This window comes from Solea solea, chromosome 6 (genome assembly GCF_958295425.1).
Source record: "Solea solea chromosome 6, fSolSol10.1, whole genome shotgun sequence".
In the NCBI taxonomy this organism is placed as follows: domain Eukaryota; kingdom Metazoa; phylum Chordata; class Actinopteri; order Pleuronectiformes; family Soleidae; genus Solea; species Solea solea.
This window is the reverse complement of record NC_081139.1, coordinates 26,364,477-26,939,819: the sequence shown is the minus strand read 5'-3', so window position 1 is coordinate 26,939,819 and position 575,343 is coordinate 26,364,477. Positions and strand designations below refer to the sequence as shown.

General features: G+C 41.6%; 20 protein-coding genes, 3 long non-coding RNA genes and 71 other non-coding genes across 114 annotated transcripts in view; 77 read left to right on the top strand and 17 right to left on the bottom strand.

The window, feature by feature from the left end:
- The window catches only part of LOC131461023 (butyrophilin subfamily 3 member A2-like), an 81,472-nt gene extending 74,724 nt beyond the window's left edge, over positions 1–6,748 (bottom strand). For 2 of the 4 annotated variants that reach the window (XM_058631995.1, XM_058631996.1), the window contains exons 1-4: positions 6,473–6,748; positions 2,406–2,732; positions 1,714–2,028; positions 1,231–1,266 (exon numbers count right to left, since the gene is read on the bottom strand). In XM_058631995.1, the coding sequence (XP_058487978.1) occupies positions 1,231–1,266; positions 1,714–2,028; positions 2,406–2,732; positions 6,473–6,722 (928 nt within the window). In that variant the 5' untranslated portion in view covers positions 6,723–6,748. Of the gene's footprint in view, positions 1–392; positions 525–657; positions 937–1,230; positions 1,267–1,713; positions 2,029–2,405; positions 2,733–6,472 lie in introns of all 4 variants that reach the window. The other 2 variants (XM_058631994.1, XM_058631997.1) reach the window with 2 other exon arrangements.
- Positions 6,749–9,394: 2,646 nt separating this feature from the next.
- On the bottom strand, positions 9,395–16,354 carry LOC131461026 (programmed cell death 1 ligand 1-like). The gene is made up of 7 exons (XM_058632000.1): positions 16,138–16,354; positions 14,255–14,581; positions 13,563–13,877; positions 12,802–13,080; positions 12,498–12,668; positions 11,861–11,960; positions 9,395–11,021 (listed from the first exon to the last, which is right to left on the bottom strand). The coding sequence occupies exons 1-6, from the start codon at positions 16,241–16,243 to the stop codon at positions 11,869–11,871; spliced, it is 1,290 nt and encodes a 429-aa protein (XP_058487983.1). The 5' UTR covers positions 16,244–16,354; the 3' UTR covers positions 9,395–11,021; positions 11,861–11,868.
- A 6,187-nt stretch (positions 16,355–22,541) lies between these two features.
- LOC131461027 (butyrophilin-like protein 10) lies at positions 22,542–29,642 on the bottom strand. The gene is made up of 7 exons (XM_058632001.1): positions 29,267–29,642; positions 26,461–26,772; positions 25,573–25,851; positions 25,323–25,439; positions 24,966–25,016; positions 24,786–24,875; positions 22,542–24,623 (listed from the first exon to the last, which is right to left on the bottom strand). Exons 1-7 carry the CDS (start codon positions 29,415–29,417, stop codon positions 24,589–24,591), a joined length of 1,035 nt encoding a protein of 344 aa, XP_058487984.1. The 5' UTR covers positions 29,418–29,642; the 3' UTR covers positions 22,542–24,588.
- Positions 29,643–30,256: 614 nt separating this feature from the next.
- Positions 30,257–39,553, bottom strand: LOC131461024 (butyrophilin subfamily 3 member A2-like). 2 transcript variants are annotated; one of them, XM_058631999.1, is made up of 9 exons: positions 39,275–39,553; positions 36,392–36,718; positions 35,728–36,060; positions 35,111–35,146; positions 34,536–34,814; positions 34,250–34,402; positions 33,659–33,712; positions 33,434–33,553; positions 30,257–31,576 (listed from the first exon to the last, which is right to left on the bottom strand). In XM_058631999.1, exons 1-9 carry the CDS (start codon positions 39,378–39,380, stop codon positions 31,557–31,559), a joined length of 1,428 nt encoding a protein of 475 aa, XP_058487982.1. In that variant the 5' UTR covers positions 39,381–39,553; the 3' UTR covers positions 30,257–31,556. The 2 variants fall into 2 exon arrangements, with proteins under 2 accessions (XP_058487982.1, XP_058487981.1); XM_058631998.1 differs by having other exon boundaries at positions 30,257–33,553.
- A 706-nt stretch (positions 39,554–40,259) lies between these two features.
- On the bottom strand, positions 40,260–42,784 carry LOC131461167 (uncharacterized). The gene is made up of 4 exons (XR_009240451.1): positions 42,525–42,784; positions 42,058–42,332; positions 41,302–41,440; positions 40,260–40,851 (listed from the first exon to the last, which is right to left on the bottom strand). It is a non-coding gene; the product is annotated as an uncharacterized LOC131461167 (long non-coding RNA).
- A 1,160-nt stretch (positions 42,785–43,944) lies between these two features.
- LOC131461502 (butyrophilin subfamily 2 member A2-like) lies at positions 43,945–52,002 on the bottom strand. The gene is made up of 8 exons (XM_058632806.1): positions 51,818–52,002; positions 48,954–49,277; positions 47,970–48,005; positions 47,397–47,675; positions 47,137–47,265; positions 46,681–46,758; positions 46,302–46,575; positions 43,945–45,490 (listed from the first exon to the last, which is right to left on the bottom strand). Exons 1-7 carry the CDS (start codon positions 51,921–51,923, stop codon positions 46,412–46,414), a joined length of 1,116 nt encoding a protein of 371 aa, XP_058488789.1. The 5' UTR covers positions 51,924–52,002; the 3' UTR covers positions 43,945–45,490; positions 46,302–46,411.
- Positions 52,003–55,401: 3,399 nt separating this feature from the next.
- Positions 55,402–62,370, top strand: rpn1 (ribophorin I). Its single transcript, XM_058632661.1, has 10 exons — positions 55,402–55,772; positions 57,368–57,435; positions 57,726–58,032; positions 58,124–58,333; positions 58,631–58,823; positions 59,041–59,140; positions 59,226–59,364; positions 59,967–60,086; positions 60,644–60,889; positions 61,991–62,370. The coding sequence occupies exons 1-10, from the start codon at positions 55,533–55,535 to the stop codon at positions 62,171–62,173; spliced, it is 1,806 nt and encodes a 601-aa protein (XP_058488644.1). The 5' UTR covers positions 55,402–55,532; the 3' UTR covers positions 62,174–62,370.
- A 23,692-nt stretch (positions 62,371–86,062) lies between these two features.
- On the top strand, positions 86,063–96,249 carry gata2a (GATA binding protein 2a). Its single transcript, XM_058632256.1, has 6 exons — positions 86,063–86,179; positions 86,380–86,815; positions 87,458–88,036; positions 91,977–92,122; positions 94,341–94,466; positions 95,095–96,249. Exons 2-6 carry the CDS (start codon positions 86,587–86,589, stop codon positions 95,392–95,394), a joined length of 1,380 nt encoding a protein of 459 aa, XP_058488239.1. The 5' UTR covers positions 86,063–86,179; positions 86,380–86,586; the 3' UTR covers positions 95,395–96,249.
- A 59,267-nt stretch (positions 96,250–155,516) lies between these two features.
- On the top strand, positions 155,517–157,568 carry LOC131461151 (uncharacterized). Its single transcript, XR_009240450.1, has 3 exons — positions 155,517–155,597; positions 155,743–155,804; positions 157,480–157,568. It is a non-coding gene; the product is annotated as an uncharacterized LOC131461151 (long non-coding RNA).
- A 52,162-nt stretch (positions 157,569–209,730) lies between these two features.
- On the top strand, positions 209,731–222,128 carry LOC131460980 (inter-alpha-trypsin inhibitor heavy chain H3-like). Its single transcript, XM_058631931.1, has 22 exons — positions 209,731–209,873; positions 210,221–210,250; positions 210,399–210,422; positions 211,134–211,288; positions 211,460–211,564; positions 212,118–212,280; positions 212,615–212,725; positions 212,840–212,968; positions 214,138–214,254; positions 214,322–214,490; positions 215,171–215,296; positions 216,540–216,721; positions 217,604–217,789; positions 217,883–218,019; positions 218,411–218,571; positions 218,709–218,735; positions 218,837–218,905; positions 220,394–220,507; positions 220,644–220,845; positions 220,968–221,140; positions 221,608–221,719; positions 221,938–222,128. Exons 1-22 carry the CDS (start codon positions 209,757–209,759, stop codon positions 222,074–222,076), a joined length of 2,748 nt encoding a protein of 915 aa, XP_058487914.1. The 5' UTR covers positions 209,731–209,756; the 3' UTR covers positions 222,077–222,128.
- Positions 220,393–224,015, bottom strand: LOC131460985 (uncharacterized). The gene is made up of 3 exons (XR_009240430.1): positions 223,834–224,015; positions 223,331–223,613; positions 220,393–223,219 (listed from the first exon to the last, which is right to left on the bottom strand). It is a non-coding gene; the product is annotated as an uncharacterized LOC131460985 (long non-coding RNA).
- Positions 224,016–224,082: 67 nt separating this feature from the next.
- Positions 224,083–230,588, top strand: LOC131460983 (uncharacterized). Of its 4 annotated transcripts, none has more exons than XM_058631934.1 (2): positions 224,083–224,506; positions 224,595–230,588. In XM_058631934.1, exon 2 carries the CDS (start codon positions 225,339–225,341, stop codon positions 227,619–227,621), a length of 2,283 nt encoding a protein of 760 aa, XP_058487917.1. In that variant the 5' UTR covers positions 224,083–224,506; positions 224,595–225,338; the 3' UTR covers positions 227,622–230,588. The 4 variants fall into 4 exon arrangements, with proteins under 4 accessions (XP_058487917.1, XP_058487920.1, XP_058487919.1 ...); XM_058631937.1 differs by having other exon boundaries at positions 224,501–224,860; positions 225,126–230,588; XM_058631936.1 differs by having other exon boundaries at positions 224,501–224,949; positions 225,126–230,588.
- LOC131460981 (inter-alpha-trypsin inhibitor heavy chain H3-like) lies at positions 229,610–249,366 on the top strand. Of its 2 annotated transcripts, XM_058631932.1 has the most exons (22): positions 229,610–229,743; positions 230,559–230,588; positions 230,819–230,842; positions 231,943–232,097; positions 232,179–232,283; positions 232,409–232,571; positions 234,125–234,235; positions 234,353–234,481; positions 234,949–235,065; positions 235,139–235,307; positions 235,399–235,524; positions 235,618–235,799; positions 235,884–236,069; positions 236,163–236,302; positions 244,816–244,976; positions 245,176–245,202; positions 245,304–245,372; positions 247,457–247,570; positions 247,707–247,908; positions 248,031–248,203; positions 248,671–248,782; positions 249,179–249,366. In XM_058631932.1, exons 1-22 carry the CDS (start codon positions 229,639–229,641, stop codon positions 249,315–249,317), a joined length of 2,739 nt encoding a protein of 912 aa, XP_058487915.1. In that variant the 5' UTR covers positions 229,610–229,638; the 3' UTR covers positions 249,318–249,366. The 2 variants fall into 2 exon arrangements, with proteins under 2 accessions (XP_058487915.1, XP_058487916.1); XM_058631933.1 differs by lacking the exon at positions 230,559–230,588 and having other exon boundaries at positions 229,639–229,743; positions 249,179–249,365.
- Positions 249,367–252,711: 3,345 nt separating this feature from the next.
- LOC131460979 (inter-alpha-trypsin inhibitor heavy chain H3-like) lies at positions 252,712–266,630 on the bottom strand. 3 transcript variants are annotated; one of them, XR_009240429.1, is made up of 23 exons: positions 266,461–266,630; positions 264,498–264,533; positions 264,368–264,391; positions 262,572–262,729; positions 262,393–262,497; positions 262,147–262,309; positions 261,941–262,051; positions 260,889–261,017; positions 260,696–260,812; positions 259,892–260,060; positions 258,648–258,773; positions 257,805–257,986; positions 257,510–257,695; positions 257,171–257,310; positions 256,932–257,074; positions 255,897–255,926; positions 255,656–255,790; positions 255,427–255,540; positions 255,118–255,319; positions 254,741–254,916; positions 254,517–254,631; positions 252,850–254,205; positions 252,712–252,809 (listed from the first exon to the last, which is right to left on the bottom strand). XR_009240429.1 is itself a non-coding variant. In XM_058631930.1 (22 exons), exons 4-22 carry the CDS (start codon positions 262,727–262,729, stop codon positions 254,067–254,069), a joined length of 2,640 nt encoding a protein of 879 aa, XP_058487913.1. In that variant the 5' UTR covers positions 264,368–264,423; positions 264,498–264,533; positions 266,461–266,630; the 3' UTR covers positions 252,712–254,066. The 3 variants fall into 3 exon arrangements, 2 of the variants coding, with proteins under 2 accessions (XP_058487913.1, XP_058487912.1); XM_058631930.1 differs by having other exon boundaries at positions 252,712–254,205; positions 264,368–264,423; XM_058631929.1 differs by having other exon boundaries at positions 252,712–254,205.
- A 715-nt stretch (positions 266,631–267,345) lies between these two features.
- LOC131460883 (inter-alpha-trypsin inhibitor heavy chain H3-like) lies at positions 267,346–276,138 on the bottom strand. The gene is made up of 19 exons (XM_058631754.1): positions 276,122–276,138; positions 274,889–274,993; positions 274,618–274,780; positions 274,419–274,529; positions 274,175–274,303; positions 273,290–273,406; positions 273,045–273,213; positions 271,908–272,033; positions 271,622–271,803; positions 270,696–270,881; positions 270,463–270,602; positions 269,792–269,946; positions 269,645–269,671; positions 269,476–269,544; positions 269,058–269,171; positions 268,735–268,936; positions 268,440–268,612; positions 267,858–267,969; positions 267,346–267,579 (listed from the first exon to the last, which is right to left on the bottom strand). Coding segments are annotated over exons 1-19 (2,421 nt in total). The 5' UTR covers positions 276,124–276,138; the 3' UTR covers positions 267,346–267,440.
- A 3,564-nt stretch (positions 276,139–279,702) lies between these two features.
- On the bottom strand, positions 279,703–281,477 carry mustn1b (musculoskeletal, embryonic nuclear protein 1b). Its single transcript, XM_058631419.1, has 3 exons — positions 281,320–281,477; positions 281,114–281,237; positions 279,703–280,074 (listed from the first exon to the last, which is right to left on the bottom strand). Exons 1-3 carry the CDS (start codon positions 281,326–281,328, stop codon positions 279,959–279,961), a joined length of 249 nt encoding a protein of 82 aa, XP_058487402.1. The 5' UTR covers positions 281,329–281,477; the 3' UTR covers positions 279,703–279,958.
- A 1,936-nt stretch (positions 281,478–283,413) lies between these two features.
- On the top strand, positions 283,414–283,485 carry trnae-uuc (transfer RNA glutamic acid (anticodon UUC)). Its single transcript has one exon. It is a non-coding gene; the product is annotated as a tRNA-Glu (tRNA).
- Positions 283,486–284,640: 1,155 nt separating this feature from the next.
- On the bottom strand, positions 284,641–305,538 carry stimate (STIM activating enhance). 2 transcript variants are annotated; one of them, XM_058631417.1, is made up of 9 exons: positions 305,313–305,538; positions 303,086–303,573; positions 296,581–296,629; positions 296,392–296,487; positions 294,461–294,582; positions 294,124–294,236; positions 293,308–293,385; positions 292,987–293,130; positions 284,641–287,876 (listed from the first exon to the last, which is right to left on the bottom strand). In XM_058631417.1, exons 2-9 carry the CDS (start codon positions 303,309–303,311, stop codon positions 287,763–287,765), a joined length of 942 nt encoding a protein of 313 aa, XP_058487400.1. In that variant the 5' UTR covers positions 303,312–303,573; positions 305,313–305,538; the 3' UTR covers positions 284,641–287,762. The 2 variants fall into 2 exon arrangements, with proteins under 2 accessions (XP_058487400.1, XP_058487401.1); XM_058631418.1 differs by having other exon boundaries at positions 303,086–303,570.
- On the bottom strand, positions 289,193–289,265 carry trnar-acg (transfer RNA arginine (anticodon ACG)). The gene has a single exon. It is a non-coding gene; the product is annotated as a tRNA-Arg (tRNA).
- Positions 290,908–290,980, bottom strand: trnar-acg (transfer RNA arginine (anticodon ACG)). Its single transcript has one exon. It is a non-coding gene; the product is annotated as a tRNA-Arg (tRNA).
- Positions 291,760–291,832, bottom strand: trnar-acg (transfer RNA arginine (anticodon ACG)). The gene has a single exon. It is a non-coding gene; the product is annotated as a tRNA-Arg (tRNA).
- A 2,165-nt stretch (positions 305,539–307,703) lies between the features above and the next one.
- Positions 307,704–337,003, bottom strand: sfmbt1 (Scm like with four mbt domains 1). Of its 3 annotated transcripts, none has more exons than XM_058631663.1 (21): positions 336,824–337,003; positions 327,790–327,845; positions 327,598–327,692; positions 326,877–327,120; positions 325,649–325,737; positions 324,251–324,503; positions 323,056–323,153; positions 321,489–321,590; positions 320,881–321,040; positions 320,686–320,768; positions 319,435–319,561; positions 318,301–318,414; positions 318,151–318,193; positions 317,967–318,034; positions 317,014–317,153; positions 316,594–316,703; positions 315,758–315,933; positions 314,286–314,464; positions 313,563–313,787; positions 312,590–312,718; positions 307,704–310,859 (listed from the first exon to the last, which is right to left on the bottom strand). In XM_058631663.1, exons 2-21 carry the CDS (start codon positions 327,812–327,814, stop codon positions 310,719–310,721), a joined length of 2,601 nt encoding a protein of 866 aa, XP_058487646.1. In that variant the 5' UTR covers positions 327,815–327,845; positions 336,824–337,003; the 3' UTR covers positions 307,704–310,718. The 3 variants fall into 3 exon arrangements, with proteins under 3 accessions (XP_058487646.1, XP_058487648.1, XP_058487647.1); XM_058631665.1 differs by having other exon boundaries at positions 317,967–318,031; XM_058631664.1 differs by lacking the exon at positions 336,824–337,003 and adding an exon at positions 329,928–329,949.
- Positions 337,004–340,126: 3,123 nt separating this feature from the next.
- Positions 340,127–371,261, bottom strand: LOC131460821 (protein kinase C delta type-like). Of its 4 annotated transcripts, none has more exons than XM_058631624.1 (17): positions 371,199–371,261; positions 355,175–355,305; positions 354,398–354,670; positions 350,004–350,175; positions 348,840–348,871; positions 348,654–348,739; positions 347,894–348,023; positions 347,688–347,788; positions 347,425–347,503; positions 346,675–346,799; positions 345,589–345,762; positions 345,406–345,497; positions 345,230–345,292; positions 345,006–345,144; positions 344,635–344,823; positions 343,572–343,700; positions 340,127–342,658 (listed from the first exon to the last, which is right to left on the bottom strand). In XM_058631624.1, exons 2-17 carry the CDS (start codon positions 355,281–355,283, stop codon positions 342,500–342,502), a joined length of 2,052 nt encoding a protein of 683 aa, XP_058487607.1. In that variant the 5' UTR covers positions 355,284–355,305; positions 371,199–371,261; the 3' UTR covers positions 340,127–342,499. The 4 variants fall into 4 exon arrangements, with proteins under 4 accessions (XP_058487607.1, XP_058487605.1, XP_058487606.1 ...); XM_058631622.1 differs by having other exon boundaries at positions 371,068–371,254; XM_058631623.1 differs by having other exon boundaries at positions 371,121–371,254.
- On the top strand, positions 353,832–353,903 carry trnae-cuc (transfer RNA glutamic acid (anticodon CUC)). The gene has a single exon. It is a non-coding gene; the product is annotated as a tRNA-Glu (tRNA).
- Positions 371,262–380,229: 8,968 nt separating the features above from the next.
- Positions 380,230–476,379, bottom strand: fgd5a (FYVE, RhoGEF and PH domain containing 5a). 2 transcript variants are annotated; one of them, XM_058632244.1, is made up of 21 exons: positions 476,031–476,379; positions 470,752–473,389; positions 461,842–461,959; positions 459,903–459,961; positions 458,158–458,188; positions 451,161–451,312; positions 449,981–450,137; positions 444,098–444,185; positions 443,622–443,672; positions 443,227–443,285; positions 442,466–442,537; positions 442,265–442,333; positions 435,132–435,215; positions 434,960–435,039; positions 434,778–434,874; positions 410,043–410,180; positions 409,582–409,684; positions 409,346–409,482; positions 383,369–383,497; positions 382,966–383,120; positions 380,230–381,556 (listed from the first exon to the last, which is right to left on the bottom strand). In XM_058632244.1, the coding sequence occupies exons 1-21, from the start codon at positions 476,038–476,040 to the stop codon at positions 381,520–381,522; spliced, it is 4,464 nt and encodes a 1,487-aa protein (XP_058488227.1). In that variant the 5' UTR covers positions 476,041–476,379; the 3' UTR covers positions 380,230–381,519. The 2 variants fall into 2 exon arrangements, with proteins under 2 accessions (XP_058488227.1, XP_058488229.1); XM_058632246.1 differs by having other exon boundaries at positions 383,396–383,497.
- On the top strand, positions 384,716–384,787 carry trnae-cuc (transfer RNA glutamic acid (anticodon CUC)). The gene has a single exon. It is a non-coding gene; the product is annotated as a tRNA-Glu (tRNA).
- On the top strand, positions 385,251–385,322 carry trnae-cuc (transfer RNA glutamic acid (anticodon CUC)). The gene has a single exon. It is a non-coding gene; the product is annotated as a tRNA-Glu (tRNA).
- Positions 385,786–385,857, top strand: trnae-cuc (transfer RNA glutamic acid (anticodon CUC)). Its single transcript has one exon. It is a non-coding gene; the product is annotated as a tRNA-Glu (tRNA).
- Positions 386,321–386,392, top strand: trnae-cuc (transfer RNA glutamic acid (anticodon CUC)). The gene has a single exon. It is a non-coding gene; the product is annotated as a tRNA-Glu (tRNA).
- Positions 386,856–386,927, top strand: trnae-cuc (transfer RNA glutamic acid (anticodon CUC)). The gene has a single exon. It is a non-coding gene; the product is annotated as a tRNA-Glu (tRNA).
- trnae-cuc (transfer RNA glutamic acid (anticodon CUC)) lies at positions 387,391–387,462 on the top strand. Its single transcript has one exon. It is a non-coding gene; the product is annotated as a tRNA-Glu (tRNA).
- Positions 387,926–387,997, top strand: trnae-cuc (transfer RNA glutamic acid (anticodon CUC)). Its single transcript has one exon. It is a non-coding gene; the product is annotated as a tRNA-Glu (tRNA).
- trnae-cuc (transfer RNA glutamic acid (anticodon CUC)) lies at positions 388,462–388,533 on the top strand. The gene has a single exon. It is a non-coding gene; the product is annotated as a tRNA-Glu (tRNA).
- On the top strand, positions 388,997–389,068 carry trnae-cuc (transfer RNA glutamic acid (anticodon CUC)). The gene has a single exon. It is a non-coding gene; the product is annotated as a tRNA-Glu (tRNA).
- Positions 389,532–389,603, top strand: trnae-cuc (transfer RNA glutamic acid (anticodon CUC)). Its single transcript has one exon. It is a non-coding gene; the product is annotated as a tRNA-Glu (tRNA).
- Positions 390,067–390,138, top strand: trnae-cuc (transfer RNA glutamic acid (anticodon CUC)). Its single transcript has one exon. It is a non-coding gene; the product is annotated as a tRNA-Glu (tRNA).
- trnae-cuc (transfer RNA glutamic acid (anticodon CUC)) lies at positions 390,603–390,674 on the top strand. The gene has a single exon. It is a non-coding gene; the product is annotated as a tRNA-Glu (tRNA).
- On the top strand, positions 391,125–391,196 carry trnae-cuc (transfer RNA glutamic acid (anticodon CUC)). Its single transcript has one exon. It is a non-coding gene; the product is annotated as a tRNA-Glu (tRNA).
- Positions 391,661–391,732, top strand: trnae-cuc (transfer RNA glutamic acid (anticodon CUC)). The gene has a single exon. It is a non-coding gene; the product is annotated as a tRNA-Glu (tRNA).
- On the top strand, positions 392,183–392,254 carry trnae-cuc (transfer RNA glutamic acid (anticodon CUC)). The gene has a single exon. It is a non-coding gene; the product is annotated as a tRNA-Glu (tRNA).
- trnae-cuc (transfer RNA glutamic acid (anticodon CUC)) lies at positions 392,719–392,790 on the top strand. The gene has a single exon. It is a non-coding gene; the product is annotated as a tRNA-Glu (tRNA).
- Positions 393,254–393,325, top strand: trnae-cuc (transfer RNA glutamic acid (anticodon CUC)). The gene has a single exon. It is a non-coding gene; the product is annotated as a tRNA-Glu (tRNA).
- On the top strand, positions 393,776–393,847 carry trnae-cuc (transfer RNA glutamic acid (anticodon CUC)). The gene has a single exon. It is a non-coding gene; the product is annotated as a tRNA-Glu (tRNA).
- On the top strand, positions 394,312–394,383 carry trnae-cuc (transfer RNA glutamic acid (anticodon CUC)). Its single transcript has one exon. It is a non-coding gene; the product is annotated as a tRNA-Glu (tRNA).
- Positions 394,834–394,905, top strand: trnae-cuc (transfer RNA glutamic acid (anticodon CUC)). The gene has a single exon. It is a non-coding gene; the product is annotated as a tRNA-Glu (tRNA).
- On the top strand, positions 395,370–395,441 carry trnae-cuc (transfer RNA glutamic acid (anticodon CUC)). The gene has a single exon. It is a non-coding gene; the product is annotated as a tRNA-Glu (tRNA).
- trnae-cuc (transfer RNA glutamic acid (anticodon CUC)) lies at positions 395,905–395,976 on the top strand. Its single transcript has one exon. It is a non-coding gene; the product is annotated as a tRNA-Glu (tRNA).
- trnae-cuc (transfer RNA glutamic acid (anticodon CUC)) lies at positions 396,427–396,498 on the top strand. The gene has a single exon. It is a non-coding gene; the product is annotated as a tRNA-Glu (tRNA).
- On the top strand, positions 396,963–397,034 carry trnae-cuc (transfer RNA glutamic acid (anticodon CUC)). The gene has a single exon. It is a non-coding gene; the product is annotated as a tRNA-Glu (tRNA).
- trnae-cuc (transfer RNA glutamic acid (anticodon CUC)) lies at positions 397,498–397,569 on the top strand. The gene has a single exon. It is a non-coding gene; the product is annotated as a tRNA-Glu (tRNA).
- Positions 398,020–398,091, top strand: trnae-cuc (transfer RNA glutamic acid (anticodon CUC)). The gene has a single exon. It is a non-coding gene; the product is annotated as a tRNA-Glu (tRNA).
- trnae-cuc (transfer RNA glutamic acid (anticodon CUC)) lies at positions 398,556–398,627 on the top strand. The gene has a single exon. It is a non-coding gene; the product is annotated as a tRNA-Glu (tRNA).
- trnae-cuc (transfer RNA glutamic acid (anticodon CUC)) lies at positions 399,078–399,149 on the top strand. The gene has a single exon. It is a non-coding gene; the product is annotated as a tRNA-Glu (tRNA).
- Positions 399,614–399,685, top strand: trnae-cuc (transfer RNA glutamic acid (anticodon CUC)). Its single transcript has one exon. It is a non-coding gene; the product is annotated as a tRNA-Glu (tRNA).
- Positions 400,149–400,220, top strand: trnae-cuc (transfer RNA glutamic acid (anticodon CUC)). The gene has a single exon. It is a non-coding gene; the product is annotated as a tRNA-Glu (tRNA).
- On the top strand, positions 400,684–400,755 carry trnae-cuc (transfer RNA glutamic acid (anticodon CUC)). Its single transcript has one exon. It is a non-coding gene; the product is annotated as a tRNA-Glu (tRNA).
- Positions 401,219–401,290, top strand: trnae-cuc (transfer RNA glutamic acid (anticodon CUC)). The gene has a single exon. It is a non-coding gene; the product is annotated as a tRNA-Glu (tRNA).
- trnae-cuc (transfer RNA glutamic acid (anticodon CUC)) lies at positions 401,755–401,826 on the top strand. The gene has a single exon. It is a non-coding gene; the product is annotated as a tRNA-Glu (tRNA).
- On the top strand, positions 402,291–402,362 carry trnae-cuc (transfer RNA glutamic acid (anticodon CUC)). Its single transcript has one exon. It is a non-coding gene; the product is annotated as a tRNA-Glu (tRNA).
- On the top strand, positions 402,826–402,897 carry trnae-cuc (transfer RNA glutamic acid (anticodon CUC)). Its single transcript has one exon. It is a non-coding gene; the product is annotated as a tRNA-Glu (tRNA).
- trnae-cuc (transfer RNA glutamic acid (anticodon CUC)) lies at positions 403,361–403,432 on the top strand. Its single transcript has one exon. It is a non-coding gene; the product is annotated as a tRNA-Glu (tRNA).
- Positions 403,896–403,967, top strand: trnae-cuc (transfer RNA glutamic acid (anticodon CUC)). The gene has a single exon. It is a non-coding gene; the product is annotated as a tRNA-Glu (tRNA).
- trnae-cuc (transfer RNA glutamic acid (anticodon CUC)) lies at positions 404,432–404,503 on the top strand. Its single transcript has one exon. It is a non-coding gene; the product is annotated as a tRNA-Glu (tRNA).
- trnae-cuc (transfer RNA glutamic acid (anticodon CUC)) lies at positions 404,967–405,038 on the top strand. Its single transcript has one exon. It is a non-coding gene; the product is annotated as a tRNA-Glu (tRNA).
- On the top strand, positions 405,502–405,573 carry trnae-cuc (transfer RNA glutamic acid (anticodon CUC)). Its single transcript has one exon. It is a non-coding gene; the product is annotated as a tRNA-Glu (tRNA).
- trnae-cuc (transfer RNA glutamic acid (anticodon CUC)) lies at positions 406,557–406,628 on the top strand. The gene has a single exon. It is a non-coding gene; the product is annotated as a tRNA-Glu (tRNA).
- On the top strand, positions 407,092–407,163 carry trnae-uuc (transfer RNA glutamic acid (anticodon UUC)). The gene has a single exon. It is a non-coding gene; the product is annotated as a tRNA-Glu (tRNA).
- On the top strand, positions 407,628–407,699 carry trnae-cuc (transfer RNA glutamic acid (anticodon CUC)). Its single transcript has one exon. It is a non-coding gene; the product is annotated as a tRNA-Glu (tRNA).
- On the top strand, positions 408,155–408,226 carry trnae-cuc (transfer RNA glutamic acid (anticodon CUC)). Its single transcript has one exon. It is a non-coding gene; the product is annotated as a tRNA-Glu (tRNA).
- trnae-cuc (transfer RNA glutamic acid (anticodon CUC)) lies at positions 408,671–408,742 on the top strand. The gene has a single exon. It is a non-coding gene; the product is annotated as a tRNA-Glu (tRNA).
- trnae-cuc (transfer RNA glutamic acid (anticodon CUC)) lies at positions 410,654–410,725 on the top strand. Its single transcript has one exon. It is a non-coding gene; the product is annotated as a tRNA-Glu (tRNA).
- On the top strand, positions 411,128–411,200 carry trnar-acg (transfer RNA arginine (anticodon ACG)). The gene has a single exon. It is a non-coding gene; the product is annotated as a tRNA-Arg (tRNA).
- On the top strand, positions 412,149–412,220 carry trnae-cuc (transfer RNA glutamic acid (anticodon CUC)). Its single transcript has one exon. It is a non-coding gene; the product is annotated as a tRNA-Glu (tRNA).
- trnar-acg (transfer RNA arginine (anticodon ACG)) lies at positions 412,752–412,824 on the top strand. The gene has a single exon. It is a non-coding gene; the product is annotated as a tRNA-Arg (tRNA).
- On the top strand, positions 415,918–415,990 carry trnar-acg (transfer RNA arginine (anticodon ACG)). The gene has a single exon. It is a non-coding gene; the product is annotated as a tRNA-Arg (tRNA).
- Positions 418,110–418,181, top strand: trnae-cuc (transfer RNA glutamic acid (anticodon CUC)). Its single transcript has one exon. It is a non-coding gene; the product is annotated as a tRNA-Glu (tRNA).
- Positions 418,765–418,837, top strand: trnar-acg (transfer RNA arginine (anticodon ACG)). Its single transcript has one exon. It is a non-coding gene; the product is annotated as a tRNA-Arg (tRNA).
- trnae-cuc (transfer RNA glutamic acid (anticodon CUC)) lies at positions 419,767–419,838 on the top strand. The gene has a single exon. It is a non-coding gene; the product is annotated as a tRNA-Glu (tRNA).
- trnar-acg (transfer RNA arginine (anticodon ACG)) lies at positions 420,422–420,494 on the top strand. Its single transcript has one exon. It is a non-coding gene; the product is annotated as a tRNA-Arg (tRNA).
- Positions 421,445–421,516, top strand: trnae-cuc (transfer RNA glutamic acid (anticodon CUC)). Its single transcript has one exon. It is a non-coding gene; the product is annotated as a tRNA-Glu (tRNA).
- trnar-acg (transfer RNA arginine (anticodon ACG)) lies at positions 422,101–422,173 on the top strand. Its single transcript has one exon. It is a non-coding gene; the product is annotated as a tRNA-Arg (tRNA).
- Positions 423,124–423,195, top strand: trnae-cuc (transfer RNA glutamic acid (anticodon CUC)). The gene has a single exon. It is a non-coding gene; the product is annotated as a tRNA-Glu (tRNA).
- On the top strand, positions 429,894–429,965 carry trnae-cuc (transfer RNA glutamic acid (anticodon CUC)). The gene has a single exon. It is a non-coding gene; the product is annotated as a tRNA-Glu (tRNA).
- Positions 430,604–430,675, top strand: trnae-cuc (transfer RNA glutamic acid (anticodon CUC)). Its single transcript has one exon. It is a non-coding gene; the product is annotated as a tRNA-Glu (tRNA).
- On the top strand, positions 430,986–431,057 carry trnae-cuc (transfer RNA glutamic acid (anticodon CUC)). Its single transcript has one exon. It is a non-coding gene; the product is annotated as a tRNA-Glu (tRNA).
- On the top strand, positions 432,342–432,413 carry trnae-cuc (transfer RNA glutamic acid (anticodon CUC)). The gene has a single exon. It is a non-coding gene; the product is annotated as a tRNA-Glu (tRNA).
- On the top strand, positions 432,981–433,053 carry trnar-acg (transfer RNA arginine (anticodon ACG)). Its single transcript has one exon. It is a non-coding gene; the product is annotated as a tRNA-Arg (tRNA).
- On the top strand, positions 433,507–433,578 carry trnae-cuc (transfer RNA glutamic acid (anticodon CUC)). The gene has a single exon. It is a non-coding gene; the product is annotated as a tRNA-Glu (tRNA).
- Positions 434,570–434,641, top strand: trnae-cuc (transfer RNA glutamic acid (anticodon CUC)). Its single transcript has one exon. It is a non-coding gene; the product is annotated as a tRNA-Glu (tRNA).
- Positions 435,695–435,766, top strand: trnae-cuc (transfer RNA glutamic acid (anticodon CUC)). Its single transcript has one exon. It is a non-coding gene; the product is annotated as a tRNA-Glu (tRNA).
- A 34,526-nt stretch (positions 476,380–510,905) lies between the features above and the next one.
- On the top strand, positions 510,906–520,965 carry uba3 (ubiquitin-like modifier activating enzyme 3). 4 transcript variants are annotated; one of them, XM_058632859.1, is made up of 18 exons: positions 510,950–511,012; positions 511,146–511,184; positions 512,790–512,910; positions 513,006–513,086; positions 513,185–513,267; positions 513,615–513,695; positions 514,339–514,382; positions 514,843–514,907; positions 515,040–515,195; positions 516,023–516,125; positions 516,244–516,357; positions 517,229–517,282; positions 517,444–517,480; positions 517,574–517,655; positions 518,580–518,680; positions 518,862–518,925; positions 520,112–520,166; positions 520,309–520,965. In XM_058632859.1, the coding sequence occupies exons 1-18, from the start codon at positions 510,993–510,995 to the stop codon at positions 520,395–520,397; spliced, it is 1,389 nt and encodes a 462-aa protein (XP_058488842.1). In that variant the 5' UTR covers positions 510,950–510,992; the 3' UTR covers positions 520,398–520,965. The 4 variants fall into 4 exon arrangements, with proteins under 4 accessions (XP_058488843.1, XP_058488842.1, XP_058488845.1 ...); XM_058632862.1 differs by having other exon boundaries at positions 510,973–511,012; positions 511,146–511,243; XM_058632860.1 differs by lacking the exon at positions 511,146–511,184 and having other exon boundaries at positions 510,906–511,012.
- A 777-nt stretch (positions 520,966–521,742) lies between these two features.
- Positions 521,743–533,990, top strand: tmf1 (TATA element modulatory factor 1). Its single transcript, XM_058632184.1, has 17 exons — positions 521,743–522,346; positions 523,898–525,264; positions 526,357–526,460; positions 526,709–526,835; positions 526,952–527,057; positions 527,349–527,491; positions 528,091–528,257; positions 529,032–529,188; positions 529,853–529,945; positions 530,044–530,200; positions 530,400–530,592; positions 530,968–531,037; positions 531,131–531,223; positions 531,688–531,813; positions 531,913–532,059; positions 532,211–532,336; positions 533,178–533,990. Exons 1-17 carry the CDS (start codon positions 522,211–522,213, stop codon positions 533,316–533,318), a joined length of 3,453 nt encoding a protein of 1,150 aa, XP_058488167.1. The 5' UTR covers positions 521,743–522,210; the 3' UTR covers positions 533,319–533,990.
- A 998-nt stretch (positions 533,991–534,988) lies between these two features.
- Positions 534,989–553,964, top strand: eogt (EGF domain-specific O-linked N-acetylglucosamine (GlcNAc) transferase). The gene is made up of 16 exons (XM_058632568.1): positions 534,989–535,111; positions 537,131–537,389; positions 538,289–538,389; positions 538,591–538,699; positions 539,282–539,376; positions 539,486–539,590; positions 541,394–541,500; positions 541,700–541,803; positions 544,097–544,189; positions 544,549–544,620; positions 545,077–545,163; positions 550,189–550,257; positions 550,529–550,590; positions 551,268–551,387; positions 551,793–551,895; positions 552,124–553,964. Exons 2-16 carry the CDS (start codon positions 537,186–537,188, stop codon positions 552,268–552,270), a joined length of 1,578 nt encoding a protein of 525 aa, XP_058488551.1. The 5' UTR covers positions 534,989–535,111; positions 537,131–537,185; the 3' UTR covers positions 552,271–553,964.
- On the top strand, positions 540,300–540,372 carry trnar-acg (transfer RNA arginine (anticodon ACG)). The gene has a single exon. It is a non-coding gene; the product is annotated as a tRNA-Arg (tRNA).
- Positions 553,965–575,343: the final 21,379 nt, after the last annotated feature.

Below are 575,343 nucleotides of genomic sequence, written 5' to 3'. Positions count from 1 at the left end.
ATTCTAAGTATCTAACATTCAGAATCTGACAAACTTTAGATAATTGCAATTATTTTATCGGATGTCGACGGGGAAAACTTGGGGAACGAGTTCCAGACGGACAGAGAGTCCAGTCAACAATTAATAGTTGATTAATGTCGGCAGCCCTGCTCCATATAAACAAAACAACACAATCATTCAAAGTGAAACATGCTGCTTTGTGGACATAATAAGACATTTGAGGACTTCACAATATCAAAGTTTGGGAAACACTGATCAACATCTTCTGACATTCTCTGGATCAAACAACTCATTGATTAATAGTAGAAAATTATTTACTGATTGATTATGAAAAGAATCATTAGATGCAGCTCAATTAATATTAAAATGTCATCAAATATTTCATAACTTACTTTGAGTTCTGCGTCTTGTGAAGATCAGAGACAGAACCACAGCCAGCAGAAGTAACACTGCGATAACTCCAGCAAAAAACATGCCTACGAGAACAACTGTGCTGTGGCAGGACTTTTTCTCAAAGAGTTTCTCTGAAGAAAAGAGAAAACAAACAGGATGTAAATGTACAGACGACAGCATGAGCAGAACAGTGGTCATAACAACGAGGTAAAGACCAACAACATCATACATGAAGACCTGACATGTGTTTAAGGAGAGTCTCACTTGGCATAATGAACTCCTCATCAATCCTGTGGTAAATGTCCTCCTGTTTGACCACGCAGCGGAAGCAGTTGGTCTTCGTCTCCGTCACAGTGACGAGGAGCGTGGTGTCGTAACGGCCTCGTGTCTCAGAGACCAGTGGCTCCTCTGAATTAAGAGAGGTTCCTTCACACGTCTGCCACTCTACACTCGGCTTTGATGAAGAACCTCTGACCACACACTGGAGCTCCACGCCGGCCTCTGACACGTCAGATATTTCAAGGACTGGCGCCTGAACGGCTCCTACAAACACAGTAAAAACAATAACATGATTTTAAACCACTGCAGCAGGAGAAATGTAATATTCCTGTGGTTATCCATCATCCAGACACGTTGAACCATTTCCTGTGGGTCAGCTCATCAGTCAAACTATTTTAAATTGACCGTGAAGCAAAAACTGTTCATTTAACACATGAATACATGACAAAAGGTGCATTTAAAAAATAAGTCATTACATACATTTAAAATGGTCAAATGACAATTAAGGGCAAGTTTATATATATATTTTATTATTTACCATTTACCATAATCACTCACCTTTTTCAAGTCCAATTCTGTTTCTGAGGACCCGTTCTTAAAGGAAAAAACACAAAAGTGAATGTTTTTACAGTGAACGTTAGCTACACCATGTATTTTATAATATTCATTTTGTTTAATGTTAACAGCCGACAGAGGATTACCCTTAAACTAGGATTTAGAGTTCTGGGGCCTGAACGGGCCCACGGGTCTTTAAGCCCGAACCCGTCCCGACACACCAGCATGAATTCATAAATGGTCTGAAATGACTGTATCGGACCAATATAAGTATCTGTAGATACTCGAGTTTGTGATATCGGTATCATTATTTTCTTGATTAATCCATTCGTTGTTTAGTGGACAGAATGTCAGACAATAGAGGAAAATGTTTTTCATCACTTAAAATGACATTGTGAAGAGGACACTAGAGAGAGGACAAGGTGGAGGTGGAGGTGACCTGCTGTGGTGACCCCTGAAGGGAGAAGAGAAAAGACGACGACTCACCGACGATGAGCTCCATCGTGAATATTTGCCTTCCAGAACTCAGGTCACAGGTGTAAATCCCCGTGTCTTCAATCCTTGTGTCGTTGAGGATCAATGATGCGTTTCTGTTCTTCAGCTCGTCGTAGAAAAGTGACACTCGTCCTTTGTACTGCTCATCTTGACAGCACAGCCTGTTCTCGTAGTGCCAGCCTCTGTCGTAGAGGAACACTTCTTTATTTTGGTTCTTCCAGTCTACCACCATGTTCTTAAGGCTTTCTACAGAAGAACAGTGAAGGACGGCATCTTCCCCCTCCTTGACGTACGTTCTGGAGACACCTGGGTTTGAGAGAACAAATATATTTGAATGGTTACATTTGAACAGAGCAATCAAAACAAATAATCAAACTTAATTTCCTGGTGATGTACGTTATGAGCATTTACAACTAGAGCTGTGACGTTCATGAACGAGTTAGGAGTGTGGGAAAACATCCATTCTTAGATGCATCGCGATTCAGACGTGGACGATTCTGAATCGATTCACAAATGTCCAAATTCCCATTATTTAAATTTTAAATAACGCAAAATAAACGATATGAAAACTCCAAAGTGCAGCGCGCCGTCACCCAGACACTTTATGTGGAGCACATAGGTGAAGGTGGAGGTGACCTGCTGTGGTGACCCCTGAAGGGAGAAGATAAAAGACGACGACTCACTGACGATGAGCTCCACCGTGGACCTTTGGATTCCAGAACTCAAACGTGGAAGTGTGCAGGTGTAAGTCCCCTTGTCTTCAATCCTTGTGTTGTTGAGGATCAAGGATGCGTTTCCGTTCTTCAGCTCGTCGTAGAAAAGTGACGCTCGTCCTTTGTACTGCTCGTCCTGATTGTCCCGCCTGTCCTCACAGTGCTGGCCTCCGTCGTAGAGGCACACCTCTTTTTTATTTTGGTTCTCCCAGTCTACCACCGTGTTCTCAAGGCTTCCTCCATAAGAACAGTGAAGGACGGCATCTTCCCCCTCTGTGACGTACGTTCTGGAGACACCTGGGTTTGAAAGAAAACATAATATATTTTAATGGTTACATTTGAACAGAGCAATCAGGTAACATTTACATGACACGTCTTTTACTCTAAAGCAGCAGTTAAATCATTTCTGCTCTGCTATACTGTATGTAGGGCTGCAACTAACGATTATTTTAATAATTGTTAATCGGTCGATTATTTTTTCGATTAATCGGTTAAAAAAAAGAAACATTTGTAATTGCCGCATCTTTATTCAAAAACTGAACATTTCAAATTCACAGTGCAGACTGAAGTATAAAAACAACAGGTTATTGCTCCAACGTCCCTGAGCTATCAAAAGTAATATTACATGATAAAAAAAAATCTAAACATAACTGGAATAACACAAAAAACATACAATGTATGATATACATTTATATATCTACAAAAATGAAAAGGCTACTTTTTTTTATAAAGTGCAAAAAATAAGGTTTTCAGTCATTTAAAAGTTTCCTGATCTGTTAGGACAATAAATAAATGATAAAAAAATAAAGAAAAATGCAAATTACCAATCTGTCCACAGCATTTGTTTCAACATTAACATTGACATTAAAGCGGTCTTGCTTGGTGCTCTAACACCAGTGTATAACGGCGTTACTAACGGCGTTATTTCTTCAGTAACGGAGTAATTTAATGACTGACTTTTCCTATCGTTGCAACGCCGTTACCGTTACTGAGAATGTACAGTGGCGCGTTACTTGTGTTACAATTGGGTTGAATGAAGCGCAGCGGTGTCGGGCTATCTGACAGCCACACACCAGCTGCCGGGAGAGAGCAGGGGTGGAGATGATTGATGACGACACCGGTGCAAATGCGATGACGATAGGCTGCGTGGACGGGTGTCCTGCTCACGCTGTCTCACTGTACGCTCTAAAACAATGGCGACGAGCCAGGGAAGCGTGGAAATATCGACACTACTTCTCCCTTACCGAGGTAAAAGGAAAGAATGTATATGCAACGTGTGTTGTGACTTGTTATGTCGTCAATACTTTCAGATACACGCAGTTTCCTTGGGAGCTTCTGCTAGCCACACTTTATTGTTTGTTTACATCCTAGCATGTCATGACGTACTTCCGATTTCCGGTGTATCAAAATAAAAGTCAGTAGCATTAAACATTACAACGTGCACACTATGTCCGGGGAAAAGGAGTTTGTCCACGTCAACCTCGAGCAACTCTAACTTAATGAAGCATTTGTGTGTATTGTTTTAGCACTTGAATGCAAAATGTGTGAATATTGTTTATTTTCAATATTTCATTTTGTTACTGAATATTTAAGAGTTGGATAACTGCGGTCAAGTGAGCCGTCATTCGTCTTCGCGTGGTCAAGTGAGCCGTCATTCGTTTTTTAAGTGCGCCCGTGCAGTCGAACTTACGGTGAATGCTGGGAGTCGGCTGAGAATCAGCGCTAGTTTGATACCGGCGCGATCACTTCCGGTTTTCAAAATAAGACAAGTGCAATCAATCGAGCTGATAGCCAGAAGCTATTGAACTAAATATTTTCCTTAACTTAAATTATACAGTAAAACTGTTTGATAATGAGTGAGGTAGTTGTCAGCATGCCCCTGAGGTCAACTGTACCAACCATTGTCAGAACTTATGGGCCAAAGTGATTTTATTGTACAGTAAAAATTGAGTTTTGGGCCTTTTTCTGAGTAAAAAAGAGACAGCTTTGATGCTTAATTTCTCAAACATTATACAGTAAAACTGTTTGATAATGAGTGAGGTAGTAGTCAGCATGCTCCTGAGGTCAAATGTACCAACCTTTGTCAGAACTTATGGGCAAAAGTGATTTTATTGTACAGTAAAAATTGAGTTTTGGGCCTTATTCTGAGTAAAAAAGAGACAACTTTGCGGATTAATTTCTCAAAAAGTATACAGTAAAACTGTTTGATAATGAGTGAGGTAGTAGTCAGCATGCTCCTGAGGTCAAATGTACCAACCTTTGTCAGAAATTATGGGCAAAAGTGATTTTATTGTACAGTAAATATTGAGTTTTCTGCCTTTTTCTGAGTAAAAAAGAGACAACTTTGATGCTTAATTTCTCAAAAATTATAAAGTAAAAATGTTTGATAATGACTGAGTGAGTAGTCAGCATGCTCCTGAGGTCAAATGTACCAACCTTTGTCAGAAATTATGGGCAAAAGTGATTTTATTGTACAGTAAATATTGAGTTTTCTGCCTTTTTCTGAGTAAAAAAGAGACAGCTTTGATGCTTAATTTCTCAAAAATTATACAGTAAAACTGTTTGATAATGAGTGAGGTAGTTGTCAGCATGCCCCTGAGGTCAACTGTACCAACCATTGTCAGAACTTATGGGCCAAAGTGATTTTATTGTACAGTAAAAATTGAGTTTTGGGCCTTTTTCTGAGTAAAAAAGAGACAGCTTTGATGCTTAATTTCTCAAAAATGATACAGTAAAACTGTTTGATAATGAGTGAGGTAGTAGTCAGCATGCTCCTAAGTTCAACTGTACCAACCATTGTCAGAACTTATGGGCCAAATTGATTTTATTGTACAGTAAAAATTGAGTTTTGGGCCTTATTCTGAGTAAAAAAGAGACAATTTTGAGGATTAATTTCTCAAAAATTATACAGTAAAAATGTTTGATAATGACTGAGGTAGTAGTCAGCATGCTCCTGAGGTCAACTGTGCCAACCATTGTCAGAACTTATGGGCCAAAGTGATTTTATTGTACAGTAAAAATCTAAATAAGTTAAGGAAAATATTTAGTTCAATAGCTTCTGGCTATCAGCTCGATTGATTGCACTTGTCTTATTTTGAAAACCGGAAGTGATCTCGCTCGGTATCAATTTTTCCTTTGTTTCTCTTTACCCAAGTTAACATTTGTGTGTCAATTGTGCCCTTCAATTCAAAGTTCAAATAAATACCAAATGCTCTAACATACTGTACATCTTCATTCAGGTATTATAAACATCTTTGACATATAGGATGTTAGAGAATGTAATAGCGTTATAGAACATAACAAATAATGTCAGTTACTTTGCTGAGTAACTAATTACTTTTACAATGTGGTAACTGAGTTACCAACTCAATTACTTTTTGGGAGAAGTAATTTGTAACTATAACTAATTACTTTTTTAAACTCTGTTTATGAGCATCTCCACATATCTAAAATGGCTGCCAAAAACAACACTGCACCAAACAGGACACAATAAATGGGAGTTCAGGAAAGTGAAAGTAAAAGTGTACAAGAAGGACGTGAGGCCTGCATTTTAAATAAAATTATGTATCAATTACTCGATTAATGATTAACTGATCAACATTTTTTTCTTTTTCTTTACATTTTATGGAACAATTCGAAAATAATCGACAGATTATGGTGATTGTGAAAATAATGGTTAGTTGCAGCTCTACCAGGGTCACTTCCTTAACAATAATAATGATCATTAACATTTCACAAACAATGTCTGAATACATTCGATGAAAAATGAACGAGTTAAAGAATCAAACTTGTTGCTGTAACTCAGGATGTAGACATGAAAGTTATGAGACACAAACATGATCATGTCCCTGTGTCTCACTGAAACCCTCGCGCGTGGAAAAGCTTTTAAAAACGTACACTTTTAACTCGCCATCTACACGCTAACTTAAAGTTGTTAAAACTGACTTAATCCAGGCGAGAGTTTGTTTACTTGTTCACTATTACAGGTTTATTAAAGTGCTCATTTTACTCGGGAACTTAGTAAAACGTTTCCTCACCGTTAGTCTCGTCCTGATGTGTTGCTCCAGAACAAACCAGAGAACAAACGAGCACAAACACGAGCGTGTTTTCAGTAGAAAGGTGAGGCCATTTCTCAATAACCATACTTGTACATACTCCCGTATTTGTGAAAACGTCTTCAGCCTCAGTCCAAGTTCTGTTCCGATTCTCTTTCTTTCTTCTTTCTTTTCTGAGGTTTAATGGCGGTTGGCAAACAACGTTTTGGACTGCGGTCAAGTGAGCCGTCATTCGTTTTTAAGTGCGCCCGTGCAGTCGAACTTACGGCGAATGCTGGGAGTCGGCTGAGAATCAGCGCTAGTTTGATACCGGCGCGATCACTTCCGGTTTTCAAAATAAGACGTTACTAAATCAATCATGCTGATTTTAAGACATTGGGTCACATTGTCCAGAAGCTATTGAACTAAATATTTTTCCCTAATTTATTTAGATTTTTACTGTACAATAACAACACATTGGCCCATAAGTTCTGACAATGGTTGACACAATTGATCTCAGGAGCAGGCTGACTACTCCCTCAGTCATTATCAACTATTTTTACTGTATAAATTTTGAGAAATTAATCCGCAAAGTTGTCTCTTTTTTTTCTCAAGGAAAAGGCAGAAAACTCAATTTTTACTGTACAATAAAATCACTTTGGCCCATAAGTTCTGACAGTAGTTGGTACGGTTGACTTCAGGAGCATGCTGACTACTACCTCAGTCATTATCAAACATTTTTACTGTATACTTTTTGAGAAATTAATCCTCAAAGTTGTCTCTTTTTTACTCAGAAAAAGGCCCAAAACTAAATTTTTACTGTACAATAACATCACTTTGGCCCATAAGTTCTGACAGTGGTTGGTACGGTTGACTTCGATGTCCCTTTAGGGGCTCCGTAATTTCTCCATCAAAGGATGATTTTTTTCCAGTGAAAACAACGCTCTGCTCAGGTATAACTCTGCTTTTTATTTTTTTGTCGTGGAAACCAAACAGTACATCTTTCCACAACAAAGAACAATCAGAGACAAGTTTATCAGTAATGTATCGGGAAAGATCTTTCCAAAAAGTGGTGGTGTAGGGACATTGGCAGAACAGGTGCACCATTGTTTCTGGACATATTCCACATAAAGAACAGTTAACACATATGTCACGCTTAAACCCAAGAAGATATTGTTTAGCAGGATAATACCTGTGTATGATTCGGAATGAGACTTCTCTTACTTTATTCGTAAGGAGGTATTTGTAGGGAAGGTTCCAGATATTTTCTCAGTTCAGGTTATCAACAAAATTAGACCAATAGGGAACAACATTAGGGGTACAGGTGACATCTTTCTGGAATAAAGATCCAATGTTACGATTATTATTCCTCATAGTGATAGCGAAACACACACGACCAACTGAGGTCAATTTAGGGTCCAAAGATGGTAAACAGTGTGGTTTACCAGTCCCTTTTAAGAGGCTTCAAATACCAGACGAGATGGCGTCGATAACAATTGCAAACTCTTTTGGAGTGATTGGAATGCCAAAAGTGTGAAGGAATTCAGAATAATTCAGCAATGTTCCAGGATCATTTAGAAGTTGAGATACTAGAATTATGTTATTATTGAACCAGGTTTTATAAAATATAGATTAGTTTTTTAACTTAATGAGCCGATTGTTCCAGAAGCATTAAATATTCATTCATTTAAGAAACAGACAGAATATGAAAAATAAAAAGATCTACGCACATACTGTACATGTGTTTATTTCAGAATCAGGAAAAATGAGACAATGCTCTGTGTCGATACTTAATTACACATTAATTTTGTTCAATTTTTTTATTTCAGATTTTGCACACTAGAGGGCGCCACAACATAAAAGAATGAGAGAAGAAAGTGTGGTGACAGAAATACACAAATGATGAATAAACGTTTTCAATGTCTATTTATACATGAATTTATTTTCTCTATTCATTTATAAATTTGTGTATTTATTTGTATTAATTCATTTGTATACTTGTTTATTATGTGTCTGACCATACCAACACTAAATGATTTAATTTGTTGTTTTAATAGCTCATGTTCTATGTCACTATACAATGACGTGAACACATTATTTCATGTGTTAATATGTCGTTTTCAACATATTTCATCCATTTTAATGACGTATGTCATTAAAGTCTCAGTATTATTATAATAATAATAATAATGATAAACTGCCTCGTTTTCACAGCAGGTTTGACATCTTTTGATGATGTTTGAAGGACACAGTAAAAACAACATTCTCAGAACATCAGGAACCAATGATCAATTATCATATTACGTACTTTGACTTTGTGTCCAAGAAACTTCACTGTCTTTATATAGAGACAGTGAAATAGTTATAGTTAGTTTTTTTTATTAGTTTTCAAGAAACATCACAGAGGCATTACAATGTATTTATTTCCCAACAAAACCCACATATATATAAAAGAAGCCACGAGTATCTTTTTACGTCAAACTGATTTTAGATGAAACAGTGTGTGCATTATGTGATTTCATCAAATACAGACTTTTAAAAATCCTTTAAGGTCATCCATCCATTAATTCACATTCAGATTCAAGAAACACAGAGAAGCGTAAGAATTGTCCTTAAATAGAAAAACAGTAAAAGTGCAAACACACTGTATGTGTCTCTAAAGGACCAGTGTGTACATTTAATAGCATTAAGGCATAAGAGGGATGGAGTAGCTCAGTGGTTAAGACCTGTACCCCGTGAACAGCGACATCATGGTCACAAGTTCAACTCCACCGCTGGCTGGTTGTACTCAATTCACTTGTAAGTCGCTTTGGATAAAAGCGTGAAACAGCGTGTGGAGCCGAGAGCAGCGGCCGGCGCTGAGGTCCACTGACCTAACACTTACTGCTGCTGCCACCTTGTGGACATATTACATTACATTACATGTCATTTAGCAGAAGCTTTTATCCAAAGCGACTTACAATAAGTGCATTTAAACATTCGGGTACAAATAAGAGCTAAACTGGTTCCTGTTCTTTGTTTTATGACAAATTCACTCAAAGTGTGTGGACAAACAGTTTATTTTTAAATTCTCTAGCACCAACCTGTTTGAGACTGAGAGCAACCTGAAGGGTAGAGAATAATGTGTGCGGCTGCCATATTAACATCTTATGCAATTCACCATTTAAATGATGAATATTATGCATTCAATTGCAAACACATTCATTCCAGTGATTACTCCTAACGATTAGCACAGGTTTTTATAAACGACAGCAATGATATTTCACTGAGTGATCATATGGATACATGCAAGTGAGGTGACATGTTGCTCGACCACTGCTCGAGCATCTGTTCATGATGCTCACGATAACGACCTCACAGGTGACTTTGTATTTTGCATCAATAACGAATTACATTCGTCTACATCTTTTATTTATTTACTTACTTAAATTCTCGCACTAAATTACGACTAATAAGTGCACACACGGTAAATATAGAATATCGGAGCAGAAGAAATGTTTTCACAGCTCAGGCTACACTGACACCGGAAACATGCGTCAAGAAACTGACCTGTTCAAAATCATACTTAAAAAAAAATTAGACATTCTTTCATTAAAGCGGTAAAAATATTAAATAAAACAATTCTATAGATGACTGCGAACGACGCAGCTTTTAGCTTCTCTCCTGTTTGACAGCTGGAGCTAAGTTCACTATCATTAAAGTAGATATAAAATTCTCTTTGGACGATTCATTGCTGTTCCATCAGCTCTGTGTTGATCTTTTAGATCCGACATTTGGAATCTATCAACTGTTACACAGACCCACGCACAGGAAACATAATAAACAAACAACATAACATAAAACAGATGGACGCCAAAATTCAAAATGCTGACTTCCTGTTGAGTTGAGGCCATGGTTACGGTCGACTTTTGTCTTCGTCTTTGTAACAACTTTCCACCTAATTTCGGTGGAACTCAATTTTGCCTTGTTTTCACCTTAGGGGGCGCTATAGAGCCCTTGAGCAACACACAGGTAGGGGAACTATGCCAGTATCACATTTTCACCAGACCTGACCTCCATGCTAAGTTTCAAGAGTTTTTATGCACGTTAACCCGCTCAAAAATGATCGCAAAGCCACGGAGATTATAATAATCTGAAGGAAGAACAGATAACAGCTCTATAGCGCCCCCTAAGGCCAAACGTGGATGGAGCAAGCCAAAATTAAGTTCCACCAAATTTCACGAAACTTGGTAGGAACTCGTAATAAGGAAGTGGGCGTTTATTGTATCAACATAAAAAAAACGTACTGGACACATCAAAGACAAAAAGGCGCGGCTACGGCAAACATGGGGAGTTCGGCGATCACGAAACAGGAAGTGCCCTGTAACTTCGACATGCATTGATCGATCGCCTCGAAACTTCGTACGTGACACAAGAGACCGACCTCGAACACGTCTACAGACACAAACCTGATAACATTTGAAGTTCATATGACTAACTTCATATCGTTTGGGTTATTTTCACATTCAGGTGGTATTTTTTCTCCTTTTGGCTCCGGGGTCTGAAGCTGAACCTGTAGAAAAAGGAGAAAATAAAACATAGACATTAACAACAACAAATAAATGTTTGCAGTGTACATACATCACTGTGGTAGTGACAGACGGGGACGTCCAGATGTCCAGATGTGAGCGGATCATCAGGACATTTGATTAAATACTGCAGTCACTGAGCCTGAGCATCAGCATCTGTGTGTGTGTCATGACAGCGGTGTGGAAAACATTTGAAAGTAGAAAGTGATTTTCTGTTCTGCTGAAGTTAGACGACAGAAAGTATCTTTACCATGATTGATACGGAGAATTATTGACACTCTTATTGATGCTATTCTCTATAATAAGGTGCAAAAGTAGAGACATGATATGAGAATGTGTTTTTAAACTGATGCTTGTGTTCAGTAAAAAGTTCTAGTAGATCAGTCACGTTGTTTTCCACGACTTCATAGCTCCTCCTCAAAGTGGGTGGAGTCTTCATAGCAACGGCTGTGTGAAACTTTCATGACGTGGTTTTATAACATGACGCGAACACAAACTAGTGACTTGTAAAGCAGTTGTTTTCACTGAAACATTAGAATCAGTGGATTAAAAATCATTCTGTACTTCCTGCATGACTCATTCATTTACTCACTCTCTCATTCATTCACTCACTCATTAGCTTTGCTAAATGTTGCAGATGAATGCACGTTTTCAGGATTTTTAAGTCTTTTTCACTTTTGTTGGCTTTGATTCTCGTGTCAGACGTCGCGCTCATGACTCTTCAGTGACGACACTCTCTGACCAATCAGAGGCCGGCAGTCTGATGACGTCACAGGGACTAAAAAAAACACTGATGAAGCAGAAAACACCTGCTCATGTTTACCTGAGGTGTTACTGGGCATGAGCTTCTCCTCCTCTGTCTCCTTTTCTCTTGTTACTGGATATGACGTTCATCATCTTCTCCTTTAATTTTCTCATTTTCACTGTTGTGTTACAGTTACAGTTTTCCACATTAATGACATTCAGCAGCACATTCTGTTCTGACACAAACTCAAATCACATCAAAGCAACAACAAAGTGACTCAGGAGTATAAACATCAACCATTTCATGTGACAAGTATAGTTATAATTCTAAGTATCTAACATTTAGAATCTGACAAACTTTAGATAATTGCAATTATTTTGTCGGATGTCGACGGGGAAAACTTGGGGAACGAGTTCCAGACGGACAGAGAGTCCAGTCAACAATTAATAGTTGATTAATGTCGGCAGCCCTGCTCCATATAAACAAAACAACACAATCATTCAAAGTGAAACATGCTGCTTTGTGGACATAATAAGACATTTGAGGACGTCACAATATCAAGGTTTGGGAAACACTGATCAACATCTTCTGACATTCTCTGGATCAAACAACTCATTGATTAATAGTAGAAAATTATTCACTGATTGATTATGAAAAGAATCGTTAGATGCAGCTCAATTAATATTTAAATGCCATCAAATATTTCACAACTTACGTCGACTTCTGCGTCTTGTGAAGAATAGAACCAGAACCACAGCCAGCAGAAGTAACACAAGTGTGAAAACTCCAGCTGAAAACATGCCTCCGAGAACATCTGTGCTGTGGGAGGACTGAGTATTGTGGGAGGACTGAGTATCGTGGGAGGACTTTTTCTCAAAGAGTTTCTCTGAAGAAAAGAGAAAACAAACAGGATGTAAATGTACAGACGACAGCATGAGCAGAACAGTGGTCATAACAACGAGGTAAAGACCAACAACATCATACATGAAGACCTGACATGTGTTTAAGGAGAGTCTCACCTGACACAATGATGTTATCATCAATCCTGTGGTAAATGTCCTCCTGTTTGACCACGCAGCGGAAGCAGTTGGTCTTCGTCTCCGTCACAGTGACGAGGAGCGTGGTGTCGTAACGGCCTCGTGTCTCAGAGACCAGTGGCTCCTCTGAATTAAGAGAGGTTCCTTCACACGTCTGCCACTCTACACTCGGCTTTGATGAAGAACCTCTGACCACACACTGGAGCTCCACGCCGGCCTCTGACACGTTAGATATTTCAAGGACTGGCGCCTGAACGGCTCCTACAAACACAGTAAAAACAATAACATGATGATAAACCACTGCAGAAGGAGAAATGTGATATTCCTGTGGTTATCCATCATCCAGACACGTTGAACCATTTTCTGTGGGTCAGCTCATCAGTCAAACTATTTTAAATTGACCGTGAAGCAAAAACTGTTCATTTAACACATGAATACATGACAAAAGGTGCATTTAAAAAATAAGTCATTACATACATTTAAAATGGTCAAATTACAATTAAGGGCAAGTCCAATTCTGTTTCTGAGGACTCGTTCTAAAGGGGCAAAAACACAAAAGTGAATGTTTTTACAGTGAACGTTAGCTACACCATGGATTTTATAATATTCATTTTGTTTAACTAAATGTTTTTCATCACTTAAAATGACATTGTGAAGAGGACACTAGAGAGAGGACAAGGTGGAGGTGGAGGTGACCTGCTGTGGTGACCCCTGAAGGGAGAAGAGAAAAGACGACGACTCACCGACGATGAGCTCCATCGTGAATATTTGCCTTCCAGAACTCAGGTCACAGGTGTAAATCCCCGTGTCTTCAATCCTTGTGTCGTTGAGGATCAAGGATGCGTTTCCGTTCTTCAGCTCGTCGTAGAAAAGTGACACTCGTCCTCCGTACTGCTCATCTTGACAGCACAGCCCGTTCTCGTAGTGCCAGCCTCTGTCGTAGAGGAACACTTCTTTATTTTGGTTCTTCCAGTCTACCACCATGTTCTTAAGGCTTTCTACAGAAGAACAGTGAAGGACGGCATCTTCCCCCTCCTTGACGTACGTTCTGGAGACACCTGGGTTTGAGAGAACAAATATATTTGAATGGTTACATTTGAACAGAGCAATCAAAACAAATAATCAAACTTAATTTCCTGGTGATGTACGTTATGAGCATTTACAACTAGAGCTGTGACGTTCATGAACGAGTTAGGAGTGTGGGAAAACATCCATTCTTAGATGCATCGCGATTCAGACGTGGACGATTCTGAATCGATTCACAAATGTCCAAATTCCCATTATTTAAATTTTAAATAACGTAAAATAAACGGTATGAAAACTCCTAAGTGCAGTGCGCCTTCACCCAGACACTTTATGGGGAGCACATAGGTGAAGGTGGAGGTGACCTGCTGTGGTGACCCCTGAAGGGAGAAGTCAAAAGACAATGACTCACCGACGATGAGCTCCACCGTGGACCTTTGGATTCCAGAACTCAAAAGTGGAAGTATGCAGGTGTAAGTCCCTGTGTCTTCAATCCTTGTGTTGTTGAGGATCAAGGATGCGTTTCCGTTCTTCAGCTCGTCGTAGAAAAGTGACGCTCGTCCTTTGTACTGCTCGTCCTGATTGTCCCGCCTGTCCTCACAGTGCTGGCCTCTGTCGTAGAGGCACGCCTCTTTTTTATTTTGGTTCTCCCAGTCTACCACCGTGTTCTCAAGTCTTTCTACAGAAGAACAGTGAAGGACGGCATCTTCCCCCTCTGTGACGTACGTTCTGGAGACACCTGGGTTTGAAAGAAAACATAATATATTTGAATGGTTACATTAGAACAGAGCAATCAGGTAACATTTACATGACACGTCTTTTACTCTAAAGCAGCAGTTAAATCATTTCTAGAAGGTTCAATATTTACTGCTCTGCTATACTGTATGCATCTATAGAAAAGTACTGAACACAAATGTTTCTACTTCATTCTATTGACTTTAGCCTGAGAGCTCAACAGTGATGTCAAAAACCAGTGATTCCAATTCCTCCAAGATCATATCATTATGATTATTATTATCATCATTACTGTGAATGAAGTTCTTTTTATTAAAATAACAATTAGAGGTTGACAGATTAATAGTGTCTCAGATTAATTGGGCCTATGTTTGGCATTTCTTTATAATTGTGATTAATAATACTAAAAGTAGCAAAACTTTGCTTTAGGCAGATTTGTTGATCCTTAAATTGTAAATTTGTAATAAATAAGCAGCTAATATCATAAATTAAGTGATATCATTGAAGTGTTGTTTTCGATTCATTCATTTTCACAACTTATGTGTGACACTCTTGTAAATAGGGCATCAATTCATAAAAAAAAACGTTGAAATATGTTGGAAAATAAAGTTGAAAAGTTGAAATATGGAGATAATATGTTTCTGCCCAACAGCAATCTCCAATACTTATTGACCTAAATGGATTTGTTAAAAGACTATACTTTTTCTTTTAACCAAAACTGACTAAGAGTAGACTAAAACCTTTTTGAGTTTTTGTCGACTACAACTGGACTAAAACTATCACATATACTGTAGAAGTCCAAAAGACTAAGATTAAATCTAAAATGGCTGCCAAAAACAACACTGCACCAAACAAGGACACAATAAATGGGAGTTCAGTTCAGAGGAAAGTGAAAGTAAAAGTGTACAAGAAGGACGTGAGGCCTGCATTTTAAATACAATTATGTATTCAATCAAAATATTAAATACATTACTCAAGTCTTAACTGTTAAACAAACTTTTGATTCAAGCGTTAAAAATCTACCTTTTGAAAATAAAAATACTTCAGTAAATGTACTTACATTGTAAACTTCCGCCTCTACATAACAGCTATATAACAGGTACAGACCTAAATATCATAAAGTCTTTTTTCTTTTTCTTTACATTTTATGGAACAATTCGAAAATAATCGACAGATTATGGTGATTGTGAAAATAATGGTTAGTTGCAGCTCTACCAGGGTCACTTCCTTAACAATAATAATGATCATTAACATTTCACAAACAATGTCTGAATACATTCGATGAAAAATGAACGAGTTAAAGAATCAAACGTGTTGCTGTAACTCAGGATGTAGACATGAAAGTTATGAGACACAAACATGATCATGTCCCTGTGTCTCACTGAAACCCTCGCGCGTGGAAAAGCTTTTAAAAACGTACACTTTTAACTCGCCATCTCCACGTTAACTTAAAGTGGTTAAAACTGACTTAATCCAGACGAGAGTTTGTTTACTTGTTCACTATTACAGGTTTATTAAAGTGCTCATTTTACTCGGGAACTTAGTAAAACGTTTCCTCACCGTTAGTCTCGTCCTGATGTGTTGCTCCAGAACAAACCAGAGAACAAACGAGCACAAACACGAGCGTGTTTTCAGTAGAAAGGTGAGGCCATTTCTCAATATCCATACTTGTGCATACTCCCGTATTTGTGAAAACGTCTTCAGCCTCAGTCCAAGTTCTGTTCCGATTCTCAGGTCCGTGAGCAGCGACTTCGTTCTCAAACCCGGAAGTGTTCTCGCCCCGCCCCTTTTACCCATGGACGGTTTCACCGGTTAATTCCAAGTAGGTCTAGCTGCAGACCCGCAGACCACTCAACGACACACCCCTCCACTCAACAAAACACCCCTTTACTCAACGACACACCCCCTCACACTCAACGAAACGCCCCCTCACACTACACGACACTCTGATTGGGTCTGAAGAGACTGCGTCTGAAACGTGATGACGTTTACGTTGACTGAGTATGAAGAGAGAGAACCCGAAAAAGTAACACGGGAAAATGACGGAGGAATAGGTAAGAATGGTTAAAAAACACATTTTGATATTGAACACTAGATGAATAGTCATTATTTGTATCCATTAAATCAATTAAGTGCGGTTTATTAACCAGTAATGTCTGCATGCTGTAACGATAGCGATTGTAACAGCAAGCAAGACGCAGCGATTTTCTCCCTTTTTTTTTCTTTTTTCCTTTTTTTCTTTTATTTATATGTACAGGTTATAACATTGACAATGTAACATTGTCTCATTTTCAACCAAGAAACGTATACGATAAACTATATGATCTCTATATATTAGTATTGATCTGTTTTTTAATCTTTAAATGACTCTGAGAAGTTGCACACAGCTTTGCTCATTTGAAAACGTGTGACCTCAGTTCTACAATTGCTAAGATAAAAGATTTGATGATGAATAATATTTTTCATGTTTAGAAATTAGAAGTTCTGTTGAATCACAGTCAACAGTGTCATTTGATTTTTGTTTTATTTCAGTTAGCCTGCATATATTTTAGGACAGGGAAAGTCTTACAGGCAAATGCAGTCCAGTTCATTACTACTTGATTCTGGATTAAAAATGTTCCCATGTTAAAAATACAAAATACGATTTTATTTGACATTTTCTCTTTTAGAGCAACACTACGTTCAGTGAAGGAGCAGACCCTGAGCTGAGGAGATGCGACTCGGACACATCTGCACAAAAAAGGGGAGCTTTGCAAAGCTTGTGGCTCATCTGCAGGGACACCAAAGGTCAATGGTGGAGTACGGTGGTAAGTCCTAAATTATCAAATATTTTTTCATTTCAACGCTGAAAGGCTTTAATTTCCCCATGAGCCTTATGTATTATTAAATGTGATGTTATTTCTGTTTGTCCTGACCATGGATAACTGTGACCATCAAACTATTCAACTCATCCATTTGAGTATCAGAAACTCAAAATAAGTAAAGTAAAGTAAACTAATGCTGGAGCCATTTCATCTATGTGTACTGTACTTCATGTGTGTAGAATCTTTAGTCCATGTGTATTTTATTTTCACTCTTGTTGAGAATTTAGATATTGAGAAAAAGTTTCAAGATTCCTGCATTTTTATAGATGCCCTTGATAATAATGATTGTTCTCAGAAGTAATGTAACAATTTGCCTCTCAGACAGGGTTTAAAGAAATATTGTTTTGTGTGTTTCTTGAAACGTCTGAATCACTTTTCCTATCTGTCTTTTAGGATACAGTGTATACAGATGCCACCTTGACTGTGTGGAAAGCAGCCACTACCACTGTTGGTTTTGCACAACAATCATTGCGACCAAACAATATTTCATCAAGCATTTCATGACCTGCTGCAAGACAGCATCCACAGCAACTCCACAATCCACAGTGACCCTAGCACCTAGGGTCACTCCACCATCCACAGCAACTCCACCATCCACAGTGACCCCAGCAGCAACAGTGACCGCAGCAGCCCCAGCAGCAGCCCATCGAAAAAAAATATTGTTGGCAAAGCACTCTAAAACAACATGCAGTTTTTGTAGCAAAACAGTGCTTAGAAAAAATCTCAAAACACACATTGAAAGGCAACACAAGGTGAAATCATTGGACATAACAGCAGATCACCACCTTAACTCTGTGTGTGTTGACAGGAAAATTGGAATTTTTGCATTGTCAAGATCTTACTGCACAATACATCCAGACCCAAAAATGTACCTGGGGTAGTTACCCTAGTAGGCCTATATTAAACACACCTTTTTGTATAAACGTGATAATTATATCACATAAACGTGATATTATATTGTATAAACGTGATAATTATATCACATAAACGTGATATTATATTGTATAAACGTGATAATTATATCACATAAACGTGATACTATATTGTATTGACGTGATAATTATATCACATAATCGTGATAATTATATCACAAAAACGTGATACTATATTGTGTAAACGTGATGTTCAAATAACTTTTTCAATCGGCATTTATATATTTAAGCAGTTTGGCTATAACATTTCATACTTTACAAAGTGACATTAATTATTCACAAATTGCACAGAAAAAACATTTCTGTGTTCATAAAAGTCAACACGAGTATTTATTCTTCTCTATTCCTGTCGCACACTGGGATTATTGATTTCACAGCTCTGGGGAAGAAGCTGTCCCTGAGTCTTTTGGTGGAGGATCTGATGATCCTGTACCGTTTTCCTGATGGAAGTGGTGCAAAAAGAGTGTTGCCCGGGTGGGTGGGGTCTGTTGCTATCCGTCTGGCCCTCCTCTGGAGTCGTGCGGTGTAAACAGAATCCAGATCAGGTAGACGGCGGCCCACAATCCCCTGTGCAGTTCTCACCACCCGGGTTAAGTCCTTCCTGTTTTGTGACGTGCAGCTGCCGTACCACACCGTCACACTGAGACACAGGATGCTCTCTATCGTGGCTCTGTAAAAGTTTGTGAGCAGCTGAGGAGAGAGTCCAGTCCGCTTCAGCTTCCTGAGGAAGAAGAGCCTTTGTTGGGCCTTCTTCACCAGGTGTGAAGTGTTCACACTCCATGAGAGGTCAGAGGAAATGTGGATTCCCAGGAACTTGATGTTGTCTACACGCTCCACTCCCTCTCCTTGTATGCAGAGTGGAGCGTGTTCAGTCTTCCTGGACCTCCTGTAGTCTACTATAACCTCCTTTGTTTTGGTGGTGTTCAGGATGAGGTTGTTCCTGAAGCACCATTGTGTGATGTGCTGGACCTCTTCTCTGTAGTGGGTCTCAACATTGTTGGATATGAGACCCACCACGGTGGTGTCGTCCGCAAACTTTACAACCATGTTTGTGGGATGGATGGCAGAGCACTCCTGTGTGAAGAGAGTGAAGAGGGCTGGGCTGAGCACACAACCCTGTGGCGTTCCGGTGTTGAGGATCAGCGGTGCAGAGGTGGACCCCCGTATCCTAACCACCTGGGGTCTGTTGGTGAGGAAGTCGCTGATCCAGGAGCAGAGCGATGGTGCCAAATCCAGATTGTGCAGTTTCAGTGCCAACACGTCTGGGAGAACAGTGTTAAACGCTGAACTAAAGTCCACAAACAGCATCCTGACGTAGGTGTTTGGATGCTGCAGGTGAGTCAGGGTCGTGTAAAGTGCTAATGAGACAGCATCCTCCGTAGAGCGGTTCTCCCTGTAGGCGAACTGCAGACTGTCCAGGCCCGCAGGGATGGCGTCTTTGATGTACTTCAGGAGGATCCGCTCGAAGCACTTCATTATGACTGGGGTCAGGGCGACAGGACGGAAGTCATTGAGACAGGTGACAGTGGATTTTTTGGGCACAGGCACAATGATGGAGGACTTCAGGCAGACAGGGACTGAGGAGAGCTGCAGCGACATGTTGAAAATGTCCAGAAAAACTGCTGCTAGCTGATCCGCACATGACTTCAGTGTCCGACCTGACACCTTATCTGGGCCTGCCGCCTTGTTAGTGTTGATCCTCCTCAGGGTGGACGTCACCTGGTGCAGCTGCAGGGTGAGAGGCTGGTGCTGCACCTCTGGCTGAGGAAGATGTACAGTCCTTCTGCTCGGAGAGTCGAAGCGTGCGAAGAAGCTGTTTAAAGTGTCAGGCAGAGTGGGGTCGTGGCTGGCCTGCTGCTCACTACGCTTGTAGTCAGTGATGGTCTTGATGCCTTTCCACATGTTGCGGGTGTTGTTGTCGCGGAAGTGTTCCTCGATGCGTTGCCTGTACCGATGTTTTGCCAGCTGGATGCCCTTCTTCAGTTCTTTTCGGGCCCTGCTATAAGCCAGTTTGTCTCCTACTCTGTAGGCTGCATCCCGGGCTTTTAGCAGGGACCGCACTGTGCCGTCCACCCATGGCTTCTGGTTGGGAAAAACCGTGATTGTTTTTGTGGGTAGAACAGCATCGGTGCAGAAGTGAATGTAGGACAGCACAGATGACGTGTAATCCTCTAGGTCTGCATCCCTTTTGAACACCTCCCAGTCTGTCTGTTCAAAGCAGTACTGTAAGGCTGCAGAGGCCTCCTCAGTCCAAACCTGGATGGTCCTGGTGGTGGATTTGGTCCTGCAGATCAGAGGTCTGTAGGCAGGAATCAGCTCCACAGAAATATGGTCTGACATGCCAAAGTGAGGTGCTGCTGCAGCCTTGTATGCCCCTTTGATGTTACAGTACAGTTGATCCAGTGTGTTATTGTCTCTTGTTGGAAACTTAATGAATTTGTGGAATTTGGGGAAGACAGCCTTTAGTTCCACATGGTTAAAGTCCCCAGCCACTATCACAGCCGCTTCTGGATTCGCGTTCATTTGGCCGCTGATGAGGCAGTACAGCTCCTCCAGTGCTAGCTTAGCATTAGCTCGCGGTGGAATGTACACGGCTATGATAACAACAGAGCTGAGTTCTCTCACCAGTTTGAACGGTCTGCACTTCACTGCCAGATATTCCAGGTCGAGGGAGCAGAGTGTTGAGATGACATTCGTAGCTGTACACCAGGAGTCGTGGATGTACAGCGCCAAACCTCCGCCTTTGGACTTGTCTGCAGTCCTGTCGGCTCGGAACAAAGAGCGGCCGTCTAGCTCCACCGCCGCGTCGGGGATGTTGTTGTCCAGCCAGGTCTCGGTGAAAATTGCCACACAGCTGTCCATCCGACGTGAGACGATCCTCAGTTGAATTTCGTCCAGTTTGTTAGCGAGTGACCTGACGTTGGCGAGGAGGACACTGGGCAAAGCCGGTCTTTGTGGGTTAGCTTGTAGTCTAGCACGCAGCCCGCTCCGCTTACCCCGCTTTCGTTTCCGTAGCCTCCGCCGGAAGGAAATCTTCATCTTCATGCCACAGGCAATAGTATACGCCCTCGGAGCTGTTCACTCCATCTCCCTGGACAAAGCCAAGGAGATGTACATGCGTGGCACAGAGTTTGACTCAAGGTAAGCCGGATAGTTTAGGAAACTGTTAATCCAATTTTCAGTTTATATCTTATTATGTATTTGAGTGTCTTTAACGACTTCATTATTTTGCTATATCATTTTGTCTTGTCAGCGAGATAACCCAGCTTGGGGAACAGCTTCAGAGCCACATTTCCTAAAAAGCGAGGCAGAACCTGGATAGCTTCCTGAGCAATTACAAGAAAGCCTTGGAGTGTGAGGAATTCCTCAGGCGCCTGTAATCCCTGGGTAGTGTGTTTGTGTATAAAATAAAGAAAATATATCATTCATCACTTGTATTCATTACATGGATTTGAAAGTTATACAACTTTCTGTGCAGAATCAAGGGTTTCAGTGCATTTGTTTTACTTAATTGTTTACTTTAATTATATCACATAAACGTGATATTTTATTGTATAAACGTGATAATTATATCACATAAACGTGATACTATATTGTGTAAACGTGATGTTCAAAGAACTTTTCCAATCGGCATTTATATATTTTAGCAGTTTGGCTATAACATTTCATACTTTACAAAGTGACATTAATTATTCACAAATTTCACAGAAAGTACATTTCTGTGTTCATAAAAGTCAACACGAGTATTTATTCTTCTCTATTCCTGTCGCACACCGGGATAAAAGTCTCTTGTCAACAAGTGTCTGTGAAATACGCGTGTAAATAAAGTTTCAATAAAAGAAGACGTTATCATGTTAGTAAACGTCATCACGTTAGTAAACGTCATCACGTTTCAGACGCAGTCTCTTTAGAGCCAATCAGAGTGTCGGGTAGTGTGAGGGGGTGTTTCGTTGAGTAAAGGGGTGTTTCGTTGAGTGGTCTGCGGGTCTGCAGCTGGACCTACTTACAAGTTTCGGCCTCCTTTTCTTTTTCTGTCAGACAGACCGTTGTTAAATCCACTACACACTGCCCCCTGCTGTAGCGGAGGCTTAATCATTATATATAGTAAATGAAAAATAGTTTGTTGTTAGTGTTTTTCTAACTCAGTTATCAAGTGACAACACAGAGGTGATAAATATATATTTATTTTACATGATTACAAATATATTGAGAAAAACATGTTTCTTCTTTTTTACATGATCACGAAACAAAGAATCAAAAACGATTTCACTGAAAAAACTATTTTCATCAGTGAAACGTGTCAACATTCATTCAGTCAGCCCTGAAAGATCACCTATTCATTCACATTCACAGATTCACAAAATACAGAGACGCTTTAGACTTTTCCTCAAACACATAAACAGTAAAAGTGCAAACACCTTTTATAAGTCTTTAAAGAACCAGGGTGTAGATTTAATGGCATTCGGGGTGAAGTTGCATGTTGAAGTAAGAGGAACGGACATTTAAAAATGATCAGACTAATATCTGTATTGAATTTATCTCATATATTTAAAATATGTCTGAAATTTAGAAATTTAAACAACAAACAACAACAAACTCCAGTGCATGAGAGAGACAGCGAGCAGCAGATGCATTCAATGACCCCGGTCAATTTCATCAACGTCACTGGAGAACCAAGATTGTTCAGTTTTCTATCTCTTTCTTAATCTGATTAGGAATAATCTCCTTCACTGATCAACTTTTCAGTCACATATATTGTGATTGTGTATTGTCATTTAACTATGAACCCTGAATTCTACACAGTGGACCTTTAAGACTCAATTACAATACAATAAAGTGCAGACGATGAAGGAAATCAATGTACAATGAACAAGACAACAGAAAACATAACACATACGGACAAGTTCCTCATTTGTTAAGGCACTTTTGTAGCTCTACGAGACTCTGCTCAGTTTTTCTTTTATTGCTTCTCCATCAGTGATAGCACCTGGTGTTTTTGTTTAGTTCCTGCTCTGACGAGGTTCCAAGCGAGCGGAGCCGATTCTAAAATGTGACGTGAACATTTTAGGGCCAGTTCTTGATGCTCATCCTTACTGAGAGCAGCTTTAAATGTTTGTTCTGCGCAATCCAATCCAACTTTATTTATAAAGTACTTTAAAAAGCAACAACAACATAGTGCCAGACATTTTTATATTGGGAAAAACTCCAGGAAATACAATCATCAAAAAACAGGCTTATTTAATCTGGGTGTTGCTGTTGATCGCAAAAAAGATGATTACTGTGTTATGGAGGAATGTTAATCTACCAACTGTCCAACAATGAAGGGTAAGAGTAAAAAATGTGTATTTAATGGAGAGTATTAGAATCAGTAATGGTAATAAATCAGTAATTCTGATGATTACAGCCAAACTCCAACTCAGGACAGGAGCTTTCAGTGGACACCTGTGATACTACAGCTACAGAGGAGTATTTGATGTGGTAATACTGTGTTAATACATGGGTGACTGCATATGGGCTCGAAAGAGATGAATCCGGTTCCTGCTGTACGTGTAATATAATTTGAATTTGTAGGTCAATGTGGAGCGAAATCATGTGCTATGTGATTGTTGTATATTTGTTCTTTGTATGATTGCACATGGAAATAAATGTTAAGTAGTAAAAAAAACCAAAAAACATACTGTACATACGATAACATACGATTTAGCTCCAGCTAAACTACATTTATATGTGGACGACACACGTGGCTTTTAAAACTTTGACTTCAAGAAAAACCAAGTATGCGCTAATACAGCTGATTTCACTTTTTAACAGCTCACGTATAGAAAAGAGTCACCTCCTACAAATATCAAGGCATATGAAGGTGAATGGCTTTTACATTCATCTCTTCTCTGTAGGTTGGTTGTCTCTTATCCACAGGAGGGAAATGCATATGCTGATTTTTACGAACAAGGCCTCAAACTAACCTATGTATGTTTCTAGCCTCTTGTCGTACAGCACCACGTCTACCGCTCGACTTGTTTGAAAAGCTCCCAGAATGAACTCTGAATTGGGTCAAACTGTTTTTCTCCGTCTTATCTAAAAACACCTTCACAGGCGTTTTATGGCTGATCCTGACCAGGACTCCCTGGAAGAAGAACAGTGAGAAGGTATCACAATGGGAGCTTTGTGGCTAAATAAACACGGACAACATCTCATCGTCGTTAGACTTCTGTTCTTCAACTCTCCAGTACGATGTCTTCATCACCTTCATCTGTGACGACACACGTTCTACGTTTCAATTATTATGTTTAATCAGTCAAATCACCGATAAACCAAACAACAATCAAAACTTAGTTCGCTAGAAATTATTTTGTTTAAAAACTAAATCAAATTGAATTAAACAGGAAAGTTGAAAACACCTGCTCATGTTTACCTGAGCCGTTGTTCTGTCTTGTCTCCTCTTCCTTCACTGATCCATTCATCATGTCCTTGGTGTCAATTCTCTCATATTGAGTGTTTTGTTCTTAAAGGAGAAGCACATTGTCCGTCCATCAGACCAGCAGGGAAGTGAGTGAAATGAGTGAATGAAACACAAAACATTGATTATATTTACCTGAGGTGTTGAAGTTCTTCATCATCTCCTCTGTTTCTCTCCTCATGTTCCCTGTCGTGTTACAGTTACAGTTTTCCACATTAATGTCATTTGGCTTCACATTCTGTTCCGACACAAACTCAAATCACAAGAGCCACATATTTAAAAGTGAAACATGCTGCTTTGTGGACATAATAAGACATTTGAGGACGTCACAATATCAAGGTTTGGGAAACACTGATCAACATCTTCTGACATTCTCTGGATCAAACAACTCATTGATTAATAGTAGAAAATTATTCACTGACTGATTATGAAAAGAATCGTCAGATGCAGCTCAATTAATATTTAAATGCCATCAAATATTTCATAACTTACGTCGACTTATGCGTTTTTTGATGATCAGATACAGAACCAGAGCCAGCAGAAGTAACACTGTAACTGTGACAACTCCAGAAAACCATGAAGCCACGTGAACAACTGTACCGAGTTTCTCTGAAGAAAAGAGAAAACAAACAGGATGTAAATGTACAGACGACAGCATGAGCAGAACAGTGGTCATAACAACGAGGTAAAGACCAACAACATCATACATGAAGACCTGACATGTGTTTAAGGAGAGTCTCACCTGACACAGTGATGTTAGTGTCAATCCTGTGGTAAATGTCCTCCTGTTTGACCACACAGCGGAAGCAGTTGGTCTTCGTCTCCGTCACAGTGACGAGGAGCGTGGTGTCGTAACGGCCTCGTGTCTCAGAGACCAGTGGCTCCTCTGAATTAAGAGAGGTTCCTTCACACGTCTGCCACTCTACACTCGGCTTTGATGAAGAACCTCTGACCACACACTGGAGCTCCACGCCGGCCTCTGACACATCAACAATCTTGAGGACTGGCGCCTGAACGGCTCCTACAAACACAGTAAAAACAATAACATGATGATAAACCACTGCAGCACTGTGGTTATCCATCATCCAGACACGTTGAACCATTTCCTGTGGGTCAGCTCGTCAGTCAAACTATTCTGAATTAGGACTGGGTAATATATGGATATTAGATCTCAATTAGATTTTGAATATCGTCACATCATGATGAAGTTTCAGTAACGACTGTTCCTGGTTTTAAAGTCTGTTGCATTGATAATCATCATATGTATTATATTGAATATTAAATTGAATTAACCAAAAATACACTAAACATTTTATATATCGATTAATAAAATACATGAACTGTTTGGGATTGATTTTAAGATGTTATTGCTTGTTTTAAAGGTTTTAAATGGGCCTATTTATGTGACTGAATACATCTCCAGACTCCTCGACGTAAAACCAGAGGTGATGGAGCCTTTTCAAATAGCTGCTTCCAGTCTATAGAATGTTTAACTTAAAAACACACCTCTTCTCCTTCAGCATTCAACTCAGGATGAGATAGACAACTTTCTATTGCACCGCCTCCTCTTATTTTATTATATCTCTATATTTATTTATTTTTAAGCCTCCTTTTTTATGAAAGTACTCACCGACAATGAGCTGCGTCCTGGACCGTCCTGAGCCTACTGAGAGTCTGCAGGTGTAAATCCCCGTGTCTTCAATCCTCGTGTCTCTGAGGATCATGGACGCGTTTCCATTCTTCAGCTTGTCGTGGAAGAGTGACACTCGTCCTCTGTACTGCTCAGAACTGTCATCCTCAGAGTTATATCCACGCTCGTAGAGGAACACGTCATTACTGTCTTTATTCTGCCACTGTACCACTGAGTATTCCAGACTCTGCCTGTTTTCAGAAGAGCAGTGAAGGACGGCGTCTTCCCCCTCCTTGACGTACGTTCTGGAGACTGGATTAAAAAACAACAACAGATAATCAATCAATAGATTTGTTGTTGACACGATATTTTGTTTCTAATGTAAACGTTCTAACATGACAGTTTGAAAGTCTGTATATTATTAATGTTTCATTTACTTCAACTCGAATTTTAGATTTATATTAAAGTTGCACTGTCATTGTATATGTCAGTCATCATCTACCGCTTTATCCTCCACCCAGAGCCGGCCCTGGGCATAGGGAGTATAGGCAAATGCTAGGGGCGCCGTCATCCGCAGGGGGCGCCGAAAACGGAGGAAAAAAAATAAATTAAATTATAAATACTACTTTTTTTTTTTTTTTACCAGTACCATTATTACTATTATTTCGAAATATTATATAAGCCCACAGCGACATAAAGTCATAGCAAAGATTATTAAATAATGCAGAAGCCTTATTTCTGGGTGCAACGAGCCGTCGCTCTGTACCTGCCCTCTGTGAGGGGGGCGGGGTCAAGAGGCCAGCTGCCTGAATCTGAACAGACCGTGACCCAGAGATGAAGAAAAAGATTAATGACACTGTATCGGAATTATGTCCAAAAAACTGAAGCCATCCGGCACCCAAGGAAGGAAAAGAAGGAAAGAAGAGGAAGAAAAACGTGAAAAAGATAGAGGTACAGTAATGTCAATGTGATGAAGTGCATGAAATGAATAGTTTAATGCATCGTAGTTACCGTTGTTGGAGCAGAGTGTTAGCTTGCTAGCTTACTTCGGACGATAGCAACATTGTTTAATAATCAATAAATAGCTGAGTCGACGTGTGTTAATGTTACTCCACCTTAAATTCATCAGGGACGTTTGGAAACTTAATGTTAGGCCTGTTCAGGTGTTATTTTACAGGTGTCTTTCCTGCTTGTATGTCAGTTAAAATGCTTTTAGTTGTCCATCCCCTTTGTAATAGGGTGGTTGTAAGCCTTTGGTTTTATGTGTCACAGTTTATGTTTGTTAAAGTTTACATTGATGTTAAAGTGCAGTTAAAGTGTATTACTGTTAATATTTCATACCTTAGCTTTCCCATATCATTCATAGATTCATTTCACTGCACTTTACTGTTTTTTTCACTCTGGTTAGACTGAATTGCATTGCAATGACAATAAAGTTGAATGAATCTCATCACATTTTCATTATTAGTCTATATTAATCTCATGTATAGCACACCAACATCTGTTTTTTTATTAAAATGTAACATGCAGTCGTCACATATACTTCTCTTCTCTCTTCAGATGCACTTTTAAAATATTTCAGTACCACCCCCAGTGACACAGCATCAGGTGCTGCTGTCCTTTTTAATTTTATCACTTGTTTCTTTCTTTAGTTTTTATTTGGTGTGATATTTTTTACTCAAAGAAATAAAATCTTGAATACACACATGCAGTTTCTGTGTGATTGTATGAAAGTTGATTGTGAAATTGACTGCTGCGATGCAAGGGGGCGCCAGCTAAAATCTTGCCTAGGGCACCAAATTACTCAGGGCCGGCACTGTGTGTGTACAGGTGCAGTGCGATCGATAGAGATTGTGTAACTCAGTTTAATCTTGTAAATAAAACTTTCGGCCCAAATTCAATTTTCCCTCTATCATTACATTACATTACATGTCATTTAGCAGACGCTTTTATCCAAAGTGACTTACAATAAGTGCATTTAAAAATTTGGGTACAAATAAGAGTTAGAAGTAAGTAAGAGCTTCAAGTAAACTTATCTTAATAATTATCTTAATACACAAACCACATTTTTGAATTCTAAATGACTTATTTCTCGCCTCAAATGATCTTAAAACTGTGCTCAGGGACTCAGAAAAATATTTATTTCAGGTTTATATTTCTTTTCTCTGCTGCTATGCTGTGATACATGGCAGCCATGCCATTTCAGACCAAAGCAATGAATCAGACTCCATCAGCGTTAGCCCCGCCCTCTGACTTTGATGGGAGACTTTGACAGATAAAATAAATTAATGATCCACTGCAACACGGAGCATGAAATAATTGAATGTGTCATTAATTAATTAAAATGTGTCTTTAATTATTTAATGACACATTTAATTATTTAATCACAAATTTAATGAATGTTTAATGGTGTATTTATTTATTTAATTTTGGCCCTTTTGGTCCTCCATACATATATATATGCATATATGTGTGTATATATATATATATTTATATGTACAGAACTATACAACGCAAACAGTCAATCAGAAACCGAAAGAGTGAACTGCGTAGCAGTTGCAAAGCAGCAGCTTTGTAATAAACCAATGGGTGTAAAAGTGAAAGTCTACAAGTCTGCATTTAAAATAAGTTATTATTTGTTATCATTTCTATACAAACATCAGCATATTTTACTTTGTTTCAGTTGCATGTTTAACTCGACGTCTCTGTCACCGAGCTGCGTTTACTGCGTCACAACTATTAACCATATTATTTCATACCTGAAATGAGCGAACGACTCAAAAATACAACTCAAACGTCTCCTCACCTTCATCCTGCGCCTGCGGTGTTGATCCAAAACAAACCAGAGAACAAAAGAGCACGAGAGTGTTTTTAGCAGAAAAGCCCATGAGCGTGAGTTCGTTCCGAGTGAACCTGTTGTTGTTGTGAGAAAGGACGAGTTGACAAGTGACGCTCATTTAAAACTAATACATTCATGAAACTGCTCAGCAGCAGAGAGTAGTCACTGCTGCTTACTGCGTGACAAAAATAGAGACAGAAATAAAGAATGATGGCGGATGTGCATCGCGACGCCTGTAAAAGTGTCCACCTGAAACGGTATTTTTCCATAAAAACTCCTCCCACCGCGAGACATCACGAGGACACGTCCTGTCTTCAGAGACTTCACACATGCTGGTGAAAAAAGTGTTGAACTGTAAAAATAAGAAAAGAGGAGAAAACAAAACCTATTTTTAACTTGTAATACGAGAAGGAAATGCAATCAATGATCCAAGTATTTTGATCTATTATAGTTTTATATTATGACAGGAAATCAGTCAATTTGTCAGTAGTTGCTTTTTATTTTTTTATGTGGGCGGGGTCTGTAAAGTAAATATTCACACATAAACGTAAACAAAGCGATATTATTTCTCTTTCTTTCCTCTGGCTCGGTTCATTCCATCTCCGTTGTTTTTCTAATGTTTACGTCTTCTTTTTTATGTTTTTTTGGCTTAACTAGAATAAACGTCTGTATCGTTTTTTTTTAGCTTTTTAACTTTTGGCTAATTTTGTCATTTTTGATGTTTCACCAACGTGACATCACGTAACCCTAACCCATTTAAACCGTTGTTGGCATCTTACCAAACCCTCACGTTTGGAACGTTCTTAACGTTTCCGACATCTCGCTCTACTACAACACTTTCTACGTATTTGACGTTAAAATAAAACAATGACATTTAGACTGCTTTGTCGTTTTAACATGCTGCTTTTAGACGTTTCACCAAACGTCATCGTTTTCACAACATTGACGAAACACAGAGGCAGTAAAATATATTTATTTCCCATTATTAAAGTAACAAATGGATACACAGTATATAAAGAAGGCACAAGTATTTTTTTATCTGAGAATGAAGCAAAAAATGAAAAACATATTTCTGGTTAAACAGTGTCTGCATGACTTTCATCAAATACAGACTTTTAAAAACTTCCTAATCATTTTCACAGAAAAATGTACTTTCAGTGAAACGTGTCTTTATAGTTAGCACTTTATAGTTTGGCTTACTTGAAGCACTTTAAAATAAAAGTGTCTGCTAAATGACATGTAATGTAACATGTAATGTGTCAACATTCATCCATCCATCCATTCACATTCAAGAAATACAGAGAAGCTTAAAGATTTTCCTTAAATACATAAACCGTAACAGTGCAAACACATTGTATGTGTCTTTAAAGGCCCAGTGTGTAGATTTAATGGCATTGAAGAATAAGGGTGGAGTTTAGAGAAGCGATACTGAGATGCACTCAGTGACCCTGGTAAATGTCGTCACTTTTAAGGGCGTTAAACAGTGCATGGAGCCAAGAGGAGCAGCGCAGAGATGACTTCATTAATTTATGTAGGGTGCAAATCGCCAAAATTCAAAAATGCCGACTTCCTGTTGAGTTGAGGCCATGGTTACGGTCGACTTTTTTCTTCGTCTTGGTCTGTAACAACTTTCCACCTAATTTCGGTGGAACTAAATTTTGCCTTGTTTTCACCTTAGGGGGCGCTATAGAGCCCTTGAGCAACACACAGGTCGGGCAACTATGCCAGTATCACATTTTCACCAGACCTGACCTCCATGCTAAGTTTCAAGAGTTTTTATGCACGTTAACCCACTCAAAAATGATCGCAAAGCCAAGGAGATTATAATAATCTGAAGGAAGAACAGATAACAGCTCTATAGCGCCCCCTAAGGCCAAACGTGGATGGAGCAAGCCAAAATTAAGTTCCACCAAATTTCACGAAACTTGGTGGGAACTCGTAATAAGGAAGTGGGCGTTTATTGTACCAACATAAAAAAAACGTACTGGACACATCAAAGACAAAAAGGCGCGGCTACGGCAAACATGGGGAGTTTGGCGATCACGAAACAGGAAGTGCCCTGTAACTTCAACATGCATTGATCGATCGCCTCGAAACTTCGTACGTGACACAAGAGACCGACCCCGGACACGTCTACAGACACAAACCTGATAACATTTGACATTTGATATGACTAACTTCATATCGTTTGAGTTATTTTTACAGCATCCAAGTTCAGCAACTCTGACAACACAGTGCAGTCATTGGATTTTACACTTCACGTTGATGAAGCTGAAGCTGTAGAAAAAGGAGAAAATAAAACATAGACATTAACAACAACAAATAAATGTTTACAGTGTACATACATCACCGTGGTAGTGACACACGGGGACGTCCAGATGTCCAGATGTGAGCGGATCATCAGGACATTTGATTAAATACTGCAGTCACTGAGCCTGAGCATCAGCATCTGTGTGTGTGTCATGACAGCGGTGTGGAAAACATTTGAAAGTAGAAAGTGATTTTCTGTTCTGCTGAAGTTAGACGACAGAAAGTATCTTTACCATTATTGATACGGAGAATTATTGACACTCTTATTGATGCTATTCTCTATAATAAGGTGCAAAAGTAGAGACATGATATGACAATGTGTTTTTAAACTCATGCTTGTGTTCAGTAAAAAAGTTCTAGTAGATCAGTCACGTTGTTTTCTACGACTTCATAGCTCCTCCTCAAAGAGGGCGGAGTCGTCATAGCAACGGCTGCGTTAAACTGTGGTGACGTGGTTTTATAACGCGACGCAAACACAAACTAGTGACTTGTAAAGCAGTTGTTTTCACTGAAACTGAATCATGAGAAAGATTTGTTCACTGAAGTGAAATACCAGTGAACGTGGGTCACGATGGCCGGCTTTCAGCAGTGCTGTCTCTAAATACACCAGACTCCTATGTTAAATATTGACATTTAACACATTGTGAGCAGCGTCGCTAAAGTTCCAACCAGAGAGAGAGCAGGAAAGAAGTTGAAGAAATGAGGAAAAAATGAGCGAAGACAGCGAAAATAATGCCGAACACAGCGAAGACATTGTTAAAAAAAAGGCAACACGACGTCAATTGTGTGGACGTAGTTTGGATACTGCAAAAGCGACCAGGAGCGGTCTGAAAATATGCCGGTGGTTGGTAGCAGCCAGGACGGGGAACACAACGCCTGTGGCGGCACCACCTCAGTGTTTACACTGACAGTGTGACTCTGCGGGCTCAAGCTAGCACGACGTCTGCCGTTAGCATCGCTAGCGAGAGCGGCTCTGTGAAACAAAAATCTATCCAGTCGTTCTTTGCAGACATTGCACCGTATGAACTATATAAACTATAAAAGCGGAGCAAAAATATAACAAGCGCTATTAGTTATTGCCTCGCTGCTTTAAAGCCAGACTTGTCTTTCTTGTAAAAAACCTATAATGGGGTAAATGATAGAATAACTGACTGGTTTACTACATATTGTGCAATTTTGGCTCAGATTTCGTTCTACTTTTAAAATATTTCTAGAGATCTACCTTAATCTTTCAGGTAGCATTTGTGCCAGGGCCCTGTTTACTGTTTTTGTCCTGGAGATGTTCACTGTCCAGCCAAAGCAATTTGATGTGATAGTTGTCACAGCTGTTATTGTGTAAAGGGAGATGACTCATGTTTACATTACAAAAGATGTGCACAACCTTTTATTTTTGCACTTCTCAATACCTCCAAAAAACCAATATAATAGTATTATAGTGGTTTAGTTTTGACATTTATTTTGTCTTTGTTTAGCACTTGAATGTGTCAGAGGGTGTGACCCACATGTTTACTTAGTTTGGTTTTGTGCTGCCTCTATACATATTTAAGATTATTATTATTTAATAATTGTTTTTTAAGTTGTTTAAATAAGTTGTTTTTTATGTTATTAAACTTTATTATAAAGTTTCAGTGAATCTCTTATTTCTTCAAGCTTCAGGATGTCCCTCACACTGGCAGCATCTGCAAAAACTACATATCGTGATAAGAATCGAGATCGATTAATATGGAAAAACATATCGTGATAACATTTTTTTCCATATCGCCCAGCCCTAGTCACAGAGACTAAAAAACACTGATGAAGCAGGAAACACCTGCTCATGTTTACCTGAGCTGTCACTGGACATGAGCTTCTCCTCCTCTGTCTTCTCCTCTGTCTCCTTCTCTGTCTTCACTGTGTCATTCCTCATGTTCTTGGTGTAAATGCTTCTGTTTCCAATGTTTTGATCTAAAAGAAGCAGCAAATATTCCGTCTCATAAACAGAATCACATCAAACCAGCAGGAAAGTGAGTGAAATCAGTGAATGAAACATAAAACGTTCATTATATTTACCTGAGGTCATGTTACTGGATATGACGTTCATCATCATCTTCTTCTCCATGTTCCCTGTTGTGTTACAGTTACAGTTTTCCACATTAATGACATTCAGCAGCACATTCTGTTCTGACACAAACTCAAATCACATCAAAGCAACAACAAAGTGACTCAGGAGTATAAACATCAACCATTTCATGTGACAAGTATAGTTATAATTCTAAGTATCTAACATTTAGAATCTGACAAACTTTAGATAATTGCAATTATTTTATCGGATGTCGACGGGGAAAACTTGGGGAACGAGTTCCAGACGGACAGAGAGTCCAGTCATCAATTAATAGTTGATTAATGTCGGCAGCCCTGCTCCATATAAACAAAACAACACAATCATTCAAAGTGAAACATGCTGCTTTGTGGACATAATAAGACATTTGAGGACGTCACAATATCAAAGTTTGGGAAACACTGATCAACATCTTCTGACATTCTCTGGATCAAACAACTCATTGATTAATAGTAGAAAATTATTTACTGATTGATTATGAAAAGAATCGTCAGATGCAGCTCAATTAATATTTAAATGTCATCAAATATTTCATAACTTACTTTGAGTTCTGCGTCTTGTGAAGATCAGAGACAGAACCAGAACCAGCTGAAGTAACACAAGTGTGACAACTCCAGCAAAAAACATGCCTACGAGAACACCTGTGCTGTGGGAGGACTGAGTATCGTGGGAGGACATTTTCTCAAAGAGTTTCTCTGAAGAAAAGAGAAAACAAACAGGATGTAAATGTACAGACGACAGCATGAGCAGAACAGTGGTCATAACAACGAGGTAAAGACCAACAACATCATACATGAAGACCTGACATGTGTTTAAGGAGAGTCTCACCTGACACAGTGATGTTATCATCAATCCTGTGGTAAATGTCCTCCTGTTTGACCACGCAGCGGAAGCAGTTGGTCTTCGTCTCCGTCACAGTGACGAGGAGCGTGGTGTCGTAACGGCCTCGTGTCTCAGAGACCAGTGGCTCCTCTGAATTAAGAGAGGTTCCTTCACACGTCTGCCACTCTACACTCGGCTTTGATGAAGAACCTCTGACCACACACTGGAGCTCCATGCCGGCCTCTGACACGTCAGATATTTCAAGGACTGGCGCCTGAACGGCTCCTACAAACACAGTAAAAACAATAACATGATTTTAAACCACTGCAGCAGGAGAAATGTAATATTCCTGTGGTTATCCATCATCCAGACACGTTGAACCATTTTCTGTGGGTCAGCTCATCAGTCAAACTATTTTAAATTGACCGTGAAGCAAAAACTGTTCATTTAACACATGAATACATGACAAAAGGTGCATTTAAAAAATAAGTCATTACATACATTTAAAATGGTCAAATGACAATTAAGGGCAAGTATATATATATATTTTTTATTATTTACCATTTACCATAATCACTCACCTTTTTCAAGTCCAATTCTGTTTCTGAGGACCCGTTCTAAAAGGAAAAAACACAAAAGTGAATGTTTTTACAGTGAACGTTAGCTACACCATGTATTTTATAATATTCATTTAGTTTAATGTTAACAGCCGACAGAGGATTACCCTTAAACTAGGATTTAGAGTTCTGGGGCCTGAACGGGCCCGCAGGTCTTTAAGCCCGAACTCGACCCGACACACCAGCATGAATTGTCTGCCTGAACCCCCCCCCCCCGATACTGGTCAAAATCAGTGGATCAAACCGGCTGTTTGTTTCTTCATATTTGGGAGAACAAATTTTGTTCCACAGTTGGAGAATTGTGTCTTTGAAATGTGTTGATACGTTCATAAATGGTCTAAAATGACTGTATCGGACCAATATAAGTATCTGTAGATACTCGAGTTTGTGATATCGGTATCGTTATTTTCTTGATTAATCCATTCGTTGTTTAGTGGACAGAATGTCAGACAATGGAGGAAAATGTTTTTCATCACTTAAAATGACATTGTGAAGAGGACACTAGAGAGAGGACAAGGTGGAGGTGGAGGTGACCTGCTGTGGTGACCCCTGAAGGGAGAAGAGAAAAGACGACGACTCACCGACGATGAGCTCCATCGTGAATATTTTCCTTCCAGAACTCAAACCTGGAAGGTCACAGGTGTAAATCCCCGTGTCTTCAATCCTCATGTCTCTGAGGATCATGGATGCGTTTCCGTTCTTCAGCTCGTCGTAGAAAAGTGACACTCGTCCTCCGTACTGCTCATCCTGACAGCACCAGCCGTCCTCAGTGTGATGTCCAAGCTCATAGAGGAACAACTCTTTACCATTTATGTTCTTCCAACTTATCAGTGAGTTTTTGAGACTCTGATTGTCTACAGAAGAACAGTGAAGGACGACGTCTTCCCCCTCCTTGACGTACGTTCTGGAGACACCTGGGTTTGAGAGAACAAATATATTTGAATGGTTACATTTGAACAGAGCAATCAAAACAAATAATCAAACTTACAATTTCCTGGTGATGTACGTTATGAGCATTTACAACTAGAGCTGTGACGTTCATGAACGAGTTAGGAGTGTGGGAAAACATTCACAAATGTCCAAATTCCCATTATTTAAATTTTAAATAACGTAAAATAAACGGGATGAAAACTCCTAAGTGCAGCGCACCGTCACCCAGACCCTTTATGGGGAGCACATAGGTGAAGGTGGAGGTGACCTGCTGTGGTGACCCCTGAAGGGAGAAGATAAAAGACGACGACTCACCGACGATGAGCTCCACCGTGGACCTTTGGATTCCAGAACTCAAACGTGGAAGTATGCAGGTGTAAGTCCCCGTGTCTTCAATCCTTGTGTTGTTGAGGATCAAGGATGCGTTTCTGTTCTTCAGCTCGTCGTAGAAAAGTGACGCTCGTCCTTTGTACTGCTCGTCCTGATTGTCCCGCCTGTCCTCACAGTGCTGGCCTCCGTCGTAGAGGCACACTTCTTTTTTATTTTGGTTCTTCCAGTCTACCACCGTGTTCTCAAGGCTTTCTACAGAAGAACAGTGAAGGACGGCATCTTCCCCCTCTGTGACGTACGTTCTGGAGACACCTGGGTTTGAAAGAAAACATAATATATTTGAATGGTTACATTTGAACAGAGCAATCAGGTAACATTTACATGACACGTCTTTTACTCTAAAGCAGCAGTTAAATCATTTCTAAAAGGTTCAATATTTACTGCTCTGCTATACTGTATGTAGGGCTGCAACTAACGATTATTTTAATAATTGTTAATCGGTCGATTATTTTTTCGATTAATCGGTTATAAAAAGAAACATTTGTAATTGCTGCATCTTTATTCAAAAACTGAACATTTCAAATGCACAGTGCAGACTGAAGTATAAAAACAACAGGTTATTGCTCCAACGTCCCTGAGCTATCAAAAGTAATATTACATGATAAAAAAAAATCAAAACATAACTGAAATAACACAAAAAAACATACAATGTATGATATACATTTATACATCTACAAAAATCAAAAGGCTACATTTTTTTATAAAGTGCAAAAAATAATTTCATTTAAAAGTTTCCTGATCTGTTAGAACAATAAATAAATGATAAAAAAAATAAAGAAAAATGCAAATTACCAATCTGTCCACAGCATTTGTTTCAACATTAAAGGTGACATAGGATGCTTGTATCACACATATATGTTAGTTATGGAGGTCTACTTACATATATTAACTTGTTTTCATGATTAAAAACCTCCTAAACGCTGCAAACGAGCCGATCAAAATATCTCCTCACTGACGCTCTCGTCAGCTGCACTGTTTCAGACCAAAACCACACCCCCAGAACGTGGACTGTGTTGTGATTGGCCAGCCAACGAGAGCTTTCCTACTGTCCTGTGATTGGCCAGGTACCTGGAAGTGACGTAATAGATAGTCCAGCTCTCAGATACACAGCTCCCCCTCTGGCACGGTGGATGCTCTGCATCTCAGCAGCTACAACGAGAGTAGTTCTTCTTCTTCTGCAGTTGAATGTACGCAACCGGATGTGCCCGGACTAGTGCCCGCACCGGGAGGCGCTACGGTGGTGAGAGGAGTGGTGAGGATTTCTGATGACGACATCAAATTAAGGAAGTGCCGATCCGCTTCGCAGAGCCCAGTACAACAATACAACACTATTTTCTCAGCAGTGGCTGAACTGTTTGTTCTGAAACTTTAGGGTTTCATAAACGAGGTAATGACGCAGATACACACACAAACGCAGCGTTAATTGGAGCTTCCGGTCTATGTCACCTTCAACATTGACATTTAAGCGGTCTTGCTTGGTGCTCTAACACCAGTGTATAACGGCGTTACTAACGGCGTTATTTCTTCAGTAATGGAGTAATGTAATGAATTACTTTTCCTATCGTTGCAACGCCGTTACCGTTACTGAGAATGTACAGTGGCGCGTTACTTGTGTTACGTTTGGGTTGAATGAAGCGCAGCGGTGTCGGGCTATCTGACAGCCACACACCAGCTGCCGGGAGAGAGCAGGGGTGGAGATGATTGATGACGACACCGTTGCAAATGCGATGACGATAGGCTGCGTGGACGGGTGTCCTGCTCACGCTGTCTCACTGTACGCTCTAAGACAATGGCGACGAGCCAGGGAAGCGTGGAAATATCGACACTACTTCTCCCTTACCGAGGTAAAAGGAAAGAATGTATATGCAACGTGTGTTGTGACTTGTTATGTCGTCAATACTTTCAGATACACGCAGTTTCCTTGGGAGCTTCTGCTAGCCACACTTTATTGTTTGTTTACATCCTAGCATGTCATGACGTACTTCCTATTTCCGGTGTATCAAAATAAAAGTCAGTAGCATTAAACTTTACAACGTGCACACTATGTCCGGGGAAAAGGAGTTTGTCCACGTCAACCTCGAGCAACTCTAACTTAATGAAGCATTTGTGTGTATTGGTTCAGTACTTGAATGCAAAGTGTGTGAACATTGTTTATTTTCAATATTTAATTTTGTTACTGAATATTTAAGAGTTGGATAGTGCCCTGTTTATTGTGCAATGGTATACAGATACAGAGATTTTTCCTTTGTTTCTCTTTACCCAAGTTAACATTTGTGTGTTAATTGTGCCCTTCAATTCAAAGTTCAAATAAATACCAAATGCTCTAACATACTGTACATAGGGTTTGTATTCTTCATTCAGGTATTATAAACATCTTTGACATATGTTAAAGAATGTACAAGCGTTATAGAACATAAAAAATAATGTCAGTTACTTTGCTGAGTAACTAATTACTTTTACAATGTGGTAACTGACTTACCAACTCAATTACTTTTGGGAGAAGTAATTTGTAACTATAACTAATTACTTTTTTAAAGTAAGATGCCCAACAGAGTGTAAACTCTGTTTATGAGCATCTCCACATATCTAAAATGGCTGCCAAAAACAACACAATAAATGGAAGTTCAGTTCAGAGGAAAGTGAAAGTAAAAGTGTACAAGAAGGACGTGAGGCCTGCATTTTAAATAAAATGATGTATCAATTACTCGATTAATGATTAACTGATCAACATCTTTTTCTTTACATTTTATGGAACAATTCGAAAATAATCGACAGATTATGGTGATTGTTAGTAAAACGTTTCCTCACCGTTAGTCTCGTCCTGATGTGTTGCTCCAGAACAAACCAGAGAACAAACGAGCACAAACACGAGCGTGTTTTCAGTAGAAAGGTGAGGCCATTTCTCAATATCCATACTTGTGTATACTCCCGTATTTGTGAAAACGTCTTCAGCCTCAGTCCAAGTTCTGGTCCGATTCTCAGGTCCGTGAGCAGCGACTACGTTCTCACACCAGGAAGTGTTCTCGCTCGGCTCGTTTTACCCAAGTAGGTCCAGCTGCAGACCCGCAGACCACTCAACGAAACACCCCCTCACACTACGCGACACTGATTGGGTCTCAAGAGACTGCGTCTGAAACGTGATGACGTTTACTAACGTGATGACGTTTACTAACGTGATGACGTTTACTAACGTGATAACGTCTTCTTTTATTGAAACTTTATTTACACACGCGTATTTCACAGACACTTGTTGACAAGAGACTTTTATCCCGGTGTGCGACAGGAATAGAGAAGAATAAATACTCGTGTTGACTTTTATGAACACAGAAATGTTGTTTCTGTGCAATTTGTGAATAATTAATGTCACTTTGTAAAGTATGAAATGTTATAGCCAAACTGCTAAAATATATTAATGCCGATTGGAAAAGTTCTTTGATCACGTTTACACAATATAGTACCACGTTTTTGTGATATAATTATCATGATTATGTGATATAATTATCACGTCAATACAATATAGTATCACGTTTATGTGATATAATTATCACGTCAATACAATATAATATCACGTTTATGTGATATAATTATCACGTTTATACAATATAATATCACGTTTGTGATATAATTATCACGTTTATACAATATAGGATCACGTTTATGTGATATAATTATCACGTTTATACAATATAATATCACGTTTGTGATATAATTATCACGTTTATACAATATAATATCACGTTTATACAATATAGTATCACAAATTCCACTGTGAACACACTTCTGTACAATGTAACGTTTTGAATAATTTCATTTGTTTTTGCAAACTTTCAACATCATGGCAACCTGTCTGTTACAAAAAGGTGTGTTTAATATAGGCCTACTAGGGTTACTACCCCAGGTACATTTTTGGGCATGGATGTAGTGTGCAGTACCCTTAAAAGATCTTGACACTGCAAAAATTCCAATTCTCCTGTCAACACACACAGAGTTAAGGTGGTGATCTGCTGTTATGTCCAATGATTTCACCTTGTGTTGCCTTTCAATGTGTGTTTTGAGGTTTTTTCTAAGCACTGTTTTGCTACAAAAACCGCATGTTGTTTTAGAGTGCTTTGCCAACAACATTTTTTTTCGATGGGCTGCTGCTGGGGCTGCTGGGGTCACTGTGGCTGCTGGGGTCACTGTGGATGGTGGAGTTGCTGTGGATGGTGGAGTGACCCTAGTTGCTAGGGTCACTGTGGATTGTGGAGTTGCTGTGGATGCTGTCTTGCAGCAGGTTATGAAATGCTTGATGAAATATTGTTTGGTCGCAATGATTGTTGTGCAAAACCAACAGTGGTAGTGGCTGCTTTCCACACAGTCAAGGTGGCATCTGTATACACTGTATCCTAAAAGACAGATAGGAAAAGTGATTCAGACGTTTCAAGAAACACACAAAACAATATTTCTTTAAACCCTGTCTGAGAGGCAAATTGTTACATTACCTCTGAGAACAATCATTATTATCAAGGGCATCTATAAAAATGCAGGAATCTTGAAACTTTTTCTCAATATCTAAATTCTCAACAAGAGTGAAAATAAAATACACATTGACTTAAGATTCTACACACATGAAGTACAGTACACATAGATGAAATGGCTCCAGCATTAGTTTACTTTACTTTACTTATTTTGAGTTTCTGATACTCAAATGGATGAGTTGAATAGTTTGATGGTCACAGTTATCCATGGTCAGGACAAACAGAAATAACATCACATTTAATAATACATAAGGCTCATGGGGAAATTAAAGCCTTTCAGCGTTGAAATGAAAAAATATTTGATAATTTAGGACTTACCATCGTACTCCACCATTGACCTTTGGTGTCCCTGCAGATGAGCCACAAGCTTCGCATAGCTCCCTTTTTTGTGCAGATCAGTGTCCGAGTCGCATCTCCTCAGCTCAGGGTCTGCTCCTTCACTGAACGTAGTGTTGCTCTATAAGAGAAAATGTCAAACAAAATTGTATTTTGTATTTTTAACATGGGAACATTTTTAATCCAGAATCAAGTAGTAATGAACTGGACTGCATTTGCCTGTAAGACTTTCCCTGTCCTAAAATATATGCAGGCTAACTGAAATAAAACAAAAATCAAATGACACTGTTGACCGTGATTCAACAGAACTTCTGATTTCTAAACATGAAAAATATTATTCATCATCAAATCTTTTATCTTAACAATTGTAGAACTGAGGTCACACGTTTTCAAATGAGCAAAGCTGTGTGCAACTTCTCAGAGTCATTTAAAGATTAAAAAACAGATAAATACTAATATAAAGAGATCATATAGTTTATCTTATACGTTTCTTGGTTGAAAATGAGACAATGTTACATTGTCAATGTTATAACCTGTACATATAAATAAAAGAAAAAAAAGGAAAAAAAGAAAAAAAAAGGGAGAAAATCGCTGCGTCTTGCTTGCTGTTACAATCGCTATCGTTACAGCATGCAGACATTACTGGTTAATAAACCGCACTTAATTGATTTAATGGATACAAATAATGACTATTCATCCAGTGTTCAATATCAAAATGTGTTTTTTAACCATTCTTACCTATTCCTCCGTCATTTTCCCGTGTTTTTCCCGTGTTACTTTTTCGGGTTCTCTCTTCATACTCAGTCAACGTAAACTTCATCACGTTTCAGACGCAGTCTCTTGAGACCCAATCAGAGTGTCGTGTAGTGTGAGGGGGCGTTTCGTTGAGTGTGAGGGGGTGTTTCGTTGAGTGGAGGGGTGTGTCGTTGAGTGGTCTGCGGGTCTGCAGCTAGACCCTTCTCTGTAGTGTGGGAGAACTTTGGTAAGTTGAAGACCAGTCGAGCTGCTGCATTCTGGATGAGTTGCAGAGGACGATTAATACATTAAATAATACGATTAATACATAAAATAATATGATTAATACATAAAATAATACGATTAATACATAAAATAATATGATTAATACATAAAATAATACGATTAATACATAAAATAATACGATTAATACATAAAATAATACGATTAATACATAAAATCAGTCATACCTCATTCCGCTTTCCAAGGGCGCTAGTTTAAGTCGTTGCTAGCATGCTCTCAATATTAGCATGTGCCTCCGATGCACGAGCACACATGCACGAGCACAGAGTCTGCGCGTGTCCCTAGCTGCTGGCTCTGATGCACTCCTTCTCTGAGTGGACTCTACTGACTGTCCTTAAAGTCAAAGTTTGAAGTGAAAAAACCTCAAGTCACAATAAACAGGAGTGATAATACCAAATCCCCGTGGCACACAGCATGTTCCGCACCTGCAGCACCTGCAGCAGCAACAGCGTCATAATAAAAACACATGAAGAAGAAACGTCACTCCTCAAAAACAAAGGCAGAACTGACCACAAGGTGGCACTGCCGGACCACACCATCTGTTGCCATACGACAAAAGTACAGTGATATCTTGTAACACTCACTCGGGTTCTTCAGTAATTCATCTACCAACTGTCTCTCAGCTTTCTAATCATCACTTCTCTCTGCCTTTGATATTTCTGACATTGTGTAATAACATGATGAATGGATTCCTCGTGCCCACAGTGATCACATCTGTCTGTATTGTGTTTATTGATGAGAAATAATGTGTTGTTCAATCCTGTATGACCAATTCTGATATTTTCCTCTTTCCTGCTTCTCTCCGTGCGCCTAGCCACTCCCACTTTTCTTTGGATACTGTAAAACCATCTTCCTTTCCTCTCCTCCTCCCATTGTTTTTGCCATCTCTCCTTTAGTTTTTGTTGAATGATGCTGTTTATTTCTGTTTTGCTTAATTTTATTGCTAAATCTATATTATTATGTCGTGTTGCTGCTTTTGCCACCTTGTCTGCTATTTGGTTCCCTTTAACCCCTGTAATGTGTGCTGGTATCCATAAACATATTACTGTGAGTCCCATCATCTGAATTCTATATAATGTTTGTTGTATTTCTATAATTTCAGAATGGCTGGACTGTAAGCTTGTGAGTGATGAACTTGAGTCTGAACAGTTTGTATTTTAAAACGAAAATTAAATAACCACTCATTTTTTGTTTTTAAATATCGTTTGTGAATTGAAAATCAAATGACCAGAAGATACACGGACCGTTAACGTCGTTCCTCTTTTGTTGTTGTCGGTTCTGATTTGTTGTTGTGATTTGTACTTCAGGGCCACCGTAATAAGTATTTTTAAATCCAAACGTCTTCAATTTCTCGTGTTCAGTATGTGACACATGTTCCTTTTTAAAGTATTTTTGCTCTTTTGATGTTTGAGGGACATTTTCTGATGTCACAGTAAAAACAACAATGTCAGAACATCAATGAACCAACGATCAATTATCGTTTAACGCACCTTTAATTCAGAAAAACGCTAAAGAAAGAGACAGTGAAATAGTTATTGTGATTGTTTGTGTTTTCCTGGCGCTCAGTTTTCAAGAAACAACACAGAGGATGTAAAAAAACATTTATTTTACATTATTAAAGTGACTCATGTACATACAGTAAATAAAGAAGGCACAGCTTTCTTTTTACATAAAAATATTCCTTAAATACATAAAGGATAACAGTGCAAACACATTGTCTTTAAAGCCCCAGTGTGCAGATTTAAGGGCATTGAAGCATATGAGGCACGGTGCTTTAAATCACGTCAGAAACATTACATTCATCTACATCAGGGGTGCTCACACTTTTTCAGCATGCAAGCTACTTATAAAATGATATATAAAGTCAAAATGATCTACCTACTACAAAAAGGCAAAACATATATTTATAAATACATTGAGAATTCTTTATACAGTATGTACAGTGTATGTTGATGTAACTTGCATAACCACATGAGCCCATATTGCACAACACACCACAATGAACACAATCAGATGTCATCTGACTGGCTGCCCTGTATATCAGTCAAGTGACGGGATGGATGATAGGCTGACGTCTATTTCTTTTTTTTATCGCGATCGACGTACTGAGCACCCCTGATTTAGCTTCTCTGTTTGACAGCTGGAGTTAAAAATACATATAAAATTCTCTTTGGACAATTCATTGCCGTTCCATCGGCTCTGGAATCGATCGTCTGTTACACAGGAAACGCTAGAGACATAAAATACGCATCATAATACTTAACGTATACATGTTCAGGGTCGGTGTGTTGTGTCCCGTATGATTTATCAAGGCGATCGGTCAATGTGTGACGAAGTCGTAGGGCACTTCCTGTTTTGTGGCAAAATGGTCGACTAAATGGCGTGTTTTTGTGTCGGTGCAACAAACACGAGCTCGGACGACTTCGCTCATTTACGTAGGGTGCAAATCGCCAAAATGGCCGACTTCCTGTTGAGTTGAGGCCATGGTTACGGTCAACTGTTTTGTTCGTCTTGGTCTGTGACATCTTTCCACCTAGTTTTGGTGGAACTCAATTTTGCCTCTGTTTTCACCTTAGGGGGCGCTATAACAACACTTGAGCAAAGCACAGGTCGGGGAACTATGCCAATATCACATTTTCAACAGACCTGACCTCCATGCTAAGTTTCAAGTTAACCCGCTCAAAAATGATCGCAAAGCCACGGAGATTATAATAATCTGAAGGAAGAACAGATAACAGCTCTATAGCGCCCCCTAAGGCCAAAGGTGGATGGAGCAAGTCAAAATTAAGTTCCACCGAATTTCACGAAACTTGGTGGGAACTCGTAATAGATCAAGACGAACAAAAGAGTCCATTGGGACCACGGCCTCAACTCAACAGGAAGTGGGCGTTTATCATACAACATAAAAACCGACCATTTGGCACAAAACAGGAAGTGCCCTGTAACTTCAACATGCATTGATCGATCGCTTCGAAACTTCATACGTGACACAAGAGACCAACCCTGAACACGTCTACAGACACAAACCTGATAACATTTGAAGCTCATATGACTAACTTCATATCGTTTGGGTTATTTTTACATTCAAAGTGGGATTTTTTTCTCCTTTTGGCCCTGGGGTCAGAAGCTGAACCTGTAGAAAAAGGAGAAAATAAAACATAGATATTAACAACAACAAATAAATGTTTACAGTGTACATACATCACCGTGGTAGTGACACACAGGGACGTCCAGATGTCCAGATGTGAGCGGATCATCAGGACATTTGATTAAATACTGCAGTCACTGAGCCTGAGCATCAGCATCTGTGTGTGTGTCATGACAGCGGTGTGGAAAACATTTGAAAGTAGAAAGTGATTTTCTGTTCTGCTGAAGTTAGACGACAGAAAGTATCTTTACCATTATTGATACGGAGAATTATTGACACTCTTATTGATGCTATTCTCTATAATTAGGTGCAAAAGTAGAGACATGATATGAGAATGTGTTTTTAAACTGATGCTTGTGTTCAGTAAAAAAGTTCTAGTAGATCAGTCACGTTGTTTTCCACGACTTCATAGCTCCTCCTCAAAGTGGGCGGAGTCGTCATAGCAATGGCTGCGTGAAACTGTGGTGACGTGGTTTTATAACGCGACGCAAACACAAACTAGTGACTTGTAAAGCAGTTGTTTTCACTGAAACTGAATCATGAAGTGAAATACCAGTGAACGTGGTCACGATCGTCATTTTACACATTTAGGCTTTGCTAATGTTGCAGATAAACGCATGTTTTCAGGATTTTTAAGTATTTTTCACTTTTGTTGGCTTTGATTCTCGTGTCAGACGTCGCGCTCATGACTCTTCAGTGACGACACTCTCTGACCAATCAGAGGCCGGCAGTCTGATGACGTCACAGGGACTAAAAAAAAACACTGATGAAGCAGGAAACACCTGCTCATGTTTACCTGAGCTGTCACTGGACAAGAGCCTCTCCTCCTCGGTCTCCTCCTCTGTCTTCTCCTCTGTCTCCTTCTCTGTCTCCTCCTCTGTCTTCTCCTCTGTATCCTTCTCTGTCTCATTCTCTGTCTTCTCCTCTGTCTTCTCCTGTCTCCTTCTCTGTCTTCTCCTCTGTCTTCTCCTCTGTCTTCTTCTCTGTCTCCTCCTCTGTCTCCTCCTCTGTCTTCACTGTGTCATTCCTCATGTTCTTGGTGTCAGTTCTTCCGTTTCCAATGTTTTGATCTAAAAGAAGCAGCAAATGTTCCGTCTCATAAACAGAATCACATCAAACCAGCAGGAAAGTGAGTGAAATGAGTGAATGAAACATAAAACGTTTATAATATTTACCTGAGTTCATGTGCTCCATCTCCATCTCGTTCACCTTCACTGAATCATCCCTGTTCTCTCGTTGGTTACTGTTTTGGCCTGAAAGAAGCAGCACATTGTGTTCGGACACAAACTCAAATCACATCAAAGCAACAACAAAGTGACTCAAGAGTATAATTAATATATATATATATATACATATATAATACTGTATAATTAATGTCGGCAGCCCTGCTCCATATAAACAAAACAACACAATCATTCAAAGTGAAACATGCTGCTTTGTGGACATAATAAGACATTTGAGGACGTCACAATATCAAGGTTTGGGAAACACTGATCAACATCTTCTGACATTCTCTGGATCAAACAACTCATTGATTTATAGTAGAAAATTATTCACTGATTGATTATGAAAAGAATTGTTAGATACAGCTCAATTAATATTTAAATGCCATCAAATATTTCATAACTTACGTTGACTTCTGAGTTTTTTGATCATCAGACACAGAGCCAGAACCAGAACATTTAACACAGCAATGACAACTCCGGCAACGCCTAGGAGAACAACTGTGCTGTGGGAGGACTTTTTCTCAAAGAGTTTCTCTGAAGAAAAGAGAAAACAAACAGGATGTAAATGTACAGACGACAGCATGAGCAGAACAGTGGTCATAACAACGAGGTAAAGACCAACAACATCATACATGAAGACCTGACATGTGTTTAAGGAGTCTCACTTGGCATAATGAACTCCTCATCAATCCTGTGGTAAATGTCCTCCTGTTTGACCACGCAGCGGAAGCAGTTGGTCTTCGTCTCCGTCACAGTGACGAGGAGCGTGGTGTCGTAACGGCCTCGTGTCTCAGAGACCAGTGGCTCCTCTGAATTAAGAGAGGTTCCTTCACACGTCTGCCACTCTACACTCGGCTTTGATGAAGAACCTCTGACCACACACTGGAGCTCCACGCCGGCCTCTGACACGTCAGATATTTCAAGGACTGGCGCCTGAACGGCTCCTACAAACACAGTAAAAACAATAACATGATGATAAACCACTGCAGCAGGAGAAATGTAATATTCCTGTGGTTATCCATCATCCAGACACGTTGAACCATTTTCTGTGGGTCAGCTCATCAGTCAAACTATTTTAAATTGACCGTGAAGCAAAAACTGTTCATTTAACACATGAATACATGACAAAAGGTGCATTTAAAAAATAAGTCATTACATACATTTAAAATGGTCAAATTACAATTAAGGGCAAGTATATATATATATTTTATTATTTACCATTTACCATAATCACGCACCTTTTTCAAGTCCAATTCTGTTTCTGAGGACCCGTTCTAAAAGGAAAAAACACAAAAGTGAATGTTTTTACAGTGAACGTTAGCTACACCATGTATTTTATAATATTCATTTTGTTTAATGTTAACAGCCGACAGAGGATTACCCTTAAACTAGGATTTAGAGTTCTGGGGCCTGAACGGGCCCGCAGGTCTTTAAGCCCGAACTCGACCCGACACACCAGCATGAATTGTTTGCCTGAACCCCCCACCCCCCGATACTGTAGATACTCGAGTTTGTGATATCGATATCGTTATTTTCTTGATTAATCTATTCGTTGTTTAGTGGACAGTGTCACTCCAGCAGTTTGCCCCGCCCCCTCCTCCACCGGCCTGCCGGTCCTGATTACACACACCTGCTGACAGACAATTAAGCCATGTATTCTCCTTGGGAGAGATTTCTGTTTGTAAATTTTCACAGCCTTTTAGGAAGTCCAATCACTAGGATTGTGACTTACCTTTTATTAGTAAGATTGATCGGATGGTTAGTTAAAGATCGCCAATCAATAGGATTGTGCTTTTGAAGTGTTTAGAGCTTTGTTTTCCTCCGTTTGGAGAGTTTTCTGTTTGAGTTTTAGGTGATAACAATAGTCTGAGTTTGTTTCCTCTTCGGAGTGATTTTTTTTCCTCGTCCACAGTTCCGCAATGTTTCTTTTGAAGAGCGTTGCGATCTCCATTTGTTATAGTTTTTCATAGCCTCGCTTTGTTTTCCCTCAGTAAAGATGATCTGTCTTGTGTTTTGTTAACGAGTGCCAATAAAAACCATTAAAAGGCCTCTGCGTCTGAGTCCTCTCTGAACCATCTTGTCAGACAGAATGTCAGACAATAGAGGAAAATGTTTTTCATTACTTAAAATGACATTGTGAAGAGGACACTAGAGAGAGGACAAGGTGGAGGTGACCTGCTGTGGTGACCCCTGAAGGGAGAAGATAAAAGACGACGACTCACCGACGATGAGCTCCACCGTGGACCTTTGGATTCCAGAACTCAAACCTGGAAGTTCACAGGTGTAAGTCCCCGTGTCTTCAATCCTTGTGTTGCTGAGGATCAAGGATGCGTTTCCGTTCTTCAGCTCGTCGTAGAAAAGTGACGCTCGTCCCATGTACTGCTCATCTTGACAGCACAGCCCGTTCTTGTAGTGCCGGCCTCTTTTGTAGAGGAACACTTCTTTATCTTGGTTCATCCAGTCTACCACCGTGTTCTCAAGGCTTTCTACAGAAGAACAGTGAAGGACGGCATCTTCCCCCTCTGTGACGTACGTTCTGGAGACACCTGGGTTTGAAAGAAAACATAATATATTTGAATGGTTACATTAGAGCAGAGCAATCAGGTAACATTTACATGACACGTCTTTTAATCTTTTATCGATGATAATCATGATAATGTCGTACCATACACATTTTTGGTCATAAAGCCCAGCACGACATTCACGCTGTGAAAACACGGCACATTCTCAACAACCACGGTCAGCGTTAACCACGACAGCTCCAGTGACAGCAACATCACAGACTTTGTTTGTTTTTACCGTTTTTATCAAACTCCTCACTGACAATGAGCTGGCTGAAGGCAGAAGAGGAGAGAGACACGTGTTAGTGTTAGTGAAACAGAAGGAAATAAAAACTGTGCTGGAAGTGTGTAGTGGAAAAAACGCCATGGCTGGTTGGGGTGCAAGGAAAAATGGGGGTGAGAAAGTGAAAAAGACCAGGGGCAGATAAAGTATAATGAGTTATAAGTTTAGTCAGGACAGTTCTGAACAGTGTTGGGAGTAACGGCGTTTAAGTATAACGGCGTTACTAACGGCGTTCTTTCTTCAGTAACGGAGTAATCTAATGAATTACTTTTCCTATCGTTGCAACGCCGTTACCGTTACTGAGAATGTACAGTGGCGCGTTACTTGTGTTACGTTTGGGTTGAATGAAGCGCAGCGGTGTCGGGCTATCTGACAGCCACACACCAGCTGCCGGGAGAGAGCAGGGGTGGAGATGATTGATGACGACACCGTTGCAAATGCGATGACGATAGGCTGCGTGGACGGGTGTCCTGCTCACGCTGTCTCACTGTACGCTCTAAGACAATGGCGACGAGCCAGGGAAGCGTGGAAATATCGACACTACTTCTCCCTTACCGAGGTAAAAGGAAAGAATGTATATGTAACGTGTGTTGTGACTTGTTATGTCGTCAATACTTTCAGATACACGCAGTTTCCTTGGGAGCTTCTGCTAGCCACTAGTGATGTGTCGTTTGTGAACGATTCGTTCAATATGAACTAATCTTTTATATGACTCAGGAGTAATGAGTCATCTCAGTGAGTGATTCGTTCATTTTTATGCAGTACCTTCCTTCGCCACATGGCAGGCAGCTGCATAAGCTCAGCAGGACAGCAAACAGAAATGATTAGTTCAGGACTGACTCAACCGAGTGGTTTGTTCGTTCATTTTCATGCAGTACCTTCCTTCGCCACATGGCAGGCAGCTGCATAAGCTCAGCAGGAAAGGAAACAGAAATGATCACTCTGACCGTCCGTCCTCGGGTCACGTGACGTGACAGTCAGCTACCTAGTCACCATCGTGCTGTTAAACAACAATGGCAGGGAGGATACAGGACACAAGTCACTTGTCACTTTTTTGAGGTGTGTATTTGCGTTCCTAGGGTTTCATATGGTTTGAATTGCTTGTGGCATTTTGTTTCAGCTGAAGCAAACCATGTTGCCTTGAGTGTTAAAAGGAGTTTGTCCACGTCAACCTCAAGCAACTCTAACTTAATGAAGCATTTGTGTGTATTGGTTCAGTACTTGAATGTAAACTGTGTGAATATTGTTTATTTTCAATATTTAATTTTGTTACTGAATATTTAAGAGTTGGATAGTGCCCTGTTTATTGTGCAATGGTATACAGATACACAGATTTTCCTTTGTTTCTCTTTACCCAAGTTAACATTTGTGTGTCAATTGTGCCCTTCAATTCAAAGTTCAAATAAATACCAAATGCTCTAACATACTGTTCATCTTCATTCAGGTATTATAAACATCTTTGACATATAGGATGTTAGAGAATGTAATAGCGTTATAGAACATAACAAATAATGTCAGTTACTTTGCTGAGTAACTAATTACTTTTACAATGTGGTAACTGAGTTACCAACTCAATTACTTTTTGGGAGAAGTAATTTGTAACTATAACTAATTACTTTTTTAAACTCTGTTTATGAGCATCTCCACATATCTAAAATGGCTGCCAAAAACAACACTGCACCAAACAGGACACAATAAATGGGAGTTCAGGAAAGTGAAAGTAAAAGTGTACAAGAAGGACGTGAGGCCTGCATTTTAAATAAAATGATGTATCAATTACTCGATTAATGATTAACTGATCAACATTTTTTTCTTTTTCTTTACATTTTATGGAACAATTCGAAAATAATCGACAGATTATGGTGATTGTGAAAATAATGGTTAGTTGCAGCTTTACCAGGGTCACTTCCTTAACAATAATAATGATCATTAACATTTCACAAACAATGTCTGAATACATTCGATGAAAAATGAACGAGTTAAAGAATCAAACTTGTTGCTGTAACTCAGGATGTAGACATGAAAGTTATGAGACACAAACATGATCATGTCCCTGTGTCTCACTGAAACCCTCGCGCGTGGAAAAGCGTTTAAAAACGTACACTTTTAACTCGCCATCTCCACTTTAACTTAAAGTGGTTAAAACTGACTTAATCCAGGCGAGAGTGTGTTTACTTGTTCACTATTACAGGTTTATTAAAGTGCTAATTTTACTGGGGAACTTAGTAAAACGGTTCCTCACCGTTAGTCTCGTCCTGATGTGTTGCTCCAGAACAAACCAGAGAACAAACGAGCACAAACACGAGCGTGTTTTCAGTAGAAAGGTGAGGCCATTTCTCAATATCCATACTTGTACATACTCCCGTATTTGTGAAAACGTCTTCAGCCTCAGTCCAAGTTCTGTTCAGGTCAGCAGACTGCGATCAACTGAGCAGTCATTCGTTTTTAAATGCGCCCTTGTAGTCGAACTTACGGTCGACTGAGAATGTCAGCGCCAGTTTGATGTCAACCCTTCTCAGAACTTATGGGCCAATGTGTTGTTATTGTACAGTAAAATTCTAAATAAATTAGGGAAAATATTTAGTTCAATAGCTTCTGGACAATGCGACTCAATGTCTTAAAATCAGCATGATTGATTGCACTTGTATTACTAACGTCTTATTTTGAAAACCGGAAGTGATCTCGCTCGGTATCAAACTTGCGCTGATTCTCAGCCGACTCCCAGCATTCGCCGTAAGTTCGACTGCACGGGCGCACTTAAAAACGAATGACGGCTCACTTGACCGCATTTCGTCGTTACCCTAAAGTATCGTATTCGTTGTGGACACGGAAACGCGAGGCCGGTGTTTTGAGATGTTTCCACTGTGGGACAGTGTTTTTTCTACTCTTTTTTTTTTTTTAACTCATTCAGTCATCTGTGTTTGTGTCACAATGATGTTTTAGGTGATGAAGCTCTGATACTTAGACAAACTTTCTGGCAGGACACAGAGTTTCAGAGATTATTGATTAATTATCCAAATAAGAATCCTTACACAGCACAGAGCCGTGAACTCACCACAGATAATCTAGCACAGACTGCATTATTATTATTTTTTACATTTTCTTATGGTCACATGTGTCATGATATGTAAAATAATACATCCTGATATATACATGTTATGTGGAACCACAAGGCGGCGCTGGTTAGTAGAATAAAAAGTTATGGCTAAAACCGACTACAGGTCTGTCGTGCTTGCTCCTCAACAACATAACAAAAACATGGACAAGTGGAACATTTAAATAAAGACATGATTTATCAGAACTGTGTGTGATAAAATCATTGATCATGTATTCTCTGGATATCACTTTTTCTTTCATGGTTTTAATGCAGGTAAACGTCTCTTCTGTGACTGTATGCAGAGAACACCCTAGCACCTCCTACTGGCCATAAACTGCTATAACACAAATATGACTAAGAATATTAATGTTAATCAACCTCAGTTTACAGTATAGAACAGTATAAAAATGGTATTATAAGTATTTATATTGTATGACTTATACATTCAGTCAGTCTGCAGTCCAGTAAGACTTTTTCTCTGATCTTCGTAAAAGCGACTGTATCGTATTTTTTTACTCTCTTTGTATTTTCATCTCCTCATAAGTTTCCTTGATAAGCAATTTTTCACTTGGTGACACACAGACTAAGCCAGGGTGAACTTAGTTGCACAGGTCAAGACTCGCTTTTTCACATATCCTGGATATCTTAATTCTACTTTTGTGCAAAACAGGCCCCAGAAGAAAACAGGATTGATACACTGCCTGGCCAAAACAAAAGTTGCCACCTGGATTTAACCAAGCAAATAGGTAAGGAGTCGTTGCAGTTGGTCAGGTCTAGGTTCAGCAACGTTATGTGCCCAAAGAATGAGGTCAGCTGACTACCTGAATATAATGAATGACCAGATTATTTCATCAATGCATTTTTTTTCTTCCCTGATGACATGGGCATATTCCAAGATGATAATGCCAGGATTCATCAGGCTCAAATTGTGAAAGAGTGGTTCAGGGAGCATGAGACATCATTTTCACACATGGATTGGCCACCACACAGTCAGGACCTTAACCCCATTGAGAATCTTTGGGATCCCATCATCAATACAAGATCTTGGTGAAAAATGAATGCAACACTGAACGGAAATAAATCTTGTGACATTGCAGTAGCTTATGGAAACAATGCCACACCGAATGAGTGAGTAATCAAAGTTAGGTGGCAACTTTTTTTTTGGCCAGGCAGTGTACAAACAAACAGGATGACCACTAGGAGCACAGCGACTAAATATGCTAACAGGGCAAAAATGTCAAGCATTGAAATGAGGGAAGTAAACAAAGCATACTTTTTTCATGTACCTTATAATATAGGTCATGCCATCTCTTCTGGTGAGGGGCTGGTCCATTTCCCGCTCTGGCTGGCCAGACACCAGTAGACGAAGCTGGCGTCAATGAAAGACCAGAAGCGTTGCAGCCACTCTGTGTCATAGCCTTTCAGTTGATTAAAAACATGGTGTATGAAAGCCACGGGAGTAACATTATAATATATAAATATAAAACATATTATAAATGTGAAAACAGGCCAGTTTCTCTGACACAATGACGACGTTTTACAGCTCTGTCGTTCTCACAGGAAAACAATACAACACACAAGGTGATGTTAAAGAATGAGATCAATAGCTATGGATAAAATTAAAGTATGACTGCTTCATTACTGTGCTAGAGTAGAATTTTCAGGTATAATAAACAGTATAACTGTCATGTATTTTTTTGGTAACAACAATAACTGTTCTTTATTGACAATAGGTCAAACTATAGGAATGAAAAACACAACGTATATATATGAATGAAATGGCCTTTTATTTTTGAATTACGAGTATATTTCATAGCTTTACTTTTAAACAATGATAGACATGAATGAATTGCTAGCTGGGAATGACACCGCTATCTGTAAGTACAGTAGTACAACTGTACTACAGTACCGTACTGTAGTACGTACTACCGTATGTACTAGTAGTACTAGTAGTACGTACAGTAGTACATACAGTTGTACAGTTGTACTGGCCGGCCCAAACCGTTTAAAAAGTGTATTTGCACGTTAAATGTTACATTACATAACACACCGAATCAATAACAGTTGACAGTTAATATTTCACATTTAATTTAAAAGACAGAAGTTCTGGTTTACCTGTTGAAAGCAGTGAGAAAGACGGAGAGAGCGCGAGAACGGCGACGGGAGGGGGGCGGGAGCGATCTGAGATGAGAAGATGGATGGAGCGATCTGATTGGTTTTCAAAAGATGGAGGAGGAGCCCGCCATCCTACTGATTATTATAGTTCATTACATGCAGGACAGTTTTTCCCGGTGCCGGTTCGAATCCCGGTCTGACCAACGTACTTTCTGTTGTGGAGTTGCTCGTTTTCCTCGTGTGTACGTACGTGTGTTTTTTCACAATCCATAGGTTGGACTGCGGATTGTGGATTAGGTTGCTGGACGATGTCCTCGCCCAGTATGTAGTTAGCCGTAGACAAAGTCAAAAAATCAAAGACCACTAAATAATTAGGAAATAATCCCCTGATATAATAAAAATGAAATATATCAAGTCTATATGTTAATTTAATTATTTAAGGATTTATTTCACATTTGTTTAATATGTATCTATTTAAAATTGAATTAATGTGCATATGTATATATTTGTGTGATTATTTATTTATTTTTACGTAATTTGTTTACGCTGGTACTACATTAGTAGTAATAGGGACGTTGCTTAAAAGCGCCCCGTGACGTCATCACGTCGGTCTGAAGGAAGCGTCATCCTTTCTGATGTAGAGCGGCACGGCGGCCTCTCGTTGCTAGCTGCTCTACGTTTCCCCCTTCATTCTTTTCCGCTCTTATCCCGGGTTTTCAGCTTTTCAAGTCGCTTCAATTCAACCATGACACCGAAGGCGCCGCTTTTCGCCGCCTGCCTGCTCCTCGTTGCCGCTCTCGGCTCCGGGGTTTCAGCGGACGGTCTGGTGAACGAGGAGGTGAAGAGGACCGTGGACCTGAGCTCTCATCTGGCTAAAATCACCGCGGAGATCGTCCTGTCCAACAAGGGACACTCTGGCGTCCAGAGCTTCGTGCTGGCCGTGGAGGAGGACCTGGTCCCGCACCTCGCTTACATCGGAGCCTCGGTGAGTCAAACCCCGATGTCTGGATGTCACAGCGCTTCTGTTGCATGTAGCTAGCTAGCTAGCTTAAACCAGTTAGCATTTCAGCAGCATATGAGGCTTACACGTCACGTCTAGCAACGTTCATGTGTTATATAAATTAAGGTAAAGCAGTTGTGCGCAGTTAAATAACAGCAACTTTACAACGTGTTGACTGAATGGTTTGAATTGCAGCTGTTAGCTGGGGAGTGAGACGGCGTGAGCTATTCAAGCTAACAACCAAGGCTAGTCACCGGTAGCTACTGTTTCTGCAGCTAAAGGGCAATGCACGAACACGGGCTGTGGGGAGTAATGTATCTGCTCAGCCCAGGTGAATTAAAGCCATGTGTATTTGCTGAAGGATGTGGATGTATTAAACGTCAACTTCCGCCGCAGCGCTGCACGCTCTTTCTTTTCTCTCTGTGGCTGAATGACACGTATGCGCTGGTGGACAGTTCACTCACTTCCGCGTGTGACTGCGCAGGCATGCCTCTCTGTTAATGAATGAAACTGAAGCGCTGCGCTGGTTGTAAACAGAATCAGGAGCTGCGCGTTTTTACCAGAGTCTTGCGCGTTGCTTTCCACAGTAAATCTCTCAAATACCAAGTTTATTTAGAAGGGACCTTATTTGAACGTTAATGAACAATCCAAGAATGTAAACACACAGTAAAGTAAACGCGCTGTATACATTAAATGTATTATATTCATTTATATTAATATTATCTTATCATGTAGACTACTTTCTCAGATTATTCTACCTTCGACTGCTGCTCTGATATGTTGCTGATTGGATCATTAACAGCAACAAAGAGAAATGACCAATTCTTTTATTATTGTGTTGCATGTCCTAAATGTAAAGCACTTTGAGCTGCAGTCTGTGTATGAAAAGTGCTATACAAATAAAGTTTATCATACAAATAAAGCTTATTACTACTCCCTGGAGTGGTTAAAACATGAGGAAGTGCCCTACTGACTGCCATTCATACATGGCCTCTAAAGCAAAATTCAATCATTCATTTATCTTCTACTGCTGTACATCGCACTTATGACTAGCACTTTATAGTTTGGCTTACTTGAAGCACTTACTTACTTCTAGCTCTTGTTTGTACCCAAATGTTTAAATGCACATATTCTAAGTCGCTTTGGATAAAAGTGTCTGCCAACTGACATGTAATGTAATGCTTTATCCTCCACATGAGGGGGCGCTGGTGCCAATCCCAGCTGACATAGGGTGTAAGACAGGGTACATCCTGGACAGGTTGCCAGTCCATTGCAGGACCACACAGACATAAAACAACGCTCACACCTACGGTCAATTTAGAGTGAATGTGCCTCATCCATCAAAAATATAAATAAATAAAAGTATCGTTTGTAAAGGAGTGTCTTTCTAGTGAAGAAAAGTGAAGCAGTGCCCTATAAGATGCCCTTTCTACTTTTCGTTTCCTTTGGGTGCCCTTCCAGTCAATAGTAGCCCTACATGACAGTGTCCCATAGGGATGTTCAGTGCTGTAGTCAAAAAGAGAGGAACTTAACTGCAGCCTTTTTGCCATTTTCTAATTGCATTGCTTCAAATTTCACAGGTCAAGGGTGACGATGAGGAGGATGATGGTATGCTTGAACTCCAACAGACCAAAATCAAAGGCCAAAGGTGAGAGATCATGCTTTAATTTGTAGAACTTCAAAACTATTTCGGCCCAAGTGCTTCTGATCAGCATATCGGATATCGACAAAAAGTCAGATATTGTGCATCCTGAATGCAAAATACTGTAAATCACGATTAAAGAATAATATGGTAAAAGCTTGTGCCAGAGAGGAGATGATTTAAGAGAAGAAAATTTATCAGTAAATCAGGCAGTGTGTGGGATTTTGTGTTTGCTGAATTATGTCCTTTTTGTAAAAGTATGTAATCCATGCTCTCTCTCATCTGTTCCTGTGCAGTGGGGACTTTTACAAAGTGCAGCTGTCCTCCACTCTGTCAGCTGGGGCTCAGCTGAAAGTGAAGGTGGAGATGACGTTCAGCCACGTCCTGAAGCCCTTCCCCACACACATCACCCAGGCCGAGCGGCAGCTGGTGGTGTTTCAGGGAAACCACTACCTGTACTCGCCGTACCCCACCCGCAGCCAGACCACACGCGTACGCCTGGCCTCCAAGACCGTGGAGACCTACACCAAGCTGGGCAACCCGTCCAAGTCCGACGAGGTCATCGAGTATGGACCGTTCCGTGACGTGGCTCCGTTCAGCGAGGTATAGCTCGGACCAGAGTTCATCACCTTCAGATGGAACCCTGTGCTGAATCATTCTGTGCTTTTGTGTGTGTGTGTTCTCTACCGTTCAGGATACAATGAAGATCCATTATGAGAACAACGCGCCCTTCCTCACCATCAGCAGCATCACTCGCACCATTGAGGTGTCACACTGGGGCAACATCGCAGTGGAAGAGACCATCGACCTCAGGCACACAGGAGCCGTCTTAAAGGGCCCGTTCTCCCGCTACGATTACCAGCGTCAGTCGGACAGTGGCATCTCATCTGTCAAGTCCTTCAAGGTCTTTATGCAGAACACAATTACTTTAATCTGACTCATTTAGTGCTGCAACTATAGACTATTTTCATAATCAATCACTGATGTTTGTTAGTTGGTCCATAAACTGTCAGAAAAGATTGATGTTCTCAAACGTCTCTTCTCCACAAACTAAAATGATTCCGTTTGAAAGATTTCTTTGTTAATGTGGAGCAGAGAATTTTTAAGAAGCTGAAAAATCCGAGAAACTCAAAATAGTTTTATAATCATTTAATCCTTGCAATATTTTATGGTAGTGATAAGTGTCTTTTGTCCTCTACAGACTATCCTCCCTGCCTCAGCCCAGGACGTCTACTACAGAGACGAGATCGGGAACATCTCCACCTCACACCTGCAGGTTCTCGACGACTCTGTGGAGGTGGAGGTCAGGCCTCGCTTTCCCCTGTTTGGAGGCTGGAAGACTCACTACATCATCGGCTACAATCTGCCCAGCTACGAGTACCTCTACACCCTGGGTGAGTCGATCACTGACGACCCCTCTTTAATAGGTACACGGACTCCATAACCAGTTATGACCCTCATGCAAGATTATTTTCATTATCTAAGCCCCTTTTTTTAAAAACTAAAGAGATAATTGGTCACTGTCCCCACTTCTGAACAAACCTACAAAAGCCTGTTCTTCCGCTGGCGCAGACAGATTCTTCCTAACCACGGATTCTCTTCATCTCCCAGGTGACCAGTACGCACTGAAGATGAGACTCATTGACCACGTGTACGACGACCAGGTCATTGACGCCATGACTGTGAAAATCATCCTGCCAGAAGGAGCCAGGTCAGTGTCTCGTCCCAGAACATCCTCAGCACTGACGTCAGGCTGAGTCGTAGACATCGTTTTTTTTTCTGTCTTGTCCGAATAGAAACATCCACATGGAGACGCCGTACGAAATCGACCGTTTGCCAAACCAGCTGCACTACACGTACCTGGACACCTTTGGCCGCCCGGTGCTGGTCGCCACCAAGGACAACCTGGTGGAGCAGCATATTCAGGATGTTGTGGTGAGATGAAAGACTTTTATGCTTTTGTTTGTGGAATCAAATCGGTATTGGATCATTTTTATGGATTTTTAAGGATTTTTTTGTGCACTTTATATTTCCTAATATAAAATATATATTTTCTAATCTGAGTTACAAATAGAGCTGCAACTACCGATTCTTTTCATAACCAATGAATCTGTCCATTATTTCTCGATTAATGGAGTTTGGTCCATAAAACGTTAAAAAACATTGTTCATTGTTTGTCAAACCTGGAAATGATGATGTTCTCATCATGAAAATATAAGTAATTGTTTCAGCTCTAGTTACAAATTTTACTTCATTTAATAATACATCAATACAATACTACAGTGTGCTGTGTTCACTTGATAATCGATGTGATTTATTTCAGTAATAGAATAACAATGACAATGTTATTATTATTTGCAACAACCGCAGCTTTAATGCCTTATACTTAAGGGTTATATTTCTGAAAGTGAAATTGTGTTCACTTGTTGTAATCGATTTTTCTGCGTCCTGTTGGACTTCACTTGTGTCTGTTTTTGAATTTAAAAAAGAAAGAGTTCACATTGAAACGACGTAACCTCCTTGTGTTGTGTCCACAGGTCCATTATAACTTTAATAAGATCCTGATGCTGCAGGAGCCTCTGTTGGTTGTCGGCGCCTTTTACATTCTCTTCTTCACCGTCATCATCTACGTTCGCCTGGACTTTGCCATAACGAAGGTGGGACGTTGTTCATGTGTTCATAAAAAAAGTAAACCCTTGTTTTGCAGATCCATTATATGCAGCATTCTTCATCATCAGACATCAGCAAACAAAATGCGGTGTGTTTTCTTGCATTTCATGACGTGGTGGAAACTCCTCTAAACCCCTGCTCTGAGGCCACTCCTCACAGCCTGCTGTGAGTGATAGACGTGGCCACACATGAATGAGTAATCAATGAATGGATGATGTGAAGGCAGATTGTTCCGCATAGTCCGTTCATACGGTTGTCTTGAATTAGCGAGGTATCGGAAACCAATCGGAAGGTAGTATTCACTGTTGCTGGGCAGAATGGCCGCGCTGCGCTCTGGTTGGCGCGGCTCCGTGCTTGTGTCTCCCGCCCGCTTCCACACAGCGAGGACTCTTTCTGTGATGTAGTCCAGTGAAACACGACACACGGGATCTTTTATTCTGAAAAGTAAATCGGATGTTTTGTTTTCCTACTTCCTCTCCCGCTCCTGCTGCATATCCACGTATCCATTTTGTCTTGATTTATTTTTCTGATTCTCTTGGTCCAGGACCCCGCTGCTGAGGTACGCATGAAGGTGGCCTCCATCACGGAGCAGGTCCTGACTCTGGTCAACAAGCGTCTGGGTCTGTACCGACACATGGACGAGGTGGTGAACCGCTACAAGCAGTCCCGCGACACCGGGGCGCTCAACAGTGGCCGGAAGACGCTGGAGGCCGACCACCGCGCTCTGACCAATGAGATCAGCTCGCTGCAGGCCCGCCTCAAAGCCGAGGGCTCTGACTTGGCTGATAAGGTGAGTGACACGAGTGTGCTTGAAGATGAAACTGCGTTATCTGCCGTCTCCTCTGCTTCACTCAGAGCTTACAGGTGACTCCACTGATGTGTTTGTCATCTGTGGTGTCGATCTCGCCGTGTTTCCACACACTGATCCCCAGATGTTTTGGTGTCGTGGTTTATCTGCTCATGAGGAGACAGTTTCCCAGAGAGCAGAAATGTCTGTGTCCTAGATTTGGTCCACATTCATAATAACGCAGTAGAATGATGACTCCTGTTTGCCCCGATCTGGACCTCAGAATAACTGCTGCATGGCCTCGTCTTTACCACAGGTGGCTCACTAAAGATTGTCAAGAGCAGGGAATATTTGCCAAAAAGTGAAAAGTCCACAATTGTTGAAAAATACTCACGCCACATTTAACATTATAGATTAAATGTCAACTATTTTGATATTTCAGCTTCTTAAACGTTAATATATCTGACAAAGAAACCAAACGCAAGTGCTTGAAAGTTTGAACGTTGAGGTAAACTTTGTTTACAAGGTCTCCCTTGTTTGTTACGACGCCACCTGCTGTTTCACGCCCTGCGTTGCTTGATGTACAAAGACGAGGCCGACGCAGGACTAACGTGGAGTCATGATCACTAACTGTCCACGGTCTCTCTCTCCTCCACCGTTGACGCGCAGAACAATGAGCGAGTAAAGTTGAAGCGAATGACGACGTGATGCCTGGGAAATGAAAATCCCAAAGATCTCTGTCTCACTCGGATGCCATCGTGGACGAAGCGGCTCTTGGAAGTTGCCCTCTCATCTTAAGCTGTGTCGGCACATTTGCTCCTTGAATTTGAGGTCACTGGTCCTGGAAAGTCCTTGAATTTGATGTCGACCAAGGTGTGGGGTGGTTTCTGATGGCTCAGGAGTGCAGTGATCACCTCCAATGATGTCATAGACCTGTTCCCCCTCCCTTATCTGAATCTGAAGTGATTTATGTTAGCCAGGTTTTCGTCACGTTATGATTGTTTTTGTTACGTGTCGTTGTGTCGGCTGCGGCACGATCGTATTTTCGGGGCATTTAACTCAATAAAGGCTAATTTCTCTGTTCTGACTCATTCACGGCATCAGGTCGGCGAGGTACAGAAGCTGGACGGCCAGTTGAAGGAGCTGGTGTGCCGCTCCTGCCAGGAGGCGGAGCGACTGGTGGCCGGGAAGGTCAAGAAGGAAGCGTACATCGAGAGCGAGAAGACTCTGACCGGCAAACGACAGGATCTCGTGAGCCGCATCGACAGTCTGCTGGACGCCCTGTGAAATATTCCACACACACACACACACACACACACATATATGCGTGCTACACCATACATTCGACTGTGAGTATGTATCAGAATTACAATTAAAGCTTCTTTTTTTTTTCTTTTTCTTTTTTTACCACCATTGAACCCAGACATGGACAGTTTTCAACCTCGTCTTCAGGCAGTGACGCGTTTATCCAAACACTGTTCTGAACTTGCTGCGTCACCGCCGCGGTCGCGTCAAGGGCTTTGTTTGGGTCCGCTTGTCGCGCTTTGTTTCACGCACGCTGTTTCCTCATCCTAATCTGGACTGTAACTGTTAATCTTTTGTGGGTTTTTTTCACGTGCGGTTAAAGGATTTTCTCGGCCTCATGTCTTCGCTCAGATACGTCCCAGTTTTCTTCGACCGAATCATCTCGAGCTCTTACAGGATGAAGGTGATCGTCGTGCACTTACGACCGTTTTCTACGTTTGTGTTTGGAAAAGTTGAAGCTCTGAATTTTTTCCTGTTTTTTCCCCCCTAACTAGTTTTCTATGTTTTGTATGGTTTTCTTTCTATGAGTGGTTTTTCTTTCTTTTCTTTTTTTTTTTTTTACACCATGAGATTAGTGAAAACATGAGATTAGGTTGTATGTGAGGAAAGACATGAGAAGCGGGGACACGTCGTGATTGAGATGAGCAGTGATGTGGAAAAAGCTGTCGAATTTCAAATAAAAGTTTGAGAAACTCAAACATTCGTCGTGGTCGTTGTGTTTTCATGTCATTTTATTTTATTGACTGACTTTTATGGGCGTCAAAACTAAGGTCTTTGTTCATTTGGTGAAGCAATACCTTTGAAGAATCACAAGAGGGCGCACTTGTATCAAAAATCAATACTTTACCATGTTTGATGAAGGTGATTACACACTGGAGAAATTCACTTAGTCAATAAACAATAAAACAAATACAAAATGAGGGCAAAAACATAATATAAGGTACAGAATAAGGAATAAAACAAGAATATAAAGTCAAAATACAAGAATAAACAATAATATAAGAACTTACTAGAGAATATAAAAATACAAAATAGGAATAGAATAAACAGATAATGTAAAAAATACAATATGGGGACAAAAACATTGTGATGAAAGATAAAGAATATAAAAAGAAATACAAAATGGGATTAGAATTATCTTTAAAATGAGGTTAAGAAAGTAAAAATACAAATTTAGAGCAAATAAAAAATGGGCATACAATAAGCAATAAAACAAGATAAAAACAATAAAATAAAGTGCAAATACAAGAATAAACAAAAATAAAAACATGGGAACATGAATAAGCAATAAAACAAGATAGAAAATACAAGATAAGCTTTTAAAATAAAAGGTAAAGAATATAAAAATACAAAAAGTGGGTATAGCATTAGCAATAAAACAATAAAAAAGACAAATAGTAAACGTGAATATGCAATAAACAAGATATCAACAAGAATCTAACATAAAATTTACATAAATGTGTAATAAAGACTATTTACTGTGACATGTTTGGTTGCCAGGATGTGAACAATCGGACAGAATTATCCTCTCAATCAAAGTGTTGTGCATTGTTTTAAAAAAATGAGACTTGTGTCAATCAAACAACTTTCACACGACTCATGCCCCGCCCCCCTCGTTCAAACACTGGCACCTCGCGGGGAATTTCCAGCACATTGTTGCGCAGCTCGTCTCAGGGTAACTCCGCCTCCCTGCAGTTCACAGACTGGATCACGACCGGCCTCAGTCGCAGTCTGAGCTCAGGACAAACACACAGGGTCAACCGGAGGTCATCGCTTTCCCTCTGAGGTCACCGGGGTCCCGGCAGGTCATTTCCTGTCCCATAATAAGTGGCCTCACAATGACAATGCAGACATATTGTATGTGCCATACAATAATAATTCTGAAAATACACAGCAGGGGGGAAGGCAAAGACAATGTCAGTTAGCGCTGATGCTCAGCGCTGGTGAGGGGCCACACAATGGCATTTATGTTTGCACTTTCAGGAGACGTGGAGTCTCACTGCTAACACCAGCGGAATAAAACTGCTCCTGCTGCTGATGCTGCTGCTCCACCTGCAGCAGCATCAGCATCAGCAGTTCTAAAACATATACATTTGTTGGAATTTTGCCTCGGTTTTCACCTTAGGGGGGCGCTATAGAGCCCTTGAGCAACACACAGGTCTGGGAACTATGCCAATATCGCATTTTCACCAGACCTGACCTGCATGATAAGTTTCAAGAGTTTTTATGCACGTTAACGCCCTCAAAAATGATCGCAAAGCCACGTTTTCGGCCCCTTGCGTTAGTGGCTCGGGCCCTAATAATAATACTTGGCTCCTGTGGAGGATAAAGTGGTAGAAGATGGATGGATCAGTGGTTAACACTACTGACTGGGCTGGGGTGGGGTTTGATTCTGGGTTAGGGTGTGGTCATCCAGTCGGGCCCTCATGTCAGGGCCTTCATGCTATAGGCCTGCACCTCAAATGACGTGGCCCAGGTCAGGTGTTGAGGAACCTGGGCAACCAGACAACAGAAATGTGATGGTGCTCTACTGTAAGTGTTGATAAGCAGCAGCAGCAGAGGAGCGCAGTGGTGATGGATGTGGCAGCAGAAGAAGAAGAAGGAACACGAGACGTTTGAGGAACACCACAGGCTGAGAGAAGAGCTCGAGGAGATGTGTGGAGTAAAATCCCAGATTAGGAGATGATTAGGAGAACGAGGAGGAGAAAGGACCATCTCAGTGGGTGAGTGGAGAATTTATTTTGTTATTTACTGAACATTACTCAGGTCAACGTTTTACTTTTTTACACAAAACCTTAAAAACAAAACAAACCCTTTGATGCTTCTTTGAATTTGGGCTCAGGTTTTTGTATCAGAGTATCAACGAAATCCAAGGCAGCTACAAACCTGATGACCAGAGAGGAGCAGCTGTGTGTGTCTGTGTGTGTTCTTGTATCTGTGGCTCTGTGAGGACCAGAAAAAATAGTCTAAACCCTGCAGATTGAGGATTTTGGCTGCTCCTCACTTGGCTTTTTGGGGACCTGGTTTCAGGGTTAGAGTTACAGTCAGTGTAAGGGTTAGGGTGTGTGTGTGTGTGTGTGTGCGTGTGTTAGAGATTTGTGAGGACCAAACAATATTATCGTCATAGTACGGGAGGACATTTTGTATTGAGAGGACATTTCAGCAGGTCCTCACAACTTCAAAGGTCTTTGGATGAATTGACTAAAGTGAATGAATGATTGTTGTTTCAGTGTGTGTGTGTGTGTGTGTGTGTGTAATAACATGCTGACAGTGAGGGTGGTGGCTCTGTCTCAGTGATTTATGAGACTGTGCTGTGAAGGGTCTTCTGAGCAGGATATTGTTCCGTGACTGGTGACTTCTGCATCTCTCTCTCTCCCTCTCTCTCTCTCTCTCTCCCTCTCTCTCCCTCTCTCTCTCTCTCTCTCTCTGTCTCTCTCTCTCTGTGTTTTAGAGAGTGAGAAAGATTAAGAGGCAGAGCACTGCAGGTGAGCCCTCAATGTAATCAATCACCACCACGTCACGAGGCCTGCAGCGTGTGGATTACCCCTTCAACTGATACCTACAGTCTGACTCCACATTTTTTTGCATATTCATTATTTCTCTGGCAGATAAAGAAAGAACACCCTCTGCATCATTACTATACTTCAATACTTGATAATAATCAGCCTTTATGCCTGAGCAGGAGGACCATGACAGCTCAACCACACGGTCCCTGTACCAGTCCCACACCCTGCACATAGCCCCACCATCCACCTCTCACACACACACACACGCTTTGCCACATCAGGATACAGTGCTGCACATGAATTCCGGTTTTAACAGTATTTTGCATGGTTCTCACCAACAGATCAACCGCAGTTGTGCTGCGACCAGTAATCACATCCTGGGCCCACAGGACGAGGCCGAGAGGTCTCAATCAAGAAGCGGCAGCACGAGACAACGCAGCAGAGCGAGTCGACGAGTGGTGACATCATCTGTTAGCTACTGTCCCCGTGTCCTGCAGGATACAGTCACTCAGAGGCCACTTTAGGAAGCACGCGTGATTGCTGCTCCAGGGACGAGTGGTGGGAGTGACGCCAGGTTTGGTTTTTCTGCCGCTGCCGGCTCCTAAAAACTGGCTGACGACCTTAGACGTGTGCTGACGGAATCCTTTTACATTTAAATTGCTGCCAAATCTGTAATCTAGACCAGATTTTTCCCCATATTGCATGTTCCACTGTGGCAGGAAACCAGAGAACCTGGAGAAAAGCCGGGCACACGCAGGGAGAACATGCAAACTCAATGCAGAAAGGCCCTTGTTTCAACCTGGGCTCGATCTCCGGTCTCCTTGCTGCAAAGGCAAGAGTGCTAACCACTACACCAACTGTGTGGCCCTGTGGCGGCAACAGACCAATCAAATTCAGCTACAAACCTTTCACAGGACACAAGTTTGAATCAGTAGTGTCTCGTCAATAGGGGGCACTATTAGGTCTAAGAGTGTAGTTTTATGTTCCACGTTGTTTTAAGTCGCTGTGGGGTAACCTAAAAGTTAGTCAATTATTTGGTAAAATTTGCCAAAACTTTAGTAAAATTAGCCAAAACTTAGTTTAAGGTAGTCAATTATTTGGTAAAATTAGCAAAAACTTAGTTTAAGTTAGTCAATTCTTTGGTAAAATGATCAAAAACTTAGTTTAAGTTAGTCAATTCTTTGGTAAAATTAGCAAAAACTTAGCTAAAGTTAGCCAAGAGGTAAAACCAGTCAAAACCTCTGTAAAATTGGCCAAAACTTTGGTAAAATTAGCAAAAATGTTGTTTGTTAGTCAATTATTTGGTAAAATTAGCAAAAACTCAGCTAAAGTAGCCAAAAGAGGTAAAATCAGCCAAAAACTCTGTAAAATTGGCCAAAACTTTGGTAAAATTAGCAAAAACTAAGTTAAAGGTAGTCAATTCTTTGGTGAAATTAGCAAAAACTTAGTTTAAGGTAGTTAATTATTTGGTAAAATTAGCAAAAACTTAGCTAAAGTTAGACAAAAGAGGTAAAATCAGTGTGTGTGAAGAGAGAGAAGCCAGTGTACGAACAGAGTTAGCATTAGCCACTATGAAGTGGGGGTAAATATGTGTTGCATTCCAACACGAGTGTGTGTGTGTGTGTGTGTGTGTGTGTGTACAATCACATGTTCCAATACTTTTAATACAAATAATGCTCCGTTCCAAACTGCGTGTCAGGTCCAGATGGAAATAAAAGCTGAAATGTTGATCTCTTGTCACTCTTTCATCTTTTGATGTTCAGGTTACGGCAAAAATAAAGGAATTGGCCTCACTGTTCCACTGTATGTGCTCTGCTCCAAACCTGACTCAGACCAGCTCCGACTGTTTCCAGCTCAGTGTCTGCCTGTTCATCCTCTGTCTGTCTGTCTGCCTGTCTGTCTGTCTGTAGAAGTGAGGGTGTTAACCTGGAGCAGCCACAGCTCCTGGAGATAATTATCTCCCCTGAGCTTCCACAGGAAAGTTAAAAACACTTCACAGAAAGACCCTGGTTGTGACCGGGTCGCGACCCCGGGTCTTCTTGATGCAGAGGGTGATGAAGAGTTGATCAACTACAGATCACAAATAATCTGTCTTTATTTGCCAACAGCTTCCTGACAAAATGTCCCAATTTTCCATTTCATTTCCTTGAGACTTACTGTACATTAACCTTAACCATTAACTACTATTGGGCCTAACCCTAACCACACAACACGTCTTCACCTTAAAATGTAATAACTGATGTTATGTGGACAAATAAGGTAACTGTGTAAACAGATTTAGGACACACACACACACACACACACACACACACACGTTCATTCAGTGTAGGCCGCTCATGAACTGATGTCATCAAAAGGAAGAAACATGAGCCACATTTACACATTTCACACACTTCACCTGCGCTGATTCCCGCTGGCGCTGCTTAAAACACACTTCTCCACAACAGCAGCAGCTCTGTGTCCTCCTCCTCCTCCTCCTCCTCCTTCTCCTCTGCTCCGGCCATTCCTCAGTGACAGCGAAGCCTCTGAAGGAGAGTGGGGGGGGGGAGTGAGGTGAGGGATGGACAGACGGACGGATGGATGGATGAAAGCCTCGCAGCTCAGGATTCCCGGGACCGTGCGTCCTGTGCAGGTGGCAGGTGTGATCAGGCCGGTGTGCAGGCGCGTGAGGGCGAGGAAGAGGAGGACAATGACGGCGTCTGTGGGCCTCGGCCGCAGCTGCATGAGGTGGAGAGGAGCTGGGGTTGACAGATCAGATCAGGCACACAAGATGGAGGAAGGGAAGGAGAGAGCGGGGAGATGGAGATGGGACTTCAAACAGAGGATTGGCTCCTGGGTGTGGAGAGACGCATTCTTGTCTGGCTTTCAGGAGGCACAGAAGCAGGAGAGCATCAAAGTCCAACCTCGTGTAGTGTTTACATGCACTTCTGCAGGAGCCTCTTCCTGTATCTGTGCATATTCATGTCACCCTCCCTCAGTGTATGGATTTGTGTTGAGGAGACGATAATCCTCCTCGCTAACTGTCCACAGCTCCCACTAACACCCACTGATCTCTGCCACATGGCGCTCCATCAAAGCACCCACGCTGCACGGCTCTCGCCGCGCGCCCGCGTGGCTCGTGTGTGCGTGTGTGTCCCTCAGCAGCAGATAAAGGTCTGACGCTCCTGTTAGACTTTGAATCGTGCAAAAATGGACGTTTGAGACGTGAAGCTCGGGGAAACAGGAGAGAAGTTAGTCATTAAATTGTCCACACACACGAAACCCTGTCTGTTTCTCACGTAGAGATCCACTCGTCTCCTCTCACACTCTGTAAAAGACTTTATTATTACACCAGTTTGAGGAAAAGAGACAAAATAGCCTCAAAATCACAAGACTCCACCCACTACCTGCAATCAGCTGTCAGTCACTGCTAACCACACCCCCTAGTTTATATAAACCCGGCCCTGAAGAGCTCTGAGGCTGTTTTCCCGCCAATCAATTTGAAGAACAAAGACTGTCTCACTCACAGATTTAAAATTCTTTTCATCTTTATTTCTTTTTCTTTGATAGTTTCCTGCGTTTAAAGACCTGAGTGAAGCCACGCCATTGTACAGGGATGCGTTGCTGAAGTGAGTTGAAACCTTTTAATTTATTGTTACTACTTTGTTTAATTAGTCACATGCAGATGTGTGATATCCCTGTGTTTGTGAAGGAGAAATCATCCATTAACTGTCACCAACAGTATCACACATGCATCTGTTGAAATGGTTTCGTGGATTAGGATTGGATTAGCTGTGTTTGTACGCGGCATGTTAGCTGTATTTGTATGCGACACGTTAGCTGTTTTTGTACGCGGCACGTTAGCTGCGTTTGTACGCGGTACGTTAGCTGTGTTTGTACGCGGCATGTTAGCTGTATTTGTACGCGACACGTTAGCTGCGTTTGTACGCGGCACGTTAGCTGTGTTTGGGCGTGGCTTCTTCTTCCCAGTGTTGGTGTATTTCCTTTGCAGGGTTACAGCGCCACATACAGGCCTGGCATAGACACTACAGCAGTTTCCCAATGAGCAGCGTTGGAAATGTTACTTTTAAAAAAGTAGCTAGTTAGAGTTACTAGTAACTTCTCCCAGAAGGTAACTGAATTAGTTACTGAGTTACAAATGTGTGTTACTTTCAAGTCCATTTTAAGTGCTCAAAGATTTTGGAGCCCACCTCCACCGCCTCTAACAGAACTTCAAATTCACGTGCATGTTGTATTATTTACGATAAATCTGGATATTATAATGAAATAGACACCTAATACAATAACTAACTAACAGAAACAGTTTAACGTTGCTGTGGGCAACGACGCGAGTCCAAGGTACCTCGTCTCCCTCTGTGTTCATGGCCGCTCGTTTGGTGGAAGCGTGTGATGCTGAACGATCTTTCATGACGTCGGACACCGATGTGGAGAAGCACTTCTGTCAAGGTCATAATGTGCATTTAACGTATAAATTCTTTCCTTTCATTTCATTTACAGAAAAGTAACGGCTATACTTCCTGTTCAAGAAGGCTGCGTTAGGATTAACCGAGCCGCCATTCAACGTGTTGTTGATCCTTTACTTCCTCGTGTCGATATGTGTGTGTGTGTGTGCGACTACGGTAGCTTTTGTTTGTGTGCCGTCCAATCTGCCTCTGATTGGTTTACAATGACATTTGACTCTACCTCAGCCAATCATCATCACTTATGCGGTCGTTTCGCCTCGGTGTAGAGATGCAGCTGGTCTGACGAAAACAGCTTCAATGAGCTGATAATTAAAGTAACGTGCTGCATTTTCTGTCGGTAACGACGTCATCATGTTTGAAACAGTAATCCATTAGATTACTCGTTACTGAAAAAGGTAACGCCGTTAATCCCATCACTGCCAATGAGATATACATATGATTGTGTACTTGTACAAACCTGTCTTTAAAGACCTGGTTGTAGATATGTGGCTGCAAATGAGTTATTACATTATGTACAGATTTGCTTTTGCCACAGTTTAGGTCACGTGATTTTGGGTCACTGTAGTTTGCCGTCTTTACAAACGCTCTAAACGCTGGACTTAGAGTCGTTTTCAATGGTTTTGTAGACGACATTTCTTGAAATGAAGAGAAACAGATTGCACTGCAGGGAAAGTTCCATCTGGATGGTTTTGAGTTTAATATGAAAAACTTTATTATTATGATGATAATAATAATAATGACAATAATAATTATAATAATGATCAGTGTTTCTCAAACCTGCAAATGATGATGTTCTCAAATGTCTTTAGTGTTGTGAATTATGAGTTCATTGGCTCTTCTCAGTCCTGGTCCTCAGAGACCCCTGACCTGCTCCAGCACACCTGGGTAGTTATCAGGCTTGTGCAGAGCTTGACGAGTTGGAATCCAGTTTGTTGGAGCACGGCAGCGTGTGAAACATGCAGGGCAGAGGGTTCCTGAGGAAAACACCGTCTCATCCATTGACTGTGTGTTAATCTGCATTATCACAAATAAGTGGTGCAAATGTCAAGGCCTGAAAATGGACGATCTATGGCAGAGTTTCTCAGACCTGGTCCCGGTGACGTTTCCCTGCTCCAGCACACCTGATCCACATGAATGAGTAGTCCGATGACAAGTTGTGCATTTGAACCAGGTGTGTTTGGAGCACATGCAGGGCAGTGGGTCACCAGGACCAGGACTGAGAGAAACCCTGGTCTGTGGTATCTTCTTGGATCACAGGAGTGAAACAAAGCTGCTCTGTGTTAAAAAAGCGCTCTCTTCTGAGGATGTGCTCACACACACACACACACACACACACACACACATACATTTCCTACTTTCTCTATCAGACCTGATTAGAGTGACAGGGGCACTTCCCATTGGTTGTGTGAGTGGCCCTCTCCTTCCCAGGGCAGCCAATTTCCCCTACTCCACAGCTGATAGGAAACTTTGATTGTCCACTGAGCTCAGGAGAAGACAAAGAGATTTTTCCTCTTGCAGTTCACATATCTCTCCATCACATCTCCCCCCCCCCCCCATCTCCTCCTCTCCTCCTCTTGAATCTTTTCTCGACACTTTTCCATGCATGGGCCCCGGACTCGCTTTCTGTTGCGGGCAGCAGATGGCGAGTCCATTAAAGTGGCGCGGGCAGCTTTGATGGGCAGGAAGTTTCACTTTATTTGGTGACATCTGCTTCCTGTGACACAATCCTGCCCCCGGTACATGATGTACTGCGTTGGCTTACCACTGTCCTCTAATGGCATTCCTGTCAGTCAGTGCTGGCAGCAGAGAGAGGCGGGAGCGTGAACATGCTGGTATGTACAACTTTCACGTTTGGGTGTAAGCGTCCTGAACCGTGTGGCGGGCCAACAGGAAATGTCTCCCTCTCTCTCTCTGCTGCCGATGCTGGCCGCGCGCACACACAACACACTTCCTGCCAGAGCTCCTCTGACTTCCTGTCCAGCCACCGGGAATCCCAGCTGGAACATTCCAGCTGTGCACTCACTCTCCGTCTGCACGCAGCTCGATGAGCTCACTGTAGTTTCTGAGCAGCTCGAGGTTTTTCTACTTGTGGCTGAAATGAACATATCGTGTAAAACTAAAGTGATACTGAAATGAAATCCACAGTCTGTGTCGATCCTGATGGAAGCATCTGAAACTCTGCATTTTAATAGATGGTGTAGGTCAGTCAACCACTGGGTTGTGGTAAAATTTCAATTTAGTGTCTGCATTTTTAATATCGATTCCAGGACGATACTTTTATTGATATTGATCTTATTAAAGGGTAACTAAAGTGTATTTTCTGAGACTAACTCTGCCCAAAATGCCAAGGAGTGGGCTGAGAGGAGGGATCAGTGCAGGGGATGTTGGAGCTGTGGGTGGAGCTCAGTGAGACGATCCTCTCAATGAACGAATGATTTGGCGCATTTCCATCATACAGTTCTAGCACAGCTCGGCTCGACTCAGAAGAACCTGCTACCTGCTCCTTTTTTTAGTGTGAGGTTCCAAGCGAGCTGAGCCGATACTAAAATGGGACATCAACAGACTGCCGGCTACTGATTGGTCAGAGATGGGCAGATTATTGAGTGATACCCAGTCAATATCACAAAAGTATTCCTTTTTAATGGTTGATACTGAAGATGAATTGAAGTTCCTGACACGAGGGAGCGACCTGATGGTGTGAAATGAACTCAATGGGTTCGTCTTGGGCCAAACCACGTTCCCACCAAATGTTGTGATATTTGGCGAAACTAGGTTTTGGCCCGCTCCATATGCGTTCGGCCTGAGGGGGCGCTACTGAATCATTTTGTATTGGTTTTTCATAATTCCATTATTTTACAAAAATTTTCGCCAGTACTGATTTGCGTGCCAGTTTTCGTCCGTCTCCCGTTAACTCACCGTGCGTGGTACTAATTGTTGTCACTACTAGTTATTTTCAGTACTGGTTATTTTCACTACTAGTTATTTTCAGGACTGGTTATTTTCACGACTAGTTATTTTCACTATTAGTTATTTTCACTACTGGTTATTTTCAGTACTGGTTATTTTCACTATTAGTTATTTTCAGTACTAGTTATTTTCAGCGCTAGTGATTTTCAGTAGTGGTTTTTTTCAGTACTAGTTATTTTCACTAGTAGTTATTTTCACTAGTAGTTATTTTCAGTGCTGGTTATTTTCAGTACTGGTTATTTTCAGTGCTAGTTATTTTCACTACTAGTTATTTTCAGTGCTGGTTATTTTCACTACTAGTTATTTTCACTACTAATTATTTTCACTACTAGTTATTTTCAGCGCCGCCGTTGCACATGTCGGGCTGCAGAGCCAAAGTTACATTTTACTTCCTGTTTGGTGTGTTCCACTTCCTGTAGGGAGGTCATCTTTTGCAGACATGTTCAGGACGGGTCAGTAAATAACTGATTTTTCTGGCCCTTTTATGGTTAAGAAAAATCACAATCCTTTCCCTGTTTGGAACAGAGGAAACATTTAAAAACATGCAGAACCAGGACCACACTGTAAAACTTTGATGTTAATTTACAGTGAAATTTGAACAGTGTAATTACAGTATAATACCATAAATACAATGCATTCTGGGAGAAAAATAACAGGATTGCAGGACTGGAAGTGAATGACATTATTGCAGGAATTTGCTGTAAATGCCGCTGTTAAAAGCTAAGCATCATGGGAAAGTGAAAGAAAAGTGGGTATTATTATTGTTATTATTACTATTATCAATAGTTTATTGCTAAACGTTTGGACAGTATCATATTGTAAATTTATACGAATACAGCAATTTACTGTACTTTCATTTACAGTAATATAAAGTAAATTACAGGAAGAGACTGTAAAAAATACAGTATTTGTATGGTGAAGCTGCTGCCAGTTAATTACTGTAAATTTTAACAGTGCAGGATTGAGAAATAAAAACAAAGGCATTAAAGAAGATATGAAAGCTGCCATGTGCGAGAGAGACTGATGTGTTTAGTAACACACAGTTGTAAAATAATAATAATACAAAAATACTTACATTTTTCTGAACATATGTGCACAATATACAAGAATTTAATAACACGGACCTGATCTCTGTGACTTTACTGGACCTGAACAGGCAATAAAAACAGGATAAAAATGGGTTTGATGTTGAACTTGTTTTTTGCTGCAGACACTGTTTTGAACACCAGGTGTCGCTGTGTAACAGCACATCCTCCTGCCTGCGCCTAACAGCGGATTTCACTCTCACTTCTAAATCCTCGTTGTTTGCACCAGCAGTGGAAACGCAGTGGAAACGCACGCACGCACACACACACACACACACACACACACACACACACACACACACATACTGTTATTAGTCTAATGGCATTAGACGAAATGGACGCGTGTATGTTTGTGAACGAATGAATGTGCCTTTACTGAGGATGAGAGGGTGAGGAGATGAGAGGATGAGGAGAGGAGGCACGTTCGTGCGTACACGGGGAGGCAGGTTTGGTGACTTTGTGCATGACCTTTTCGGAAAGAGAGCTAATCCCGCGCTATAATAGACTCCGGGACCGATATGGAAAACTGCTGCAGCGTTATCTCGGTTGTCTAGGAAACCATCAGAGCAGCAGGGCCGGTGGAGATGCCGCGGTATTAAAAGGGAAGAGTGTGTGTGTGCGTGGGTTTCTGTGCGTGTGTATGTGCGCATTGGAAATGTTTTTTTTTTTTGACACATGAGTGTCCCTCATAACTATTAAATTATATCTCGTGCCAGATTACACGCAGCATCATTGCATTTGTGTGTGTGTGTGTGTGTGGATAAAGGTTTGAAAATCAGCATTTTTTGAAAAGGTCATTGATGAGAAAAGGCGCGCGCGAGGTGGAGACATTTAAACTGAATCAAGACAAACATAATAACTGTATGTATATACTGTCTTAAATCATACACAGTGTTGTTATATGACGCTCAGTGGGAGGTGTTAATGCAAACAGGCCTCGCGAGTGAGGCCCACGTGTTTAACAGCACACAAAAAAAGAAAGTAAATGACGATGAAAGCAGATTGAATTCAGAAAAGGTGAATTAATGTAGAATAATTATACTGTACAACATGAAAGTGAAGCTTAAATATATAAACAAATCTGATAAAAATGTGACGTATCTGCATTTGATTCTATGAAGACACAGAGAGCGAAAAGAAATCATAATAATACAAAAAGAATATCCTCTGTTTTATAAGAATGACAGTTGTTAAATTGAATTGAACTGATTTCTTCTTTTTATATTAACAGATTAATACTTTAGCTCTCTCTCACACACACACGATCCGTTTATTCTCTCATTTGTATATTATTACATTGTCTCCTTTCTTTGCCATCTCTTCTTCTCCAGCGACTGCGTTTTCTCTCTCTTAATATAACAATTAATACAATGCTTTAATCTATTTCATAAGATAAGATAAAACAAGATGAGATTAGATTAGATAATCCTTTATTTAGTCAGTCACAAAGGGTGGAAGTGACAGTGTGACAGCAGCAGAGATGAAGCCAATAATACATAAGAATTTGAACAGAATAAATCTCCTAAATATTAAGACATTAGAAAACAGAATAAATGCGACTTTTCTGTGTATTTTCACTCGGAATCTTCTTCATTCTTATATGTTTGTGTTTATTAATGCACTTAAAACCCCACTTTCCCCTGTGTGTTAGTGACACACGCTGATTGTGTGTAAAATGGCGGCGTGTGGAACTAATCACACAGATAAGAATCCCACACACACCACTGATAACTTTAATATAACATCATGTATTGATATGTTAAAGAGTGTGCACTCGTGGCCTGGTCACTGCGTAAACTGGCTCTATGGATATATATATATATACATATATATATATATATATATATATATATATATATATATATATATATATATATATAGGTAGGGTGAGCGGCAGCGTATAAAGCGTGTAAATATTTCTCATTCCGCGCGCCTGTAATCTGTCTCTGTATCAAACTGCAGGATCTCCCCCGGCGCACAAATGATGCATTAGATGCATTGAATGTATTTGTTGTGCAAGTTTGAAAAGGCGGTGATAATCTGGGAGTGAGAGATAAGAAACACCAATTTATTCAGCAGCCACTTTGGAGCCCCCGCGCGCGCGCTCCTCCCGCAGCCGCGGCCGCCGCCGCCGCTCACACCCCCAGCAGCGAGCGCTGATAACGATTAGGGCCATTTATTATCTTCACACGGAACAAAGATTGCGCGCTGCCGATGAAATATTACCCCCGGTAATAATCAGGAGGAGAGAGAGGGAGAGAAGAGAGAGGGAGAGAGGGAGAGAGGAGAAGAGAAGAAAAGAGAAGAGAAGAGAAGAGAAGAGAAGAGAAGAGAAGAGAAGGGCCGTGGCTTTTCATGCAGTCTGCATATTATAACATCCCCCCGACATACACACACACACACACACACACACACACACACACAGTGATTAACAAAACAAGTCATGATGTTAATATTAACTGCATAATTCACATTTTTTTTGTTATTTAACAATAACTATTACTTATCATCATTTACTATTTTATACATACATACATACATACGTACATACATGTGTGTGTGTGTATATATATATATATACATATATAGGAAGAGAGTGTGTGCATATATAGACAGTATGTGTGTATATATGAGTACTTAATACACATGAGCATATATAAACTAATATATATACTCTCATACTGTATATATGTGTATATATGAGAGAGATAGAGTATGTATAGGTGTGTATATAATAGCCCACAGATACTGTAACTCAAAAATAAAAAAGCTATATATACTCACACATACGTATATGTGTATATATAGTATGTGTATACATATATATGTACTGTATATAAATAATGAAGTCATTGATGCTATTATATTATTAAAGTGAAATACAAAACAAATGATGTTAATGTAATGTAATAATTCACATTTTTTATAATATAACTTAATCATAATTTACTATTATATATACACTATACATATTATATACATGTATATACATATATGTATATAGGAAGAGAGAGTGTGTGCGTGTATGTAGACAGTATGTGTGTATGTGAGTACTTATATATGAGTGTATATATACACGTCATTGTTAGTATTGAGTATAGACTATATATGAGAGAGTATGTATATAGACAGTAGGTGTGTATGTATTAGTACACACATACTGCAACTCAAATATAAAAAGATATGTATATATATAAATACATATGATGCTTTTATATTATATTATTAAAGTGAAATACAAGTACTAATGCAGTATAGATCCAGCAGAGTGAGAATAAAAACTATTACTACTACTAATAATGATGATGATGATGATGGTAAGAAAGAAAGGTTTTTAAAAAAAGCATGAAAAGATAGTTTCTGATAAAAGTTCACTTAAATTCGGTCATGTGTCAAATAGCCACATGTGTGCTGATGTGTATATGTACATATGTATATGTATATGTATATGTATATGTATATGTATATGTATATGTATATATATATATATATATATGATCTCAGATAATAAAATACTACACAGTCCACTTGCTGCAGCTTGATTCACGTGTTTGTCAAACAAATGTTATTAATTCAGTGTCAGACTTTTCTTTTCTTTTCTCTTTCTCTTCTCTTTGTGTGTGTGTGTGTGTGTGTGTGTGTGTGTGTGTGCACTCTGGGGTCCTCGCGCCCCCCCTTTTTTTTTTTCCTCTTCTTCTGCATCTGCACCTGCCTGGATCCTGCGCACGAGCCCAGGCAGGTCGCGTGCAGGAGATTTCAGCGGCTTTGCATGTTTTAACGCACAAACACATAAAGTTGTGGATGGATAAAAAAGAGCGAGCGCGCGCGCGACACACACACACACACACACACACACACACAGAGGAGGGAGGGGCGGATAAAATCTCTGTAAGTCAATTATAAGAGCGAGACTGAGACTCTTCACAGAATTTAACAAACAAAAGTGAAGTGAAATCAAAGGTTTTAAAGGAACAGCGCAGAGTTGGTCAAATTTCACACAACAATAAACCGTCTTTATTTTTTACTTTCTATAATTAAAATGACCTTTCACACAACAATCACTCAAAACTGTTTTACATACAAATCTAATGTTTTTCTTTTTTATCTGCTCTGTTTTTGAAACCGTGACAATTACATTTCACTTTGCTTATTCACTGAATCACTTATTTTCAATAAAGCTCTTTTATTTCAACGCTGCGCTTTAATAATAACATAAAAAAGTACTTCATTGATTCAATTTGGAGAAGAAAACACCAAAAAATTATCTGTATATATATATATATATATATATATATATATAGTTGTTTTGGACAAAGATGTTTAATAAATATATATAATTCCCAAAATAGCAAAAAAACAATAAAAGGTCAAAGAATCTATGAATCCTCTCCTGAGAGCTGCTGAAGGTTCTGGTGCCAGAGTGTGTGTGTGTGTGTGTGTGTGTGTGTGAACCGGAAGCCTCGCTCTCATGTTGGCTGACGTGCCATTACGTTGCCGTGTGTGTGTGTGTGTCTCGTCTCATACGCGACCACACAAGTTTTTTCTTCTCATATTCACAGAGCTGTGGATTCAGGCTTCAGAACACAAACACACACACAAAAATAGTGATTAGGATTTTTTTCTGAAAACTATTTTTAAGTCATTATTCTTCGTATTTATTTTTTAAATGTGTGTGTTTTTTTTAAAGCTTCTCCGTGAATCACATGGATCCACTTTGTCCGGCGCGTGCGTGAAGCCTCTGCAGGTCAGTGTCGCTGCTGCTTCTATTCTACACATTCTATACATTTACACTTAGAAATACAACTATATTACAACATACATACAGTTATTATAAGAGGTGATGATAATAATAATAATAATGATAGTTATTATTATTATTATTATTATTATTACCTCAGCATTCTGTGTTTCTGCAGCATTGATTTAAATAAATGTGTTTGAAAGACGTCGCTTTATTTTTTAATAATAACAATAATAATATTAATATAATACGACACAGATGTTCTGATGTGGTCGCTACACTTTCTTATTCCACATTATTTTACGATTAAACATTACATATTTATACAAAACTGCTCATAAAATCATCAGTTAACGCACTTATTATTCATTAATAACAATAATATAAAAAAGCATATTTGTGAACACCTCACTCACGTCGTTTATATTCCTCCAATTACACCTGTGGTCCTTTAAGGAGAATGTGGTTGTCTTTCTGTTGCTACGGGCAACACGATGTGCCGCAAACCCTCGATGACGTCGCGGATTAGTGCATCATCAGCGTGATATTAGTGACGACGATTGTCACGGCTGTGCGACGAGTTAATGACTGAAGCCGAGACTCTTTCATCTGCAGAGAGAGCTATCACCGCGATACAATGTCTCACTCTCTCTCTGTCTCTCTCTCTCTGTGTCTCTCTGTCTCTCTCCCTCCCTCTCCCTCTCTCTCTCTCTCTCTCTCCCTCTGTGTGTGGGAGAACCTGACGTTCATTCATGTTTCACCTGGAAATATAACATCAATATTATCGCGATTAAAAAATCTCTCACGATAAATTGGTAACATGTGACAACATAAGTCAATTTGTTACACATTTTTGTAACAAGACACAAAACCTTTTGGTGATGTTATATTAACAGGTTATTTTTGTACTTTATCACCCTTTTTTTGTATATAATCTTTTCTTGTGTATTTTTTTTAACTTAACTTAACATGTTTCCGTCATGTTATAAAACCTTTTTATAGAACATTAGCCGTTTTTACGTTTTTTTTAATCATATAAATACTTTTATATATGTAACAGAAAAACATTTCCTCTGTATCCATCATCCAGAAAATTCAATCTAAAAAAAAAGCATATTTATTTATCGCCATATCATGAACGACCAGGACAGGAAACACACATGTCATCCTGTGAACTGCTGGATGAATGAATGAATGAGGGCCCTGAACTCCTTCACCGTGTTAATGAGTTGAGTTTCTCTGACCCACAGCCTGGAGGAACCTCCTCTTCTGTGTATTTATAGCCCTGAAAGTGGCAGCGCCTGTAAACCCAGGAGTCATCTCATGCTCCATAATCTCCTTTTGTTTAATGTGCAGACTGTGTGTGTGTGTGTGTGTGTGTGTGTGTGTGTGTTATTATGATGATGTCCTGTCCTATTCTGAAATGTCATTATTCCCGAGCTCAAACTCTCTAAACAGGGCTAAGTGCTGCTCTCACAGCAGCATGCAGGCCCTTCTCTCTGCAGTTAGATGCTCTTGTGTCTATAAAGCCCCCCCCCCCCCCCCTCCCCCCCGCCCCACACACACACACACACACACCACCACCCCGGTGCCCCGGCTCGATCTAATTAGCCGTGAGTAAAGGGGACAATAATGCTTCAGCTGGTTTGTGTCATTCTCTTCTCTCTGGCTCTGCTTATCTTCACAAGCCCCACTGTGGCTCTTCACACACACACACACACGCACACACACACACACACACACACGCACACACACACACACACCTCCACTCTGGATAATGATGGATGACTGTGCCCAATGGGAACAAACAGGTAGATAAAGCCAATCCCATTTAATAACAGCATGGATCGGAATGATAATCTTGTTGTTCATTAGCCTGCGACTGCGGCCGCGCGGCGATACAGTGGTTACACGTATGGTTCTCAACCCCCGGCTGCTTGCAGGAGGTGTTTGTGAGAGGGACGGTGTTCTCCAGGTCTGGGTTGGCACCAAACAATGCTGCTGTGTCCTTGAGACACACAGAGACACTGAGACACAGAGAGAGCAGCAGCAGAACCCCAAACACCCTCTCCTCTACTCTAACCCGCCGTCACCCTCTCCCGTCTTTTGTTCCAGCACAGATACAAATGGGATTAATGAAGGTATAAATTACACAGGGCTAAATCCTGCTGAGTAATCCATTTGGCAAACATGCTCACAACAATGGTCATGCAGCAGCAGCAGCAGCAGCAGCAGCAGCAGCAGCAGCAGCATGGTGCAGGCTGACCCCTGCAGGTATACTGTGACATGTTAAAGCTCTAGGAAAAGTCTTGGAAAACCCAAAGGAGGACGACTTGTTTTCAAATGGCAAAAAGCTGCAATTTATTCATTCTATTTTTGCGAATTTTAAAAAAATGCAGCACATGCATACACACGTTTCTTATCCTTCACGTTCAGAGTGTATCGTTAATGTTTTCATAGTATTCCATGTGGAAATGGCTCCGTCTTAGTCCGATTTTAGTCAGGCTAAGATCATCATTCGGTTTTCTTAATGTCATGTAAACAAGTTAGTCCGACTAAAATCAAGCCAGTCTTAGTCGGACTAACATTTACCTGGATAATGCGATTCATAGTCTGATTACTCCTGCATGGTACACGCTTAGTCGGACTGGAGTCGGACTCGGCATTCTGCGAGTCAAAGACCTCCCTGGTCTTTGACCCCATAGTAGTAAAAGAAGAAGACGACGTATAAACTGCCGTAGTGTTGCCGGAAAAGAATGAACATGTAGCGCCGGCAAGAGCGAAAGCTACGGAGAATAAGACCCACATTTGGACCAAAGAAGAAGAGACGAGAACCACAGCATGATCTATCTCGATGTTCGCTGTTTGTGACTTCAAGATCGTCAGGAGTCGGGCGTACACGGCCAATAAATCAATTTTCTCCTCTGACTCAGACTCAGACTCTGTGAGTTGTCCGGTTGCCTGCCATAGTCGGACTATGGCCTTAGCTTGTTGCCTGTCTTAGTCGGACTATGGCCTTAGCTTGTTGCCTGCCTTAGTCGGACTATGGCCTTAGCTTGTTGCCTGTCTTAGTCGGACTATGGCCTTAGCTTGTTGCCTGTCTTAGTCGGACTATGGCCTTAGCTTGTTGCCTGCCTTAGTCGGACTATGGCCTTAGCTTGATTAAACTTTGCATGTCAATGTCTTGAAACAGTGACATTAAAATAATACTTAGTGAAAGGTGTGGTCACACCCTGGAAGAGCAACCACTCACTCACGTTCACACCTACACAGTCACTCTCGAGTGTCCACTTAACCTTATCTGCATGTTTTTGGACTGTGGGAGGAAACTAGAATATCCAGATAAAATACCCCCACGTGCACACTGCGAGAAAGGCCCTCGGTCAAACTGGGATTTGGACCAGGGACCTTCCTGCTGTGAGGCAACAGTGCTAGCCCCCTGACTTTACACCGCGTGTCAAGAATGGGAACAAACAGGTAGAATAAAGACAAATCTCTCCTGTAGGTAAAGACCCATCATTTCCCTGAACGTCCAAGTTATTCTTGTAAGTTTGCTGAGTCCTCGTCTCCAACTCCAGTGTTGCTGTGTTTTGTGTTTCACCGTCTACTCCTTTATTTTGGAGCCAATTTCAACGAATCATACATAAAATCCTTCGGCGTCTTCTATGAACCTTGTTTTGTTTATAGAATTGTGATAGATTGTGTATCATTCATCATAATCCCTCCCAAGAACGTTAAAGAACCTACGTAGCCTTCATTTAGCATCAAGGAGTTTTACTTTTGGCACTTGTACATTATATAGTTCTAGCACAGCTCAACTCGACTCCACTGGGCCACTGATTGGTCAGCGAGTGTTGTCACTGGGAGAGTCATGAGCGCGATGAGTTAAAAAAAGATTTAAAAAATCCCAGAAAACTTTACGTTAATCTCCAACACTTAACAAAGTAAACGTCTAAAATGTCAGTATTTAACAGAGGAGTCTGGCGTTACTGCAGATCATCGTGAGCCCGAATCAGGACTTAACGTTCAGTGGTATTTCAGTTCAGTGAATCAGTTTTAAACGAACTGATTCTTATGATTCAGTTCCACCCAAAACGACTGCTTTACAAGTCACTCGTGTGCGTGTTTGTGTCGCCTAGAAAACGGCGTCACGGCAGTTTCACGCAGCCGTGATATGACGACCCCGCCCACATTGAGGAGGAGCTACAAAGTCATGTAAAAACAACGTGACGCGTTGATGCGAAAACAGAGTCGAGTCGAGCCGAGTATAGAGCTAGAACTGTCATGGAAAAGCACCACGAGTAAAACAACAAGGAACTACGGTGGCCTTTGCAGACCAGAAAGGAAGTCTCTTTGTTTGTGTTGTGTCGGCACAAGATGGCGGCCTGTGTAAAACGAGGCTTATTCTAAGGCTCCGGAAACCAAATCATTTATTATTCTAGAGTCATTGAACACAAACACAGGTATGGGTTGTGTATTTCATTTTTTGTCAATGAATCCTTCTGAATGTTACACAGTGGTGTGTGAGCGTACAGTGAGTGTGTTGGTGGTGGTGCCGTGCTCCACCTGCAGCAGCTGCACAGCTTCTTTACTCTGGAATGTGAGTTATCCAGGTAGCCGGCCACTGCTGCCCCGCACGTGCACTAATTTGTTGATTTTGGGAGTTGACAAGCTCAAAGAGCTGAGCTCCACAACTCAGGACCACTGGCAACATGCCAGAGATTTAATGACTTATGACTGACACACACACACACACACACACACACTGATCAGCAGAGCATGAATCCTGCATGCTTGGAGGAGTTTTGTGAGCAGGAGTGCGGGTTCCTCCTCCTCCTCCTCCTCCTCTTCCTCTTTATCTACCTGGAGAATTATTTATTTGTCCGCAGGTATGATCACAGGGTTCACATCACGTGACTAACCCCCGTAAAAAAAAAACAAAAAAAAAACGCGCACCCGCCGTGCCGTGGACTCTGTGACGTCAGACCTCGGCGTCGGCGCGGCGAGCCCGTCCAGGCTAAATCACTCCCTGTCAATCATACACACACACACACACACACACAGGTTTGTTTGCGCAGGTATTCTTGTAAGGACACCGCAGTTCACTTCCTGTTCTTAGAACCACTTAATCTGAACTCCAATCGCAGTCTAATTTCAGTTTACATTTAATCCTAACTTGACTGGAATCTCAGAAATGAGGTTCTACTAGACACACACACGCATTCTGGCGCAGCATTCCTACTGAGGACACTTATGGACATAATGTATTCCTTTATCTTAACCCTTAACACAAACTCAACTCTAATCCTAAAAACCAGGTCTTAAAAAAAGCCCTTTAAATGTCCTCACTCCCTATAGTTTAATCCCATGGTTAAACTATCCCATGGTTAAACCCATGGTGCGGAGGAAAATAAGAAACACTGTTTCTACTGTATACAATAATAATAACAATACCTTTATCTAATGTCACTACACCAGTGTGTGAAGTACATGTGAGGAAGAGGAGGATGAAGTCTGTAGCTCGGCCTGGTGTTAATGAGAGAGCTCAGTGGTTTCTCTCAGGTGGTTCTTATATAAAAGCACTGAGTTTGAGGGTTGGTCCTCTCAAAGATACACAAACAAGAACACACACGTTCATTTGGACAACTGAACTTTTACTCTTATACTAACTTGGGACCTGGTTCTTCTCCAGGTTTTTGGCCTCCATGAGGACTTCTGGTCCTAATGAGGCAGCGAATACAAGCACACACATAAGTCCTGACGTCGTTGACGCTGATGAATGAAATGAGTGAATGAACATGGCCTCGTGTTCAGGCTCCTGCTGTCTTCTGTCTGCTGCACTGTCTATTGTTTTTAAATGAGGGCGTTAAAAGACGACACCTTTGATTATTGATCATCAGCAGCATGTTGTGTTTTTCCAGCCCCGCGCGCTGGTGCCACCGAGTGAGAATGCGGCGCCATTAGTATGCAAACAGTGTTTGACTGCTCCTCTGTCCTCGAGACAAAACCCCTGTTTTCTCAGGAAGAATGCCGCACTACTAATTAAAGACAATTAGCCCCCCCCCTCCCCCGCCCCCCAACAAAGGGCCCAATTTCGGGGCCATAAATCGACTCCTCCTCTGTTGGTTTTAGAAGGTGCTGAAAACTGCGGTTTGTTGACACAACAGCGCGATGCGAAAAACAACATCAACAACACTCACGATCCCGACGATGGATCGTGGCGCGAGACTCAACATGAACACTGATCAATGGAGATTAAAGCACCGTAATGAAGGATAATCCCACAGATTGAGAACATTTTTTTTACATGTACAACAACTCAACACAGTAAATGAAATAATGTCCTTTCATGTTTTAGATCAGATCAGATTAGATTAGATTTTTGATTATTGTTGATCCCACACTGGAGAAATGATAAGAGACATCATAGGAACATAAAAAGCCATAAATAAATTAATTTCTGTATATTGCACTTTCATTAATTTATTATATTATAATTTAAAATAATATGCTTTAATCCAGGGTTTTTCTGGTGCTGTTTCTTTCTGCAACAAAAATCCTTCAAAATAAACGTCTTGCATGTTAGATAGATAGATAGATAGACAGAGAAGAATAAAATATAAAATATATACACAATTACACATGACGATACATTCACAACTAAACTCTCTAACAAAACAAATATTTACATAATCCACAAACGCTCTGACCGCGTGGAAAGTGAATTGACAAGCGGGATTATTCACAGATTCACAATCTCAGTGGTTTTGCAGATGTAAAATGTGCTGCGTTTGTGCTGAAAAGTGGCGCTAAAAGCAGTTTTATCATCATCACCATCATCATCAGTGGCCGACTGTCGACCTTCACGAGAGAGAGACAGAGAGAGAGACAGAGAGAGAGACAGAGAGAGAGAGAGAGAGAGAGAGAGGGAGGTAGGTGACTCTGCTGAGTGAGGACTCTTTGACTTCTTCGTCGTAGAGAAATGGAAATTGAAAAGGAGAGCGCGTGGGGATGCAGCGAGCCAATTGTGTCGGGCTCCACTCGCGATTGGCTCCGCGCGACGCCCCGCCCCCCCGTGGCTTGATATGGGAATTTACTGGCGCCAGCCGCATCAGTCTGCGCCACATCTCATTAAAGATCCTGCACGAGCGCTTGTTCACTGGATCAGGAGGTTTTTACGCGTCCGAGCCGCATCATCCGCCGTCAGCTGATCGCATTTGCAACAGGTATCAAAGACGGCACGAGCGCCTCTCCCTGTCTCCTTATTCACTCTGCGCGCGGTTGCCTCCTCTGCGGTGCGCGGCCGTGTTGTCGAGCTGTAGTCAGAAGAAGTTTATTTCTGGACTATGATTTAGATTTTTTAAAAAAAACATCAGAGGAGATGATTTAACATTTTTTTTTATTCTGTCTTTTCCTCCTGTTGCAGGTTTTCGCTCCCGAGGAGAAAGAAGGAGATCTGCTTCTCATAAGGATTCTGAAATAAATAAATAAACACAAGCCGATTCTTCCACAGCTCGGGAACTACACTGTGAGGAGGATATTTTGTCTCCCCCCCCCCCCACTCTTTCATTTTTGGACTCGCACACATTACTCGTGAAGCCCGTCGGCGCGCGGAGACGCATCCAGCGGAGCCATGGAGGTCGCAGCGGCCGATCAGTCTCGGTGGATGGCGCACCATCACGCAGTGCTGAACGGCCAGCACCCGGACTCTCACCACCACAGTCTGAGCCACAACTACATGGAGCCCATGGCGCCTTTACTGCCGCAGGACGAGGTGGACATGTTTCTCAACCACTTGGACTCTCAAGGGAATCCGTACTACACCAACTCCAGGGCGAGGGTCACCTACAGCCAAGCGCACGGTAAGACGGGCGGAGACGCTGCAGCTGCAAAGATATGATTATTATTTGTTTTTATTTTATTATATATTTATTTATTTATATAATACAGCAGCAAACAGAGCTTCCTTTATACGTGTGTGTGTGTTGTGTAAGGGGTTTCTGTAGACGCCCGGTGACACTTCATGCGTAAAAAAGCCTCCTTGTTTGCATTTCTGGGCCGATCCTCGAAACATAAAAGGGATTTACAGCAAATGACAACGAGGGGAAGGGGAAATATGTCATTTAACCCTTCTGTGTTTGGACAGCGGCTCTGCAGGGAGAGAGACACAGAGGGAGAGAGAGGGGGAGAGGGAGAGAGAGAGCCACTTCCCGGATATAAAATTAAAACCGCAAATGTTCTGGTCCGAGAGCTTCAGCCGATGAAAAGATCCTGTCCTGACCAGGAGCTGCGTCTGTGAGGCCGTTAGGGGAATTTTTTTTGTGTGGATAATTGTAAGAAAAATAGTTTTTATTTTAAAATAACTGCCAGAACTTTGTCGCAACTAAATGTCGGAGTATTTACAAGGTTAGTTTTGCGAGGCACTGGCGAGATGCTGTGTGTATGTGTGTGTGTGTTCCTATTTAAAGAATTAAGAATGATAAATGTGTGATGTGTGATTCCAGCTCGTCTCACTGGGAACCAGGTTTGCCGACCACACCTCATCCACAGCCCCGGCATTCCGTGGCTGGACCCCGGGAAGGCTGCGCTGTCCGCCGCGCACCACCATAACGCATGGGCGGTGAGCCACTTCAGCAAGCCCGGCCTGCACCCCTCCAGCTCCGGCTACCCGTGCAGCAGCAACACCGGCACGGCCCCGGTGTCGTCGCTCACCCCGGCGTCTCACTCCAGCCCGCACCTCTACAGTTTCCCCCCGACTCCCCCGAAGGACGTGTCCCCGGACCCGGGCCCCACCTCGCCGACCTCCACATCCACCCGGATGGACGACAAGGAGTCCACCAAGTCCTACCAGGTGCCGCTGACGGACGGCATGAAAATGGAGAGCTGCAGTCCTCTGCGCAGCGGCCTGGCCTCCATGAACAGCCAGGCCGCGGCCACGCATCACCCCATCCCGACCTACCCGGCCTACACGCTGCCCTCGCACCACGACTACAGCGGCAGCCTCTTCCACCCGGGCAGCCTGCTCGGCGGCTCCCCCTCCAGCTTTACGCCCAAGTGCAAGAGCAAAGCCCGGTCGAGCTCAGGTGAGTCTCTCCCTCACATATCAACGTGTTTAATTATTATTTATATCTAACATGTAGGATGTTTATTTCATATATATTATTTCATGTTTATTTCATATATGTATGTATGTATGTATGTATATATATATATATATATATATATATATGTACACTTGTTGTACTCAAACTGGGGGAAATTATAGAAATGTTTTGTTTATGGTTTTCATTTTATTCTTAGTCTTAATCTCGTGTTCCCTGCAGAGAAAGTACTCACACACACACACACACAGTGGGTGAAACTGCTGCAGATTATAATCTGAGGGGTCAACGATTTGTTAAAAGTCCATTCGAGGCGATTACAAGTTGTTGCGGAGTCTGCGTTGACGTCAAAGTCACAGAAAATGAGACTTTAAATGAGCGTTTAAACTGCGCTTTTCAATATAAAAATAGCAGCGCGAGAGAGAAAAACACCGTGAACACCACTTCTCCTTCATCACACTCAGCTGTGTCACGTGGCGTCTTATTCGTGCGATTGGTAGTTGTTGTTTTTTTAAATGTGGTGTTGAAAAAAGAAAAATCACTTAAAAAGTAGCTTGTCACGACGCCCTGGCTCCTGCCATATCCTGTAAACCTCCAAGTGAACAAATCACGACCTACACCCGCACCCCCCCACACCTCTCTCTCCACAGTGCTAACAAAGCACAGGCGACAGAGTCCTGCTGTTTGTGTATTTAAGCACGGCCTTGGCTGCACACACACACAAATGGAGGTAAAAAAAAAAGTCCACGCAGCAGATCTGCTGTGGATCCACGAGACATTAAAAAAAAGAGACAAAAATAATTGTAATTCCACGACATCACCATGGTAATTGTGAATAAATGTAAAAAAAACAACACATTTGCAATAATTATATTACATTACATTACATGTCATTTAGCAGACGCTTTTATCCAAAGCGACTTACAATAAGTGCATTTAAACATTTGGGTGCAAATAAGATCTAGAAGTAAGTAAGAGCTTCAAGTAAAATTAATTACATAATTATATAAGAAGGTAAAAAAGAATAATCGTATTGTGGATAAATCATTTACTTTCAGTATTGTAATAATTATAACTTTATGCTTTAATTTAGCTTTTTTGTTTTAAAAAAAAAAGGTTCCAGACACTGTAAGATTGTGATTTGTGATATAAATTCATTTCTGTTTTTTTGCAAACATTATAAAACTGTGCTTTAATATAGTTTTTTTTAATAAAAAAGATTATTAATGTATATGAAATATATGCGATAACTGTAAATCTATCTATGATGCTCTAATGTCGTCGATAATTGCTGAAAATGTTCCATGACATTATTCCAAACATTGAGACACTAAACACTAAAACTGCTTTTATATACGTAAAATAAAAGGTTATTAATGTAAACATAGACACGATCTGTACGTTTACTGATAAAATGATAATTGCGACTCGCGGCATACTCGCGATACGGTTGCACTTTTACGATTTAAAGGAAACATGAACTGTTCGTACGCTTCTAACTTTATTTGGAAAGGAAACCACATCAGAAAGCAGCTTTGTAATTGAATTTAAAAAATGTAAACGGAAATAATTCTAAAATCACAAAGTCCGAGAAGAGTGTGTGGAACGATGCCGACGCCCCCTTGTGGCACTCTAAAATAAATCACTAGCACTGCATGTTGGTGAGTTTTCACACCAATTTCAAGTCACTTAATGTGATTTTTCTTTTGAATCCCTTTTCATAATATCACATAGATATGAAACAATAATATAGAGATATTATGGGATTGTTTGCTATAAAAAGTCTGGTGTTTTCACACACACACACACACCTGATTGAATGTGTCGCCATGACATTAACGTGCAGACGTTTGGAAAACAGCTCGGCCTCGTAATGGCTCTGTAATTTCCCCGCATTGTTCCAGCTGCGCGCTGCACTTTTTTTGGATTAATGGACAGAAAAGAAAAGTTCATTCATTCACTCACTCAGTCACTCGGTCACTCAGTCACTGTGTGCTCTCTAATGCACCGGAGCTGCAGTAGAAACGCTGATTCAGTTACACAAACACATCATCTTTGATCGGCCTCAGAAAAGCAGAAAACTCGTCTTTTATTTCAACTCTGCGTTGTGTAACAAACACAGCAGAGTCATCGCTCTGGTGAATATTTCAAGTGTCAATGATCCCACTTTAATGTGGCCGCGCTTACGAAATACTTCAGAAGTGTGTGTGTGTGTGTGTGTGTGTGTGTGTGTGGGGGGGGGGGAGATGCATTTCAAAAGGAACATACTGTTGCTTCTTTTTTTCCTCTTCTTGTTGCTCAGGTCAGATTCCATTGTGGGGCGAGGGTGGGACTCTGGGTGTCGCTAGCATTATAACAGGAATAATGAGTGGATGCTCCAGGGAGAGACTTGAATTAAATGAATTGGTCGGTTTAGCCAAACAGGTTGTTTGAAGTGTGTGAGAGAGAGGAGGGAAAAAAAAGCAGGTTTTTCTGACCCACAATCATGTATTTAATGAGGGGGGGGGGGGTAAAGACGCCATGTTCACAGGGCTGTGCTGCATGTGCGTGCCTGAATGTTAACGTTGTGTTTCCAGGAGAAAGTGCTCGAAACCGTGACCCACACAAATATCTGACTTAATGATTTGCTTATTAGAGTCTAAATGAGAACGGCTCCATCTGGACCTCGTCTGAGGTCGTGACTGTGACTGTTCAAACTTTTGGAGCACATTAGCCCACCTTGCTGTGGGATTCAGAAATAATCATTTTTTGAATGTTCGTGGAGCAAAGAGGCGCTTGAATTTAGACGTTTATGCCTGGAAATGTTCATAAGTAGCAGTGTCTCGGTGGAAGGTTGTGGGTTTGAGCCCCATCTCTGCAGCAGCAGCAGCTTTAGCAGCAGCAGCTTCAGCAGCAGTAAACGGGTGTTAAAAGATATGTGGCAGGGGGGAAAAGTAGTGCTTTGCACACACACACGTGGTGATGAATGGGTGAGTAAATGGGCGTGAATGGGTGAAACCGTGGTCATCAAGATTAGAAAGCGAGAGAGTGAAAAAAGCCCTGTATCCATACATTAACATTTACATTTACATGAGACAACACAAGGAAACCTCTGAGGATTCAGATCTGCCTGCAGCTCTGACTCTACCACAAACACGCTGGACGACGACGATGATGATGATAGTAATGATGAAGGAGTCTCGTATGAACTGTTGCCATCAGCGACCGCAGCAGCAGCTTTAGCAGCAGCAGAAACAGCAGCTTTAGCAGCAGCAGCTTTAGCAGCAGAAGCAGCAGCAGAAGCAGCAGCAGCCACCGCACACTTATGTTTCCTCTCATGGTTGCCCACTGATCTGATGAATAATGTAGTTCCTAATTTGATGGCGGAGCCTCATTCTTCTTGTTGGACACCTCTGGACATGTTCTGGCTGTCTCTCTCTGGCCTCCGCGCTCTGGATCAGCTTACATATGCACCACCGGTGTCTGTGTCTCACACACACACACACACACACACACTGTTCGACAGATTTCACTTCATATTATGGGGCCGTTCAGGGTCACCCGTGTCTCACCCGTGTCTCACCCGTGTTTCAAATTAGAAAACAACCGTTTTCTAATTGGAAACGACACAATTAGCAGTTCCTTCAGTTGTTGGTTAAAATGTGATGGAATGGGTGGTATTTTGATAAATAAGACATATATATATATATATGGATATTACGCCTATTTTCTCTCAGTTTTGCACAATGTTCCTCTGAGTCTTCTGACCATAAACCACAATGAGGTGCTTTTTTACTCCGTCTTCATTTCTGTGACATTCATTGTGACTATTATCGTCCAGGTTTGACACATGTGAAGTCGTGTGTCCCGTGGGCAGAAGGTGAACTTGTTAATTATATAAAATTTCTCCCCCCCTCTCCCCCCCCTCTTGAACTCTACGCAGAGGGCCGTGAATGCGTGAACTGCGGTGCCACCTCCACGCCGCTGTGGCGGCGGGACGGCACCGGCCACTACCTGTGCAACGCCTGCGGACTCTACCACAAGATGAACGGCCAGAACCGACCGCTCATCAAGCCCAAACGCAGACTGGTGAGTTCTCTCTCACACACACACACACACTCACTCGGAGAGAAGGCGCCCAAATATGAGCACAAAGCAGATGCCGGCAGCACAATTCCAGGAAAGTTATATTTTCCCTATGATCTTCCTGGAATTGTTTGTGCCTCTCACCCCCCGACGATCCGCCTTCACGGCCCCTGACAACACTGCTACTATTGCCATTGTTCCTGCGATCATTATTGCTGCTACTCCTGATACTGATACTGATACCAATGCCCAAGCTGCTGCTTCACTTAACATCGGCCAGCGACGAGCCGCAGCTGCTCTGATATCTATCTATCTATCTATCTATCTATCTATCTATCATTGGACACATTCAGCCACTTTGTTGTCTGGGAATTTAAATGTGCTTTTATTTATTTTTATTATAGCAGCAACTGAAAGTCTGATAAACAAATACGACGACTAATAAAAGTATTAATTGTTATCATAGAGCAAAATGGATGCTATTCAATAAAATAAATCAGAATTTGCTGAAAAAAATTTTTCCGCCACGATTAGAAACTTTTTTTTTGCATCGATTTAATAATGACATTACATCATTTCTTTAAATTAATTTTAATTTAAATATATATATATATATACATGCACAATTTAGTGCTACAAAATAAATGTTTATTTAAAGAGATTTTGTGTGTGTGTCATTGTGTTAACTCTCCTGGTTTGTAAATATCGGGCGAAACTCACATCGGTCACAAAGATAACAAAATACCATTAAATAACTCCCCTGTAATAATAATAATGACAATAATAATAATAATAATAATATTGGGAATAATGATAATGCGCTGAATCAACGTCGTAAAATGAAATGATAAATATTGCTGCGTTAAGGTGAACTGCGTCATTGATGACGTGAGTTTAATGAACTTCATGAACACGAGAGCTGCTGATAAACTGGCTGATATCAGACGTGCAATTTCAAATCATCATAATAATAATATGATAATAACAATAATAAAAACCGAGGTTTTATTTGAAATGAGCTGACTTCGTGCGTGTCCTCCTCCATTAGATTGATTTTTTTCCCCCCTCTGTGGCTGTGCGCTTTTTTTTCGTGCATTTGCAGCTCAAGTGTTTTTCGGGGTTGTTGTGTTTCAAAGGGGGGCATCCAGTTGTTTCCTATCCGGATATCTGCCCGGCCCAGATAAGGAAGCCGAGCTCCCGCTGTTTCCGCCTCAACCAGCGCGCTGCATTCTCGCTGTCCAGACTGACATAGACTGTAAAGAGATTATCACAACAGTGGAGGAGCCGCTTATGTGTGAAGAGAGGGAGAGAGAGAGGGAGGGAGAGAGAGGGAGAGAGGGAGAGAGAGAGGGAGAGAGGGAGGGAGGGAGTTGGAAAATAAATGGACGCGCGTCCTCTCCTGTGTTTGCGCGCATTTATTATTATTCCATGTTCGCGTAAACATGATTATTTGTTTCAAAAAAAGAAAAAGTCCACCTGAAATTAATTACAAGTAAAAAAAAAAAGAGAAGAAAAAGAGCCGTGGACGCAGCAGAGCCGCGGGCTTGTTGCATGTAAGGCTAATGTTTCTTATTATGTGTGAAGAATTGATCCGCAATGGACGCAGGAGGCGCACAGAGCCAGACAGGACGCACCGCGGAGACTCCGCGCGCTCTCTGCCCGCGTTTGTTCCCTGGATCTGGAGAAATGCCGGGTTTATACAAAGCCTCCATTATGACATGTCAATACAATACCGGCATTTTCTTTCTTTTATTATTGTTATTGTTAATTTCTATTTTAAATCCATCACAATCGATAATTACAGACAGGCCCGCGCGCAAAATAAGGTTTTTAGAAAAAGCAAAAACAGAAAAATGTCTCTGTATTTTATTGCACAAATAAGACAATGTGATCACGGCTGTGGCGGTAATTGATTTATCTCTAATGTGAAGAGTTAAAGTCGTTTTAACGACCGCACTGTCGCTTCCTTTGATGCTGGTTCAAATTCAGCGCGTGGTTGTGCGTTAAAGTTGGAACGTCACGACAATCCACGCGCCGTCTTTTAGCCCTTTTTTCTTTTCTTTTTTTAAACTGTCTCCCTCGGGTCGGTGAGTTGAGATTTATTTGCGCGCGTGTGTGTGTGTATGAGCGCGCACTGTGCGCTCTGACCTCGTGCGCTCTGACCTTTCTCTCCAACGTGTAAACGGATGATTATTCATGATGTTTGGTTTCTTTTCTGCAGTCCGCTGCGAGACGCGCAGGCACCTGCTGCGCAAACTGCCAGACCACCACCACCACTCTGTGGAGGCGCAACGGGAACGGAGACCCGGTGTGTAACGCCTGCGGACTTTACTTTAAACTGCACAATGTAAGTAAAAAAAAAAACACACACACACACACACTGTTTTTTGGGGGGTGGGAGGTGCGGAGGTGTCGCCGGTCGTTAAGTGGTCAAGTGGGCGGACAGTTTGTATCGATTTAAGCGCAGTGAAAGTGGGAGTGTGGAGGAGAAGCCTGCTCGCCCTGTGGAGCAGAACCCACCGGTTGTCTTTCCTTTCTTTCGGTTTCTTTCTTTTTTTATTAATCCATGGTTCTTTCAATGGGGGGCGTGGCTCCCAGGAGAGGCTGCGGGGCGGAACTGTCATTCAGTGGATCCAGCGTCGGTTACACTGATGAGGATTTGTCTGAAACTGCTCTTTTGAGGGCAAACCTGCTCCTCATCCCCATGTATTCATATCAGCCGCGACGTTTGTGTTTGCCTTTAAAAAAGCAGACAAAAGGCCACCGAACGCCCACTGACCGGCCTGATAATGGAGCTGTATATGCAAAGCAGCTGCTCAGTATTTATAGCACTTATTTCACACACATGGTGGAACTCATGCATGTGGGGGCTAATTGGCGGCGTTGAAATGTGACATTTTAAATGGTGAACGCGCCGTCAGTGAGGCTTTTGTTTTGGAGAGGCATGATCTGATATGTGCTGCTGTGTCCCGCAGGTTAACAGACCCCTGACCATGAAGAAGGAAGGCATCCAGACACGCAACCGCAAGATGTCCAGCAAGTCCAAGAGGAACAAGCGAACAGGGGACGGCTTTGACGAGCTGTCCAAGTGCATGCAGGACAAGGGCTCTCCCTTCAGCGGAGCGCCGGGCCTCACCAGCCACATGACCCACATGGGTCACCTGCCCCCCTTCAGCCACTCGGGACACATGCTGCCCACTCCCACGCCCATTCACCCCTCCTTCGGTCACCCCCACCACTCCAATCGCTCGCCGGTGTGGGCCGAGCCTCACTGAGGCCACGTCCTGACCCGGAATCCCAGACTCCGTCTGTCGGAGCCATTAAAGAACCGCCATTAACACTAAAGACGGCCTTCACGTCGCGCTGTAAGCGGAGCAGACTTGTACAGTGGTCGGAGGAGAGGAGGAGGAGGAGGAGGAGGGGTCTTCTTCAGTCGGACTTTTTATTGACTGAAGGTCACCACACCACAGAGCAGGACTTCAGCGTCTCTGGCGTCTGTGTGAGCAGCGGGGGACGCAGTGAAAGGAGGAGCTTTGTCGTTTTTTTTTTTGTTGCTTATTTTTACTAAGTCACTTTGGTACCCGCCTCTCTGTGACCCTGAAACAGGAGACTTTAAGAGAGGTCTTAAAAGAAAACGCTGTTTTCACCTCACACCGCCGTCTCGTTATACGTCGAGACGCCGTCCGTCCGTCCACTGCAGCCGGACAGACGGACACGGACAGACTGTTGTCAGACTACAACACCCACAAAGCAGTTCTCCCCTCACATGCTGGATTGTAAACCACCACCGCAGCGACGCTCACCTGTTTTTAATAATGGACTTTTATGGAAAGGAAAAAAAAAAAAAGACACCGTAAATAAAGTGTTTATAAATGCTTAATTGCTAATATTGTTGTTATATTTGATGTTATAATTATTGCTACGATAATTTATTTTCACTCTTTAAGCTTTGGTCAAAGACACATGGAAACTGTTATGATTCTGATTTCATGGTTATCGCGTAAAGAAAAACACTGACCTATGTTAGATTTAAAAAAAGGAAAAAAAAAAAGGCCCTGAGCTGTATGTTTTTATCATTTTTTTTTCCATCTCACAAAAGTAAAGTAAATAAAGTTTAATACTGAAATCTGTCACTGCCTCCTCAGTCGCACAGCATCGATCCAAACTGGGCTTTTTGAACAAAGACTGCACGATTATCTGAATCATAAGTGATATCAGATGTATCAGGAAAAGCTCTGTGATCCCTTAAGCGTGGTAATGCGTTGGTCAGGCTCCTCCTCTATCTGTGATTGTTAAGAGAAGGCCTTCTTTGTGGAGCTGAGGCCCCCGGGCTGGACCACAGTACCCAGACAGCAGGCTCCGGAGTCACACACAGTCATACACATGCACATTACCACATGCTCATGCACGGACACGGAGCGAGAGCAAAAAACAAAACAAACAAACACAAACGCTAATTCACGCCACCGTCCTCTTCAGCTCTCTTCACAAAAAACCTGCAGTCCGAGGTGGTTCGGAGACACGTGTCCACATTCCGAACAGACTCCGCCTCCTGCGCTGACGTCGCTCCACAGACTGTTTCACTCGTATCTTCATTTATTTGCAGCCGCTGCCACAACGTGAACTCTTGTTCTGTTTCAGTGCAGCCACTCCAGCTCCTCTCAGATCCTCACACACACACACACACACATCTGTACATCAGACCTGGTAATAAACAATGTAGGTTTTTAACCTTTTAAAAGATGATTTGTGACAGTTCATCCACTTAAAACAAGGTCACAACGATGAAAATTCTACGGAATAAAGCCCCCCCCCCCCCCCCCCCCCCGAAATACCACAATATCAACTCTAGGGGGAGCAAATCCTACTCTGTGTCCCTTTAACACCAGGTCAGATGGGATCACTCGTTACATTTCCTGTTTAAAGTGTCAGACATTACATTCTGAAGATTCACAGACTAAAGTCTTTATTTAACCAGACTCTCGGAGACGCTTCACAGAGTAAGAAAAGAAAACAGTAACAGTTGATCAGTGATCTGAAGCGCTGTCATGAGTCACAGTTCCAGATGAGGAATCAGTAACTGTGTTGGCCTCCCCTCCACTAGGGGGCGAAACATGCCCTTCCAAAACGTTCATAATAAGACGCGGCTAAAGTTCCGTCTTTAAGATGAAAGAGGCAAAAATGTGTCAAACTTATAAAACAATCTTAGCTAAAAAAAAAATGCTAATTCAGACGCATGAAGGGGTTTCTTATTTAGCTACAGCTGCTACTTTTTTCTTCTTTATCTGACTTTATCTGACTTTATCTTCCTTTATCTTCCTTTATCAGACTTTATCTGACTTTATCTTCATTTATCTTCCTTTATCAGACATTATCTGACTTTATCTTTATCAGACTTTATCAGACTTTATCTTCCTTTATCTGACTTTATCTTCCTTTATCTGCCTTTATCTGACTTTATCAGACATTATCAGACTTTATATTCCTTTATCAGACTTTATCTGACTTTATCTTCATTTATCTTCCTTTATCAGACATTATCTGACTTTATCTTTATCAGACTTTATCAGACTTTATCTTCCTTTATCTGACTTTATCTTCCTTTATCTGCCTTTATCTGACTTTATCAGACATTATCAGACTTTATATTCCTTTATCAGACTGTATCTGACTTTATCAGACATTATCAGACTTTATCTGACTTTATCTTCCTTTATCTGACTTTATCAGACATTATCAGACTTTATCAGACATTATCAGACTTTATCTCCCATTATCAGACTTTATCTGCCATTATCAGACTTTATCAGACTTTATCAGACTTTATCTTCCTTTATCTGACTTTATCAGACATTATCAGACTTTATCAGACATTATCAGACTTTATCTCCCATTATCAGACTTTATCTGCCATTATCAGACTTTATCAGACTTTATCAGACTTTATCTGACTTTATCAGACTTTATCAGACATTATCAGACTTTATCAGACATTATCAGACTTTATCAGACATTATCAGACTTTATCAGACATTATCAGACTTTATCAGACATTATCAGACTTTATCAGACTTTATCTGACTTTATCAGACTTTATCAGACATTATCAGACTTTATCAGACATTATCAGACTTTATCAGACATTATCAGACTTTATCTGCCATTATCAGACTTTATCAGACATTATCAGACATTATCAGACTTTATCAGACATTATCAGACTTTATCAGACTTTATCTGACTTTATCAGACATTATCAGACATTATCAGACTTTATCAGACATTATCAGACTTTATCAGACTTTATCAGACTTTATCTGACTTTATCAGACTTTATCTGACTTTATCAGACTTTATCAGACATTATCAGACATTATCAGACATTATCAGACATTATCAGACTTTATCAGACTCCGTCTCAGGTTCAATCACCAAAAACCTGCAATCAAAGGCGGTTTGAAGACATTTGTCCTGCACTTTTCCTTCTTTCTGACTTTGTATGTGACAAACACTGAGTCATGAGTTCAGTGGAAGCCGTTTCTCGCTCTCTGTCGGAGTAGACCTCCTCCTCCTCCTCCTCCTCCTCCTCCTCCTCCTCCCTCTTCTCTTTCTCTCTCTTGGCCGCAGTGATTGGAGTGAGAGGAAGGACAGCGGGTCTTTAGTGGGAGAGTGAAGAGGAAGGAAAGGCAATCAGGCGACCTGAGCAAACACGTGGGGGTCTGCTCAGACCCTCGCGCTCACAGATGTGCTCGCAGCTGAGGCTGCCAGGAAGCAGGCGTCCACTCTGCTTCTCCCTCATCTCGTCCTCTTTTTCTTTCTCTTTGTTTTGTTTGTCTTTCACCCCCCCCCCCCCCCTGTTTTTTTTCTGCTCTCCCATTTATTCTGTTTGTCTTTGACTCTCCTCCCCTCCCTTGTTCCTGCGTCGGCCTCCTCTGTCTCTCCCTCCCATTTTGGACGATTACAGCGGAATAAAAACGGCGCTGGAGAGAACTTTGAACAGAGCCAGCCACTAATGAGTCTGTGCTCCATTATGGGGCCAATTGTGGGTCATCATGGCTGAGTTCAGCGTGCCCTCGCACACCCACGGCCCAAACCGTCCCATTAAACGGTCTGATCTAAAAGTGGACCACCACCCCTCCCTGAACCCTCCGCCCAGCTCACATCTGCGGCGCTGCTGTGGAGGCCGACGTGCCGGGGGTTTCCCCAGAGGTTTGATCACTTCAAATTGGGAAATAATATTTATCCAGCGATTTATGCGGTCGTCGCTTCTGTTATCGCAGAAGAGGACGGAGCGAGCGCTCGCTCGCGCTGTCGCGGGCTCGCGGCCACGACAGCACTCGAACAAGTTCTGATTCAGTTTTACGTTTGGAAAGTCGTCAAAATGTGGCACAGTTGGTTTGAGGCGGAGTCTGGAGCTTAAATGAATCAGCCGCATGTATTTGACCTTGACTTACGTTTTTCATTATTTTACAAACAGATTGATGCACAAAAAAACAAGTGTGTTTCAGTTTGATCCTAATGAATGACAGCAGCCCTGTGTCTGTGGTTAAATAATAAATAATGTCTTCATGTTCACAATTTAAAACATGATTAGGATCACAGACCATGTTGTGTCCTCGTTGTCATCGTCCCCCCCCCAGGGCTTTGACATGGAAGAAGCTGTTACAGAGAAGAAGAAGAAGAAGGAGAGGAAGAAGAGCCAGCAGGTTGTTGTTTTGCGAGGTCAAAGATCAAAGGTCTGAGGTCTTATCTCTTTGGAAACCAAACTTATACGATCTTTTTCTCTTCATTCATTCATTCATTCATCATGGACTGCTTTATCCTCCAAGTGACGTAGGGTTTTTATCGTAAACACGATATGTAAACGCTGTGTTCCAGACAGAAAAGGAAGCATGTGAGCTACGTTCATTTCTCTTTAAAAACGAAAGCTTTATTTGTGTAAATGTACGTTACACACACAGAGAGCTTGTTTTCATGTGTACAGCACCTACGACTAAAAAGCGGAGCGCGTATCGCCCCCTAGTGTCGAGGAGTCGCACTTCCGTCACTCAGTCGCTCAGTGAGGTTCGTTTGACTCCAACACTGGTTTGTTTACACGTCTTAGTCGAGTTCACTCCAGGTCCCGTGATCTGGGCCGTGTTCGTCTGGACTTTAAGCACAAGTACAGTCATGCTAACGTGTTTAAATGTATGTTATAACACAGTCTTTATTTTATTTAACGCTGCGTAAACAAACTGACCGATGGACGTTAACTCCGGGTCCGACCGGAGGATCGATGCGCTCGTCTTAAACCTACTGTTGCTTTCCCCGCGCAGTGATGTGGTGTCAGACACACACGGCCGCAGGACTGTGATCTTCTTGCTGAGTGAGAGTGTGACGCCTGACTGCCAGTGAGCCGTGAAGCCGCTGGTTCTGTGCCGTGCGCAGCGAGCTGTGGGTACAGCGGCGCGTGTGTTGGTGCCAGCTCGGCAGCTCGGCAGCTCGGCCGGGAGCTTGGCTGGAGTCCCGGGGCCTGAGAGGGGGCGACAGCGAGAGAGAGCCAGCGCTCTTCAGTGAGGCCCTCCAGAGGGAAGGAGCAGCCTGCCCAAAAATAATACAGCAGTCTGCCAGTCCCTCGAGAACACACCTATCCACACACACACACTTATCCTTTAATCTTAACCTAACCACAGTTCAAACCATTAACCAGTTCCTCAGAAATGAGGTTCTGCCTCATTAAGGACTAGGTTTGACTGCTGGTCCCGACAAGCCCGTGTTTGTGATAGTTGAGGTTCCTGTGAGTGCGGGCTGTCGCCTGAAAACACGGCTGCCAGCAGAAACACGAGGAAAATCTCATTTTAGCCACTCAGCTCAAGGCTTATCAAGTCCAAATCTACACCTGCGTGAGTCTGTGACAGTTTAAAACGTGTGTTTTCCGTGCCGTTGGACAGCGTTTGGAACGACCTGCTCTCTGCACCAAAGTCCACAGAGAAAATCAACGATTTTACATCACGGCACGCGGGAGTCGTTGATCCACCGCTGCCTTCATCGGTAACTTTAAATGTATTATGTTGTGTTTTTAGTCTGGATTTATCTGCGTGATACAAATGTACCAAACACAGCAGCAGCGGGGCAGCAGTGGGGCAGCAGCGGGGCAGCAGCGGGGCAGCAGCGGGGCAGCAGCGGGGCAGCAGTAGGGCAGCAGCGGGGCAGCAGTGGGTTTTCTCCATGGACTTTGGTACAGGAGAGTCATTGGTGAACGCACGTCGGTCTCCAGGTGGAAAAGATTGTTTAATGAGGAGAAAAAGTGTCAAACATAACTTCTAAAGATTCAGAGACTTGAGCAGTTGAGGATTTTATTAGGTGAGTCTTAAGTTAAAAGGTTAAAATCTTCTTTTTTGGTGTCCCTGCTGAGAGCCGCTGAGTGTCCGTGTCTCAAGCTGCTTCTCCGTAACGGCACCGATAACAAACCTATGTAACGCTAACTGTTACTGCATTTTGTGTGACATTAAATCCACTTCTCATCCTCGACTAAAAGCCCACGTGGACTAAGACGTCCCCTCCTAACTCACAGCGTGGACTATGTGACAAGAACAGAGCCGTAAAAACAGGACGGTGCAGTTCTCTCCAGTATCACAGCGGCGCTGCAGAGAGAGGATGAAGAGGAGAGGTCTCTGTGAACTGTGGTGACCACCTCGATCAGAGGAGGGAGGTTTACGACGTTTCAACTCATCTCCACTCCCCGCCGCCGCTCTTCCGCTCATCCTCCCCCGACCCCACCTCCAAACACGGCTCGTTGCGACGCTCTCCATCGTCCTCCCACTCCCACTCTTTCCTTGCCTCCTGCTCCCCCAGTGTATTTGTTTTTCCATCAAATTGAATTAGCGGAATCAGAAGGTATCCCGAGCATCGCCTCGCAAAGTTGAGTTAGGGAGAGGGAGACACGTCAGAGATGAAAGGAAGTGGAGTGCGGTTCAGATGCAGGTCTCTCAGTGAGTGTGTGTTGCAGGGGGTGAAGGGGGGCGGTGGGGGGGTGAGTGGTTGACCTTTGCCTGGGTCTAACTAAAAATGCATCCCTCCTTCCTCAGACCCCTACAAGGATATTAAGGCTGCACAAAGAGTGGGACATTATTTACACAATACAAACACACGCGCTCCCGCCTGCAACAAAGTCACCGCTAACATTGAGTAAAAGGAGAACTTTGCTATGATGAAGCATGAACTGAACTGATGTGAAGTCACAGTGAGTGTGCTCTAAAGAGGAACTTCCCCTTTTTCACGGGTCAAGAGAAATTCATAGAAATAAACCCGCTGACAGGAAGAGGGTGGGCGTGCGCTCAGCGAAACACCTGGCGACGACCAAACGTCCACAGATACATCATTTGACACTTGAACGGCATTTTTTAACACGTGTAAAAGTAATCAAGCGTGCGCTGTGGAGCTGTGACGCGACAGGAATAGCCGTCACCCGTGGCAATAGAAGCCGAGGCTGAGCAGCAGATAATCTCCGATGACCTCTGTTGACAGGAAGCAACCGCATCCTGACCTGCCACAACATCACATATCACACAGCATCTCTCCAGCAAACGTCCAAAATTACTCAGAAAAAAGGCAGACGTGTTTTTGAGGCTGTATATTTTTGTCCTCCAAGGCCCCTCTCCTTCTTTCTTTCTTTCTTTCTTTCTTTCTTTCTTTCTTGCAGCTTCATACCAAACATGGCTCTTCAAAGCAGTGAGAGAAAAAAAAAAAGAGAAAGAAAAGAAAAACAGGAAGTGAGAAGTTCAAACAGGAAATACTTGAGTTGTACTATTAGGAACAATTAAGACTGTGGAGATGTGACAGTAAAAAAGAGAACACTATGTTTCCACAGAAGTGAGGTTTGCTGTAAAAGCCCTCACACGTCTGTATTTAAACACTTTACACTCCAGGTTTCCTCAGCGTATTCTTTATTTTCTTCCATTTTTGTGTTTTGTGTTTACAACGATGACGTCATAGCCCCGCCTCTCTCTCTGCTGTTGCTTCTCTTCATCTTGTTGTCTGAGGATGTTTTTTGTTAACAACAGCAAACAGAAAACCTTTTTTAAAAAAGACAAAGAAAAAGATTTCCGTGTTCCGTGTGAATAAAACCTCAAGCCACTAAAATTGACTTTATCCTCAAATTATTATTATGGAATTATTCGCCAACAAGCCACAGTTCGTGGCTCTCAGCAGACGCGTGTCACTAGTTCTCTGCTTTAAAACCACAGCTGTTCTCTATGTGACCTCACACACACATGGTTTTTCACTTCCACGGAAGCTCAGCTTCTCTGGGCTTCTGCGTGGTGACTGGAGGAAGTGTCTGAAAGGGCGGAGCCAGTTTTTGAGTGACAGCGCTGCCTACACACGTGGCGGATCCTTTTCTGCCTCTGTCAGCCGCTCGTTGTGTGTTAGTTACACATTTTCATTTGTACACATTTACTGTAAATAAAAACATTATTATAGCGTTTCAGTTTGACAGTTTCCTCATTCTAGTTTTGTATAAATAACTGGGCCTGAAATGAACTTCCCCTCAGTGGCACCGGCTACTGCCACTGAGCACAGGAGCCGTTTCATTCTGTTCTCCCTTGTAAAGGACTCAGTTCTCCAGCTTCAGTGAGACAATATGACCTTATTCCAGAGTACAGGGTTCCCGCTGACAGTAAAGCGAGGTGATGATACCCTCTCCACCTCCGTCTCCACTCGCCTGACTGCTGCTGGTGCGCCCGCGCTCTTCTGTCCGCACACGATCCCCCGCTGAAATCACACGGACTCGCCGCCATTCAGACTCGGACGTCCATGGAGTGGCATCAGTCGTCTGCTCGGCTCGCACGTCTTTCCCTTCCTCCAGCGGCAGGGCGTGGACACGCTGGAGCCCGCGGCTCGCCCGCAGAATCAGGTCAGCCTCCTCTCACCTGGGACCGGCAGCATTCAGCACGATCACCTGGGACAGGTCGTGTTCAGGGCTCATTCATGCCGAGGCTCTGCTGCTCACCTGCTGCATCAGACAAATTCATCCCCACTGTCTGAGGACAACTGAGCCCATTCATCTGGACTCTCCCATTGACAAACCGCGGGGGTGGGGGGGGGCAAGTACAGTACTAATGCGCAGCAGGACTCAGGGGAGTGGGCGTCTGGACCTGCCGTCCTCTTCAGCGCCCACACAATGTCCCCAGCCATTCCCAGCCCCCGCCCCGCTCTGCTCACTGCTTTTGCTTTCATTGGCAGGTAACAGGAGAAAGGCATCAGTGTGTGTGTGTGTGTGTGTGTGTGTGGGGGGGGGGGGGGGCAGGAGTGAGAGGATGGGTGCCTGCTTCTGGACGGATCCTCTGGACAGCAGACAGATAATGAGAGGACCTCAGAGGACAGTGGACGCCCACAGGAGACCTGCCATACCCGGCTCAGACTCCCAAGCTGTTCAGCCTGCTATTGTAGGATCATGATGGTTGCATGTGAGATGAGGATTAGGTGACAGCGCTGCTCTGCAGCTGATCCGAGGCTTCGTCCGGACACGACGCCGCTGCACTTCACTCACCTGATCCTCATGTGCACGTGACTGCAGCAGAGCTTTGGGATCCACACAGAACCAGCCCACAGAACCAGCCCACAGAACCAGCCCCAAAACCCCAAAGTACTCCAAGTCCCGAAGTAGAAAAGAGACCATTTATTCTCCTCAGTAGCATCGGCAGCATGGACTGTAGAATAAACCGCGCACATTGAACGCAGCACATCAGCTGCAGAGCACACAGCGCACGTTCACATCAGCTAGCTAGCTAGCTAGCGCCCGGGAGCTAAGATACTTAGCAACCATAAATCGTAAATAAAGAGCACAGAGCTCGCTCGGGATAACACGATGATACAGTGTGTCATACAAAACTGGAACATCAGAACAGACAGACGCACATTTAACGCAACGCGGCGTAACGCACGACAATTCTACGGGCGGCGGGGACGAACACGCGACCATTGACGCCGTCGCCCGTTGTGTTTTTGTGTTTTTCTTGTGTTTGGAGTTTGTGAAAGACAATTTGATCTCAATGAGACTTTACCTGCTTAAATAAAGGTTAAATAGAAACAGTCATTCTGGGGGGCGTGTCTTCAAACAATGTTTACGGAAACCTTTTTAAGAAATGAAGGAGAAAAAGATCAGAGCGTGGATGAAGCCTTGGACTACTTTCATCCGCGTTTTCCTGCTGAAAGTCACCGCTCCTGCGCTTTATTCAGGACGCGCAGAAACCTGCGTTCACTTCCTCACCGGTTCTTACCGATGACGACGTTTTTCCACCGTTGTTTCTCGTTTGGTGAACTTTCTGAAACTTCCTGTTCACAGCAGCATGCTCACGCTTCGTTCGTTTGTAAGCGAACGTGCAGATTACTCGCAGAAATGGAGCTTTTCCTTCTTCTTTTTTTTGTGAGTGTACAGACGCGGCCTCAGGTTCGGACACAACAGCGGTGAAACTGAAAGTGTCACTGACGCCTTTCACTCGCAGCTTATTGACGAGTCAGCGGCCAATTTAGGAAGTGAACGCAAATAACTGTGTCATCGTTTACAAAGTCGTTATTTTCAAACTCATTTTCAGACAGAATGTGAACGTCTGAATTCACCCTCGAGTCTGCTTGTTTATCGTGGCTCGACAACAGCGCTGTGTCCTCACAACACAACACAACACAACACAGCACAGCACAGTTGAGGCATGCAGGTCAAAGCAGGTGGTTTGGTAGCATGAGAGGCGTTTGCAGAGTTAGAGAAATGCGGAGGCGATGGCTCGATAACAGCAGAAAACAGGCTGCCGGGCGGCTTCATATCAACGCTGCTGATCTTGTCGTTCATGCACAAACCCTGTGAAAGAGGTGAGGGCATTCCTGAGGACTGCAGCTAAAGATTTTGTTGTGTCTCTGGATGTGTTGACGCAGTAGCGCCAAGATTTATGGAGAGCGAATCCTCACAACACGTCCGTCGTTCATGTTACAAAGACACATGATGATGAAGCGTTTAAAGACGACTGGGACATCGTGGAACAGAGAGACAACGGGAAGATGAGACTCTATTTACAGAGAACTTTTCATGCACAAAAGCAGATTTAAAAACGTGTAATAAATCACTTCAAAATAAACAATCGATCATTAGCACTCATTTAAAAGAGTGTAAAAAAGTTAAAAAAGCGGTTATACTGTATATATACTGTTCAATTTATGTATGTGGATGCACGTTAATAGTCTGATTACTCCTTAGTCTGACTTGGAGTCGGACGTGGCGTTCTGCGCATGCACCAACATTTCCTCCCTGCTCTTTGACCCGGAAGAAGAAGCAGGAGACGACGTGTAAACGTATAAACCGTGGGAACCGTCGCCGTGTTCACACGAATCTGGTGAAGTCCGACGTATGACGTTTACTCAGACTCTGCATGTTGTCCGATTGCCCGTCTTAGTCAGACTACGGCCTTAGCTCCATTAAAGAGTGCATGTAAACGTATTTACTGTTTACTGGAAGTGTTTTTTCAACTTCTCAAATGGAACGCGGTCAACGCGGAGGTGACGTCACTCCTGGTTCCAACGTCCGACGTTAATGGAACCAATATTTTTTCGTTGACCTAAAGATACATTTCACAGTTTGGACTGGAGCTGTTTTAGTTGATGATAAAACCTCCAACAATGTCCCCATCCGTCCATTTTCTACCACTTTATCCTCAACACGGGGGTCGCGGGTGCCAATCCCAGCTGACATAGGACGAAAGACAGGGTACAACCTGGACAGGTGGCCAGTCCGTCACACACACACACACACACACACCTACCATCAATTCAAATCCAAATGACCTAATCTGCCTGTTTCTGGACTTTGGGAAGAAACCCACGCATAAAAGAAGAAGAAAGTTACGTTCTATTCATGTTTATTTATCTTTTTCTAGGATTGAACACAACTTTGAAACTAAGGCCGCTCTTTTTTTTAAATGACAGAATCAACAGTATTCAACGTTTTGATACTGAAAAACCCCCCAGAAAACCTCACTCTTTAACCGTCTTCTGTCTTTTTTCTGTTTTTCCAACAGACCTGCAACTATTTACACAGAAGACGCCAGAGTTCAGTGGTGAGGGGTCACAGGAATTATCAGTGGCATCACCCACACACACACACACACACACACACACACACACACACACACACCTATCTGCTGGGGATCGGTATGAAGCGACATCGCGCTCACTCATTGGCTCAGTGGGATGTTGCAACCCCAGCACCTAACTGGTCCTTATCTCCTCTGAGCAGACTGCACAGCGTGATATGCATCTGTCATATTTGTCGGAAAGAAAGACGCCGCGGTGAGAGCACGATGAGTCAAAAAACGGGCCAGTGACATAAACTTACTTCCCTGTGGTTTGGGCATGATTGTGATCATTTTCTTGTCTACGTGCACTCCATGTTTTTGCGTCGAGTGCTCGCTCCCTCCCTCCCTCCCTGCACGTCCAGCTCTCGGATGGAAAGCACTTGCTTGCATTTGCACTTTCCTGTGCATGCGCGCGCCGGCCGCGCTCACGCGCCTGCACACGTGTGCACTTTGGCGGTCGTGCCGTTCCTGCGAGGAGAACACGAAACCGTCAGATTGTCATCGTTTTCATCGCGGGCCATCGCCATGCCGACAGATAAGAACCCTGTCCTCTTGTCGTCATGGTGGCCTTGCATCAGCTCCATCGGCTGCTGTGGCTAGCTGAGCGTCTGACTGTGTGGGTATGAGTGTCTATCTGCGAGCTATCTGGCCTGATAAGAGAGAGAGAGAGAGAGACAGAGAGACAGAGCAACACGTTCACCAGCCGCTGCAAAAAAGTGACAAATAACACAGAGCGAGTCAGTGGTGAAAGTGTCAACACAACCGCGCCTGTACGTGTGCACGTACGTAAACAAGAGAAATGATCCTTCACCGAGTCTGAGACTGAAATGCTTCTTTGGTTCTTTAACTTGTTTTATCCCGAGTATCAGCTGAGAAAATACTGAGCATTATCGCCGACGTTAAAACACAGTGGTGTGAATATGGGTTTTCACAGGAGGCCGATTTAGTCTCTCTCCTCCTCCTCTTCCTCACATATACCTCACACACTGGCGTAGTGAGATGAGATTAAGACGGAGCGTTTTTTCCAGAGGAAGCTCGCGTACCACTGGTGGCACACATACCACGGTTTGAGAACCATGGCAATAGACCATGAAAGACCAAGCAAAAAGTTTAGCTTCTTCAGTGACAGCGTTAGCCCCACACGTCCACGATGTCCACAAACAACGCTGTTTTTCAACTATCTTTATGTTCCTTCTCATGTCGAGGGAATGGAAGTCATATTTTTCCTCATATCCATTCACTGAGACTGCAGTCCAGATCGGTGCTGAGTGACCCAGATCATTGTTTCACATGTTTCCTCCTTTTTGGCCCGGGGAGGCCCAGGCATGCAGAAGCTCCGCCTACTTTGGGGTTTAATAACCAAACTCCAGCTGCAGAGCATCTGTCTGCACGCCGGAAAATGCACCTCGTACGTTATACTGTGTAAACGGACAGAACATCGGTTCTGAAGTCTTGGCGAATGCCTTCATGGCGTCATTGACAACACAACACAGGGGAAGAAGTTGCATGTACGCTGTAAAGAAAAAGATGAAAGTGAAATAGAAAATAACCTTTCAACAGAGCGTTTAATTGTTAGCACAATTTTGTTTTTGAACAAAAAAAACAACAAGTATAAGCCTCATTTCTCTTGGTTGAGCCGCTTCTATTTCCCTGTGCTACGTTTATGCCACTGATTGACTTTTAGCTCGTCACACCATCATTAACTGGCATCACACACACACACACACAGCATCTAATCCCACTAATCCACCCTGCCAGTTTAACAACTGGTACTGGTTAATCACCCATGTAAAAGTAAAGACAAGACCAAATTGACTGATAGACTTATTCCATTTGGCCGTCTGATTAAAACGTGTCACCGCTGCCACGCTCCACTGCAGATCATCTCCACCAGAATGAACACAACACATGGAAATTAATTAAAAGTCAGCGCTGGAAACGGCTTCATTCAATTATTGGTGCAGGGAACGCGCTCTGTGGCACGATAACTGTCCAGTTAGCCCCGCAAGAAAAGACGAGAGGACGCGCTCTGTGGCACGATAACTGTCCAGTTAGCCCCGCAAGAAAAGACGAGAGGACGCGCTCTGTGGCACGATAACTGTCCAGTTAGCCCCGCAAGAAAAGACGAGAGGACACTTTGAAACTCTGTGAAGGGACGTCGTGTCTTTACGTGAAACACGAGACGAAGAAGAAGAGACAACGTCCAACGTCCCCAGACCTGTGACATCATAGGCCCTGCGGGTCAGACCCCGGTGTCTGTGTGGACAGAGAGCGAGGGACGGAGAGAGGGACGGAGAGAGAGACAGAGAGAGAGAGAGAGACAGAAGGAGAGACAGAGACAGAGAGAGACAGAGACACACACACACAGAAGGAGGGACAGAGAGAGACAGAGAGAGACAGAGACACACACACACAGAAGGAGAGACAGAAAGAGAAAGAGAGAGAGAGACAGAGAGCGACAGAAGGAGAGACAAAGGAAAAGTGTGGTGGCTGAGAGAGAGCCCTCTGATTCGTTTCCTTGGCAGAATGACAAAACTGCACGGAATGCAGTGGAGAGGGGAAAGAGAAGTGATCAAGAGCTCAAGAACGAGGAGGGGTGGGGGGTAGACGACAGACGAGGGGAGAGAGAGAAGGGGGGGGAGGTTGTGAATAAGCCAGGATGGCAGAGTCCTTCACTGATTCATTTCCCCTTTCCCACCATTCTCTCTTCATCGCCTCCACTCTCGTCTGCACAGCCATTAGCTTCATGTCTGCTGCTCGTTTCTGTCCTGCGTGCGACTGAAGGAATCAAATGAAGGCGAGTGGTCGTCCTCTGTGTGCGTCCAGCGAGCCGCTGTCACACGTCCTCTGTGTGCGTCCAGCGTCCAGCGAGCCGCTGTCACACGTCCTCTGTGTGCGTCCAGCGTCCAGCGAGCCGCTGTCACACGTCCTCTGAAGACTCTGCTGTCAGTTCTCCAGTTAACGCCTTGTTCACACCTGGTGTTCACATCCAGCCTCACTGATACTGATAATCTGAACACTCTCAGTTCATCTTGATTCAGATCTGATCATAACAAAATAAAACATGCGTGACCTCAGGACACAGCAAACTGGCCTCATCTGTTCCACGGCACATGGTGTTGTTTTACGCTAATCATCACTCACACACACACACCAGTTTATTAGCAGCTACTGCTACAATATAGTTCACGGTGTTATGACCGAGAAAGCTGCTGGTGTTTAGTGGTTGTCTTGTGTTTCCGGTTTTATTTTGAAATTTCTCTCTCCTTTCGTTTCAGGTAACTTGCTCCTGCCCCCTTGTGTTTTCCTGCCACTCTGATTGTTGCCTCGCCCTGATTGTTTCTACCTTTTCCCCATTTATGTGTGTATATTATGGTCTGCGTCTCCCTTTGTCTTGAACCAGAGAACCAGAGAACCAGGGAACCAGATACCCAGCGAACCAGAGAACAAGCGAACCAGGGAATTGGGGAATCAGGGAACCAGAGAACCAGCAAATCCAAGCACCAGAGAACCAATGAATCAGAGAACCAGAGTACCAGGGAATCAGAGAACCAGAGAACCAGGGAACCAGAGAATCAGGGAACCAGGGAACCAGAGAACCAGAGAACCAGAGAACCAGCAAATCCAAGAACCAGAGAACCAGCGAATCAGAGAACCAGAGAACCAGAGAACCAGGGAATCAGAGAACCAGAGAACCAGGGAACGAGAGAACCAGGGAACGAGAGAACCAGGGAACCAGGGAACCAGAGAACCAGGGAAACCGCACACACTTTGTCAAAAAACTATAGCCTTTTATGTCCAGGGCCCAAAGGCGACATGACCTCTACACTATTTATGAGCAACAATTTCGTTCCCACCACTTTTGAAAAGTTTCCTCTGGCTTTTCCCTGACCAGGCATAGTTCACCATCTTTCAGGTCCTATCCCGCGTGCTCATGCTCCACCTCCCCAACAATGCGGGACGGTGCACCCGACCCTCACTTTCATTGCGCCATTGGGTTTTGCGTGTGTCCTCGCAAGCATGTTAGACTCCTTGGTCCGTGTTTGAAGACTGGTCGGGTGGGTTGCCGCAGACGCCCGATTTACGTGGGCCACTCCCCGCCCCGACAATGCGACGCGGTTGGGGTGCACTGAGGACAGTCGCGCCGGGGGCAGAGGGGGCCCCCGGTGAGGGAGGCGGCAGGCGTGAGGGAGAGGGCATATGTCTGCAGCCTCGGGAAGCGACGAGCAAGTTGACACATAACGGAACACCAGGAGGCGGTAAAAAAGTCAGGCACCAACATTTCCGTTCTATTTCGGCCTATTTACAACCGTTTACGTCAGAACCGCGTTCCGGTAACCAACCCTACTACTGACGCTAACACTATTTTCACTAGTAATTGCACCTCTGTCTTTTAGTTTCAAGTCAGTTGTTCATGCAGCATTGTAACAGCGGCACTGTTGCCAATGGTTAGAGCAAGTTGTCTTTCAAGTGGAAGGTTGAGGGTTTGATTCCTGGCTCTGCTGGTTGTGTTGGCAGTGTGTGAATGACTGGCAGTGTAAAGAGAAGCACATAAAAAACCAAATGTTTGCATCCATGTTTTTTCTCACACTTTTTCAACTGGAATGCGTTCGATTCAAAGGTGACGTCGCTCCTCATTCCGGCCTCTGATGTAAATGGAACGCACCCCGACAGTCATGACATCAGAGTGTGTTTGAATAAAGGGCAGAGACACCAGTGTTATTTTAAAAAAGGCTCGCACTTTCTTTTCTTTCTCTTTGTGTCTTTGTTATGATTCAGGCCTGGGGGGAAAAACCTGGCTGCAACATGAAGAAGGAAACTCACTCCCAGTAACTCACTAACAATACACAAAACAAAGCATTTAAAAGTTTTATTTAAAACAAAAAAAAACAAGCACAAGGTCTGCTGGCTAACTGGCTGTGAGAGGTTCAAGTGAAGTCCACTGCAACCGGAAGGATCAGGCCAAGACTGGAACCTCCTGGTCAGGACCAATCAGCTCCCAGGATCCACCCAAACACACACACACACACAGAAACAGAGACACAGAAAGTACGACCCTGTGGTTGAAAACACTAGATCTGATCACGTCAGGTGCAAACGGTCCCACTTCAGGCTGTCCACATGCAACCGGGTCACTGACAGTTCAGGTCCAGAAGGAACGCAGCAGCTGGACCTCCTGATGATCCACAGTGAGGGCAGCGGTGAGTGTGTGTGTGTGTGTGTGTGTCGTGAAAGTTTCTCACACTGACGACAGAACTGTGGAAAAGTCTCAGGGCGGCAAATTCGGTCAAATTCTGCAAACACATGTTAGCCATGCTGTTGTTCAAGTGTGAGGGAAGGCCACGCTGAACACTGCGCACGTCTCACACACACATGGTCATTACACTGTAGCACTGCTAAAACAACGAAGCTAACGGTGTGGGCCTGAGACTTTTGCACGGTGCTGTGTGGAAACAACGAACCAGATTCTGCTGACATCGGTACGTTCACTTGTCGTTCAGTCGAGTCGGCGGTTTTCACTCTCATGAGGCAAAGTCTTCATCTCAGGTTAGATTTCAGGTCAAACTCTACTGGGTTTGGTACTTCACAGCTGTGTGATGTCGTCACAAACTGTAGTGACTTGTAAAGCAGTGGCGATTTTAAAAAGGTTTGTTCACAGAGTCGTTCGGTACTTCCTGCGTGAGCGGAGGACTGAACTCCACCAGTGGAATGTTGAGATTAACGCGTGTTTTCAGGGATTTTTAGGACATTTTAACTTTGAGCTACAGTTGGACATTGTTGGGTTTGATTCTCGTGTCAGGCTCAGTCGCCGCTCATGATGACACTCACCCGTCTCGCTGGGAACCTCGTCAGAGCAGTAACTAAAAACAAAACTCACCAGGTGAGCCGAGCTGAGCTGAGCTAGAACTGTAACGGTCCTGGAACCATCTTCAGTCCAAACTTGTCCTTTCCTGTTCTTTTAATCTGTCACAAGCCAACTCACAACATCAAGTGTGCAGTTTATGATTTTTATGGGTGTGATGTTGTGTTGTGTTGTGGTTAGTGCTGTTAGCGCCGCAGGGCGAGAAGGTTTGGACCTCGGTTTGACCAGCAAATCAAAATCCATGCACCTAATCTGTGGTGTGCAGGTATTTGTTGGTTCCTCTGAGTTCTCCGGCTTCCATCATCCCACAGTCCAAAGACGTGCAGATGAGCTTAATTGACCGTGTGAACGTGGGAGTGAACGGCTGCTGGACAGCTGATCCGTCCTAATGCACTTGAACAGGTCAACATTTGACAGTTAATTGGTGACGTCCCCCCCCACCTTCCCTTCCAAGTATGTTGGAAAACCCATGTAGCCTTCAGTTAGCATCAGAACAACAGTTCTGGGCTCTTTAGAAACATCTCTCACCAGTTTTCTTACCTCTGCCAGGCTTGTTCTGTATCTCTTTGGATTTCTTGACGATGCTTCTCAGTTCCAGTTCCAGTTCTTGACTAACTTGATTTCATCAAGTTAAAACTTCATTTGAAGTTCATCTTCACAGTTTGTGCTGAGGCTCAATAACAAGGTCAGTTGTTATTGTTGTGACCCTGGTAGTTTGTGTTTGTTTTGGGAATAATTTAATTTCTGTGTGCAAAGTCAAAGAAAACTAGGATGTTTGAGAAAGTGTTAAAGACTCTTTGCTCCGTTTACTTTTAAAACAATGACATTTTCATAGCAGGGCTAATAATCTCGTCCTCAAGTGTATCTCTTAAAACCAGTTCTTCCCTGACCCTCTTTGTGGGTCCCTGTTCGAAAATGAAATGCCCAAACTAAATAGAGTCTATCTCTGCAATTACAAGCTCTATGTGAATTATCTTGGTCTCAAAATAAAGATAACACTTGTTATCACTAAAGTGTAAGTTTCACTGTAGATACCACTGTGCCACAGTAAATGCAGATGGGACCCATCTCGCCCAAAGAAATATTGCATTTTAAAATAAATAAAAATGTGCCTTAGGAGCTTAAAAACTCATGGAAGTGATGTAACAACATGTGGACATTAGCTGTGCAAAGTCTGATGATGCTGAAGTGAAGCAGAGTGAAATTACAGAGGTATTAGTGAAGAGATGCCTAGGCTTTAGTTTTAGTTTAGTTTCACTATCTATGAAAATATATGAAAACAAAATTATTAAACCCATTTAATTTTATTTTCATGTCACCATTGGTCTTATAAAAACTTGTTTTGAATTAAAAAAATAAAAAATGATTTAAAAAATCAATATATTTGGAGCATTTTTCTCTGGAGCGTCAGAGACAACTCTGAGCTGCATCAGAAAGCACGTAACTCTCCCTCCGTTCATTTGTCAGTAGTTTGACGGACATTCGCCCTTCTCCAATCAAAACAAGCTAATGACCAATCAGACCAGGAAGAGCCCCCAAAGCATGCTGGGAAGTCTAGTTCTCTGTTAGAAGCGGCCTTGTTGCTGTGAAAACAGTGTGTTTTGCTCAACAACAAAGGTAAGACAACAGTTCTGGTTGTATTTCTTGAAAGTGAGTTGTTGTTTTGCTCTTATTTTGCGGCTGGATCCGGGAGTTTTGGTCATAGAGTGATAGAAATGGCACCGTTGGAATCTGTGGAGTCTCTACTGTCCAGCAGACATGTTGTTTTTCAATATTCTTTAAATGTTTAAGCTGTTATGGTGTTTTCGGCTGGTGTTGGTTAGATTACTTGTTGTTTAGTCTGTGTTTGGTGAACATAGGAATGGTTTTATGAGCTTTTAGCCGAGTTTCTGAGCTTTCTGTGGGTATGCAGCGTGTCAATATTGCTCAAAGGTAAATGTGCCTTTGATTAATGTGCGTCGCGGTGCGTTTTTTTGCCCCCGGTACCGAGGGCAAAAAACCGGGAAGAAGACAATGAGAAAGAATCATATAATTTGGCATTTATGAGCGAGAACACATTGTCATAAAACCACATTTTTACTCTTTGGCTTCTGACCCAGTGTGAGATGTTGGTTGTTTCATTGTATGACTTGTTCACTTGTGTTGAATTTAAATTTCCTACAATATTTTATAGGTCTATTGTTTGTTCTTAGATCAATTTGTTGTTGTTTTTAAAGTGCTTTATAAAAAAGTTGGATTGGATAAATCTCATGTAAAGCACAATGTACAATTGGGGATTAGGTACGTGTGTGTGTATATGTATATATATATATATATATATTTACAATTTTTGCACATATATATATACATATACATAGATATGAGTTTCCATTGAACAACACTGAGTTTTGCAGTACGGTCTGGAGGTGTGTCGGACCACGGATGACCAAATTTAAAAAAGTGCTCAGAAAGTGTTTCCTCTGAAGAAGCAGCCCCGTGTTCACACAGTGCTAAGTCAGTTCATGAGTCATTTGCTCCGTTATTCAACAGTTTGTATGTATTTTGGGCTCATTATATGCCTATCATGTGACAACAGTCACCCCCCCCCCCCAACCCAACAGCTCCATCGCCCTCTTCCCCTCTCACCGTCTTCCCATGCCTGACTCTCACCCCCACCCCTCCACCTTCCACTGGCGCCTTTACGGTTAGTTAGGGATCGCCACAGGACATCATGTGACAAACAAGCAAACACACACACACACACACAGCAGCTGATGCACAAGCTTGTAAACGACCAGCGCCAACACATTCATTCGTCATTCCTCCTTCATTCACTTCTTTCATGTGGGCTCACTTCAATGAGCAGTCGATCGCGGCCCAACAATGAGATCCATTCTCCTCAGAGCAGCGCGGCTCTGTGTCCGCGTGTGTGTTCGTCTCAGCAGTGGTGAGACGCGTCCTCGGGCCCAATCTTATCACTCACTCGCTGTTCAACTGCAGCTTAGAACCAAATCTGGGATTTCTTACCATTGAATTCAAGTTTCTCTGCTCAGTCCTGTGGAATTCAAACGTTGATTTACTTGTGGAAGAGTCCTCCGTTCTCTGACATATGGACGTTGTAACAACAGAGGAGTCTCTGGAAAGGAAGACATTTTTTGGAGGGGGGTAACACCCTTCTGAGATGCTATGTTAATTATTTAACCTCCTTACCTAGAGTGTCTCACCCAGCCCTGATCCCTTCCCTTGAATCCCCCCCCCCTCCCCCATCCTCACTTTCCCTCCCTGTCTGGAAAAACTCCCGTGTCTGAAACTCTAGACAGCGCCGGGTTCTGCCCTTTCTACAAAATTTAGGAAGCCATTAGAAACATCAAATCATTACCTCAGGAAAAGGGGGGCGAGCGATGTGTGGGGGGGAGGGAAAGTTTTGCGGAGGGAGGGAGGATGGAGAAACAAAAGAAAGAGAATCGGACAGAGAGAGAGAGAGAGATATCAGATGTCTCCTGTTTTCAGTCACTCCATTAAATTATTGTGTCGAGAATAATCCCGCGTAATAACCGGTAAACGAAATCACTCACCGAGAACAGGACGTATGTGACAAACATGTACATACACACTGAAATGTGCACTTTTAAAGTAAGATTAGTTTAACGTTGATTCAGATTAGATTACTTAACCATAAAAGGGCCAGAAAATGATTGTTTTTCCCCGTTTCTCCAGAATAACTTACAATATCTGGCAGTTAGTTGCAATTTAACTGTTAAAAATGTTTAAAATGAAGAAAAACACTGTAGTTGAACACATTTTTCAAAATTTGAACAGTATAAAACATATTTCAAATAAAAATGTGTTTTTCCCCTTTTGTGGCGACACAGACGCTGATTCCTCGTCGTCCTGCGACAGCACGTGTGACATTACCGTAATAACCACACGTTGGCTTTGACGCGCAACTCGTCAGCTTTCAGAAACCGTCAGAATTTTTCTGATGGCACAAACCGCCGCGAATCTACGGTGATGCAAAGTGCGTTTGTGCGAACACGTCTGCGATCAACGCTCGGTGGGTTAAAGTAACACAGAAATGCACAATTTTAGCATTTAACACTAAATACATTTAATTCAACACTATTCCAGAAGTGGTGTTAATGTGACTCTGCACGTGTTGTTTTAACATTGTAAGATTTACAGTGTTGTGTTAAACTTGTAAAAACTGTATTTAGAATTGATGTACTGTTAAAATTCGGTAAATCAAATATACAAATCAAACAAATGTAAATGATGTTAAAATGTAGAATAACACACTGAAGAGAGGAAAGTTGCACGTTTACAATACAGTACATACAATACATACTGTACAACGGTAGATATATGTGAGGTGTGTGTATTGCACTGATAAGAAGTGTAAGAATATTGCACTTACAGATTGGAAGAGTTACTTAGTGTTAAGCACTCTTATTGCACTTGGATAAAAGGTGTTTGCAAACCTAGAGGTGCGGGCCTGGATGGACCTGTACCTCTTCCCTGAGGGCCACAGTGAGAGCAGCCTGTGCCCAGGGTGTGAACTGTCACAGGTGATGCTGGTGGCTCTGCGCAGACACCTGGTGTCGTAGATGTCTGACAGAGAGGACAGCTGCACTCCTATGGTGCCCTGTGCTGACTTTCTGACCCTTTCCAGAACCTTCTTGTCAGCCAGAGAGCTGCTCCTAAACCACATCAAGATGCTGTGGGTGAGGATGCTCTCCAACGAGCACCTGTAGAATGACAGCAGCAGGTCCTGGGACACGTTGACCCTTCTCAATGACCTCAAAAAGTACAGACGCTGCTGTGCCTTTTTCACGAGGGCATTGGTGTTAGTCCCCCATGTGAGGTCCTGAGAGATGTACGTTCCCAGAAACCTGAAGTCACTGACCCTCTCTACCAGGTCTCCCCCAATGAGAAGAGGAGCAAGATCCTCCTTCCCTCTCCTGAAGTCCAGCACCAACTCCTTTGTTTTTGAGGAGTTGAGTGCCAGGTTATTGAGGGAGCACCAGGCAGCGAGGTTCAGGACCTCCTCCCTGTAGGCTGTCTCGTCACTGTTTTCAATCAGCCCCACCACAGTGGTGTCATCTGCAAATTTCACGAGGATGTTGCTGCTGTGGATTGGTGCGCAGTCATGGGTGTACAGCATTGGACTGAGCACACAGCCCTGGGGAGCCCCAGTGCTCACAGACAGGATTGAGGACTGATGGTCCCCCAGCCTGACTGACTGCAGACGGTCAGTGAGAAAGTCTCTGATCCATCTTCAGGTGTGCTCGCCAATTCCCAGACCACGCAACTTGGACAGCAGTCTGCTTGGAACAAGTGTGTTGAAAGCAGAACTGAAGTCCACAAACAACATCCTCGCGTAACTGCCAGAGTGTTCAAGGTGTTTACACACTGTGTGGAGGGCTGTGTTGATGGCATCCCCTGTGGACCTGTTGGCTCTGTACGCGAATTGGTGCTGATCGAGGCCGGGAGGCAACAGGGATTTTATGTACCACAGAACCAGTCTCTCAAAGCACTTCATCACAGTTGAAGTGAGAGCCACAGGTCTGTAGTCATTCAGGCCACTGACCGACGGCCCCTTGGGGATGGGTACAATGGTGGCGGTTTTCAGGCAGCTGGGGACTGTGCAGGCAGCCAGCGAGAGGTTAAAAATGGTGGTAAAAACCCCCGCTAGCTGGTCTGCACAGCCACTCAGTACCCTCCCCTGGACGCCATCAGGACCCGCAGCCTTAGATGGGTTCACACTCCGGAGCACCTTCCTTACCTCCTCCGTTGTCACTGTGAGGTTCAGGCTGTCAGCGGGCAGCAGCTTGGGGGCATCCTCAAACCTTGTGAAAAACTGATTCAGCTCCTCTGCGAGGTCAGTGCTGGTGCTAGTGGTGGGAGCACTGGAGCTGTTCATGTTTACAAGGTCCCGGATGCCCTGCCCCTCAATTTTCCTGGCGTAAGCTGCTTTCGCCCGCTTAATGCCCCTTCTCAGGTTGGCTCTACGTGAACTGTACAGCTCCTCCGTCCGTAATGATACTTTACTGAACTTTATTGACACAAAACTGTGAACATTTACCTGGATCAACAAATAATATCATAGTTACACAAACTTGTGTCTTTGTCCTCGACCTCTGCGATGTTCAGTTTCTTTGTCCTCGACATCTGAGATGTTCAGTCTCCTCGTGTCTTTGTCCTCGACCTCTGCGATGTTCAGTTTCTTTGTCCTCAACCTCTGAGATGTTCAGTCTCCTCGTGTCTTTGTCCTCGACCTCTGCGATGTTCAGTTTCTTTGTCCTCGACATCTGAGATGTTCAGTCTCCTCGTGTCTTTGTCCTCGACCTCTGCGATGTTCAGTTTCTTTGTCCTCAACCTCTGAGATGTTCAGTCTGCTCATTTCTCTGTCCTGGACCTCTGAGATGTTCAGTCTCCTCGTTTCTTTGTCCTCGACCTCTGAGATGTTCAGTGTCCTTGTGTCTTTGTCCTCGACCTCTGAGATGTTCAGTCTGCTCGTTTCTTTGTCCTCGACCTCTGAGATATTCAGTTTCTTTGTCCTCAACCTCTGAGATGTTCAGTCTCCTTGTGTCTTTGTCCTCGACCTCTGAGATGTTCAGTCTGCTCGTCTCTCACTGCAACTCCTTCTAAATCGAGGCATTTATTCCAATTTTGGAGGTGAAGGGTTGACAGATGCTAAGCCTGACTTACAGGATACTCTGGCGCCTGACACTTTTGTCTCTCAACAACGTTAGCATGCTTTTGTACACACACACATACACACACTTCCATCCGTCTCTCTGGTAGCTTCTGTTGTATCGCACTCAGAGGTGAAAAAGCAATGAATTACATTTACTTGTGTTACTGTAACTGAGTTTTGAGTTTGACTTTTTAAAGTCAAATTTGTAATTTTACTTTTACTTAAGTATGTTTTTATGGAAGTTACTGAACTTCACTACGTTTTAAATCATCTGAGTTAAAAAACGTTGAAAAAAGTGAGCGAGGAGGACAGGAGAGCGATGATGAGGACAGGCGAGTGATGATGAGGACAGGCGAGTGGTGAGGACAGGTGAATTGGCGCTAATTAAGGAGAAAGTTAAGTGTTTGTGACCTTTGACCCAGTTCGACTGATACATTATGTGTTTACATATTTTATTTTGTCAGCACTTTATTTTGCAAAGGTTTGTGTTCCCTTGTCCTTTTTGCACGACACAAGAAAGAATCTCAGCCTTGTTACAAAAGTAAGACACTGAACCCCACTTTGCTCCTGACGACTGTGCTGGCAGCGTGTGAGCGAGTGATGGAAAAGTGTGAGTGAATGGGTGAGTGAGTGGGTGAATGGCACAATTGTAAAGCAGCTTTGAGTGGTCATCAAGACTGGAAAAGAGCTTTAGAAATCCATAACTATACCTTTCACTTGTTTCCATGTTTCCAGATTTCTAAGTTAGATTGTTGTGAACACACGGCTAAAAATAATGATAACGTCAATTCTTCTTCACTCTTTCCCCATTAACAAATGCTCCTAAATGTGTGACATTACCTCATCATTTAAGAATAATCAAATAATACCATGTACCGTCTCAATTACTATACAGAAAAACTAAATAAATAACTCTGATAATATTCATCATGTTCTCCATGGACCAGCAGCAGAAAAGTAGAAAAGCTTTTATTTCACACGTCCTTTTTTCGTAATCACAACATCGCTGATAAAATCTCTTGTTGTTGTTTTTAAATGCGTCTTTTATTGGCTTTTGTGTGTCTTTTAGGCCTCAATAGCTCTCCTATTGTATTGTATTGTATTGTATTGTATTGTATTTTATGTACTACACTACACTTAAAAAATGTTATTAATACACACAGGAAACAGAATAGGGACCTCATTTCTTTCACTGATCAAACATTTTTAACAGTGCTTGCTTTGGTTACTGTTTTGACAGCGTTGTCTTCCGGTGTTGTCATGGCAACGCGTGAAGGATCTCCCGAGCGTGAGCTACAGTTGTGACACAAATGTCTTGTAAAGCTCTTTGTGATGACGAGCATTAGCTGATCCAAAGAGCCAGTCAACCCCGTCTGTAATAATCTCTGTTTCATTTTCCATTTATCGGGATTATTTTAAGTTTGTTCTCGTGGCTTTAGAGAGAGACCGTGTTCTGGAGTGGTTTCTTCTCTGCTGAAGAGAAAACGTGTATCAGCACCTTCAGAGGTGCGACACTCAAGAGGAAGTTCTGATTCCTCTTTTCATGTCGTCCAACACTTCTGCTTTACTTTCATTAACTCTCTCCCCCCCCCACACACACATGAATCCAGTTCAAATGTAAACAGGCTTAGGTCTTCATTCCTCACTTAAACCGTATCAAATGTATCAAAGCGGAGGCTCAGTGGTGTCCCTGGCTACAGAGGGGTCAGCGCGGGGCCACATGGGGCCACACACTCTACTCAATTAGCCAGAGAGCCAGTTAGTCTGTCTGTCTGTCTGTCTGTCTGACCAACACACTGTGTGTGTGTGTGTGTGTGTGTGTGTGTGTGCTAGACAGAAACAGTGTGTGAGCGCCCGCTGTTAGTGTACACAACGCAGTGTGTGAGTGTGTGAGTGTGTGTATAATCATACGGGAGTGTGTTACTAAACATAACTGGTGCTGTGTGCCAGGTTAAAGGTCGCTTCACGGTTATAAGGCACAGCAGCGCGCGTGTGTGTGTGTGTGTGTGAGAGTGCGTGTGTGTGTCTGTGTCCAGCAGAGACACAGTCTCAACACACCGTCGGCCAAAACATGAGACAGGTTGTCTGCAGGTGAAGGACGACAATAACGCAGTCAGTGTTTCAGTTAAGTCAGAGAGCAGCAGTCTTTTATAAAGTACTTGAAAGCGATACTACAAGTATCTTAGCAGAAAATGACTTTGGTAGAAGTTAAGCGGCTAACCACTGAGCGGCTAACGGCTGCTAAAAACAACAAGCGAAAACAAACAGGCCTTATGTCACCAACTCAACTTTTACTTTGTAGTAACGAGTAACGAAGATGGTTAAGGGAAATGTATCACAGTAAAAGTCAAAGTTATCAGATATTTAAATAAAGTAAAGTACAGATACGCGAAAATTCTACTTAAGTACAGTAACAAAGTATTTGTACTTTGCAAAAATGACTGGTGCTTAAGTGTTTTATTGCATGTAGATTTCTAAAGAGTGTGGAATGAACTGCACTGCATGATTTTTATTCACCTGATTGGCTGATTATTACTTATTTAAAGTAAGTCAATAAACTTATTTATCACTTAAAACTGTAGAGTTTTGACGTTTGACGTGTTTTAATGGATTTAATATTCACTTTATACATTTATTGTTGTTTTAAATGTACCGTGTACGTGCAACAAAACAAAAAAAAATTTAATAAGTAAGTTGAATAATGTTAATGAATAAAAAAATCACACAAGACATAATGATGCTACTGCTGCCATTAATCTCTCATCAAACACACAAAAACACTTAAGCTGCTCTTTGTAAACAGGGAATCAAGCGCGTTCCATATCTTTAAAACAAAGTGCTCACAGTGTCCATTTTTTATTGCTGATCGAAATCTAAAGAACACTTTATTCAGCCATTTATTTTTTCCCCTTAAGGGAGAATCTCACATCTCCCATCATGGTGTGGTTTTCTTAAGATAAAGTCCTCATGATTGCCCTCTGACCTTTCCTGGAACATGGTGGCGCATCCATGGTTGCTGCACATGTGTGGGAATCAACCGCGACCAAAGCTCTCATTATTTAACTATCGCTGTTAGTTTTATGGAACAGGAGGAGGAGGAGGAGGAGGAGGAGAGGAAGAAGTGTCCCAGGAGACTTTAATCACAATCAGTTTTCTCATCCACCTCCAATCTCGTCTGCCACAGATATCGCTCTCTCTCATTGTTCAGTCGCAAAGCTCGAGCCAATTGGACGCAATCAATGTAATTAGCAAAAGTGCAACTCAGCTCCACAAGTGCAGGCTCTGTGAAATGCCTGATGCACTCTGATGCTGTCATAATATTAATAAAGAAACAAGTAAAAAAGGTTTTTCATTTAATTGTTTAATTTTCCCTAGAGTGAATTTTTTTTTTTTACCAGTATGGCCAACATATTTCTGTGTGTGTGTGTGTGTGTGTGTGGGGGGGGGGGGGCTCCCTCAGGGCTCTTTGCTTTACAAACTCCTCCTCTCAATCCCAATCTCAAGCCCATCACTCTTCCTGAGGCACTCAGCTGTCAATCTGACCCTGATCTGGGAACCCGGTCTTATCTGATCCCTCAGGTCTCCCTGGAGGACAGAGGGGTAGAGGTGGGGGGGGGGGGTGTGGTGTCCCAGGCGAGCCAAGCCAAGCCAAGCCAAGCCATGTCTGCATACCTCCCCACAAACAACTGCAGCCAAACTTTCACCCATGCAGTGAGGTGCATCGCAGTTTTATCACGGGGCCGCGACGTGTGAAAAAAGGTCATGTGGTTGTAAAATCCACCAGGCAACTCAATTATCCACAAATACACTGATTTGAAGTAAAAATCTTTGAAAAAAAAAGTTGCCATTAATGAATTTGCCATTAATTAATTAAGGTTTTTGGAAGGTCCTGACTTCAGTGTCAACACAAAAAAACCATTTTAGCCACTTAACAAAATGTCCGCCTCATAAAATCTACATCTACAGGACATTAAACGCGTGTTCCCTGCTTCATGTCAACGTCTCCAGACTGAAAACTGAACCCGCTTTGTCTCCCGCACCAAACTCCATAGAGAAAATGCAGGTTTTTAGCTCACAGAGACACAGAATCTGCCGGTCTTCAAACACTGAAGTCACAGAGTCACTCATCTGAAGTCACTCATGGACGCAGCAGTGGATCGACAACCTCTGTGCGCTGTGATGTCAAACTGTTGATTTTCCTCTATGGGCTTTGGTGTGGGGGAGTGAGTTTGTTTACAAGGTGACAAGAACTTCACTTTCCAGCTGAGACTTAATCTTAACATATTTACCAAGATGATCACTCGTCTATATTGTATCATTCTGTTTTCTTCTTCTTTTACATGTAAACCGGACAAAATTAGATACAAATAATCTTATCAAATAATCTCAAATAAAAGTGCAACTGGCACTGAAAGTGAAAACAGATACTTCCCCAAATATGTCCTGATGGCTGCGTTGATATTGTAAATGCCATTAAAACTTCAGAGTGCTCTGTCAGTGCACATGACAAAGTATTCTCGCGTTTACTTCCCCCTTTTTTTTTCCTTTTTCTTTAAACGACCGAGTCCATCATTCAGAAATAATCTGGAAACACGTCTTGAAGCTGATGGTCCTGATGCTCGTCCATCAGACACAGATTCAATTGGAGCCTTTTAATTAATAATGCTGTTTATCGCAGGGGGACATCAGGCATTCAGGCGGGGGTGTGTGTGTGTGTGTGTGTGCGTGTCTTGTCTTTGTAATTGGGAAGTCTGATTAGGCTGTGGAGGGAGCTTTTAAGCCGCAAGGTTATCAGTGCTTTTCCTGTCAGCCTGTCATCGTCTCCTCAGTGTTTCCTTCGCTTGTGTCCCAGCCTCACTGGTCAGGGACTGGTTTAAAGGCAGGTTTTTGACCAGTTTAGTCGGCCGTCGCGGCTCAGGTCAGAAACGACTTTGCAGTGTGGTTTTGATATGGTGTTTGTGGGAATGTAAGACGATCATAACACGTTGACTTCTTCTTTGTCTGCTTTATTTTAGGCAATTCAAATTCATTCGTTTATTCGTCCTCGGTGCAGTGCTATGACATGCATTCAAGTTTGTAGTAAATACTTTTTACGACTTTTACAACTCAAAATCTTCTATTATTTTAATTTTTTTATTTTTATTTACAGTTTCTGAGATGACTGAGTCCTGCTCTCCTGCAGAACACACTCTTTCATCTCGTTTCTTATACATCTGAATTATTTATTGAAGTTATCTCTGCAGTTTTTAATGATGATGTCTATTACTTTTTATTGTAACTGCCTTTGGGGTACAAATCTAAAAAGACTAATTGTGCTAATTCTGGTATGTTAACATTGATTTCTCTTGATTTCTTCAATAATGTGATAAAGCCACTCAATTTTGCCGATGGAATATAAAGTATGTGTATATATATATATATATATATATGTATAGTCAAATCTACTGGTTAAACGTAACAGTTCTCATCAGGATACCTGTATAGACGTATACATTTAAAGTGCCAGGGCTAATTACAAACATAAAAACACAATTATGCAAAAAGAAATGATAAAAATTGACTAAATAATACATTAAGAGTTCACAAATATACAAATATAATGAATTATTCAGCAGTTTTGAGGCCCTTCCGTTACAAAATGAGTCATTTTCATAGTCAGTAAGGTTAGTACAGGTGACCCGGTGCGGCAGTGGCAAGTGTTGTTGCCTCACAGCAAGAGGGTCACCGGTTTGACCTTTGCCTGTGTGGAGTTTGCATTCAGGTTCCTGCCCACAGAGGAGGTTAAGTGGACACTCGATATTGACTGAGTGTGACAGTGAATGGTCGTTTGTTGACCCTGTGATGGACGGGTGACCGCTCCATGGTGTCCCCGCCCCTCTCAGCCTACGGCGGCTACGATTGGCTGCAGCCACCTTGTGACCCTCATGTGGAGGTTAAATCAGCAGCAAATGAATGAATGAATAAGGTTGTTATTATAAATATCATGACATCTCTTACAGCCGCTGAAGCCTTAGAGCAGATCAACAAGTGGGAATGATGTTAGTCATGTTTTTTTTCTGTTTTTTTAGAAGGTTCTTTAAGGTTAAAATCCGTGTAAACTTGCTGTAATTCCAGTGTGACAGAGGATTTTTTCCTTGCTCTGATTCTTCCACTTTTTCACTGCATTCAACAGGTGCACGACACAGAATTCCTCCGCAGCGCTGCCTGGGCTCGGCTTATTATACTAAATATCTCAATACATAATGCATTTGTTCAAGTCCCTGGTGTGTGTGTGTGTGTCTGACTTAATTCTGCAGAAAATGAGGCTCAGCACTGGCAGAGGTGGACAGCTCCTGTCTGGTCTGATGTGAAAGGAGACGTATTGATCCCAGCAGGCTGTGGTTAGAGGCCCCTAATGCATTTACACTCTGCTCTACTCCCCTCTTCACATTCTGTTTGTCCCTCTTAATTACATCCACGCCATAACGGATCCATACAAGTCAATGACTTTCTCTCCCCCCCGCCACCACCCCCGACCCGCCCACCCCTGCGCCCCCCGTCCTCTGGGATCCCAGGGGTATTTTCTCTAACGGCAGTGTTTGTCAGGCCGCTCTGGTGTTGACATGGCTGATGTGTTTTTAGTGTGCAGTGATGTGTTCGTTCAAAATGATTCAAATGAACCAATCATGTGTGGCCGCGTTGAGGAGGGGACACCCACAGTTATTGGCCACTCTGCTTTGATTTGTTAAATTAACATTGTAGATGATGAGGTGATTCATGCGGGTCGAACACACAGCGTTTGCAAGTAATGACACATTTTTCTTGACACACAAAAGTAACAAATGATGTTTTATGTTGTTCTTAACGGTCATTATGGGATAACTGGGATCTATCTAAAGATAGATAGATAGATCAATAAAGTATCTATCTATCGATCTATCTGCCCCTTTAAAAAAGCTGATCCATGCAATCAGTGACATCACAACTGATATTTTGTCAAAAACATTGCTAACATTCATGCTAGCAGGAGAAAACGAAGCAGACGAAGGAGACGTTAGCGTGTTAACCCCAGGGTTTTCATACCCAGTTATTTCAACCATCAGTGAGTAAACACATCCAACAATTATGGATTTAAAACAGCGGTGTCAAACTGGCGGCCCGTGGGCCACATGCGGCCCCCAAAATCGATTACATGTGGCCCACCACTCAGTAACATGTTATAATGAAAAGATGGCCCGCTAAAGAAAATAGCCAGCAACATTTTTTATTTTATAATAGTAATATAATAATAACATATTTGGTTGTAATTATCACATTATTAACATTAAATATAGAAATAAAAGCCTCTTTGGTGTCTTAACTCCACAGTAGCTTTTATCTGTATCGCAATATGTTGATGATCACAGAATCGTCGCATCGTGATATTATTGGTATCGTGTCGTGAGGTGCCCTGTGATTCCCACCCCCTTGAATTTTTACTTACTACGTGTCATTTTTCCCACAGATACAGGTGATTAGAATATGTCAGATAAACACGCTCTGCCTTGTTTGTGCTTTGGGCTGCTAAAGAAACATGGTGATACAAGATGGCGGTCTTCTTTAAAGACTGACCGTTAACAGAAGAAAGCTAATTCCAAGTCTACAAAAGCGATTACACATTTAAAATACGCCCATACATATTGTTCCGCAGGATCTGCAAACGTTACGTATCGTAACTTTTTATCCACATGGATTCCAGCATTTTGGGAGCAATGATGTCATAGCCCCCCCGCTCTCTTGCTCTTGCATAAGGTATTAAAGGAATACTTCACCGATTTGCATTTCGCTTTGTATTACCAGAATAGGGGTAGTATTTTTGGAAAAACTTCCCCAGAGTTGTGAAATCTCTTTTTTTTTTGTTCTGTGCCCACCAGTGACACTTGGTCCGAAGCTGAAAACTGCAACGCTAATTCCGCACCTTTTAAAAAAGAATGTAAACAGTGTCCGCCATCTTTGCTAACAGTTACGCTAACAGGACCAAGTGTCACTGGTGGGCACGTAACATAGAAAAGAATGAAGACATTTCTCGACTCAGGGGAAACTGAGGTTGGGAAGCACAATTTTTCAAAAATACTTCCCCTATGCTAGCAATACAAAGCTAATGCAAATCGGTGAAGTATTCCTTTAAGCTTCACGTGCGTGCTCCGAGTCTTTTTCTCTGTTTTTTTTTTGGTGTATTTCTGTGGCAGCTTTACAGCGCCTGGCATATATACCACAGTGTCATTTGTGAGTGTGTATGAAGACATTTCTTGATGACCATTTTATGAGCAAAAAACAGACACAGTACAATGTGGATTAATAGGAACGTCGGGGCTCAACAAAAAAGTGTGGAGATTGAATTAGGGATAAAAGTATAAGGAACAGGAAGGGAGGCAAAACTCTGCTTTTTTATTGTCGTGAAATACTGTCTATCACATCAAAACAATATTTTTGTTAGCGTAGGACTTAAAAACGTGTCTTCCTTCCTTCCTCCCTCCCTCCCTCCCTCCCTCCATCTCTCTTACAGTTCGCTCTGATCTCCTTGACAAATCCCACCCAGTCTCAAACTCGTAACCCCACCTTCACCTCCTCAGAACTGTGTCTTCCACTCCAACTGTATTCTTGGATTTCTTGCGCAGCCCTGACCTCTGTTTAACCCCTCATTCTTTAGAAGAGCGCTGCTCTTATGCTGCAGATCACGCTCGGCAAAAAGGAAAAGGTTGCTGCAAGGGGGGAAAAAAAAGACTGATAATTTAAATTAGCTCCACTTATGAAACCATGGAACACACATTCAGATGACTAAGAGCAATAACAAATGAATCATTGTAGATAAAAACAAACCCAAGTTTCTTTCCATGTAATAAAACACATTAATGTCCCATGTGACTAATATCTAACAGGGAGATAATGGTGTTAAGGGGTTGTGCCAGGGAGATCTGTGATCTTTGTCTGCCTGTTTAGAAAAGACATGTAAATCTTCAGAGAATAGTCTTAAAATGTGACACAGGAGAGAGTCAGATAAGCGGTGCAGGGAGTGTGGGCCGGGACAATGAGACGAGTGCTTACATACCGCTCTGTTTATGACAGTCATCATTCAAACGCTTAACCTGACACTTTTAAACACATACGTTCTTGTGTGTATTCAAAGTCGATTGAAGAAGAAGAAGAAAAAACAACTTCATTTGTCAGTAGGGGGCAGTTTAAGTTCTGAGAAGTTACATAAAAAAAAAATAAAGATTTTAATTTACATAAGGTGCAAATGATATTCGGTCTATATATCGGTGCAAGCTTGTGACGTAGGTGGTAAAGTATGGTACGGTTTGGAATGGTAAAGCCCTGGGTCAGGCTGACGTTTCCACTGAGGACAGTCAGGTGTGCGCTGGGCCCGATGGCTGCGGCAGGGAAATATGTAGCATTGTAAGACACAACAAACAGCAATGGAGGACGTAGAGCAGCTTGTTTTTTTTTCCTGCTCAGTTTGTCTTTGAGTTACGTAGCTTTTCTGTCAACTTATGAACTTATGAACTTATTACACACCAGTGTTCAAGACACACAAGCTGAGCGCAGGAGCAATGGGCGGCACTTACCTGTGCCCGGGGAGCAATGGGGCATTAGGTGCCTTGCTCAGGGACACCCCGTAATGTACCGTACTTATAACTTGACGTAATGTACCGTACCGTAACTTGACGTAACGTACCGCCAAGTTACCGTACTGTAACTTGACATAACGTACCGTAACTTGACATAACGTACCGTCAAGTTACCGTACCGTAACTTGACGTAACGTACCGTCAAGTTACCGTACTGTAACTTGACGTAACGTACCGTACTGTAACTTGACATAAGGTACCTTACTGTAACTTGATGTAACGTACCGTATTGTAACTTGACATAACGTACCGTCAAGTTATAGTACTGTAACTTGACATAACGTACCATCAAGTTATAGTACTGTAACTTGATGTAGTGTACCGTGATGTGACACAATGGACTGTAACCTAATGCAATGTACTGAAACTTAATCTAATGGACTGGTCATTTAAGTACTATTCTGCATTGAAACGAAAAAAATGTACTGTACCAAACTGAACTGTTCCAGTCGTCGAAACACGGCTTTAATGTCTGTGGTGTGTGTGTGTGTGTATGTGAGAGTGATTGATTAGGATAGAGGATGGAGTCGGGACACATGTCGGGAACTCATGCTGCATTTAAATTGATCAAAACTTCACTAACTGTAGGAAGTGATGTCACCACCAGGTTCATTGCACTCCAGTTCAAAAGAACATGGGTGCAAATGTCGTATCTCAGGCTATTGTCACAATACTAAAAGGCTCTACATGGTCTACAGACATCCTGCAATCCAAGCTCTGTGTACACGAGTTTCCCAGCTGGAAATTCCAAGTTCTGACTACAAATGGAGCGCGAGTGTGTATGTGTGTGTACTTACAATAAAGTTATTGTAAGAAGTGCAAGTGCTCATACATTGCTGTGAATTCCATTAAAAGGCCACTGTGGAGCATCTTTGTACAGATCCAACTATTTTAAAAGCAGAGTAACGAAGGTCGCACTTTAATGTGACCTCTCTTACAGTGAAGAACATTTTTTGCATATCAAAATAAACTTCTCTATTTCATCTAAAAATGTTATTGGCCAAGGAAGAAACCTAACAAGATAAGACTATATATTGTGTTCATATTGTTATTGTTTTGTCTGTGAGGAAAATGAATGTGGGCCATTTCTGTTGAGTTATTACACCGCACTTCCCCGAAATCGATCTTAATCATTGTGTCACAGCTCTTCTTTTTTTTTATGTCTCTTATTTACTGCTCGTGGAGGACAGACGTAGATGATTAGATCATACAGAAAAACAAACGCAACACAAGCAACAACAGAAGGTTCTTAAAGGAACGTAAATAAACAAACGTACAACTAAGTTTGTCCAGCTGCTGTGGACTCTTTTAAACGGCTCCGAGGAATGGTGACCCACTTTAAAAGATGTAATATGTAATATTTCTGCGTTAAAAATAACCACAAACCACAAGATTAACACTAAACCCTGTATTGTGTTGAGTAGTGTACACTCCATAGAAAGTCATGTTGCTGTTTAAAGTAACAGAGCATTTCATTATGGTCGTCACCTACTTGACCCGCTCTGTTTTAACTAAATATTCTGTATCAATAGTTTGTTAAGGATTTAAAGTTTGTCTGATAAACTGTTGTGGAGTTGTTAATGTCTGTGTAGACACATCCAGTCTTGTATAAAGTCCCTAAATGAGAAACTTGAGTAAAAGAACAAGTATCTCACAAGAAAATTACTTTGGTAAAAGTTGAAGTCACTTTTTTTTATATAATATTACTGAAGTAAAAGTCTTAAAATATATGACATTTACTCTGCTTAAGTATCAAATACATTTTATATCAGGAAATGACTAATAATTAAAAAAGTAAGGAGTTAATTCAACTTCAACTTGAAGGTTGTGGGTTCAAATCCTGGCTCTGCTAGTCTATATGTGTCCTTGAGCAAAGACACATAACCCCATGTTGCAGCGTGTGATTGGGTGAAAACTGTCGTGTAAAGCAGCTCATCAAGACTAGAAAAGCTCTTTATAAATACAGACCATAATAACAACTCTTCTTCTTCTGATTATATTTGGTAGTAACGAGTGACAAAGAGCGTTAGAGTAAATGTAGTGGAGTAAAAGTACACAATTTATTTAGGAAACGTAGTAAAAGTTAAAGTTGCGAGAAATACAAATAACAAAGTACAGATACGTGAATTTTGTACTTAAGTACAGTAACAAAGTATTTGCACTTCGTTCCACGTCCACAGATGAAGCAGCAGAGCTGAGTAAATGCTGCAACTCCTTATTTCCCCCCTCTTTACTTCTGATTTCCTCTCAGTTAATCATGAATGTTTTATTTATCAAGGCAAACAAAAGATAAAGATCATGTTTTCAGGACAGTGATACTTCTCTTTGTACTTTGTGTCTCAGCAGGTTTTACAATCCAAGCAATTTTTAAGAGAACAAATAATATTAAAGCAACGTTGACTCTGTTCCAGAAGAATTTTCTGAAAGGTCCCAGTCGCTCTGAAGTCAATGGTAACAATACTGATTCACTTTCTTTTATGGAAATGAGACCCCGCCCACATCTGCATGGTTTCCTCACAGTCAACATGGGTCGGTGGTGGTGTGGCATGGTCTTAAGTGGTCGGACCAGGGAGTTCTGTCCCGCGGCCCATCCGTTGGCTGGTTCCTAATCCAGTTAGGGTTGAGGGGGGTCTGGCGTTTCCCGTCTTGGCTCAGCAGGCTGTTGCTAAATGAGGTTTTTACTCGCCCCGGGGAGCCAAACTTTAATGGACCCTTTCAAATAAAATACATACATGAGCAGAGACAGAGACCAGTGCAGGGAAGTCTGCTCCGGTCAGAGGAGAAGGACCGACATCAGGCAATCAATCGATGAATCACATGTAAATCTGAGTGGCTCACAGATAATCAATAACAAATGAAACAAACTAGTTCTGTTGAACTTATTGTTCATATTGCAATTGTATATTTTTAACTTTGTTTAAGTGAACTGTGATTTCGTGATATGGGGAGGAGTCTTTACTATAATCTGCAGTCTTACTATTTGGCCTTTAATCGACCTTTAATTCTGCCTTAATCCTGTGATTTTACACTAACAAATCAATTGTCGTAAGCATGACTTTTAAGATGAATCACAGCAAACTCTGTGGTTTATTAATAAATTGATTTCAATCCTCAGGCGTCAGTTTAATTTACTACCTTCTTGAGTCATTAGAGGACAAAAATGTCCACTTCCAAACCGCGATAAAAACTTTACAGATTAATATTGTTTTCTTGCTTTTTCCGCATAAATCTATTAAACAACTTTAGCCCTGCTCAAAACTACCAAACATTCAATCATTTTGAGGATTTTAACCATTGAAAATTTAATATTTGTAAAAAAAAGAGTTGTTTTCCATGTAACACTTTTTGTTTTTGTTTTTTTTCCCCCTCATAAAAATATTAGCATCATGTAATCAGACTGGTGTTTAAAGTTTTAAAATTATTGTTATAAAATATTATTCTATTTGTGATAGTTTTGATCAGGACTGAAGATGATCAAAAGATTTAACCCCAAAAAACAGAACAAAACAATAATCTGTATTTTTATAGTAGTTTTTGGAAGTGGAAGACTTAAGATGGTAGTACATTTGAAGTTTGATGCTACATAAAAACTGATAATGCATCAATATATAAAGTCAATATTTTGGCTAATCTTTCCCAAAATTCCCCAGCCATCCATCATTTGTCGTATGGAAAATAACTCAGTTTTTTTTATATATAAATAACAGTGACATTAAGTAATCAGTGGGTCAACATCCTCAAAATGATTGAATTTTTGGTAGTTTTCAGCAGGGCTGAAGTTGTTTAATCTCTAATGTTTTTATAACAATTTTTGAAAGTGGACATTTTTGTCCTCTAATGACTTAAGAGTATGGTAAAAAAAAAAAAAAATCCACAGCGTTGATCTATTAGAAAAACTTAAATTGAACTACTTTCCTTACAAGAAATTGTGCCACATAAACTGAAATGATAGTCATTTGAAGAGTAAACATTTACAGGCAGCCACAAAATTAAAGCTTTAACAGTCCATTGTGTAGGAATTAGTGACATCTAACTCCATCTAATCTGACAGATTGCAAAAGACGACTATGGGACTAAGGGAACTATGGTGGCCTTCATGTACCAGAAAGGATGTCATTCCTGTTACTTTGCATTTTCTGTTTGGGCTACTAGAAAATGGCGACCCCCTCACAGCAAGGCCCTCGCTTAAAGTACTATTAAAATACTTATTCTACGGCATCGAAAACCAATCAGTCTTTATTTTGAAGTGATTTTACACTGATACAATCATACACATGGATAGAATGTTCCATTTCTGCCCATAAACCCTCTGAAATGTTTCACACTGGACCTTTGAGAGACTCAAAATTGAGGCGGCAGAGGTTTCCGTGCACTTCCTGTTGCTTCTAATACTAGAGTGCTATTGTGTGCATGATATTTATAAGCTGTAGCCGCTGCCACTGCTCCGTACCCTTTAGTACGGTTAGAAAATAGCTCCGTCTTATATTCCTGCTCTCCCTCTGCGTCACGCATGCACACAGTCACACAGTCACACAAACAAACAGCCCTCCACTCCACTTCACTCCACCCTTTCCCACTGGATCCATGGGATGGGCAGTGGACTAAGGGGAAATGAGGTAACACACACCCACACACACACACACAAAACACAGTGACAGTGTAGCTCCATTCAGGCGTCTGTTCGCCTCTGTCCATCAAAGCTGTCAATCTTGCGGCGCGTCTCTGTGCCCCCCACCCCCCCCCAGACCTCGAGCCACCTTTTAAGGCCAGGAATATTTGGTCCTGCCAGTTGCCATGGAAACCATCCAGATGTTGGTCTCTGATTAGCTGGCGACGGTCAAATGAAATCAGAAGAGGTGTGATAAGATCATGGGGCGACAGGGACTGGGGGGGGAGTAGTGGCCGCGAGCAGGAGTGGGGGGGGGTTGGGGGAGTCCATAGGAAGTCATATAAAAATGGGGAAGGTGGGGTTTTGAGAAAGGTTTACACACACACACACACACTCATGCACATGCAACGGGAGTGACAACACGCCACCTTTGACTCTTCCATTTTCTCCAGGGAAAATCAAAATGGAAACAAATGTCCGTTGCGGAGCGGCCCACTAACTCCACCGAGAGTCTGATGTTGAGTGATGAATGTTGAGCTTTTGCTTATTTGCAGGAGTGAAAGTGGGTTGTCACGGTGATAGAATCTTACTGCGCTCCATGAGAGCATTCAGTGGTGGTACGTTTAATCGAGCTAAGGCTGTACGTAGTCCGACTAAGACAGGCAATCGGACTACTTGCAGAGTCCCAGTAGAGAGAAGAAAATCTAATTATTGGCCTGTAAGTCTGACTCCGCCTCCGTAGGTGGTGCTGTATCTCTCTATAAGCTAGTGTGTATTGAATCAGCTTCCTGTTGCCCTTTACATCCCAGAAATACAAGCAGTGAGATGGATGGTGCTGTGGTTCTCTTCTGAACGTGCTGTATGTACGTTAATCATAATACAAAGTAGATTGTGGTTGCTGTGTTGTCCAAAGAAAGGTGACGCGACACTTAGAAAAAGATATGGAAAGGAGATTTCGATCTCAATGGGTTTTTGCCAGGTACATTATCCAGGTATGTTAGTCCGACTAAGACAATGTCAATTTTAGTCAGACTAACATTAAGAAAACTGAATTATTGTCTTAGTCCGACTAAAGTTGGACTTTTAACATGCATGTAAACACACTGAATGAAAAGAGGGGAGGGTATCTGCCTGTCAAATCCACATGTTGTATAAATATTCTTTACATTCGTACAGTTTATTGTTTCTGAATCTCTTTGGATTCTCTTTGGATCTGTGATGATCCGTGACTAACAAAATACCAGGGACCGTCTATAAAACTGAAATATTCAACGTGTCCCCTTCGTCCTATTGCTGGAATCAGTATATGTAATCAAAATATGACAATGTTTCATTTTAGTGGACGTTTCTTTTAAGAATAAATGAATATGAAATATTTTCAAAGTTAAAATAACTGGATTTTTTAAAGTGATGATTCAGAAGCTAACAAGCTGCACATTCAAATGATTCTTGAACCTCGTCTCCACTCACACGAACCATCAGGGCCAGAAAAAGTATGAAGTACAAATTAATTTCTTGAGATTTCAAATTGTTCTGGTGCAGTATTTTTCTTTTACTTGTACCCAAGTAATTGTCCTGTACCACTGAGCAAGGTACCTGGTTCCCCATCGCTGGTCCCAAGCCTTTAAAAATGCATTAGGAAGGGCATCCGGTGTAAAATAAAAATAATCTGACAAATCAAATATGTGGATCACTGAAAAAGCAGGTGATCCGCAGGGAGAGGCCAAAAGAAATTTCCCTTTTTCTGCATATCAAAGTTTGAAAGTGGACATTTTTGTGCTCCAATGTCTTAAGAGTGTTTTTTTTTTCCCCACAGTGTTCTGTTGATCTAAAAAAAACAATCAATCTTTATTTTCAATTGATTTTACACTGATACAAACATGCACATGGGTAGAATGTTCCATTTCTGTCCATAAACTCTCTGAAATGTGTCAGACTGGACCTTTGAGAGACTCAAAATGGAGGCGGCAGAAAAGAAAAAAAAATATCCTACAAATTTCCAAACCCTTTTTCTTAACCCATCACAGGAGAATATACAACACAGTCAATTAAAAAACATGGATGTTAAAAACCTGCTCCTTCACACTGTACCGTGCTTTGACCAAACTGTCTCCAGAAAAAATGCTTGTATGTTGAATGTTGCTCGTGTTCGTTACATTGTCGCGCTCGGCTCAGTGTCTGCTGTATCTGCTGCGTCTGGACGACCGTGTGAAGTAGTTCACAGGAAAAGGAAATTAACAAATGAGCTACAAATGTCTTATGAATGCAAATGTGCGTGTTGCGTTCACTGTCCTTCTCAGTGTTGTAATTTACCAAACTTTCTTACAATTACATTTCTCAAAATAGCATTAGTCAAACATAGCAAGATAACGACCCCAAACACAACAATCATCAGGGACGAGATAGTGGAAGGTTTTAGACGGACCCTGAAAACAACAACAACAACTGACAGCCTAGAAGAGCATCACAGCAGAAGAATGCAAACGTCTGCTGATGTCAGTGGGTCACAGGCTCGATGCAATTTGCAACTGAGTATTAAGGTTTGTTCACTTTGTTCCAATATTTTTGCTCACCTAAAAATGTTATATAAGGGCACTGTATAACTGCGTCGCCTCTCCTCCGTTCACACAGGGAAACCCTGACGTATCCCACTCTGAATTTGCAGGAAATGTTGTGCTTTTGCTTTTATTTGATTCCACGATTGATAATGAGGCTGCTTCTCCTCTTCTCTCCTCTCCTCTCCTCTCCTCTCCCCTCACCTGTCCCGCAAAGTACCTAATCGCATCCAAAGTCCCATTTCCTGTCAATGAAATTACATTAAACATCTCCCTTTAGGTCCTTGTCCAAAGTGACCCCAAAGTCACAGTGACTGATAAGGGTGCTAACTAGGTAAAGGCTGAAGCACTCAACCCCCCCGCCCCCCCCCCCCAGTGTTCGGTCAGTGAAAGAGAAAAAAAAGAGAGGCTACAATGAAGGGAATGCATGGGAGTGAGGCTCCGCCCCCTGCTCGCTCCATTTTTCCAATAAACTCGGAGCAATCTGATCAGCGCTGCTTTAAATGGGCGACTTGATGGCAGCAGGCTGCATTAGCCGCTAGTGTTCTCCCAATCCGATTAGCCAGAGACAGTGACAGTTACCAGCCACACACACACACACACACGGACACGCACACACACACACACACTCAGACATAATGCATCTCTCTGTCCACTTGGTCAAGTGAAGAATAAACTTAGATCCGTGTGACGCTGCCGTGTTTGTGTATTTCACGTTCTCTGACAGCGCTGGAATATTATTTTATACCTTATGGAAGATTCTTTTTCTCATAATTATTATAATGTTCTCAGACTCAGTGCAGAGCAGCATATGGACTTTTATTTTCTTTGGAGGAAGTGACTTTGACGTCGACATGTTTTTGGTAAAGTGTCCCTTTAACCCTGTAAAACCTGAAACATAAAAAAAACAAACAGAAAATTCAAATTTTTTGGAACTGAGATGTTTATTAAACTTTAAAACAAATGATGTATCACAAAATATAACAAAATTGCCATATTTGATTATGAGATATTTTTTTGTTTATCATTTGACAGGTTGGGCGTTTTTTTGGCAACGTTTAATGTTTAATTTTAATTAAAAATAATTTATATACTTTTTTTTTTTTTTTAAAGGACATAATTGATCATGTTGATAAGATTTAGATCTCAGAAACCTGCATAGCAAATATGATACAAATGGTTTTATAGGGTTAATCATCACAACTAAATGCCTGACCCTAAAACCAGGTCTTAATCCTGACACACACACACACAGTGTGGATGGAATTACACTGGGTATGAGTTTAAGTTTGCAAAAAAAAGAGGAAAGAAAGAAAATGAGTTGAGAAATGTAGAGGAATTAAAATATAAAACATCATGAACTCATGTTTTCTGAGCTTTTAGCTTCATTTGAATTAAAAGTGTCACTTCTGTTTTCAGCTCATTTATCACGTGACCATTTATCAGGTTCACACATACACCGATGTAAACAGGAAGTTTGGTTCTCTCCTCTTAAGTCGTTTTGCTTTTTTATTTTTTTAAATAAATTACAACAATAGTTCTACGAAGTAAATGCAATGAACTCCATGACGAGGTCAGACTGACACTAAAAACAAGTGTTAATGTGAAGTAACTGTGAGTGAGTGAGTGAGTGAGTGAGTGAGTGAGTGAGGGCATCATCGTCAGAGTGAACCAGAGCCTCGGAGATTTTGAATGGAAACAGACACAGTCATCGTAAATTGATTAGTTTTCGTTGTAGACTTTAAAAAACAGAAAGGATGAATGAGAATGACTGGGTGTCTCTTTCACACACACACACGCACACACACACACAGCCGTTTGCGCTGCTAATTGGACGCTCTGAGGCAGATGTCATTATTGTTGAGCCGTCAGACACTTGATGTTTCCAAGTTGTTGTGCAGTCATTTAGGTGAATTAGCAGCTCCTCCGGGGGCAGAGGTCACACCCCCGAGGCTACGGTATGTGCCTGTGTGTGTGTGTACAGATGTGTGCAGGGGTTAAGTGTGTGTGTGTGTGTGATTTATGCGTGTAAAAACGACTCTCCCCCGGCTCTTTCTAATGGCTCCCCTGCTTTGAGGACGGGCCTTTTATGGTCATATAATTACCCCTGATTGTTTTTATGTACACAGTGACGGCGCTTGCTCTGCTGACTGCGCATGTCTGACTCAAGAATCTGGCAACCGGCCGCTAAGTGCAGCAGGCGCTGTCGTAAAAATGACTGCCATACCTCAGAGAGGTAAAGACCTCTTTCAGGGCAAACTGGACTCACAGCAGAGGGAGAGAGAGAGAGGGAGAGAGAGAATGGCCCCTCGTGAGCTTATCAGGTAAAATAAACCTCAATGATGCAAAGTACTGGTTGGGTTATATGAGAGTGCATGTGTGAGGTAGAGATTGCGAACTCGGCTCCTTATCGCAGGGGCGAGACAGAGAGGAGTGAGACTGTACTTAACAGATTTAGACGCTCACTGAAGCTCAGCACCTGGATGGAGAGAGAGAGGGAGAGAGAGAGAGAGAGAGAGAGAGAGAGAGAGAGAGAGCGGAGGAGACTTGTATCTCAGGTTACAGCAGCAGGACGGGACGGCCCACACACAACAGAGGGGAAAAAAGAAAGAAAGAGAGGAGGAAAAACATGGTCAAACTGTGGTAGAAATCCTGGTCCTGCAGCTTTTTCAAGCTCATGAGATAAAGTGAAGAAAAAAAAAGTACATACATGGAAAAGAAGAGATTTAAAGTTCCAGTGTGGGACTTCCATCGCCCCCCTGAGGACGTTTGAGTAATTACCAAAACACTGCCGTCGCCTCTACATGACGTGTGACTGTATATAGTGAAGCAGTACAGAGGAGGCTGTGTCTGCTGTGTCTGCTGCTACTGCTGCTGATGCGTCTGCTGCTGCTGATGCTGCTGCTGATGCTGCTGCTGCTCAAACCTTTGATACCAAGCACCACCTGAGAAAATACTGACCTCTCTCAGTAAAACGTTAAAATACAGCGGTGTAAATAGGTCGACAGGTCAGTCAGAGGCAGATTTATTCCCAATAAGATCAGATTTGCTCTGTCATTGTCCTCCTCTTCCTCACATAACACCTCATTAGATGAAGATGGAGCGACAGATAAGGTGACTCTAATTATCATTATCTAGTTTATTAAACTGTTTTTGTTATTTGTTTCATTTGCTACTCACTCTGGTCAAAAATGCCTCGCGTCGTACCACTAGTGGTACACGTACCCCAGTTTGAGAACCCCGGGGTCCAAACAGAGCATCATCCCTGACCTTAACCATGACCTGTTGACGCCTAACGCTAAACGTAACCAAACAATCAACACTTAATCTTTGCCTTAAACTTAACTTCGTTCCTCAGAAGTGAGGTTCATTCAGCCACATTAGGACCAGGTTTTGGTCTCTAAAACAACTTCAACAGTGTTTATGCCAGAAAAAAAAAGGTAACAAATACACACACACAACATTCATAGTGAGGACATTCTTTGACATAATGCATTCCCTAACTCCTTACCCTAACCCTAAAACCAGGTCTTAACCCTGAAAACCCAGAAAAACACGTCCTCACTTCATTAGGTATACAAGTGTGTTGGTCCTCACAAAGATACCCAAACAAGAACACACACACACACACAGATCGTCACCTTCTGCTGCTCTAGATTTTATTTTCAAAGGTTTTCTCTGTGTTTCATATCAAAACTTCATGCAGGAGCCTCGGAGCTGCAGGAGCAGTCAGGCTGTGGTTTAGGCAGCGCTCCACTGGCAAAGTGTTGTATTATCAGTGTTCACTTCACCTTCAGAAGCACAAACATTGTTTACTTTTAGCAGTGAAATCCACGTTTCCTGGCGTTGCAGCTTTTGCTTTGCTGATAAAAACAGACCCGAGTTGTGTGGAGCTTAGTCAGCATTTGACAATACTTTTTAAATATATATATATATATATATATATGTATATATATATGTGTGTGTATTTAAAAGTTATCCACCACAGCTTTACAGTGCAGCTTTAATCTCAAACGACTGTGCTAAAAACAGACCAGCAGCTGTGCTTCAGTGTTTTATGTGGGAACCATGTTTCCGTGCCGCTCCACACCTGACGCCTTCAGATCCTGTGTCTGATGATGAACCTCGGATCAGCCTGTTCATTTAGGCCAGATAAAAGCCTCTCGTCTCCGCTGAAGGTAGATTACTGTAGCAGCAGCATTTCTTCATCTTTTGATCTTTTTTTTTTTTCTTCACTGCTGCATCAGTTCATTTGCATGTGTCACAGATACAGCGTTATTTAGGCCACTTATTAATGAGAACAGGAGCGGATTGTAGATGCTGAAACCTGGAGCAGATTAGCGCGGTTTCCTCACACACATTTATGACCACACTCTGTGTGTGTGTGTGTGTGTGTGTGTGTGCGTGCATGTTCACATCCCATAATACTGCAAGTACATTCACAAGTAAGGAGTGTTTTTTTTCTGCTGGTGGAAGAAGGTGTGAAACATTTCGTAGAAATACATAGACAGGTGTAAAATAGTGTGTGGACGATGTGAACTTAAATTATGACGCAATAAAGATATTTATGATGATACTTCACTGAACCTCAGAGTCAAAGATGACACATCGTTCACAATAATAACATATGTGTGATGCAAAAACAGAGAAATACATCAAAAATCCACTAAACAACAAGCTCATATATACGTATGTATATATGTGTGTATATATATACATATATGTGTATATAAGTATATATATATGTGTGTGTATGGATATATATATATATATATATATTCTATTCTTTCAAGTTTTCGTTATAACAAGATATTAATTGGTGGGCCACATGTAATCGATTGGTGGGCCACATGTGGTCCACGGGCCACCAGTTTGACAGCGCTGGTCTACAACATCATTAACTTTGCAGTCTCTGCAGTCTCATATTCAGTCTCTTATGGCTTTTAATTTCTCTGATTTCAAAAACGTCAAAAACATTGGGTGACGTGTGCACGGCAATGCTTTGCTGGAGTAGAAAATACAGGTATTTTTTTTTTAATATCTTGTGGCATAAAAGTTAATTTTAAGACATGTAATATTTCTGCATTATAATATCTACTCTTTGTCCCTTTAAGGGAAACTAATCTGAGCAGTGTGTATTTACATTGGCTAAAGATGCTTCCAAGGCTCTTTTAAATCCATGGATACGTTCTGATGCGACTGCCAGTGGATTTGACAGCCATGAAAACAACAAAGCTGGTGTTTGCCTTGTGTAAAACACATATGAACAGTCTGAATATTCGCCATGTGAATATAACACCTTCATCTGTGACCAAGTAAAAGTGAAGGACAGTTATCAGGCACTTGAACAGGTGTACCTAATGAAGTGGCCGCTGAGTAACATTGCATGCACACACACACACACACACACACACGGCGTGCACGTTTGGACTCTGAACGTCCTCTCAGGCCTCGGCCCGTCGTCTTCCTGCCTCGCCGCGGCCGATACAGCCGATGTGGACGTGTACTTTGTCCAGATCATCCGTGAGATGAGATGAGAGGAAGTGCGAGGTATTGTTCTTCCTGTGGCGCTAAGCCCCCCGGGCGATTACGCTGTCAGGAGGGAAAACTCAGCGCCGGCGCCGACTGCCACAAACCAGCACTAAATCCAAACTGATCGCAAAAGAGGCCGATTTTACACTTTAGATTCCTCCCGTCTCTTAATGCGGCCGATGAGGCAGAGGATCCTCGCCTCTCCCTCATCTTATCCGCCGCTGCTGTTCCTCCTCAGCCGGCGGCGTCAGCCCCTTAAGCTCGTGCTGCGGGGATAAGACTCAACGCCTTGTCAGGCCAGATCAATGTGATTCTTACAATGCGGTCCAAGAGCGGGGCCCGTTACAGCCGAGCGTGGCTAAACGACCCGGCACAGCCACTTCCCTGAGCTCAAGCACCCGCGCAGAAGTCCCTCTCACCACCTCCACGTATCTGGTTCAAAAACCCAGATACCACAATCGAACAACAATCTGGTACACGAGAGCTGTCAACTGCATCTCCTGAATCTGACAACCTCACACATACCTGTGCTATCTCTGCCTCTCATCTCTCTGAATACCTAATTGAACTCCTCCATCGGTTATCTTATCTGTTTGTTTTTTGTTTTTTTTTCAAAAACACTCCTCAGGACAGTTCTTCAAATTCCTCTCGATGTCAAAGCATTTCTGTTTTTTTTCCCCCTGCAGCCAGATCACCTGAGGACACGCCCCCTTTATCTCACTCTATCACACACCTGCGTGCGTGTGTGTGTGTGCAGAGGGAAGAAGTTTAATTTAGTGAGGAATAATAATAATAATTTTATAGACGCATAGAAAAAGACTCCCGGGACTCCAGTGAAGACGGTTGCATCATTTAAAGACAAATATAATCAGTCTAATCTCTGTTTCACCTCAGCTCACCTCAGACATGTGTCCGAGTATGAACGAGGCCTCACGCTAGATATTTCTTTTGTTTCCCTTTTGTGTCTTTCTACTGTTTCTGGTCTTTTATTTACAGTCCACTGTTTCACTCATGAGAACACTGTTACCGTTACTTTAATTATTAGCTCATTGAAGCTGTTTTTATAAAACCTAATACATCTCTAAACTGTGTTCAAAGCTAGCGTAGTCGCACACACACACACACACACACACATCGACACGAGGGAGTAAACGATCAACAACACGTTGAATGGCGAGCTCGGTTAATCCTAACGCAGCCGTTACCTTTCTGTAAATGAAATGGTACGATGGTACGACTCACGTCGTCCCACAGCAACATTAAACTGTTTCAGTTAGTAAGTTATTGTGTTAAGTGTCCATTTCATTATAATATCCAGATTAATCATAAATAATTCAACATGCAGACGAATTTGAAGTTCTGAGAGGCGGTGGAGGCGGGCTCCAAAATCTTTGAGCACTTAAAATGGAAAGTAATAGTTACTTTCCCTAGTAACTCGTTACTTTTATCATTTGTAACTCAGTAACTAATTCAGTTTTGGGAGAAGTAACTGTAACTAATTCCATTTTAAAAGTAACATTTTCAACACTGATGGGGAAAACTATCTTGAGCCAAATCACAACATAGCAAACAACTTCTTTAATTTCCAGCCATAATCTGCATTCATTTAGAATTGGTAAACTAATCTTCCACTTGTTTTGGTCCACCCAAAAAAAGTCTCCCACGTGCCAATCGTTGGGACCCGACCCAGTCTTTGGGAACCTCTGTTTTTAAAGCATACTTAAAGTTGCTTTACAGATAATAAAGCAGTTTTGAAGAAGTTTGGTTTTCACGAGGCTTTGAATGTGGGGAGGGAGCGACTGTAGAGGGTCAGGTGTTCGGTGCTGTGTGGAGAGACGCTTGTCATCACATGAGAGAAGAGAGGCTTCTTAAAGGGGGAGTGGTCATGTAGCAGGGAGGGGAGGGGCTTTGTAGGTCAGGAGAAGGACAACGTTTTAAACACACAAACAAAAACGCTGCCATTGAACTTAAAATGCTTAAAGATGAGAGGAAATGAAGTAGAAGTCCGGCTGCGAGGCTGCAGTACCACTGATGGACAAAGAGGGCGAGAGAGAGCAGCTCTCTACGTGAATATTCTGTACAAACACTGAAGATCTCCTGCTTTGGTCCCCACTAAATGTGTGTTTGGCTCCTCCATTGTTTCAGAGCAGCAATTTAAACACATAAAAAGCTTTTCTACTTTGGCCAGGTGCTTAGTAACTCATTTTTCTCTACACTGACAGAAGAGACAGACGAAAAAATGCTTCATATTATGTTTTTTTTTTGGGGGGGGAGTAAAACTCCTTTTTCATGCTGCGTCCAGGGTTTTTTTTATAGACCGCCTGGACGTGACACAGTGAGACATCGTTATTCTAGTACATAACACAATCATTTTATTGCATTTTGTTCTGTGAAGGATTGAAGAAGAAATCCCTGTAATTGGAAACAAAGCTCAGGAGCCGACCGCGTGAAGGTAAAAGGAGAAATAAGAGGAGAATCTCGTTCTCCATCAGAGCATCCAGCTGCAGGATGACATCCTCTTCCCTGCCAAGTCCTATGACTGATTTCCTGTTTGGGTTTGATTATCATATAGAGCCGCACCAGTATATCATCCCCTCCCTCTCCTCTCCTTTCCTCTCCTTTAGTTTTACGAGTGACAGTCTGGAATAAAGAAGAGCGTAAATCTCTGGTGGTAATAAAGCTGCTGGGACCAATGTTCCCTGCTAATGCTGGTTCTTCTCATCACAAATTTGTGCATTTTACAAGACAAGCATCAAGTGCCTCCACTAAGTCATCCTCAAGTGTCGGCTCTCAATCCCGGTTTAAGAGCACGGGGAGATCCCGACTCTTGGTTTGACTCAATTTCAACATTAATGATGCGTCCGTATTGTAGTGTTTTCAATTAAAACCTGTGATTTGTGTCCAGATGAACATTTTTAGCTTCATTTCAGAAGTAATACGTCCATCTTTTGTGTGATTGTGTCGCGTGTAGAGTCTACTGTATAATGGGAAATAAACTGTACACTGAGCAGTGTAAACAGGATTCTCCTGTGCAGTTAAAAAAAACACAAAACGAATGCCGTGTTTCCACCAAGTGGAACAGTTTGGTTTAGTGCAGTAAGTATCGTGGTTTTTTTACCTTTCCGTTACCAGAGTAATCGCTGATTGAGCGACAGAAAAACGACACTCCTTTTATGATTGGTGTAAAAACTTGAAGTCTTGTTGGGACAAACGGCCACAAACCGAGCAACAAACAAACGAGCTGCTGGACTTCCTCCTTTGTTGTCTGTTGTGTCACGTTCGATGTCGTCGCACCGATATGGCATCATGCTGCACGTCCACCAAGCACAGTTTACACCCCCGTCTACCAAGTAAAGGTGTATTTACAGTGTATTTAAGGTGTAATTTACAGTGTATTTAAAGTGTAATTTACAGTTTATTTACAGTGTATTTAAAGTGTAATGCACAGTTTATTTACAGTGTATTTAAAGTTTAATTTACAGTGTAATTTATAGTGTATTTTACAGTGTAATTTACAGTGTAATTTACAGTGTATTTAAAGTTTCATTTACAGTGTAATTTACATTGTATTTTACAGTTTAATTTACAGTGTGTTTACAGTGTATTTACAGTGTGTTTACAGTGTATTTAAAGTGCAATTTACAGTGTATTTAAAGTTTAATTTACAGTGTGTTTACAGTGTATTTACAGTGTAATTTACAGTGTATTTAAAGTTTAATTTACAGTGTATTTAAAGTTTAATTTACAGTGTATTTAAAGTTTAATTTACAGTGTATTTACAATGTGTTTACAGCAGTGTATTTACAGTTAATGTATGGTACTGTTCTAAGTGGAAGCGTAAGCCTGACCCAGGGCTTTACCGTTCCATACTGTAACAGGATGGAAACGCAGAATAAGATTCCGAGAACATCAATAATGACAAACAACAAAGGTGCAAAGTACGAACAGGGAGCTTTTCCTTCATGGCTGGGAGTTCAGTTGCGTGTGAACAGAATCAACCAGGAAGTGAATGCAGGAAACTGCGTCATCGTTTATGTTCACATGACATCAGAACTAAAAAACGAATTATTGAGTTAGTCCAACTGAAACTCAGGATAAGTCAAACTAACACGTCCAGATGATCTGACTCAGAGCCAAACTACTGCATTCAGCGAAACCAGATTCCACACGGCCTGTGTGCGTGTGCCACAGTCCCCGCCCCCAACTCATACCTGGAAATAATAGATAAGCCAGTACACAGAAAAAAAAAACAAAAAACCCACAGCAACAGGGTGTTACATTTGTGTACTGACGAGGAGACTGATGTCAGCTTAAGTTAAGACATCGTAGGAAGAGAGTTTTTGAACCCCTGTACTTGGGTTTTTTTCTTTGTTGGGGGGGGGGGGGGGGGTGTAATGTGGAGAACAGGCATATCAGGAGCAGAATCTATGCATTTTTAAATAAAAAAAACACTGCTGTGGGGAGGAATTTTGCCTCAGGCACTTTCACTTCTCACTTTGGTAAAGTTTAGGCAACAAAGGAACTTGGTTAGGTTTAGAAAAAGATCACGGTTTGCTCTTTCTCAACATGAACCACGAGCGAGGGCTTACTCGAGGCCTCGAGGGCAAACAGACACACACACATGCTGCTCCCTCTGCCTGACCACATTCCTGTAAAGGGCGATAATGAATCTTAGCCAGGAATCTGAGTCTTGTGGTGGTAAAGCAGCCTGTGGCAGAACTCCTTCTATCCCCCAATAAAGTCATCGCTGCATGGGTAGACAGGAGAGCCCTACACCTCTCTGACCTCCATCCATCAGCCAAAGGGGAGAGGCTGCCTCTGCTCAGTGAATGGATCCTAAATCCATCACACACACGCACACACACACACACACACACACAGCCGCATTTAACTTATTCAAGAACCTACAGGTGTCAAAACATGCACTTAGCAGCTCCGAGCATAAAGCCCACAGTTATCTAATCAGTCAGCGGTTAGATAATGCTGTCAAGTGGTCGTTCCATTCAACTCCCGACTTAACACTTACAAATGCTGCTTTTCCACACTAACTTATACAAACGGCGATGTCTGCCTTAACTCAGGAAACCCCGAAGATGGCGTCAAGACAAGTGTGCGAATGGTCTCGTCCAGAAAACAAACACACACGTCATGTACGGCCTCCAAGTCTCTGCACATTTCCGCGCCCTCAGAAAACAAGCTCTGGCTGAAGTTCCTCTGGTTGTAAGTCGAAGTGTTGCAGAGCTGCAGGTGCAGAGACCGCCCGTGTGATGTTGTCCTCCTTTAATGAAACACATTATAACTTTTCACTCAGTAATATACGTCGGTTGTGACACGTCATCATGTTGACTTACCCTTCAATAATACACCTGCTACTTTAACTGTGAGGATGGAGAAAATGCTGCTGAAGCCATTTTAGTTTGAAAACTGCGAGTCTGTGAGCAGGAACAGACACCTTTGAAAACAATGACACAGTTACCAGAATTCACTTAACCTTTAACAGCAATTCATTACTTTTATTCTAATAATTAAAATCCTTACACTTATTTTTCACTTTGCTTACTTTTTTGCACTTCTTATCTCCTAATTATGACTTTTTATCTTACAATTTCGACCTTTTATCTCATAATTATGACTTTTTATCTCATAATTTCGACCTTTTATCTCATAATTATGACTTTTTATCTCATAATTTCGACTTATCTCAGAATTTTTACTTTTATCTCATAATTTCGACCTTTTATCTCAGAATTATTACTTTTATCTAATAATTGTGACTTTTTATTTTATAATTATGACTTTTTATCTCATAATTATGACTTTTTATCTCATTATGTCGACCTTTTATCTCATAATTATGACTTTTTATCTCAGAATTATGACTTTTTATCTCATAATTTCGACCTTTTATCTCATAATTATGACTTTTTATCTCATAATTATTACTTTTTTATCTCATAATTATGACTTCTTATCTCATAATTATGACTTTTTATCTCAGAATTATTACTTTTATCTCACAATTATGACTTTTTATTATATAATTTTGACTTTTTATCTCATAATTTTGACTTTATCTCAGTCGATTGCAAACTGATCACAGGAACCACATTTTAATGCCAGGTGTAAAGGGGGCAGTTAAGTCGGTCGTACAAACAGTCATGTTACAGTTTTATAATTCATACCGATGAGCATGTTGTTACGCTTGTGTGTGAGAAATACCATGAAGTGCTATCAACTGGTATTGTTAGCGATGTTAGCAAGGGTTTGTTTTTTGACTCCTCAATTATAACGAGATCCACTCTGAGGCGACGGTTGGTTTAGTGGTTAGCACTCTAGCCTTTCTGCGTGGAGTTTGCATGTTCTCCATATGTGTCCCTGCGATCGACTGGCGATCTGTCCAGGGTGTGACCTGTGACCCCGCCTATCGCCCTATGTCAGCTGAGATTGGCACCGCCGGGGTATGGATGCAGCCCCAAATCTGTTCAACAAGACAGAGTGTGGCAGATAAGAACAGGAAGTTCACCAGGACAGAGTCATGCATTGGCGTCCGTGTCAGAGAGAGAGGGGAGAGAGAAATGTTTCCTCCTGCCGTGACCGGAAAACCATTTTTATCTAAAGGATCAAGTGATAAACAACAAGAATGACACTAAATATTATTTTTAACAGTGGCCTAATATGACCCATGACCTCACACAACTCTACAAGGAGGAAAATGGCTCCCTGGAGAATAATTTAAAAAGAAACGGTCAGATTTGGCCAGTTGGTCCATGTTGGGTCAGACAAACACAGACTTTGAGGGTTGCTACGATGTCAGAGGCCACAGCCTGGTGAGCAGGAAACCCCTCCCACACGCAGTGGAGTAATGTGGGTTTTTCTCGATACGTGAGGACGTGGACGATGTGACGAACACACACACACATGTCATCACTCCCCACGGTTGATCAGAGTCTTTTTCTCACAGGGGTGGGACTGTGGGAACCATGCTGTCACTTCCTGTGCCCGCGGGCCTCGGCCAATCATCATCAGATAAGAGCGGCGGCTCGGCCAATCGGAAACGGCGCTCGGCTTCTCGCGGCGGCGCCGCGGCCGCGATAAGGACATAACTCGCCAGGGAAAACGTCTTGATCTCAATCGTAACCCCCTTCAACCTGACCTTCTCCCTCCTTCCCACCAAAATAGTTATTTGGAGACAAGGTTTCTTTTTGTCTTCCACCCCATAATTACACTCCCTTTCATCTGCCCCCCTGTTCCCCTTGACCCCCTACTCTGGGGTCAGTGGCCAGGATATCCCACTCTCCTCAGGCCAATAATGTGCCTTTTAGGGTGGATGAAGAGGGGCATTCATGCCAGGGCAGACAGGAGAGCAGCGAGTAGAGTAATCACTCCATCTGTCCCAGCTCCTGCCCAAACACCCAAACATCTCGCCTCGCTCCGGACATCAAAGACCTGGACCCGGGACTGCAGCCTCGGCTCGGGCACAGAGGGGAGACTGTGTTAAAAGAACAGTGGTTAACCAACGCAGTGGTGATCAGTGTGGAAATCCCCCTGAGACTTTAAAACCATCACATCACCTCAGATCTGCTGAGGAAACCAGATCACAAAAGATTCAGAGGGTTGAACGCGCACCAGAGCGACGTCTGCGCGACTGCATGTTCGCCTGACTTCCATAAGGTTGTGTCACAAGCAACAGAAAGACTTTAATACACGTGAGCCACATCCTGTGCATCGTATGCTCTGCACATTAATTACTCGTACGTATAAAGAGAAAACAGGATATGGAGACATAGTGGGCGAGAGATGGAGAGAAGGATAAGGTGGAGAAGATGAATTTGTGGTTGCCCTGAATGCGTCTGCGTGACGGTCTAGAGAGGGGACACCACGTCTTTTAATCTGATGATTCACTGATGATTTGAGTTTTAGAGTTCTACAGAGAACTTGATGTGACGTAACCGCCTTTTCAAATGAATGTGATTTGAGTCCAGATCCTAAAAGGACACGGCGAAAGATGAAGAAGAAGAAGATCTGGATTCATAATTACACACCTGAAAATACGCTGTTTATCTTGTACTACTACAAGATAAACAGCGATGACAAATGGTTTCCATGAGGCTTTGGCCACATGTTGTGCGCACCTGTGCAACCGTCTAATCGTACTAAAATAAGAAAATAAGTGTCTGCAATTCCTCACACACGTACTTGATGTTACGCTCCACTCCAGTCGTGGCAGATTCCTATAGATTAACCCTCATTTGTATGTCATTGTATTCTTTAAGCTGTGGATTATAGCGGGGGATGTTGGTGCATAACCTCGAGCAAGTGTCCGTTGTCGGCCTCTGTTCTGACTGGAAAAATAAGAACCTCTGACCGACTGAACTGGAGAGTGAACATGTGGAGGTTTACAACATCAGAGCAGTGAAACACAGTCAATTCCTAATAAACACATTATCCAGAAACAAATGTCATTTAGTGACCAACATACTGTGTATAGAGCAGGATTATGAGACCAACTATGATACGAAACTATAACGTAGGCGTTTCGTTCACAGTCGATGGCTGATTTTTGTGGCTGATAAGAACCAATCACAAAGGAAATGTGTGTCGCTGTGAAACGTCTCTGTATTTCAAACGAAAACACGGCCAGCTCTCCATGTTCCACGCTGGGAACCACAGTAGATTTACACTGAAACACACACTTATCGCACACAAACCCACAATGAATGCCCTCAAACAGACAAAGTCTGCTCAGCAACGAGACCTTGACCAGTCACGCGGTCTGTGGGCGATGTCTGCGCTCACTGTCGTCGTGCAGCTCGTGTCAATAACGTGAGTGTGTTACACTCTTGACGCTGAACGCAAAGAACAACAAGCAAAGTGTGAAAAGTGTCTTGAAACTGCCTGGAATCCTGCAAAAATACTCGTCACCTAAAGGTCTCTGCACACACCGAACATGTTTTGTTTTCTATATTTTTAGAGGTGTAGAAAATGTTAAAAGGTGCAAAGATGTCAGGAAACAAAGGGGAGAGTGAGGTCACTGCTGTGCTTGTGTTGTTATTCAGCTTCTCTTTTTAGAGTTTACCACTTTCCCACGATGAGCTCCTTTAAAAAACCCTGCTTTTGTCTGAAAGCTCAGACTTTAGGACACAGGTGAGTATTGATATTGAAACCAAGAACGTAGTTCCAGCTGAAGGTGACTCTCGTTCTTTAGCTAAAAAGGTTCTCAACAAGGAGATAGAGGAAACTATCGTGTTAATATTGGTCTGGTGTTTCTGTGACGCTCCAAAATGATTTAACTGGCCCTTCTCTGCATGTACTCGTAGATTTATCCTGATATTTACATGTAGGCTTTTGTTTTTGGGTCCAGTTGAACACGTCATGTGCAATAATTCAACGACTAAAGTTCATTTTGTGGTGTGTTAGTCCGTCTTTGAGAAATTCCAGTTGTTGCAGTTTCTGAGATTTGGTATGTGTGTTTTAAAAGTCTGATTTTAGTCGGGCTAACACAACAAACACTGATGGTGACGGATAATAGCGAATGAGCTGTGGTTTTAAATGTCTCTGTGGACAAAAAAAACACACCACAGACAATATAATGATACTACGTCAGGAAACATGGTCTCTAGCCTCTCTATCACAATCTCTTTTTTCCAATTATCTTTCAAATTTGTCCATTATTTAATGAGTTGTGGTTTTAAATATCTATATGGAGAAAAAACAAGACCATAGACTACACAATAACAGACACAGTTGTATGGATGCACGAAGGAATTTGCACTCACACCCAGAACTCTATATTTGAATCTTTTGAATGAAAAGTCTTTTTGTTGTTGGACTAACACACTGACGGTGACTGATCATAGATCATTAGCTGTGGTTTCAAATGTCCAAAAAGAAAGAGCTCTGTTTGAATGGAAGTCTACGGGAAAACCAGCTATTTTAAAAGTCAGATTTGAGTTGGACTCAAACAAAAATGAGACTTCTATGTAAACACACTGACAGTGACTGATCATAGCTCATTAGCTGTGGTTTTGAATGTCAAAAAAAAAAAAAAAGAATATGTAATTTGCAGGTTGCAAAAAGAGCTCTCTTTGAATGGAAGTCTATGGGAAAACTAGCTATTTTAAAAGTTGTTTCGTATGTAAAAATAGTGATGGTGATTGAGAATAGCTAATTAGCTGTGGTTTCAAATGTCAATGTAGACAGAAGAAAACAGGCAATAGAATATATACTTTGCTGGTTGAACTCTGTTTGAATGGAAGTCTATGGGAAAACCAGCTATTTTAAAAGTCCGATTTGAGTTGGACTCACACAAACATTAGATTTGTACGTAAACACACTGATGGTGACTGACGTAGCTGTGCTGATGATCGGCGCTCAGATGTTACGTGCTGGACGTTTGAATTAAAACACAACATAATGATCCAGAGGCCGCGGTGCTGCGGCTTCGTCGGCTCGGCCTCGTGCAGAGACCTCGGCCCGTCCGCCTGCAGCCTCCCCGCCTTCAGAGTTCCACTGTGATCAATAGCTGGATTAATTACTGAAAGGGTGGGGGTGGGTGGTGGGGGGGGGGGGGCAGTGCAGGAGAGCAAGGGGAGGGAGGAGGTCGTCAGAGCCCCGGGCAGGGGAGGGTTTCAGAAGGTGGGGGTTAAGATGGTGCTGACAGGGAGGGAAAGCTGGAGGGATTTAAAAGGAGAGCTGGAGTTGGAACTGTAAGAGCTGGAGAGGGAGCTTCCATACATACCTCCCTCCACCCTACCCCACCCCGGGTCACCTGGCAGCACGCAGGGCGGCGGGCCGTCAGATTAGGATCTGAGAGGGGGAGATAACGAGTTTATTGCCCCCTGGACAAGGCTGCTGGAGCCAGGGATAGAAGGAGGAGGGCAGGCCAAGCAGGCTTGGGCGGGAGGGAGGCTGGATGGTGATGGTGGAGGAGGAGGAGGAGGAGGTGGAGGGTGTTTGTTTGTTTTAACCTGGGGAGATGGATGCAGCCAGGCAGGGTCTTTATGAAAGAGCGCCGCAGCAGGGCAGTAAAACACAGATGCAGCATGGTTAGAATACCATGTGACACAGTGCTCCTGCAACAGTTACAGCAGCTCATCCATCACACACACACACGCACAGACCTGCATATACTGTGCATGTGTTCACACACTCACGTGCATGTGTTCACACACTCATGTCTCCGTGGGGTGAAGAAAGCAGCGGCACCAATCGACTGTCGTGTGCTCAGTGAGGATCATTTTAAACAGCCCTCGTCTTTCTAATGTGTGGCTCGAGTAAATTCACGCGTGGGAGTGTGTTAAGAATTCCACCTTCTCATTGATCAACACCGGTGCGTTCCCGCGCGCGCGTTATCTCCCCAGTTATTGGAAATGGGATAAGCCCCCGATTCTATTCCCGAGCAAACACAGAGTCACGCAAGAAATCTATATGTATTTTCACAGCGCTGTGATCTCCGCTCCCTGGATTCTGTGCACGTCTCAGCGAGCCTGTATTAGCTGTGCGTGTCTGGCCGCGGCGCTGCAGCAGAGATAAGGGCCCGAGCGGATATGAGAAATATGAAAAATAGCACCGTGATAGGATGATCAGTGAGAATGAGCATCAGCGGCCGCGGTGACAAATGGCACCGAGAGCCAAAGAGGAGAGCGATGCAGAACGACTCCGGAGCCAAGGACAGAGGGAGGGGTGGAGACGACGAAACGAACGGCTCCAGAATAAACTCCAGATATCTGTCGTTTGTTTTTGCTCACATTATCGTTCTGTTTCTTCTTTATTTCTACTCGTTCATGTATCTGTGGGGTCCGCCGTACACATGAGAACACATTCTCAGAAGCTTTTTATTCAGGCAGAAGCTCCTGAAAATGGCAACCTTGTGTTTACATATGTATTAAAGTACTTATTTCCTCTGTCCTTCTGCCTTTTCCTGACATTCTTGTATCGATAGATAGACGGTTACAGCGGCACGTATGAGATGAGTGTAAAATATAACAGTAAAATATTAAAGTAGTGACAATAAAGTGTAAAAATGACATTTGTGCGCTTCAGATGTGCAAATAATGAGAATTAGTACGCAAAAAGATAAAAAAAACTGAATCAAAATGTGCATTTTTATGAACGAATATGATGTTCAACCGACCGACACTGATGCACATGTTCTGTTTGTGTATCAGTGACACACAAAAGACGAGTTGTGCAGTTTTATTGCTGCAGACACAATAGAGTTAATCTTTAGTTTTATCATAAAGTTTTTTTTTTAATATACTGCAGCGCGGGAACAGGAGTTCTTCAGCACGAACGAGACACGAGTGCATGGAGTGAACTTTACGACGTCACAGTAAAGTTCTCTCAGAACATTTTTAACTCCTCACACAGAGATGAGATGACAGGATACGTTTCAGCCGGAGCAGACGATTGGAAACGAACAGACATCTGAGAAATGAGATGAATGGCACAGACCCCCCCCCCCCCCCCCACACACACACACACACGTTATCCTCAGCACACTCGCACACTCAAAAGGGTTTTCGGGGCCCTGTGGAGCGGCACGTGAGCGGCCCTCTGTCAGCTGTGTTTGCAGTCCGGCAGGCGAGGGGCGCCGTGCAACTCCGAGAGAGAGAGAGTGGCGACCCAAGTGAAATGGGGCGGGGGGTCGGGGGGGGGAGAGGGAGGGGAGGGAGGGAGGCGAGGGTGGAAAGGCCAAGGCCTGGAGAGGAGAGAAAAGAGCAGCCACAAAACAGCTTTACTCTAGAGAGGGAGAGAGGGAGAGAGACACTCACACACACAGACGGGGGGGGGGGGGGGGGGGGGGGGGGATGGTTGTTGGAACAATGCCCCTTCAGCTGCAGGTGCAATGGCTAAAGCTGTGTGTGTGTGTGTGTGTGTGTGTGTGTGTGTGTGTTGTGAGCACTCTCTTTTTTGTGTTAATTGAGCTGATTTGTTGTCTTTTCTGTTCTGCAAGTTTAACTCACAGCTGATTAACATGTGGCCTTTTGGAGCTGCTGCGTGTGTGTGTGTGTGTGTGTGTGTGCGTGTGTGTGTGCTCACACTCACAGCTCCACTGCCAGTGTGAGCAGAGTAATGACACCGCCTCACAGAGAGCGCTAACTCGATTTGCACTTGTATGGGGAGCGGGCGGCGGAGCGCGCTGGTTAACACGTCTGAATAAAAGGCTTTATGTGCGACGTGTCGTACAATTGCGAGTGCACAGAGGCGTCGCTCAGTCTCTGGGTTAAACAGCATATTCACAGGATTACAGGCGTCACACCAAAGAGCTGCACTGCAATTATTACAATAACCAGGCAGCCACTGTGTTCAGCGCCGCAGTGACGCGTCCAACGCAGCCATGACACGATGATAAGCACTGACTTTTGTTTTTACTAATGTGCTATAAAGGTCAAATCTATAAAGGTTGTGACAAAGTAACATAAGGAAAACTTTCCCACAGGAGAACCTCTAGGGGAACCTTCAGGGAACGTTCCCAGAACCTTCAGGGAACATTGTCAGCTTGGATAACTTTGTGACTTTGTGCTCTAGCTTCTTTTTATTAACATATTTTACCAATGTTTCCTTGTCGTACGTAAACTTATTCTTATGATGTCATCATTAACTGCTGTTTTTCCATTTGTTCTTTTTTGCACCTCCAGTCAGAAAATGCCTCCCAGAGAGTTTGTGGTGCAACACACACCAGAGTGTGCGACCTACGTGGGTGAGTGGAAATAAGTTTCCTTCTTTGTTGTTTTGGTGAAGTTAGCAAATGTTGAAGAAGTGGATGAATTGTTGTTGTTTTAAACAACAAACACGGATCAGAGATTATGGATGAATGGACGAAGCCTATAACTAGCCTATAAAAAAGAACTCTGTTTGAATGGAAGTCTATGGGAAAAATTAGCTTCTTCTCATTTTCCTCATTTTCCTTTGGTCTCTTTACTATTATTATTATTATTAGTAGTAGTAGTAGTATTATTAGTAGTACTATTATTGTTGTTGTTGTTGTTATTATAAATAATAATAACAGTAAAAAATATTATTAATATGATTATTATTGATAATCATAATAATAATGCTAATAATAATAATAATAATGATGTTTATTTAAAAGCACCTTTCTGTCACTCAAGGTCACTTTACAGTAAAATACACGTAGTTAAAAATACAGTTTAAACAGATATATGCAGTCTTTCACTATAGTTTCGGTTCTGTTTTTTTTTAAATATCACTCAATGATGTTCCTGTTTAACTGGTGACCTGTCGCCTTCCGCTCTGACGGCACATATGACTGGACAGCAGTGTGATTGACAGCTGGTGTCATTCAATGGTGGCAGAATCTCAAAACACCAGTTCAGATTCTTATTTTTCCAGTGATAAACATAATTTAGATTATTGCACAGCACACTGCTGGATTAGTGTGTTGGAGCCTAAGCCGATAAAAACCTGCATGTATTACAGAGTCATGTGACCTGGGAGTGAACACAGAGCAGTTTAAACTCAGGTTTGAACCACTGAGAACAGGCTATACTGTCTATATGTCCCCAAACTGAAGAGAAACAGTCACTACCAGCGTATTGTTTTTTAATACTATAATATCGCTGAGTTTGACATCAAAACACTTAATGAGATTTTAATCACCTGACATCACCTGACCATTCCGGTGTAAACAGGAAGCCGATTCTCTTCTCTGCAGGTTAGGAAGGTACTAACGATGAGAAAAGATAGTTATTAAACAAACTGAAAGAGAGGTTACGTTCATTCCACTTTGTCTTTCCTTCTGCTCTGGATTTACCGTCGGTCCACACTACCCCGACGTTTAAAGGCACCAAAAGGGAAATGATATTTATATTCTTGACTACATTTTCACCTGAAAACTGCATTATTTAAGAGGAGGCCGTTACACGTGAAAACAAACTCCGTAGAATCTGATAATGCATCTGCTTTTTATCCACACGGCACCAGTGCTGTGGAGGCAGTGAAATGCTCCTGAATACTTTCTAAAATCTAAGAAAACAACTTGTGCAGCGTCTCTACAGTCAGTGTAGGTGTGTCAGTCTGGACGCACATCAGAAGCTGAAATTCTCGTGTGGACGCAGACATTTTTTTTGAAAATGCCAGGTTTTTTTTTGTTGTTTTTTTTCAATGAAAACTGAGTGTGGATGTAGTTTGTGTTAATGGAACCTTTTTGTCCAAAGCTGATCGTTGGCTGATGTGAGTTTTCAAACCTAAACTGAGCTAGCGGCATTTTCAAACGTCTCATAGAACAGGACTCACTACCAGCTTATTGTTTTTTAATACTTTAATATCGCTGAGTTTGACATCAAAACACTTTGGCGGCGACTGCACTTAATGAGATTTTTGGGGTCCTGACGCCGACGGTCTGTCCCTGACAGCTGCCCCACGGTGAGAGATCCTGACGCTCAGACCTCGTGCGACTGCATGACCCTGTTTGGACAACTGGTTCCCATCGCCGCCACAGGAGGACCGGGCCAAGCAGCCCCGAGGGCGCGGAGTGGCCGGTGCCTCAGTGGTGAGACACGCCGGGTGAGAGGTGGCCGCGTACCACCCACCGGCTTCACAAGGGTTTGTGTTGGGAAACGGGGGCGCGTCGACCCCGCGCTTCCACACAAACACCAACGAGGCACCTCAAAGTGAAAAGGCCTCAGGGCCGTCAGCGGGGGGCGCTCAGCGCGGCAGCAGTGAGGCACAAACACAGAAACATGTGTAAGGCCTTAAAAAAGACAACTCACTTCACAGAGGTGTGTGTGTGTGTGTGTGTGTGTGTGTGTGTGTGTGTGTCCCACACCTCCGTCCACCCCTTTCACAGGAGATTATTCAGAGAGAGAGAGAGAGAGAGAGGAGCAGAGGGTAAAGATGGGGAACCGAGATACGGAAGAGAGTGAGCGAGGAAGACGAAGACGGAGAGAGAGAGATTCCGCTCTCCACCCCTCTCTGCAGATATTACTGCTTAATTAAAAGGGCAGCATGTGCTAAGTATTATTCCAGCTGAGATCTGTATCTTCAGCCTATGTAATAAGATCTTCAGCAGGCTTACAGCTACATTTTCAAGCAAATTTCCTTTCTATTCTCTTCCTCGTGGCCTGTGTCTTGTGTTTTGTGCAGTTGCAGCAGTCTTGCCGCGCGTGTGCGCCTGAGCCGAGCGCGACTGTTTTGCATGTTAATTAATGTAATATTTTGTACACCACTCGGGAGCATGTAAGTGTTCTCTTGAATGTGTTCCAATTAAGAAACGTCCCCCCGGGCACAAATTAGTTTTGGACACAGTGAAAATGTTCCCATATTTTTACATATTCAGGAAAACACAGAGGACGTGAGCGCACTGCAGAGTTTTCTTCTCCCTGCACGAGTCTGTTTTTACAGAGTAGCCTCACTCTCTTCCTGTAGCTGTCATCCTCAAAGCCATCTCCCTGCATCTCCATCTGCTCCGCGTCCCGACGATGATTCATGTCTGCTGCTAATGCCGCAAATCCTAGAGATGGTGGCCGGGGTTTGGGGTGTCGGGCTGCCTGCTTAAAAAACCAACATGTCCAAAACCATTAGCAGTGTGACAGCATTATTGAAAACATGTGCAGAGCGGCAACATGCTGGAGAACACCGTACACAAATCACCTTGAGATTAATCCAACGTAGGTTACATCCAATAAATAAATAAAAAACCACTGTGCTAATGAGAGACAACAAGTATGAGAAAAGACAGCTGTTACAAAACTGAAAGCAAGGTTACGTTCATTCCACTTAATAAATGCATTATTCATTCTGCTCTGGATTTCCCGTTGGTCCACACTACCCCGACGTTTAAAGGCACCATTTGAATGTTCTTGACTACATTTGCACTTGAAAACTGCATTATGTAAGAATCGACACAAACAGAGGAGGCCGTTACACAGGAAAACAAATTCAGTAGAATCTGATAACGTATCTGCTTTTTATCCACACGGCACCAGTGCTGTGGAGGCACTGAAATGCCCCCTGAAAACTCTCTAACATCTAAGAAAACAACCATGCAGCGTACGTGAATGCTTACTGTCTATACAGTAAGTTTAGGTGTATTAGTCTGGACGCAGATCAGTTCTGAAAAGGAGCTGAAATTCTTGTCTGGACGCAAATATATTTTCTGAAAATGCCAGTTTTTTTTTAAAGGAAAACTAAGTAGTGTGGATGTGGTTTGTGTTAATGGAATTTTGTATCCATAGCTGATAGCTGGCTGATGTGAACTAATGAGGAAGTCCTCATTTTCAAAAAGCCTCACTTTCTGCCCATTCAGACTAAAACACAGCCCTGAAGTTTTCAAACATAAACAAAGCCAGCTGCATTTTCAGACATCTCAATTTTCATGATTCTGAAAATAGAGAATGAAAAATTGACACAAATACACATCTGTCACATACGTCATCTGTGTCATTATTTTCAGAGGCCTCACTTTCTGTCGATCCAGACTAAAACACAGACCTAGAGTTTTCAAACAGAAAAAGATTAAATGTTTTCATTTCCGTGACTCTGAAATGCTAGCGTGGATGCTGGATGTATCTGGAGCAGAATTCATTCATTTTTAAATGGAAAATGACTTTGTGTGGATGCAGCATTAGATGAGGAAGAGCACTGTGTTTTCATTCGTGAAGCGCATTGAGAAGGGCTCAATAGACGCTGATCGGTTCTGAAAAGGTGCTGAATTTCTTGTCTGGATGCGGAATTTTTTTTCTGAAAATGCCAGTTTAATGAAACCTGAGTAGTGTGGATGTGGTTTGTGTTAATGGAACTTTTTATCCGTAGCTGATAGTTGGCTGATCTGAACTAATCAGGATGTCATCATTTTCAAAAGCCTCACTTTCTGCCCATCCAGACTAAAACACAGCCCTGGAGTGTTCAAACATAAACAAAGCCAGCTGCATTTTCAAACGCCTCATTTTTTATGATTCTGAAAATGGAGAATGAAAAATTAACACAAAGGCCTCACATTCTGTCGGTCCAGACGAAAACACAGACGTAGAGTTTTCAAACAGAAAAAGATCAAATGTCTTCATTTTCATGACTGTGAAACGCAAATGGAGTGTGGATGCCAGGTGAATCTGGAGCAGAATCATTTTAAAATGGAAAACGACACAGTGTGGATGCAGCCTGAGATGAGGAAAAGCACTGTGTTTTCGTTCGTGAAGCGCGTCGAGAAGGGCTTCATAAATAAAGATTATTATTATGTTATTGTACGAGTGATTTCCACACAATGCACAACACTCACATGTACACACACACACACACACACACACACACACACAGTGAGCACTGCTGCCAAGTCATGCATGTATCATGTCTAATGGAGAGGTGGCCATGAGCCGCATTTTGCATTTTCTCCAAAAGAGTGGCTTTGGACTCACATTCAATCATCTGGTAAATTAGTTTAATCCTGCAGCAAATCTGTGCCCCTCCTGGGACGTTTCCAGAGGTGTCAATCGGAGATAAGGCCTGTGTGACAATAAAGCCACCAAACCACAGGAGAAGGAGGAGGAGGAGGAGGAGGAGGAGGGGGAGGTGGGAGTGCTGGTCTTTTACTCTCCCATACATTCAAAGCTATTTGATTTATGGGAGCAGAGAGAGAAGAACAGCCATTTTCTTTTCCATTTAACTGCTCCAGAAAGGATGGACACAGTGAGGTCAGTCCGTGAGCCGGACACACTCGTCTCACCTGGAGCAAAATGACGTACAGTTATGTTCTGAATGTAAAGGATTTCAGCCGGGGAAACACGTACATGAGGGACAGTAACAGTGAACATTTTAATTAAAATCACTGTAAATGTGACAGAAAATGTCCACAATAGGCAACAGTGAGGGGCTTAATTTCATCATAATAATTGGTTCACGTCGGCCGCGTCGTGGCTCATTCTCCTGACAGCGGCTCCACAATAACTTCAATTGTATCCCACGTTAATAATGACTTCTTACGTGTGAGGCAACATGGTTTCAGCTGTGATTTACAGGCACATTAATCAAAGGGGGTAAACAAACAACTACAACTACAATCACACACACACTGGTTTTCTACAGTATAGCCTCAACAAAGCGTTAACTATAACCAGTTAATGCCTCATCCTAACCAGTTCCTCAGAAATACGGGTTCTGCCTCATTAAGACCAGGTTTACGGGTCCTCCATGAGGACTTACTGGTCCTGACAAGGTCAGTGTTTATGCCAGAAAACAAGCTCCTAAAGAGGGAATGAGAACAAGAACAAACACACGCACACATCCACACACTCTGTGGATCACTTCTGCCCTCTGTTGACTCTGAGTGGGACTGCGGCCTGCAGAGACCAACACGCACAGGATGGAGAATATTCATGTTTTCACCACAGTGTTGATAGTTTTGAAAGAGTCAAAGTACAAAGTTAATTCATGCACATTTACAGGATTTCAATATATTACATTATCAGTATTATTAGTTGTAATTGTTGTTGTTGTTTGTAGTACGTCATTTATCATATATATATATATATGTATATATATAGATATATACATATATCTATATATATATATATATATATATATATCATTGTAGTTAAAATTCCGAATTTTAAGTTGCAAATAATGATAAAAAAGTACCAATACTATATACTACTAATAATAACATTTATTAACATTTTAAGGGTGCTCAAAGATGCTTTACAGGCAATAAAAGGTTACAACACACAAGGTGAGTTTTGAAGAGGGTGAATTTCATTTGGTGGTTTCCCGTGTCATAAAATCAGAATTATGAACAAATTCAGCTGCAGTTTTTTTATTATTTTTTTTCCGTTAACATCACTTTATGTCTGCTTTGTGTGCATCACCATGATGGAAAAACTTCATCGAAGTTTCCAGCAGCAGTGAGTGAGTGAGTGAGTGAGTGAGTTAATGTGCAGCAGAATGGCATGACAGAGCTGTGTCAGACCCGGGTGGTTTAACGTGAGTCATTTTAACATTAAAACAAGTGAAAAAAAGAGCAAAAGAGGAAAGAGGGAAAAAACTTCAAAATGCTCTTTGAGGAAAACGAGATCACAGGCTGCAATTATATAATTCTTGTCAAGTGATGGCGGTGATAGCGCAGGAAGAATGCACACACACACACACACACACACACACCCTGCTATCACTGTACTCACGGGGACCTGTTTTTACCGCTTTCTTTAACCTTAACATCACAAATGAACGCTTTGATTTCAACGTCTATCAAAAAAAACCAAAAGAACTTCAACCTCAAACACTTTGAGGATTTCTGTCTCCACAAAGTTGTTGGACCACAATATAGGGCTCCTGGTTTTCAGACCTCACAAACATGGTAACTCCTCCTCCACACACACACACACACACAGATAATCTCCAGTGGGAGAATACTGGCTCCTTCACTGCATTTTTAAATGTTGGAAAGTTATGGGGGTCACTGTGGGGTCACATATAAGCGTGTGTGTGTGTGTGTGTGTGTGTGTGTGTGTGTGTGTGTCAGGCCCTGAACACTGGGCCCCTCATAAAAGCACTTCTTCCGATTTCCTCTTTTCTTTTTTTTTGTTTTTGTCCATTTGGTTCCCTCTCTTTCTAGTTTATGATGAAAGTCAAAAAGCCAAGCGTTCCCAAGTGGTCACTGATGCCGAGTGTAGATTTGAACTCACTGTGTGTGTGTGTGTGTGTGTGTGTGTTGAGCTATGGCTGTAGCTACGACTACTGTTCTGTACCAGTGTAACGAATACTAATAATATAAGTGTGTCAGACTCCGCAACACCAGGTGGCGATATGTCCACTTTCAGCTTGTTTGTGGCTAACCAAGTCTTTTTTTCTAACCATCCATTAACGTCTAAATATTTGAAGTAAATCCTCTGTTGTCTTGTCGTCTTCATGGTCTTATGTCTGTTATTATTTCCAGGTGAAAACATGACTGCGGGAGCTGTCGGAACCTCGCACAGAGCACTAGGACCTGGGGGTCACGAGCGTCTCGTGTGGTCAAGTAAGTGAGTAAACTTTGTTTCTGTAGCACTTTCACGCGGCACAAGACGAGACAATTAAAATAGCACAACGATTAAAATACATCCCATAAAAGCAGAAGGGTCAAACTGGCGGCCCATGGACCACATGCGGCCCGTTAATGGATTAAATCGCGTTACAGCCCTTTAAACACAGCGTTTTAACCTGAGATGATGGAATAATAACAGAATATCCTACATAAATGACACGGTAACAATAATAACACACGTGTTTATAATGATAGCATTATAAACACGTGTGTTACATTCTACATTAAACGACACATATAAGTCGTCAATGTTATTACTGACTTCATTTTAGATTTATTTAAAAATGAAGATTTATTTTGCATTAAAAATATCGTCTTATTGTGACGTGCACGTCATTCCGTATGAAAACAAACACTTTTACTTTGAAATTCTTTTGTGTTTGTCAGTCTGAACAGTTGTTTTCCTCTACATCGCCCCCTCTAGACCAGACTAAGGCACTCATTGGCCTCCAGGTCATTAGAGTTTGACACAAACATGAAAACCAAGCCATCATCAAACCTCTGGTTTTATATCGAGATTTAAGACCCGGAGAGTATGTTGTTAAAGGATCACAGATGCATTGTGGGGCTTGTCCATTAAATTATCTAAAAGTTAAAAAGTGAAATTTTAAAATCAATACCAAAATACAGTTAAAAAAAACAAGATATTTAGCAGAATTTCAAAATAAAAGTGTTTGTTTTGATAAGAAACAATTCCAAACTTATTTATGACGCAAAAGTCATTCATAAATAACAAAAAAAAGTAAATGGAATTGGCGTTGAGTGTCAGGTCCCGCGTGACAGTATGTTTACCAGAATCATGTGACGTTTCCTAACGTACGTACAGTGTCGCAGTGGTTTGTGTGAGACAGTGTTTGATATTTCACACGGACGACGACGACGACGACGACGACGACGACGACGACGACGACGCGACCGCAGGATAAAAAAGAAATAAATAAATCAAGCGTTCACGCTAAGGTGGCTCCACATCTCAACATCTCCCGGTTTACAAAACCCATTTACAACACAGAGCTCAGACGAGGAAACAAAGGTTCTAGTCTGAGCCGCAGTATCCATCCATCCAAACACACACACACACACACACACACACGCTGATGCTGGGGCCAGGGGGTCTGCTGCTGCTGCTGCTGCTCCTGCTGCTGCTGCGACGTTCCCAGGGAGCCTCACTGGTCTGATGGAGGCACTTTGTCTGAAGCTGGGGCAGACTACAGCAGACTCCAGAGGAGATGCCTATCAGCTACTGGCTATGCTATAGCCCAAAGGAGAGAGAGAGAGAGAGCGGGGGAGAAAAAGAGGGAGAGGTGGAACTACAGTACAAGCTCCTGAATGAAAAACACAGAAGACAGAAGCAGAAATAAAAACTCCAAGTTTGCCTTTAATGTTTGAAGGCTGTATCAGGTTAAGACGAGTCACAGGAAGTAGTGGTTTCCTGCCAAATATTGACCTTTTTTTGTTTGTTTATTTTTTACCGCAACAGTCGAGCGATCGGGATTAAATCCCCTCATTGAATTGAGTTAAAGAGCCGCCGAGCCGCTCTCCATTGACAAAACTCTCCCTCTGGCATTTGACGTGGTGCAGATAGCGGCGGCGGCCGACGGCCACATGCACGTGTTGACAGGCGGAGTGATGTACGGCCGAAACTGAAGGAGACTCGGGTCGGTGACATGCTGGAGGGCAACAGGGAGCGCGACCTCCTCCAGGTGTGGCCCCGCTCTCTCACAGCAGCCAGACAACCTTCCACACTTTCCTTTAACCGTTCCTCAATGATCTCTGACAGGTTTAAAATAAATGACGTGTAGAGTTCATCGTTCACTCTGACAGGTATCGCAGCGATAGGAGCAGGAAACAGTGGGAAAAATATGGGAATAAATGAAATTCCTTAGTCGAGCACAGCTTTGACTCTCTGGATTTACTTCCGCAGAAAACTTGTTCTTTGGTTTAAAAAAAAACAAAAAAACAGCACCAGATTAGGAGAGCGATAAGACTGGGCTTAAAATTGCTCTAGGATTTCTGCAACAGAGACGTCCACGAGCTGTAAGACTGAATCAAAGTCAGCCCTTTCCTCCTCCTGGACTCGTAGGTGACCGCACGCCTCACATGTATGTTTCCATTCAGCTGCAGTTGTTGCCCCGAGGCTACGTGTTAGCATGTCAAACGCCATTCAGAGTCCCGCCTACCGTCCATGAACCTTCAAATGATCAAATGTTTAAACTGACGGAGCATGAAACTGATTATCAGCACTTTGTTTCAGGTGTTGTTGTTTTTTTAAATCGCTTTATAAATGAAGTTGGATTGGATCGGATTTTATTTTCATGTCGTGCTCGATGGGTTTGTAAGACACTGAAAAGTGAGGTTGCAGTGATGCATCGACACATTATTACATTTGATCACACCAAGAATAAATAAATAAATTATCTTTACAACTCAATTTCTTAAAAACCCCGGATATTTTACTGAAAACAACATCAACAGGACAAGATAATACTCATTTTCAATTTCATCAAGTTCACACATCAAACACAGTCCGTGTCCTGCTGGGATGGCGTTAAATCTTCATTCTGCAGACTTCACGCTCCAGAAGTCAGAGGTCAGAGGTCAGAACTGGGCGTCATGTCACCTCCGAGTTTCCCGACACGAAACTCTGACAGAACCAGACTCAATGATGTGCGGTCATCTGCCAAGACAGGTTGTGGTGAAAGGAAAGGACAAGAGGGAGGTGAAGAGAGAGAGACAGGTAGCAGAAATACAACAGTCATGACGGGACAGCTGTCCATCGGTGACGACGTGTTTACAGAACGAGCAGCGGCAGAGAAGACGTGGAGTTCACGCTGAGCGGCAGTTTAAAGCCGGGGCGTCAAACTCAAACCATCTGGGGGCCAATGAGCATCTAGTCTGGTCAAGAGGGGGCCGGTCGAGAGAAAAAAAGATAATATGAGATATTCATGATGATATGAGACAGAATTTCAAAGTAAAAGAGCTTGTTTAAAAGCTACTTCCTGTTGTCTTCTGGCGCCACTTCCTGTGTCTCACCTATGACTCGTCACCGGCCGTTGGCCACGCGTGTTGGTCGGTCGTCGGCACACACACGCGACCTGGTTACATCAAATGCGTTTGACCGACCTTCTTGTTTGTCCCCGGCTTCACGTGTTGTTGTATGTTTTAAAAATCTGGTTTAATTGGCGACTTACTTCAGTTTATAAACGTGCTGGCTGAGGCTCAGTGTAGACACATCTAATGTGTGCTGTCTGCGGTGTGGCGACTTCTAACTTACAGCATGAGGACATGAGGGGGAGGGCGGGGGAGGAGGGGGTGGACTGGAGGGACTTGCACCATGACCCGAGGATCTCCACGGCCTCTGTCAGCGGAAAATTAGATTACAACGCTCTGACCGGGGAGTGAGTGAGACGGGGGGCGTCAAGAAGTCTAAATATGGAGGGCTCAGTATGTCCATAATCACTTTATGCAAGTGAGATGAACAGAAACAGACTTATCTCCTGCTCGCCGTCCAGACTGCGTACGCCGCTAGTGTCGAGCCGCCGCCGCCGCAGCCGCCGCAGCCGCCGCCACCGCGCCTGCTCACCGTACCTCTCTGTGACGGCCGAGTGTTTTTGTCACGAAGGAGCCACCGAGACACACGAGGAGGGAGGAAAACTCAAATCTAACCAAGATGAACTTTCATTGTATTTATTTATTTACTATGTTTATGCAATAACAGGATAGTGCACATTCATGAATCAACAAATCAGCAGAGAGCATCCATGTTAATGTGCCTGAATTAGCCCAATTGCTAAATTGCATCCGCAGTCCTGAGGCGAGTTCTATAAACCAGACAATTACACACACACACACACACACACACACACAGAGAGAGTTAAATCAAGGTGACGCTTGTTTTTTTGTTTGTTTTATTTCAGAATATAATTATCATAAATAAGGCACTAAAACTTATTACTAGGATTTCATTAATGGAGTAAGTCGATGCTCAAAACTAGATTTACCATCATTAAAAATAATCTTTATTAAAACGTTACATGGTGAAAACATAGATAGAGACTTTTAAATGTTCTTATAAGAAAAGAACAATTTATTTTTCTTTTTTGCAATTAAAATGTATTCATTCTAATTAATTTATTGACGTCATAAAGTAACTTATCCAGTTCTGTCGTTTTTATTAAGTTAAAGGTTGTATGTGTCGCGTAAGTAAGACCACGTCGTTTTTAGTTGTTGTTTTTTTTAAATGAGGACCAACTTTTTAAAGATAACAATTACAAACCAGTTCATAATATAAATGTATAATAAGAGTTCATTTGTGCATAAATCTGATCTGATCTGACCATTTCTTTCTGCCAGTTCTGTGACACCTCATATTATTGTAAACGAGGGAAACCGAGAGGTTTGTTTGGTAAATGAATCACAACTTTATTCATGTAAATAATTTAAAAACATGAACACATAAATCAATAAGTTAATTGAGTGTCTCGAGTTTCTAGGAAAAACTAATGTACGCAACATTTTAATTTTAATATGTTGTTCATTTTTAAAATGCAATGTTACTGGAATTTCGCACTGATATGTATATATATATATATATATATATATATATATATTGTGATACATCCGTAATAAAATAAAAGTCAAAAGCTTATATATAAGTCTTTTAAGTTTAAAACCACAATGAACTGTAGTTTCTTCCACTTTCACTCAAACTAAACTTCAGTATTTAACTTTCCGACATTTCCTCACGATAATAACTGATATGGACTGATTTAATAATGTTTTAAACCTTATCATGAAGCCTTATATTTGAAAGAAGATTTATTTATATTGTTTTGATTTAACGCTGGTTGTTTCGCGTCGACGGCTTGTGTGGAAACAAAAACTACAACAGTTGGGAAATAAGAATACGGCTGTGGTGACGATCGGTGGTGATGAGAAAAGAGCCGGAGGCTGGGGGGGGGGGGGGGGTGGGGGGGGGTGGGGGGGGGCGGTGCTGAGGCGATTTGGTGATGGACAGAGACAGAGCAGAAAATTGAAGTACATGTAACATGACACAAATTGACAAAAGTATTTAGCTAATGATTTATTATTAAACAGAGCAGGCAGCCCTCCGCAGCACAATCCCCAGCCTAGCCCAGGCTCCGGTCCTATTGTAGGGAGATGCAGAGGCAGATAAGCACGGCTGTAATGGCAGTCAGATGGCAGGTGGGCCGGCCGAATCCGGGGTTAATCACTGCTAAGTGCTGTGGAGAGGGGAGGACACGGGGCCTGGTTGAAACACTGTATCCTTGGGGGCAATGGGAGGCCAGGTAAGTCAGCCCAGGTAAGTCACCTCGGCGGCCCAGGGAGACAGCTGGACTCTCACACGGGCCGGCTAATGGTGTTAACTCCGGAGAGTCGCCACGATGATACGTTACATCAACACACACACACTCCCCTCCCGGCCCGCTCGTTCAAACCATGTTAGGCTCTTTTGTAAGTGCTCCATCCTGCCCTCGTTGCTCGGAGCATTTCCGAGTAACACAAGTGATTTAATCTGTCTGAGAGGAAGGAGAGAGCGCCGTGTAACCGAGTCACACAGCACAGACTTGTGGGTCCAAGCGACTTATCGACAATTTGCTAAGTTTTTCTTCTCAGAGACGCATGAAATAAAAGCCTAATGTGACACATATTTACAAGAGAATATAAAAGAAAACACCTAAACCAACATACATTTCCCTTTTGTATCTCTCTGCTTAAAATCCCACTCATGTTTTACCTGGAGTGCCCCCTATTGGTCACTGTTTCCATAGCGAGCTGCTTTAGCCTCCGGCGGATATCAGACTACATGAAAAACTCTCCCGCCGCAGCATGAAATGCAGGCTGCTGTGCGTCTAAACAGCGGATGACAAACCCATAATGAAGGCGGTAATTGGAACAACATTTCAGGTCCACTGTGCACGTCTCGCTCTGGTATCCCTGCCGCCATCAGGCCCTGCTCCCAAATCATTCCCAAACGTCCGGCAAATCAAAACAAAACACGGAGAAAGGAACACAACTTTACAGAGCAGTGACTTCTGATGGGCCATTTCTGCTGGAGACTGCAGTCTGCGTGGAGGTGGGCCGCTCACTGAGTGCTTAACATGAAACAGGCTGCGACTCTGGGCTACGTTCTGCCAGAGCCAATGAAGGCATCAGTGCAACGTGACTCTGACACAGCTGTGCTTCCCCCCAAAACCTTTCATTCGGGGGGTTCCACATTTGAGAGATGACAAACAAACATTGAAAGTGTATACACACATATAATGACGCAGGCGCTGTGCACATGAATATTAAGTACACTGTGATAATGTGATGGCCTGGTTACTTTTATGCATTTCCTCCAAATGCAAAATGCATCGAGGCAGAGTGTGTGTGTTTCCATAGCGCCGAAAAAAACACACAAGACTGCACCACAATCCATTAATGATACAGTGATTCTGTGACACGCAGTTCATAGCAAGACTATTTCAATCATGATATATCAGAAAAGGAAAACTGTGTTTATTGTTGGTAGTCTTGACACTTGGTCAGGTCGAGGTTCAGCAACATCCTGTGCCCCAAAGAATGAGGTCAGCTGACTACCTGAATATACTCAATGACCAGATTATTCCATCAATGGATGTTTTTTCTTCCCTGATGGCGCGGGCATATTATTCCAAGATGACAACGCTAGGATTCATCGGTGCTCAAATTGTGGAAGAGTGCTTCAGGCAGCATGAGTCCAGACCTTAACCCCCATTGAGGATCTTTGGGATGTGCTGGAGAAGACTCTCCCATCATCAATACAAGATCCTGGTGAACAATGAATGCAACACTGGACAGAAATAAATCCTGTGACATTGCAGAAGCTTATTGAAACAAGGCTCGTCCTTTTTGTCTTTTCTGTGTTTTTCTATGGCAGCTTTTCCTCGAGCGCTTACATCAGCGTCACAGCGACAAATAGTGCAAAACCAACCAAAGTCGGCCTGACGACTTCTGTAACTGTTCAGAATGAAAGGATGTTTTACGTTAGCGGCAGCAGCAGCAAAACCAGCCTTGTCAGTGCGTAACCAACGATTTATCAGACATAATGTGATCAGCACAGCTTCGTTGTGATGATGGGTCTTTTGTCTGTAACCTATAACCTGTTTCTGTCCATCCTGGGCGATGGATCCCTCCTGAGAGTTCTCACTCGATGTCAGGTTGTCACTTGTTGTACAGACTGAACTGTGACTGTAAAGCCCTTTGAGGCAAATTGTGTTTTTGATGTTTGTGATGAACCATAGATATTATGGCGTTGGAAGTCGAGCTGCGTTCCAGTGTAACAGGGCATTTAAAATCCCGACTATCTGTCCTAAATCCAGACGTATGGCTATACCTATACTCACAGGTATTGTTTTTATTGATTGAAAAACTTCACATTGTCTTTAAGTCTTTAACTCTTCCCTGACTACCAGCTACAGTTCCCCCCCACTACAGTTCTCGCCGCTTTTTTCCCCCGGTTCACCAACAGTTATTGCCACCAAAGAAGCCAAAAAACACCAGTAGTACTCCTATAGTACTCCTATATACTCCTATCAGGCTTCCTGTAATTTTTTGTAAACATTGTTAAAAGTTTCAAGCTCACCTGCGCTTTTTTGCCACGAAAAAGGTCGCAGAGACATCAGATATTCCACCAATAACGTTGTCCGTCCACACTGCGCCACGGAAAATCAGCGAATGTAATGCAAGATGTGAGCTAAGCGTGATCACGCGAGATTTCATCGGAAAACAAACAAAGAGAGGCGGCGAAGCGACCGCTCGGAAGGCCTGAAAGTAGGACGTCTAATTACTTATTATTTTCAGTACTACTGTACTAAGCCTGGACACCCTGCTATCTAAAAGCCTGTACTTTGCCCACACCCTGTTAGCTAAAAGCCTTTGCTACTCCCGCACACCCTGCTAGCTAAAAGCCTGTGCTACTCCCGCACGCCCTGCTAGCTAAAAGCCTCTACTACTCCCGCATGCCCTGCTAGCTAAAAGCTTGTGCTACTCCCGCACGCCCTGCTAGCTAAAAGCCTGTACTACGCCTGCACACCCTGTTAGCTAAAAGCCTTTGCTACTCCCGCAGACCCTGCTAGCTAAAAGCCTGTGCTACTCCCGCACGCCCTGCTAGCTAAAAGCCTCTACTACTCCCGCATGCCCTGCTAGCTAAAAGCTTGTGCTACTCCCGCACGCCCTGCTAGCTAAAAGCCTGTACTACGCCTGCACACCCTGTTAGCTAAAAGCCTTTGCTACTCCCGCAGACCCTGCTAGCTAAAAGCCTGTGCTACTCCCGCACGCCCTGCTAGCTAAAAGCCTCTGCTACTCCCGCACGCCCTGCTAGCTAAAAGCTTGTGCTACTCCTGCACACCCTGCTAGCTAAAAGCCTGTGCTACACCCGCACAACTTGCTAGCTAAAAGCCTGTGCTACTCCAGCACGCCCTGTTAGCTAAAAGCCTGTGCTACGCCTGCACACCCTGCTAGCTAAAAGCCTGTGCTACTCCCGCACACCCTGTTAGCTGAAAGCCTGTGCTACGCCCACACGCCCTGCTAGCTAAAAGCCTGTGCTATGCCCGCACGCCCTGTTACCTAAAATCCTGTGCTACTCCCACACATCCTGTTAGCTAAAAGCCTGTGCTACGCCCGCATGCCCTGTTAGCTAAAAGCCTGTGCTACGCCCGCACGCCCTGCTAGCTAAAAGCCTGCACTACGCCCGCACACCCTGTTAGCTAAAAGCCTGTACTATGCCTGCACATCCTGTTAGCTAAAAGCCTGTACTATGCCTGCACACCCTGCCACCTAAAAGCCTGTGCTACTCCTGCACACCCTGCTAGCTAAAAGCCTGTGCTACACCCGCACGCCCTGTTAGCTAAAAGCCTGCACTACGCCCGCACACCCTGTTAGCTAAAAGCCTGTACTATGCCTGCACATCCTGTTAGCTAAAAGCCTGTACTATGCCTGCACACCCTGCCACCTAAAAGCCTGTGCTACTCCTGCACACCCTGCTAGCTAAAAGCCTGTGCTACACCCGCACGCCCTGTTAGCTAAAAGCCTGTGCTACACCCTGCTAGCTAAAAGCCTGTGCTACACCCGCACACCCTGCTAGCTAAAAGCCTGTGCTACACCCGCACACCCTGCTAGCTAAAAGCCTGTGCTACACCCGCACACCCTGCTAGCTAAAAGCCTGTGCTACACCCACACACCCTGCTAGCTAAAAGCCTGTGCTACGCCCGCACGCCCTGCTAGCTAAAACCTGGTCCCAACAAGAGCCTCATGGAAAGACTGCTCTAAGCTGTGTTTGAAAATCAAAGCTGCGCAAAATGAGTCTGCACTGCATGCGTTCATACACAGACCTCAAACACCTCCATCTTAAAACACACACACACACACACACACACACACCTTCTAACCCACATGTATACTGCAGCGAGCCCACTCCTCTGCCCGCTCCCATAAAATGGAGTCATCGTAAACAACAGATGAAGTCGTCTTGTTTTAGACGAAGAGGAAAAACCCGAGAGGTCAAGTTGAAAGCGAGAGCGTTAGTTAAATCATCTGCTTGTTGTAAACAGTTGAGGGGGAACATCTATCAGCCGCGGCACGTGCCGCTGACAGTATAATAATAAGGTAGCGGAGGCTGGAAGCGTGCGCTGAAAACAGATGAAGAGAGACACTTCTCTCCAGGGAGAGCAAATGAAGAGAGAGAGAGAGAAAAGTAGCTCATCACCTCCTCCATCAGCGCGGTGTGACTGAACACAGTAACACTGCACACCCTGTTCATATCCACAAGGTTACTGTTCATTGTTCACAGTGACCCGGTGGACATGAGTGACAAGGTGGTTCAGCGCCGACTCTGCGCCGCTGTGCAGATAATTACCTCATGACGACAAAGTGAACTTTGATGTACAGTCCACTGCCGCCGCCGCAGCCACCGCGGAGCTTTAATGACCTCAGTGCTGGAGCTTCTGTGCACGTCTGTGTAGAAAATACCTGCACACGCGCACACACACACTCTCTCTGTGTGTGTGTGTGTCACACACACACTTTCATAAACACACTGCGGCTTCAGCCAGCCAGTCGGCCCTGATGTCAATCAAGCGGGTGTCTAATTAAAAGTAACAGGAGGAAGCTGCTGGGGACAGCAATTGCTATCAGACTCCCATTTTCATATGAATGGCCTTTTTTTAATTAAACTCAACAGCTAATAAGCCCCTGTATCCAGACCATGTAGCAGTTTAAGAGACAAAGGAAACACACACACACACACACACACACAGAGAGGGTGCAGAGGAGGAGAACGGGGGATGAAAGGTAAAGACAGAGGGATGAATAATGAAGAGTCAGAAGCAGAGTGATGCATTGCCTTTGAACCTGTTGGCTCCCCTTTGTTTGCGGCGGCGCGCTGCCAGTGGCTATTGTTGTCAACAAAGTTTGTTTAGCGTCGACGGCGTTCAAGAACACACACGCACACACACACACTTTGCCTCTGCCTTGAGATGGGGGACGAATGAAAGAGGGGAGAGTCAAAGAAAGAGCATGTAGCGCTATCTCTTTTTCAGATGTAAAGGAGAGTCTACAAACACGTGTGTGTGTGTGTGTGTGTGTGTCGTCCCGCAGCTGAAGGCTAATTAGACGTTTGATTTGTGTCGACTGGATCAAACATGAGCAGTAATAAAAGTGAACCAGCTGCGTTTACTTAAGGCAACAAAAGGGGGAGGGGCTAAGAATATTTTACTAAATGATTGTGGATTATCGAACAATGAAACAGTTCAAAATTCATCCATCCATCTTCTGCCGCTCTATCCTCCACACGAGGGTAGCGGGTCCCAGCTGACATGGGGCAAAAAGGCGGGGTCACAAACAATCATTCACTCTCTCACCTACAGTTCATTTACAGGGTCCGAATTTACCCTAATCCCCAAATCTGCATGTTTCTGGACTGCGAGAGGAAAATTCTGTCTTATTTAAATGAATGGAGCAGCTATTTGACGCAGCGTACACGTCTCTGATATTCAGACTCAACAATGATATTTTAGCAGCTTTGTTCACGCGCCAGACGTAATTAATGTGCTGATCCTCTTCCATGTGAAATTAGCGAGACGCACTCAAATGTGCTGTTTCTTTTCAGCGCGTCCCGCCCTTCTTATATCAACAGTGCATCGCACGGCTGCCAAGATGTGTGGGTGAGGAAAGAGAGAGAGAGAGAGAGAGAGAATGTATAATTCCTATACTGCTACGATTTCTGCGTGACAGAGATTATAGCTCCGTTCTAACAAACACGACAAATCTCCATTTTCACAACCTTTTACAGCAGATAAAGGGCGCTGGATCCTTTTTCCCCCCTGCACTAAATCCCAGATCATCTTCTCCTCAGTGATTCAAACCACCCAGCAGGCTGCTTCTAAACGGCTTGAAAGCGAGCGCAGCGATAGCCGGCGCCGCCGCCTCAAATGAGCGCTGTGCGCCCGCCGCCGTGACACGCGCTCGCCTCGCTCATTCTCCCCGCTCTCTCTCTCCGCGCTTCCCTCGGAAAAAAAAAAAAAACTTTGAACATCGTGACCCCGGAGAAACATTTGCAAACTATAACAATAAAATTAACTTGTAATGAGCAAAATAATTGCACTTCAAACGCGGCGCGGCGCTGCAGCGCCCGCTCGGGAAGAAAGGGTTCCAATTTACAGATTACATGGCTCATGACGAGCCGAGTTCAAAACACAGAGAAATTGGTTGTGAAGTGAGAGAAAGAGCGGGCCCTTCCCAAAACGACTCCCAAGCATTCTTTAAACTTGTGTAATGGATATGCTGCGGGCAACCGGGCGAATTTACCATGCAAAGAATCTCCATTCTGCACGCAGCACTTCAAAGGCGAGTAGGAACTGAGTTTGTGGGAGCCAGTGGGCAAAGGCAGAAGGGGGGACTGAACTCGGCGACGCACATTTGTCTCCCGGAGTGACAGAAATTGGCGGGGGGTGTTAAAAATGAGAGATTTAGCTGATCTAGGGCAGCGTCGTGTAGCGCACTCAAACACCACCACGGTGCTTTCCTCAATCTTCAAAAACAGTGGAAATTCATCTGAGGGGGGGGGGATGCTGAGAAAGTTAAAAACAACAAGATGAAATGTGGACGCATCAAAACTTAAGAGAGAAGTGGAGACATTTTTCTCTCCTCGGCCCAGAGAGTAAGTTAAAGAAAGACAGAGAGATAGAAGATAAGGAGATAGAGCGCTGCAGAGACTATAGGCCAAACTGCCGCATGCTATTTTTCTCTATCGAGTCTCTTATGTCGTGTTGGTAGAGGAAGTTGGGGGGGGGGGGGGCGAGAGATTACATTAGAGATGATAAAGTGACCAGTGCCATGCCGTGTCTTACATCAGATACACGCGGCACAACACAGGAGATTAGACCGAGGCAAAAAAAAACACCTAAAACCCAGATACACTCTGGACTGCAGTGGACAGCTGATATCAGCACACGGCGGGAATGTGTGCTTTTACCAAAAAATACAAACAAACGTGATGTTCTACAGCTACGAGCCATGCAATGCTCCCAAGTCGTCTGTTTAAGGGAAAAGTGTGAAAATAACAATGTTAGATGCATTCAAATTTCAATAGTTTTCAATAAAACAGGGCAATTATTTTAGGGATGCAGTGATAACGATACTGATATCTACAGAACCCTCCCTAACCTGCACTGAGGGCTTCATCCTCACCTTTCCTGACCAATCCTGTGTCTTTGAAATGGCGTCGTAGGTTCGCTGTAGTGTGTGTGTGTGTGTGTGTGTTTGGCTACGTTGCTAATGGGTGTGGTGTCATAAGTTCATTCTGAAAACTGAGGTAAATATATTATTTGTGTTTAAGTTTTTTGTTCATTTAAGATAAATAATAATTGTGAGAAAAATTAAACGGCAGCAGCAGTATGAGAGTGAAGCCTGTTTTCAGTTAGGTATGTTTTTGTGTTGCAGGTAAGATTACGTTTGTGTGGCATTTATCCTCTCTGTACTTAAATTACACTGCTGCACTTTTTGGAACTTTAAGTAGATTTTGGAATTATAATAAGTAGAATTTGGAACTTTATGTAGAATTTGGAACTTTAAGTAGATTTTGGAATTATAATAAGTAGAATTTGGAACTTTATGTAGAATTTGGAACTTTAAGTAGAATTTGGAACCATAAGTCGAATTTGGAACTTTAAGTAGAATTTGGAACTATAAGTAGAATTTGGAACTTTAAGTAGATTTTGGAACTATAAGTAGAATTTGGAACTATAAGTAGAATTTGGAACTTTAAGTAGATTTTGGAATTATAATGAGTAGAATTTGCAACTATAAGTAGAATTTGGAACTTTAAGTAGATTTTGGAACTATAAGTAGAATTTGGAAGTATAAGTAGATTTTGGAATTATAAGTAGAATTTGCAACTATAAGTAGAATTTGGAACTTTATGTAGAATTTGGAACTTCATGTAGAATTTGGAACTTTAAGTAGAATTTGGAATTATAAGTAGAATTTGGAACCATAAGTCGAATTTGGAACTTTAAGTAGATTTGGAACTATAAGTAGAATTTGGAACTTTAAGTAGATTTTGGAACTATAAGTAGAATTTGGAACTATAAGTAGAATTTGGAACTTTAAGTTGATTTGGGGACTTTAAGTAGATTTGGGGACTTTAAGTAGAATTTGACACTTTAAGTAGATTTGGGGACTTTAAGTAGATTTTGGAACTATAAGTCTTTTTAACTTTTGTTGCCTTTGATTCTCATGTCGGATGTCACACTCATGACTCTTCAGTGACGACACTCTCTGACCACTCAGAGGCCTTCAGTCTGTTGACGTCACATTTTAGTGTCGGCTCAGCTGAACCTCTTCAGAGCAGGAACTATTATCACTGATGGGCGAGAAGTAAAAATGACAAAGCTTCACATTCTGCAGTAATAACTGGCGATATGAATACTCATGAAAGCTGTCCCACATGTGTATAGTGTATATTTTCTTGTTTTTCTTTTCTACAGCTTTTAAAAAGAACAGAAACATCACAACACTTTGGTGTATGAACACATGAACACACTGAACAATCTTCATCTGCGTGTCTCACAGGATTGACATCATTGAAACAGCCTCAGACGAATGTTTCTTTAGCTGTTTAACAAAAAAGTCAAAAAGAAAGAAAGTGAAAGACGTTTTCTTGGCTCATTTCTCACACGTTCACCCTTTCACTCGTTCGGCCGCTCCTCCGTCTCTCACTGCCTCACAAGACAAGTCTCCCTCTCCTGTTCTTATCTGATGGGAGCGCTGCCACTGTTTGCATTAAACACTGTTTATAAGAGGTTGCATATGTTAAAACATTAAAACGCACATTAGAGAACACACACACACGCACACACAGACACACACACACACACACACACACACACACAGGCGTAGGTGTACTGACAGCTCGAAGTGTTCTGACCTCACTAAAGAGCTCGGCTTCTAACGTGTCGTCCATTTGTTTAAATAATGGTTTAATGAAAGTTAACTTGTTTGTTTTCTAAAAACAAGATTAAACTACCCTTAAGCCACACTTAACTTCTTTGTTTTGTAGTAACGTTAAATAATAAATAAATATATATATATATGTATACATATATAATAAAGTTCAAAATTAATAATATGATTAAATGAACGTTTAATATATGAATGGCTTCCACTAAACGTATTCATCAATTTAGTTGAGGGAAAAAATAAGATTACACTAAACTACACACGCTTCAAATCTTAGTTTTGCGATAATGTGACGTTCACATTAATAATATGATGAATTAAACCTTTAGTTAATATATTAAAGGCTTCAACTTCACTGATTTACTCATTTATTCTTGGAAAAATACGATTACACTAAACTACACACACTTAAATGATTTGTTTTGTTATAATTTGATGTTCACATTAATAATGAGATTCATTTAAACACTCAGAAGCTTCAACTTAACTAATTTACTCATTTATATATAAAAAATATTGTAAAAATGTAATAATTATGAAACAAAATTACAAGTACAATAATACAGATACATTTTATTATTATTAATAATACATTTTTGAAATGTAAGTAGATTTTGGAACTTTAAGTACAATTTGAAGTTATTAACACATTATTACATTGTTATTATAAGTAGAAGTTTTTTTTAAATATTCCCTCCCTTTTGCTAGAGTAATTACAGATTAATGTCATAAATATGAACTGTAAGTAGATTTTGGAACTTTAAGTATATTTGGAGTTATTAACACATTATTACATTGTTATTATAAGTAGAAGTTTTTTTTTTAAATATTCCCTCCCGTTTGCTAGAGTTATTACAGATTAATGTCATAAATATGAACTGTGAGTAGATTTTGGAACGTTAAGTATATTTGGGGACTTTAAGTAGATTTTGGAACTTTAAGTAGAATTTGGAATTATTAACACATTATTACATTGTTATTATAAGTAGAAGATTTTTTTTAAATATTCCCTCCCGTTTGCTAGAGTTATTACAGATTAATGTCATAAATATGAACTGTAAGTAGATTTTGGAACGTTAAGTATATTTGGGGACTTTAAGTAGATTTTGGAACTTTAAGTAGAATTTGGAATTATTAACACATTATTACATTGTTATTTTAAGTGGAAGATGTTTTTGTTTTTTTAAATATTCCCCCCGTTTGCTATTACAGATTTATTACAGATTAATGTTACAAATATGAACGTAAACGGATGGAAACAGATGTGAAAGGGTAAAGTGTATCGTTGTTTCCACAGGGACCGTTTAAAGTGTGACACACAGAGTGGAGACAGGAGGAGAATTCACCTCGTAATGAAGTGAATAAACTTCCTTTATTTTTCTGCCATGGCAGCAAAACACTTATGACCAACAAAGCAAAAGAGTGGCGCTAATTTCTGCGGCGGCCGTTTACACAAACCATTAGTCTTTCCATCAGTCTCGCTTCATTTTCACTCTGCCCCTCCTCACTCCGCCCCCCCGCCGCTGCGACTCCACCATTTATTGTGTTCAATTAAAATTCCACCATTTGTTTTCTCTGGAAATTAAGTTACTGCTGCAAATTTACACTCATTTACTTAACTTGTGCCAACTCCGGGCTCCAGCCACTCGAGAAAAAGCCTCGCTGTTTGTTTAACATGCAATGTGAACTCTGTGACTTTTAAGTCAACCCTCCCTCCCTCGCTCCCTCCCTCCCTCCCTCGCTCCCTCCCTCCACCATCACCTCTACTTCTCCATCCCCTCTCCATTCTGAGATCCTCCCTCCTCTTCATCAGTGATCAGTGAGGTGCATGAGATTCAAGCATGGGACACGTTTTTTTGTTGTTTGTTGTTGTTGTCAGCGAGGAAGACTTTGTGTTTGTTATTGAAAACAAAGGACATCAAAAGTGTTTCTTGACAACGACAGATCTCAAAATCAAGGCACAAAAAAACAAGTAATGATAGAGAGTGTGTTGGAAAAAGTACCTTATATAGTGTTGAGTGTAAAAGAAAATAAAAAACAGTATAAACTAGAGTGCAGCAGTTCCCTGAACTCACTTTTGAATCTGCAAAACCTTTTGGAAAACTTTTCGCCTTTGATTTAATTTCATTCTCGTAGGGTACAAATCACCAAAATGGACACCAAAATTAAAAATGGCCGACTTCCTGTCGTGTTGAGTTGAAACCATGGTTACGGTCGACTTTTTTGTTCGTCTTTAATATCTTCCCACCAAGTTTGGCGAAATTCGGTGGAACTAAATTTTCTGTTTTCCCCTCAGGGGGCGCTGAACTCCTTCAAAAATGACCGTAAAGACACGGATATAAAATAATAATCTGAAGGAATAACGAAAGGTTCCTCACACAAATTTGTGTCAGGAGCCGTTTGGTTTCGGCCTCAATTGACAAACTGTAAGACCTACGTCCACTTTTGAAACACAGCCTATGCTTTTGATTAGTCCAGACTTAGGGATGAGGTGATACGATACTTGGTATATATCCATCCATCCATCCATCCATCCATTTTCTACCACTTTATCCTCCACAGGAGGGCGCTGTGCCAATCTCAGCTGACATGGGGCGATAGGCGGGGTCACAGGTCACACCGTGGACAGTTCACCATGTGCGAGTGCTAACCACTACACCTCCGGCGTGAAAATTATTGTTAGTTGTGAGTGAGTCGCCCCCTGTTGGTTTGTCAATATATTCTTCTTTCCTGGTTAACTGTCAAAATGTAAATGAGCCAAGTCATGTTGTGAGCTGGTTATTCCTTTGTCAAGGGAGAAGAATATTTGGAGAATTATGTCGTTGAAGTGGAAAAAAAAAGTGTTTTTCCTCTTAACTGCTAACAACAAAGTCTCTCTGTCGTCGACGCTGTCAAACACAGACAACAGAGACTTCCTGACCCCGGCCACTTCCGGGTCGTGTCTCGATAGCTCTCCCCGAAGGTTACTCAGAGTGCCAGCGGTGTGTTCACATGACCCCCCCCCCCACACACACACACACACACACACATCACATTCCTCAGCACTAATATCGTGAAGGCCTCTCACCACCTTCCCTCTCACACTCACACTTATGTCACATCCGACTGTGTTTGATGTGTTAGAACATCAGCCTCCGCGTCAGCAGCTGAGTCATGGAGGGTTAATGGAGATGATGCTGAGTTCAGAGGTCGCTGAACGCCGCGCTCTCGTTCTTTACCCACGCGTGACTGGAGACCGCGATCATTAGAGTCGGGGGTTTCGCGGCCGTGAGCTCATCGCTCGTTTGTCACGTCGACAACGACGACGGCGACGGGTGACTCGCTTCTCAGAGATGAAAGATAGACATTTAAATGTCACTCTGTTGAACTCATGGAAGCTCATTTCTGCCAGAAATTTAAAAAAAAGAGGTAAAACTTAAAAAGTATCCTCAAAGTACGTCGAAATTATGAGATAAAAAGTTATAATTATGAGATAAAAAGTTATAATTATGAGATAAAAAGTCGAAATAACAACATAAAAGTACATAATTATGAGATAAAAATGTATAATTATGAGATAAAAAGTCAAAAATATGAGCTAAAAAGTCATAATTATGAGATAAAATGTCAAAATTATGTGACAAAAAGATATGGCTTCCATATGAATGTGATGAAAATGTTGGTTTATTTATTTATTAAAAGTGTTTTCAGCCTTCTTCAAACGTCCTGTCCCTTTAGTTAAACCTTTGTAAAAATAAAATCATACTGGTTTTGATGAAAAGTAAAATAAAACTTTTGAAATGTCTCTGTCCGATTATGATCTACATTTTATTTTCATTTTTATTTTAGTTTATAGTCATGAAATCGCACATAATTATAGAACATTTCAAATTTGTGCCACATTTTATTATCTCATAAATTGTATTTAAACTCTGGGAATGAACAATAATGTGTGTGATATTTTACATATTTGCATCGATCTGAGAAAAGCTGTGTAACAGTTTTATACTCAAATATCAGACAGATATGCCCTGAATCACAGACAACACTACCAAAATAAAAACCTGAATTTAAAATAGTTTTAATGAAGTATTTTGTTTTTTAAAAAACCCTAACCCATTTAAAAAATAATAACAATAACTATAATAAAAACAAAACTCACTTGTATTTATTAATAATAGTTCAGAATAGCAGGCCATTTATGAATTGATTAATTAATGCGGATAACTCCAGTGTATACTTTTAACAACTGTTATAATATTTCATAGTTTAATTAAACAATTAAAATGTCTCTTTTTTAACTGATCATTAGACCAAAGTTGTTTTACTGTATTTTGTACAAAGTCATTAAGTTATGAAGAATCGCGAATTGAGTGACTCAGTTTGAGTAATTTACTGAAACAAATAAAGTGTGAGGTCAAAGCAATAAATAACACTATCAAGTGATCACGAGGATTCATTGATAAACTCAACAGGTCAAACGTCGACTGTCAATTGTTAATTATCTCACTTTATATTGAACAGTTAATGCGTTAAAGTGAAATTGAGAGAACTCTCATTATCACATTATTGTACTAACAGTGCAAGATTTTTGGACGTCTAAAAATTGGTAAAAGAATTGTTATAATTCATTGGTTAAACATAATATCACATGGTGGGAAATGTGTAGTTTACATCTTTAAAATAAAATTTACGTAAACAAAGAAGTTAGGCTTCAACTCATCAATCAACTATTTTTTATTTTGCAGCTTCTTTATTGTGAATAAAAAATAAACCTTTTATAAACATCATTGTCGAAATTTCTCGACATTTTATGAATCAAACAACTAATCCGGTCGTCTCATTTTGTCACATTTCCTTGAATTCCAGTCGGGGGGGGGGTAAACCCCCGACTCAGCGCTCGGCTCTCAGCGCTCAGCAGTGTGTGAGTGGAGTGGTCGTCTCGTTAGGGCAGGACTCGAGGTCACGTGACCATTTCCCACAGCTCCGAAACTCTGCTTCCCTAAAGCGATACGACAGGAAGCAGCAGCTAATGGACAATCATCATGAAGCTCTCTCTGGTTCTGTTTGCTCTCATTTTCTTCATCGAGTGTGAGAACACAGAGCCTCTCGCCCTCTGGCACACTCACACACACACACACACACTCACACACACACACACACACAGAGACGCTGATATCTGGACTTTGTACATTACACTGCTGCCTGGGTTTTTTTTCCCATTCTGAGGCTTTTATTCCTTTTAATTCCTCGTCCATAATCGGGGCCGTTTCCCATGTCGTCCTGCTCTGCTCAGTCTCCAGGTCTCTATCTCTTCACTCCCCTCTGATTAGTGGAACTTGAATGTGAATGAAAATTACATTGACAAAGTTTCCTCTGCGGAAAACTATCAATAAAGAGTCGGTTTCTTTGAAGCGAGAGTATCTCGGTCATTCAGGGCTGCGGAGGACGAGCGGCTTATTAGAGCCTCTGAAAACTTTTACCTCCTCTGTTCTCTTTCTTCTCGAGTTAGATAACAGAGTCCTGTCTCCCCGTCTCACAGCACCTGTCCACTCGCACTCAGACGGAGGCCAGAATGGACGAGAGAGAAAAGGACGGGTCACAGGCAATATGGCCGCAATTGTTTGAGTGTGTTTGAGAGACAGCCAAACGAGACAGACCCACCGCGCTCGGCCAAGACGGAGCTCGCTGAATGGTGTGCGCGTGTTTCGGGGGCAGCAGGGACGAGAGATGTCAACATCTTTTCTTTCAGCGCGCCCGTCGCCATTTGCATAATTTCCATTCCCCACACGCAACAAAGAAAAAGGGACGAGATGCTCGTACAAAAAAAAAAGACCCAAATTGACGAGGTAACAATGGCGGCGTGAAGGGTCGTCGCGAGGGGCGGGACTTTCCAAAATCAAGGTTTAATATTTTGTCAGGCCCAGTTCTGGAAAACACTTATTTCTACACTTTTTTACCTTGCCAAAGCTCAGTCAGACGACCGCTTTGTCTGATGTGATGAGCAAAAATGTCTCAGCAGGTCTCACATCATCAAAGAAGAAGAAGAAGAAGAAGAAGAAACAATGGCTTTCCTTTCACTTGTCAGTGTCCATTAACTTAGCTGTAAGCCTAAAATGATAAAGGCTGTCGTATCACATGATTAATGTGAGATGCATCGTTTACTAAAGAGCCTGCGATGTCACGTCGACAGACAGGAAACACGTTTGAAAGAGTTCTGAGTCACAGAAAGTGCAGCCTTGACCTCAGGAAAACACAAAACCCCAGTGTTAAAGACATAATATGTAACATTTCTGCAAGAATCAAAGCAAAAGAGCGATTTTTACATCAACCAAAACATTTCAAACTGTCTTTACGTTCTTAAAAATCTATATTTCTGGACCTTTAATGACATTTCATTTATTCAGTTTACCTGCTCTGCTGTATCTGCGGCAAAATGCCTATGAAACATCATCAACAATAGAATCTTATCTCACTATACCAGTGTGTGAAGTACATGTGAGGAAGAGGAGGATGAAGAGGAGGATGCATGAGTATAAATAAGTGCATAGCTGACTTTGCTCGACCTATTTACACCTCTGTATTTTAACGTTGGTGTTACTTCAAGATCTCAATATTTCCTCAGATGATACTTAATGACAAAAGGTTTGAGAACCACTGGTCTAGTAGAAAGGGAACTGGGCTTGTAACCGGAGGGTTGCCAGTTTGAATCCCAACAGATCAAGGCCTTAGGTACCTCTGAGCCAGGTCCCCATGACTCCTCACTGATTAGATCAAAGCACCTCATACTAACAACTTTCCCCTCTCGTGTTGGTAAACCAGGTCAAGGATAGTACAGTGATCTCTTGGGACTGTACCTGGTTCAAATAAGTCAAATAAATCAGAGTCCATTTAAATGTAAACGGTAGCTGAACCTAACTGTGCCAGCAGTTTTCCAAAACATGCGTTTTCAGAGACCTAATCCAGAGTTTGTGTGCGTATGAAAGACACCTCATTTTCCTGCCTCTGCATGAACTAGAGGAAGTTCCCAAACTAGGCCAACAAAGGGAGACGACGGGGAAACAGAAATGCAGATAGTTCTGCTCGTTGTATTCAAAGTTTGTGTGAAAGGCCTCGTGGTAACGGGGCTCCCGGCTGGCAGAAAGGGGGCAGGTGTAGAGAGTGATAGGGCTGATGTGAGGACGAATGAGCGCGCAGGCAGGCAAAGATGGATGATGGATGGTGTTGATACAGGATGCAGCCGCCCCGGCTTTATCTAGGCAGCACAAGCCAGACCTGCCGGGTTGATGGGTGAGCTGTCAGCCTTTTGTTTATGGACCACCACCCATCTCCCATCTCCTTTATGCCCCCGGAAGCCGAGATCACTCAAAAATAGCTACCACTTCGCCGTTTGTTGTCACGAAATGTGGACAAAAAATAAACATCAAAATGAATTGTCGTCATTTTTTAAATGTCGATAATTGCGTCTCCACAGAAACAGAGCAGAGGGAAGACGTGAGCTTAATCCAACCGTATCCCCACGAGTTGCATGCTTCCAATTAACGACCGGTTGGTTTATCAGTCTCCAACGATGATTGCTGTTTTTAATCATTTTCCTTCTCTACACGGTTTCTTCCACTCTATCAGTTCTCCCCACTCTTATCATCTCACCCCCTTCCTCGGCGCTCGTCTCGCTTCCCTCCCCGCTTGTGTTCGCCGCTGCCTCCGTTTCATCACACACACGCCGTGCGGCCGCACTCCCGCGCTGCACGCAGCAGCCTCTCCGTTTAAATCACAGTGTGCGTGGGAAAGTTTGAAATCTGCCGATAGGGTTTTTTATTCTCTCGCCGCTGAAACTTCCACAATCAATGATTTTATTTAGTATTAAGGAACAAGCATGTGATCAAGAAGCAACCTTAGCCATAACTCATCCTAACCTTAATCCAACAACAAGTCAAATCTTAGCCCTAAACTTTACCAGTTCCTTAGACATTAGGTTCTGCCTCATTAGAACCAGGTTTTAGTCTTAGACAAGGTCAGTCAGTATGAGCTCAGGTCGTAGCTCGACTGAGTCAGGCAATCAGACAACTTGCAGAGTCCGAGTATACTGTACCTGCGTAGGAGAAAATCCATTTATTGGCCGTGTACATCTGACTCCGCCTCCGTAGGTGGCGCTGTATCTCTCTATAAGCTAGTGTGTATTGAATCGGCTTCCTGTTGACCTTTACGTCACAGAAAAACAAAGGTGAGATGGACCATGCTGCGGTTCTGTATGTTGCTGCTGCAGCTGATGCTGCTGCTGTGGGATTTCCAGAAACAATCATGCAGTTTAAACCTCATCTCAAAGACCGGGAATGAACGCTAAGTCTGACTCCTGCAGGGCTACATGCAGGAGTAATCGGACTATGAATCGTATTATCCAGGTATGTTAGTCCGACTAACACTAGCTCGATTTTAGTCAGACTAACATGTTTATAGAACATTAAGAAAACCAAATTATTGTTTTAGTTCGACTAAAATCTGGCTTTTAACATGCATGTAAACATATTCAAGAAATGGCCCTAAAGAGGTAATAATTTATGCACACGCGCACACACACACCAGCGTTCTTAATGAGGACACTCGAAGTAATGCATTCCCCAGTCCCTTCTCCTAACCTTGACCAACACAACTACATGCCTAACCCTTAACCTAACCCTAACATAAACCAAATACTAACCCTTAACCAGGTCTTAACGCAGAAATTGTCCTTGCATCCATTGGTTATGAATAATGCTTTTGGGGTTATCACGAATGTGGGTGTCCTTCGAAGGTTTCCTCTTCGTCGGACACTGCATTGATTTCCATTCATTTGAACAGCCTGAACATAACCCGGTAATGCCTAACCCTAACCTTAACCAGGTTTTGGTCTCCTTGAGGACTACTGGTCCTGTCAAGGTCAGCGTTTGCACCAGAACAGGTCCTAAAGAGGTGACAAATACAAGTCCACACAAGTGCTGTAGTTCTGTATGTTTCTTACCTGCTGTACGTGTTAAAGGTGACATAGACCGGAAGCTCCAATTAACGCTGCGTTTTTGTGTGTATCTGCGTCATTACCTCGTTTATGAACCCCTAAAGTTTCAGAACAAACAGTTCAGCCACTGCTGAGAAAATAGTGTTGTATTGTTTTCCTGGGCTCTGCGAAGCGGATCAACACTTCCTTAATTTGATGTCGTCATCAGAAATCCTCACCACCGTAGCGCCTCCCGGTGCGGGCACTAGTCCGGGCACATCCGGTTGCGTACATTCAACCGCAGAAGAAGAAGAAGAACTAGTCTCGTTGTAGCTGCTGAGATGCAGAGCATCCACCGTGCCAGAGGGGGAGCTGTGTATCTGAGCGCTGGCCTATCTATTACGTCACTTCCAGGTACCTGGCCAATCACAGGACAGTAGGAAAGCTCTCGTTGGCTGGCCAATCACAGCAACTGTTTGGTCTGAAACAGTGCAGCTGACGAGAGCGTCAGCAAGGAGATATTTTGATCGGCTCGTTTGCAGCGATTAGGAGGTTTTTAATCATGAAAACAAGTTAATATATGTAAGTAGACCTCCATAACTAACATATATGTGTGATACAAGCATTCTATGTCGCCTTTAAATAAACGCTGCTGCTGCTGCTGCCGTGTGCCGTACACCAGAACAGGTCCTAAAGAGGTTACAAATACAAGTCCACACATCACACACCTCCACCCCCTCTCCCTCCTCCCTCCGCCCGACAAGAGGTGACTGAGCGTAACCATTATAGCGCCGTGTCACCTTGTTATGAGTCTCTGTCAGTGTGAGGCGTCGGGTAAATTAAAGAAGCTATAACGGCCGCTCCGTCAGCGGCCCGTCACCCCTCATTTATTACAGTGCCAACGGAGCGGAGGGATAAACCCCCTGCATCAGGTGCACAGATCGATCAATGTGACATTTCAGGTCTCCAGAACAATCCCGCGAACAAAGGCAGGTGAAAGAAGACGTGGTTGGTTTACAGCTACAGTTGTTCCAGGATGAGTCATGATGAGAAGACGCCTGGACACACTGTCCCCGGCGCTGTCCTGAGCCAAAGACTTAAACTTCATCTAACTTCCTGTACAGTGTGTCAGTGTATTGATCTGAGGTCCAATGTTCAGTTTGATCGTAGTGTCTCTATTAAGCCTCTCCCACACCGAAAGAGTAGCAGGCGTGTCTCGGATTTCTGTTCCTGTTGCCAGTGGTCACGTCATGAACGTGCCTTAAAAAAACAAAATGAATTTGCATCTCTCTGAACAAACAAGGCAGCATCGAGAGTGTTTGATAGCACAAAGCACCTTAAAAGAGTATCCAGTCCTCGTGATGCTTGTGCCTGAGGCCAGAGACGACCTTGGAGCCTTGGTCCACCTCGCCTCAGACACTAATTACATCACCCGCCAAGCTGCTGAAAGACTCGGACTGACCGAGTCCGTATGAACCGTATGGTGTCGGTGAAAGTTGAAACGAAAAGGTATTTTGTGACAATAAAGGTGTGGACCTTTACGAGGGACCTTGAAGCTCCACCAGATGATCTGCTACAGGGTTGGACACAATCGCCAAAGTTGGTAGTGTGGAGCAGTTTTTCCCAGAAGTTAAGATGATGGATCCCAGAAGATGGATCTACTGATGCGTCGAGTGGTGTGCATCCAGACCTCTTCGAAGAAATGGAGGTGACCACACAGCACTCGAAGACACACTTCGCACACTCCATGAAGGCGGTGGCCGTCAAAGTTGAAGAACACTTCTGTCCCTCTTTTAATGGTGAATGGGTGAATTTGTGGCACTGATAAAACGACTGAAAGATGAATGTACGTTATTGCGTTGTGCCGGAAATTACACAGGAATGGAGCCAAAATGAAGACGATGAAGAGGTTGTCAAGTCTGACTCCTGCATGAATCGTATTATCCATGTATGTTAGTCTGACTAAGACTAGCTCGATTTTAGTCGGACTAACGTGTTTACATGACATTGATAAAACCAGAATAACAATAACCCAGAAAATGACCTTGCTTCCACACACACTCTTCGTAGAAAACCCCCAAAACAGAACTTTCTACATAGGATTACTTAACAGTTTTCATGAACACAGCATCATTTCAACAAATTTCTTCACACACACATAAACTCCCCCTCAAAATGACTTTATATATGCCAGGCCTGTACTGTAGGTGGCGCTGTAATACACCAAACACAGAGAGGAAGATGTCCGTGAAGCTTGTTTACAAACTCTAAACACAAGAGTAAGGGTCAGAGAGGTGATGCTGTGAAATCATTGTTTTCCCAAAGTTGTGTATTTGTCATATACATAAAAACACAAGGGTGGCGTTCGTTTGTATGTTTGACCATGTATATATGTATATATGTGTATACACATATATATATATATATATATATATATATATATATATATATATATATGTATATACATATACATGTATTATATATAATATATTATAATATATAATAATAATAATAATAATAATTTATTTTTAAGTCAAGGTCTTGGCAAATGAATGGAAGTCAAAGCGCTGTCCTCACAAGAATAGTTAATAGTGCAAACCTGTGCGTGTTTGCAGGCTCGCTGGTTCCATGTTAAGTCCCCGCCCACTGGTCAAGGTGTTATTGAGAGCGCGACTGTTATCTCTGTCCACGAGGTTTGCCCACCGCCTCACCGGCGGGGAGTACACCGGCACTTCCAATCCCTGCACTGCGAGCAGCGTGTCCCCGTGGATTGTTGCTCGCCACCTCCTCCTGGGTGGGCTATAACTCATCTCCAGACTGGGGGGGGGGGGAGAAGGAGTCTTATCTCAGTTCCCCCCCCTCCACAGGCCTGAACCTCTCCTGCTCTGTCTTAGGGGAAAAGATTTTGCGGTGCCCCGGTGTGTGAGTTATAGCCGGGGTTAAGGGGGACTGAACGCGCCTGTCTGTTTGCGTTGTCTTTATAAATCTGCGTCTGTGTGGGCAGAGGAACTCGAGGCTGCGGCGTGCGTGCGTGTGTGTGTGTGCGTGTATTTATTCACACAGCGTGTGTGTGTGTGTGTGTGTGTGTGTGTGTGTTTGTCTGTGTAACTGAGATCTATTTAACATGCAAACAAAGCTCCGTCAGGCTCATCTTAATGTGTCCTGTCCCATAAGGTGAAACACTATTGTCATAAGTTATTTAATCATGTGAAGGGCATCGTTACAGTTGCATCTCAGTAGAACTCCCCCCTCCTCCTTACACACACACACACACACACACACACACCCCTCCACCCGCCTACCCCATCCCCGCCGCCTCTCTCTGTCATCTTGGCCTATCAATCAAAAATGTATTAAGTCCAGAGTCGGGCCGATCAAAGGCAGAATTCCTGGGAGGAGAGCAGATAAGGCCTATCTCATTAATAAGTGCTTTACCATCGCAGGGCCCCGCGCGCCCCGCCACACCCTGCCTGCCTCCCTTTGATATCTAATTATCCATCCGTTTCATTCTGTCAGAGAGGGGAGGAGAAGGACGACTCACAGTGTCATTACATGCAAATACTGTTGCGTGCCTGCGTGTACGGAGATCTGGGCCGCGCCGAAACACGGCGACATGCGGCAAATCCAAACGTGCAGAGAGTGGCACGTGTAAACAAATGCAAATGAGATGCTTTTTGCAAAAAGGGGGCTTCGTACGACGCCTTCGCGCCGAAAGGCTGTCATGCACACAGTGCAAGCCGGGGATGGAGATGGAGAGAGTGATCGCGTGTGTGTGCGAGTGTAAAGTGCGGCTGAGAGTCTGAGGCATCTTTTAGGCCTCTACCTAACGTTACAGGACGTGTCTTCAACCAGACTAAACGCTGTACTACATATGCCATTGGTTTTTTGCGATTTCACCACTCGGAAAAAAATTGCATTTTATTGCTACCAAAAATGCACGTGGATGAAAAACTGAAGCGGATTCTCTTGGAGTACCAGAGAAAAATGGTGCTGTAAGTTCACGGTGGAGCTCGACCGGCTTCAAGTCTGTTCTCTCTTCAAAGCTCGATGTCTTGTTCAGACAAACAATGACAAACTGAGCAGAAAAAAAGAGCTGCTGGACGTCCTCCGCTGTTGTGTTGTTGTTTTGTTGTGTCGCGTTTGATGTTGCCGTTCGTTGTCGTTGCACTGGTATGATGTCACGCTATGTATCTCTCTGATGAGGCCATCAGGCACAGCCCACACCCCGCCCACCAGGTCAAGGTCCTGCTCTCAGTTCAAATGCAAGCTTGACCCAAGGCCTTACCATTCCACAACGCACCGTACTGTACCAAACCGAACAGTTCCATGATGGAAACACAGCATTAGTACCCTCTCCAGGCTACCTGGTGCTAAGTGGACATGGGCTGAAGTGGGCAGAAATTGCAGTTCCCATAATAGTCCTAGGGTGCACTCACATCAGCCCAAGCCCGGCCCAAGACTTCATGAGGCCCTAAGCCAAATTTCATTTTGGGGCCCTTTATCAACCCCAATACTAAAGCAGTCATTACATGATGCTTAGTGCATAATGAAATGTTCCATGTGGGCCCCCTGGTGGTCATGGGGCCCTAAGCAGGCGCTTAGTCCACTTATGCCTCGGGCCGGCTCTGCACCAGCCCTTCCTAATCGAACAGGAGTGCGTTTGCTCGAAAAGTCCGGTTCGTTTGGGGCGGTCGAACTCTGGTCCGCCTAAAAATATAGGTCTCGGGTTCATTTCAACGCAGGAAGTGGACTGCAATGCAGGGCATTGTGGGTAAACACAACCAAAACATACACTCGTGTAGAACGACAGCTGGGAGAAAATGGCTGAGACCATAGTTGCAGCGTATGATGTGTCGTATGTTCACATCAGACAAAATAAAAAACCTAATCGTGATAGGATTTGATGCAGCTCCATGTTTTTCTCCCGGACCAGTTCTCGGTGCAGCGCCGCCTCAGGCGAGGAGGGGAAGTCGTTATTCAAAAGGTTCGGTTTGTTTCACTAAAGTGTGAAAGTGTGAAAGCAAACTTGGACCAAATCAATGTTGCAACCCCCAACTGAACGGAGTCTAGCGGAGACACGGGTGGGGCCCCTATGGATACCCCAGAAAAACCGACTTGGGACCCCTTATTGTCAGCCTGAATATGAACCTTCATGGGGCCCACATGGACCTGCTGACTGGGTCTCTTTATCCAGCTTAAAAGCCAAGATCACGCCAAGGTTCCTCGCAAGCGGGTGACGGAATGATCCGAGACGGGCCGCCGGCGCCGCCATAACCGTCCAAGACGCGAGGCTGATACGACTGTCTTGAGTGAGGAGGGGAAACGAAATATTAAAACATCAGAGTAAGATAGTGAGAAGATGGGGGACAATGGAAGGAGAGCAAGGGTTAAGAGGATTTTTAAGAAAGACTGATGGACAAAGGAAGAAGAAGAAATGAAGAAGGAAGGGAGAGACAGACAGGAGAAATGAGAGAATGGGAAACGGGAGGGAGAGAAAGAGCGGGGCATTCTTTTCCCTTCTCTCCTTGGTTTTCTGTAAGAGTAGCTCAGGAAGATAAGGCTAAAAGGTCCGTCAGTCTGTTGTGGAACAATCCGTTCTGTGTCTCTCCACCTTTTTCTCTTTCTCGCTCTCAAGATACGGCCTTTCTCTCTGTCTAATGGCACAACTCAGATTTCTGGCGATGCCTCCCGCGATACGGCTCATCTCTGGTGGCATGGTTTACTGACATCACTCGTCCGATACAACGTTACCCACATGCCACAAAGAGGCAGAACAAGCCTCCGTGTCTGACGTGACGGAGAGAAAACTCTGCGAAAACACTTTGGGCTAATTGTCTATAAAAGAGCGAAAGCTTCAATGTATCTCATGTTCAAACCGGTGTCATTTATTGATATAAAGGAGCACGGGATTCAAAGCTGCAACAAAAGGGATGAAATTATGTCTTCTGTTCAAACCCTCGTCCCTAATCGCTCAAAGCACAGCGAGGAGACAAATACAAAACCCAGGAGGATTTAGAAGAAGAAAAACACACACATGGGCCTCAAAGTCTGCCGTCCAATCCGGTGTCGTCTTTTAAAAAGACACCTTCATCTTCTCCACGTCCACACGAGCAGAGACTTTCTTCAACAGGAGAAAGGAGGCATGTCAAAGACACGGGTCACAGTGTTTACAAAGACGACTCCTAATCCAAACACAGCATCCCCAGCTTTTTATTCCCCCGTTTCATGGGATTAGAATTAAATAAAACATAATAATAATAAGAAAAAAATTAATTTATGCCTGAATAACTTATTTTCTGTTTTTTTAAGGGACGGCTTTAACAACTCTACAGAGGAAATAATTAAAGTCAAAGCAGCAAATTAATTTGCTTGACTTTAAATTTCTTTTTTTTTTTTTCACCCCTGAAGGAATTTTTTGATGCAATAAATGAATATTATCCGAAAAAAGACGACACAGCGTCTCTGTGTAGTCCACACACACACGAGTCAAGATCTGCTCTCTCTCTCTCTCTCTCTCTCACTCTCTCGTGTTTGCGCTCTCTCACTCTCTCTCATGCTCTCTCACTCTCTCTCTGTCTCTTTCACTCTCGCTCTCTGTCTCTCTCTCTCTCTCTCTGTCTCTTTTACTCTCTCTCTCTGTCTCTCTCTCTGTCTCTCTCTCTCTGTCTCTCTCACTCTCTGTCTCTTTCACTCTCTCGCTCTGGCTCTCTCTCTCTCTCTCACTCTCGTGTTTGCGCTCTCTCACTCTCTCTCATGCTCTCTCACTCTCTGTCTCTTTCATGCTCTCTCTCTCTCTCTCTCTCTGTCTCTCTCACTCTCTGTCTCTTTCACTCTCTCTCTGTCTCGCGCTCTGTCTGTCTCTCTCTCTCTGTCTCTCTCACTCTCTGTCTCTTTCACTCTCTCTCTGTCTCTCTCTCTCTGTCTGTCTGTCTCTCTCTCTCTGTCTGTCTCTCTCTCTCTCTCTCTGACCTGTTGTGAAGCCGCCTGAGGGTTTGAATAACTGTCTGGTGCCAGGCTGCCTCACCCCAAGGCCTTATGGGAGATGAAGAAGAGGTCACAGAGGTGGGGGCTGCATGTGTATGTGTGTGTGTGTGTTTGTTTGTATTTGTTACCTCTCTAGGACCTTTGTGATGAGCCACAGTTTAAGTTTATTTGAATTGTGGTTCTGTAAAGGTCAGGGAGCAGCAGTGTATAAAGTACTTGAAAGCGATACTTGAGCAAAGTATCTTAGCAGATAATGAACTTTTACTTAAAGTCACCTTTAAGTAAAAGTCTTAAGTAGCAAAAGTAATTTTCTGACATAAAATGTACTTAAGTATAAGAACAAAGTGAGCAATTACAATTTTGAATATGACATTTATTGTGGCTTCTTGACAATAAAAGCATAATAATAGTTACAGGCGAACAACTTCAAACAACATGAAAATGAATCAGAACAAACTCTCTCTCTCTCTCTCTCTCTCTCTCTCTTAACCTCCCTGTGTCTGCTCATATTTTTGAAACTGTTTGAAACTTTTGGAGTTTGTGGAGCTTCTAGACGTCACACTGTGTTTTAATTCAACTAAGACATGAAATCTGTGGTTTGTCTGCGTGAGCTCGCTGGAACAGCTGAGAGCTGAAAAACCCAGTGCCCACAGTGTACGACAGAAACCCGGAGACAGGAGACCAGAGCCGCGGTGCCGGACGCTGTGTTTTAAGTCCACTTGGAGCCGGAATCTGCGGCTAACAGTTGAGCGGCTAACAGCTGGTGCTGCTAAAAACAACTAGCGCCAACAAACAGACATTACGTCACCAACTAAGCTTTTATTTGGTAGTAATGAGTAACAAAGATGTTGAGGGAAATGTATCAGAGTAAAAGTAAAAGTTATCAGAAATATAAATAATAAAGTAAAGTGCAGATATGTGAAGTACAGCAACAAAGTATTTGTACTTGGTTACATTACAACACTGGGGAGACTTTGTTTGTTTGTCCAAATGAAAGGAAGTGGAGGAGCGTCCTTAGATAGATATCCGTACAAACCTGTGTGTGTGTGTGTGTACCTGTATGTATATGTTTGTGAGGTTCACACAAACCTGTCTTTGTGGGGACATTTTGTCACAATTAAAAGGGCTTTCTCTTAGATTTAAGACTGAGGGTTTTAGGGTTAAGTTAAGGGTTAGGGTTAGGCATTATGTCGATGTGGTGTTCTCACTAAGATATAAAAACTGTGTGTGTGTTCTTGCACGTGTAACTTTATGAGGACCAGAACCAAAACCATGGGGAGTGAGGACATTTTGGCTGGACCTCATGTCTTTAAAGGGCTTTTTTTCAGGGTTAAGATGTGGTTTAAGAGTTAGGACTGGGTTTAGGTTCGGGTTAAGGGTTAGGCATTTAGCATTGATGGTTAAGGTTAGGTATTAGGGTCCTCACTACGACTGCTGCGCAAACACGTGTGTACATTTGTCTTTATTCGGCTGTGAGGAAAAATGCAGCACTGTAAGCAGATTTTGGAGTTTGGGTGTTGGGGTGAAGCATCCCTGTGAGTGTGAGGGTGCGTGTGCATGTCTTTGGCCTGGACAGACCTACAGACAAGTGTAAGCGCCCTGAAAGAGGGGAAGTGTGTGTCAAAGGAAAGACACGGTTCCAGGTGGAGCGAAAGATAAGTGTGTTACAGTCAAGAAGATTACACAACAGATCATCAACAGTAACAGAACATGACACGGCAACATGTCAAATTTGCTTCCTTTTCAGAACTCATTCTTCTTATTATTATTATTTATTATTCGTATTATTATGATTATTATTAGTATTGTTATTATTTGGCACAAGCCAAGACATATATATGTATGTATACATATATATATATATATATATATATACATATATACAGTAGACACATATGTATATGTATAGACATATACATATGTATATATACATATATGTATATGTGTATATAAATACATATATATGTAGATATATATATATAAAGACATACATATATGCATATGTCTACATATATGCTTCCTTTGTGTTCCTTCTACATTCATTTAAACATCAACACTACAAGCGTCACTATGAAGATGAAAATGAAAATGTGATTCACTGCAGAAAATCCTGCGACGCCGGTAAACCACATATGAATGAAAACAGACAGTGAGGAGAGTAAAAAGCTTCAGCCTGCAGCTCTGCTGGGGTGTGAGAGAACACCTTTAGACCCACAGGCAGATGAAAGAGAGGTCAACCCATCCCAGGTCTGACCAGGGGCTGGAGGGGCCGCCTGCCTGGGTGGCTCTGCCCGTAACCGCGCGGATGAAGGGGTCTGGTTGTGATTTGGTTCAGCAGAGGCTAAGACACGTTGGACTCTTCCTCCGTTTTCTCTCTTGGCCGCCGTGGGTTGTGCAGAGGTGACGGAGAGGTCAGGGGGGCTCCAGTCGACTGAGCCCTGAGGGGGAATCCTGGGGAGGGATAGTAGAGTGGTGGATGGGTGTGGGGTGGTGGTGTCCCTCAGGAGCCTGGCCCGTCCCAAATCAAAACAAACAAACAGAGTGCTTCTCTGATCTAATCTGCTTGAACTAAAGCATCCAAACAGACTCCTATACACACACACACACAACAGAAGCACCGTAACGTTCCATTTACACGTCAAAAAAACTGGAATGAGACTCATTTACATGGATACAATGAAGCTCTGGGGGGGGGGGGGGGGTCGATGTTCTCTGCTTTGACCTGGAGTTTGGCCCTGACTGACTCACTATTACACAACACTTACATGACGTAGGGAATATAATTGAATTATTGCGTGAGTCCAAGTAAAACAGCACTTGTAAAGCAGCACAATGCAGGAGTTCCACCTTCAAATCATGTGTTTGATGGTACGTCAACTTACAACCGGGTGAAGGTCCGCTCTGTCAAAGCCTGAGCGGCGCTGGTGTGGATATGGAACTTCACATTAGCTGTGTCGCGACCCAGACAGCAAACTGCAAACAAAGACTTAAAAATCCAAGTGTGAAACAATGTGTCAAGTGTAACATTTATTGAAAGAAATGTCAATATTTGAACAAACGTTTCACTTTTCTTTCAATAATTTTCTGTACAAATAACATTTTTTGATTCCTGAGAAAGCAATTTTCAAATAGAAATATGAAAATTATAACAATGTAATTTTTTAAACAATAAATACATTTCGATCAGCAGACAGCGATCGTGTGCGTTTTCTTGGAACGTGCAATTCTGTATGCAACCTTGTAGGAAGCTAGCTGTGCTTTGTTGTTTCCACCGGCAGTTTTTTTTTTTTTTAAACCACTTTCCTGCTTTCGGTATTCATGAAGTTTCCTCTTGAATAACTCGTGGTGAGCGGTCTCCAAGTGTCTCTTCAATTTATAAGGTTTGTTCTGAGACACAACCCGCAGAGAGGTCTTTCTTCATCTCCTACCACATTCACTGGGAGTCCGAGACTGAGCAATGAGCTATGAGATCCAAACCTTGTCACCAGTGTAGATTTTGTTGTGGTGTGTCATTAAAATGAGTCCGAGTTACCACGAGACAAAAAGTTCCACCTGCTAAACTTAAGTTAGTCGCGCCCCACAGTTCAAGAAAGTGTCCATGAAAGCTTCAGAAATGAATCCAAATAAGTCAAATAACACGTTTCTGCTGCTGGTGTATACAGAACAAACGCTCCCTCAGTCAGGTTCTGATAGTTTTGCCTGACAGAGCCTGTGTTTCAGCTGAAGGACGCAGCAGAAACCCTTTACCTTACATCGCTTCTGTTCATGAGAACAAATCAGAGGTTACGTACTGCAGCTTTAACCGTCGCAGTGTGTGTGTGTGTGTGTGTGTGTGTGTGTTTGTATTTACTGGCGTCCAGTCACGCTCGCGCACACCGGCAGGGAACGTGATGAGGATTATTTTAAGGCCACTGCCTGGGAAAAGCAGCATGTTTGGCTCTTTGTTTTCTCGCCTCGTGTTACTGTGTGTGTTGAAGCTCCACCGTGGGCTTTTTTTAGGCCGCAGACTAAACTTCTCACCGCCCCAAACTGTTACCCAAACACAATACTAAACAGAATCCCTCTTCCTCAGCGGCACTCTCCCACCAATCCGCCGCGCTGCCTCTCTGTCAGCTGACCCCGGCGGGAGAAGATGTGGGCGAGATTAGACCAATCAGGGGTCAGGCCGGGGTTATCACAACCGCTCGGAAAAACGAAAACAGATGGCGAGCGGAGCGCGGCACGTCTCGGCGTCTAGCGTCGGCGCTCGTCTCTTTTCTCGGGCACTCGCGTCCTCCCGCTCCGCTGCACTGGAAGAATGTCAAGACTTAGTTTTGGTTTTGAATTCTGGGTCATGTTTGCTTTAGCAGAATCATGTGAGGATCAGCGAGTCAGCGAAGTGCGCGACGCCACACTCCATGAGATGAACGTGAGAAATCCTCTGTATGTGACATGGGGACAGCAACATAAAGCCCAGATACAGACACAGGGAGCTTTTTTATTGTTTTAATTCCTAAATTTTTAATGTTTTTTTAATTATCTGAATGTTTATTATTTTAAATAATGTACATTTTTCTGGTCCGTGATGGACTCGTCTCCACATGTTACTGAAGACAACTCATCAGAAGGTCTTCTCAATCTCAGAAGGGCGTGGCCTCAGTGGCCCAGTAAAGTTTGTCCTTCAGCGTGGCAGAAGGACAAACGTTGGTTAGGCACAGGTTTACCTGACCTCAGGTAGAAACATCACCCTCCATCACTAACGTTGGGTAAAATCAAACCTTCACAAAAAGTGGAATTTTTCACAAAAGTTTCTGCCTCGTTGAAGGACAAACTTTACCAGTCCGCTGAGGCCACGCCCTCCGAGATACAGAAGACCTTCTGATGAGTTGTCTTCGTCAGCCATGTCAGATTTTCACGAAATCACGAACAGATCTTTGAGGCCTTTAAGGAAAGTCAGATTCTCGCAGATTTCAAATAATAAATCCTTTATTTTGAAAGATTTCAGTCGCGATCAGGTCCTTCCGACAATCGTGGGCGTCTCCAGACACATCGGAGTCTCCCCCATTTAAAATCCTAAGTATTAAACATGTTTGATATTTTATGACTGAACAGCGATTGGGGGGAGTCGGATGTTACATACTTTTGTTTACAACCATAACTACATACTTTCTTTTGTGTTTCTCTGCCTAAAACATCGCACACACACACCACAGCTATCAATGACGACGCAGAGAGTCCGCCTCATTATTCTGAAGTCACGTGAGTTTCTGTGAGATCCCAAATCCCTGGAACCTCCTCCCTGAAGTCGTTTTGATAAAAATGTTTAAAACATCAGTGACAAAGTTGTTGTGTCTGTGGTCTCTGGAGAAAAAAAAAGTCTTAATTATGAGATAAAGTCATAATTATGAGATAAAAAGTCCTACTAATTATGAGATAAAAAGTCTTAATTATGAGATAAAATAAGTCATAAATATGAGATAAAAAGTCTTAATTATGAGATAAAAAGTCTTAATTATGAGATAAAAAGTCATAATTATGTGATTAAAAAGTCAGAATTATGAGATAAACAGTCAGAATTATGATATAAAATAAGTCTTAATTATGAGATAAAAAGTAGAAAATATGAGATAAAAAAGTCAGAATTATGAGATAAAAAAACATAATAATTAGATTTAAAAAAGTCATAATAATGACTTTTTTGATAGTAAACATCATGAATTTACCCAAGGATCCATGCAGCGCAGACAACAGCAGCATCATAAAAATCACGTATTCACAATAGTGTTGACGTTAGTGTTGCAGGGTTAAATGCAGACCTGTATTAAAGTGGCCTTTTGCCCTGCACAGCATCACCGTCGTCTGTTAGTCTGCGCTTTCTTTTTTCCCCCCAACATTTGTCTATTTTTGCATAATTGTTTGCTTGTTTTCCTTATTATCGCTCCATCTGAAATTCAACTCCCCTCTGTGGTAAACATTAGGCCCCTCTCAGACTCTCTCAGACTCTCTCTCTCTCCCTCTGTCTCTCTCTCTCTCCAACTCCTTGCACCTAGACGAGATGTAATTGTGACCAACAGCGCCGTGACAACGAGGACACGAGACTTTCGTCACGACGGAAAAACAAACAAACAACACAGACGAGATAAAATGATTGAAATATGTACAAACGTCTTATCACAGATGGTAATTGTTTCCGTGTGGGAGGGGAGGGGAGGGGAGGCTGAGGGGAGGGCAGCGATTCATGTGAAGGGAGGGAGGGGAAAGAGGAACTTGAGAATATCCTCCCTCTGCCGTTGGCCTGCGCCTGACTTCAGAGCTAAGCCTCCTCTCAAGAGAAGGTCAACACCAGGTTCAACTTTTCACCTCAGCAGCCCGAGAGAACACACTAAATACCAAGGATTACGCCGCGGCGCGCTGCAATATCACGCGGCCTTTTCCCTCAGAGCAGCCACGCACGGCACTTTTCAATACTATGAAATTCAATAATGCACTCTTCAATATGAAGTAAATGCCACAGCTCTGCGTCTGTTGCCAGGGTTAGGGGTTATTCAGAGCTTTTTGTTTGCAGTGATGTACAAAACTAACAAAGACAAAACAAACACGCATACGCACAACCAGATTCATAACAAGCCCCAAATTAAATTTCAACTCTGAGTAACAACTGCCAATAAAGTGCAATAAAACAATAAAAATGTATAATATTATACTGCATGGTGTTATATTATTATAACATAGATTAATTATCTGGAAATACAAAGATATAGCTTTTAAAATAGATCAAATAGCCACATGACAACTCACTGGCCACTTTATTAGGTACAGAGGACAATGATAGGAGATATTTGTGGTGTACCTAATAAAGTGGCGACTGCATATATAGGTCATAATTTTTTTATGTTATAACCTCATGTAAATATTTAATATGTGAAATTTCAAAATGTGTATATATACGACATATAAGTGTATATATTTGTATTATTAAGATTCATATGTAATAAACTATTTATTGATCATTATGGAGGGAATACGTATACATGCACTTTATGTTTGTCTAGATGTACTCTTGTATTTCCATGTTTGTATTGTAGTTGCTGCCTTCCTGTTTTTATTTAACTATGATGTGTGCTGCTGCCTTTCTTGGCCAGGTCACCCTTGTGAAAGAGATCTTGATCTCAATGTTTTTTGTTTTTTTTTAATCTGGTTAAATAAAGGAGAAAAAAAAAAATATATATACATATATACGAATACCTATATATGTATTTAACATACAGTACATACAATAATAATATTATAATAATATAATATAATAAATAAATAATCAGATACTGTATATATTATACATATATTATATATATCTATTATTAAAAATATGTAAACGTGGGATAAATATAAACAAATGTATACCTACTGAAATAATACATGTACAGGTAACAACCAAATAATGAATGAATAAATGTGACTTTATGGAGAATGATAAATGTTTACAAATCAGTCAGACAATAATAAAATATACTCATTCTGATACAGTATATATACACATTATATTGTACTCTCCCTGTGATCCCCTGTGTGGGCCACGTACGTTATTATTGAAGTGCTTTGTTTTGTACTGTTTATTTTCCTGCCTGTTTGTGAACTAAATCACTGGTTCCAAAGTGTTTTATACTAAGTAACCACCTGAGAAAATATCCAAGTAACAGCAGGCAGTTTTATTCCCAATAATAAGACAATCATCTCCCTCCTCTTCCTCACATACAGTATTATACTTCACACACACACGGATAAAGTGACATTAGATTAAGATGGAGTGAGAGATAAAGTGACGCTAATTATCATTATTTTCAGTTTCATTTTCTACGCAAATTCCCATCACTTACCCTGATTATATATAACAGCAGAAACCAGCAATTTTCTGATTTTCCTCCAAGTGGTGAATGATGAGGACAGATGAACCATGTGGACAGGTGAACGATGAGCACAGGTGAATGATGAGGACAAGTGAACGATGAGCACAGTTGAATGATGAGGACAAGTGAACGATGAGCACAGGTGAATGATGAGGACAGTTGAATGAGGACAGGTGAATGATGAGGACAGATGAACCATGAGGACAGGTAAACAATGAGCACAGGTAAATGATGAGGACAGGTGAACGATGAGGACAGGTGAACAATGAGGACAGGTGAATGAGGACAGGTTAACGATGAGGACAGGTGAACGATGAGGACAGGTAAACGATGAGCCCAGGTGAATGATGAGGACAGGTGAACGATGAGGACAGGTTAACGATGAGGACAGGTGAACGATGAGCACAGGTGAACGATGAGGACAGGTGAATGAGGACAGGTGAACGATGAGGACAGGTGAGTGATGAGGACAGGTGAACGATGAGGACAGGTGACTAATGAGGACAGGTGAATGGCGCTAATTAAGGTCCTTGAATGAGTGAGAAAGTTAAAGCGTTTGTGACCTTTGACCCAGTTCAACTGATACATTATGTGTTTACGTATTTTATTTTGTCAGCACTTTAATTTGTAAAGATTTGTGTTCCCTTGTCCTTTTTGCACGATACAAGAAAGAACCTCAACCTTGTTACAAAAGTAACTGAGTAACTTTTACTATGAGTGCATTTTAAACAAGTTTTGAGTGTGTGTGTGTGTGGGCTCTGGTCAGGTGTAACTGAACATGGGGCCAGACAGACAGAGAGACAGACAGACAGGTAGGCGGCGGCCCGGCGTCAGTGGCCACACGCCTGTCACGACACACCGCACAGCCGCCGCCGAGCCACATACCGCAGCAGCAGCTCCCACACTGCGTGTGCACAATGAACGCTCAGTGCCCGGCATCACGCACCAGCGGCAGCAGCAATGTGAAATATTCACCCAGGAGAGAGAGAGAGAGAGAGAGAGAGGAGATGAGGGTGGATGAGGAAGAGAAGTTGTAACATGGAAAAAGAAAAGGAAACCAGTCTTGTATAAAGTACCTTAAAGTCATACTAGACTTTATGACAAAAGTAATTTTCCTGATTTAAAATGTACTTATGATAGGATTGAGTCATGGGGGGGCTCAGTGGTACAGTGAGTTGTCTTTCAACTGGAAGGTTGTAGGTTCCATTGTGTCCAAGTCAAGTGTCCTTGAGCAAAGACACTTAAGCCCACGTTGCAGTGTGTGAATGTGTGAAAACTGTATTGTAAAGCAGTTCTGCATATAAATACAGACCATAATACCAACTCTTCTTATGATTTTATTGGGTCGTAATGAGGAACCAAGAGAGTCAGAGGAAATGTAGTGTAAAGTGGAGTAAAAGTACTAGTTGCTCAAAATGTATTTAAATAAAGTAATGTACAGTTAAGTGAATTTTGTACAAAGTTACGTTGTTACCTTGCAACACTGCTTCAAACTAAAGAAAGTAAGTTTATCTTCATATAACTTGCTCACATTAGTTTGAACTAACATTAATTTGTCCTCAACTGAAGTATTTTTTTTTTCAAATTCATGTAATGAAGACAACTAACTTATATACTCCACATATGTATACCCTTAAACTCCACTTATATATACACCCTTAAACTCCACTTATACATACCCTTGAACACCATAATAATATTTCCTTACAGAAGTACATTTTTAAAGTTTGGTAAACTTAATTCAACTTAAGTATTATTTAAGTGCCTTAACCGTTTTCCTTAATTTCATATATAAGTTCCTTTCTTAGTTTGCTAACTACTTTTTTTTTTAAGTCTGTTAAATAATTATAAGTGGAGTCAAAGTAAGTTGTCTTAACATTAATTTGTTTAAGGTGTCCTTAAATTAAGTCTATTTTTAAAGTTAAGCCTTTTATTTTAGGGGAATGAAACCAGGTTGTCGTCACATAACTTACTAACATTAGTTTAATTTAACTTAATTCCTATAAGTGCACATAACTCTTTTAAGTTTTAGTTACTAAATTAATTTAGGTGTTACCAACTTAAGTATTGTTTAAGTACCTTTACCGTTTTCCTTAATTTTGTGAAATATAAGTAGTCTTTCATATAACTTGCTAAGATTAGTTTGAATGAACTTAATTTGTTGTCCTAAATTAAAGAATTGTATTAAAGTCTGTTACACAATTTTAAGTGGCGCATAAGTAAATTGATTTGTTTAAGGGGTTTCTTACTGAAAACTATGATGTGGTCGTGTAACTTACAAACATCACTTTAATTCAACTTAATTCCTATAAGTTTACCCAAAATTAAGTTTTAGTTAGGAATTTAATTTATTATTTATTATTAATTTTTATTGAACCATTAGTTCAATAGTTCAATAGTTCAATAGTTAGGAACTTAATTTATTATTTATTATTGTTATTATTATTATTATTATTATTATTATTGAACCTTTAGTTCAATAGTTTTCCTTTAATTTGTGAAATATAAAGTAAGTACACTGTAAAAAAAGGAAAAATCTTCACAAACCTTTATTTAACACCTAAATAAATGAAGTTGTGCTATTTTATTTTGAAGTAACTCATTTATTTTAGCTTTTTTTCAGTCATGTAAGTAAGTTCATTTCTCAAATTGAGTAACTTTGTAAAGTTTGTTCAACATTTTTCTTTTTTAAGTGTAACGTGAGCAGGGTTAAGCTTGAATGAACTCTCGTTTATGGACGTTGTTCCCAAGTGAAGTCATTTATTTAAAGTTTCTCCACCATTTTGTTTCTTCAGTGAAACAAACGTTTGTCTCACTTAAAAATGCAATTTCAATTCTGAAATGTGATTAAAACAAATTGTCAAAATGATGTATAATGTGTAATATATGAGACTAAAATCTATATTTAATTAAATGTATAAATGACCTACAGTTCATTAATACTTATACTTGAATATATTCAAAGATTTGCAGAATTTTCTAAATAGTAATAATAAAAATACTGTATTATTCTCTAATTCCATCACTCGATTGAGATATTGCAGTGTTTTGTTTTTAAATTGACTTTTTTTTTTAAGGTAAACACCTTTTCTTAAATAGGTAAAACATGTGAATTTGCACAATAATATCAAACTAATCCCTCTGTCCTTTATGTGAACTGGAGAAGATTAAAGGATTCTTTCAACTGAAGGGATTTTGACTTTAAAGACAGATGTTTCACAGCTCTCTGCTGCCCTCTGGTGGAGCAGGAGTAGACCTGCTGTACAGCTCACTGCACATTCTGATCCATCCAATTCAAATTTTAATGTTTTCATACACAAACGTAATCCAACATGAAGTGAAATCTGTCCAAACACTCATACAGCTCAACTTAACATCAAGGTGAATAAATAACGGTAACATTTTTAAAACATTTTTAGTTGTCTCGTCTTTGCAGGGGTCGAACCTTATTCCAGTCGCACTGCTCCTTTAAACTGCCTTTAAAGTTTCATTTGACTTGATGTTTGAAATGTGTGTGTAGATCTGGAGGATGAACACCTATGGTCCCACTGAAATACAGTAGCAGGGTTTGTGCTGTCACTAAATACACCAGACCCTTCTGTTAAATATTGAGATTTTAGTCATTTTCCTGGTAATTGTTGGAGATTAACTCACGTTTTTAGGATTGTTGAGTCTTTTTAACTGATCTACAGTTCGGCATTGTTCATCTTGATTCTTGTGTCGGACGTCTTTTCCTGCGACGGCACTCGGACCAATCAGTGGCCGGCAGTCTGGCGACATCACGCATAGTATCGCCTCAGCTCGCTTGGAACCTCTCCAGAGCAGGTACTAAAAAGGGGGGCTGTGGAACTTTCACCGACACCCTGAGCCGCCCGCACACATCTGGTGTTAATCAGCAAGTCTCACACAAACACACACACTGCTGCAAAGGTCGCCCTCAAGAAAATCCCTCTCAACTCCTGAACTTCCGACATGACCGGGGTCAACACACTTGCCCTGGATCTATTAGTGCAAACGCCACAGCCATGTAATAAGATGACACACACACACACACACACGCGTTTGCACACCTATTCTTGTGAGGACACTGCATGCATAACATTTGGAAATGTCTTTGTTGTTGTTGACGTTGAAGCAATGTAACATCACAGCCAGCAGGTGGCACTGTGCCCCTTGACGTCCACATGTGAAGTTTTGTGCACTTCCTCTAACCTGTCCTTGCCTAAGTAACCCACATGGTTACTTACGGAAGCGCATTGCATTCATTTGGAAAAAAAAAAAACTCACACATTTTTTTCCACTGTTTTTCTGAGTATATCTTTCGGAATTATCAAATAGGTACTTGAGAAAACCAGCTCAGAGTAAAACTTGATTAAACTTAACAAGCCGCCCATTGTTGTTAGCATTAAATTGAGCTCTCAATAAATGAATGAATGTGTTTATTGATTCAAATGCTCTCTAAAATAAAAACAAACAAAAAAAAATTAAATCACTGAAAAATTAACCCGAAAACCATGAACACTAAAAAAAACAGTCTGTATGTTTATCTCTCGGCAGCCAGCAGATGGTGAACAACCATCTGTGCTAGTCAGTGGTGAGAGATTAGTTGTGGTAGAACAATTCAAATATCTTGGTGTAGTCTTTGATTCCAACTTGAATTTCAAGCAGCATGCTAAGAAAATTGAGAATATAATTAAGTTTAATCTGTCCAATTTTAAACATATTAGACCTTTTCTCACTACACAGTCGGCAAAGGTCTATATGCATGCCATGATATTTAGCCACATAAACTACTGTTATGCAACTTGGTCTCATACCTCAGAGAATATCCTGAAGCCATTAAAGTCTCTCATCAAAAGAACACTAAAAATTCTGGACAAAAAGCCTCTACAGTATCATTATTGTAACATCTTAAGTAAGTGTAATATTTTGGATTTTGATAATTATCAGATATTCATGGATGCTTGCCTCATCTTTAGAGTTTTAAATAAACTTGCTCCCCCTCCCTTGATGGATTTTATAAGTAAAAAAAACACCAGAGCATTGACCAGAGGGGACCGCAACGTACAAAGGCGCAGGACTAAATTTGGCCAAATGGTGGGGTCTATCAGAGGCACACAGTCATGGAACAGGCTACCAGCCCATATCAGAAACTGTGACACCTATTCAAAGTTTAAAATTGCTCTGAAAACTAACCAGACATGCACTCACAGTTAGATTACTCACTTTTTTTTCTTTTCCTTCTTTCTTTCTCTTGGGCCCCAAAGTTTTAATCCTAACCTACATGTAACTTGTCTATGGTTTACTTGTAATGTGTAATGTCTTGTGATTTATGTATTCTTTTGTATCATGTCCTGTTGAATGTCTACTATACTAACCTGCCTTAGGACAACGGATGAAAATTAGCTATTGTGCTAACTCCGGCATACTTACGTTGTTGCTCTATGCTGACATGTTGATGAATAGGCATTGTCCTAATTCAAATAAATAAATAAATGAAATAAATATAAAGGATTATTCTAATGTGACATAAAAACAAGCTACATTCAGACATTCAGGACACCATGACGGGGTTTCCTGATCTTGTGACTAACAGATGACAGTTGAGTGACCGTCGGAAGTGCAAAGAGCAACCAGCCTTTGTTTGTTCACAAGGTTCACAGTTTGTTTGTAAGTGAAATCTGTTTGTTTAATCACACCTATGTTTGTAAAAGACAGGCACATTTATTTGGCGAAACATACAGGAGAGATTGTGTGCTTTCTGCTGAAAGTAGTCGACTGTTTATTGAAATGAAAGCAGCACAGACTGTTGAGGAAGAGTGGGGGCGGGAAAGAACCAGTGGAGGGAGCGAAAAATAAATACACTTATGCAATATTTGAGAATGAATGGACAAAGTTGAAAGTCCAATCTTTTGCCAACATCTTGTTTGTGCAACTTTGTACATACTTCTGTTCTCCGAGACTCCATAAAGTGCACCAAAACATCATCTTTTCATCTAAAGGTTTAGTTTAAATCAAATAAAATATAAGCGTGATTTACACGAGACGACATAGGGAACAGTGGCCTGTGGAATCATGTATGCATGATATTAATGTTGTGTAATAACGTACACAATGAATTGATGTGTTTCATTAACATTGGAAGTGGAACTGGGAGTGGTTGGGAGAATGATTATAACTGTTAACTAATGAAAACCCCAAATTCGGTATCTCAGAAAATTAGAATATTGTGAAAAGGTTCAATATTGAAGACACCTGGTGCCACACTCTAATCAGCTCATCAGTGTTGGTTCCCCCTTTCTTTGACTGGATGCAACAATAGTTGTAGGGGGCACTAACATCGAAGTCAAGAAGGCAGCAGTTTATTAAAGGGGACATATTATGCAAAATCTACTTTTTAATCATTTTAAATACTTATATTTGGGACTCTGGAGGCCCTACCAGTCGCCAAAGTGTGGAAAAAGAATACTCCGTCATGTTTTCGTGGTCCCCCTTAGTGTAAGTATAGGCGATAAAACACGCGATGTTGAATTCCCTGCGCATGCGCATTTCACCGCGAATGTTACCACCCACCAGAAAGTTTACTTGGAGAGCTCCACCTTAGCTCCACCTTGTCCCTATAAAATGCGAGAGTGCAGGCGAGGGAGGAAGAGCGGTATTATGTCGACGCGGAGGGACAAGTGTGCTGTTGGTGGCTGCACAGTGGAGCACAGTGTTTTACACAAACTTCCAGCCTCAGAGGATTTTATATATGAAGCTATTGTGCCGGATAAAGTCAGCAAACGTGTGTTCATGTGTTCGCACCACTTCGCATCAGACTGCGGCCAGCGGTCGCCGTATTTAGTCAGCGACCGTATTTCACCGACGTACAAACACACACATTTTTAAGAAAAGGTCACATAGAGCTCATAACTGACCATTCTGACACGTCCTAATATTTAAATATAAATATTTGTTCAGTACATCCTCCATGACTGGAGCACAGACTCTGGACTGAAATACAGCGGAGATTAACCCACGTTCTTAGGATTGTTAAGTCTTTTTTAACTGATTTACAGTTCGGCAGTGTTCAGCTTGATCCTTGTGTTGGACGTCTCTTCCTGTGATGGCACTCTCGCTGTTTTCCGCACACGCTGCCATGTTGATATTGTCAGAGAACTAGTGGAGGGAGGGGGAGAGGAATGGAGCGGAGGGAACAGGAGCTGAGTCAGCGCAGTAAATTCGATTTTCATTTTATTTACATCGTCCAAACAAATAAATCCGATTTCGATATAAAATCGTTCAATCGCCCAGCCCAGTTGAACCGCAATGTTTCCTCCACCAGCCATGTTTCTCCCACGGTTCACGTTCAACTGTTGTCATGGTAGCATGGGTGTGTGTTTGCCTGTGTCTCATTTGCATATAAAGGGACCATGCACAAAACCGAGTGTTCTGAAAGGGGCGGTTTTAGCAGGGTTATTGAACTGCTATGGTGCTTCATCCTTATGGTATTTTGACCAAAGCATGTCACAGACATGTTCATTAGGACAACAGGGAACTATTTTAACTTGGAGAAATAGGGTATAATATGTCACCTTTAAGCGGCAGATCTTGGCGTTGTTTGCCAAATATCGGAAAATACATTTTAAAGCCAGTATGTGCCGATAATATTGTGCATCCCGAAATTTATATCTGCGCCTCGAGTAGGCAAAAATATGATGTCGGGTGTCATAGGAGGAAAAGGGCCATGGGGTCGAGGGTGAACGTTTTTTCCCCCGGTGATTCCGATCGAAACTTTCCTAGGTTTTTTTTTTTTTTTTAAATCACGTGTAAATGAGAGAAGTTCCTGCGGTGGAAAATGATTCAATGACAATGCTCTACCCAGTAGATGTTTGCTCTCACAAATACCTCAGCGACATATCCACGGACAAAAATTGAACAGTGCTATGTGTGCGACTGATTTCATGTGACTCCACGGTGGGCTCCAGTTGAAACCTCTAGGAACCCCGGAAATTCCGCCTTCGGACTATGACTGGAACGCACCTGAATACCTGTTCAACTCCGATTTCTCTCAAAGCACAAATGCGTTGCTGTTATTCATTTGTTATTTTTGTAAGTAATTACAATGGAACATTTTTATTGAATCCAAATTTGTTGTGAGTGCAATGATGCATCAGCATTTCTACCTCAGGGCCTCCAGAGCATAGAGCACAGGTCTGTACGTATGTCAACATACGCACACACACACACTTTCTGACCCTCCCCCTGGACAGAGAGCTTTTTCCTCAGTACTGAAGTCAGTTAGTGTTCAGTGGACGTTTGGTCATGTCTGGACTGTTGCGTGTTTATCTACTACTGCTGCTGCTGGGCTGCGTCTGCCTCTGGCTGCCCAGTCTGGCCCGGGCAGCTCTGGTCATCTCGGAGGATCATGAAGCTCCACAGGTAAACTCACTCACTCACTAATGAAATAATTAACTTGAAGGCATAAAGGTGTATAAAATTTAGCATGATTTATTCAGGATTCCCACACCTTGGTTGACATAAATTGAAGGGCTTTTCAAAGACTTTTCAAAAAACTACAATAAATTTAGTTATCGATGAATTATGAATGAATCTTCAAAGCCCTAGAGAACATAATTAAAAAGAGCTAAATGTTTCACAACGTGTGACTTGTTTTCATATGGACTGAAGAGTTATTTACTGTAGTCTTACGGCCGTGTGGGGGGTGTTTGTTTGTCTGGCACCATGTCCGTCGATTGTGAACTCACTCTGCTGTGTTTGTGATTCAGGAGGCGAGAGGAGCTGCCAGGTCACTGCAGGTATTTGGTAGAAATGTATTCACACACAGAAATTCAGTTGGCTTTGGTCCCACAACTTCAACCACAATATAACTGAAAAACATTTTATAAGGACACATAATACACAAGCAACCTAATCAGATGCAGAAACACTTTGTTTTTCTTACAGAAAAGAAGCACAAATGAGGATACGGTAAGATAATTATGCTTGTTTCAATGATTTATTCTTAAGGATTTTTAATGATTAGTTTGTTTATATGGAGCAAAGAAAGATATATCAAAAAACCGATATATCAACAAAATACATTAAAATAGTTTACGATTAGTTTAATAATCGATTTATAGAGTAATTGTCTCAGCTCTGCTGATCACACAGTGTAAACATTTAATGGTAGATGGTATGTATTTATATAGTGCTTTTTTAGTCTCCATGACCACTCAAAGCTGCTGTACACTACAGTTTTGCCATTCACCCATTCATACCCATTCACTCACACGTACATACAGCACATCTATGTGCAGAGCTTTTTCTATCACTCATCTTTCATACCCACTCACACACTGCCACCACAGCCGTCAGGCTGTGCAACGTGGGGTCTTGCCCAAGGACACATCGGCATGTAGACAAGCGGGTAATCTAACCCACAACCATCGAGTTGAAAGACAACTCGCTCTACCACTGAGCTACTGTCGCCCCAACAAAAGGATGTTTATTTCTTTATGGGAGCAGAATATTTCTCCTGCAGTTGTAGAGTTGTATTTTTTCTAAATGGCTGTAATGGCTAGAAAAACATCTGTGCCAGACTCTGGTGTTAGTATTGGTTTATACTCAAAGACACATGCGTGGTATAGAGTCACCTCGAGTTAAAATGTACTGAGATTAACTGACCTGCTTCTGTATCAGGTGGAGGTGCACAGCGTCACCGTGGACTGCACTGTGACGTCTCGTTTCGCCCGCACCGTCATGACGTCCGTGGCTCTGAACAAAGCAAACGCCTCCCAGGAAATCTTCTTTGAAGTGGAGCTGCCAAAGACGGCCTTCATCACCAACTTTAGCATGTCTGTGCTTCTACACGCTCACTTCCACTGTCTGCATGTGTGATGACTACCTGTGAACTGGACAATATTTAAGCTCTGTGTCCTCCAACAGCTCTAAAGCAGATATTTTCTTCCTGAAAAAAGCTGAATTTAATGTCCTGTGGTGTCTTTGTCCGTCTTTGTGCCTCACAGGGAAATTGAAGGTCGGGTGTATGTTGGGGATGTGAAGGAGAAAGAAAAAGCCAAGAAACAGTACGAGAAAGCTGTTTCCTCTGGACGGACCGCTGGACTGGTCAAGTGAGTCGGTCAAGATGAAAATACATAAAAATGAAACACAATGGGGGTCAAAGGTCAAAAGCAACAGCTGCACTATATGGACAAAAGTGTTTGGATGCCTGACCATAACACCAACAGGGACTGTAATGAAGTATTCAAATACCTTTGCAGCTAGAACAGCTTCCATACTTGGAAGACCTTTATCAAGATTTTAAAGAGTTTCTATGGGAACTTGCATCCATTCATTCTCTAGAGCATTCTAGAGGTCAGATACTGATGGTGGACGAGAAGACCTGGCTCAAAATCTCTGTCCCAGTTCATCCCAAAGGTGCTCGATGGGGTTGAGGTAAACCTAACCCTCCAAAAACATGCAGATGTTAATTGGACACTCTAAATTGACCGTTGTGTGTGAACGGTTGTTTCTCTCTGTGTTGGCCCTGCAATAAACTAGCAACCCGTCAAGGGTGTAACCCCTGCCTTTCGCCCTGTGTTCCCGTGACTGTCATGTGGAGGATGAGGCGGTAGAAAATGAATGAATGAAGCTGACGGTGATCATGTCTGTGTTTTATTTCAGGGCCTCTGGGAGAAAGATGGAGAAGTTTTCGGTGTCTGTCAACATCGCACCCAAAAGTAACGTGACCTTCGTTCTGACCCACGAGGAGCTGCTTCAGAGGAAACTGGGCCAATATGAGGTTTTAATACGAGTTAAACCCAAATCACGGGTGCAGAAATTTCAGGTGCGTCTCTGCTGGTACACATTGTCTGACAACAAACAGCAGTAATGTGGAGAAAAACCTCGTACAAGGATAGTGTTTTAACCTGATATTTATCGTGATTTGATTGACTCGTGTTGGAACAGTTACACAACTTGACTTGATCAGTTGACCCTTGGAAAGTTGAACATTTCTCACGTTCTGCCAAACACATCTTGAGCAAAGCCAATACATTCCAGTGCCAGTTGACACCGCTCCGTTCAAAGTGAATGAGAAGTGTTTCTGGTTATACCTCCACCAAGAGTTGTGATTGTGATGATCCTGGATTAATATTTTGATCGTGTTTGTGTTGAAACAGATCGTGGCAAACATCTATGAGCCACAGGGCATTTTGTTTGTTGATGCCCACGCAACCTTCCTCAGCAACGACCTGCTCCCCCTGGTGGAGAAAACTGTCACAGACAAAAAGGTGAGCAATAAGAAAGGCCTTCAAATATTCATAATTGATCATTAGATTCATTTCATTTTGTCTTCACATTTACTAAAAAATAAGCTAAACTTGGTGTGTTCATCTCCTCGTCAGGCGCATGTCTCCTTCTCACCGACCATGGAGCAGCAGAGGAAATGTCTAGACTGTGATGGAACGCTCATCGATGGAGATTTCATCATTAAATATGACGTAAACAGAGCAAAGAGCTTTGGGGACATTCAGGTCAGCTGTCAATCAACAATCTCCTAAACAAACACTGTGACATGTAACTGTAGAGCTCGGTTCGCTGATGTTGGCTAGCAAAGCTCCTGAAAAAATACATGATGCCAGTGTCAGTTTCAAGCTCTAATAGCGTATTTCCACCAGCTCTCCTCGCCACACTGCACGGTTTAGGTTGTATCTCCACGACAAAAAAAGTACCTACTCAACGTGGGCGGAGTCATCACTGCACGGCTGCATGAAACTGCCGTACAAAAGCGAGTGACTAGTGACTTGTAAAGCAGTTATTTTCAGTGTAACTGATTCATTAGAATTAGTTAATTAAAACTATTTGTTCAGTACTTCCTCCATGGCCCGAGCACAGACTCCGTCTGACTCAGTCACTGGACTGAAATACAGCGGCAGGGTCGCAATCAGTGGTGCTGCCGCTGAATACACCAGACCCTTCTGTTATATATTGAGATTTTAGTCATTTCCCTGGTAATTGTTGGAGATTAACTCACGTTTTGAGGATTGTTAAGTCTTTTTAACTGATCTACAGTTCAGCATTGTTCGGCTTGATTCTTGTGTCGGACGTCTCTTTCTGTGACGGCACTCTAATCAATCAGTGGCCGGCGACGTCACGCATAGTATCGCCTCAGCGCACTTAGAACCTCGCCAGAGCAGGCACTAAAAAAAGTATCTGATGCCAGGTACTATGCTAGTGGCAACACAACTTAACCTTGCTGCGGTGGAAACACGGCATTAATTACACCTGATTCTGAGAAAAAGCCAAGAAGCCGCCTGAGTGAGGGAGAGGAAAAGGAAGGGGGTGTGATCTGGTTGTGAAATCTGACTTGTGAGATTGGTTATGGTTGCTTGTGAGATTCTCGGCCTTTAAATCGCTCACAACGCGTTTCATGTGGTAATGTTGCAAAAATGCCCCGATGTTTATAAAAAGGGGAGGAGTCAGGAACACACAAGACAGAAAAGTGGACTAAGAAAGCAAAGAGCAAAATTCACTTCTTCACAGCAAATAACATTACAAGATACGGTATACATACAGTATGTCTGCGGACGTGAACAGCGTCCTTGCCTGCCAAAATGGTGTTAAATTTGTTGTGTGACGTCGGCTACCAGTGCTCTATAAACTCTGACTCTTAAACACTGTTTGTGATTCTCTTTCCCTTCAGATTGTGAATGGATACTTTGTCCACTTCTTTGCTCCCCCTGACCTGCGCAGAGTCCCAAAGAATGTGGTGTTTGTAATTGACATAAGTGGATCTATGTATGGGACAAAGATGACACAGGTGAGAGACTGCTGATGCGACTGTAAAATATCAATGCACACACCTCTGACCCTGTGACTCTTTGTAGACACGAGAGGCAATGTTGCAAATCGTCAAAGACCTCCACGAGGACGACCACTTTGCCCTCATCAAGTTCGGCAGCGCAATTTATACCTGGAGGGACTCACTTAGCAAAGCAACCAAAGAAAATGTAACTGAGGCCATTAACTATGTGAAGGACATCGACTCCGAGGGAAGTGAGTGACTTGAGCACCAAACGCTGTCCTTCTGTGTAGGGCTGTAATCAACCAAAGAAATTCTTGGTCGACTGAAGCCCTGAAATTTCGACTCAAAATCGACTAGTCGGGGGGTTAGACTAAAACACTGAAATATGCCAATTCTGATATGATCATGTACTCAAAACGGACTGAGCAACATAACACAGACAAATTAGCTTACCTTTTTTATATGATTTGCCATGTTTGTAGTCGAGCTGTGCAATGCAAACTTTGCATTTGACTTTTTTGTAAAATGCTGCCACACTTTGGCATGGATGTTAGCGGAGGACTGACTGTTGCCTAAAATGAAACGCTTAAAATTAAATAAAACCACTGGACGTTCTTTAATCTTTCTGTCTCCTGTGGGTTGGGCTTATCCAAAATACTGAAAACAAGGGGGGCGTTCTCTGAAGACACGCTGTTACCTGTGGAACAGGGGTGCTCTGAAAACACCCCCATTAGCACTTGGCACATTCCTCCAGATGAAATCAAATTAACCATAGACTATGAAATTAACACGGCAAAAAGTCCACTTACCAGAATTTCAGTTGAACCAGAACGTATCAACTTATAAATCGACCAGTCGACCGGGACTTTACGGCCCTACTTCTGTGTCACAAACGATACATTTTACTCTTCATTGCATGTTTTACTTTCAGTGACCAACATCAATGACGCAATGTTGAGAGGTGTGGCCATGCTGATCAAAGACAGGAAGGAGAAGAAGCTCCCTGAGAGGAGCGTTGATATTATCATTTTACTGACTGATGGAATGCCAAATGTTGGTGAGCAACTGGATTTTTTACGTGTTTACTCACATTTGAATGATGAGCTTTATGGACCATAGTTTAGAAGTAACAAGGGCTCTGACTTCCTATTTTTTACACACACTTGGCACATCTAGCATTCACGTCCTTCACTTATCTGTGAAAGGAACACTTAAAACTCTTGCAGCACCTTCGCTCGTGCTTTGCTTGTGGATGGTTGAATGAATACAATGAGATAATGAATGAATAAAAGTAGGCAATATAACCTTGTTTTAATAATGCAACTATATCAACTGATTCTTGGGACACAAACTTAGACCAAAAGCAACTCTTAATCATGATTAAGAGCTGGAGAGCTGACGCCAACACCTTGCAATCTACTGCTCTAGCGTTATGCTACTCTACAGCAGAATACTACTCTCCGGTATGGGGAAGGTCATGCGATGCTGGAAAAGTGGATGCTCAACTGAATTACCTCTTGCCGTATCATAACAGGAGCGCTGAAACCCACACCCCTATCAGCACTATACCGGCTAGCAGGTATTGCACCACCTCCCATCCGTTGAGAAACTCACTCCAGAACTCAAAAGAGCATGGTTGTACAGAACCTAAACCCTAAGGACTCTGCCAAATAAAGACTTGACCGTTGGAAAGCTTCCGACACTCTACCACCAAATGAAGCTCTTCAGAATCCTCGCAAGTCCCTACCTCATGGTACTCACCTGCCCAGAAGGGAATGGGTTGCCGTGAACAGAGCCAGGAGCAGAGTAGGCAGAACTAGAGTGAAATGGGCGAGGGTGAACTTAGCCGAGTGTCGTTGTGGTCATCCTAAACAAACTATGGAACACATTATCCGCAAGTGCGAACTGTGTCCTCATATCACCGATCAAGACCTACATGAAGCCAACCAAGAAGCCCTGATATATGTGTATATATATACATATATATACTATATATGTGTATATATATATGTGTATATATGTATATATATACATATGTATACATATATATGTGTATATATGTATATATATACATATGTATACATATATATGTATATATGTATATATATGTGTGTGTATATATTTATATATACACACACACACACATATATGTGTGTATATATATATATACATATACATATACATATACATATACATATATATATATATACATATACATATACATACATATGCATATGCATATGCATGCATGCAAGACTTGTAGGATTAAAACCGTGCATGTTGTATCTGTGACTTTGAAGGAGAGTCAAATACTGAGAGGATCCAGGAGAATGTGCGTTCTGCAACTGGAGGGAAGATATCTCTCTTCTCTCTTGGATTTGGTAATGACGTGGATTACTCTTTCCTGGATGTCATGAGCAAACAAAACAAAGGCATCGCCCGCAGGATATATGAAGCTTCAGATGCAACGCTTCAACTTCAGGTGAGAATATGTTAATATTTTCTCTTTTTTTGTGGACAGCACTTTATTGTCAAGTTTGAACCCTGTCAAGGGAACTGTTTGAAAGATATGTGATCAACAGACGAATGAACGGACTATCGGCTTGTGCTGTGCTGTATGCGCAATGTACTGCATATTACATTTCTACCAGTATCTTTTCCGAACAACATCAAGTGGGAACTGGCCTTAGTTATTCATCTGCTAATGTTGAAGCCTGTTGAAACCTCTCACGTGCAGCACAGATTTCTTGTTTTATTTGAAACATCGGCATGAATAAGTAGGTTTAACTTGTCTTTATTGACTGTCACTGTAAATCAGCTTTAAACCTCCTTTAAACATCAAGAGGAAGCTCCTGAAAAAGTTAGTTCAATCTGAAAAAAAGGTTCTGAGATTCCAGAGTGGAGCCACAACCCTGGAACCATGTTTGTCTAAAAGCACCGTCGGTGAGGCTGCAGCAACTTCAGAAGAACACATTGCCACGTGTTTTAGTTAAAACACACCTCTGGCTTCCTCTGAGCACTTTTGATGCATATGTAGATGCTACAGTCTGCAGAATCTTAAGAATACACACTTTATCTCACCATTAGACAGCCTTCTCTTACTGGAATAAGATGCTTTGCAAAGTCTATAGAGAAAGTGTTATCTTGTGACTTTGCCATTTGAAATCCTTTGTTAATAAACACAGAGTTACCAAATAAGGAAGTAGCAGACCAGCAGTGAACTCTATTACTGAAAATACTGTACTATCCCTTTAAATCACAATATATTAATTGTACTAGCTACGTCACCTTAATCCACTATATTATGTAAATCTGTAAAAAAAACAAACCTGTGTAATACTTATTGTGTGTACATTTATTTCAGGGTTTCTATGATGAAGTTGCCAGTCCTCTGCTTTTGGAGGTGGACCTGCGTTATCCTGACAATGCAGTGGAGATGTTGACCACAAACCACTTCAGCCAGTTGTTTAACGGCTCAGAGATCGTGGTGGCTGGTCGGCTGACCGACAACGACCTGGACAACTTCATGGTGGATGTGATGGGTCAGGGGGTAAGAAATGTAGAGACACTATCGAGGTGGAGAGAAGACTGGTGTGTCTGTTGTTATTTACTTTGTTGATTTGACGTAAACTCTTCCCTGTAGCTTGAGGACTACAAAGCACAGGGTCAGGCCAGTCCTGTGAAATGGACCGACATATACCCAGATGAGGAGTACATCTTTGGGGATTTCACAGAGCGTCTGTGGGCCTATCTGACCATCCAGCAGTTACTGGAGAAGAGGTATTATTTAAATCTCTACCAATGACATCTATGTCTGCTTGAGTTCTTGATATCTTAAGAATATGCTGCCACTTTCTTCTAGTTTGGAAACTGACATTGTTGATCCTCTGCTGCTTCAATGACTAACTTCAAATGTGTTATCTTGTAGCTCTGGTGTTTGAAATCCTCAGTTTAAAGTTCGTTTACCAAAAGACTCAGCAGTAGACCAGCAGCTCTCGTGTGCCATTGAGCTAAAAATGCTGATTTTTCTCTATGGACTTTTGGAAAGTGGCTAAAATAATTGTTCCTTCCTGCTCCTGCTGTGTATCAGTGTCCCAGGCTGGTTCAAGCCTCATTCATTGCCACTGCCTTTTGTTGCACCTTTAAAACAGCACATTTTTCACTCCTGCAGTAAGAGTGGTACCGCAGACGAGAAAGAAAATGCCACAGCCAAGGCGTTGGACATGGCTCTGAAGTACAGCTTCGTCACCCCTCTCACCTCCATGGTGGTCACCAAGCCTGAGACTGAGGACGGAACAGACAGCCCTCTCATTGCAGACAAGCTGACTGAAGGTGAGGAGGGAAATTAAATAGATGTTATAACATGATCCAGTGCAAACAAATAAAATAAAACATCACTGGGATACATGGACATTATTTCTCTTTCAACTATAACTATATATAAGCTGTTATTTTCTGGTTTTTGACAGAACAACGACAACAGTCAGAAAGAAGAGGTGAAACAGTCATTTCTTTCACCACAAGGCAAAAACGATTTGTAGATTCACGTGAATGGACTGCACTCATTTCAACTTGGTTTTATCATTCCTGTATATAGGCTATTACCACATGCCTGTAAGCCCTGCACTGTACACGCCCACTTACCATTCATCACCAACATATTTTGGTAAGTCATTTTTTTATGTTATCATGCCGTGTGTTATAAGATGCTTTGTGACATACATGTTCCTCAGAGGCTGGGTAATAATGACTTTGGTGATCCTCTGAGTTCACCTGTAGACCTTTTAAAGGTTTGATATTTCTCAAATGTGTTTTTGTTTATGAGACTATGCTGGGTTAAAAATTGCCAGTGACCTTTCTGGGAAGAGTTTCTAACCCATGTCTGCATTTCCTCCAACAATGTAGTTATTGCTGAATTTAAATGTTACGTGTGAATGTAAGCGTGAATCAGACCATAGGACATTTTGTGTGTATGTGTGTGTGATTATTAGCCCCTTTTTCCACCAACATTTCCAGGAACTTTTTTCCCAGTAATCTGTGTGGTTTGCGTTTCTACCGCGCCTCAAAGTTCTGGAGTACGACACTCGATCATTTCGTGTCCCGACTCGTGCTGAACCTCCTCATCCTCAGCTAACATGCTGGACCTCGTCTTCCGTCCACTTATCATATGTCCTTTTTCTTTTGCTCCATGTTTTTAAAATGACCCACAGCGAAATAAGTAAGTTCTTCTTCCCTCGTCTTCTATTAAAGGTCTTGTTTAAAGGTGTGATTGCCCCGGTAATCCTGGTTATCAGAAAAGTCCTTACTCGGTTCTTCTTTGGGTGAGAGTTTACTGGGGGGGGGGGGGAGAAACGAGCAGGGTTTTTCAAAATTGCGGGTCAATGAGAAAAGTTCCTGTGGTGGACCCAGAATTCTCAGAAATGCAAAATAAAACATAAAAATACAGGGGTTTTTTGACTCAGAAAATCACTCTTGAATTGTTAACTTTGAGCACAGGAAGTTGACAAATCTGCGATTTATGGTATGAGTTCCGCATGAGTCGCACATGATCAGTATACTGTAAATAAGCTCGCAAATTCATCCAATTTAAACTACAATGGATGAACCTGCAAAAAAGAAGAGACTGTGCAGCTACAACAAAGACGTGGGGTTATCCCGTCAGTGGTGATTCAACAAAAGCCTTCTGCACTTTATGTCAGAGGGAATTTTCAGTTGGCAACACACAGATGGTGCACATTCTGAGTCACTGCTATTTTATTCCTCTGCAAAAGTGCTATCATTATGACAAATGCCTTAAAACAATACACTGTGTAACCGAGATAAGGGCGTCTATACTGGGTACGTAAATAAACAATCGAAGGACACGAATAGCCAACAGCGTCTCACTTTTATTCCACTTCCTTTTTTTTTTATATATTTTTTTATACTTCTTCCCGGAAACAACAACCGCGACACTTCCGGTCTACCCTTCACAATAATATTACACGTCAGTTATGAGAAACAATACCTGAGAAACTCTACTAAGAGCTGCCATAATAAAAAAATATGTTACAAGCTACTCGTCACCTTTTGTCCATTATTTCATAGTGACAAAGTTGGCAACCCTAGTACACACATTCATTGTGTCGTCTACTGTCACTGTGATCACTTGCAGTGGATGGAGATCCTCATTTCATGATAGAGCTGCCAGAGAAAGAAGACGCTCTGTGCTTCAACATTAACGACAGACCAGGAACCATTTTCTCTCTGGTTACAGACCCACAATCAGGTCAGTCCTGAGTCCTGATCATCATCAAGACTTTGTTAACAGTTAGTACAACCTGGTCTACTTCTTACTGACCAATGTTTGTACATGTATGTGCTACTTATTAACAGTGACTGACTGAACATGTTGTTTCCCTCAGGTATTTTGGTCAATGGCCAGATAATTGGAGACAAGAAAATCCCTCCTGATGGTAAAATGAACACGTATTTCTGGCGCTTTGGCATCGTCCACCAGACTCTGGGGGTGAGGCTGGAGGTGAACACTCGTGACATCTCAGTGTTCCAGGACAGCAAATGGGTCAAACTGCTGTGGTCGGACTCGGCCTCTCTCAAAGGACTCAAGTGAGCGGCTGCACCATCACACGGTTTTCTTTCTCTCTTAGTGAGAGAAACATTTCCTTTAACATGAATAAAGTGAAACGTCAAGTCCAGTTGAGAATAATCTCCTCCTCCTCCTCCCACAGTGTGGATCTTCTTGTGACCAAGGACCGCAGCCTGATGGTGACTCTGAAAGATTCAGTCAAGTTTGTCATCCTGCTACACAAAGTGTGGGAGAAGCATCCGTACCATCGGGACTATTTAGGTTTCTACACCTTGGACAGTCATCTCCTCTCCCCTGCTGTTCACGGCCTGCTGGGTACAAACATGACACACTTAGCCGGAAGTAGATCACATGGTTTTAGGATTATAGCTGCTCAAGAGATATCCTGAGTATCCTGACGTCCCTTTCCCAAGCACGTCAGTAAACTCCTGTGGCCTTAGCCTAAAAAAGATGTTAAACCTTTGTTAGGGTAGCAAGTTTCTGCTTTAAATACTAAAGCACACTCTGGCTGGTTTGTCTGTTTGGGCGACTTTAGAAACATGGCGGTGCAAGATGGTGGCCTCAATAAAGCAAGAACCTTGTCTACAGTATTTTTTAAAGAAGGGTAGTAGATTCAATTTCTGCCAATACACCCTACCAAATGTTACACATGTAGTTTCCCTTTAAACGCTTACAGCGAGAGAATATTGTCATTTACTTGTGCTCGAAAGGTGGAGAGTTGTAGAGTCACAATGATCATATTTAAAAATAATAATATTTCCTGTAAATGTTGCGTCCTACAGGTCAGTTCTACCATGGGATTGAATATGAGGTGTCTGAGCTGCGTCCAGGTGAAGTCCCAGAGAAACCGGACGCCACCATGTTTGTGAAGGGACAGCAGCTCAATGTGACCAGGTAGGACTTTAATCTCACTTAATTATTAAATAACATGCAGAAATGAAGTTTTAATGCAGATGGTGTTGATTAAAATGATATTAGACTTACAGTATGTTTTGATTTGGAATGGTTTGCCATCTTTAAAAAGTGGCTCCTCACGTGGACAGTTTGGGAAATACTGCATTAGATAAATGTGTGTGTCCAGAATGAATAAGGTCTCACTCCTCGGTCCACAGAGGCTGGCAGAGAGACTTCAGGAGGGACATGAAGAATGGGGAAAATGTTCCCTGCTGGTTCGTTCACAATAACGGAACTGGCCTCATCGATGGAGACGCGACAGACTACGTTGTGTCGGGACTTTTCAAAACTGTTTAAAATCTGACACAGAAGTCATTAAAATCTGTAAATAAAGGTTGAATTACAACTATTTTTATTATTTCCAAATTTTGTTTGCCAATAATCCCTCCAACATGTTATGCACTGGAAATGGTGTACCTATTACAGTTTTTCTAAACTGAACACAAAACCCAATTTTCAAGCTACATTCACAAAACCTTAGACTCTTCTTGTAAAACCAAACTTTCACCTCAAAACAGTTCAATCTGTGCTCAAAACTGAACTATGTTGTCAAATCGTGTCCCAAGTCAATCAAAATTAAAAACACTACTGAAAAGTCGCTAAACACTACATAGAAAAATAGAAAACACAATGCTCAGGACATGAAGCTGGAGAAATAAATGTTTGTTGCAAAACAAAAAACCTGTGCATTTAGCACTTGTAAAAACAAACAGAAATCTTATGCATTTGCCATTTGTGTACAGTAAGCCCATGTAAAAATAAAGTACACAAATATACAAATAAGTGCATTACTCAGCCACATCATCATGTCTCTGTACTGGGTCAGGCCACAGGACTTCATCCACATCACAGGCCACATTTTGTCTGGCCAGGCAACAGGGGAAAAAACCTCTGGCATGCCGTATCCAGGCTTATGTCAACACCTATGTCACCACAGGCAGGTTCCATGGCTTGCAGGAGATTTGCCCTGGTGTAAGGTTGGCGTTTATATACCTTCCACCGCCATGAGGAGAAGAATTCCTCAATGGGGTTTAGGAAAGGGGAGTACGGTGGAAGGCAAAGATTGATAAAACCTTGGTTCATATTGAACCACTCTCTAACTTGGAGGGCTCTGTGAAAACTCACATTGTCCCAAACAACAACAACATAGATGTGATGCTCATCCTGCTGCCCTAACAGAGCATCTCGCATGTGATTGAGGAAAATGAGGAGCTGGTGAGTGTTGTAGGGCCCCAGGTTGGCATGATGGTGGACAACCCCACGATTGCTGATGGCAGCACATAATGTGACATTGCCACCACGCTGCCCAGGGACACCAACAATGGCCCGATGGCCAATCACATTACGGCCTCTCCTTCTCCTTTTGGTGAGATTACACCCAGCTTCATCCATGTAGATGTATTCATGGGGTCTTTCCATTGCATCCAGTTGAAAAACCCTCTGTAGAAATAGATATAGTTTTGTAAGTGATACAGAAAAGGTGATTTAGGCCACTACACTAAATCACTATTTAGAGTAAACAACATTGAATGTGTCTGGATATATACCAACCTGTACATACTGGAATCTTTGCTCTTTGACTCTGTCTGAGTTGCGATCAAAGGGCATTCAGTACAGCTGTTTCATGCGCAGTCTGTTGCACTTGAGGACATGATCAACAGTAGAGAGGCTGACACTGTTGATACCCTCAAAATTGACATGGTCCTCAATGATCTTCTGCTGAATTTCACTCAGTTTAATGGCGTTGTTCTCACGGACCATAGCAACAATTAGGGTCTCTTGGTGTGGGGAGAACATACCTGTCCTCCCACCCCCATGTGGCAGTCTTTCAATTCTACAAAAAGAGAACATGCAGTTACAAAAAATATACATGGAATACTAGGCCTGCAAACAGTTAGACCAACCCTCCATTACAATACTACAGTACATTGGTACAGTGATGTCCTGAAACATGTATTTACTTACAGTATACTGTGGTACAGTATAAAGTATGTCATACAGTAATTGCTGTCAACATTTACATACTGTACTATAATGTCAAAAAAGGTAATTACCTGTTCGCTTCTCTAAATCTTGGGATTATGGTGGACACAGTGAATCTACTGATGTTTGGTTGTAGCCTTTGTCCGGCCTCCCTCATGCTCATACCATGGACAAGAACATGGTCAATCACAGTCGCTGTAGAACTTTCTAGCAGGCAAAGCTATTTGTCTTTCATTCTATTTATCTGTTCATTGTTGTAACTGGTATCAAAGCACCGTTGCCTTTAAAGGGCCTTTAAGGTGCATCGTCAAAGCCATGTTTTGTTATGTATTGCTTTCGTATGTGCCTTTGTAAATCCATCTATCATCAGAACCTGTACGACTTGTCGGTTTTATAACCTGACTGACTCTCTAACTGACTGTGGTTAGTAGCTAACAAACTGTCTAACTGCTAACTGACTGCTGCTTAACCGTGTATGTGGAATAAACCTTCAGAAAGACAGTCGAGTTGTGCCCGCCGTACTTGTTCTGGTTACCCTTTCCAGAAGGGAGTATTGAGCTGGAAAGACCAACCAGCAGAAATCTGGACAGTTATAAAACCGTTGTTGGCAACGTATCAGTGCAGTACGGACAGCCGAGCGGAGGACGACAATCGTGGAGCACCAGGACGCTGGTGAAGCGAATCAGTCGTGAATTACTAAAGAGGAGAAGCTGGAACAGAAGAGCCAACGCAGCCGTGAATAAGGTTGCGCACTTGGAATTCAGAGCTCTTCTGGGCGAAGAGCCTCACGGAGGAGAAGCTGGAACAAAGAGCCAACGCAGCCGTGAATAAGGTTGTGCACTTGGAATTCAGAGCTCTTCTGGGCGAAGAGCCTCACAGAGGAGAAGCTGGAACAGAAGAGCCGACACAGCCGTGAATAAGGTTGCGCACTTGGAATTCAGAGCTCTTCTGGGCGAAGAGCCTCACGGAGGAGAAGCTGGAACAAAGAGCCAACGCAGCCGTGAATAAGGTTGTGCACTTGGAATTCAGAGCTCTTCTGGGCGAAGAGCCTCACAGAGGAGAAGCTGGAACAGAAGAGCCAACGCAGCCGTGAATAAGGTTGCGCACTTGGAATTCAGAGCTCTTCTGGGCGAAGAGCCTCACGGAGGAGAAGCTGGAACAGAAGAGCCAACGCAGCCGTGAATAAGGTTGCGCACTTGGAATTCAGAGCTCTTCTGGGCGAAGAGCCTCACAGAGGAGAAGCCGGAACAAAGAGCCAACGCAGCCGTGAATAAGGTTGTGCACTTGGAATTCAGGGCTCTTCTGGGCGAAGAGCCTCACAGAGGAGAAGCCGGAACAAAGAGCTAACGCAGCCTTGAATAAGGTTGTGAGGATTGCACAAGGAACAAAGAGCTCTTCTGGGCGAAGAGCCTCACAGACTGTGACATTGAGACGTCGACAGTTGGGGGCGTTGACATTCGTGTGCCAAAAAGACGTGTCGTTTGCAAAGAACTGAATCCTTTGAACAAGTCACTTGCAACGAACCAGAGAGTCAAATCATTTGAACAATTCCAATTCCGGAGTTCAAAGAACAAAAATGGCAGACGACAAGCCAGACCTGGAAGACCTACAACGGAAGCGATCAAATGCACAGCGGAGCCTAACGACCCGTATAAACTGCCTTAATTTCAAAGCTGGTCGTCTAGGCACAGGAAAATTGTCGCAAGAGTTGGCAGGGTTGGAAAACGACTATGATACTTTCATCGGCGCCTGCAGTGAATATATCGAAGAACTGGAACAGATAGACTCAACGGACGACAACTGTGAGTTAAGAGACACTCTGACAAAGAGGGACGCCATTTGGCAAAGGTACCATGAGACAATGGAAATGTTGTGGTTTAAGGATGCTGAGCCAGAAATAAGCACCCTTGTGGCACGGTTCAATTTAGCTTTCGACCAGGCCGAGGTACTCGGCAGGAAAAGCGCACTACAGCGGTGTCAGCAAGAGGCCAGAAGGAAGGGACTGGATCAAGAACTCCACGAACTCAGAGACACTGTGCATGTTTGGAGAGACTATCAGCCATACGGGAAAGAAAAGTGGAGACTCCTTTTAACATTGGAAATTAAAAAGGAGGAACTGATGGATGAGTGGTCATGCTGCCGGGATAACAAACGGGGAGATGGGCATACCCGACCAGTAGCTCGTGCTAGTACCACCCCACCTGTTCGCACCCACTCGGCTATTAGGCAGGGCACCGTAGCTGGCACCAGTCCCCCTCATCAACCTCCTCAACAGCCTCAACAACCTAACTATGGACCCACTGTCAGCTTTACTCAGCCTCCAACCCTCACCAGTACACCACCAAGGTTTCACACTGCTCCCACCAACACCAGCATGGGACAAAGGGGAACTGTGCCCACCAGCAACTTTGGTACAGTCACAGGGGGAGAAGACAGCTCTCAGTGGGCCCGACCCAAAGCAAAGATCACTCCGATTAGCTTGCCTAAGATTTCTGGGAGCAGGACGGCTGACTGGGAGAGTATCCAGGCGCAAGCGGGTCCCACAGAGTCCTTTGAAGAAGAGCAGAAGAGACTGAAGGGTCAAGTGACAGAGTTACAGAAAGTAACGGAAGTCAATGTCAAGAAGGTAGAGGAGCAGAGTAAACTGAGGGCCGAGATGCCTGAGCTGCTGAGCTCTGAAAGGACCCAAACTGCAGAGCTGCAGGGGACCTTGGTGCAAAGTCAGGAGAATCTCACTGAGCTTCAGTCTGACTTCTACCAGAAAGAGTCAGAAGAAGAAGAGTCTACCCTGCATCAAGACCTCAAGGCACCAGAAGAGACCAGAACTGCAGAGCTGCAGGAGACCTTGGTGCAAAATCAGGAGAATCTCACTGAGCTTCAGTCTGACTTCTACCAGAAAGAGTCAGAAGAGTCTACTCTGCATCAAGACCTCAAGTCACCAGAAGAAAGACTGAGCTTAGCACAGGAGGACTTGGCTACCAACACCAGCCAACTCCTGCTAACCACACCACTGCTAACTCCAAACCAGACAGGTTTGGAGGCTCAGACAAAGGAACTGAAGAGAAGCCACAGCTCATTGGAGCCAGAGCTCACTGAACAAGAGCAGAAGCACCTGGTGATACTGCCTTTTGAGAGCAGACTTTCTGAGAAAATGCTAACACAGTGGCTTGCGCATGGGAGCAGCCCCAAGAACTATGCCTTCCAGGGAAACCATTTCGAGAAGCTCTTATTGTTCCTGGCGCCTTTCCTGAAAGGCCAAAAGTCATTACCCACAAGAGTAGAGCTTTTGAAGTTCAGTGAGCCAATCCCCATTTACATTTCTGAGAGACCCAGCTACCATGAGAAGCCGGTCGACTGGAGGAGGATCCTAGAGGGAGTGGAGAAGATCCTGAAAGCAAGGGGCTTCTACCTCAAGCCCTGGGTCCGGTCTGGTCAAAGTGGGAGGAAGGACGAGGCAAAGCCTGACCAAATGACTCTACTTACTGAAGGAGAAGTGGATGTAAAAGCACCAAACCCATTAACTCGTCGCGTCCTACTGAGCCAGATCACTGGATTGTACGACCCAAACGATCTAACAACACCTGTGGAGCAAAAAGGTGTGATTCCTGTGAGGAAGGCCACCCAGGAGGCTGGCAAGTTCACTAAGGACACTTGGGATGAGTCCCTCTCTGACGAACTCCGAGGGAAACCGATCGAGCTGTTCAAGGAGTACACTCGCTTGGGGAGCATCAAGTTCCACAGAAACCTCACACCCTCTCCGGCTGGAGGGGCAAGCCCTGGGGAATCACATTCTCTGACGGAAGCTGTGAATCTTACGGCGCCATACTGTACCTGCGATGGGAAACGTCAGATGGTGTAGTTACCCGGTTGGTGGACTCAAAGGCCAAGTTAACCCCCTTAAACCAAAAAGGCGATGCAGTCGAAGTTGAAATCTGTGGGGCTGTCTTCGCTGGATGGCTCCCAGCACTGTCTGAATGTCTATGAAGTGATACCACTTTCCCACAGTCAATCTCCCATGCTTCAGTATGTATTCCTTCAGGCGTGCGGCGAAGACAGCCCCACGCCAGTTTAGGCTCGGTCGAGTTGTGGAGGCCCATCCTGATGTGAAAGGCGTAGTACGAGATGTGAAAGTGAGGACGTGCCAAAGTTGTCCGGTTTCCAGTGGACAAAGTGGGAAAGGCAAAGAAAAGGAGAACCGTCCCTCCACCATCCTTCACAGAGATGTCAGAAGGCTGGTGGTTCTGTTGCCAGTGGAGGAACAGAAATAGATTCCCCACCACATGATGGTGTGTTTCGGAAAAAGGGATCAAGACCCCCCCCTCCACCATCCTCCACGAGAGGTGGTGGTGTGTTTCGGAAAGAAAAAGGATCAAGACCCCCCCCTCCACCATCCTCCACGAGAGGTGGTGGTGTGTTTCGGTAAAGGGCATCACTGCGTCATCAAGGACAATGTGAAACCTTTATTTGTCATTTGTATCTGTCATTCACATCGTGTGTAATACGTTCGTACCCAGCGATGTAGCTTTATGTACCCATTTGAAAGTTAAAAAATTGTGTGTGTAATACGTTCATACCCCGCGATGTAGCTTTATGTACCCATTTGAAAGGTAAAATTGTGTGTAACGCGTTCGTACCCAGCAATGTAGCCATTTCGAAAGGCAAAATTTGTGGTTGTTGTGGCCTACTTGGATTTAGGAATCAGTAGGCCAAGTGGGAGGTGTAGAACTTTCTAGCAGGCAAAGCTATTTGTCTTTCATTCTATTTATCTGTTCATTGTTGTAACTGGTATCAAAGCACCGTTGCCTTTAAAGGGCCTTTAAGGTGCATCGTCAAAGCCATGTTTTGTTATGTATTGCTTTCGTATGCGCCTTTGTAAATCCATCTATCATCAGAACCTGTACGACTTGTCGGTTTTATAACCTGACTGACTCTCTAACTGACTGTGGTTAGTAGCTAACAAACTGTCTAACTGCTAACTGACTGCTGCTTAACCGTGTATGTGGAATAAACCTTCAGAAAGACAGTCGAGTTGTGCCCGCCGTACTTGTTCTGGTTACCCTTTCCAGAAGGGAGTATTGAGCTGGAAAGACCAACCAGCAGAAATCTGGACAGTCGCTCTGATTTCATCAGATATTACTGTTCTTTGTCTTCACTGACCACCTCAACCTCCTCTCACACGAACTCTTCCTCTCAGATTTCTATCCATTGTAGGGCCTCACAAACCAGTGCTCTCTGAACTGGCTTCTATGTTCCCTCACATCATTAGCCACAAGTGTGATCAGTTTTGAGTTGTTGTGTTCACGTGGTGACACCTGTGCTTTAACTGTGTTTGACTTTTGTGACCTGTGCTCACCATTATGCAGCACGGGTGCATCACAATGAACATGTGTTGGCAAGTTGTGTCTAAACAGGTGAAAAGTGCTTATGGTTTTGCCAAAAGAGTGATTGATTCAATCAGTGGGTTCAGGCAACTGAGCATTTGGTTCAGACAATAGGGTTTAGTGTTTTAGCAATTGAGAAAAACTGTAAAGTGACCAGTAACCAAATGATGGGGTTTGCTGGGCTGAAGTGCAAGGGCATACAGTTCTTAGAACAACAAAAAATGTGTTTGCTAAAGTGAAATATTAACATTAAACAACAGTAGCGTGGTTGTGCTTTTCTGAAAGTAGTCGAACGTTTACTGGAATGAAAGTAGCACGGAGTGAGGAGTAAAGCAGGAGGAGGAAGGACCGAACCAAACTTGGTGCCAATCCAATGACTCAGCCCTGACGTTTCTTCCTCCTGACCATAGAGCACAGGTCTTTCTGACCCTCCCCCTGGACAGAGAGTTTTACTCTCAGTACTGAAGTCAGCCAGTGTTCAGTGGACGTTTGGTCATGTCTGCACTGTGGTGTGTTCATCTACTGCTGCTGCTGTTCTGCCTCTGGTTGCCCAGTCTGGGCCAAGCAGCTCTGGTCATCTCAGGTCATGAAGCTCCACAGGTGAACTCACTCACTCTCACACAGACCTTTTCGTTCTCTGACTTAAACCCTTCATGCTGCGTTCTTATTAAATAAAGTAAATTAAGTCAATTTGCCGTGGGAATAAAACACAACTCCTTATATGGACATCCTGGCTGTGTGTGTGTGTGTTTTCATAGACTTCTTCTACTTGTGTGTTATTGAGTCAAAGTTAGGATCGAGCTTATATTGTGTGTTTCGCAAGAAAAAGCAGGAGTAGCAACAATTGTGCAGAAGTCACAAAATAGACCGTTTTTTTCTTTTCTTTTTGTTCCTAAAAACGAGGCCAAGTGAACTTTGAACTGTGAAGTATTTCCAAATTTCACAAACTCAATCCGATTTTAAAAATGTTAGATTACTTTTTGCTCAGGTGTGTTTATAACATTAAGCAAAACTATATTTCATCAGATTGCTTAGGTTGTGCTAAAAAAAGTATATAAGACATTTTCTTATAGCCTCTGTATATACAGTACGTTTTAACATGGTAATGTGAAAGCAGCCTAAACCCTCTGTGTTCCAAGGGTTAGTCTGGATTTTCACAACAGCCAGGAATCGTTTGAACTTCAGTTCTCCCTGATTCAGCCAAATCTGCTCTTTAATTCCATTTTGTAATTGAGTATAAATCTCAAACACTGTTTAAATTTACTGCCAACTCCTCCTGTGCACACGTGTGACGCTTTTTCTTTTTTGTGAAGAGGTACTTAATGTCACGTAAAGACTGTGTGTGGAGGTTTCTTTCATTTTCTGGCACAGTGTTGTGTTGATTGTTGACTCTCGCTGCTGTGTTTGTGTTACAGGAAACAAGTGGAGCTGCCAGATCACTGCACGTATGTGATAGAACATGTTCACACACTGTCAGAAAATGTTATGGTTAAAATAATTTTTTTATGAATTAGCATAGTGTTAGTCACTTAAAAGCTTTGCTCCCTTCTTTACTGAATCATTGTCACACCAGTTAAACCACGACGTAAAGTGATAAAGACTGTTTTCACACTGTAAATGTGGAAATGAAGTTACAGAGAAACGTTTGTCTCAAATGTTCCCTTTTTTGTTACAGAAAAGAAGTACAAACGGGGGAAAGGTAAGATAACTCTATATGATTATGTTTGTTTTCCCACGTTCACAAAGACAAATCTCAAAAATCATCTGTCCTGCTGTTCTGGTGATAAGCAGCTCCCCGAAGGCAGCCATGTGGCCGGTGGGCGAGCGTGGTGCAGCAAGTATGGCCTCAGTATTTTCAGAGAGAACGGGGAGGAGAACCACGGAAAGTCGTAGCAGAGCTCTTCCTCCTCCAAGGGTGAGAGAGCACATTTAGCAAAGCTAGCATCGTGGCCCTGTTTCTCACCCTGTGGGCAGCAGGGTCTGGTGCCACAGGTGTTGCCCAAAATCGAGTGGTTACTCGTGGCGCTCAGCTAAATGTGCTAGTTTGCCTGCGGGAAGAGGAAGCGATGGGACCTGCCAGACATTTCCGGGTTCTCCCTTCTCCTTCCGGTCCAACACCACCTCTTTCAAGCGGACTACAGTTTGGTTGTTTGGTCAGCATCCGAGGTCTCAGACTCCATTCACACTGACCCAAACGAACTGGACTGAAGGGGGTAAAGCACCGCGGTTTGATTCAGCCGCACTTGTCCATCCCTGATTCCAGAGCTTGAACGCCACAGCTGAAACACAACGACTATCGTTATATATTATATAGCTAAACCTCATCTGCCCTTCCAACGGCTTGTCCTTTTCTGAGGGTCACATGAGGAGCTGGAACCAACCCCAGATGGCGTTGGGGCAAGCAGCATGTCCCATGTCTTCTCTTTGTAAATTTGATGGTTTTGTAATCGGCTGAACGTGTTTCTGTATGTTTCTGTCCATCCTGGAAGAAGGATCCCTCATCCGTGGCTCTTCCTGAGGTTCCTCCCATTTTTCCCCTGGTACAAAAGCTTTTGTGGAGTTTAGGATAAAAATTGTCACATGCTGTACAGACTGTAATTGCGTTCATGGCTATATAAAGAAAATTGACTTGACTTGGTACTGAACAAGATCACAACACTCCCAGAGACACTTTAAAAGAGTCAGAGCAGCAGGAAGAAATGGAGAAGATGACCATGATTCACAGAATAAAATGCTTTCATTGGCTCATGTCCATTGTTGTGTCCGTCTTTCCATGTCCTCCTTCTGCTTCTGTGTCAGGTGGAGGTGCACAGCGTCAGCGTGGACTGCACTGTGACGTCTCGTTTCGCCCGCACCGTCGTGACGTCCGTGGCTCTGAACAAAGCAAACACCTCGCAGGAAATCTTCTTTGAAGTGGAGCTGCCCAAGACGGCCTTCATCACCAACTTCAGCATGTCTGTGCTTCTACACGAGCAGAGCTTTTCTTCCTGAAACACGTTCATTGAATTGTCTTGTGGTGTCTTTGTGCCTCGCAGGGAAATTGAAGGTCGGGTGTATGTTGGGGAGGTGAAGGAGAAAGAAAAGGCCAAGAAACAGTACGAGAAAGCTGTTTCCTCTGGACGGACTGCCGGACTGGTCAAGTGAGTCGGTCAAACAACAACAAGAGTTCAAATCAAAATCTGGGTTTCTACAGACTCGTATAGATTCTAATCTGATCATTTTAATGTCAGACGCTGTCAGTGATCATGTCTGTGTTTTATTTCAGGGCCTCTGGGAGAAAGATGGAGAAGTTTTCAGTGTCTGTCAACATCGCAGCTCAAAGTAACGTGACCTTCGTTCTGACCCACGAGGAGCTGCTTCAGAGGAAACTGGGCCAATATGAGATTTTAACACGAGTTAAACCCAAAGCACTGGTGCAGAACTTTAAGGTGCGTCTCTGCTCGTGATTCAAATCTCACGCTACATTCACTCATACATACTCGTCGCTCTAACACGTGATGGTGGGCGGAGCTGACACTCGGCGTCTGTCATGGTTAACTACAAAGGGAGAGTTGCTAACGTGATGGTGATGTGATGTCGTTTGATGTGCTGGAATATTTTCACCACATGACACTTGGAAAATTGAACTTCTTTCAACTTGTGTCGAGCAAAGCAAATCAACGGACCCACAATGCGGTGAATAAAAGTGCTTTTTGCTATGAGCAAAAATATGATGCTACGAGCTTATAAACAGTTTTGTGATTGGTCAGAATTTTGTGGGAAATTGTGACAAAAATGTGAAGTATTTCTTTGTGACGCCCCAATCAAAATGTAACTTTTGTTTCTCATCTTGACACAGGTTGCAGCTGATCATCTGAGATTTTGCTTGGATAATAATTGCTACTTCATTCTCATGATATTCCCACTTTATTACATGTCATTTTACATGTCATTTACATGTTATTTTATTCTTGAAAGATTATGACTTTATTCTCGAAAGATTACGACTTTATTCTCATAATATTACGGCATTATTCTTGAAAGATTACAACTTTATTCTTGAAAGATTATGACTTTATTCTTGGAAGATTACGACGTTATCCTTGAAAGATTACGACTTTATTCTTGAAAGATTACGACTTTATTCCTGAAAGATTACGACTTTATTCTCATATTACGACTTTATTCTTGAAAGATTACGACTTTATTCTCGAAACATTACAACTTTATTCTCATAATATTACGACTTTAGTCTCGAAAGATTACGACTTTAGTCTTGAAAGATTACAACTTTATTCTCATAATATTACGACTTTATTCTCGAAAGATTACGACTTTATTCTCATAATATTACGACTTTATTCTCATAATATTACGACTTTATTCTCGAAAGATTACGACTTTATTCTCAAAAGATTACAACTTTATTCTCATAATATTACGACTTTATTCTCATAATATTACGACTTTATTCTCGAAAGATTACGACTTTATTCTCGAAAGATTACGACTTTATTCTCAAAAGATTACAACTTTATTCTCATAATATTACAACTTTATTCCTGAAAGATTACGACTTTGTTCTTGAAAGATTACGACTTTAGTCTCGAAAGATTATGACTTTATTCCCGAAAGATTACAACTTTATTCTCGAAAAAGATTATGACTTTATTTCCGAAAGATTACGACTTTATTCTCAAAAGAATACAATTTCATTCGCGAAAGATAACAACTTTATTCTCATAATATTACAACTTTATTCCTGAAAGATTACGACTTTATTCTCGAAAGATTATGACATTATTCCCGAAAGATTACAACTTTATTCTCAAAAGAATACAATTTTATTCTCAAAAGATTACAACTTTATTCTGATAATATTCCGACTTTATTCTGATAATATTCGGACTTTATTCTCATAATATTAAAAAATGGGTGTCTTTGCTATAAGGCAACAGTGTTATCCACTGAGCTGTTTTTCTGTGTGTTTGTGTTGAAACAGATCGTGGCAAACATCTATGAGCCACAGGGCATTTTGTTTGTTGATGCCCACGCAACCTTCCTCAGCAACGACCTGCTCCCCCTGGTGGAGAAAACTGTCACAGACAAAAAGGTGAGCAATAAGAAAGGCCTTCAAATATTCATAATTGAACATTAGTTTCATTTCATTTTGTCTTCACATTTATTAAAAAATAATATAAACTCGGCGGTGTGTTCATCTCCTCGTCAGGCGCATGTCTCCTTCTCACCGACCATGGAGCAGCAGAGGAAATGTCCAGACTGTGATGGAACGCTCATCGATGGAGATTTCATCATTAAATATGACGTTAACAGAGCAAAGAGCTTTGGGGACATTCAGGTCAGCTGTCAACAATCACATACAATACTGTGCACAAGTCTTAGGCCACCATCAGATTTGTTGTTTTAGCAATGCTATAATGACAGTAGAGGATAATTATGTCTATTTCACTTCCAGGAACACATCCAGAAAATATGGTTGCAGTAAAAAACATCCTCTACAGGTGTCAAGTAGTTAGCGTGATCTACACTTACACTTGAACAATAACACAGCTCTGTTAATACTGAAGTGGAACCTTAATTAATGTTACTGGGCATTACATACACATGTTGCATGAGTTCAACTCATTGACAGCTCACTAATATATAAGATCACTTCATTCCAAATTCCAATGATCACAGAATTGGACAAACAGAAAAAACAACAGAGCTGGTGGTGCCGGAAACTTTTGCACAATACTGTATACACGCAGACTGACTCTATAAACAGAGACACTTAAATATTGTAAAAGGTTGTTTTCCCTTCAGACTGTGAATGGATACTTTGTCCACTTCTTTGCACCCACTGAGCTGCGCAGAGTCCCGAAGAATGTGGTGTTTTTGATCGACCAAAGCGGATCTATGTATGGGACAAAGATTAGACAGGTGAGAGACTTCTGACGTGACTGTAAAATATCAACGCACACATTTCCACCTCTGATCTTGTCACCCTTTCTAGACACGAGAGTCAATGGAGCAGATCCTCAAAGAGCTCCACGAGGACGACCACTTTGCTCTCGTCGCATTTAGCTTTGTCTTGAACAGCTGGAGGCACTCGCTTACCAAAGCAACCAAAGAAAATGTCACTGAGGCCATTGATTTTGTGAGAAAACTTGACCTCCAGGGAGGTTAGTAAAAATACTACTTTGGTTCTCTGATCCTTCTGTGACGGAGATTCAAGCTGATATAATACATTTAAGACTTTGTTAAACATTTAAGGCACCAACATCAATGACGCACTGTTAAGTGGTGTGAACATGCTGGTCAAAGAGAGACAGGAGAAGAAACTCCCCGAGAGGAGCGCTGATATTATTATTTTACTGACCGATGGAATGCCATATGGTGGTGAGCATCTGCAGGATGAACTCACATTTGAGCGAGGAACTTCAAATACAATGTAGATTATAACTGTGCATGTTGTACCTGTGACGTTGAAAGGTGAAGAAAACCTGGAGAAGATCCAGGAGAACGCGCGTACTGCAGCTGCAGGGAAAATGTCTCTGTTCTGTCTTGGATTTGGTAATGACGTGGATTACTCCTTCCTGGATGTACTGAGCAAACAAAACAAAGGAGTCGCTCGCAGAATATATGAAGCTTCAGACGCAACGCTTCAAATCCAGGTGAGAGGTTTTGATTATAAATGACTGTGTTTTTGTGATGTTTCACTGTTCAGGACAAACTTTGTGTGTGTACATTTATTTCAGGGTTTCTATGATGAAGTTGCCAGTCCTCTGCTTTTGGAGGTGGACCTGCGTTATCCTGACAATGCAGTGGAGATGTTGACCACAAACCACTTCAGCCAGTTGTTTAACGGCTCAGAGATCGTGGTGGCTGGTCGGCTGACCGACAACGACCTGGACAACTTCATGGTGGATGTGATGGGTCAGGGGGTAAGAAATGTAGAGACACTATCGAGGTGGAGAGAAGACTGGTGTGTCTGTTGTTATTTACTTTGTTGATTTGACGTAAACTCTTCCCTGTAGCTTGAGGAGGACTACAAAGCACAGGGTCAGGCCAGTCCTGTGAAATGGACCGACATATATCCAGATGAGGAGTACATCTTTGGGGATTTCACAGAGCGTCTGTGGGCCTATCTGACCATCCAGCAGTTACTGGAGAAGAGGTATTATTTAAATCTCTACCAATGACATCTATGTCTGCTTGAGTTCTTGATATCTTAAGAATATGCTGCTACTTTCTTCTAGTTTGGAAACTGACATTGTTGATCCTCTGCTGCTTCAATGACCAACTTCAAATGTGTTATCTTGTAGCTCTGGTGTTTGAAATCCTCAGTTTAAAGTTAATTTACCAAAAGACTCAGCACTAGACCAGCAGCTCTTGTGTGCCCGTGAGCTAAAAATGCTGATTTTTCTCTATGGACTTTTGGAAAGTGGCTAAAATAATTGTTCCTTCCTGCTCCTGCTTCCACGCCTCATTCATTGCCACTGCCTTTTGTTGCACCTTTAAAGGGGATATATTATACAAAATCAATTTATAATACAATTTTTCTTTTTTTTTTTTTTTTTTACAGCATAGGTAAACAAATCAGACAGCATGCACAAACAGCGCACCCAAACAGAACAATCACACAAACGCATCCACCCCCCACCCCTCCTCACAGGATCATACCAGTTATATTAAAATTACATGAAACCGAGATAAAAATGTGTGACAAATTCTGCATCCATATACACATATGATACACCAGAATACTGAAATTACACAAGTGCATATAAGTATGCATTTAGACAATAATAATGAACAAAAACAAATATGAATATATATATATATATATATATATATATATATATATATATATATATATATATATATATATATATATATATATATATATATATAAATATATATAATAATAAAAAAAAAATAATAATAATTTTAAAAAAAAATAAGAAGAAGAAATAAAGACACAGCCACAATAACAATCAAATCAGGTCCTCACTCCCTCCATCAATCCGTATACTTCCATTTTCCAGGAAATATAAAAAATCTTTCAAATACTCCAAAACCTATCGATCTTGTTTTTTATTATGTAACTTATCTTTTCCAGTGCCAAATAGGAAGTTTAACCATTCAGAAATGCCACAGACAGTTGGCTTTTATGCATGACCTAGCAATGCACCTTTTAGCCTCCAAAAGGCACATACCAATTAAAATGTTTCATCATTAGTTATCACGAAATTGGCAGGGTAAATATTTAGGATACACAGCTTAGGATCAGTAGGCATCCCTTTTCCTATAATACGGCCAATAATGTTCAGTACCCCTCTCCAGAAGCGTGCAACCTGTGGACAGCCCCACACTTATGAAATAACGACCCTTTCTGATGGCTACATTTAGTGCATGTGTCGGGAATATTGGAATTAAAATGGTGCAGCATGACAGGAGTAATATATTGTCTAGTCAGCCATTTATATTGTAACAATATAGAATGTGTGTTTATAGATTGAGTTTTTACCAAAGAGCAGGCTTCTGACCATTCTTCCTCTGATACCCTTTCACCTAGATCCATATTCCAGGCCCATAAAATATTATTTGAAGACTCCTTAGATCTGTCCACAAACAGATTATAACGCAAAGACACCTGTCCCCTGTCTCTTAAATATTTTAAAGTGATGTCTTCTAAAGTAGACAAGGGGGGGAGCGCTAGGCTGTTACATTGCTTCGACAGAACATAATTTCTGACTTGAAGATATTTAAAGAAATGTTTTGTAGGAATGTCATATTTGAATTTAAGGTCTTCAGATGACATACATTCTTTACCATTATACAAATCAGATATTTTAGCTAGACCTTTGGAGGAACAGAGTTTAAAACCCGGGTCTGCCCTGCCTGGGAGAAAATCATCATTACCAAAAATGGGTGAGAATTGGGAAAACCGTTTTGTCATACCCCAGTAAGCATTGGCATTATGCCAAATCCTTATCGTATTTTTCAAGAAAGTATTTTTGGTATTTTTCAGAAGCTTCTTTGTATCTGCCGAATACATGTACAAATGCAATGATATAGTGATATTCTGGGATTCCATCGCAACCCAGGCTGGAGGGTGGTCAGTGACAAAATAAAACATACCGGCTCTAATTTGCGCTGCCCAAAAGTACCATAAGAAGTTCGGAAATTGCAGACCACCTCTGTCATATGGTAAATACAACAAGGAAAGTCTAAGTCTAGGCCGTTTGTTATTCCAGATGAAGTTTGTGAACATTTTGTTAAGCAACTTAAAGAAGGAAGGAGCTGGGGAGAGTGGAATTGACTGGAAGAGGTATACAAATTTACTTTGAATTTACATTTTTGGGATATTAATGCGTCCGATTAAGGATATGGGTAATTTGGTCCATCTATTTATCAATTGTGTGACATTATCCACAAGGGGGTCATAATTAGCTGAAATAATTTTGTCAATAGTAGGGGTCATAGGGACACCTAAATAAGTAAATCCCTGTTTTGACACAGTAAATGGTGTAGGGATCAGGGGACTGTTTCTCTCATTTTCTGTCAGAAACATTATCACTGATTTACTATTGTTTATTTTGTATCCTGAAAAGGTACCAAATGTTCTCAGCAAATTCAGGAGATTAGGTAGAAAACAAAATAAAATGACGTCATCCGCGTACAATGAGATACAATGTTCTATGTTTCCGACTTTAATTCCTGTAATGCCAGCATCCCTGCGAATTGCCATGGCCAGTGGCTCAATAGCCAGGACAAAGAGCAAGGGAGAGAGGGGGCAGCCCTGTCTTGTTCCTCGATTAAGCCTAAATGGCCTTGATACAAGACCATTAGTTAGTATTTCAGCTTGTGGGTTGGAGTACAAAAGCTGAACCCATCTGAGAAAATTTACACCCACACCAAATCTTTGCAAGACATCAAAAAGGTATTGCCACTCTATCCTATCGAAGGCCTTCTCTGTGTCCAGTGACAGGATATAGTGGTCAGGGAGGCCAGACTTTTTAAACAAAATATTAAGCAACCTTCTCGTATTGTGGAAGCCCTGTCTGCCCTGTACAAATCCACTCTGATCCAAATGGACCATTTGAGGTAAGACTGGTTCCAACCTCCTTGCCAGCACTTTGCACAAAATCTTAAGGTCATTATCTAGAAGAGAAATCGGTCTGTAGGACCCACAATGGGTTGGTGTCTTTCCAGGCTTCAGCAACAATGAAATTATTGCTGTGTTTAGAGAAGGAGCTGAAAGCTGAGAAGGTCCACGGAGACGTCAGGAAAAAACATTATTCTCTGGTTGTCCAGCAGTATAGGTCCCTTCAGCCTGGCCGCTCTCATGATTCGTGTCTTGTCCACGTAGTTCAGTAGCTTCATTATCACCACCCTGGGTCGTGCCGATCGCTGCGGTCCAGCTCCGTTAGCCATGCTAGCCTCAATAGCTCTGCTGAGCCTGTGGGCTCGCTCGATTAGCAGGGGTCCAGGAAAAGTATCGGCACCAAGCACCTTCGGCAGCCATCCCTCAAGAAACATGCACATGTCAGTCCCTTCCACACCTTCGGGAATGCCCACCAGGCGTAGGTTGGACCGTCGACTTCGGTTTTCGAGGTCGTCAATCTTGATCGCTAGCTCCTTAATAGTAACTTTCATGGCCATGTTGCCCGCTAGTAGCGACGCAATGTCATCATGGTTGGTGCTAATTCTGACCTCAGCTTTCACCACGAATGTTACCACCCACCAGTAAGTTTACTTCGAGAGCTCCACCTTAGCTCCACCTTGTCCCTGCGAGAGTGCAGGCGAGGAAGGAGGAGCGGTATTATGTCAACGCAGAGGGACAAGTGTGCTGTTCATGGCTGCACAGTGCACAGTGTTTTACACAAACTTCGAGCCTCAGAGGATTTTATATATGAAGCTAATGTGCCGGATAAAGTCAGCAAACGTGTGTTTGTTTCTTCGCATCAGACTGCGGCCAGCGGTTGCCGTATTTAGTCAGCGACCGTATTTCACCTGCGTACAAACACATTTTTTAAGAAAAGGTCACATAGGTTCAAGGTATTTATTTGCCATTTGTGCTTAAACAGATAGTCCAGGCACATTGGAAATCTTGTGCGGGTTCTACGTGTCAGTTGTAGGAGACAGAAACACAAACTTAAGTATAAATATAAAAGTATAAAAATATAAAAGTAGACCTTAAATTAAAATCTATACAGAGTATAAAAAATATTCAGAAAATGTAGAAAAAATAAAAATATACAGATATACAGCACCCTTTTATGTATATATATATATATATATATATGTATATACATATACATACATACACACATACATATATAAATATGTATATATATACATACATACATATATACACATATATACGCATATATATATACACATACATTCATATACACATACATACACATATTTACATGCACATACACATATATGCACATATATTGATGGATTGCAGTATTGCACTGGGATAGATTGCACATTTATCAGGAATATTGCACAGAATATTGCACATGGTTAAGGTGAGGTAGTGTCTGGTTATTTTACAGAGAGATCAGTGGTTTTGATTTGCCATCAGTCTGACTGTGGCCGGGAAAAAGCTGTTAAAAAAGCGAGTTCTGTGTGTTATGATGCTGTCCGCTCTGCTGTGCCTCAGGTTGTACTTGCAGCGTTTGTGTTTGAGCAGAGAGTGAGCGGGGTGGAGTGAGTCTCTGATGATTCCCTCTGCTCTTTTCCTACAACGCTGCGTATACATGGAGTCCATGCTAGGAAGTTTTGTCCCAATAATCCTCTCCGCAGTCTTTATGACTCTCTGCAGAGCCTTCCTCTCTGCCTGTGTGGTGTTTCCGTACCAGACAGTGATGCCAGCAGCCCTGTGGTGATCCGGTGCTCTGATTTCAGCAGACACCCGTCCTCCCATCTTCACCGCCTGGGGCCTTTCGGTCAGAAAGTCCAGGATCCAGTTGCAGGTGGGAGTAGGGACTCCAAGGTCTGCCAACTTCATGATCAGTCTGCCTGGATGGATAGTGTTAAATGCAGAGCTGTAGTCCAGGAAGAGCATCCTGGCATACGCTCTGCTGCTCTCCAGGTGTTGCAGGGTGTGGTGAAGAGCTAATGGTACCGCGTCGTCCACTCGATCGGTTGGGGCGGTAGGCGAACTGGAGGGGGTCGACAGTGTCTGGAACCATGTTGTTGATGTGGGTGAGGACTCATTTTTCCAGGCATTTCATGGCGACTGGTGTGAGTGCCACTGGCCTGAAGTCATTTAGGGTGGGTGTCCGGTCTTTTAGGGACTGGTATGATGGTGGAGGTTTTGAAGATACGGGGGACTACAGCCTGAGATAGTGATGTGTTGAAGATATCGGTATACACACCAGCCAGTTGTTCTCCACAGGCCTTCAGTACTCTGGGAGGCACTCCGTCGTGTCCCACCACTTTGTGGGGGTTCACCTTCTTCAGAGCCTTCAGGACCTGTGTGTGTGTCACCTGGAAGGCAGTGTCCGTGGGGTTACAGGGGGTTTTTGAGGGTGTGTCTGTGTTCAGCCTGTCGAGCCTCGTATTGAAGTTGTTCAGGCTGTCTGGGAGCGTGACGTCCCGGGGGTCTGTGGTTGTTGTGGTCCTCCTGTAGTTTGTGACAGACTGGATTCCCTTCCACATGCTGCGTTTGTTGTGGTTGTGGTAGTAGCCTTCAAGCTTTTGGGAGTGAGCCCTTTTTGCTGCTCTGATGGACTTCTGCAGCAAGTACTGGGCTCTCTTGTACCCCCCCGTGGTCTCCTGACTGGAAGGCCTCCCGCCTCTTCCTTATTTTCCGCTTTACGTCCCCATTAAACCAGGGTTTCTGGTTGGGGAACATACGCACAGTCCTGGGGGGTGCGCAGATGGTTGTGCACCAGCTGATGTAGTCACTAACAGTCGCTGTGTATTCATGGGTGTAGTCAGTGGCCTCTTTGAAAATGCTGCAGTCTGTGGCCTCTAAGCAGCCCCACAGGCTAGCTTGTGCACTATCAGTCCAGGTGTTAATGGTTCTGACTGTGACTGGGCTTGACTTGAGCCTTTTGGTATAAACCGGTTTGAGCCGGATCGCAAGGTGATCAGACTTTCCAAAGTGGGGTTGTGGTTCAGCTGAAAAGGCATGTTTGATGTTGCTGTAGCAGTGATCCAGTATTTTGTTTTCCCTGGTGGGAAAGTTCACAAACTGATGCAATTTAGGCATAGTTTTCCGGAGATTACAGTGGTTGAAATCTCCCAAGATAATAACAGCAGCATCAGGATATGTGTCTTCATGCCCACTGATCATGTCATGTAGCTCCTTCAGTGCAGCCTCCTCTTTGGCAGAGGGGGGGATATGCATGACACTCACAATAATGCATTGCAGTTCTCTGCGCAAATAAAATGGTCTTAGTCTTAAAGTGAGATATTCCACATTTTCAGAGCAGGATCTCGAGATGATCTTACTGTCAGTACACCAGGATTGTTTGACGAGGGCAGCCGGAACTCCTCCGCGAATCTTGCCGCTCTCTGCAGCGCTGCGGTCCTCTCTGAAGACCATGTAGCCGTCTGGTGTTACTGCCTTGTCGGGTGTCCTCTCCCCCAGCCATGTTTCGCAGAAACACAGTATGGAGCAATCCTGTATGTCCTTCTCGGTGGAGATCCTGGCATGAAGTTCGTCCATTTTATTTGCCAGCGACTGGGAGTTAGCAAACAGTATGATCGGGAGGGTTAGCCTGCCGTTGCTAACCGGTCCGTTCCTCCCCGTCTGCCGCGCCTCCACTTCGGCCTGTTGTTCGAAGGAGAGCTCCCTGCTGGGGGCCGGCTTAGCGTCGGGTCCGCGTAGCATGTTAGCTCCAGGTAGGACTCCAGCACGTTCTGGTCGAAAAAAGTCAGAAATTGCTGCGCTCTCTCAGCTGTAGTAAGATCGCCCGATTGTAGACACTCTTTGCATTGTGTGCCTTAACTCGGCATAAAAAAGTGGCAAGTATAAAGTAGAAAAGAAACAACTGGACTCGGAGAGCTCCGCGACATCGCACACTGGGGAGCGCCATCTTGGATAGAGCTCATAACTGACCATTCTAACACATCCTAATTAAAAATATTTGTTCAGTACGTCCTCCATGACCGGAGCACAGTCTCAGTCTAATACAGTCACATACAGCGGCAGTTTATGCAGCTCACCGGTGGCGATCAGTGGTGCTGTCCTTAAGTATCCTTGTGTCGGAGGCAGGGGTCGCGTTAACCGAATATTTTCCGTCATTGACCGTTTTTTTAAAACCGTCATTTTGACAGATTGCAATTCACACCCCTGACCACTTGGTGGTGAAGAGAGATATTACAGTAAGTTGAAAGTAGAAAAGAAGAAAAATGTCACAGCAGTTGAGTGTCAGAAGTTTCTTTAAAAAGCCCAAAAACTATGTTGATAAAAGAGGTGAAAAAATAGGGATAGATGCAGATGCAGATGAAGGACAAACTCAGCCCTTGGCCTCAGCGGAGCGAGGAAGCGGCAGTAAGGAGGTTAGGCGAGTTCAGTGGGAGCGGGAGTTCTCCTGGCTGAGGAGGGCGGATAGAAAAATGTTGTGCGACAAAATAAAGATTCCCATCGGAGAATCTGAGCATAATTTCTGACCTGGACACCGTACTCAATGCATCTCGCTATCCTTGTAGTGCTGACAGCGTGTTAAAGAGCTATGGACAGGAGGCTTTGGAGCGCGTCTGTGACCGGTGCAGCTGATCCACTGGTGCAGAAGGAGCGCATGTTGCGGGATTTCCTACCACGCGCAACTACGCGCAAGCAGGCACGCGATTTAAGTCCATGTGGACCAGGAGGAAGGTGTGAGACTGTGTGTTTAGGCCACAGGTTAACTGTTCATATTCCACTGTAATATGAACAATGCAATTGAAAGTGTCATTATTATCATTTAAAGTGACCGGTAAAAATTGATTATGACGGGATTTTTATGTCAGTCAAAATGATGGACAACGGAAAAGTCTAGCGCAACCTCTGGTCGGAGGTCTCTTCCTGTGACGGCACTCTCTGTGAAAATCAGTTAAAAACACTTAGGGACAGCAACGCTGATCGCCAGCGCTGATCGCCAGCTCCGGAGCACAGAATCAGTCTGATACAGTCACATACAGCGGCAGTTTATGCAGCTCGCCGCGTGCCGCTGCCGATCAGCGGTGCCGATAAGCGCTACTGTCCCTAAGTGTTTTTAACCGATTTACAGTTCGGCATGGTTGGGCTTGATCCTTATGTCGGACGTCTCTTCCAGTGACGGCACTCTCGCTGTTTTCCGCACACGCTGCCATGTTGATATTGTCAGAGAACTAGTGGAGGGTGGGGGAGAGGAAATGAGCGGAGGGAACAGGAGCTGAGAGAGTGAGCGCAGTAACAAGGACAAATCAGAAACCCCCTGGAAGAAGTGGGTGTGTGTTTGCCTGTGTCTCATTTGCATATAAAGGGACCACGCACAAAACAGAGCATTCTGAAAGGGGCGGGTTTACCAGGGTTATTGAACTGCTATGGTGCTTCATCCTTATGGCATTTTGACCAAAACATGTCACTGACATGTTCATTAGGACACCAGGGAACTATTTTAATTGGGGAAATAGGGTATAATATGTCTCCTTTAAAACAGCACACTTCTGTTTCACTCTTCTGTTTCACTCCTGCAGTAAGAGTGGTACCGCAGACGAGAAAGAAAATGCCACAGCCATGGCGTTGGACATGTCTCTGAAGTACAGCTTCGTCACCCCTCTCACCTCCATGGTGGTCACCAAGCCTGAGACCGAGGACGGAACAGACAGCCCTCTCATTGCAGACAAGCTGACTGAAGGTGAGGAGGGAAATTAAATAGTTTTAAATTAAATTAAATTAAATTAAATTAAATTAAATTAAATTAAATTAAATTAAATTAAATTAAATAAACGGGATCCAGTGCAGACAAATAAAAGAAAACATCACTGGGATACACGGAAATTATTTCTCTTTCAACTATAACTATATATAAGCTGTTCTTTTCTGGTTTTTGACAGAACAACGACAACAGGCAGAAAGAAGAGGTGAAACAGTCATTTCTTTCACCACAAGGCAAAAACAATTTGTAGATTCACGTTAATGGACTGCACTCATTTCAACTTGGTTTTATCATTCCTGTATATAGGCTATTACCACATGCCTGTAAGCCCTCCAGTGTACACGCCCACTTACCATTCATCACCAACATATTTTGGTAAGTCATTTTTTTATGTTATCATGCCTTGTGTTATTAGATGCTTTGTGAAATTGTATTTACAGCCATACATGTTCCTCAGAGGCTGGGTAATAATGACTTTGGTGATCCTCTGAGTTCACCTGTAGACCTTTTAAAGGTTTGATATTTCTCACACGGATGTTTGTGTTTTTGTTTATGAGACTATGCTGGGTTAAAAATTGCCAGTGACCTTTCTGGGAAGAGTTTCTAACCCATGTCTGCATTTCCTCCAACAATGTAGTTATTGCTGAATTTAAATGTTACGTGTGAATGTAAGCGTGAATCAGACCATAGGACATTTTGTGTGTATGTGTGTGTGATTATTAGCCCCTTTTTCCACCAACATTTCCAGGAACTTTTTTACCTGGGGAAGAGAATTCCCGGTAATCTGTGTGGTTTGCGTTTCTACCAAGCCTCAAAGTTCTGGATGATCAACACTCGTCATTTCGTGTCCCGACTCGTGCTGAACCTCCTCATCCTCAGCAAACATGCTGGACCTCGTCTTCCGTCCACTAATCATATGTCCTTTTCTTTTGCTCCATGTTTTTGAAATGACCGACAGCAAAATAAGTAAGTTCTTCTTCCCTCGTCTTCTATTAAAGGTCTTCTTTAAAGGTGTGATTGCCCCGGTAATCCTGGTTATCAGAAAAGTCCTTACTTTTCTGATAAAGTAAGGACTTACTTGTAAGGACTTACCCCCCCCCAGTAATTTCAATGGAAACGAGCAAGGATTTTTAAAATCGTGGGTAAAAGAAAAGTTCCTGTGGTGGACCCAGAATACTCAGAAATGCAAAATAAAACATAAAAATACAGTTTAAGACTCAGAAAATCACTCCTGAATTGTGAACTTTGAGCACAGGAAGTTGACAACTCTGAGATTTAAATACTCCTACTCCTTTGACTTCCGAGTACAACTGAAACACACGTTAGCGTCATCCCTGAAGTGACTTTAAAACTGATATGAGTGAAGGTAAAAGGTGAATTTATCCACTACTTATGACGTTGTGCACTTTGAGTTGAGAGTGCTAATCGACAAGTATTAATATGATGAAGCACAAACGACCGTTATATGCTAAATATTAACATGTTAGCATGATAGCGTTGTTAGCATTTAGCTCCCAGCTTGGCTGCTGCCTCTTGTTGTGAGTGTTGTCATCAACATGTCAGCATACACACTAGCGTTGCCAACTGTCCCGTATTAGCCGGGACGTCCCGTATATTGGGCCTCATTTATTTGTCCTGTACGTGCCCTCTCTTGTCCCGTTGATTGACTGCTACGCTGATCTAACCACTGAATGATACAACAACGACAGCAGCCGCGCTGATCACGACACTTGAGAATCATCAACAACACCTGTCATCATCCAATCACAGTGTGATGATGACAGGTGCCTTCCCACCTCGCGCCGGGAGACGAGGTGGGGCTATGAGTCATGCATGAGTCGCACATGATCAGTATATTGTAAATAAACTCGCAAATTAATCCAATTTAAACTACAATGGATGAACCTGCAAAAAAGAAGAGACTGTGCAGCTACAACAAATTATGGTAAATTAAAAAGACGTGGGGTAAGCCCGTCAGTTGTGATTCAACAAAAGCCTTCTGCACTTTATGTCGGAGGGAATTTTCAGTTGGCAACACACAGATGGTGCACTGCTATTTTATTCCTCTGCAAAACTGCTATCATTATGACAAATGCCTTAAAACAATACACTGTGTAACTGAGATAAGGGCGTCTATACTGGGTAAGTAAATAAACAATCGAAGGACACGAATAGCCAACAGCGTCTCACTTTTATTCCATTTCGTTTTTATATATATATATTTTTTTATACTTCTTCCCGGCAACAACAACCCCGCCACTTCCGGTCTACCCTTCACAATAAAACTACACGTCAGTTATGAGAAACAATACCTGACAAACTCTACTAAGAGCTGCCATAATAAAAAAATATGTTACAAGCTACTCGTCACCTTTTGTCCATTATTTCATAGTGACAAAAATGGCAACCCTAGTACACACATTCATTGTGTCGTCTACTGTCACTGTGATCACTTGCAGTGGATGGAGATCCTCATTTCATGATAGAGCTGCCAGAGAAAGAAGACGCTCTGTGCTTCAACATTAACGACAGACCAGGAACCATTTTCTCTCTGGTTACAGACCCACAATCAGGTCAGTCCTGAGTCCTGATCATCATCAAGACTTTGTCAACAGTTAGTACAACCTGGTCTACTTCTTACTGAGCAATGTTTGTACATGTATATGCTACTTATTAACAGTGACTGACTGAACATGTTGTTTCCCTCAGGTATTTTGGTCAATGGCCAGATAATTGGAGACAAGAAAATCCCTCCTGATGGTAAAATGAACACGTATTTCTGGCGCTTTGGCATCGTCCACCAGACTCTGGGGGTGAGGCTGGAGGTGAACACTCGTGACATCTCAGTGTTCCAGGACAGCAAATGGGTCAAACTGCTGTGGTCGGACTCGGCCTCTCTCAAAGGACTCAAGTGAGCGGCTGCACCATCACACGGTTTTCTTTCTCTCTTAGTGAGAGAAACGTTTCCTTTAACATGAATAAAGTGAAACGTCAAGTCCAGTTCAGAATAATCTCCTCCTCCTTCTCCCACAGTGTGGATCTTCTTGTGACCAAGGAGCGCAGCCTGATGGTGACTCTGAAAGATTCAGTCAAGTTTGTCGTCCTGCTACACAAAGTGTGGGAGAAGCATCCGTACCATCGGGACTATTTAGGTTTCTACACCTTGGACAGTCATCTCCTCTCCCCTGCTGTTCACGGCCTGCTGGGTACAAACATGACACACTTAGCCGGAAGTAGATCACATGGTTTTAGGATTATAGCTGCTCAAGAGTTATCCTGATTATCCTGACGTCCCTTTCCCCAGCACGTCAGTAAACTCCTGTGGCCTTAGCCTAAAAAAGATGTTAAACCTTTGTTAGGGTAGTGAGTTTCTGCTTTAAATACTAAAGCAAACTCTGGCTGGTTTGTCTGTTTGGGCGACTTTAGAAACATGGCGGTGCAAGATGGTGGCCTCCATAAAGCAAGAACCTTGTCTACAGTATTTTTTAAAGAAGGGTAGTAGATTCAATTTCTGCCAATACACCCTACCAAATGTTACACATGTAGTTTCCCTTTAAACGCTTACAGCGAGAGAATATTGTCATTTACTTGTGCTCGAAAGGTGGAGAGTTGTAGAGTCACAATGATCATATTTAAAAATAATAATATTTCCTGTAAATGTTGCGTCCTACAGGTCAGTTCTACCATGGGATTGAATATGAGGTGTCTGAGCTGCGTCCAGGTGAAGTCCCAGAGAAACCGGACGCCACCATGTTTGTGAAGGGACAGCAGCTCAATGTGACCAGGTACAAGCCTCAGATCAGTGGTTCCCAAACACTGGGTAGAGACCCAAATATGGGTTGCAGGAGATTTTTGTGGGGTCCCCTTACAAATTAGCCCAAGGTTCCCCAAATCTGTTATTTAAGATTTGTGTGCTATTTTTTTTTTTTTTTTTTTTTTTTTAAATAACATGCATGAAATGAAGTTTTAATGAACATCTCTTGGAAATGGTCGCTGCAATATTCTGCACAAATTCGGGTCATGATAGTTTGCCATCTTAAGAAAATTGGGTCCTCATAAAGAAAGTTTGGGAATGACTACCTTTGATAAGTGTGTGGTAGGGTTTGAATGTGTCCAGAATCAATAAATGACTCTTGCATTGTAAATAGAATTCTGTTTTAACGTCGGTTTTTCCTCCACAGAGGCTGGCAGAGAGACTTCAGGAGGGACGTGAAGAACGGGGAAAACGTTCCCTGCTGGTTCGTTCACAATAATGGAACCGGCCTCATCGATGGAGACGTGACAGACTACGTTGTGTCGGGACTTTTCAAAACTATTTAAAGTCTGACACAGAAATCATGCAAATCTATAAATAAATGCCTATATTTTATAAAAATGGGAAACAACGCATCATCGTCTAAAATAATGAAACGTACAGTCAGTGCTACCTGTTTGTTTAAGATGAAAAACTAACACCACAAACCTAAAGTAAAAAACAGACATTATGGGTTTAATTTACCAGAACTATGAGAATGGGAAGTAACATTATTTGAGAAATATATAAGGAATCCAAATCTGTGTAACCACATATCTCTGATGAGGATCAATATGCACTGAAGTGTAATTACAGTATGTATTCAAACTCTTTTGATGCACGAAACCCACACTTTGCATGACGTAAAATTCAATTCAATTCAATTCAATTTTATTTGTATAGTGCCAAATCATAACACACATTATCTCAAGGCACTGTACATAGACAACATCAAGGAGAGCAGAGAACCCCAACAGTTCACACAATGAGCAAGCACTAGGCATCAGTGGAGAGAAAAAACTCCCTCTTAACAGGAAGAAATCTCTGACAGAACCAGGCTCAGAGGTGTGCGGTCATCTGCCTCGACCGGTTGGGGTGAAAGGAAAATGGGGGACAGTGGAGAGGTGGGGGACAGAAAGGGGGGAGAGAAAGGACAAGAGGGAGATGAGGTAGAGACAGAAGTGAGAGAGAGACCAGGAGCAGATACTGTATCAACTGTATCAAGTTACAAGTTTATACAGTCAATGATATTGACTTTTAATTAGCACAATAATAATGGTGATGATATGTATGATATGGATAGCCTCAAAAACTGGATCTTGATCCCGCAACCTGCAAGATGAGAATACAGAGAGAGAGAGAGAGAGGGAAGGAAGGAAAGACACAAACTAGGGAGAGAAAGAGACAAGGTTAATGACATATAAAAAGTCATATTCATACCCTGAGTGCGGAAGCTGGTTCCACAGGAGAGGAGAAGCCTGGTAACTGAAGGCTCCGCCTCCCATTCTGCTTTTACAGACTCTGGGAACCACAAGTAAACCTGTATTTTGTGACCTAAGTGATCTGTTAGGGTGATAAGGTAAGACTAGGTATTTAAGGTATGAAGGGGCCTGACCATTAAGTGCTTTGTATGTGAGGAGGAGGATTTTAAATTTAATTCTAAACTGTACGGGGAGCCAGTGTAGAGAAGCTAACACTGGAGTTATATGGTCTCTCTTTCTAGTTCCTGTCAGAACTCGTGCTGCAGCATTTTGAATTAACTGGGTTCTAACAGACTTGTTGGAACATCCTGATAATAAGGAGTTACAGTAATCTAATCTAGATGTAACAAAAGCATGATTTTTCCAGCGTCTTTTATGGACAGAATGTTTCTAATTTTCATAATGTTCCGAAGAAGGCTGTTCTGGAAATTAGTTTTATGTGTGAATCAAATGACATTTCCTGGTCAAAAGTAACTCCAAGGTTCTTCACAGTGGAACTGGAAGCCAAGGTGATGTCATCTTAAGTGACAATGTGATCAGAAAGTTTTTCTCTGAGGTGTTTAGGGCCGAGTATAATGACCTTACTTTTTTCTGAGTTTAAAAGTAGAAAGTTACAGGTCATCCAGGACTTAATGTCTCTGAGACATTCCTGGAGTTGAACAACCTGATTTATTTCATCCGGCCTCATTGATAAATATAGCTGTGTGTCATCTGCATAACAATGAAAGTGTATGTTGTGCTTTCTAATAATGTTCCCTAGAGGAAGCATATATAAGGTAAAACGTATAGGCCCAAGCACTGAGCCTTGTGGAACTCCACAATTAACTGTTGTTTGTAGTGAGGCTTTATCATTAACATGAAGAAACTGGAATCAATCAGATAAGTATGATTTAAACCAGCAGAGGGCAGCACCTGTGATACCAAGAGTCTGCTCCAATCTCTGCAGTAGAATATTATGATCAATGGTGTCAAATGCAGCACTAAGATCTAACAGGACAAGTAAAGACACTAGTCCATTATCTGAAGCCAAGAGAAGATTGTTACTAACTTTAACTAGTGCTGTTTCGGTGCTATGGTTTAATCTAAAACCTGACTGAAAATCTTCAAACAGGCAGTTAATGCACAAATATTCACATCATTGATTAGCAACTGCCTTTTCTAAGATTTTAGAAACAAAGGGAAAATTAGCACAAGTACACGCTCAACACCTGCGTGCAAATACAATAAAGAGTGATTTCACCAACAGTAGAATGTTACAGTCATTTAGATTGAATATAGGCCACTGCAGAAAATAATGTCTTTATTGGGATATATGTATCAGTGTCTTCACCCTGATGTTTATTATATCTGTAAATGTGAATGAAAATGTGAAACATGTTCAAGCCGAAATTCACGAGGCATTTTTTCACAACAGACACCAAGACGGCTCTAAAAGCTGTAGTACACATGCCAGGCCTGTACATGGCACTGTAACGTTCAGCAATTCACAAGAATTCAGACAAATATACATTATAATGTACACAATCACAGAAACGGACATGGATTAACACAAACAGACAGAAAACAATCTCCAAACACAAGAGAAGGATGACGACAACAGCGACGTATGGACAGGTTCGTAAAGGGTAACTAAACCTCTTCTGCAGCTAACTCCAGCCCAATGCCAAAATTTGAAAAATGCAAAAAAGTGGGCTAAGAATTGAGGGGGGTGGAAACCCCAACTAGTGAATTTGACACCAGTTGTGGGAAGATTTTACTGTTCAACATCAACGTCACCAAAGGTAGTGTGTTTACTGTGGATCATCTCTCAGTCACACAAAGTGTGATCTCTGGCGCCCCCTGAGGGGGCTCGGACCCCAGGTTGGGAACCATGAGTCTACATGATACGCAGTTACTGCATACACCATATACCCATTGCAAAGAGAGAAACACAATAGTGTATTTATTTACTTTTTTATTCACATCACATTAAGAACCAATGTCAAAACAGTTACTATAAAATAAAGAGTTTACAACATTCAACATCAGTAACAGGAAGTGACATTAACATATTTTAAATATGTTTGCCGTCAGTGGTGAAAGAAGGATTAAAAGCCTTTACTTGATTAAAAAAAATATATGTATATACTGTATATATATAAAATATATATAATCTAGCTTTGGTTAAACCATTTTGGACCAGTCCAGTGTAGTTTCTAATTTCTTAAAGGGAAACAATGTTGCAAATAAATACATCTGACACTTCCTATGAAATGTACTATGACGTGCTGTAGTGATAATCTAAATCAGGGGTCACCAACCTTTTTGAGACCGAGAGCTACCTGAAGGTTAGAGAATAATATGGAGGGCTACCATATTAACATTTTATGCAGTTTACCATTTAAATGATAAATATTATGCATTCAATTGCATACACATTAATTCCAGTGCTTACTCCTAATGATTATCACAGTTTTTATAAACAATATCAAGGACATTTTACTCAGTGATCATATGGATACATACAAGTGAGGTGAAGTGAAATGAGCCCGCGGGCACCTCGTTGGCTGCTCGCGGGCTACCAGGTGCCCGCGGGCACCACGTTGGTGACCACTGATCTAAATTATGTAAACCAGGGCTACAGCTACGGATTCTTTTTTATAATCAATTAATCCAACATTTCGTTGACTTTTGGCAACAGTTACCGCTGCCTCTTTGATGTCTCCTCAAGGGTCAATGATTGACAACTCTTTGCCCCGCCTCCCCGATGACCGCCTAGTGTCGTGAACGATGACTGGGTCATACCTTACACAGCGAGAATCCATGCCACTGTGATCGATAATCTGATGACAGGTGACCATTGCAGAAGACAAAAATGTTGTGTAGTCTCATCCCGGCATAATCTGGCAGGTATCTGGAGTTCAGTTGGTGAGTTACCTTAAAGATTAACACTTGGGAATATGAATTGACACCTATCTTTAGAGATGGTGACAACATTTTGTGGTTTTGTTTTGTTTTTTTAAATATAATTTCAAGATCAGGAACTACCACACCAGTCTCCTTTTATGGCAGGTTCTTGAGGGAATGTACCATGTGTAGTTTGGAGGAAAGGGGGGTTTTGGGAAAATGTGTTCCCAAGATAAAAGCGCGAAACACGTTCTTAAAGATGTTGCAGATTTAAAATTATGTAGATTATTAGGCAAGTCATTTTACAGGGTTAAAATGACTCGCCTAATAGGTTTATGTTTAATTCTACATAGTTTCTGAGCATTTATTTTTTTTAATATTTACACTGAATATTTGTGATAACAGTTTTTTTTGGAATTTTGAAATACTGCCTTTGGTTATTTGATTCCTTAATTATTTCCCTAAATAGGAGAAGCCTCTGTTTATTAAAAGAAGAAAAGAAAAGAAGCACAAACCACTGGCAGAAAAAAGGGAAATAACAATTCTTAACTGCATTATTTGTTTACTTTTTGCTTTTCATTCATTAAAAAACACTGATTTATTAAAATAGTTATTGAGATTATTTTAGTGATCTATTAAGCATTGCAGCCCTAATCTAAACTTTATAAAACACGCCTTAGATTTTGCACGAATTCTTTGACAACTTGTTATTGTTGCAATATAAGCTACTAAATAACGAGTGCAGACATATAACCGCATTCAAAACAACATGTTGCTCAGGCTGGATTTATAAACCACAATTTTATATTATCTTCAACTAAAATGTTGTTTTCCCATTTGTTTTTATGCTTGTGGATCAGCGTCGTGACTCGTGAGAATCTGCCGTCACTGTTTTTCAGTTTTTAACATTCAAACCGTCTTAAAAAGCCCCGACACAATATAGTCTGAGGCTCTTCCATCAATGAGTCCTGCGCCATCATTGTTAACAAACCAGCAGGGGATACTTTCCCCGTTCTTCACGTCTTCACTGAAGTCCTTCTGCCAGTGTCTGTAACAGAGAGAAAAATAAAATAAATAAAATAAAAATCTGGATTACATTACATTCAGAATTCTGAGGATAAAATCAGGATTCAAATCAGAATTCTGAGATTAAAGTGAGAATTTAAATAAGAATTATGAGATTTAAATCAGAATTAAAGTCAAAATTATGAGATTGAAATCAGGATTAAAGTCAGAATTCTGAGATTAAAACCTGAATTCAAACTGTGGAGGGCAGCATTGGACCTCTCAGTGTAAAGCCTGCTGGAAAAAGTAGTAGAAGAACTAAAAGTAGAAGCAGAATGATTTCTGCATGTTTACCTGGTCACGTTGACTCGCTGTCCCTTCACATACAAGGTTGCATCTAATTTCTCCTGGATTTCTCCTGAGTGCAGGTCTGCCACCTCAAACATACCTACCCCATGATAGAACTGACCTGGAGAAAAAGACCATACTTGGCTTCACATATTTTGATGTATTTCAGATTAAACCTTGGGACAGTGCGATTATAATAAAAAGAGGACATCATCTGTTGCTGTTCTTACCAAGCAGGCCATGAACTGAAGCAGGCACGTGGTGACTGTCCACAGTGTAGAAACCCAGGTAGTCCTGCTGATCGTGGCGTCTCTTCCACACCTTTGTGTGTTTGATGACCATGAATTTAACGTAGTGCCTCAGCGTCACAGTCAGGCTGCAGTTCTTTGTAAGCTTGAGGTCCATACTGGATCAGACACAGAGAGTTCAAAGAACGTATAACTGTGAATCCACACTTCAAAATGTGATTGGGAACTTCAAACTCTGGTTGGCAGCATTGCACATCTGAGGGTACAGCCTGCCAGAACTGATTGGAAGAAGAAGGAGGGAACATGCTGCTGTCCAAATAGTTTGGATAATACAGTATCTGCAAAGCAATGTCACTCACTTGGTTTCCTTGATAGATGCTGTATCTGACCACAGCAGCTTAACGTGTTTACCGTCATGGAAGACGGAGATTTCCTCAGTGCTGACCTCCAGCCTCACCCCCAGCTTCTGGTGGCTGATGCCAAAACGCCCAAAGTAGGTGTTGGCGTTAGCATCAGGAACAACTGTCTTCTTGCCTATAATTTGGCCATTCACCAAAAAATCTGAAACATAAGGAGACAGACATTTTAATTTGTTGTTTTTCCATTTTTCAAGCCACAATTTGCTTTTCTTTTTTTGAGTAAGTGGTGGAATAACAGTCAGAGCTGACCTGATTTTGGATCTCTGACCAGAGTTAAAATGGTTCCTGGTTTGTCGTTGATGTTAAAGCACAGGGCATCGCCTCTGTTTGGCAGTTCTATCATGAAATGAGGGTCTCCGTCCACTGTACAAGAATCATCACAGTTTCATATCAGGCAGAAAGCTTTACAACAGCCACACTGTGAGATGAGTGTGATGCTACAATAACTATGACCAAATGAGGCGCAGAAGAAGCTTACCATCTGAGTGAGAACTGGAACTTCGCGAACTGGTACCTCGAGAGCTGGAAACACGGGAACTGGGACGATGGGAATTAGCAACACTAGAGCTAGCAGCACTGGAGCTAGCAGCACTAGAGCTACTAACTGGACGCTCTAAGGAAATTGTTGTCGAAAAAATAAAACACACATCATCAAAAGTGCTCTTTGCCAAGTGAGGTTGTATAATGTCACACAACTTTGTTAAAAAAGATGATCATACGTGGGTGTTTCTCTTCATGCTGTCGCTGGCCTGTAAATCACAAAACATGGTTTAGTTGGATTCATCTGGCACAATGCTCCGTTTAATCCAAGTGTTATGCTGGTTTCACCCTGGCTGCATGTGCATACTACGGAATGTGTTTTTCACTGGAGACAGGCTTAACGTGGCTTAACATGATGACGACAGAGAAGTGTAGTCGAGCAGCTTTTGTATACATCCAATATGGCTGACCACCAAAGACCAGCTGTCTTTCAGTTCAGCTGTTGCTTCCTTTCTAAGCAACTTGCTCCCCAGAGCTCCCTCTTGCAAAAGTCATTAGATGCCATTAGTGGATACACAATATGGACAAAAGTATTTGTCACACCTGTTGTGATATTGACTTTAGGTGTTTCAATCAGGCTTTGGGCTCTAGGCCCCTTACCTCCAATGAAGGGCAACCTTACCGCTTCAGCATACCAAGACACTTTGGACAATGTTATGCCTCCAACTTTGTGGCAACAGTTTGAGGAAGACCCTTTTCTATTCCAACATGACTGTGTTCCAGTGCACAAAGCAAGGCGTGGTTTGAGTTTGGTGTGGAAGAACTTGACTGACCCGCACAGAGCCCTGACCTCAACCCCATTAAGCACCTTTGGGATGAACTGGAACAGAGATTGTGATCCAGGCCTTCTTGTCCAACATCAGTGCCAGACCTCAAGTACTGTATATGTATTTGAATATGTCATTAGAGTCCACATTTGTGTAATGTTCAGGCCGTTTTCATCCGAATCATTGGATCGTTGGTCAGATTGGTTGTAGGTTTGTCCAATTGCATGCATTTTGATCTACGTCAGTTGGAAGTGGGAGGTGCCTTCACCCTCTGGTGTTAGCCAGGCTACACTTGGTGGAAACGCAGCTTCACTGATTAAACAGGTTTATAACAATGTAAAAATGTGATGCGAAGAAAGAGAACTCTAGGCCACCAGTATGTGTAGCAGATAACCAACTTGTGCTATACTAGTGTCTGTTCTGTTCCTGTGGTCACAGTTCCCTCACTCTCAGTCAGCTTGTCTGCAATGAGAGGGCTGTCAGGTCCATCCTCAGTCTGCGGCTTGGTGACCACCATGGAGGTGAGAGGGGTGACAAAGCTGTACCGCAGAGACATGTCCAGTGCCTTGGCTTTATCTTGCTCAGAACCACTGAAAAATAGAGACAGAAGAGGGAGCTTTTTCTTTTAATGACCTGCGACAATTTAATTTTTAATTTATTCACAGACAAAAGTCAGCTGAACAAACCTGCTCTCCAGTAACTGCTGAATGGTGAGGTATGCCCACAAACGCTCTGTGAAATCCCCAAAGATGTACTCCTCTTCTGGGTAGATCACATCCCAGTTTTGCACATTTGCCTTTCCCTGCACTTGGAAGTTCTGGTCAGGCTGGAGAAAGAGTACAGATTTATGGAATAACATGAAAGAAGAGGATTGTATTAGTTTAATTAAACACTCTATGAATGTGAGAGTGAGTGGTTGTTCGTCTCTGGGATTGGCTCCAGCAAACCCCCCCCCCCCATGTAAAGTGGAAGACAATGGGTCCCCATATAGAAAGCATAGAAAACACAGTTGTATATTGTCTTACCCCCTCGCCAATGACTTCCACCAGGAAGTTGTCCATGTCATTGCCATGCAGACGGCCGGCCACCACAATCTCTGAGCCGTTAAACAATTGGCTGAAGTGTTTCTTGGTTAACAGGTCCACTGCGTTGTCAGGATAACGGAGGTTTACGTCCAAGAGCAGAGGGTTGGCCACTTCCTCATAGAAACCCTGGACCAATGACATACCTCAAATCATTAAATATCTTTCTCTATATTCCCACAAGGGGGTGCATTTAGCTGGCATTAACAAACCATTATTCATGGTCGAATTCTTTCACCTGGAGTTGAAGCGTTGCGTCCGAACCTTCATATATTCTGCGGGCGACTCCTTTGTTCTGTTTGCTCATCACATCCAGGAAGGAGTAGTCCACATTTTTTCCAAATCCAAGACAGAAGAGAGACATGTTCCCTCCAACTGCATCACGCACATTCTCCTGGATCGTCGCCGGTCTGGACACTCCTGTGGTACATGTACATGCACACATGTATGAGGACACGAACTACAAACCCAGCTGCTTTATTTCACCTTTATTTGACAGCCTTTTCCAGGCGGACACTGTAGTTTGTAAACCAAACGCTCTCCTATGACCTGTAATGTAAAATCAAAAATTCTCTCTGTGGACTTTGGTGCAGGTTTTAAGATCGGTTTATAAACTTTAGTTTCCCAGGCACGCCAAGAAAACGCCTTAAACTTTGGACATCTTTAACTTAAGCAGGTTAAGATTTTATTACAGGGTTAAATCTAAAAAAATCTAAAGTTAAATCTCATGTCACCCACCCTCCTAGGAGGGTTAAATTATATCACAAATTCCCATCATGATATCGCAATGATAGATACTTCACAGGATTTCAAAATAAAAGTGTCTGTGTTGATATAGAATGATGTATATCTCACAATCACAATTTATTTATGATTCACAATGAATTACTGAAAATAACATACAGAAATAACTCCATTATAACTCCACTGTCAATACCACACACAACCACACTATGGTGAGAAGTTTGAATTCTCTTTTGAATTACATTGTGGCGTTCCAGTGACATACAAGCTTGATTCTTGCTGGTTAATGGCCGTGCAGAGGCCTCTGTACGTAATTTTCCAGATCACGTCAACTCACCAGAGTTTGGCATCCCATCAGTTAGTAAAATAATCATGTCCACACTCCTCTCTGGAAGCTTCTTCTGGCTTCGTTCTTTTTTCAACATGCTCACCGCCTTCAAAACAGCACTATTGATGTTAGTGGCTGAAAAGCAGAGAACAAATATTAAATAGGAATTCTTCAGTGTCCTTACTTAAAGGGTTATATTGGGAAAATCAATACGCTATTGTCTCTGTTCCCTACGACGGCGTATTAGGGCTAAGTTTGAAAAAAATAAAACAAAATACGGACCCGGGGGAGGGGGGTAATATTTCGAGAAAATTTGTTACGCATAGATTTTGTCCCTTTTAATCTCATAAATCTGCAACGTTTTTCACGTAGATTTGCTCCTGTTAATCTCATAAATCTGTAACTTTATTTTCTTGTAGATTTGCTGCTTGAAATATTACCCCCCACCCCTGGGTCCGTCATTTTAGTTTTTTTTCATACTTGGCCCTAATACGCCATCGTAGTTATTATTTTTCCCTCACAGCGACGATAAGACGATCGTTATGCAAAGCTGAGGTATGAGTGGTTTCATTCTGAACAGACGGAGCGTTATCAGTCTCCACCAAAGTTTATGATTTACTCTCTGTCTTAATTTAATATTTTAGGTTCCTTTAATGTCCAGTGTGAAGGAATTAGAGACTAGTTTCTAGTTGTCAGACCGCAGATTGCAACAAGCTATCAACTCCTCTGCTCTCTTTCATGAGCGTGGCAGGGAACTACGGTGGCCTTCACGTAACAGAACTTTAAAGTAAACATTCCCTGCCAGTTTCACTCGCCGGGCGGCACTACTTCATGTGTCCTCACGGCGGCGCTGCTCAAATAAATGAGGGAAAGTTGGGTGGAAGTGACCTGGCTGAAGAAGAAGAGGGAGTTTACAGCGGGATAACGGCGGGGAAAGCTACGTTCAGACACGCTCCATCCACGTTCAATACATAGACTTTATGACCTTTGTTCGCTGTGTTGTGAATAAACAGAGAAATCCTGCACTTTGAACTTTTCACGTTAACGTTCACAGAATCGTTTTAGCGTGATATTATTGGTATCATGGACTATGTATCTCATATTTTATTGTGTCGTGAGGTTATCAATTCAAAATGATATCAGGTGTTACAGATAATGGCTGTAAATGTGTCCCCGTATAGAAAGTCTGAATGGAAGTGAACAAAACATTAGGCTCTGACGTGGTGTTGGTGTTACTCATTATTTTCCTGTACCTCCATTGTCTTTTATTTTCTTGGCAAAGGCAATGGCTTCAGTCACGTTTTCCTTCGTTGCCTTGGTAAGAAAATCCTTCCAGGTTATAATTTTGTTGTCGAATGCGATGAGAGCAAAGTGATCATCCACGTGGAGGTCGCTCAGAATGGCGACCAATGCGGCGCGGGTCTGCAAATGTTTAACAGTTTAACACGACAAGGCGATTATACTGTGATATTATCTGTGACATGTCTGCTTGAAAGGATAGTTGAGTTCAGTGTTTTTGTGGTTTGTATGAAACGTTGACACATCATTAGCGCTGATATTAGTAAGTGCTGCTGATCCTGTCTTGGATTTGGAGGCTTGATCTCAGTGAAAAACATGGCTGCCAGCAGAGACAGAAGGAAGAGCGACAGCTAATGAACAAAAGGCTCGCTTCATCAAACATACTCCTGCTTAAATATCTTCACTAATACTAATACACATTTGTGTTTCTCACTCTCTGTGCCAAACTCCATAGAAAAGAATCACAGCACACAGGAGTTGTTGATCCACTGTTGCCTCCACCAGTGAGTTCAAACAGTTTGAGATCCTTCATTCTGGGTTTTACCAAGTGACACAAACATAAACAATGAGGCAGCAGTGGATCAGCAGCTTCCCCTGTGAGTTAGAAACTTCTCTGGACTTTGGTGCGGTTGAGTGAGGAGTTTACAATTCTCAGTTTCCAGCCAGTAACGGTGTCTAATAAAGGATGGATGATGTGTCTAACATCTCATAAAACCACAAAATATGAACTATCCCTTTAACCACACGCAGTCTTTTACCTGCACCATCTTGGTTCCGCTCATTGATCCGCTCCTGTCGATCACAAACACCACATTCTTTGGAACTCTGGGCAGATCCGGGGGAGCGAAGAAGTGCACAAAGTGTCCATTCACAATCTGAGGGGAGGTAAAGACTTTGATGAACACTCATCTGTGATTCTTGTCTTGGCAAAGACTTGGGACGGGAGCTGACCTGCACTTCCCCGAGGCCCCCTTTTCTTTTAACATCGTAGTTGATGACGAAATCTCCATTGATGGCGGTGCCTTCACATCCTCTACAGTTTCTCTGCTGCTCCAGTGTTGGTGAGAAGGAAATGTGTGCCTGTGTGAGACAGAGAGGTTCTTTTACGTTGACATTTTTAGATATAATACAGAAATAATAACATTAATCAAAGTGTTCTCAAAAGGGGCAACGTGTAAAAACTGTTTTAAGATAAGTTACAAAATGACCATGATGTCACCACTTTTGGGAAAATTTGGCTTCACTGATAGCAATTGTATGATTTTTATTTGTGTTTATGGTTTGGTTTGGTGTTTTGGTCAGTTTTTGGTTCGCTTGGGCAGCCCGTGGCCAAGGGGAAAGGGAACTTGTAACTGGAGGGTCAAAAGTTCCAGTTCAAGTCCCCACCAGGTCAAAAGGGCTGGGTTACCACTGAGCAAGGTACCCAACCCCCATTGTTCCCCAGGCGCTACTCAGTGTGACAGCCCACTGCTCCTAATTCTAGGATGGGTCAAATGCAGAGAAATAAGTTCCCTAAGGGGATTAATAAAGTATAAGATTTAGATTTGTGCCACCTACTACCCACCACCCAATAATACATTATCCTATCCTTGTACTGAGACTATATGGGTCCTGCAGAATTTGCCCACTTCAAACCCTGGGCATGGGACTGAAGTGGGCAAACACAGGTGGGGCCACCACAGAAACCAAGGACAAACCACTTGGAACCAATTGTTGTTCTGAATATAACCCCTATAATTCCATTTTAGGGGCTCTCGTCTGAGCAAGAGTCTTTAGACGCTATCACTACTTAGTCATCTCTGCTAGAAAATTACGTTTGGTGACACGTTTTTAGTCGCTCTACATTAGTCATCTGGATCATCGTTCTGATTGGTTGTAGTTTTGTCCAAATGTGTACAGAGGCTTTTTTTGTGATCCACATCCACTGGTCACACCTCTTGGAAGTGGGAGGTGACTACGTCCTCTCCGGAGTCTGGCATTAGTCAGGCTGTTTTGCCCTTTACCTTTTTGTCCGTGACCGTTTTCTCCACCAGAGGAAGCAGATCATTGGTGAGGAACGTTGCAGTGGCCTCAACAAAGGAGATGCCCTGAGGCTCATAGATGTCTGCCACAATCTGTCTCCACACACACAGACCAGATACAGTATTAATTTAGCATAAATTAAATCACCATGAAGGCCACGAGACCTGAATCACGAGCAGAGACGCACCTGAAAGTCCTGCACGAGTGTCTCAGGTTTGACGCGTGTTAAAATCTCATACTGGCCGAATTTCCTCTGAAGCAGCTCCTCGTAGGTCAGAATAAAGGTCACGTAACTCTCCGCTGCGATGTTCACAGACACTGAGAACTTCTCCATGTTTCGCCCGGAGGCCCTGTAATAAAACACTTCACAAATGAGTCGACCAGACATGCCGACGTCGCTCTGAGCATGAATTTCACGTATCGTTCATCTCACTTGACCAGTCCAGCGGTCCGTCCAGAGGAAACAGCCTTATCATACTGCTCCTTTGCTGTCTTTTTCTCCTTCACCTCTCCAACGTACATCTGACCGTCAATTTCCCTGTGAGGGAAAACGGACAGATTTAGAGTTCACCAACGCGAGCGAAAGTCAAATGTGCCGAGGTTTTGACGTACATGCTGAAGTTGGTGATGAAGGCCGTCTTTGGCAGCTCCACGTTGAAGAAGATTTCCTGCGAGTGGTTTGCTTTGTTCAAAGCCTTCGAGGTCATGACGGTGCGGGCGAAGCGAGACATCACTGCACAGGCGACTCTGACACTGTGAACCTCCACCATCTGAACGCATGGAAAGAGAGGGAAGCTTGGCATCTAAGTCTGGAGAGCAGAGGTCGGCGAGTACAGTACAGTAATACTCTTAAAACTGCCTCTGTCACTTTCTAGAGAGAAATCAGCAAAACATTGCTGGCTAGCAAGACAAAAATGTCTAAAGCTATTAAGTGAGGGATTTTTTAAATGGCCATTTAAAAAAATCATCTACTGGCGGGCCACTTTTGCTGACCAGTGATGTCACGCCTTAACGTCAATAAATCACAGGCACAACATTTTTTTATCAAATGTTTTTAGTCCTTATAAAATGAAAAATATCTCTTCTGACTTTGTCAACCCACAGTTAAACATGGTATGAACCATGATTAATAGAGTTGCTGTTTGTGTATTTTCTGCTCTGTCTGGACTGGAGGAGCCAAAACACACACACACACACACACTGGTTTATAATCTATAGTGGGACCAAAGTCTGTGAATGTTCAGAATGGACGGAATATTAATATAAACACTCAAACCACATGTACCAAAGCAACATTTTCCACCATTTTGGTCGCAGTTTAACGACAAACGAAACACTGAGCTGGTTTAGCTCCAGTCCTGCTCTCTGTCCCTCCCTTTGTCTATCAGTGGTACTGCAGCCTCACAGCAGGAGTCTACTCTTCACTTCCCGTTCTTTCTCTCTACTTCGTTTCCTCATCTTTAGGAGTTTTAAATAAAGTGGCAGAGCTTTTCTGTGCGTTGTTGCATCGAGGTAAGACAAATAAGGCAAGGTGCAGTGACTTCCTGTTCCTCCTCTGTGGGTTTTCATATTGTTACAGAGTTGGAGGAGGAGTTATGCTAACTACGGCTCTATTGCGTCATCGAGCCATATTTTTAGACACACCTTTACTCCATAGCTGTCAAAAGAAAAAAAAAATAAATGAATTGATTTTTTAATCAACTCCTAAATTAATCGTCAGCTATTTTGATAATTGTTTTATTGGTTTGAGGGTTTTTCCAGTAATTCAAACACATTTTCTGATTTTACAGCACTTAAATGTGGCGTCTTTGTTCCATATAAACAAAGAAATCATTCAAACTGAATTGTTTTGGTTTGTGGACAAAAACAAGACATTTTAGAGAACAACATTTCCACGTTTGGGAAGCACCGATCAACGTTATCTGACATTTTACGGACCAAACAATTACTCGATGAATCGAGAAAATAATCACCAGATGAATCGATTACAGTTGCAGCCCTAGTGTGGAGACATGAGCTCCAACCGCTCAGAACTGTGTGCGAGTCAGGGGATAATGTCCCAGATTTATTTATGTCACAGAAGAACAAGAAGTTTAACTCATGCAGGAAGAAATAAAATACAGATGCCCAAATAACTTCCAGCATGTGTGAAGCGACTGGGACCATAAGTGCGTGCCACTGCACACAGAGCGAAAAAGAGGCATCTGGAAGTGATGCACTTTATGGGAAATGAACAATACCACTACTGTAAGCTCGAAGCTTCCAGTCATGTTGACCTCAAGTTTACTCAATTATCCTATTCACATTTGGAATTTGATGGCAGTGACGTAGAATGTTTACAATCAACAGACCGCTGTGATGAATTGGCGTTTTTTACGTCAACATGAAAAAAAAAAGAACTTTCTTACGTTTGCAGGGTCTGTGCTTCGTTTCTATCGAGGAGGGAAAAACAGAGACAGAAATACTTTAACAATCATCATTGTCATCGCTCTGAGCTTTGTGAAAGTGGCATAGAAAGAAAGTATTTAAGGTGAATACCTTCATAGATCTGGCATCCATGGATTCTTTGGGCTCCTGGAAGACAAGAACACAGATTAACGCGATTGTTTTAGGTCGAGGAGAAAGCGTTGGGGCCCACTTTGGTCCGCACCCAAACACAAGACTTCCATAATCAATAATTCCCATATATAGAATTATTATTATTATTATTTTCATGTGAACAAAAGAATTCCTTATAGATAAAAAGATCGGTTCACTTTCTTTCAATATCTTTCAACACATGCATGTGGTTATTACATCTGGGCTCCATGTGATGATATCTGATATCTAATGAACATTGAGAGAAAATGTCACAATATTAAAGGAATACTTCACCACTTCACTTCCTGTTAGTGTAACTGATGCGCAAACGGACACTGTTTACATTCCACCCCATGAGTGGGTCTAAAAAGTGGGAATTAGCATTGCAGAGACTAAGTCTCGGATCAAGTGTCACTGGTGGGCACGGAACAAAAAAAAGAATGAGATATTTCTCGACTCAAGGGAAACTGAGGTTGGGAAGCACAATGTTTCAAAAATACTGCCCCATTCTAGTAATACAAAGGTGAAGTATTCCTTTAAACCCAACATCAACATAAAGAAGCCTTTAACAGAAAAGGAATATAACTTGAATATTGAATCAAGCCATAGAAACATCATTTAAATGCTTATTCTTTCATTTCTTAAAATCTATTATACACAGCAATTTAATGCAGAACCTGTTGTACCGACATGGCGCTGTTATTATTATTATTATTATTATGTATGATGTGATGTAACTTGATGGACATTTGCAGTTCATGCGTGACTTGTCCCAGTTTTCCCACAGTTATGTCAATGCCAAATGTCAAACAAAAAAAGAAGCAGGTTCTTCAGGAATATTAAGCTAGCGCTGGCGTGGCACGTTGAGAAACAAGGTGTGAACAAGAAAATCAGACAAAAGTGTGTGAGAAGAACGTTGGGATGTAAAGACGGGGAGAGAGGGACAAGACAAGACATTTAAAAATACAAAAATTTGACCGTGACAGTATCACTGCACCTCCCTATAACTCACTTTTAAAGTCCCTGAACAATCTCTCTTCTGACTTTGTCATAAAATTGCACGTGAATGTGTGTGTAACTATGAAACGCAATTCAATTTAATTTCTATAGCGCCAAATCACAACATACATTATCTCAAGGCTGTGTACATAGTGAGGCAGAAACCCTTACAGGGTTGAAGAGAGAAGAAAAACCCAACAGTTCACACAATGAGCAAGCACAAGGCATCAGTGGAGAGAAAGAACAAAACCTTTTAACAATAAAGACAGATTTTTTTTCTCTCTCTCTCCACTTTTAGCTTTGTTTATCATCCCCGTGCAGTTAACAGATGTGCCATTGCTCTTCTTTTCTCAGGAAACAAATGGCTTACTGCCAACGCTGTGCTCCCCTGAGTCATCTGCATGGGAAAGATGTGATCTTTCAACTGCACAAGTGCACAAAACAAACACGCCTTTAATAATTTGTCTGTCCAACCGTCCCAACGGTTCGCTTGACGGGCTTCAAATTTGGCAGGAGATTTACTCGGGATTGCGCTCAGTGGTAGAGTGAGTTGTCTTTCAATTTGAAAGGTGTGGTTTTAATTCACAGTTCTGCCGGTTTATGTGCCGTTGTGCCCAGGCCGGGCTACACACTTAATCCCACATTGCTCATGACGGCAGCATGTGAATGGGTGTGAGAAAAGAATGGCAAAAACTCAGCTTTGAGTGGTCAACATGACTAGAAAAGCACTACATAAAACGATGATGCTTCCACCCGGTTCCACCAAGTCCACTTTGACTCTGTTTGCATAAGACATGTAAAGGGAAGCTGCTGTTTTACTTGTCACATGTAAACATAAAAAAAAAAAAAACAACAACAACAGAACAAAAATTTGTTTGCATGCAGTTTCCGCACACTTATGCACATGGCAAGCACTGAATACCTGTGTCAGAGCATCACTCCTGGAAACAACCAGAGCACCTCCAGCCTCGACAGGAAGGCAGATGCAGATCCAGGCCAACAGCAGCAGGATCCTCCACACCACAGTCATGCTTGCGAACCTGAAAAGCCCCTGCTCCGGCATGGCTGAAAACAAAGTGTGGAAGGAATCCGAGGCATGTGGGGATCAAGTCTTCCCGTAAGACTTACGCCACGCCCACGTCATGCTGCTGGAGGAGGGTCCCTGGCTTTGTTTATGCAACTGTGGGGGAAGTGGTGGGCAGCCAGTCCTGACTTGTCTGCCTGATACATTGTTGATTTAAAGGTCTGAACGTTTATTCATTTACGTCATTTCCACAAATCACCTACTCAACACAACGCGTTAATTAGAGGCCAGTGAAGAATGTTTGTGGAGTAAAAACAGTGATGAAGAGACACCTGGAACACAGAGGACCCTAACCCTCTTTGACCATCAAGAAATGTTTATTGAGAGGTTTTCACAAAGTGAGGACATTTTCATAAAGTGTGGACATTTTCAGAGAGTGAGGACATTTTCAGAGAGTGAGGACATTTTCAGAAAGTGTGGACATTTTCAGAAAGTGAGATAGTTCTCAGAAAGTGAGATAGTTCTCAGAAAGTGAAATGTTTTCAGAAAGTGAGGACATTTTCAGAGAGTGAGGACATTTTCAGAAAGTGAGGACATTTTCAGAAAGTGTGGACATTTTCAGAGAGTGAGGACATTTTCAGAGAGTGAGGACATTTTCAGAAAGTTGGGATATTTTCAGAAAGTGAGGACATTTTCAGAAAGTGAGGATGTTTTGTCTTATATTTCCAAAAATGTCTGTTTCTCTTTAACATAAGTGCTGTTGGATTTGTGATGTTGTAATTATGAGAAAAATAGAGTTGGACTCAACTCAAGCAAGTCCAGTCGCCCACAGCTAACTAATGTTTTGATGGTAAGGGTGATGACATTTAAACCTGATCTTAGACAGTTTTGAAAAGTTCCGACACAACATAGTCTGTCATGTCTCCATCGATGAGGCCGGTTCCATTATTGTGAACGAACCAGCAGGGAACGCTTTCCCCATTCTTCACATCCCTCCTGAAGTCTCTCTGCCAGCCTCTGTGAAGGAAAAAACCGAAATCAAAACATAATTCTGTTTACAATGCAAGAGTTATTGATTGATTCTGGACACATTCAAACGCTTCCACACACTTATCGAAGGTAGTAATTCCCAAACTTTCCAAGCGATGTTCATAAAACGTGATTTCATGCATGTTATTTAAAAAAATAACACACAAACTTTTGGCTAATTTGTAAGGGGACCCCAAAAAAATCTCCTGCAACCCATTTTTGGGTCTCTACCCAGTGTTTGGGAACCACTGATCTAAGGCTTGTACCTGGTCACATTGAGCTGCTGTCCCTTCACAAACATGGTGGCGTCCGGTTTCTCTGGGACTTCACCTGGACGCAGCTCAGACACCTCATATTCAATCCCATGGTAGAACTGACCTGTAGGACAACCCAACATTTACAGGAAATATTATTATTTTTAAATATGATCATTGTGACTCTACAACTCTCCACCTTTCGAGCACAAGTAAATGACAATATTCTCTCGCTGTAAGTGTTTAAAGGGAAACTACATGTGTAACATTTGGTAGGGTGTATTGGCAGAAATTGAATCTACTACCCTTCTTTAAAAAATACTGTAGACAAGGTTCTTGCTTTATTGAGGCCACCATCTTGCACCGCCATGTTTCTAAAGTCGCCCAAACAGACAAACCAGCCAGAGTGTGCTTTAGTATTTAAAGCAGAAACTTGCTACCCTAACAAAGGTTTAACATCTTTTTTAGGCTAAGGCCACAGGAGTTTACTGACGTGCTTGGGAAAGGGACGTCAGGATAATCAGGATAACTCTTGAGCAGCTATAATCCTAAAACCATGTGATCTACTTCCGGCTAAGTGTGTCATGTTTGTACCCAGCAGGCCGTGAACAGCAGGGGAGAGGAGATGACTGTCCAAGGTGTAGAAACCCAAATAGTCCCGATGGTACGGATGCTTCTCCCACACTTTGTGTAGCAGGACGACAAACTTGACTGAATCTTTCAGAGTCACCATCAGGCTGCGGTCCTTGGTCACAAGAAGATCCACACTGTGGGAGGAGGAGGAGGAGATTATTCTGAACTGGACTTGACGTTTCACTTTATTCATGTTAAAGGAAACGTTTCTCTCACTAAGAGAGAAAGAAAAACGTGTGATGGTGCAGCCGCTCACTTGAGTCCTTTGAGAGAGGCCGAGTCCGACCACAGCAGTTTGACCCATTTGCTGTCCTGGAACACTGAGATGTCACGAGTGTTCACCTCCAGCCTCACCCCCAGAGTCTGGTGGACGATGCCAAAGCGCCAGAAATACGTGTTCATTTTACCATCAGGAGGGATTTTCTTGTCTCCAATTATCTGGCCATTGACCAAAATACCTGAGGGAAACAACAGGTTAATAAGTAGCACATACATGTACAAACATTGGTCAGTAAGAAGTAGACCAGGTTGTACTAACTGTTGACAAAGTCTTGATGATGATCAGGACTCAGGACTGACCTGATTGTGGGTCTGTAACCAGAGAGAAAATGGTTCCTGGTCTGTCGTTAATGTTGAAGCACAGAGCGTCTTCTTTCTCTGGCAGCTCTATCATGAAATGAGGATCTCCATCCACTGCAAGTGATCACAGTGACAGTAGACGACACAATGAATGTCAGGCTCCTTTGAGCGCATTTGCTGAGGAGGAGGAAGTTCAGCGGACGGGATTTCTTTTCCCAAGGTAAATAAAAATTTCCTGGAAATGTTGGAAAAAGGGCTAATAATCATATGCTCACGTATCGTGAGCCTATGAAATACATGAACATGAGTTTGTCCAACAAAATAATTCATTTGCTAGTTAGCAAACCCGCAATATTATGTCTTTAAAAGCAATTTCACGAAATAATCTCATAACTGCGCTACCTAAAATATGACTTACCAAAATATGTTGGTGACGACTGGTAAGTGTGCGTGTACACAGCAGGGTTTACAGACATGTATGGACGCCCTGTACAGGGAGGATAAAAGCAGGATACAATGAGCACAGTCCATTGACTTAAATATATAAATATTTATTTGCCTTGTGGTTAAAGAAATTAGAGTTTCACCTCTTCTTTCTGCCTCTTGTCTTTGTTCTGTCAAAAAGCAGAACAACTAATGACATTGCACAGTTCGTGTCCATGTATGACAGTGATGTTCTATTGTCTTTTGTCTGCACTGGATCACATTGTAAACTACTTCATTTCCCTCCTCACCTTCAGTCAGCTTGTCTGCAATGAGAAAGCTGTCCGTTCCGTCTTCAGTCTCAGGCTTGGTGACCACCATGGAGGTGAGAGGGGTGACGAAGTTGTACTGCAGAGACATGTCCAACGCCTTGGCTGTGGCATTGTCCTTCTCGTCTGAGGGACCGCTATGATTAAGAAATATTGGATAATAAACATTATCTGACAGAGGTTCAGAGTACCTGGAAACCGCCGTCGGTAAATGGCTCGGTCTGCCACACCAAAGCTCATAGAGAAAACAGTGTTTTTAGCTGCTGATGTACTGCTGCCTCATTTGTCAAGTTTGTGTCACTTAGATAAATCTGAACCAATTAGTTCAAACACCGCAGTCACAAAATACCACATTTAAACTTACTGATGGGGACAATAGTGGATCGGCAACTTCACGGGCTGTGATATAAAATTGTTGATTTTCTCTATGGGATTTGGTGTGGGACATTACAAATGTCAGCCAGAAAACGTGAAAACATCATCTAAAAATGTCATAGACTCAAGTAGGTGTACATTATATCACATGAGCCTATTGTTAAGTGGATAAAAAAAATTGTTTTCCGTATTCTGGTGCTTGGAAATGACTCAGAAAAGAGCCTGAGAACGTCTTCAAAAAACTTGAACTGTTACTGGAAGTGAAAACGTAAACACACCTGGTCTCCAGTAACTGCTGGATGGTCAGATAGGCCCACAGACGCTCTGTGAAATCCCCAAAGATGTACTCCTCATCTGGGTATATGTCGGTCCATTTCACAGGACTGGCCTGACCCTGTGCTTTGTAGTCCTCCTCAAGCTACAGGGAAGAGTTTACGTCAAATCAACAAAGTAAATAACAACAGACACACCAGTCTTCTCTCCACCTCGATAGTGTCTCTACATTTCTTACCCCCTGACCCATCACATCCACCATGAAGTTGTCCAGGTCGTTGTCGGTCAGCCGACCAGCCACCACGATCTCTGAGCCGTTAAACAACTGGCTGAAGTGGTTTGTGGTCAACATCTCCACTGCATTGTCAGGATAACGCAGGTCCACCTCCAAAAGCAGAGGACTGGCAACTTCATCATAGAAACCCTGAAATAAAAAAGCTATTCTTAACGTATCTTTTCAAAAGGTATTTATTATCTAATTGCAGATGAAGGAGACGTAGCTGGTACAGTTTATGTGTAATGATTCAAAGGGATAGTTCTGGATTTTGGAAGTTTACTGAAAGTAAATCCAAACAAAGGATTTCAAACAGCAAAATCACAAGTAGTTTCTCTATGGACTTTGGTGCAGGCGAGTGAGCGCATCAAAGCATCTCATGCCAGCAAGAAAAGCTGTCTAACGTTGAGATAAAGTGTGGAACATATATTGAAGATTTAGCGTTTGTAGCATCAGCAAAGGCATGAAGAACATGTGGAAGAACCCAGAGATGGATTTTAATCAAGAAGCTTGGAGAGTTTGGTCAGTCAATTGTCTCAAAGAATCACCAGCACTGCATGTCTTTTCCTGCTCGACGCCTGATTTAGGAGCTTTGTCTGGAAAATGGAGGTTCAAAGCTAATTTCAGGTCAACAGAGACAATTTTAACCTTCTTTGGTCCTGAGTATCGACAGACACGCTGTGAGTGCAAGATGCTCTATACGTGAACAGCTGCTTCAGGGGAGCCTTTGCTTTAGAAGCTAAAATGGTGTCCCAGCCTGGAAGTCATGATGTCTGAGGCTACCGTTCCCAGCACCGCGGACACACACACAGTTACAGTCGGTAACTCATTTAATTACATTTTACAAAGCCTGAACCATGCATTTAAACATCAGGAAAAAAAACTTTCACCTGGAGCTGGAGCGTTGCATCTGAAGCTTCATATATTCTGCGGGCGACTCCATTGTTTTGTTTGCTCATCACATCCAGGAAGGAGTAATCCACATCATTACCAAATCCAAGACAGAACAGAGACATGTTCCCTCCAGCTGCAGAACGCACGTTCTCCTGGATTTTCTCGAGGTTCTGTTCCCCTTCAGAGCCACAGATATAATGTGCACAGCTGTAATCCTCTATAAAGTGTACATTTCATTATTCAAATGTGAGTAGATACTCGGTGCACGCTCCAGACGCTCACCGTAATTTGGCATTCCATCCGTCAGTAAAATAATCATATCTACGCTCCTCTCAGGGAGCTTCATCTCCTGCCTGTCATTGACCAGCAGGTTTACACCACTTATCACTGCGTCATTGATGTTGGTGCCTTAAAGGGAAAATAAATAAATGTATCAAAAGAGAGTGTATTTCTGTCAACGTTTGGCATTAAAGGTCCAGTCTGTAACATTTAGGAGAGTTTATTGAATGTACTATCTACAAGTAGTGTCTGATTAAGTGCATGAATCACTTCAAAAATCAAGGTCGTTGTTAGAAAAAGTCTGAAAAGCCCAAGGAAAAAGTATTTTTTAGGTACAAGGGCCTTGCTTTAAGGGGGCGGGCATCTTGCATAGTCATGTTTCTAAAGCAGCCCCTTACTACACAAACAAAGACAAATGACTCCACCTTACGAAAAGACAGAGAACGTGGAAGAGTAGAGACAGTTGTGAAAAACTGGGCTTGTGAGTGTCTCGCTCTCATTCCACCAAAATACCACTTTTTCTAAATACTTTAAGTTTTAAAAGGTTCAGGAGGAGGGGGAACAGGGAGGGGGAGGGGCTTATAAGTCAGTCTCTTTCAAAGGTTGATTGCACAAAAATATTTCAATCCAACCAAAATCGGCAGCATGAAGCAGGCACTTTATTATGTTGTCCAAATTTTGACAAAAAAGTCGTACTTTTAGTACGTCTTCCAAAATGTGACAAAAAAGTAATATGTCGTCCAAAATGTGACAAAAAGCCATAGTTAGAGTGCGGGCGTGATCCTACAGTGACACACTGTTCAGATCCAGAAAAATAATCACAAAAATCTCTAAACAAACTCTTCTCCTGCCCACAATTTTCCAACCTATGCAGACAATTTTTACATAAAAGCGTTGCTATGGTTGCAGTTTTTTTAAAATCACCTAAAAGCGCAGAGAGTTCTGGTCAAACCTCCCATTGACCCCCATGTTAAATGTCTGCTTTTGAGTTTTTAAAAATCAGGACGAGGGTGATTTTAAAACTGTAATTTCTCTGTCAATTCACAAATTTAAATTAAATTTAAATGTGTGGGAGCTCCTGAAAGTATATCATTTTTTTACACACAGGACCTTTAAAGTTGTTATTTTTAAGTTACTGACCTCCTCTGTGGTCTAACGTTTTGACGTCAGCTATGGCCTCGGCTACGTTTTCGTCGGTCGCTTTGCTCAGCGAGTTCTTCCAGGAGACGATCTTGTCATCAAACTTGATGAGGGCAAAGTGGTCGTCCTCGTGCAGGTCTTCGAGGATCTGCAGCATTGCCTCACGTGTCTAGAAAAGGTCACCAGGAGGTGAACATGAGTACAACAGTGTTTTTTACCACTACATCCTTTCACCAGCCGCTCACCTGTTCAATCTTCCTCCCTCTCATCGATCCGCTCATGTCAATCACAAAAACCACATTCTTCGGGACTCTGTGCAGGTCGGACGGAGCGAAGAAGTGGACAAAGTATCCATTCACAATCTGAGGGTAAGAGAATCGTAGGGAAGTAGTAATGACTGGACATCTGCACGTTCATGATTAACCTGCTTCAAATTATGGAAGTCCATTTCTGCCAGATAGAAAGCCATGACTTTTTATGACTTTTTCTCTCATTTCTACTTTTTTATGTCATAATTGCAACTTTTTTTACCCAATAATTATGACTTTTATCTTACAATTTCGACTTTTTATCTTATAATTATGACTTTTATCTTATAATTATGACTTTTATCTTATAATTATGGCGTAAATGGGCTTCCTTAGGCTTCCTTCCCTAGTACTATTAAAAGTTAGTTATTATAAGTTTATTTTTAAAAAATTTATTTGTTCCATAGAATTCATATAAATCTAACTTAACCGCACCGCTGTTTTCATATCCTGTAAAATGTCACGCTCCTCACTTTATTTAGCCAGTCAGTTATTTTTATTTTATTTTTTTTTTATTTATTGTAAATGAACAATGGAATCAAATTTCAACAATAAAACAATATAATTCTGCTGTCAATCACAGTGGCAGGAGGGTGACATTAACAGAAATCTTCTTTGTCGTTTTTATGCACTGTAGGGTTGATTTTTTTTGATTGATTAAAAAACTGTAGGGTCAGTAAACAGTGTTGAAAGGAGGAAGGTTTGATTTGTTTTACTCATATTGATCACAACAGAGTGACCAAACTATTTTACAGTATGTTATCACTCCATTTACTCATTCTATTCTTTATTCTATATATTGATTATATATATTCAGCTGACCTGAATGTCCCCAAAGCTCTTTTCTCTGTTTACGTCATATTTGATGACGAAATCGCCATCGATGAGCGTTCCCTCGCAGTCTGGACACTTCTTCTGCTGTTCCACGGTCGGTGAGAAGGAGACGCGTGCCTGACGACGAGATGGACACACACACACGCACACACACAGGTAAGCTTATTTACTTACTGTAGTTTAGTTAATGTGCAGACAAAATGAAATGAAAGCAATGATGTTTTTTGTCCACCTTGTTGTCGGTGACAGTTTTCTCCACCAGGGGGAGCAGGTCATCGCTGAGGAAGGTTGCGTGGGCGTCGACAAACACAATGCCCTGTGGCTCATAGATGTTTGTCACCATCTGTCTCAACACAGTCAAAATATTCACTCAGGATCGATAGAATAACTGTAAGGTGGTAAACTGCAAACTCCAAACTGCACTGACACACCTGAAAGTTCTGCACCAGTGCTTTGGGTTGAACTCGTGTTAAAATCTCATATTGGCCCAGTTTCCTCTGAAGCAGCTCCTCGTGGGTCAGAACGAAGGTCACGTTACTTTGAGCTGCGACGTTGACAGACACTGAAAACTTCTCCATCTTTCTCCCAGAGGCCCTGAAATAAAACACAGACATGATCACAGACATTGGAATGATCGGATTAGATCAGATTAGAATCTTTACAAGTCTACAGAAACGGTTTATATCCTCTTGACCGACTCACTTGACCAGTCCGGCAGTCTGTCCAGAGGAAACAGCTTTCTCATACTGTTTCCTGACCTTTTCTTTCTCCTTCACCTCCCCAACATACACCAGACCTTCAATTTCCCTGTGAGGCACAAAGACGGACAAAGACGGTTGGAGGAAGCAGAGCTTAAATATGGTTTGACTACAATACGTCATCATTAAATGAAAGTAAAACAACATTTTGGTGGCACCAGGACCAATTTTGACATAAAGTTGAATTTAAAGGATATTGAAGTGTTTGGGAGTCATTATAGACCACAAACTTTGTCAGAAACCACACATAGAACACATTAAATGTAAATTATCTAAATGTATTGCCATTCTTTATAATAACAAAGGATTTATTGAATAAAAACTGCCGGAGGATATTGTGCTGTTCGATTGTAATGCCCTATATGTCATACTGTATCGACATTTGGGGAAACAAACTTAGATCGTATAATTAAACTTCAGAAAAGAGCAATTCGAATAATAAACTAGTACAAATAGGCGTGTTTTTTATGTCGGATGCAACAAACGCGCTCGGACGAGTTCACAGTCAACTTTTTTGTTCGTCTTGGTCTATGACATCTTCCCGCCAAGTTTGAGGAAAATCAGTGGAACTCAATTTTCGCTCTGTTTTCACTTTAGGGGGGACACTGTATTTTCACCAGACCTGACCTTCATACCAAGTTTTAAGAGTTTTTATGCACGTTAACGCCCTCAAAAATGACCGCAAAGCCACGGATATAACAATAATCTGAAGGATAAGAATAGGTTTTGGCCCCTGCCATTCATGGCTCGGGCCCTAATAAAGTTGGATATCTGGAGTTTTTCACAGGATCTATTATGCTAAAATTTTTAGACATCTTATATTTTCCAAAACATTTGAGATCATTTTTTGTGTGATGAATAAAACTCTTCCTGTTTGCATTCAAATTCTCTTTAAATTAAGAGAAGGAGATTATAATTTCGAACAAGCTCAATGATAAAATGCAATTGTGTAAAAAATGTAAAATAATTACAGTTTACAATGCAAAGTGAAGTATAGTATTATATTGTAAGTGCATTGTTTTATGTATTTTCTATACATTTCTTTTTTTTTCCTAGTGTTGGACAGGATTTTACTTTATATGGACTTTTTATATGAATGTAACCGAAATAAAGCAATTCATTCATTCAAATATTGTTTGTGTGGAGACAGTGGAAGTGAGCGTGTAGAAGCACAGACATGCTGAAGTCGGTGATGAAGGCCGTCTTGGGCAGCTCCACTTCAAAGAAGATTTCCTGCTGGGCGTTTGCTTTGTTCAGAGCCACGGACGTCACGACGGTGCGGGCGAAACGAGACGTCACAGTGCAGTCCACGCTGACGCTGTGCACCTCCACCTGACACAGAAGCAGAAGGAGGACATGGAAAGACGGACACAACAATGGACATGAGCCAATCGAAGGGTTCTACTCTGTGAAACTTGATCTTGTGGAGGACTAAAAATGACATTATAATAAAACAACAAACAAGGCAATCAGAGATGGCATATGACTGCTGGTCATATTGGCAAGTGCAAGTGCGGAAACACAAACACAAAATCAGACAGACAGACAGACAGACACAGTGTCACTAAAAATGATTAATTATTTATTAATAATTATCCATTAGAGCCAGAGCAACCTATTGGAATTCCTGGAATTTATTTACTTATTTTTTCTTCCAAAATGTCAAAAAATAAACTGATGTCATAGTATTATAAATGTATTATTATTATTATTATTATTACAAAAAGTTATAGTATGTATTGTATGTCGAGAAAGATTTAAAAATATAAACAATATAAATTGTTTATTTATTTATTCATTAATTCATTATTTTTATTATAATGTAATTTCTCCTCCTCCCTTATGTATATATTTTTTCATCTGTTTTGCTGAAGGGTGCAGCCCATGACGAGACATTATGTCATTGGTTCCACTTTGGGAGTGTTGTGATGAGGCTGCTCAGCAGGGTGAATGTGCACATTTAAAAATAGAACTTTTATTTTATTTTCCATTATCAATATACTAATGTATTAAAGCAGTCACAGTCTGTGATTGTGATGACCCATGTTTGTACAATGTTTTTCTGGCTGTGGTTTTTCCATTTAAGCCCCCACTGCTTTCGACCACACCCTCACTCGTAGTGCTTTTACTCAATATTCTCAATCCTTTTTTTTTTCTTGTACTTATGTGTGTGAAAAATAAATAAAAATAAAATAAAATACAACTTTTCTTGCCTTTTTTCTGCAGTCCCCTGACTCAGTCTCTAACATCTTCAGGTGTAATTTTTATGCATTTATTCACAGTATATACATATATATATACGTGTGTGTGTATGTGTGGTGTGTGTGTGTATATATATATATATATGTTATCAATACCACCTATGCTGCTAAATAAGTAAATTGTAAGTAAAATGATTCTTTTTTATTTTGCAGATATTTAGTTTTTCATGACCACAGAATGAGCCTGAGAGGCAGCCATTTTGGACCAACTCAAGTCTACACACTGTACCTTTAAGCTTTTTAGTAGTTGTAGTAGTAATTGACAGTTTTTTGTTTGTCTTTTTATAGGTGGGGGAGGCGATGCATGCAGATTTCATCATATCCATAGACTCAAACTTAAATTTCTTACCGACACCTCATTGATGCTCCGTTTCTGTAATTATAAAAAGAGACATTTTTGATTTGAAAAATAAAAATTTAAGACAAAAACTGTCACCGTCTGCTGTTCTAGTATTCTTTAATAAAACAAAAATCAAAGAAGAAATAAGTCTGTGTGTGTGTGTGTGTGTGTGTGTGTGAGTTCACCTGTGGAGCTCCATGATCCTTCGAGATGACCGGACCGAGGCAGACGCAGCCCCACAGCAGCAGCAGCAGCAGCAGACGAACACGCAACAGTCCAGACATGACCAAACATCTACTGAACACTAACTGACTTCAGTGCTGAGGGGGAAAAAGAAAGCGCTGTGTCCAGAGGGAGGGTCACAAAGTGTGTAAGTGTGTGTTATTTGTACATGCATCTTTGTGAGGACCAAAATGACAAATAAACTCTATTTAAACCTACAGTATATACAGAGGCTATATAAGAATGTGCAATCTAAATATAAAAAAATACATTTTCACCAACAACCTGAGCAAAAAGTTACTCAAAAATGTTTTAAATTGGATTGAATTTGTGAAATTTGTGAAATACATCACGGTTTAAAGTTCACATGGCTCGTTTTTATTAACAAAAAGAAAAACACTAATTTTGTGACTTATGCACAATTATCGCTTCTAAAAATGCGATATATAAAATGAATCATATCGTTGACTCAAAAAACACACTTTGTAAAGCCTGAATAAACACACACACACCCAGGATGTAAGGAGTTGTGTATTAATTTGGCAAATTTACCATGGGTTAAAATGGTTGTTCATTGGTTAAGACTTGGGTTTTAGTGTTAGGGTTGCTGTGTGTGTACTTGTATTTATAGCTTATTATGTTTTTGGGGGACATTTTGTCTGGGCCCACAACTTTAAAGGGTTAAGACCTGGTTTTAGGATTAAGGTTAGGCATTTGATTGTAGGTTCACTAAGATTAAAAAAAAAAAATTGTTTGTGTGTGTGTGTTTTGCTGTACTGTGAGGTCCAACTATTGACGGACTACCTTTTTTGTGAGGACATTTTTGGTTGTGAGGACCTTTTGGGCAGTCCTCACAAAAACAATGCTGCTATGGCTTCTTGGGAGCCTAGACTTTATGCTGTGTAAGTTTCAGCCAAAGTCCTCTCAACAGTAGGAAATGATGGAAATTGTGTTTTCCCCTGTGTGTGTGTGTGTGTGTGTGTGTGTGTGTGTGTGTGTGTGTTGATGTTTGAAACCCATCAAACATCGATTTGCAATGTAGGAGTCAGTCTTGACTTATTTTAGTTTAGTGTTAGTTTAAATGATTAGTTAACTGCTGGCCTTAAGCCTTTGATGAAATATTCTTGCAGGGAAAGGAACGTGGCTTTGTGAACCTATCTTTGACAACTATGATAGATAGAGGGATTGGGAGATATGTATGTAGCAGGGTTGTATGTATGTTAGAAGCTGTACTAGGTTTGTTAAGTTACATTATATTACTGTTAAATCAATAGATCATCGTTCACGACCTGGAACATCAAGGGAAAATTTCTATGTGTTGATGATCCAAAGGAAGCCTGGATACATGTGGACAGTACGGCAAGTGAAAAATAAATGTACAAACCCTTTACATGACTCTCTTGCCTTGGAGATTGACACATTAAAACACAAGAAACCTGCACATAGAAACCTGCCTACGGCCAACAACGTTTGGTGGCTTTGGAATAAAGTAATAAGTGTAGTAAGCCTAGATAAGTTAGAAACCACTGAGTCTTCGGTAAATATTACCTATAAACACTATTATTAGTACCAATTAATGACAGCAACTTAATTAATTCTCCTCCACTAAATTAGTGTTAAGTGTAGGAGATAATTCCAAGTACTGCTATAATTACTTTCACATTAATTTAAAGCGGGATAAGACATGTATCACTTAACCTCATGATAATGTTAAAAGTGACTGAACAGTAACCTGATTTACAACTAAAATGTATCACAAATGTTAATAACTCAGCCTTTGATAGGACAAGCTACTTATTTGTTTGGTGCAAGAACTGAACAAAATCTGCAGGGCAGTCAAACATGTAATAAATTATTTGGCCACTGGAGGGCAGTAAGAAAAAGATAACAACACAACAGCAATCAGCAAATAAAAACAAACACTGCATTTCCATATAAAAGACGAAATAATTTATTAAGTGTTCGGATTAAAAAAAAGACTGAACAAATAAGCAAATGTCAATTAAAAAAAAAACACCTTTGTGGACTGATTAATACATGACACACAATTTATATAAGCCACGTTACAAACCTGACCTACAGTACAGTAACTGCTCACACAGCAGTAAGCTCAACATACATCCATGCAAACACACTCAGTTGGTTGTTGCTGTTGTTGTTGTTGTTATTGTTGTTGCTGCTGCTGCTGCTGCTACTTGTTGAAAACACTGGCTCCTGGAGCTTTAGCAGCTTCATTTTTGCCCAGTACTGTTTCTGTTCCCGTCCTCACGTTGCTGAAAACAGATGGAGCCACTTTGCCCATACGCTCTGCACAGACACAGACACACACACAGAGACAGACAGTGATTTAAATGTTAGTGAAGAAAAAAAGACAAAAAGATTTTGTCCAGATTTCTGCTGGCTGATCCTTCCAGCTCAATACTCCCTTCTGGAAAGGGTAACCAGAACAAGTACGGCGGGTACAACTCGACTGTCTTTCTGAAGGTTTATTTCACATGCACAATTAAGCAGCCGTCAGTTAGTAGTTAGACAGTTATTAGTTTGAAGTTAGTCAGTTAGTTAGTTATTAGACAGCATTTTGTTAGGTTGTAAAACCGACCAGTCGTACAGGTTCTGATGATAGATAGATTTACAAAGGCGCATACGAAGGCGATATATAACAAAACATGGCTTTGACGATGCACCTTAAAGGCACTTTAAAGGCAACGGTGCTTTGATACCAATTACAACAATGAACAGATAAATAGAATGAAAGATAAATAGCTTTGCCTGCTAGAAAGTTCTACACATTTAGTGTAATAAAGAGCAGCGGTCCTGAAAGAACCACCTGAGAAAGCTCTTGAAGTAACACCATTTGCACCAACTTTAAAATACAGTGGTGTAAATAAGGGGCTTTTTCAGGGTTAAAAGGGTTTAGGTGTTTAGTTGCAGTAGTTATGGTTAAGGTAAGGGGCTAATGCAGACATGTCCAAAATCTGGCCCGCAGGCTAATCACGGCCCTCTGTCAGATTTTGTACGGCCCACAGCATTAGGCAGAACCTCAAGATCTGAATTGTGGTCAGGTTAGGGTTAGGGTTAGGTATTAACTAGTTTGTAGTTAAGGTTAGCGATAATGGTTTGGTTCAACTGTCCAAATGAATGGAAGTCAATGCAGTGTCTTATCCAAGGATAGATAACTTGGATTTAAAGGACTATTGCAAAACTCTTTACTGTTTACACATAATTACATAAACCCCTATACATATATATGTTATGTTATGTTATGTTATGTTATATTATCCTTTATTGATACCAGAGTGCAAAAAAAACCAAGACACAACATTAATAAAAGACTTTGCTCACTCACCACACTCCACCATGACCTCATAGGTTTTACTCTTGACCTCGCCCTTTAATCCCAGTTTACTGCGAGCTCCTTTCAGGTCCTCCTCCTTCATAGGTGGACGCTTCTTCTTTTTCACCTCGCCTGGCTTAGAAAGAAGAAGAAAAATAGTGAACATAAAGTGTAATATTGTCAATATTTGTGATAACATTTGACTCATCTTCACTTACCTGTGACATGGTGATTGAACTACGTGTACTGATTCAACAGAAAACTCTTCCAGTGAGACAAAGTGACTGCTGTCTGTGTGTGTCTTTGTCTCTCAGCATGTCTGCCATTATATATAGTCTTGGTCCAGACTCAGTGAGTCAATCAGAGCAGCTGTCCACCAACCAACTCGGCCTGTTGTCCTGTTGTCAGGATGTATTATTAGATATGATGTGAGGGGTGGTACAGCTGGAGTGGGTCCAAGTCTTTTATCAAATGCTTACAGGCCAACAGCTGATAATTCAGGAGACAACACAAGTGACATCCGGCGACAGCTTCTCTCTACTGAAGTCAAAAACAAACTAGATCATCATACACTGAGGGAGTGAACAGAGTTAGAGTAAAAAGAAAATAATGAATTCACACGATAAACCATGGGAGAAGAAAGTATGGGCATTGAAATGTCAAAAATAAGGAACAAAGTGTGTTCCCTGTCTGTTCAATATGTCTATTATCTTTCAAATATGGAACAAATCTTATTCTATGGAACAGTTGGCAGCTCTATCATTCTAGCTTACCCGTGATAGTTTAGCTAACTTTAGTTAGTAGTCTGTTGTTTTACCAGGTTTTTGTGCTTCATTAATCCTCATGATAATTTACAACACGTGATAGTTTAGCTAAATTAAGATGTAGTCTGTTGTTTTACCAGGTTGTGGTGCTTCATTAATCCTCATACTAATTTACCACAGGTGATAGTTTAGCTAACTTTAGCTGTAGTCTGTGGTTTTACCAGGTTTTGGTGCTTCATCAATCCTCATGCTTATTTACCACAGGTGATAGTTTAGCTAACTTAAACTCAAATTGTTCATTTACCAGGTTTTTGTGCTCCATTAATCCTCATGCTAATTGAACACAAATGACAGTTTAGCTAACTTAAACTTAAATTGTTCATTTACCAGGTTTTTGTGCTCCAGTAATCCTCATGCTAATTTACCACAGGTGATAGTTTAGCTAACTTTAGCTGTAGTCTGTTCTTTTACCAGGTTTTTGTGCTCCATTAATCCTCATGCTAATTTACCACCGGTGATAGTTTAGCTAACTTTAGCTGTAGTCTGTTCCTTTACAAGGTTTTTGTGCTTCATCAATCCTCATGCTTATTTACCACAGGTGATAGTTTAGCTAACTTAAACTCAAATTGTTAATTTACCAGGTTTTGTGCTTCATTAATCCTCATGCTAATTGAACACACATGACAGTTTAGCTAATTTAAACTTAAATTGTTAATTTACCAGGTTTTTGTGCTCCATTAATCCTCATACTAATTTACCACAGGTGATAGTTTAGCTAACTTTAGCTGTAGTCTGTTCTTTTACAAGGTTTTTGTGCGTCATTTATCCTCATGCTAATTTACCACAGGTGATAGTTTAGCTAATTTAAACTCAAAATGTTCATTTACCAGGTTTTGTGCTTCATTAATCCTCATGCTAATTGAACACAAATGACAGTTTAGCTAACTTAAATTGTTCATTTACCAGGTTTTTGTGCTCCATTAATCCTCATGTTAATTTACCACAGGTGATAGTTTAGCGAACTTTAGTTGTAGTCCATCTTTTAGCAAGTTTTTGTGCTTCATTGAGCCTTGTGTTAATTTACCACAGGTGAAGTCTTAATCCTCCTTTCTATGGGATTATTTCTATTGAATCGTATTAAAGATAATGTAATAACCATCTCCAGCACGTTTCTGTAGGTTTATTTTAGGCTTTAATGGTGGTTAACCAGTTATACTCTATCTGCTTCAAACTGTTTTATACAAAAATAATGTACAAGAAAAGTAACAAATGATATGCTTATGTCAGGCCGGGTATGAGATCATGGTGTGCACAATAAAAGTGACACATGGAAACTTTCCTTAACTGAAGCTGAGGAGCCAGGATGTGATGCATTCAATGTGAATACTTCTTCAGGATCATCGTGACACTAAATCTGCGTCTGTGTGTGTCGCTTTAAGAATTTGAAAGCGCTTGCTGTATTTATTTCTGGACGTACAATAAAAATGTCAGGTTTCTCTGTAACTGCTGTAATGTTTAATACAGCTACATTGTGATTGCGCAATACCCTCCCTGGTAGTCTAGTGGTTAGGATTCGGCGCTTTCACCGCCGCGGCCCGGGTTCGATTCCCGGTCAGGGAACTAGTTTTTGAAATTATTATGCTGGCCGAAAAAACAAACAAACAATTTCCATCACGAATTTTGCTGTTTCGACTGGCGAACTGTCCAGGGTGTACCCCGCCTATAGCCATATGTCAGCGGAGATTGGCACATTCCACTAGCAACTTCCATCTTATTATTAGACAGTTTCAGGTTTAGCTTGTGGCTAGCTGTTAGCATTTCAAGTACCATTGTGTGTCTTCTTACGCCCCTTAAACTTAAAAATATGCAGTTCTCCAAGATGACGGAGCATTAACCCGGTATCCTCGTTAGTCCGAAAACATATCCCGGCCTGAATTTTACAAAGATTTTGTCGCCTATGTCTTATTAGCTGGCGAGTGGGAACCTGCCAGGTATAAGTAAACTGTAGTAGCTTGACTTCCATTTGCATTATCTGGGTGTGTTCTTGTGGAATACGTGTATTTTCAAAGTCTAGTTTTAATCGGACTCACACAAAAACCTTTTTTTTCCTAATGTCATGTAGGAAAACCAATAAACTATGTACAGTCCTTTAGAAAATTAAACATACGACACCTGCATGTTTATCATGCACTGGTTTACTAGTACTGAATATTACAGCACATGACTTACCGTAAAAAAACAATACTGCAATCGGGTATCAAGCTTCAGCACACACGGTCATCTTTATACTGCTAATACTGTACATTGTAAATAAAACATTTTATTTATGTATATTTTACATTTATTTTGTCCCCAAGCTTTTAATGACAGCGTTTTTTCTTTTCCTTTCTATTAGTGGTTTTCATTCATTCAGGATTCCCACAACTTCTTTGACTTCAAATTCAAGGACTTTTCAAGGAGTTTCCAGGGCCAATTCCCTTTAAATTCAAGAACCGATTGTGATGACAAAGCAGCACGCTCTGCACCTGGACAAAGTCAGATAGATCTTAAAATGTTAATTTCCCTAGTCCACAGCAATGCAGCGCAGTAGGTGGCGTTGTAACAAACAAGGGAGACATTTACCTAAATATTTCATATATTATAAATGACCCATGTCTATGTATTTACAGTGATTTCTTTTTTCGAATTCATTTCAAGAACCCTTGGGAACCCTGTTTATTCATTTCGAAACTTACTCTGCCTCGATGAACATGACAAGAAAAAACAAACGTTGGATTAACATGGTATATCACATCCTTTATTGGAAAAAGCAGTTTTAATGGTAATTTACCTCCGTCGCTTGCCCTCTTACTCCACGGGTTTCACTTAGTAAAATGCTCATTTATTCCTCAGCAACATGCCAATAACATAATGGTGACATCATCACCAGCGCCACCACAGTCACAGTCGACTTTCCGTTAAAGAGAACCAACAGTCGCATCAACCCACACACACACACACACACACACACACATCCAGTACAAACACACAAGTACACACAGACGCACTTTTCTGTCTTGTTCGACAGTAACTTAACAGTTTAGAGGTCTATGCATGTCACATTCTTCACATCAGAGCGTGCTGAATGCTGCCTGACGCCCAGTTCTCCAGCTCTCTGGATAAAACAGTTCCAAAAAAACAAAAACAAATAAAAAAACCTGCTGGTAATTTTACTCAGGCACATTACTTTAACTAAACACACAAAACACAAGAGGAAAGGTGAAAGCTAAATGGGAAATTGTGCAAGAAATGGTTCCCATATCTACTCCCTATTCAGAGTGAAGGAATGAAGAACACTTTTGGAACAAGCATAGTCACCCTTTTTTTTTTTGGCCTGAAAAATACCACAAAACAGTTTATATAAAAACCCAACAAATGATATACAATAAAATAAAAAAAAGAAACAAAGGACACACACACAGTTAGAGTAACGGTCAAACCAAAGGGCCGTGTTGTGTCCACAGACGACAAAAATGGAAGTTTGCAGCAAGCGTTTGTTAATGTGCTCCCTTTGACATGAGTAACACACACACACACAAGGTTTACAGTAGTTAAGTGTTAGCTGTGCTCAAACATGGCCGAGTCACATCAACAGGCTGATTCAAACACTGATGTAATGATGCTCCCACTGAGTGTGAGGTGTGTCCGATCACATGCACGCACACGCACACACACATACATACGTACTTTGACATTCAATGGACTTTACAAGCTGTTTGAGATAAAATCTAAATTAGTCAAGGATTTTCCCAAGGGATATACAAGAACATTTTTTGGGGATGAGGACAAAGCTTGAAAACCGCTACTTTTATGATGTCTTAAGTTGTAAAAACTGTTTTTATTTTCCTAAAATGTCCTCAATATTGGAACTGACCCTGACAAAGGTGTAAGAACAAGTACAAGTTGTCCACACATGTAATTGTATTTCTATCTTTGTGAGGACATTCACTGAAAATGTCTAACTGCTCAAACCATCTATGGTCCAAATTATTCCAAGTATGTAACGAGGGCCCAAGAATATGTTTTTTTTACTTTGTAGGCGGCTTAAGACAATTACACAATTTTAAAGTTAAATGTTAATACACAAAGAATATTTTTGACTTTGTTGGGGGGGGGGGGCACACGTACCGACACACACGTACTTGTATTCCTATCTTTGTGAGGAGAATCATTGACAAAGGTATTTTCTAGCCTACCCTTACCATCATCCTTTATTTAAACTTGGGTGAGGCCCTGCAAAATATTCCTAATTCTAAATCCACTGCTAAAACCCTGGATTAGTTAAATGAGATCTGATCCAGGTTTTTTTGAGGATCTTTGTAAAGTGGTTCTCACAAACTTGTTCCCCCGCAAACCCCTCCCTTCAGAGTGCTGCGTTTTACCTCGTACAGAACCCTTAAAAATGTCCTTCTTTCATTAAGTGTCCTTGATGGTGAACCTGGTCCCTACAAGGACAGAAGGACAAGGACATGTGAGGCATGTACTTCCACCTTTGTTGGGGGGGGAAGAAAACATTGACAAGAAGCCTTTTTGACCCATGACAGCGCAGAAGATTGACAACAAGAAGATTCACCAGCTTTGTATCCCTGACCTTTTTATGAGGAGGAGTCTGGATGTTCCACGCTGCCTCTCGACCAACGCCAGCTGGAATTTCCTGCAACCTTCAAAGGATAAGCAGTAGAAATCGGAAATATTCTAGCCTCTTACTTTATGTCTAACCAAGATGGAAGTACAAACATAAACATGCACACACACACACACACACACACGTTTGTATGGCAACAAAACCCTGTTCAGACCCGGGGTTATGATCCATCCTGAGTGTGTCCTCAGATTCAGCTGACATCCTCTGACCCGCTCTAGTGTCGCTGTTTTTACACTAACCGGTCCTCATGTATTAGTTTTTAGAGATTTCAAACTCACGGTCTGTGGGCCACACGTGGTCCCTCTATTGATTTCATGCGGCCCGCCACTTAAAGGGTTGCTTTTGGATATTTACAGATTCTCTTTGCATCCTAAATGTGTGGCTTTTATTGTGAACTATACCTTGTTTCGTATCAAAAGACACACTTTTTTTGAAAGTATGTGAAGTATCATCACAAATGGCATTATTGCTAAATCATGATATCATTGCAGTTAGACCATTTCTCACTTGACTGAGCCCCACCCCCCCAGTATTTGTAGCAACCGGTAAATGCTGTTTAATGGTAGAGCAGCGTGTGTAGAGCTCAGGACGTTAAAACCAGACTGCTCCGTCGTGTTTGAATGATTAAAAACATCATTTCGTTCCGGGTCTGAACGGGGGCTAAAAGCACACACTTAACATGGAATCTACACCAGGACTACAATCAGTTTAGACAACAAGTGAAAGGATCAAATGTAACGACCGCCGAACAAATGTGTTTGCATGTTTGGTTCAAAGGTGACCGTTTAGAGATTTGTCCAAACAAACACGATCCTGGACCAGTGAGCGTGAAAATGCACTTCCTGCCACTGACGTCCAAACAGTCTTAAACCAGTGTTCTCACTTCAATCACATTTAGGAGTTAACATTATTGTGTTTGTTCGTGGTAAAGTTCCTTGTACCAAATGTCCCCCCCCCCCCCCCCCCCCCCCAAGACAGTCACAGTCAACAGGAGTGAAATTTAAAACCCAAAAGAATGTCTCCCCCAGTGTCAAATCACATCCCAGGTTAGACATTTTTTTTTGCAGGAGAAGAGAATTCAACAACAGCATCCATCTTCTGCCGTCCATCAGTGAGTATTTCATGTTTGAAAAGAGGCTGAAGTCAGGATCTGTGGTGGTACAGGGTGGGGAATGTATGTGGATCAGTGTGGTGAAGTCAAGGTCTGCTCGGGTCAAACCGGGATCCCCATGCGCAGCTTCTTCTTCTTTACCATCTTAAGACCAGTCAACCGTCGAACATCGTCTTCATCGGACTCGTCCATTTCATCGTCTGCTGAGAAGAGGATCTGAGAAACAAATTTAAAAAAAAATGATGAGGATTAAATGACAGGACGAGATGATCATATAATAACAATGTCTTTTTACGACTGAGAAACGTCTCGTGACTGGTGGGTAGAGATACCAGCAGAGAATTATGTGAGTATTTTTTTCATCAATTTCCTCCTCTGCTGTATGGAGGACAAAACCTGACTTATGTATTAATAAATAAATAAATAAATAAATAAATGTAAAAATAAATACAGAAATAAATGTATAAATAAATAAAAAATAAGAAAATAAATGCATAAATAAAAAAATAAATGCATGAATTAATACAGCAATAAATAAATAAATGTATAAATAAATACAGGAATAAATAAATAAATGCATAAATAAATAAATGCCTTACATTTATTTCTACATTTCTGTACACATTTATTTATTGCTGTGTCCAGATATTAATAGGTAGGAGGTCCTAACCTCAGTCAACAGCATGATTGGGTACAGGAGTGTGCTCGATTCGGGTCGACGGCTTCTGCCTTACTAGCAGCGCTGAGTCGTGTACAGGAATGTTGTTGGCTACCAGCTCGCCCAGCACTGTTGCCAACTCCTCAGTAAGGAAAGTCGCTATTGGCTGTCCTAAAAGTCACTAAATGACGTCATCCGTAGCTTGTACATGGCATGTACTTGGCACAGTAACTGCAGAGTGATACATGCTTTCACGTGAGAGTCTCCAAAAACCACAAAAGTATCCAATAACACCAGAAAAAGTCGCTAAATTTGTCGCTAGTCGCACAACAAAGGTAGCAACACTGGGATGATCATTACATCATTACATTACATTACACTAACTGGAGCTGCTTTGCAATGTTACGTTAAAGGGAGGAAGGCTTGGGATTGGGAATCGTTTGCGTTTGTCTGGGTCTCCGATTTGACCAATCATGCTGTTGACTGAGGTTAGGACATCCTACCTCATTAACATATGGACACAGCAATAAATAAATAAATAAATAAATGTGAACAGAAATGTAGAAATAAATGTAAGGCATTTATTTATTTATGCATTTATTTATTTATTCATTTATTTATTTATGTATTAATTTATACATTTATTTATGCATTTATACATTTATTTATTTCTGTATTTATTTCTTTATTCCTGTATTTATACATTTATTTATTGCTATATTTATTTATGCATTTATTCATTTCTGTATTAAATTATACATTTATTTCTATATTTCTGTATTTATTTATTTATACACAAGTCAGGTTTCTTCTTCCATACTGCTTTACGGGGCTCTCCCTCCTTATGACAGCAAAAGAGAAAAAGAAAAACATTCGAGCTAGCCAGGAGTCGAACCTAGAATCTTCTGATCCGTAGTCAGACGCGTTATCCATTGCGCCACTAGCCCCATGCACACACACTCAGAGCTGCCGTATATGATTCCCTCCTCAGAGTGTGAGTCAGCCCCAGCTCCACCCCCACAGCCGTGCAGCATGCTGAGCGCATGCTCGCTGAATGCTGCGGCACCACATGGAGGAAGTGAAGCAAGCATTCTTTCTTTTGTCTGCACTGTTTGTCTGCAGAGTCACATGTGAAAACGCCCGACAAAGGACATTTACATCTCTATGAGTGACCTAAAAAACATGCAAACGTGTGGCTCACTGAGGAAAAACAATCAGAAATAGACGATGGATATTTAGTGACTATTTTATGCTTTCTTTGCTGCATAAAAAAAGAAATCTTTACAACTGATTCATTCTGGTTTGTGGACAAAACGACACGTTTGAGAACATCATCATTTCCAGGTTTTAAAGACACTTATCAACATTTTTGTAACATTTCATGGACCAAACGATTATTCGAATAATCTCGGTCCTGTAAATAATTATCTACCTTATTTATATCTGTCTGTCTGTCTGTCTGTCTGTCTGTCTGTCTATCTATCTATCTATCTATCTATCTATGTGTATATATATATATAAATTAATATATATATATATATATATACATATATATATATGTAAATAAACATACTGTATATACTGAATATATACAGCACTTAACAGGTTTATTAGACCACCTGTCATAAAAACTGGAAAACATAAAGTCAATACTTTCTAAAACCTTAGTTTAAAACTAACAAAATGTTATATTGTTGTTAAAATTCGAGCCGGCTCACTGGGCGTCTTCTCTGAGAAGTAGGAAATTAATCAAGCATTATAATCAACAACTAAAACTATTTTTTTTCTGTTCAAGAATGCAATTAAATAACACATTTTTGACATCTTAGTCAAGAAACAATAATGTCCTTTTTTTTGACTATTTTTTTCTGTTTAGTTTCTAAAACAGTACATTTTAAAGCACCATTACAGAAACATAAAAGCATATTTCGATAATTAGCAGTGCTGTTAACTAAGGGCAGCTGTGGCATTAACATTACACTGGGTGCGGGTCTAGTACAACTGACTAAATATTACCTTCAACTGCAGGTTCAAGTTAAAAGTTATATTTGAGTTAATGCAATCAAATCCAGCTAGGTTGGGAGTTCATGATAATCCACAGTGCTACTTAAAATCATAATAAAGTCACAGATGTGTCATTTATATAGCATTAAATTGTAGATTCATATTATATTAAGAAACCTATTTAAAAGAGAGCCCAAACAACAAATCTTACAGCCCATTGTACGAGCGGATGTTGTTATGTGGAATGATTTACTGACGAGGATCAAAAAAGAACTGTATCTTGTGTCTTTTTATCTTATTGATAAACACCTAACCTGACAGATTAACCAAATTTAAAGCTGCACACTTAACTATCAGAAAAGTATCCACAATGGCGCTCCCTCCCTATCACAACCTTTCACTGTTTATTTACTTTTGCAAATGCTTAAATAGTACCGCAAGAGGCTTGTGAGTGCTCAACATCACCAATGAGCATGCTATTTATATCAAGTAAGTAACTTAAAAACAAACAAAAATGCAGTGCAGTAAAATAATCAGTACCTGGGGAGGCAGAATCTGCTGCTCTGGCATTTAAGGAAAAACATTCGAGCTAGCCAGGAGTCGAACCTAGAATCTTCTGATCCGTAGTCAGACGCGTTATCCATTGCGCCACTAGCCCGGTGAGCTCCCAGTCTTAGCTGCGGAAAGTGATTCCATTCCGAGAGTCAGCCCCACCCCCGCAGCTATGCAGCGTGCTGAGAGCGTGCTCACTGAAGGCTGCAGCACCACATGGAGGAAGTGAAGCAAGCGTTCTTTCTTTTGTCTACACTGTTTCAGCACAGTCACATGTGAAAGCACCCGACAAATCACATTTACATCTCTTTGAGTGACCTAAAAAACATGCAAACACGTGGATCACTGAGGAAAAACAAACTGGTGATTCTAACGGTTGCTCAGTTGCAGCCCTTATCTATCTCTCTCTATATATTCATACGGTATATACTGAATATATACAGTACTTAACAAGTTTAGTAGATTATATACTTGAGTTAATGCAACTAAATCCAGTTAGGTTGGAGTTCATGATAATCCACAGTGCTACTTAAAATCATAATAAAGTCATAGATGTGTTATATATATATCATTAAACTGTAGATACATACATTATATTTAGAAACCTATTTTAAAGAGAGCCCAAACAACAAATCTTACAGCCCATTGCACAAGAAGATGCGCAAGTTTGTTTTTTTTGGAATGATTTACTGACAAGGTTAAAAAGGTACTGTATCGTGTGTCTTTTTTTATCTTATTAATAAACACCTAACCAGACAGATTAATTAAACTTAAAGCTGCATACTTAACTGTAAATCCACAAAAGTTATCAAAGTATCCACAATGGCTCTCCCTCCCTATCACAACAAGACACTGCAAGCCTGAAGAGGAAAAAAGCAAAACATTCGAGCTAGCCAGGAGTCGAACCTAGAATCTTCTGATCCGTAGTCAGACGCGTTATCCATTGCGCCACTAGCCCTCTGAACATCCCCTTGCATGTCAAAAGCCATATAACCAACCCCAACCCCCTCAGCTGCACAACACAGGGAAAGAATGTGTTGCAAGAGCAGCTACTACTACTGCTGCTGCTGCTACTACTGCTGCTGCTGCTGCTGCTGCACGTAGGAAGTCACAGAAACCACGCAGCTGCCACACTGTTTGGGCGAATGTACGTGTATGACGCACACATGTGTATAAGGACTTAAAAGCCGTAACCTTTCACTGTTCATTTACCAGAAAGAGAACAGGTCTTTCATCTCTTCAGCAGTAAACAGATTGTCTACACAGCAGTGCTGTTGACATTCTGTACAAATAAAAAAAAAACAATATGTGCATCTTTAAAAGTGAGTTGTTTCCGTAAGAAATCAAAACATTTGTGTGTGCTTTTTCCACCCGCACACATTCTAATACGTCACCGCTACTAGCACAAGTTTCCACCGCCACGAGATTCAAGGAACACCATAACAAAACCATCTATGTCATGGAGTTGTAGATGACTGTTGACACTGAAAAGCCAGTGCACTGAACTATGAATGCTAGATATGCTCCATATCGGTTCCTTATCACCTCAAATGAAAACAGTTGCCAAGTTGAACCGAAACAGGAAGAGGGTCAGCCATGGAGATCAGTAACAGCTGAGAGTCTACTACGTCATACTGAGCTTTCATGAGTTTCGGACGATCAGAGGATTTAGATGAAAAAGGAAAGATTATGGTGATATTTTCTCATGCCTCGTCCCACAGGTTTAAGCAAATGTTGAGTAAATGGAAATATTCCCTTGATGTTCCAGGTTGTGAAAGAAGACCTATAGATTCAAACAGTAAGACACCGTAACCTAACGTGACCTGGCGCTCAAAAAACATTTCTGCACATCCACCAAATCTTTAGTACATATCTCACAATCCTTGTATCTATCATAGCCGTCAAAGATATCAAAGTGTCCATGTTACCTTTTATCAAAAGAACAAAGTAACATCAGAAGGTTCACAAAGCCACATTCCTTTCCTTGCAAGAATATTTAATCAAAGGCTTAAGGCCAACAGTTAACAACTTCAACTGTACACTGTAACAAATGATCCTGCACCCGAACGAACCCTAAACTAAAACCAATTCTACACTGGCTCCTACACTTACCTCCGACTCTGAATCGTCGTGGGACAGAGCTCTTCTGTAGCGCACTTTGCTGTTCCCCCGCGGGTCCTCCTCTCTCTCCTCCAGCTTTGCTTTTGTCCTGTGCTTCTTCATGAGGAAGTTATCTACCACCCAGAACATTAGGGCCTGAAGGAAGGACAGAAACCGCCGCAGCAACAACATCCATCAGAATCAGATTTGTACACACAAGACAATGCGTGGCCAGTGTGTGAAACAATGGCGTGATTTACTGTCAGTTAAGATTCATGAAATCATCAAGAGAAACGCGTGGATTTCAGTCGTGGGAAGAGCGAGCAGACTTACGTTAACAAAGAATGGAACGATGAGCATGACAATGGCCAGCTCCAGGTCAGGATTCTCTATGGGGTTGAGGAGAGCCAACTGCAACGCACAAATACGCATATAAGCAAAGGCAACACAAACACATCTTCATTTTCACAATCCAATTATCAGTGAAAACAGTCTAAATCTAAATACACACATTTATTGAGTTTGGGGAAAGTGTGTAGTGCAGCAACACGTGTATGTGTAGGAGACACAGTTGTATATACTGTACAGGGCCTTTGAAACCCATAGCCTTTCACTGTTTATTCACCTCAAATGGCAAATAATTGTTGCTGCAAGAGGCTTGTAGCCTGAAGCACATAAGAGCAACATTACATTACTGTGGATCAGCACTGGTGCTACAGTCTGTCTTTGTGCCTCCAGATGAACAACAGAAAAACAGCACTCGATCGCACACACTTTAGTTTGTATGAGGGACACAGTTTTAGTTTCTGTGAGAGTTCAAATATCTTTTATTTATTGGTGAGTTTTATTAACCCGTATAAATTAGGATCAAAATATCAGCAGTCACGGTTCAGCCGACAAATTAAGCCCTCACTGAACATCTCTGGTGGTCAAGAGGTTAGGATTCTATGCTCTCACCGCCACAGGTTCGATTCCAGGTTGGGGATCATAGGTTAAGGTGTTAAATAAAGTCCAGTGTGACAAAACCCGCCATAGTAAAATCTGTAAAACAAATTCAAACGAAGCAAACTGGGAGAGAGAAAAGTAAGTCCTGGTTCCCTCAGAAGAACTGAGAGGGAAAAAGGGCAACAAATTCAATAAATGTCTGACCTTTTTCCACTGGGGAATGAGCAGAACCAGCATGATGAGGACTTTCTCAAACATCATGATGAGGATGTAGAGGATACACTGGCCCAGCCATGCTGTGCATTGCACTGGCTCGCCTACAAACACACACAAATAAAGAAAGACAGATTAGATTACTCCTTCTTTTGCTTCCTCATGAAGACATTATTACACAGTTTCAGTTACAGTTTCAGTGGATTAAAACTGCCAGTAAAAGAAATGACAATGCATTATTCTAGTACTGTGAGCAGCTGCTGCCCTCTGCTGGACATACCAGGAACAAACCAGAGCCTCTACTCCCCCTGAAACATAAGACTCTCACCGTATTCTCCAAAGCGCAGGGAGTCCCACTGTCTCCACTCTACAATAGCACTGACCGCTCTCACTCCGGCATAGATCAGCAACATGCCCAGAGAGGCGTCTAACAGGAAGTTAATGAGGTATCTGAGAAGAGAAAAGTGCAGTCACTGCAGTTCGTCGTGTCACGTCTTGGAAGATTAAGGCTTAATCCCAATAACATCATTCTGATTTTTCCATAAATAAAATAATATTAATTCCCACAAAACCTGACTCTCAACCCTGTAGTATGCATACCAGACCAGTGTGTGGCGCTGTAATGCTGTCAGAGAAATAAAGATACCCACTGTGTGCAAACTTAAATAATGAGTTATTTGAACAAGTAGGGCTGTAATGATTACTAAAGACACATTTTTACTATTCTGATAATCGATTAATTGGTTTGAGTGTTTTTTCAATAGTTATAATAAGCTTTCTGATTTTAGCTTCTTAAATCTGAACATTTTGGGATATTTTTTGCTCCATGTAACTAAGATATCATTAAAACTAAATAATTTCAGTTAGTGGACAAAACAAGACATCCAAGAATATCATCATTTCCAGGTTTGGTAACCCCTGATCCACATTTCCTTGATTAACTGAGAAAATAATTGACAGATTAATGGAAAATAATTTTTGAATAATGAATTATGAAAACAATCGTCAGTTGTAGCCATAAAGGAAATAATCTAAAAGTTAACATAAAGCCAACAGAACAAACTGACAAAGACGGGAACAGTGAATGCAAAACAAAACAGGTGGGACTATGACATCATTGTTTCCCGTAGTTGCGTACAAATTTGTCGTACACACAAAACCGCAAGGGTGGCATTCTGGTATTTATTCACTCTGGGATCCGCTCTGTGTGGATGAAAAGCAGAAACTCTCCTAAATTCTTAATAGTGTGTCTGAGCCCTAATGCCCCGTTCACACCTATTATTAACATCTGTCCTCACCGTAAGGCAGTCGCCAGCGTGGACAGTGCCGAGTGAGACTGTTCACACATTCAGCACATGAGATCAGATCTGGTTTCCCTACCCTGTGATCAAATACTCTACGAGTCACGTCTATTCACAGCAACATTATTTTAATGAGTCTTGACTGAACAAACGTGTCTGACGTCAACGTGTGTGTGTGTGTGTGTCAGTGAGAGAGAGAGACGGGAGAGGCTTGAATGAATCAAAGCACTATTCACACTGCTGTAACATGAAATAAGATTTCAACCACTAGACAAAATCAGGGCTTCCACACGTTGGTTGACATCAAATTCAAGGCCTTTCAGGGGCTGATTCCCTCAAATTCAAGGATGTGCTGACAAAGCTTAAGATGGGAGAGCAACCTTTAATAGTCACTTTGCCCATTGCGTCCACTTTTATTGATTTGCAGCATGCTCTGCATCTGAACAAGTTTCTTTCTTGTTTTCTTTCTTTCTTTTCTTTTCTTTCTTTCTTTGGTGAGACTGAGATGCTGGATTTTTCATTTCCCGGACATCAAGTCATCATTTGCTCTCTCTTTGCTTAACTTTACTCGCTCATTGTTCTGCACGGAATCTCACGTCAGCGGCGGAGAGAGAGAGACAGAGTGACAGTGGACAGTGTCCACAACCCCATCCTAGTAATTACAACTCCACTTCACTTCTTTCTTGCACAAAATTCAAGCACTTTTTAATGACCCATGTCTAATTTAGGGTGATTTTCCAAAATCTTTTTTCAAACTGACCAACTTAAGGATTTCAAGGACCGGTGGAAACCCTGAAAAACCACCATCTAGATGTGGTTTTGGCAATCAGATCTGAGGAGGCGTTCAGGCTAGACTAGGAAGTTTCAAACACACACCGAAGTGCGACCTGCACGTGATCAGATCACTCAGGACTCAGGAGGAATACTCAAGACTGGTGCAGGAACAGGATGGACTCACAGTGAACAGGGGTCCTCCTCTGTGAGGCCTGACAAGTAGACATTAGCAAAGTGGATGAACAACATTCCTATGGCCTGTTTTGAGGTATCCAGGAACCTGCGGAGACACGGGACAGATGATTTGCACTCCACTCCATTTTGATGCCTGGTTGGAGAAAAAAATAAATGAAAGGTGGCTCAGCCGCCTTACCAGATCCTCCAGGGTCTCCTTTCATGTTTTGGTTCCCTGAAGCGTTTCACTGTGGAGGGAAGAGGAAGCCGCTCAGGTAGAGGCATTTGAACACAGACGTACACAGAATCAATGAAACATATTATTGCTTTTATTAACCCTTAGAACACAGAGCATTTAGACTGATTTTTTTTGCATTACTATGCTAAAGCGTATATACAGAGGCAATAAGAATGTACTATAATATACAGTGTCTTATACCCTTTTTTTTCAGCACAACCTATAGGCAATCTGATAAAAAAGATATTTTTTTATTTTCACCAACGATAAAACACACCTGAGCAAAAGGTACTCAATATTTTTGTTTTATAAATTGGATTGTTGTGAAATTTGGAAATACGTATATGGTCTATGTAGCGCTTTTCCAGTCTTGATGACCACTCAAAGCTGCTTTACACTACAGCTTTGCTATTCGCCCAATCACTCACACTTTCACACAGCATGTCTATGTGCAGCGCATCTTCTATCATTACATACATTATCTCAAGGCTCTGTACATAGACATCATGGAGAGCAGAGGAACCCAATTCACACAATGAGCAAACACTAGAGGCATCAGTGGAGAGAAAAAAAACTCCCTTTTAACAGAAGAAGAAGAAATCTCTGACAGAACCAGACTCAAAGATGTGCAGCCATGTGCCAAGACAGGTTGGGGTGAATTGAACCCACAAGCTTCTAGTTGAAAACGACTCACTCTACCACTGAGCTAAGTTCAAAGCTCCCTTGGCTCGTTTTTATGAACAAAAAATAAAAGAAAAACTGTCTACTTTGTGACTTCTGCACAATTATTGCTACTCCCGTTGGTTTAAAAAAAAAAAATTCAATCATAACTTTGACTCAATAATACAAGGCAACAAGGACACACACCCCAGGATGTCCATTTAAGGAGTTGTGTACTACTCCCATGGCAATTTACCAAGGGGCACCTGTGGCACTAATCTGTGCCGCGTAAGCACTAAGGGTTAATTAATGTGAATGAAAAAATAGAGTTAGGAACACCTGTGATAGAACCACCCACAAATCCTGTCCCCTCCCACCAGTAGGTCACAAACAGTCAAAAAAAAGAGAGTCCATTTAAAAACTAAAAATAATAATTAAATATAGTCCTGGATTATAAATCCCCAATTTGCATGGGAAATGAGTAAGAATTTTTTTAATTTAAGGGGTTCATAAAAAGCTGTTTTCTCTCTCATTTCCTTTAAGACAACGTAGGAGACATAACGTGGGGTTAAGAGTCATAGTTACCCCAAAAACTATAATAATAGGAGATTATTGTTGGACAATAGAAACTTTATGAAGAAGATCCCCCTTGGTCCGTATTGCATCACGAGTTGAAAGTCCAGTTTTTAGGAGAACATGTTATTGCACAGCTATTGTGTTCTTTCCTTGCCGGTAAGATGCCAATCAGAGCCTGGTGTAAACCAAAACACACAGCTGAGAGCAGATTATTCCAGAGAGAGTTAATTCAATGTCTTACTGATTTATTATAATGAATACGTTGCAGGCCATTAGGGCAGATGATTATATGCGGTCATATTCAGGACTGATCTTCAGGGTGTGTACACGTCTGTCCTAGCGTGGCCTGAAATTCCTTCAACTTAACTCAGCACAGACTCCAGGGCCTTTTTTTTTTTTTTACACTTTTCTTCAAATCCTCAATCCACCGCCAACATTTAACTCATGACGACGGCTTTAAGTTGACAGGTCCAGTGAAGAATGTTTTACATTCAAAGGTTTAAAGTATTTACTTGTTCCAGCTGAAAATCTGGACTTGTTCTTCGTTATTTTAAGGTCCAGGGTGTAACATGTAGGAAGGTTCATTGGCAGAAATGGAAAATATTACCCACAAATATACTTGTGGGTAATATTTTCCATTGTTAAAGAGTGTAATCTTTTTAAAATAAAAACATATTTTCGAGTTACCCTCACAATTATTTTTCTTCATTTATCGATTGATTGGTCCATAAAATGTCAGAAAACGTTGAAAAAGATTCAGTTTAATTAATTAATGATTTATTTCTCGTACGGAGCCAAGAAACCAGAACATATTCACTCTTAAGAATCAGAAAAGTAGTTGATGATACGTCTTATTATATTTACTTCAGGTACTTTTGAGGTAATTGACCACGGTAGCCCCAGTGGACAAACCAGCCAGTGTTCATTTTAAATTTTAAAGAAGAGGAGAGATAGTCTTTGTAGTGTGTGTGTGAAAGCCGATATAATTCCGTGATACATTTGGGAAAGGGAGGGGAATCTGCAGTTTCACTATAACATGGCATTAGCTCTTACACACTGGACCTTTCTGGGAGTGAACTTTGATTTGTGAAAGTTCAACATACTGTTGGTAAAAGAGAAAGCAGAACTAGTGGCAAAATAACAACTCAAACACTGCCCTAATGTCAAATTACAACAACTGGGAAGTGATTAATCGGATACTTTCATATTCAGCTCATTGCTAAGCTGACGGGAAACACAAGATGTTTCTTTCAAAAAATCCCATAAAAGGAAGACATACATTTAAATTGTTCATCAGTAACTGAGCCTTTAAGGAGACACAGCAACAATTAGGGCTGCAACTAACGACTATTTTCTTGATTAAATGATTAATCATTCCTTTCCAATCCACGTCAGCAAACTACGGTGTCCTTCACATACCAGAAACAATTTTGTTGTTCTTTGTTTGCATATTTAGGTTGTAATTCTGAAGGGAAAAATACACACTTTGGCTGATTTCTCCATAAAAACTGCTGTAGAAACATGGCAGCCTCCATAAATCACTTAGTCTTATCCTAAGCGCACAACAGCCAAATCATTTTAATTTTAAAGCTTTTGCAAATGTACCTTTGTATAGTTAGTATGTTCACTGTCAGCCTAAATGTTACAAACTGGACACAGGATCTTAAAAGTGTCCAGAATTAAACTGAAAATAGATGAGACCTAACTTAATGTTACACTGCATGAAAGTGGTTTGCAGTCCTGGTGCGTGACCACAGTTCCCCAGGTAAAAGTAAAGTTGTCACTTTAATTAATCCCTGTGTGTAAAGGACTTTGAGGCCTTCTATTATAATAATAAAAAAAAGGAGGCTCATCGTGTCCAAGACAAATAAAGCTCTTGCTGTTCTTCACAATGGTGGCTTGTTTTCTATCGCACCCCAACTGCCCTCAACGTTTAACTGCAATGATACAGCTGCATGTTGACAGGGAGAGGAGCGTCAGTGTTTCTTGTGGCAAGACAAGTTTACTTTTTTATTATCAGAGATCCTCTATTCACACAAATATGGCACGAAACCTTCAGCTTCTTCTTCTTTGACGTTTTGTCCTCATAAACACAGCATCATTTCAGGAAATGGCACATTAAACACTGCAGTACATATGCCAGGCCTGTACTAGCACTGTAGCGCTGCTTTTCCTAATAAAGCAATGTAGACGAGGAGTGAGAATCACAGGGTAGGTATCTCACGATACGATACGATAAATGGTCCACGATACCAATAATATCACGATACAAAGGTTCTGTGATAATCAATATATCGCGAGACAATCATACAGCCATACATCACGATATCTGTTAAAAGTGCAGGATTTCTCCATTTATTCACAACATAGAGAACAAAGTGCATAAGGTCCATGTACTGAACGTGGATGGAGCATCTCTTAACGTAGCTTAAGTTCTCCCAAATATGTAAGTTTCCCTCATTTATTTCAGTAGCGCTGCCGTGAGGAAACATGAAGTAGTGACGCCCGGTGAGCGAAACTGGCAGGGACTGTTTATTTCAGAGCGCGTTTATTTGTTAATTTAAATATCGATATTTGCCCTGGCGTATCGATTATCGCATTGCACGAAGAAGTATGGCGATCTATCAATATTAAAAAACGATTTTGACTCGCCCACAGTGCATACAATTGCAGAAACAGCGACAGAATAAGGTAAGCCAGGGCGACTAAGGAAAGGAAATAAACGTTATCATGAAGGGAAAAACAGACAAAGACGACGAAAACAAGCGACAGCGAATGCAAGCTTAAGATACGGATGCGATTAGGCGGATTCATCTAGACTGGTTTTTATGTGGATAGTCCCTTTTCAGCCTTTTATTTTTGTCCAGACCAGTATGATTTTTTTTTCTACAGCCAAATGAACCAAACGCAGGAAGCAGACTACAACGCAGGGCATTGTGGGTAAACATAACCATTAAAAATATTTGTTAGACTCAACAGACAGTGCTGTCACTAAATACACCAGACTTCTGTTAAATATTGAGATTTTAATACATTTCCCTGGTAATTGTTGGAGATTAACCCACATTTTTAGGATTGTTAAGTCTTTTTGAACTGATCTACAGTTCGCCATTGTTTGGCTTGATTATTGTGTTGGACGTTACTAAAAAACGTACCTGGTACTATGCTAGTGGAAAAGCCACTTAATCGTGCCGTGGCAAGGCGAGTACAGCCAGTGGAAATGCGTCCTTATGTGTGAATATGACTTAAATTGACCGTAGGTGTGAGTGTGTTTGTCCTGTGACGTGTGAACCCCACCTTTTTTCGCCCTGTGTGAGCTGGGATTGGCTCCAGATTAGGCGGTAGAAAAAGAATGACTGAGTGACAAACTCTAAGTCTCATGTGTCTGAATTTTGTGTCTGCACTGCAGCAAGTGCACTTAGTTATTTTAAATAAAAACATGTAGACATTAGACATTTAAAACGGATTAATTTGAAGGTTGAAATCCTAAATTGTGTCACTTTAAATAGAAAAAAACCCATCTCCAGTGCAGAACTTCTGTCACCCAGTGTGGTTTTCTGAGTAATAACCACAACAGTCTGTGGTCTTTAGAACAAGTCATACTGCATGCTATGACCTCAGTTTCTGTTCCGAGGGTGTGAAGCGTGACTTCGGACTGAACACGCCCTGCACACAGCTGGATGTGATGTAGTGAACGCATGCAGAGACAAAAAAACACTCGGCCAGCTTCTTCAGCTCAGAGAGCTGCCTCCAGCTAAATGCGGTGCCAGACACTGACTCAATGGAACAGGGCTGAATCTTGTTTTCTTCTCTAACGCTCGTGTTTTTCTGTCTACCTCAATACAAGTCCAGCTGCCAGGCGACTCCAACGTAAAGCCAGAGATAGAGAATAGAACTGTGTGAGGATGTGAAGAGGATTTACAGTTCACAACAACTGTGGAAAAATAGGTTCCAGCAGTTTATTAAAATGCTAATTCAGTGGCTCATATTAAAAGTTTCTCAGTGAAGCAGCCGCAGCATATATTGAATAACCGTCAGTGAAGTATATTACTGCACAGACGCCACATTAGGTTTTCTTGTTGTTGTTGTTGTTCTTGTTCTTGTTTGTACATGCAGATTACAGCTGGAGCCGCAGGCATTTCTTCTTTCTCACAACATGAGTGAACTTTCATCACACACAGAGGGATTTTAGCCACTAAAAATGTACCGAAAAACTACCGATCACATTATCTGGTTATGTTGGTCTGACTTGATTTGGTATAATTTCACTCAGACTTATTAATTGTCAACTATTATTTTGAGTGTTTTTTTAAATAATTAAGAAACAAGCTTTGTGATTTTCCAACTTCTTACCTGTGAATATTTTCTGGTTTCTTTGCTCCATGTAACAAACATTAAAACTGACCATTAAAACTTTTTGGTTTGTGGACAAAAACAAGACAATTTGAGAACATCATCGATTCCAGAATTCGTAAAGATTTTACGGACCAAACAAGTACCGAATTAATCAAGAAAACAATCAATGGAACCATTGACTGTGAAAATAAATGCCGGTTGCTGCTCTAAAGCACACTGAACTATACTTTTAATGTTTTTGTGTCTTTTTTTCGGAATGCACAATGTTGATATTGGCTTTAAAATGTTTTATCCTGTATCAGCGAACATGATATGATTAATGACTAATACAGAAGGCTGAAAAGGCTGCGCCCTCTACAACTCTTATTATTTATGTTTATTGATTTTGCACAATGAAGAAAATGCATCTCTACATCTGCTGTGACAGGAGGATGAAACATATTATGTTAACTTCACTACAGAAGAGACTAAATGACCTGATATATCGGCATATCAGCAAAAAGTTCAATACAATACTGTAACCTATAACCTCTGCCACCTGCTTTGTGAAAACCCCTGCGGCTCCTATGAGCAATTTTGAAGGTACGGTGGATAATGTGTGGCAGGAAAGTTCAAATATGTGCCAGGTGGTGATGTGAGAAAGCAGCTCTTATTACCACTGTGAAGAGGAAGTAAGCAGATGTAACATTAAACTGAAATAAAGCTTGCATTGGAGTTTACAAGCAAGCAACCTCTGTTCCAGGGCAGGACGTGATCCTGCCGGCTGGGATCAATAGTGCCTGTGATGAACTCAGCGAGGAGATTGGTTAATTGCCCCGGTGATGTAACATCAGCAGTTGGTGTCACATATCTGACACACAGTGGACATACTCACACATCAGCGTGCTGAAAGCCATCATAGCAAGAAGTCCCTGCAGGAAGATCCCAAAGGAGTCCATCAGGGCGCCGTTCTCGCACCCGCGAGCATCGGTGCCTGGCGTCGGGCTGGAGGAAACCGAGGTGTTTGTGAAGGACACGGCGGACAGCCCTGCTCCTGCTGGACCTGCCAGTGCGCCCTCTCCGAGACGGGACTGCACGTTGACCACACTAACAGCAGCCATGGTGTAGAGGACGACGAGCTGGTTCAGACTCACTATTCAAGCCGAGAGCAGAAGTTTCTCACACAGAATCCCTGCAAGGCTTCCCCGTCGTCTCCAGCAGTTGATGGTCAGCTAATCGTGGTGTGGAGCAGGACAGACTCTGGTGGAAGGTGGTGGCATCTGCTCCATCGCGGGCGCACACTCATTCTCCCGCTTCATACATCCATGAAGACATGGCTGTTTGTCACTGGAGAAGTAGAACTGTCCCTCAGTGGTGGCACTACTGGGGATGAGTGGGAACAAATGTTACTCTTAAATGCATTTTTTTAATGATTCTGACTTGATAAAAATCAACAAAAAGGAAAGTAAAAGCCATCTGTGTTTGCTGTTGCTCACTCACACTGATGCCAGGGATTAAAACAGAAACATTTAATAAAGTAGTAACAAACACAGAACTAGTCAAGAGGTAAATATTGTTTACATGTGCTAATATTTTTCCAGCAAAACCTGCTGTTTAGCTTTGTCATATCAGCTTTCTCTTGTCATCTTGTCGTCTCAATATTTTTCTTTCCATGCAAAAACAAGACTGAATTAATAATGTATTATACGCTGCTGTAAGAGACGCACTCCTGTTTCTGTACCTGGGTTCCTCGGAAATGTAGACACAGGTTGTGTGTGATGTTTGTTTTGGTGTTTTTGTCTTTTTTCTATTTGTTTTGGGTTGTATATTATTAGGCAGACTGTACTTGAGGAGCCGGTTGAAAATGAGACTGCGCGTCTCAAAAGCTCAAAGGGAATATTCAAATAAATATAATCTAAAACGTCATTTTAATTCAAGTATGGATCATTAAATGCACTGTATTTTCAAAGCAACATTGTGACACATCATTAATCATTTTGTATTTAACTGTGGTTATTGAATAGTTCGGTACCAGCTCATTTTACAAGGAGCGCTGAACAACATGGGGAAATTATCTGACTGTGCATTTTTGTCAGCCACTCCTACTGCAAGGTACAGTTCACTTTAATATTCACTGTGCAAAAGTATTAAAATGCTGCTGCACTATAATATTGGTGGCCAACAAATCAATTGGACAATAACGGGAAATGTGTTTGATTTACAATCATACAAACACAATAATGTATTTTAATTATTCTAACAATGTAATTTAATCTGATAGAGTTGGTAAATGGGTTTCCATACTATGTCTCATTTAATTCATATACAAGTGAAATACATGCTGTGCAATATCAGCAAAAACATCCTATTTGTGACATATTTTACAGTGTAAACTCTGCACATAAAATACCAATGTTGTTTATTTTGGTTTATAGTGTACAAACTATTATTAAAATATTTCTTAATATTTAATAATTAGGGCTGCAACAATTTTCCATAAAATGTCAAAAAAATTGTCGTTTTTGCCAACAAAATTATTCAGTTATAATGATTTATTTGCTATATGGAGCAAAGGAAGCAGAACATATTCACATTTTAAAAAGCTGAAAAATCCGAAAAACTGTGTTAATTATTGAAAAAAACACGTTTATCAAAATAGGTGCAGCCCAAATTTACATTGTTTTTTATTTGTTGTATTCCCCTTTGTTCATAAAAAATGGGAAAAGCAATAAATAGTAAGAATGAATTGCTTACTAATTTATTACATTATTAAATATTGAGACACAATTACTAGAAGTTATACTACCGTACATCGTAGCACCGGGCGACTCCTTTTAACACTTTTAAAACCGAATTATAACATTTAAAAAAAGAGCAAACGTTGGTTTAAATTTTAGAGTAAAAACAGAAAAAACTGTCTCGCCCTGCTACAGTATCACCAAATTATGAGCTAACACTAGAGTCAGAAACGCCAGAAACATCTAGAATATCTCACCAACTACTTAAAACGAGAAACCGTAAAAAATAAGTGAAATAAAACGCGTAGTTTGGCACAGAAGTGAATTCACCGGCTGATTAAAAAAAAACAAAAAAACGACTCAGGCACCGCTATCATCACCTACCTAGCTTAGCATCCAAGCTAACTCCTCAGTGACATGACGTTAGTGACGCTCGTAAACTTTATCCTCGCTTGACATGAAGAAGCAGCGCGTGCATTGGTCTCCGGTGACTTGAACTCGCGTGTTAACAGCTCCACGGCACAGTAGAAACACGAAAAGGTGAATATCCGCAGGTCACGGGTCGCGTCTGTCCCAGCTCCAGCTGCTGGTTTCCCCAAACCAAGCGAAGCCAGCACGGCAGTGCCCACTCATGTTGACAGACGTAGTCACGTGACCCGCGTGAACACGAACTGCATGCTGGGAAATGTAGGGCCGAAAGCAGAAAGTGCACTGGCAAAACGAACGTTAACGGCAAAATGTCAACAAAACCCGTGTATTTATCGGAAAAGAATAACGACTAAAGATTAATAATGGGATACTAAGTAATTATTATGAGATACTAAGTCATAATTATGAGATAGTAAGTCACTATTATGATAAACTAAGTCATAATTATGAAATAGTCATTATTATGACATAGCATCTCATAATTATGGGATATTATCTCACATTTGTGACATAGTATCTCATAATAATGACTAAGTATCTCATAAGTATGACCTAGTATCACATAATAATGACTTAGTATCTAATTATAGTGACTTACTATCTCATAATTATGATGTAGCACCTCATAATGACTACGTATCTCATAATTATGATTTAGGATCTCACAATTATGACTTAGTTTCTCACAATAATGACGAAGCATCTTATAATTATGACCTAGTAGCTCATAATGATGACTAAGTATATCATAATTATGACCTAGTATGTCATAATAATTTCACAATTATGACTTAGTATCTGACAACAGTGACTTTGTCATTATTTAGTCATTATTGTGAGATGCTAACTATCTCCACAGTTTGTCCGACTGGGTTGTTGTTTGTCTGATGTGGTGGTTAGTGATGTGGGAGCCCCACAGGGAACTGTGCTGTCCCCCTTCCTGTTCACCATATACACCTCAGACTTTAAATATGACTCTGTGTCATGCCACTTGCAGAAGTTCTCCGATGAGTCTGCGGTGGTGGGGTGTGTGAGGGATGGACAGGAGGGGGAGTACAGGACAGTGGTATCTGACTTTGTGAAGTGGGCCAGTGAGAACCACCTGATTCTGAATGTGACCAAGACCAAGGAGATGGTGGTGGACTTCAGGAGGAAGAGGACAGCTCCACAACCTTTGAGAGTACTGGGGGAGGACATTGAGATGGTGGAGGAATACAAATTCCTTGGTGTGAGGCTGAACAACAGACTGGACTGGAAGGCTAACACCGGTGCTGTGTACAGGAAGGGGATGAGCAGGCTCTTCTTTCTGAGGAGGCTGCGATCCTTTGATGTATGCAGCAAGATGTTGGAGTTATTTTACCAGTCTGTTGTGGCCAGTGCACTGTTCTTTGCTGTGGTGTGCTGGGGGAGCAGCATTGGAGCCGGTGAAACTAACAAACTCAACAAACTGATAAAGAAGGCCGGCTCCATCATAGGCTGCAAACAGGACACCGTGGAAACGGTGGTGGAGAGGAGGATGCTGAATAAACTTTTTTCCATCATGGATAACCCCGATCATCCTCTCCACCACATCCTCCAGGCCCAGGAGAGCACATTCTCCAAGAGATTCAGACAGCTCCGCTGTCACAAGGACAGATTCAGGAAGTCATTCCTGCCATCAGCCATCAAAACTTACAATAACTCTCTGTAATAGTACAAAAAAAAACAACTGCTCATTTGCACAATGGACATTTTCTCTCCGTGACATACAGTATGACATTGCACTCCATTATGCCACTCCTTCATTATTGCACTATTTTTTCCCACTGTTGCACATTTTACATTTTATGTTTATAATATTTGTTTGCATTGCTGCTATGTTAAAACAATTTCCCCTTATAAAGTGTTTCTATTCTATCTCAAAATTATGACCATGTATCACATAATTAGGATATAACATCTCATAATGACTTATCTCATAATAATAACTTAGTATCTGATAATTATGACATGCTATTTCATAATAATGAATCATATAAATACATTTCTTCCCTATGTGGGAAAATTGTGGGGACAGACGTCACAAACGTGCAGGGCGTGGGCCACATCGGCCCTCCAATCAATTTCCTGCGGCCCACCACTTGATATTATGAGTGGCTAATAACAGGTACAATAATAGCCTAATTTTGCATCATACATTTTGAACTATCATCATAACGGACTATATTTATATAATTTTAAGCTTTTAAGCTGTGAATTGGCAAAACATGCATCACACTGAGATAGAGAGATTTAGGAGGTTAAATTCAGTGGAAGAAAATCAAAAGAAGAGTAGGCAAAAATAAGTAGAACGACGACACAAGTAGCAAATGTCTATAGTTTAATCAATAAAGTTACTTCAACAACAAGAAACAAAAGGCAGATCGAGAAAGAAAGTCTTTCCGAATTTTAATCGTCACACTGCGAATAACAGGGATTCATCCAAAGGGCGTTCATGTGAAAGTAAAACATATCGAGCAGAAGAAGAGAGAGGTTTTGAATGAAACATTAACACTTTAATGTTGCAATTCTGTGATTCACACTCCAGAGCAGGATGTGGCGGTAGTGTGCTCCTGCCACGCCGTCACTGGCTGCCAAAAGCCATTTTTTATAACAAAAAAGAAGAAGAAATGCCAGGAGAGACGAAATCTCTGTTCTCCTTTTTTATTGCAGTGGCCTCTCTTTAAATAGCAGTAATTATCTTTTAAAACACAAGATAAAAATATGTTTTGTTGCTAGCAGTACTGCCGTGACTCCAAGCAAATGAGGAAACGAGACCCGCGGAGGGTGTTTCTTTTTTTCTTCTTTTTTTTTTTCCCCACACAAAAACAAAACAAAACACATTACAATAAATCACACTACAGGAAGAGGATAAAAAGAGAGGAAGAGCTCATTTACAAAAGCCTTTTTCACAATTTCTCCCTTTAAAACGGCACATTAAGTTAATTTTGTTTTAAAAAATAACAACTATTTTTATTATTAATAATCATAATAATAATTAGAATAATAACGATATGAAATAACCCAAATAACCAACGGTTTACGTGGTTTCAATTGGTTTTAACGTCGCTCCCTGTGAGACAACGAGGTCTCGGACGATTTATGTGCAAACTTAGCCTGGATATTTAGGGCATTGGTTTCATTGCTTATGCAGAAATGTTTTATTTAATTGCTCAATAGAATTTTTTTTTCACCCTGTTGCACTAGAATTTTAATTTGATTATGTACACTATATACAAACATGCACACCTTTGCACGACCGCCGCCGCCCACAACAGTGCATGGTTTTGCTTGTGCTTGCAGTTCGACTGAGTTCTTGCAATGTAAACAAAAGCAGTTTTGATCTGTGGAGATGAAGTCTCCCTTATTACACTTCGCTTATGTGCCGATCATCAAAAAAAAATCCTTTTCCAGGAAATCTGCTATCATTTTTTTTTTCTGTGTGGAAAACAGTTTTAATTAATCAACATAATAAAAAAATTATAAAAAGTAAAACAGAAACAGTTGAAGTGCTTCCACGTAAGCGGTCTGTCATATCCCATCAATCTGCATCCATCACATGATCTCTAAGCCTCTGCAGACGTTGATGAGCAGATACCAAAGGGCAAAGTTTGACAGATAAAAAGCTGTGAGTCAGGCTCTTGTTCAGACCTGATGTTAACGAGCAGACACACTCACAGAGAGAAAGAGAGAGAGCGACAGAGAAGAGGAAACAAATAAAGGGTTATCATTAGAAAAAAGGAAGGCGGAGGCTGAGGAGGCCGTCTCTAATGTGTCCTGAGAACAGATCGTGTTCATGCAGCTCAGGGGAATGTGGACAAATGTGTCCTCAAACCGCCTACTGTACAAATACAGTTTAGATCTGACGACGCATTCAGGATGGGTTAGCGTGATCTGTCCGTGATGAAGAAGTTAAAGGAATACTTCACCGATTAGCATTTAGCTTTGTGTTACTAGCATTTTAAAGCATTTTTTTTTTTAAATTGTGCTTCCCAACCTCAGTTTCGCAAAGATAGCGGACACTGTTTACATCCTGGGAAGAGGTCCCGTCCCTCTACGAGTGGGTCAAAAAGTGCGGAATTAGCGTTGCAGTTTCAAGCCTCGGACCAAGTGTCACTGGTGGGCACGGAACCAAAAAAATAATGGATATTTATCGTCTCAGGGGAAACTGAGGTTGGGAAGCACAGCTTTTCAAAACCCTATTCTAGTAATACAGAGCTAAACGCAAATCGGTGAAGTATTCCTTTAATACCAGGTCTGAACAGGGTCTAAAAGCCGCAAAACCAACAAGGACCTGACGAGGACTACGGACGGTCATCAACTACCCAGCGGCCGGCCATTGGGTCCAATGTGTGGCTTTTGCTTTTCCATCAGTGAGGCTGAGCCGATCGTCAACAGACTGCCAGAGAGTGTTGTCACTGGAAGAGTCACGAGCGCGACGTCCGGCACAAGAATCAAAAATGTAGCTCAGTTAAAAAGACTTAAAACACTGAAAACTTTACGTAAATCTCCGATTTAGCAAAGGAAATGTCTAAAATGTCAACATTTAACAGAGGAGTCTGGTGTGTTTAGAGACAGCGGTGCTGAAAGCCGGCAGTCGTGGGTTTGACCCAACGTTCAGTGGTATTTTACGATTCTTTGAACAAATCTTTTGAAATCAACCGATTCTAATGATTCATTTACACCCAAAACAACTGCTTTACAGGGTTGTGTGTTTGTGTTGCGTAGAAAACAACGTTGCTGCAGTTTCCCGCCCAATGACGCACATGACACCAAACGAGTAGTCGTGCCATGCCGTGCCGAGCTGAGCTATAACTGTACAATAGAAAAGCGCCATGAGAGACAACAAGCAGACTGAGAGTCCAGAACGGACACAACAAACCAGCTCAGTTACTCTTCATCAATTGTTAAAAAAGAGGAAATTAAAAAAAATCTGAGGCAACTAAGAGAAAGTTCTGACTGGAACTTGGTGAAGAATCTACTTGTTCAAGTCCGTCATAATGATAGAAGTCGATGAGGACCTTTGGAATTACTGAGAGCATAAAAGTGCTTTGAATTTGTCTCTTTTTTTTAGTCTCTATCTGTATTCTTTTCTTTAAGAGCGAGCACTTGAACTGTTTTCTGATTTAAATCGTCCCCACCACGACGATCGAGAAAAATGTCCCTTTGTCCTCTTGCTCGTCCGACACAGTGTGTTGTTTATATAAGCGAGATATGAAAGGATGTCCAGTGTAAGAAAAGTAAAAAAAAACAAAAAAAAACCCCAGGGAAATAACAGTGTTTTCACAGGATTAAACACACAGAACAGGACGTGATCGTGTCCAGTGTTCCGCTCCCCTTCAGCTACGTAGCAAACTGCTGATAAAAAGCCAGCTTGACCCTCTCGATGTGGTGGCACAGCTTGATCGCCGGTCCCAGCTTCAGGTCCATGCACTCCTGCACCGTGGGCAGGTTCAGCAGCAGCAGCGCTTGTCCGTCTATTTCCTACAGACACACACACACACACACACACACACACACACACACACACACACACACACACACACACACACACACACACACACACACACACAGAGGAGAGGAGTTTGATTTTGGCTCAGCTGCTCTGATACGACACGAGTGGCTCTTCACATGCTGAACTGGAGTGAGCTCTCGTCCTGAGTGGCCATTAAAGAGACACTTGAGAGTTTTTGATGTGCGTTAGGTCGCGCGAGGTACTGACACATGGTCGTCAGACACTGAAAACATGGCTGCCAGATATATCACCGACACCTGCTTAAAGCTGCAGTACGTAACTGTGTTGTTGTTGTTATTCCGCCTCCGTTTTGTCTCAACACACTGGAATGTTGTAACACTTTGTATTTGCTGCGTCAAACAAAACTATCTGACCTGACTGTGGGAGCGTTTGTTTGTATACAGCAGCAGTGCAGGGGCGGTGACACGAAGCGCTGATCCTGTCAAACAGCTAAACGAATGTTTTGTTTACGCTTTCACAGTTGTTGCGCTTCACAAACTCAATGCTGCTGCTGCCTCCATTTCTTTTAAAACAAATCACTTCCTGTGTGTTGACATCAAATTTGAGGACTTTTCAAGGACTTTCCAGGACCAATTTCCTCAAATTCAAGGCCCAAGTGTGCTGACACAGCTTAAGCTCCTTGGGGATGTTGGTCAAAGTCAGTCTTACCCAGGCATCACGTCGACATTTGCTCTCTCTTGTCATTTACTCGCTCATTATTCTGCACGGAATCGCACGTCAATGGCGGAGGGAGAGATTTTGTTCTCGCACCAAAATTCAAGCACTTTCAATGAGCCATGTCTATTTAACGTTATAGGTTTTCAAGGACCTGTAGGAACCCTGGACAATGGTTTTAATTTGTCTACAATCACTTATACAATAAATATCTCACAAACACCACTGAAAAGACACTGGAGTTTTGAACTGCTCACAGTCCTGTGACGAACTCCATAAAGAAATGAAGCGTTTTTAACGCGTCTGTGGACACAGGAGCTGCTAGTCCGGTGCTGATAAGGTTGGTCCGTTTGTGTCACTTTGGGGTGAATTTGATTGAACGATTTCAAAAAATAAAGTCATAAAACACAAAGACAATTGATCTTAGTGACGGAGGCATAGGTGAACCGACAACTCCAGTGAGTCAGGATGTAAAAGCGCAGATTTTTCTCTATGGACTTTGGTGCTGGAAGTGACACGTGAACAAATAAAGTTCACAAAACTTCGTTTTCCAGGCAGTAAATCCTATTGAACATGCAACTCCCCGGTCACATGTGGTGTTCCACAGGGCTCTGTCCTGGGGCCCCTCCTTTTCATTATCTATCTTCTTCCCCATTGCCATATTCCTCTAAGCAGTGGGAACAAGCGTCCAATTACAGACGAGATTCACCAGCGCGTCATATGTTTGCGACGTCAGCTTCTCAGTGCTGTTATTCCTAAACGGTTGAATACATAACTGTCAAGATATGGAAACTGAAAGTTATCTTGGAAAAAGGAAGCATGAGATTTTTTTTTTGGACAATTCTACAGCCATAAAATCAAAATAAATCCAGGCGGCCTGAATGTCATGATGGTCATAAGAGGGTTAAGTCTGTCTGGTGGCAGCCATGTTTTCAGTTTTCCCTAATAACAGTGGTTACACACAGCAGCAACGTTGTGTCAGTGCCTTATGTAGCCAAAAATCTAAATCTGAGGATTTTCTTACCTGATCCAAGAAAATCCTTGCGAGTGGTGCACAGTCGGTGCTCCTGATGAAGCGGACCACATCAGTGACGCTCCACTCCAGAGGGCTGGTGTCCAAACACAGCTTCTGAGGAGGCTCAGTCTTTGAGGTCTATGAACACACACACACACACACACACACACAGTGCTGAAGACTCGCAGCTTGTATTAAGGGCGTGAACACAGAAAAGCAGTGCTGGTCTGAGACTTGAGTTTAAAGTGAGCTCAGGTCAGAGAGTAAAAACAGCACTTAGTCCAAATGATCACTGAGGTGGAAAAGCTGGGCAGTTATACAAACAGTATTTAAAAAGTTAATTTTATACGATTAGATAGGGCCGGGCCTAAAAATAAAATCACAGATTTTCCTCACACCAACCTCGAGTTATGGTTTTAATTCTTTCTTTTTCAACTTAATGATTAAGAAATGAATCAAAACAAGTTTTTTTTAATGTTCTTCCAATTTTTCTTGTGGGATTTCAACAAAATTTCCCCTTTTGGGTTAAAGTGCAACAAAACCATAAGCCTTGAAACAAGCACATAAACAGGGCCGGACCGAGCCTTTATGAGCCCCTATGCTGAATTTGCTCAATACTATAAATTGCATTAATTATAAACAATAACTGTTTTTTTTATTTCAAAATTAGAGGGCAGTAAAATCACAAAAGTGAAAAAAGTTTCATTTGCATCTTACTATTCAAAGTACAGTAAGTGTGGTTTTACTGGGCTTGAATAACTCCAAAATAAAACCACTTAAAACGTTTTATTCCCCCAGTGTCTTATAAACAAAGATATCTGCATGTAAACAAAATGGCTGACCCTGCCACGGTTAACATCAGCAAAAATATAACTTCAGCAAATCTTAATCTGTAGCGTCGTCGGTGAAAATTCATTTAAAAACAAAACCTCCAACAATCATCAGAAGTGTTAGAAGAAATCAGCCTTTAAACGTTCATCACCTTTGGTGAGGGGGGGCGGTTCTCGTCGTCAGAGAAGGACGGCGAACGCGGTTTCCGGCGCCGGCGCGTGGGTCTGGGCGTCGCGGGCGGGGAGGCGGACGGCGTCGTGGGCTGAGATTTCCCCACGGATTGTTCGGAATCATCCTGAAGGTCGTCCTGAAGCTCCGATCCCGAGTCTTCGCTCAGGGAGTCGTCCTCGTCCAGATCCTCTTCCTCCCCACTTCCCTGTGAGACAAGGACAAACGGCACATGAGTTATATATCAAGTGTTTAAACGTCAACCGAGTTCACACGTGTTTCTCAGTATAGGAGGGGTTTAAGTCTCGTGTCGCCCGGTGACATTACCAAGCTGCACACAGGAAGTAACTGGAGTCTGACTGAAAACACAAAGAAGTGTCCACAAAAAGGGAATTGCTGAAAAAACCCCGCTATTCGCCGTTTGACTTACTTAACGTTTGTCCCCACCCACTCGCCCCGTCCGTATGCTGCTGCTGTATACACACAAACGCTCCCTCAGTCAGGTCTGACAGTAAAAATGTTTGTTTTAATGCAACGATATTTAATTTGCAATAAAGAAATGGAAAAGTAGAAAATAACTTTTTGAAGGCCACGCCAACTTGATTGGAGGGCCGCGAGTTTGCGACCACTGCTTATCGTGGTGAGCTAACCCTCAATACTCAGTTAACAGCAGTGGATGTAAACTCTTTACGAGTGCGTGTGTTACCTGCGGGGATCCTGCAGGTGTGTTGTCCACAGAGGCAGAAGAGCGTCTCTTCTTATGGACAAAGAGCTGCTTCCTCCTCTTCCTCCTCCTCCCGCGCCTCTTCACTCCACCCTCCAGGTTGGAGTGGCCCCCCGGTGGACGGCCGACGCGTTTACTCTTCTTCTTACCGTAGTAATACGCTGCAGAGAGAAAACGACAGGCTCACTGAGTCGTATTCTAATGTGGCACAGAGGAAGAGACGGGACCTTCGTCCACATACGCTGTAAAAACACAGATTCTATTCATTCTCACAATGTGTTTTTAGCATAAATGTCCACTTTAGCCTCCGAGAGTGAGCCGTCGGTAGTTTAAGCAATACTTGAGGGCTTGGGTTGGCAGCAGTCTGCTGACGTCACGCTTCAGTGTCGGCTCAGCTCACTTGGAACCTCGTCAGAGCAGGTACTAAAGAAAAACACTATAATTTGTGGCCGTATATTCTTGTTGCTGGGGAGAGTCTGAAAATAGGTTTCTGCTGCAAGTACTCGCACCACGAAGGTGCAGGAATGCGCGTGAATGCTGTTCGCAGGTTTGGTGAATTATATCACGTAATTTATGATAAGTTTGAAGTGTAAAGAGTATGAACTTAGTGTTTTACTGGCTATAATCCTGCAGGTTCTATCACTAATGGAAAAGCAACGACAGCGAGTACTTGGCTATCAAGCACCATTTGATAACCGATGTGCGGTGGACATTTAGGCTAAAAAACATGGTGTAAAAGATGCTGTTGTTGGTTTAACAATTGAGAAAAAGTGTTACCATAATTTACTTCAATGGTAATGGACTGAGCTGCAGCCCTGAAAACAGCAAGTGGACAAAATTAGTGAATTACCCTTGTGCACTCATGTGTCTGTGGAGAGCATGTGCTGCCACAGTTAATATGAAAAACTCATAACCTTTTCTCATGTTTGTGTATTATAAGTATAAATAAATTCTACCACCGGATTCCTATGTAGCATTTATTTGCCCATTGAGCATTTATGCTCACGAGCAGCGGAGGCTGAGAATAAATGAACGTTTCTGGAGAGTAAAATCTTAATGGGGGCCGTGTGCAGAACGAGAGGCTGAACTCCTGCTAATGGCGGTAATTAAGGTCGCGGCTGAAAAGCAAGCATTCATATTTCTCAGCCCATGAATAATCAGGGGCCTTTTGTGGTAGTGTTCGTCGTCTCTAACCCCCGATGATGGGATAAATGATTAAAAGCAGAGACATTCAATTAAAATTCAGAGAGTTGGTTCAAATAAAGAAAAAAACATCCTCGTAAAATGTCTGCTTTTAACGTTTCAGTTACTTCTCTCTGATTTATCAGCCCTCGTCCCCCGTCTGTGTTTCATTTTGCTCACGGTTGATAATTACAGCACATGAATGTCCTGAACCTCTCGAGTGACGGGTTTGGGTCCAGACAGGACCTGGACGCATCTGTCCACCTACTCACTGTATTTGGTCTTGGTGAGGACGGAGCAGTTTTCCGAGCAGCGCTCCAGGACCATGCGCGGTCCAAACAGGTTGGGGCAGCACTCGAGCTTGATGCAGGTCTTCCTGCAGAAGTCGGCCACGCGGTCTGCGGTGCGGACGATTTCGACAGTGGCCCGGTAACTCTTCCCCTTGTACCTGAAAATGTTGAATATTAAGTTCAGGTCCTGTAAAGAATTCTGAAGTTAAGACTGAAAACAGTTTCTCTCCAGGTTTCTGTTCTAAAAAATATTCTGGGTGATCTCGAGGATTAAACCGCGCGGTGTGTGAACTCTGTTGTGAGCGGGTAGCAAAGCACAGGACGTCTCCGCGTGCGTCGCAACATAGGGATGCACCAAAATGAAAATTGTTGAAATGAAAACCGAAACAAATTATTATGCCAATTCTGTACCATTGTTTTTTAATCAAATTTTGTTGATATAGCTGCGACTGTGTGTACTTACCTCACTAAAGTCAAGGCAACAGATATAGATGTATATAGATTAAATATTCATGCGTCACAGAATAAATCAATGAAGTTTCTATGTTTAGGAGCGATATCGTGATGACTGATCATTTAAAAACAACGATGTCATACGATGCCCTGACAGAGCTCCGTCAGCTAAACCATAAATAAACGCGTTCCTGCGTCCACATATCTATTCCCTCTCGTGCGCTTAAGCCCAACTGTAATCCGGCGCGCGTCTGTCCTCCAGTGGGGGCCAGCTGTGAACACTCGTGCCGCTTCCCGCTGGATATCTGCAGTAAAGAGTGGAGGATTTCCATCTATCGGAGGATTAATCGGCGCTTCCAACTCACTTGGCTTTGAGTGTCTCTCCGTGTCCTTGCCAGCGGCTCTCCTGGTCCAGCTGCAGCTCTCGCAGCACGCGGCTCGGCTTGTACGCCGAGTTTATCAGCAGAGTCAGCACCTGACGACACAGGCGACACGCAGAGACACAGCACTGATATTAAACACAGGTTATTTACAGGTCGGACGGTTCTGTCCATTATTACCTATTTGTAGCATTTGATTATCAATTTACCACTTACAGCCATTTCAAGCACCTCTAAAGATTCAATTCTCTAATAACCATGTAACAAATATTCTCCCATAAAGACGAGCTGAGCAGCCCACATCATGACTCAGCAAAAATGCTATAGATAGATTGTGTCTGATGTTACATTTTTACCTTTTCCATTTTCAGATCTCGAGATTTAAATCCCGACACATTCTCTCACCTCTTTGAGGACGAGGACACAGTTCCCGGGGCCGATGAACTGAGGCAGCTCTGCGATGCGGCCCTTGTTCAGGTAAGGCCCGGAGAAACAGCGGTGGTTGAAGTAGATCTTGGGGCAGCAGTATTTCCCGTTACCAGGGCCTGTGTGTGGGATAATGAGAGTGACGAATGTTTAATGGTCTGTGTTCATGTAGTGATTTTCTACCCTGGGTTACGTTTTTTTGTAACCCAGAGCCAGGAATCAAACCTTCAACCTTCTTCGTCTTAACCCCACAAATGACAAGACAATCGCAAAAAGACTATAGATATAAGGGATATATGGATATCTATGGAATTAGAGGAGAAAAATTCAAAACGGAACCTTAAAAAAACCTATTCCAGTTCCAAATATACAGCCTTGAAGCGCATAGGTCACTCTAAAGTACTCAAGGACTTTCCAGGACCAATTTCCTCAAAGGCTGCTGCTGACACAGCTTAAGACGAGCAAGGGCAACTCTGTAAGAGCGCATCTTCGTCCATGATGGCGTCCACTTTTATTCATTTGCAGCTCACTCTGTAATCTGGACAAGTCACTGTCTTTTGTCTTTGGTGAGACAGAGATGTTGAAATTTCTCAGGCATCACGTCGTCATTTGCTCTCTCTCTCGCTTAACTTTACTCGCTCATTGTTCTGCACGGAGTCTCACGTCAACGGCAGAGAGAGAGAGAGAAAGAGAGAGACAGTGGACCTGAGAGTCATTATGACTGTGGGACGTTTGTCATGAGTCGGCCTCGTCTATGTACATCGAGCAACGCAGGGCGTGAAACAGTAGGTGGCGCCGTAACAAACACGGGTTGTAATATTGTAATACACGTCACCTAATATTTGTTCAAACTTGATTTTTTTCAAAGGAGAAAGTGACAGCGCTAGCAGATACGGATACATCACGGACTGAAACAACGCTGCACCACTCACCTGATTCCGAGTGGTTGGCCATCTGCTGCTTGACAGTGTCAGGTGACAAAGACTTTGGAGGAGTTCTGCTGTGAAGAGACGGAAACTGAGTCAGACGCTGAAAGGTCTTTCTGACTCGCTCCACTCGAACCGATAAACCAATCAATGAATGCCTCCAACCCCCGTTTCTCTCTTCTGTACTCACTGTTTCTCCGGCTGCACCACAGCAATCTTCCTCTCTTTCTCCACTGTGAGAGGCGGAAAAAAAACAAACAAAAAAACAAGCCGAGTTACACGAGAACAACCCCGCGAAGTTATCACAGCGTTACCAACACAACAGTGAGAGAGTGAGTACCCGAGGGCTTGATGGGATAAACGAGCGGATATCCATTTGTTTCACACCAGCTGACGGGGAAGATGTCGAGAGAGTCCACGTGAACTATCAGCTCTGGCATCGGCTGCTTCAGTCCTGGAAATAAACAAACAACAACAACAACAAAATAAACCATGTACAAAGAGCTGAGCAGAGAGAGTCACTGCACGACCAACAGTTACAGCAACTTCATTTCTATACGATTTCAAGAAGATTTAAAATCCCTCGGTGGAATAACTTTTGTCCCAGCTGCAATCGTTCCTTTCAATAAGCTCCAGAAAAACTATGGCAGATTTTTTATTGCAAAACAGTGAACTCGCAATTTGATCACTGTTTTTGTCTGTATGTCGCGTTCTGCCGGGTCAGTGTTTTGTCAGTATGGATGTCATTACTTTTTTTTTTTTTTTTACATTAAAGTCACTTATCGACTCTAATCATCTAAAATAAGCACATTTAATTTAAGCTCTCTTTTAGTTCAGTGTCTATCATTCGACTCAACGAGGACACACGCTCTGGCTTGTTTTTACATGGTTGTGTTTTCAGATTCTTTCATATCAGGTCTATTTTATTCATTTCTTAAATCTCACTTGTTCAAAAGGCCTCCCTTTAAATTGCACTTTTACTAAACCTGGTTTTATTGTTTATTTGTGTTATTCTGCACTTCTACTGCTTTTATTATACCATTTTATATTTGTACCGTTGCTTTTACTTTATAAAAAGCACATCAAAGTTATTATTATGACATGTGACATGTCACGCTCTATATCCGTGGTTCTCAAACCTTTTATACCAACGTAAGTAACAACCAGAGAAAATATTGAGCTTTCAAAGTAAAACCATCATGACAAACGTTTAAATACAGTGGTGTAAATAGTTATATACATAAATAGATTTATTTCCACACACCAGGATAGTAAAATTATTTTCTGTGCTTATTTGTTTCATTTGTCTACTCTTGTGTACCACTGGCGGTACACAGACCACAGTTTGAGAACCCAGGGCTCTATATTGTTCTGCAGCCCCCGCTGCACTTTCTAACTGGAAAAAAAAAGTGCCCCTATGGCGCCAACGTTCAAAGTACATTTGATTTGATTCAATATTCCATCTTTCTCTCACCTTCCAGGCTGAGCCAAATGTATTGACCTTTGACCCTGGTGACTGTTGCCACATGAATGTTCTCGGGTGACAGCGGGTTGACAGCTTCCAGTTTCATGGCCTCTTTGAAGCTGTGGTCACACTGCTCCTGGCAGGGAAATGAAAGAAAGAGAACACTGAGTGAGAGCAGTTTTTACAGCAGTGGATAGAAGTTAATGTTCTTTTGAAGAAACTCTTTGATAAAAAGGTGAGAAAAAGTCACAGCGTGATCTCTGATTACATCGCTTTGAAACAAAAGAAACACGTCATTTATTTATTAAATTTAGGGGTATCGCAGGGTAACTCACGATACGATACACGACACATGGGCCGTGATACAATACGCGATACATGGTCCACGATATGATACGCGACATATGGTTCACGATACGATACACAATGAATGTCTGCGATACGATACACGGGCCGTGATACAATACGCGATACATGGTCCACGATATGATACGTGATGTATGGTCTGCGATACAATACGCAATAAATGGTCCACGATACGATACGCGATACATGGTCCACGATACGATACGCGATACATGGTCCACGATATGATACGTGATGTATGGTCTGCGATACAATACGCAATAAATGGTCCACGATACGGTACGCGACATATGGTCCAAGATACGATGCACAATGTATGGTCCGCGACACGGTACATGGGCCGTGATACGATACGCGATGCATGGTCTGCGATACGATACACGATACATTGTCCACGATGCGATACATGGTCCACGATACGATATGCGATACATGGTCCGCGACACGATACACGGTCTGCGATGCGATACAAGATACATGGGCCATGATACAATACGTGATGCAGGGTCCACGATACGATATGCGATACATGGTCCGTGACACGATACCCGGTCTGCGATGCGATACAAGATACATGGGCCGTGATACAATACGCGATCCATGGTCCACGATACGATATGCGATGCATGTCTGCGATGTGATACGATACGTGATACATGGTCCGCGTCATGATACACAATACATGGTCCGCGATACGATACGCTATACATGGGCTGCGACATGATACATGGTCTGCGATACGATACATGAGCCGTGATACAATATGCGAAACATGGACCGCGACACGATACATGGTCCACGATACGATACGCGGTGCACTCAGATGCTCGTTGTGACTTTTAGCAGCAGTGTTTGTGGTGTTTCGGTGAAATGGGTTAAACGCTGGTGACTTACGGTTGGGAAACAGTGCTCAGGAGCTGCTTCAGCCTCACACTGTTTCAGATAATCTGCCCAGTCAAAGTCTGGACCCTGGTATCCTGCACACGATGAATCAGGGAAAAAAGAACAGAGAAGAGTTAAATAAAGGAGCCAAAATAAAGCAGAGAGAGAGATAAATTATTTTTGAGTTAGTCATTAAGGTACACTAACCTGGTGGCGGGCTGAGAGGGAGTCCGTTTTTGAGACTCCACTGGGCAGGAAAGATGCCTGAACTGTCCCTGTGACACAGGAAAGAGCGTCCCGTACCTTCGGACTCCTCAATACCACAAAGATCATCCATGGTCACCAGGAAGTGCTGCTCGTTGAACACCTTTGGGAAAGAGGACACGTCGATTTTGGTAGATCGTTCTCAAGAGATGGCTGTAAAACCTTTTAATAAAAACCTGAAACAAACATTTGGGGCTTCTTTGATCGCGGCTCCTAAACCAAGGTTCAAAGAGGTGTCACGGTCTAGACAAAAAAAAATTTAGGACGACTATCTCACAGTCTGTGTGCTGTAACCATCTACGTCTTTTCATCGTGTACGTGAAATATCGATTTAATCATTCAAAAATATTGTATTTTATTGTTGGCCGTATCTTCTCAGCCACGACAAGGAACGTGGGTGATTTCTTTTCTTTGTTTGCTGATAAAGACACAGAAGCTCAAATGTCTACAGTCAATAAATTGCAAACAGAGGAAAGAAAAACAAACAAAAAACAACACAACACATCACAGCAGAGAAGAGAAGAGTTAGATTTGACAGGAACGTCTGTTACCTTGGTGACGGTGGCAGGTTTGATTGAAATCGGAGCAGCGGGGTCAACTGCCTCCAGTTTCATCGCTTCCTTAAAACAATGAGCAGCGATGGCAGGCTGATCCTGCACACGCGCACACACACACACACACACACACACACAGTTTTATTAAATAAACCTGTTTTAACACAAAATTTAATTACACGTGACGGTAACATTCTTGATTCTAGCATCAGGTCTGGGTCAAACAGAGTGCTGCATGCTCATTGGCTCAATGACGCTGATGAAATAAACTCTTTTAAAATTTGATATCAATGACATTGGGTGATACAGAGAGAGTTTTATAAATTTATTGTTTGTTGTATTCGAGAGAAAAGTGGAACCAAGTCAAATTCAGAGAGAGACGGGAGAGGCGTGAGTGAATCAAAGCCCTATTCACGCTGCTGTAACATGAAATAAGATTTTAACCAGTAGACAAAACAGGGTTCCCACCCATTGGATGACATCAAGTTCAAGGACTTTTCAAGGGCTGATTGCCTCAAATTAAAGGCAATTTTGTAAGAGCTCGTCTTCATCCACGGAATCTCACATCGCACAACGCTAGTGATTATGACTCCATCTTTGTCCTGCACAGGCCTCGTCTACGTACATCAACGTCACTTCTTTCTTGCACAAAATTCAAGCACTTTCAATGACCCATGGCTATTCAGGGCGATTCTTTTTAAATTCAAACTTTCAGGGATTGAAATGACTTTTAGGGTGATTTTTAAAGAACATTCAAGGGCCTCGCATCTGGACAAATGATTGTCAAAGTCACGTCTTTGGTGAGACGGGTCACGACACGTCAACAGCGGAGAGAGAGAGACACCGCTAGCAATTATGAGTCAACGTTAGTCCAGCGGAGGCCTAGTCTACGTACATCAGGCATGAAGCAGTAGGTGGTGTCGTAAACTTAAGTTCATTCTCCCACAAAATTCAAGCACCCCATGTCTATTTAGGGCAATTCTTTTCAAATTCAAACTTTCAAGGATTTCAAGGACTTATGGGAACCTTGTGAATGAGTTGAAGCAAGGTCATGGATCCATAATACAGTTGGAAATACTTCGACGCTGCCCTGGTTCAGAGTGCGTCCCAGTGTTTTAGTTGAGACCTTCACTGAATCATTATGTGCAATTCCTCCACAAGGTTTATTGATTATTTGCGTCATCACTTCATCTGTCAATTATTTCCTCGATTAATTGACGAGTCGTTTCGTGCACAAAAGGTCAAATTATTCCGTTTCAATGATTTCTTTGTTAAATGGAGAAAACATTCACATTTAAGCCGCTGAAAAATCAGATAACTTGCTGGGGATTCATTGAGTTGCAGCCCTAGATCGAACCTTGACTTTCTGGTTGGAGGAGAAAGCTTATTTAACCCCCCTGCCCCCCCGGCTCTCTCTCTGTACTCTGCCTCAAGGCAAATTTGTGCAGTCTTTTTTGTTTACAGGAAAACCATGTGGTGGAGAAACATGACGGTACTGTATGCCTCAGTCTGGTGGACTGTGTCACAACAATCTTGGATTCTCAGTTATCAAATCCACACTGACCTTGTTGAACTCTGCAGTCAGAGCCTCGTCCTGAGGAAGGTCCCTGATCCTCTGCCTCACCTCCTCCCACTCGTCCTCTGTGCGCAGAGGCACCAGATCTGAAAACAGGCAAACAGCAAACACATCAGCTGCTGCAGAGCAAAAACCCTCGTCTGCTTTTGCACACTCTCCTATGTAAATGCACTGAATTAGTTTGTCTGCACTTTGTCTGTATTTTTTTTCATAAAAAAATCAATACAGTCCAATTTCACAAGCACAAAACACACAAACTTCTTATCAGAGAGTTTCACAAGGTTTCAGGCAGGTTTAGAAGCACAGGGAAGAATAATAAAGGTTGTCACTTTTCTTTAAATATAAAAAAAGACATCACATTTCATAGATTATTTTTTGAAACAAAAAAAAAAAACAGTCTTATATGAAGGTTTACTTTAAAAACTGTGACTACATGACCTTTATGGCCTGATATTAAAGATCAATAGGGCGTATTTATATTTTTTGATAAAGACCCTTTTAATTTTATTAAAGTTAATAAGAAAATGTGATTCTTTAGTTGACAAAAATCAATGATGAAATTAGCTGCCACTAAATTTAATTGTCGGTAATTCGTCATCACACGGCTTTTATATTATTTTATATTAATCTACTGATCTCTGCTGGGAGTCGTACGTGAAACCCCACTTTTTTTTCCCCGATGATTCACAAAAATATAGATACTTTATTTATTCGTCTCCTACATGGACAAAAATTCTATTAAAAAAATTCTTATCTTTTGTATCAGAATCCCAAACAGCAGCAGAGTTTAGTCTCTTCATAATAACGTTCCATGCGAATTAACGTGGGAATAAAATGGACTTTTTTCAAAATTGAAGGTTGGGAACTAAAATACAGTTGGAAAAATAAAAATCTTTGGCGAAAACAATCAGATTTAATGCAAATACAGTTGGACTATCGATGGTATTTTCCTCAGTCACGGGCACACAGCACGCTTCTTACGGCAGTTTTCCTTTAAATAATCAAAACATTTCACTTCAATCCTATAAATTCCCATGGAATGTTTTCCAATTTGGGAATATGTAAACCTAAATATGAGTGAATATAAGTGATTGCACAAGCAAGGAATAAACACAACACTAGATGTGTTGCTGTAATTCTTCACGGGGCTCGATCGCGGCGTTGGCCCACGGCAGCCACTGACCTGCAGGAGGCCTGAGGGCGCAGTTGCGCTCTGTGGCCCAGCCGGGAGGGTGGAGGCGTGGGTGGAGGTAAAAGAGCCAGACGGTCGCCGGTGTATCCGGGAGGCCCTCGGTGCCCACCAGCCGCAGCTTCAGGCGTCCGCCGACGTTCTCCTCCACCTCGGCGGCCCAGGCCAGCCCCGGGTCAACGCTGTCCTGCAGCTCCACGTAGCAGCCGGCACAGAGCAGCTCCACTGGGTCTCGACCGCGCTGAGGCTGTGCAGAGAGAGGGAGATGAGAAATGAGACGCTGGCAGCGCATTTACACAAACTACATGTTATATGACATGTTGCACTCCGATAATCCATCTTTTTTTCATCTGTATAATGTGCAAATTTGATTTAAATTTGAATTTTTCTTGGTTCCATTTAACAAATAAAACCACTCTAATACAGGAATCGGGATAATCGTATGATATGTGGGGAGAAATGTGTCCACTAGGTGACGCACTCAAATGTGTGGAGGGAATTTTAATTGGAAAAGTAACGACGGAGGTTTTTGTTCGGATGTCAGAAATAATGGCACAACAATAAATTTGGCACCAGACGCTGAAATAAATGCCGGAGACCAGATTCAACCAGATATTTTGGTCACGTCCTGTTTGGAAACTATTCTGGGAGAAACAATCAAAACATTACAATGGACCCAAAAAATGGCAGCTTTATTTATTGGGGGCTGTGAACAAAAGGAATTGAGTTGAGAGACAGGAAATATCTCCACAATTCAGAAAGACATATTTATGAAAAAGGTGGAGCTCTGTCATCACAATTAGGAATCCTAACTACTTATTTTGACAATCCCCCCCACCACCGTTATTTATTTTTTTTGTCTTTTTTCCTTCTCTGTTTTATACTCTTTTTTTATGATCATGTGAAAATCACTTTCTGAGTAAATATGACAAATATGATTAAAAATTAAGTAAAAAAAATGAAAAAGTAATCATTTTGAGAACATCATCATTTCAAGGTTTGGGGAAACAAAGACAAACATTTTTCCACATTATTTGACATTTTATCGACTGAAACAATCGAGAAAATAATCTTCAGATTAATAGATTGTAAAATAAGTGAAATTTGTCAGCTCTACGGTAGAAAATCTGAATTATTTTGTCAGTCCAACAAATAACTGGACAGTGTTGTAAAACACTGTCCAGTCCAAATGAAAACCTCATTTTTTAAACACTTTCTTATTTATCTAGGTGGTTGGAAACACATTTTTCTGTGTGGTGACAAAGTCAGAAAAGACATTTTTATCACTTTACAAGATCGTCTTCATCATCATCATCATCATCAAATTACTCATGTGAGCACTGCCTGAGCCTTTGCACCAGAGTGAGTTAGTGCGAGTAGATTCTGACTGACCAGTTCCAGGAGGTTGGCAGGAACGCTGCACTCCTCAGCCAAGGCCTTTTCCAGCACAGCTTCCCAGTCCTCGTGCTTCTCACGCACACCTGAGGTGGATCACACACACACACACACACACACACACACATTCACAGTTTAGTTAATGAACCCAGTGGGTTTCAGGATCACACACACACACACACACACACACAACCCACACGGAATCTCAGCTCAGAGTATAAGATGAAGATAAACATGTTCTGAGCACACAGATCCAAGCATGTGGGCTGATGTAGTTCATTAGTTTTTTATATACATATACACATATATATATACACACATATATTACACATACATATATACACACACACACACACACACACACACATATATATATATATATATATCTCTCATCAAGTGTTAACTCTAAAACTGTGACGCTGTTGCTCATTTTCATCATAATCATGAATCTATAATAAAAACGGTACACAGGAGAAAAACAAGCATTTTTTTCGCTCCAGTGAAAACAAAAAACTTATTTGCTTTACTCCAGATAAATGTGTGATAACGTCACACACACACACACACACACACACACACACAATACTGAAGTGGATAATAACTACATAAAATACATACATGTTAACATTCACTGAATTAAATGATTCGTATTTGGCAACAACTTCTCTTGGCTTAAGTTTGATTATTGTTTCCTTTAATTCATTTATATTCTCTGTTGTTATTACGCATGTATAGGAAGTCATGTATTTAACACTTTAAAACACTGCAAAGCATCAACGCACATACATACAGATGACTGTGATAAAATAAAAATTACGCAAATTCTGTTCTCAGAAAGTTGATAAAACTCACTCATTAGTGTTGTTTAATAAGTGGTTACTAATATTATTATTTTTTATCATTGAACAGTAAAAATCTTTCCAGGTGGAGGAAAAAAGAAAATTGGCTAAATGTATGGGCAAAAAAGGTGGGAAAAAAGCTTTTTTTGCCCCAATTACAAAAAATATCAGCATCTGTCATAGAAAAAACCATAATGCTCGATATTCTACCATTAGCCAGAACCTGCACATAAGGGCTCTCACTTTTCCAACAAATTTATGACGTAATTCGTCCCCCAATAAACACATAAATCACTGACAACAGGAGGAAGCTCCGACAGCGTTGAACTAAAGTGTAATAATGTCACACTGATTCAAAGTTAAAGTTAAAGAGGTAAAAAGCTCACCCTCTGGGGCTCTCATGGTCTTGCCATGCTGGCGGCTCCAGCCGAGTGGATGAAGGTCCGCCGTCATGATGTCGCACCAGAAGTCGGCGCGCCGGTCGTCCTGGTAACCCTCATAGCGCAGCAGCAGCAGCTGCCCACACGTGGTGATGATGTTGGCCACCCAGTAGGGGGCGTCGGGCTCCGAGCGCGCGCACACCTCCAGCTTCATGCCGGGACTCAGTCCGGTCTGAAGGCCCTGGTCCACCTGAGACGGACGGAACCAAAACAACAACAACACGACGTCACTGGAAACACACAATTTGAAATCTGAAAATCGATGCAGTGCTAATTTCAAATATTTAATCCAAACCCGCTAAAACAGACAGGATATTTTCATGTTAATGAAAAAAAATTAACAGAGTCTTTTTAACGGATCTACAGTTCGGCATTGCGACGACACTCCAGTGACGACACTCTCTGACAGTCGAAGTCACATTTTAGTATCGGCTCAGCTGAACCTCGTCACAGCAGGAAGTAAAAAAACACCAGGTACTGTCGCTAATATAAAAGCAAAAACAACCCAAGAAGAATCAAACTCTTTGATGACTTTCTGCTTGAAAACTGCTCCAGATGATTCTTAACTCACGTTCTTTACCTTATTTATCAGATGTTACACATGACACTTATTTTTAAAAATCTACTCTGTGTGTGTGTGTGTGTGTGAGAGAAGAAGAGCACCCACATGTTTGAAGGCGTGATGAGGCACGGACACGGTTCCCGTCTCCTCCAGGTAGTCGTCCCAGTTAAAGTCACACACATCCTGAGCAGAGTCTCCATCTGGAAAACACACACGTATAAAAAAAAAAAAACACTGCAACTTTCCAATACTTCACCTCGTTTATTTCACACAGCTGTTCAAAAGAGTCCTCCTCACCAGACTCCAGTGACTCCTGACTCATGCTGGCGCCCCCTCAAGGCCAAGACAAGGATCTGTGAGGAGGAAGCAGAGGAGGATCATTCAGATTTATTCACCCCACGAGAGACGAAGACGAAAGACGAGGAAGAAATAACCGGCATGACGCGTCCCCTCCTCTCAGGTTGCAGCCTGAGAAAACTCTTTGCGACAAACGGGGAAGATTAACGACAAAGGTGATCCCGCCGACTCATAGCGGCGCGCTCAGCACTTCACGAGCCAAAACCGACTCAGCACAAAGTTACACGCACCGCGATCAAGAGTTACAACAGCTGGCTGCTCTGCATACACACGGTCACAGGCAGCAATTACATTTATTAGAGGAAAACAATGAGTCACTACACGCAGGCCACTTTATTAGGTACGCCTGTTCAACTGCTTTGTCGATGCAAACGTGAGGTAAGATTTATTAGTCCTGCAGTCACAGCAGCAAAGACAGTAAAGATTACACATGTGTGAACAGACTTGAACATTATCTATATATTGTACATGTGTACTGCACTTATATGTAAAATTACAGTACACAATATCTAAATCGACAGCAACTCAACACCTTTAGGCACGAACACATGATCAATTATGTTCCATCTGAGCATCAGAACGAGAAAGACAGGTGACGTTTAGCTGGTTTGGTCCATAAATTTGTCCCTAAATGTCAATCTATGGTTTTACAAATCGTGCGAATGACGACGTTCTTGTTTTTGTCCACAAACCAAAAACGATTCACTTCGTCACGTGGAGCAAAGGAACCAGAAAATAATATTTACATTTAAGAAAAACTTCTTAATCGCTGCTTCACACAGCCTTTCAAAATACACAACAGGGTTCAAAGAACCACACATTACAACCAACTGACGACAATCTGTGAACGCAAAACAGGCCAAACATTGAAGCAGAAGGAAAAGCACACTGTGTGTCACTCCTGTGTACCTAATAAAGTGGCCAGCGAGTGCATCTACCAGCGGTGAAGACTCTAACTATCGAAAATTACTTTAGATTTGAGAGACGAGGAAAAATTAACAGCTTTATTTTACAAAAAAACAGCTCAACGATTTCATGTAAATATCTAATTGCGATTATTTGGACTAAAATTGCGATACGTGTCACAATATGAGGGAACGGTAATGTTTTACGTCATTATTCTCATTTTCATTTGAATAACATGATAACTGTGTGATATTTGTGCAGATCTGTGACAAACAACAATGTTTATATGTATTCAACCAACTAAAGTGTGAAGAAAACAATCTCTGAATGCTAAAACAGGTCAAACATTGAAGCAGGATGAGCTGCAGCAGAAGAAAACCACACCTGTGTACCTAATAAAGTGGCCAGCGAGTGCATCTACCAGCAGTTGTGACACTAACTCCCGAAAATGGCTTCCGATTTGAGACAGAAGAGAAAGAGAAAAAAAAAACCTCAAGGCTTCAAGGCTACACTCATCTGTAGTAGTTTTCTGTTGATAAAAATAATAATAACACCAATAATAATAATAATAGTAGATCTGTTGAGACACCAAATCTGTGCTCCATATTCACTTTATCTGATCCTGGATTCAGAAGCAGTGAAAGAGAAAAAGTGAAATTACATGCATATTTGCTCTTCATTAGATCGTCACAGCAGATGGTCTGTGATGGAGAAATGTGTTTAACGACGCTGAAGCTTCACCTCCACAAACCTCGCTCTCCAAAAAAGAAAGAAAGAAAGAACGAAGGCAAGAAAGAATGAAAGAAAGAGGGAAAAAAGGAAAGAAGGAAAGAAGGAAAAAGGAAAGAAAGAAAGAAAGAAAGAAAGAAGAAAAAATCATTATCTAAAACCTTTCCTTCCCCCCAAAGACTCAAAGGAGCAGCGTTGATGTGACTGTGGACACACACGTCAAAATTGTGACACATCAAACTGACCCGCGGCATTGTGGGAAAAGCCGGACGAAATAAGTTAACACAACAAGAGCGGAGGCATGAATGAGAAAAAGAGCGCGGGGGAGGACGAGTGGGGAGACACACACACACTGCAGGGTGTGAGACACAGAGAGAGAGAGTGAGAGAGAGAGAGAGAGAGGATGAAGCGCTCTGTCACGGCGGCGGCTCCTTTCACTCCACCTGTCAGACTCGTCTTTGTCGCGTCTGACGTCTCCATTAGAGCCGCGGCCGCCGCCGGAGTCCACCGGGCTCCCACCGGGCTCCCACCTCGACCCCGGGGCTCTGTCGGGATCAGCACCGCCTTTCACCTCCTGACCCTGGACTCCTGACTCCCTCTGTCTCGACACCCCCCCCCCCCCCCCACACACACACACACACACACACACACACACACACACACACCAGTGGCTCATTGTCCCTGCAGGTCACACTCAAAGCAAAGGAGTGGAAAATTTTAATCTGCGTTAATTTCACTACAGAAGAGACAAAAATGATCTTTGCAGTTGGGTGCAAGGAAACACACACATCTATCTATCTATCTATCTATCTATATCTATATATATATATATATATATATATATATATATATATATATATATATATACATATATACATATATATACAGCTCTATATATATATATTTATAATCGATTACTAAATTAATCGTCAACTATTTCGATAATCCATTAATCAGTTTGAAGCTTTTTTCATGATTAAAACAAGATTTCTGATTATTTGAGCTTCTTAAATGTGAATATTAACAAAATGTCTTGAATGTCTTGTTTTGGCCACAAACCAAAGTGAATCAGTTTTAATGATTTCAGAACATATTCACATATGAATATGTGAATAAAAAATAATATAGCGAAGCTATAAAAAAAAAACTACCAAAAAACAAAACAGTCAAAAGCAGTCAATTCATTTAGAAACCGAGTCATTGCTGTAGCCGCTGTTTCAATATCATGAATATTTTCAGTTCCTGTGACCTTCTACGATCAAGCTCTGCGGTGTTTGTGTGCATGTGTGAAGTTTGCTGATGCAATTTTTAAAAAAGGAAAAAGGTTCTCGGTGTTTCCCAACATGACGACACTTAACGGCAACGGCGCGTCGGCAGAAACCAAAATGAAAGCCCTTTTTTTATATATATATTTTTTTTTATTGAAGCGTTTGCTTTGAGTCGACCTGCTGAGGCAGAGCGTTTGTGCAGCACAGGAAGAAAAAGCAACTTCCCCCTGTTTCATACATAGCAAAGTGGAGCAGAGCCATCAGCAGTCTGCTGCTGCTGCTGCTGCTGCTGAGTTTTTCTGCACCAACAGACTCTGACTGAACCCAACACAAACACACACACACACACACAGACACACACAAGATCCTCACTACATCCTCTATACAAGCACTTACTGAATTATTTTCTTATCAGCACTTAGCATTCAACTGAGCATTTCTAAACAGGCCTTCATGAACTGTAGAGGTCCTTGAGCAGGAAATGCAATTTAACAATGCACACACAAACACACACACGCACGCACGCACACACACACACACACACACACACACACACACACACACACACACACACACACACACACACACACACACACACACACACACACACACACACACACACACACACACACACACACACACACACACACACTGATTTCCATTCCCCCCCAACACACTGATTTCCATTCCCCCCCAACCTTACCTATAACCAGTTAATGCCTGTTAACCCTTAGCTTAACCATTAGAACACAGTGTATTTAGGCTGCTTATTTTTTTCACATTACCATATTAAGATGTATATGCAGAGGATATAAGAATGTGCAATATAGAGTTTCTAATATCCTTTTTTTTCCCCTGCACAAACTATCAGTAATCAGCAATCGGATGGGAAAAAATTGTCACAGTTCAAAGTTCGCTCATCTCGTTTTTGTTAACAAAAGTAAAAGAAAAAAACGTCTATTTTGTGACTTCTGCGATATGATTCGCGATATCAGAGGGAATAGTCATTTTTACATCATTATTCACATTTTCATTCAAAAAAAACATATTTAAAAGGACTAATGGGTGATATTTGTGCAGCTCTGTGAGAAACGAAGATGTTCTCTTCAGTCTGTAGAATAAGATGTGTAATAATCATTCATCTAAAATGATATTTTGACACACATTCTGGCTTCAACAAATATTGCGTCTCCTGCGATTTGAAAATTGCAGTAAGCTGTGTTGCGATTTCGATAAAATTTCGATTCATTGCTCAGCCCTAATGCCCTAAAAAAATGTATTTGAGAGCCTGAACATGCCCCAAAACTCACAGATTTTTGCGACTGCATCAGACCTCGCGAAAATGTACGTGTGAAAGTCATTTAGGTGACAAAGCGTGGAAAATTGGAAGTGGGAAAATGGAAAAACGCTTTCATTGGGTGTTTTTTGAAATGTTTCACATACATGAACAAAAGTTGGTACACATGTTAATCATGTCAGGACGGTCCAAAAGTCCAAAACGTTGTCCTGTTTTTTTTTTGTAATTTGCGATATAAAATTAATCCTAAATTTGACTCAACAGCATATAAGAAGACGGAAAAAAAGCACTTTGTAAAGACTGAAGATGCGTCCACATATTTACCATGGGTGCACCTGCGGCACTAAGGGTTAACCTCACCACAATTTAAATCTATCCAAGTCCTGAACTTAAACAGTTCCTCAGAAATGAGGTTCTGCCTCATTAGGACCAGGTTGTGGTCTCCATGAGGACTACTGATCCTGACAAGGTCAGTGTTCATACCAGAAAAAGGCCCTAAAGAGGCGACAAATACAAGCACACATGTGCACAAACAATTTAATGGCTCACGCTTAACTTAAATCCAGTTCTAAAAGTCTTGAACATGAGTCAAGATGTTGCTCATAAAAGAGAGGTTTGAGTCACAATTTGTCCTCAGAGTCTACTACAAACATGTAAAAGCACACAAAGACATTTGCATAGCTATTCTTCTTAGGAAACGGCATTGACTTTCATTCATTTAGTCTAAAACCTTATCCCTTAAACTTAAAAATAACAAGTCAACGCTCAACACTAACATTTAACATAACCACAATTCAAATCTATCCGATCCTAGAACTCAACCAGTTCCTCAGAAGTTAGGTGTTGCCTCATTAGGACCATGTTTTGGTCTCCATGAGGACTGCTGGTCCTAAAGAGCTAACAAATACAAGCACACATGCACAAAGACCATGACTAACCCTAACCTTAACTGAGCCACAATTCAAATCTTAGTCCTAAATAATGAAATCCTGCCTCATTAGGACCAGGTTTTGGTCTCCATGAGGACTGTTGGTCCTGAAAAGGCCCTAAAGAGCTAACAAATACAGGCACACACACAAAGATCATGACTAAACCTAACCTTAGCCTTAACCGAGCCACAATCCAAATCTTAGTCCTAAGCGTACACAGTTCTTCAGAAATAATAAAATCCTGCCTCATTAGGACCAGGTTTTGGTCCATATGAGGACTACTGGTCCCGACAAGGTCAGTGTTTATGCCAGAAAAGGTCCTAAAGCACACATGCGCACAAACAACTAAATGCCTAACCCTTAAACTAAATTGTCAAATGTGAACATAAAATGGGCAGCCCAGGGTGAAGAGAACATGAATTGGGCTAGTAACTGGAGGGTTGCCAGTTCAAATCCTGGGACTGAGGTACCCCTGAGCAAGGAACCCAATCCCCATAACTGGTGTTTGTGAAAAGGACGGGTTAAATTCAAACCGGTTCTTATTCCCCAAAACCAGGTGTTAAACCTCAAAAAGTAAAAAACACACACACTCAGTTTCCACAAGGACTTTTACTGGTCCTGATGAGGTAAAAGGTCCTAAAACAGGTGACAAATACAGGAACACATACATACACTCATAACTAAAAGCCTAACCCTTGACCTCAACTCAGTTCTTAAAGGTCTCAAAACCTCAAAAAGCCTGTGAGAACCAGCACAAATGTCCTCACAAGAATAGAGTTTAGTCTGAATTAGACCTCACAGCCTTCTACGGACACGTAACAGCACACACACACTCACAGACTGACAGTCTCCATGACGACTTCTGGTCCTGACAAGGTCAACATTTATGCCGGAAAACGTCCTAAAGAGGCAACAAACACAAGAACACATATATACACGCATAATTAAATGCCTAACCCTTAACCTAAACTAGGTTTTAAACCTCAAAAAAACCCTTTTAAGTTATGAGAACCAGCCAAAATGTCCTCACAAGGTCAAAATGTCCCCATAAAGCAGCCTGCTACACAATACAACTACTACTACAGTAACACACAATTCATCTGGACCGCCGAAGCCCGATCCCCAACCTTAACAACAACTGGTTAATGTCTAACCTAATTCTAAAACCAGGTCTAACTGATAAAGCCAACATGTCCTCACAAGGTAAGAATTTCTGTACAAAAATAATCACAGTTTGACCTCACAGCCTACTTACACACACACACACACACACACACAAACAAACACACACGCGCTGTGCGGCAGCTTCTCCGGGAAGCAGAATCAAAGTCCGCCTTCAATAAAGTGAAATCCTCTGCTGAAACATTTCACACATTGTCAACAGCGACAGACGACTTTATATTACGAACAGTAATGTGGCAGAAAACGAGCATTGGCTCCTCTTTAACGTGGACATTAACGTTCAAAAGCCTCTTCTCAGACAAAGCACTTATTTGTTTTCCCTGTGATGTTATTTTCACTCAGATGCCGTGAAAGTGTGTGATATGAATTTGTGGCAGTGAAGCTTAAAAAAAAGAAGACAGCTTTTCCCTCTCTCGACTGTCGGGAAACTGAACAACACTTTGTGTTTTCTTTGGTTTTATGATTCCGGGGTCAGAGATATCAGCCGCTGAAACATCTGTGCACACAATAAAAGGGAAGTGAGGGGGAAACTGTGTTCACTGTCCTCAAAAGCATTTAAACTTAAATTTAAGAAATTCTGCCGCATTCTGTCTTTTTAGAAAAACTGAAATAAACTCTGACAGAACGGGGTTCTTTAATGATTCTGCCAGTGAATTAAAAAATATTCGCATTTCATTTCCAGGAGTGATGATTCCTTGTGGACCTCCATTTACATCGGATGTCAGAACTGGGAGTGAGATCACCCCGTTCCAGTTGAAAAGTCGGAAAAAAATAGGGGTGCGAATCACCAGAGACACTTTGATATGATATTATAGCGATATTAAACAATAGGATATTAACACAAAATGTAAGTAGCGATACGATATTATCACAGTATTGAGGTCACAACGTGATATTTAAGTTGCAATATTATTGCGATATTTAAGTCACAATACAATATTATCACAATGGGATAACAACACAAAATGTAGCTTTAAGCAGACACTGGAGTGACTGAAATCATAACCATGGTCATGACTGCATGAAAGTAGTACTCGATACAGGTTGCAATACGATATTATCACGATATTTAAGTCACAGTGCGATATTGTGATGTTTAAATCCCCATTTTACTGTGATATTTAAGTCACAATATTAGCACAATATGAAATCACAATATTTAGGTAACAATACGATATTATCGCAATATTTATGTCATGATACGATATTATCATGATATTTAAGTCATGATACAGTATTATCACATTATATCATGGTATTTAAGTCACAATACAATATTATCACAATATTTAAGTTGCAATATGATTATTATCACGATATTGCGAAATTTATTTCACAGAGTATTTGCGAAAAATTGGTAAAGCAATTTTTTTCATTTACAGTTTCAGTTATAAATCAGTTACATGTTATTTGTAATATTATATCTAGTAAAATAACGGAATAAATTTCAACATTTAGACACATCATTTTGGTAACATACATTTTTGTAACGTTAGTAACGTGTTTTTTTTTTATATTACATTGAGTAACATGTTTTTGGTCACACAAATTGTTTTCCCCATAGTGTGAGAAACACACTTTTGTAACAATACAACATATTGTAATTTTTTTTTGGTAACGCAAGTCACATGTTTTTAGTGAACATAATTCTACATAAAACTTTCCTCTGCATCCCATTCGTCCATATTGGTGTAAATTCTCAGAAAGCAGATGGATGCAAACCAAATGAAGGTGAATATGAATATCTAAAGAAAAACAAAACAAAAACCTCTTTTTTTTACAATGATTGCAATAATATCATAAATCGCAATTAGTTTTGATCAGGATAATCGTGACAGGAAACGCTGACATTAGACAACACTCGTATAGAAAACAACAACAACAACAAATATTTCGACAATCAAATACAGAAATGTTTCCATTGAACAGCTGCGTGATCAAGTTGCACAATTCAGGGGAAGTTATATCAAAACCACAGAGGAGGAAAAACAATTAGTCAACAAACTACAGGACAACGTCCATGAAATTTTAACACATTTTTTAGGGGGTTATTTTTCTCGACTATTTTCAAACGAACTGAGGTCACACAACGTTCCTTATGTAAGACGACGTTACACAGAGTTAGTCAAGGGCGAATGAGTGGAAATTTCCACACAATCCACAATCTTTTTTAAACAAGTGTAAGTGCCTTTCACATTTTGCACTGGCTGTGTTTGTGTGGAGAGAAACCGCAGTGTTCGCGAGCACAGAGAGACAGAGAGAGAGAGAGAGAGAGAGAGAGAGGGAGGCAGAGAGGGACTACAGTGTCTTAACTTTCACACAAAATACACGCCGAGATAATTATCACATTTAATGGCCAACAAATAAAAACGTGAGCTCCCCGCGTGTGCAGCCACAACAACAGTCCGTGTGAACACACATTACCAAACAAATATCGCCTGCGTCCGAGTCAAGTTTCTGGACGTGACGGCTTTGAGGAATAAAAAAAAAAGGCAGGCAGTAACTGACTGACGAGCAGCTCACACTCGACCGAACAACCCGACCCATCTTTTTGAGAGACGGGAAAAAAGACGTACGTGGCCCCGCGGTACAAAACACCGCCGACACCCCGCGACCGACAACACGCGGCGTTTGAATATCTGGTCGCGGAATTCGCCTCTTACCGATAAGTAGTTTTTCCAAGTGGGTTTTTTAGATGCCGTTCCTCTCTCCGCCTGCTCGCTCTCAGCAGCAGCAGCAGCAGAAGCAGAAGCAGCAGCACAAAGTGCGAAGATTTACGCCTAGTCCGTGACGGAGATTACCGGTTGGCTCTTTCAAAATAAAGCGCTGCTGCCACTGATAACGTTGGAAGATGCAACGCGCGAGGTTCGCTGCCTGGTGTACGGAGCACAAGAGGGGACATGAAAGGAAAAAAGCAAGTAATATACTTTAATGTCTAGACTATAAAGACTAATTTCTCTTGCCCTCAAAGCAGTTTTTATCCTTATCCGATTCTTATCCTTCAGATTATTATTACATCTGTGTCTTTGCAATCATTATTGAGCGGGTTAACCTGCATAAAATCTCTTGAAACTTGGCATGGAGGTCAGGTCTGGGGATTTGCACCCTACATAAATGAGCGAAGTCGTCCAAGCGTGATTGTCTTACCGACATAAAAAATCTGCTGATAAGTGAGGGAGCGCAAAGGACAAATGTATTTGCAAACAATAAAAACAATATTTTTGAATGATTAAATTGATTTTTTTTTTTTTTTTTTGCTTCCTGAAAAGTGTTGTTATTGACACAAATCTAATTCCATAGTATTTGAGCAAACTCTTCCTGGAGTTTGAGCCAAAATGGCCACCTTCAACTTTGAGACCACTGGTTTAGGTGATGGAACAACATAAAACATACAATTCATGTTGGTTTAACTAATCTTGTACTTTACATTTGACTTAGTTAGGTGTAACTTATCGAAAAGTTAAAGTAAAAAGTTTAAACCTTTGTATTTATAAAAAACTATTGCACTTAAAACAAAACAAAGTAACTGGGACTATTCCTTTAACGCTGCTTTCTTCTTCTGGAGGAGGGAAGATCGTGGCGCTTTTTGTGTTGCGGGTAAAATCTGCGACACTTCCGGTGTGGTCCGCGCAGAGTCTCGTCGGCTTGACGCACTTCTCGTTCACGACCTCATTCCAATATGGCACAAAACGGCCAGTGCGCATGCGCGGCCGCCTCTTATGCCTCTGAGCCCGGCTATACACGATCACACACACACTCTCTGACTTCCATCTTCACACACACACACACACTCTCACACACATTCACACACACACAATAAAACAACCGACACTCACCATGTATAGGATTATATATACGAAATAAATGTGTTTGTATAAATCTATAAGAGACTAAACCAAGAAAAATCTGGTTTTAATCCAAATAAAGACGCTGTTGATGAGTCGCTTTTATTCCCAGAGGAATCAACACTTGAGAACTGGGATTAACGGCACTTATTCACACAGAAGCGACACATTTGCCACACAAAAAAAAGCCGCATTTAATAAAAATAAATAAAAGCACTACTTTATGATATCATTTATCAAATAAATCACGAAAATGCGCTAATATAACGCCTAGAAACATCATATTTGGCACAATAATCTTAATTTTGATGGATTTTTTGGGGATAAAAACCTCATTTTGTGCCTCATTTTTCTTATTTTCTTTTTTCTGTTTTTTTTTTACACACACACACACACACACTATGCCTATTACAACAACAGTAAATAATGGGGAAATGAATGAATGTGTATGTATGTAATAATGAACACATATGGTGGTGAATCATATCCACCCTCTGTGATTGGTTGAGATGGAAACTGTGAGCCACAGAAAGAGAAAGGAAAAAAGCAATCGGATTTTTGCACGAGGTGTGGAAACAATCGAGGGAGGGAGAGAGAGAGGGAGGGAGAGAGAGAGAGAGAATAAAAAATAATATTATCTGAAAAGAAAATGCCATTTATTTAAATGTATTCATCATCAATATGTATATTATTCTGTTTAATCTTATTTTTGGTGGGTTACTGTGTTTTATTTTAATTTTATTTTATTGTACTTATTATTATTGTTAATAATTTGCATATTATTATTATGTATTTAATCTCTGGATGCAGCAGCAGCAGCAGACAGAGGAGGAGGCTGCGGTTTGCTCTTGCTTCATATTTTCTTGTTTGTTCAGTGTGTGTGTGTGTGTGTGTGTGTGTGTGTGCGCGCGCGCGCGTGTATGTGCACCTGTGTGTGCGTGTGCGCGTGTGTGTGTGTTGCTGCTGTGAGGACAGAGAGGACAGAGGACAGGTCAGGTCCGTGCGCACTGCAGGAATGAACGCCTCTTTAATCCACTCGTGAAGACGAGTGGAGATAAGCAATTATGGCACCTGACCACTAGATGGCAGTAAACACACACACAGCTCTTTCTCTTCCCCTAACAACAGCCTTGAAGAACTACTTACTGTACATACATCCTATACTACTACTACTACTACTACTACTGATAACAACCATAATAATAGTAATAATAATAAGGATGGCAGTACACTTGGTATAACAATAGGTGGCGCTGTCACTGCTCTTATTACATGATATTATAGTAGTGTTTGTTTGAGAAGGTGTAATATTTAAAAACAAATAAATACATAAATAATATTTATCACGAAACATATATACTTTAACTTCATTTAATAAAAAAATGAGGGGGGACAAAAACTAACAAAATTATTTAAATGTATTTTTTTTTTTTTTTATTAAAGATGAACCGTGACATGAGATCAGTGTCAGTATCAGTCCGATAATTGTCAAGAATTACTGGATTCAGTATTTAAATATAAGGGGCAAAAAAAACTTAAAATTATACACCCTTAATAATCCCACAATATGCATCTGTTTTTAAATAAGCGGTAAAGGCCGAGGTGGTAAACGTCAAACAGATTAGTTGTTTTCTTAATAAAGTAAATAATTTAAAAGATGTAAAAAGACTGTATTGGGCAAAAAATAAAACGCATTATCAAGCCACGTCTGATATTCGAATGACTTATACGTGTTTCCCAAACTCTTTCTCTATGGGAACCCATTTTTTAAATTGTCACCCAAATGATCAGAGAGCAAATTTGTGCGTAATGTAGCGACTCATTTTCAGCCATATGTGTACAACTTTATATCATTTTCAACTGTTTCGTAGTAATTTGCAGGAGCTGTTTGTAACAACACAAATCTTTTAAACCATAAATGCGTAACTTTGATTAAAATGTTGGTAAAATTGTGCAAATTTATTTATCCCAAGACTTTGGGAAACACTAACATAGAGGTGGAGCAGTAAGGGTTTTTTTCCTCAGAATTTGTTAAAAATAGACAGAAAATGCTTTAAAGGTACAGTGCGTAAAAATTTAGCAACATTTATCCATGAAGTTGTGGACACCAGAGAAAAAATATAAAAGTGGAGTTTATAATTTATTCATTCATAATCAGATGTAAAAGAAGAGGAAATAATAATAACGTACACCATGGTTACAGGTTAGCTTTACATTAGACAGCGCGATTATTTCCACGTGAAGAATTAATTCCTACGTTCAAGTAATGCAGTACATTATGAGACAAAAACAAACAAAAACCCTGTTTCCTGTAAAAAAAAAAAAACACAACAAAAGACAACAAACATCAATTCCTCCCTAACACAAAATAACATCCTTCATTAAACCTACAGAAACAAGGTCGAGTACCAAACTACTGCTACAACGGTTCTGGTTTGTGCAGCGCCAGGTTCGACATCAATGGCACGTAAAAAATGTAACCGTCACGAGGGAAAACGTGTGCTAAAAAACAAACAGACAAACAAATACCTTAAGAGGCTTTTGAAGGAACGAGACGAGAAACAAGAGTCGGAAAAGAGAAGAAACAAAAGAAACAAACATTTCGGAAATTGACAGTAAACTGAAATACTAGTTTGATTTAATAACAACGGTAGAGTTTAGTCTCACATTAAAAACTCACCCTGCGTTCTAGCTGAGATGTCGGAAAAAAACGTGAACTTGTACGTATCTTGGGGCTAGCCACTGTTAGCGTTACCAGGCGATAACAACACACACAAACAGTTTAGCAACATTTCTACTGTAAAAAAAAAAAAAAAAACCTAAACATCAGATGTTCTTTTAATGGTAAAGTTTCCAAATTAGAAATCTGAATTGGGAACTCCACCCCCTGACCGCGGATATTTACGAATTATGACTACAAAGGGGGGCCACACGGTGGTGTAGTGGTTAGCACTCTCGCCTTGCAGCGAGAAGACCCGGGATCGAGCCCCGGTTGGAACAAGGGCCTTTCTGCATGGAGTTTGCATGTTCTCCCCGTGTGTGCGTGGGTTCTCTCAGGGTACTCCGGCTTCCTCCCACAGTCCAAAAACATGCAATGTGGGGATAGGTAAATTGAACACTCCAAATTGACCATAGGAGTGAGTGTGAGAGTGAATGGTTGTTTGTCTCTATCTGTGTGTGCCCTGCGATGGACTGGCGAACTGTCCAGGGTGTACCCCGCCTATCGCCCGATGTAGCTGAGATTGGCACAGCACCCCCCGCGACCCTCTGGTTGAGGATAAAGCGGTAGATGATGACTGACTGATGACTGACTACAAAGGGAATGAGTATTTCGTGTGTAATCGCAATCTTACGATTTCCTCACACAAGAGCTCTGGGGAGAGCGGGCACTTGGCACCATCTAGTGGACTAAAACGTCAACTGATTTTTTTTTATGCTAATCCACCAAAAACGTTTCAGGTTTATTTGTAACATCAATAAAACAATTGCTTTAGTTCACTGTATTGATTTTTCCCCCTGCACCTCCTGTACAATGTAATGGAGATTGCAGTTTTAAACATTAGAGGTCGCTGTTAACACATTTTTTACCCATGTCCACTTAAATTAAGTGGAATTTAAATTAGGGATGAGGCGATTAATACGATACTTTTATCGGTTATCAGTATTGGTCTGATACTGGTCACAATCACAATATCTGATATCAAGCAGATAAAAAATAAAGAAAAATTCCACATATTTCTTTGTGACACAGCTGGAAATTTATGTCTTTGACACTTTGAGGTTTAAAATGACCAATATCGTACTGATATCGGCTTTATATCGGTATCAGGACACGACTAAAAGTGGTATCGCGTTGTCCCTCATTTAATTTAAACCGTCTTTATTTTTCATTGTAGAGCAGACAGTGTTACCGAGCGCAGCAGCAGCAGCTTCTTTTGCATTTAAGAAAATACCTACACACACTCACGCACAAACACACACACACACACACACACACACACACACACACAAACAAATGATTTCCCCACACGTGTGTGCATTTGTTTGTCTTAACAAAATAAAAGTCTCCAGCGTTTGCTTGTGCATTCAAATTTCAGAGCTAATTCCAAACGTGACGATCACAAAGAAAATGACGGTTAAAAAGTAAAAAAAATACAAAAAATAAAGAAAAAAGTGAAGGTTTAATTGATGAACCCCGCCCCAGTGTCCATTATTAAAAATTTCTATAATTTCCTTTTTTTTTTTTAAATCTCCCTTAATTTTCCTGTAGCTTTTTATACTCTTTTTTAAAATTCTTTTCAACACCAGTAAAACATCATTATCATTATAATTCAAAATCTCGTCCTCAAAGAGACGGAACAGCATGAATCACAGATCTTTTCACCTTCTTCTTCCTCCTCTATCTGACAGCAGGACACAGGAAGGTTTCGTTTGACGAGCCGGGGCAAAGACCGCGTGTCCTCGGGGGGGAAACCATTTTTATTTGTGTTTTGTTCATTTGCTGATCAGGCCTTCGAGTTTGGGGTTGACGAAGGAGAAGCCGGCGAACGCCGCCTGGTCCATGGAGTCGATGAGGTTCTTGTCGGCGTGCGAGAGGCGGGGCTTCTCGCTCAGGAACTCGCGGTCAAAGTTGCTGAAGTCGCCGGCCGATTTCTGCAGACAAACACAAAAGAAAAAAATCAGTTACGACAAAGTGACAAAACCACAGAGGAAAGGAAGCGAGGAAGTGAGGATGACGCAGGTCACGGAACTCACAACCAGCGAGGTTAAAGAGAAACTAAGAACATAAAAAGTAACAGGTAAAAGGTAATGAAATAGAGAAGTAAATCAGTTATAAATGCAGTAAAATACAAAACGTTAAATTCTGTTAAAGGACACTAAAGAGTAGATTAGTGTCAGACCCTAAAAAACTGAATAAAAGAGTATCATTACACCTGTTTGACTGTTCTTGAATGCAAATATCGTAAATTGGTATCAACTTAACACATGTAGAGATTTTTTTAATTGTCTTATTGAAAAGATGGTGAAAGCAGGGTTTAATATACATGTATATTTATATGTGTATATATATATACATATAAATATACATGTATATATATAAATATATATATGATATATTTATATATGTATATATATACACACACGTGTATATATATATATATATATATATATATATATATATATATATATATATATATATATATATATATACATATACATATACATATGTATACATATGTATACATATGTATATGTATATAGGACACAGATGACTGAAGCCGAACCAAAGTGTATTTAATCCTTTTTTCCTCCACAACAACTCAAAATAAACCACGATGCTTGGATTACGTTAAAACCTGTCAGCTGCTAAAGGTCAACCGATGCCAAGTCTGAAATGTTGGTGAGTGAACGGTGACGTTTTACACGGTAAATATTAAGCTTTTACTGTATATATATTTTTACGTTCATTTTTGACAGTTTTTGCTGCTGTAACATCGGAGCACAACACAGGAAAAGGCAAAGTGTAAACGTGCAGATTGACTCAGAGATTAAACAAGGCTCGTACCACTTTGGGCTTGAAAGGCGGAGTCACTTCTCTCTTCTCCAGTGTTTGCCAGTTGATGGTTTTGAAGAAGGGATGAGCTCGAATGTCACCCACGACGCCCAACCTGCGCGTCGGGTCTCGCTCGAACAGCTGTGCAATAACGACACGACAACATTACAACAAAAAAGTCCAGGTAACACTGTCGAGATACTGCGAAAAAAAAGGGGAAAATACACACTATGGCATCTGTTAGAGTGGATCAGTGGTTCCCAAACACTGGGTTGGGGACCAACAAGTGAGTCGCAGAGGATTTTTTTGGGTCCCAAACTAAATTTCCTGAATTTTCCCCAACCATAAAAGATTTATGTGTATATGTTTTAGAGTTGTCATATTTCAAGAACGGTTGATGATAGAGAGTAAAGTTTGGTTTGTGAGCGTCACATTTGAATTTCACCCTCGTCAGAGTTTTTAACATGGGAGTCAATAGGAGATATGAGCAGAACTCTCTGCTCTTTTAGGTAATTTTAAGAAAAACTGCAAGTCATATGAAAATGAAAACACACACAGGGTTAGACAACAACCATAGCAACGTTTTTATGTAAAAATTGTCTGTGTGGAAATTGTGGGCGGAGAAGAGTTTGTTTAGAGATTTTTGTGTCGGATCATTCTAAAATCTGAAAATGTCCAAAAAGAGTACAAAACGTAAACTGCGATTGTTTAAAAAACGTAATATGTATCAAAACTTTGACTTAGGTGAGAAAAGTCCCAAGTCTTGTGACCCGTTTAAAGTTTGAACCGCGTCTCTACGTTAAAGTATGACAACACTGTGACGCTCCAAAGTGGGCTTGGTTCTGATAATTTTTTTCGACCGTTTCCCATTCGTGTGGATGTGGAAATCTTTAGAAAAGTCCTAGCACACCATTCTCGATCAAACCACACGTTTTGATATAGGATGTGTGGGGGTTTTGTCAAAACCTACACACCAAACTTTTGGGAGGAAGAGGAAACATGGACAGATTGTGTTAATCTGTTATTCACCAGGCACTAAATAAATTCACTTTATCCCTCGTCACCGTTCACTCACCAGTTCCAGTAAACTTTTAGCCTCCTTCGTGATCCAGCGAGGATAGTGAGGAGTGTCCGTCCTGATGGACTCAAACAGCTCGTCCTCGTCGTCGCCTTGGAACGGCGACTGGCCGATCAGCATCTCGTACACGAGCACGCCAAACGACCACCAGTCCACTGAGAAGGTGTACTTCTGTCCCAGCAGGATCTGAGATCAGAGAGACAGCGTCACAGAAAATATGGATTCATTCATTCATTAATTTAACATTTTTTTTTTTGGAAGCCCGTTTCATTTCAAAAGACGTGTCCCTCTCACACAGCATGCACCCAACATAAATATCTGTATTTATGTTTAATGAAAAAATAATAAAACCTTTGTCGTGGACAAACCTCTGGTGCGATATAGTCGGGCGTTCCACAGAACGTCGTTGCTCGGGCGTCTCCAAACACCTTCTCTTTACACATGCCGAAGTCTGCTATCTTTATGTGTCCATCCTTGTCCAGCATCACGTTGTCCAGCTTCAAATCTCTGCAGAAAGACAACTCTGTAGTCTGGAAAACAAATAAAAAAAAACAAATCTATTCTCCAGTCTAATCTGGATTATGGCTCTTACCTGTAGATGATTCCTTTGGAGTGGAGGAACTGCAGCCCCACTATAATCTCGGCACCATAAAATCTGAAGGTTAAAATGTACAAAAACAACATTTGACACACAAACTCCCAGCACTTTCAATGACACAATTCACAAACTTTTAAGGATTTCAAGGACCCGTGGGTTTGTGTACTCACGTGGCTCTGTTGAGATCAAAGCGCCCTTTGTCCTGGATGTGGAACATCAAGTCTCCTCCATTCAAGTACTCCATGACGAAGAAAAGATGCTCCTGTGGAAACAAAACACTCACAGTCACACGCAGACAAAAACATGAGCAAGCGTCTGCAGGAGAACGGATTCAGACGAAAGAGTCCGCCTACTTTCGACTGGAACGTGGAGTAGAGGTGCGTGAGGAAGGGATTCTCCCAAGCGAGCGACAGCACCCTCTTCTCCACCATGGTGCACTCCACGTCGTCGTCCATGAGGACCACGTCCTTCTTCAGAACCTTCACCGCAAAGAACTGGCCTTGACCCTTCAGCTCTGCCAGCAGCACCTGGAGCGTCAGAGACAAGTCATGTGAGCACGTCATCGGCGTTAGATCGAGCTCGGATAAAAATCCAGATGTTAGTGTGGGGTGAATTCAGATGCCTTCCATCCATCTTCTACTGCTTTAGACTCCACATGAAGGTCACGGGAGGCACCGTGGACAATTCTAGAGATAAACAACCATCCGCTCTCAAACTCATGGTCTAGCTGTCTAATTTACCTAATCCCCCCATATTGCATGTTTTTGGACTGTGGGAGGGAACTGGAGAAACTTGGAGAAAACCCACGCACACACGGGGAGAACATGCAAACTCCATGGTTGTGGTATAATGCATGATAAATGACTGACCTGGTGTTTCTATTTAGAAGCAAGGTTTACTTTTTACAACAGGACAGTTGACATAAAAGAAAAATGTCTGTTCCATTGAACCAAAAAAAAAAAACACACCAAAAAGCACCAAAGAAAACTTTCAAAAGTGGATTTTACTGCTTATAATAAACCTGGACTTTCAGTAAAACCTCACAATCGTAGTTCACGCCTTCCAACAGCGATCAGGTGACCTGTGAACAGCCGCCCGACTACGTGCCTGCATGTGTCAATCACAGCTGCTGTTCCCTTCACCACGCAGCTCCAAATAGACAGATTTACAAAATGGTGCAAATGTCTTTTAATGGACACCGTATATACTGAGTTCTTGATGTTAAAATACAGTGGTGGAAATCGGTTCAGCTAGAGACTTTTCACAGGAGGAAGATTTATTCCCATTAAGATCATTTGCTCTCTCATCATCCCCCTCCTCTTCCTCACACTTATACAGTTATACTTCACACACACACACACACACACACACACACACACACACACACTGGTGTAGACTCAGAGAAAAGGGTTCACCGACACTGAGACTGTGAGACAAACCTTGCCGAAGCTGCCTTTTCCCAGCACCTTGTGGAACACGAGGTGGTTCGTGCTGAGGCGGAGCTTAGAGGCTACAGGAGCCACAGGGGTCGGAGTCGAACCCTCAGTCGCGTTGTTGTTGCCACCTGCAGGTAACACACACACACAAGTTAGTTAATACATATTATTATTATTATTAATAATAAAACGTATCTTAAAACCCATTTTTCCTCTTTGCCTTTCGACCCAGTATGAGATCTTGATTTTGCCAGTTTTTAAATCGTACCACTTGTTTTTATATTTTCTACAGTATTTTATTGTTTGTTTGTTTTTTAGGTCTTTTATGTTGTATGTATCTATATTGATCTTTATTTTCTTTCCTCTGATGTACAGCACTTTGTTACAGTGCTTTATAAATAAAGTTGGACTGGATTAGATTATGCATTACCTGAATAGAATAGAAGACAATCTTTTGGGCAAAAAAATAAAATTCATACAATCAGTAAAGTGACAGCACATTTAAAAAAAAACACACACAAAAAAGTAGAATGGAACTTTTGGAACTTTCCAATTTAATTTTTTTTTTTTTTTTTTTTTTTAAATGTCATGTCCACTGGGTTATATTTTATTTAATACCTTTACATTTTATTTTATAATTTTCATACAACTAAAGTTAACTAAATCTAAATTTAGACTGAGCTCAAGTCAAGAGAAAAAATACCTTAAAAAAACAAAACACTTTATCTTAACACTACAATGACCACATCTTACCACTAGGGTCCACTGTTGGTTTGTGGACATCTTGGTAGATCCCAATATCTGCTGCATTGTCAGGCTTCTTCGTGGAATTCTGTGAAATAGAATAAAACAAAAAAAATAGGTGAAACATTCATGACATTAATAAAAAAAATAATTTGCATTTGATTTCATTGACGTGAAAAGCAATATATTATATTAAAGAATTAAATGTGAATTTAGTCAGTGTGGCTTCTGTCATCCATCATTATTCTTATGTTTTTTGTTAAAGTGCTGACCTGAGAGATTTGAGACAGAGCCTCTGCCAACAGCTTCTGGTTGATTCCGCACAGATTGGCCACTTTGGTCTGACAGTTGCTGTGCACGTTCATGCCACAGTCTGTGGTCATAAAACAATGGAAATAATGTCAAACGCGTGACAAAAAGCGCAGCAGGAAATAGTGACAGTCATGTGAATAATGGGTTGTTTTTTTTCCTGACTCACCTTCACATTTCAGGCCTTGTCTGAAGAGACCCCACAGGAGGCTGCCACAGTGGTCACAGAACGTGGGGCTCTTGTAGTTGTAGTGCTTGAAGCGATGTGGCATGTCAATTTTGAAGCGCTCCTTCTGGAACTGCAGACGCCACACAATAAATACCATTATTAAAACAACAGGTTATTCATAAATTTGCAAACAATTAAATCTTAAATCCATTGCTTTATCCTCCACATGAGGGTCGCAGCTGACGTACGGAGACGATTTATCACACGTACTTAGTAGGTAAATAAAATTTAGCAGCTGTAATGCCTGCAATGGCAAGATATCAATGTATGATAACAATAATAATAATAATAATGATATGTAATTGCTGTTCAGTATTCAGCAGTATTGCGATAATTATAAAAAATATGCTAATTAAAATCAAACTTTAAGCACATATTAAACTAACTAAAACATGATAGTATTAGTAGCTTTATCCCCCCCAAAAAAGGGGGTCAAGAGGGCTGTTGTGACACTTTTTCTCCACATAATTTCAAAATAAAAGTGTTTGTTTTGATACATATCAATGATATGATCATATATATATCTGTATAGTTCAATTTTAAAGATATTTTTACGATGCAAAAGGAATCTGTAAATATCAAAAAGAGACATTTAAGTGGTGGGCCGCATGAAATTGTTGCTTTTATAACATGACGTGAAATGAATGAATGAAGCAAATAAAGTCTCTTTGAGTTTGAACTTCTGAACATTTTTGCTCACCATGGTCTCACGGCTATTGGCTGCCGTGCCGGTGCATCTGCCGATGATCATCTCAATGCATTTCTTGTGGATTGCAGCGTTGCATTCTGGGTAAAATGAGTGTTCAAATGTTGGGATAAGTGACAAACTTGTCAACAAGGATAAAAATGTACAGTAAATGGTAGAGGAAAAACAACAAACACTCACGTCTGCACTTGTAACCTTGCTTGTTGAGGCCCCTGAATGGGAGAAAACAAACTGAATTTAATATGTGTCATGTGAGGAAATAAAAAAAAAAGATCATCAGGCTAAAGATGCAGATTAAGAGAATAAAAATTACAGTTTCCTTCCTGCAACGGGACTAGAGATGAGGACATACAGGATTATCAACATAAATGATGATAAAAATCTCTGGCGATAAGTTAATGGTGATGAGTTTCCATTGTCAGGATAATCATGGATGGGGAAAAATGGTTAGTATTTCAGGCAAGAGACCATGCACGTGTATTTATTAAGTGTTTATTTAAGTGCCACAAGAGGGAGCCTGTTGCTTTTTTTATTTTAAGATTTCTTGTTTGTCCACGTAAAAAAAATGTATCTCCAGTGACATATTTTTTTTAACAATACAACTTTTTTTTCCCCAGGTTTTTGGAAATGTTATCTTATGTTTTGGTAACGATACAAGCAATTATCAATTACTTTGATATGTTGACAGAAAAGTTTTCATGTCACAGCAGGTCCTACAGCTACTAAACTGCACATGAACTCTGTGAAAACGTTATTTATAAAAACAACCCTGAGAAACGCACAAGAGACACACACACACACACACACACAGAGACAGACTTTTAAAAGTAAATAAATAAAACCTCTAAAGAGTCTCTAAAGGGGACAGCATCCTTGCGGGATTTCCTCACTCTGCTGTTGTTCTTCTACTATTTTATGGCACTGTTCCATTTAGGACACTACAGAGCTGTGACAAATCAGGGTCTTTTGAGAAACACCCTTGGGCGACTGGACTTTTTCTTAGTGAACTGATGTTTTCGGGTGCTTTAATAATATTGGTTGGGAATTGTTTCTTCAGATTATCTGATCCCTGGATTTTTGCGGCCCAAACTACAGGCGGGACAATACACGGCATTATTGTGATGAAAACAATAACGCGAGTAACTTAAAAATGCTGCCTCGCTTGCCAACGTACACTCCTAGTGCTTTATTTTTTAAGCACCACAAGGGGGCACCTGCATCTGTCCAGTCATTCCAGGACCTCATGATTTACAATATTATTTAAAATCCTGTGTTTTACTTGAAAATGTGGACACATATGGACAGGACACAGCAGTGACAGACAGGCAGAAGTCGGCGTCTCACCAGAGGAAATCTTTGCAGACGGAGCAGAAAGTGGGCTGACCGAAGAAGGTGGCGGTGAACTCGTGGTTCTTGATGAGGTGAACCTTGGGCTGCTTGAACGCTCCTCTCCTCCTGTTCAGGGTCATGACCCCATCCTCGGGGACGGCCTTCACTGATCGCTTCGTCGGAGGAGCTGAGGGAAAAAAAAAATGTAAAAAACAAAAAATCAACCTTCATTCACTTTGAGTCAGCACAAATGTACACATTACACATACATTGCATTCCTGTTGATTATTTTCTCCATTAATTGATGCGATGTTTGGTCCAATAGATCTTAAAATAACACCCAAAACAAACCAAGCTTTGTGTTTTTGAAAAATTGTGCTTCCTAACCTCAGTGTCACCCACCAGTGACACTTGGTCCTGTTAGCAAAAAAAGGGATGGAGATAGGATGAGATGAAGACTCAGGGGAAACTGAGGTTGGGAAGCACAATTTTTTACAAAGCTAAATGCAAATCTGTGAAGTAATCCTTTAAGTGTGTGCTCTGAGGGATTTCCATCCCGATACACTTTTTCGCTTTTACGATCTATGGCAAATGAAGAAAAATACCTGCTTTTTCACAACCGTGAGGGGGAACTGGCATTATATCCCGGCCCCGTCTCTTTGTGTGGGTGTGTGTGGGAATGTACACATGTGAGTGTTTGGCACGTTCACACTGCATTAACCGTATGACTGAATGCATAATGGTGCAAGTAGCTTTCAAGTTGCACCTTTTCCATGTCCTCCTTTCATGTGGATTTTTAATGTTCACAGTACCAGACGTTCAAAGTACTAAACGTTCAAAGTACTAAACGTTCAAAACGTTCAAAACCAAATGTTCAAAGCACCACCACGTCTCCACAGTGACGTCTCCACAGCTTTGGAATAAACGAATCACAGGGCCTTTCCCACCTCATCAAACTGAACAGCCACCGTGAGAACCCAAAAACAGACCCCAAACTGTGCACCTGCGCGTCAGGCACAGGTGAGGCGGGGTTTGGACATAAGGAAGGGGGCTGCTCATTTCTTACGTGGCCCAATGGAGAGACACTACATCACTGAGGAGGCTCTCATAAAGGTCACAGAGCCCGATGCCGAGCCCATGAAACACGACTCCATAACATCAGATATTATTAAATAATATTACTGTCAATGTCTCTTTTTCATTAAGTTGTTTTTACTGTATATGTGTTATATTTTTATTAAAAGCTTGCTTGAAATGGTTTTATTATATATTTATTTATTTATTTATTTAATGTGATACTGCGCCGCACTGACATTGGTTTTTGGTAAATAATTTAAAAAAAGTAAATAAAAAAATTGCATTAATCGGGAAACAAAACAATAATATTCCTGCATATTTTACTACATATTGTTATTCTTTCTTTCTTCCATACTGGTAACAGAAGCTAATAAGTAGATAACTTATGCAATACAGAAACAATCCATTCCTAAAAACATACAATTTCTGCAAGTAATAATGAGGGTCAGGCCAGATTTAAGAGCACCAGGGTTGGTTGAGACCAGTTATAAAGGTTTAATGTTAACCCTTAGTGCTCAAGCAGGTGCAAACTTGGTAAATTGCTGTAAAACTAGTACAAAACTCCTTATATGGACATCCTGGGGAGTCTTCAGGCTTTTAAAAAAATGAGATTTTTTTTCTTGTTCTTTTCTTCTTGTACGTTTTAACATAGTTATGGGGGGAAAGCTCTGTGTTATAAAGGTTAAGGGGAGTTTAAGTTTAACACTAAAAACGTTTCTATTACAGAGAAGAAAGTCCACAGGCACTGCTGGGACATGAAGGACAAAACAGAATAATGCCCCTTCAAAAGAGTGGCTACAGTTGACACAAGTCAGCAGGGTGGGGTCAGAGGTCAGACGGCAGCAGAGGCGTAAAACTAAGATTATCTCAAACTCTGTGAGAGATCGGAAGAGCAGGTGGGAGGAGGAGGAAGAGGAGGAGGAGGAGCATTGGAGAAGACAGTTGACTGACAGGAAAAAGTGGGAAAAGTGACAAGGTGAGAGCGATAAGCCAATTTCCTCTGTGCCACTCCACAGACAGATGTTTATGTTTGGACAGGGATTCACTGAGACGAGCCAAGAAAGTGGGAGGGGAGGGAAAGACACACAAGCATGAGGTCTGTTCACACATGACTAAAAATACTCCACGCCGCTCTTCAGGAAACCTGTGGGGAGAGAGAGAGCGAGAGAGGGAGTGTGTGTGCGTAGGCTGACGGAGGAGGGAGCCCTTTTATAATAAGTGGACACACCTCCCTCTCATGACCCCCCCCAACTGTGCGACTCCCACACAAGAACCAGATTGTGTGTCTCTCCCACCAAACTCTGTGTGTTTGCAGTAGCTTAGATTCCACCGTGTTAACTAGAGTGGCAGCTGAGGGAACACAGTCAGACGCGTCTGTTTCTGACAGCTGAAATGAAACCTAATCGTTATACTGACAGGGAATAATATGGATGGCACCAAACGTACTTTTATTTTGTATCCGACGTGCGACATACTGATATCACACACCCCGTATTTACCGATATTAGTCCAATACGGTCATTTTAGACCTTTTAATCTATGGAGATGTGAACAACACACGTGTGCTGATGCATATTAAAGACATCATTCTCCAACTGTGTAACAAATATTGTTCTCCTACAAAGAAGGAAATAAACAGCCCACAACATGCCTCAGCTAAAATGCTGTCTGTGTACAGGGAAGCATGTGATACATAGGATTTTTAATCACGTCACTTCTTCACGTCTCCTCACGGTGGCGCTGCTCAAATGAATGAATGAGGGGAAACTTGGGTGACCTGGCTGAAGAAGAGGGAGTTGAGTTAAGCTACGTTAAGAGATGCTACATCCACGTTCAATACCCAGACTTTATGACCTTTGTTCTCTAAGTTGTGAAGAAACGAAAAATAAATCCTGCACTTTTAACTTTTGACGTTTTGTTTTTCTTCAGTTCGACAGATATCGTGATGTGTCGCTGTACGATTGTCTTGCGATATGTTGATTATCCGAGAATCGCTGTATCGTGATATTGTTTGAATTCAGGCTACTAATGGTGAACAATTGTTTTTTTGCTAAACGTTTAAATGTTTCTTTTTCCAGTGTGTAAAATGTTCCTGACATCAATCACCTGACTGTAAGATCTTTTTTTTACGATACTAGAATAAGCCTTTTTATATTTATGTCAGCTCTACAGACAGACACACACACACTTTAACATCTCTTGAGCTTTGATGCTAACTGGAGGCTACATGGGTTCTCGTGTCCTGCGTTTAGCTTGGTAATGCTAATGACATAGCTTATTTCAATCCACAGTTGAATTAGGGTTTTTTTTTATTATGAGAACTGTGTTAAATCTTCTCCAACACATAATCATTCTATAGACTTTCAATGGGATGAGGGTCTGGACTGTGGCGGCCACATACACTTACGTCCAGTCAAGTAACACGTTAAGTATGTTCAGACTCAGGTCTGAGGTAAACTGGTCACATTTCATATCCCCATCAGTTTATTTAGTCTGTTTTTGGTCATTTTTAAGTAGATCATGGTTTTAAGACCTTGGTTAACTGACATCATTTGTTAACCACACACAGTATCCAACACACTAGGCTGTGGTTGCGTTCAGAAAGTACATAAAATTATCAGATGAGGATTTTTTTTTTGTCAAATATCAGCAAGGCTGTAGAGATATGTCCTCAGGCTGCACGGGAGAACGAGGGAAGGGAGGAGAAGTGGGGGAGGGGATTCAGCTGATGCTCAGCTGTCGATCATATCTCATCTACTTTACAAGTCCCTGGTGGTCTAGTGGTTAGGATTCGGCGCTCTCACCGCCGCGGCCCGGGTTCGATTCCCGGTCAGGGAACAAGACTTTTAAATCAATTTACAGTCAAAGTGACAAAATCGCATTGACGTGGTTTGATTGTGTTGGCTCAGTTCTGTTTACACTGGTCTGGAATGATGTGGCTTTGACTGAAATAAATAACTTAACCAAGGACCAATATTTGTCAGTATCTGAATTTAAACTTAGTGACAGATGTGCGTTGGCTTCCTTTTCTTCTGTCACTGTCAACCAATGCCAACAAGAAAAACCCAAACTAAACTAAACTCAAAAAGCGGAGTTGAGGGTTTGATCACTCTTGTAAGACATTCCATACATCTCCACCACCCATTTACTCAATTATTGTGCAATTAATCTTCTTTGTTTTTAAATTTTTAAGTACATTCTTTCCATTTCTTTAATTTCATCAACGTCTTGTGTCCTTGAATACGATCAAAACACATGTAATGAGTCTTGGAAGAGGAGATTCTACAATTCAAAAAGATTTGAAACCAAGGCTTTAAAAATGTAGTTTTTACCTGCATCGCTGTCCTCCAGGAAGAATTGTACAGCCATCTGGATCCTCCCTGAAGGCATGAGGTCCACCCAGAACTCTGTGCATCCATTCGTTTTGGACTTTTTACAGCGCTCTGCCAGTACAGACACGCCCACAGTGGCCTTGGCCAGCGGCTCCTCAGTCTTCTGCATGAGGACCACTTCTACCACGCGTCCCTCATAGATATGAGCATCAAAACAGGCCTTCCACTCTGGATACATGGTGGGTTTCCTCTGGACCAGGGTCTTCCCTCGCTCTGCGAAAAGGACATGGGGATCGTTTTAGAAAGCCAATACACAACATTGTGCCTCACAAGATATCAGGAAACAGATCTCCCTCTCTACGAAGCTGACCCTCTCTTTGATTTGGCAGAGATCTGTAAGCCGGATGTCCTTTCTGATGCAAATCTTCCCATCAAACCGGGCTTGGGACAGACGCTAGGACTACACTGGATGTGTCGAATTCACAATGAGGACTGCTCTTTATTTTATTACTACTATTATTGTGTGGACAGGGGTTCTGGTTGGGGGCCTGCCCAAAGGCGGGGGGCGCTTTAATGTACATAAATATGGGATTGTTTGCTGTATTTAAAAACAACAAGCACATTCAAACATAACCTAATAACTCTCAGGACAGGACATTGTACGATTAAGACCTGGCCTTGGTGGAATCAGTTTGCTTATGGACTTCTGAGCCTTTTAAACAAATGGTGACTGTTAGCTCAGGTAAAACTGTGGACAAACTGGGCATCTGTACATACCTGTGTTGACAGACTCCTTCATCTTGACGGCACAGATGGGGGGGTCGGGGGAAGAGGGCAGCACGCCCAGGTCGTAAGCATTGAGAGAGATACGCAGGAAGGGCGCCATGGTGACCGCTCACCTACGCCTCCTAGAACAGAGACACGGGAAACAGGACGAAAGAAAAGAGTCAGGGACAGTAGCTGTGAATCCGATTTTCTCGTCTTCTGAATGAATAACATGATTTATTTCATAATCGATTAATCTGTTGATTACTTTCTAATAATCGCACAATCGTTTGGTCCATAAAATGTTGAAAAATGTCCACCATTGTTTCTCAAACCCGTAAATGATGATGTTCTCAGGAGTCTTGTTTTGTCCACAAACAAAAATGATGTATTTTGTTTTTTTTAATGATTTTAATGATTTCTCTGTTACTTGGGGCAAAGAAACCAGAAAATATCCACATTTAAGAATTCTTAATTAAATAAAATTTAAATGATGCACAATAAATATACACGTGTCTCGCACACATTTGTGTCTTTGTAACAAATGTCCACATTACTGTTCGCTTCAGGCAGCAATGTTTCAGGCAGCGTGGCTTTTTGTTTCTGACTGAAGACGTTTTAATGTTTCCGGCCCAATATTCAATTAAAAAAATTGGCCCTCGGCCACATTTACTTGCTGATCCCTGCTTTAAGGAGCCGTGGAGTAATAACACAACAACAGATTACACAGGGGTACGTTTTCTGAACTTGGGGGGCAGCAAGTCAATTGGGAACTCGTAGCTCATTATTATCGAGACCGTGTCACATTACACTCACAGGGATGCAGAGTCACGCACGAGCAGCAGCCACAGGCCGTATTAGCCTCTGACCTAATTCCTCAAAAACAGCAGCAGAACACTGCAGAATTCCTCCAGGAATTTCCACACAGCACTTTTTCCTTTTCGTGTGAGCTTTTAAGTTCCTTAACTTGATCTTTTTAAAGCTTTGGCTCCATTAACATAATCCTGGTTTAATAGTCATTTCTAACACATGGCAAAGCCTGCGGTTTTAAGGCGGCATAACCTGAATTCAGAATGACGCTAAGCTGCTCTATAATTCTACGTTTGCAGGCCGTAATCTCCAGTGTAAAACGTACACAAACACACTCGGATTGGCGTGTAGAGGAAGAGTTGTTGCCCTGTTTCTGCTAAAACAATTCATCTTTCATGAGGAGGAGACACCGTTTTGCTTGATTTCTCGATCCTTGAGGGACTGGAGCAGTACATACAGATTATTCTGTTTAGCCAAGAACCAGGGTTCTCAAACTGTGGAGCTTCCTCTGGTGGTACTGTATACATAGGGTATGTGATCTGAGCGGAGCTGAAGATTTTTGACCAGAGTGCGTCAAAAATGAAACCAATAACAAAAACAAAGTCATTTTCTTCCAATCTAATTTGGCTGTACCAGTGTCTGAAGTATGTTTGAGGAAGAGGAGGATGATGAAAGAGCAAATTATCCTAATAAAATCGACATACAAACACCCATGGTCCGTCTCCGCCCTGAACTGCACTTTTAATTGAAACAAAATAATATACAAACTAAAACATAGACAAATCAATAATGAAAGTTTGTTACAACTAAATGTGTAAACTTACATAATTCAATAATAAGTGTCAGATTATTGAATAATAAATGGTCGATGCAGGTTATTAAAAAAATGCATATACATATATATATACACACATACTTAATACACATACATAATATATATATGTATATATATATACATATATAAATGCAGTGGTGGGCTGTCAGGGCCACACCAGGGCCTTCTCTGCTGGCCCTGACAATATCAAAAAAGTATTTTTTTTATATTATTATTATTATTATTATTATTAATAATAATAATAATAATAATAATAATAATAATATATATATATATATATATATATATTTTATAATAAAATTAATGTGTGTCTGAACGTGTCTGAATTCAATTACTTTTTCAGTATGTTATGATTATATTTCCAGAAAGAATATGGTTATTTTTTGTGAAGCTGTGCTGGATTTTCCTGGATGTCATTAAATGCATCATAGCTCCGCGGACCTGCTCTAGTAGTATTGCTGGCCTTTCGTTGAAGCTGCCATTTCCTGTTTGGTTATAACTTTGACTGGAGTGTGTCGTCAGCCAATCAAAATTTGATGCATAGTGACAGAACGCCCTAGGCCCAGCGGTGTGTCTGACGCTAGCCCCCGCTGTTGTCATCAACAACGTTTGAACCTTTGAAATTATTAGAATAAAATTATTTCAAGAGGAAGACCTACACCGAAGAGGTACATCATTTACGGTAGTTCGAGTGTTAATGATAAATTTATAACATTTTTTAGAAGTGGTGAGGACAAAACTGTTGATCATAAATAGTGCTGGGGACGTGTTCCCCGCATAGCTGACGCCTATGCTTATGTGGAAGCTTGTTTTTGTGTCATATAGTGGCTTGTGAAATTGCAGTTGCTGAGTGACATAACGGAAGATGTGGTGTTAATGATGCAGTAGCCTATAGATGCGCAGTGGTGTGCGTGTGCGCTATGATTGTTGCAGATCAATTGATTGCAGATGAATATAGTGCATAATAGTGTGTTTTGGATGTGCTTGTGTTTTTTTTTTTACTGAAGGCCCTGACTGAAACCCCACGGTATGCTGCCGTATATATATAACTTCTCAGCGTGATTCCAGTTTTTTTTTCTTCTCTCCACTCACACACACACACACACACACACGCACACACGCACACTCTCTTGAGTACATATATACATAGTAACGGCTACATAAAAGAGCCTTGTTTCCCCCAGAGAGAGAGAGAGAGTGGAAAAATTGAGCACATGCATTCAGGAAAAGGGCGGGTACAGAAAAAGAGCAAGAAAGAAGGAACGGTGGGGGTGGGTGGGTGGGTGGTGGGGGGGGACACAAGGGTAGACAACATTGTGTAAGGCAAAGTGGGGTTAATCTTCACTAGTTCTGGCCTCGGCGATCTTTAGTGAAAACTGTTGTGCGAGACTGTGTGAAAAAAATAAACAAATGACCGTTTCAATCAAGCCACAGTGAAACACATTCAAACTCCACGCAGCCAGGCTATGACTGAGAATTTAACTATAGTGATAAGAAGAAAATGGTTGTTCAGCAGTTTGACTGGAAAGACGCTTCCTCTCCCCCGTGTCGCTGCTGTATACACACAAACGCTCCCCCCTCAGGCAGGTCTGATAGTATTTGGTACGTGCAGACTCGCCTACGTTATTTGATGTTTCTCACTCGGCTTAAGTCATTTCCTGTTGTTCTGTCGACACCTCATCTCTCTGTCTGACTGTCTGTCTGCTCAGTGAGATGAATTCTAAGGCTGCAAATGATAATTTCATGGCCAGTTAATCTGTGGACTATCTTGTTGGTTCCTCGATTTAGTTGCTTGGTCCATTACATGTCAGAAAATGTTGATAAATGTTGGTTAGTCACTCAGTTTGAATGATCTCTTTGTGAAATGGAGCAAAGGAACCAGAAAATATTCACATTTAAGAGGCTGAAAAATAAGACGACTTGTTTAAATTGTCGTGAAAACACTCAAACCAGATTATTAAATGATTCAAAATCGTTGACGATTAACTGAGATATAAGTTCATCAAAATTAACAACTCTAATCGCAGCAGTATATACAGTACAGAACAGTATGCCAGGCCTGTAGGTGGCGCTGTAAACCTGCCAAATAAATTTATATATTTTTTTCCACCCTCCAGCTGTTACAATCCAACAGTTTAAGTAAAACAAATTGCTAAACGTTTAGTGAATAAAACTCATGATCCGTCTCTCAAATCTGCATTTTTTTTTACTGTACTGCATTGCACTTCAATAATTAAACTTTACAAGTTTCTTCAAACAAAACGTATCCAATTATTTGACAATAAATGACTTATGACTAATCTAGGGCTGCAACAATTATTATCTATTAATCGGTTTAAATATCTTATTTTTGAATAATTAAAACAAGTTATTTATATTTTCTGGTTCGTTTGCTTCATCTCACAAAGAAAATCATTAAGACTGAGTAGTTTTGATTTGTCAGCAAAAAAAGATATCATCATTTTGAGGTGTAATGGACCAATTCATGGAGAAAACAACCGACACATTAATCGATTATGAAAAGAATCGTTAGTTGCATCGTCATAATTTTCTTGGTAGTCCAACCTTCAGTGCTCGGTAAACAATGTGGCACTAAAATAACGCCATACTAGTATTGCTCCGTGTCAAATATTGCTTGTTTTGTTAGAATATTTCAGTTCACGAAGACCAAACTGAGGGCGGAATAATAAGTTGCACACTACAGCTTTAAATATATGCATGTCTTTAGCTTCTGTCTTCGCCTGAAAGCGTCAGCAGGGAGTCGGTAAATGTTAACGCTGGACTCCCTGCCTGTGGTGTATGTGTTAACATTGCACAACACAAACAAACCATGAATAACACACTAACTGAAGGATGGCACAGTACGTGGAAAACATGACATGAAGAAGAAGATATAAGTAACTAGAGCACACCGCTTGACGAGGAAGACTTCAGCCGTCTGTCAAACTCGCTTCAGGGAAGTTTAACTGCGTGAGGAATTCAGAAGATTACAGCAGCGGGGGCAAACAATAGAACATAAATATTCCATTACAGGACGCGCATCAAACGGCACAATAGCGGTGACAGAGATGCACGAGTGATAGACTGTCTTCAGAGTCACGCTAATTGATGTGCCAAGCACAAGTCAGAGGTCTGGTATGCAGCAGATTAGAGGCGACGTCGTTTTGCTGGAAGGAGTGACCGAGCTGGTCGAGCAGGTTGGGAAGGTCCTACGTGTCAGCCTTTAATCAGCAGGTCTGAACAAAGACAGGTGCAATTATGAGAAGGACAGGAGCGGAGGTGTCTTTCACAGAATTCAATGGAAATCAGTGACATGTGCACATCAGTGACAGAGATCAATTCAGCATTCGATTGCAGAGATACATAAATTCTACTGAGGTAAATGTTTGATGACGCAGCGCCCGATGAACATTTACCCCTCCTACTCAACCAAAAGGAGCAAGCGCTGCAGGTTTTATGCAACACACAGTCCCACAGTATTAGTACAAAGAACACAGATCCTAAAGCACACATGGGCAACATACGGCCCTGGGACCAGATCTGGCCCGGAAACCAGTTTTATGTGTTTTTAACCACTGCAAACACAGACCAAACATTTCACTCCGTCGCGTTTACATGCAAAGTTTAATCGAGCTAAGGCCGTAGTCCGACTAAGACGGGCAACCGGACAACTTGCCGAGTCCGAGTATGTGGAGGAGAAAATTGATTTATTGGCCGTGTACGTCTGACTCCGCCTACGTAGGTTTCAGAAAGACAACATATGATTTCAGGCAACAGTACCGCCGTTTATACGCCGTCTCCTTCCACTTCAAGGTCAAAGACAGAGGAGGAAATATTGGTGCATGCGCAGAAAGCCAAAACCTACTCAAGTCAGACTAAGCGTATACATGCAGGAGTAATCAGACTATCAATCCCATTATCCAGATATATTAGTCCAACTAAGACGAGCTAAATTTTAGTCAGACTAAACGTGTTTAAATAACATTCACAAAATCTGACTTAAGTCGGACTTTTAACACACCGACTAAAATTTTCGAAAATGTAATGTTGTTTATAAAGATGGGTTTAGAAATTATTATTTTCTTTAAACATTTATATTGGTGGCCCCTCACTGGCTTCATTTATGCCAGTGTGGCCCTCTGGAAAAGGCGTAGAGGAAAAAGCGTACAAGACGAACACATTAGAGCAAATTTAAAAATGGCCATTAATTTGTTCGAAAACATTTTCTAAAGTAGGATCCAATTAACATTCCACAAACGGGAAATCACTGACAAAAGGAGGAAGCTTCAACAGATTAAATATAATTATGTTATAGAAAGTCAAGGCAAATAGCCAAACTTAATTTCTTCCAAGTAAATAAATAAAAAAAAGAGCTGCACTCAATCCCTACCAGGTGAACTTTACATCCTATGTTTGAAATAATATTAAATTTCAAATAAAAAAGGTCAGCAGACGTTTAATCTTACTCCAGGAAAAATATACAGCTTTTACAGTAAGTGTCACAAAGCTCTGTACGGGAGTGAGCCAGATAACAAGGATTCTTAACGTGTCTCAGCTAAATGGAACTCAGCCAGAGTCAATATAGCTAATTACTCCTGTGATTCTATTTCTGTGACATGTCAATAATGTGAAATCATCGCAGATGGGAAAGTACAGGTGGTTACGAAAAAGAAAGTGATAAAATGGCTGGAGGGGATTTCGTTATGGGCCTTTAACTCGTAATAAATGGTATCGATATCGGCCCCTGAAAATATATCTGTCAACCCCTAGTTTTGTATGAATGAAGAGATTTTTGTTTTATTCTTTTTCCGTGTGGATAAGGCCTCAACCCACTTACCCTGTTCACCACACGAATACAGTCAAACAGGAAGGAGAGAGACTGCAGATGAGAACCACACAGGTACATGGAAAAGACTCCCAAAGATGGAGGGTTAAGATAATAGCTGTAATTGCAACTTACGTAACAACTCCGCAAGTGACACGTCCCCAACGGATGAGATAAAGGCAGGAGTAAAGAAGTTGGGACGTTGTGTATCATTATCTGGATATGAAACGTTCTCTGCCGGGACAAGTGATATTTGGTCATAAGGTATTACAGAGCCACGGGTGGCAATTATTACGTCTGCCTCAGTGAGTGATAAAAGCTGGCCATCTGACAGGAAGGTAAATAAAGTGACAAAAAGGTAACGATCACAAAAGCAGAGTCACAGTCAGTCAACATCAGACATATTCTCACGGTGGCTTCCGTGAGAATATATCAGATTTGGGAGTTGTTGGCTCGCCATTGTGTGGCTGTGAAGATGCTGTTAACAGACTTCGCAAAGGCATCACACACGCGTCTGTTGTCATCTTAATCAAGTGTATTTTTCAGCTACACAGCGAGGAAAAGGTGCACAACCAACAGTTATCGACAATTGAATTAATCAGTAACTGAGATTGTCACAGCCACACGGTTGGTGTAGCGGTTAGCACTCTTGCCTTTGAAGTAAGAACACCCAGGTTTGAACCCCGATTGGAACAAGGTCCTGGAGTCCGCATGTTCTACTAATGTTCTACTTGACAACTTTTTTTTACCTGTCCTACTTTACTACCAATACTGATCAGAGGTGTATTATGGGTAGCCCATGGCCACGTGGTAGGGGAACTTGGTTTATTACTGAGGGGTTGCTGGTTCAAGTCCCCACCAGATCAATAAAAGGCTGGGGTACCACTGAGCAACTCCAATTGCTGCCCACTGCTCCTAATTCTAAAGAGGATGGGTTAAATGCAGAGAAGGAATTTTCTAACTAATTAATTTATAAAATCACTGGGTCAGACATTGGATAAAGAAAAATGTAAAATCCACTAGAGTCGGTAAACCCTAAATATTGCTCTAACCCTAAACTCACAAACACCGGTGCCCAGTTAGAGTTGAAAAATACCATAAATACCATAGTCATGTTTCAGTAGGAGGAGTTTTTGAGTTTTTAACATTTTAGCCTGACTGTAACGGACTGAGCTCAGTATTGGAAGATTCTGCAACAGGAGTATGGAAGATATTATGTTAATTTCACTACAGAAGAGAAGTATATATCGGTATCGTTGTCGGCCCAATCACACAAAAAGTCCACTATCGTGCATCTCTTTATCAGACATTAAAAGTGGTATAAAATCATCCCTATTTATAATTTTTTATTGTTACTACGGAGACGCACAACAAAGAGAGAATTAAAACCAAAAGGCGTTAAAGGTCAGTGGGTGCATGAGCAAATTAAAGCTGAACAAACAAGTGTCTCACAATTGCAATGAACCTGTAAAAGTGTGGTCAGAATCTCGTGTACAGGTAATAACCTGTTGTGTGGTTGTTTGCGATCACATCGACCGCTCTGTGAAGCTGCTCTTTATGGCAGCTCATCAAAAAAAACACATGTTGGAAATGAATTCCTGTAAAGCAGGTTTTAATCTCAATGCCACTGCCTTGTGGAAATCAAACAATGAGCATGGAAAAGCTGTGATTCGTGTTGATTGTGCTGGAAGCAGTCTCTGCGCTATCATTTAAAACATTTAAAGCACCAAATAACCATTATTTTCCTTAACGGATAATCTGTCCATTCGATTCAAGATTAATCTAATAGTTGCTTGGTGCATGAAATGTTGATGTTCTCAAATATCTTGTGTTTGTTCACAAACTAAAATGATTGAGTTTCTTTGTTAGATGAAACAAAACACAGCTGTTTCTCTACACCTAACTCTTGGTTAAAAATCATTCACATTATATGAAAGTTATGGAGAGTGATAAAAAGGTGACCTGATGACATTAAAGGCAATGAAAAATTTGGGTGCACCTAAATTTTGTGCTGGTGCACCTAAAAAAGAAAGTTAGGCGCACCATGGTATAGAGGGCGGAGTAGCTCAGTGGTCAATTTCCTTGTAAGTCGCTTTGGATAAAAGCGTCTGCTAAATGACATGTGATGTAACCAGTGCAACCAATGAAAAAAGGTAGTCTGGAGGCCTGTGTTAAAGAAATCATTTTAGGTTTGTGCATAAAACAAAACATTCAAAAACATCATTATATCCAGGTTTGGTAAACACTGATCAACACTTTTCAACATTTTATGGACCAAACCAATACTCAATTCATCGAGAAAATAATCAACCGATTCATTGACGATGAAAATAATCGCTACTTGCCGCCCCTGATAACGACCGATCAATCACTTCATGTTCTCCTTCGCAGAAAAATCCTACGTGTAACTGTGTAATTCTCACAAAACTCCTCTTAATCCACAGGTCTCACACCGAGGCATGTATTAATACCGCATGAACCCTGCCTCAGGAGCACATAGGTGTAGTTGTGCACACACACACACACACACACACACACACCCCTAATAACCTTGAACAAAGCAGCCTTTAATGAATTTCAGCGGAGACTGGAAAGAATCAAAGCCTTCCTTTATTTCACCAACCCAGGTTAATGTCTAACGCTCCCGTCCACAAGCACATGCAGGCTCACACTCACTCTGTCACAAGTCACTTTACTTTCAGGGACTTTTCAAAGACATTCGTTCATTTACTTATTTATTTATTTATTTTTTTTTGGGGGGGGGGGATATACCCAAACCTCAACCAAAACAACTACTTACCAAATAACCAACCACACACACACACACCCCAAAACACAAGAACACATGGGATTATAACCAGTTAATGCCTAACCCTAAACTCTAACCACAATTCAAATCTTTGTCCTAAACTTGACCAGCTCCTCAGACATAAGGTTCTGCCTCATTAGGACCAAGTTTTGGTCTCTGTGAGGACTAATGGTCCTGACATGGTCAGTGTTTATGCCGGAAAAAGGTCCTAAAGAGGCAAGAAATGCATGTGTTTTGAAATTGTGTTATGAATTTGCTGCATGTCTTTTAATATTGTTCTACACGGTCTAATGACAATAAAGACTTTCTGGTCTGCGTGAGGTGGTGACACATTTATTCCAAAGAAACTTGGGTGTGACTTTACCAGATACCAAATTAAATAAGACACGCTGCAATTGTGTCTACGTCTATGTGAATAGTGGCACACAGACACTTTCATCAGCTTTACTGTTTGTGATTTTCTCCCCCCCCCCCCAGTTCACATTTGTCAAACCTGCTGTACCAGCATGTAACGAATCCCACCGCTGTGTGCATGTGTACGTGTGTGTGTGTGTCTAAAAAATGTACAACCATATCTTTGTGGAGACATTTTATCTGGGCCCCACAACTTTAAAGCGCCTTGTTCGGGGTTAAGACCTGGTTTTAGGATTAAAATTGTGTTCAGGTTATGGTTTGGGTTAGTTTAGTTGTGATGGTTAAGGTTAGGGAGTGTATTTTGTCCGTGATGGGTCTTCACTAAGACATAAAAACAAGTTTGTGTGTGTGTGTGTGTGTGTGTGTCTTGGACAAGCATTAAGAGCGGTGTCCATTTCTGCACAGCTCACAGTTCACAAAGCCTTGGTTAAGTCAGACCAAAAAAAAGTATCCGATCAAGGAAAGCTAAGCAGGATACCTTGATGTGTGTCTGAGTGTGTGTTTGTGTGGGTGTGTGTGAGAAAGAGAGAGCGACGGGGGGTTGTGAAAAGAGACCAAGGTCAAGTACTCACTCAGTGCTGATTTTGCAGTCTTGCGTTAAAGTATGTGTGCGTTTACGAGAGTGCACAACACAACAGGAGGTGTTATCTTAAAAAGAATCATGTCTTACAGACAATATAATAAAACAGCAGCAGTTTTCCTATTCTCTGGAACATAAAACAATGTCTTCACCTTTTCACAGTGAGAACCAGCTTTAGAAATGGACACTTGCCCTCATGTAAAACATGGCTGCCAGCAGCAAGAAAAAAAACAGATTTTTAGCCACATAACAAAATCTACACTTGCTTAAGTTTGTGTCTAAAGTATTCCTTACATTTTTGCACTAGAAACTGAAGTTTATGTCACTTTGTAACGCACTCACCCCTTTGCACCAAAGTCCATAGAAAAAAATAACCAATTTTACACCACGGCACATAGGGATGTCCCGATACAACTTTTTCACCTCCGATACGATACCGATATTGCAGCCTTGAGTATTGGCCGCTACCGATATTGATCCGATACGATATCAGCACAAATCATACATACTTTGACTTATTTTGTAGTGTGAAATGTTAGAATAGACTTGATCAAGTGATATTACTTTAACAGAGAACAATAGTAGGTATGAGAAAAACTGACTCATATATTATTAACCAATGGGTTACATCAATTTTAACCTTCAACATAAGAATATTAGATTTTTTTCCATGTTAATATCATACAGCCTACGATTAATTTCATCGGGAGGAAAGTGCTCATGGGGGTGTTTTCAGAGCACCCGTGTTTCACAGGCAACAGTGACCGGCCCGCAGACGTACTTAGCTCTGTGTGTGGAGCTTCAGGACACATTTAAAACACACAAAGCTCTTGGCATGGCTGGTTTTTGGGGTATAATTAACAAACGGAGGCTGTTGAAAGTCGACAGGTGGCGCTGGTTTATGAAATAATGTTGTTTCTAGCAGCTCGCCTCAGGATGAGCTAGCATGGTGCTAATGGCTAACTTGCGCTTTCTGTGCGGCTTCGTAGCCTCTGAAATAGCAGAAGCACACACACGCTGTTGTTGTGATCACATGGGCTCTACATGCATCCAACACGCAGAGCCCACGTGATCACAACGGGCGCTGCTGGATAGAAGTGCTGGAGCAGAATGGACTGTTGTATCTGAACGCTTATATTGGAGATTTTAGAGGCACTGCGTTTTTATCAGAGTCAATATTCAGTACTTCACGGCTTAGTTATTCGGGCACAAATTGGTTGGTGCTAAAAGCATATCCTGGTTTTATACCATGGTGTCACAACTTCATTTATTTTGACTTTTTGGTGCATTCTAGCTGTAGTCAGAATTTCCAAGTTCGTAGTCGAGAGTTTCAACTCACAAAACCTGAACCTGTTTTAATTATCTAAAAGAAAACATTCCAAATAATTAGTCAATTAGAAAATGAGTTGACGATTGATTTAGGCCTCTTATGTCAAATGAAGGACAATCTTAACCCTATTTCTATTCCAACATGACTGTGTCCCCCAGTGCACAAAAGAAGGACTATAAAGACTTGGCTTGACTTTGAGTTTTGGTGTGGAAGAACTTGACACAGAACCCTGACCTCAACCCCATCGGGCACCTTTGGGATGAACTGGAGCAGAGATTGTGAGCCAGTTCTTCTCGGCCTACATCAGCGCCTGACCTCATAAATAAATCTTCTACAGAATGAATGGACACAAATTCCCATAGAAACTCTTCTACATCTTGAGGAAAGTCTTGCAAGAAAAGTAGTGTGGAAGCTGTTATAGCTGCACAAGGGGGACCAACTCCATATTAAAGTACTGTATGTATTATAATATCAATATTACAGTCCTTTTTGGTGTAATGGTGAGACATCGGAATACTACATCACTCCCAGAACTGATGTCTGATGCTCTATTCATGCTAACCCAATGGTACTATCTTATATCAACATAAATAATGTGTGCATACAAGGACAATTACATCTGAATGACAGTAGATGAGTCAGCTATGCACGTGTGTGTGTGTGTGTGTGTGTGTGTGTGTGTGTGAGGGACAAACACCACATGGTTAAGTCCTGACTGAGCAGATGTCCGCGCTTTGTCCTCAGCTCCTCGTGGTGCCACGGACCAATATTGACACACCAGTAACTGCAGGCAGATTCTGTTACCTGCAGCTCAAAGAAGAAAAAAGCCACTCTGCCTTCAGACCACAACAACAGGACACGCAGTGTTGTGTCAAGAGTGTGTGACACAAGATTTGCACAAGCAATGGAAGGAATATTTCAAAACCATGTCATGTGTCGAGTCGAGTGGATAAGTCGTGTCAGTGACTGTGGATTCTGACGGTTAAGCTGCGCTCGGCCACAAGAATGTGGGGCAATGTTTGACACGACACTTCCCTTAAACCAAACACTGTCATCACAAACCATCCTTCTTCACCTTATCTGAGTGACGTCATAGACGATTATGAAACAACGAGAATGATGCACTTGTTTTGTGGCCAGTGTTGTAAATATAACCAAGTATAAATACCTCAAAATTCACACATCTGTACTTCCTTTTACAGACTTTCACACATTTTTACTTCTAGCAACTTTTACTCCACTACATTTCCTCTAACTATCTCTGTTACTACCAAATAAAAGTTGGGTATTATGGTCTGTATTTATATAGAGCTTTTCTAGTCTTGATGAGCTGCTTTAACCCATTCATTCAATATGGGGTTAAATGTCTTTGCTCAGGGAGACATATTAGGCAAGCAGAGCCAGGAATTGAACCCACAACCTTCCAGTTGAAAGACAACTTGTCCTACCACTGATCCACCATGGCTCAATCCTAAAACCACACAAAACTTAAGTACATTTAGAAAATGACTTTTGATGACAGTAAATGTCAAAAATGTAAGACTTTTATTAAATAACATTATAAAAAGGGATGATTTTCTGGTCACATACTGTACATACTTGCTTTTACTTTTGACTGGTTGTGGCAACAAAAAGAAGTGACAGGTAATGTGTGCAGGTAAGATGGTGATTGAAGAATTTATCTTCAGATGCTGAAGCTGAAGGAAGGAACTTAAGTAGGGTACAGGTAAGCAATGCAAACCAAAACCAGCTCTAATACCAGTTTGACCACAATGACACGTCTTGTCCATCACTTCTTGTCTACGTAACGACCATGAGACTGAAGGAAAACACTGAATAAAAGCTGATTTAACTGACTTTGAACCTGATGACTTTGGCCGGTCTGAGTATTTCAGAAACCGCCGATCTACTGGGATTTTCACGCTAAAACATCACCAGGATTTACAGAGAATGGTCCAAAGAAGAGAGAATATCCTGTGGGTGGTAGTTAGAAGAATCCCTTGTTGACTGTACAAGCAGAACAGCAGTGAAGTGAAAGGTGAAATTATTCTGTTCTATGCCAAAACTAGAATAAAAATAGAGCAAATAAAAATATGTATAAATATCTAAGAAGCAGGAGGGTGGTGGAGAGCTATTTACATTTCTATCGACATAGAATTTTTAGATTGTGTAATAATAATGACAATAATCATAACAAAAGTAAAAGTAGCAGCAATATTTGTATATATGTGAAATTTCCAGAACTTAACAGTGTTTAAATCACTATCTGATTTTGTTTTGGTGTCAGAACTAAAAGCAAGAAATATAAATACAAATAAAACAGTGCATCATACCGTGGGAACATTCAGGTACGCTGGTGTAAACAGGATGTTTATTTTTTCCTCTGCAGTTTTTTGCTTAGTTTCAGATTGATTCACTAATTAGAAACAACAATGTTGGAAGAATGTTTTAATTAAAGCAATGATGAGTTGAACACAGCCACAGAACTTCACCTAGGCTGTATTTTCGTTTTATGTTCTTAAGAAGTTTCCCCATAAACAAGACATTGTTTCAAGAAATGGAGGCTCTCCCCCCCATAAAACGACTCAAAACACTGTAGTATACGTATCAGGCCTGTATGTGGCGCTGTAATGCTGCCACGCAATAGTGGAGAACGTCATGCTTGTCGTTGTTGTTGCGCGACGTCAAAACTACGCTGTTTTCTCAAAGTTTCGTATTTGTTGTATACATGAAAGTTTTGAGATTTTCCGCTCCAGGAACTGTTTCCAAAAGTAGTGTTTAAGGGCTACAAAAATGCCAGTTCTATTTGGTACAAAACTTTTGCAGATTTTCCTAAACTTGTTCTCGTGTGTAGGAGCTCTAAGTGTTTTCACTGAGCTTCTAATGCTGTCGTCTCACATGTGCTAATGTGATGATGGGAGCGCCGTCACACTTTGTCGAACTGTCAAACAGGTCTTTTTGGTTGTCTTTGATTTTGACATTGCGTGCAGCAGAAGTCGAGAAATGTTGGACTTTTCCAAGTAGCAACGCAAGCGCCAATCAAAACACGTCTACAACGCTAACCAACCAAATGCAGTCCAACGCTTAGCTCCGTTAAATGAACAAATGTTTTTTTTCCCCACATTGCCAATGTTTTTCTTCACCCAACAATGACAGACACATTGGACGTCACATCAATATCACTTAAGCAACATTGGCAACTCTTACTAACCTCCGATAGCTCTGCTAGCGTCAGGCCCCGCCCCCTGACAGGTGTAAAAAGTTGTGGCTGTTAAGAACCACTCAGGGAGTGAATGTAAGTGTTTCCAAAGGTCGCAAACTAAATTGCAGCCAGAGCCAGTAGGTTTTGTTTTTTTTTTTTAAATGTCTAGGTAGCGGAATTAGTGTTTTGGAACAAAATCAGTGTAGTATCTTGGATATACAGTATATTCATATCTAAAAGTCCAGTGTGCAAAATTTGGGTGAAATTATTTTTCATCGGACTGAAATGGGAAGATATAACAATTATACTTATTTACTTTGTAGGTGTACGATCACCTGATTGCCTTGTAAATCGTTGTTTTTCATTAAGACAGAATGATACACACACACACTGTACCTTAAAAAGGGTAAGTTGTACATACTTATTTTTCTATTTTGAGGTGTCTTTGCTCTTCTGTGACATTAAACTTTATTTCTTGGGTTTATGGACAAAAACTTAAAGGTGGAATCATTTTGAGGTTTGGGAAGATGATTTAATAAAAATATACTCATATGATGAATCAAAATAGTCCAAATGTTTGACAACTCATTTAGACATGATTAATAACCTATTGATTGTGGCTAGCCTACTGCAAACCATTGATTTAATTGTTCTACTCTGTTTACAGAGCGTTTAATAAACGGTTTTATACTTCTGCATCATGTTTGTGTTGTATGGTTAGAACTAACGTGAAGTGAAACTCTTCTGTTGAACTTGGTTCCATTTTCACTGCTGAGTTGTTTGACACAGCTTCTATTAAGCGGCGTTTAAAAAAAACACACAAAAAAAAAAAGGTACCGGTGGAGGCTTAGTTTCGGCAACGTTAACCGGAACATGAATACGCACACACGACAACTGTACTGGCTTTACTGGCTACGTAACGTACGTAACTACACGTAAAGAGACGAGAAAAAGAGACGTTCACTTGACTCCTTAAATCACACAGTCATACTGATGTGAGCCGCTGCTCTCACTCACTCACACACACACACACACACACACACACACACACACACACCGAGTTTTAACAACCGCGAACAACTTGACTGTCGTGAACTCACCGCTTCCGCCGCGTTCGCCGCCGAATCTGGTGTTTAAAAAAGTCGCTTGTTACCTGGAAGTTCTTCTTCCAAAGTGTTCACGGTGGCGTTTAAGGAAGTGTGTCAAGTGTCTGCTGCCGCTGTTCACTCGCCAGCTCACTGTCGCTGTCTGTGTGTCAGTCTGCGTCGGCTTTGTGCTGAGTTTCTGTCCCCGCAGCAGTTGAGTGCAAAGAGTAGCGACTTTGTGACGTCACCCAGGTGAAACACCACCCCCCCACAGCGCGCGCACGTACACGCACACACACACACACAGGACAGCACATGATTGAGCAGTTATTGATGTTTTATTGACAGTAAAACAATTACTGTATTGTTTTGTTTTATAATCGATTTATCATTTGAGACAGGTTTTTTTTTTATAGAATAAAAACAAGTGTAACTTGGAGTCGGAACAGGTGCAAATTAAGTCGCAGGCAATTCATTTTGGTAGCAAAAATATATTTGTTTTTCATAATAAAACTAATTTCAAGACACTCTTATTGAGTTAATTTTATTTTGAAAGTCAAACACCAGTCAACAAGGGTAAAATAAAAATGAATGTGTGGAATACTGGAATTTACCTTTCTTCCCTTTTCACTATTATATCTATTTGGTGAGCACACATGGCAACAGCAGCTCAGTGGTGCAGTGAGTCGTCTTTCAACTCAAAGGTTGTGGATTTGATTTCCGGCTCCTCTGGACCACATGCTGATGTCTGTTTTGCCTTTCATGCAGTGCATTTTCTGTCACTCATCTTTCATACCCATTCAAAGACCGCAAGTGTCTTGCTCAAGGACACGGCATGGCAAGGTTTAGGTTGGTTTTCCACTACAAAATAGTACCTACTCAACGTGGGCGGAGTCATCACTGCACGGCTGCATGAAACTGCCGTGACTAATGACTTGTAAAGCAGTTGTATTCAATGTAACTGAGTCATTAGAATCAGTTAATTAAAACGATTCGTTCAGTACTTCCTCCATGACCGGAGCTTAGACTCCGTCTGACACTAAACTGAAATACAGTGGCAGGGGGGCTTGTGAAGCCGATCAAGATCAGCGACGATCAGCAGTGCTGTCGCTAAACACACCAGATTCCATTGTTAAATATTGAGATTTTAGACATTTTCCTGGTAATTGTTGGAGATTAACCCAGGTTTTTAGGATTGTTAAGTCTTTTTAACTGCAGGTACTAAAAAAACGTATCAGGTGCTAACGCTAGTGGAAACGCAAAATAACCGTGCGGTGCCAAGGCGAGTCGGGTCACGCTAGTTTATCCATAGACCCTCACAGACTAGCTATCCATAGACTATTCATATATCCTTCTAATTGTTGGAGATTAAGCCAGGTTTTTAGGACTGTTTGTTGTCTTTTTAACTGATCTACAGTTTGGCATTGTTTGGCTTGATTCTTGTGTCGGACGTGTTGCTTGCGCTTCTCCTGTGACGGCTCTCTGACCAATCAGTGGTCGGCTCTCTAGCGACGTCTCAGCGCACTTGGAACCTCGCCACAGCAGGGACTAAAAAAAGAACCAGGTACCAGGTACTATGCTAGTGGAAACGCAAAATAACCGTGCAGTGCCGAGGCGAGTCGCGCTAGTCTATCCATAGACCCTCACTTCATGTCTATCCATAGATCCCACTTCATCAACTCTGAAGTATTTTTGTATTTGCTCTTTTGTGATATTGAACTAAAGGTCTTTTGTTTGCAGACAAGAAAAATGTTCGACCAGAATCGTGACGATGTCCACATTAAGTGCTTTGGGAACCAGATTGCGTTTGAAGAGAAAATAATCAATTATTAAAATAATCGTCGTCCTCACACACACACACACGTATTAAAGTGGAAGAACACACCTGTGCAGCATGTGCAGTAAAAACACACACAGCTCAAACAGGTGTACAATAGACTCAAATGCTGCGTCTTTGCTTTGCTGTACTGGCAGAACTGGACGGACGAAATCTGCCTTTTCTTCTCTCTCAGCCACTTGAACATGACACGACATACCAGTGTTGACAAGGACGGAAAAAACGAGGAAGTGAATGAACATTTTCAGCAGCTTTACTGTAATGTTCACCAAACACTGTTGGAAGAATGATATCAATATTAATAATAATAATAATAATAAAAAAAATACTGGCAGTAGAAGTAAGAAATCCGGGGGGGGGGGGTCAAAACATTGTTTTAAAGCTTCCATGCTGGCCCCTCCCACTGCACATCCACACACTCCCACTACTACACAGAGCACACAAACCCACGTGGTGCTGACTCATCAAACATCCCCGGCCCCCCCCCCCCCCCCCCCTTACTACTTTATGACAATAAGTGCGCTAAATTTAGACAAGCCGTCTTAGTTCTTAAACCGGGGGGGGGCATGACACGGTGATGTGTGCACAGAGATCAGTGAATAAAGCTGGAGTTAGTCACCACCACCAATACAATAATAGAAGAGTTCAATGCAAACAAGGACAGTACTGGTTTGTCAACACGAGTCACGCCAGTGTGACTTAAACCAAGATTCCAGGAAGCACGAACAGCAAAAGTGACGTAGTTTACGTGGAATTCGGAGGACATTTTGCATTTGAATGGGTTAAGAGTCCAAAAATTGAAGGGAATCGCTCACTAAATCACAATTATTTTATCGCAAAGTGTGAGATAATTTGGTAAAATGCGTACAGGTTACACTTAATTTGTTTGATTACCGCCACCAAGGACAGTTTGTCTGTTTGTTCGCAACTTCCTGTCTGCAGGTATTGACAGATCAATCAGACTTTTTTGTGATTTTGCATTACTTTGCGTTACCGCAATTTAGCTTCCCAGCGGTTTCTGAAAAGCTGAGAAGTTGCGCGTCAAACCGTCCTTAGTCACGAGAGAGAGTAGACTGTAGTTTCCATTTTTTTTCCTGTTTTTGGACATTGACAAAAAACTTTTTTCTCAGAATTGTGACTTTCTGACTTTGATCTCAGAATTCCGATTTTCTAATTTTATTCACAGAATTTGTGCCGTTTTTTGTTTTTTTTACTTTCTTGTCACATGTGGCCCTAATACTCTTCCGTAGCCTCCACCCGTCTTGTCATTTAATTTGACAGTGAGACATTTCTTCAGATTTATATAATCAGTTTGTATGAAATGATATTGAAAGAAAGTCATCTGTGGTTGTGACAGAGAACATAGGTCACATGACTTTACTCACTGATGCAACCACAGAAATGTACAGTTTTTCCATGCTGTCACTTCTGTGTATAGACACGATGACCTCATGCTGGTTGTAAAAGAAAAAAAGTCCATGTCATCAATCACCACTGCCCTCCCAGCAAATAAAACCTGCCTCAGGCTTCAGTCCTAAGCGTTTTCCAGTAGCCTTGCACTTGAGTGACCCCTCGTGTCCCATTTAGCCCCGCCCACTATTCTGGTTCAACAAGAACTGGCAGGAATCAGAGAAGCAGGATTTTTCTCAGGTTTTCTCATCATTACCTCGCCGTGTGAAGGAAGAAATGTGGGTCAGAGATCTGACAAGTGAATTTCCTGCAAACCCTCTGGAGTCGAGCATTGTTGGCCAGACAGAAGGAGGTTTTACCGGTTTGAGAACAGACGAACCTGTAACTCTTTCACTTTTACTGTGGCATGACACAGCAAAGACGGTGTGAGAATCAGACTTCAGACGACGTCGTGAAACCCAGACGGTTCCTGTTGTGATGGCCATTTTGAGCCAATCGCTTCAGTGCCAGAGCAAACATGAGAGAGGGAGGAAGGAGAGGAACAGACGGAGGGAGAGAGGGAGGGATGAAAAACAACCACTAAAAGAGGAGAGAAATTGTCCTTTCATCAGGAGACATGCCAGACTAAATCTGCCACAATCTCTGTCCTTCTCTCTTTGACTCGCTTCCCTTTTTTTTCTTCTCTGCTTTACATCAGTTTCTTGTCTGAAAGCCGTGCAGACAGAAGTTAGGTATGATATTAATTATATAATGTTCGCATATAATGCTACGGTCGCTTTAAAGCCGTAGCCGTGCATAACTTTCAAATGAATACAAACCACTGTCACATGACTCCACACAATGCTGATTAAGGCCGAAGGCCCCGCCCACACGGAAACACATAAACACGGCGTTGTTTCAGGAGATTAAACGAAAATGAAACTCCACACGAGAAGAATCTATAATCATGACGTGAAACACTGGTGTTTTTTCACTTCCTGAAACCTGTGACTAAATGTTCTGTGCCTTCGTGGATCCACTCTGATCTGTAACATAATTGTTGAAATTGCACATTTTTTTTAATCAAGAAATTTCTGGTTTTCGTGAAAAGGTACTTCAGTAAATGTAAATGCTGTTGTTTATAGGTTCTCGTGCTATTATTTTACTTGAGATCAAACTGCGCGGAACTAAAAATGACTTGCTGTAGTACACATGTCAGGCCTGCAAGTCGCGCTGTAACGCTGCTACAACAAAACGGAGAAGAAGACGTTGTATACGTCAGATAGACCAAACAACAGTGTTGCCAATTAAGTGACTTTGACCAGATTCAGACGGGAATAGTTTTACATGGAGAGGTCGAATGAAGTTATTATTACCAGTGATTTTAGTCCGTGTCAGTAGAGATTGCGGTGACTTTTACCATGGGTAAAAAAAGGTCTGGAAAAATGACCCCCGGTAATACTAATCCCGTGCAAACAGACCAGCAGAAAACGTGTGTGTAAATATTCCGTTATGTCCTGTTTACACGTAGTTGTTCCGCATATTTTGAAGAAGCATTCACTCTCACACTGGGCAGCAGTCGGACGAATTTGTGGCAAACAACGAACAACGTTCCGAAACTACTGTAGATCAAAGTTAAAAAGACTTAAAAATCCTGAAATTGTGGGTTAATCTCCTACATTTAGCAAAGCCAATGTCTAAAATGTCAATATTTAACAGACCCAACATTCAGTGGTATTTCAGTTCTGTGTCTGTGCTGCGGTCGTGCAGGAAGTACTGAACGATTCTTTTTGAATTGAACTGATTCTATTTCAGTTAGAACTGCTTACAGACGACTGCTTATACAGACGCCGCGGCAGTGACGCGCGACTGCGCTATGACGACCACGCCCACGTTGAGGGGGTACTACGCAGTCATGGAAAACGACCTCGCCAGAGCAGGTACCAAAAAGGGTACCAGGAACTCTCCCTAATGGAAAAGTCACAAAAAAAAGCCGAGTCGTGTTCGAACTGCATGATGGAAAAGCGCTGTGAAGTAAATCAGACAGAGCTAAGCTTGTCTGAGCCTGTGCATGTTACATGAAGTTGGTAAGCGATTGCATCAGAGGTCTGGTTATCTCTGAAATGCCAGCCTTGCCTTCCGGTGTGGAACCACCGCTGAGGTCATTTTCCTCTCAGGTTGTGATAACACAACAACAACAACAACAGCAACAACAACAGCTAAAGCACGTCTACGAGTGTTTGTCTCCAGGTTTGTCGTGTTGCACAACATAAGCACGTCTGAATATATCAACAGGGCTTCGGCGTATACCGGAATATTTATCCTTTATTGTCACATGTTCTCCAGTCATGAGATCAGATTGCAAAACATCTGAAACCTCTGGGTCTTTTTTTCTCAGGTGTGTGAAGAGCAAAATTTAAATGTAAGATTTTAAGATTACAGCATGGAAAATTTGCCAATCTGCCTACACCGGGTATCCGACCGACGTCCCGGTCACATTCCAACAGTCAGTTTGTCCTTCAGTCAGATCTCACTTTAATGCAGGAAGTGAAGAAGTGAAGATTCTCATGTGTTTGGGTGAATGTTTGCATGTACAAGCAGTGATGTGTATACATGAATATATATATACATACTGTACGTGTGTGTTTGTGTTTGTCTTTATCCCCTTTCTGTCATTTTTTTAAATACTAATTTAATCCATATCTTTCCATTTATTCATGAATTTGTATGCAATGGATACATTCTGATACTTTTCTTGTGTTTTTAAACATAAAAAAAAACAAAGTTTTCAAAGAAAATCAGTAAAATACAAAGAATTAAAAAGACTATTGTTTCATGGTTAAATACACATAAACTGCAATAAAGGCTAAAAGAACACAGACTTAGCACAGTACAGCACTAAATACTGAGTTTTGTATTTATGAATGACTGCTGTTTGTGACCCTCATATCTACTCATACTCATTCACAGCCACATCTGTAACACCTAATATAGATTTTTAATTGGTAAACAACTCATTTTCAAGATTGTTTTTGGTTTAAATAATTACAACTCTATTTTATGCATGGATTTTAAAACATATACACGTTTAATATTTAAGTTTTCTTTTTATATTGTGTTTTTGTCTAATGCACCAAAGTCCTAGTATGTTTATTACTTACTTGGAAACAAAACTCTTTGTGATTCTGATTAATCCTAACTAAAGGTATTTTTGTTCGGGGACCCCTTAAAAAATCTCCTGGGACCCATATGTGGGTCCCTACCCATCCCTTGAGAATCACCGATTTCCGTTAACCCTAACCATACTCGTTCCCCTTGAATTCTCTCCCTTAGATTCAGAACCTTTTTAGTTTATTTTTATTTTTATGCTTTAATACACCGACTCTCTCTGTACTGAATGTTTGATGATTATTGGCCTCTCGTAGACGAGAAACTTTCCCGTGTCCTTTTTACCACTTTCAGGTCCAATCTAAACGCCATTGATTCAAGCGCGTCGACAGGTTCGCGCGATCAATATCTGCGTTCTCGTTCCTTGGCTTCTGCTGTTCCCAGAGTTCAAGCTCCCGTCACAAGGAGGAAGTGGAACGAGAGGTGTCTTTTAACTTTTCACATCGTCAAAGGAATTGAACCAGCGGTGCTTTTCTATCTCTCCCTCATGCTCTCTCGTCTCTCTTCTGTTAATTCAAAAAAAGTATTGGGTCACTGTCACTCCTGGGATCACGTGTATATCTAGAGCGACCCCAATCTGTTCAATCTCCTCTGCCTACTTTCAGACTGACTTACAATCACTCCGTCTTTACTCATCTCATTAGAAATGATCTTTTGGACCTGGTCTCTGTGTACGGCTCTCTGTTCCCCCGCTTCCTTCTCCATTATCTGCACAGGAGAAGCCTCTTAGAAATGATTAATGAGCAAATGAAATGCCATTTTTGAATTATCAAAAGGACGACTGATAAATTAGAGCCCACGTTTCCCTCCCTTTAGTGAGCTCTTACAAACTGAGCTTGCTCTGCTTCACTCGTACTCATTAATATTGCAAAAAAGAAAAAAAAGAAAAGACACAGGCCAAAATGTTTTGTGCTGTTTCTTGGTCTTTAAATATTCATGCCGGGCCGCCGTTGCCCTGGTCGCGGCCCATGAGCCGCTTTCTGATTTGATTGTTTTTGGCTCTGTGTGGAACTCTTTACAACAACTAATGAACTTGTTCTGGATGGTTTGTGCGGCCCTGCAGGCCAACTGGGGGCGGGAAGTGAAAAGCAGGGAAAAGAGAAGTGTGCTGATTATAGTGTGTGAACGAGCTGGGGGATGGGGGGGGATTGCGGGGGATGGGGGGCGGGTGTGTGTGTTCTACAGGCCAAATTAAATATACTCGGCAAAGCCAGTGTTAACAATACCAATGAGTTCCAGCTCCTTCTGGAGACGACGATACATTCTACAATAAATTGTTACAAAATAATAGCTATTATTTTATGTTTAGAGAAAAAAAACAGACCTTTCCTTAACGTTTAATGCATCAATGTTCTTTTATATTTGCCCATTCTGCATTATTAAAATATTACATGTTGTATTTTTTTTTCATTTTGTCTAAATTAGAAGGTTAAAAGGTTATAATAACTAAAATACATGCTGTGCACTAATAAAATTGATACATGTTTTTGGATGCATTTGAATAATATTTGCTTGGACACTGAGGTTTTCAGTGCTCTTGCATGTTTGATTGAGTTTGAAGTGAAATGAAATGTGTTTGGCATGATGTTCTGTCGCCCCCTGCTGGATAAACCAAACACACACCCCAAACAGGCTTCATCAGTATAACAAATAATTCAGAATGTATATATATATATATATATATATATATATACATATATATATATATTTTGTATATATATATACAAAAGCCCAGTTTAAGAACAGACTACAGCTAAAGTTAGCTAAAGTATCTAAATGTGAGGTAAAGCAGCATGAGGACGGACATGAACAAACCTCTAAACAAGCTAAATATAGCCAAACTATAACCCACCTATGAGGTGGGTTATAATTTATCAGTCGTCCAATTCAAGCAGAATTGATATAAACTGACACATGCTTTGCTTAGAAAACACAAAAAAACCTGTTTAAGAACAGACTACAGCTAAAGTTAGCCAAACGTCTATCTAACCCTAACCCTATCGTCTATCTGAGGTAAACTAGCATGAGGATTTACATAAAGTGACACATTCTTTGTTTCCAAAACAGAAAAGCCCTGTCTATGATGTGAAATGACTACAGCTAAAGTTAGCCAAACTATCTGTGAGGTAAACTAGCATGAGGTTGAACGTGAACTTACCCTTTTATTCGTGTATCACAAAAAGCTCTGTCAAAGAATTGACGACAGCTAAAGTTAGCCAAACTCTCACCTGTGACGTAAGCTAACATGAGGATTGACTTAACTTTCTTTGACTCTGAATTAACTCTTTGTTAATGACACACGAGCACACTTAAAGAACAGACTGCAGCTAAAATTAGCCGCGGTAGCTCCTGTGAGATGAGAGGTCTGAAGAGCCCAAAGCCTGAGTGAAAACACCTGAATTTAACAGGTATCGCAATTGTGCAGTTGCATTTTCTGCTCTGACAAAAAATAAATACAAACAGAGCAAACATGTCTGTACTTATCACATTAGCAAGGTGTGAGTAACGTTCATATGCACACACATAAAAACCTACACAGCAACTCCTTATATTTGTCTAAAATTATCAAGTATTTAAAATGTGTAGTGCATATATTTTGAGTAAAATGTGTAAAATTAAATTATACATCTCTTGAACGTGGCTATTATACCTTTTTGTCTTTTAACTCGTTTTAGTTGTAGTAGTTTTTATCTTTTATGTGTTATTCTGCACAGCACTTTGGTCCACTGTGGTTGTTTTAAGGTTTCTTGTGTAAAACTGTGATTGCGTGACACCACGGGAAAGCATTTTAAAAGGAGTTTATTTATTTTTTTTAATATGTAATCTATATACATAAACATTTACAATGCACTATATGCAAGAGGTACAATCCATGGTGATACAATCCCCTAAGAAGGTATGGCCCATAAGAAACAGGTAGAAAAAGCTGAACAGTACTTGTGTGCTTATAGAAAGAATGTGGTTTGACAGTGGGTGAAGAACAGCTGCAATCCTCAGGTTGGATATTAAAAGCAGCAGAGTCCTTTTTTTTTCGCGACGCCGAGGACAGCTCAGGTGATGAACAATAAAAAGGTTATAGGTAGTTTGACAGTGTTTGTTTTTTTGTTTTCCTGTAGTTTCCATCCAGTCAATTACATCCTGCAGTGCATACAGCATGAGAGAAGGCATTCATTAAAAATGGCACAATATTATTATATTCCCATGTTGTCAGTTGCTAACTGAACTTTTCATTCAATCAGAAGGTTTATATATATATATATATATCTATATATATATATATATTTATATAAGACTAGATAAAAAGAGGTCTCCTCTTTACAAAGACGTGACAGTAGTACAGTACTGCGATAACATGAAGACAAATGAGGAGAGAATTTCATTTCAGGCACATTCATCGTTCGTCAGTCAGGTTTTTCTTTTGTTTGCGAATTGCACGGCATATTCAGCTGGATGGCACTTTGCGAAAAGTTTTAAATACGTCAATGTACATGTCATGTAGACGAGCGGCTGAACGGAGCGGAACTGTGTAAAATGACCTCTCATTGTGTTTGAACCATTTCTATACAAACAACTCATATGATTCACTTCCATATCCGTATCAGTAGTTCAGAAAACCAAATATCTCTCTACAATGGTAACAGTAAAAACTACTATGGAACAAAGTTTGTTACTTTGGGCCAAAGGAGGGGATGTTTTCAAAAACACTTTTTAAAACCTTGCAAGATCGGGGGTAAACTGAGCCGCCCTTGGTGGAGGTTTGTAGGCTTTCTGGGTGATTTTCTCTTCTCTTTGATGAACAAAGTTCAGCTGAAAGAGTGTGTGTGTGTGTGTGTGTGATGTGTCATCTTGCACAACCAAAAACAGAATCTTCATAATCCAGTGGATGTTCCAGTTGAAAAAAGCAAAGATGGAGCAGTGGCAGACTCTGCAAGGTTGACTCTCAGCTGCCTTGTAATATTGAGACCGGACACGACGTGAGTCCATGCTGCAGCAGGTAGCTATGTTGTGCTCCACACTGGAGTCCGAGCAGTGTGTGTGGACAGCAGGGCTTGTTTTACCTCAGAGAGCAGGTGCTATAAAACAGTGGCCTCCTCTATGGCGTTCACCCACCTGAAACACAAACACAAGGAACATTAGTCTTAAAGGACCACGACAGTACAACTGCCTTTGCTCAGGAGAGTTACATTTAGTGCTTTAATGATTGATTTTCCATGACACACTCAAGTGTTTTGAATGTATGTGAATAAACCGATGAAAAAAACAACAGCTGTCATCCTACAAAGGACACAGAAATCTTGACCTCACTGACAGCATGGAATTTGTGAGCAGCTGTCACGGAGGCCTGACATTGCTGCGAACCACGTTCGCAAGAAGAGAGTAAGTGATTCATAAACTCAATGTCTTTCTGTGAGCAGTTGACACGGATGTCTGACATTCCAGTCCAACCACTTACGCAGCTCCCTGGTGGTCTAGTGGTAAGGATTCTGCGCTCTCACTGCCGCAGACGTGGCTGATGGTCTAGTGGTTAGGATTTGGAGCTCTTGCGCCCTGAGTTCGATTCCCAGTCAGGGAACATTAGTTTGCCCATCAACAAGCAATGATAATGTTGATAATCGCGACCTTAATGTCTTTGCCATTTACACTTTGAAAAGTAAGAAATCATTAATGTGATTGAACATGTTCCCTGTTTCCCTCATGGTATGGTTTAGTTTGATATGTTAAAACCCAGAATCAGGCTTGAGTTTCCACTGAGAACAGCACCTTATAGTGGGTGGAGTTTGGGCTGTGCCTGATGGCCATGTCAGCGAGATACGTCGCGTGACGTTGTACCAGTGTGACGACACTGAACGTTAGAACTAAACCTGACTGAATCAAACTGCCGTGTTTCCACTGAGGTTTGATATGGTATGTACTTTTTCCCAAAACCAGCTAACTAACTCGCACACCACTCCCTGGTGGTCTAATGGTTAGTATTCAGTGCTCTCACAGCTGGGACCAGGGTTCGATTCCCAGTCAAGGAAGTTTGTTTGCATCGTTTATACCAGCAATCCCCACGGATCGGTTTAATGTCAGACAATGTTTCACAAAGTGGCCTTTAAGGTGTGGCGGATAAATACAAATATAAACAAAATAAAATGATACGAGCAACTTAATAAGCAGCGTTCCGTGTGGACGGCCCCTTAAAACGATTAGTTCAGGTTAAAAACACAAGCTGAGGAACCCTGCTGTCCTGTGTACGCCCCTGGTGCAGCACCTATCTTTAGACACGGATCCTAATGGGGAAACAAGGAGAAACATGTTTTCATCGAAGGGTATAAAGCAGACAGTGAACCCTGTTGGTGTCATGGATCCGTCACATTCCAGTGCTTTGCCTTGCACCACTCCCTGGTGGTCTAGTGGTTAGGATTCAGCGCTCTCACAGTTCAATTCCCAGTCAGGGAACATGTTTTTACCCATTTAACAAACCATATGAGACCATTAAGATACTGAAACAAGCTCCAACAAAAGTCATTGCTAACCTGCGTGCAGTGTGTTCGTCGTCGGCCCTGAAGGTGTAATAGAGGGTCTTCTTGTGGTACAGGTGGAACACGTTGCTACTCTCCTCTCCCTCCGGTCTCTCTGTCAGCTTGACGGTGAAGCCCTGCAGAGGCAGACTCTCCGAAGCCACTTTGTCCTGAGGAAACCGGAGAGAAGACGACACAAACAAGTTTAAACACGAGCATTGCTTAACGCACAGAGAGAGCAGAGTGTCAAAAAGAAAAGGAGAGAGCACAGAGATTCCCCTTCATTAGTCACATGAACACGATCTATCCAGGAGAACAGAGCCAGCGCTGGATTTAATGTGGTTGAAGAAGAAGGAAGAGGAAGAGAGAATTGTGTGAGTGTTTTGGGGCTGGTGTGGGAGACTCTGTGCCCCCTCACCTCACGGGCTGTGAAGGTGTAGAGCACCTTGTCTTTGAGGAGGAACCACAACCGCTTCCACTTCCGCTTGCTCTTCTTGCGGCGCTGCAGGCTGCCACTCATGGTGGAGCCCTCCACGCCGAGCGACACCTGAGGGAATGCACACACAACATCCAGAGTTAGACACATGTGACAGAGACAGAGAGCCCTACTGGCAACTACCAACAAAATGTCCTCTTGACACTCTTTCAACCAGTCCCTCGTGGTCTAGTGGTTAGGATTTGGAGCTCTCACTTACCACCGCGGCCCGGGTTCGATTCCCGGTCAAGGAACTACTTGTCTGCACATTTGGAAACTAGATGTTAAAATAGCTCATTACTTCACTCCAGTAACACACAAAACCAGGAATTATCAGTGTGCGAGGTGAGGTGAAGACGCGTCACCTCTCTCGATCCAAGAGGCTTCTTCAGTTCTGACTGACAAGTAGGAAGAACTAAGTATTTAACCTCAGAGGTGATACCGGACAAGAGAGTTGTTACGTAATCTGCTCACTCCCTGCACCAAAGTCAGGGAATGTTGAGCCACTGCTGCCTCCTTCACTACATTCAAATGTGCTACTTTATGACCTCAGTGGTTCAGATTTTGTTTTCAGATATACCCAAGTGACACAAATTTAACAAGTCGGGCAGAAGTAGAGCGGCATCTCCCGTTTTTATGTGAGCTAAAAACACTGATTTTCTCTATGGACTTTGGTGCAAGAGAGTAAGTGATTCATAAACTCAATGTCTTTCTGTGAGCAGTTGACACGGATGTCTGACATTCCAGTCCAACCCCTTACGCAGCTCCCTGGTGGTCTAGTGGTTAGGATTCGGAGCTCTCACCGCCGCGGCCGGGGTTCGATTCCCGGTCAGGGAACTACTTGTTTGCACATGTGGAAACTAGAGTTCATAGTGTGTCACCTCTCTCAATCCAAGAGGCTTTTTCAGTTCTGACTAACAAGTATGTATAACTAGGTATTTAACCTCAGAGGTGATACCGGACTAGAGAGTTGTTATGTAATCTGCTCACTCCCTGCACCAAAGTCAGGGAAAACAGGGGATGTTGAGCCACTAGTGCCTCCTTCACTACATTCAAATGTGTTATTTTATGACCTCAGTGGTTCACATTTTGTTTTCAGATATACCCAAGTGACACAAATTTAACAAGTCGGGCAGAAGTAGAGCGGCATCTCCCGTTTTTATGTGAGCTAAAAACACTGATTTTCTCTATGGACTTTGGTGCAAGAGAGTAAGTGATTCATAAACTCAATGTCTTTCTGTGAGCAGTTGACACGGATGTCTGACATTCCAGTCCAACCCCTTACGCAGCTCCCTGGTGGTCTAGTGGTTAGGATTCGGCGCTCTCACCGCCGCGGCCCGGGTTCCATTCCCGGTCAGGGAACTACTTGTTTGCACATGTGGAAACTGGAGTTTATAGTGTGTCACCTCTCTCAATCCAAGAGGCTTCTTCAGTTCTGACTAACAAGTATGAAGAACTAGGTATAACTAGGTATTTAACCTCAGAGGTGATACCGGACTAGAGAGTTGTTATGTAATCTGCTCACTCCCTGCACCAAAGTCAGGGAAAACAGGGGATGTTGAGCCACTAGTGCCTCCTTCACTACATTCAAATGTGTTATTTTATGACCTCAGTGGTTCACATTTTGTTTTCAGATATACCCAAGTGACACAAATTTAACAAGTCGGGCAGAAGTAGAGCGGCATCTCCCGTTTTTATGTGAGCTAAAAACACTGATTTTCTCTATGGACTTTGGTGCAAGAGAGTAAGTGATTCATAAACTCAATGTCTTTCTGTGAGCAGTTGACACGGATGTCTGACATTCCAGTCCAACCCCTTACGCAGCTCCCTGGTGGTCTAGTGGTTAGGATTCGGCGCTCTCACCGCCGCGGCCCGGGTTCCATTCCCGGTCAGGGAACTACTTGTTTGCACATGTGGAAACTGGAGTTTATAGTGTGTCACCTCTCTCAATCCAAGAGGCTTCTTCAGTTCTGACTAACAAGTATGAAGAACTAGGTATAACTAGGTATTTAACCTCAGAGGTGATACCGGACTAGAGAGTTGTTATGTAATCTGCTCACTCCCTGCACCAAAGTCAGGGAAAACAGGGGATGTTGAGCCACTAGTGCCTCCTTCACTACATTCAAATGTGTTATTTTATGACCTCAGTGGTTCACATTTTGTTTTCAGATATACCCAAGTGACACAAATTTAACAAGTCGGGCAGAAGTAGAGCGGCATCTCCCGTTTTTATGTGAGCTAAAAACACTGATTTTCTCTATGGACTTTGGTGCAAGAGAGTAAGTGATTCATAAACTCAATGTCTTTCTGTGAGCAGTTGACACGGATGTCTGACATTCCAGTCCAACCCCTTACGCAGCTCCCTGGTGGTCTAGTGGTTAGGATTCGTCGCTCTCACCGCCGCGGCCCGGGTTCCATTCCCGGTCAGGGAACTACTTGTTTGCACATGTGGAAACTGGAGTTTATAGTGTGTCACCTCTCTCAATCCAAGAGGCTTCTTCAGTTCTGACTAACAAGTATGAAGAACTAGGTATAACTAGGTATTTAACCTCAGAGGTGATACCGGACTAGAGAGTTGTTATGTAATCTGCTCACTCCCTGCACCAAAGTCAGGGAAAACAGGGGATGTTGAGCCACTAGTGCCTCCTTCACTACATTCAAATGTGTTATTTTATGACCTCAGTGGTTCACATTTTGTTTTCAGATATACCCAAGTGACACAAATTTAACAAGTCGGGCAGAAGTAGAGCGGCATCTCCCGTTTTTATGTGAGCTAAAAACACTGATTTTCTCTATGGACTTTGGTGCAAGAGAGTAAGTGATTCATAAACTCAATGTCTTTCTGTGAGCAGTTGACACGGATGTCTGACATTCCAGTCCAACCCCTTACGCAGCTCCCTGGTGGTCTAGTGGTTAGGATTCGGCGCTCTCACCGCCGCGGCCCGGGTTCGATTCCCGGTCAGGGAACTACTTGTTTGCACATGTGGAAACTGGAGTTTATAGTGTGTCACCTCTCTCAATCCAAGAGGCTTCTTCAGTTCTGACTAACAAGTATGAAGAACTAGGTATAATTAGGTATTTAACCTCAGAGGTGATACCGGACTAGAGAGTTGTTATGTAATCTGCTCACTCCCTGCACCAAAGTCAGGGAAAACAGGGGATGTTGAGCCACTAGTGCCTCCTTCACTACATTCAAATGTGTTATTTTATGACCTCAGTGGTTCACATTTTGTTTTCAGATATACCCAAGTGACACAAATTTAACAAGTCGGGCAGAAGTAGAGCGGCATCTCCCGTTTTTATGTGAGCTAAAAACACTGATTTTCTCTATGGACTTTGGTGCAAGAGAGTAAGTGATTCATAAACTCAATGTCTTTCTGTGAGCAGTTGACACGGATGTCTGACATTCCAGTCCAACCCCTTACGCAGCTCCCTGGTGGTCTAGTGGTTAGGATTCGGCGCTCTCACCGCCGCGGCCCGGGTTCCATTCCCGGTCAGGGAACTACTTGTTTGCACATGTGGAAACTGGAGTTTATAGTGTGTCACCTCTCTCAATCCAAGAGGCTTCTTCAGTTCTGACTAACAAGTATGAAGAACTAGGTATAACTAGGTATTTAACCTCAGAGGTGATACCGGACTAGAGAGTTGTTATGTAATCTGCTCACTCCCTGCACCAAAGTCAGGGAAAACAGGGGATGTTGAGCCACTAGTGCCTCCTTCACTACATTCAAATGTGTTATTTTATGACCTCAGTGGTTCACATTTTGTTTTCAGATATACCCAAGTGACACAAATTTAACAAGTCGGGCAGAAGTAGAGCGGCATCTCCCGTTTTTATGTGAGCTAAAAACACTGATTTTCTCTATGGACTTTGGTGCAAGAGAGTAAGTGATTCATAAACTCAATGTCTTTCTGTGAGCAGTTGACACGGATGTCTGACATTCCAGTCCAACCCCTTACGCAGCTCCCTGGTGGTCTAGTGGTTAGGATTCGGCGCTCTCACCGCCGCGGCCCGGGTTCCATTCCCGGTCAGGGAACTACTTGTTTGCACATGTGGAAACTGGAGTTTATAGTGTGTCACCTCTCTCAATCCAAGAGGCTTCTTCAGTTCTGACTAACAAGTATGAAGAACTAGGTATAACTAGGTATTTAACCTCAGAGGTGATACCGGACTAGAGAGTTGTTATGTAATCTGCTCACTCCCTGCACCAAAGTCAGGGAAAACAGGGGATGTTGAGCCACTAGTGCCTCCTTCACTACATTCAAATGTGTTATTTTATGACCTCAGTGGTTCACATTTTGTTTTCAGATATACCCAAGTGACACAAATTTAACAAGTCGGGCAGAAGTAGAGCGGCATCTCCCGTTTTTATGTGAGCTAAAAACACTGATTTTCTCTATGGACTTTGGTGCAAGAGAGTAAGTGATTCATAAACTCAATGTCTTTCTGTGAGCAGTTGACACGGATGTCTGACATTCCAGTCCAACCCCTTACGCAGCTCCCTGGTGGTCTAGTGGTTAGGATTCGGCGCTCTCACCGCCGCGGCCCGGGTTCGATTCCCGGTCAGGGAACTACTTGTTTGCACATGTGGAAACTGGAGTTTATAGTGTGTCACCTCTCTCAATCCAAGAGGCTTCTTCAGTTCTGACTAACAAGCAAGGAAGAAGTAGGTATAACTAGGTATTTAACCTCAGAGGTGATACCGGACTAGAGAGTTGTTATGTAATCTGCTCACTCCCTGCACCAAAGTCAGGGAAAACAGGGGATGTTGAGCCACTAGTGCCTCCTTCACTACATTCAAATGTGTTATTTTATGACCTCAGTGGTTCACATTTTGTTTTCAGATATACCCAAGTGACACAAATTTAACAAGTCGGGCAGAAGTAGAGCGGCATCTCCCGTTTTTATGTGAGCTAAAAACACTGATTTTCTCTATGGACTTTGGTGCAAGAGAGTAAGTGATTCATAAACTCAATGTCTTTCTGTGAGCAGTTGACACGGATGTCTGACATTCCAGTCCAACCCCTTACGCAGCTCCCTGGTGGTCTAGTGGTTAGGATTCGGCGCTCTCACCGCCGCGGCCCGGGTTCCATTCCCGGTCAGGGAACTACTTGTTTGCACATGTGGAAACTGGAGTTTATAGTGTGTCACCTCTCTCAATCCAAGAGGCTTCTTCAGTTCTGACTAACAAGTATGAAGAACTAGGTATAACTAGGTATTTAACCTCAGAGGTGATACCGGACTAGAGAGTTGTTATGTAATCTGCTCACTCCCTGCACCAAAGTCAGGGAAAACAGGGGATGTTGAGCCACTAGTGCCTCCTTCACTACATTCAAATGTGTTATTTTATGACCTCAGTGGTTCACATTTTGTTTTCAGATATACCCAAGTGACACAAATTTAACAAGTCGGGCAGAAGTAGAGCGGCATCTCCCGTTTTTATGTGAGCTAAAAACACTGATTTTCTCTATGGACTTTGGTGCAAGAGAGTAAGTGATTCATAAACTCAATGTCTTTCTGTGAGCAGTTGACACGGATGTCTGACATTCCAGTCCAACCCCTTACGCAGCTCCCTGGTGGTCTAGTGGTTAGGATTCGGCGCTCTCACCGCCGCGGCCCGGGTTCGATTCCCGGTCAGGGAACTACTTGTTTGCACATGTGGAAACTGGAGTTTATAGTGTGTCACCTCTCTCAATCCAAGAGGCTTCTTCAGTTCTGACTAACAAGTATGAAGAACTAGGTATAATTAGGTATTTAACCTCAGAGGTGATACCGGACTAGAGAGTTGTTATGTAATCTGCTCACTCCCTGCACCAAAGTCAGGGAAAACAGGGGATGTTGAGCCACTAGTGCCTCCTTCACTACATTCAAATGTGTTATTTTATGACCTCAGTGGTTCACATTTTGTTTTCAGATATACCCAAGTGACACAAATTTAACAAGTCGGGCAGAAGTAGAGCGGCATCTCCCGTTTTTATGTGAGCTAAAAACACTGATTTTCTCTATGGACTTTGGTGCAAGAGAGTAAGTGATTCATAAACTCAATGTCTTTCTGTGAGCAGTTGACACGGATGTCTGACATTCCAGTCCAACCCCTTACGCAGCTCCCTGGTGGTCTAGTGGTTAGGATTCGGCGCTCTCACCGCCGCGGCCCGGGTTCCATTCCCGGTCAGGGAACTACTTGTTTGCACATGTGGAAACTGGAGTTTATAGTGTGTCACCTCTCTCAATCCAAGAGGCTTCTTCAGTTCTGACTAACAAGTATGAAGAACTAGGTATAACTAGGTATTTAACCTCAGAGGTGATACCGGACTAGAGAGTTGTTATGTAATCTGCTCACTCCCTGCACCAAAGTCAGGGAAAACAGGGGATGTTGAGCCACTAGTGCCTCCTTCACTACATTCAAATGTGTTATTTTATGACCTCAGTGGTTCACATTTTGTTTTCAGATATACCCAAGTGACACAAATTTAACAAGTCGGGCAGAAGTAGAGCGGCATCTCCCGTTTTTATGTGAGCTAAAAACACTGATTTTCTCTATGGACTTTGGTGCAAGAGAGTAAGTGATTCATAAACTCAATGTCTTTCTGTGAGCAGTTGACACGGATGTCTGACATTCCAGTCCAACCCCTTACGCAGCTCCCTGGTGGTCTAGTGGTTAGGATTCGGCGCTCTCACCGCCGCGGCCCGGGTTCGATTCCCGGTCAGGGAACTACTTGTTTGCACATGTGGAAACTGGAGTTTATAGTGTGTCACCTCTCTCAATCCAAGAGGCTTCTTCAGTTCTGACTAACAAGCAAGGAAGAAGTAGGTATAACTAGGTATTTAACCTCAGAGGTGATACCGGACTAGAGAGTTGTTATGTAATCTGCTCACTCCCTGCACCAAAGTCAGGGAAAACAGGGGATGTTGAGCCACTAGTGCCTCCTTCACTACATTCAAATGTGTTATTTTATGACCTCAGTGGTTCACATTTTGTTTTCAGATATACCCAAGTGACACAAATTTAACAAGTCGGGCAGAAGTAGAGCGGCATCTCCCGTTTTTATGTGAGCTAAAAACACCTATTTTCTCTATGGACTTTGGTGCAAGAGAGTAAGTGATTCATAAACTCAATGTCTTTCTGTGAGCAGTTGACACGGATGTCTGACATTCCAGTCCAACCCCTTACGCAGCTCCCTGGTGGTCTAGTGGTTAGGATTCGGCGCTCTCACCGCCGCGGCCCGGGTTCGATTCCCGGTCAGGGAACTACTTGATTGCACATGTGGAAACTGGAGTTTATAGTGTGTCACCTCTCTCAATCCAAGAGGCTTCTTCAGTTCTGAAGAACTAGGTATAACTAGGTATTTAACCTCAGAGGTGATACCGGACTAGAGAGTTGTTATGTAATCTGCTCACTCCCTGCACCAAAGTCAGGGAAAACAGGGGATGTTGAGCCACTAGTGCCTCCTTCACTACATTCAAATGTGTTATTTTATGACCTCAGTGGTTCACATTTTGTTTTCAGATATACCCAAGTGACACAAATTTAACAAGTCGGGCAGAAGTAGAGCGGCATCTCCCGTTTTTATGTGAGCTAAAAACACTGATTTTCTCTATGGACTTTGGTGCAAGAGAGTAAGTGATTCATAAACTCAATGTCTTTCTGTGAGCAGTTGACACGGATGTCTGACATTCCAGTCCAACCCCTTACGCAGCTCCCTGGTGGTCTAGTGGTTAGGATTCGGCGCTCTCACCGCCGCGGCCCGGGTTCGATTCCCGGTCAGGGAACTACTTGTTTGCACATGTGGAAACTGGAGTTTATAGTGTGTCACCTCTCTCAATCCAAGAGGCTTCTTCAGTTCTGACTAACAAGCAAGGAAGAAGTAGGTATAACTAGGTATTTAACCTCAGAGGTGATACCGGACTAGAGAGTTGTTATGTAATCTGCTCACTCCCTGCACCAAAGTCAGGGAAAACAGGGGATGTTGAGCCACTAGTGCCTCCTTCACTACATTCAAATGTGTTATTTTATGACCTCAGTGGTTCACATTTTGTTTTCAGATATACCCAAGTGACACAAATTTAACAAGTCGGGCAGAAGTAGAGCGGCATCTCCCGTTTTTATGTGAGCTAAAAACACCTATTTTCTCTATGGACTTTGGTGCAAGAGAGTAAGTGATTCATAAACTCAATGTCTTTCTGTGAGCAGTTGACACGGATGTCTGACATTCCAGTCCAACCCCTTACGCAGCTCCCTGGTGGTCTAGTGGTTAGGATTCGGCGCTCTCACCGCCGCGGCCCGGGTTCGATTCCCGGTCAGGGAACTACTTGATTGCACATGTGGAAACTGGAGTTTATAGTGTGTCACCTCTCTCAATCCAAGAGGCTTCTTCAGTTCTGAAGAACTAGGTATAACTAGGTATTTAACCTCAGAGGTGATACCGGACTAGAGAGTTGTTATGTAATCTGCTCACTCCCTGCACCAAAGTCAGGGAAAACAGGGGATGTTGAGCCACTAGTGCCTCCTTCACTACATTCAAATGTGTTATTTTATGACCTCAGTGGTTCACATTTTGTTTTCAGATATACCCAAGTGACACAAATTTAACAAGTCGGGCAGAAGTAGAGCGGCATCTCCCGTTTTTATGTGAGCTAAAAACACTGATTTTCTCTATGGACTTTGGTGCAAGAGAGTAAGTGATTCATAAACTCAATGTCTTTCTGTGAGCAGTTGACACGGATGTCTGACATTCCAGTCCAACCCCTTACGCAGCTCCCTGGTGGTCTAGTGGTTAGGATTCGGCGCTCTCACCGCCGCGGCCCGGGTTCGATTCCCGGTCAGGGAACTACTTGTTTGCACATGTGGAAACTGGAGTTTATAGTGTGTCACCTCTCTCAATCCAAGAGGCTTCTTCAGTTCTGACTAACAAGCAAGGAAGAAGTAGGTATAACTAGGTATTTAACCTCAGAGGTGATACCGGACTAGAGAGTTGTTATGTAATCTGCTCACTCCCTGCACCAAAGTCAGGGAAAACAGGGGATGTTGAGCCACTAGTGCCTCCTTCACTACATTCAAATGTGTTATTTTATGACCTCAGTGGTTCACATTTTGTTTTCAGATATACCCAAGTGACACAAATTTAACAAGTCGGGCAGAAGTAGAGCGGCATCTCCCGTTTTTATGTGAGCTAAAAACACCTATTTTCTCTATGGACTTTGGTGCAAGAGAGTAAGTGATTCATAAACTCAATGTCTTTCTGTGAGCAGTTGACACGGATGTCTGACATTCCAGTCCAACCCCTTACGCAGCTCCCTGGTGGTCTAGTGGTTAGGATTCGGCGCTCTCACCGCCGCGGCCCGGGTTCCATTCCCGGTCAGGGAACTACTTGTTTGCACATGTGGAAACTGGAGTTTATAGTGTGTCACCTCTCTCAATCCAAGAGGCTTCTTCAGTTCTGACTAACAAGTATGAAGAACTAGGTATAATTAGGTATTTAACCTCAGAGGTGATACCGGACTAGAGAGTTGTTATGTAATCTGCTCACTCCCTGCACCAAAGTCAGGGAAAACAGGGGATGTTGAGCCACTAGTGCCTCCTTCACTACATTCAAATGTGTTATTTTATGACCTCAGTGGTTCACATTTTGTTTTCAGATATACCCAAGTGACACAAATTTAACAAGTCGGGCAGAAGTAGAGCGGCATCTCCCGTTTTTATGTGAGCTAAAAACACTGATTTTCTCTATGGACTTTGGTGCAAGAGAGTAAGTGATTCATAAACTCAATGTCTTTCTGTGAGCAGTTGACACGGATGTCTGACATTCCAGTCCAACCCCTTACGCAGCTCCCTGGTGGTCTAGTGGTTAGCATTCGGCGCTCTCACCGCTGCGGCCCGGGTTCGATTCCCGGTCAGGGAACTACTTGTTTGCACATGTGGAAACTGGAGTTTATAGTGTGTCACCTCTCTCAATCCAAGAGGCTTCTTCAGTTCTGAAGAACTAGGTATAACTAGGTATTTAACCTCAGAGGTGATACCGGACTAGAGAGTTGTTATGTAATCTGCTCACTCCCTGCACCAAAGTCAGGGAAAACAGGGGATGTTGAGCCACTAGTGCCTCCTTCACTACATTCAAATGTGTTATTTTATGACCTCAGTGGTTCACATTTTGTTTTCAGATATACCCAAGTGACACAAATTTAACAAGTCGGGCAGAAGTAGAGCGGCATCTCCCGTTTTTATGTGAGCTAAAAACACTGATTTTCTCTATGGACTTTGGTGCAAGAGAGTAAGTGATTCATAAACTCAATGTCTTTCTGTGAGCAGTTGACACGGATGTCTGACATTCCAGTCCAACCCCTTACGCAGCTCCCTGGTGGTCTAGTGGTTAGGATTCGGCGCTCTCACCGCCGCGGCCCGGGTTCGATTCCCGGTCAGGGAACTACTTGTTTGCACATGTGGAAACTGGAGTTTATAGTGTGTCACCTCTCTCAATCCAAGAGGCTTCTTCAGTTCTGACTAACAAGCAAGGAAGAAGTAGGTATAACTAGGTATTTAACCTCAGAGGTGATACCGGACTAGAGAGTTGTTATGTAATCTGCTCACTCCCTGCACCAAAGTCAGGGAAAACAGGGGATGTTGAGCCACTAGTGCCTCCTTCACTACATTCAAATGTGTTATTTTATGACCTCAGTGGTTCACATTTTGTTTTCAGATATACCCAAGTGACACAAATTTAACAAGTCGGGCAGAAGTAGAGCGGCATCTCCCGTTTTTATGTGAGCTAAAAACACCTATTTTCTCTATGGACTTTGGTGCAAGAGAGTAAGTGATTCATAAACTCAATGTCTTTCTGTGAGCAGTTGACACGGATGTCTGACATTCCAGTCCAACCCCTTACGCAGCTCCCTGGTGGTCTAGTGGTTAGGATTCGGCGCTCTCACCGCCGCGGCCCGGGTTCGATTCCCGGTCAGGGAACTACTTGATTGCACATGTGGAAACTGGAGTTTATAGTGTGTCACCTCTCTCAATCCAAGAGGCTTCTTCAGTTCTGAAGAACTAGGTATAACTAGGTATTTAACCTCAGAGGTGATACCGGACTAGAGAGTTGTTATGTAATCTGCTCACTCCCTGCACCAAAGTCAGGGAAAACAGGGGATGTTGAGCCACTAGTGCCTCCTTCACTACATTCAAATGTGTTATTTTATGACCTCAGTGGTTCACATTTTGTTTTCAGATATACCCAAGTGACACAAATTTAACAAGTCGGGCAGAAGTAGAGCGGCATCTCCCGTTTTTATGTGAGCTAAAAACACTGATTTTCTCTATGGACTTTGGTGCAAGAGAGTAAGTGATTCATAAACTCAATGTCTTTCTGTGAGCAGTTGACACGGATGTCTGACATTCCAGTCCAACCCCTTACGCAGCTCCCTGGTGGTCTAGTGGTTAGGATTCGGCGCTCTCACCGCCGCGGCCCGGGTTCGATTCCCGGTCAGGGAACTACTTGTTTGCACATGTGGAAACTGGAGTTTATAGTGTGTCACCTCTCTCAATCCAAGAGGCTTCTTCAGTTCTGACTAACAAGCAAGGAAGAAGTAGGTATAACTAGGTATTTAACCTCAGAGGTGATACCGGACTAGAGAGTTGTTATGTAATCTGCTCACTCCCTGCACCAAAGTCAGGGAAAACAGGGGATGTTGAGCCACTAGTGCCTCCTTCACTACATTCAAATGTGTTATTTTATGACCTCAGTGGTTCACATTTTGTTTTCAGATATACCCAAGTGACACAAATTTAACAAGTCGGGCAGAAGTAGAGCGGCATCTCCCGTTTTTATGTGAGCTAAAAACACCTATTTTCTCTATGGACTTTGGTGCAAGAGAGTAAGTGATTCATAAACTCAATGTCTTTCTGTGAGCAGTTGACACGGATGTCTGACATTCCAGTCCAACCCCTTACGCAGCTCCCTGGTGGTCTAGTGGTTAGGATTCGGCGCTCTCACCGCCGCGGCCCGGGTTCCATTCCCGGTCAGGGAACTACTTGTTTGCACATGTGGAAACTGGAGTTTATAGTGTGTCACCTCTCTCAATCCAAGAGGCTTCTTCAGTTCTGACTAACAAGTATGAAGAACTAGGTATAATTAGGTATTTAACCTCAGAGGTGATACCGGACTAGAGAGTTGTTATGTAATCTGCTCACTCCCTGCACCAAAGTCAGGGAAAACAGGGGATGTTGAGCCACTAGTGCCTCCTTCACTACATTCAAATGTGTTATTTTATGACCTCAGTGGTTCACATTTTGTTTTCAGATATACCCAAGTGACACAAATTTAACAAGTCGGGCAGAAGTAGAGCGGCATCTCCCGTTTTTATGTGAGCTAAAAACACTGATTTTCTCTATGGACTTTGGTGCAAGAGAGTAAGTGATTCATAAACTCAATGTCTTTCTGTGAGCAGTTGACACGGATGTCTGACATTCCAGTCCAACCCCTTACGCAGCTCCCTGGTGGTCTAGTGGTTAGGATTCGGCGCTCTCACCGCCGCGGCCCGGGTTCGATTCCCGGTCAGGGAACTACTTGATTGCACATGTGGAAACTGGAGTTTATAGTGTGTCACCTCTCTCAATCCAAGAGGCTTCTTCAGTTCTGAAGAACTAGGTATAACTAGGTATTTAACCTCAGAGGTGATACCGGACTAGAGAGTTGTTATGTAATCTGCTCACTCCCTGCACCAAAGTCAGGGAAAACAGGGGATGTTGAGCCACTAGTGCCTCCTTCACTACATTCAAATGTGTTATTTTATGACCTCAGTGGTTCACATTTTGTTTTCAGATATACCCAAGTGACACAAATTTAACAAGTCGGGCAGAAGTAGAGCGGCATCTCCCGTTTTTATGTGAGCTAAAAACACTGATTTTCTCTATGGACTTTGGTGCAAGAGAGTAAGTGATTCATAAACTCAATGTCTTTCTGTGAGCAGTTGACACGGATGTCTGACATTCCAGTCCAACCCCTTACGCAGCTCCCTGGTGGTCTAGTGGTTAGGATTCGGCGCTCTCACCGCCGCGGCCCGGGTTCGATTCCCGGTCAGGGAACTACTTGTTTGCACATGTGGAAACTGGAGTTTATAGTGTGTCACCTCTCTCAATCCAAGAGGCTTCTTCAGTTCTGACTAACAAGCAAGGAAGAAGTAGGTATAACTAGGTATTTAACCTCAGAGGTGATACCGGACTAGAGAGTTGTTATGTAATCTGCTCACTCCCTGCACCAAAGTCAGGGAAAACAGGGGATGTTGAGCCACTAGTGCCTCCTTCACTACATTCAAATGTGTTATTTTATGACCTCAGTGGTTCACATTTTGTTTTCAGATATACCCAAGTGACACAAATTTAACAAGTCGGGCAGAAGTAGAGCGGCATCTCCCGTTTTTATGTGAGCTAAAAACACCTATTTTCTCTATGGACTTTGGTGCAAGAGAGTAAGTGATTCATAAACTCAATGTCTTTCTGTGAGCAGTTGACACGGATGTCTGACATTCCAGTCCAACCCCTTACGCAGCTCCCTGGTGGTCTAGTGGTTAGGATTCGGCGCTCTCACCGCCGCGGCCCGGGTTCCATTCCCGGTCAGGGAACTACTTGTTTGCACATGTGGAAACTGGAGTTTATAGTGTGTCACCTCTCTCAATCCAAGAGGCTTCTTCAGTTCTGACTAACAAGTATGAAGAACTAGGTATAATTAGGTATTTAACCTCAGAGGTGATACCGGACTAGAGAGTTGTTATGTAATCTGCTCACTCCCTGCACCAAAGTCAGGGAAAACAGGGGATGTTGAGCCACTAGTGCCTCCTTCACTACATTCAAATGTGTTATTTTATGACCTCAGTGGTTCACATTTTGTTTTCAGATATACCCAAGTGACACAAATTTAACAAGTCGGGCAGAAGTAGAGCGGCATCTCCCGTTTTTATGTGAGCTAAAAACACTGATTTTCTCTATGGACTTTGGTGCAAGAGAGTAAGTGATTCATAAACTCAATGTCTTTCTGTGAGCAGTTGACACGGATGTCTGACATTCCAGTCCAACCCCTTACGCAGCTCCCTGGTGGTCTAGTGGTTAGCATTCGGCGCTCTCACCGCTGCGGCCCGGGTTCGATTCCCGGTCAGGGAACTACTTGTTTGCACATGTGGAAACTGGAGTTTATAGTGTGTCACCTCTCTCAATCCAAGAGGCTTCTTCAGTTCTGAAGAACTAGGTATAACTAGGTATTTAACCTCAGAGGTGATACCGGACTAGAGAGTTGTTATGTAATCTGCTCACTCCCTGCACCAAAGTCAGGGAAAACAGGGGATGTTGAGCCACTAGTGCCTCCTTCACTACATTCAAATGTGTTATTTTATGACCTCAGTGGTTCACATTTTGTTTTCAGATATACCCAAGTGACACAAATTTAACAAGTCGGGCAGAAGTAGAGCGGCATCTCCCGTTTTTATGTGAGCTAAAAACACTGATTTTCTCTATGGACTTTGGTGCAAGAGAGTAAGTGATTCATAAACTCAATGTCTTTCTGTGAGCAGTTGACACGGATGTCTGACATTCCAGTCCAACCCCTTACGCAGCTCCCTGGTGGTCTAGTGGTTAGGATTCGGCGCTCTCACCGCCGCGGCCCGGGTTCGATTCCCGGTCAGGGAACTACTTGTTTGCACATGTGGAAACTGGAGTTTATAGTGTGTCACCTCTCTCAATCCAAGAGGCTTCTTCAGTTCTGACTAACAAGCAAGGAAGAAGTAGGTATAACTAGGTATTTAACCTCAGAGGTGATACCGGACTAGAGAGTTGTTATGTAATCTGCTCACTCCCTGCACCAAAGTCAGGGAAAACAGGGGATGTTGAGCCACTAGTGCCTCCTTCACTACATTCAAATGTGTTATTTTATGACCTCAGTGGTTCACATTTTGTTTTCAGATATACCCAAGTGACACAAATTTAACAAGTCGGGCAGAAGTAGAGCGGCATCTCCCGTTTTTATGTGAGCTAAAAACACCTATTTTCTCTATGGACTTTGGTGCAAGAGAGTAAGTGATTCATAAACTCAATGTCTTTCTGTGAGCAGTTGACACGGATGTCTGACATTCCAGTCCAACCCCTTACGCAGCTCCCTGGTGGTCTAGTGGTTAGGATTCGGCGCTCTCACCGCCGCGGCCCGGGTTCGATTCCCGGTCAGGGAACTACTTGATTGCACATGTGGAAACTGGAGTTTATAGTGTGTCACCTCTCTCAATCCAAGAGGCTTCTTCAGTTCTGAAGAACTAGGTATAACTAGGTATTTAACCTCAGAGGTGATACCGGACTAGAGAGTTGTTATGTAATCTGCTCACTCCCTGCACCAAAGTCAGGGAAAACAGGGGATGTTGAGCCACTAGTGCCTCCTTCACTACATTCAAATGTGTTATTTTATGACCTCAGTGGTTCACATTTTGTTTTCAGATATACCCAAGTGACACAAATTTAACAAGTCGGGCAGAAGTAGAGCGGCATCTCCCGTTTTTATGTGAGCTAAAAACACTGATTTTCTCTATGGACTTTGGTGCAAGAGAGTAAGTGATTCATAAACTCAATGTCTTTCTGTGAGCAGTTGACACGGATGTCTGACATTCCAGTCCAACCCCTTACGCAGCTCCCTGGTGGTCTAGTGGTTAGGATTCGGCGCTCTCACCGCCGCGGCCCGGGTTCGATTCCCGGTCAGGGAACTACTTGTTTGCACATGTGGAAACTGGAGTTTATAGTGTGTCACCTCTCTCAATCCAAGAGGCTTCTTCAGTTCTGACTAACAAGCAAGGAAGAAGTAGGTATAACTAGGTATTTAACCTCAGAGGTGATACCGGACTAGAGAGTTGTTATGTAATCTGCTCACTCCCTGCACCAAAGTCAGGGAAAACAGGGGATGTTGAGCCACTAGTGCCTCCTTCACTACATTCAAATGTGTTATTTTATGACCTCAGTGGTTCACATTTTGTTTTCAGATATACCCAAGTGACACAAATTTAACAAGTCGGGCAGAAGTAGAGCGGCATCTCCCGTTTTTATGTGAGCTAAAAACACCTATTTTCTCTATGGACTTTGGTGCAAGAGAGTAAGTGATTCATAAACTCAATGTCTTTCTGTGAGCAGTTGACACGGATGTCTGACATTCCAGTCCAACCCCTTACGCAGCTCCCTGGTGGTCTAGTGGTTAGGATTCGGCGCTCTCACCGCCGCGGCCCGGGTTCCATTCCCGGTCAGGGAACTACTTGTTTGCACATGTGGAAACTGGAGTTTATAGTGTGTCACCTCTCTCAATCCAAGAGGCTTCTTCAGTTCTGACTAACAAGTATGAAGAACTAGGTATAATTAGGTATTTAACCTCAGAGGTGATACCGGACTAGAGAGTTGTTATGTAATCTGCTCACTCCCTGCACCAAAGTCAGGGAAAACAGGGGATGTTGAGCCACTAGTGCCTCCTTCACTACATTCAAATGTGTTATTTTATGACCTCAGTGGTTCACATTTTGTTTTCAGATATACCCAAGTGACACAAATTTAACAAGTCGGGCAGAAGTAGAGCGGCATCTCCCGTTTTTATGTGAGCTAAAAACACTGATTTTCTCTATGGACTTTGGTGCAAGAGAGTAAGTGATTCATAAACTCAATGTCTTTCTGTGAGCAGTTGACACGGATGTCTGACATTCCAGTCCAACCCCTTACGCAGCTCCCTGGTGGTCTAGTGGTTAGCATTCGGCGCTCTCACCGCTGCGGCCCGGGTTCGATTCCCGGTCAGGGAACTACTTGTTTGCACATGTGGAAACTGGAGTTTATAGTGTGTCACCTCTCTCAATCCAAGAGGCTTCTTCAGTTCTGACTAACAAGTATGAAGAACTAGGTATAATTAGGTATTTAACCTCAGAGGTGATACCGGACTAGAGAGTTGTTATGTAATCTGCTCACTCCCTGCACCAAAGTCAGGGAAAACAGGGGATGTTGAGCCACTAGTGCCTCCTTCACTACATTCAAATGTGTTATTTTATGACCTCAGTGGTTCACATTTTGTTTTCAGATATACCCAAGTGACACAAATTTAACAAGTCGGGCAGAAGTAGAGCGGCATCTCCCGTTTTTATGTGAGCTAAAAACACTGATTTTCTCTATGGACTTTGGTGCAAGAGAGTAAGTGATTCATAAACTCAATGTCTTTCTGTGAGCAGTTGACACGGATGTCTGACATTCCAGTCCAACCCCTTACGCAGCTCCCTGGTGGTCTAGTGGTTAGGATTCGTCGCTCTCACCGCCGCGGCCCGGGTTCCATTCCCGGTCAGGGAACTACTTGTTTGCACATGTGGAAACTGGAGTTTATAGTGTGTCACCTCTCTCAATCCAAGAGGCTTCTTCAGTTCTGACTAACAAGTATGAAGAACTAGGTATAACTAGGTATTTAACCTCAGAGGTGATACCGGACTAGAGAGTTGTTATGTAATCTGCTCACTCCCTGCACCAAAGTCAGGGAAAACAGGGGATGTTGAGCCACTAGTGCCTCCTTCACTACATTCAAATGTGTTATTTTATGACCTCAGTGGTTCACATTTTGTTTTCAGATATACCCAAGTGACACAAATTTAACAAGTCGGGCAGAAGTAGAGCGGCATCTCCCGTTTTTATGTGAGCTAAAAACACTGATTTTCTCTATGGACTTTGGTGCAAGAGAGTAAGTGATTCATAAACTCAATGTCTTTCTGTGAGCAGTTGACACGGATGTCTGACATTCCAGTCCAACCCCTTACGCAGCTCCCTGGTGGTCTAGTGGTTAGGATTCGGCGCTCTCACCGCCGCGGCCCGGGTTCGATTCCCGGTCAGGGAACTACTTGTTTGCACATGTGGAAACTGGAGTTTATAGTGTGTCACCTCTCTCAATCCAAGAGGCTTCTTCAGTTCTGACTAACAAGCAAGGAAGAAGTAGGTATAACTAGGTATTTAACCTCAGAGGTGATACCGGACTAGAGAGTTGTTATGTAATCTGCTCACTCCCTGCACCAAAGTCAGGGAAAACAGGGGATGTTGAGCCACTAGTGCCTCCTTCACTACATTCAAATGTGTTATTTTATGACCTCAGTGGTTCACATTTTGTTTTCAGATATACCCAAGTGACACAAATTTAACAAGTCGGGCAGAAGTAGAGCGGCATCTCCCGTTTTTATGTGAGCTAAAAACACCTATTTTCTCTATGGACTTTGGTGCAAGAGAGTAAGTGATTCATAAACTCAATGTCTTTCTGTGAGCAGTTGACACGGATGTCTGACATTCCAGTCCAACCCCTTACGCAGCTCCCTGGTGGTCTAGTGGTTAGGATTCGGCGCTCTCACCGCCGCGGCCCGGGTTCCATTCCCGGTCAGGGAACTACTTGTTTGCACATGTGGAAACTGGAGTTTATAGTGTGTCACCTCTCTCAATCCAAGAGGCTTCTTCAGTTCTGACTAACAAGCAAGGAAGAAGTAGGTATAACTAGGTATTTAACCTCAGAGGTGATACCGGACTAGAGAGTTGTTATGTAATCTGCTCACTCCCTGCACCAAAGTCAGGGAAAACAGGGGATGTTGAGCCACTAGTGCCTCCTTCACTACATTCAAATGTGTTATTTTATGACCTCAGTGGTTCACATTTTGTTTTCAGATATACCCAAGTGACACAAATTTAACAAGTCGGGCAGAAGTAGAGCGGCATCTCCCGTTTTTATGTGAGCTAAAAACACCTATTTTCTCTATGGACTTTGGTGCAAGAGAGTAAGTGATTCATAAACTCAATGTCTTTCTGTGAGCAGTTGACACGGATGTCTGACATTCCAGTCCAACCCCTTACGCAGCTCCCTGGTGGTCTAGTGGTTAGGATTCGGCGCTCTCACCGCCGCGGCCCGGGTTCGATTCCCGGTCAGGGAACTACTTGATTGCACATGTGGAAACTGGAGTTTATAGTGTGTCACCTCTCTCAATCCAAGAGGCTTCTTCAGTTCTGACTAACAAGTATGAAGAACTAGGTATAACTAGGTATTTAACCTCAGAGGTGATACCGGACTAGAGAGTTGTTATGTAATCTGCTCACTCCCTGCACCAAAGTCAGGGAAAACAGGGGATGTTGAGCCACTAGTGCCTCCTTCACTACATTCAAATGTGTTATTTTATGACCTCAGTGGTTCACATTTTGTTTTCAGATATACCCAAGTGACACAAATTTAACAAGTCGGGCAGAAGTAGAGCGGCATCTCCCGTTTTTATGTGAGCTAAAAACACTGATTTTCTCTATGGACTTTGGTGCAAGAGAGTAAGTGATTCATAAACTCAATGTCTTTCTGTGAGCAGTTGACACGGATGTCTGACATTCCAGTCCAACCCCTTACGCAGCTCCCTTGTGGTCTAGTGGTTAGGATTCGGCGCTCTCACCGCCGCGGCCCGGGTTCGATTCCCGGTCAGGGAACTACTTGTTTGCACATGTGGAAACTGGAGTTTATAGTGTGTCACCTCTCTCAATCCAAGAGGCTTCTTCAGTTCTGACTAACAAGTATGAAGAACTAGGTATAATTAGGTATTTAACCTCAGAGGTGATACCGGACTAGAGAGTTGTTATGTAATCTGCTCACTCCCTGCACCAAAGTCAGGGAAAACAGGGGATGTTGAGCCACTAGTGCCTCCTTCACTACATTCAAATGTGTTATTTTATGACCTCAGTGGTTCACATTTTGTTTTCAGATATACCCAAGTGACACAAATTTAACAAGTCGGGCAGAAGTAGAGCGGCATCTCCTGTTTTTATGTGAGCTAAAAACACTGATTTTCTCTATGGACTTTGGTGCAAGAGAGTAAGTGATTCATAAACTCAATGTCTTTCTGTGAGCAGTTGACACGGATGTCTGACATTCCAGTCCAACCCCTTACGCAGCTCCCTGGTGGTCTAGTGGTTAGGATTCGTCGCTCTCACCGCCGCGGCCCGGGTTCCATTCCCGGTCAGGGAACTACTTGTTTGCACATGTGGAAACTGGAGTTTATAGTGTGTCACCTCTCTCAATCCAAGAGGCTTCTTCAGTTCTGACTAACAAGTATGAAGAACTAGGTATAACTAGGTATTTAACCTCAGAGGTGATACCGGACTAGAGAGTTGTTATGTAATCTGCTCACTCCCTGCACCAAAGTCAGGGAAAACAGGGGATGTTGAGCCACTAGTGCCTCCTTCACTACATTCAAATGTGTTATTTTATGACCTCAGTGGTTCACATTTTGTTTTCAGATATACCCAAGTGACACAAATTTAACAAGTCGGGCAGAAGTAGAGCGGCATCTCCCGTTTTTATGTGAGCTAAAAACACTGATTTTCTCTATGGACTTTGGTGCAAGAGAGTAAGTGATTCATAAACTCAATGTCTTTCTGTGAGCAGTTGACACGGATGTCTGACATTCCAGTCCAACCCCTTACGCAGCTCCCTGGTGGTCTAGTGGTTAGGATTCGGCGCTCTCACCGCCGCGGCCCGGGTTCGATTCCCGGTCAGGGAACTACTTGTTTGCACATGTGGAAACTGGAGTTTATAGTGTGTCACCTCTCTCAATCCAAGAGGCTTCTTCAGTTCTGACTAACAAGCAAGGAAGAACTAGGTATAACTAGGTATTTAACCTCAGAGGTGATACCGGACTAGAGAGTTGTTATGTAATCTGCTCACTCCCTGCACCAAAGTCAGGGAAAACAGGGGATGTTGAGCCACTAGTGCCTCCTTCACTACATTCAAATGTGTTATTTTATGACCTCAGTGGTTCACATTTTGTTTTCAGATATACCCAAGTGACACAAATTTAACAAGTCGGGCAGAAGTAGAGCGGCATCTCCCGTTTTTATGTGAGCTAAAAACACCTATTTTCTCTATGGACTTTGGTGCAAGAGAGTAAGTGATTCATAAACTCAATGTCTTTCTGTGAGCAGTTGACACGGATGTCTGACATTCCAGTCCAACCCCTTACGCAGCTCCCTGGTGGTCTAGTGGTTAGGATTCGGCGCTCTCACCGCCGCGGCCCGGGTTCGATTCCCGGTCAGGGAACTACTTGATTGCACATGTGGAAACTGGAGTTTATAGTGTGTCACCTCTCTCAATCCAAGAGGCTTCTTCAGTTCTGACTAACAAGTATGAAGAACTAGGTATAACTAGGTATTTAACCTCAGAGGTGATACCGGACTAGAGAGTTGTTATGTAATCTGCTCACTCCCTGCACCAAAGTCAGGGAAAACAGGGGATGTTGAGCCACTAGTGCCTCCTTCACTACATTCAAATGTGTTATTTTATGACCTCAGTGGTTCACATTTTGTTTTCAGATATACCCAAGTGACACAAATTTAACAAGTCGGGCAGAAGTAGAGCGGCATCTCCCGTTTTTATGTGAGCTAAAAACACTGATTTTCTCTATGGACTTTGGTGCAAGAGAGTAAGTGATTCATAAACTCAATGTCTTTCTGTGAGCAGTTGACACGGATGTCTGACATTCCAGTCCAACCCCTTACGCAGCTCCCTGGTGGTCTAGTGGTTAGGATTCGGCGCTCTCACCGCCGCGGCCCGGGTTCGATTCCCGGTCAGGGAACTACTTGTTTGCACATGTGGAAACTGGAGTTTATAGTGTGTCACCTCTCTCAATCCAAGAGGCTTCTTCAGTTCTGACTAACAAGTATGAAGAACTAGGTATAATTAGGTATTTAACCTCAGAGGTGATACCGGACTAGAGAGTTGTTATGTAATCTGCTCACTCCCTGCACCAAAGTCAGGGAAAACAGGGGATGTTGAGCCACTAGTGCCTCCTTCACTACATTCAAATGTGTTATTTTATGACCTCAGTGGTTCACATTTTGTTTTCAGATATACCCAAGTGACACAAATTTAACAAGTCGGGCAGAAGTAGAGCGGCATCTCCCGTTTTTATGTGAGCTAAAAACACTGATTTTCTCTATGGACTTTGGTGCAAGAGAGTAAGTGATTCATAAACTCAATGTCTTTCTGTGAGCAGTTGACACGGATGTCTGACATTCCAGTCCAACCCCTTACGCAGCTCCCTGGTGGTCTAGTGGTTAGCATTCGGCGCTCTCACCGCTGCGGCCCGGGTTCGATTCCCGGTCAGGGAACTACTTGTTTGCACATGTGGAAACTGGAGTTTATAGTGTGTCACCTCTCTCAATCCAAGAGGCTTCTTCAGTTCTGACTAACAAGTATGAAGAACTAGGTATAATTAGGTATTTAACCTCAGAGGTGATACCGGACTAGAGAGTTGTTATGTAATCTGCTCACTCCCTGCACCAAAGTCAGGGAAAACAGGGGATGTTGAGCCACTAGTGCCTCCTTCACTACATTCAAATGTGTTATTTTATGACCTCAGTGGTTCACATTTTGTTTTCAGATATACCCAAGTGACACAAATTTAACAAGTCGGGCAGAAGTAGAGCGGCATCTCCCGTTTTTATGTGAGCTAAAAACACTGATTTTCTCTATGGACTTTGGTGCAAGAGAGTAAATGATTCATAAACTCAATGTCTTTCTGTGAGCAGTTGACACGGATGTCTCACATTCCAGTCCAACCCCTTACGCAGCTCCCTGGTGGTCTAGTGGTTAGGATTCGGCGCCCGGGTTCGATTCCCGGTCAGGGAACTACTTGTTTGCACATGTGGAAACTGGAGTTTATAGTGTGTCACCTCTCTCAATCCAAGAGGCTTCTTCAGTTCTGACTAACAAGTATGAAGAACTAGGTATAACTAGGTATTTAACCTCAGAGGTGATACCGGACTAGAGAGTTGTTATGTAATCTGCTCACTCCCTGCACCAAAGTCAGGGAAAACAGGGGATGTTGAGCCACTAGTGCCTCCTTCACTACATTCAAATGTGTTATTTTATGACCTCAGTGGTTCACATTTTGTTTTCAGATATACCCAAGTGACACAAATTTAACAAGTCGGGCAGAAGTAGAGCGGCATCTCCCGTTTTTATGTGAGCTAAAAACACTGATTTTCTCTATGGACTTTGGTGCAAGAGAGTAAGTGATTCATAAACTCAATGTCTTTCTGTGAGCAGTTGACACGGATGTCTGACATTCCAGTCCAACCCCTAACGCAGCTCCCTGGTGGTCTAGTGGTTAGGATTCGGCGCTCTCACCGCCGCGGCCCGGGTTCGATTCCCGGTCAGGGAACTACTTGTTTGCACATGTGGAAACTGGAGTTTATAGTGTGTCACCTCTCTCAATCCAAGAGGCTTCTTCAGTTCTGACTAACAAGTATGAAGAACTAGGTATAACTAGGTATTTAACCTCAGAGGTGATACCGGACTAGAGAGTTGTTATGTAATCTGCTCACTCCCTGCACCAAAGTCAGGGAAAACAGGGGATGTTGAGCCACTAGTGCCTCCTTCACTACATTCAAATGTGTTATTTAATGACCTCAGTGGTTCACATTTTGTTTTCAGATATACCCAAGTGACACAAATTTAACAAGTCGGGCAGAAGTGGAGCGGCATCTCCCGTTTTTATGTGAGCTAAAAACACTGATTTTCTCTATGGACTTTGGTGCAAGAGAGTAAGTGATTCATAAACTCAATGTCTTTCTGTGAGCAGTTGACACGGATGTGTGACATTCCAGTCCAACCCCTTACGCAGCTCCCTGGTGGTCTAGTGGTTAGGATTCGGCGCTTTCACCGCCGCGGCCCGGGTTCGATTCCCGGTCAGGGAACTACTTGTTTGCACATGTGGAAACTGGAGTTTATAGTGTGTCACCTCTCTCAATCCAAGAGGCTTCTTCAGTTCTGACTAACAAGCAAGGAAGAAGTAGGTATAACTAGGTATTTAACCTCAGAGGTGATACCGGACTAGAGAGTTGTTATGTAATCTGCTCACTCCCTGCACCAAAGTCAGGGAAAACAGGGGATGTTGAGCCACTAGTGCCTCCTTCACTACATTCAAATGTGTTATTTTATGACCTCAGTGGTTCACATTTTGTTTTCAGATATACCCAAGTGACACAAATTTAACAAGTCGGGCAGAAGTAGAGCGGCATCTCCCGTTTTTATGTGAGCTAAAAACACTGATTTTCTCTATGGACTTTGGTGCAAGAGAGTAAGTGATTCATAAACGCAATGTCTTTCTGTGAGCAGTTGACACGGATGTCTGACATTCCAGTCCAACCCCTTACGCAGCTCCCTGGTGGTCTAGTGGTTAGGATTCGGCGCTCTCACCGCTGCGGCCCGGGTTCGATTCCCGGTCAGGGAACTACTTGTTTGCACATGTGGAAACTGGAGTTTATAGTGTGTCACCTCTCTCTCAATCCAAGAGGCTTCTTCAGTTCTGACTAACAAGTATGAAGAACTAGGTATTTAACCTCAGAGGTGATACCGGACTAGAGAGTTGTTATGTAATCTGCTCACTCCCTGCACCAAAGTCAGGGAAAACAGGGGATGTTGAGCCACTAGTGCCTCCTTCACTACATTCAAATGTGTTATTTTATGACCTCAGTGGTTCACATTTTGTTTTCAGATATACCCAAGTGACACAAATTTAACAAGTCGGGCAGAAGTAGAGCGGCATCTCCCGTTTTTATGTGAGCTAAAAACACTGATTTTCTCTATGGACTTTGGTGCAAGAGAGTAAGTGATTCATAAACGCAATGTCTTTCTGTGAGCAGTTGACACGGATGTCTGACATTCCAGTCCAACCACTTACACAGCTCCCTGGTGGTCTAGTGGTTAGGATTCGGCGCTCTCACTGCCGCGGCCCGGGTTCGATTCCCGGTCAGGGAACTACTTGTTTGCACATGTGGAAACTAGAGTTGAGAGTGTGTCACCTCTCTCAATCCAAGAGGCTTCTTCAGTTCTGACTAACAAGTATGAAGAACTAGGTATTTAACCTCAGAGGTGATACCGGACTAGAGAGTAGTTATGTAATCTGCTCACTCCCTGCACCAAAGTCAGGGGATGTTGAGCCACTGCTGTCTCCTTCACTACATTCAAATGTGCTACTTTATGACCTCAGTGGTTCAGATTTTGTTTTCAGATATACCCAAGTGACACAAATTTAACAAGTCGGCCAGAAGTAGAGCGGCATTTCCCGTTTTTATGTGAGCTAAAAACACTGATTTTCTCTATGGACTTTGGTGCAAGAGAGTAAGTGATTCATAAACTCAATGTCTTTCTGTGAGCAGTTGACACGGATGTCTGACATTCCAGTCCAACCACTTACGCAGCTCCCTGGTGGTCTAGTGGTTAGGATTTGGCGCTCTCACCGCCGCGGCCCGGGTTCGATTCCCAGTCAAGGAACTACTTCTTTACTTACAAGCCATGTGACACCAAGTATACCATCACAATGTTTGTCATGAAATTGTGATTCAGTGTGTGTCCTAAATGTCCCCTAAAATGACAAACTATTTACAGCCACTGAACTCAATGTTCACCTTATAAAATCTACTTTTGCTTATGTCTCTAATATCTTAATAATAACTTTTTTTTTGCTGTTAGGCAGCTTTTTCCAACTAGAACCTGAAGTTGTTGGTGTACTGTAATCTGCTCACTCCCTGCACCAAAGTCCAAAGAGAAAATCAGCGATTTAACATCAGGGAAAACAGGGGATGTTGAGCCACTGCTGCCTCCTTCACTACATTCAAATGTGTTATTTTATGACCTCAGTGGTTCAGATTTTGTTTTGAGATATACCCAAGTGAATCAAATTTAACAAATCAGGCAGAAGTAGAGCGGCATCTGCCGTTTTTATGTGAGCTAAAAAACGCAGATTTAACTCAATGGACTTTGGTGCAAGAGAGTAAGCGATTCATAAACTTCAATTTCAAGCCAGAAAAGGGTATCAAAAGCCTGTTACTACAACTGAAAGAGAGACCCAGATGGTATATGGGAAGTGCAGTTCACCTGGTTAAGAGATGAAATGCTCTTCCGGCTCTTCCACAAACTTGGCGGCTGCAGGCTCTGGAACACAGCAGAGAGGGGACGACTGGCCCGGTGAGTCCGAGGGCTGGAGCTCCCGCATGCCCCTGACGTGCTTCCTCCTGCAGACACGTGATAGTTATATATTTGTAGATATGGATGAGCATGAAGCACAGCAGCAAAGCTTTTCTTTCCAGACACCAACAAAAATTAAGATTTACCTCTTTTCCTCAGCTCGGCATAGCAGTGGTCACACACTTTGGCCACTCTGTCTTTGAGGTACTTTAGCGGGTATCTGTTTCTGGAACAGGCGCGACACACCACCTGCTCAAAGACACACAAAGCAAAACAAAATCTACTCATCACACAATCTACTTTAAAACAAAACATAATCCACTGTCACATGATTATTTCACAGGGCTGGAGATTATCACAAAAAAGGACTATCATGATCTATTGATACTGATAATTATGGTGATAAATATCAGATAATTAAAGGTGATATATGTAAGATTGACCAACATTTATTGGTAAAGTCACTTAGAAAACAGTAAATTGTGGATTTCACCCTCTTTATAGGCAGAAAACGACAAACAGAGAGTCTTCTTTGTTGTACTTTTCTTAAAATAAATGACATCTAAATACACACTGTGCTTGAATAGTGAATGATTTGTAACCTGACCTTGCCGCAGGCGTTGCAGTGGTGTCGTCTCAGTGTGAGGCTGAAGTCAGACGTGCAGTTCATGCACATCATCACGTGAGAGACGGGCACCAGCACAGGAGCAGCTTCACCCAGGGCCATCCACAACTTCTCCCGTGCCTGCAATGGAAGAGTTATTTTTCTTAGTTCTTATAATTACAGCGTACTGCTTATGTATGTATATACACATATATATATATATATGTATATATGTATGTATATGTATATATGTATATATATATATACATATTTATATTTACTTTTTTGTGTTGATGTACTGGGTGTCATGGAAGGGCAACAGACCCATCTCTATGACCTAATGCCCTGTAGCCACAGCCATTACTGATCTTAGGATCCATACACATCGTCCATGATGTCCTCAAACTATTTAATGGCTGGTCCTGATTCAGCCATTAAATGTCACTGTAAAAGTCTTACATTTGATTTGGAGATTAATTTTGATTTGATTCTGGCAGACATTGAACCCCACTGTGGAATCTGTTGTGTACGAACGAGAGTCTTCTCATGAACCATGACTTTCTGTGAACAGTTGACATGGATGGGTTTGATTCCAGTACTTGTGCTTCCACCACTCCCTGGTGGTCTAGTGGTTAGGATTCGGCGCTCTCACCGCCGCGGCCCGGGTTCGATTCCCGGTCAGGGAACACTATGTTTTGCAAACTGAACGTTACAACGACCAGTCACTATCACATGTCTACAAACCCATTGTGAATTGTAAGTGCAGTATGTAACCAACAAGGCAGCAGTAGAGCAGTAGCTCCTGTGTCCATGTGAGCTAAAAATGCTGATATTTCTATCTGGACTTTGGATTGGGAGAGTGAGTGAGTTACAAACTTCAGTTTCCTGCAGGACTGAAGTTGAGATAACAACTGACTAACAGTGAGATAACTAAAGAAATTATAGACTTAGGCAGGCGTAAATATTATTATTAAGTGGGCCTTTAAATGAGTGGCTAAAACCAGGTTTCCCTGTGTCCAAAATAGCAGATGTTCACATGAGACACAGAGAGGGTGGATTTTATGAAGACTCTAACCGAGGGATGTACAGGGCTAGTGGCGCAATGGATAACGCGTCTGACTACGGATCAGAAGATTCTAGGTTCGACTCCTGGCTAGCTCGGTCACTTTTAACACAGAACCATAGGTAAGTGGACACATGTAGGGAACAACAGCAGCTCAAATCTAATGCTGATGTGTCCTTGAGTCACTTCCCAGACACTGATGAGTACTGCCCACTTCTCCTGCACCTGGTTTATCTGTGTTCACACATACTGAAAATCGGAGTTATAACAGCCATTTACTATCACTACGGTAACATGTACAAAACCACTGTGAGTTGAAACATAATCTCACAGTTTCAGATTTATCTAAGTGACACAAATAGACCAAACGAGGCACCAGTAGAGCAGCACAGTTTGTCCGCATAACTCCAAAAAACACCCGTTGGCTGGTTGGCACAAGAAACGAGTACGAAAACGTGAGCTAAAAATGCTGATTTTTCTCTGGACTTTGGTGTGGGAGAGTCAGTGTGTTACACTCAGTTTCCTGAAGGAAAGTGCTGACAACAGCGAGATAACGAAAGAGATTATAGATTTAGGCTTATGTGGATAGTATCAAGTGAGTCTTTAAATGAGTGGCTTAAATCAGGTTTCCTTATGTCCACAATAGCAGATATTCACGTGAGACACAGAGAGGATGAATTCTCTTAAGAGGTCTGAAGCACGGGAAGCACGGGGCTAGTGGCACAATGGATAACACGTCTGACTACGGATCAGAAGATTCTATGTTGACTCCTGGCTAGCTCGGTCCCTTTTAAGACAGAAACACAGGTAAATGGACACATGTAGGGAACAACAACAGCTCAAACCATATTTCCCTGTGAGAATTACAAAACTTGAAGGGACAGTTCCTTTCAGAGACTAGTTGTCATTTTGAAGAGATGATGGTATAAGGGCAGACAGTGACCTCTATTGGCAACTGTTGTGTACTACCAACAAACGTCTGCTCATGATCAGTTGTCACACATGCCTGTCATTCCAGTACCGATGCTTTGAGTAAGGGCAACATGTCCCTGGTGGTCTAGTGGTTAGGATTCGGCGCTCTCACCGCCGCGGCCCGGGTTCGATTCCCGGTCAGGGAACACTCTCTTTTGCAAACTGAACGTTACAACGACCAGTCACTATCACATGTCTACAAACCCACTGTGAATTGTAACAACACATTAAATGCTGCCCTGCCATCACATTTAACATGAAAAGTAAGGAATCAGAGAACTCACGGCATTATCAGAAAAGAAACTCGTTACTCCCTGCACCAAAGTCCACAGAGAAAATCACTGATTTTACATCATCTATATATATATACACACACACAACACAATAATATATATGCAGTATGTAACCAACAAGGCAGCTGTAGTGCAATAGCTCCTGTGTCCATATGAGCTAAAAATGCTGATTTTTCTATCTGGACTTTGGATTGGGAGAGTGAGTGAGTTACAAACTTCAGTTTCCTGCAGGACTGAAGTTGAGATAACAACTGACTAACAGTGAGATAACTAAAGAGATTATAGACTTATAGGCAGGCATAGATATTATTAGATAAAATAGCAGATGTTCACATGAGACAGAGAGGGTGAATTTTGTGAAGAGCTCTAACAGAGGGCAGTGCAGGGCTAGTGGCGCAATGGATAACGCGTCTGACTACGGATCAGAAGATTCTAGGTTCGACTCCTGGCTAGCTCGGTCACTTTTAAGACAGAACCATAGGTAAGTGGACACAAGGAAGGAACAATATCAGCTCACATCTAGTGCTCATGTGTCACTTCCCAGACGCTGATAAGTGATGCCCAATTCTCCTGCACTGAATATTAGGAGTTATAATAACCAACTTCTGTCACCATTAGGGCTGTAATCCCCAGCCTGAAGCCGTGAAACAGTTACTGAAATGCATCAAACAGGCTAAAATGGAAGGTCGTCTCCACCACACAAAGATCCACTGATCTCTGGAGAGACCTAAAGCTGCCCATCTCACACTCAACAGTCTGCTCTTGAATGAGTGTCACTAATGCCTGTCATTATAAGAATAAGGCATAGACAGTGGCCACTACTGTGTACTACCAACAATGATCTTTGCATGAGCAATTCCTCACGTATGTATGTAATTCGAGTAAAGACGCTCAGAACAAGGTAAGCATGTAGTGGTTAGGATTCGGCACTCTCACCACTGTGGCCTGGGTTCGATTCCCAGTCAGGGAACACACTACTTTGCACACTAAATTTTATGAGTTATAAACGCTGATTACGATCACTTAAATAATGTGTACAAATCCACTGTGAATTGAAACAAAACTAGAAATGACATCCATGCCTAAGTATGTACCATCACCTCATGTGATGTATTTCCCTGGAAGAATCTCTATATTTAACAGAGGAGTCTGGTGTATTCAGGGACATCGCCGGCAATCGCGAGCGGCATCACAGACCGCTGTCGCTGTAGTCTGTGGAGTAGGAGGCTGTGCTACGGAGACTTCTGGATAGAAATAAAGCCGAACTGTAGATCAGTTAAAGTGGACATATTATACCCTATTTCCCCCATTAAAATAGTTCCCTGGTGTCCTAATGAAGATGTCAGTGACATGCCTTGGTCAAAATACCATAAGGATGAAGCACCATAGCAGTTCAATAACCTTGCTAAACCCGCCCCTTTCAGAACGCTCGGTTTTCGTGCATGGTCCCTTTATATGCAAATGAGACACAGGCAAACACACACCCACTTCTTCCAGGGGGTTTCTGATTTGTCCTGTTTACAGCGCTTTACAGCTCTATTCGTCTCCCCCTCCCTCCATTAGTTCTCTGACAATATCAACATGGCAGCGTACGCAGAAAAAAGCGAGAGTGCCGTCACAGGAAGAGACGTCCTACATAAAGATCGAGCCGAACAGTGCCGAACTGTAAATCAGTTAAAAACACTTAGGGACAGCACCGCTGATCGCCACCACTGATCGCCAGCGGCGCACGGCGAGCTGAATAAACTGCCGCTGTATGTTACTGTATCAGACCGGTGACTGTTCTGGAGACCTTGCCACCGCTGATCGCCACATACAGCGGCAGTTTAGGCAGATCGCCGCTGGTGATCAGTGGTGGCGAGGTCTCCGGAGCACAGTCAGTGCTGTCCCTATGTCTTTTTAACTGATTTTCACAGAGAGTGCAGCACCGATGCGCAGAGAGTGCAGCACCGATGCGCAGAAAGTGCAGCGCCGATGCGCAGAAAGTGCAGCGCCGCTGATCGCCACCGCTGATCGCCACCACTGATCGCCAGCTGCTGTATGTGACTGTATCAAACTGAGTCTGTGCTCCGGTCATGGAGGACGTACTGAACAAATATTTTTAATTAGGACGTGTCAGAATGGTCAGTTATGAGCTCTATTTGACCTTTTCTTAACAATGTGTGTGTTTGTACGTTGGTGAAATACGGTCGCTGACTAAATACAGCGACCGCTGGCCGCAGTCTGATGCGAAGTGGTGCGAACACACGAACACGTTTGCTGACTTTATCCGGCACATTAGCTTCATATATAAAATCCTCTGAGGCTGGAAGTTTGTGTAAAACGCTGTGCTCCACTGTGCAGCCACCAACAGCACACTTGTCCCTCCGCGTTGACATAATACCGCTCTTCCTCCCTCGCCTGCACTCTTGCATTTTATAGGGACATGGTGGAGCTAAGGTGGAGCTCTCGAGGTAAACTTACTGGTGGGGCGGTAACATTCGCGGGGAAATGCGCATGCTGCCGTCATAAGCGCAGGGAATTCAACATCGAGTGTTTTATCGCCTATACTTACACTAAGGGGGACCACGAAAACATGACTGAGTATTCTTTTTCCACACATTGGCGACTGGTAGGGCCCCCAGAGTCCCAAATATAGGTATTGAAATGGTTAAAAAGTTGATTTTGCATAATATGTCCCCTTTAAAACTACTAAACAATCCTAAAAACGTGGGTTAATCTCCAACAACTACAGGAGTCTGGTGTAAAGTCACTAGTCACTCGTGTGTGTGTGTGTGTGTGTCGCGTATAAAAATGTTCGTGCCATGCCGAGGCGAGTAGTGCCGGTGGAAATACACCATAGAAGAAGAAATGACCCCCATGACCCTCATGTGGAGGCGAAAGTGATTGAAAATGAGTGAGTGAGTGATATAACGGCAGACAGTGATCCCTACAGGCCACTATTGTGCACTACCATCAACTCTAATTCAAGGAAACATGCTGGAAAGTCAGTGAACATGTCCCTTGTGGACTAGTGGTTAGGATTCGGTGCCCTCACCGCCGCGGCCAGGGATCGATTCCCGGTCAGGGAACACACTTTTGCAAACTGAACATTACGATTTATGACAGCCGCTTGCTATCACTACGCTAATGCTAATAATTTTGGGAGAGTGGGTGAATTACAAACATCAGTTTCCAGCAGGAAAGTGCTGACTAACAGTGAGTTAAGCTGCAAATTGTGTATTGTATTTTACACTTTTGACCCCTGTCGGAACTAGATTGTAATATTGAGATGCATTTTCCAGCTAGAATCCCATAAAGTAAAGGGGTATGAGTGGGTAGTGAGTGAGTTACAAATTTCAGTTTCCTGCAGGACTGAATTTGAGATAACAACTGACTAACAGTGAGATAACTAGAAAGATTATAGACTTAGGCAGGCGTAGATATTATTATTAAGTGGGCCTTTAAATGAGTGGCTAAAACCAGGTTTCCCTGTGTCCAAAATAGCAGATGTTCACATGAGACACAGAGAGGGTGAATTTTGTGAAGAGCTCTAACCGAGGGAAGTACAGGGCTAGTGGCGCAATGGATAACGCGTCTGACTACGGATCAGAAGATTCTAGGTTCGACTCCTGGCTAGCTTGGTCACTTTTAAGACAGTAACATGGGTAAGTGGACACATGTAGGGAACAACAGCAGCTCAAATCTAATGCTGATGTGTCCTTGGCCGTTTCTCAATATCCATACTTGTGCGTACTTGAGCGTACTTGCGTACTCCCGTACTTGTGAAAACGTCATCAGCCTCAGTCCAAGTGCTGTTCCAATTCTCAAGTAAGCGAACAGCGAGGACGGTTCTCAAACCCGGAAATGTTCTCGCTCCGCCCATTTTTACCAAGTATGCATCGGAGGTGACTTAAGCGTACTTGCGATGGCCATGTATCCCAGAATACATTTCGGCGGAGCATAGCAGCAGATAATAGAAATATAAATCTGAAATAAATATTTTTCTGTGTCCCGGAACAAAGTTTTAACATCATTTGAGGCGAGAAATTAGTCATATAGAATTCAAACATGTGGTTTGTGTATGAAGATATGACGTATTTATAGTTTGGCAGCGACGTTTGTCGGAGGTGATCAGCTCCGCCTCTGCGGACGTTCGGTGCTCACTGTGCCCGGCACAGAGCAGTGTTACCTCGGCCTGTCCTGATGAAATGATCCGCTGGCTCAGACGTCGCTGTCATTAGATGCTCGGTGTGATCCATAGATTTGTTGTTGACGTGTTATTTTGTTTTTAATGGAAACGTTTTGACCTGAAAGTTTGAAGGTTTGTATATTATTAATGTTTTATTTATTTTAACTTTGAATTTTAGATTTATATTAAAGTCGAGATTTATATTTAAATATAATATGTAAATATTAGACATATGTATAGTATAGTATGTAGAGTAGTATATATTTGTACACGTACATATACGTCATACATACATATATATATATATATATATATATACTACTCTACAATGCTGTAATATATCTATTTTCCACATTGTATTATTTGTATTGTATATTTTAATAGAAATAAATTAATAAATGAAGTTAAATATTTAAAATGTAAAAATAATAAGAACATATATATGCATTTATTAAAAGTATTTCATATGTTCATTTATCAACACTGTAGGTGGCGGTAATGAGGCTGCAGCACTTGGCGCCAGCCACCATTCAAACAGCAGAACAATACATACATACTTGCATACTTGAGTATTGAGAAACAACCACATACTTGTGTACTCCCGTACTTGGCAAGTATATACTCCCAGCGTACTTCTCAAGTATATACTTCCCAAGTACGCAAGTACATACTTGCTTACTTGAGTATTGAGAAACGGCCCTTGAGTCACTTCCCAGATGCTGATAAGTACTGCCCACTTCTCCCGCACCTGGTTTATCTGTGTTCACACTTACTGAAAATTGGAGTTATAACAGCCATTTACTATCACTACGGTAACGTGTACAAAACCACTGTGAGTTGAAACATAATCTCGCAGTTTCAGATTCATCTAAGTGACACAAATAGACCAAACGAGGCACCAGTAGAGCAGCACAGTTTGTCCGCATAACTCCAAAAAACACCCGTTGGCTGGTTGGCACAGGAAACGGAAAACAAAAACGTGAGCTAAAAATGCAGATTTTTCTCTGGACTTTGTTGTGGGAGAGTCAGTGCGTTACACTCAGTTTCCTGAAGGAAAGTGCTGACTAACAGCGAGATAACGAAAGAGAATATAGACTTAGGCTTATGTAGATAGTATCAAGTGAGTCTTTAAATGAGTGGCTTAAACCAGGTTTCCTTATGTCCACAATAGCAGATATTCACGTGAGACACAGAGAGGATGAATTCTCTTAAGAGGTCTGAAGCACGGGAAGCACGGGGCTAGTGGCGCAATGGATAACACGTCTGACTACGGATCAGAAGATTCTATGTTGACTCCTGGCTAGCTCGGTCCCTTTTAAGACAGAAACACTGGTAAGTGGAAACATGTAGGGAACAACAACAGCTCAAACCATATTTCCCTGTGAGAATTACAAAACTTGAAGGGACAGTTCCTTTCAGAGACTAGTTGTCATTTTGAAGAGATGATGGTATAAGGGCAGACAGTGACCTCTATTGGCAACTGTTGTGTACTACCAACAAACGTCTGCTCATGATCAGTTGTCACACATGCCTGTCATTCCAGTACAGATGCTTGGCGCAAGGGCAACATGTCCCTGGTGGTCTAGTGGTTAGGATTCGGCGCTCTCACCGCCGCGGCCCGGGTTCGATTCCCGGTCAGGGAACACTATCTTTTGCAAACTGAACGTTACAACGACCAGTCACTATCAAATGTCTACAAACCCACTGTGAATTGTAACAACACATTAAATGCTGCCCTGCCATCACATTTAACATGAAAAGTAAGGAATCAGAGAACTCACGGCATTTTCAGAGAAGAAACTCGTTACTCCCTGCACCAAAGTCCACAGAGAAAATCACTGATTTTACATCATCTATACATATATATATATATATACACACACAACACAATAATATATATGCAGTATGTAACCAACAAAGCAGCAGTAGAGCAGCAGCTCCTGTGTACATGTGAGCTAAAAATGCTGATTTTTCTATCTGGACTTTGGATTGGGAGAGTGAGTGAGTTACAAACTTCAGTTTCCTGCAGGACTGAAGTTGAGATAACAACTGACTAACAGTGAGATAACTAAAGAAATTATAGACTTAGGCAGGCGTAAATATTATTATTAAGTGGGCCTTTAAATGAGTGGCTAAAACCAGGTTTCCCTGTGTCCAAAATAGCAGATGTTCACATGAGACACAGAGAGGGTGGATTTTGTGAAGACTCTAACCGGGGGATGTACAGGGCTAGTGGCGCAATGGATAACGCGTCTGACTACGGATCAGAAGATTCTAGGTTCGACTCCTGGCTAGCTTGGTCACTTTTAAGACAGTAACATGGGTAAGTGGACACATGTAGGGAACAACAGCAGCTCAAATCTAATGCTGATGTGTCCTTGAGTCACTTCCCAGACGCTGATAAGTACTGCCCACTTCTCCCCCACCTGGTTTATCTGTGTTCACACTTAGTGAAAATTGGAGTTATAACAGCCATTTACTATCACTACGGTAACGTGTACTAAACCACTGTGAGTTGAAACATAATCTCGCAGTTTCAGATTCATCTAAGTGACACAAATAGACCCAACGAGGCATCAGTAGAGCGTAACTCCAAAAAACACCCGTTGGCTGGTTGGCACAGGAAACGGAAAACAAAAACGTGAGCTAAAAATGCAGATTTTTCTCTGGACTGTTGTGGGAGAGTCAGTGCGTTACACTCAGTTTCCTGAAGGAAAGTGCTGACTAACAGCGAGATAACGAAAGAGATTATAGATTTAGGCTTATGTAGATAGTATCAAGTGAGTCTTTAAATGAGTGGCTTAAACCAGGTTTCCTTATGTCCACAATAGCAGATATTCACGTGAGACACAGAGAGGATGAATTCTCTTAAGAGGTCTGAAGCACGGGAAGCACGGGGCTAGTGGCGCAATGGATAACACGTCTGACTACGGATCAGAAGATTCTATGTTGACTCCTGGCTAGCTCGGTCCCTTTTAAGACAGAAACACGGGTAAGTGGACACATGTAGGGAACAACAGCTCAAACCATATTTCCCTGTGAGAATTACAAAACTTGAAGGGACAGTTCCTTTCAGAGACTAGTTGTCATTTTGAAGAGATGATGGTATAAGGGCAGACAGTGACCTCTATTGGCAACTGTTGTGTACTACCAACAAACGTCTGCTCATGATCAGTTGTCACACATGCCTGTCATTCCAGTACAGATGCTTGGCACAAGGGCAACATGTCCCTGGTGGTCTAGTGGTTAGGATTCGGCGCTCTCACCGCCGCGGCCCGGGTTCGATTCCCGGTCAGGGAACACTATCTTTTGCAAACTGAACGTTACAACGACCAGTCACTATCACATGTCTACAAACCCACTGTGAATTGTAACAACACATTAAATGCTGCCCTGCCATCACATTTAACATGAAAAGTAAGGAATCAGAGAACTCACGGCATTTTCAGAGAAGAAACTTGTTACTCCCTGCACCAAAGTCCACAGAGAAAATCACTGATTTTACATCATCTATACATATATATATATATATACACACACAACACAATAATATATATGCAGTATGTAACCAACAAAGCAGCAGTAGAGCAGCAGCTCCTGTGTACATGTGAGCTAAAAATGCTGATTTTTCTATCTGGACTTTGGATTGGGAGAGTGAGTGAGTTACAAACTTCAGTTTCCTGCAGGACTGAAGTTGAGATAACAACTGACTAACAGTGAGATAACTAAAGAAATTATAGACTTAGGCAGGCGTAAATATTATTATTAAGTGGGCCTTTAAATGAGTGGCTAAAACCAGGTTTCCCTGTGTCCAAAATAGCAGATGTTCACATGAGACACAGAGAGGGTGGATTTTGTGAAGACTCTAACCGGGGGATGTACAGGGCTAGTGGCGCAATGGATAACGCGTCTGACTACGGATCAGAAGATTCTAGGTTCGACTCCTGGCTAGCTCGGTCACTTTTAAGACAGAAACATAGGTAAGTGGACACATGTAGGGAACAACAGCAGCTCAAATCTAATGCTGATGTGTCCTTGAGTCACTTCCCAGACACTGATGAGTACTGCCCACTTCTCCTGCACCTGGTTTATCTGTGTTCACACTTACTGAAAATCGGAGTTGTAACAGCCATTTACTATCACTACGGTAACATGTACAAAACCACTGTGAGTTGAAACATAATCTCGCAGTTTCAGATTTATCTAAGTGAAACAAATAGACCAAACGAGGCACCAGTAGAGCAGCACAGTTTGTCCGCATAACTCCAAAAAACACCCGTTGGCTGGTTGGCACAGGAAACGGAAAACAAAAACGTGAGCTAAAAATGCAGATTTTTCTCTGGACTTTGTTGTGGGAGAGTCAGTGCGTTACACTCAGTTTCCTGAAGGAAAGTGCTGACTAACAGCGAGATAACGAAAGAGATTATAGATTTAGGCTTATGTAGATAGTATCAAGTGAGTCTTTAAATGAGTGGCTTAAACCAGGTTTCCTTATGTCCACAATAGCAGATATTCACGTGAGACACAGAGAGGATGAATTCTCTTAAGAGGTCTGAAGCACGGGAAGCACAGGGCTAGTGGCGCAATGGATAACACGTCTGACTACGGATCAGAAGATTCTATGTTGACTCCTGGCTAGCTCGGTCCCTTTTAAGACAGAAACACGGGTAAGTGGACACATGTAGGGAACAACAACAGCTCAAACCATATTTCCCTGTGAGAATTACAAAACTTGAAGGGACAGTTCCTTTCAGAGACTAGCTGTCATTTTGAAGAGATGATGGTATAAGGGCAGACAGTGACCTCTATTGGCAACTGTTGTGTAATACCAACAAACGTCTGCTCATGATCAGTTGTCACACATGCCTGTAATTCCAGTACAGATGCTTGGAGCAAGGGCAACATGTCCCTGGTGGTCTAGTGGTTAGGATTCGGCGCTCTCACCGCCGCGGCCCGGGTTCGATTCCCGGTCAGGGAACACTATCTTTTGCAAACTGAACGTTACAACGACCAGTCACTATCACATGTCTACAAACCCACTGTGAATTGTAACAACACATTAAATGCTGCCCTGCCATCACATTTAACATGAAAAGTAAGGAATCAGAGAACTCACGGCATTTTCAGAGAAGAAACTCGTTACTCCCTGCACCAAAGTCCACAGAGAAAATCACTGATTTTACATCATCTATACATATATATATATATATACACACACAACACAATAATATATATGCAGTATGTAACCAACAAAGCAGCAGTAGAGCAGCAGCTCCTGTGTACATGTGAGCTAAAAATGCTGATTTTTCTATCTGGACTTTGGATTGGGAGAGTGAGTGAGTTACCAACTTCAGTTTCCTGCAGGACTGAAGTTGAGATAACAACTGACTAACAGTGAGATAACTAAAGAGATTATAGACTTAGGCAGGCGTAGATATTATTATTAAGTGGGCCTTTAAATGAGTGGCTAAAACCAGGTTTCCCTGTGTCCAAAATAGCAGATGTTCACATGAGACACAGAGAGAGTGAATTTTGTGAAGAGCTCTAACTGAGGGAAGTACAGGGCTAGTGGCGCAATGGATAACGCGTCTGACTACGGATCAGAAGATTCTAGGTTCGACTCCTGGCTAGCTCGGTCACTTTTAAGACAGAAACACGGGTAAGTGGACACATGTAGGGAACAACAGCAGCTCAAATCTAATGCTGATGTGTCCTTGAGTCACTTCCCAGACACTGATGAGTACTGCCCACTTCTCCTGCACCTGGTTTATCTGTGTTCACACTTACTGAAAATCGGAGTTGTAACAGCCATTTACTATCACTACGGTAACATGTACAAAACCACTGTGAGTTGAAACATAATCTCGCAGTTTCAGATTTATCTAAGTGAAACAAATAGACCAAACGAGGCACCAGTAGAGCAGCACAGTTTGTCCGCATAACTCCAAAAAACACCCGTTGGCTGGTTGGCACAGGAAACGGAAAACAAAAACGTGAGCTAAAAATGATGATTTTTCTCTGGACTTTGTTGTGGGAGAGTCAGTGCGTTACACTCAGTTTCCTGAAGGAAAGTGCTGACTAACAGCGAGATAACGAAAGAGATTATAGATTTAGGCTTATGTAGATAGTATCAAGTGAGTCTTTAAATGAGTGGCTTAAACCAGGTTTCCTTATGTCCACAATAGCAGATATTCACGTGAGACACAGAGAGGATGAATTCTCTTAAGAGGTCTGAAGCACGGGAAGCACGGGGCTAGTGGCGCAATGGATAACACGTCTGACTACGGATCAGAAGATTCTATGTTGACTCCTGGCTAGCTCGGTCCCTTTTAAGACAGAAACACGGGTAAGTGGACACATGTAGGGAACAACAACAGCTCAAACCATATTTCCCTGTGAGAATTACAAAACTTGAAGGGACAGTTCCTTTCAGAGACTAGTTGTCATTTTGAAGAGATGATGGTATAAGGGCAGACAGTGACCTCTATTGGCAACTGTTGTGTACTACCAACAAACGTCTGCTCATGATCAGTTGTCACACATGCCTGTCATTCCAGTACAGATGCTTGGAGCAAGGGCAACAGGTCCCTGGTGGTCTAGTGGTTAGGATTCGGCGCTCTCACCGCCGCGGCCCGGGTTCGATTCCCGGTCAGGGAACACTATCTTTTGCAAACTGAACGTTACAACGACCAGTCACTATCACATGTCTACAAACCCACTGTGAATTGTAACAACACATTAAATGCTGCCCTGCCATCACATTTAACATGAAAAGTAAGGAATCAGAGAACTCACGGCATTTTCAGAGAAGAAACTCGTTACTCCCTGCACCAAAGTCCACAGAGAAAATCACTGATTTTACATCATCTATATATATATATGTATGTATATATATATACATACATATATATATATATATATATATTAGGGCTGTCAAAATTAACGCATTAACGCAGGGTGATTAATTTGTGGAATTAACGCAGTAATTTTTTTAACGCATAACGCAATGACCCGGCCCATATTTCCCACAATTCTACCCACTCTGCACTACTCGTGGCTTATGGCTGAGATCAACACCACGCTCACCGAACGCAGGGGAATAAGTAAGTCTACCTCTGACAACTTGACTAACACAATTGCCAAATGGATTGCAAGAGACTGTCGGCCGATTAATATTGTCGAGGACAAGGGCTTCGTGGAAGTGTTAAAAGTTGCGTCCCGCGACACATTCTACAAGCGTCAAGAAGCACAGTAATGACTAAAATCCACGAGCTCTATGAAACTGAAAAGAAAAAGAAAGGAGAGTATTTGGCTGCAGCGGAATATGTTGCTCTAACAGGAGACCACTGGACCTCTGTCAGTAACAACAATTACCTGGGTGTAACTGCACATCAAATCACTGAAACATGGGAACTGAAGTCATTCGAGCTAACAACAATGAAAACAGAAGAGCGTCACTTTGCAGAGGCATGTGCAGAACAGTTCCTAACAGTAGCGCGCAAGTGGGCAATTGAAGGAAAAGTCACAACTATAGGGACCGACAGTGCACGCAACATGACAGCTGCGGCCACATTTTATTGTGTGAAGGTGTAGTAGTTTCTTTATTTAAAAAAAAAGAAAATGTTTTGTTTTCCAACCATCCTAAATTTGCTTTAAAAAATAGAACATTGGCTAAGATGCCCAAAACATTTACAATAAAAGTTAAGTTTGATTTGAAAAATGTGTTCTAAATAACAACTTCCTATATTTTCTCAAAGTCATAGCAAAGAGACCTGACACATAACACACATGGAATTATGGTGTGGTATGTTTAAGTTTGATTTGATTTTATTTGTCATTATTAATAACACCACCATCTGGATTGTCCATAAATAAAAAACAAATGTTAAATGTATACATCTGCATTCTGTCATTCATCTTTCCGTTCCTACAACAATATAAAGAGAAAATTAGAATTTTCTGCCATATTTACGTATGGTAATTAATCGTGATTAATCATGATTAATACACAGCTACCCTTTGATTAATCTGATAAAAAAAATTTATCTTTTGACAGCCCTAATATATATATATATATATATATATATATATACACACACAACACAATAATATATATGCAGTATGTAACCAACAAGGCAGCAGTAGAGCAGCAGCTCCTGTGTCCATGTGAGCTAAAAATGCTGATTTTTCTATCTGGACTTTGGATTGGGAGAGTGAGTGAGTTACAAACTTCAGTTTCCTGCAGGACTGAAGTTGAGATAACAACTGACTAACAGTGAGATAACTAAAGAGATTATAGACTTATAGGCAGGCGTAGATATTATTATTAAGTGGGCCTTTAAATGAATGGCTAAAACCAGGTTTCCCTGTGTCCAAAATAGCAGATGTTCACATGAGACACAGAGAGGGTGGATTTTGTGAAGAGCTCTAACCGAGGGAAGTACAGGGCTAGTGGCGCAATGGATAAAGCGTCTGACTACGGATCAGAAGATTCTAGGTTCGACTCCACTTTTAAGACAGAAACATGGGTAAGTGGACACATGCAGGGAACATGTAAGACCGCTAACCGAGGGAAGTACAGGGCTGGTGGCGCTTCCTGTCACCTGTCATTAAAGGCGGCATAGACCGGAAGCTCCAATTAACACTGCGTTTGTGTGTGTATCTGTATCCGTCATTACCCCGTTTATGAAACCCTAAAGTTTGCTGAGAAAATAGGGTTGTATTGTTTTCCTGGGCTCAATACAGGAAAACAGGAAAACACTTCTGCAGATCGTACTTCCGTATGTTGATGTTGTCATCAGTATACCTCACCACCGTAGCGCCTCCTGGTGCGGGCACTAGTCTGGGCACATCCGGTTGCGTACATTCAACCGCAGAAGAAGAAGAACTACTCTTGTTGTAGCTGCTGAGATGCAGAGCATCCACCGTGCCAGAAGGGGAGCTGTGTATATGAGAGCTGGCCTACCAATTACGTCACTTCCAGGCACCTGGCCAATAACAGGACAGTGGGAAGCTCTCGCTGGCTGGCCAATCACAACACAGTCCACGGGGGGTGTGTGATTTGGTCTAAAACAGCACGGCTGACGAGAGCGTCAGTGAGGAGATATTTTGATCGGCTCGTTTGCAGCGACTAGGAGGTTTTCAACCATGAAAACAAGTTAATATATGTAAGTAGACCTCCATAACTAAGATATATGTGCGATACAAGCATTCAATGTCACTTTTAACTGTTGTTGTTTGTTTTTCAACCATAGAGAATGGATCCTAAATTTAGGAAGAGGGGAGACGGTCTTGCCAGCCTCTGTGATACAGATGATGCCAAGAAAATTAAGGGAGAGAAAAGGCCATGGGCCCGAGCTTTGTCCCCAGATCGCGTGAAAGAGGCAGCAAGGGTGGCTGTTCTGAGTCGTGGTGGAGACACCAACAATGAGAAGCATCTTCTGGGCCAATATCAGCTGCAGTTTGGAATTTTCCGGGGTCAAACATTTCAGTGGTTGGCTGAGAATGCGCTGGGCTATGCTGGATATGTGGTGGCATCAATGTCGGAGGAATCAGGAAGCTCTGATTCTCATAACCACCTCGTCAATAAAAGAGCCTTGCTGAAGTATATTTTGCTGTATCCGGAGGGACGTTATGCCATTCAGTTTAAGATGGAGGCGAGATCCACAAGTCAGCGTAAACCAGCCACCTCCACACAGCCCTCCACCTCATCACAGCCCTCCACCTCATCACATCCATCCACCTCATCACAACCATCCACCTCACCGCGACCATCCACCTCATCACATCCATCCACCTCATCACGACCATCCACCTCACCGCGACCATCCTCAGTGCCTGTATCCTCCCTGCGGTCATTGTTGACAGGGAAAGGCGTGTCCCAGCAGAGCATCCACAAGTCTGTCAAGAGGCTGTTTATGCCACCAAAGTTTCATCCATGTAAGTATACAACTATAAAAAGCCTTCTGTGTAACATGGAGTTGTAGATGTTTTCATATTTGTAATGTATTCTGATGTGTATGTTTTTTTCAGCTGCTCCTGCTGTGTCCCCTGCTGGATCCACCATGAAAACAGTGCCCACAGACACGGTGCCAGCAGATTTAGCTCCCAGTGAGCATGAGCCCACTGACAGCGAACTTCTGCTGTCAGTTCAAGAGATGGAGTCACAAATGCCACGTATGTATTTTTATGAAATACTTACACACACTCTCCTCTGAGGAACAGCCTTCAACATCATCATGCTCCACCAGTCATGATGTAGGTTAACATTTTGATGATGTTTTTAACTTCTGTCGGGTTACATCTGTAATAAAATCAAATAGGCGTAATATTTGAAAATATATATATATTTTTTATCACTATTTTGTTTAATGTAGGACTCTGTTGGACCAGACAACATTGAGGGCTTCCAAGCTGTCCAGGACTTGACGGGACACTTGTTCAAATTAAAAGACCACAGTCTTGCCCTGTCAAGAGAGGAGGCTGCACATATTATGGCCTTTGGGAGTGTTTGTCAGAGTATGACAAAAAAAGAACAGTCTACCCTCCACGGCATCAAGACACAATCCCCAAAGGGAGATTCAGGGCCACAAAAAAAAATGTTGCACCTGGTGTGGAGAGTACAAAGCGGTACGTATGACAATGCTTCATACTATTATATAATGTCTTTTATGAACACTAATGCTGCCCATACCTTTGCAGATGCTTTGCAGGAGGGAAAAGCCCAGCGCAGTGGCCTGACTGCAATCGTGTGTGTGAGGCACTGTTTGTTCAGCTCTGCGAGGAGTATCGTGGACCCAGGCGCATCGATGGAGTCAGGAAAGAGCGTTGGAGCCTTGTCACCAAGGCATATCTTCACATCCGCCAAGTCATTCTAAATAATGCCATGGTGATGGAGAAGACCACCATCCAGCTCCCGGTGATGAATACTGCAACCATCGCTAGTTGGTGAGTTAATAAAAGGGAATAAGATAGTATCTGTGCTCTGTTCTGTGTAGATATATTGCATATATATGATACACTATGGTATACAAACAAATGTATACTTTGAATATTTTTAGGTACTGTAAACTTAAAAAAAAAACAGGAGAAGAGCATGCTGGAGCAAGGCCTCTCTACTCCAAAGAACACTAATGTGAGCCCAGAGAGCTTGCCTCTTGCAGTTCTGAGGAAAGACAGACCCTGTGTCCCGACCAGCAGTGTGGCAAATCCCCACATCTTTGTCCTGCCTCCTTGCACGGCAGGGACGGCGTAGCTGAAACAGCGACGGAACCTGCCAGTGGCTCCAGCTGCAATTCGGCCACCATTCCTTGCAGCTCTCGATCAACCTCTTCATCCTCCCCAGCCTGTACCACAACCTCTCCTGCTTGCACCGCAGCCTCTCCTGCTTGCACCGCAGCCTCTCCTGCTTGCACCGCAACCTCTCCTGCCTGCACCGCAACCTCTCCTGCCTGCACCGCAACCTCTTCTGCTTGCACCACAACCTCTCCTGCCTGCACCACAACCTCTGCTCCCTGTGGTTATTACCAAACCGGCAGCTGATGTGCCATACACCACACAGCAGTACCATAAAAAGAAGATGCAGCAAGCGGAGAGTGGTGTTAAAAAGCGGAAGTACACTAAAAAGAGTGACACCATCATTTGCAAGCAGTGCAAGAGGGAGCGGGACCCTGCCACCCACCAGCAGTACTTGGGAAATTGGTACTGCCAAGCCACAGCCACTACAACTCTGGCTGAGTGGAAGGCCTCATTTGAAGCCCGGGGTTATGGCAAAAAGAAAGATGCGCCACCACAATAATTTTGTATTTGTATTTTATTGTATTTTATTTTATATTTATTTATTGTCTTCCCTTATCTAATATTATATATATTCTATTCTAGTTTGTTGTGTTTATAATAAGCTATTCTATTTTTTCGATTATATTCTGTTGTGGTACTATGTGTGTGTGTATATAAGGTACTCTGTTCTGTTTTATATGTATATATTATTGTATATTGCTATTTGTTATCTGTTATATACACTGTTTCACTGGAGTTGCATTATTGTTTACGTGTGTATATATTTATTAGAATGCTCACTCTTTTTTTTACTGATTTTATTACTGCACTGGTTGTTTTTATTTGTTTGTAATAAATTTGTATTCAGATGGCTTTGTCCATCAAGTGTTATTTTGCATTCAAATACAATATACATTATAATATAAGATAATCCTTTATTAGTCCCAGCACAGGAAATGTTCGCACACACCACATGGGGGGGGGGGGGGGGGGGGGGGTATTATCACACCAGAGATAATAATTTAGCCATTATCCATCATATCAAAGGGCCAAGTTGCAAGTTATTGTAATTCTGCAACAAAGGTGTGTGTAATATTGCTTCACTCATCAAAATCAAGTTATATGACATTCATCATTTAATTACTTGATGATTGTCTATTGCTTAATCATAATGGTAAGTATACACATTTTTATTTTACAGCAAATGCTTGTGATAGACAATATATAAGTTTTATAACCTTATACCTCTCATATTACTGGTAATAGTAGTCAATAATTGTGCTAAACGATATTTCAATGTTAACATACAGCACACAATGTTGGTAAGCTTATACATGTTGTATTATAACGTTAACAGTCATTAATTGTGATAAACTAGATACTGAAATGTTTACAAACACCAACAACGGCTTAATTAATTAATACCATAACCAATTTACAATTCAGTTCGCTTCGAAAGTGACGGGAGACACGGGATGCGAACCGGTAACCGCAACGGCATATCATGGTAGGATGTTGACACTTCTGGCTCTAGGACCACGACAAACAAGCTATTTCCTTGGCGCAATGGATAACGCGTCTGACTACGGATCAGAAGATTCTAGGTTCGACTCCTGGCTAGCTCGGTCACTTTTAAGACAGAACCATAGGTAAGTGGACACAAGGAAGGAACAATATCAGCTCACATCTCGTGCTGATGTGTCACTTCCCAGCCGCTGATAAGTGCCGCCCACTTCTCCTGCACTGAATATTAAGAGTTATAATAACCAACTTCTGTCACCATTAGGGCTGTAATCAACAGCCTGAAGCCCTGAAAAAGTTACTGAAATGCATCAAACAGATTAAACTGGAAGGTGAACTCCACCACACAAAGATCCACTGATCTCTGGAGAGACCTAAAGCTGCCCATCTCACATTCAACAGTCTGCTCTTGAATGAGTGTCACTAATGCCTGTCATTATAAGAATAAGGCATAGACAGTGGCCACTACTGTGTACTACCAACAATGATCTTTGCATGAGCAATTCCTCACGTATGTATGTAATTCGAGTAAAGACGCTCAGAACAAGGTAAGCATGTCCCTGGTGGTCTAGTGGTTAGGATTCGGCGCTCTCACCGCCGTGGCCTGGGTTCGATTCCCAGTCAGGGAACACACTACTTTGCACACTAAATTTATTTAGTTAGTAAACGCTGATTACGATCACTAAAATAATGTGTACGAATCCACTGTGAATTGAAACAAAACTAGAAATGACATCCATGCCTAAGTATGTACCATCACCTCATGTGATGTATTTCCCTGGAAGAATCTCTATATTTAACAGAGGAGTCTGGTGTATTTAGGGACATTGCCGGCGATCGCGAGCGGCATCACGGACCGCTGCCGCTGTATTCTGTGGAGTAGGAGGCTGTGCTACGGAGACATGTGGACAGAAATAAAGCCGAACTGTAGATCAGTTAAAACTACTAAACAATCCTAAAAACGTGGGTTAATCTCCAACAACTACAGGAGTCTGGTGCAAGGTCACTAGTCACTCGTGTGTGTGTGTGTGTGTGTGTGTGTCGCGTATAAATGTATAAAACTAATCGTGCCCTGCCGAGGCGAGTAGAGCTGGTGTAAATAGACCATATAAGAAGAAATTACCCCTGTGACCCTCAAGTGGAGGCGAAAGTGATAGAAAATGAGTGAGTGAGTGATATAAGGGCAGACAGTGACCCCTACAGGCCACTATTGTGCACTACCATCAACTCTAATTCCACAAAACATGCTGGAAAGACACTGAGCATGTCCCTGGTGGTCTAGCGGTTAGGATTCGGCGCTCTCACCGCCGCGGCCCGGGTTTGATTCCCGGTCAGGGAACACTCTCTTTTGCAAACTGAACATTACGATTTATGACAGCCACTTGCTATCACTACGCTAATGCTAATGATTTTGGGAGAGTGAGTGAATTACAAACATTAGTTTCCACCATATTTCCCTGTGAGAAACACGAAACTTGAAGGGACAGTTCCTTTCAGAGACGAGTTGTCATTTTGAAGAGATGATGGTATAAGGGCAGACAGTGACCTCTATTGGCAACTGTTGTGTACTACCAACAAACGTCTGCTCATGAACAGTTGTCACACATGCCTGTCATTCCAGTACAGATGCTTGGAGAAAAGGAAACATGTCCCTGGTGGTCTAGTGGTTAGGATTTGGTGCTCTCACCGCCATGGCCCGGGTTAGATTCCTGGTCAGGGAACACTCTTGTGTGCAAACTGAACACTACAACAGCCAATCACTATCACATGTCTACAAACCCACTGTGAATTGTAACAACACATGTGTCCATGTGAGCTAAAAATGCTGATTTTTCTATCTGGACTTTGGATTGGGAGAGTGAGTGAGTTACAATCTTCAGTTTCCTGCAGGACTGAAGTTGAGATAACAACTGACTAACAGTGAGATAACTAAAGAGATTATAGACTTAGGCAGGCGTAGATATTATTATTAAGTGGGCCTTTAAATGAGTGGCTAAAACCAGGTTTCCCTGTATCCAAAATAGCAGATTTTCACATGAGACACAGAGAGGGTTAATTTTGTGCCCAGAAACCCAGAAACATGGGTAAGTGGACACATGTAGGGAACAACAGCAGCTCAAATCTAATGCTGATGTGTCCTTGAGTCACTTCCCAGACGCTGATAAGTACTGCCCACTTCTCCTGCACCTGGTTCATCTGTGTTCACACTTACTGAAAATCGGAGTTATAACAGCCATTTACTATCACTACGGTAACATGTACAAAACCACTGTGAGTTGAAACATAATCTCACAGTTTTCAGAAAAGTGACACAAATAGATCCAATGAGGCATCAGTAGAGCAGCACAGTTTGTCCGCATAACTCCAAAAAACACCCGTTGGCTGGTTGGCACAATAAACGGAAAACAAAAATGTGAGCTAAAAATGATGATTTTTCTCTGGACTTTGTTGTGGGAGAGTGAGTGTGTTACACTCAGTTTCCTGAAGGAAAGTGCTGACTAACAGCGAGATAACGAAAGAGATTATAGACTTAGGCTTATGTAGATAGTATCAAGTGAGTCTTTAAATGAGTGGCTTAAACCAGGTTTCCTTGTGTCCACAATAGCAGATATTCACGTGAGACACAGAGAGGATGAATTCTCTTAAGAGGTCTGAAGCACGGGAAGGACAGGGCTAGTGGCACAATGGATAACACGTCTGACTACGGATCAGAAGATTCTATGTTGACTCCTGGCTAGCTCGGTCCCTTTTAAGACAGAAACACAGGTAAGTGGACACATGTAGGGAACAACAACAGCTCAAACCATATTTCCCTGTGAGAATCACAAAACTTGAAGGGACAGTTCCTTTCAGAGAATAGTTGTCATTTTGAAGAGATGATGGTATAAGGGCAGACAGTGACCTCTATTGGCAACTGTTGTGTACTACCAACAAACGTCTGCTCATGATCAGTTGTCACACATGCCTGTCATTCCAGTACAGATGCTTGGAGCAAGAGCAACAGGTCCCTGGTGGTCTAGTGGTTAGGATTCGGCGCTCTCACCGCCGCGGCCCGGGTTCGATTCCCGGTCAGGGAACACTATCTTTTGCAAACTGAACGTTACAACGACCAGTCACTATCACATGTCTACAAACCCACTGTGAATTGTAACAACACATTAAATGCTGCCCTGCCATCACATTTAACATGAAAAGTAAGGAATCAGAGAACTCACGGCATTTTCAGAGAAGAAACTAGTTACTCCCTGCACCAAAGTCCACAGAGAAAATTACTGATTTTACATATATATATACACACACACAACACAATAATATATATGCAGTATGTAACCAACAAGGCAGCAGTAGAGCAGCAGCTCCTGTGTCCATGTGAGCTAAAAATGCTGATTTTTCTATCTGGACTTTGGATTGGGAGAGTGAGTGAGTTACAAACTTCAGTTTCCTGCAGGACTGAAGTTGAGATAACAACTGACTAACAGTGAGATAACTAAAGAGATTATAGACTTAGGCAGGCGTAGATATTATTATTAAGTGGGCCTTTAAATGAGTGGCTAAAACCAGGTTTCCCTGTGTCCAAAATAGCAGATGTTCACATGAGACACAGAGAGGATGCCTTTTCTGAAGAGCTCTAACCACAGAGTACAGGGCTAGTGGCGCAATGGATAACGCGTCTGACTACGGATCAGAAGATTCCAGGTTCGACTCCTGGCTAGCTCGGTCACTTTTAAGACAGAACCATAGGTAAGTGGACACAAGGAAGGAACAATATCAGCTCACATCTCGTGCTGATGTGTCACTTCCCAGACGCTGATAAGTGCCGCCCACTTCTCCTGCACTGAATATTAAGAGTTATAACAACCAACTTCTGTCACCATTAGGGCTGTAATCAACAGCCTGAAGCCCTGAAAAAGTTACTGAAATGCATCAAACAGATTAAACTGGAAGGTGAACTCCACCACACAAAGATCCACTGATCTCTGGAGAGACCTAAAGCTGCCCATCTCACATTCAACAGTCTGCTCTTGAATGAGTGTCACTAATGCCTGTCATTATAAGAATAAGGCATAGACAGTGGCCACTACTGTGTACTACCAACAATGATCTTTGCATGAGCAATTCCTCACGTATGTATGTAATTCGAGTAAAGACGCTCAGAACAAGGTAAGCATGTCCCTGGTGGTCTAGTGGTTAGGATTCGGCGCTCTCACCGCCGTGGCCTGGGTTCGATTCCCAGTCAGGGAACACACTACTTTGCACACTAAATTTATTTAGTTAGTAAACGCTGATTACGATCACTAAAATAATGTGTACGAATCCACTGTGAATTGAAACAAAACTAGAAATGACATCCATGCCTAAGTATGTACCATCACCTCATGTGATGTATTTCCCTGGAAGAATCTCTATATTTAACAGAGGAGTCTGGTGAATTTAGGGACATCGCCGGTGATCGTCAGCGGCATCACAGACCGCTGCCGCTGTAGTCTGTGGAGTAGGAGGCTGTGCTACGGAGACGTGTGGACAGAAATAAAGCCGAACTGTAGATCAGTTAAAACTACTAAACAATCCTAAAAACGTAGATATTATTATTAAGTGGGCCTTTAAATGAGTGGCTAAAACCAGATTTCCCTGTATTCAAAATAGCAGATATTCACATGAGACACAGAGAGGAGGAATTTTGTGAAGAGGTCTGAAAAAGAGGCAGTACAGGGCTAGTGGTGCAATGGATAACGCGTCTGACTAGGTAAGTGAACACATGTAGGGCACTGAAACAGATCAAACCCTGTGACAAATCGTGCGTTGATGTGTCCTGGAGTAAGGTGCCCAAACCCTGTGACTTCCCGAATGCAATGCTGCCCACTTCTCCTACGCTTGGTGTGTGTTCAATACTGGTGTTTAAAAATGGAAAGTGTTCAATGCAGAATTTGCAAAAGACAGTCAATCTCTAATTAGTGAGTGTGGGAGTGCCTGGGCAAACCCATGTCTGTGTTTGTATGAGTGTAACTGTGCGTTGTGTACTGTATTTTGCATTTCTGACCCCTTTATTATGAAATGGTTCATCCAAAGTGGCTTGTTTCTGTATATAATTCAGGACGAGGATGTCATTTGAAGAGATGATGGAATAAGGGCAAACAGTGACCCCTACTGGCAACTGTTGTGTATTACCAACAAATGTCTTCTCATGAGGACATGTCACGGATGTCTGACATTCCAGCAAATCCACTCTCACCACTCCCTGGTGGTCTAGTGGTTAGGATTCGGCGCTCTCACCGCCGCGGCCCGGGTTCGATTCCCGGTCAGGGAACACTTCTTTGCATATTGAACACTACATTTACCATGAAAAGTGAGTTATTAGATACACGTGTGTGTTTAGGAAACCCTTTAAAAACAAGGCGATTCCTCTCAAAGTGGCTTAACTTGATAAAATAAAATATCAGTACCTCACTGCAGGGTCCACCGAACGTGCAGAGACCTGCAGCGTGGTCCGCTATGGCCCGGCTGAGTGTGTGGAACCAGTCTTCTCTCTCCCCAACGGAACTGAAGAGACAAAAAGACTAAATGAGCTGATGTTTTACATCGCGAGTGGTTAAAAAAACAACAGGAGGGAAGATTAGATTCTCACCCAGCAGAGAGCGTAATGGTGATGTCCGACACTTCGATTTTTAGACAGTTCAGCACGTTGTCCAGGACAGGTTTGCTCACCTGTAGGAACAAAAACAAACCAGTTCAGTCTATAAAAAAACGGATCACAGAGAAATTGTGTTGCAAAGAGCTAAAAGAATAAAAATGTTCACCTTCATTCCTGACAGAGAGAGTGTGTTCTTGAGTCTGTACTTGCCATCCTGCTGCGGGTACGTGTACAGCATGATATCATTCATCTGGTGGAGAAAACAATGGTCTCTTATTATTTTTTTAATGTATTACATAATATGGACAAATATATGATATAATTCTCAGTGAATTCAGTCACTGAAAATACAGAATTCAACATCAGTGCATACATATCATCAATTGTAAAAACACTTAAAAACAACAACAAAGCACTAGAAGTCCATACAACCCGTTTTTCATACAAACACTGAACCTGATGTCAGATTATTTTCTTGACATTTTGGCCAGAATGCGTGGAGGAAGAACTAGAAACGTCACTTTTTAAAATTCAGAGGGAGTCATGTTTCAGTCAGGAGAAAAGTGAGTGGACAGTCCTAAAATATGCCATCACATGAATTCCACTTTGGGTAAAATATGTAATTGCAGTTAAACCTCAAATTAATCATATGGAGCAGAGAAACCAGAGAATATTCACATTTCAGAAGCTGAAAAATCAAAAACAATTGTTGAATTCACATGCAACATGTCCCTGGTGGTCTAGTGGTTAGGATTCGGCGCTCTCACCGCCGCGGCCCGGGTTCGATTCCCGGTCAGGGAACATTTATTTGGACACTGAGCAATTATGAGTAATAACAATTGAGAATTATCACTATGATTAACACTGTGAAAACATGACACTAAATGACATCCTTGTCTAAATATGTATGTGAAGATTATCAAAGTAGTATTTACAAATTGATTAATTCTTGCAGATACAGCAGAGGTGTAACTTCATTCGGCCTGTCAGCAATTTTTCCTTTTTATCGATTAATTTTGCATCAAATATGTTTTTTACTGTGAAGTATATCGCGTCCATATAAAACACAATTTATATTTTGAAATTATCAGGAATATTTATGAGGGGAGTATTGTAATATAATTTTAAGCTCATTTTGCTCTTTCCCCCCCACTTGACCAGTACCTAAATGACCAGACTAGATGCTTAAATAAATAATGTAGTTTTAAATTGGCAAACAATATAGAACAATTAAAAAAATAAATAAAACGGTGGTGTTGCAGCAATTATTATTTTGAAAACCCTCAGACCTAGGACAGAGGGATAAAACTTGTGAGACACTACCATATTTGATGCTTTTTAGTTACACAAGTGAAACTTTTATTCTCAGCTCTCAATGCAATACCTAAAAATAACCACAAGGTGGGGGTGTTGTCATAAGAGAAATATGTGAAATTTCAGCTTTTCACCTCATTGTTTATTCTTTTCTATAGGAAAGCAACTTTTCTGGGCTCGACCACTCTGGGTCTCGTTTCCTTTCACAGCGCTCACCCACGTCTGTGCATCCTGTCAGCACAAAATTCCCATGAACACACGCACACACACACACACACAACAAAATAAAGGCATGGCTGCGGAGAAGGTATTTATTTGCTTGTTCAGAGCCCAAAGTATTTTGATCCCCCTGAAACGTGTTCTTCATTGTGTTACGGAGAAGCATTTCATTTCTTCCCAGACAAAAGAAATGACATCACTGGTCACACCTCGTGTGTGCTCTAAACATCCGCTGGGGCCGTAAAGGCAGCATCCAGGAATTCTCCACCCTGCTCCGGGGCTCCAGGCCTCCCCTCGCCCTCCCCGTCCCCGTCTTCTCAGGCTACGCTGAGAACCTGGGACTGGGTGGAACCGGCCACCTTCACCACAACAACAACAACAACAACAACACCACCAACAGCCTTAGATACAGGCTTTTCTGACTGGTTCGACTGGCTGGAGACAAAACAGCAGCATGATAGACAAGCCCGAGGCCGGCCTGTGACCTCTGGGCTGCAGCCACCGCAGTTCGCCTGCTCCACCCTGTGCTGCTCGTTTACTCAAAGATTCCTTCGACACAAAAACCACAGCGAGTGCCAAGTTACAAGACTTGCACAAAACGACTTTGTCAGATGACACACAACACCCACCGACTTCAGCTCCTGCCACTTTAATAAAAAAAAAGGGTCCAGAATGTAACATTTAGGAGTGTGTGTAATCACTTTGAAATATTTCTGTGCTGAAGTCCGTTTCACACTGGATGTGTGTGTGTGTGTGTGTGTGTGTGTGTGTGTTAGCGCGTATGACTCTGCTCTTCTGACCGGCTCTTGTCGGGTTCAGTCACATCAATTTTTGAAGTTTTTTGATTGCTTTATTGTATCAAATACAAATAAGTTTACTATTTTTGATGGCACAGTGAACACAACCAGATGCTTTATGGTAAAAGAATAAAAGTACAAGAATCATAACAGAAAATGACTTTAGTAGAAGTTGAAGTCACCTTTTATAATATAACATGAGTGAAAGTACAAGTATCTTTACAGAAAATGACTTAAAGTAAAAGTAATTTACTGTACTTAAGTATCAAACGTACCTTTCTAAAATAAAATATACTTGAGTTTGGGAAGTAAAAGTATTTAAAAAGGAGTTGAGTTAGAATTGAGTGACAGTAGATCAGTGGAAGAGCAAAAGTTGTGGGTTTCAGTTCCAAATCAAAATGAACCGACTGTGGAGAGCACAGAGACTAAATACGCTATGGGACAGGCAGAAACAATCACAAAACACAGGTGAGACAGACGAGACACAGGTGAGACAGACGAGACACAGGTGAAACACATTAGGGTGGGGCAAAACTGGACAAGGCAGGCAGGCGCACACACACACACAAGGAAAACCAGAAACAGAACTAAAAACTCAAGGTAAAGAAAAATAGAACAACAAAAAGACTGAACAGAATAAACGTCCAACACAAAGCGCCCTGGAAAATCCACGGGTCATGACAGTAGATTGTTGTTATCGATTGGTATTGCTGACAATAGCTCACACAAGATATATTTATGTAAAACAATTGTTTTCCTGATTACTCAACTGGAACGTGCTCAGGAGGTGGCATCACTCCCAGTTCGGACCTCTGATGCAAATGGAACGCACCCTACAACAGCCAGTGTTGTAGTGGAACAAAGTACAAATACTTTGTGACTGTACTTAAGTACAACATTCACGTATGTGTACTTTACTTTGTTATTTATATCACTAGCAACTTGTACTTTTACGCCACAAGTAAAAGTACTAACTGTCTTTGTGACTCGTTACTACCAAATAAAATCAGAAAAATAGTTGGCAAATACTCTGTATTTACATAGTGCGTTTCTAGCATCGATGACCACTCAAAGCTGCTTTACACCACATTACAGTTTTGTTATTCACCCATTCACACCTGTTTTGCCCTTAGAAAAGTGAAAGTGTAGTGCTAGTGTTAATCGCGGACGCTAACCGCTAGTGCTAATAGCAGACGCTAGCTACTAATGCTAATCGCGGACGCTAAATTAGCTTCACGTTTACTGCCAGTGTTTAATACTAATACTCGTCTTACTTGTGATTTATTACAGTTTCACAAGATTCCCATTAAACTGCGTGTAAATGTCTCACCTGTGTCCTGGAGTTTTGTGGAAGTGTTCGAACTGATTGGAAGCAAGTCCATGCTAACACCCATTCACACTCTGTCTCACAGCTTTGTCAAGAGCAAGGTGGGGCTAAGTGTCTCTCGCCCCAAGACACTTAAGCCCACTTTCAGTTGAAAGGCGACTCACTCTACCACTGAGCCACCCCTCAATATTTTAGTACTTTTAATGTATATTTAATATAAGAAAAATTACTTTTAGAAATAAAATGCTAAAACTAACAAAGGAGAAACAGAAACTGGGAAAGTGGATGTGCTGGTCAAAACCACTGGATTTGATGTGATATCAGAGGGAACGGTAATTTTTACATCGCAATTCTTATTTTCATTTGAAAAACACATTAAATGATTACTGTGTGACGTGTGCAGATCTGTGAGAAACAAAGATGTTCTCTTCAGTCTGTAGAGTAAGGTGTGTGTAAATCAAGACAGTCATTCATCTAAAATGATATTTTGGACACACATTTTGGCTTTAACAAATATTAATTTGAAAATTGCAGGAGGCTGCATTGCGATTTCGATAAATTGTTCAGCCCTACTGTATTTGTTACACAGTTGGAGAATTAAGTCTTTGAAATGAAATGTGTTTTTTACAGGTTCATACGTTCATAAATGGTCTAAAATGACAACTGTGTTGGAATAATATCGGTAGATACTCTAGTTTGTGATCTCGGTATTGGACACAAAAAGTGGTATTGTGCCATCCCTAGTGGAGAGGGTTGTAAAATGTGTTGCAATCTGCAGTCCCACCATTAGATATCACTACTTCTTACACACTTGACCTTTTCAGCCGTTTCTTCCCACCATCTAAACCCCAGCTTCTTACAGCCGCCTCTTTCATTCCTACTCTCTATCCTCTGCACATCTTTTCCACATCTCCTTCCTTTAAATGTAATAATCCCTTCCCTCACTCATTCAGCGTACCTAGCTTTCTGCTTTGAGCTCAGGCTTTTGACATGTCCCCCGAGGAGACTTGATGGCTTTTCATCTTCACTGTTCAGGAAAGGCCAATAAATAACACCTGACACACTGAAGCCGACCACTTCAAGAGGGGTCAATGGCTTTATATCTGTAAACGCTTAGAAATATCAACCAGTGCATGTTTGTCTGGCAAAAACGCAAAAATGCAGGACCAGTACTCCTCATCTAGAGCTTTTTCCATGATACAGTTCTAGCACCACTTGGTTCTCTTGGTCCCATCGTTTTCCATGACTTCATAGCTCCTAGTAACGGCTGCACCAAATTGTGTGACGTTATTTTGTATGCGACACGAACTAGTGACTTTTAAAACAGTTGTTTTCGGTGTAAATTAATCATGTTTTTTTTATTTTATGGCTGTAAAATTGTCAAAATATGTTCACTGAGTGAGTTCTTCCTGCTGCCCTTTTCCAAGATGACTTTCACTTTTGATATCTCGCAGTTATTCAATGGTTTAGGAATTACGGTATTGAGAAGCCACCGTCACAAATGTGTGACACACCAGTGAATTAGACAAGTATATGGGCACAAAGCTGTATTTCTCTGCTTTCCGGTAGTTTCTGAATTTTCTAGACATCACAAACGGTCTTGGAGTTATGGTAATGAGAAGTATGCATGTCGGGCGATGATAGGATTGTGGTTAGGCTTTGTTTGGGCTGTCCAAATGAACAGATGATTAAAGGGAGTCCTTAAAAGGACACCTGTGTGTGTGTGTGTGAGAGAATTTGTAGCTTCACATTTTTGTATTTAGCCAAAACCATAAATGCTGCCCAAGCATAATTCACAACATGAGACAGCGCTGATTGCACATGGAACAATAGAGAGGGTTTATGTGTTTCATGTTATGTGTTTGTGTAGCGTCCCCCCACCCGTCCTCCACCTCCACCACCACCTCCTCCTCCTTCTCCCGGCATTCTACAGGGCGTCTGGCCTTCACTTTGCTGTCAGTCCCCTCCCAATACACAGGAAGCCAGCATCCAGTGACCCACACCAAACATCCTGTGAGGAAGTGGGGCCCTGGAAAACAAGTCCTGAGAGGGGAGGAGAAGAGAAGAGTGGAGAGAGGGAGGCCCTCGCTACAACGGGTGTGGCACTTAGTCGGGGTCTTACAGCCTTGGCCTCGTGGACCCCCCCCTCCCCACAACCTCACCTACCTCAGAGACCAACCTCCACCCAACATTCCCTCATATTTTCGCAGATCACGTACAGACATTGTTTAGGCCACTGCTTCGATGACATGGCAGGTGTTTTCATCCACATGGAACAGCAGAATATTTCAAAAACGAAAGGATTGATTGTGATGAACTTTTCTAGGGATGTAGGTCATAGCCCAATGAACACAAAATGTGTTGTATGTCATGTAAAACATGAGGTCAGGACACTCAAGTTCTTCCACACCAAACTCAAAGTCAAACCAATATCTTTTTAGTCCTTGCATTAAGCTTGTCCTTCATTGAGACGAGGGGCTTGGAGCACAAAGCCTGATTGAAACACCTGAATTCAATTCTTAACAGGTGTGGCTAAATAAACACGCGTCTGATCCATGCGAATGTGACGTATTGATCTGATGATCTATTTGAAGAAGATCGTGTATTTCCATTCCAAAAATTAGACGGATAGCGGACAGCAAGGGGACGAGCAGACACAGAAGTTTGAAGCTTCTTCTTTTGCTTCCACCTCCGGGGAATTACACAACGCTGCGTGTGTCAAATATAGGCCGTGTAAACGATGGAATTGTACGTTTCATTTGGACCAAATCTTCTTCAATCCCAGCTGTAATCAGTTGACAGACAGCCGAACACAGTCACACTCTAATCACAGCCACTCGCTCCTGCATGGCGTTTTCCTGCAGCATCTAAAGAGCGGAGCAGCCAGGTCTAACTGTATTTCAATTTTGTTGCAGTAAATCGTTTTAATTATAACGAGAGTGTTCCTGACTGCAATAAAAATGTCAATATCGCTTTGAAAAAGAATCCTCATATTGGTCTATGTTAGTGTGCATTTTGGACGAAATCCAGATCTCGATCCGTATTGACTCTGTGAGAGAATAACCGGCTCTGGCGGAGGTTTGTGCTACCTGATTGCTTTCTCAGGTTTGTTAATTAGTCAGGTGGTGGGCAGCACAGTGACACAGTGGTTAGAAATGTTGCCTCACAGTGAGAGGGATCACCCTACAAATCTGAATTTGACCTTCCTGTGTGGAGTTTGGAGAGTTAGGTTCTACAACAGAAACACTACTTAATCACTTCGAATGGGACAGCTGATCTAGCTCAACCCTGATCATATCGTACCATTTTACTCAAGTACCCCAAGGGAAGGGCGCCAAAAAATTGAAAGGTAGGGGCCAGTTATTTTAGTACGATCCCTATTGGAAAAAAATATGTACCCTACTGTACCAAATCTGTTCCACTCAAAGGAAACACAGCAAAAGGACATGAATAATCCCATCAACCTAGCTATGAAGCCGGCCTATTAAGATACTGATAGCCACCTCCAGCATTGTGCAATATGTCAGGGTTTCTGTGTTAAAAAGTTTTCTTTTTTGCATTATTTTTCACAGACAGTATAAAAGTTATTGAATCACCCTTTCAAACAAAGTCAGTATTGTGCAGAAGTAGCAGGAGCATTACCAGAAACAGGTGTCGCGGCTGTCTGCTTTTCCTCGAGACCTTCATGAGTGTGCCCTCTTTGACAAACATCTGCCAAAACAAACATTAAATCATTACTTTTTCACAGCATGTGAAGGCGCACAGAGACTTACATCTTCAGACGCGGTAACACAACAGTGCGTCGCTGTATTTTGAGAAGCTACGGATCTAGACGGTGCTCACCCTTCCGGGCTTCAGGAGGTCCCTCTTGCCTTTCACACTGTACTCTATGTGGACCAGACGCAGCAGGTTCTCCTGCAGGAGAGAGGGGAGAGTGGAGAGACGGAGGGAGATTATCCAGTGACGGACGGAAGAGGAGACAGAGAATGAACATGTGCCTGTTTGAATGAACGCGGAAAGGGATGAGATACTGAAAGCCGAACGGCGGGACAAACAGAGATAGAGGAAGCCTGTGTTTGTCCGTGCAAAGGCATAGAAGAGAAAAACAAAAACACAGTGTGATAAAGAGAGGAGGAAAAGCTGAAGTGAGGCACAGGGGGATCCTGACAGTGAGAGGCAAGAGAGTAAGATAGCGGGGGGGGAAGGGTTTGTGAATTATCTCCGTGGGCTGCTCATGTCTGAGAGGGAGCACATAAGCCACGTCCAGCCTCACACTGCTTCCTTTGTAATGATACACCTGGGACTTTGTGTTGACATCATCTTTTCTTGCGCCTTGTGTTAATCAGCAAGTCAGCGCCAAAGAGGGATAGACCTCTCCTTCACTCCGGCGTGTCGTGTTTTTTAAAAGAGGGATTCATACGCCCCCGAAAACCTCCCAACTCCTTCACACTTGATCTCCATCTGAATTTTGCTCTTTCACTGCCAGGGCGGAATATAAAGAGCCATCTCAACAACAGCCGCGCTCGGCTGTGAATATGCCAAAGTAGACAAGGAGCGTAGCAGGCTGGATGTAAACACATGGTGTGCGCGCGGACAAAACTCACCCCCTGTTTCAGATTGTCGTTGGCCTGGTCTGCCACCCCGGACACCATCGCCAAGGCATCTGCAACACAAACAGCAAAAGGAAAAAGGGAGAGATTTATATGCAATAAAGACACTCCGTCGCTGTGGTTCAATAGCTAGACTCTGAAAACATGTCGCGCAGCTGCAGTGTGTGTTTGTGTCGTCAGCTTTTTTACCAAATTTGACCAAAAGCTGACATTTCAACACAGGTTTAAATTAGTTTTTTAAACAGTATTAATGTGGTGACTCTTCTTTGAGTTGCTTTATTTCAGGCAGCAATGCTGATACAGTGCTACTAATAAATAAACGTAAATGTAAACGTCGCTCCGAGAGAAAACGTCTACTTAACACAATGATAAAAAAAAGGGGCGTTCACCTTGTGTGTCCTCGTATTCTTTAGAGTCAGGAGAGAGGTTGTTCAGGTAATCTGCAAGAACACAGAAGACAAAACAGTCAGGAAATACATCAAATATGGAGGTTTTTAAATAAAAAGTTTGACACGACTATTTATTTTACTGTGTGTGAAGGGCAGCTCATTAAGTGCAAACTAAGCGATGGCCACAATATTCAACATCAGCATAAAATATGTGAATTAGAGACACACACGCACATAAACTTGTTTTCATATCTGTGAGGACACATCATTGGCATAATTCATTCCCCAGCCCCGTACCCTTACCGTAACCATCACAACTAAGTGACCCTTAACCTAACCCTCACCCTAAAACCAGGTCTTAACCCTGAAAAAGCCCCTTAAAGACAGGTTTGTATGTTTTCTGGACCTGACAAAGATATAAATACAAGTATACACACACATATACAGTGTATATATGTCATATATCAGCATGTTACCTGTGAGCAGCATTCGGTACTGAAGGACTCTGACTATGACCTGCAGCAGCTGGTGTTTCAGTGGGACTTCTTCTTTTGGGCCACATGTCTGCACACACACGCACACACACACACACACACCACAAGTTCATTACTATTATTATTTTTATGATCATAAAAAGTTTATTAAACACAAAAAAGTCCATCGCACAATATCAGAGACAGACATTATATAACGAAAAACAATACAATTATTTTGAATAGTGAATACATATCAAATCACTCTTTTTATACCTGGTTACAAAACTTTTTTAGGATCATATGGGATTTTTACAATAGCCACTCCAGTGATTTTGACCAGTTTAAGACCAGTAAAGGGAAGGAAAGGATCTTTATTGTGTCTGGCTGAAAACATGAAACACATGCATAATGGTTTAGATATTTGTAATCTTTCCATGTTCCCAGAGTCACAAACTAATATTTATTTATGTATCTGATGACACACGACAACATTGGATTGTCTTTCTTAAATTGTAATGGTATTCCCTGATTGCACAGACATTCAGAAATGAAAATGAGTGTAAAGTAAAGTAAACCACAGCAAAGAAACACTAGTCATTAAAGCCTTTAGAACTTAACAGTTGCTTCCAATTCCCTCAACATATTTAATCATTTTGGGTTCTCTAAAGTGAGGAGCACTACAGGGATGATATTCACCTGTATACTTCTTTCTAATATCACAATCTCAAACAAACACACATTAGACTTCCATCTCCTGGCTTACAATGACCTTTTCTGTTAAAACTCAGTAACTAACTGTGTATCTATTACACGTAATAATTCCTCCTGGATGGACCTGAGGCCAGAGTAAATTCTCATTATTATACATTCAGGGATCAAAGAATCCCTCTGTGTCCCAAAAAACACACCCACTTGCAAACCGTGCATGGCACAGTGTGACCTCTACATTCTCATGCTACCAGTCAAGGTCACAGTGGACCAAAGGGAGCGCTGTTGGGGCACTATGACCTTCATACACCTTTTCAGAAAAGAAATCCTATTGTTCTTCCTCAGAGAAGAGTCATTTGCAGGTGAAAGGCGACAGAAATTGGCACAATCAGAGAGAGAAAATCAATCAGGACCTAATTGTCTCTGACAGGTATTTATGCCCTGAGCTGTGGAGGAGCAGCCACACACACACACACACACACACACACGGTACAGAGTATGTTCTAATCCAATGAAGTCCTACCCTTCATTACAGAGGCACAGATAGTAGCACCCTGCGGGAAGGAGAATTTTATCCTATTTACACGACACACACACACACACACACAGAGTGGGATGCGAGTCATAAACACCACGCTCTGGCTTACAGAGATTTATTGGCCGTGTATGTATGACTCCGCCTCCGTAGGTGGCGCTGTATCTCTCTATATAAGCCAGTGTGCATTGAATCAGTTTCCTGTTCACGTTTACGTCGCAGAAAAACAGAGACGGATCACGCTGCGGTTCTGTGTGTTTCTGTTAATTGTGAGACACGCGTGGTTGCTGCCTTGTCCGGCGTCGCCGCAGTTTATGCGTCACCTCCAAGTCCGACTAATTATCCAGGTACGATAGCCCGACTAAGACAAGCTCAATTTTAGACACGACATTAAGAGTTTTTGTCTTAGTCTGACTAAAATTCAGACTTTTCAGACGAGTGACGGCTGGTTCCTGACTCTGTTAGCACGCTGAGCGCGAACACAGCGGCGTCAGCGTTGACAACGTCTCATACAAGCCCCCTCATCTTCAGCAACACCCTCTAATTGAGTGTCTCTCTCGCTCGCTGTCGTTCCTCCTCTCGAGCACCATAATAAGCAGCTCCTCTGTATTATTGTGCTCAGAACATCCGCTCTCCTCAAGTGTCGCTTGTAAATTGTCATCCAATTGACACTTGCTCGCAGGAAGTGTTGTTTCTTCTTCTTTCTTTTTTTTTTAGAGCGAGTAATTAGCTTGTGGTTTGTTTGGGTGAGTGAGCCAAACTGGGGAGGAGGAGGAGGAGGAGATGGAAGACAAACACATACACACACACACATGCACGGACAAATAAACACACCTTTCAGGGTCCGTCATGGCCAGCTGATTTGCCGCCTGAACGCACACACAACTGATCTAATTGGGGAGTTGTAAAGGAGGCTGCTTCTCTAATTAGCTTCTGTCTGCCTCATTGCCCAGCTGCCTTTACAAGGGATTCACTCCATCGCTCTCTCCCTCTATCTTCGTCCACCTGCTGCACCAACCCTCCCTCCCTCCTCTGGCGTTTCCCCCATGAGAGAACGACGCACAAACTCAGGCCACGACATGAATATAAACCTGAGATAAAGAGCTTCTTCAGATCCTCAGGTCGTGTGTGTGGACATGACCCTGCACAGAAACCATCTGACACACACACACACACACACATGCGCGCGCGGCGCTGTGGCCAGTGTTTACAGATGGTGTCGTAAACAAGCATGCGGAGGCTTTAATCCTGTAAGGGTCTGGGCTCTGATCGGATCAGGATCTGCAGATACTTTATCACTGTCATCACCACATCCACAATGAAATTACAACCACTTCTGGACTCCGGTCTCGTGGCAATCACGGCAGAGGAGCAGGGGGGGGGGGAGGTGAGGGTCCAAGTCCTGTGACACGCTTTCACGGTGGCACACACGTGAGGATTGTGTTTCTTTTGTGGGTTTGTTCTTTCTCTTTGTTCTCCCTGTTTCCTTTCTGCAGGGGGGTGTGACAGACTGTGGCTGTGGCAGCTGACGAGGCACATTTGGCTCCCATTACTCATCAACCTCCGTATAAAAAGCTTGGTCATCACTCGACCGCTCTGCCAGATAATTCTGTCTTCTAGTTCGGAAGTGCCACATCTCTGACGCAAGTATTCGTACGTCTACTTTGAGTTTTTCTTTTTGTAATTGTTTCCTTTTGGGGTTTGTTTTTTGTTACACCCTTTAGCCTTTGTATTCTTTGTGTCTTGTCTTCTGGGAGGCAGCCTGCGACCTCTGCTCGCCTTTAAACTCTAGCAACTGTATTTGTGACTGTGACTTTTTTCTCTGCTTTGGTGGCTTCCAAATGCATTGTATCGCCTCAGCTCGCTTGGAACCTCACCAGAGCAGGTACTATGGTAGTGGAAATGCAACTTAACTGTGCCGTGCCGAGGTGAGTCGAATAGAACCGGTGGAAACATGCCACCGACCTCTGTCTGAATCTAACCCTAACATGAACCTAATTCTAAAACCAGGTCTTAACCCTGAAAAAGCCTTTTAAAGTACATTAATTATATGTAGACTTATTCTAAACTTAACCATAACTACTACTGGCCTAACCCCAACCCTAATCCTAACCTTAACCCCACCCTAATCTCATCCTAACCACACAACATGTCTTCACCTTTACAATATAGGAATTTAAGATTTAGGTCTCCACAACATTAGTAATACCTGTAACACACACACACACACACACACACAGACTGTGCAAGTCCCAAGGCAGTGATCTAATGGAGCACAACATCCATCACACACACACACAGAGGTTTCAGGCTTATAAGCAATATGGGAAATGTAAATACAGTATGCAGTGTTTGCTTATGCAGTGAAAGGTTTAGTGAAAATAAACTGAAAAAAGCCTCCGGGTGTTGGGGTGGTTATTTTCGAGGTGTAAGTCTGAATCACAGTCTGTACGCGCGGACGACAGAAGAAAAATCAAAGGCTATTTCTCGACCAAACCCGATTAAAATTGACTTTGGTTCTTGGAGAAGGCGACGACATCCTCCCATGCTTTTATCTGCCTGCTGCGAATCAGCCCATTAATAGCGACTGCAGGTAGCAATTACAGGTTTATGAAGTGAGAGAAGGGACTTGTGATGTCAGCGTCAGGACTGACATTATTGACTTTGATCAAGGTTATCGACGTACACCGAGTACGATACTTCATCTCTCACCTTCACCCTGTTTTTTTATTTACATTAGTTCCACTAACGCGTGGCACTGTGAGGAAGGGGCAGCTGCTGCTGAATATTCATGAGTGCAGACAGTTGGTGCCTTGTCCGTTTGCTTCTCTTATCAAAATAGAAGTCGCAGCCAATCAGAGAGCAGCATGGAGCTAGTAATGCGGAAACTGAGAGGTAGAACGGGCCAGGGTTTGAAAAGTGGTAATAACTTAGTGAATCTAAAGAAATTCAAATGATAGTTCCGGATTTTAGCCATTTACTTCAAAATTCCCCCAATAATATCTCTCCTGTTCACTCTCCTGTACCAAAGCCCATGGGTAAAATCGTCATTTTTAGCTTGCGGGGACACAGGCGCTGCCGGTCGACTGCTGCCTTGTTTGGTGTGTGTCACTCGGGTGAACCCAAAGAAAGGATTTCAACCGCTAAAGTCGTAAAAATAACATTTGGACATCCTGATGGTGGCAGCAGTGGGTCAACAACTCCTGTGTGCTGTGACGCAAAATCACCAGTTTTCTCTATGGACTTTGGTTCAGGAGAGTGTTAACGGTTTATAAAAGCGGCACAAAATTCATTCTCCAGTTTCATTAAAGTCAGTTTAAATTGTGAGAAACATCTGTGGTAACTTATGTGTCAGCACCTGCGACAAACCTAAGCTATCCATTTTAAAAGCAAACAGTGTCGTGATTGTTTTATTCACAGTGTCTCGTGTGCTGCTGCACAGCAGGTTTAATCCTGTGAGCTGTGAATCAACGCTGCATGGAAATGAGAAATCTATTCTTGTGTTCAGTATCTGTGGAATCCATCACAGCAACATCCTATCTGTCATTTCACAATTGTCATTTATACTCAGGCGAAGATAAAGACACACTATTCATGGACCGCCGCGTTGACATTAGACAGAGCTGTCACTGAAATGTGACGCCTTCACTAACGTCCCACTGCCCCGCTCTCCCGGGTGCGTCAGGGATGAAGAGATTCCAGCTCCACAAAGTACCCGAGTATTTTCTGTGTAAATTAGGTATAAAATATGTGAGCATGACAGTGGAAAGGTCAGTCCCACGGAGAGGAGCGGGATGGAGAAAGGCTACCGTCTCCTCCGAGGAAGCTGGGTGACAAAAATGTACGCAGAGAGCTGAAGTGAGAGGGGGAAATACCAGTAGTCTATCTCTGCTCCGTGAAAACACCCGCGAGGCTTCACTTTCCCTCCATAAACATGGAAACCGAACCTGAGATTTAAATATGTGACTTATCAAAACACCGCAGTCATTGCTGTTTGAGGAGGATCTTTGGGTTAGACGTTGAAGACGTTTTATCCACAACAAAGTGGCGTTTTTGAGAGCCCTGAAATTTATTTATTTAAAAATTTTTTTTAGATTTTTATCTGTCCGATATCTGATCCAGTGATTTTTTACTAATATCGGACAGTATCGTATCCACTCATCTGTAAATTTTGCGTGGATGAACACATACTTTTTCCAAAAAAAAAAAACAAATATCCAAAGATTGTTTTCGTTTCTATGTGGATCGTTTCCTGAGTACATACTTTATGATTTGACTGTAGGATTATTGACCAAATCAAAGCTCTACTCTTTTCTGTGACTGATGGATTGATGTACTTAGCAAGAACAATACCAGGTCTGATTCTATCCATCCATCTTTTACCACTTTATCCTCCACAGGAGGGTCACAGGGGGGGCTCTCGTGCCAATCCCAGCTGACGTAGGGCATAAGGGCAGGTCCACAGAGGGCCAAAATAGAGACAAGCAAACATCCACCCTCACGCTTAATCCCCAAATCTGCATGTTCTTGAACAGCAGGACAAAATCTACATCGGAAGGGCAAAGGAAGACCCTCGTTCCAACCAGGTTAAGTGCTAACCACTACACCAACTGTGTGACCCGTGACCGATTCTAGGTTACCTCAAATTTCTTGACGATGCTTGCGAAGGCTGGGTTGCTCCTGCGACTCTCCTCCAGTAAGGACATGCTGCGATCGTACTCGGAGATGTAGGTGTCAAACACGCGGAAGTCTTCTTCACGAGACAGAATCACGCCCACCACCCTTTGGCTCTCCTCCCTTCACAGAGAGAGAAATCAAAAGCAACACACAGTGATTGAAGAGGTTCAATACTTTCACACCGTTAAATGAAGTGAGTCTGTGATGATCACAGTAATCCAGGTTAAAGACGCTCCAGGGTAATTTCCTCTGTTTCTAAGTCACCACGTTTTCCTCAGCCTGACCTGACCAGGACTGTGTTTAAAACCCTTCCATTAACACATTGATTGTAAGCTGTGCAAGTAGTGGGTTACCATTACTATTGCCCTCATTGTGGTTGTAAAAGAAATAGTTATAAAAGAAATAAAAGAAATAGTTCCCGGACACTGAAACAGATTTATTGATTGTTGGGCCGAGATATAGATCAAAGCATGAATGAACCACTCAGATATACTGTATAGTATGTATTATTACTCCTGCTTGCTTATGCTAAGTTTATTTAGCTTTAATGGAGAGGGTTAGGGTTATATTTTTCTGAAACGTTTACATAGTTTTCTGCAAATGCCAGCAAATCGAGAATTTGGAAAGAACACTGTCTTGATTTTGAAGCTAGGTTCTGTCATTTCTTTCTGAACCTGTACATTACCTTGAATTTGGAACCAGCACCTAACAGTAACCTTCTTTAAGTGCTTTGCTCTCTGTGTAACAACAACATGTAGTTTAGGCTGTGAAAACCACTGCAAACACACTTGTGTAAAATGTGAATAAGTACTTGGTAGTTAAGAGATAATTCTGCTGGTACCATTACCTATAGTATATAATATACCAATTACACGGGAATTAGTTCAGGAGAATCCACTTAAGTTTTCATCGTATTGTCGTATATTTATAGTAGTTCAACAGTGTTTTAGGAGCACTGAAATCCTATTTTCGTAAGACAAACTATAGCATTTTGTGTGGATGAACATTATTTCAGAACAGTATTGGACGATCCTGCCATCACAACTTTGATTTAACATTCATATCATAAAAAATACACTTTTTGACAAAATAATTAAAAAATCATCGTGGGGATGATGCATGGTGCCTGTGCTGTTCTCTCACCAATGACTGATGCGTTCCTCCAGCTCTGTGAGGATGCTGCTGTGGAGGGTGTAGACCTGTGGGAGCACGCCCAGTATCTCCGCCAGCCTCTGCTCCTCCACCACTGGCTCCCCGTCCTCACCCACCGACTCAGCCACCGCTGACCTAAAGTCCTGCACGCGACGGGGAAAACACGAAAACATCTTTATTCACATGATCAAGTCGTTCGGTCAGAAGAACAAGAAAGAGGAATGCAGGAAATGGTTGTGGAGAGCGAGGCATAGACGCACGAGGAATGAACGAGGGGGGTGGAATGGAAGGAAGGAAGGAAGGAAGGTCAGATCCTCCTAAACATCCTTCCTGCCACCCTCCCTTCATATCACCTCAGTGCGTTGGGCTCTGTCCAGGCATTCAGGAAAGGCGGCGCTGCTTGCACAAGAGTTACACACCAGGTGCTGTTGCATAATGACCTTGGTGCTCAATGACACACTGCTGTTTTGTGCATAGTGTCCACTTCATCATCAGTTTTCAGACAAGGAACTGAAAATTGACTGCTACAGTGTGAGTGTGAGTCCACTAAAGTCCACTCAGCTACACATAAAACATGAGCAACAGGCCTTAATGGCTGCAGTGTCACTGACTGAGAGAACTAATATGAGGAGTTATGACGCATGGGAGTGGGGGGGTAAAAAAAAGAGGAGTGTTATGTTCAAACCCATTTGTCTAGACTTTATCCATACTACTCTCTCTTTTCATTTAAAACCACATAAATTCTGCTGTGGCTGTTTTAGAGCTGCAGAAACAGAGACATTTTAAATCTCTGCTGGTGCCATTTTTGTTTGAAAACTACAGGGCTGCGTTTTGAATACACAAAGCTAAGTTCATTTAAAATCATCAACCCTCACACCCTCCATTGGCAAATCCATGTGGTCCGACAGCACAAGGTAAGAACATAGCACAAACAATATTAAGCAATTATTAAATTAATTATAAGGGGTGTTACTATTGCAAACACACATAAGATATGCCTATATAAAAAATAAGTAAATGAATATGTAAATGGGTCCAACAGTGCAGGGGCTACAGGGGGCTACATTTTCAATGATAAATAATGGTATAGAAGCAAAGAACAGTCAGCAATAGGTTGGAGTGTAGATGCATTATGCCATCACACATTAAGGTGTATTTACAGAGATTTATTGTTTCAAAATGAATTTGTAGTGCAGACTAAAGTAACAGCTGTCCTTTTTACGAATCAAATTAAATTAAAATAATGCATGTTTTGAGTAGGCTAATAATGTTTTAAGGGGATCATAACAATAGCTGTGCATCTAGTTTGCACTGATTATCTGTAGAATAAGCCTAGAAGTGGTCATAACGTTTTGTATTATCTTTTTTTTTTATATACTATTTTGTTTGTTTTTTATCTCGACATTTTCCTGCGTTTTTTCACTTTATCCAGTTGAACTGGAAAGATATACAGTTTTTTAAATCTCTTTAATTAAACACATGGATACACAAAAACATATTTACATTGTATACATAAAATAAAGACCGAAGAAATAAACATGGGGAACGAAAAATATGTGCTTCCGGTATGCTCGCTTTTATTTTGAAAGGCTTTGAATCAACTTCCAGGCCTGACGGTGCAGGAGACCTCACAGTGCAGGTCTGCAACGAAGGGTCATGACAGTGCAGGTCTGCAGCCAGACCCCTCTCGCCATGCTAGCTTTATTACGGTAACATTAGCTTCCATAGCAGAAATATAACACTCAATTTCAGATGTGTCCCTGAAATTGTATTTTACAATTTGACCTCACCCTCAACCTCAACATGCTAACATATACATCATGCTAACCAATGTTAGTAACAGTAGGTTGTTTGGATTCAGTTATTTTGGGAAATATCTCACAACACTATGACTGAGGGGTGTCTAACATCTAAAACATGCAACTGTTAGCTTTATGATGCTAACTTTAAGTTATTTTGATTCATTTATTTTGGGAATTATTTTAAGTTTGAAGTGTTACCCATTTTTACACCTTGACCTAACCATCTACCTCAACATGCTAACATCTAAAACATGCTAATCAATGTTTCAGGCTAATCAATATTTAGTGTAACATTGGGTTCTTCAGTTACAAGTCCAGTTATTTTGGAGAAATAGCTCATAACACTCCCCTGCGACGTAGGGCTAAGTTTTACAGACGAGGGGACAAATGAAATTGTTGTTTATCTCTTCAGCAAATGAAAACCCCAAATCCCTGAAAATAAATGAAAGGAAAAGAAAGAGTTGACAGATATTTTTTCCTGTGGCTAAAGAAACTAGCGTCATAAATATAAAGCCCTGATGTGTCTGGAGCTTGTTTACTCCTGTCCTGAGCAAAGCACCGACATAAAACAAACAACAGAGACGTCCCAGATGTATGAGAGATAATGTGGTGCTTCGGTTCACGCCATTCATCATGTATGGGTTAACATTCATCACGTCTTCCCTCTGGTTGACTCTGTCTCCCAGGTTACACACACACACACACACACACATAAAGAACACAAACACTCAGATGCTTGTCCTCAGTTTCCTCACGTAAATCGGGTCAAAAAGCAGCTCTATAAGCAGTTGTCCGAGCAGAGAATCACGCTCGGTTGTAAGTCAACACAGAGGACGTGTTCTGAGGTCACGGGGGTCACGAACAAGAAAAATGAAACACGGCAGACTTTCATATTACACGCAGAAGCTGCTGTGGAGAGAGTCATTTAGAAGAGGAGTCCAGGCCTCCCTTCCTATGTGGAGACAGGGTCTGGAAATTCTTGTTATTCCTTATCAAACAATGGAACAATAGCTCATGTGTGGCTCTCACTTAATGCTACCCCATCCAAACTGTGTGTTTCCCAGCTGAATTACTGTGTCATGCTAATTATGCGTTTGCACCAATCTGTAACTAACACCTCAACAGATCGCTGAAAGAATATAAAATGGTTGGCAAACTTAAAGAGCACTCAAAGAGCACCTGGATTTTTCACATTTTGATTCCGATTTTTGAAATACAGAAGAACTTTCTGGATCTGTACAGATCTTTACCTGCTTCTACCTGTTACCATCCAGGCCCATCTATTCTCCATTTTAGTACATGTTACGTCTGTCCATCCCAAACGTTATTTCTATCGCTACCCTACATACCATGACGAATACCAAGTTGCAGGCATCAACAAACTTATGGCCCTTTTCCACTATGGTCCCAGCTCACCTCGCCTTGCTTCGGCACGGCACGGCACGTTAAGGTTGGTTTTCCACTATAAAAATAGTACCTACTCAACGTGGGCGGAGTCATCACTGAACAATGAAGTCAAGGCACACAAACGAGTGACTAGGGAGTTGTAAAGCAGTTGTTTTCAGTGTAACTGAATCATTAGAATCACTTAATTAAAACCTTTTGTTCAGTAACAAATGACCGGAGCACAGACTCGCTCGCGCTCAGCAGTGCTGTCGCTAAACACACCAGACTCCTCTGTTAAATACTGAGATTTGAGACATTTCCCTGGTAATTGTTGGAGATTATCCCGCGTTTTTTAGGATTGTTAAGTTTTTTTAACTGATCTACGGTTCGGCATTGTTCGGCTTGATGTCTGTCGGACGTCTCTTCCTGTGTCTCTTCCTGTGAAACACGCCACTAGTGACCATTGAAAAGTTATTTTATTGTGTTAGAATATTACTTATTGGTGTGGAACCGCATTTTTAATATTTCTGTATGTCCGCTTCACCTTTGACAGTTTGCTGTGTGCTGCATTTAGTGACAGCGCTGCTGAAAGCCGGCGATCGTGAGCCGAATCACGACCCGTTGCAGTCGTGCAGGAAGTACTGAACGATTCTGTGAGCAAATCTTTTACATGAACTGATTCTAATGATTCAGTTACACCCAAAACTACTGCTTTACAAGTCACTAGTTTGTTTATTTGTGTGTTTGTGTCGCGTATAAAACCAAGTTAGGGCAGTTGCGCACAGCAATGATAGCAAACCGTGAAGAGTAGTCAATTATGTTCGATCTTCTGGATACAAGATCAAAATGTAAAAAATTCCAGTTTGTTAAACGCAGGTAACAAAGTGTTTCAGCCTTGGTGGAGGTCTCTGAGTTTACTTACATCTCTAACTGTCTTGAAGACTGTGTTGCATTTTTGCTCTTAAAAGACTTGAAAGTTTCCAAACCATGACACAGACAAAAGATTAAAAAACAACAAAGCGTGATATTTTGTCAAGGATTCTGTCGACACAAAACAGCCGCTGGTACTTCTGTCTTTTTCTTTTTTCACACACAGCTTCACACTGTTTTCTTCAGCATTGTGCTCATGCATTATGCAACAGCCTGATTAAAAAAAGGAGCCTTCAGTGACACCTTTGAGAGGTGGCAGAAAGATTCAGTTAGGCGGTAACAACGAAGAGGAGCACAAACCAAACAAAGTACTAAATGAATTCATGTTACGCTCACGGATGAATTCCATAATGTCCTTCTCAGCTTGTCGCGTACGATCCTGACTATATTTAGACTCACGATGGAGTAATTGGTGTAATTCAGCATCATGATGATACGGGAGATTTATGGTTATTAGATTCTCGTGTATCATATTTGCATGATAGTCGCTGTTAAATGACACGTTACGCGGGGTGTTTCTTTCTTTACTCACAGCAGGCGCTCGTCATGTCACATAAGGAATTCAGCCTGTGACCTTATCCAAGGTTATAAGGCTTGCGCTGAGTGATGGGCTTCTCTGGATGCTGCGACTCCAGCTGTCAAATTTTCGACTGGAGACCATCACCGTGATGGCACCTCGCCCGTCTCTTTCTTCCTCTAAGACTTTCTCTTCCTTTCCATCAAAATTAAATTATTGTCAGAAGTGTTCTCCACGTGTGTGTGTGTGTGTGTGTGTGTGTGTGTGTGTTGCTCTGCGAGGACGAGTTTGGACACGCAATGAGCGGGAAAAGCCGGGGGAATAGATGAACACAGTTGGTTTACCGCCTTTAAAACCCTCCATGTATATATATATATATATATATATGTATATATATATATATAACTTTTTCAGTCTTGATGACCTCTCAAAGCTGCTAATAATTATAATAATTCATGTTTTGTCTCAAAAGTTTGAGCATGAATTGAACCATGTATCATTTTGCTGACGTATGGATTGAATTGACCAGAAAAGGCATGTTTTTAACATGTTTTGCAACCATATTTTTGCTGAAACGCTAACATCAGTGTGTTTTCATCATTTATATTTGAGAAATAATGCATATTTTAATCAGCACTATGCACTTTTTACTGTATTTTTTTGATTTGTCACTGACTTGTAATTAGGAGAACAGAGCTTTTTTCGTTCCCTGACTGGACCTGAATCTCTGTGTTTGCACTATATTGTGAGAAAAAATGCTTCCAAGAAGCATCCCATTCTGCCTCTATCCCGTGATCGTTATTATTACACCATTATTATAGACCCGTCAAATATAAAATGTACAGCTTTGAGAATGAGAAATGGAATTATTCTTCTTTCTTGCTTTAGTACATGAAATAATCCAGACTGCTGCATCTTTGTTCATCTTTGAGCGTATAACCAGAGCTTCAAGGTCTTGTTTCTGTTTCAGCCAACTCTTTATAAGATTCCTGTTGATCTGACACCTGCACAAATCTTAGGTTTTTTTTCTTCTTCAGAAGTAATAAATGGATTTTAAGTAATCAGGCACCATTAGTTTGACACTAACCCTGGTTACATGTACTTTAAATGCATTAAACTGGTACAAATCATCTTTTCTGTTTATCGACATACATTTCTATGGATTTAAAGAGCCCTTTAATGACCTTTGCAGGTTTGCACATTGCCAGGTGTTCATTGTGTACAATGTGCAAACTCAGTAATCAGCCGAGTGAGGATATAAAGTAAGCGTCGGTACGCAAGCTGTGTCACATTAAGACGGACCGCACTACAACACACGTCAACTCTGGCAAAGCCCGGGAAGTAGAATTCACTGCAACAACACTGATAAACCTGAGTCTTTACAGCAGAGGAGGAGACAGAGACTGGAGAGCAGACACACACACACACACAGCACAATGTTATCAGGAGGGGTTTTTAAAGAGGGGGCAGGTCTAAATATCTGACGTGGGGATGTACATGAGTTACATGTCCACATGCAGTTACTGTACTAGAGATTTAGAGCAGTGTTTCCCAAACTTTCTATATGAAAAACATGCTTTTTAAAGATGGCAAACTATTAAGATTCATATCACAATACGGCAAACACGTGCAGCATTTAGCATTAGCATATGGCTAATTTACTGCTATATCTGTAACATCTAATATCATATACGTGAGATGGTAGACTTAATTTTGTGGATGCTATTTAAACATATACAAGTTTATCTTAACAAAAAGGTTGGGAAAATTTTGCAAATTTGGTTGGGGACCCCAAAAACATCGCTAGCGACCAATCTGTGGGTCTCGACCCAGTCTTTGAGAGTCACTGATTTAGAGAGCAGGCACGGATGTTGTGCAGTGGACTTCAGTGGATTGGGTCAGCAACAAAAATGACATTTTAGCCATATTAAAAAGTCATATTTTGAATAGTTAAACAGTTTTTTGTCAGATTTCTACCAATGTATTCTCCACATGAGGGTAGTGGCAAGCTGGAGCCAATCCCAGCTGACAGAGGGTGAAAGGTCGCCAGTCCATCGCAGGGTCAACAACATTCACAGCTACGGTCAATTTACAGTGTCCAATTCACCATGTTTTTGAAGGAAACCCAAGGTTGAACCCAAGGAGAACACTGCTGTGAGGCAGCAATGGTAGCCACTGCACCACGATTGAACTTCTGTGACTTTATAGCTTACCAGCAATGTAATAAGGGTACAAATTGATTGAACCTTTGCAAAGTGCACCGCAACCCGCTCCAAATATCATGAACTATCCCTTTAACCACAGGCATTGACGCAGCTGAAGTGTCATGGTGTAGCGGCGATGGTATCCTTACCTCCTGAAGGTTCTTGAGGATGCTGACGTGTCTGCAAAACACGAACAGAGGGGAAAAACGAGATTTAGCACTTAACACTTAAGAGAAAAAAACCATAAACCTGTGTATACATGCATTTGTCTCACGAGGCTCATTAAATGATTCAAATGATTCATAATGAGAAAAGCACATTAAAAAGAGTGGTTGGTGAATGGCGGGGGTTAAGGGCAAGGTTGGTGTATTTAATCAGTTACAACAGACACTCGTGTAATTGGCTGTCAGCGGCTCGATGGATGAGCTGAGCGGATGAAGACGTGGGCGGCCGAGAAGAAAACTGAGCCACAGAAATGGAAAACATCAAATTAGTGCAACCAAGGTGACGCCATTTTGGCAGGCAGCTACAATGTAGACATTTGGCATATAAGTGGTATCATATATACCAACCGTGGCGCCCTTACTCACCATTGTGTACCCATGTGTATTGTAAGGTTAACTGGACGTCTTTATGTCGTTGATATGTATTTATTTACAAAAACATTCTGGGGATTATTAGGGTCGAGCCACGAATGGCAGGGGCCGAAACGGCTCCTGGCACGAATCTTTGCGTGGCACCTATTGTTATCCTTCAGATTATTATTCTATCCATGGCTTTGCATTCATTTTGGAGGGGGTCAATGTGCAATTGAGTTCCACCCAATTTCCCGAAACCTGGTGGGAAGACGTTTTAGACCAAGATGAAGAAAAAAATCTACCGTGACCATGGCCTCAACTCAACAGGAAGTTGGCCATTTTGAATTTTGGCATCCATTTTGCCGATTTGCACCATACCAAAAGTTGTCGAAAGGTTTTGCAGATTCAAAAGGGAGGTCAGGGAACTGCTGCACTACCCTATCATGACCACATGCAGTCCTAGTTCCTCTCTATTGTTCTTGTCTTTTTAACAAGAAAACATAGAAGTCACAATCTCCTACCTATGAGTGCCACTAAAGTGGGAATGAAAGCATTTCGATTTCCGGCACCTATAACGCGTGGAACAAATTACAATCCGTGGATCACTGCTGTAAAACATCGTAAAAGTCAAAGTGATGGGAATCTACAGACAACTGTCTGTCTGTCATGAATTCTGACACTGAAGTTTGCATCCAGAGTCCAATGTTCCTAAAGTAAACTTAAGGGAAACATAACTTTCTACTAATGTTTAAGTGTGTGTCTGTAAATCCTCACTGTATTTTGAGACACACTTAAAACCTTTATTTTACATGAACCAACATTTTAAGTTAGGTTTAGCTCTTAATTGTCGACAGGGAAGTTGTGAATCCGGACGCTGACTTAATCGTCGTGCAACACTAATCACTTGTTTAATCATAATATTGTGTTTTGTACGTTCTCTTATTGCGAGGTGTAAGCGTTCTCTCGAGTAGAATTAGGAAAATGGATAATGTCGCAATGCTGCAGGTCTGGAATTACGTCTGCTCCCATACTCGTGCAAAACATCCGAGGATCTGAGGATTCATTCAGTTCTCTGATACATTGCTCAATCTCTGTGGATGTAAACCCTTAAAGCTTGAAAACAGGCACTGGTGCATTGGTGAAATTCATGTGACTTCATTAAAACTTCATTTTAGGCAAGTTATTAAATCATATACACATAAATCTTCACTAAAACGTTGGGGAAATTCGATTGGGGACCCCCCAATCTCCCACTTTTGGAATCACTGGATTAGAGGAATGCGGCGTGAGGGGAATCCTCGGGTGCAGGTACTCACTGTCTCTCTGAGTCGACGATCTCTTTGGCGACGTAGAATGCTCGGGATCGGCCGTCAATCTGCGAGACAGGGAGGGAGAGAATGGTGGGAGATGAATGAACACAGCGGAATTTTTTTTAAAGGCTCCCTGTGCCACTTACTCCACTCAGACATGAACAGGGAGCTGTAGACTAGCAAGTTGCACTTTTTTAAAATTTAATTTCTGCTGTCAAAAGAAGACTGATTGTTTCATTACAGTGCGGCACAAACATGTAGCTTTTCTCAAATGTGGGATTTCTTTTTTAAATTTAGATGCATTATGTATGAGAGGCCCGGGAGTGTGGTGACAACAATGTGGCCCATTGATTTAGAGGCTAATCACAGGGTCTCAAAACATCTGAGCCCAAACATAACACTGAAGCCATTTAGGGAGTTCATCAGGAAGCTTTGTCACTGTTATTTGTTCCTATGTGGAGCATTTCACAAATTCTACATGTAAGGCACTCGATGCTCATTTCCTTGACACTGAACCAAAACACCGTTCCATTAACTGAAACTATCTAGTCCTCTTCCTCTGTGTTTTCTTCAATGTATTGTTTTTTTTCCCTCAGGGAGGAAATAAACAAGGAAATGTAGGGCTTATAACAAGAGCATGGGCCATTCATTCATTTCCATTACTTTGGTAGTAGCAGGACAGGTGGTGTTCATTTCCATGCTGCTGTAAAATGGCTATATTTTACTGTGTGGAAATGATAGATGATAGATAGATAGATAGATAGATAGATAGATAGATAGATACTTTATTCATCTCACAGAGAAATTCACAAGTTTGACGTCACCCAACAAAAAAACATGGACGCAAATGTGTTTCAGGCTTGTGATTGTATAATATATATATATATATATATATATATATATATATATATATATACACATATATATATAAAATATATATTTTTTATATTTATTTATTTAACAGGGCAGCTACTAATTCCGAAATCAAATCAAAAATCTTAGAAAATGTTGATGAGTGTCTTAAATCTGGAAATAATGATGTTCTCAAATGTCTTGTTTTTGTCCACAAACCAAAATTATTTAGTTTTAATGATTTCTTTGTTTATATGGAGCAAAGAAACCAGAAAATATTCACATTTAAGAAGCTGAAAAGTCCAACATCATTCATTGCATTACTGATTACTTTGTTTTTTGAAAAAACAAACACTTAAACACTGAAACCAATTATCAAAGTAGTTGATGATTAATTTCGATGAATCGAGTAATTGTTTCAGCCGTAATATGCAGTGAGTTGCCTTTATTCTAACTCTTTATTCAGACTTTTTCTTCAGAACTGTTGGAAGTCACTGAATGCTAGCACGGTTCATTAGCACTGTGTCGTTTACTCTAGCCTACATAGCTAAATATAGCCAAAATTCAGTGGCTTTTATGTGATGTAAAAAGGTAAGTTGCAGGTGAACAATGTAAACAACAACTCCACAAAACATTTACAAATACAGCAGACAGCATTAATGTGAAGCAGCGCAGCGTGTTTTCGTCCGCTTTAGCAATGCTAACGTCCCTGCTGCTGCTGCGAGCATAACTGCAGCGAAAACGTGATTGAAGCTAATACTCGTTATGGTTAAAAACTACTTAGTGGACAGTTAGCATCACGTGTGGTTCTAATGGTTCTAATTCATTTAAACCAGTTAAAAAACTGGCTTATTTTAATATACAAGGGGCTGAAGAGTACAGAAGGTACTGGTTTTTGACACAATGCTAATGATACCAATCCTTCTCTCAGTACATGCAAGTCTTCATTTTAGAATTTGATCTTTGTACAGACGTGTCCCTTCATGTTAAAAGGACCCTCACGTATGATTTACTGGAGCAGTTTCGTCGCTCAGAAAACTGTCTCTTGCCCTGATTTCAATGTCATCGTTCATCCCTCCATCCCATTTCTCACCTGTCTGTCATAACTCTGCTCCACCACCCCCTCTTCTTCCTCAGAGGTCCGGCCGTGGTCCTCATCTGCCGACAGCCCGGCAGAGACAGGGTTCATGGGGAAGGGCTCGGTGTAGGCACTGCAGAGGGGGGCGAGAAAAAGACATTATGAATGCATATTTCATGGTATAAGAGCACATGGACACATTATAACATGGCTACAGTGGTGGTGCATTAATCATAAAGAGCAGGGAATACCGTCCACATTGCACATCACGTTTAAAAAAGCCATTCAAAGTATAGTATAGTCTATTTTGCAGCAGCATATTCTCAAGACAGAAAAGCAATTTTCCAAATCCGCTGTTAATATATGTTTCCCTTTTCCTGTGTGAGTCTCTGAACACTTGTAATTCCCACATGGTGTCCTCCGGTGACACGCTGTAATCCCTTTCACCATTCGTTCTCCTCACAGATGGCACAGTTGTGTTCGTAATCCTTTTGTGGTGCTGCTGCTTTACCTGAGGGTGGGAGGGCGGGGGGGCAGACTGTAGGTCATGTAATCCCTTTAAATGTTACCTGTGGTAATTATTAATGTCCTCTGGTCCATTAAGGCCGGTTCAGTACGTTTGACCTAATTTACTGCCAGGGGAATAACTGGGTTATAATAAGTTTTTGTAAAAGCACTGGATAAATTAATGGCTATAGCTGTAGATGCGGCAAAAATATAATATACTGTATATAAAGCAGCACTGTTGCCAGGTTTCACAACAAATGCAAAGCTTTCACTGTATATAATGTTTTATATTCTAGCGAAGCTTAAAAGCGAACTCTTTATGTACATGGGTTAGGGTTATTAAAACATCCAAATGTGAATATTTTCTGGTTTTTTTGGCTCCATGAAACAAATAAACCATTGAAACTGAATTTTGGTGCGTGGACGTCATCATTTCTAGGTTTGGGGAACATATTTCAACATTTTATGACATTTTATGGACCAAACAATTTCTCGAATTGAGAAAATGATCGACAGATTAATAGATTATGGAAATAATCGTGAGTTGCAGCGCTGCAGTGCAAAACACAGCTTTTACAGATTTGTTCAGCTATTTCTCTTAGGACTCTGCATTGACAGCCCAGTTCCTCAGAAATGGTGCCTCATTAGTCCTCAGGTAAGGTAAACAGGACATTAAAGATAGGTGTGACAGAAATGTACACACACACACACACTGCTTTGTCCTGTTATTGTAAACATTCCCGTGTGTGTGTGTGTGTGTGTGCAGTGAGAAGACTATTAGAGGATCAAAGGTTAACAGAGTTGCCCAGTGGACTTCATTCACACTTCGCCTCACACACGCACACACGCAGGACAGTGTTGGGTGGGCTGGAGAAAGCACCTGCAGCCCATTACTCATGGTTGACCTCAGAGAGGACAGGTCGACCTGGTGTGAGCTCCTGAAAGTGAAGAAAAGCTTCTTTCTTACGCTCTGAATTATTGCACAACTGAGGGACCTTCATACGGGTTGTCTCTCATTTTTGTTTCCACATTTATGTTTAAAATAAGAACATGTATTTATATAATAACAGCTTGTATGCCTGACATTGGCATTGGTATCAGTTATTATGTTTATAATGCACAATAACAAGTTATGTTTATAAATGGCGCTAGGCTGAGTTTAATATAAAATAATATATATAGTAGGGGTTATTTTGCCTGAAAAAACCCTAGTGTAAAGAGTTTGATAACCACTGGCTTGGAATATAAAAGAAGCAACAATAAAACCATATGAGATTCTATAATATGGAATCTCATATTCCATAACCTTCACACAGATCCATTACAACAATGCTTCTAAACCAGATGTAAAACAGCAAAGTTAATTCAGCAGAGGAAGCGACGACAGTCCCTGCAAACACGCTCGGAGCACAAATCTCCTGTGAATCAGACGAGACCTTTAATGTGCACCTCAATTGAGCTAAACGTCGACTTTTCAAATAAATAAATAAATAAATATACACATGTGTGTTAGCGGCAATCAGACAGAGCTCGTTCCACGTGTAATGGCTCTATTAAAGCAAATAGGAGCCGATGAATGGGCTCATTAGGTGGTTAACTATAGATGACTTTGATGGGAATGGGCTGAAGTTTGAAGACGGTTGCTGCTGTTAGAGGCGATGGAGTCTGAACGGAGCCCGTGGCTGTTCTGACGCAGCGTGATGAAGACGCTCACAGACACAGCTGCTGTCCTGTCTGTGGTGTGATAATGAAAACAAATAAAATGAACCTCACGTCGCGTGACAGGCCACCATTCAGGGCCATTCAGTGTTGTAATGTAACAAAAGTACAAATACATTGTTACTGTACTTAAGTACACTTGTAATGCGTGTACAATAAATGTATTTATTTGGAAATCATTTAAATGATAAACTGACTTGTTGTTTAACTGAAAAGTAAAAGCAAGTTGCATTTCCCAGTGTCCAGAGGCATGAATGAGTCTGAGCTTGTGCCAGTGAATAAATAAGTGGTTTAAATAATTGATCTGTTCAAAAGAAGATTCTGACACTGAACTACAGATCTATCTAATTGACTAATTAGGTCCTGGATATAAAGCTCTTAGGCTACATTCAGATTGTGGCCCAAATCTATTGTTTTTGTTTTCTTCACAGCGGTCGCTACGTTTTAATGGAGCCTACACCATTGATTACTGTGGATTAACCTTTGTCCTACTGTACGAGCATCAGCAGGGAGTTCATTTATTGAAAGAAGTGTGTCTGCCTCTGCTGTGCTAGATGGCAATATGCTACCGCTGTTTTCTAGTTGCTAGTTAGCTAGTTGCTAACCAGCGCCATTCTGTGTCTTTCTAACTTAAAAATATTTGATTCTTAAAGGTGATAGAGCATACGTTTGGTCTCTTGCTCAGTCCAAAATTGCACAAGTCTGCATTACGCCATGTTTTTCCTCACCGTTGTCTTCTTCGTCTGTGTAGGTGCTTCTGTTATTTCCGGATCAAAGACTGTGTAGCATGTGCAGCTAGGCTAGTTTGACTCATACTTTGAGTATGCGTGCCATAGTAATTCGACTTAAAACCACCTTATCTGGGTGTGTTAGTCACGCTTTGCTAAATTTGATTTAATATACTATACTGTATAAAATGCTATTAAATATTTAACCTCAGATTAGTTTGACAAGTCTTTAATTTTGACAAAGAGTCAACATTAAGTATCCAGTTAACTGATATTTTATTGTGATTCTTTTCAATATCAAGTGCGCTTTTTCTTACATTTGTGGATTTGTGGATACCCTAAAAACACACTTGGGGATATACTGGGGATGTACTACCTTTTTTTTTATTTACACAGAACTATCAAAAAATACAACAATTAAATTGCATTCTTTGTAATTTGCTAATTGCTGGTGTTTCAAACTGTGATTTCAATTTGAAATTGTTTAGTTGTGACACTTCCGATCTGAATTGAATCCCACTTGAACAACATGGTAATTTGAAATATTGGCATAATACAACATCCTCTGCTGGACTGTTCCATTTCATTCCAGTGGATAAAGTGTACAGGTTGGGATACATGAAGTGAGATTCCTCCCTGGCTATAGCGATGAAAACAGCAGACCTGGCATTCCTGAAGGGACTACACCTCTTTTTGTTGTTCAAAGCAGAGGTCTGGGAACCTCCACCCCACCTTCATCCTATCTGTCCTCTCCCCCCGCCCGGGTCTCCACCTCCCTGCCTCCCCTCCGAAGCCCCACCCTCGTCCTGCATTTCCTGTAAACAGGCTGGTGGGAAGCTCCTAGGTTGGACACTTCCTCCCCCGGGGGTGACCTGGCAATGACCTCAGGGCGCCTGGCACCAGGCCTGGCAGCCCACGGACACGCCCTGTCCACCACCTCAGCCGCACGGCCACCACCCAGTACAACAATGTACTTAAGATGGCTCCCTCATCACTACTAATGCTAACATAACAGTGGGTGGAGGAACATGTTTCAGAGGCCGTGGCTGGACCCTGTAGTTAAAGAACACTAAAATTCACACTAAAATTATCCGGTATACCCAAGTTTTTCTTAAACCTGGGTGAACCCACAGGAAGAAGGAGATTAACATAATTCACAAGTAGGCGAGAGAAACACAATGGAGCTCAGTTATTTTTACTTTGTATTTACTTCGGTCTCTCATTCAAACTCAAAGGTGGGTAAATAATTTTAAGGTGCTAACAGGGTCACCTCCAAGTTACTACAGCAAATTTAGCAAAGCTTAGCAATACACTCAACCGGAAAATAGCGGTAGCATATTGCCACCTATCGTAGCAGAGGCAGACATATTAATCCCCCTGCTGGTGCGTCTATGGTAGGACAAAAACAGTAATCCACCGTAATCAACAACATAGTTGAGCTACGACTGTGGGTTCCATTAAAACATAGCGGTCACCGCCAAGTTGACTAGCCAATGTTAACATGACCAACAATTATTCTCTACGTGGTATTTTGCACACAAACAGCGTAGCAACATGTCCACGAGGGATGACTCATTCATTGAAATTTAAGCAGAATCGCAGTCAAAATGTTTTAGATTAAATAGTGTCTTGACCTGTACACATTATACTCAAGAGAACATCTTTGTTTCTCACAGATCTGCACAAATATCACACAGTAATCATTAAAAAATACGTTGTTCAAATGAAAATGAGAACTATGTGAAAATGACCATTCCTTCTGACATCGCAAATCATATCCCAATTGCAATTTCAGTCAAAATAGCAGCCCTAATGTCCAAAAATTGAGCAAGAATAAAAGTGCAATTAACAGTAAAAGTAATGTTTAGCCATGGGTTTTAGCTAAATTGAAAAATGAAGCAGCAAAGTAGAAATTAGCACTTACAACTGCATCCAATGCCAATCAGAGCCAAAGCCACATCCATTAAATCATATTACCTGGGAGTGACTGCCGATTAAACACGTTTCCCACTGGTCAAAAACCTGTTAAAACTCCATATTACATAGGTTTTGTAGGATGAGGTGTTCAGTTTTGCCCACATTAGCAGTTTCTTAAAGAACATAGTGCGCCTGACTCAGTGGGGGATAAAAGACGTGCACATCCCTGTGGTGAGTCTACCTGTGAAACCTAAAAGTTGACAAAAAGAGCTCCTAATGGTGTCCGGGTTGAGCGAGTTCACAACAACACTCATCCGTTGCGACTCGGCTTTCTTTGTGTGCAAGGACAGTTCTGCTGAGACGGCATGCTTTTTGCAGGAACCCTAATTTTTGATAAAGCAGCACAGAGCCGTAGCCTAATATGCATACACACGCGCATGTTCACGCCTACAAATAAGCAGGCACCTCAGGTTGTGCATGTTGTGGGTGGAATCATTAGTGTGATCTCTTTTCCCACCGTACACTGCGGTAGCTTGCTAATGAACATGTCTCTTTGCTTTGGCTGAATGCTCGTGCCCAAGTGTAGTCTGAATGGTGCTATGCATTAATCACACACGTGGAAACAAGCCAAGCCTGTAGCACAGCGACTTTGAAACTTCGCTTTAAAATGCACGTCTGCTCCTGTAGACAGGTCCTGTTGTGTGTGTCCACTACTCCGCTGCCATTCAGTCATTTTCCTCACCACAAAAATCCACTGTTTCTTTTTGGGTCCACAACCGCGGTAACTGTTTGGATTTGTCAATAAATCACTGCCATCGTTGTCGGCTTGGCAGTCTGAGGACCGTGGCAAGCTTTAAAGAGAGTTTAGAGCTGAGGATGTAAACACAACAAAGAGTGGAACAAAAACACCCAACACTGACTTGTTGTGGGCACACATACGCGTATAATAATGCACTGACACTCAAATAAACATAAACCAGGCCCATGGAGACACTCTCAAAGAGTAGCCCTGGTAACAGATGCGTCTCCGGGGGGGGAAATGTGGTGAAAACGAGGTGACAGGACACATCACGTCTCTGCATCACAGTGTGAGACACTTAGAGCCGCATCGATAGAAAAAAACGAGTACTTTCTGGGACACAGAGATTTTAAATGGTGTGATTAAACGTATAAATTTCAGAGAACACCGCATATAAACACTGGAGAGTGTCTGCTGTGCAAACTAGCCTGGAGGAGAGAAGGAAGAAGACTGCAGACTCAAGTGGCCCAAATCTGATTGTTTTGGCTCTTATTCAGTTACATTTTCCTTTCTTCACGACTGTGTGAACAGCACATGTTGCACGGAAGCTGATATTTATCAGCTTCCGTGCAACATGTGCTGTTCACACAAAAGAATCAGACTCCAGGTGACTTTAATCACATATTAAAATGGACTACATGAGCAATGGAAACAATCCGATTGTATTTGACACTCATACTGTTCACATGGTTAGTCAGACGTATATTGTATTAAATCAAATTTACCAAAGTGTGACTAACACACCCAGATAAGGTGGTTTTAAGTCGTATGAGTCAAACTAGCCTAGCTGCACATGCTTGCGCAGGCTTTGACCCCAAAATAACAGAAGCTCCTACAAAGAAGAAGACAACGACGAGAAAAACATGGCGAAATGCAGACTTGGACTGAGCAAGAGACCAAATTTATGCTTTATTACCTTTAAGAATCAAACATTTTTAAGTTAATGGACGCTAGACAGACACAGAATGGTGCTAGCTTGACATGGTAGCAACTAGCTAACTAGCAACTGGAAAATAGTTGTAGCATATTGCTATCTATCATATATCTAGCGTAGCAGAGGCAGACACACTTATTTCAATAGATTAATTCCCTGCTGGTGCTACACCTGTGAATCCATTAAAACATAGCGACTGTTACGAAGAAAACCCACAATCTGAATGTTCGCCTAAGAGCTTTATATGCAAAAGTCATGTAAATGATAATATCTGCAAAGAGTTGATTCCTATGTAGTTATGTGGGACTTTAATCTGCAGAACTGAAGTGTTAAATAAGGATTAGTTAGTTGCAGGTGAATGATAAACACCCTAACAACCTATTTCTTGGCCCCGCAAGAAACAAAAGCAAACTGAGTTTAGAACCGTTTCAGTCCCAGATTCTGTGAAAGCCTTTAAGGTATTGTCCCATCTCTTTGGCTACTCACAGGTCATCAAACACAACTATTTTATTAACACTGGGGAAAGGACTTTGGCCCGTAGTGGCTGAAACTGGGTAATTTGGCACAACCTGACCGCGATGATTCCTCACTCTATCACACACTGCGGTAAATCCTGCGGCCCCTCCAGGGTCCAATGAAAGAGAAGAGCTCGGGGGAAAGCTACTTTAATAAAAGCCTTCCTAAACTTAACCGTAAGTGTCAAGTACAGGAGAGCAATTACACCACAATTTCCCCCCTCCCCCTCTTCTACCTCACTTTATCCCTATATACTCTTTGTTTTCACTCTCCTCCTTCTATAGCACATCCCATCCCCATCCCACACTCTTTTTTTCCCCTTCTCCACTTACTCGTGTTTAAATAACTCCCCCACACGTTTTCACTTATAATTGCAGTCCATAATTACTTTCTCTAATGTGAATAACCTGGGCCTGGTGAGTCACCCATGTGCCGTTATCGCTTCTATCACTTCAGACTTGCAAAGGACGCAGTGGCACCAGATGTGACCTCTAAATCTTCCAAATGAAAAAAACACCAGTAAGCTCCCCCACATGCATTGTCCATCTTCCCAAAGCCGGCGTTGCCTCGCGCAGCAGGCTGCTCATCGCTCACTGCACACATGAGCTACAAGAGGCTGATCCCACTGCTCATTTGAGACACACTGTAAGAAAATCTGTCAGTTGTTCGGGGGCAAAGATTGCTCCCGCGAGTTCAGGAGTCCAGGCCTAATATTTCTGATCAGGGTTTCTCAATCCTGGTCCTGGGGACCCACTGCCCTGCATGTTTTAGATGTTTCCCTGCTCCAGCAGCTCTGCAGAAGCCCGATAACGAGCCATTTATTTGAGGCAGGTGCGAAGAAACATCTAAAACATGCAGAGCAGTGGGTCCCCAGGACCAGGATTGAGAAAGCCTGCTTTAAATGACGCCTTTAAAAACCGGTTAAGGTGAACTATAGCTGTCTGATTACACTCCATAGTTTTTAAAATGAGCGGAAACATCACATGAGATCATAAATACAACATATTCTAGGCTTATTATATTGAACACCTCTAACATCAGGCCGCACCTGACAACTACTTTAATTATCTATTCATTTGGAAACCATTTAAATGATTAACTGACTGATTGTTTAACTAGAAAGTAAAAACAAATTCACGTTCCCATTTCCCAGAGTCCAGAGGCATGAATGAGTCTGAGCTCGTACCAGTGAACAGTTGGCACTTCAGCGAATAAGTGTTTTAAATAATTGATCTGTTCGAAAGAAGAGTCTGACACTAAGCTACAGATCTATCTCATTGACTAATTAGGTCCTGAATAAGGCTGGGCAATTGTCCCTAACAGTGTATATGGCAATATAATTCTTCAATATCAATATAATAAGGGTTCAATATATACTGAGACACAACACTTGAATGTTTTCCCTCAGATTTGTTTGACAAGTGTTATTCTCTTGTTGATATTTTATTGCGATTCTTTTCAATATCGACTGCCTTTTTCATTGCAATTGTGGATTTGAATAATATCTTGAAGACCATAATAGCCGAATAGCAAGATAGACCGATCAGCCCTGATAATTACACAGGTAACAGGTTTGAATGTCATTTTAAACCATCTATAATGTTATGTAAAACTTATATTCCTATATAACAAAGTCAAAAACACACAGTCACCTACTGTTTTGGGTTTGCCAATCAGAGACTTAGCAGATACATTAGACAAATGGTCAATTTGTAAACTTGGTTCCAGGTAGTCAACTCTAGCCTCATATGTGCTTTTGGAGTTTTAAAGAATTCTAAATTAAATGATTTAAAGGATCATCATACCTTTCAGTGTCGTCCTTCAATGTCTGGTGTTTGCTCTCTATCCCGGGGAAACTGTTCATATCCACATAGCCATCGTTTTCATTGCAGGCAACGGTGGTGCGAACTGGATCTTCAAAAAACTCGGTGACTGTGTGGGATCTGGTGGGCCTGCCCGGGATCTGGATGTTCTCATAGTCTGAGTTCATGGCTGGAATGTTCTCGTAATCTGAGGTGTCCGCGCTGGGGAAGGAGATGGAGCGGGGTTTGGTCAAAGGCAGCGGCATTGCGCGACGGCGAGAACGCTCCTCAAAGGACTCCACTCTGGAGACGCCCCTGCCGTAGGTTTTGAGGTCACCTTTCCTCCTCTGGTGGACGTTGTCAAGGATGAAGGTGGGCGGCAGGTCTGAAAGACGCTGCTGGGGGTTCACCATGCGGGACTGGGGTTGAGGTGAGCTGCCAGTGCTCCTACGATCAAGCTCTATAACTCTTGCTGGGCCGTGGTGACTGGATTCAGAGGAGGAACGCGAAGAGCGGACACTCACATCACTAAAAACCTTTGAGTCTGACTTCCTCTTGAACTTGAGGGCCAGGAAGCGTTTAAAGGAGGACTTCTTCTTCTTAGGTAAGTCACTGGGTTCATGCTGGATCAGGAGGGATGGAGAACTCTTGGTCACAGGTCTTTTTGTGATGTATGCCAGCTCAAAGGGAGGTGGGATGTCCACCAGTGAAGTTGGTGTGGAAACACCACTGGACGATTGATGGCTTCGCTGGGAAAAGCTTCCAGAAGAAGTTATCACACACGGGAGGGAGAGGTTATCGTCTTTCCTCCTCATCCTGATCTCATCCCTCAGAGATTGGTTGAACTCTTTTGGGGTGGTCATGGTCAACTCTGGACCTTCTGCAGAGCGTGAATATAGTAAGAAACGACGAGTGCCCATAGACGGGGTTACACTGTTGACCCCAGGCTGCTGTGAAGGGCTGAGTGGTTCGCTGTTCTGTTCCAAGGCCACTGAGCAGTAGTCATGAGTTTGATACTCTGTCCCCGTCTCCTCTGGTACAGTCTCTGGAACATAACCTGTAATTTTTCCAGAATAAGAGCGCGACCGCGTCACAATAGATTTCCTATCCAGTGTTATAAAGTTCTCCCCTTCTGAATCGAACCCTGCCTCTTCGTAAATATGCTCTTCACTGTCAGAGTCTGTGTCTTCATAATACGGCACAATGTGGCAGTCCAGTTCCTCGATATCTTCCTCAAAGGCTTCAGTGGTGTGGGCAAACACCACTCGGTTCGTGAGCTCTGGGGTGCGGCCCAGGTCCAGATCCGTTGGCACGGTGATGTTGCACAACCTGATTCGAGGCTGACAGCTCGCCCTCTGGCTGTCGTAGGCCTGCTCGCGCTTCGCTGTTCTCTCTTTCACGCTTTTGCCTTTGATGGGTCTCTTCTCCGTGTCTTCGTCCTCGTCCTCGTCACCTATCTCGACGTAATCCTCTGATGAGACACACTCCAACTGCTCAAAGTCATCTCCTTTGTGACAGACAGAATCGTCAATGTTTGCATACTCATCTGCTGACTCACTGTCCTGTGCTTTGTCTTTCTGCTGACTCGACTGATCGCTGCCCTCAGCTGTCTCACCCTGTTCAGAGAGGGCCTGCTTATCCTCCAGCTTGTCGACGTCATCCGATGACACATAGTACGGATCCTGGTTCGAGGCACCTGACGTTTGCACTTCGTTGGAAGGTTTGTCATCGGGGTCATCCTCCTGACTCCACTCTGGGTCGGCGGTGTCGCTCATATCTCCCGGAACTGCTTCGATGACTGCGTAAGGCCCAAACACGTCCTCAGTGCTGGATGTGAACCGAAAACAGCCGGAGAGGTCTTTGGTAGCCCGCTCTGGTTGCCACACCTCTGTATCCCCTGATATAGATTCAGCCGGGTCACATGACTCGCACGTGTCACTAGCATCATCTCCGGGGCCAATCATATCGTAGGGATACTCCTCTGTTACCGTTGGAAGCACTCTGAATCCAAATGCAAATTCTTCCGCTTCATTGAGTCCCATGTCACTGTCCTCATCACCCTGACTGATTAACTGTGTTCGGTCTTCTACGGTGACATCAGAGAGTCTTGCAGCATTGCAGTGTTTTTCAGACGTTTCCTCATCCTCTGTTTCAGTCAGAAGAGGAGAAGGTGTTGATGTGTTGAAGTCATCTTCAGTGTTTTCATCTTCAGTAGTTTCAGTAACGATGGGACCATCATCTCCTTTAATTGTGTCCTCAGAGCCAACGCTGTCAGTGTCATCATGGTTATCCAAAATGTCCCCTTCCTTCTCTGTTTCCACCTCAGCTTCGTCCTCTGGGTTCATCTCTCCAGTGCCGTTGGCCTCGCTCTTCTCCACTCGGTCCTGATTCTCCTCAGCCATGTCATGGAGATCTTCTGTCTCCCCATCTGAGTGGCTCAGGTCTCCATTACTGAGGCTCAGTGGGGGACAGGGCTCCTCCCCCTGTGGGTGAGACTCAAGCGGGGGTCTTGGCTTGGGTGCGACGGGAGGTTTTGGACCACGAGCGCTGGGACACGGTCTGGACATCAGCTTGGATTGTACTTTGATGGTCAGGTGACTGCGGACCTTTGGCTGAGGGACTGACAGTGGGTTTTGAAAATCTGCAAAAGAAGTGAAAAAGAAAAAAAATGTTGATTTAAAAACTTGTCATTTCTCATTTTCAGATTCTTTTTTAACCTGTTGTAAACATGTGCGCCATGTTTCTGGATAAAACGCAGAGAGGAAGCCCAGAGCAGCACGGTGGTCAGTGACACACAGACTGCCACAGGGGATGTTATCAGCAGGAAAAACAACAGAGTCACCGGGCACTTACAGCAGGAACAATAACATCTCCCTGTCTGGGAAATGACACGTGTCCTGAAAGCTTATTTTTTAAAACGATTACTCAATATTTTTTTTTTTCTCCCAATTCCCAAATCTAAAAAATATTTTTGAATTAATCTAATTTGATTAATATAATTAGGGCTGCAAAAAATAATGATTTTGGTAGCATACTACAATAATGGAAGAAGAAAACAAAGGGCTTATCACGTATTTTGTAATGATACTATTCATATGCTCCAAATCCTACACACCCTTAAGTCGGATTTCCACCTCGGAAAGTCGCAGCAATCTCACCAACCCCAACATGGGATTACAAGATTGCTGCCACTGCCAATTTTACTGTTAAATGTACATTTGTCTTGATGGACACCGGGTGTGGGACTGGCAAATGTACGCTAAGTATACTAAACTTTGTTGCTAAAGTTGTTGTTTGAGTAGAAAAAAACATGCAGAGAAAGGGATGTTTTTGTTTTAGCAGATTATTCTCTTATTGCAGGACTGAAATAAACATTTAGTCACTTTTTAAATATGATTTCATAATTATACTGTATAGGGCTGTAAGAAAATACCAATAGTCTAAAATGTCTCAATATTTCATGCGTAATAAATACTGTGGTGATTCTTTGAAACACAGTATCAATATTCTTGGTTTGGTATTTAAGCCGCGTTAGCAGCAGTTCCTCGGCTATTTCACTCTCTCTTCCCCTCCGTCCGCTCCTCTCACAAGACAAAGACATTTTTTACTATGAGAGTTTTTCCTAAAATAGACAATTTTTTTGGGCAGGGATCACAAAATGGTATTTTTGCCAATACACAGCTGCAGCACTGCATGCATGTGAAATAGCATCAAATAATGTAACATATAAGATTATTACAGACGAAAAAATAAGCTGCCGTGCACAAACTCTTCCAATTATTTCCAGATTTCACATCTACAGATAAATGTTGACATAAAACAGTTAAGTTTTTAAATTGCGCCACATACAAACTTTTAAAAAGTGTCATGAAACACACCCACATTTCACAAAGCGTGTACACCCCTCGTCTCTTCCTGTTATTTTGTACCTGCCCTGACGCAAGTCCGATTACACCCCGCGTGCACTTTGGCAGCTGAGAGTGTTTTCTATCACCTTTCCCTTTTTCTCTCACTGGTTTGAATTAAGACGTTTCGTGAGAAATTCCCATTCATTCATTCTGCCGACATTTACAGGGGGTAAACATATTTCTTTCGCCCCCCCCCCCCCTTCAAATGTCCTGACACGCTTCCTTTTAAGAGTTCCAGGATTCTAGCCCCTTTACCCAGACTCCACACACAGGATGTCCAAGGGGAGGAGGGGGGGACATTAACAGCATGGCCCCACATCACTCCTCCACGAACGTCTCCAGGAGTTTGCGTTTTCACAACACAAAATGGACTTCCTTCTTGTCATTCTTCTCAATTCTCACGAAACACACTCACTCACACACACACACACACACACACACACACACACAGGTTTGCACAGCTATTCTTCTCAGGACACGGCATTGACTTAGATCTGATTTGGACAGCCTAAAGAAAGCCGTAACCATAACGCTCAATGCCGAACCCTGACCTTAACCTAACCGCAATTCAAATCTTAAACTTAACCAGTTCCTCAGAAATGAAGTTCTGCTTCATCGGGACCAGGTCTTGGTCACCATGAGGAATTCTGGTCCTGAGAAGGTCAGTGTTTATGCCACAAAAGGTCCTTAAGAGATGACAAAAACATGTATACACACACTTTTTGTGTGTGTGGTGATGGTGGTGGTGATGGAGGGGGGGGGGGTCTTTTTGAGTGTCCTAGTCTGACAAGCCACCCGACTGCAAACAACAGGATATGAATTATGCAACAAGAATTCAATTTAAAGAAATGTTTCTAAAAACAAAGGACGAGAGACAGGATATGATCTCAGAGTGGACTCTGTTGAAAACTGTCACCTGTCAAGTGTGACATCATCAGTTTGAACCTTTTCTCGCACACAAAGCTTATGATAATTCCTAGTATATATACACACGTTGACCACTTGTGACCTTCAATGGCTTTGTCTGCTTTCACAGATTATAATCACAAATCTAACCCCAGCATTAATCCGAGAGCAGAGCTTTTTTTTTCCTATATGCAGAAAGCAACTTTTACAGAGACAATGATGGATAATCTGTGGATTCAAACCTCCAAGACAACAATGTTAATTATTATTTCAGTAGCATTTGAGGTAGTTTGGCATTCCACTGTTGCATTAATTAAGTAATTTTACTTTAGCACTACTACAGGCATGTTCAATGCATGTGGATTTGTTTAATAAATTAGATTGTTTTCACACAGAAATATCATGAATTACCACATACATCTCACATAGACAAGAACAGCATGTACAGCATTTTAAGTTTGCGCTAACCTGCGTTCATTATGAGGCATCATCATCGTCTTCATCATCATCCACGGGGTCCCACAGTTCTCCTCATGGCTCCGCGCGCGGGCAGCGGAAGGCGTCCCTCTCCAAAAAAAGAAGAAAAAGATGCGGGCGAACTTAATCCAGACACATTGCGGGGAAATCAAGTTGCAGAGGGAGAAATGAAGAAGAAGAAGAAGAAGAAGAAGAACATCTCATCTCCTCGGTTTTAATCCCCCTGCAGTGTTTCTAGAGAGTTGAGCAGCGGCTGCAGCAGCCAGTGCTGATGCTTCTGTGGAGTCTGGTGCGCTTCTGTGTGGAAAGACACGGGAGGAGCTGCTGCTGCTGCTGCTGCTGCTTCCTGAGGCAGGACTATAGTCTGCTGACAGCACAGCACCAACCAAGTCTCTCTCTCTCTCTCACTCTCTCTCTCTCTCACTCTGTATGTTTTCCATTTTATTAAGCTGTTGCTGTTACATTATAGAAATGTCACCACCTGGATTTAAAGCTGCAGTGTGTAACTTTTGGTGGGTTTGTTTGTGTGGGTTTGTCTCTAAGTTTGTCCCTTTTGTCAGCAACAGTCTTTAGTTTTTGACAAATCAATCTAAGTTTGTGTGTGATGGCTAAGTGATCACACAAATGTGTTCCCATTATGTCTTATAATGGGCAGAAATGCTAAAAACAGGCTCTGTGAAGCAATACTATCAGACCTGACTGAGGGAGCGTTTAGAAAAGCTAAGCTAAATTAAGAAGAGATGGAAAAACAAATATATAAGCTAAGGTAGGCTAAAAATGCTAATATAAGATGAGACAAAAACACAAACTGAGCTAAGAAAAGATAAATTTAGATAACCTAAGCTAGGATGAGATAAGAAAATATAACCAAACATTAGCTAAGCAAAGTTGAGCTAGGATGAGATAAGAAAATATAACCAAACAAGAGAAAAGCTAAGCTAACAAGCTAGGATAAAATAAGAGAATATAACAAAAGAAAGCTAAGCTAAGAAGAGACAAAATATATAAGCTAAGTTAAGAAATGATAAGATAAGATAAATGTGTCTTGAATACATGCAGTGCTATCTGCTATTTTAATATCATTGTCACTTTGTATAATCCACTGTTAATCTGCAGATGAACTGCTTCAAATCTGCAGCTTCTGTCTTTGTAGAAAAAAAACAATTTTCCTAAATCCTACTGTTCTTATTCTGCTGCGTGAGGCAGAATTATTTCACCAAAACACAGATGACAGCAGCTGCAAAGAGCAATTGAACTGTGTCATGTCTGTAACATCATAACATGGAGAGGATTATGGTCAGAAATTGAGCAGAGCTTCTTCTCTCTGCTTCCCCCACCAACATGTTTTGCTCGTGGATTATTTCCTGCATAGAAAAGTTCCTAAAAGCAGTTTTCCAAAAACAGTTTCTCCAGGACACCAAAGCTTTTGCGATTGGCCGTGGCTTCCTGGCGCAGCATCTGTTGCATGATTGAATGAATGCAACCCTTTAAAAACCTTTTCTTCATAACAGGAAACTGCTCTCCCTGTTTCCTGCACAACAGGCAACACTTCCTTAGCAACAGATGGGAATGCTGCATTGTTAACCCCTTAACTGTGCAGAACTCCATAGTTCGAGGAACGGACAGGGACTCAAAGACTTAGGACTCGAGTAGTAACTCATTCATGCTGGTCACAAAACCAGTTTAACATGATCACATGAGTCTGTAATCACAGGTTTATAGATACATATAAGATACAGGAAGTTCATTGTCATTTGTACAGGAAAAATAACCAAACAAGACAAGAATTAAATTCATGTTTGCCAGTTATCAGCTAAGAGCTCAACACCCCAGTGAAACCATTCATTTCTACGTTGTCCTAACTTACATTTGTTAGCATAGTCGATAGCCATGAATATTTTTTAACGAACTGTCTTACATCTTTTAGGATAGCTGATAGCTATAAAAGTTTTTAGCGAACCGTAGATCTGTTTGCATAGTCGATAGCCATGAATGTTTTTAGCGAACCTTACATCTGTTAGCATAGTCGATAGCCATGAGTGTTTTTAGCTAACCTTCTGTTAGCATAGCCGATAGTCATGAATGTTTTTAGTGAACCTTACATCTGTTAGCATAGCCGATAGCCATGACTGTTTTTAGCAAACCTTATATCTGTTAGCATTGCCATTAGCCATGAAAGTTTTTCAGGAATCTTGTTTTTTGAATAGCCATTTGTAATTGATGTTTTAAGGGAGCCTTGTTTTTTTTACAAATGTTAGCATAGTCGTTAGTGATGAATGTTTTTTAGGGAACAACATCTGGTTATTGGAAAAGAGTTTAATTTTAAATCTGATTAAAAAATCCCAGGTGTACCTGCTAACTTTATTGTGAATGAGTTGAGGTCTTGTGGTGGGCTTTCAAGGACAGAAGCACCTTGGGCAGCACATCAGGAGACTGGGATCACTGCCCACTTGGTGGTCTTTGATTTGACAGCTCCCATTGCTGCTGCTTAAATGCACCTCCCACATCCCGCCGATGGTTATATCTCATGTCTTTTCTTCTTCTTCTACTCTCATACTCACTTGAAGGTCAAAGAACGCAGCGGAGCTCTGGGGTTTTTGCAGGAAAGTTGAGGTGAGAAAGTGGAGAAGTACATTAAAAAATATCAGCTGTGTTCTGTTACCATGGGGCTATGGTCCAGACTCTGGTCCTGGCTCCGGTCCAGACTGTGGTCCCAGCTCTGGTCCATGCACTGCTGTAGCGGCTCACTGACCCATACATTACACACACAGCAAAATTCCCACTCCAGATGGTTTAGTGCAGGAAGGATGAGACTCTACAGAAGGTGCAACGCTCTGTCAGACTCTGCATCGTTACAGAATATTAATTCCATAATCACCTCATGCTATCACTGCACCGATACATTTGAGGGTCAGCTCATTAAAGATGAAACTTTTGTGGTGTATGGAATGATGCATTTATTAACTTTATTAACTATTTAAGAGTGTCACTATTTTAATAAAGAAAAAAAACACGGTGGGAAAAACAACACATTTACAAAAACAACAAATAGAAAAAGGAACACTGTAAAGCAGTAAAATTACACAAAAAAGAAAATATAAATTACAGGGGGGAATGAAACTATAGAGAACAAACAACTAAAGTACAGGAAAATACCAAATGGACGGATAAAAATATAGTTCAGGGAACAAACACATGCTAAATTATGGGAAAATCAACAAAATTTACAGGACAAAAAAGAGAAACAAAGTACAGGAAAGACAGCCAAATTACAAAAAAAACAAAATTGCACAGCAAAACAAAAAAGTTCTAGAAAGAACATCAACATTACAGAAAAAAAATATACATGGAATACAGAAAAAGTACAGGTAAAACAATTAAATTACATAAAAACAAAACATTTCGGGCACAAAAACAACCAAAAAAGGAAGGATGTTATTGAGAAGAAAACTAAAATAGTACAGGAAAAATATAAAATTAAAGAAATAAACCAATAAAAAAGGCAAAACTGCTGAAAAATCAACAACAGCAGCAACATTACTGCATTAAAGGTTGCTGAGCACTGTGTTTTTCAACATGCTGTGACGCCATGCACCAAAACAACAAAGTCCCAGTGACTCAGTTGTTTTTTTTTTGCCCATTTGTCACAATGTGATACCGTATAAACTATTATGGAGTGTCGACGCCAAGATCGTTTTAATGTGTCCGTATAAGCAGCACATTTATAGCTGCCACAAAGTAACCTTTTGTTTTTCAGCACTGATGACTAAAGATAGCTCCTGCTCGGCTCTGCCAAATGTGCCTCTCGAGCGTATTCCGCTCACAATCGCTGCGCATTTGTGTTTTGCTTTCATTTGAGCAAAATATGTTTTCTGCCTTCGCAGGGGTGTGCAAAATAGAAGCTGTCAAGATCATTGTGTCATGCGAGCGCGGAGAAGAATGGCCTTAGTAGTAAATATCCCTCCAGATGTTTGTCGCAGACGGTCAAAACATGTTTTTTGTGGACGGAGGACACAAATTTCCCGGCTTGCCTCTGGCTGTGCCTGCTCTGTCAGCCCACCTGGAACATGACTTGACAGCACGAAAATAGGCGAGTGGAGGTACATCAGGAAAAACACGCTGTAGTAGTAGTAGTAGAGCGATTCCACTTGGCTGCTCGCACATGAGGCCAAACAGGAAAGGGATCAGGGAAAAGGGGTCAGATACTTGTTCCCAGAGCTGAGTGAATCCATAACACCTGCTTTTCCAGAGTAGATGCTGAACTGAAGGGTTGCATGTTTTTATTCCCCCTCTGAGGCCAAAGCTGTATGTGTGACATCACGCAACTCATTACTGGAAAGCAAGGCACGTGTTACATTTACTTTCCCCTTCACCCCAGTGTCATATACCTGAATGTATTCGTTAAGGAAACTTCTTCAATCATGACTGACCGGTATAAAAGGTAAAATAATAAAAATAAGGGGGGGGGGGGGAATATATATATATATATTAAAAGGACAAAAAGTACAGACAAACAAAACAGAATTGTAGATAAAATGGATAAATGTTAAAAAAACTAAAAAATTATAGGGCAGGGAAAAAAGGACTAAATAAATGACGAAATAAATAATACTTTCGTCCAAGAAACTTCTTCTGCTCTAACTGATGGGTGTAAAACTCCAGCTAAATAATAATAATAATACTAATAATAATGTAATGTACTTTATTATATATATATATATATATATATGCCTTTACACAACCTACATGTGACCAGTGCTTTTGGTCACATGTGCTTCCAACAGCATTACAGACACAAAGCAATAAAAACACACGGTATAAAAACTATTCATCAACGAAAACCGCATTAAAAGCATTAAAAGCATTAAAAGCATTAAAAAAAGAAATACCAAAGAATAAAAAGTAAAAGATGAAAAAGGTGTCACCACACTACTGAGTAGTTAAAGTCATTCTGAATAAATAATGACAAAATTACCAGGAGAAAGAACAATTGTAATGGTTGTGCTGTGCTTCACCTTGTGGGCGTGGCCCTCTCATTTCCCCTGGTAGTATTCCTCAGACCAAGCGATCAGGCGATAATCCAGTGTGTTTGTTTTTTTGACTAAGACCTGTTTTTTTTTTTTCATCTCTCAGGATCACAACTCACCTGCTTCCTGTCTGCCAACCTCTGCCTGTCTCTCCCTCCCGAGCACTCCAGCTTCGTTTATTCCATTCACTGGCCCTCCTTCCAGCCGTCACTGGATCTCCTCCATATATTAAATAAACATTCTCCACACCATATCCACCTGTCTGTGTCCTGCATTTGGGTCCCTCCTGTGAGTCGCAACAACAATGAAAATATATAGAAAAGAGGAGTAATTGTTTTTGAAAATGACGGATTAAAGTTAAAGAACAACCACAAAAAAGGAACACAATGAAAGAGACAAAATGAAAGATAAGACGCACTCCATTTTAGCTTAAAAATGCAAAAAATATTCTCTAATTACACTTATCATCTACATCAGTCTGGTGTTTATCAGCTCCCCTAAAATGGAGAAGTTTAAAAAAGCTGCTGGCTCCAGATAATCCACAAGGAGGAAGATAACACCGTCTCATGTCTGGGTTTCACCACAGAGATGGCTGCTAACAAGCTAACGCTATCTACCTAGCCGGTAAACTGAGATGTGTAGAAGAAAAATACCACAAACACTGTAGAAAGTAATAACTAACATTTGGGTACTTACAGTGAGTTTGAGGCACTGATAAAATGTAATAAAAAAAAAAACTGAGTGCTGTCATCAGTTGTAAGAAGTAAGGTTAGCTAAAATCATTCATGGATAGCCTAATGGCTATGCTAACAACCAGAATGTGTGTCTTAGCTAAAAATGAAGAAAAACAAAGAAGACACTGGTCTTTTCTCAGTAGTACTCAAGTATCATTATCACCCCCTACAGAGTGGTGATAAATGAACACATGCAATACTTTAACACATTTAAAATGAAAATGACTTCATTTATTTGCTTTATTATTTTTTTATATTTTAAATGTTACTCTTACTTTATTTTATTTATGTATTTTAATCCAAGTATTACACCAGTGTAGAGTAGTATATGTTTTAAAGTTGAATATTAATATACTAACTTTCACTCTGGTCAAACATTTTACATTAAAAACAAAACAATGCTTCAACACCAAATCTATTGCACAGCAAGTATCTAATGACAGAGACAGGACAGGTGGAGGTAACGCTGCTTGTTATATCTTGATTAGTCACAGATTACTGCTGATAAGCACAGAAACACTTATCTGGACGCACAAAAGTCTTATTAACAGCTAAGTTGTTTAAAAAAGGCAAATGATATTGGTCTCATATTTGACACAAAAAGTTCTTCATTTTTAAGAATACTCCAGCACGTCGTTATGCAAATCAGTTGCATTGTATTAGGTCCACGTATTGATTCGTGTGATACTTGAGTACAATCAGGTAGAGGTCGTTCACTCTTTAACGTGACCCCAACACCTTTGTAATGACACGGCAAAGCATTTGACTGCAGCGATGGATCGAATCGTCATTGACAGGATGTATTGATTCTCAGCTGTTTACGACCAGAAGCTGAGGCGAGCCCGACTCTACTGAGACCTGCGCATTTGCCCCAAGCTTTAGATTTTGATTAAGAGACGTCGGAGCACAGGATGAGACTCAAAGAGGACAGTAGAGACTTTTGTAAAATGACAGAAAACTGAAGAACACAGATATCTTTTTTACGATGAATTGAGTTTGGATGTTTCTGACAAAGAACTGCGGCTTTAAGATACACAATACATTCATTAAACATGTTTTTAAAAGCATATCTTGAGATTCTTAGATGTTAACAACTGGAAACTGCTCACACATTTTATGAAGCAACAATGGTCAGTCAGTCAGTCATCATCTACCGCTTTATCCTCCACCAGAGGGTCGCGGGGGGTGCTGTGCCAATCTCAGCTACATCGGGCAATAGGCGGGGTACACCCTGGACAGTTCGCCAGTCCATCGCAGGGCCACACACACAGATAGAGACAAACAACCATTCACTCTCACACTCACTCCTATGGTCAATTTGGAGTGTCCAATTTACCTATCCCCACATTGCATGTTTTTGGACTGTGGGAGGAAGCCGGCGAGTACCCGGGGAGAACCCACGCAAACTCCATGCAGAAAGGCCCTTGTTCCAACCGGGGCTCGAACCCGGGTCTTCTCGCTGCAAGGCGAGAGTGCTAACCACTACACCACCGTGTGGCCCCCCTTAGAAATGTGCAAAACCTAAATATCGCAGGCTAGATGTTTCACATTTTCTGCTTTTTAGGTTGTTGATATAAAAGTTTATCGGCAAAGTTTAATGGAAACACTTTTTCCGCATTCACACGTGACGGTGCTCAACTGGTTTGAGAGAATGTAAGAAGAGAACAATTAAACAGGAATAAAACATTTTCATTTAAACTGTGACGCTTGTGATAAAAAATGCTTTTTTCCACACAGCATTAACTGAAACAGTTGAGTCTGATTGTCTTTTCACCACAGGAGAGACGACGGGTTCTTTTTTACAAAAATCAACACACATCTTTATTTTTTCCACATCAATATTTAAAAAGTAACGCAGATGATCAGGCAGGTTTTTAGATCGTCAAACTGAGAGCTGGAATAGAAGCATGAAGTTAAACAATCTGACCAGAGACTGCATGGAGAAACACAATCCTAAAGCTTAAAGGACGAATGAGGGAACGTGCTGCAGGTGAGGAGATGAGTGAGGAACAGCAGATGAAGACAGTTTCATGATTGTCTGACATGGAGGAGGTGAAGGATCTGGAATGACGGCATATTCATTTACTAAGAAATGACAACTGAGCAGAATGACATTATATATCTTGAATTGAATAAAAAATGTTGTGTTTTGTTGTTACTTTTTGTTGTTTGGCATAAAAACATCAGTCAGACAGAAACATGTCACTCACCAGTGTCTTCTTTTTTTTCTCATAAAAAAATAAAAATGAAAAGTGAAATAAAAAAAAAACCTGATGTCAGCAGAGTATATATACACCACACTCTCCAGACAATATAAAGCTGTGTCCCCCGCCTCACACACACACACACACACACACACTCACACGTGTGGACCACAGAAGTCAGCATTTAATCAAAAAGCAGCGCACGCCGCCTTAATTCCCCACAGGACCTTAAACACAATTAAATTGGTCTGTATCATGTCGGTCATTTGAATAATAAAGACGCTGTGTTATGTTGTATTATATATATATATATGTTTATGTCATTGTGCCGTTGTCATCACGTTGTCGGTTAATGTCTATTTTTGCCTTTTATTACTTTTTATTACACAGGAGGGGGCGTTCACGTTCGCGTCCTTCAATCAGTCAAACTTTATTTGTGCAGCCATTTTTTTTCCGTATGCACGTAAAATGTAACAAAAAGTGAGGAATATATGTATATATATATATATATATATACTCTCTATATATATGTATATACAGTATGCAGAATAAAATTTGATAAATATTATATATTAAATATGCAAATAAATAAACCCTAATCATAACTGAGCAGAAAAATAATGGACCAACTTTATCATGTATAATAAATAAGCAAAATAAAAAGCTATATACATTAAAAGAAAAAGAAAATTTAAAAAAATAACTACAGAAGAGGATTAGGGCCAAATATGATTTTTTTTGGAAACAACATTTTAAAAAAGTAAAAAAAAAGAAGCCAGAATTCTGCGAACAAAAATTCAAACATTAAAAAAACTGATTTTGATCTCAGAAGTCAAAGTTAAAATTAGATTAAAAGAAATATATAATAATGATAAATAGATAATAAATAAACAAACATGTAAATAAATCCCAATAATACATCTGCAAAATAAAAATAAAATAAAATTAGATAAATATTCCATTAATAAATAACATCCGAATTACACTTTTTGACTTTTACAGACTTTTATGAGTCAAATGTGAATCCAAAACAAATATTATAATATAAATGTGTAAGTTTGTGTTTATTTTCCTAAGACACACATGTTATCTGAATAATGACAGAGTGGTTTTTGTTTCTTTTGTGCGTTGTATAATTTCAGTGTGCTGTTTGTGTTGGGTCTAGTCTCAGAGATAAGGAGTCTGCGCTCGTCCATTAACCAAAAAACTCAGTCTTATTGCCCTGCGGGAAAAAAAGAAAAGAAAAGAAAGCGGCCACAGCGACGACACAAAAGCCGTCACACACTCGAGTTAATTAGCCTGAAGCCAAGAGAGTAGGTCAGACTCTGATAAGACATGGATTTGTTATTCTTTCTTTTTCTCTTTACCGCTGCTCAGACAATCCTCCACGCTGAGCTGTAAAAACACTGATTTACTGCTGCAAAATAAGAAGAATAATGATTCTCATGGAGCCAACATTTTCCAAATAAAGAACAATAACTTAGTCCAAACATGATCCGCTGGGGTTGTGTGTGTGTGTGACGGATGAATGTGCACTTTCATTGTGACAGACTGTTGAGTTTCTGCGTCTCTGCAGGTTTTTCCACCTCATTATGAATGCTTTTCTTTATCTTGTTTAATTACCTTAATGACAAAGTGAGTGAGTTGTCTTTCAACTGCAGGGTTGTGGGTTCAATTCCTGGCTCTGCTCATCTATGTGTGTCCTTTTGTAAGACACTTAACCCCATGTTGAAGTGTGTGAATCTGAGTGAGTGAATGAGTGAGTGAGTGAGTGAGTGAGTGAGTTAGTTGTCTTTCAACTGCAGGGTTGTGAGTTCATATCCTGGCTCTGCTCGTCTATATGTGTGTCCTTGAGCAAAGACACATAACCCCAGGTTGCAGCGTGTGAATGGTTGAAAACTGTAGTGTAAAAGCAGCTCATCAAGACTAGAAAAGCTCTATATAAATACAGACCATAATACCAACCCTTCTTCTTCTGATTTTATTTGGTAGTAACGAGACAAAGACAGTTCTGCTTCTTTGTAAAGACACACGTGACCTCTGTTCTGCACAATATCAACACAATCACAATCACTGGTTAAAAAACGTCTTTGTGCATAAATTGTGCACACGTTACAAAAACAAACAATGACACGCTAACGCACAAATCACAAGAAGGAAAACAGAACCAGGGGATTTCCAACGTCTTCTGACAATGTGTCTTTTATCACAGTGTCCTGTGTGTACAGATATGAGTGAGAGGGGTGTGTGTGTGTGTGTGTGTGTGTGTGTGTGTGTGTGTGTGTGTGTGTGGACCAACTGTCAAACAAACCTGTCTTTGTGGGGACATTTTGGCTGGTCCACACAGGCTTTTGGATTAAGAGGATTGAGGATTAAGACCTGGTTTTAGGGTTAGGGGGCTAGAGAATGCATGAGGTCTATGAGTTTCCACGCAAAGAACGCAAAACCAGCATGTGTGTGTGTGTGGTTGTTGCTTTTTGCTTCTTCCGCCAAACCCATGTGACCTTTTACACAAAGATAACAGGGCAGTCTCTTATCCTCAGGGTCCCCAACACACACACACACAGCACACACACTGGTTTGTGCTTCCTTCACAGTGAGGACCTAACCATCCCAACACAGTGCCTAATCTTAACCCTAAAACCAGGTCTTAACCCCCCAAAAAGCGCTTTAAAGTTCTGAGGACCGGCCAAAATGTCCTCACTCCGTACGGTTTATACGATTTTTGGTCCTCACAAAGCTACAAACACAAGGACACACACACACACACAATTGCTTTTATATCTTAGTGAGGACACATCAATGACATAATGCATTCCATAGCGTCTAGTGCCTAACCTTAACCGTCACAACTAAGTGCCTAACCCTAACCCTAAAACCAGGTCCTAACCCTGAAAAAGCCCAGGTAAAATAGTTTTTCACATTCTTTTGGACCTCACAAAGATGTAAATACAAGGTTTGTGCAGCTCTACTTCTTAGGACTCTGCATTAACTTCCAATCTTTTGGACAAACCCTAAAGAAAGCATCGCCCCTTACCTTCACCATAACAACTACAATTCAAATCTTAGTCCTAAAATGAACCAGGTTCTGCCTCATCAGGACCAGGTTCTGTTCTCCTTGAGGACTACTGGTCCTGAAGAGGTCAGTGTTTGTGCCAGAAAAAAAGTCCTAAAGAGATGACAAATACAAGCACACACACACACACACACACACACACACACAAGTCCCTAAAATCAGCTCAGACTTCCTGCCTTCGCGTTGTCTGATAGAACAATATCAACATCTCTCTTTTGTGTCTCCAATTGGGTTTTGTTATCAAGTAATTTTTTAATAATTTTTTGTAATCAAGTATTTTCACTGACAGGAAATGAGAGATTGCGCGAGATTGTGCGAGATAACGGGACGCGTTTGTCGCAGAGTCAGCTGATTATCACGTGATTTTCCGGCCTCCGCTTTTAAACCGCTTTTAATGTTCTCTGTGAGACGACACAGAGGCAGGTTTTTATTTTGAAGGAAGCAGACGGTGTGTCCTCTCTGAGTGTCCTGATCACGTTGTTTCTCTTACTCTCTGACACACCTGAGTCAGATTAATGGGTTGTTATCAGGTGCGTTGCAGCAGGGAATCGACAGTGTCAGTGCATCTGTTCTATTCTTTCTGTTTTCTACCTTTTTGTTTTAATTGCTTTGATCGTCCTCTGTCAGGCTTTTGTTTTCTTTTTGTTTGTGGATTTATCTCTTTCTTCTGGACGCAGCTGCCGTGTGTCTCTGGTCAGATGTTTTTGCTGAGTTCAGTGTTTTTTCTTTTTTTTGAAGCTCCTGTGGGTTCTTATTCACACTGAGCCTCAGGGAATTGTAGGACTGAGGCGAGGGGGGATTTTTTTTTTTTTTTTTACCAACATCAGCACAAAACACAGTCAATTTTCATTTATGGAAACTGTGGGGGAAAAAAGCACCAAAGTGTGGAATATGCTTGAATGTGTTTGTCTGATTGTGCAATTTATCACGACAACGATGCATGAGCGAGCTCGTGGCAACAGCCCGGTGCTGTGATGATGAAGGAGAGTCCTTAGAATAAAGGACTTTTTGTCTTTTTATTTGTCTATCTGTAATAAGTCACAATAAACAATTAATAAAAACAATAACAATGCTCCATAAAAGAGTAATCAACATATTTCAGTCAAGAAAGTAAGACACAATAATGGCACTTTGCAAACAGTCGAAACAAACACATATTTAACACATTATCAATACTTTAAGACATTAAAACTGCTTAAAAACATAAATAAGTCTGTATAATGTTAATATATGACTCATGAAATGTGATAAAATGTCACTCATTTATGACATTTATTATCAATACTTTAAGACATATTAAGAAACTTAAAGGCTCAAACAGTTTATATACCTGTTGTAACGTTAACAAGTATATAAGATGCAACATCAACATAAATAAGGCCATATAATTTTGAATAAACGTAAAATGAACACATTATTAAGAAGGTAAGGTATATAAACCTTAATATAATAAGATGCTTATGAACATAAATAAGTATATATGTAATATATTATATATTGCCATAAACATTAGTATATAGTAAGAACTTAAAACATGCTTATAAATAACTAATAAATGTAATAATTAATGACAATTAGACTAATAGTTGGGGGTTCAAAAATGTGAATTCATATGTTTTATGTCTTATTGTCAACTTTATAATCACTTAGTACAAATTGTGAGTTAATGACAGTAATAAGACTATATGGGGTTAATATTAATGCCTTTTAAAGGCTAATAAACCCTTTATTATTCACTCATTATCAACAGTGACAACTTTGTGTCCTCACCGGTCAAAAGACCTCATAAAACCAGTTTCTCTGTTTTTGTTTTTGTTGATGTTTTGTTGGTGAGATCAACTCAAAGAGAAGCGAATGGGGTGAATTGACATTTATTGGCTTTTTTAATTGTGTTAAAAAAACAAAGTGAAAGGCTCTTTGATGGGAGAGAAAAAACATTATCTTTGTGTCATTTCTTCAGGTGACGGGTGTCACTCTTAACTCTGTGTTTGCTCTCGCTGCTGCAGAGACACTACGTTTCCATGGGAACCCTTAAAGGTCAAAAGGGTCATCCTTGATACAATTCACCCCCGCCCAACAATCGATAGTTACTGTCGTGGCGACACATTGGCAGGACGATATTGCCTGAGTTGTCATTATTTGGTGCAGAGAAAATCCCTCGCTGTGTTGCGTCCCCCAGAGACAACCCCCCCCCCCCCTCTCTCTCTCCTCCTCACCCCTCATTGACCCAGCGGCCATTGTCTGTAATACCCATGCTCGTTTTCTCAAAGCGGAGTCTTTGGTATTGGTTTATAAATTCAGCTCGGCGGCGCCGGGGCAATAACTGGGATTTAAATGTCAGATGATGGAGCCACTTTGAGCTTAAGTGGGTAATAAAGATATATTGGTGTGGATAAAGTGTCTTTTTAAAGTGTCACTAGAGGATATACAGTATATATATATATATATGTGTACATATATATATATATATGTATATATATATATATATATTTGGTGAGGTTTTATGTGAGTGTGTGTGTATATATAAGTAAAGAAATAGATATAATTTTATTTTAAATGGCACCTGGAGGTGAAACAGACAAGGTCACAGCCAAAATAATCTCTTATTGCTTTTATGTTTATTTCTTGTTTTATTGAGTTGAGTTTGCAGTGAATCTGAATTTGACGTGTGGCAGAAGCTTTCTGATGTTTATGGAGAAAAATATAGACGACAATTCACACCAAGTTAATACAAGTAAATTACATACCTGTCGTAAACCTCAGTGTTATAAGATACAGACATAAATAGGTCCATGTAATTGTTAATAAATGTATAATTAACACATTGTTAAGACATTCGGACACATCAGGACATTTATTACATTTATTATCAATACTTTAAGACATATTAAGAAACTTAAAGGCTCTTGTTAACAACCTGTAAAACTGTTTATTTATCTATCGTAAACATTAATATTAAAAGATTCCTATGAACATAAATAAGTCTATATAATTGTTAATAAAGTCATATTTAATACATGTATTGTCAATGTGTTAAGACACATTTGGAATACTTAAGGTATTAATTAGACATTTGTAAACAGTTTGTATATTTATGCCTGATAAGAACTTGCTTAAGAACATAAATAGCCACATAAGTGTTAATAAACATATATTTAACACATTATTAGGACACTGAGACACACCGGGACATGTTTAAGTTGTTTAAGACACTTAGAAACTGAAGGTATAATTAATACCTTCATTATTAATACATTAAGACTTATTTTGGACACTTTGAGGCATTGTAAGAACTTGCTTGTAAAAATAAAAAGGTCCACATAATTGTTAATAAATGTAGAATTTAGACATTTATTATCAATTGGGGCACTGGGACACTTAAAGGCACTCGTTAGAAATGTGTAAACAGTTTATATACCTGTCATTAAAATTAGTATTACAACATGCTTAAATACATAAAAACATGTTTTATTTAACTAATAATGAATACATACTTGGCTTGAATCCCAAAGTGCTGAGTTGTGGCAGAAGCGTTACGACGTTTATTGAGAAAAATAGACGACTGAGAAGAGTTGGCTAGCTCACATTAAACTCGACATTATGGGATGTTACAAAGCAAAATATCTGTATGTGTGTGTGTGTATTTTTTTTATGGTATTGTTTAAGATTGAATCTTCAAAAAAAATCAATATCATAAATGATTCTATTTTGTCGCAAGCGTGCAGAGATGAAATAAAATAAAAATAAAAGAATCAGTACACTCTCTCTCTCTCTTTCTCTCTCTATCTCCCCCACTGTGAGGAAAATCTGTACCTTCGAGCAGTATGCACATTTTATGAGCTCCATTACAAAGTTTGTGCTAACACAGACATAATAAACAGTAAGGCAGTAGAAATGGGAGATAATCATCCTTGGGGCACGGCTCACTATTGAATTCCTGTTCCGCCTCAAAATGGACACATGCTTATTGTGCTAAACAAAACCCTTAACCGGCGACACCTGTGCGTGCATGTGCAAGGAAGTGGCTCTATATTTAACCACAGCGGCACTTTTCATTATTCTCATAAGCTTGAGGTCAAGGGGTGAGGTCAGCTCAGGGCTGATCGGTGAGGACAAGGTGGTGTCGGCGAAATGAGATGTAATATGTGACAGAGTGGCTTTTATCAAAACGCGTGTGTCCTGTGTGCAGACAGCGAGAGAGTGAGCGAGCGAGCGAGCAGGGCCGAGGCGGAGCAGAGTGGAGCGGAGCGGTGACAGGAAGGGAAATGAAGCTTTAGGTGGCCGCTGAGATGGAACAGGAGATGTCTCAGGCAGATAGATAACAGCAGGGTGGACAGCGCAGCCGCCGGGTTCCCCCGCAGAGACTGTCAGTGGAGCGCGGCGTAAATTATACAACAGGCACATCAGCAGCCATTGCCAAAAAAACGCTTCAGAGGTGCTGAGCCAAAGGGCAACGCACAAACAAAACTAGCTTGTAGATTCATTTTTTTTAAATGGTGTTTTTGAATGTAGGGATCACGTATGGAGCCACACGGTTGGTGTAGTGGTTAGTACTCTTGATTTTGAACAAGAAGACCAACAGGTCTAACAGGCCATATTAACCCCTGCCCAGAAGGAACCGCGTATAGTTTGGCCCAGGCCAGAGTATACCCGAGGAATAAACTGTCCAGGCCAGACTACACCCCTCTAGACCAGACTTCACCCCTCTAGGCCAGACCATACCCCTCTCCTCTAGGCCAGACTACACCCCTCTAGGCCAGACCATACCCATCTCCTTTAGGCCAGACTACACACCTCTAGGCCAGACTATACCCCTCTAGACCAGACTTCCCCCCTCTAGGCCAGGCTACACCCCTGAGGCCAGGCTTCCCCCCTCTAGGCCAGACTATACCCCTCTAGGCCACACCATACCCCTCTAGACCAGACTATACCCCTCTAGGCCACGCCATACCCCTCTAGGCCACACCATACCCCTCTAGGCCAGACCATACCCCTTTAGACCAGACTATACCTCTCTAGGCCACACCATACCCCTCTAGGCCAGACCATACCCCTTTAGACCAGACCATACCCCTCTTGGCCAGTCTACACCCCTCTAGGCCAGACCATAACCCTCTAGGCCAGATCTGTGCCGTGTGAGCACTCAGGGTTAAAATCTCCAACATTTACCATAGGAAATCTAAAGTCTAAAATCTCAGTCTGGTGTATTCTAGTGTCAGTTCTGCTGAAAGCCGGTGATCTAGAGCCCAATCATTCATTTCACTTTTTGTCAATCATTTTATTTATTTTTTTAAAATGATGTTTTCAAAAATGTATATATCAGATTTGACGAAATTATAAGACCCATTGAAGAGATTTATTTTTTGCACACATGTCCCAAGTGTCCTCACCTGCAGAGGACAAACGCTGTCACAATCTCATCTCTGATGTGCATCTATTATTGCGTGGCATTAAAATGGGACACAGCCACTCCACAAGGGCACGGCAAAAAAAATACACTAACGTGATTATGGTAATGATCGCCGACGGCTACTGCTCGACGCGTCAGGGGAGACGGCGGACTGAGAAGGCAATTCCTGACAATTAATCAAAACACATAAATAGACGTAATGTCATTGACTTTCACCGCTGACGGACAAGCGATGTGTGAATGCTGTTGATTCTCTGAAGCTGTTCAATCACCTGGATGCATGCGGTGGGGGGAGGGGAGCGGGGGCAATACATCATGTCAACATTTTTGTTTTTACACATTGTCAGTAAATGGAATTAGCAAAGAATCATAAATGTACATGATGAAGCACTGAGACATGTCGGGTTTTATATCTGAGCACACGACAAAGGCATTTAGATGGAAGTAAAAAAAAAGAGCTGAGGTTTGTATTTATACAACACTTCAGTGCAACTGCGTGTTGCCCTTTTTCTATCACACATCTATCTCAGCCGTTCACACGCTGCAGGTGTAGTTGTCAGGGGCAACCCGGGGTTAAGCGTCTTACCCAGGCAGAGACATGTAGACGAGAGACGCTGGGGATCAAACACAGTCACACACACACACTGTAAAAAATTATCTTCACAATGGTAAAATAAGCCTAAATCAATTATTTAACTTTGTAGAAATATTTTTCTTATTTCTTTCTGCAGTAGGACTTCCAGTTGAAAGACGACGTGTTTGATCACTTCTATCCACTGTCTATAACCAGATGAACTTTTGAAATTTTTCACATTTTTCTCCTGTGGAACCAAATTGTTCTAAACCATTGAACTTTTATTTTCCTACAAATGAATCTTTGTACACTACAAATTGATTAATGCCACATTTCATTCAGTCCATCCAGTGATGTGTGAGCAGTTTCACAGTAATTCACGATCAAAACAGCAACAAAAGACATCGATTTTTATTGATTTTTTTTTAAATTTTTCTATATTTTCTGGAGTTATTTTATTGTCTTATTGTATGTTTTTAGGTCCTGTGTTTCTATGTTTTCTATTTTATTTATGCACAGCGCTTTCTTTCTTCAACGAAAGTTGGATTGGATCATGGGAATTATCTCGTTTAATTACCCTGTGTGTTTTCGGGGCTTTTTTTTCAATTATCTTGAATAGAAATAATTCAAAAATTCAGATTTCTTTCCTGTGGGTTTTCGAACACTCCACTGTGAATACACAACTCAAACTAAATACTGTACATGTCATTAGTCTGTCATAGTTTGGTGCAGAGATATTGCATATTGTATCTTTAAGAGGACAGGTGATGGGTAACGTTTCATTACAGTAAGACACTTCAAGTAAAACCACTTATGTTAGCATATAAGGAAAAGTCAGATCATCTCCTTGGAAATTAAAATTCCTATCCTCAATTTTGTACCAAATTTCACGAATCCCTCAGTTCATTGTTTTGCCAGAGAGGTCGAAACAATGTGACGAGCAAAGCTAATAACAAAAGGCATCAATGTCATTCTGTCCAATCAGGATCACAACAACAATGTGACATTGATTTTTCATCACTTAAGCAGCTTGCATACACTTAGACGTACAGTAACACGTCATAAACACACAGTCCATCAAACACTCGTGACACTTTTACAAATCACATCACAGCCTCTGAATCTCATTTATCAGCACAATGATTTCAATTTAGCAGCAGCACAAAACGTTGCCTCTGCGTCTGCGAATGTCATGTAAATATATGTGTAGATTTAATGGATGTGGTGGAATAAAAACGGGATACACAACAGTTAAAGCAATGTTTGTGTCGCACAGAGGATATAAACAGGCATCGCGACAACTTAATAACGGGATGTGAAACGAAACGAAAAAGAGAAATTTTTTTAAAAAAGAAATGGAATCCACTTAACGCATTTTAAACATGAACAAATGTAAGTTACATTCAAACTGCGATTGAACCCATCAGCTCCACAGGACTCTTTGTTTCTCTGTAAAGTGATGTCAACGCTGCGTTCCACTAACATCGAAACTTGGAATTTGACGCTTGGAGTGACGTCACCGCCAAATTTTTGTTTACAGAAAACTTTCCTAAGAACAAAAGAGAAAAAGATCATTTCGGGAAAGTTCTGTTTCCGTGTGAAGAAGGTCTGAACCTTTAAGGTTTAACATGATCTCTTCCATCCATCTTCTACTGCTTCACTGCACATGATGGTGCCAATCCCCAGCTGACATAGTGCGGGCGAAAGGCGGATTTCACCCTGGACAGGTCGCCAGTCCATCACAGGTTCACATGGTCAATTTAGAGCATCCAATTTGTCTAATCCCCAAACCTGCAGGTTTTGGGACTGTCGGAGGAATCTGGAGAACCCGGAGGAACACACACACACACTGCTAACCACTTCGGAACAAGCACAAAAGAGAAAAAGATCATATTGGGAAAGTTCTGTTTGGATAAGGTCTAAACTTTTGGCTACTGTCCCTAATGGAAAAGAAAAAAAACAAGTTGAGTCGAGTTGTGCTAGAACTGTGTAACAAAAAAATGGAACAGTCGGGTCCGGTTCTTTTGGTACTATTCCAAATGGAAAAAAATACGTACTGTACCGAACTGTTCCACTGGGTTAGGGTTAGGGTTAAAGCCCTGGTATACAACCAACACTGGTAGGTGGAGTATTAAGCCCTGCTCACCAAGCAGAAAAACATTTCGACAACAGAAGAAGTTCTCACCAAGGACAGTCATCCAAGCCTGAACCTGGCGACCCTCGAACCGACTCACACCCCGACTCCCCTGCCAAACAGACCTTTCAGCTGATGAGCCGCCCAAACCGGACGTGTCCGAGGGAGCTGTAGCATAGTTAGTCCTATTCCCTGCGTCCAGACTGGTACCGCCACCCGATGGTGAAGTAGGATACTACAGGAACCTGACGCGTGAGTATACCAGGGTCCGTGCAATCAGACGCGCAATGCGACACGCTAAAAATGCGAAACGTTAAAAAAATATGTACTGTACCGAACTGTTCCACTGGGTTAGGGTAGGCTTAAGGCCCTGGTATACCGACGTGCATCGTGCGCATGATGCGGATTAGGGTTAGGGCTACGCGTGCAGTCCAGATTTTGGATCCGCAAAGAGTGTGTTGGGTATGCGTCCTGTTCCCTGTGTCCAGACTTGTACCGCCACCCGATGGTGAAGTGAGATACTACAGGACCATGACGCGCAAGGATCGCAGGGCCTTTCGGGTTAACCCTACCCTACATTCAAAAACTTGATGAGTAGTAAAATAAGAGTGAAATGTAAAAAAAGAAAGAAAAGGAAAGCGGGTGTGATCTGATTTAATTAAAAAAGTGAAAGTTCTGTGGTTTCTGTGTGAATGAGTGTGAGGTTTTTTAAAGTGTGTGTGTGATAATAACGTTCTGTGTTTGACAGCGAACTGCAGCGGAGAGCAGCTCTCACCCACATCAGGGTGTTAATCCCAACACCTCCTGTCTGTGAGCAGGAACAGCCCTGATCCAATACGTGTGTGTGTGTGTGTGTGTGATATCATTGGAGCATGTGCTTAAATGCAAGTGTTGAGCACTTCTTTATTCAGCGAGGCAGATGGTGCCCTCTCCCTCTGACACCACTTTCCTCCTCTTCTTCTTCTTCTTCTCAGAAATACATGGATTTGATTTATGTTCTGCCTCCAGAGGGAGCTTTCTCCATCGCTCCTCTCCGCTTCTTTTAATTGCTCCTGTTTCTCCCGTCTCTCACCTTCTTCTCGTCTCCACACACACACACAAAGGCTTTGCTGCTTCTCTGTGTGGCTGCAGTCAAGACGTAGTATATGACTGTAGGCTTTTCAGAAGCAGCAGACAACGACTTTATAAAGCCTATGTTGTGTTGATCCACCTGAGACTGGACAGCTATCATTATATATGGTTCATATACAGTATATATATATATATAAATCACTCTGGGAAAACCTTAAGGGATTTCTCTGTTTATCTCACTGGTTTCAGGCGATATGAAGATAATAAAAAAAATGAAATAAATACAGGGTCCATTTTTATTTTTATCACTTCCCTGTGACACACGGTGTCATTTCTCAATCTGACGACCACCTTCGAGAACAAATAACTTCCTTTCTTATCTTTGTGTTTCAGCAAGACTCTGTGCCTCGATATATATATATCAAGCATATATAGTATGATGCTTCTGAATTTTTTTAATGACTCTGTTTTTACAGGATTTTTACTCGGCACTGTTTTTATGAGATTTTTTTTCTGGGTCTGTATTTACGGGATTTTTTGTGGGTCTTTGTTTACGAGATTTTTTTTCCGGGTCTGTTTTTACGAAAAAAACTTTGGGGTTTGATTTTACAAGATTTTTTTTTCTGGGTCTGTTTTTACTAGAGGTTTTTTTGCGGGTCTGTTTTTCCGAGATTTTTTTTTCCGGGTCTTTTGCTGTCTTTCTTTACGCGATTTTTTGGGGGCCTTTTTTATGAGATATTTCTTTTGGAATATGTTTTTACTAGATTTTTTTCGCAGTCTGTTTTTACGAGATTTTTTTTCCGGTCTGTTTTTACGAAAAAAACTTTGGGGTTTGATTTTACAAGATTTTTTTTTCTGGGTCTGTTTTTACTAGAGGTTTTTTTGCGGGTCTGTTTTTCCGAGATTTTTTTTTCCGGGTCTTTTGCTGTCTTTCTTTACGCGATTTTTTGGGGGCCTTTTTTATGAGATATTTCTTTTGGAATATGTTTTTACTAGATTTTTTTCGCAGTCTGTTTTTACGAGATTTCTTTTCAGGGTCTGCTTTTACGATATATTTTTTCAGGTCTGTTTTTAGACGATTTTTTTTCGGGGTCTGTTTTTACAAGATATATTTTCAGGGTCTGCTTTTATGATATATTTTTTCAGGTCTGTTTTTAGACAATTTTTTTTTCCGAGGTCTGTTCCATGGAAATTTATTAATTTTTGCTCCTCAACACATCCTGGTTGCAATATGCTTCCGTATTCCAGCTCCTCAGTTGCACCCCCTGGGGATCCAGTATTTTTAACAATCTCCTGATTGTTTCCTGTATCACGATGTAGCCAGCCCTTATTTTATATCTATGAAACATGAACATCTTTACTCAGATGATCTTGAAGAAACATCACATTTGATGAGTTAACCTGGTAATCTGGTAGACATTGGCTGCTGCTAACAGCAGTGTCAAACAAGGTATTTTAAGTCACAAAAACACAACAACTGTTTAACGTCTCATTCTTGACCCTGTGAAGTGTCAGTCGTGTGGGTTTTCATCATGAAGTGGTGAACGGTTGATGTTTATTAGGAGGGAGAAGAGAGTGAGTCGTCAGCCATGATGGAGTTGTATTGATCTTCTATCAATGTCACCGTCCCACGCGTTAAATCCTCATCATGACGTCTGTGAGTGAACGTGGGTTTTCTGTGTGATCGTCGCTAATAAAGCTAATAAAGAATAAATGGTCTGTAATTCTCTCTCTTTTTTTTGCCTCCAGTGTTAATGAATGATTGGTTTTAGGTCAGGTTCTACCATAAAACTATCATTCTGATTTTAAAATTTACATTGTCGTTCCTTTTTTCCCCACACATAAATATGAGAAAATAACACAATAAATAAAATAAAAGTATGGTGGGAACTTGTATGGGGCTTGTATGACACATATACAGTATATACATGTACACAATAGCAGACACTTGGGTGTATTTCTTTGGCTTTTAATGTTTAATAAAGGATTCGATGTATTTGAACACATAAATATAAGAAAACAACATAAAAATAAAATAAAATTATGGTAGGAACTTGTATGGGCTGATATGAAAACCACTGACAGAAAAATATACACTTGGTAAAAATAACAGACTCAAAACTGTAAAAAGATGACATGATAGAAAGGTTAAAATGTAAATAAAACAAAGGTGTATTCATTTTTAACTAAAATATGGAACTTTTTTGATATGTTCCTGCAGAAATTTGCATTTTATAACCGTAATAGTAGTAGTGTATTCTGATTTTTACTATCTAAATTTACTTTTGGAGGCATTTGTTCAATTATTTCACACATATACATACACTAAAATAACATAACAAGTACAAGTATGAGGGAGGGTGTGGTGAAAACATTCTGACATTAAAATATGGATTTGTTTTGATCAATATTGTATTATGTTTCAATATTTTAAAGAACATGCTCTAGATTCCAAATGATTCATCAGCTGTGAAAATAAATAGAAGCAGTTTTTTCTCATTTAAAACCAGCTATTGAATTCTGAGCATGTTTTTGTTGATGTTGTTGTTTTTTTACTATTCCTTTTAGATACCGCATAACTGCCATCATGTGACTTTGCACCGACAGTTACGATCGCGAGCAGAACCATTATCTGCTTCTGCAGAGAGTTATAAACGTAATGATTTAGCATAATCTCATTTTCTACTTCATTATTAACCAGTTCCTTGGCAGCTGTGATCAGGAGGGGAACATCTGATCAAACTGCAGGGTTTTGCTGTAGTTTTTGTGAAATAACTCTCACCGGCCAATTTATTAGGTCCACTTGATAAACTGCTTTTTATAATGCAAATATGTGATCAGTCAATCGCATGGTGCCAACTCAATGTATTAGGTATGTAGATATGATCAAGACGGGCTGCTTAAGACATGTGGTGTTGAAGTATTTACTGGGAATGTCACACGCAGTCACGTCTCGATATAAAGATGGACACAGGCTATTTTTCTCAACGTCGTAGGGTTTGAATAATATGTCAATATATTGGTTGCGTTTAGGCCGATATCCGACACCAAAGTCATTTAGTCTTTACTGTCGCGGAATTAATCTAATATTTCTGCAAACTCATGCCGCAGCAGATGTAGATACACCATTTCTTCTTGTGCAAATCTTTGTTGTGCTTGCTCTTTTATTTTTGTTGGAATCTGTTTTTACAAGATTTTTTTCCACAGGCTGTTTTTACGAGATTTATTTTCGTGTCTGTTTTTACAAGATTTATTTTCAGGGTCTCCTTTTGCGATATATTTTTTAAGGTCTGTTTTTAGACGATTTTTATTTTCCGAGGTCTGTTTTTGCTCCTCAACACATCCAACAAAAGCTGGTTGCAATACACTTCCGTATTCCAGCTCCTCAGTTGCACCACCTGGAGATCCAGTATTTTTAACAATCTCCTGATTGTTTCCTGTATCACGATGTAGCCAGCCCTTATTTTATATCTATGAAACATGAACATCTTTACAGTATTAACAGCATGTTGACTTCCCAATTTGGAAATCTAAATTTGGAAATTCTGACTTTCGGCTACAACCAGAACATCTGAACACACGACATGTTCAGCTTCGTTCAATTTATTAGGTACACATATTCCCTAAACAAGTGGCTAGTGAACGTAAATTAGGTATCATTTATAATATTTCCATAAAGCCCACTTACATGGTCAAACACATCATATCTCGTGCGGCAAACTCAGGGACATATAATAGACTGTGTGAGGCTATTTCATCGTGAGGCTATTTCATCTCGATGAGATCTGTGCACCGACATGAACTGCCCGCCACACGACCCAGACTGAAACTTTCTTTTTTTTTCCTTTTGGAAAAGCGGTAAATCCCCCTGTAGATGAGGTGTAATGAGGGAAAGCTGGGCTGTGATGTTCCCCTCTGCCCGGGCTTAACGTGGTAATACCTGCCACCACAACACAACACGACGAACCCCAGCCAGGATTTACTCTCTGTTATTACCTCTGCGGTGCATTTAATTTCCTGAGCTTTTGGGTGGTTTAGTGGCACAAGCAGGACAAACAATCAGTCAGTGTGACGCTGGGTGACACAGACGTGTGATGGAGTCATCATGTCAAGTACAAGAGCGAGAAAGAATAATCCTTTGTTTTGGCTGACGAGGGCTCAGCTGCCCGGCACGTGTGCAGCGTATACTGTACGTACAAATGTCACATGTGTATATCAGTCCGTACATAATTAGCAAAAAATCCAATGATTGTGTTAATCCAACTAATGGGGTCTTCCATTAGTAGTCATAAATTGTAATTTCTGAGGTCATGGAGCGTTCTTTACACATGGAATGCTTCCTGAAACAAAGCACTGAATGGTCTTGGACCAAAATACATCCTAGACTTATTAGTTCTTGATGAAGCACCCAGAGCTCTAAGATCATCAGGAACAGGTTTGAAGTGAAGCAGCATTCAGTTATTCTGCGCCTCATGTGTGGAACAAACTTCCTGAATACCTGAGCTCCGCTCAGACTGGAGTGCATTTCAATCAGGCCTGAAAACATTATTATTTACTGCAGCTTTTTCTTAAAATCTTAAATAATCATCTTAGTTATCAGTTCATCGTCTTTTAAATGCACCTTTTATTGGCCAATCGCACTTTTATCTCTCATGACTATTTTAATTTTAATGTTGATTTTGCGTTTATTAATTGATTTTCTTTATGTATTTCTATGTTCTCGTAAAGCACTTTGAGTTGCCCTGTGTATGAATGGTGCTATAGAAATAAACTTGCCTTGCCTCCTGTTGTATTTGCATCACAGTAAATGAGTCGTACACAAAGTAGTGTTTCATTTTTATCAGTATTCATGTTGTCTGTGTGTAAAATACCATGTACAGTGCTGTTATCAACTGGAATTGCTAACAGTGGCTAACAATGGCTAGCCTGATGTTGGCTATATTTTTTAAGTCAATAGATGTTAGGAAGATCTGCTAACAACTAGCCACATGCTAAACCTGAAACCGCTAAAGCTAATAAGCTAGAGGGGGGTATTTTAGCAGAGGTGGACACACTTCATTCAATAAACTGATTCCCAATTTGTACTTGTATACTGGGATAAGGACAGTAGTCTAATTATTAAATTTCTATGTGTACTAGACCATTAAGATGCCCTTTACATTTTTTTACGGATTAATTACCAATTTATGGAATAAAACCCTAGTGAAACCTTAATTTCTCAGCTTCTTATTTGTATTTATTGTTGTCGGATGTTAATTGTCGGCTCCAGGCCCCCAGTGACCCTCATGTGGAGGATAAGGCAGTTAAAATTTAATGAATGAATGAAGTTAATTGTTGTTAACCATCGTCTCATTTTATTGCAATATGACTTTCAAGTAAAATTAAGGTTATATAGCAAATATATATATATAAAGCAAATTGAACTGACTGGAAACTGATGACACATTCGTATAATTTATTCATTATCATTGTTATTATTATGAGTGCATTCAGTACATGAATGATGACGGGTTTGTGTCTCTCTTTTGTGTCTTCACTGTTCTTTTTATATTAATACAGGTTTTATGGAATATGGGTTATGGATCATTTTAGTACAGTTGTTACATCATTAATTTGGGCTGTGCGTACATTTTGGATAAGTCATTTTGAAGCTGTACTTTATTGTTATCATTATTAATAACATTGGTGTTAGGTTCAAATGGTGCATCACAGCCATAAACGTCATCAGATGCTAATGAATTTAATGTATTCTTTATGTTGGATTATTATGGGACAGTCATTCTTTCACTGTGTGGCCCACAGGAGCTGCTAAACACCGACTTGGCCACCAGCTTAATCCATTATTTAGCATCCAAATTGTTTTTAATTAAGGCCTCATTTTCGTTGCACTCTAATGGATTCATTACCGAAGGGTGGGAGCTCAGTGCAGGACGACCTGCTGCTCACACACGCAGTGGGGGATCCGCTATTATGTCATCGAGAAGAGCTTAATAGAAAACATAAAAAGTTAGGTAAAGTAAAACGGGAAGAGGTTAGGGAATAAACAGTTTTAATTCTGTGCGTGAGCGATTCTAGCTGTGAAAGTAGCTTTTACTTTTTTGGTGTCATTAGGACGAAGCATTTAAAATTAGGGTGAAAGTCCAGTTATTACAGTATATTAGCGTACAGTGCTAATCCCTGTTCACCTTCTTATTGAATCCAGTGCTCTGTAGTGTTTAGGTGGCGTTTTACAGGATATGCACGCTGTAAAAACCTTTGTTTACTACTGTGATTACAACGGTACTACGGACCAGCGATGCATTGCCTGGTTCAGCAAGAATATGTCCAATTAAATATTAAAACAGGTGTCAGCATGTAAGCATAGTACAGAATATTTTGCTTGGTTATTACAGTGAGATGGATGCATGAGATGGATGAGTTTCTGCAGTAACATTTCTTATTGTTACAAACATACATTTGAATCAAAAGCACTTTGTCTTCTGCATATTGTGACTTATTTTGCTGAGGATCGTGTAAAGCAGATACAGAATCCTCTTCACACATGTTTTATGTTAGAAAACAGCAGATTCTTTATTGTCATTGTCATACAGAAGCTTCATACATGTATAGCTTCAGTTGGACTCAAGCTAACCTGGGTGATTAGCAACAGAAGAAGTCGTTTCACAGAAAAAAAACAGCAACAAAAAAACGGGGAATTTCAAGATTTTGAGTTTGTTGTTCTGACAAGAAGACTTTTCTATTGCTCTGCCAGCTGAAAGAATTTGATATTTTTAAGTTAGTAAATGATAGGAAGACCTGCTAACAACTAGCCACATTCGCCACCTAGCATAGCAAAGATAGACACACTTCATTTAAACCGATCCCCCATTTGTACTGCTTTGTTGTTGATCTTGTTGTTAAAATGTTGAAAAATGTTAATCTTGTTTGGTCCACAAACCAAATTAATTGATTAACGGATAGTTGATAATTAATTTCGTAATGGATTAATAATCAATTAATGGAATAAAACACTCATTAAACCTTCATTTCTCAGCTTGTAAACAGCAGCTGTGGGGAGATTCTTACCAATTCAATCACCTAAAGCGATTGATCCGTCAGAAATTGTCTGACAGAAAGTTGCTCAAACTTATAGATAAACCCACACTGATGAAAACACAACCTCCTACATAAACCCCGAACTTGCGCAGTGATGAATTTCCTTCATTAAAGTATGACGTGTTACCGTTGCACACAGATGTGCAGCAGCCATAAAGATTTAATGGCAAGGAAATTCCAAACGGGTAATAATCATCAGTGTTTTATGTGTCGACATGAGTAATATGGTGCCCGCTGCAGGGAGCCACTTTGTGTAAAGCCAAGTGAAAAATTAATATCAATGTTACCGCTCATTTCATTATGTATTATATTATGAAAGCACATAAAATATGACTTATTGATGGAATCTAATTTACAGCGATGCAGCAGAGAAAACGACAAAACTGCTACTCTGCGATGACAGAACAACATGTTTTCATGAAGATGTCACTGTAATACTGTAAATCTCACCGGCAGTTTCACATTAAATGCTGCCAAGCTGCAACGCTGTGTGTTACTCTAAAGCGTTTAAAGAGAGAGGTTTTTAAAGATACTTTATCTCCTGTGACTGTTTCAAATGACTTTCACTTGTAGCCCTTTACGATAAAATCTGCTGCAGAAATCAGTGCAATGACAGAGGAGATACGCGGTGCACGTTGTGAGAAGCACCAGGGCGCGAGCCCTCCGAGCCTCCAGCCTCTCTCCTCGTCCATTCTGAGTGGAAAGGAAGGATATACCCCACTTCCTTAAGCTCCACCCTGCCCCGTGCTCTGCAGAGGAAAGACTAGAACATAAAATGCAGGGTTGAGGAAGTCCCTCAGGGTTAATCCTCAGGGTGGGAACAGTGCAGACAAAACAAAGTGGCTTCGCGCTCATAAATCACAACTGTTTATGTGGTATATTGACACGTTGTGGAACGTGACACACCTTAACCCTCATGACACTCATTTCGATTTTGTTGCTTTGCTACCTGGATTTTTGCAGGATCTGATTTGAAGAACCTTTTCTCCAGTGTTCCTTGAACCCTCCCTGTCCGAGGTGGCATTCTACGTTTGCCAGTGTAGTTTAAATCCAGAAGTTACCACTATATTGTGTTTATACCCTATTAAACTATAAAACAATGTAGTGGCGTTATCTTCAAACTCCCGTTTCTGAAGGGTCAATATTTGAGATCTGACTGGCACTATGTCAGTACAGTTCTAGCACTACTCAGCTCTACTCGACTAGCTCGACTCTTCTGATCTGATAGGTCAAAGAGGAAGAATCAAATCAAAAAATGCCGAGCTGTAGATCAGTTAAAAAGACTTAAAAATCCTGAAAATCTCCAACATTTAGCAAAGGAAATGTCTAAAATGTCAACATTTAACAGGAGTCTGGTGTATTTAGCGACAGCACTGCTGAAAGCCGGCGATCATGAGACAAATCACAACCCGTTCAGTGATATTTCAGTTCAGGGACTGTATCAGACGGTCATGCAGGAATAACTGAACGATTCTATGAACAAATCTCAACTTATTCTAATGATTCAGTTACACCGAAAAAACACTAGTTTGTGTGTTTGTGGCGCGTATAAAACAACGTCATGGCAGTTTTGTGCAGCCATGCTTTGATGACCCTGCCCTTATTGAGGAGGTACTATGAAGTAATGGAAAACAACGGAAAAGTACCACAACCTTCCCTAATGGAGAATACCTGTTTCAATCACACAATGTCCACTCATATGTGACATACTTTCATCATCTAAATGAGAAGATAATTTATTAAATTCACATCACCTTCTTTTGAAGAACACCTGAAACTGGCAATTGAGACCATAAACTCTTCAGGAAAATACATATTGATGTAACTGATGATCGCAGTGGTTTTGCTCCCTAGAGGCCATTTAATAAACTGTCATTTAAATGTAAAGGAAACAAGCCACAAATAAAATGGTCGGTAAGATTCGTGAGGATTGGTGATGTTGGGAGTCGTGGCCACAGCTTTCTCCCGGTTCTTTACTCTTTGTAGATGACAAATGTAAACCTTGAACTATCTGTGGTCCACCGCTCTCTTAGGTGTGTTTCACTCCTGTGAGGAAATTCCTGGATGACTGCTGACAAAGTGGATGTTGTCTCTTCAGTCCACAATGTCTCTCCTCAGCACACAGACAACAGGACAATAGTGATGGAAGGTCGTAGGAATGGCAGAGCAGGAAGTCGGCTGAGGAGGACAGGATGTAGGAAGTACAGCGCAGGAATAAAGGCAGTTGAAACGGCTGAAGGAAAATTCCACACCAGCGTCTTAAGGTTCTCCTTCTGTTGTCATATATTTTAACTCAATGAATAATTGGTTGTTTCACAGTTAGAGCCATATTTAAAACATTCTAAGGCCATGGTTCTCAAACTGTGGTACGTGTACCACTAGTGGTATGATCCCTGTTCTACTGTATGTACCAGGGTGTGTTAAATAATAATAATTAGTCATTTTTATCTCTTACTCCATCTTAATCTAATTTCACTATACCAGTAATAATGGTGTTCCTTCAAGAGCTCAATATTTTCTCAGGTGGTACTTGGTATAAAAGGTTTGAGAAACACTGGTCTAAGGAATTGGATTAAAATTTTGGGATTATAACATTTATTTTTTATTTTTTAACGTATGAATATTTAAATAAACTCAAATAGATGTGAATCATTAACTATGCCATGATTCATTTGTCTGAGTGTGCAACTTCACCAATAAATGTAGCTGAATTCTACACAATGTACCTTTTAATAAGGCACATATTGGAGAAGAAGTGCTGAACCACGTGCAGAAGACAGTCCTTAAAGCAGAATAAGCGTATTTCCAAAAGTGCTGAACTATTATTTTACTTCTTGACAAGTGATGATGGGCAATAAAGTCAGATTAGTCACTGGTGGGACTGTGACTCAAAGATTTGGCATCTGAATGTTCTTACTCAGCTCTTTTGATCCTGTGTCTCCTGAGCTGTCATTCCCTCTGCGTGCATGGAAAACTTCAATGTTTTTTTAAAGATTTTTTTTATTATTGTTCAGTGTAATGATTTGCCAAGTCAAGTCAATCTGCAGCTAACATGAGTTTAACATGAGGCAGTTTCTGGATGACTGCCTCTCTCGAGGGTAGAAAAAGATGGGGATATTGCTCTTCATAACTGGAGTCATATGTGATGAATAATTATAGTAAATAAGCATTATACTTAAATAAATAAATAACTACACCTGACGTTCAGTGACTCTGTTGCTGACAGCTTTTTAATAGAGAAACAGATGGGTTTTTGTTTTCCTGACGTGTGGTGTTAAACAGGAGGCACCGGGCCAAGCTGATACTTCATCCAGGTTTTTTTTTGTTAGCTTATCTGCAACAGCAGCACTGTTTTTTCTAGCTGCATGTACAACTGCATAAACATTGTACATTTCTGCCAAGTTATTAATGTTTAAGCGAAAAAGAAGTGGGTCCAGCATAGTTCCTTGTGGGATTCCTGTTTCAACCTAATGTTCACGAAATTTTAAACACGACTCAAACCAAGACAGTGACTGTACTGAAAAATTGAATGTTGAGAGTCTAGAAAGCAAGATATTATGGTTAACCATATTAAAGGGGAACTCAATGCTCTCCATGTTTTTTTAAGGCAAAGGTAAACACATCAATCACACATAAAATAGTTTGATAAGACATAACGTGCATCACATTTTCTATTTTAATACAAAAAAATTGGCGGGAAATCTATTCAGACACAGACTTTAGAGACGATTTAGAACGTCCTTTGCAATATGTGATGTATAAATGGAAGCCGATAACACACAATTGCCTACAAATACACACACTCGCTCATATTGCAATCATGTGGCAAGACAACACTGTTTTGTTGAGGGTATATATGGAGTTTAATTACATTGTGAGCAGTGGTGATAAATCACCGGAGTCTTAATCAAAGCACTTCAGCCGAGAGAGTCATCAATCACTTACACACTACAGCACAACACAACATCCACACAGGAGCGTCTCCTTGTCTCGTGGCTCTCAGCTGCGCTCCGACATGGGACGCTTCGCCGTGACACATTATCATTAGCACAATCAACACCACTTTGGACGTCACTGACAAAAAGCCATCACATGGCAAACGGAGATGCAGATGTATGAGGCCAGCGTGTGTCAGGGAGGGAATGAGATTTACACACAAACAAAAAAGCTCCTCTGAGGATCATATTCCAACAGATGTGTTATTTTCATCCGTCTGTCAGTCTACATAACTACATATCTATCCATCTGCCTACCTACATAGTTATATACCTACCTACCTACCTACCTACCTATTTATATAGCTACGTACCTATTTATATACCTACCTACCTACCTACCTACCTACATATTTATATAACTACCTAACTACCTGCCTATTTATATACCTACCTACCTATCTCTGTCTCTCTCTACCTACCTACCTACTTACCTTTCTCTGTCTCTCTCTAGCTACCTTCATATCTACATATTTATCTATCTACCTACCTACATCTATCTATGACTATAATTGCATAATTTGTTATTAATATATATTTTCTTTTGTCAGATGAAAGGAAAAAAAGAGGACCGGCCACAGTTATCACTCATCGACTGCTCTGATTTATTTATATTGCACTTTGCATGCATATAAAATTCAGCATAAAGCACTTTAGAAAACAACATTTATCCACTCAGAAATATTCACACACACACAACTAAGACTGTTAAGGCTCAATCCACACGGAAACAGAACTACTTTTAACGTTTTTACATTTTTAAAGGGTTTTTCAAAAACACGGCATCATTAATTAAATCCACGTTAAAAAACGCAGCATTAGAACGTCTCTAAACACTGTGTAGTACATATGCCAGGCCTGTATGTGGCGCAGTAGCGCTGTAGAAACACTGTCTGCAAGTGAGGAAGATTTATTAACATCTGCATCAGCTATTGAAAAACCCATATCAATCGACTTCTAGTACACAACAAAGTCTTTAATCGAGGTACATGGATGCTACATGGACATATTCTTGACCCCACTGTGGTAAATGTAGCCCCTTTACAGCCGCTGTCCTAGTTATTCTTGTTGAGTTTCTTGAGAAACCATCTATTCAACGGTGGACCCTTCAATCTCTGCGAGGACACATTTTTCACTGACTTTGGCGTTGATGGATGGCAGAGAGCTGGGTCACGTCAAAGGCACAGCACTGACATTCACTGTGTCGCTGCTTCAGGTACGAAAATGACAGATGGCATTTCTGTGGAATCTATACAAATATGTCAGCACTGGAAGACACATCTGACTTTCTCCTCTTCTCCTGCCCTACTTTACATCCAATTCTCCCTGTAGATTTATACAGTCTGTTGCCCCTTTCACAATAAAATGTATGAGAATACTTACAAAATAAACACATTGATGATGAATGTGCGGTTGTGAAATTGCTACTGGTATTGATAGATGTCGATAGATAAATAAAGTTGTGATATTGGTATCAGTATCAATAGATACTCAAGATTGTGATATTGGTATCGATAGATACTCAAGGTCGCAATATTGGTATCGGAATTGATGGATTTTCAAGGTCATGATATTTATATTAATATATGCTCAAGGTCGTGATATTGGTATTGATAGGTGCTAGAGGTTCTGATATTGGTATCCGTATTGGTAGATATTCATGGTCATGATATTTATATTGATAGATGTGATATTGGTATTGGTATCAATAGATACCCAAGGGTCTGATATTGGTTTCGGTATTGATAGATGCTCAAGGTTGTAATATTGATAGATACTCAAGGTTATGATATTGGTAGATACTCAAGGTTATGATACTGGTAGATACTCAAGGTTATGATATTGGTACTGATATCAAACAAAATGGGAACGAGCCATCCCTACGATGTGTCATAGGACTCAGTCTTCATTTTATAGAAAGAAAGAGACAGAGCGAGTGAGATGGGATGGCAGGCAGTCATCTATGAAGGACACAGCCACAGAAGTTATTTTTAGTTATCAGTTTTTGGACGCTGTCATATGGAACATCTCATTAAAAATCTCTAGATGAAAAAAAACCCCAGCTCACTTAAAGTGTCGTCAAACCATTAAAATCAAAGAAAAGCTGGGTAAAATATGTATGAATGCACTTTCACACGTGGAATTAATCCACTCATTAAACCAGCTTCTTTGGTGACCTCTGTTAAAGGTAAGTCCTCCACCTTCCCTTTAATAAAACAGGGGGTGAAGCAGGTGGTTTAATTATGTTCACAGACACTTCACAGTCTCTTAAAACACACACAGAAGCCCATCTCCGCTTTATTAATCACTCTGTAATGAGAGATGAAGAACACCGAGGTTCATTTGAACACAGTAAATCACGTACTCGAGGGAGCGCTGCTCACTTGTCAAATCGTTAAACATAAATAACAGGGTCTCAATTTCCTGCTCAGTGCCCAGCGAACGCAACTCAGAGGAGCACATTTGTAATAATAATAATGAATTTTAATGAAGAGGGCATATTAATAAAAAAAAAACACAAAGAAAAATTATGTAAATAGCTCTGGCTTTTTATTTTGTCTCTTGGTGTGTCTTCTTGTCTGGCCAAATAAGTCTTGAATGGAAAATAATTAAGATGAATTTAATGTTTTGTAGTCAACTTATAAAGAAGTCTGAGGTTGTGCCCTGGAAATGAGCAGTTTTAAATAATGCTCAGAGAATAAATGGTTGTGTGAATTATGTACATTTGGGTAAATTAGAGAATTAGTTAATTTTACTTAATATGATCAATCAAGAATAGCCACAGAAAAATCAGAAAATGTTTTGATTCACTAACTAGAATGGAATGGTTTATTTAAGTTTAATGCCTATTTGGGGCTGCAACTAACAATTATTTTCTCAATAAATGTATTAAGTAATCGTTTGGTCCACGAAATATCAGAAAATGTTGATCGCTGTTTTCCAAACCTGGAAATAATGATGTTCTCAAATGTCTTCTTTTGTCCACAAACAATTTATTTGTTATATGGAACAAATGAAAATCAGACAATATTCACATTTAAGAAGCTGGAAAAATGAAAAAAACCCTCAAACAGACTAATCGATGATAAAAAAAAAATAGTAATTTAGTAATCAATTAATTAATCGAGCAATTGTTTCAGGCCTAATGGAAACCAGTGTGTCTAAAACTTGGAAAGGAAATGTCAATAAATAAAATAAATCAATAAATTCATTGATATATCTGTACTAATACGCATAAAATACATTGTTTCATCATGGAAATACAATGCACATTGTGTTTGCCCAGTTCACCAGCGCCACACCACAAAAACAAAGGATAAACGCTGCCACCTGTTGGTTGTTTAGTGTAATCGCAGACTGTCGACGGCGCTGCTTTCATGACTATCGGAAATATCAAAACCTTCGAAACTACATAGCTACAGCTTTGACAGCGTTTCATGTTTGTTATCATCTATAACTTGGGACAGTACGAAAATAAACAGTGACTTTATCAGTCCAAAGTTAAAACAGGGTCCGAAAACAAAACCCCAAACAAACGATACATTTTGCACTATTTTTGACATGACTGCTGGGAAAGATCTTTGGATTTACGACCGTCAACTCCGACACTCGAACGCGGCTAAATTTCCAAATATGGCGGACGCGGATGAGCCGTAAGTAGCTGCCAAAGAAACAATCAGAGAAAAAACTGTCAATAACTGACCGGAAAAAAATGTGCTTTCACACCCCCACTAACCTGCGAAAGCGCCGCACGAATGAATGAACTCCTTTTATTCTCTGTTTTAGGGAGAAGAAAAGAAGCAGAGTAGTGGAGCTGACTGAAAAGTTAGTGATGAAACGGTAGAAGCTTTCCAGGTGGAGGCTTGAGGTTGACAGCACCGGAGGTAGCCGTTAGCTCGCTGGCTAGCTAGCTCAGGGAAAAGCTTCATGCTCTGGTTGTAAACGAAATTAAGAAAAGTGAGCTTGTATTGAGGAGATTTAGCAGCTACCTCTTCCATATACCTATAATTGTGTGGTGTTATTCACCATTATTCAAGGTTACAGGGGGTTTTAACTCTGTTGTTGACATGTTAGCTCATTACCATAGCCTCGTAGCAGCTGAGAGAGTGACAATGTACTGTATTTTCCTGGATAAGCCAATTAAATCATAATTATATTTAAAATTACCCATACGCAGAGGTAATATATGTGCGTATTGTAATTTTGCATGTGTGAAATGTTACGTTTATGTGGGAATAAATGCTTGACATTGACAAAAAGGTGGAAAACATAATAATATTTTTTTAATTCAAATGTTTTACTACAGGTATTTATTATATGATGTTCAACTGCATAAACTAATGCATGTGGTAAATTAAAATCACGATGATATTTCACAGAATTTCAAAGTAAAAGTGTTTGTTATGATATGGAATGATACAGTTGACAGTAAAAATAAATTAATATGGACTGTACTAAACTGTACTAAAAACACGAAGCAAGCTCATATATAACATTTGTATTAAATAATAAAGTTATATATATAACCTAATGTATAATATTGCTCACTGTGTATGACAATAACTAATAATAATATTTAGTAACATTATTCTGCCTATAATCTATCTAAAGGTAGAGGAGGTCATGGGCCACTTCCCATTATAACTTGATATGAAGTGGAGAGTTATACTTATAACTTTGATTTAAACCTATATTTTCATACATCCACAGTTTGATTGTATGTAATAATCATATATTGTAAATTGTCTGTATTAACATAGCTCTTTTGTAGTCTTGATGACCACTCAAAGCATTTTATACAACACCTTTTTACCATACACTCATTTATACATTGAGTTTACACACACTGGTCACTTTATTAGGTACAGTAAAACCTCATATAGAGTGGATATTTTCCCTTTTTCATACAATTCTCTGTTAACCTCTTAGAGATTAAATTGTTAAAATCCCAGTAGATCAGTGGAAATAATTCAGAAATAATTCAAAATTTTGCTGATATTAAATACTTACATTGACAAGCAGTTGAGCATGTGTACCTAATTAAGTTGCTTGTTGGTGTACTTGAGGTAAAAAAAGAAAGGACATAGTTATTTATACGTTTAATAAATCATATTGGCTGAAATCAACTGAAAATTCAACTATAAGTATATCATATACAGTATATTCTAATGCTATAACTTCATATAGCCTGGGGATACATATGTTATAACAATAACATATAAATGTGGAAATCAGGCGTGGTTTATAGGAACAAATAGTATATTATGTCAATTTGTGTATGGGCAGATGCTAACTAACATCAAGGGAAACTGCGACACATCTGCTGTGAGCCACGAACGCCACCCTCACCTCATTTTTTGTGCATGATGTCTGTATGCAGTGGCCACTGCTTATGTCCCACCATCTAAAGGTTCTCGTTGTTGTCTTCAGTATGATGGTTGATGGAGGAAATGGCCCCGTCTGTGAATGGAGTGGTCGATGGAATCATATCAAGAAGTTTCTGGAGCGATCTGGGCCTTTCACACATCCAGACTTTGAACCAAGCAAAGAGGTAACAGTTGTATTCTCCCTGCCCAGCCAATGGCATACCATGTTTTTTGTAATACTCTAAATATTCGGTGTAATGCCTGTCATTTCTCACCACAGTCGCTGCAGTTTATGTTGGAAACCTGCAGAATCCTGCTTATCGGGGCTGGTGGTCTGGGATGTGAGCTGCTTAAAGACCTGGTATTATCACTTTTATGTGAATATGAAAATAAAATGTCTTACATTTTTCTCTTTAAGTCTCAAACTTAAATATTTTTCTTACTTTTAATTCCTCTTAGGCTTTGTCCGGCTTTCACAACATCCACGTTGTTGACATGGACACGATTGATGTTTCTAACCTGAATCGACAATTCCTCTTCAGGTCAGTATCATGGAAAGAATACATTCAGTTTAATGTTTATAACCTGTCATGGCTGACACTTTTTAAAGAAAAAACAAGTTCAAAAGAAATGGGAAATAACTTTTAATTGAAATGTAATTGATGTGTTACATCAGTTCTATGTTGATAATCAAGGTGAACAGTTTAATTTCTGATATTATTTGTCAGAAACAAGTCTGTCAAACTGATTGGTGTAGAAGGTGGCTCTCTTTTTACATATATATCGTGTACTGTAGGCCTGCATCTCCAAGTGACAGCCCTTCGACCTATGTTCAATTAGACAAGTAAATGCTTATTCTTAATTGTTTTGTTTTTTCATTTTTGACTAGGCCAAACGATGTGGGTCAGCCTAAGGCAGATGTCGCAGCAGATTTCATCAACAGCCGAGTACCTGGATGCCGTGTCGTCCCGTATCCTTTTGACAGTAATGGACAGAGTGTCAGAGGTTCAGAAAATGTTGCAAGATTGTTGAATTTAGAGTATAAAATAAGATCTTTCAATGCAAAACGAGTAGGGCTGCAACAATGAATTGGTTGTCAACCATTTTGACAATCAATTCACTGGTTTGAGTCTCTTCTTTCTGAGAAATAAAACAAGCTCTCTGATATTTCAGCTTCTTAAATGTGAATATTAATTGTTTCTTTGCTGCATATGACAAATAAATCATTAGAAACTGAACAGAAGTAATAGTTTTGGACCAAGTAAGTAATCGATTAATTGAGAAAATACAAAACTATGAAAAGTATCCGTAGTTGCAGCCCTAACAAGATTGTTAGAGCCAATAATAGGAGTGAAAGAGTAGCTGCAACTCAATATAAAACAGGAAAATAAATTAAAGATTTAAAAACTGTCTGAGCTGCAAACCATGGATATTGAGCATCGTTCAACCCCTAATAATTCATAATCTAAATAAAAACAACGTGTTGGACCTAACGTGGTAGGTGACAGACTCTGACAATGTAATTGTGATAACAAAAATGCTTCTGTAATCTTTATTTGGAGCATTTCATTATGCAAGATCTGTGTGAATCTGTCCTTAAATGCTCTGTGCAGACATTTTAAGAAAATCCAAGACTTGGATGAAACATTTTACAGACGTGAGTATGTGGCTTTTCGTTTCCTTTTCGTAAGAAACGCTTGTTTGTGGTTGTACTGAACATACAACGAGACTCAGGTGCACTTGGGACTGGGGCTCAATAAATCATAATAAACTGAAAAACAACATTGCTCTGAGCCATGTAGGATACTGAGCTTACTGTTTTAAACCACAGTAATTATCATTATGTGACAAACTACTTCAGTCCAAAAAGAGACACTGAACAGACTTAAATTTACTGCTTTTGCCTGATTACTCGACAGAACATTGGCTCCACTCTGCACTGCTCACATAACCAAAAATAATTAGATTGGGATTCATTCTTCAGTCCTGCGACGCACATTCTGGTTTTACATTACGAAATGTTGCTCCGCAAGAATCTGTTACGCCCCTATTGGCTGGAATGCATCATGACCGCAGATTTAAAGATTGCATGTTTTCATCATTCCATTTTCATCTAGAATTCCACATAATCGTCTGTGGCCTGGACTCTGTAGTTGCCAGGAGGTGGCTGAACGGTATGCTGGTAGGTTCTTCACATTCACTGCAGTTTTAGTCCTCATTCTCCTCTTGACTGATGCTGGTAGATTTTCCTCGAGTGATTTTTGTGCTCAGTTATTGGTTTAATTGAATTTACCGTGTTGTTTTGCCCGCGTAGCTGTCGTTGCTGGTGTATGAGGACGGTGTCTTGGATCAGGGCTCCATCATTCCTTTAATTGATGGTGGGACTGAGGGATTTAAAGGCAACGCCAGAGTCATTTTACCCGGCATGACAGCGTGCATCGACTGCACACTTGAGCTTTATCCTCCTCAGGTGAAGTGAATTTTTTTTATAGCACAGTGTTTAAAGTGAAACCAAACCCCTAAACCACTTTTCAGGTATCTACTCTCCCTCCCTCACTCAGCTCTCAGTCCACTACTTGGCATTTTTCAAAATCAGACAATGAACAGTTTGTAAAGGCAGTGTGTGTCACAGAGTGTATTTTTGGGTGCCCTTTATAAAACATGACGACATAAAAACATCTCAACACTTTCTGTACCCATTTCAAAGTAAAAGCACCCCAGTGTTTGAGCTCCCTGAATCCATTCAACAGAGCTTTATTGTGAACTATCTGCAGGGCAGGTGGATGTGTAGCCCTGGCATTTACTTGAGTGGAAGGGAATATTTGGGGGTATTTATTAAAGTATTAATTTTTCACAAGCAAACCCTCTGACAAAAAACATAGCAACAGGCTTGTGGCAAAAATGCCTGTGAAACATCTGAAATTACAATTCACAAACATGTTACAGGATTACAGATATTTGTTAAATAACACATTTCCTTGGTTTTGAATTCATACTGTTACATCCTCAATGCAGTTGGCATTCATTTTCATTCTTATTTCTATTAAAAACAGGTCTTATAAAAGTCTTAAAACGGGTACGGAGTTCCCTGAAACATGTGATAAAAATTGCTGTGGATATGTGGTACAAAATGTACCCTGAAACATATTTCACAGAAGCAAAAAAAAAGGGGGATTTTTCCACCCTGACTTGAACAACGGATCAGCCGTCACACACTTCCACACATCCAGTGTGGCCCTCCAGCCGTACAGAAAGAGTTCACGCTCAGTTTTTTCTAAAATACACCCGTCTCTGTAGGTCAACTTCCCCATGTGTACAATCGCCTCCATGCCTCGGTTGCCAGAACACTGCATTGAGTATGTGCGGATATTGCTGTGGCCTAAGGAGACTCCCTTTGGAGGTATGAACTGTTTAATCTGCTCTGCGATGTTGAAGTTCAATAAACCCTGCCGTCTCACATGTGAAACGTATTAGTTTTGTGTGTGTGTGCGTGTGTGTGTGTGCGTGTTTATGTTCAGACGGTGTGGCTCTGGATGGAGACGACCCCAATCATATCCAGTGGGTGTACCAGCGATCTCTGGAGAGGGCAGCGGAGTTTAACATAACAGGAGTCACGTATAGACTCACCCAGGGTGAGTTCATTTACTACATTTCATTTATTACACTTTCACTGGGAAACATGTCAAGGTATATTTAACTCGCGCTGTGATGATTATTCAATTGTCAATAGATGAATAGATGATAACTGTCAGGTATTATGATTATTGATTGGAACTAATATGAGTTCTCAGCTTCTTAAATTTGAGTATTTTCTGCTTTTCTTTCTCCATATTTCAAAGATATTATTAAAATGCTGACTTATTTTGGTTCTGAAAACAACAGTCAACATTTTTTGACCAAACCTAAATGTAATAAGATTTGCAGAAGTTTGTTTTCCCCCCCAGCCTTTTACTTAAGATTTATTAAATAACATGTGCATACAATTAAGTTGGGATTCATTTATCAGTCGTGTCTCTCATGGAAATGTCTCTGAATGTTAGGTTTCACAGAAATATTCTGGAAGATCCGATATCGATTCATAAAATCCTTACATTTGTCTTTTAATTCGACTTTTCCTGTATCCTCAGCACAAATCCCGCGAGACCATTGCAGTCACTTGATACTTGATTGCAATCGTGTTGCGTGTGGTGACTGTGAGCTGACAGCACAGTTTATTTGATTGTTACTTTGTTGTTTGTGGTGTAGAAACAGAAAGACTTCCACACGCTGCTTTTCTGATGCTTTGGTGTCTTGATTCTTCTCTCAGGAGGACAATTGTGTTTGTTTGTGTGTGTCCTCTGTTGTCACCTCAAAACACCTGTCACCTGTGGTCATATTATATCATAAGTGCATTGATGTTAGCAGTGATACCCAGCCCTTCTCATGTAAAAGTATTTGTCTGTCTTTATATCATTGTTTAATGTAACTGAGACACATGATCTGTGACCTGTTCAAATGTTGCAGGTGTTGTTAAGAGGATAATCCCCGCTGTAGCGTCTACAAATGCTGTCATTGCTGGTGAGATACTGCATATGATAAATAAGATTGTGGCAGTGAAAGCCATTTAAGCATTCAATAGATGTGATAGATATTTGCAATTCATTGCAAATTAATGATTCACACACAGCAGACATCTGTTTCTCAGGTGTAACTTTCTCTCCCTGTTTTATCTGATAAAGCTGCTTGCGCAACCGAGGTTTTCAAGTTAGCGTCAAGGTGAGTTTACGGGGTTTTCCTTGACAACAATATGAATATTTCTTCCATCTGCCTGTCGGTTTTACCTTGTCTTGTTTTTTTTTCCACCTGCAGTGCCTACATACCTCTCAATAACTACATGGTGTTCAACGACGTTGACGGCCTGTACACGTACACTTTTGAGGCAGAGCGAAAGGTTCGTGCTTTTACGGGTAAAAGTACAGCAAATGCAGTTTTATACTGTATGTTAGAAAATAGTGGTTGAGAACATGCAAATTACAACTTGGGAGCTAAGAATTATGGAGTAAGGACTGAAAACAGTTCCTCTCCAGTCGTCTGTCATGTCTAAAAATATCCTCTTGAAAACATGTACAATTATAAAAAAAACCCTCAACAAGCTTTAATCACGGGTTCACTGCACCTGCTCCTGCACTGCTGTCTTTGTTTACTGACTAGCTGAGATGTTTTGTCCCTAAAAACGTCTCACATCAAATCTCTGCCACTTCATTTAAAATTCCAAAAGATGAGGAAATGAAGTAGAGAATAAGAGCGGACTCCTGCTGTGGTGAGGTTGCAGTACCACTTAGGAGAGCAGGACTGTAGCTCAACCAGCTCTTTGTTTGTGTACAATTTTGTCGTTATACTGCGGCCACAGTGGTGAAAATGTCACTTTGACGTTAATATACAAACAGTCACGCACAGCGACGTTCACCTGCTTTGGTCCCCACTAAAGCGTGTGTTCTTGTATTTGTTGCCTCTTCAGGACCTTTTTTTCTGGCTTGAACAATGACCTTGTCAGGACCAGTAGTCCTCATGGAGACCAAAGCCTGGTCCCGATGACACAGAACCTCGTTCGTGAGGAACTGGTTAGGTTTAGGGCTAAGATCTGTATTCTGTTGTGGTTACGGTTTGGGATAACACTTGTGTGTGTGTTGGGCTCTCCAGTGGACATGTGTCCCAGACGTCTGATTTTGACATGTTTTTAAAGCTAATTTATCTTTTAATCAATGGTTCGTCTCACGTTTTTCTGTGGAGTGACAAAGTCAGAGAGGAGATATTACTTTTAATTCGTGTTTGCTACAGTGATTAAAGTGTTTGTCGATGTTCACTCTCACCGCAGGAAAACTGCTCGGCCTGCAGCCAAATACCTCTGGACTTGCACTTTGCTCCGTCCTCTAAACTCCAGGAGGTTCTTCACTTCCTCACTGAGAGTTCTTCTCTGTAGGTTTTGCCTTCCTCATTATCATGATTCACAGCAGTATCACTAATGAACTGACTAACTAACACACTGGAGCTTTGTTTACAGTCATGATGTGTTGTTTTGCTCTTTGACTTGCCATTAGGTGCGACGAGTTGTCCTCACTAACAAAGTGAAATGCTATATACTTTTTATTTTTTCCAGACAAATGAAATCACCTGCATTAACAGCAACAGTGGAAGGAAAGAACAAGACGTTATATTTACAGGTAAATCACCTCTGCTTTCACCCTCATTTTTTACCCCGTCTTGTGAAATTGGACAATTACAATTGGCGATTGGACTGAATTTCAGGGTGTTCCACAGGGTTCCCATGGTTCCTGGGAAAGTTTTAAATAGACATGGGTCACTGAAAGGGTTGCATTTTGTGCAAAGACGTTTAATTGATATTTCGGTCTCTGTCTCTCGTGTTTGTGATGGCGCCACCTACTGTTCCTCGCCCTGCATTGCTTGATGTACATAGACGAGGCCTATGCAGGACAAACGTCCCACAGTCATAATAACTAGCGGTGCTGTGGACACTGTCCACTGTCTCTCTCTCTCTCTCTCTCCCTCTCCGCCCTTGACGTTCGATTCCGTGCAGCGCAATGAGCGAGTAAAGTTAAAGCAAGAGAGAGAAAATGATGACGTGATGTCTGGGAAATGATAATTCCAAAGATCTCTGTCTCACCAAAGACAAAAGACGATTGACCAAGATCCTGAGGACAATCACTTGTCCAGATGCGGAGTGTGCTGCAAATTCAATAAAAGTGGACGCCGTCATGGAGGAAGACGCTCTTACAAGTTGTCCTCCCATCTTAGGCAGCACATTGAATCCTTGAATTTGAGGGATTTTGTCCTGGAAAAGTCCTTGAATTTGATGTCAAACCAAGGTGTGGGAACACTGATTTGTATGCGTGTTACTGTGGCAACCATGGTAATTTAAGAGTCTTTGGTCCTACAAGAAGTCCACCATTTTAGATTATGTCCGTTTCACTGCAAATTTTTAAAATGTAAACTTGTCCTACAGTTTTCAGAATTTCCCCACAAACATTGTATATGCCAGACAGAAGTCGTTACCGTGGCAACCATCTAGTGGCCAAAAGTATGTTAGCAAAAAATTTGCACACAGCCGAATTCTGCCTTTGTCTCTATTCTTTTTCCATCTTCCTTTTTGTGCCAATTAGTCCACAGTGATTGAAACCAGTCATTGCGCCACCTACTGGCAACGAGAAACTCGCTTTCAGTGACAAACATTGTTTCATTGACATGAAACATTTGCTTTAAATTAACAAATTATTAGTGGCCTCTCTCTGGAGCCATTGCGGTGGCTCCACACCCTGACATGTTTGTGCGAGGGCCTGTTCAGTTATGTTTACAGCCCTAAGTTATGTTTTGTTTTATTTTTTTGTGCAGTCTGTTGCTTCAATTGAACAGAGGACACGACCAAATCTCTCCAAGACTCTGAAGGGTGAGTTCTTTTTTTTTATTAATTTATACCAAATATGTCCCACAATCTGCACAGCACACGCCTCGAACTGGCCAGAGTCCACGACACATGACGGGACTGTGAATGTTCTGACTCATTTATCCTGTGAACGTGTTCTTTCCAGAGCTGGGGCTGAGCGACGGGCAGGAGCTGGCTGTAGCCGACGTCACCACACCCCAGACCATGCTGTTCAGACTCTGCTTTACCTCGTAGGACAAATTGAAGCACTACCACGACCAGTTGATGTCATTTTTTGTTTTTCGCCTCGTGGGCCGACGATGACTGGATACCGAAATATTTACAATCGTCTGGAGCCGTTTACAAAATGTTTTATTCATCGAAAACAAATTATATTTTTTATCGTTTTAATGTACATATGAACTAAAGTTGCACTGAAAAGCCAAATTATACGTAACAATGTTGTCCTGTTCCCATCTGCAGTTGTTAGAGATAATCTGCTTCAACGTGTTATTTGCACTACAGCTCTTCAGTGTTTTCTGTGCAAACGAACAAAAACAAATTTCTGTACTTGTCCATGTTTTTGTTGAATATTTTTTTTATATTTATTTATTTCAACACACTTTTAGTTGCAGTAAAGACTCAACTAGCAATTAACTGATATACGACATTAAATGTTTGGGGTTTTTTTTAAAAAAAAAAGACTGTCTCTGTTTTCTTTATGTGACATAGGATTGTGGAAGTTCTAATATCCACAACCCCCTGTGTTCAGGGTGTGTTTTAACAAAAAAAACTAAATTAAACAAGAGCTTCTCAATTTCAATGTATGGACTATTTTTTTCAATAAAGAATAATACATACATACATATTATAGAGTGTTAGGTCAAATACAGCAAATTAAAATTAAAAAGTAGAATTATTTAATTGAATAAGTGGAAGTGTTTTTTTTTTTAAGAATTTTATATATTTTTATGTGAATGAATCACTTTGCATAAAGGGTGATATAATTCACCAGGTGTTCAAGGTCAAACTTGTCTATTGGAGTAAATCTTAGATGCTGAGCTTATGAAAAGATGTGGAAATTGAGACGCAAGATCATTCCAGACAAACCAGAAAACAACTGGCGATGAAAGCCATTTAAGCATTCAATAGATGTGATAGATATTTGCAATTCATTGCAAAAATGAAAATGTCAGATATTCACAATGACATTCTTCCTCTCCTTCATCCTTGGACAAATGACATACCTTCAAAATTCATAATTCCTGAAAAAAATATATTTATATTGTCCTTTAGTCAAAATAATCTTTAATTAATTCATTTTAATAACCACACCAGAATCCTGACTTTTTTTCCCCTCAGAATTCTGTTTGTTATTTTATTTTGTTTACGTGTGACCCTAATCCTCTTCCGTAGATGTACAATATCACATAAGTAAATAAATGATTATCAATAATACATAAAAAAGATGCAACTCACAAAAAACAATCATATAATCATACACTGGGGATGTGTCATCCAACAGATTAAAAGTGTTCTAAGAGCTCATTTCAGAGGAGCGACCGGATCGTGACGTCATGTTGCTACGTGGAAAAGGAAGTGGCGAGCGAGCTAACGCTAACGCTAATGCTAGCTGGACTACAAGTTGAGAGCGACCAAAACAAACCGATGACGGCCGAGAAAATGAGGCGGAAAAAGCCTGGATTAACCGCGGGAACTCGTCTGTTTTGATGGTGGAGGTAGCGTTTTTAAACGCGGCATTAGAAACAAGAGTGTTTCCACTTGATAAACCCGCAGACATTTATATATATTCTGAGTGGTCTTCTGCCGAGCTGCTTTGCTAACTAGCTAGGCAGTAGCTTTCCTGTCAAAACAGCTTTCCTGGATTAAAAAATTTGAAATAGTTAAATATAGAAACCGCACCAGGTTTAGTGTTACCAGTGAAACGTGCAGGGGACAAACACAGTGACAGTGTTGTGTGTGTGTGGTGACGCCACATCTCGCTGCAGTGTCCGTGTCATAGTTCCTGGTGTGTCTCGGTGGCTGTGAGCTGGCTTTACAGGTGAAAATGAGCTGGTTTAACGCCTCTCACCTGTCCAGCTTCGCCAAACAAGCTTTAACCTCAGCACAGAAGTCAATCGACCGTGTTCTGGACATCAAGGAAGAGGACCAGTGGGGTAATACCACTGTGATGCCCTACGACGGTAAGTAACGTTCTATACAAGGCTGGTGTTGCACTAGAATGTTCTGATGAGACCAAAGTGCACCTGAGTGCAGCAAGTCCCACTCAAGACAAAGACCAGAGTGTTTTAAAACCAAGACAATGGTACTGATACCAGAGATCACCAGGACAGGACTGTGCTGACACCAAAACAAGATCGAGAGTAGAATGTTCTGGCACTGAGACCAAGATGAGACACAAATCAGAGTGTTTTAAGACAACGACAAGAGTGTAGCAAGACCAAGACTATACCAAGATCAAAGTGTACTGACATAAGACCAAGACCAGTGTTTACAGGGACTAAGATGAGACCAAAACCAAAGGGTATTTAGATCAAGATGAGACCAAGAGTGTATTTAAACAGAGACAATTGTACTGACACCAAACATCATTAAGAGTGCATAAAGACAAGACATGAGTGTAGCAAAATCAAGACCTGAGTGTACAGAGACTAGAATTTTCTGAGACCAAGACCAGTCTTTATTGTCTTTCATGTTTTTTTAAGTCACTTGTTTTGAAAAGTGCTTTGAAAAGTGTATTGTCAGTAAGATTTGATTGATTGGATCGCATTAGCGATTAACAACATAGCACGTTTGACCTTTAACCGTGTTGACAGACTCAACATCAACAATAACAAAGTCATGCCTCACTTGAAGAAGCCTCGTTGATACACAGTACATTTTTCTACTCTGAAATGGTGGTGGATTAATCACTCTGCACCTCTCTGCTTCACATCTCTGTCTCCCCTCACCCAAAAGAGGGAGTGGCACAGCAGTATCCATGTTTGCTTTGTCTGTCGATGTGTTTATTTTTAAAACATCAAACAGCTTGTTTGTGTGACACTAACGCCTTATCCACAAGGAAACAGAAATTTCTCTGTACAATCCACTTTTGTGTAGACACATTTTCTGTAAGTATTCCTGTAAACACAGCACTGTTTGAAGAAATGTCTTCATCCACACGAAACCCCTCTAAAACAACTCTAAATGCTTTAGTACATATGCCAGGCCTTTACATGGCACTGTAACCCTGCTATGCAAAAGTTATCATAAAGTGAACTGAGAAACTATTTCCAAACACAAGAGGAAGACGACAACAACGAAAATAGAGATGTATTGGTTGTATACACAAAGACACAAGAGTGGCGTTTTGAGATTTCACCACTCTGGCACCCATTTTCCAAAAATACTATACGATAAAAGACTTAAGCAGATTCACCTAAACTCATCTTGGTGTCTAACTGTACTTATTTATTAAAGGGATGGCAAGAAGAGGTAGAAGTTTTTTTCCGAGACCAAATTCTAACTACCTATGTTACACGTTGCAGTTGCAGATAAAAGTTTCTCATTCAATCTCAATAATGATTTGTATGAAAACCAGCGGTGGTCTTGACTGGTCTTGATTTCAAAATGTGGTCCTGAGACCAAGAGGGGTCTTGATTACAACCCTTTTAAAGGGTTTTGTTGCCATATGCAACATTTGCACCACTTCTACAACCACTTGAGAGATGAAAAACAATGTTTGTTCTTCTTAGATGTGACTTTGCCTGGAAAGCTGTCATTAAGTGGAGGATGGGGAATGACGCAGTGGGAAGCTCCCCCTGAAGAAAGGACCCCCACTCCCCCGCTGTCCTCTGAGGCCATCACTACTCCCGTCACCCGCATGGTTGTGGATGAATCAGAAAACTTTTTCAGTGCCTTCCTGCCACCTGTAGATATACAAGGTGTGACCCAACCCCAGGTAGTGTCTGTCCCCCCCACTAAGTCCCAAAGGCGGCTTCAGGAGGAGGACAGCGAAAATGAAGATGCTGTGATCCAGGAAGACGTGGACACTCAAATGTCGACACCTGCTAATCTGAGTCAGGAGAGTCAGACGGTGGCCGAAATCCCACCGGCGGAGTCTGAGTCCTCACCAGCAGCACCTTATACAGGCACTATTCTCCTACAGCCAGTTTCTCCGGTTGCTCCTGCCGGTGATCTTCCATGCGAACCTGGCAGCAAACCCAGTAGTGCAAAAACAGTTTCAGAGCTAAAAACAGAACAGTCACTGACTCCATCAGAACACCAGGTCGAGCAGGACACCACTGACTCCTCAGATCCTTCACCTGTCACCCCTGAGCTGAAGAGCTCCTCACCCTCTGATTCTCCGCCCTCCACATCTCCATCTCCGAAGGACATGCTCCCTGAGCAGAAAGACTCAAAGGTGGAGGATCGGCAGAATGATACCCCCTCTCCTCCAGTGAGCGCCTTCTCCTCAGGAACCTCTACCACCAGTGACATTGAAGTGCTCGACCACGAGAGTGTGTTGAGCGAGAGCTCAGCCAGCTCCAGACAAGAAACGAGTGAAGTTAAGGCCGGCCTTCACTTAATGCAGGGCTCGTTCCAGCTTCTCACTGCCTCAACCTGTGGAGATTTCCCCCGCATGGAGGACTACCCCAAACTCACGGAGAGCTGCGGCTCCTCCTCAGACGCATTCGAACGCATCGATTCATTCAGCGTGCAGTCGCTGGACAGTCGCAGCGTCAGTGAGGTGAACTCGGACGACGAGAACCCCGGTAGTCGGACGCTGGCGTCCGTCACTGCAGGTTCTACTCCTCCTACAGAGTCATCAGCTGTGCAGGAAGATGGAGTGGTGGAGGCGGAAGGAGAGGAGGAAGAGGAGGAAGGAGAGGAGGAGGAGGAGGAGGAATTGGCTGGAGCGCTGAGGCAGCAGTCGCTGGATGAGATGGAGGAGAGTGGCCGGAGTGCAACGCCCGTGAATACAGAGGAGCCTGAAGAGTTGATGGCTGAGGCTAGTGTCACACTTTCTGACCCTTTCTTCAGTGCTGAAAAACAGATCACTCCACCAATCACAGAAGAGATGAAGAGTGTCTCAACAGTTCAGATACTGGAGCTTCAAAAGGTAAACATTCATCTTAAAGTAGTATCTGAATATTCTCGGTTTTCCAGGTCATGTGAAGGTACTTTGAAATGCTTGAGGTCCTTGAGGACATTTAAAACCTAAAAACTGAAAGAAAACCTACTGTTGTGAGGTAAAACATCTTCAAGAACTTGATTCATTTGGCAGGGACACAACGTGAGCATCGGTACATCTTGGTAAAGTGTCACCGGATTGCCAAGCCACATTCCAAATGTGACTAGAATTTCTAGACACAGCTAATCTGCAATCAGTCTTCTGGGTTTTGACGTTTTTGAAGAATAACAAGAATATTACAGCAAACGGTCTCCAGCACTTGTTCCACACACAGACTAACAATTAAACCAACATTGACAGTATTATGATTATTTATATGTTAAATATGAAAAGAAATGGAAAACTTCAGTTCAAAGTTGTGTCTATTGTACTTGGGAATGTTTACTCAGAAGATATAAATGTGATATTCTGCATCTCCTGAATACACACAACTTAACATGAGTTATTCATGATATTTTCCATTTTTCATATCTTTGCCACAATGCCGTAAACAAAAATGATATTGTTAGGGCTGCAATGATTAATTGATTACTAAATGAGTCAGCATTAGTTTGATAATTAATTGTATTTTTTCCAGAATTAAGACAAGATCTCTATATTTTCAGCTTGTTAAATATAAATATATTATAGTTTATTTGTTCCCTGTAACAAAAGAAACAATACAATCTGAGTAATGTTGGTTTGTTGATAAAATAGACTTGTGAGATCATCCTCATCATTTTGATGTTTGGGAAACACAGATTAGTGTATTATAAAAAAAATTTGGACCAAAAACTATGCAGTTTATAGAGAAAATAATGAATCGATTTAGTAATTATGAAAATAATCATACTAGATATTGTAAACTAGTTGAATGAGTACAATGCTGTTCCACACTACTCATTCTGAGAAAGTCTCTCACTTGAAAATGAAGAGTAACCTTTTTGGAAGTGAACTTGGTATTTGGTGCAGCTTCTGTTGTTAACAAAGCAATGTAATGTAATGTAATGTAACAAAGCACATGTTGTTGATATGTTGTAGGTCATTGATGAGCTGTCGGGTCGCCTGGAGAAGAGAGAGTGTCAGCTGCTGGCAGTCAGCAAAGACAAGGCCAGGCTGGAGGAGGATTGTGACAATCTCAGAGAGTCAGTATATACCCGACACCTGCCTCTGGTCCACAGAGCTATTGTAAATGACGAAAAGGAGCTTGTTTTTTGACACTGATATCTAGGCGAGGCTTTGCCAACATAATACTAATGGGAGATTTTTCAAAACCTCGTGTTGCTTTTCTCTCTGTAACACTTTGTTTTACAATATAATCTTCAATCTTTTAAACACATTTGTACACATTTGTAAACGAGCTCTTCCACTAATGAGTCTGCTCACACCGCAGTGAAGTGGTGAGCCTCAAGGAGGAAACGTCCACTGTGCAGTCGCTGAAGGACGAGTTCACCCAGCGCATCGCAGACACTGAGAGAAAAGCTCAACTGGCCTGCAAAGAGAGGGACATCGCCAAGAAGGCACGTGACATATGAGCGCTTCCCATCAAACAAGTTCATAAATGGCAATCTGTGAAGTATCTACTTCATTATCAAGGTCCAAAAACAGTTATAAATGATATTATTCTGTGTTACAGGAGATAAAGGGCTTGCGGGAAGACCTCTCGACAAGGCTGAACTCCAGTGACACGCTGGAGCTCATCAGAGAGAAGGAGGAGCAGATCAGAGGTCTGCTGGAAGAAGGTACAGAGCAAAAAAACAAGACAGTATCCACAGTCGAGAGAAGATGTTACTTTAAAGCCGGTTTCATAACTTGGCCCTGAATAATACTGAGAACTGATTCACTAGAGGGATCAGCAGTGAACTAGGGCATGACATCACTCGTGTTTCTGACTTCTGATGTAAATGGAAGGCAGCATGAGACCATGACGCACTTTTTAAACCTTCATAAACTACAAAAAATTAGGTTCAGTTGTTGTTATTTGCGTCATTGATGGATTCCCCTCCCCCACACACACACACACACACTTGTAGGCGAGAAGTTGTCGAAGCAGCAGCTGCAGCACAGCAACATCATCAAGAAGCTGCGCGTGAAGGAGAAGGAGAGCGACACAAGGATCGCCAAGCAGCAGAGGAAAATCAAGGACCAGGAGGAAGAACTTGGGCACCTCCAGCAGGTCAGAGGTCAACACAGCAACAAAGATCAGTGTCAGATTTGCACTGAATCGTCTTTGAGGACGGGGAAATAGCCAATCTCCCCTTGGGTATTAAGAAAGTACTCTGATACTGATTTGTTATGTTGCATGAATTGATGTCAGGTTTTCACTCGTGCAACACTGAGTCACAAGAAACATACTTGGAAATGATTTGATAAACAGATAATTCTTAAGATGTCTTTGCTAAATGAATTAAAACTTAATCTTGATCTTCTTTGGGGACCAAGAAAATCTTCCACGACTCAACCCAGTCTTTCGGGAATTAAATAAATCATGTAAACTGATGCACAAATACTCCAGAGTCATGTTAGAGCTGGTTACCTGAGGGATTATGGTAGACCTGCACTTTAATTGTGTGTGTTTTTGTCAGAATCATATCAAAACTTCAATCTTTACAATGTATCAGGCCTTCAGTGAAAGGTTCTCTACTCAATTTCTTATTCTGGATACAATAGCACATCCTGTTTCTCCTATTTACAGAGCAGTAAAGCTTATCTGTTTTTTTTCCCACCAGCTGTTTCAGCTTCCATCATATGAACCAGTGTGACTTTGTTTTTTAGATCCTAGATGGGAAGGAGGAGGTGGAGAAGCAGCACAGGGAAAACATCAAGAAGCTGAACGCCGTGGTGGAGCGTCAGGAGAAGGAGCTGAGCAGGCTGCAGTCCGACTCTGAGGAGCTGCAGGAGAAGAATAGAAGTGTGCAGGCTGCCCTGGACAGCTCTTACAAGTAAACACCGCCACACCCTGCTGAGTTAACACTGATACTCGTACTGTAAATATATATCCACAGAGTTGGAGGGAGTAAACAACACCGTGCTTTTTCCGAATTGCTGCACCCATTGTGAGGCAGTCTACATTATTAGAGTTCAAATGGAGAAAGAAGTTGTACTTTTATTTTAAGGTGTGAACAGTCTGTTTACATCAGGTGAGCAGTGAAAATGTAGCTATTTAATAGTTGTCCCACAGGCTGGGTAAATAAACATTGTCTTAAAGTGATAGTTCAGGAAATCTCAGCCAGTGTAAAAACTGATTTTTACCACATCTCCTAAAATGTACGCCTGCTTACTTCTGTTATATCTTAAGCTCTTAGCTTAATGTTTGTTGCTTCATCTCATCTTTAGACAGTCTGTGACCTGCTCACTGTCTCACACCAAAGTCCATAAAGAAAAGCAGCATTTTTAGCTCTTGGGTGACACAGAAATAAAAACACTTTCATAAATCTGAACTCAGGATTTCAAACACCGAAGAAAGAAAATAACACATTTGAGCTCACTAATGGAAGCAGCAGTGGATCAACACCTCCTGTGTGCTGTGATGTAAAATATCTGTTTTTCTTTATGGACTTATAATAAATACCGCACATTAATACCACGCAGTCACAGGTTAATTCAAATTCTGCTTTGCACAAGGACAAAACAACAAAGAATGTTTCTCTATTCTTCTCATACCCACTCACCCACTCACTCACTTACCCATGGACGTCTTCAACTCGTGTTGTCAGGGAGCTCGCAGAACTCCACAAGGCAAATGTCAGCCGAGCCAGCGAAGCCGAGGAGGCGGCTCACAGCAGGGAAACGCAAGCCAAGGAGCAGCTGAGCCTGGCTCTGGAGAAAGCTCAGGAGGAGGCCAGGATTCAGCAGGAGGCCCTGGGCAACCAGGTAACACACACACACACACACACACACACACGCCAGTCAACCTTTTTATGCTTTGTAGACAAAGTAGGTTTTTGGATGTACTGTATGTTTTGGTTTGGATACAAAAACCCATCAATCGTTACCTGTGAATCAGAGGTGAAGCGATTGTTTTGTTGCCATTTCTCAGTCTTTGGTATTTATTTCCAGTAAAATCATACCAGCAGAGAGAAACAGTGGAAGTTTGACAAAAATGTCAACATAGCTGTTTTTTCTCCAGCTGATGGGGGAACAATTTGATAACATAATAATTCAGTTCATTTTATGATTTAAAAACATAAAAAAATAAGTTAAACAACAAAAAAACATGGTGTGTATCATCATAATAACTACTGCAGAACCTGTTTATTAGAGTATTTTGAGCCTGACGAGCAAAACCTTTAACACATAATGTGATTAACTGACAGATAAGAGGATAATTATTGTGTGATGTTTACTGATCTCTCTTATCCAAACAACATCAAAGTGTACACACTGGCCAAGTTTGAAGCTCGTCATCTGGCTTGTTTGACCGTCAACGCGATTAGAAACGGATAAAGAGGCCACCTCTGGGTTTACTGTGCTCCTCCTGACTGTTGAGTTTGACTGGTCAGTGTTTTCCATCCACTCTTTGTGATGCTGTGCACAGGTGGCCGACCTGAGACTGGCTCTGCAGCGAGCGGAGCAGCAGCAGGCGAGGAAAGAAGACTATCTGAGGGAGGAGATCAGTGAGCTTCAGCAGGTAACATAAGCAGGTGCTGAACCTGGCGAGCTGATGAGCTGCGACAGGACAGGTTTTGGTTTCATGGACCTTTTTTATTGTCTCGTCTTCTTCCACAGAGACTTCAGGAGGCAGAGGCGAGGAACCAGGAGCTCAGCCACAGCGTGACCTCGGCCACGCGGCCACTTCTGCGGCAGATTGAGAACTTACAGGCGTCGCTGGGCGGACAAACGGCATCCTGGGAAAAACTGGAGAAGAACATTTCTGACCGGCTTGGTAAAAAGCAGGAGCGACTAATGATTATTTAATAACTGATTACTTTTGGGGCCATAAAATGTAGAAAATGGTGGTAATTGTTCCTCAGATTTGTCCTCAAACTGGGGCTGCAGCGATTCATCGATTAATGATCGATGAATCGCCAACTATTTTTTAATCATCTGTTCTCCTCCTAATCCTCTTTTACTTCCTTTAACAGCCGATGCTCAGGCACAGCTGGCTGTTGCCGTGGAGAAGGAGCGCTCGGCAGCGGACGAACTGCTGTCCTTCAAGTCCCAGCACACTTCTCTGGAGTCCCAGAATTCCCTGCTCCGCCAGGAGAAAGCCCGGGTCCTGGCACAGCTGGACGTCGAGAGGAACAAGAGGGAGAAACTGGAGGATGAAAGCAGCAGGTGATGAATGATTACAATGTAAAACTTTGACCTGCAGAGTTTATGGATCGTGTACATACATTAACCCAGTCACCCTCACATTTACTACTCCTTCTGTGTATTTATATTTATGGCTTATGATTGCATGCACCCAAAGCTGTCTGTCGTCAATATTTCTGGCCGTTAGGGCCGGGTATTTATCTAACCTCATGATTCTGTGCTACACAGAGACCATGATACATGATCACCGTATCCTACGCATAATTCCCCGCAACGGCTGCTCAATCCACCGTTAAACGCCAGGGCAAGCGCTTGTTGAAAAAAGCTCTGTGAATTGTGAATTTTAAATGTTCTGAGCCTTTAATATTTGACTTTTTGCCCGTTTTCCTAACGTAGGGAACACGTTGAATTGGAAAACCTACGAGGAGAATACGGCCGAATGATGGAAGAGGCCAAGAAAGAAAAGGTGCTACAATGCTCTCCCAATCCTGTTGTTATACCGCTTATTAAAAACAGCTTTTTTCACACGTGTATTTTTTGCTTTTTCTTCTTCTTTCAGCTGCTGTTGGCTAATCAACTAGAAATGGAGAAGATGAAGGTGGAGCAGGAGAAGAAGAAATGCTACTTGGCACAAGAGGCACTCAAAGATAAGGTGATGGATTTTTCATAAAGTTTGATTTAAAGGTCTAGTGTGTAACACTTAGGCTCTGAAAGTCTAAGAATGCTTTTAAATGAGAGAAAAAAGCCTTTTATATGTATTTAAGTCCTGGACACACACACTACCCTGCATGTTTTAGATGTTTTCCCTGCTCCAACACACCTGAAGGTTCAGAGAGGCCTGACAACGACCCACTTGTATGTTTTGAACTGGGAACAGGGTTTTAAGGGTAGAGTTTGAACGTCTCCCCCACAAATTCAAATGGATTTCCATAATTTGAATAAAAAGTCAGAGCCGTGGACTTTCGAAAGTGGGAGCCAGCTCTGCAAATGATGATCAATGGCTGCCACAGTTCCCTACTGGGCTTAGGACAGGGAAGGATGAGCTTTAACGAAACAGAAGATGTTTCATTCTTGGTCTCGTCTTTAACAGACAGTTGTGAAATGATTCTTTCTCAGGAGCGGAGGGTTCTTATGACTTACTCCACAGGAGAACCCCCAGCCACCTCCACTCCCTCACTGTCCCGCTCCAGCTCCATAAGTGGGACCGATAATGGCGGCCTCCACACCTCGTTTCTATTCCAGGTACGAACATGGGGGGAAAATATGGAAAAATAACAGACGTTTACTTGGATTTGTTGTGCTTTTTTTTTGGTTTCACACTTTGTTTTCTTCTTCCCACAGGACGACTCCTCGGAGCACTCGCTCGGCACCATGACCATGAGCGGAAGCAACCTGTACGAGGCTGCCCGGCTGTCGGGAGGATCCAACATCATGGAAAACCTCCAGTCACAGCTCAAACTCCGAGAAGGAGAAATCACTCAGCTGCAGGTGAACCAGTTCACAACCAATCTGAAATGTGAAATTGTGTATTTTCCAACAACAAAATTAACATTTTGATAGAAAAAAAAGAAAAAAGAAAACCTGAATCCTCTCCCGTGGCTTCTCTTTCATCTTCCTTTCTTTCCCTCTGCTGCTGCAGCTGGAAATCTCTAATCTGGAGAGGAGTCGCTCCGTGATGGCGGAGGAGCTGGTTCGACTCACCAGTCAAAACGACGAGATGGAGGAGCAGGTCATGGAGATCCCCAAGCTGAAAGTTCAGCTCAAGGTGAGAATAGACCAATCAGAAACACGGGTGCCACAGTCTCGACCAGCGAAAGCAAAGGTGAAATCGAGAATTTAACTTCACGGTACCACCTCCCGCTAACCCCATTCTGCTGCCAACTCATAGTAACCACGACAACTGGGCGACACATTGATGACCAAACATGAACCGCCTCCCACTTCCCCACAAGTTACGTTATGAGCACGGAGCAAAGCACAGGACATCCCCATGTGCATCGCAGTGATGCAGACGTAACAATGACAACAACTCCGTTAACGCAGGCAACTCTTCTGTCAGCAAAAACATCCTCAAAATTCAATTTATAGACTATAACACGTGACCTTCTAGACCTGTTTGTAGCATCAGTCATGTGGCCTTATGTGCCCAGTCATGTGTTTCCTTCCATGTGTGATCATGTCATTGGAGGTCAGAGGTCAGATGTAATGATTGCTGGACCTTCAGAGCAACACAGAGCTACATGACTCTCTGTGACTTCTCTTCTTTTTACACTTGGTTTCCAGTTGAGTGGTTATTGTCACATTAATACATTTATATTTTCTCATTCCTGACTTTTATTTTGAAATTATGTTAGATATCATAGATATTATTTGATGTCTTTTTCTTAAAGTTGGACATTTTTTTTCACTTCGCCGGCCCTCTACTGACCGAACTAGACACTCAGTGACCCCTGCCTTAGCGTGTCATCGGCCCTTTAGCTTACTCTGTCCGGCCCTGTGTTCGGAAACCTCGGCGTTATCCTCTGTTATACTCTGCAATGTCCTAAAGATTGCAGACCCCAGAGTTTCCCCCCGTTCTCATATTTCTTTGCGGCTGTTGATTTCAGGAGCTGGAGCAGAGGCACAACACCATCCTGCAGATGTATGGGGAGAAGGCCGAGGAGGCCGAGGAACTCCGGCTGGACCTGGAAGATGTGAAGAACATGTACAAGACCCAGATCGACGAGCTGCTGAAGAACCAGAAATAAACAGCACGAATGAGCGAGAGTCGTCGTTCACGGGGAAACGTCAGGACGGAGAACATGGGGTTTCATTTTCCTTCATCGTTGTGTAATTATTTTATTTTATTTTAATTCTTTAACATATTTATGTGAGGGTGCTGGGATTCTTACAGAATCTGGTTTGAAGGAAAGTTCCAGTTTGTGATTGTGAAATGTTACTGCAGGTTTTCTCATGACTGGCCCTTTGACCCATAGTGTCGTTTATAGACAGTTTATAACTGTAGGAGATGGTAAAGTTCTATTTGCACTACACAGAAAATCAGTCTCGTTTATTTCCTGACTCATAATCACAGTGGGTTTAAGAAAAAGGTGTGGAAATGTGTACAAAGAAAGAAATTGTATGTATTCTTAAATCCTATTAAAAAACAACAAATCACAAAACGTGGTTTAGACCCGAGAGTAGTGTGATTTAAAATCTTCAAAACTGTATTTTAAATTATCTATAAATATGTAAATGAATAAACATTTATTTGGGTGGTGAAAATGTCTGACGGTCTTGATTTAGAACGTGTGAAATCATTTAAAACATTTATTTACAAGGTTCTGTAGAATATGGTGTGTTTTATTTTTATTTATCCATATAAATATGTTTTAAACACAAACTACATATTAAGCTATCGCCCTCAGTTGTGTGGAAAGCCGTGCTTTTAAGGGTCCAGTGTGTAAAATCTTTCTTTTATACAAAATTGATGTTTATAAAATAATTTTTCTACATTCATTTTTAGAAGTTTACAGTTGACTGTACCTTTTAAGAAGACATTCAGTGACAGTAAATGTATAAAATGATGAGTTAAAGTATATATAAAAAAAACACAACATAAGTACATATACGTATAAAATGTATGTGAACATGTAAAATTTTAAGATGTATTTCCTTCCTTTACATTTCATGAAGTGAAATGAAATTTCTAGCTGAAAGATTGGACTGGAGGTTGGACAAGTGTACCTAATAAAGTGGCTAGTTATCTAGATTTTTTAATTGCCTAGGTTTATTTTCACCAGTCAAGCACATTTGATTAAAAAATAGTGTCACAACTAGTTCACCAGGAGTTGTTCTGGTCATTGGTGCAAACGGCAAAAGATGAAATTAAATTAAAATAGAAAATAAAGATTGGAGTGCACTTATTTACAAAATGAAAAAATTAGGGATGCTCTATATTGGGTTTTTTGCCAATATATTAAGAGGAGTGCTTGGGTTGCTATCTTTTATTTTGCTGTTAACATGCTATTTTTTTATATTCATGCCGGAGAAGATGTGAATATAAAATATGGAGGGCAATAAATGACATAATAATAAATGAAAGAAAGAATGGATAAATAAATACAGAAATAAATAAAACAATACACGAATGAATTAATAAAAGAATAAAAACTTAAGTAAATAAATACAAAAATAAATTTAATAAATTTATTTATCAATGGGATTTTTTATTTATTAATTAATTTATTTATGTATTTATTTATTCATACATTCTTTTTTCCCCTTTTATTTATCATCATATCATTTATCGTCCCCCAAAAGCTGCAGGGGGTGTTGGCGTAGAAATCAAGGCGGCTGGAGGCGGCCCCGTTTAAAAAAAATAAAAAAAATAATAATAATATGGCGTGTAATTGTGGTACAACAGCGCCACTCGGTGGACGTCCCTACACATTGCGTGCCGGTATGAGGTTTCCGGTGTTATGGCGACCGCCGGCAGATGAACACAGTAGTCACGACAAAGTGGAGGAGAGTAAGCGGACCAGTGTGTGTTTGTGTCCAGGTAAAAACTGTCACCGCAGCCTCATTTACCACATTAACTCTAACATTATCACTCAAAGTTTAACATTATCTCATTAAACCGCTTCTTCCTTTTGTTTTACATTTCCACATTAGTGTGAATGAAGAACTAACGCTAAACGTTAGCCCGATTACTTCATATTAAAACACACTAGCATGTGTCACGTCTGTTTGTACGTGTTTTATACGTCATAAAAACAAAATACGTCATAAAAACGAAGTAACTCGTGTGTTACAACTTAACGCGTGATTGTCCGTCGTTAACGTTACAGTCTACAACAGTCTTAACGTGACTGTGGTCGTTTAAACACGTTAACTCCACTAACTAGCAGGTTGTCACAGCTAGCGGAGTGTGATGATTACTCACACACACACAACAGTGAAGCTAACTAGCTGAACAGCTAATTAACGGCAGGGGCGGTTCTAGAACCAAACGACTAACGGTTAAAGTGACTTGGGTGGGCTTTTAAATCAAATGAATTGATTTAACCATAAAACAATGATATTTTATTTCTCCATCACTTGACAAAGAATATTAACTGCCATTTTATTTGTGCTGCTTATAGATATGACATCAGGGGACCGATGTCATACGTCAATCATGACGTATTAAATTATCATAAAAATGAGATTTAGATAATTTTAAAGTGTCTGTGGTCTAATGTGACAATTTTAACGTCACACAAACTATAAATCATCACATTTCATTTCAACAGATTTTAACTATGAAATAATGAAGTGGCTGCAACTAATGATTATTTCTTTCACAGTTGATTAATCTGCCATTATCATGTCCATGATTAATTGACCAGTTGTTTGGGCCATAAAATGTCCATAAATGTGGAAACAAATGGTCAGTGTTTCTAAATCCTTGAATTAATGATGCTGAAAAAGTCTTTCTTTGTCCACAAGCCAAAAACAATCAGTTTCAATTGTTTTATTTTTGTTACATGGAGAAAAGGAACCAAGACATTTTTCACATTTAAGAAGCTTAAAAAATATATCTGAGAACTTGTTTTATTGTGCAATAAAGCCAATAATTTGAATATCAGAATTATTGACAATTAATTCCAATCTAATGTAAATATGTGCAAATGTTCCCAAAAGCTTTTGTTAAAAAAACAACAACAAGGTTTTAAGATGTTTTAAAAAAAGGTAGAAATGTGATTTGTCTAAGATCATTAGGGAAAGAGTTCCAGAGTTTGAGGGCTTTAATAAAGTCCCATTACCCCAGTAGAGCTGCAACTAATACTAAATTAATTTCCAACTATTTTGGTAATAGGTTCATTCGCGCTGTGTAACAAATAAATCATTAGAACTGATTCATTTGGGGGTTTTTTTTGTGGACAAAACCAGACATTTGAGAACATCATCATTTTGAGGTTTGGAAAACAAATCAACATTTTCTGACATTGTATAGATCAAAAAAAAAGTAATCAATTAATTGAGAAAATAATTGACAGATTGATGGATTAGCAGCCACACAGGAGTTTTCGATTGATCATTATTAATCAATTATTAAATTGTCAACTATTTTGATAACCAATGAATCAGTTTGAGTGTTTTTCTCTGATTTTTCAGCTTGTTAAATGTGGATATTTTCTGGTTTCTTTGCTCCATATAACAAATAAATCATTCAAACTGAATCATTTTTGGTTTGTGGACAAAAACAAGACATCATTTCCAGGTCTGGTAAACACAGATCAACATTTATTGGTATTCTACAGAGTAAAAAGAGCAACAAATAATCGACACCTACAGTCGAGGCTGCTCCGACAACAAGTGAGAAACAAAGTAAGAAATACTTCCTGCGACATGAACTTTCCTTGTGTGGACCTCAGATCCCACAGGGGACCCACTGTTTCCACACATGTGTGTTTATAATACACACACACAGACATGCTTGTGCTCAGCTGCTGTGTGTGTGTGTGGTTTCCAGCCAGGATTACACACACACACACACACACACTCTCTACAGTCTCCGTCTCTTATCGTCCGACAGAAGGCTGTGAGGACTTGGCAGCTGTGTCTCACATGCCTGTGGAATCCTGACTACTATGCTGCTCTTGGTGGCGCTGGGCATAGTTTCTTGTCACACTGCGGTCACCTCCACGGAGGCTGCGAACAGCAAGCGCAGACCGGCCGCGCCGCAGCTCAACTACAGCGGGATCTCCCTGCCGCCGGAGCACGTGCCCTACTTCCTCTTCAACAACAAGAGGGTCGCCAAGCGGTGTCGCCTGGACCCGCTCTGCCCTTTTAAAGTAAGATATGTGCGCTGTCAATGTAGAACTTTCTAGCAGGCAAAGCTATTTGTCTTTCATTCTATTTATCTGTTCATTGTTGTAACTGGTATCAAAGCACCGTTGCCTTTAAAGTGCCTTTAAGGTGCATCGTCAAAGCCATTGCTTTCGTATGCGCCTTTGTAAATCGATCTATCATCAGAACCTGTACGACTTGTCGGTTTTATAACCTGACTGACTCTCTAACTGACTGTGGTTAGTAGCTAACAAACTGTCTAACTGCTAACTGACTGCTGCTTAACCGTGTATGTGGAATAAACCTTCAGAAAGACAGTCGAGTTGTGCCCGCCGTACTTGTTCTGGTTACCCTTTCCAGAAGGGAGTATTGAGCTGGAAAGACCAACCAGCAGAAATCTGGACAGTCAATATCTCGCTGCGGTGCAAAAGTCTGAGGTGACCTCTAGGTTTGTTGTCGGCCTTACTGACGTCACATCCTGTGTGTTTTTTTTTGCTTATTCAGCTTCTTAAATGTGAATATTTTCTGGTTTCTTTGACTCGTATAAACAAAACGATTACTAGGCACAGCCCCAGATTGCTCAGTATGACTTTTTTCATGTCCGATACCGATGCCGATATCACAACCTCGAGTATCTACTGATACCGATATCAGTCGGACAGCAATTTTACTCCCTAACTGTGGAACAGATTTGAATTTACATTTTTACAATGTCTCTATAATCAATAATGGAAAACAAAAGCTGTTTTAGTCACTTGGTTTTCTTTTATTATAGTAGAACAATTCATTGACTAGTATGAAATTCTATTCTATTGTAAATAAACCCATTCCTAGTCACAGTTTACGTTTCCTCTAGTTTTAACGAGATGTTCTCTGGATGTAATCATTTTTCTTTTTCACACAGGATGCACTGCGGGACTCGTCGGCCTGTTGGGGATATGAGAAGAACTGCGATCCAGGGAAGCGCTTCAGCTATCCAGTCTGTACCAAAGCCGACTCTGGATGGTACTGCTCCTCACGTCACAGTCACCGTGTTCTCGTTTCATCCTTTACAGTTCACATCATTTACTGACCACACTCTCACTGCAGCCGTCCTATGACGTGTCAGACACTCCAAGTATCACAAATAGTCATAGTCTTTTATTCATAGGCGCTTCATTGTTAGCATGCATCACCGATCTGCCCACATCTCTGCTCCGCTGTCAGGGCTCGGTCACTGGAGGCGGCTCGGGAGATTTTCTGGGAGCAGGCGGATTTTGGCTACGTCAAGGAGCGTCGCTCCGAGCTGAAGACTCTCTGCAAGGCCAGCGAGCCAGTGAGTCTGCTCATTTCCTTAGTTCCCACAGGCCCGACTGAGTCAACAGGAACAAACAACAGGTAGCAAAGGGACGCAGTGATCAACAGGAGGCCACAGACAATAGGCCGGCATTTTCTGTCCTGTTGGAAAGTGGCGGTAGAGACCACTCTCATAATCTCCAATTTTGGAAGTTTATTTTTTATTAATAGTTGAATTGTTGCATGTTCTCTCCGTGTTTGTGTGCATGGGTTTCCTCTCACAGTCCAAAAACATACAGATTTGGCCAATTGGATGCTCTAAATTTCACCTTATATCAGCTGAGATTGGCACCAGCCCTACCCCGTGACCCTCGTGTGAGGATAAAGCTGTTTAAGTGCGAGTGAGTCGAATTGTTAAAGGTTAAGTGAAAAATCCAACGTTTTGAGAAAAAAAAAGTTAATTTAGTCATGATTTTTTCACATAATTTCAAAATAAAAGTGTTTGTTTTGATATGGACTGATAAATAGTTAACAATATAAACCTATTTAAAAAACATGAGACCTCTGGTGTAAGCTAAAACTTCAACATCATGTCTTACGTCTTATCTTAAATATGTTCCAGGGTCAGTCTACATTAAAATGCAGCAGCCACGCCAGGTTCTGTAAGGCCACAAACCTTTACCTGGACTTAAGAAAGCCACGCAGAGGTCATGAGAGGTCAGTACAAATCAAAGTTGTCCACTTTTTCCTTTAAAGAAATCCTACTAATACCGGTGCATAGTTGCCTGGTAGTTGGAACGTGATCTCTGTTCCCCCCTCCACACAGATACAAGGAGGACTTCTTTCAGCCGGGGGAGATTGGAGGCCACTGCAGACTCAACAAGCGAGCACTTGCCGCACAGGGAGAGCACAAGAGCCCCCTGCAGTCCTGGTGAGGCAGGACACATCATGCATGTTTTTATATGATTGCATGGTTAAAATATCAGTGTTGTTGTGAATAGAAACTGTGATGTATCGTTTGTTGTTATGTACTGAAATTGCCTGTGTGTGTGTGTGTGTGTGCCTGTGTGTGTGTGTGTGTGTGTACACACTGAAATGCATAGTATTCAAAATTGGGCGGATCTATCAACATGGTAGCGCTCCATTTTATTATCCACCCTGCAGGTTAGCTCATTGTCTCTGGAAAAAGATTGGTATTTAGTATGGAGCCAGAGCAGCGACATTAAGTTTTGGCACTGAAAATTACGGAAGAGTATTAAAAAAAAACGGCATGAATTCTGAGAAAAGAAGTCAGAATTCTGACTTTCTTTCTTTATTTCTTCAGTCAGAATTCTGACTATTTCTCAGTATTCATGCTGTTTTGTTTTTTTCTTTTTTCAACCAAAAATGTTCCATTGCGAAATAAAACACAGACCGTAAAAAAATTATTATATAAAAAAATTTATTTGGATTTTTTTTATATATTACAATGTGTTTTCATAAACTAAAAAAAAGCCTTTTCCTACGTTTATATATTGTCTGTACTCACTCATATCACCTGCAATAAATATCTAGATTATAAAAATCAAACATGAAAAAAAAAGGACATGTTCACAATTCGAAAAAAATGTGTACGTCATCAACATGTACACGTTGTCATCGGGCTAGTGGCGCAATGGATAACGCGTCTGACTACGGATCAGAAGATTCTAGGTTCGACTCCTGGCTAGCTCGAATTTTTTTTTTTTTCCCCCACATTATGGGTTACTGGTCAAGAATACAGTACTTATGTTTCTTAACAAAGTGGGTCGCGGGACGGGACAATACCGTTTACACCGGGAAATGTTGCGTTCAGGTTCCGCTCTCTCCTCCCCACAAACACGGTGTAGCTGCACAGGGCTGTCTGTCTCATCACAACTGGGGATTTCACTGCGAGGCTCCGCTTCCGCCTCTCCGCTGAAATCCAACCTGTATGGGGGTTCTTTTATAGAGAAAAACACAGTCTTTTCGAGCACTAAACTCGCTCGGTTTGATATTTGTTACTGAAACGGTGGCTTCACGCTGCGACTGGCGCGAGGCCAGCCGTTAATATCTATACCGGACTTCCTTCTCTCAGTGACTGACGGGCGAACGCGAGTTCGAGTCTCACTCTCCCCGGAAAAATCGTCTACGCTCAAATTCAGTTGAGTTTGCTACACGTGTGCATGTTTAAAACTAACTACATGTAATACTAAAAAGAAAAACGTTAAATGACCGATAATTACATTTACCATATAATTTAATTTAAACCAGACTTCTCCCCGTGACTGACGGGTGAACGCGAGTTCGAATCCCACTCTTCCCAATAAAGTCTTCTCCACTCAGGTTCAGTTGAACATGAAATTTGAAAAGAAAAAAAATCTAATGAATGTATTAATTGTACCAGAGTTAGCGTGCTGCTAATTCACATCTGGGCAAACATATACAACCAATATTAGTTTGGAGTTCAGTAACAATTTATGAAACATTAAGTACATTTTAAATAAAACAAACAAAAAGAAAAATATATTGTTCTGATTTTAACCTGAAACGTTTTAAATATTGATGATTGATGACCAGCAATTGGATCTACCTCCAGTTGAAAGCCCTTAGACCTGTAATGGTTTAATTATTTATGTACTTAATAACATTGTTATGGGTTTTATTTCCATGTCAATGCAACATTTTCACAGTTAAATGTTTCTCACTGACAACATGTGTTGTTGTTTTTTTGTAGGTATGCTGAGCTTCAAACATACACAGAGCTGGACTTTCATCCCACAGAGGACGGACACTGTGAGATCATCATTGAAAAACCGACCGTGTTCATGAAACTGGACGCAGGTAAGCCACAGAGATTGCTGCTAATTCTGCAGTATGCACACATTTCTGCCTTGACAGTCTACTTACATACACTGAAAGCTTTGACTGCAGATATAAAATATAAAGCTACAGCCTCTAAAAACAGACTGATGACAGTTCTATCGATGCACATTTACATGTATGACACACTGACAGTATAATAACTGTGTTTTTCTGACAGGGGTAAACATGTACCACCACTTCTGTGACTTTGTCAACCTCTACATCTCCCAGCACATTAACAACTCCTTCAGCACAGACATCAACATTGTCATGTGGGACACGGTAGGTTGTCATGTGTTGACGTGAGCAGTTCAAGCTGAGGGGGGGGGGGGGGGACATGTCTGTTATTATATATGAAGATGACAGCAGTTCATTAACGTCTTACCAGTTTGCATTTTTTATGTTTTCCTCGCAGTCGGCAGCAAATGAAGATAAACATTTCAGATGTTCGTGCCACGTCGTTATTTATCTGTCAAAAGTAAAACACGAGGCTGGGTTTTTTTTCTCCATGTGGCCTGCCTGCAGTGAAGCACTGATCACCTCTTCTTAGTCACATTTACAAAATAAATAGAATAAACTAGGCTGGAGTTTTAAATCTGTTCTTTGATTAAAACACAAGATTTCTGTGAAACATATAAAGGTAGTGAATGGCGACAGTCCAAACACAAATAGTCTGTTCAACAATATAACCAGAAACACAATGGCCTGGAAATACCCAGTTACTGCAAAGTGGTAGCAATACACAAAAAGACCGCTAGGGGGTCGCTACAGACCACATAACACTCATGGCGGCATTATAAACTAGATAATTGAGGATAATTAATGTATATCTTCGGTGTTGTTAAACCGCCCTTCATTTCTATAGTGTGTACATGACAGTACAGGACATAGTGAACACAGTTGAGCACACAACACAAACACATATTCGTGACAGTAAATTGTAGTGTGTGTGTGTGTGATCTTAAGCAAGCAATTAGGGTTTAAACGATCACTGCACAGTGTTTGTTTGAGGCTAAACTGTCAAGCAGAACATGTGACGAAATACAACAAGCATAAAGTGAACGGCACTTACGTAGGCACTCAGTTACAGAGCCTTTCGAAACCTGTGGATCGCCGATCGCTGCGTCTGTTACATAAGCCACTCTAACTGTAGCGCGCACCTCACGTGCTGCGTCAGTACTTCAGGGAGTTTATGCTGCGTGTCGCTAGACTGACCTCTAGGGGCAGTGCAGGGAAGTTTGCACAGATACTATCAGTTAAAAAGACTTAACAATGGAGGAAGTACTGAACAAATCATTTTTTTTAATGAACTGATTCTAATGATTCACTTACACTGAAAACAACTGCTTTAAAAGTCACTGGTCACTCGTTTGTGTGTATGACGGTTTGTGCAGCCGTGCAGTGATGACTCCGCCCACATTTTGTATTTGAAAACCAACCTAAACCATGCCGAGGCGAGGTGAGCCGGGACCATGGTTGGACCATAGTTCTCTAAAATCTGCATTTTGTGCCTGCACTGCAGTCAGTGCATGAAACAGAAGAAGAAGATCAGAAAAACTGGATGTGTTAATGAGTTTTATGATTTATATGCGAGAAAAGTACGTTGTACTACCTCATGTGCTAGGAGGTGACCAGTGAGAGATTTTATATATATTACTATTATTATTACTTTATTTTTCTTATTTTCTGGTCGACCATTTCGTAAAAAGGCCAAAACTGTCAGATTATATAGTCTACACCTAGAAACTAACACATATACCGGTGATTCCCAAAATGTGGGCTGTGAAAGGTCATTACATTTAAATAAATAAGTAATTAAATAAATAAATATGTTTCAATTTTAATTCATACATTGTTATAAACCTTTCAAATTATAGTCCAGCTGTAGTACTTACCACATGCATGTGTTGAAAGATATGCAAATTCAGAGATTAAGTGAAGTGGACTGATTATTAATCTGCACTGATTTTTATTTTCTACATAAAAACAATAATATATATATGGGAATTATTATTGATTCTAGTCTCGTGTGTGGACCTCAGAGGATTTTCAGATTTCAGAGCGGGCCCTGGCCGGCACTCTTTAAGTTTGGCAATGGCTGGTGTAAACGTTACGCATGAAAGACACAAACGCTAATTTTGCTCCAGATTACTATTCTCACAGTTGTTGTTGAACAAGTCAGTGGTACGATTGTCTGATGAAGACATCAGGGGAGAAAACAGCGGTTATGAAAAACAGAATGATTTATGGACAGCCTCATCCGGTCTATTGTTCCCCCCGCTGCCGCGCACAGAGGTAAAGAGGGAAAAGGAAACAGAGGAAAAGAGGAGAGAGAGAGAGAGAGGGAGATAAAACTGACAGGAAGAGAGAAAGAAAAGCAGTGACCTTTCATCGCAGACTCCATGCTGCAACCAAACAGGCTCAGTGCCTGTCAGTGAGTGTGCAAAACAAAAAAAGGTTTGGAATAAAACGCAGAAAAGCTCCGGAAAATACAATTTATTGCTTTGTTTTTCATCTCTGTTGTTAACATTTTAACATTTTAACCAGCATTTGTTCTTTTCTTTCTTTTTGCCAGAGTTTTTATGATTATGGAGATTTGTTCAGAGAAACATGGAAGGCCTTCTCAGAGTACGACATCATCCACCTGAAGACCTATGACTCAAAAAGAGTAGGTATTATTAACTGTGTGTGTGTGTGTCTCTGTCTGTGTGAAGGTGTCTTTGTCCCCCTACATGAGGGTAAACCTCAGCTGACCCCACACTGAGACAAACAACTCTCACATACACACCCAGTCAATTTAGAGTGTCCAAGATAACCTCTGCATGTTTTTGGACTGATGGAGGAAACCAGAGAACCACGAGGAGAATATGCAAACTCCACACAAATTTACCCTCAGTCGGACCATTGTGTTGTTTTAGTGAAAAAAACAAAAAAAAAAACAAGCTGGATCTGAAATGACTTTGTAGGAAAGATGACAGTTGGTATCCCGTCATGTTCTTCATTTATCTGCTCTCGCTTCTCTTGCAGGTGTGTTTCAAGGATGCCTTCTTCTCCCTCCTCCCAAGAATGAGATACGGACTCTTTTACAACACGCCTCTCGTGAGTCCCCCCCCCCCCACGTCTCACAAATGTTTGTGTGTGTCTTCGCTTGTGTAGACAATTAAACTCCCCCAGACCCGGACAGCCGTTTCTTTTTTAAATTTTTTTTCCTCACATTATTCTGATAAACCCACGCAGAACGTGCACTTCCTTGCACTTCATGAATGTTTATGCGATGCATTCAAAAGCCCGTATCATTTAAATGATAATTCCAAGGAGATTACCGTAAAGATGATGCCATGTAAACATCGCCGCTGCCTGTATTATATATTTTTCAGCCAATGTGGTGCTACACAAGTGTGACCACATTCAATTTACCCTCAATTCAGTTCAAATCTGCAAGATATACCAAATAATAACCATTTTTAATGCAATATTTGGGTGTATTGTATTGAATGGATGGGGAAATCAGTATCAAAGGTGACTGACATGGACACCTTCTGTTTGTGACGGCAGATCCCCGACTGCTCCAGTGATGGCATGTTCAGAGCGTTTTCTCAGCACGTTCTCCATCGGCTGAACGTGCAGCGAGACGGGCCAAAGGTAAGAATAGCATCTGTTCTCCTGCACCAGTAAATGCCATGAACAGTCGGTATCCAACTAAGGTACGCTCCACTGACTCTGGTTGTAGTTTGACACTGATCACTTTATTAGGAACATCTTCTAATCGCTTCCAGCTGGCTTTCTTCGCTAGGAGGTGTAACGCTGCCCCTCACAGTTCAGAGGGGATTGATTTTAAATAATGTTGACAGTTACATCAACCAACAGCAGCGTGATTGTCACTTCTGTCTGCATTAGAGCTGTAATCAGGCCTTAAAAGTTAGGCTCGACAAGTACATTTTGATTGATCGACATTATTCAAATGTTGCGCACGCACACAGCTCTTTTGCCTTTTGTCAAGAATGAGTCATTTACATTTACATAGGCCACTTGGAGGCCGAGGAGGAGGAGGAGGAGAGGGTTCTTCTCCGGAGAGCTCTGGGTCTCTACTCCCCACGTCTGGTGCAGAAGAGTGCGGGAGAGCATGTGCATGAGAGTGTGACAACATTCTCTCCTGAGTTAAATTCTGGCCAGACGAATGTCGCCATCTTGTGGCGGTCCTGTATTATCACTTTACGTGCGCGCCAGTCTTTCTGAGGGGAGTCCAGGGCAGAGCCTTCCAATAACAATTTAAAAAATTCTGCTTTATGGCAGAGATTGTTTTGTTTCAGATATATACATTTCTATAAAATACTACAACGTAGGTTACTGTAAAGAAATGGTTGTTTGTCCTGTTCCAGAGTTCACCGGTGTCTTTGGCTTGTCAACAATAGCTCCGCAACATGTATTTTTCAACAGTTGTAACAAAAAAGGACTGTAGGCTACTTTCTTGCAACACCTAGTGGTTTGAATGTTAGTGACAGACAGTAGATCGGCCTCACTCTCTCCGTTCCAAATGACATCCCGAAAACCCTGATCTGAGCTAAATGGAATTCATCCGTTTGGTGATTTTCCACCTGTGGTTTTCCGACTGTAACCTAATCAAAATGGCTGCTGTGCAAAGGGCCCCACTCCAGTTCGGTCTAATTTTACCGCGAACAACTATTTCAGTCCAATAACTGCGATACGATTGCTTAGAAGTTTACTCTGTCCTTTAACGGCTGCACAAAGATGGCATGAGTGAAAGAAGCATGTGACGCAAACATCTCACATCTGTCAGGGATTCACAGCAGCTGTTGTGACACAGGTCACAGTCAAAAAAAAACAGAGGTGCAAACGATCAAATTCACGTCGGCTGAGTTCCATTTAGCTCCCCCCCCCCCCGTTTTACGGTGCGTGCTGGTCCACAAATGGCTCCACTCTCTTCCCTCATTAACACGTTATATTCACCGACACATTGGTGTCACTCATCGCCTTCGACCTAATGTGATGCCCTGTCATTTGATGAGCTTAAACAGCCAGTGTGTGTGTGTGTGAAGAAGTCTTTGTTTGGTGTGCTTACACTGTGCTTTTACCTCATCTTCCGCCCTCATTCTGCTCTTTAATGCCCTGCTGACAGCTGAGATATGAACATTGGAAAGGTTTAAACGCAGTCTGTCCCTCCTGAGCCACAGGTTCTTGCAGTCACAGCTCCCCGGTGGTCTTGTTGTCGTCTTCTCTGTCTCTCTCTCTCTCTCTCTCTCTGCCGTCTCTCGTTGGTTTGGTTCCCAGTAGGGGAATTCTGCATTCTGGAATCCTACATTTATTTATCATGCACAGTAAACATGGACTGTAGCTTAGCACTGGCGGGTGATGCACTCTTCTCATTTTAACTTGGATTTTATTTCAGTCTTTTTGTGCCTCTTTAAAGCAATTTCAATCCTCGCTGTGTTCATATGAGGCAAAGGAGCGCGTGCATGAAGTGCTATCTGTGCATGCTGAGACTCACAGCATCATCTACAGGGCCTCAGTGGCGGCTTCAGGGAACACTGAGTGTTTGGGCCATTATCATTACAAATGTGCAATATTTATAACAACACAAGTTTTGCTCGAAGAAAACGTGAAAACTTATCTGATGACGCGAATGCTGTGTCCCCCGTGTGTGTGTGTGTGTGTGTGTGTGTGTGTATGTGTGTGTGTGTGCCCACTAAATTGTTGAAAGTCCATAGACACACTTGTAAAACCGTGCAATATTAATGCTCCAAAAAACCCATAATGCATGTCCAGATTTCGGCTGGCTGATCCTTTCAGCTCAATACTGCCTTCTGGAAAGGGTAACCAAAAAGGCGGGCACAACTCGTCTGTCTTTCTGAAGGTTTATTCCACATACACAGTTAAGCAGCAGTCAGTCAGTAGTTAGACAGTTATTAGTTTGACGTTAGACAGTTAGTCAGGTTGTAAAACCGACAAGTCATACAGGTTGTGATGATAGATAGATTTACAAAGGCGCATACAAAGGCGATATATAACAAAACATGGCTTTGACGATGCACCTTAAAGGCACTTTAAAGGCAACAGTGCTTTGATACCAATTACAACAATGAACAGATAAATAGAATGAAAGATAAATAGCTTTACCTGCTAGAAAGTTCTACAATGCATCACTGTAGGCCGATCTCAGTTTCACAGAACTATACTGCATCGGTTAAACAAATAAGCAATTTCAAGTTTCAGAAAGCAATACTTACGTTACAGCAACTTTGATCTCCTTTCTCAACCAGAAGAACAAAATTTGCCTTTGACTGTTTTTAGTGCGGTTACCTGATGTTATTTTGAATAAACTAGACAATTATGATAATATATCACACGTAATGTTATAAATTTGAAGTATTATTAAGCAGCTGCCCCCAAAAAAAATCCCTAAAAAGTCTCTGGGAATGACTGTGGTAGGGAACTACGTTCATTCTTATAACGACAGATAAAAACTTGTGTTATCCACATTATTTGTGTGAATTATGGGCACAACTTCCTGTCTCTGAAGCAGAAACGGTGTGTTCCATGGTGACCGGACTCTAATCCCCAAGAGCGATAGTGAAATTTTTATTAAATGTAACTCTAAAAGTTAACTATAAAGAGTTAAATTGACTCTTTTACTGTTACTTTAACACTGTCACCCTGCTTTACTTTACTACATAAATCACATTAAAGCAATGTGACGCAACACTGTTTGTATTTTCCAAAATAGTAACACATTTAAAGAATTAAATGAACTCCTTTTGTTAGATTTACTGTGTATCGTGGGACGGGAGGACGGCCCACAGAAGACTCTGTTGCAACTCTGAAGACTCTGAAGCGATAAACAATGGGAAAAGCTCCGAGGCGTGTCAGTGTTTACACAGCAATAAGGACGCTTGTGTTTTGTTGAAGGAGGTGGGGACACAATCTTGTTTCTTTAAAGGCAGAGAAAGAGCCAAGTCAGAGCCTTAGTGTCCCAAATCACCCAGAATAAAGTATATACATCTGTGTAGATTCTTCTTTATCCAGGACATGTTTTTCTAAAAGTCACTGGGAGAGACAAACTGCCAATGAACTAACCACAAACTTTCAGAACTGAAGAAACAACTTCAAGAGCTCTACATGACTGGTTTCTGGCTTCTGGATGACTTGCGTTTTATACATATATATATATAACTCTCCAGTGTTTCTCATAAAAACGATAGCAGGTTTGTCGTATCTGTGCGACCTATAAACTCCGGTAACTTCTTCCTGCCCGTGGAGGAACTCATTCATGGCATTTGCTGGATTTATGCTCAGAGGCTTTTGGGCGAGACACGGGGCTGCTGGCGATAGCAGTGCGGTGACTAAATGAGAGGTCTTGTCGGCCCTGACCCTGTTCCAGGATCCCTCCTTTCATCCAGAGATTAACGACACATCTCACGCTGTCTCTTTCTTCTGTTGTGTTCTATTCATCCAGCTCGACTCTTGTCCTCCGGCTCCTCCCGCTCCTCCTGCTCCTCCTCGTTTTTTTTAATGGCAGCTTTTTAAAAAAATGTTTCAATAGAAGAGGGGAAATGACGTGGTCTGCATACAAACACTCGATTAGGTTAGCACACATAACCTGATCAGCCACTCTTTAGGTCGTTCAGGCGTGGTTCAAAATAGAGTTGACTTTTTATTTAATAAACAAAAATCCAAAAGAACACGAACATAACGCAGTGTGAAACTGACCCGAACACATGATCCAACAGAGGATGCTGCTGGGAGCAATGTGTGGAACGCTGCACATAAATAAATCAAAACCAAAGTACAGAGAGAGAAAGGAATCCTCAAAAAGTAAAGTAAGAAACAGCAAAAAGAGGTGTCCATTTAAATCCCTTTAATGGACAGTGTAATGGACGGCGTGTCCAGTTGCCTCCAGCTTTCTGCAGAAGATCCTGATCTACTGGGATTTTCACGCACAACCACGTTTAGATTAGAACAGGAAAATCAAAAAAAAAGAGAAAGGGATCGACTGTTTTTGAAGGTTCTTAGTCATCGAGGTCATATACAAGATGAAGACGTCTCACCTCTCATCCAAGGAGCACAAGAAGAACTGAAGATGCCTCCTGGATGAGAGGTCAAATGTCTTCCAACGTCGGAGAATGTTCTGATGATTTTTAGATTTGAACGAGTACTGGCCGTAAGAGACGATATCCAGTGAGCAGTCGTTTTCTGGGAGAAAATGCCAGTGGGCGAGAGCCAGAGTATAGAAAAGCAACAACAACTCAAATGTTGTTACATTCAAAGTGTAGAGAAGAACTTTGAAACAGAACGGTCACAGCAGCTGGAAAACACACAGGTTGTCACTCCTGCCACTTTATAAGGTGTCGTCTGTACCTAATAAAGTGGCCAGTGATGATTTATTCGGTACGGAAGGAGAGAGAAACTTCTCTGCACTCTGAAGAGCATATCAAAAGAAGTAAACCCCTGTTTTTTTGTGTCCACTTAAGAAATTACCGATTAATGTGATTGTATCTGCTCCCTCTCAGCTGTTCAGCGAGAGACGACCGAAAAGAAGAATCAGGAAAATATAAAAGAAAAGAGAGCAAAGGCTTGAGATTATTGTGAATGAGCGTCGCCTGTCTCTTCTGTCCTTGGCTGATTGATTATCGAGTGCGTTGCTTTTTTCAGGCGGGGCGTGTTCGTGTCACCGTGCTGGCACGCAGCACAGAATACAGACGGATATTAAACCAAGCGGAGGTGAGTCCGGCTCCACCTTCTCTCCCTCCCTCCCTCTTACTGCCTCGTGCACTTCTCCCTCCATCTTGCTCTCCTACCTGTCCTCCCTTTCAGTCTCTTTCTCTCTCTTTATAAAACCCTCCCACTCCCTCGGCCCCTCCCCTGTCGCTGTTAAGTGCCTATTTAAAATCTCATTTGCTATAAACAGCTTGTGTGTGTGTGTGGTTACTGCCCGTGTGTGTTTGGTCTCTCATTGATCAGACAACAACGCCCCCTTCTGTTGTTGTTACAGCTGGTAAATGCCCTGAAGACGATACCTTTACTGGAGGTCAATGTGGTGGACTACAGATACAAGTGAGTGACGGAGCGTTAGCGTTAGCCACATTATCGGCACTGTGACAAGAGTAAAGCGTTAAAAGGTCCAGGTGTGGTGGTCACCCTTTCCAGACTCCTCTCTGAATGGAGTTGCTCGCGGGTTCTCTCCGGTTTCCTGTCACACTCTGGACACCGTAAACTGACTTTATTATAATTATTGTCCGTCTTTGTGTTATTAATGACCTTCATGTGTAGGATAGGGAGACCGAATTCACTGCCTGTAAGTATGTTGTCGTAGCCGTAGAAGAAGCCTTTTCTTTGTACGTCAGACAAGGCCGTTGCTTTGCGGAGGCTGCCATCGCGTGCCGCCATGTTTCTACAGGAGCCCGCATGGACAAACCAGCTACAGCTCGACTGTTGTGTTTTGAAGCAGAAGCACGTGGTGCAAGTAAAGTAAAATGGCTCCAAAAGAGGTCTAACTGAGCCGCACGTGTGTTTTTTTTATATTTTGGAGCCGAAACCTGCTACGCAAATACAAAATACCAGCTTTGCATTAACCAACGAAGAGGAAGCAGGAAATAGCAGATAGTTGTGAAAGAGTCTGCAGTCGAGGTGTCACTAATTCTAACACACCGTACCTTTGAAGTGTTTTCAGTTATGTAACATGACCGCACGGCTGACTCAATGGCGGTGATGGATGTGTGTCTGTCTCTCAGGGATGTTCCCTTCCTGGAGCAGCTGAGGATCACCCACAACTCTGACATCTTTATAGGGATGCACGGGGCCGGCCTCACACACCTCCTCTTCCTCCCTGACTGGGCTGTCATCTTTGAGCTGTGAGTGACACTTCCTGTCTGCCAGCATGTGTGTGTGTGTGTGTGTGTGTGTGTGTGTGTGAGTGAGAGGGAAATGGGGGGAAAAGACAAAAGAAAGAAAGAGCATTCTGTGTCCAAAAATACCCCCACATTTTCTTGGAGTAGGACTTTTTAATGCCTTTTTAACCCGACCTGACCCGACACCTGAAAGGAGCAGCCAAGGCTTCATCCACGCCACTACATTTTTATTTAAAAACACATAAATCAGGCCCTGGACACACCGGCACGTCCACACTGCCTTGGCGTTTTAAGAGCCCCAAAGACAAAGAAGTGTGGAAACACTTTTGTAATAGAAAGAGTAAAAGTGAGGCAGACTGAGGGGAGGAGAGAAAAGAGATGAAGTGCCTGTGCTTCTGTCCTTCTCAGATATAATTGTCAGGACGAGAGCTGCTATCAGGATTTGGCTCGGCTGCGGGGCGTTCGATACGTGACTTGGCAGAAAAGGGACAAAGTGGTCCCTCAGGACAAGGTAGGGGAATCTCCCGCCGCTGACGAGCGCTCTCTCTGTTCATCTCGTATACACACACACACACACATGCATCAGCAGGCACACGTTTAATTATGTGCAATTACACACACGGCAGAACCGTTGTTTGCGTGTTTGTCGCCTGAAACGACAGCCTGACAACACAAACACACACACACACACACTGTATTTCTATGCTTCTGTTTACTCTCCTCTAACACTTCCCCACAGGGTCACCATCCCACCCTCAACGAACACCCCAAGTTCACCAACTACTCCTTCGACGTGGGGGAGTTCATGCGCCTCGTGCTGGAGGCGCTCGATCACGTCACGCACCATCCGAAATGGCGGCGCCACGCGCCTCGCGATGAACTCTAGCCTCTGTGACCCGCAGGGGTGTGAGGATTACAAACATGTAACACGCTTAAAGGTCCAGTGTGTAGGAATCAGTGACATCTAGTGGTGAAAACTGCACTGTACTCCTCAAACAACAGGACTCCTCCAGAGAGGAGGGGTATGTCTGCGACGAACATTTGAGTGTGTGGGATGAGTGATGAAGTTCTGCCCCCTTCTTCACTCACTTGTAGCCCCGCCCCCCCAGTTCCGCCTTCTACTTCACACATTCACTAACTTGTAGTCTTGCAGTTTACAGAAGGGTATCAAGGAAGTACAGTGGGTTTATGTGGGCGGAAGGCAGCCTCTGTAAAGCAAGGCCCTCACCTAAAAGTATATAAAAGGCTTTTTCTATGTCACACACTGGACCTTTAACATGATGCTGCCTTTGTCTGAACATTTTATGTATAAGTTTGTTTGCCGTGGAAAGCGCTTGGACAGCAGTGAGATGTCTGTTTTTCTTCATTATCTCCACCGCGTCAGCTTCGTCCCGCGCAGGTTAGCTAATGAGCAGCTGTTGCCTCGTCCCGTCGCACACGACGTCCTGTCACGTTCCATCAGTGTCACTCGGACGCGAGCCTCTTCACAGTCGTCGACAATCGTACTGGAGTTCCCGGAGCACGTCCAGCGTTAACTGCTCTAATATGATAGAAGGACTGTCACTACAAAACTTAGATTTCTTTCTTTCTTTCTTTGCCGTTAGTTTGTTGTATTTTGAAGTAATGTTTGAAGTGACAGTCAAAAAAAAGGGACACTATTTGTGTAATATCGTGCACATGGAAGTAGATTAACACTTTAAATGTAAACCATCGTCATTGTCAAATGAGTTCACACACTCCTGGTTAAGTCTGTTACCTCCACACGACTCTCGCTACGGTCAGCTCTGGCGTCGCCCATCGCTGCACACAGGAAGTGATTTGTCCTACTTGAAGACGGACATGTAACGGGTTGGAGTTTGACTGAAAAACACAATGAAGTTTACCGCTCGCTAAACAATCCTCGTCTTTCCGGAGTTTTGACGAGACAAGCGCTTCTCGACTCTCTGTCTCCGGTCAGGTCTGATAGTTTTGCTTGACAAAGCCCCGGACGCCAGACAAATAACGTTACATCGTCTCCGTTCGGGAAGACCGAAACAGCAGAAACTTTAAGAAAAACAAAAATGAGGGACGTTCGGTAAGTGAGACACTCCCACTGTTTCCTCTCTGTCAGTATTTTGTGCGAGTGCATGAAGACGCTCAATCACGTTAATATCATGTATTATTAAACACACTTTTATGCATTTTATCATCTTTTGTCTGATGAATATCTAAACGTCGTATTTCAAACCTATCTTTCACAGTTTGGCTCCTTCACTTGTGTCAGTTATTATTTAAACAAATGTCTGTTTTGCACTTTCTTTTGAATCATTATTATTATTGTTATTCTCAGTGTAGTTTATATTAGATGCTGCTGTTAGTACGTTTTGTATTTTTTGTAACAAGCACAATTTGCATGCAATCTGGTGCAACGCACACGAGATCAGACGGTGAATTTCTCTCTCTCTTTTTTGTGCGTTTCTCGACCTCTCGGTCAGCTCGATGTTGAAGTCGAGTCGGACCTGCGTGCGCTCGTCTTCGTCGGTCAATTTCACATCCAAAGCTGTGTTAACTTCTTTTTTGAAATAAAGAATTCCTACAATGCTGTTGTAGCATGTCTTCTGTCTGTGTCTGCCATATTAGGCATGAGGGATGGAATTCATCTTAATTGAATCATCTTTTGATGTCTGTCCTTGCGAGGGGGAAGAAGTGAAGCGGGTTCTTGCTGATGTCAGACAGCCTGGTTATTTTACTAAGTTCAGGTCCAAAGAGAGGGAGGGAAGGGGGAAGGGGGGCTCCTTGCAAAATGGCACTAGTTAAGTTTTTGCTGTTACCATAATAAATCTAGATGGCCTCAAAAACGACTGTGAGGAAACAGTGGGGCGCTGTGGCCACATGAGGGCAGTACAACACCACGCATGAGGGCTCAATCTTCACCCCTTGCACAGTGTGATGGAACCTGACAGTCCTGCTCTAACTTATGCACAAATAAATCCACTGTCACAAGAGGGCAATGTTTGATAAGCTGCGTTTGCTTTCAACATCGCAAGTTTGGTGTCAGCAGTCGAGCTGCCTGCCTGCCTCTCTCTTCTCTTTTCTGCAGATGTTGTGTCTGAACTTTCCGAGTATTGACAGACACTGGGCCCTGGTGTCTGGCGTGGACACTATTTATGGCGCCGCTCGAGTTACTGCCCGGTGACCTCGTGAACAAATGAAGGGTCTCCACGCAGGAAATGGGGAACCAAGACGTCTGTTCTCGTTAACCTCCGTGGTGCCTTCAAATCCACGTCTGTCCAAGTCCTGCTGTGTCGGTGGCGAGCGAGGCCTGCTCGAAGAGGTGAGGTGAGAGGGTCGTCCATCAAAGGTAAGAGTTTACAAAGACAGGAACATTCTCCTGTGTGTGTGTATGTGTGTGTGTGTGTGTGTGTGTGTGTGTGTGGAGTGTGGTCCGTCCACGTGCGTCACCGCTTGAGTAGTTTCAGCACACTTTCACAAACTAACAGACGAGGACCATTTACCGCCTCTGGAATGTTACCACTCTGACGTCTTTTTTCGACGGCCTCATTTCGTCGCACCCTTAAATAATTAGCGACGTTACATGTTGCCCTTTTCCACGGTGGCCATTTTGACATGTGCTTCAGCAGGAGAGGAGCACAGATGTCACTGATCACATTAATGGCGGCTCCAGTCACTTCATGTAAATGAGGACAGAAAGTGAGGAAGATCAATGGCGGTGATGGCTCCATTCCACTTCTTTAGTGTGTGTGTGTCCCATACCGATACCACAACCTTACCAATGACCCGATGGCTCCGGTACAGTCGTTTTTTTAAGTGCTTTAAGCGACAGCAACATATTTATGCTGTAAGTCATATATATATATATATATATATATATATATACACACACATATATATATATATACACACATACATACATACATATATACATATATACATATACACACACATATATATATACATATGCATATATATACATATATATGTTTTTTTTGAAAATCTATATTATTTAATTTAATACAATACATTTAATAATTTTTTTCTCATCTATGTTCTACAGTTAAGTTTACTGTCAAGTTCCCATCAGCAATGAAAGGGTTACTGTCCTGAAACTGTTATCCAATCAGAATCGTCCGTCTCTATTAGGCCCGGTTAGCTGGCTCATTCATTGGTTAGGACTTCGCGAATCCCAGAGAAGTCCTAGCTATGTGTTTTGGTTTGGAGAGTGATGGGCAAATTGACCAATCAGGGTTTGATTTTAAGTGGGCGGGCCAAAAACAAAACATCTAACAGCGCATTTCTAACTGCAGACCACAGACCATGGATGTATTATAAGAACTGGATAGAGCACCACCCCCCTGGTTCCGTTCATTCCTATGGAGTTGCTGACCCAGTGCATATGCCAAAAAAGTTTTTGACTTCCGCATTTATTTCCAGGTTGTGTAGCGCATGAGCATGCGCAGTAGTGTTACCCCCCATGATGCCTTTCGGCTATGTGAACGTGCCGTCCGTGTGCTCGACTTGCTCGGCGCGTTAAAAAATGTAAAAGGAAACTCCTAATTGCCTTCATTTATTCACATTTCTCGTAAAGTTTTCACATCGTACGTTGCCCGACAGTAGCGCCGCTCCCGAGACGCTATGACCGCGCTTTGCTGTGCTCGTCACTCTGAGAAATAAGATCTTTCTGGGCTTTTTATGGCCTTTAGGAAGGTTTTATCAAATATGAAACTCCATGAATTAAAAATATAGAATATAAATATCTATACATGCCTATGTCCATGTCTGGAGGTGTCCTGTGAACAGTTTTAGAGGCGTCTCTTTTACGATTGTGGTCAATGGGAAAATTGCTTTTTGGGCCCGGGAGTATTTTTTGTTGCAGTACACGGAAGTGGCCACCAGGACAAAATTGTCTTCAAGGCAGAGGGGGGCGGTGCTCTATTCAGTTCTTATAATACATCTATGCCACAGACATGCTACACAACACGCCCCCAGAGTGGTGAGGGAGGTTGAGAGACAGTAAAATGGTGGCGGGAGATGAGAGCGATGTTGTGGCTAGCTTGATAGCATCACCTTTGTCAATAATAAAAAATGCAAGTCCAACTCCAGAACTGGAATTTAAAGAAAAGGTTATGAAAGTGGAAAGACATTTCAAGACCCAAAATTCTTATTAGTTGGAGACGTGCGCACAGCGTACGAAGCTGCACAGTGAAAACTACGGGCTGCACTTTGACTTCAGCAGGCTCAAGATTGAACTGACAGTCAAGTCAAAGGACAAACTTTACGATGCTGCTATCGCCCACTTCACAAGGAAAGACCGACGAATAGATTTGGTTTTCATGTAAGGTAGGTCTATGTTGTAAGTCACATCAAGGGCGTTTTTATTTTTATTTTCTGGCTTGTGTCTTCCCTCTCCCTCCTCTGTGATTGTCTGTCCCGCCCTAATGTTTTCCACCTGTGTCTGATGAGTTTCACCTGCGCCGTGAGCGCTTAATCCAGCCTCCTGAGTCTATATAATCTCCGTGCAGCTCAGTTTACCTCGGTTCTCTGGGGTTATCTGTTCAGTTTTGGTATATTGTGGTAAGAACTGGGTTCTGTTTGGGTTTGTTGTGTGATTGTGGGCTCCTTGTATTCTGGGATTTTATTTTTTGTTGTCTTTTATTTTAAGAAAAAACATCCTGCATTTGGTCCCTCTCTAAGAAATATGGCAAAAGCAGAGGCTTCATTTTAAAAACACAGAGAAATGGTGTGACGTCACTCTCAGTGTGCTCTTCCATCATTAATATTTGTTCCCCTATGCCTTTTAAAGGCAGAATGTTGCATAAAGGACCTCTTTTTACTATTTTTATTTTTTACCACAACAATTATTTCCCCACTAAATAGGGACAAAGTTCATATTATGATACATGATTAACACTTATACCAACTTTCGTTCATGTACATGAAACACGACAAAAAGTCACCTAAAGAAAGCTGATTTTCATTTTCGCAAGCCCCGCCCACTTCAATTTCAAATAGTGGGGGCCTGCCCCACTATTTTTACATGTCATTTTTGAGAAGAACTTGAGAACTTGAGAATAGTTCTTCAGAAGAACTATTTGAGAAGTACTGTATTAAAGTAAGGATTGTGCCTTTTCCCCCCCATGATAATTCCAAGATTAAAGTCAGAATTCTGGCCTTTTTTTATTTTGTTTCCAAAAAAACATTATCATGTGTCCTTAATTCTCACCAGTAAGAATGTAGAAATGACTGTAATGTACTTCTTTACTATACATTTTATTTGAATTTGACAAATGGTTATAAAGACAATGTGTCTTTATGTCTTTATATAAAACTGGCTCCATAAATGAATCCCATGCCCTGATTAACCTCCAGAGTGTGCTGTTCCCCACCAAATGCTGCTGGTGCACATTTATGAAAACAACAGGTGAAACACTTGTTATCTTCAATAGTTTCTTGGTCTCTTGTCTGCCTCTATAAGCTGAGAAGGGAACCTTGGAGTGTGTTGCCGGATGCATCTGACCATAACTGGCCAAGGTTTTCCCTTTGATATTTATAGATGGTATTATATACAGCAGGATTGGCAATTTCCCTGATGTGCACAATATACCTGTAACACGATGAGCTCAGTCTGGTGGGGTGGGGGGTGGTGCAGCCTTGAGTGTGCAGTTAACAATGGTATTAATAACATACAACACAGGCTCAGCGGAGAAAATGTGATGTAAATTAGCAGCCGTGGACAGACAAGATCCCGTGGGTGGGGGCGAAAGAGAAGACGCAAGGATCCTCAGTGGTGCAGGCTGAGGTGTCACCTTTCAGGGCACAGGCCCCTCAGCCGCATCTTAAAAGGCAGTGCCCCTGCAGCTCGTGACAGCATGCGTCGTTCAGCGGGCATCGCTGTCAAGCGCCACATGCTTGTCTTTGTGTTACGGAGCGGGAATGGACTGCTGCTTCTCAATGCCACGCGTCTGCTTACATTCTCAAGGAAGACAGAGACATGAAGAGACACTGGCTGTCCAACTCCACACCACACTGTCCAGGCCCTGGAGTCACGATAACAACGAGGGAGGCCAGTGTTAACAGAGAAAAGTCATTTTAGCCACTTCATAAAATCTACACCTACTTAAATCTACAATATCTGAATATGTGAATGTTTTTAGTTTTATTTCATCATCAGACACTCTTTTCTGAGTGGAACCTGAACTGTTCTTTTATAACAGGACTGGGTCATAATATGGTCAAATATCTTATCACCATATACTTTTATATTTTATATAATATGCCATATTGAGATATATATATATATATATCTACACATATGTGCTTATATATACATATATACACACATATGTGTGTATATATGTATATATATATGTATATATGTATATATATCTACACATATATGTGCTTATATATGTACATATATACACACATACATACATATATACACACATATGTGTGTATATATGTGTATATACTGTATATATGTTTATTTAAAGGATGAAAAAATGACAAAAAAATGGATATTGTAAATATATTTAAAAAGTAAAACATTGTTTGAGTACACACACATACAAACACAAACAGGATACTCTGCCATCATGTGTGTTCTTTATGATTTCTCCTCTTTCCTTTAACTTCTCTTTCCTTGTCTGACCCTCGACCAGAGGAACTGCCCTGCTTAGTAACCTCCCCTCTACATCACTTCCTGTTCCCGCCGGTGGCAATTGTTCTGAGGGAAGGGAAGGCAGACGGGATGGGGAGAGAGGAGGTTGGGGGGAGGTTGTTAGTGGTCCTTTGTTCCCGTGTCTAGCTCACCTGGCTGACCCCCACCTTACAGTTGTGACCCCTGTGGGTCTGGCAGAGCCAGTCAGACACCCTGCTGGTGCCTGTTTCCTGCCTGGCTGACTGACAGGATATTCATAGCGTGCAGTTAGAGTTAGACTGCTCGTCCCAGCAGCCAATACAGTGCACTGGCTTTAACAAGGACATTTCCACTGTTGTGATGTCACTCATCTTCACAAACATGAATACAGTTCCTCTTATGCCACTGCCACAATCATATTATGTCTGATATATCTTATCACAATATACTCTTTTACATCATTCAGTATCGATGTACACTCACTCATCTACCACTGTATCCTCTTCATGAGGGGCACGGGGACGTTATAATATAAATCAAATACATTTTTTGTAAGGCTGGGTGAGATGGCTGATAAAAAAAACATCTGGATTTTAGTCTCTATATCCTGATATGTGGATATAAAGCTGCACACATAACATGTTTATGAGTGACAACACACTGTAAATACACTCTAAAATAAAATATAATCTGGATTACATGATCTCAAAATACACTTGTTATTACCATCCATCTTCTTCTGCTTTGTCCTGCACATGAGGGTCATTTCAGATAATACCTGCTTTATTTCTTTGGGATATATAACCCTTTAACACCTAAGCCTCAAAATGCCTGTCTGGACCTGTTTTGTGTGCTTATTCGAACTGTAAAAGGGCCAGAAAATGCCCTGTAAGTGCTTTTGCCCTTTTTCCCAGAATAACGTTCACCTTTTGGCAGTTATTTACAATAAACTGCATGTTAAAATAGTGTATTAACACTTTAAAATGAAGAAAAACAAAACGTTTAATTCAGAAAAAAAACATTGTAGTTGTACATGAACACAGATTTTGTGTGTTAAATTTGAAATTTGAATAGCATAGTAAATAGTAAAGTAAAATAGTTAAATAGTATAAAACATATTTAAAATAACATTTGAGTTTTTGTGAAATGACCGTAATAACCACATGTTGGCTGTGACGTGTGCTTGTGCAAACGTGTTGTTGGAGGGTTAATGAAATTTACTATAAATATGGTCAAATTCTGCTACAACACAAATAACTAGGTTATTAAGTGAGGTTTTCAAATATCATTTTGTGATATAATTTTGTTCTGTGTAGAATATTTCATTATTCATTATAAGTGTCCAGACTACACGGAGAAAAGAACGACGAGATGCAACAGAGGTTACAGACGAGAGACGACTCAACCGGAGGAAGACCTGGAACTTCCTGCAGACAGAACCGGGTGGACCTCATCATCCTTTATTTAACCAGGTAAAAACGCAGCATGAACACAGAACGGTTACACCAAACACACAAGACACAAGTAAAATACGAGAGAGGGATTACATGATTACACAGAGTAATCACAGGAACCAACTGAGCTTATTTCTCTCGTCTTTTATAATTGATGGAGGAGAAAAGAAGAAAAGATTTCACAAAACATGTAATGTACTGTATTTCACTCATTTATTCAACATGGCAAATATGATGATTATCAATGCAACAGCCTTTAAAACCAGGAGAAGTCATCCCAGATACTTTATGGTGATATGATGAGATCCAAAATATCAGACCAGGTCTTGTCTCATGTCCCCATATAGATATAATACATATAATGCTCACATGTCTCACATGTATGGTTTCAAATGATTCAGTTAGAAAAGCATGAACAATCATCATGAAGATTGCTTTGTTTTTGTGTAAACCTGCACACCGGCAGACACACAATCCAACATCCAGCATGCTTCATGTCATCAGGATGTACCGCTGTTCTTTATGTGGGCATCACTGCACAGCAACACATTCTCAAAAAACGCTTCCTGGTGTTGCTTAGGACATCAGTGGTCACGTGGACAATATCTCTGTCACCCTGCATATTTAGAGTTATTCCTCTTATTGTGAGAGCCGCACAATAACAAGAGAGGCTGTGTATCAGTCTGCAGTGTGTGAATAAAGTGCCGTAGGTGAATGTGTTGTTGCCGTAACGAGCTAATTCGAGCTAAAGGAGCTAGCGGTCTTCGGTGGTCTCCTTACTGCGGTTCGGGGGTCTGCCAGCTTGGTTGGTAACACTGCGTACATCATGACTTGGATGTGGGGAGTGCGTGGAGAAATGATCCAGGCTGCGTTGGATACGGAGAGGCCGCTTGGAGACGGAGAAGCGCACAGCGCTCGCCATCCACTCAAAACGGAACGTTAGCCTACTACTCTTTAGCCCAAACAAGTGTGTGCAGCGTGCCTGTTGTGTTGTTTCCGGTCTAGCTAGAGCCGGTGTGGTGTTGTAGTTTTTCCTAACGTTACTAGTTGTTGCAACAGCATGTGAAAAAAACGACAAAGTTTGCTTGGCCAAAAAGAATGTTAATCGTTAAAGAAATTGGCGCCGTTAAAATCAGTTTATGTTAACGCCGTTAATAACGCGTTTAACGGACAGCGCTAATAATAATGCAGTATATACTTGGGGTGGAACGGTTCATTCAAACAATCCGTCCCGTTGGGTACGCTTGTGTGGGGGTTCGGGACGCGTGTGCACCGTTCGGTTTATGACACACAACGTAGCGTAAGTTTTTTTTCCCGCCAAGTGCAAAAATGTCACAAGAAGACGCAGGAGGAGCCCCAGAGTTGGAGGATGCGCGAGTGGCAGCATCGTTTCGTTCTCCTGTGGGAGCGTTTCAGATTTACTGTAACATGATGACAGCGGTTGATGGACAAATCTTCACAACAGAAGATGCAGGATTTCATCACATGATTAAAGCACTTGAACCGTGGTATAATATTCCATCCCGCCGTCACTTCAACACAGCGATTCCTGAACTTTATGAAGAGACACGACCAAAGAATTGAAAAAGAATTGTCCGACACAGCTTACGTGGCTCTTACTACAGATGGATGGAGCTCCAGGGTCACTGAAAGTTTTCTAACTGTGACCGCTCGTTACATTCATTTGGAGTAGACGATGAAAAGCTCCGTTTTGCAGACCCGCCCCCTTTATGAAAGCATCTTCGTGAAGCACTGACACAAGCTAATCAAGCTGCCTCATTATTTCAGTTTTTGTAAGATTACATGATATGTCCTTAAGAATATCTGATAAAAAAAAAGAAATCTAATTATGAGACTATAGAGCTGATACATGGTATGGTATGAGTGTAAAAAAAATACACCGCGAGATGAACCAAACGTGGCTTTTGTGAACCGTTCCACCCCGAATAATATACACATGCCAGATGTAGTGTAACAGGTTGTTGCATGAGCACAGTGAAAAGTGAAATGCATACGCTGTGTTCCATTTGTCGTCGAAAACCAGATTTACTTTGGTCAGAGAAGGCCGACTGATGCTGCCAGAAATACTGGAGACTTATGTAGGCATCCATCCACAGTCAGTGCAGTAGCTCTAATGACCTGCACTCCCCCTTTAATATATCTTATCTTATATTTTCCATGAATGTTGCGCAGGATACTTTGTTAAATGTCCATCCATCCTTTATCTACCGCTTTATCCTCCACAGGAGGGTCGCGGGGGTGCTGTGCCAATCTCAGCTGACATAGGGCGATAGGCGGGGTCACACCCTGGACAGGTGGGGGTATGATGTTATAGCTGATTCGGGAGCCTGTCTTCAGAGAAAGTGACTTTGTTTCAGAGCCGGTGGTTTGGTGAGTATTGTGATGGCAGGTTTTTATAACCTGTGGATGAACCCTCTGCCCATCATGCACCCATTCACGCTCAGAGTGACGCACAGGTCGCTGTTTGTCTCCACGCGATGGTATCGTGTATCAGCGTGGCGACAGCAGGTCTTTATCAGACCACTGTGATTACTGACATGTTTATTCCTCCGCTTATTCACAGTGGACGATCAGTTTGCTTCTCTAAAGGGCGGAGTGACCCTTTACTGCTCTAACCTGTGATGCAGGACACGGAGCAATTATAGAAACAAGTGTGCTCATGTTCTCATCTTCTGTGCCCAGACTTTGCCAAACATGGAGTTGGCTAATGTGACTCATGATATGATTCTCTCTCTGTGCTCGACTTCCTTTTTCAATCAGCAGGTTTCACACGGCAGTTCACCCGGGAACCGGACCGACCATGGGCCGCTCCACAGCCCAAAAACATGACACTCTTTACAGTGACCATAGTGTGAATGGTTGTTCGTCTCTGTGTGTTTGACCTGTGATGGACGGGTGACCTGTCCAGGGTGTGACCCCGCCTCCTGCCTTGTGTCAGCTGGGATGGGCTCCAGCACCCCTCATGTCGAAGATAAAGCGGTAGACAATGGATGAATGAGATTTATAGCATTTAAAGCTGGGGTAAGAAACATTTTTGGAGTTATTATCAAAGGAACAAGGAACAATAAGTGAAATAAGTTTGCTGTAATGTGCAGAGGAGTTATCACACCTCTTTGTTTTGGGTGGTGATTGTATCTCCATATAGCTTTTGTTGTGACTGCACATGTTTGACCTCTGACCTGTGTTGCTTGAATGGATTGTGCCACAATCAGTGACAATCAATAAATGACACGTTCAGAGGGGATTACCAGCTCGGCCACATTAGTCACACCAGGTCTCTGTGCCGCAGAAAAAAGGAAAAAAATAGTTTCCAACTCGTTCACACTTTTTCTATTAAACAATCCATTGAATAGCTGCTGCCTCAGACTTGCTCATGTGGTTCTTATCTTGTTTTAACAGCAGAGTCGAGATGCACAATACATTTATTTTCCCTCCAATTAACACGGTGAATAATACGCAGGTCTGATAAGGGCTTTTTGTTTTAAGCTGTGTTTGTGAAACCGAGGAAATGTGCAGGCATTTTTCATTGTGAAGTTGTTTGGCCGCCGCACTGGGGATCTGATCAACATGTCGCTCCAGAGCTGCTCGAGAAGTGGCAGAGGTCAGAACGCACAGGCACCAGGGTACGAGGAGGAGGAGGAGGAAGGGGCGGGAGGTGTCACCAAACATCAACTATTACAAACAATTATTAAAACTCCTGTTTACATGCTATTCAGACCAAGAATGTAGACACCAGCACTACTCACACATTTACAGATAAGAGCATCCTACAATCGCTTAGAAAGGAGAATATGTGAAATATATACATTGGAGGAGCATGATTGTGTGTTTCTGAAACACAGAGATACACTCATACTGTGTTCATGCATACACACACACACAAAACCTGGCATAACAGCCTTCACTAAACTACACCATGTAACGGCCTTCACTAAACTACACTAATGTAACAGCCTTCACTAAACTACACCGTGTAACAGCCTTCACTAAACTACACTAATGTAACAGCCTTCACTAAACTACACGTGTAACGGCCTTCACTAAACTACACTAATGTAACAGCCTTCACTTAACTACACCGTGTAACGGCCTTCACTAATCTACACCGTGTAATGGCCTTCGCTAATCTATACCATGTAACAGCCTTCACTAAACTACACCGTGTAACGGCCTTCACTAAACTATACCATGTAACAGCCTTCACTGAACTACACCATGTAACAGCCTTCACTAAACTACACTGTGTAACAGCCTTCCCTAAACTACACCAATGTAACAGCCTTCACTAAATTACACCGTGTAACGGTCTTCACTAAACTACACCAATGTAACAGCCTTCACTAAACTACACTGTGTAACAGCCTTCACTAAACTACACTGTGTAACAGCCTTCACTAAACTACACTGTGTAACAGCCTTCCCTAAACTACACCAATGTAACAGCCTTCACTAAATTACACCCTGTAACAGCCTTCACTAAATTACACCCTGTAACAGCCTTCACTAAACTACACTGTGTAATGGCCTTCACTAATCTACACCGTGTAACGGCCTTCACTAATCTACACTGTGTAACGGCCTTCACTAATCTATACCATGTAACAGCCTTCACTAAACTACACCATGTAACAGCCTTCACTAAACTACACTGTGTAACAGCCTTCACTAAACTACACTGTGTAACAGCCTTCACTACACTGTGTAACAGCCTTCACTAAACTACACCGTGTAACGGCCTTCACTAATCTATACCATGTAACAGCCTTCACTAAACTACACCGTGTAACGGCCTTCACTAATCTACACCGTGTAACGGCCTTCACTAATCTACACTGTGTAACGGCCTTCACTAATCTATACCATGTAACAGCCTTCACTAAACTACACCTTGTAACAGCCTTCACTAAACTACACTGTGTAACAGCCTTCACTAAACTACACTGTGTAACAGCCTTCCCTAAACTACACCAATGTAACAGCCTTCACTAAATTACACCGTGTAACGGTCTTCACTAAACTACACCAATGTAACAGCCTTCACTAAACTACACTGTGTAACAGCCTTCACTAAACTACACTGTGTAACAGCTTTCACTAAACTACACTGTGTAACAGCCTTCCCTAAACTACACCAATGTAACAGCCTTCACTAAATTACACCCTGTAACAGCCTTCACTAAACTACACCGTGTAATTGCCTTCACTAATCTACACCGTGTAACGGCCTTCACTAATCTACACTGTGTAACGGCCTTCACTAATCTATACCATGTAACAGCCTTCACTAAACTACACCATGTAACAGCCTTCACTAAACTACACTGTGTAACAGCCTTCACTAAACTACACTGTGTAACAGCCTTCACTACACTGTGTAACAGCCTTCACTAAACTACACCGTGTAACGGCCTTCACTAATCTATACCATGTAACAGCCTTCACTAAACTACACCGTGTAACGGCCTTCACTAATCTACACCGTGTAACGGCCTTCACTAATCTACACTGCGTAACGGCCTTCACTAATCTATACCATGTAACAGCCTTCACTAAACTACACCATGTAACAGCCTTCACCAAACTACACTGTGTAACAGCCTTCACTAAACTACACTGTGTAACAGCCTTCCCTAAACTACACCAATGTAACAGCCTTCACTAAATTACACCGTGTAACGGTCTTCACTAAACTACACCAATGTAACAGCCTTCACTAAACTACACTGTGTAACAGCCTTCCCTAAACTACACCAATGTAACAGCCTTCACTAAACTACACCATGTAACTGCATTGTTGAGTCTTCAGGAAAATGAATTGTTTATTTGAGCTTCTAAACATACTTGAAAATTCATGTCAGCAATGGGGAAGATTTATGTTCATGTTTTACAGGTCATGCATATGAGCCACACCCCTTAAACCAGTCCGCAGGCTGTCTTTTACCTGCATGTCAGAAATTCCCTCACTCACTTGTTTATTGTTTATTGCTTCACATGAGGACCACAGGGGGTGGAGCCAATCACAGCTGACAGAACCAAAGGCTGGTCACACACAGTCCATCACAGGGACAAACAACACTCACACCTATGGTAAAGTTAGGGTCAACAATTAACCTTTACATGTTTTTGGACAGGGAGACTGAATCAAGAGCAGCATTGCAGTTTCAGGGATTTTAAATAAAATAACTTTATATTACGTTTTTGTAGTTATTCTCATGAAATGAATGGAAGGAAGTAGTTAAACGTTGCACATTTAGGTGATAGCTCCATGTTCTGTTGTTCTCCGTTCCAAATGTGTAGTGATGGATGACTATTGGATGACACCAGCTGTCAATCGCACTAGGGTCTACTATTTGTTATGTTTTGTCATTTACTTTCTTTTTGATGAGAACATAAATTACACAACTGATGTAAAGAGCTGGAACTAACTAATAATGCACATTATAAAACAAGTGAGAAGCAGGTCATTTTCACATAGACTTCTATTCAAAATGACTTATTTTTGTAATTAGCACTCACCCGCTGGTGGTTATTCAGTATATTCTATGGGAAGTATTATGGGAATCATTGTTGGTAGGCCATGAGAATTGTTATCATTGTCACTTAAAAAAGGCCATTTGTGTAGTGATTTTTTTTTTAAAAAGTTGTATGATATAACACTGACATTGGAAAGAATTGGACAAGCTGATTCTCTTTCCTCAATTCAAACACCTCTAACAGCCCTGAACAACGTTTTCAGAAGTTTGCACTCTCTTCAAAGAGCTTTCTCTTAGTTGTCTTTGTAATGCAATTTTAATGCCTCTTATTGTTTATTTGTTGTTTCTTGTTTTGATTGTCTTTTAAATTTAATTTTTAATGTCTCATTTTAATTTATTTCTATGCCTTTGTGAAGCACTATAAATTGCCTTTTGTCTGCATAGTGCCATATAAATAAATTTGGCTGGCTGTATAAGTACTCAGCAGGTTTTATTGATATCTTTTACATAATTCCATTTTACATTTCATGGTGTGTCCTAATTGAAAGCATCACCTAAAGCACATTTTATAGTTAGGTGTGTAAAACAAGCACTTTTTGCAAATATGTTTCATATCACAACTCTTTGTCAACAAAATGACATGATTGTAAAATATTTAATTCCATTAAAATGTATAAATTATGCCCATGGACAATATAATTACCTGTTGACACTCGCCTTTGAAATGTGTGAATGTTTTGCTGACAGTAAATCTGAGGGGATCATCATCATCATCATCATCATCATCATCATCACTGTTATGAGCAAATTTCTCAATCAAAGTGACATTTGTGGCCTGACCTGTTAAGCTGCTGCACTTATGCAAGAACAGGATCATTGATTCATTTGTCTTCTCTGCTGTCAAACTCACAGGTAGACAAACTGCTGCAGGCAATGTGTGAGCTTCCAAACATGTTGGCAATACTTCTTTTTAGTACAGGCTTGTCTGTTCTTTCACCTGAAATGGAAACAAAAGAAGTTTGACTTGCAACTCTTACAACTTCACTGTAATTCAGTGTCCACACGTGGCCAGGTTTCACTCAAAGCTGAGCTTTTTATATGCATTTTGACCTTCTGTCCACATATATACTTTATTGCCATATAAACTGAGACTTTTGAAAATTCCGGACAAATTGAAGATTTTTTTAAACAACGTCTTCACCTTGTGACACATTACGGTGTTACCATAAAAGACATCATGTGACATTGAGTGCTTACAACTACACAGTCACGATACATCTGAAGGAACAGAAGAATCAGCAAAATACTCTCACTCAAACTTCAACTTCCTCAATGCAGACACACAAAAGAGTGGCTAACAATGTCTAACAGTGGCTAACAGTGGCCAACAATGTCTATGGCCAACAGTGGCTAACAATGTCTAACAGTGGCCAACAATGGCTAACAGTGGCCAACAGTGGCTAACAGTGGCCAACAATGGCTAACAGTGGCTAACGGTGGCCAACAGTGGCTTACAATGGCTATCAATGACCAACAGTAGCTAACAATTGCTATGAATGGCTAACAGTGGCTAACAATGTCTAACAATGGTCAACAGTGGTGAACAGTAGCTAACAATGGCTTACAGTGGCTAACAATGGCCAACAGTGGCTAACAATGTCTAACAGTGGCTAACAATGTCTAACAGTGGCCAACAGTGGCTAACAATGTCTAACAGTGGCCAACAGTGGCTAACAGTGGCCAACAGTGGCTAACAATGGCTGACATTGGCTAACAATGGCCAACAGTGGCTAACAGTGGCTAACAATGGCTGACATTGGCTAACAATGGCCAACAGTGGCTAACAATGGCTATCAATGACAAACAATGGCTAACAGTGGCTAATAATGTCTAACAATGGTCAACTGTGATGAACAGTGGCTAACAGTGGCTAACAGTGGCTATAAATGGCTAACAGTGGCTAACAATGTCTAACAATGGTCAACAGTGGTGAACAATGGCTAACAATGGCTAACAGTGGCTAACAATGGCTAACAAATTGCGAACAATGACCCTGATATATATTCATGTTTTTTTCCGACTTCTCCCTCGGAGATGACGTCACTCCCAGCTCCAACTTTCTATGCAAATATGAGTTTTATTACTTTGTATTAGTTGAGCTTTTTGTGAAGTGGCTAAATTCAGTTTATTGTTGTGTCTCTGCTGGCAGCCATGTTTGCACAGTTCAGGCGGATCACGGAGTAAACACTATGTGTCCTTACGTCATGCAACAACAGCAGTTTAAAGACTCGAGTGCTGCCTGTTTGGCTCTGTTCAACTTTACAAAACTGAACTGGAAATGTAAGGGATTAAAAAAATGAAATGTCTGCATGAACTGTTGTCGGTCTCTGCAGACATCACAGTGTGTTCCTGATCATATCAATAATGAATATGTGCACGATGTAGTTTAGTGAAGGCCGTTACATGGTGTAGTTTAGTGAAGGCTCTTACACGGTGTAGTTTAGTGAAGGCCGTTACACGGTGTAGTTTAGTGAAGGCCGTTACACGGTGTAGTTTAGTGAAGGCTCTTACACGGTGTAGTTTAGTGAAGGCCGTTACACGGTGTAGTTTAGTGAAGGCCGTTACACGGTGTAGTTTAGTGAAGGCTCTTACACGGTGTAGTTTAGTGAAGGCTCTTACACGGTGTAGTTTAGTGAAGGCCGTTACACGGTGTAGTTTAGTGAAGGCTCTTACACGGTGTAGTTTAGTGAAGGCCGTTACACGGTGTAGTTTAGTGAAGGCCGTTACACGGTGTAGTTCAGTGAAGGCCGTTACACGATGTAGTTTAGTGAAGGCCGTTACACGGTGTAGTTCAGTGAAGGCCGTTACACGGTGTAGTTTAGTGAAGGCTGTTACACGGTGTAGTTCAGTAAAGGCCGTTACACGGTGTAGTTTAGTGAAGGCCGTTACACGGTGTAGTTCAGTAAAGGCCGTTACACGGTGTAGTTTAGTGAAGGCTGTTACACGGTGTAGTTCAGTAAAGGCCGTTACACGGTGTAGTTTAGTGAAGGCTGTTACACGGTGTAGTTCAGTAAAGGCCGTTACACGGTGTAGTTTAGTGAAGGCCGTTACACGGTGTAGTTTAGTGAAGGCCGTTACACGGTGTAGTTCAGTGAAGGCCGTTACACGGTGTAGTTTAGTGAAGGCCGTTACACGGTGTAGTTTAGTGAAGGCTGTTACATGGTGTAGTTTTGTGATTTTCCTTCTGCTGTCTGTGAAACAGTGAAGAAATGATATCATGGGCAATTATCTCCATGAAGTTCAGAAAATGCCTGTAAAAGTCGATCTTTTTGTTCACATGTGAAGAAAGCGACACACCTGATGGCGTGTGGTTAAAAGGTCCATGTTCACCTCTGCACGGACATTTTAAACAGTCATAAGGTTTTACTTGTTATTGTGTGTGAGTTATTTTCTAGCTGTTTTGTTCCAGCTTATAATGCTAAGCTAGAATTGACATTTTAGTTTTGAAACTGACCATATCATGAACACATTAATGTTTGTCTCTTATAATTCAAATTGTACAAAATAAAAAAATGAAAAACAATCAATATAACGTTACAATGTATCGGCTAATCTTACATTTGCCACATCAAATGATTTGACGTGATGGGTGTGGTTAGCTTAGTCAATTCTAAAATCACATTTGACTTTTGAGAATGAGTCATGGAAATTCTTTTCACATATTGCTTTCTTTTTTTATTATAACTCTGAGTCTGGGTGTAACTGTGTCATTCACTTCCTGGTTCTTCACCCTGTCATTGGTCTCAGAAAGCCTTGTTGTTGTTGTTTTTTTAATGCCATTATTATTTTCTTCTTAAGCAAACTGCAGAAGAGTGGGCACACACACACGGATCGGTCGGTTCATGTGTGTCAGTGTGGACACATATACATCTGATATGGAGCTGAAAAGCTCATCTTTGTCTTGATGGCTTGAAAACACTACTTTCTACTGAAATGGCAGCATGGATGCAGCCTCGGTATCTGGTCCATACTGTCTGAGCGAGTGGACAAAAGGCAGAATGTCATTCACTCAGGACAATGCCTGTTGTCCTTGTAACTGCTTGTCTCAGAGTACAGCAGAACACAAGGGCCATGTTTCATATTACCGGTATCAAGAGCTGCACACGGATAAAAACCAATCTGTACTCCCTGTGTGATGCCGGCGCGGGCTTTATTTCATCTCACAGAACTATTTTATCTCGCTTCCTGTTTTTATGTCCTCTTGAAACCGACACCTGCTCGTGCACACACACACGCGCACACACACACACACACACACACACACACACACACTGACAGTAGATCCCAATGAAGTACCTAAATATGGTGAACAAAAGGTCTGCAGGGGAGTGAAAGGAGAAGCGGAACAAAAAACAAATAAGTAATGAAATTATAACAATACGGGGGGGGAGGAGGGGGGGGTGTGCAGAGAACAAAGAGAGAGAGAGAGAGGGTAGGGTTGCCACAATGGTGAGGAACAATCACGCCGCGTCAATGGAAAAAGAGAGGTGGGGGGAGGAGAGAGAGGGCTATCTGGACAATAGCGCCGGTGACAGGAGCACAATGGCTGCAGTGTTTTCAATTAGACATTATCTCATAGACAGAGTGGCAGGTCTCATTGTGTGAGGGGGGCTATTTCAGGGCTGCCTTTGTGTGGGGTAGTGCCATGGTCCCCCCCCCCCCCCCACAACACACACACACACACACACAGGCTGTTATCTCGTGCATGTCTGTGGCTGTGTGTGTGTGTGTGTGCATGAACAGAGAGCAGGCCTTTTATGTGGCTTGTTATTTGCTTTCCATCAGTGGAGGGCAAAGTGTAGCCGTGGCCACACGGGCCAGAGCTGATGGAGAGAGATTGATGGAGTGTGTGTGTGTGTGTGTGTGTGTGTGTAGATGGTGAGAGGTGATGTGGCGCTGCAGGCTTGTGCTACGATCTGACCTCATCCAGCTGACCTGTGATGTTCCCGCTCACGTCCTTTTTTCTTTTTCTTTTTTCTTTTAACCAATGCAAGTATTTCCTTTGGAGACTTTCTGCAGAATCAGTATCGGTTCATCAGGTGTTCATGTTCATATTATCTCGTCTCTTAGGTTGAAATGTACCAAAAAGACAGCTTCCGCTGTTTTTTTTTTTTCCTGTATTCAGCGGATAAATGGACGGAAAGGAGGGTGCGTCTTGTTGTGCTCGTTTCTTAGAAAGAATGCGAACTTTGCTTATCGGTTGGGCGATTGGGGGTGGGGGGAGGTCGGGGATTCATAACACGTTGACAAACTCAAAAAAGCGGGTTGTTAAAAAGTCTCCATCAGCCACCCCCCTGCGGTTTGCTCTATGTCAGTATGTGTTTTGTAATTTTTTGGCATGTCGGCATGATAAAGTGCTCTGTGCAAACACACACATGAGCAGATCTGTGTGGATCTGTGTCACCTAAGCAGAATAATCTTATGAGGGTTTTTTTCCACTGCTGGTGTTTATCTCAATGCAGTCAGTCAGGGGCCCAGCCTCCCCCCCCCCCCCCCTCTGAGGTGCATGGCACATTCCATATCTAGGCTGATTGTCATTTTTATAAAGGGTTAGTATAAAAGTGCATATTTAAAGGCTGTTACCACACTTAACAAAGTGTGTTAAAAACACTTAAATATGGGTGGACAGAAACACCGAACCAACCTCGGTCACTGTGTCATTGTAGTTGCAGAATTTGTATTTGGTATTATGTCTGGCTTAGTAACATCTCTATGGCGCATTAAACCCTGAGATTGACCTTTGACTTCTATGTAAACACTGCATGCGATGCTGTTCACGTGGAAACAAAGAAAAACTATTTTAGCCACATGACAAAAGAAGAATCAGTCATTTTCACACAAACACGAATTAACGATAGTGCATTCAACCCATCCTTGTTACACACCAGGAGTAAACACACACAGTGGGGGACTGATCTGGACTGGTGGCCTTCCAAGTTCATGTCCTTTCCTCTTGGCCATGGGCTGCCTGACACAACCATAACCATGCCGTTAGACGACCTGTAAACCAGAGCGTCTCCCACACCGACGTCCATTGGCAGTGATGACGGAGCTTCTTTGGTCAACGCGTGCCACGTTGTTACATGTCTGCACGGAGAGTGAGACGCTTTTACAAAGTGATGGGACAAACTTTTTACTTTGAAAGTCAGGATGCAGTCGCGAGTATAGATGAGACGGAGTGATAGTATATAGACATATTAATGAGGACATTTAAAACTGTGCCAGTCTGACCACTGCTGCAGGAATCCATGACCTAAAACCTCCCTGAAGCAGTGGCTGTAGGCCTACTTCTCTCCTTTGTGTCTATTTCTGTGCCCTGAACCATTTCAGTGACCCAACAAACTCCAGTGTGGCTTTGTGAAGGTCACGGTTTCATTCAGGGGCTGACAAGTCTCTCACTCAGTGGTTTTCCATCATCAGAGTGAGCAGGTTTTTACTGATCCACAGTGGTGCAGCAGCAGCAGCAGCAGCAGCAGCAGCAGCAGCTCCATCCTTCTTTACTGCAGGGTGAATCAGTATGAGTGACAAAGCTGACAGAGCACTGCACACAGTATGTGTCAAAGTTCCTCATCAGAAGGAACATGTGTGATCCCTGATTTCATGAATTTATACAAAACACAAACTCCACAGCACCAGTTGTGCGTTAATGTCTATGTATTTGTAATTCTACACATTAAAATGATAACAAGTGTTCAGTGTCTATCACTTTATCTCACCTTTTGACAGTCTTTTCTGAGAAAATCAGCATTTCAAGCTCGCAGGAACACAGGAGCTTGTGGTCTACTGCTGCCGTGTTTGGTCAACTTGTGCCACGGAGGTCAATCTCAACAAAGGAGTTCATACAATGAAGTGACAACATAAGACATTTGAACTTAGTGATGGAGGAAGTAGTGGATCATCAACTCCTGTGTGTGTGATGTTGAAATCACTGATTTTCTCTATGGGGTTTGGTGTGGGAGAGTGAGTGGTTTACAAAGCGACACAATCCTCTGGTCCCATATAACGAAGGCTGTCTGATGACAAGATGAAGCGGTGAACATATTATAAGAAGGCACAGATTTTATTCGATGAGCTTTTTTTTGTTATTGAGGTTTTTCTTTGTTATTGTTGCTGGCGGCCATGTTTTCACTGTCACTGTCACCGTCAGGGGAGAGGATCTTTCTCATCTTTGGGACAGGACAGAGAATTCCACGTCCAAACTGAAACGTGGACGTGTGTCATCAGAGACCTGCATGGAATATCTTGATATGATTGAATAGTTGCTTTTTCTCCCTAAAACACTTCACTTGTTTTCACTTGACTGGCCCCTCCCCCTCCTGACCAGACCTGATGCTCCGTGGCGCCCGAGTTTGAGTCCCCTCCTGTAGATGGTTAAAAACCTAATTTGAATGAGTCTGAGCCTCCTTTAATATCTCACCTGTCACCAATCAACCTACTAACTGACTGTATGCACAGTCTCTTCCCGGTTCTACGTCTGGTGAGATGTTGGAGACGTGGAAGATGTTCTATAGTTGGTGTCTGCAGATGTTCCCGCGAGGGTTTAGCGATGGAGTGTAGACTTCAGTGGAGGTTGTGCACAAAGTGATCCAGATCCACCTTTTTCATTTCTGGGTAAACTCCTAAAACAAAACAACTACTAACATTTTTGTTTATCGATATCAAATGTTTCGGTCGCTAACATTAATAAAAAGTCCAAGTTTTCCATTAGTCATTGAGTTAATTCCCATTGATTTCCTCTTTGGGATTAATTAAGTTTTCTATTTATTAGGGACAACTGAGTGGAAGTTAAGGAGCTGCTTTTTATTCGACCAGAATTTGTAAAACATGTGAAAAACACTTTTTGCATACGGTTCGAGTGATTCACCGAATTCCAAATTTCAGTTTTTATTGCAATTTTATGCAAGTGTGTGTGTGTGTGTGTAGGTTGGTATATGTGGTGCAGTCGGCAGCACCCAGATGGAGCAGATATCTATCTGATGTATGAGATATGGCAGCCCAGTGACCTGATTCCAGACTTTACCATCAGGGTCTGGCAACCACAGAAAAGAGGGCCAAACTGACACACAGGAAGACCGTGTGGGTAATTGACTGCAGTTGAGGTTGGGGTTGTTATGACATGTCGCGTGTGAATTACTCTAAGCTGCTCGTTCACAGGATCCAGCAACTGTCACTGTGGCCAGAGGGGTTTGACTTGTCAAATGCTGCTCTGATGACATATTTACTGATGTTTGTTGTTTTCTTTTTGTAAACCACCGCGATATTACTGATGAATTCACACATTTTAATTAGCACCCTCCCTCACAATGTAACCACGG

What these genes read in the sequence shown, in the direction of transcription:
- LOC131460980 (XM_058631931.1), top strand. Translation starts at nt 209,757, where the DNA reads ATGTCTGGACTGTTGCGTGTTTATCTACTACTGCTGCTGCTGGGCTGC. An exon ending in CACGGGTGCAGAAATTTCAG is followed by an intron (nt 212,281 to 212,614) that starts GTGCGTCTCTGC and finishes GTGTTGAAACAG; the next exon opens with ATCGTGGCAAACATCTATGA. An exon ending in TGCTGTTCACGGCCTGCTGG is followed by an intron (nt 221,141 to 221,607) that starts GTACAAACATGA and finishes TGCGTCCTACAG; the next exon opens with GTCAGTTCTACCATGGGATT.
- LOC131460981 (XM_058631932.1), top strand. Translation starts at nt 229,639, where the DNA reads ATGTCTGCACTGTGGTGTGTTCATCTACTGCTGCTGCTGTTCTGCCTC. An exon ending in TTCATCACCAACTTCAGCAT is followed by an intron (nt 232,098 to 232,178) that starts GTCTGTGCTTCT and finishes TGTGCCTCGCAG; the next exon opens with GGAAATTGAAGGTCGGGTGT. An exon ending in ATGGGACAAAGATTAGACAG is followed by an intron (nt 235,066 to 235,138) that starts GTGAGAGACTTC and finishes CACCCTTTCTAG; the next exon opens with ACACGAGAGTCAATGGAGCA.
- LOC131461026 (XM_058632000.1), bottom strand. Translation starts at nt 16,243, where the DNA reads ATGGATATTGAGAAATGGCCTCACCTTTCTACTGAAAACACGCTCGTG. An exon ending in CACGGTGGAGCTCATCGTCG is followed by an intron (nt 13,878 to 14,254) that starts GTGAGTCATTGT and finishes TCTCAAACCCAG; the next exon opens with GTGTCTCCAGAACGTACGTC. An exon ending in CACGATGGAGCTCATCGTCG is followed by an intron (nt 13,081 to 13,562) that starts GTGAGTCGTCGT and finishes CTGTGTTTGTAG; the next exon opens with GAGCCGTTCAGGCGCCAGTC.
- stimate (XM_058631417.1), bottom strand. Translation starts at nt 303,311, where the DNA reads ATGGCTGCTGTTAGTGTGGTCAACGTGCAGTCCCGTCTCGGAGAGGGC. An exon ending in TCGTTCCATTCTTTGTTAAC is followed by an intron (nt 293,131 to 293,307) that starts GTAAGTCTGCTC and finishes TCCTTCCTTCAG; the next exon opens with GCCCTAATGTTCTGGGTGGT. An exon ending in ACGACGATTCAGAGTCGGAG is followed by an intron (nt 287,877 to 292,986) that starts GTAAGTGTAGGA and finishes TTTGTTTCTCAG; the next exon opens with ATCCTCTTCTCAGCAGACGA.
- LOC131461027 (XM_058632001.1), bottom strand. Translation starts at nt 29,417, where the DNA reads ATGAGCGTCACTTGTCAACTCGTCCTTTCTCACAACAACAACAGGTTC. An exon ending in CAGGACGCAGCTCATTGTCG is followed by an intron (nt 25,852 to 26,460) that starts GTGAGTACTTTC and finishes CTGTGTTTGTAG; the next exon opens with GAGCCGTTCAGGCGCCAGTC. An exon ending in AAGACAGAACAACGGCTCAG is followed by an intron (nt 24,624 to 24,785) that starts GTAAACATGAGC and finishes GTGTCGTCACAG; the next exon opens with ATGAAGGTGATGAAGACATC.
- sfmbt1 (XM_058631663.1), bottom strand. Translation starts at nt 327,814, where the DNA reads ATGAGTCAGGAGTCACTGGAGTCTG. An exon ending in CCCTCTCAGCCCGCCACCAG is followed by an intron (nt 320,769 to 320,880) that starts GTTAGTGTACCT and finishes CATCGTGTGCAG; the next exon opens with GATACCAGGGTCCAGACTTT. An exon ending in TTATCCCATCAAGCCCTCGG is followed by an intron (nt 318,194 to 318,300) that starts GTACTCACTCTC and finishes CGCCTCTCACAG; the next exon opens with TGGAGAAAGAGAGGAAGATT.
- rpn1 (XM_058632661.1), top strand. Translation starts at nt 55,533, where the DNA reads ATGACACCGAAGGCGCCGCTTTTCGCCGCCTGCCTGCTCCTCGTTGCC. An exon ending in TCGCTTACATCGGAGCCTCG is followed by an intron (nt 55,773 to 57,367) that starts GTGAGTCAAACC and finishes CAAATTTCACAG; the next exon opens with GTCAAGGGTGACGATGAGGA. An exon ending in GCTCTGACTTGGCTGATAAG is followed by an intron (nt 60,890 to 61,990) that starts GTGAGTGACACG and finishes TCACGGCATCAG; the next exon opens with GTCGGCGAGGTACAGAAGCT.
- tmf1 (XM_058632184.1), top strand. Translation starts at nt 522,211, where the DNA reads ATGAGCTGGTTTAACGCCTCTCACCTGTCCAGCTTCGCCAAACAAGCT. An exon ending in AGAGGGACATCGCCAAGAAG is followed by an intron (nt 526,836 to 526,951) that starts GCACGTGACATA and finishes TCTGTGTTACAG; the next exon opens with GAGATAAAGGGCTTGCGGGA. An exon ending in AACTTGGGCACCTCCAGCAG is followed by an intron (nt 527,492 to 528,090) that starts GTCAGAGGTCAA and finishes TTTGTTTTTTAG; the next exon opens with ATCCTAGATGGGAAGGAGGA.
- LOC131460821 (XM_058631624.1), bottom strand. Translation starts at nt 355,283, where the DNA reads ATGGCGCCCTTCCTGCGTATCTCTCTCAATGCTTACGACCTGGGCGTG. An exon ending in ACCAACAGTGGACCCTAGTG is followed by an intron (nt 346,800 to 347,424) that starts GTAAGATGTGGT and finishes TGTTACCTGCAG; the next exon opens with GTGGCAACAACAACGCGACT. An exon ending in TCCAAAGGAATCATCTACAG is followed by an intron (nt 345,145 to 345,229) that starts GTAAGAGCCATA and finishes GTCTTTCTGCAG; the next exon opens with AGATTTGAAGCTGGACAACG.
- LOC131460979 (XM_058631929.1), bottom strand. Translation starts at nt 266,601, where the DNA reads ATGCCGGAGCAGGGGCTTTTCAGGTTCGCAAGCATGACTGTGGTGTGG. An exon ending in CACTCGTGCAGGACTTTCAG is followed by an intron (nt 262,052 to 262,146) that starts GTGCGTCTCTGC and finishes GTGTGGAGACAG; the next exon opens with ATTGTGGCAGACATCTATGA. An exon ending in GGTCAGAGATCCAAAATCAG is followed by an intron (nt 255,320 to 255,426) that starts GTCAGCTCTGAC and finishes CTTATGTTTCAG; the next exon opens with ATTTTTTGGTGAATGGCCAA.
- fgd5a (XM_058632244.1), bottom strand. An exon ending in TCCTCAAGAACCTTCAGGAG is followed by an intron (nt 451,313 to 458,157) that starts GTAAGGATACCA and finishes CGTCGCGTGCAG; the next exon opens with GACTTTAGGTCAGCGGTGGC. An exon ending in GCATCGTCAAGAAATTTGAG is followed by an intron (nt 444,186 to 449,980) that starts GTAACCTAGAAT and finishes GTGTGTGTGCAG; the next exon opens with ACATGTGGCCCAAAAGAAGA.
- eogt (XM_058632568.1), top strand. Translation starts at nt 537,186, where the DNA reads ATGCTGCTCTTGGTGGCGCTGGGCATAGTTTCTTGTCACACTGCGGTC. An exon ending in ACATTGTCATGTGGGACACG is followed by an intron (nt 541,804 to 544,096) that starts GTAGGTTGTCAT and finishes TCTTTTTGCCAG; the next exon opens with AGTTTTTATGATTATGGAGA. An exon ending in TCTTTTACAACACGCCTCTC is followed by an intron (nt 544,621 to 545,076) that starts GTGAGTCCCCCC and finishes TTGTGACGGCAG; the next exon opens with ATCCCCGACTGCTCCAGTGA.
- uba3 (XM_058632860.1), top strand. Translation starts at nt 510,921, where the DNA reads ATGACTGCTGGGAAAGATCTTTGGATTTACGACCGTCAACTCCGACAC. An exon ending in TAAGGAGACTCCCTTTGGAG is followed by an intron (nt 516,126 to 516,243) that starts GTATGAACTGTT and finishes GTTTATGTTCAG; the next exon opens with ACGGTGTGGCTCTGGATGGA. An exon ending in CTCACTGAGAGTTCTTCTCT is followed by an intron (nt 518,681 to 518,861) that starts GTAGGTTTTGCC and finishes TATTTTTTCCAG; the next exon opens with ACAAATGAAATCACCTGCAT.
- LOC131461502 (XM_058632806.1), bottom strand. Translation starts at nt 51,923, where the DNA reads ATGGATATTGAGAAATGGCCTCACCTTTCTACTGAAAACACGCTCGTG. An exon ending in CACGGTGGAGCTCATCGTCG is followed by an intron (nt 48,006 to 48,953) that starts GTGAGTCGTCGT and finishes TTTTCCTTTTAG; the next exon opens with AACGGGTCCTCAGAAACAGA. An exon ending in TGAGGAGTTCATTATGCCAA is followed by an intron (nt 47,266 to 47,396) that starts GTGAGACTCCTT and finishes TCTTTTCTTCAG; the next exon opens with AGAAACTCTTTGAGAAAAAG.
- mustn1b (XM_058631419.1), bottom strand. An exon ending in TGAGGTCATGGTGGAGTGTG is followed by an intron (nt 280,075 to 281,113) that starts GTGAGTGAGCAA and finishes GTGTCTGTGCAG; the next exon opens with AGCGTATGGGCAAAGTGGCT.
- LOC131460883 (XM_058631754.1), bottom strand. An exon ending in AAACTGTCACCGACAACAAG is followed by an intron (nt 274,304 to 274,418) that starts GTGGACAAAAAA and finishes TCTCGTCGTCAG; the next exon opens with GCACGCGTCTCCTTCTCACC. An exon ending in GGATGGAATGCCAAATTACG is followed by an intron (nt 271,804 to 271,907) that starts GTGAGCGTCTGG and finishes GTGGCTCTGAAG; the next exon opens with GGGAACAGAACCTCGAGAAA.
- LOC131460983 (XM_058631934.1), top strand. Translation starts at nt 225,339, where the DNA reads ATGGCAGACGACAAGCCAGACCTGGAAGACCTACAACGGAAGCGATCA.
- gata2a (XM_058632256.1), top strand. Translation starts at nt 86,587, where the DNA reads ATGGAGGTCGCAGCGGCCGATCAGTCTCGGTGGATGGCGCACCATCAC. An exon ending in CACCTACAGCCAAGCGCACG is followed by an intron (nt 86,816 to 87,457) that starts GTAAGACGGGCG and finishes GTGTGATTCCAG; the next exon opens with CTCGTCTCACTGGGAACCAG. An exon ending in TTTACTTTAAACTGCACAAT is followed by an intron (nt 94,467 to 95,094) that starts GTAAGTAAAAAA and finishes TGTGTCCCGCAG; the next exon opens with GTTAACAGACCCCTGACCAT.
- LOC131461024 (XM_058631998.1), bottom strand. Translation starts at nt 39,380, where the DNA reads ATGGATATTGAGAAATGGCCTCACCTTTCTACTGAAAACACGCTCGTG. An exon ending in CACGGTGGAGCTCATCGTCG is followed by an intron (nt 36,061 to 36,391) that starts GTGAGTCGTCGT and finishes TCTCAAACCCAG; the next exon opens with GTGTCTCCAGAACGTACGTC. An exon ending in CACGATGGAGCTCATCGTCG is followed by an intron (nt 35,147 to 35,727) that starts GTGAGTCGTCGT and finishes TTTTCCTTTTAG; the next exon opens with AACGGGTCCTCAGAAACAGA.